The following is a 576716-nucleotide window of genomic DNA, read 5'->3' on the forward strand; positions in this document are numbered from 1 at the left end:
AAAAATTGAAAGAAAAAAGATGGAATTCAGGACGTTTGGGGGGGCAATCTGAGTTATTGTCACCAGGTGGTGCTCGTGCATTTCAATTAAAGCTAAATAAACAGACCAACAGTCTGTTGACAATTAATTGGATATTTATTTAGGAAAAATTTGGGTGGGAGGGGTCACAGACTAAAAATCCAGCTTTTAAATTTTGCCAGTGTTCACTCTTTCTTGCATTATTATGTTCTACATAAATTGAAGAGTCTCAGCTATAAATTTTCTTTGTCTCAGTCTGCCTCTCTCCTATCCCTTTCTGTTTCCAGGCCCTTATTTACTTCTCACTGGGGCTGCTGGAATGATTCCCTACACCAAAGACTGCTTTGATCCACACTGCTGACACAGTGACCTTCCTGCAACATTTCTCTCCCCTTCACCAGCTCCCCATTTCATTCCAAATAATTTCCACTCCTCAGCAAAGTGTTAAGTTTGATACCAGTCTGCTTCCCCAGGGTATCTCCCATTATTGCCTTGCATTAACTCTACTCATGAGACACCTTGATTGCTGTCCTTTTTTAAAAATGAATTTTAGACACTTTGTTGCCCTTGAGTGTTTCACTTCATATATCTCCATACCCAAGGTGCCCTTCTGCCCAACACTAGACAAAGTTTGACCTTATTCGCATCAAAGCCCAGATTAAATTCATTTTCTTTATGTAATCTTCCCAAGCAACCCATTCAGAAATCTTCACACAGCACTTTGTAATTTTCTTATTTTCACGTTTTGTATTATGTAATAATTATATAATTAAATTATAAACACTTTCAAGGTAGGCAGTTTGTCTTTATAGTCTCTACATTGTGTTTATGTTTGAACTATGTGGCATTCACTGAAGGTCAGTGGAATTGAATTTCAGGATTATTCAAAGCTAGTTTACAGTAGTGGTGAAAGTGCTGACTAATCACCATCAATTGCCAGCCTTACCCTGGTTTTCCATTTCACAGATATGCAATGAGGGGCCACTATAGCGAGAAACCAACCTGGATGAAGGATGTCCATGGCCTATTAACCAATTTGAAGTAAAATTTCCATTCAATTTGACACTATATGTGAAAACTATTAAACTTTTGCATGTCATCTGATCCCTATATTCCACTCCTAGGTAAGAACATGATAACAATACTCTAAGATTTGTTTGAAGAATATTTGGAAAGACATGTTTATAAAAGATAAAAGTTGGAAATAGTCTAACTACCCAACAATACAGGGTTGGTTAAACAAATTCATACAATGAATTACTATGAAGCCATTAATAATATTTAGTGACTTGAGAATTCTCTAAATATTTAGGGAATAATATTTAGTGACATAGAGGTTCCTGATGTATTAAGTGGAAAAAAATTACAGGATAGTGTTGACATCACAATACCTTGTAATGGAAGGAAAAAATATATATGCATAGAAAAAAGACTGAATGTGATGGCAGAGATATTTCTAAGTTTGGAGATTATTTTCAGTTTTCTCTGTTGCTATTTTTTTTTTTAAGTTTTAATGATGAGCTAATTAAGAAAACAATAACAAAATTTATTTTTAGAAAATAATTGTACCTCAAAAGTTATTCTATTGTATACATAAAATTCAGTAAAACAGGAAGAAATTTCAGTCTGTAACACTAGTCCTTGGGCCTCACATAGAACCAGGGGACCGGAAGGGCCAAACGATGACACGGGGAAGACAGTATTAGAGGCCAGAAAAGATGAGGGACCCAAAGAAGGTTAAGAAGTGCAGTTACCATGCTTAGGAACAGAGGGACACAGGAGTACAAGTAGGAGAACCAGAGAAATCAAGCAGATGCCAAGTTTGCAATGTAGTAGGAAGATAACTACACTTAGAAATCTAGGAACACTACTTAGTGTTACTGTTTACTGAGTAGGTGGTCTTGAGTAAATCATTTATATTTTTGAGGGTCAGAAAATACTTTGAAGGTATTTTTATTCCCATTTTACAAGTGAGTAAAGTAGCATTCAGAAAATACAAATAAAGTTATATATGTAAGCTAGGGTTTCTTAACATTACTACTACTGGCATATTAGACCAATACTTCTTTGATGTGGAGAGCTATTTCATACGAACAGTTACACTAGTATGGGATAATAAATGACAATGTCAATTTTAATAAAGAAAGGAGAGTTGCCCAGTGAGGGGAAAGGGGGTGAGAGGCATTTTGTAGTTCATCAAGGAACTAGGACTGGTATGCCTCTTTATGTAAACTCTCCCTAAATTCTCAGTATATATCTCACCAAAGAGTGCTCTCCCCTTGTTGGGGACTCTGGAAAACTTCATTATCTGTAGTTGGTAGGCGTATGCTCCAGATCTACGCAAGTCAAGTCAAGCCACCAGTAAACAGAGCATCTTGTGTAAGTGATTTTAAGCCCAATCTTCGTCAAAAAAGGATCTCTTATATCCTTCCTGTCTATGTAGAGATAGGTCCTTAGGATGAGTGGGCCTGAGGGGGTCCAGATATGTGTAAGAGCCTGAATCTAACTTAGAGAAGGAGTGGAAAGAGTAATGAAAGGGGGTTCTGACACTGTGGAGCTATTTGTGGGTAGGGAGGATTCTAAAATAACTCCTCAAATCATGATACCATGTTAAATACATGGAGTATGTATGGTTTATATTAATCCCATTTTTTAAAGATAACTGTCATTGATTATTATTTCTACAATTTACCTCAAATTTATTCCAAAGTAGGGATATGACTTTAATAAAAATGGGAATAAAAATTTAAATTCATGTTTTACTTGTAGGTTTCATTTTTGAAAAAAAAATTTTAATATGCAATTTAAACATTTTCATATTTTAAAGATTGGAAAACAGTAAACAAAAACAACAGAAAAGAGAATAGAATTTGTATGTAACTTCACCACCCAGATAGACCCAGTATTCATATTATGGTGTATAGCCTTTAGACTTCTTAAATCGGTAGTTCTGAACCCAGACTACACATTAGATTCCCCTAAGGAACTTTTAAAATATAACCATGACCAATGTCATCCCAGAACAATTAAGCCAGGATCCCGGGGGGTATGGGAGTAGATGGGGAGCCAGGCAAAGGTTAATTGTTTTTTAAGCTTCTCAGGTGATTCTAATGTGCAGATAGGGTTCAGAACCACTGTCTTAAAAGAGTGACATATTAGTGCTATTGTCTCAGCTGAAGCAGCTAGGCCACACTAGGCCAAAAGATGCTGGTGGTTACACTGAAGAGGCACCTTGATTGTAGTAGCCATTGGCAACTAGGAAATGAGAGTGGTAGAGAGGCCACGGGGCACGCAGCCACCCTCAGTGGCCTCGCACCATCCAAGCCACACCACCACTGTCTGCGGTAAACAGTACTCAGTAATTTGGGCAGCAGTAGCAGTAGATATTTTGCAAGCAGCAGCCTGCCAACCACACAAGAAGGCAGTTACTCTATTCTTATTTTAAATTACAAAAAATGCTAGAATTTATCACCAGAATGTTATCTTTGAATATACAAATTCAAATGGCCTGATGAGCTTTGTGAAACGCTCCCAGGTAAGCTAAGTGGTGGGAATGTGTGGAGGGTACGGATTGCTTTGGGCTGGTCTCAATGTGGCAGCTCATCATGGGTTCTGGGGAACTGTTTGTGTAAAGGGACAGGAAGGTGGTATGCGAGAAGCACACTCTACGATCAGGTTGAAAGAAGCATCAGTCACCTAAGAAAGTTTGTCCGTCAGCTGTTCCTGTAGAAAGGGGAGTGGATGGAGGGGAGGCAGGCAGGTTTCTCAGTCGGGGCCTCACAAAGCTGCCTTTTCCACAGTGGGGTCTGACCTCAACTTTGTACAGCCCAGAGATGGGAACGTTTCAGTCTCTCCAGTGCAGGATCAGCTCTCAGGACAGCTACACACAGTAATGCTGAAGTATTATTCAGAGCAGGAGAGTACATACCAGTAGCCAGAATAATTTGCGTTTCTTACTGCTAGGAAGGGAAACTGGAGATAATAAGTGAACATTTATTAAAATGTCAATGTGTCAGGTGCTTCACATTTTAGCATTTCATTTACAGATGAAGAAACCAAGGCATGGAGAACATGCCCAAGCTCCCCAAACTGGTCAGTGTGATGAGAGCAAAATTTAAACCCTGGTCTCTCTGGCTCCAGAGTTGTGCTAGCCTTCCCGGGAGATTGAACAAGCATTTAGAAGGCTACTCAAGAGACTGAGAAAAGGGAGAGGAATGATCCTGATGGAAATGTCACGAAGGCCATAAGAATATTTGCACTACACACGTCTCATAATGGGGTGGGTCTCTCTGGTAACCAGAATGATTTAGGTTGTCAAATACAGCGTCCCATTTTTGCAAAGTGCATATGTTTCTTTTTTTCCTTAACTCGGTAAAGTCTCACAGAGAAGTAAACAAATTTTAACTTTATACTTAAGAACTCAATGAACGATTACAAATGTATACACGTCATATTGCCATCACCCAAATGAAGTTACAGAACATTATTAGCAGTGCAGTAGCTTCCCTCTTGTCCCCCTAGTCAAAACCCGACTTCATCCTCTGCCTCCCCCAAAACCAGTATCCTTAATTGTGGCACACAGATTTGTTTTGCCCACTTTAGAGCATCATGTAAATGGGCTATACTTTATGGACCTTTTGGTATTTGGTGTCTTTCGCTCTACACTGGCCTGTGGAATTCATCCATGTTGCTCTATGTAGTTCTTAATACATATTTTTTCACATGCTCCAAGAAGATATCGCTCCATGCCACAACCCAGTCTCCAAGCAGTCAGATTGCTCATATTTGATTAGGTTTGCTTATCTTTAGTTATAGTGCTATTCCGAGGACAATCCCTGCACACCCAGATTGGACGCCAAATATTGGGTTGGCCAAAAAGTTCGCTCGGGTTTTTCACGGTGTGGAAAAACCCGAACGAACTTTTTGGCCAACCCGATATCTCTCATATCCACATCAGCTAAATATCTAGGCACTATTTCTTAGGATGGACAGTATCTTCAGAGGTATTGCACACCCACTATATGCTTATTTTTAATGTTATAACTCTCAATCGTGATTTTTTTTTCTTCAAGTTACTGCCTTTTACCTACCATAGCTCTGTCTTAAAAAAATACTTAGGTTTTTTTGTTTTGTAAATGCACTGCTGTCTCTCAATATAAACAATTTCTTTTGAGAAGGAGGTTCAACTAAATACTGTGTCTTTGTAATGCAAAGAATTTCTGTGGCTTGTAGGGAAGTCTTGTAATGATGATAAATTGTTCCCAGGTTATTGTGTATATGACTCCAAGGTCTGGAGAGACGGAGCTGTTTACCTTCTTGATTGCTTCATGCTCACATCTGGACCATCACTCCCACCACTCTCTATTCCTTCTCCCAATACTGGACGTTGAAGTCTAACCCTTCCCACAAATAGGTGGAAGGAGGGCCAGTTTTCAGTGACCCACAGGGGCATCCTCTGCTGCACATCCTGCCTCCCTCATTAAAAAAACTATTTCCTGACCATTATCCGTATCACTGACAATGGAATTCTTTACAAGAGCCAGCAGTGGCACTACTCACCCACCACATTTTCCCTTCTCTCTTACCCTGTTTCTCTCTCTCCCTCCACCCTTTCTTTTTTGTTGTTATGGCAGGGAAAAAAAATTAAGTAGTTGAAATCTTGGCATAACATTTTTTAGAAATTGCCAAGTCTGATGTTATTGGAGGGAAAAAAATAGGAAGACCTAAAGAAAACATTTAGAAAAACTGTTTTTGCCTGGAATTTTTGTATATAATTTCCCCCCCCCCCCCCCCCAGATTATATAGTTCTAGGCCGGGAACTATCACTGTCTTACCCCTGTTTGTTTTTTTTCATTTCTACAACCAGCACTTGTTTCTCTTTTCCACGGTACTTGTTATTATAAAGAATTTGTTATTGCTTCTCGTTTGGTTGGTTGGTTTTAAACACTTCATGGGAGTTAGTGCATTTGTTACAATCAGTGGAGAAAGGTAAAAGCATGAGGAGATTCGTGCTAGCACAGTAGCCTCTGAACACTTTAGTCAAGTTTGGGTGATGATGGTCTATGGTGCTTTTGTTTCCACTTAGAAAAAATATTTCTCAAGAGTCACCCCTTCCCCTTACACATGCCTATATACCGTATTTCAACTAAAGTATTGGGTAAAAAAAGATAATTGAGTACATGGGTAGTAAGTTGTAGCCATTCCTTTTTAATTATTTTATACAGGTAATTTATTCGTATTTAGCAAAAAAACAAAAACAAGAACAAAAACTTTTTTTTGTTTAATTCACAATTTAATTTTTCAAAGCACGTTAATAAGTGATTATCAATTAAACACTTCTGTTTGGAGGCTGATTTATTATCTTAAACACACCTACTATATTCAATAATTTAAAAATAAATTCCAGTATTTATGATGACAACACCTAGAGATAACATTCATGTTAAATACATTTTTGAAGATTCTCTTTTATTACATTACATAATGAATGGACATTTTAAACAGCAATGCAGACACACATTATAACTAAGTCAGAGACAATATACGCATATTAAAATTCTGTATATTTCGATAAGGTAAAAAATAAAGCCATATAAACTGATCTTTAGATTTTTTTCTGCAAAAGTAGAATCACACTTTAATAATACTCTGACACATCTTCATTAAAGCTTTGTTTATAGACAATCAGAATGCTTCTCACCCCCATTCATCTACCCTCTAACTAAAAAAAAAAAAAAGAATGCATTTGCCAGCTGCCATTTTTCCTGTTTTTAACGTTACAAATGGGAAACTTCCAAAAGAAAGTGCATAGCAAGCTGTTACACTGAGTTGTCAAATAAATACCATTAATTTTAAGATAAAGCAGAAGTGGTTGTATTACGTTATTAATAGTGCAAAACAGATGAACTTAGTGGTTTTAAAGAAAAAGGCTGGAAACTTCCTTTAGGTTGCCCTGAACTTTTGGTTGATGCCCATGAATTTAAGAATAGTTACACAGCATGTGCAAGGCATTTACAAAAAATTTTAATTTTTCTCTTTCCTAATGTAATACATGTTTATTGTAGAAATTTAGAAAATAGAGATAAGTGAAATAAAAAAACCCTTCACCTGTAAAAAAATTCGTTTCTGATTCTACAGCAGAGAAAAACATTATTGCTATATAATCCTTTCAGTAATGTTTGTGTGTATATACCATTTTGTTCCTCTTTTCCTTTCTGACATGCACAAAAAATGGGTTTAATTTTTTAAAAATTTAATGTATTGAGAATGTATTTCCATGTTATTAAGTATTATTTTTCAGCATCATTTTTAATAGAAGTCCAATATTCCACTGGGTGAACAGATCATAATTTATTTAAAGAATCTCCTATTCTTAAATATTTATATTCTTTTATTAGTAAGCAACATACAGTAAGCATAAAAGGATATGCTTTTTAAAGACCCTTAACTTCAAGAGTGTATATCTTTTTTTTTTCTCCCTAGGTTTCGTTCCAGCATCTATTTCTGCAGTGAGACAGCAATTTAAATTGTAGAACAATAGGATGTTACCATTGGTTCATTATATACTTTATTCATTTATCTAACAAATAATTATTGATTGCCTACTTTGTGCCAGGATCTGTGCAAGGTACTCAGGATATAACGATGAAGAAGGTACAAGTAGTCATTAATCTGAGGAAGTATAGTTCTTTGTGAGAGAAACACAATAAATAAAGTCATTGGATAGGTGCCATTATAGAAGAAGTACACACATCCAGGGAGGCACATAAGAGAGGCAATTATTCCAGACTCTGACGAAGGGTAGTTAAGGGGAAATGTTCACATTGCATGAGAATTTCCTGTGCTATATATTCTCAGGGTGGGAAAAGACTTCAGATGTCATTTAGTTCAAGCCTCTTTGCTGCTAGAATTTTCTGTGTCAAGTGGTGATGTAATACACAGGGCTTTGCAGTATGGTCAGTGGAGTTAGATTGCTTGGATTTGAGTCCTGGCTCTACTCATTTAGTATCTGCATGTATGATTTCAGGCAAGTTGCTTAAAATCCCTGTGCCTTTTTTTTTTTAATCTCTAAAATGGGATAATCATAGCACCCACTTAAAGATGCTGTTGTGATAGAAGATTTCATATAGGTAAAGAGGGTCTGGCATATAGTATACGATCCCCGACCTACGATGGCTCGACTTAAGACTTTTTTGACTTTACACTGGTGCAGAAGTGATAGGCGTTCAGTGGAAACTGGACTTCACATTTTGAATTTTGATCTTTTCCCAGGCTAGCAATATGTGGTATGATATTCCTTCATGATGCTGGGCAGTGGCAGTGAGTCTCAGCTCCCAGTCAATGCAATCATGAGGGTAAACAACCGATACCCTACATGTCCTGTGTTTGAACATGCTTAAGGTAGGCTAGGCTGAGCTGTGATGTTCAGTTGGTTAGGTGTATAAGATGCATTTTCAACTTACGATGTTTTCAGTTTATGATGGGTTTATTGGGACGTAACCTCATCATAAGTTGAGGAGCATCTATACATGCAATTCATGTACACTCAATTCACGCAGTAGTCATGTTAATAACGTGGAGCTCACTGTCCACCAAAGCTTTTGATTGTTAGAAAGTTATCTTTTGTGATAGGTTGAAATTGGGCCCCTGTAGCTTTTACCTGGAAGATATTCCCACCTGAAAAATGGAAGAAATTTCAGGGAGGCAGCTTTTGGTTCAATTTAATGAAGTCGTTTCCAGTATTTAGAGCTGTCTAACAGAAATGGACAGCCTAAGGAGGGGTGATTTTCACACGTTAAAATAACCACACAGCCTGTTGTTTGCAGAGACTTCCCTGGGTAAAATCCAGAATAGCAGATTTCACAGCTTATCTGTACTGCAGGTGGACTCTGAAACTCATTTTGAAAGCATGTGGACACAGACACATTAAACTTTGATTTTGTACTATAGTGACACTGTTATTGGCAAACACAGTTTGAAATTACAGATTTGCGTAAGAACATGAGCACATTGTCTTGCATGGAGTTCCGTAAAGGAATTAATATTCCCACAACACTCAGATTAAACTTTGCTCAACAACAGAGAATTGGCGACCATTCTCCTTTGTTACTATTGAATCAATCCACACATGCAATGAAATTTAGATTATGACATCTAATCTAATTACGACAATCAAAACCAGCCTTCTGCCAGAGACCCCTGCAATGAAGAAGCATTAGAAACAAGACAAAAGAAACCATGTTACATTTTAAGCTAGTTTCCAAGGCTTAACTGAAATAAATATGCTTTCTACTGAGAGAGAGTCTCACCATGGGTTTCCTAGTGTGAAAGGTTTATAACAGATTTTAGACTAATGGAAACAACTCTGCTTTGGAACAGAGTTTAAGTAGGAGTTGATGTGTGTTTATCAGTTTTGAATTGATTTACAATTCATGAAGCCCTTAGATGGCAGAAAAGAATGACTACTCCATGAGACACCTTGGTGAAGATCACGGGGGTAGTCAGTAGAGGTCAACGGTAAATCAAAGCTGTGAATGGAAACTTGCAGGCCCACTGCTACTGCTGCAGTGGCCATTTGGTAATACGGATGGGCTTACCCTCCCCTCCTGTGTGGCATTTTCATGTCTTTTAATACGTAATCTGAGTTATGTAACTGAGCAGCTTATTCTTTGAGGATATGACTCAAGTTGGATTATTTCTAGGGTCGAACTACTATAATTCCTAGCAACTGTATAGAGATTTACATTTGAAAATTAGAATTAGTGTAGTATAGAATAACATTAGAATATACTGTGGGTTTTTTTCCTTTTAAAAAAAGTGGGTCCTCCACTTTTAGATAAGTTTACCAACTTAGAAGGGGTAGTTTCTTTTGCTCATTTGAACTCACAGCTGACTTCCTTATCTTCCTCTTGAAATCACTTCTTTTCTCCGTGAAGTTTGACATCATCTATTCAAGCTAGCCAGGCTCAAATCTGAATCTCAAAACTGTGGTGCCTCACAACTGGACCTTAAAGGACCCTTAGTCCATCACCCGTTTGATACCTAAAGCCTTTACCATTATCTAATTTGTGATTCCCCAAGTATTTGAGTACCTACTCAGTACCAGGCACTGTACTCATTCTACTGAATAATCATTTCTGCCAGATATTAAGCACCTCTGGGAAGAAAGAAGATATAGTCATAACAAGGCACATGCTGCCCTAGTGGAAGAGGCAGCTAAGAACATTTTACTACGATGCAGTGAGTGCTTTGCAGAGGTCATGCAGAGGACTGGGGGGAAGACAGGAAGGGTGCCTAGCCCAGAGGAGGCCTCAGGAAGGGTAGTTGGGCCTGCTTTCTAGAAGAGAGAACACTAGAACTGAATCTTGAAGGATGAATAGGAGTGATCCAGGTGACTGGCAAGTGTGTGTTCCAGGCAAGGAAACTGCAAGGGCAAAAGTGCAGAGAGACCATGTTTATCTCTCTAAATCTTGGTTTCCTCATCTGTAAGTGTTTACTTTATAGGAGTGTTGTGAGGAATAAATGAGAAAATGTTTATAATGGACATACTAAGTAGTCACCAAATTATTATTATTCTCATCATCATCATTATTACAGCTGCTGCAATATATCAATGTAGACATATGCAAAGTAACCATATAGCAACCAGATGACCCCCCCACACACACCCAGGCCCATAATTCTTGCCTGATAAATATACTAACATATCTATAGTAGGAATGTTCCAATCTGAAACAATCTCAGAGACTAACGCTACTAGATACTTCAGGTCATAACAACTCCCTTTGCTTGCTAACATTCCATGTTCAGTAAAAACCATATTGCTTTGGCTTCCCCTGGAGCCAGGTCAGGTCAACATGAAATTCCAGATTGCTCAACAACTCTGTTTTCTCATTGTAAAATAATTTGCCACTATGGTATTATGACCAGTCTCTTATTAATTTTGTAATAACACTCAAAAAGCACTGACTATGTGCCAGACACTAGTCTTAACACTATTCAAATATTAACTCATATTTAATTCTTACAACAACCCTAAAAGGTAGCTAACTATTATTATCATAATTTTTTAAATGTGGAAACAGAGGCACAGGGAAGTTAAGTAACTTGCAGCTAGTAAAGAGTAAAGCCCAGGTTCAAACTGAGGTGCTGTGGCTTCAGAGTCCCTGTTCTTCACCTCTACGTGCACTGCATCCCTGAAGCCAGGCAGGCAGCTCTGGGACCCTATGGGACTGACTTTCTGAGCCCACAAGGCTGAGGTCAGACTCTGTGGTAAATGCAGCAAGATAAACACCGCTTTGCTAGGTTTGTCTGGGTGCCTTTGGCAGCTGGTCTCCCAAAGTGCCTGGATATCAGCCTTGGATTTGGTGTTCAGACCTCACAGTCCTTCCTCAACTGATTAGAGAGAGTGGTTGGGGACATCTCTTGCTTTCAAGATATCAGATGCACTGGTCTGCTTGTCTTGCATTGGATCCAAAGTTTGCCCTAATCCACATCAGAAGGGCCTTCAGGTCTGAAAAATATCTTTGAGGCCTACAGCGGCACAGTTCTTCAGCTGTATCCTGAATGGGAATTTACATTTCTTAGATTTAGAAGTGGTTATTCCATTCCCATGGAGAATCTTATGGTTTGAGTTTTTGTCTGATGAAAACAGAAGTGGCCAGTGGCCCACCATTGCAGTGTCCCAAGGAGATCTCTACACAGAAGCCATATTCCAGGATGATACACATTACTTATTCCCGTATAACTTTGACCCCAACTCCTTTGAGACATCCTGGCCTTGCTAGACTCAGTGAACTGTGAATGAACCAGGAGGACTGGCTTTTGCCTTTCTAGCCTAAAGCTAATCTGAGAACAGGTCCTTCCTCAAAGCCCACACTCCATACTTGACCTTTGGGGTCTTATCCACACTGATGACAGAAAGAAGCAAAGACAGGTGAATTGCTACCCTTCAGAGCAGTACTGGCTCTATAACCCCACCTCTAGGCTTCTTCAGGGTGGAGGCCCCTCTCAAGGCAGAGCTCAGACCCATCCACGCCAGCATCCCGAACAGAACAAAGTCGAGGAAGCTAAGAACCGAGAGAAGCTGGAAAGAAGGAAAGAACCCCAAAGAGCCCTTCATGCCAAAGCAAGGGCTTTTACTTTCTTCTGGCCCACTGAAAGCTGCAACTCCTAACAGCATACCTTCAGGGCTTCCCCTCTAATGCTCCTTGAGGGGAGGATGGGATTGTGTTGAGTCGGGGTGGAAGTGGGAGAATGTGGAGGCGGGGTGGCGCTTGAGCTTCCCTAGAAATTGACTTGTGCTGCAGATGCCTTGTAACCGGTGAATAAAGTCATGGCCCCATCTGACCCGCTCTTGAAATTCACAGATGAGACAGGATACAGAATATCATGGGGTTGAAGAGTAGGGACTCTGGAGTCAAGCTACCTCAGTTTGAATCCTGCCCGACATTTCCTATTTGAGTGCCCTCGTACAATTTACTTATCCTCCCCATCCCTCAGTTTCCTCATTTTTAATTGGTTGTCATCATAATAGTAGAGTTTAGAATAATAAAAATGTTGGGGAGGTGTATGTATGATGGTGGCACAGGTCATGCACCTAGGCAAATCCAGTTACACCTGGAGACTTCAATACTTCTCTCTCAGCAGTCAGAGAACAGGTAAAGGAATAAATCATCAGTAAGGAAATAGGAGACCTGAACAACACTATCAACCAAAATTGACCTGATTGACATTCATAGGATACTCTACCCCACAGCACAGACTACACAACTAGACTCGCCACCACGTGACTGAATGCCAGAGTTATTCGAGGTTTCCTGTGTATTTAATTTCTAACTTGATAAAAATGAAATATAATTGCAGAACCAAAAGAACAATGATTCTTGTTTCACAGTGTGTAGAACTCATCTCACATTCTTTCACTTCTGATAGTTCCATCATGTTTACATGATTAGGTGCTTTTTGCTTTTGCAAAATGTGGGGTGTGGGACATGTATGCTGTTCATCCCTCTTCAGCCACTGCCCCTGGAATGTGGGTGGGCAATGGAGGACGGCAGCGATGGGAAGGGGAATCTGGAGACGGGCACTAAATTGCCGAAAATATTTCTATGTGTGTTCTTATTTTACAGTCATAGTGATGTGGGAGATGAGGACGGGTCTTTGGCTATCTTGTCACCCTGTTATTTGCTGTTCTTTTTCTTGGCTTTCACCGACCAGCTCTGGTGTCAGAAACCATCATCACCTGTTTCTTACTCCAGCAAAGTGGTGTTAGGCGATGTACTAGTTAATTGTATAAGACATCCAAGATTGATTTCCCTACATACAAAATGTACTTTTTAGCACCAAGTAAGAATAATGGAACACAGCAGATCCTATACACAGGGGAATAAAAAAAAAAAAAAAAAAAAAAAAAAAAAAACTGTGAGAAGAGCATGAGATGAAGCAAGCAAATGGAGAAATCTTTAATGGGGTAGATGAATCATTGTTCTGACTTCCCCTGGGTTTTGCTTGCCCATGCCCTCCTGCTGAGATAGATGTGCTTTTGCAAGGCAGAATTGGAGGTGAGTAAATAAGAAGGCAGTTATCCACTTTTATCATCACAGCACCCCACATGTCAGTTCAAGAAAATGCTAATGAAGAAAATTCTGTGAGTTTGTGGAATCAGAACCCAAATTACTTTTAGAATTTAAAAGAATCAGAGTAGATACAACACCAACCACTTAATCCAATGAAACAGAAAAACCCTAATGGAGGTCATCTTGGCAGTTAGGAAAACAACCTCAGGGCTCCTGCTGACAGGATACTTTCCCCAAGTACTATTAATTATAATGCATTATTAGCTAACTGCAGGCAGTGGATGCCCTTTGCATGTTAACAAAAGTGCAACAGCCTTTTAGTTAGTGGGGCTTGCTCAGTCTTCAAAATTGTCTTAATCATTAGTGAATTAGTTAAACAATAACATTAGGAGATAAAAATAATCACCAGTGTCACTTGGGAACAAGTCTAAAGTAGAACTGGCTGCCAGAGGCTCTGGGTACAGACATTCCTGACTGTACAGATTGACGGGTGACAATCAGCACAACTCCAGACAGAGACAGCCGCATCCTGGCCTCCTCAGGGTGACACAGTAACATGAGATTGTTGTTGCGGAGTTGATCTCTGCTACAGAGTGTGGTAGGTGTGTGAGACAGGGAAAGTGGTACCATGGCCTCTCTGTTCAGTTCTCCATCATTCAGAAACTGACAATGCAGTGAGCAGATTTTTGAAACTCATGTTCCTTTCAGTGCTCTCTTTTTGGGCCATTTCACTGATTGTTAATGGCTCCACCTGGGGAGGTCTGGCAATGATGCTGAAACTCTGTCAAGCCTCATTGGCTGTTCTGGAAAGAGGTTTTGAGTGTCAGCTCAGAGACTGTGAAGAGGAGCTCAAATCGTGCTTTAGAATTATCTCTGGATTTTGATGATTGGCATATTCCTCTTCTGCTGATTCATATTTTGATGACTGACCATAGGTAGAAAAAAAATGGAAAAAAATCTCTCCTCGAGTGCCCTGAGACGATAAATTCATTGTCTTTTGTTTTATCCAAATTTTAAAAAACACTAAATTTACTTTTTATAAATTTTACATACAGTAAAATTCACTCTTTTTGGTATACAGTTCTGTAAGTTTAGACAAATATATAGTCAGGTAAACCACCACTACAATCATAATAATTTGTATTATCACTTCAGCATGAAGAAATGCTAAGAAAATGTCTTCAGAATTTCTTTTAGAGCAGGTCTACTGGTAACAAAAATCCCTTATTTCTTCTTCATCTGAAGATGTTTTTTCTTTCCTTTCATCTCTGAAGGATGTTTTCTCTAGATAATACTAATTTATGCTTCCACAAGCAGTGTGTCAGGGCTGTGTTCTCTTAGCACTCTTGCCAGCCTCAGTAGTACCCTTTTTAATAGTTTTGCCAAATTGGCAGGAAAAAAATGGCATCTCATTCTTTAGGCATTAAGAATATTTGCCCTTTGTTGTATATGTTGACAATTTCCCCCCCACTTTATTTATTTTTAAAAAACATACACATGTTTAATACTTGGGTAGAAAAAGCTATCTTTTTTTCCTTTATTATTATTATTATTATTATTGCTTTATTTTAGAAAGATCTTTTACACCCTAGGTTAGATTCGTATTCATCCACATTTTCTTTTGGTCCTTCTAATTGTTATTTTCTAAATTTAGCACTTTTCTCCATTTGCAACAAATTGTTTTGGTTAGTGTGAAGCAGGCATTTAACTTTATTTTTTCTAACTGGTATGTATATGTTCAGTAACATTTATCAAGTTATATATACTTTCCCCTTGTTTGAAATACCCATTTTATCAAGTGTTAATTGCCTTCATATAGTTGTGATTGTTTCTGAGTTTTTAATTCTATTTTGCCAGTCTATGTATTTGTACATACATGCCACGATTTTATAATGGTAAGTTTTTAGTATTGCTAGATTTAGCAAATGAAAATAGAGGCCACTCAGTTAAATGTGAACTTCAAATACGCAATGAATAATTCTTTAGCATATGCATGTTTCAAATATTGCATGAGATTCCAAACTTCAAATTTAACTCAGTGTCCTGTATTTTATCTGGCAACCCTAAATTCCAGTATCTGCAACACACACTGCCCCCAGTCCTTTTCCTTTTCCAAAATGTGCTATTATTTAAAAAAAAAAAAAAAGAGTAGAGTCCTTTAAGAAATTGATGGGTAGACGCTTTGGGAAAGTTTTTAAGTGTGATTAAAGATGACACCAGCAAAAGAAAGCAAAAATGGGCTTCATTTTCATTCTTCAAAATAGAATAATATTAAAACATGTTAATTCCTCCAAGACAGGCTGGTCCTCTTTCCACCCCACCCCTCCCTCAGTGTGTCTTTTGTTTTTCTCTCCTGGAGGTAAAAGTTCTTTACCATTTGTTGTTATGGACTGAATGTTTGTGTTCCCCCAAATTCATATGTTGAAACCCTAACCCCAAAGTGTCTATACTTGGAGATGGGACCTGTGAGGAGGTGATAAAGGTTAAATGAGGTCATAAGGGTAAGCCCCTAATTGGATAGAGCTGGTGCCCTTATAAGAAGAGGAAGAAGCACTAGAACCCTTTCTGCCATGTGAAGACACAGGGAGAAGGTGACCATCTGATCTTGGACTTCTTAACCTCTAGAACTGTGAGAAATAAATTTGTTGTTTAAGTCACACATTTTATTTTGGCATATTTTGGTATTTTATTATGGCAGTCCAAGCAGACAAATATATCATTTGAGGGCTAAATTATTTGCATATTTCATTAAAAATTTTTTTAACAATTATTATTTGTATCTTGCAAAATCCTATAATTTAAGCAGAATCTGTGCTATTTTTATTTTCATTTTACATTAAGAGCAAATGACTGAAACTTTAGAAGATTATGTGAACTGCCCAAGATGACTCAGCTGATAACTCTATAATCAGGGTTTAGCATTAGGGTGCAATTGGTTTATAGGAGTTGGTTCAGGAATCAATGATCTCTAAGATTCCTGCTCAGGGTAGGAGCTCACCTAGTACTTTCTCTGCAGAAAATGGCTAGTCAACCTGATACAAGAAACTTCAACGTTTTTACTCTTTGCCTCAAAATGTCTTCATATCATTTTTCCTTTTTAAATTTTTCTCTCACCTTTCTGTCTCCTCCTTTCTAATAGCACTCCCTGTGATTTTTATATCAAACTTTCCCATGCCTCACTTATCCTCCCTCATGAATCTTAAAATTCCTTCTCTATTTCTCCTTTCCCTTAGTCTACAAACATATTCACACATTCTCCCATTATAATAAAGTCATGTATTGTTCTTCAAATTGCAGAACCTTTTCTTCTACCATCTATTTCTAAAAGAAGGTTAATTTCCCCTACATTTTTTTAGCCTATTATAAGCATAATATACGTGCACAATGAAGAAAACTTGGACCATACACTCACACACACACACACACACACACACACCCTAACCCCAACACCAACCCTAACCCTAACCCTAACACGCTACCTGAAATCCTATCACCTATTGATAACCACTAACCACTGTACATTCTTCTCTTGTCCTCTCTCCCTCTCTTCCTCCTCTCTCTTCTCCCTCTCTTTCTACCCCTCTTTACTCTCTCAATCTCTCTCGTCTATCTAAAATATATTGTGTATATATAATCTCATCCATTTTTGTGCTATATAGCATTTTTTCAGTTGATTTAATAGTTTAAATTAAAACGTTTATTGTTATTTAATAATTTTTTAATTTTTATAAAATAATGCATGTCTATAATTTAAAGGTTAAAGAATAGCACAGGCTTATATTACGTATGTTTAAAAACACAATAATTTCTTGCCCCATCCGTCTTCAACCATGAGTCTTCTTAGAGGTGAATACTTGAAAAGTTTTTAACTATTTCTTAAAGCTTTAATATCCATGTTCTAATTCATATGCTGTATTGTTCAGGTCCCAGCAGAAACAGATGGCCCCCTGAAAAGGGGTGGTTAGAGGAGCTTAATGAAGAAATGATTTACAAAGGAGTGGGCCGAGTTAAGGAAACAGCAAGGGATGGTAAAGCACCTGGGAGTAGCAGTAGTGGAACTAACAGTAGTATGATGCCATTACCCACTCTAGGGTTAAAAGAGGCAAGATTCTGGGGAATGATTATCAGAACCCAGTAAGAACTGTAGCTGTAGCTGTACAGGAGCTGTGGCCTTAAGTGGAGGAGTGCAGTCACTGCCCAAGGGGTGGGAGGCTGGAAGGTGAAGGAAACAATAGCCTTCTTTCTGCCTCTTCTTATCCTCCCATTTCCCACTAGGGCAGCCCATTAAGCAAACCCAACTAGAAGGCAAAGACAAGGAGCCTAGATGATACAGTCTGAAGAGATCAGCCTTCTGAGTCACAGAGCAGGGTGGAAAGGGTAAACATAGATCTGCAGAAGCACAGGGAAAATTACCAGCACATAGTCTTATATGGATATTTTTTGCTTTATAGATTTTGGCGGTTATGTGTCGACAACTTATTATGATAAATAATAATTGAGCTTTTTTTTCACAATTTCTCACCTTCTCCACATATCTCATAATATAGTACTATTATAAATTTTTTTAAAATTAATTAATTAATTTATTTTTGGCCGCATTGGGTCTTTGTTGCTGCGCGCGGGCTTTCTCTAGCTGCGGCGAGCGGGGGCTACTCTTCATTGTGGTGCGTGGGCTTCTCCTTGTGGTGGCTTCTTTTGTTGGGGAGCACGGGCTCTAGGTGCGCAGGCTTCAGCAGGTGTGGTGTGGGCTTCCGTAGTTGTGGCTCGCGGGCTCTAGAGCGCAGGCTCAGTAGTTGTGGCGCACGGGCTTAGTTGCTCCGCGGCATGCGGGATCTTCCCAGACCAGGGCTCAAACCCGTGTCCCCTGCATTGGCAGGCGGATTCTTAACCACTGCGCCACCAGGGAAGTCCAGTACTATTATAAATTTTATTTGAAAGCAAGAATTGTTAACAATATCCAGTGTTTTACATAATTATGTGAATAATTATTCACCATTGAGCCAAGAAGTGTACTAGCACATTTCCTTTCTATGCTGCTCCCTACCGCACTCTCTCCTTAGGAATTCATAATTGCCTCCTATTTGCATTTGTTTAGTTTTCTATGTGCTTGGCACTACTTTTTTTTTTCTAAATGTTCCAAATTATTCTTCATATGGCCAAACACATCAGAGAATATTTTAGTTTTGTTTTTCCCTGGAACCTTCTTTTTCTTGCTTCAATCTGAATTGGTTGCTTTCTAGGCCCTGGAGCTTGCTGTCACCTATGACTCCTGCCTTGAGACTTATCTTTAATTCTCTCCTTTTGCTGAATTGCATGTCTTTCTCTCTCTCTCTCTTTTTTTTTTTTTTGGCACAGTACACATTCCACTTGTTTCATGAGAGAAGGTACAGAACAGGTAAGTTTTTGAGTCTTGAATGTCTGGAAATATGCCTTATTCTACTTTTACACTCAATTGATAATATGTCTGGGAACAGAATTCTAGGCTGGAAATAATTTTCCTTCAGAATTTTGTAGGTATTGTTCCATAGCCTTTTAGCTTTCACAGTTGCTATTCAGATATGACATGCTTTTATGAATCCTGTTTCTTTGTATGTGACCTGTCTTTACTTTCTAGATACTTTTATATGTACTTTTTAACTGCTGGTGCTCTGAAATTTCATGATGAAATTTTGTGCTTTGTTTATTTGTGTTTCGCACACAATAAACTTTCAAATCTCAAGCCTTGTTCTTCAGCTCAGCAAAATTCCAGTATGATTTGTCTTTGATAATTTCCTTCCTTCTATTTTGATTTTTTTTTCTCTTTTGAGCTCCCATTGTTTAGATGCTGGATCTTCTAGGCTGATCCTCTTGAGTTTCATTTCTTCCTCTCCTCTCCTCCTCCCTCCTCCTAGCATTTAGTTTGTTAATAACTTATAATAACTTTTCAGAGTTGGGCATGTTATCTCTTATTCATGGACAAAAACATATGTTTTCATGCTCAGTAATGTGCCTGCAGTTGGGCATTAGGCCAGTTCTTTCCCCAACACCTCTTTCATAGTCATCCTTCTCCTACTTTACAAAGGACAGGTATAGTCCTCCTTGAATCCTGACTTTCACCATGGCGCATTGCCCCAGACTCAACCCTTTAGCAGTGCCAAAAAAAGGGATACTTGGAAATGATTTTAACTGTGACGCCTACCTTAATTAAGGTGGCATAAGACATAGTATATTTGGGCCTGAGTTAGGATATTTTGAATTCAGACATTGTAGAACAGGGTACTGACCACTTTGGTTTAGCAGACCTTACCCAATTATTTTCAAAGTTCATTTGCTCCTGAAGGAAAGACCAGTAAAAGTAAAGAATATAAAGTATCTGTAAGAAATGCAGGAGACAGACTTGTGACCAGTACCCATGTCTCCTTTATGTTTACCTGTGGAAGCACTGGAATTCAGACATGAGATGGCTGTCACAGGAATGAGTATTAAGGTGCTCATTGAAAGTGAAAAATTAAGTCAGATAGAAAGTAAGTCTGATTTAGAAAATTAGTTTGACAATAAGGACTGAGTTTGCCCATTAGGTTATGACAGACATTTTCCATGAATTGAACAAGCTAACAAGCTGTATGTGAGCTCTCATCTGAGGTTTGCTGTGACTAGAGCATGTGATAAAATAGAAGAATTTTATCATATATATGTGAAAATGCATGAAATTAATAATATTTCAATTCTCCCAAACCCTTCTGAGTATATCAGGTTAAGCAAGTTGCCTCTAAGTGAAAGATTCAACAATATAACTAATAGTCTTTTAATAAGTCTTGGTAAAGCCTTTTTGGTATGCTGCCCAGAAACTAGGGAGAGAATAATTTTAACAACTGGATAACAAGTCCTTTCACAATACAGAGTCTTTGATTTTAACAAAATTAAAGGGCCCAATTGAGTTATTAGCTGATAGTTTATTAAAAATTACTTTGATGATTAATTTTTATGTGCTTTTTGGCTATAACTTAGAAATAGTTATGGAATTAAATGACATTGGTCCTTCCATTCCTATCTACTTATTTATGAAAACAAGATTTTCAATACATCTATAATAACAAAAAGTAATGATAGGACTTATGTTGAACACTGTTTCACATTAGTAATAAGAAATATCTATCCATTAATATTTAAATTATTTGAAGAAAACCCATACTTCTCACTGAGATGAATTTCTAAAATAAATATTTTAAAAATGATAAACATATATAACTGAGTCACTTTGCTGTACAGCAGAGATTGGCACAATATTGTAAATCAACTATACTTCAATAAAAAAATTAAAAAATAAAAAAATGAATAATTTTATCAAAATTTGTAATATGGATAATTTTCATCAGTTGTGTGCTACTAATTATCATAAATGCTAACTCAATCCAGAAAAGAAAAAGAGGTTAAACATTTTGACCTTTGTAGACACAGGACATTTTTAAAAATTAAAATTCAAATTATAGATATTTTTTGTTGCAGAAACTTAGAATCATCAAAAATATTTTAAAGCACGTGTATTTATTACTTTAGGATAAAATTCTTTGGGGGAAATGGAACAGAAATATGAGAATAGAAAATAATGCAGTAAATTTTCCAACTGTTAAATATAAAAATATATTTATATATATATTTTAAATGGTTATGGTGAGTAACAAATTACTATGGTAATTAAATGCTATTGAATAAATAGAGCATAGCAATTTTAAAATGTAAATATATACTATATTTTGAAAATTATATCCTTGGCAGCTATTTAAACATATGATGAAAAATTTTAGATGTTAACTTAAAAATTTTAAAACCACTAACTTACAGTTCTTCGTTTTCTCTCCTTTGTACTATAACTATTTTTTTTCAAATTTTATCCCCTTTATGAGTATGCAGGTGAATGAGGATAGGGACCATGTTTTCTAAGCTTTGTATCTTTTACAAAACTTTAATAAATTGTCTTGTTCATAATAGGAGCGCAATTCAATATTTACTGAATTAAATTATTTCTATTTTCATCAAAGGGAGTCATTCATTCCTCTTCAAATTGTTCTTACCTAGCCTACAGGTTAGTTTTTTCTACTACTGATAATCAAAACAACTGCTTGATGGAAATAAAATTTTGGTTTAAAATGTAACTCACATATTATCTTTAAAATGAGAATAGGAAAGATACTGTGAGAAGGGAATGAGTATATACAATAAACCAATATCAATTTTCTTAAATGTGGTTATTTTCTACATAAAATAAAACAACACAGTATTTGGAAATATACTTATTGACATAAAACTATAGTGTATACATACTATAAATATGTATACATTCATATAGTTTATGTATGTGTATACATACTAGTAGTGTATACATACTAATAAAACAAGTTTATTTTCATGATGATTCTTTCTAATGTGCACTCAATTAGAAAGCAGTAAAAACACCAGCAGATGGCTCAGAGTGGTTGACAATAAACCTTTTCTCTTCAGGTCACTAATACAGAATTGTAATGAAAAATTATATATACTTTACTCAGCACCTTTGCTTAGGACACTGTAAGCACAAGATATTGCCTGATACTCTGCTTTATTTGCTACGTTTGCAACAATAAGCTAGCAAGAAGAAGCAGCTTATGCATGTATACTGGTTTATACACTTTTGCAATTTTTGAGGCTTATCAAGGTTTGGTCTTGCCCTGTGATTCAATCCTATTAAATTACATTTAAATATGATATATAGCATTTTATTTTGTACTTAGTATTAGCCAAAGAAACAATATTACATATAGACCTCTTAAAAAATAACTTAGGCAAAAGCAAGTTTAAAAAATACAATAGAAACTCTTATAACCTACTTAGAAATATCAGGTATGGGTTTAAGAATTAGATAGCCTAATATCTCCCCTAATTCTTACCATTCCCTTGTCATCGTGAGACTGTTGCTTGAAGTAAGAAAATATTACCTTGAATTTATAAAACTTTTTCTTATTCAAAACAAAAAATTGGAACTATCTTATATATGACAGTCCTGTATCCTAACAGTATCTTCATGAATACTAATTCTAAGTAACATTTATTGAGCGCCCCCTTTGTACCAGACACTCTGCTTAGCACGTTACGTTTAATCCTCACAACAACTCTCTGAGGTAGGTATATGATTGAGCCCTCTTTACAAAAGAGGCCTACAGTTTGAGGTTCATGGAAGGAAAAAGATGCAGATGGGGATGTTTATACCCTGGTCTTCCTGAACTCCTCAATAGACTGAGCTCCTTGAGGAGGGGCATTCTCTTACTGTGTCTCAGCATGCATTACTGTGCTGATCGTGTAGAGGAGAGTGGGGAGAAGGAAGTGAGAGAAGATCCTTGCATTGGTGTCATGACAGTGGGCAACACTAGACCTAGCTGATGAGTGGCCAGACCAAGAAGTGTAATCATGCTCCGAGCAAGCTAAGAGAAAATCACATTTGTAAGGATGTTAGAGTATGAAAATAATTCCACAAGAATGATAGCATACTATGAAAATTAAACATTCAAACACATGTCTAATTTCCCTGGGATTAAATCTAATTAATAAGTACTGATATTATTATATATTATGATGAATATTGTTGAAAACCTAGGAGTATTTTTTTATCATGTTAAGCTAGTTCCTTTGTCTTAGCCTCTTATTTCATCTTAATGTTTCTTTTCAACTCACTTGTATCTCTGAAAGGAAAAAATTATGAAAGGGAAACAATGTATGCCATTTACATTTCTCTGAGGCAGAAAACTTCAGGGTCTGAATTTTTGGTATTTGTGGTCAATCAGAATAATTAATTAAAACTTAAAAGGGGTCTTTTGGGTTCTTTATTTAAACCTTTACTACTTTATTCTAAATGAGGTCAGGAATAGTGATTAAAGAATGTGAATAAGTCACATTCATCGCCTATAAATATGTTAAATTTCTTTACCAGTGCAGCTTTGGGCTTCTCAAAGGCCATCAGCATCCTGATGCTTCAGCATCCTGAAGAAGACAGGAGCCGCAAGATGAGCCACTTTCCTGCTTCTGCCCTATTCAGAGTCCCTACTTTTTTTTTTTTTAACAGAGTTCACAGTTTAGCAAAAAGGTCTACTGAACAATTTAAGCTCACTTTGACTGTGTTCTGAAGTCCTAAGTGAAAGTAGTTTATCCCAAATTGGCCCAGAGGAAACAAAAATCAAAGTGAAAAGAAATAATTTCATGTTGTTTGGAATGTCAAATTACGTAAAGGTAAACACCTTTGGTAAAAAAAAAAAAAAAAAAAAAAGGAAAGAAAAATAAAGGAGAAAAAGAAAAAGAAAAAAAAAACAACCCCCCACCAAGTGTTCAGTATTGTTTTTCCCACTCTTAAAGAAAACTTTTTTAAAAGTGCCTTTCTTTTAGGCACATTAAAGCAACTGTAAAAAAGATTGATTCAGTGCTCTACTTTGTGAGGAAAACAGCCTGGAGATACTTTAGCTCCCTGCTAAGCCTTTGGTATCCATCAGAACTGTATTTCCATAGCTGCAAAATTGTAAGTGAAAGTCTGTTCAATTATCTGTGTATTTCCAATTTGTCCACATAAAAGCACTTGTAACAGTGCCTGGCACATAGGTAGTGTACAATAAACGGTAGCAATTGCAATAGAACAGCTTAGATAGCATCCATATACTGCTAAGGCAAAAAAGGAAACATCAAATGGGATGATTGTTTTGTGTTAGGGAACTCAAGTCTTTTCAAGAAAATTAAAAAAGGATATTGATCAAGTCTGAAATTAAACATTCATGAATTTTCAGGAGGCTGCCTTCAGGATCTTCCAACCTTACCTTTTCAACTCTATTTTAAAACATAAGAATTCAGAAAATATTTTTTAACAAACAGAGCAATCTTTTACTTCCAATATCCTAGGTTAGACTGTTCTAACTTATTTGGAGTTTGAGGAGATATACAAAGTGTTTGATTTATCACTATTTGAGTATATTTTATAACACAGCTCAGAAAACCAAGCTGTGCTCAATTAAAAAGCAAGACAAACTATAGCTCAAAGGATTGAACCAGCAAGGAATTAACATGGGTTTATAATAGCTGTTAATATTAACTGATAACCCATGCTAAATGACCAGGTAAAACCTTTTAGTGTTTAATCTTACAAAAACCATTTGGTCATCAAAGTAACAAAAAAAAATTTTTTTCCCCAGATACTGAAAGATTTTGGTAAGTCTACCCAAAATAAAAGTTTTTCTTTATAACCATATTTTAATGTGCTTAATAAACTATTCCACATGAAAAATAACAGAAAAAACTTTTTAAGCACAACACAAATTCTAATGTGCAAGAAAAAAGCTGAGGGGAAAAATTGGAAAAGTTATCAATTTTAACATGGACCTTACTGCCACTAGTCATATCTCCTTTAGTATTGATATGAGGTCTGTGGGTAGGAAAATTCCAACTTAATCGTATTTAAATATGTAAATATTGGTTGTGTCTTCAGGTTTCTAGTCACGTGCAATGAAGCAATAACTCTGAAACTGCTTCAACTTCAGGATACTCTTGTTGTAAAGGACAGCTCTAAGAACATTAGAATGTACTTGCCATTTAGTGTACCAAAATGAGCTAGACTTTTTGGTTTACTTAATTATAGAGTCTTACCACCCAAAATAGATTCTCGAAGTTAAAAAAATACTTTCTTTGTAATATTTGATGACATTTCTGATCAAAGCCTATAACATCTCTTTAAAAAATAAAACAGTACTTCAAGATGTAGATATAAAATTCTCAAAAAAATTGTCATTTAAAAAACACCGCTTCTTTCCTGTTTCTGTACCTGTCAAAAAGCAGGTTATCTTTACACAGTCTCTGTAGCTCCAAGGAATTCCATTTCTACAGCAGCTTTTGGTGCTTTGGCTGAAGCACTCTTCTTTTGGAACTCTGCTGCGATTTCCTCAAAGGACTTTCCTTTGGTTTCTGGAACTTTGAAAAATGTAAACAGAGTAAAGGCCAGGACTATACCAGCAAAGAGGAAAAACACATAAGGTCCACAGAAGTCCTGCACAGAGAATAAACAGAGTTCCAATTAGCAGCTCTTCAACCTTATCTTCTGTTCAGTAAATTTGTACAGTATTGGGCTGCTTACCGCAATGTACTGGAAACACAGAGCTATAATGAAATTGCAGGTCCAGTTGCTGAACGCAGCTATTGCTAAAGCAGCAGGGCGTGGTCCTTGACTGAAAAACTCAGCCACCATGAACCAGGGGATGGGGCCTGGTCCAATTTCAAAAAAACTGACAAAGAGGAAGATGGCTGTCATGCTCATGTAACTCATCCAAGCCAATTTATTCTGAGGAGAAAACAGAAACAAAGCAAAAGTGGAACTGACATTGACTGCTTCTTCCTTTAGCTAGGTAGATTCTCATTGAGTTCAGAGATGACATAGCTCCCTTCTTGATGTGTTTATATTCAATTAAGTATAAGTTATTCTAGTCATAGACAAGTTTATTAGTCATCCTTAAATCTTTTGTGCTATAGGAAATCCTCTGGATTAGGATTTTCCATGACTCTTAGTCACTCTTTTCCTGCAAAAGAGGAAAAGCAAGGATCCAGTGACCTTTGCTTCTACTCATACCAAGGTTGCTAGACAGGATGCATGACCTCCTGTAAAGCAGTGGATGCTGGTGCTGGGCTGGAAAGGTCTAGGTGCTTGTCCAAGGTCACACAGGCAACCAAGTGGCAGAGCCAGGATTAGAACCTGGTTGGGCTAATCCCAGAGCTTGCGCTCTACTATTATATACACTGCCTCTCTGGGTAACAAGCACAATTTACCTGCTGATGTTCTATATTTAAACCCCTAAACTAATTCTCTTTTTCTTTACATTTCTCCTTTGTATTATATGCTGTTCCTCTTGCTTTATTTCGTAAGTCAATCTCAAACGTTTAACCTGCAGCTCAGAAGTGCTATCATATGGTAACCAAAAATCTCAGTGCAGGCACCAAACTCACCAGTAGCACAAGTCCCACCGACATGAAGATGGCACAAACAAACATCCCACTCATTCCGATTAAAAACAGAGAGCGGCGCCCTGCCTTCTCCACAAGGAATACCTAGGAAAATTTTAAAACACATTGGCTTTATACTTAAATCGTTTTTACTGCCAAAGAGATCATTTCAATTTATACAGCTGGAAAGAGGCCATTCTGTTATTCCGTTTTACAGATGTGGAACTCAGGAGGGGAGTGACTCTTGCCTGGGGTGGCAGAGCTGGTCTCAGTGAACAGAGGTGATTAACAAATACTGGCTTCCTTTCGTCACATTGATTTGAACAGGCCATTCTAGAGAAAGAACCATAGCATTACCACCACCTGATGTTTATCACTTTGGGTACAATATTTAGAGACTGGACATCTTGGATCTCTCCCAATATATTTCCTGTAGACTTAAAATACGAAGGTCCTACATAAAAATGACATTAATTTCCCTTCTGATAATTATCCTAAGTTATAATTGCAAGGGTTTGAGCACTGCAGACCCCTGAAACAGTACAACTGTTGATGTGTTAACTATTCTCATCCAACTTTCTTACTGCAAATAAAGTCAAACTGTTACCACTCAGGGGCAGCATACAGAATTTGATGGCCTTACCAAAATAGTCAGGTCCGCATTTTTCTGGTGAGCCTAAATGTACCTGGTGCTGGTAATGAACTATCCACTTGAAAAGATAAGACTTTAAAGCAAAAGGTTAAAGTGCTTTCTTATCCTAATTCAGGAGATTTGGCGTCGATTCCTTTGGTCTGTGGATCTTTGCACTAATGATTAAGATTTACAATTAGCCAGGACCAGAGTTTGTTGAATAGACTCTTGCTTGATCCTTGGAATACTGCCAAGGTTGGTGAGTCACACACACAAAAACTACCTGTCATAATTTCTCACTTCAGTGAGTAAATTGGTTAGGCTCATAAATCTATCAGTAAATCAACAGCAATCCAATACCCTTAGTATAGTGAGCTTTGGCTCTGAAAATATCTGAGAAACATTTCTTTTCACCTACAATGAAAGCCCCTTTCATCTCAGAGGCATTTCATATTAGAGTTTCAAATCACTTCCAGGTGGTAAGCAAGGAGCCACATTAAAAAAAATTTTTTTTTAAATTTTCTTTATTTTTTTGCTCTGTGGAGTCTTAGTTGCAGCATGCGGGATCTTTCGTTGTGGTGCACGGGCTTCTCTCTTAGTTGTGGTGTGCAGGTTTTCTCTCACTAGTTGAGGCGTGCGGGTTCCAGAGCGTGTGGGCTCTGTAATTTGTGGTACGTGGGCTGTCTTGTTGAGGCGCTCCAGCTCAGTAGTCGCGGAGCATGGGCTCTAGGGTGTGCGGGCTTCAGTAGTTGTGGCTCACGGGCTCTAGAGTGCAAGCTCAATAGTTGTGGCGCACGGGCTTAGTTGCCCCGTGGCATGTGGGATCTTAGTTCCCTGACCAGGGATCAAACCCGCGTCCCATGCATTGGAAGGTGGCTTCTTTACCACTGGGCCACCAGGGAAGCAAGGAGCCCACATTTAATTGTTGAGAAAAAAGTGGGAAAAACAAACCTTTCTCAAGTTCATAAAATTTCTCTATATATTTTGACTCTTTAATTATGACTTTTAAATCTGATTTGATGACACCATGTCAAGCTGCCAAGAAAACTGGAGGATTTCTTCAGGAATAAGGACTTTTACTGTGTCTGTTTCTTCTATTTCTGAACAATTATTGTTAATAGGATTATAAACTCTAAAACTATATGCCTTGAAAATTGAGTTGGACTCCCTCCTTGGGGCTAGGTGAGCACTAAGGAAGGGGTGTGATACAGGGTGAGATTTGGTCAGGGGACAGAGATGTCTACCTGACCTTAATTCTCATTTTCACTGCGGACACTGTACATTGCTCAGATCCTGGATACCTACTTGGAGCCACTCTTTCTCCTCTAGACCCATGCTGCCTTCCAGTTCCCTTTATATTCTTCCTGTTTTGTTTTCTCACTCAAGATTACAGGCTCCCTTATACCAGCTCATTAGTTTAAAAGAAAATATGGAAATGTGGAACATAATTCAGCATCGAGTTAGGAAAGTCTATCTCTTTCTCCAAGTACTCATCCAGAAAAAAAAGATTGATTATGTTCCTTCCAAATTGTTGAAATATTAATATGTTATCAGTACATAATCCTAATTGCACATCTTTATTTGAAAGGATACACGGAATTCGGTAACATTGGTTGATTTTGGCGAGAGAAACTGGATGACTGAGAGGCTGTCCTTTTTGTACTTCTTTGAACTTTAAAACAACTTTTTAAAAAGAAATATAATTTAAAATGTTAACTGTTATCTGTAGTCCTGGAGGGTTAATTAGACAGCTGATTAGAGTTGACTTTTTAAAATTATGTCAGTCATGCAAAAACTTTCACAGAATAAAAGGATGAGTTCAAAAACGGTATATTCAAAATAATCAAGGCTCTATTTTCAAAACAACTCCTCCCACTCCATGGGGCTGGCTGGTGGGGGGGAGGACAAAAATGGAATTCTGCAGTAGTTTTCTCTTTAGGCATTCTTAGAGTTTGGGTTACCCTGATCTTGATAACATGATGCTTTACATAGCAAATCCTGTTACACGTAAAATGTTTTAATCAGAGTCTCTATATGAGAAAAATATGTTGAAGTGGGATTTGCAAAAATATTATCTCAGGAGGCAAAAGAATGAGAATAGTCCCTTGGATTCCATCCTAGTACCAAGCCTTTATTGGTTTAGAGTGGCCTTTTGGATTGAACAGGCATTATCTCTAAAGGCATTTCTACGGAAGAACTGGTGTTCCCTTATTATCTGTTCTTCGTCTCTTTCCAAGGTCCAGTTCTGTTTAATGTGGTCTGGACAAACCTGCCTTTTGATCTAGGTAGCCAGGCTGTAATTTATTGACTACTCTAGGTAATAGTTAAAAGTCCATGTGCAGAGAACGAAAAGCAAGTGACTAAAGTAGATTGAGTATATAGCACTGTGACCAAAATTAAACAGCACAAGCTTTTTTAACATCTGCATTCAAAGATAAAAATAAGCTCAATTATCCTCATTTTAAAGTGAGTTACATTAGTTGGGAAGTTTGGGGGGTTTTGTTGTTGTTTTTTGTTTACTTTAATTCTTAGATTGTTATATTAAATATTATTACTGTCAATATACTGAATTGTTCCTTAGATAAGGTATTTGGTCTTAAGAAGAGTATATGACCTCTTCCCTTGTTGAAAAAAATTTTAAAAAGTATGTAATAACATTTGACATTTGAAAAAAGTTACATTTCAAAAATAGCAATAACATTTCAAGTTATAAACCGCTTCTATTCTGTCCTCTCATAATATCACAGTCATATACATCACCAGAAGCCATGGCCTTGTGAACTACCCGGAAGTTCTGCCCAATGGCCTAACATCATAAGAATTTACTGAATCAGTTTAATTTTGCTAGAGGCTTAGATATCTAATTGAGAGGACCATGTTTATTTTTAAAATGTTTTTTCTAAGATGTCAGGATAAAAATTTTCAACCATGGAAGGAGAGGATCTAGGATCCAATGTTGATAGAAATGACAAGCTGTTTGCTAATACCAAGGGGCTTAAGTACAGAGCAAAGGAGAAAGAGCCCAGGTATTTACACAAAAATACCAAGCGTCTGTGTCCCCAAGTGAGTTACTAATTCACAAATGAGTGACAAATGACATCTTCAGCGGATAAGGAGGACCAGTGATCCACCTGTTCAGTTATGCCTAATCTCAATGCGGTGGTTGGTTATTCACATATAGGACTCTTCCTGTGACCCACTTGGTTCTGTCTACATACCCACTACATGTGGACAATAAGTCATAGGTCACTTTTATATTACAAGGTTATTTTACTCCCATTTCTGGACTGAGGAACAAGCAGAATATTTATATAGAGTATTTTACTTACGGAGAGAGCAGTGAAAACTGTGTTGACAGCACCAACTCCAATGGTTGCATAAACAGGTTGGCTGATTCCAGCTGTCTGAAAAATGCTGGTTGAGTAGTAAAATATCTGCAAAATAATAATAGTTTAGCCTTAATCAAGAAGCCTAGCACTCATGGCTTTAAAGCAAGAGTTATTTTAGTTTGTTTATTTTTAGGTGTTTCAATGGAACCAGGGTCCCTAGAACTCCCAAAAGGCTTTATCCACCCTCTTCTTCCAGGGAAGGAGAAACCACAATCTTCCTTCAGTGTGTAAAGCTTCCAGTCACTTAAAAGTTCTCCTTATATTTAGCTGAAAACTCTACATCTGCACTTTATTTTTTTGTTAAAGTATAAAATACATGCAAAAAAGTACACATATCGTTTTAAGTGTACAGCTCAATTAATTTTCACAAACTAAACACACCTGTATAGTCTAGATCAAAAATAAGTCATTTCCTGCCCTCCAGAAGCCCCCTAAATGTCACCCTTTTTTCAAAGGAAACGCTTTCAACTTCTATCCTTATAGATAAATTTTGCCTAGTCTTGTACTTGATATAAATGGAACCACATAGTGTGTATTTTGTATCTGGCATCAACATTACGTTTGTTGGAATTATCCATACTGTTGTATTTTCAGGCTGTTCATTATCATTGCTGTTTAGTGTATAATTGTATTAATATACCACAATTTAGTTACTCATTCTACTATTGATGGGTATTTAGATAGTTATCATTTAGAGTGGTTATGAATAGTGCTGCTATGAACATTCTAGTACAAGCCTTTTGGTAAAATATGTATACATTTACACCTAGGAATAGAATTGTTGGGTTGTAGTGTATGCATGTTCTCAGCTTTGATAGATACTGCCAAACAGTTTTCCAAAGAAGTTGTGTCACATACATACTACTATATATAAAATAGATAGCTAATGGGGACCTACTGTGTAGCACAGGGAACTCTACTCAGTACTCTGTAATGGCCTATATGGGAAAAGAATCTAAAAAAAGAGTGAAACTGAAACTAACACAACACTGTAAATCAATTATACCTCAATAAAAATTAAAAAAAAAAGTTGTATCGATTTGTACTCTCACCAGTGTGTATAAGAGTTCTGGTTGTCATTGCATGTAACCCAAAATTTTCCACCAATCTCAGTGGATGGAGAAATCTGATTCACAACCTCCCTAATAGGCTTTATTATTTAGTTATGTCCTTATGTTTATAATAGTCTTTTAGATCATCTTTTTTGTTCTGTCATCTTCCATCAGTTCCTTTCCCACATAACATGTCCTGCTGCTGGTGCCTCTTCCTGCAGACATGGCTGACGCAGGAGGACTGTTCAGGCTGTGTTCAGTGAGGAGTGGATTACTCACTGCACACCAGCCCACCATTTTAGGATACCTGACAGCCTGTGGTTCGACACTTCCTGGCTGCCTCTGAGTCAGGCACTGGGATGCAAGCTAAAGCAGGGAGGTTTAGAGAGATTAAGTGTTGTGCTATTGGATATACAAGCAGAGCTGAGAGAGAGGATACAGATTTGGTCTCTGAGCCCCAAAGTTATAAAGAGTTAAGAGATAAAAAATGAATGTCAAGGACCTGTTAAAGGAGGATGGAGACCACAGCAGAGCGGCATTCACTTTGTGGAGTGAGGCTCAGGTCTTCTTTTGCTTCAACTCATGCTTCAACTTTTGCTTTCTTTGCTTCCCCCAAGTCTCTGCCCATGCATCAGTCACCCCCAAAGTGTCTTTGTGAATCTAGGATTGGCTCACTATAAAAGCCCAAACCACATTTTTAACAGCAATGAAAGGGGATAAGTGATTTTCTTTATCTAGTTTCTAAACAAATGCTTAATTTTTTTCTGCTAGTAGCTAATTGTCAGTAGAACAATTTTAGTCTGCATAATACGAGAATTTCAATTCAAAACCTAAATGCTAGCTAGTTTAGTACTCAGAATGTTTTTCAGTCATGTCTTTTCTATTACCCTTACTCACCAATATCATGTCAGTTCACTCTATTGTTTATTTTGTGTGCTATCTCCCCAAATAGAGTGCAAGTTTCTTGGATAGCAGGAAACTTCTTTGCACCAGGCTATTTGGTATACTTCATTTAAATAGACAGAGGGAATCATGGAATCCTTTTGCTTAGGCTATCAGAAATCCTAAATTTGATACTCAACTCTGGAAGCCCCTTGTAATTTAGTCTTCTAGTTATATTTATTCTCCTTTTCCCTCTTTTGTATTCATTATGACTTGCCTTTTAACCTTCATCATAGTAGACATGCAGACCATTGATTATTGACATTGAAAAAAACTGTAAGCTGATTTTAGAAGGCAGATGAGTCAAGACAAAAAATTAATGCTCATTCAATGTATTTGTTGTAGTAAGACATGTGATGTCAACATTTTAAAGTATCCTTTAGTTATTTAAACTCAAACCCCTTTCCTCATCTATCTTAATTCACTTTGCTCTTAAGAGTTAGGGGACGTTCTTAAACTTACCCCATTGATTCCAGAAAATTGCTGAGCCATGTGCAGCATCAATGCCACTAGAATAGGCTGTTGGTAGCTGGAATTGGTGAAGAGCTGAATTATGGAGACTTTCTTTTCACTTGATGCTTCTTCCCTTTCTTTTCTCATCTCAGTGATGTCTTTGGTGACATCATCACATCCTCTGAGTCTTTTCAAGCCTGTTCCCCAAAATGATCAGGTTGACACAACTCAGGTCAAAACAAAAATAAATTTATTTGTATTATGTTATTGAAAGAGCTACAGTTCTGCATAGCCCTTTCTGGTACTTAATAGCATGGGTGTTGGAAATTCTTTCTTGTTAAATTAAATCCTGCTTTTTTATTTCTCAAAAAAGCAGAACATTTCCCTTCATCTTATGACAAACAAAATTGTGATCCTCATTATCATAGAAGGATAATGTAGGAAAGGTCTTTTAGAAGTCTCTGTATGTGGATTTTCTGTTCGGGTTTGTGTGAATGTTTATGGTTGCAAAATGGCATGCACCAGTCATATTAAGTGATCTTGCATATTCTTCTTACATATAATCACTGACTTCATTTGGAAAGCACTGGTACCAATTTCATGAGTATCCATTCATGCACACTCTTTCTCATTAGCTGATAGTTCCAAAACAATAGGAAGAAAGTAAAACCACCCATAGACTTACTTTTCTTTGCTTTGGCTTCCTCATCCAACTTGATGTAAAGGTATCTGGGGCTTTCTGGACAGAAGAAGAGCAGCAAAGATTGCAAAACAGCTGGCACAGCAGACAGACCAAGCAGGATGTGCCACAGCTCATGATTGCCCAGGATAAAGTCGAGGCCAACGATCTGAAAAGTCAGGGAGGAAGCATATCAACTGCACATCACTTTGGATCTGCTTTCTGAAACAATTTGTTGAAAAAGCACATTGGCTATTTGATAGTAATCCCTGACAACTGTGACTCACGTATGCACAAGCATGCACAAGATGAAAACTACTGCTAGTGTGTCTCATCTGAACTGAATTATGGACTCCTTGTTTTACAAAGAATTCACCTAGATTTGTTTTCATTAACTCCTATGGGACATTTAGGATGAGAATCAACCAAACTTTTAAGCACACATTTGATATCTAAAACAACAGCAAAAATCGTGCATCTTTGGACCTTTGTTAAAAAAATTTCTTCTTACATTACCCAGAACTTAAATAGAATGGGGTTACATAGATAAAACAATTACTCTGATGAGAACTAGTTTTGTGATCCCTACTGCAAGTAGTTTATCCTCTGGATAGCCATAGGTTTGAGGTTCTAGGACTCCCTCTGAGAACGTAGGACAGAAGGAAAGAATACAGTCAGCTGAACAAAAACTGCTATTGTAAGCATTTGCATATTAAATTTGAGCAGGTAAGATGCTCAGAACAAAGGAAACCTGGGTAGGCAAAATTTTGAAATTTTTTATTCCTTGAAATATAAATGGAATAATTAGATTCTAGAATAGCTCCAGCAGTTCAAGACTTGGCTTACCAGGTCACCTCCAGTGCCAACCCCACCACAACTCCAAGGGGAAAAGTGAGGAGTGGAGTAGTAGTACTTTAGCTTTGAGCTAAAAAGCCTATGTCTCTATACCACCTCCACTACCACCTGTGGAACTGCCTTTTTCCTCTGTGTTGTTCTACAGTGAGAGTGGACAATCAGGGAAGGAGAAGTTGGGTAAAGTAGAGGATGGGTGAGGAAGGGGATGGGAGTTTTACCTGACTAATAAGAATGCCTGTGACAATGGCCAGCTGATGAAGGGCACCAATAGCACCCCTGAGCGTGGTTGGAGCAATTTCACCAATGTACATTGGAACCAAGCCTGAAATTAACCCTAAATGAAACATGAACATAAACGTTAAAGCGTAGCAAGGACTATCTCAATAACAATAATTTTAAGTACAGTCAATATTCTGCTGAAACTCCCTTCCTGAGTTCATTGGAAGGAAGAGCCCTTGTCACCAACAATTACACACCGTTTACGCAAAGAATGTTTGTTGATGCAACTCCAAATGAAGTTGTAGTTGGATATACAAAGAGAAAGGAATGGTTAGTGATGCATTTGGCAATTATTCATAGCATTGTCTTATTTAGTTAAAAAAAATCCATGTTAATATTGAGTTTGTACCATAATGCCTTAGGTTATCTTCAGAAAAGAGACTGAAGAATGCTTTAACAATATTCTTAAAAACACAATAATATTCTCACTCTAGATTTGTGGGATTAAAGGAAATTAGAACTTATCTAGGCCAACTTCTTTACTTGATAAAGGTGAGAAACAACTTAGCCAAGATCACAGTGCAATAGAGTGTTAGTGGAGAACTACAAGCCCTGTCTGAGTTTCCACAATGTGGAGGTGCCTCAAGATCACAGTTGAGTTGGCCAGGCTGAGGGGGAAGGTGGAAGGGGTTGAGGAACTCAGATGCTCTTCCCCCAGTCACTCCAACCAGAGCAAACCTAGCTTCTTTATTCTCTCCAAATAATAGGCTTCAGAAAAGATTTTATTTGCATAAAGACTTCTGGTGCTTAAAGGAATACTGAAATTTAAAAAGCTCTAGGGCATTCTGCCTTCTATAGTTTTCCTAGTTGCAGATGTAATCAGTCATGTTGGAAATGGTGGAGTATCTAGCCATTTGCTGAGTGCATAAAAAGGTCAGAGACTATCAATGAGCAAGGCTGAATGCGATGTTTGGCATTTTCTTAAGAATTTAAAAGTAAGATTTGTCAGAGACTTCCTCTTAGAGAGACGGCCTGCCTATCAAATATATAGAAGATGCTTTGAGGAATTGTTTCAATATTTTTTTTCAATATTTTTTAAGGCTTCAAATTGTTCTTAATATCACATGAACATTTACATGATTGATACAGCATCTGAATTTCTGCTTTTACATGTAACTCTAATGTGTGGTCTGTTGATCTTAAAGAAGAAGGGGGAAAAACCCCATTTGTTTGGTCCTATTCTAGGCTGTACTATTTTTCTGTAATGCCTAACATTATACCCCAAGAACAGAAAGTGCAGGTAAGCTCACAGGTCTGAAGTCACATGAACCTGAAGTCAAATTGTATTTCCTATAAGTTTTAGCAATTTTAATGCTCATAATAGAATCAGACGTAATTTTAAAAGGTGGTTGGAGAGTACAAGTTACTTGGCTATGCTAGTGATAGGTTGCTCCATGTTATGTTTACAGCATTTATTTTCAACTTTACCAAAAATATTTTGTAATTTTTTTCTTGCTATATTTTAAAAAATAGAGAGAAAAGATAGAAGAATCATGATTTGGACTTCTTTGATTGTGTTATTATTTGCATTTTACAGAAGAGGAAACTGAGTCTCACATTCAATTACTAAGGCCAGACAGAGACAGTGCCAGAATCGATTCACTCTGAATCCAAAGCTTTTTCCACAAGTGGGGTGACTCTTTACCTGGATCAAGCTACCCTTTCAGTTATTTTTATTAGCATTGAAAACAACAAAAAGAGACAAGTAATCTTAGACTTTTGTTTCAACTGATCATTGAAGATGCATGGAATTATAGTCTTTCCTCTTTGCAGGTAAAATTGTTAAAAATATTTTATACACCATTTTGTGCCCTCACCTTTCCTCTCCCACCCCCAATGGATATTATTAGTGGCTATGATTTGGGACAATGGGTGTCGCTGGGATTGAGAAGCAAAGATTTGACTATTTTAGAGAATGCACGATCCTCCCTTTCTGCTGATAAGTTGCTTCAGGTAGTTTGAAAAGCTGTCTCCAAGAAATAGTGATTCAGCTGTTTAGATGTGAAGTTCTTAGGAGGAGCAACCTTCCTCCATTCTGCACTCCTCTACCAACTGATTCTGCCTGATTCCCTCTCCCCATGGTTAGCACCACTTTAACTCTTCAACCAGCTACATGTGGAAGCATTTAGGGCTAGGGAATGTGGTGTGAGAGATGGGCCAGGATGTCAGGGTCTTTCCAGATAGGAGAGACAGAGACATCAGTGGCCAGGTAGGCCATAAGGGTAGAGTTAGGGGTCTGGGCATAGCAGTCTTCCACTGTCTACTGAACAACAGGAGTAATGATAACAGCTAGCACATTTGGCAGTTTGCTGTAGTCAGATTCTATGCTGAACACTTATTCTCACAAGCATCTCCAGGAGGTAGATACTGTTATCCTTCTCACTTACTGGATAAGGAAACAAAGTTAAATAATTTGTCTTAGATCATACGACTAGAAATGCTGTCATTGCTGTGGATAAGAATATACCCTTACAACTCCACTTACTGGTCCCAAACCTCCCTGACTCAGGACTACAACTTTATGTTACTGCCTTTCCCTTTCACAATGTCACTCAAGGCTCAAAAAAATTCCCTACATGTAACCACATCTGCCTTCAGAATAATTTTCAGGTGTGTGTATGTGTTTGTGTGGGAGTGTGCGTGTGTGTGTATGTGTGTGTGTGCATGACTTACCACAGTAGAGTCCTGATATGCCTCTTCCTGAAATTATAAGAATGTGAGATGGTCCCAATTTCGAAAACCCCATCAAGAGAGCTCCAACTAATGAGAGAATGTTTGCTACCAACATGGCTTTGATTCTGAAAATTTGAAAAGCAAGGATTATAAATTTAGCATCAAAACTTGGTAAAATTATTTGCTTTCAGAGCATGCTGAGATTTTTACCTAAGACTGAATATTTTAATTTTGCTGATAGAGCTAGTTGGGGAATCTTAAACCATGATTGCTACTTTGATCTGTCTGTGGGTTAAAGCATTAACAATAAGTAATATATATATAATGAGAGAATTTGGGTTGCATGTACCTGATCTCCACATTTTGATAGAGATGATTCAATTGTAATGATGACTGGTTTGCCTTAATATAACACTTCTGACACCTTTTCAAATAGTTAACAATTAAGTTTTCTAGAAGTTGATTGTTTTAAACAATAATTGCCTGGTGATAGCGAAATTTAATTCCGTAGTTGTAATCTATGACATCCCTTTTTTTTTCTTTTAATGGTACAAGTTTTTAGTTGATATAGATCATGAAAGGAACTTTCAAAGTTAAGTTTTCTTTAGTATGAATTATTTGGAAGTAAATTAAAACATGCTTTTACTTTAAGCCTTATCATAGAGAACTATAGTTATCCCTATTTTATCATTGTATGCCAGCATATTTCCAGAATCTATGAATTAATGTCAACCAATGTAAAATATGTAATAAAGCTGACAATAGCAACAAAAACATCATTTTCAAAATTAATCATATGAAAATTGACATTTGCAGGTATCTGATACTCTTCCTCCTGTTAAATGGGAAAGTGAGGTACACAAAAACCTTCTTCAAAGTTCAGTCGATGCTAAGGCCAATAAAAGAATTTGAGTGAACAGGTGTGAAAATTTTTGTCCCACAAAGAAATGTAGGTATCTTGTTATGCTCTATTTCAGTGTTTCAAACTTTAATAGGTGAGCTTTTTCTAAGCAAGTATCTTAAACACCAAACAGATTTTTTTTTTTTCTGGAAAATAAAACTATATAATCTCATACTGCAATGATTGCCCAAAAAACCATGTGATAGGCTGGATAATACCCCACAAGAGTCCACATCCTAATCTTCAGACCCTGGGAATATGTTACTTTATATGGCAAAGGGATTTTGCAGATTGATTAAATTAAGGATTTTGAATTGAAGAGATTATCCAGTCGGGCCCAATGATGTAATCACGACTATCCTTATACTAGGAAGGCAGAAGAGAAGGTGATGTGATGAAAGAAATAAAGCTTGTAGTGATGTGCTCTGAAGATGGAGGAAGGGGCCACAAGCCAAGGAACAGAAATGGCCACCAGAAGCTGGGAAAGGGAAAGGAAATGGACTCTTCCTCAGAGCCTCCAGAAAGAATGAGCCCTGCTGACACTGTGACTTCAGCCAAGTGAAACTGAATTTGGGTCTCCAAAACTGTAAGGAAACAAATTTGTGTTGTTTTAAGCCATTAAGTTTGTAGTAATTCATTAGAGCAGTAACGGCAAACTAGTATATGCAAGTTATCAACTACCCAGAGACAGGTAAAAAGAGTGCTTTAGAGCTGACCAGCTTCAGAACTGCATAGTAGAAAAAGACAGGGGTGTTTCTCTGTGAAGTGCTTTTTCTTTACACAAGGACAGAGGGCAGGCAAATTCAATAATTTACCCTAGGAAACTGTTACTAGCTAGCTAATAGTATATTCCATTAGGCGGGAAAAAGATAAAAAGTCGTAAAAGAGATAGATAGCCTGAAAGTATTTTTGATGCCGGATTGCTCTAAAGTCCCTCTTCCTTACTACCGGTGGATGCTGGAGCACTCTATACACCTTAAAGGATTTTAACTTCTGCTCAGACGTGAGAAATGGCCAAGAATAAATAATCTAAAAATACACGAAATGGTTGAATCAGGGAGAAAGAAATATATGTCTAAGTATATTTCTTTAAATCTTGCTCTAAATACTTCTGTAGGCATAGGCTTCTTCATCATCATCATCATCTACACTTGCTGCCTGCTCACTTTGTGCCAAGCAGTGTACTAAACCTTTTATATTCATTTTAATTTAATCCTTACAATAATGCCACGAGGGAGGTATTTTTTTCCCCACATTGCAGATGGAGGGAAACGTCTTAGAGAACTGAGGTAACTTGCTCATTTTCACATAGCTATTAAGTGACAGAGCTGGGATTTGATCTGTGTGAAACCAAAGGTTAATGCTTTATTTTGGTGAGTTCCATTTTTGATACAAAAGGAAGAACATATTCAGAGGCAAGCTGTGTATACCTTCCTTCACTCGTGGTAGTGTGGATTGCCCAGATCATGGTCTCCCCCACCTTAGCCTGGTACTTAAATTTTAAGTAAAATTTGACTTTGAGAACCCAAATCTATAAAATAGTGGCTATAGACATCTATTGACTATTAACACAATTACAAGGAAAGATGTTTTTTAAAGCAGTAACGGAAAAGTACACTTTTATTTACTTTTAACTAGTAGAGCAATGACCCTGGCAATAAGGACTATCATGTTATTTCTTAGTGAATCTCCCTAGAAAAATAGTTTTGTGAGAGAGACTGAACTATTTTGTCTTAATTTTGAAGTTAAAATTATTAGTTTTAGGGCTATTTTCAAGGAGGATCATTTTTCTACCGAGAGTTGGAGGAAGTCTCACTTTAGTTCACAATAAATAATTTGATAAATGGTCATTTGACATTGTTTTGGGGTATGACCATTGTTGATGCTAAATCCTAAGACCGTTTTTTTTTTTTTTTTGGCTGTGCTTCGTCTTAGTTGCAGCACGCAGGATCTTCGTTGTGGCATGTTTTAGTTGCAGAATGCGGGATCTGTAGTTGAGGCATTCAGGCTCTTAGTTGTGGCATGCATGTGGGATCTAGTTCCCTGACCAGGGATCAAACCCGGACCCTCTGCTTTGGCAGCACAGAGTCTTACCCACTGGACCACCAGGGACGCCCCTAAATCCTAAGACTTGAGAAGACATGCATCCTGATTCCATCACCAGGACACTAATTAAATGTTTTAGAGTAAGTCACTGTATTGTTAGAATCTCGTCTTTAAATGAGGGACAAGGGCTTAAATTTTTTCTTCAGTGATGAGAAGAAGTATAAAACATCAATAGCTGCTAAAAGAGTCGGTCTATCCATATTTAAAAATTTAACTTAGCTTTGCTTAATTTTATTTATTTTAGACATAATTAATCTAGAAAAATTTCCAACTACTGCTTAAACCAACTTGGTGCAAATTGAAATGATTTTTAAATTTTTAAAATAATTAAAGCCAGTTAATGACCTGCATAATTTATGGATACTGATTTAAAGATCAGCTAAACACCAGTAAGTTGATAAAAATTTGAAGAACTGACCATTTTCTTTTATGGTAGAGGAAGTCCCTCTCAAATAAGAGTAAGAATAAAACTTGCATTACCATGCTACCCATTACTTAAGAGAAATTCTTACAGTCTTATTATACGAAAGCTCCAGTACAAGAGGAAGAACTTATCAGAATTTAATAACCAGAGAGGGAAAACTATAATTTAAAGTAGGAATTTTAGGACTTCCCTGGTGGTCCAGTTGTTAAGACTCTGCACTTCCACTGCAGGGGGTGCGGGTTCGATCCCTGGTCCGGGAAATAAGATTCCTGCATGCCATGTGGCATGGCCAAGAAAAAAAAAAGTAGGGATTTTAATAATTAAATGAGGGACTCCCCTGGTGGTCCAGTGGTAAAGAATCCGCCTTCCAATACAGGGAACGCGTGTTCGATCCCTGGTCAGGGAACTAAGATCCCACATGCTGCAGGGCAACTAAGGCCACGCGCCACAACTACTGAGCTCGCGTGCCTCAACGAGAGAGAGAAAACCCGCACACCACAACTAGAGAGAAACCTGAGCAGACTGTGTGCCATAACAAAAAAGATCCTACATGCCTCAACAAAGATCCTGTGTGCTGCAACTAAGACCCAACGCAGCCAAAAAAAAAAAAAAAAAAAAAAAAAAAAAAATATATATATATATATATATATGGAAAATAAATAAATACAATAAATAAATATTAAAAAAATAGTTAAATGAATTGTAATCCAGTATTACTACGATAGTTGCCTATATCATTTAGAACTTTAAAGGTTTTTGCATTTTCTAAATTTTCCATATTTGCATGTTTTTATCATGAGAAAAAAAGTGATAAAAGATGGATACAAAGAGCAGAAAATAAATCTAAAGAAATAACCGTTTTATTTTCTGTTTTACTTCCTCTCTATGGGGGTGTGGGGAATCCAAGAGCTTTAGTACATCACATGACTAAATGAAATTTGAGTGTAAAGGAGTTCCACTGATGTTTTTAATCCAAAACACGTAATAGAAACCAAAGTAGAGAAATGGAGACACCACTTGCTTCATCTGTGGTTGGGGCTTTGAGATAAAAGGAGCAGCAGCTAGAAACCCCATACCAAGTATATTGGGCAACTGGGAGCTGGGGATATTGACTGGACCTTAGGACCTGACTGATCCAAATGTCAAATTCTAATCCGAAAATGAAAACCTGAATGTCTGAGGAATGGAGCAATTTGATGAAGCCAACAATCGACTCCCAGGTTAAAAATTCCACGCTTGACTCCCCACTGAGTTCCTGAGTAAACCACTTGTGCAGTGGTTTCTCAATATGTTTTACAAGTTACAAAGTCAGAGAATCAGAGAGATTATCTAGAAATACACACCAAACTCACTTTTGCTGTAAATGCCTCCACTATTAAGCCGATGGTTGCAACAGATTTCTCCATTATTTGGTCCAATACCAACCTAACTCATAGGGTCGTGAGTTGAAAAAACAACTCTGAAACTACTCCACAAAAGGAAAGATGATTTCTTTCTAAACAAATTATGACACCCAAAATACTGAAGTTTCTGTGTTTATGCTTGTTTATGAAATTTGCCTACCTTCCAAGCTGGTCCCCAAGCAACCCACCAAAGAATGAGGCAATCATTCCACCAACTGGAAAGCTGGACACAGACAGGGACCAGAACATGGTGATGAGGCTGGCAGATGCCACAGGCTCTTCCTCAGCCCAAGGGGTTGGTGTTGGGACCCTTAGGAATGGGCTTGTGGGTAGTTCCTCTGTAGTGTTGATAGCATAGCTGTTGATAGCTTTTCGGTCATCAAGCGGAACACCCAAAACATGTCTATAATGGGTTATTATTACCTAAGGAGATAAAATAAAGAAAAATAGCTCCAATATTTCAAACATTCTGTATATTTTTGTTTTTCCTTTAAAATATTTGTTAGGTGTTTAAACAGGATTATCTCAATTATGTGTGTTATACACATACTAACGCGTATAGTTGTTTCAGTTGACCGTATCCTATGAAACAGAGGTCACAAATTCCAGTGCCAACAGGAACCAGACAGGAACAAACAAGTGAAGGAGGCAAGAAGGATCTTGATGACTAGAGGACTGAAATACTGTCTGTAATTTTGAGAATGTAATAGTGAGTTGGCAGAATTTATTTGTCCCATCTGAAGGAGGAAGTTGCAATGTGAGACTAGTGTTGCATGACCTTTAATTTTTTTTTTAACATCTTTATTGGAGTATAATTGCTTTACAATGTTGTGTTAGTTTCTGCTGTATAACAAAGTGAATCAGCTATACATATACATATATCCCCATATCTCCTCCCTCTTGCACCTCCCTCTCACCCTCCCTATCCCACCCCTCTAGGTGGACACAAAGCACCGAGCTGATCTCCCTGTGCTAAGCGGCTGCTTCCCACTAGCTATCTATTTTACATTTGGTAGTGAATATATGTCCATGCCACTCTCTCACTTCGTCCCAGCTTACCCTTCCCACTCCCCATGTCCTCAGGTCCATTCTCTACGTCTGAGTCTTTATTCCTGTCTTGCCCCTAGGTTCATCAGAACCATTTTTTTTTTTTAGATTCCATATATATGTGTTACCATATGGTATTTGTTTTTCTCTTTCTGACTTACTTCACTCTGTATGACAGACTCTAGGTCCATCCACCTCACTACAAATAACTCAATTTTGTTTCTTTTTATGACTGAGTAATATTCCATTGTATATATATGTGCCACACCTTCTTTATCCATTTATCTGTTGATGGACACTTAGGTTGCTTCCATGACCTGGCTATTGTAAATAGTGCTGCAGTGAACATTGTGGTACATGTATATTTTTGAATTATGGTTTTCTCAGGGTATATGCCCAGTAGTGGGATTGCTGGGTTATATGGTAGTTCTATTTTTAGTTTTTTAAGGAACCTCCATACTGTTCTCCATAGTGGCTATATCAGTTTACATTCCCACCAACAGTGCAAGAGGGTTCCCTTTCTCCACACCCTCTCCAGCATTTATTGTTTGTAGATTTTTTGATGATGGCCATTCTCACTGGTGTGAGGTGATACCTCATTGTAGTTTTGATTTTCTCTAATGATTAGTGATGTTGAGCATCCTTTCATGTATTTGTTGGCAATCTGTATATCTTCTTTGGAGAAATGTCTATTTCTTTAATTTTTAAAGAGAAGCCAGAAATCTGGATTTTTATGTAAAATTCTTCAAGTTTTAAAGGTTGGCAACTATCCAAATTGAAAATATCCTGAAGTTTGAAAAGATATATTTTCACTCCACTGTTACCCCTGCATAGCAGGATTTAAATTGGCTTCTGTAAATATTTTAATAGAAACATAAAAGTAGGAATAAGAATAAAGATTGGGAAAGATGAGGCCAAAAATAAAGTTGATATACAAATTCAAACACTAGGTGCTGTATCCTTGCTTTAGGTGAGCTCTAAGTTTATTAATAAGCTTCCTAGCAGCCAGTGAAAAGAGAGGAAAACAGTCATATATACTGGTGAATTCTGAAGATCAAAAACAACTCAGTAGTACCTGAGAAGGTGTTGAGACCTGAAGGAAGTTTCTTGTATGGGTCCTCACAGAGTTCAGTATGTAACAGAATAAACAACGTTCAAAACTAGATTTCACAGTGCCATATTTTATAATGTGTTTCAGTAGAGGTAAAGATCAAACAAAAGTATAATCGAGTAAAGGCACATCCTTCAGGCTCTCTTCCTTCTGTGTCATTCCTCTTGATGATTTGGTCACTATTCAGCAGCAATGAGCTGGGAGGACCTCTGACAAGGACCTGGAATGCAGCTGCCCTAGGTTGCCAGTCCTGGGCAAAGTCCTATGTGGTAAAATCAGCTGATGAGGGAAAGAATGATATCCTCTTACAATAAAAGAGGTCTGATCCAGACATTTACCTCATGGAAGGCCACTCTATATGGATAATATACACAGAAGAAAGGCTGAAAAGAAATATCCCAAATGTTCTCAGCAGTTTGCTCTACATGAAAAATCATGAATTTTTTTCTTCTAAAACTTTCTGCAACAGGCATGCATAGTTTTCATACTCGTAAAAAAAGTGTGACTTTAAAATACCCTAAAATAATTCCAAATGTCATTCTGCTAATAAAAACAAATGGGCCTGAATGACTCTTCTTACGTAAGGGCCTGAATGACTCTTCTTACTTAATAGTGTTTAAGCAGCTCTTTCCATACAGAAGGAAGGGGTTATAGAGAGGGCACTAAGCCGGATGTGAATGGGGGATCTCTGTGTTTAGGTCTGGCTCTAGGACTTGGATTGGAGGAGGGGAAACCTTAGATTAATTTTCCCTCCGAGATTGAAGAGGATGCTTTAAACAAGGATTTGAAAAGTTCTCCCACAAGAAGAGAAAAGGTTCTACCAATTCCAAATTTCAAGAATCCTGTTAAATTAGCATGTGCTGTTATCACCCACAGAAAAAATAATATGGCCCCCAGAGTTATTCCCTAAGTCTCTCAGCCTTGGCAAGGGCTGCCACACTCATGATGCTATGTGGTACCTAACCAGGGCACATCTTTTAGCTCAAGGAGCAACCCTTTTCAGCAGATGGACTGTGGCAAGTACACACTTCACACGTTCATACCCTGCAGTCTCTTACATTTTCCTTGGAGTCCAGTGTCGTAAGAGAAGCAGATGAAATATGATGGATTCATAGAAGGCACCGAACAAATGCTTGTACCATCACCTTATGCCACCCCTTCCCCTAGCTTCTCTTCTCTCTCTCTCTGTCTCTTTCTCTCTCTCTTCTTCATTCACTAAACACTTTATTGTTTACATCAATCATTGTGCTTGGCACTGGTGCCAGGAAGAAGAATAAGACATCAATCCCACCCTAAATGACCTGACAGTCTGATTCAGAGCAGAGGGGACGAAGTCCTGGTTTCCCCACTTATAGGCTGTGGGATCGGAGAAAAATGACATCCTTCTCCTGTCTATTTCACTGGAAACCAGAGTAGGGATGCACAAAGTAAATGAGAAAAATGATAGAAATTATTCAATATTTTTAAAAAATACCCATTCAAATAGTCAACATGGAGAAAACCCAAACTTTGTTGGCCTTCTTGACTATTATTTAAAAGTTTTGTATTATTTTACTTTGGGTCACCTATGGGAGACAGGAGTACGGGGAAGGACTAGAATCTTGTTAGTGTTAGGGCTCCTAAGTGTTTTGTTTGCTTGTTTGTCTTTTTTTTTCTTGTGATGAGAACTCAGGATTTACTGTCTCAAAAACTTTCATATATAACATACAGCAGTGTTAATTATATTTATCATGTTGTACATTACATCCCTAGTACTTATTTATCCTATACCTGTAAGTTTGTACCTTTGACCTCCTTCATCCAATTCCATCCCCTCCCCTGCCTACCCCCCACCCCCGCAGGGTTCCAAAATGTTTTGATCTGGACAAGAAATGGGCATAATAAGGTTGTTGGGCGAGTCAAATGGGGGAGAGCATATGTTAGTGCCTGACGCACAGTGAGTTGGTGCTCAATACATGTTTGTGCACTGAAACAACCCTATCCTTCCATTGTTTCCTCTTATTCCCTGGCATTTCCATCTGTGCGTCTGGGAGCTCTGAATGCATGCTTCAATCAGCTCTTAAGTTTTTTTAAAAAAAATCCTTAGGCATGTGGTATTCTAGCTGGAGTTTTCTGTGAGCTCAGCGAATAGCTGAATCAGAGATCAAGGATTATTTATTACTCTTTCTTTTTCTGTGAGGGTTTTAAAGTGAGGAGTCAAGGCCAAGTTATCAGCCTTGGAACCATGCCTGTGGAACCTGACAGAAGACCAGGATTATCCCGTGTTCCCCACGTGGACACACCTTATCTCTCTGCATGTGGAGCAGATACCTTTCTGTCACTGTTAGAAATTGCCAAAAAGAGAACTTGTGCATGTTTCACTTGCCTGTTGAGGTGCATTGATCACGCCAATGTCATATCCAAACTGGAAGGAACCCAGCACGGCAGTGAAGACAGTAAAAACCAAGGTCCTGGTGACCTGTGGGGAACGAAACACAGGGCTGGGAAACACCAGGCAATTCCAGTTACCATCGTCCCATCACTCTGCAGCTTGGACTTCTGACAGGCTCCACTGGCTGTTTCTTGCCCCTTGATACTCATTCACTGTGTGCCCTATGCTCCTGGCAGGGCTCATTCATATGGGACTGTGGGGTCACCTTTCATTTCCCCTACACTGCTAAAGCAGCAAAAATCTGGGACAGCTTCGTCCAGGGGAGGAACCGGACATACTTTCCCATATATATATGTGTATATATTCTTTTTTTTTTTTTTTTAAACATCTTTATTGAAGTATAATTGCCTTACAATGGTGTGTTAGCTTCTGCTTTATAACAAAGTTAATCAGTTATACATATACAATATGTTCCCATATCTCTTCCCTCTTGCATCTCCCTCCCTCCCACCCTCCCCATCCCACCCCTCTAGGTGGTCACAAAGCACCGAGCTGATCTCCCTGTGCTATGCGGCTGCTTCCCACTGTATATATTCTTTTAAGCTTCAAAATCAGGACTGTGAACTAGAATTGCTGCTGACTAAAGGCCACTGCCAAGATAAAAACAGTTTTAAAATAAAATTTTAAAAATCATTGAAAAGTCAAATAAGACACCAGTAACAAAGAGATAGGGAGCTCTGCTGGACGTTGCCATGATACAGAAACACCTCAAAACTCATCTAAGAGGCACCACAATCCACATCAACATCTAGGTAAAATAGTTTTCAGGATCTGCAACTTGTTGAACCTAGAGTTGTGAATTAAGGGATATTATTTTCTCCCCAACTTCATGCAGCTACAAAAAACTGTAGAAAGTGGCAGAGCATCCATCCCTTTCAACTTATAATTACATGTCTAACCATCTTAGAGAAATCATATCATGCATACAGAGTCACGTATATGGATATGTGACGCAGCATTTTTGTGCATGTTATAGCAAGAATTGTGGAAAGAATCTAAATGTCATTCAGTGGAACGGCCAAATAGATTCAAATACATCATGATACATACAACACATTATGCTGCAGTTAGAATAATGTGATTGTTATATACTGACTTTTTAAGTGACAAAGGAAATTGTGAAATCTCATTATTTTTTTAAAAAGACTTAAACCTAAGTGTTATTTGATTTGTGTGTGTTTTATGTAATTCATAGAATATTTTCTTGAAGAACAAATAACAAAAGGATGACCTTTGAGGAGGAATGTGAGACTGGAGAGGTGGGGTAAAAGAGTATTTTTCTTTTATTTATATTATTATACATTTTATAAGGAAAATATTTCATGTAAAATTATGTAATTTGAAATTTTAAAGTAAATGACATGAAATATAGCAGGAACTTTGTTGAATGAATGAATGAGTCATATCAACACAGCGTTTAGTTCCCACTCTGATACTTAGTGGGTATGTGACCCAAGCCACTTTCCCTATATAATCTTCAGTTTTTCTCTAAATTGGCAAATAATTATAAATCCCCCTACTCCAGCATGAAGAATAGCTAATTAACCAGACCTCCATATTCCCCAATTAAGCTGGAGATCAGAAGTTTCACAGTGTCATCATCAACAAAGTATTATCACAGTACCACCCTGAGAGCCCTTGAAGTTACTGTCTAGTGGTCCTAAAACCAGACTTTACTTGAAGAGCTTATTACATGTGTAGCTTCCTGGGGCTCACCTCAGATCTACTAGCGGATTGGAATCTCTGGGGTGAGGATTGGGAATCTGTATGTTCCCTCTCTTTCTACTAATTCAGAATTAATTGCAGGTGGCACCTATATAGACTTTCCCTCCCAGTAACTTTGTTCCCTGAAAGACAAGACATCAAAGCTGACCCAAATTATATGCTAATATGATATATATATATATCTCCAAAGAACCATATAATATCATATAACTATGAAGCATATATATAATATCTTATATATCATATAATTATATAATTCACATTTGTATTTATTAGATATAAATCATATATACATATATAGTTATTTATTAATAATAGTAAAATAATTATAAATAAAATATATGTAAACAGTGCACATGTGCGAGTGCTTGCACACACAAATACACACACACAGTATGGTTATGGTGTGTGGGATTACCAGAGACTTTGAATTATCCTCTAAAATGGAACTGGAGACATCTAAAATGCAGTGGCTCAGGCAGCCAAAGCTAAGATGAGGTTCCATTCACTTGGTTGGTGATTTCTCCTTAAATCCTTTTTCCCTTTAAGCTGTTTCCAAGGACAGAGAATTTCATCCCATTTACAGATAGCATCATTAGTAATGAGGGGACCAAGAAGTGCCTTAAGCAGGCTTTAACCCCCTTCTTGATAATCTCCATTACTACAATCTGGACAATCTGATGTTAGGTGCAATGCAAACACAGCTTCAATGCCTAATACTGAATATTTTGCCTACTGCATGCCATTCACGGCGGTATGTGTATTATGTCATTTACCTGTAATAGTTTTCTCTTGTTGCTATTACAAATAACCAAACAAAGCAGTGGCTTAAATAACACAAATTTATTATTTTACCGTTTTTGTAGATGAGAAGGTCTGACACTAGTCTCATCAGACTAAAATTTAGGTGTTGGCAAGCTGTGTTCCTTTCTGGAGGATGTAGGGGAAAATTTGGGTTGATGGTAGAATTTAGTTGCTTGTGGTTGAAGGACCAGGGTCTGCGCTAGCTGTAAAGCAAGGGCCATTCCCAGCTCTGGAGGCCACAGCGTTCCTTGATTAGTCGTGCCCTTCCTCCATCTTCATAGCCAGAATCTCCCTATCTCAAGGTCCATAACGGTAATGGCATTTGTAAAGCCCTTTTTACTACGTGAGGTAACATATTCACAGGTTCTGGGGACAAGGTTGTGGACATCTTTTGAGGACCATTATTCTGCCAACCACACTCCTCATGACAGTACCATTAGTATCCCTATTTTATAGATAACTAGACTAGTTAAAGTCTTACAGCCAGTAACTTGTATTGATAGAATAATGATTTGGATCCAGAACTTATGCTTTTAATTACTTGGTTATTTTGCATTTCTCATTGATCAGAAACAAACATTCACAAGCCAAACAGGTCTGAAACTCTAGGATCCTAATCTTTCTAAATTGAAAAAAAAAAACTAAGCGTGCGCATATTTATAGGATTTGCCGATTGTGATGCTGAAGCAAATCACCAAACACCGACCAGTTCCAAGCGCATTTTCCATTTTCCCACCACTCACCACACAAATCCCCTCCTTCCTCACACACCCATAAAAAACTTCCGTGAGGTTTCTGATGAAAATCAAAAAGGGCTACTCAACTGCTCATCTGTAGCTCAGCTGAAGAAGAACCTCAGGTCCTACCCAACACCAAGCCCAGGGCTATGATATACTTGCCCAGTTTCATCCCTGCATCTCCTTTTCTTCCGTGGCAGAGCCTCCCAGCACTTGTTGTCTTAGTGACTGCCCCTCCCACTCCATCCCTGGGCTTCTGCTCTCCGCTGGCTCTCTCTTCCTGTCCCCACCAGACAAGCATTTGGTTCCTTTCTTCTTATTTTGAGCCCAACTGGTGAGCAATGGTGAGCAGCGGTGCTACAGAAATGGAAGTTGGGGATGAAGGTAGTGGCTGCAGCAGATCTGGTCCCCTATAATCTCCATCAGCCTTCCTCTTCCACTCCAAATGACAGTCTCAGTCACAACAGTGTTAGCTGTTCCTTCATTGCTTTGACAAAAATGTAAGCTAATTTTCAAACGTAGAAGATCTCTGGAACTCCTGTCCCATTACCTTCCAATCAAATTGTTCTAAGTCATTGCTATAGAAATATTGGAGCTGCCCCCAAGATCACTTTCTCACATTAGAGGGATAACAAAAAAGCCGCTGTGAAGGAGATAAGAGAGGTTTTAAACATTTAGAAATCTTAGGGTGTTCTTGAAGTCTTTGTCCTCTGGTCTTCCTGGCTTCTTTTTCAGTGTTGGCTCTGGTACTGCCACCCATGGCCTGCAGTTCCCCACTTTAACTCCTTGAGATAGAAATTTCATCCAAAAAATTGTATGAGTAATTAAATTGGTAATTAATTTAAGGTAATTAATTGAGTAATTAAAGTAGCAATCAAAAAAAAAAAAGAAAAAAAAGAAATTTCGGGGCTTCCCTGGTGGTGCAGTGGGTGAGAGTCTGCCTGCCAATGCAGGGGACACGGGTTCGAGCCCTGGTCTGGGAAGATCCCACATGCCGCGGAGCAACTAGGCCCGTGAGCCACAACTACTGAGCCTGCGCGTCTGGAGCCTGTGCTCCGCAATAAGAGAGGCCGCGACAGTGAAAGGCCCGCGCACCGCGATGAAGAGTGGCCCCCACTCGCCGCAACTGGAGAAAGCCCTCGCACAGAAACGAAGACCCAACACAGCCAAAAATAAATAAATTGATTAATTTTTTAAAAAAAGAAATTTCATCCAAAAAATTGTATGAGTAATTAAATTGGTAATTAATTTAAGGTAATTAATTGAGCCATTAAAGTAGCAATCAAAAAAAAAGAAATTTCATCCAGTTGGTCAGATAAGGAGCAATCTCATTTATTTTAAGCGGGCCACTTGGATTCCCAACCAAAGTGATCATACCAAATATCAAAGTCTGTGGAACTGTTTGATTGCATTTTCTTTTTTGTTTTTGTTTTGTACCTCTTATTTTCAGGTTTGATTTCCCTCTCTGAACTCCATTTTGAACTGGCTCTTCACTTCCCATCATTTCTTTTTCCATTGTGAAATAAAAAGAGATAACATTTGTAGTTAACCTTCTTTGTGGTTAGACTTGGTCAGAGAAAGTTTTGTTTATGAGAGGGAAAATTTCTGAAAACTACTAAACAACTTAGTTTGAATTGGCCCATTAACCTCCATTCATTCAATCTAATATCCAAGAGGTTGACTCAAGGATAGGTACATAGGAGCCAGTGAAAACGGTGAGAACTTAGAGAGGAACTTACTCTTGTCCAGGCTCTGTGTTCTAAATGGTTTGCCTGTTCTCTCAACAACCTTGTAAGTGGAAATTATTATACCATTTTACATATGGGAAAAGGTAATGATATGGAAAGGGTAATGAACTCATCTAAAGGCCATATATCCACCAAGTGGCAGAAGATATTCAAGCCTTTTCTCTCAACTTCTTCATAGGCAACAGGGTATTAAGCATGCACTTTTAGAAAGACTGTCTTAATTTGGAGCTTAATAATTTTAGGTTAAAGAAACTATGTTCTATATCCAATTAAAAATATGCTGCTGGATAAATGTCGAAGAGTAGAATGGGCAAGTGGCTGAACCTTAACATAAAACTAATGTGGTGTTTATTTTGTGGCTTAGAAATCAGATGGAGTCTATTAGGAAAAACAAATAGGCTTGGGAGTCAGAAAACCTGGAAGAGTCCCAGCTAGGCCCTTAACGTCCCCAAATCTCAGTTTCTTTACCCTGCAAATGGGTATAATAATAGTTAATGCATAGAATTGTTATAAAGGCGGAATAAGATACACACTGTGGTCTTCCGATAAATAGTGAAAGGGCTAAAAAAACAACTGATCTTTAATCACATCATTATCATCTCATTTATCACTCTTGCCAAACAACCACCTGTCAAATTTTTAGACATCACCAATAATCTTCACAACACTACTGCAAAGTACATGAAACTATCCCCATTTTACAGGTGAGGAAACCAGGGCTCAGAGATTAAGTGGTATGCCCAACACACATAGCTGATGAATAACAGATACTCTTGTATTGGAAACCAGAGCTCATCTTACACTCCCACTGCCAAACAAAAAGGCAGATTTTCAGCATCTATGGATTGACTAGGTGGGGAGCAGAGCTTGTACTCTTTCCTCTACAAAATACTATGTACACCAACCCAAAGGCGATCTTGCACCCTACTTTGGAAAAGTCCAGGAGCTTCTCAAGCCATAGAACTTTCAAGCTGAAAGGGACCTTTGAGAGCAATGGATTCTAGGCTAATCTCTTCCTTTTTCAGTTGAAGAATCTGAGTCCAAGTCTTTTGAATTATACAGTGCATTACTGGGTATATCCAGAGTGAGAACCCAGGTCTCCTAACCCTCAGTCTCATGCTTTGTTCACTTCTTTCAAAGTCTGGGTGGTTTTACAAAGCTATAACATTGTGCTTTACATCAGTTCTCATTCTTTCTGGGTTCCCTTTTTAGGCAATTCCTTAATTCTCAAGAGAAGTACTACAACACAATTTCTAAAGGCCCCTAAGGGAATTTAATGATAGTTCTATATGAAACTTGATCATAGGCTATGTGCCAGGCACCGTGGTTAAGCACCTTTCTTTTTGCAGTATCTACCAAACTTCAGCTGTTTGAACACTACCTTCATAATTTTTGCCAAATCTACATACCATCTGTATAGTTATTAACTTAATATTTGTCTTTATACTGTTTTTAAAGTTTTAACTACTTTAGCTGTATCCTGGGCTGTTATAGGAAATCATGAAATCCTAGTTATTCCTTAAATACACATTATATAAATACATAACTATTGACATTAAAATGTTTGTCATCTGAGTTTCTCTAATATTATCTCATTTAATTACTCCCATACAGTAGAGAACTATTATAATCCTTGTATATCCCATACTATATCCTTATGTTATATCCCAGTGTGTTCTTAATTTGTTGCAATAGAGAAAAGCACTTGAGAAAATCACACAGACTAGTCAGAAAACAGAGAAAATATCCTTAAAATCTCAATTAGTGGATAGGCCAGTTAAATAACTTAACCCCAGTATCACAACAGGTAAGTAGTATCAGCACACTCCAAATCCAGGCCCCTGACTACAAAGCCTGTGCACCTAGCCTTTCACTTACTGACATGAAAGATGGCTCAGCAGAGTAAGTTACACCAGATCAGAACTTAGGGGTCCTACTCTAACACGCATGTACCTACTTGTATGATTGTGTGCAGAGGTGGGTGCATTTGGTTGGGGGATACTTCGAAAACAGCAACAGCACTACACCCTTTGTATTTTCAAGTTTTTATTTTGAAAAGTATATCTACAGAGAAGTTGAAAGAGTAGTGCAGTGAACACTCCATAACCTTCACCTGTGTTCACCAATGGTTAACCTTTACCACATTTGTTTAACTCTCCGTGTGTGTGTGTGTGTGTGTGTGTGTGTGTGTGTGTGTTGTTTTGGCTGAATCATTTGAAAATAAGTAGCAGATACTTGTGTCACTTCACTCCTAAATACTTCAGCATGTACTCACTAAGAACATTCTCCTACATAATTACAATACCATTATCATATCCAAGAATGTAATAGTTATAAAACATTATCTAATATACCATTTTCAAAATTTCTCACTATCCCCATATTGTCCCTTAGAGCTGTTTTCTTCTTCCTTCCACCATCTAAGATCACTTGTTGCATTTGGTCATCAGTTCTTCTTAGTCTCCTTTAATCTAGAACAGGCCTTCTACCCCTTGTTTTTCAAATATTGATATTTTTGAAGATTTCAGATCAGTTTCACGATTAGTTAGATTTGGGTTAATATGCCTTTTTTTGCACATTCCTTCCGTACTATGGTTATGTAGTACCACTCGAGAAAACATTACACAGACTAGTCAGAAAAGAGAGCAAATACACTTAAAATCCCAATTACTGAACAAAAACTATGATTATTTTAGCAGCCAAACTATCAATCGGCCAAGAGAAGTAGCTTTGATCTGTGATAGCTACACCCAACATCCCCCAAATCCTCAATATGCTCACTGACTTCAACAGATTTCCCTATTCATGTCCTCAAATGGACATAATACGACTGTACCTTATCTTCTGTCATTTTGTGGGTTGGAGTCCTGCTCTTGATTCCAGGTCTTGTAGTGAGTGTGGCAGATGCAGTGGCCGGTCCCTGACTGTCCTCCTCCAGCTTTCTGAGACTAGTTATACATTAGAGTAGGAGGAGCAAGGCAAAGAAGGCATGAGGCCAAGTCTAATCTTGGGCAGAGGGTGAATATTGATGAGAATCCAATCAATAAATGCTTTGCCTCTGTGACTTGTGGCTTCAATGCCTTTGTTCTACCAGGAAAGAAAATGGGAGCAGGTCCCTTAGGCATAAGTTAGAAACCAGAGGCGGTCATGTTTTAAGGCACGTTCTAAATGGGGCAGTAACCAGGGGCAGGTGAAAAAAGAAATCTTTGGGGTCTTTTGTCGAAAATGAGAGAAGCTGGGCTGCCACGCTATGCTGTGGGGAAAAGAAAGACAGGTGCGTGGGAGGCACATGCACTGCCCTGCAGAGAAACAGTACTGTGGTGCTTGCGCTTCAGAGCTGGACTGTGTGGCCCGAGGTCACTGTAGGCTTGAGTGGTGACCTGAATGCGTTTGGAGAGTCAGGAACTTGGGTTTGAATCTCACCATTTTACTGGTGTTGTGACCTTAAACAAGTGGCTCATTGTGACTTTTCTGTGCCTTAGTTTTTTCACCTGATAGAATGAAAATAACAGACTATACACTTTGTTTATTGGTTGGGTTAAATGTGGTAATATATGAAAGTGTTTAGCACGGTGAATAATAGGTGCTCAGCAAATGTTGGTTGCTCTTGTTTTTGCTGTTATAGTTACTGGTTCGGTGTATGTCAAGAGGCACCTGAAGGAGGCAGTAGTGGAGCTCTCAAATAACTCTCCCAGGGCTTGGGCTTGTGCCCGTCTGCACATCCTCTACCATGTCCAGTCGGGGTGGGTGGGCAGGTGACATCAAAATTGGCTGAGCTTGAACTGTGCCTGGCAAACCGTGTTACTGGTGTCCAGCAGAGAAGATGTAACGAACAGCCCCATAAATGAGGGGTGTTATGAAGAAACAGAGAATGAGAAGGTAAAGGAGACTCAGATTTCATTTGTCTTTTATTTCCCCACTCTTTTCATTTGTATCACTTCTGCAAGGTAATGCAAGTGAGTATCATTCAATTCAAATCACAAACTTTTATTGAGCCCAGCACAGTCCCAGGCTCTGAGATGCATGATATAAACACGACACTTTGGAGCTCAAAATGCATAAGGAGAGAGAAACGTAACCATAAACAGCAATACAGTAATTTCTTAGTGGAAAGGCATGAATGAATATTACTAACAAAGATGGTTAATCTTTACTGAGTTCTTGTTTAGCGCCAGGTGCTGCTCTCAGCGCTTTACATGGATTAACCCATTGAATCATAACATAAGGCACTCTCCCTTGCAGACTCCAGCTTTGGGGAGCAGTTTTGCAATCAGAATTTAAAGACCCCAGGTAGCCGCGCTGCCGTCAGTGCGTAGCCGGCTCCTGGCTTTCTGCTCCAGTTTCAGCTGGTGATGCGCACGACCAATTGTCTGAGCGTATTTAATCAGGAGACGATTCCTTAGCAATCATTTTCCAGCGACAGGACACTCTGCCAGAAAGCCTTTGTGCGGCTGTCAAAAATGATAGTTCCCTCTGTTTACCAACCTTTGTTTTTTGAATCTTCCTTTTAAGAGATGGCCTTGAGTGCTGCGTGGGGCCGGGGAGCCTTTAACTTCTCCTGCCGGGTTGGAGCTGCGCGCACAGCGCGCAAGGGAGCTGTTCTCTGCATTGGAAGCACGCCCTGCCACTCGCTTAACCGGGACGCTGGACCTTAAGCCACCTAGACCAGTTTCCTCCGGTTTAGCCCAGACCTCTCCTGTTCTCTTACTCAGAAATGAGTAATCTCTGCACATTTTAGGGATGGCTGAAACTTTATCTCCGGCTGTAGGGTGGAGGAATTGCTGCAGTGATTGCACTGGGATTTAGCCTCCGGAGAACTGATAACGCATTTCGGCCTCTCAGGAGAGTTTGCCTTAGCGCCCACCCGAGGAGCTGCGGGTCCGATTGCATGAAGGCGTCTTCGTGTTTCCCTGGCTGTGGGATAAAGTCAGGCTTTTCTCGCTTTGTTGTCCGGATGGGGGCCCCTCAATGAGGTGCGCCAGTGTCCAGAATCACCCAGAGATCCCCTCTGGGCGGCGTGAAACAGCTCTGTGTGGTTGTTTTTTTAGGGTTCACTTTGTAAACCCTTCAAGTCACATTCTGATTACTCCTTTTTTCATTTTATTTTATTTTTTTATTTTTTATTTTTTAACATCTTTATTGGAGTATAATTGCTTTACAATGGTGTGTTAGTTTCTGCTGTATAACAAAGCGAATCAGCTATACATATACATATATACCCATATCCCCTCCCTCTTGCATCTCCCTCCCACCCTCCCTATCGCACCCCTCTAGGTGGTCACAAAGCAGGGAACTGATCTCCCTGTGCTATGCGGCTGCTTCCCACAGCTATCTATTTTACATTTGGTAGTGTATATAGGTCCATGCCACTCTCTCACTTCGTCCCAGCTTACCCTTCCCCCTTCGTGTCCTCAAGGCCGTTCTCTATGTCTGCATCTTTATAAAGTCCACTGATTTAAATATAAATCTCATCCAAAACCCTCAGAGAAATATTCAGAATAATGTTTAACCAAATGTCTGAGTACTGTGGCCCCAAGTTGAGACATCAAATTAATCATCACAGCATGCTACCTTTGAGGTTGGTGTTTTTCACTCAGTATAATTCCTTCAAGATGCATCCAAGTTGCATGTGTCGGTTGTTTGCTTTTATTGCTGAGTATTGTTCCATGGAATGGATGTACCACAGCCTGTTTAATCATTAACCTTTGAAGGACATCTCAGTCCTTTCCAGTTCTGGGTTATTACAAATAAAGCCGCCATAAATATTCATGTAAATAAAGAAAAACCTTTTTGTGTAACCATTAAGTCTTCTTTTTCTGGAATAAATGTTCATGAGTGCAGTTGTTGGGTCGTATGGTATTTGCACATTTAGTTTTTAAGAAACTGCCATTTTACATTCTTACCAGGAATGTATGAGTGATTCAGTTTTTCTGCACCCTCATCATTTGATGTTGTCATTATTTTTTACTTTAGCCATTCTGAAAGGTGTAGTGATATCTTATTGTGGTTTTATTTTACATTTCTTTAATGGTTAATGATGTTGGACATATAATTTAATTATCTGACATCTGTATATCCTTTTTGGTGAAATGTCTCTTCATATCTTTTGCTCATCTTCTAACTGAATTATTGTTTTGTTTCCCTTCATGGTAGAACTCTTCTGAAAAATTGTCTACACTCACTTCACTACTCACCATCCTTTTCTCCTCAATCCAACTTAAGTGGGTTTTTGTCCCTCACCGTGCCTCTGAAGTAGCTTTTTATGGGTTTCCCAAAAATCTGCATCTCCCTAAGGCTAATGGACAATTCTGTGTCCATTGGAGCACTATCCTTTTTCTTAAAACTTTTTCTTCTCTTGTTCTCATGACAATATGATCACTTGAACTCAATGGCCACTGCCTCTTATTATCTTACTCCCTCTTTATTCCTAGACTTCTAAATGGTATTGTTGTCCAGGGCTCAGTCCTTGGCCTGTTCCTCTTTTTATCTACATTCATTCTGTAGATGAACTCATCAGATATAATGGCTTTAAGAACCATCCATACTAGCCCTGTGCAATAGTATGTTTTGTGATGATAAAAATATCCTACATCTGTGCTGTTCAGTATAGTTGCCACTAGCCACATGTGGCTATTTAAATTTAAGTTAATTAAAAATTTAAATTTCAGCTACTCAGTCCTACTGAAACCAAGCAGCACCCTGCGAGGCCTTCCCGGGGACAGACGCCCCTCCTAACCACAACACACCCCGTGTCCTCTCCCTCTTGTTTGTAAAAAAGCTTTAGCCTCCTTGAGTTCCAAAGAGCAAATTTAATCAGTGAAATGAGACAATGCAGATACAAAGGCATATAGTCAAGCAAGAGAAGCTCATCATAGTTTAGCCATAAAACAAAGTCAAGGAGCTTTAGTTCCTCCTCGGGGGCTATAGGTAATATCCTGAGCTATACCCTTGAGCTGATTTGCAGATATTAAAACCCCCACCAGGTGGAAGAAGTTAACCTTTACCGCATGCTGACCACAAGCACATAGACCCCAGACTAGTTGGAACCAGAAGGTTGATGATGTTGATTCCCGAAATACCACCCGGTTACCGCACTACCAACCAATCAGAAGAATGTCCACAAGCCAATCAGGCACCTTTCGACCCTCTTCCTCACGTTGCCTTTAAAAACCCTTCCCCAAAAGCTTTCAGGGTGGTTTGGGTCTTTTGAGCGTGAAGATTATCTTCAACTTTTAGACAAACAACCAGCAAGGCAAGAGGCAACTTCACAAATGAACTAAGAGTTAGAAAAATAATTAACAATCAAGTTCCTACCACCTCTTTCTAAACTATTGAACACCTACCATAGTTCAGAATTTCACACATTGTCACTTCATCCCTATAGCACCATTTAAGTAAAATATTCTCATTTACCTGTGAGAAGACTAAGGCTCAGAGCATTGAAGGATCTATCCCAAGTTTCCATGGCTAATCAGTGGAAAAGCTGTGATTACTCATTCAGCCTTCCAACAGATGTTTGTAGATTATCTTTTATGTGCCAGAACTGGAGACAATAGTGAACCCATCAGATAAGATTCCTGTCTTCCAAGAATTTACATGCTATAGGGATTGGGATCCAAGTTTTAGAGCCTACATTGAGAGCACCTCAAACTTTCCCAAATGACAACTTATTAGGTTCCATATGAACCCAGATTTTTAACTTCAGATCTTTCTGCTATAGCCCACCATTGTTGTTACTGTCCTGCAAGACATTTTTGAAGCTTGTCATCATGTGATCTACTCCACAGTGAACGTTGGCTCTCTTTACATTCATATGCCGTATGGCCCAACTTATTCAACAATTAATAACTGGATTCTTGACCACTAAGGGTAAGAGCGAACAGTTGTTTAAACTTCAAAAGCATTGTCATGTTTTCTGCCAAGTCTAGAGACCCTCACGCCTACTCCTTCTTTCAGTTCTACCTACAATCCAAATAGAAAGTCATCTGTTGTATGGAGAATACCATTTAATAAGAATACCTATGATAGCTTTCCTTGTGAAAAGATAAAATGAGGACTTTACTGAATGTATTGAGAATAGGGATTTGAGATTATTTAATTTTAGAAGACCCTAAACAATTTAAGTAAGTAGTTTGGAGACAATTTAGTGGCCACAAAATGTTTCAAATTCAAGCCTTAATTAAACTTTGTGTCCCTAAGCAATGTGAGATAGTTGGGCCAATAATATTAGACGCTTATTTCTTAGAGTAGGTTTTAGGAATAAATAATCCAATGAGCACTGAAGTCTGAGCTTTGATGTAATAGACTTGAGGGAGGGGTTTAATTAAGTGTAGATATTTCTCTGACAGACAGTAATGTGAGTGTGGGTTGGGTGGGACAATGAGTGAAAGAGGAAAGATGGAGGACACTAAAAGGAATGGAGTCCAGGTCTCCAGGAAGGCCTGCTGAGGCTGGCATATTGTTCCTGATGGTGCTCTGGGACCCACACTGACCTCTTGGGCTTCCCCTGGAAATGAGCCTTGGCAGAGGTCCAGCGAGGTAAGTCTTTGTCCAAGGTCAGTGATGGTCTCTATTTTCAGCCATATCCATGGCTAGGGGAGCCTGCTAGTATCTTAAGGAGAGTGTCCTGTGCTGGCACTAAGAGGGAAGGACATGGGGCAGGTTGTTTGTGCCAGTTCTGTCTGTGACAGCCAATAAATTGCCCTATTTCCTTTATTCCTTTTCTTTTCTTTCTTTTAAACTTGACTGTTAATGCGTCAATTCAATGAATCTATAGGTGGATAAGAAGGGATTAGTAGATTCTTCTGACTAGCTCAGTGGTCACCTGGAGACACTCAGACAATCTTAGGTGATAACCCAAATGTACACAGAGGCCTGTGGGACCTCTTAACCCCCTCCCAAAGGCAAACCTATAGCCCCAGGTGCAGGGAAGAGGAAGTAGCCCTGGTCACTGGGGCTGTGACTGTCTACTTCTTGGACAGATACACTGACATTAACAGCCTTTCAATGACCCACATTGGGAGTCTCAGGTACCAGATGAAAAGCTACCCAATAGCTGTACAGTCTAGGCACTGTCCTCACTTTTCCTTTGTCTCTTTTTCTCCTTTCAAAAATATTTACTTCATTTTAATAGCAAATTAAACATAAATACATGAGACGATTGTCATTGAGAAAATTTTGTAGAATACAGATGAAGCTGAACTAACCCTCTACCTCCACCTTCAACCAAGAGAGCGCCTCAGAGATGTCTCTGTCTTCAGTTTGGTAGGTGTCTTTCCAACCACCATCCCCTTTGAATCTTCTACTCTTAACTGTTTCTGTCACTTTGCCTCCTCTCCAAATTTGTCCTCTGCCATGTTAGGATGAAGTTTTAATTTAACTGCTACTCCTCAAGAAGCTTCCTCTTGGACTTCCCTGGTGATGCAGTGGTTAAGAATCCTCTTGCCAATGCAGGGGACATGGGTTCGATCCCTGGTCCGGGAAGACCCCACATGCCACGGAGCAACTAAGCCCGTGTGCCGCAACTACTGAGCCTGCATGCCACAACTACTGAAGCCCACACGCCTAGAGCCCGTGTTCTGCAACAAGAGAAGCCACCACAATGAGGAGCCCCCACACCGCAATGAAGAGTAGCCCCCGCTCGCCGCAACTAGAGAAAGCCCACGTGCAGCAACGAAGACGCAAAGCGGCCAAAAATAAATAAATAAAATAAATAAATAAATTTATTAAAAAGAAAAAAAAAAAAAGCGTCCTCTTAATTTGCCCTCCTTGGTATGGCACAGAAGCCATAGACAAGTGATGCGCAATCCCTCAGGTGTCTGGATATGCTTTTCCAGCACCCCAGGCCGATGCTGAGAGAGATGTTGTATGATGAGAGAACATGAGAATGTTGCCGATGTTGTCTGAGAGGGAACATGAGAAGAAGAGCTGCTGTGTCACCACTTCTGCTAGGCCAGATGCTACCTGGCTGACCCCTTTAGCCTGGTGGCCATCACTTTAGAAAGGATGAAAAGTTTTCCCTTCCTGGAATGGTTTTATATCTTTTCTGAACCCAAGGAACCTTGTAAAATGAATTCATGCCACCCTCTCACAAGCGTTTGGAGCACTGGACTGGGGTCAAGAGATGCTTTTTGGGTTCTCCCTCTCCAGAGCATTTGGCTTTTTGACTATGGGTAAGTCTTGCTTAACTTCTCTAGACTTCATCTGTAGAACAAAGTAGATAATCTCTGTCTCTTCATGTGTAAGATGGAGATTGTATTGGATTCATGGGATTTTTGCGGGGGTTAAATAAGATAGTATGGATACAGTGCTTAGAATAAAGCCCAGCACATAGTAAACTCTCAGTAGATGTCAGCTGTTACTATTTTTCTGCTGTCAGTTTCCATGATTTGTTCTTAATTTAACATCTGCTCCAAAAGTTAGTATAGGGTCCTGTGACTCCCAGGGTTGACTAGCTATGTGAGTTCTGCTCCTTTTCTTTAGCCTGGAGTTTGTGTTATTTGGCTCATTAAAAGAACAAGGGGCCACCTACTGAGTGGGCACTTCCCTGGATTTGTGTCATTCACGTAAGGAAGGTTTGACAATCTGTGACAAATTCCTTTGACAGATGTGCATCTATGGTAATTTATCAGTGGGCTCTGCCCCAAATTAATTAATCATTGGGCAATTCAGTCTAAATTGAACGGTGCTACTGCATGCAGAAAATTTTTGTTTGCAATTCTTGAGTCATCTCAGTTTAAAATAAGTCAATTGAAATTCTCTGTTCCTAACCATTTTTCAATCAAGTGTGCCTAAACGCCCACAGTACTCTGCAGGGCATCTTTCTGTTTATGAGTTTGCGTCTCTTTAATGTCTGTGGGTTAATCATTTTCCGACAGTGTGCTATTTTCTATCGCTGCCTTCAGTACCTTTTGCTGCTAGTTTGCGGGGTACTAAGGGAGGCTTATGTGGTTGACATAAAAAAGTGGGAGTGAAGATCATGAGGTCATCATTGAGGTAGAACAAACAATGTTGCTCAGTGTTATTGACCAATAGGTCACCAGTAAAAGGAGCAGTGTCAGGGAGAAATGGTTCTCGTGACAGCTGTTTACCAGACATAGAGGAGTTCCAGGAATGTCCTGTAACAAGCAAATGGTGCAACTCGGTGATGGGTGAGTTGTTGACCAGGTGCTTTTTTGTCTTGTAGATCTTTAAGAGACAGAATCAGCTTCAATTTATTAGCCCCATTCTCCTCAGAAAATCCCCAGTGCTTACCAACACCCAGTGTGGGCTCTGGCATCTGTTCAGAGACTTGGAGAGTCAGTGGCAAGACTGGTAAAAATAAACCCAAATAGTATTTCTCTCTCCCTTACAACTTGAAATCATCTTCCCTCTTGGAACAGGGCAAGTGGGTTTGGGGAAGCACTTTGTGGTGGTTGGCGGGGAGAGGAAGTTGTTTTCATTTTTCATCGGTGAGTCAAATGAGTACATCAAAAATTGAAGCTCAGTGCCTTGGTGCCTCCATGCTGTAGATAACACAGTGTCCACTGTCCTAGAAGCAATCCTCTGAGCCTCTAGGGATGTCCAAGGCAGCTGCAGAATGGAGCCCTCCTTTGTGGTGGCCACGGTCTCCCCTCACAGCTGGAGTCCACCCCATGTTTGTGTCCTGCCTCTCTTCTCACTTCTGTTCGCTCCTTTTTCTTCTCTCTTCCCAGAGTCTCCTCAGGTGGCCTATGCCGAACTGAAGGGGGAAATTGCTTTGTTCTGCTACAGCAAGAGCACAGGGTCTCTCACCCTGACCCAACTGTAAGATTCCAACCAAGCCTTACGGTGTGCTCTGTTGCCTTTGTTTTGCCACTGATGGGAGCAGGATGAAGAGGGTCCGGAATGTGGCTTGGTGGGGAGGAAAGAGTGCTGTCCTAGGAGGCTTCTTGTTCCACGGCTGATGCAGCCCTCCAGCCCACCTTGAGCCACTCAGGGACCTGGACCCATGGTCTCTGAAGGGTTAGGCTCTAAGTTCCCTGAAATTTTGTCCTTCCAAGACATGTAAGATCACAGCAAGGATAGGGATAGATTTCTTGCTGATGGCTTCATACTGAAGGGTGAAGAGATGGTCGAGTGTCCCCATAGCTAAGTGTCCTGAGTGACAAATTCTAGTTCATTTCCGGTGGTTATAGCACTGGCTAGGAGGCGGCCCCAACACTAGAATGTCCGTGGTCCTTTTGTCCTCATCAGTAGCATCTGACCTGACTCATCCATTGTCCTTACAGATTTCTTGCCAGTGAGAATTCCCTTAGCATTTTAATCCATTAATTTGCTGCTACAGAGCCAGCTCTGCCTAGGAGATAACTTCTCCAGATGCCAAGGCACTGAAAGATTGCTGTCTGAAAAGTTTACTGGGTAATGAAATAAAAAAGCATCTTAAATACCAGATGCACAAGGTAATGTTTTTTTCCGATTGTCATTGTTAACTTCCACAAAGATTGTAGCAGAGTGCTGTTGGGAATGTGGAAGCAAGAACTAGATTGGGGGAGAAACCGTGAGCTTGACGCAGAAGTCACTGCTTGATTAGTAAGATCAAATCTGAGTCTAAAGACAGACTTTCTTATAAAGTATCTTTCATTAAGGTAGCATTATATTCACTTTTTGTTAACCATCAAAACTTAAGGAATGAAGTAGGCATATAACACAGGACTATAAACCCAAGAGCACCAAATGGAAATGTGCATCAAACAACAGAATGTCAAAAAAAGGTAATTTGGTTTTTTAAAAAAGGAAAAATATGATTTTGGGTATTGAGAGTAGCAAAAGCACCTTATTCTTTCCCTCTTTAGATAAACCAATATACATATTTAAAAAGTAAAAACGGTATTCTTTTTTATGTAGTTATTCCTCTAACATTTCTCTTGAATTTTATGGGCCTTATAAGAACAACTACGCACAAAGTTTACAGAGAGTTTTTCTATTGGTGATCTGATCTGATCAACATAACACAAATGTGAGTAGGGCAGGAATGACCTCATGATCCCCATTTTAGAAATAAGAAAACAGAGGCTCAGAGATGTCTGTTTGCTTAGGGTCACCCAGCTCACACATTGTGTTCTGACTTCAGATTCTGTTCTTCCATGTATTTCACAAATAAAGTCCCAGTTCTCAGCTTTCCCTTTTCCCATTGTTTTCTCATGTCCTTTTAGTGAAAGGCCAAGGAAAGCCTTCTCCCAGGGTGATCACTGACATTGAATCACAGTCTTGACTCTGATGTCTCAGGAACCAAATGCTCTTGGATGAGATGCTACTCAGGTGTTCTTTATTTTAAAGAAGACAGGTGCTCTTTGCAGGGTCATTGTTGATGGAGTGGTTTGGTCAAAAGAGCACCAGACTGGTCACCAAAAGAGCCAGCTTCTTATTTAGGTTCCACCACTGCCCACCCTAAGATCTTGAGCAAGTTATTTCTCTTTGCAGCTCAGTGTCCCCATTCACAAAATGAGGGGGTTAAACAGAATGAGCTCTAAATTAAAATTAAAATTAGGGAAAGATTTTAAATATGTTGGAAAAAATTAAAATGCATAATGAAACAAATAATTAGAACATATAAAAAGTAGGCAAGACCAATGAAACAAACCAAGAGACCAAGAAATTAAGAGTAATGAGAGAATATAAATGTAGATTAAAGCATAAAATGTAAATAAAAAGAGGAAAAAGAGTAAAAGCAAATAACATACAAAGGTAAATGGAGATATTTAAGCATAAAAATATTCAAAGGAGAAAAGCAAAGTAAGGATTTAAAGTCACAAAGAAGTAGAAATCAATACAGCTGTCAAATAAAAGGGAGAGGTTAGACTTCCCTGGTGGCGCAGTGGTTGAGAATCTGCCTGCCAATGCAGGGGACACGGGTTCAAGCCCTGGTCCGGGAGGATCCCACATGCCGCGGAGCGACTAGGCCCGTGAGCCACAACTACTGAGCCTGCGCTCTAGAGCCCACGAGTCACAACTACTGAGCCCACGCACTGCAACTACTGAAGCCTGCATGCTCTAGGGCCCGCGTGCTGCAACTACTGAAGCCCTTGCACCTAGAGCCCATGCTCCTCGACAAGAGAAGCCACCACAATGAAAAGCCTGCACACCGCAACAAAGAGCAGCCCCCGCTCGCTGCAACTAGAGAAAGCCCGCGCGCAGCAACAAAGACCCAACGCAGCCAAAAAAAATAAAATAAAATAAAAATAAAAGGGAGAGGTTAAATAGAACGTAAATAGCTTTGCTGTACACCTGAAACTAACACACCACTGTAAATCAGCTATACTCCAATAAAAAGTTTTAAAAAAGTGAATAGCTAAGTAAGAGAAATTAGAAGTTGAGTATAAAAAGACAAGTATTAAACAAGTAGCAATAGAAATTTTTTATCTCAACCTAAATCTAAGAGACAATAAAAAAGATGGTAAAAGTCAACAGAGGTTTGAAATTTTGAGATAGAAAGAGGGTCAGCATGAAAAAAGAAAAGCAGTTCAAAGCCATTTAAGAAGAGCAAAGTGTATGCAAATAGGCAAAAATAATAGCAGTAGAATGTAGTTTTAAAAGGGTATATTTTAAAAGTAAAAGGTGTTATTAACTTAAGAAAACAAGAAGAAAAGGACCCGAGTAGGAGAGCAGGTAGGCATCCTGTGTCTTCAGCAAGGCCCTCTGAGCTGAGGCCACGTGCTGCAATGTTGCATCTCCAAGTCGGAGGCTCAGGCCCCCGTGGGCAGCAAAGCTCCCGGCTGTGAGAAGGAGTGTGCCCCAGTGACGACGGGACGCAGCATGGTAGATGAGGAGCGAGGTCGGTGGCCCAGATGGCTCGTCCCATTTGGCTGGTCACAGCAGCACCTGGGCAAGACTTCTGCAATCCCTACTTGGGACAAAAGGTGGTACCAAGACGCCTGCACAACATGAAACAGGGTGGTTGTTTGCATGCACTTTTGGTGTCTAGACATACTGGAAACATGCAGAATTGTTCAAAGGGGAAGAAAGAAAAACTCCAGAAGTATAGTGTTTCTCAAAGTGTGGGATTGGGTGGGGGGGGGGGGGATCATGACCACGGGCTCCCAAATTACAGACTACTGCTCCGAGCAGGGTTGGGGTGTTCCAGAAGGTCTGCTTGAGTAACCAGCACACGGGTGATTCCTATGACCAGGAGAGTTTGGGCGAGTAGGGCCCGGGCCAGCTTCATGCTTCAAAGCTGGGCTTCAGTGAAGAAATCTGGGGACTTTGAGTCCTACAGACAGCAACTAAAAGAACGCTGGGAATTACATTCACGAAATGATCCATTCTCACGGGTTTCACCACAAACACACAGGAATCACTGCGTTCTTAACTGACGGCGTGATTCATTCATCAACCATTGCCCACGTTGGCCAGGCAGCTGGCTGAATCAGGAATTTGAAACCCCTGGGGCCTATGTTAGAGGACTGGCATAGGGGGGTAAAGAATATGCTCCACGTTCATGTAGTCAGGTGATTGTTTTTCCTGCTCCACCAGCACTTTCTCTAGTCATGCTGAACTACTTGCCATTTCCAGGCCCACATGCTCTGCATTCCTCTGTGCCTTTGTTCAAGCCGCTCCCTCTTGTTGGAATGCCTCTCTCCCTTTTTCCTGTCCCATAACCTGGTAAAGGCCACCTGCTCCTGGAAGCCCTCCATAACCATTCCAGGCAGAGGGTCCCTTCCCTTCAGTCCCATACTAGTCCCTGCATTCCTCTGTCAAACGCTGGGCTCTGCTTCTTTCGCTATTGTCTCTGTGTCTGTTTGTATTACTCCCCTGCCTTCCCCACCTGCCCTGGAGCAAAAGGAGTCTGCAGCACCTTAGAGGCAGGGATCATTTCTTCATCAGCTGTTTCTGCCTTAGCATCCAGCGGTGAGGCCTGCTATGTATTAAGCAGCTGGTAAATAAATGGTTGCTTTGCTTTTTCTCTACACAGGTGGGTTTGTGTGGGTGGCTTGTCAAAAGTCAGATCATGGCTGTCTCAACCACTTTAAAAAATAAGATGGCATATAAACAGGCAAAAAATAAAAATACTATGATGAATTTTTTTGAGCTCTCTGATACTTGACGGTGACAAGGCAGCTTTATTAAGATGAACTGAACCAATGACCGTTAATATATACACATTAAACATTGCCATAAAACACAACCAAGATACAAATGAAGATTCTTAGGGAAAACGTTTATAGTTACGTTTTCCAAATTATGGGCCATGGACCTCAGCAGGGCTTGGGGGTGGGGATCTATAACAAAGGGTCCAGTATCCAAGCGTATACCAAACATTGTTTGTAGACTAAATGACTCACATGTATAAGTGTTTTTTTTTCAAATGAGTGTGGCTTATGAACTGCAGTTTCATTTAAAAGTGTTACTGAACTTTTTGCTGCTTTTTAGTTTCGTAGGTGGTTATGATGGGAAGTCATCATATTGAAAATGATTGGGAAACTCAGGCTTATTAGGTGGCCGGGATGCAGTTAGTTGATGACTTCTGTGTTTTGCAATGTCTTCTGTCACAGCGTGTTCACTCTGCGCTGGTACCTGGGCCTGTGGAAGTTGTTTGAATTCTGCCTGCGATTAACCACCACTTACCTCGATAAAGCCAGCAACAAAAGTCTAAATATGGACACCAGGGCGGGCGTCTGCTTTGTTCCTGATGCTGGATCATGCTCTTCCCCTTTTCCCCCCTTTCTATATTTAGCCCTTCAGTTTTTGAGATGGGCAGTACATTTCTATACTAAAAAAAGATCTGGACTTCTATAATACTCTAGAGCAGTTATTACCACATTAAAAATTTTTTTCGCTAAGCAGGAAAATTTCAAAAACAAAAACCCATACAACCCCAAATCCTGTGGGGACCAACAAAAAGGCTGCCAATTTTTAATTTTGCCAAACGAGAACATTTAATGAAATGAATGTGTATATATTATCACCAGACTCTCAAATACATCTTTTCACTATACAGTGAGAACATGCTGCGTCCAAATGAGGCTGTCTTTAAATGAGCTTTATGGAAAGCTCACTGTGTTGTCCTTTGTCTTGGACTGGTGACAACTTTGGCCTGCCCAGATTGATGGGCCTCCAATTATGAATGGCTGTCCTCGTGAGGAGGAAGGGTGAGATAGGGGAAAGCATCAGATTGACCTGAAGGCTATGCTCTTTCTTTCTGGTCCAGTGATGCCTTCTAGCCCTAAATTCCTCAGTCTTAACTGGCATCTCTATTACTAAACGAGTTTAGTAATACAAGATGACCCGAGATCATGCAGCATTGGGTGTAGGGCTGAAATATTTGCTCAGACCATGAAGTTGCTAATCCATGTCCTCATGACACCATCTGGTAAATTAACTTTGAACTTTGGAAACCAAGATGACTATTTTTCTTGGCCGGAGGTGATCTTCTTTCAAACTGTTATTGTCATGGAACATGAACTTAGTTGCTTATGGATATATAAAAACATGTTTTCAAGCTGGTGATATTCAATTTTAAAGAAAACCAACGCTCAAATATTTTCACGTAAATTATTGAGAACTCATTTGAAAATCATTTATGGGGTCTCTACAACTGGAATTTGTGATGCTTAGATTGTTCACAATGACTGACACCTTGGGCATTTCTTAGCATCTGTTCCACATTCTCTATCTGTACCTGGAACCAATGCTCTGTATCTGCTGTAAAGGACTCCAGGAATCTACAGCTAAGTACCATGGAATCCAAAAATGGCTTTGGTCCTGGAAAAGATTGATTAAGACCATCACCCTTGCTATTTAGCATGAATTACATATTCTCTTTCATCTCAACAGATTTGGGAAAAGACATGGAAAATAATAGAGGAACAAAAAAATTCTTTCACTGTTATATTGCTTCATATTACATCATTTCATTATCTTCTTCCTTTATTTTTTAAAATATTTCTTTTATTAAGTGAGCAGGAAAATACATGATTGAACAAATTGAAACTACAAGCTGTGACCTTTACAAGACTGAGTGAAACAATAAATTCATCAGAAGGCATGTGTCAATTTCCTACAACAAAACTTCATGCAACAACATTCAGTGGAGCTGAATATATACAGATGTTAGAGGCTGCCCAGGGAAGCCTCAGAACTACTGTCACTTGGAAGAATCATAAGACCCAAATGTCATTAGGCTTTCTTGAAGCTGCATTTGGCAGGAGAATACCTTTAATGTTGTTTATTTCTTGTTTTAGAAAAAAATTTGTTGTTATCATTTTTAAACATTTAGACCAGAAAACAAAATTCAGTATCCTCTTCCCACTTCTAGTAACTCTGTACTTATTGCAATGCCAGTAGCTTAAAATGGATCATTATCTGTATAAATGTAATGGTTTTGAAATACATTTTTCTCAAGGTTCTATATGACAGCCTCTCTTCCAACCCTGCAGCTTGGCCTGTTAAGATGATTCATGGAGCAAGAAAGTACAGCCAGGATTATAGCGAGGTGTTTTCCATCCACAATAGCCTTCCAGGAAAGCAAATCCATTAGGTTTTCCATTATCTACATGAAAGCAGACCTATGCTTTTATGATATAGACTTTGGACGCAGCTTTTTGTTTTGATATTGAAATGAAAATGAATTTATAGTTTTATACCTTAATAAAAAATCCCCAAACTCTGTTATTATTTATTGTCATTCATTCGTTCATCCGATAAATACGTACTGAGTGATTACTATTTGCCAGGCATTATTATATGTACTGGAGATAGGCCAGTGAACAAACTAGATGCTGATAAGCGCTATGAAAGGCAGAGACTAAGTGGGGGATTGGAAATTATTTTATATAGGTCTCTGATAGTTTAGGGATATTTGTGCAGAGATCCAAAGGAAGCGGGGAGCACATGATACAGATACATGAATGGAGAGCTTTCCAGACAGAGGAAACAGCCAGGGCAAAGACCCTGAGACAGGAGCATGCTTTGAGGGTCTCCTGGGTAAAGCAAGGAGGGCAGTGTGGCTGGAGCAAAGTGAACTAGGGTAATAGTAGATGAGGTCAGATAAGTGGTAGTGGCGGTTGGGAATGGAGCAAAGGCTAGGTCAGATTTATTAGGGCCTTATAGGCCACTGTAAGGAAGTTGACATTCTGAGTGAGATGGAAAGACACTGAGCACTTGAGCAGAAAAGTGGCATAAACTGGTATATTAGTGGATGTTTTAAAAGTGTCATCTCAGGTAAGATGTGGCATGGTCTCAGCTTGGATTATGGATATTTTCTAAAGTGGGCCGGGGGGCGGGGGAAAAGGGTGTTTTGTTTTTAATGGATTGCATGTGGTATGCGAAAGAGAAAAATGAAGGGAAATGATAAGATGGTCTGGTCTGGAGGAACAAAGTTGCCATTTACTGACATAGACAAGACTGTAATGGGAGTAGATCTGTAGGTGGGGTGCGAATTAGTTTAGTTTTAAATATGTTGAGTTTGAGATGTCAATTATGCATCCAGTGAAGATGCCAAGTAAGTAGTTAGACATATAAATCTGGCTTTCAGAAAAGAGATTAGGGCTGGAGATAAAAATATTAGTATTGATAAAAATATGATGGTTTTTCAAGCCCCAAGACTAGAAGAGATCACTTAGAAAGGGGATGTCCAGTGCTGGGCACTCTAGGAATTCAGCAAAGGAGACCAATAAGGAATGGTCAGAGAGGTGAGAGACCATGAGAGGGATGTCCCAGAGCTGAGAAACTATTCAATACTTCAAGAAGGAAGGAGTTATTACCTGTGTTAAAGACTGCAGGTAAGTTAAACGGCACGAAGTCAGAGACCTGGCCATTGCATTTGACAGTGTGGATATAACTGGTGTCCTTAGCAAGAGCTGCTTGTGGTGGGGATGAAAAGCTGATTTGTTTTTTTGTGTGTGTGAAGGGGAACAGATAAGTAAGATGGCAGTTAGGGATGGTAGTGGGGCCCAGGGTGTTTGTAACACAAGAGATTGCAGAATGAATGCAGAGCAGCCCTCCAATAGAATGAGTAAAGCTGGTGACACAGAAGATTTTTGGGGTGATGACCTTTATTTGGTGACAATGGATGGGATCCACCTAGAGCAAATGGGAAGAATTGCCTGCTACCAGTTTAGGAGGTGTTGAGGTAATTGGTAACGGTTAAGTTTCACTGTTCAAGATCAGGAAACTGAGAAGCCAGGGATTCTCTAAGTGGTTCTTGAAATCACCACGAATTAATCAAGGGTGGTGTTGGAGATGGTGACAGTGAGCTAAGAGCCAAGATACTGAAGCAATGAGGGGGAGTGACCGAAGGTAACTGGAGAACTTATAGGCTGATGGCAAGAGCTTCAAAGCATTGAAGTGTTTAGGAGGAAGAAGGGATAATAGTCTGGAAGTGGCAATGAAGAACAAGCAGCCGTCCTCCTACTATCAATATTTTATTGTTCACATTTTGATAGAGATAACATAAAATAGTATATTCCAGGGTGTGGCAGTCACAGTATGGGAAAACCCCGGCTTAGAACCTATCAAATCATTTCTAACTACAGCTTGGAACAAACTTAGACAACAGTAACTGAAGGCTTTTTGAATGCAGGGGAAAAAAAAAAGTACTTGAAAGTAACCAAAAGGTTTAGACTAGAAAATATGCCAAGAAGATTTTCTTCTTTTATACCCTAACACAGGTGAGACTTATCCAGTTTCAGCACATTTTTGACAATTTAAAACACTTAAGAAAACTGGAGATTTAAACAATGTAAACACTTGTAGGCATAGCGAAATGATAGTTTTCCCTTCCAATATTATAAATTTGGCATTTCTACAGTTACGTTAACATTGTAAAAAAGATAGCTAAAATGCACAAAAATAGTTTCACAACATCCAATTTTAAACTTCATCCAAGCTGTCATCCTTTTTTGTTTTTTCCTGCTGCAGATTTATTTCTTGCTGTCACCTAACACTTGAAATTCTGATTCAGGGTGATGTCTGAGGTTTTTAAATAAACCATAATACAGAATTACTATTCCTTAATACTAACCCCAGGGGAAAAGATAGGAGGAAGAGGCAGCTGGGGCATGGATATTTGCTATGGACAAACAATGATCCATTGCTGGAAATGAAAACTCACCTTTCCTCCAGTATTTGCCCAGCCTCAACTGTGCAATGCAATTTAGTGTGATAAAAACAAACCATCAAAACCAAACCCTATCATGCAAGGAGTTGAGTTAGTTTGAAGATATCTACACAAAGCAAAAATCTGGAAACTTTAGAACATTTCTATTTTAAACTGTATTTTCTAGTCTTCATCCAAATGTTTGGCATCGTGGACAGAGTCAAAGATTTTGGTCTGAATTTAGAATATCTCAAAACTTATCCAGGGATTTTTGCTTTTAAAATGCTTTTATGAGTTTTATTTTGGTGCATTCTGGCATTTTCTGGAATGACAGCCCTAGAAGAATGAAGTTCAAAGCAGAGAGTTATGGTCTCATACTGTTTGATGCTATGCAAATTTTTGAATATTCTAATTGTCTATGGAAAAAGTCCCAGAACAATGATACAGTATGCAAATCAAACAACACTAGAAAATATTTGGTAGACATGTACAAATGGTCAGTTTTGAACTTGCAAATTCTCAGGAGGTTTTCTTTTTTGCTGGAGCTTCTGAAAGAAGATCAGTTTATACCCATTTTGGGACCCATAAAAGGAGAGCAGCACATTTTAAGGTTCTTGATATTGCAATCCTGATCAAGGCCAAAATGTAATGGTATTTATGAGAAATGCTGGCAGGTAAATGAAATCAAATTTATATTTTTGGATTTTATGTTGTAACTGTATAGTTTCAGGGAGGTCAGCTTTGGATTTGTTTGTTATTCTTTGATATAGTTAGATTTAAAGTTTTGAGGGATGAACTAAAAGGTAACTAATAATTCACAGAAACTGTTGAGATGGTCAGAACATAGAATCAGATTTGGGAACTTCGGGAGCATGGCAGGGTCATTCAGAATTGCCATCAGCATGTTATAGATATTCTCCTATTTTCCTCCGGAGGGTTAAAAAAGTTTGACCAGTAACTGCATCTTCTTTCTTAAAAATAATGTAGCACATCTCATACCTTAAAGCAGTCAGCACAAATGCAAGTGATGCCTGTTCAAGCAGACTTTCAAAGACAGCACACACTATAACACAAATAGCTCTTCAACATTTCAAGAATACAGTGACAGGAAGTGGGACACATACTAGTAGGGAAAACATTTTTTTTTTTTTTTAAACTTCATGGAATGTGAGGTCAGACTTCAGCCCCTTCTTGTCTGGCAACGGACAAAACCAAAATGGCTCCGGCCTGAATTTCACATCTCTTTCTAATCTACTGCACAGGAGCGACCAGAGACACCAATTACCAATAAGTCACAAGAGCAGACAGAAAACTGTTAGTAGGTCTTGACAACCAGGCATTAAGATGCTTTTAAAAAATGTGTACTTGATGCAACGTATGTAAAAAGCGTGTCTTGGAAAGCAGTGTCAAAGTGTTAGAAAAATGGAGTCCCTGTTTGAGTGGCCTTGTGGGATGGCATCTGTGCCTTCATCTATACTGTTGAAGTAGCTCTAAGTCTTCTTGAAGCACTGTTCGAAAGTCTTCAAGAAAAATATCTAAACAGAGTCATTAGATTTTATGTGGCACAGTGCAAGCTGTCTTCACTTATACTGTGTGCAAGGACAATGGTCTGAATGTAATTGGCATGGAGAGAGAGTACTCTCCCCATCTGAAGGGATCTTACAGGTCCGCTGTTGCCATTACCCACTGCATGGAGGAATCTTCTCTAGAGTCCCGGACTAGCACTCAGGAATGATAGTCACCTGACAGACCCCGGCCCACGACGACGGTGTGAGCAGCTGCAGTGGATTTTATGCATGATTATCAACTGAGAGTAGCAAGGACAGAAAAGATCTAGAGAAACTTACTTTGGGGGAGGGAGGGCTCAGTTTCTCTTTGCATAGAAATCTTAATAAAAATTTCTTTGGTCTTGAAACTCGTTTCAGTTTTTAGTTTTATTTTTTCCTGTTGGGGATTTTATCTCTAGAACTGGCTCATTTTATTTTTAAGATGATATTAAGAGGGAGGAAAAGTACAACCACCCCCTCACCCCTGCCCACCCCAAAAAAAGGAATAAAGAATTAAAGCACACCAAAAAGTTGGGAATTGTTACAGGCCCAAGAATAGTTATTCTGAAATATTCTGCATGACCTAGGCCTCAGTATTTCAGGGCTAGGGTCAGTCCTGATGGAGGAAAATGTATTTTTGGAGATAAAAGCTTCAAAGAATTCTTTAGAAATCTTTTAAGGAGCACAGATTTGTGGGAGGCCCTTTTTAAATTTGGTTTTGCCTTGTACTCTGTGTAAGATATTTGTACAAAAATATAAAAGGCATGGCTTGATGTTTAACGTCTGTGTTTTATTGTTGTTGGCACCAGAAAAGCTCATGTTCTATGTTATGTCACTGTACATACTGTAAACAAGACTGCATTAATATTGTTCTCTTATGATTTTTTGTTTCAATGAATCTAGGCTTTAAAAAATACATTCACAAACTACCTTATGTTTAAACACAATGATTCCCTTTTATTTCTTAACTGTACCCAAAATCCCACAATAAAAAAATCATTTAAAGCTGTGTGTTTCGAACTTACCACTTAGAAATAAAAACAAAACAAAACATAAAAACAAAGATCAGTTTGCAACATAATTTAAAGAAGCTTCTGGTTTAAAATACCACAGCAGCGATATAAAGAGCTGGTGGCAATCACATGCGGGGATGAGACCCAAATCAATATATCTTGTCCACGTCAGCATCCAATTACAGTAGTTGCTAAATTCAATCCAAAACGTCATTGCTGAATTTGTTGCGCGGAATTTGTGAAGATAATATTGTTCAGCAGCAGAACCTTAGCAGTAAAAATGAGAACGGGAGGATATCATTGCTTTTGAGCACTAAAGGGACCACAATGAGGACATCTTGGTGATCGCCTGAAGATAATCCTCAATTCCATTCCTGTGTTACCTGCTTAAAATAACTGCAAATGACAACCACATTTACAGAAGGGGCAGAATCATCTATAACAGAACTAGAATATTTCCCCTTCCCTGTCTCCCCTTGCCCAAGCCACCAGATTGAAATGGCGCCGTTTTCCTAATGTGTATTTTGTTCTCATTAATAGTACATCAGCTGCTCATGTATTTAGGCAAAATCAGTAGGATCATAGATTTTTTTTTTTTTTGATCTGTTTAGAGTAATTGTTTTCTCCAGAAACAAGCCACATTAGTTTTGTTGTTGGATTTTTTTTTTTTTTTCAATTTTTCAAGAAGAACAATTTGGTCAACTACTGTTTCATTTTAAAATGTTAAATGCACCTGAGATTGCCAGTTGAGCTCTCTATATGTCTCCTGGAGATAACACTGCTGTGATGAACAGTGAAACAAAACAAACGAAACGAGGTAGGTTAAAACAGGAAGCGCAACACAGATATCGTTTTGCAACACCTTGATACCACAGGCGGCCATGCTGGTAGCTTTGGAAAAAGAAATCCCAGACAGTCACGTAAAAGTTCAAATCATCCGCGTAAGAGTCTATAAGGACACAAGTCAACCTGAACGAAATACATACATATTCTGCACAAATGTTGTTTACCGTATGTTGGGTAATTTGGAGGAAGGTAAAATGATTAGGGTCTCAGAATTTCGGCCAAAGCCTTGCTTTCAAGTTCTATAACATCTGAACCAATGATGCCCACTGGGTCTCAGGCAGGCTTAGTAGTCTAGTCCCTTCTCTCACCAACCCAGAGAGAACACAGACAGCTCAGAAACATTTATTATTATTATTTTTTCAGTCACAGTTTTCATCTTGGGAAAGTGGCACCCTCAGGAGAAAGCTGGGAACGACCAGAGCCTGGATCTTATTTATTCTCCAATTCCCAGAAAGAACAAAGTCTTAACTCCTAACGAAGCCCGAACAGAGTGACCTCTAAGCTGGGAAGTTTTGTGCATTTGGAAAAAAATAAGTGTGTGTGTGTGTGTGTGTGTGTATATACATTTTTAGCTTGTTTCCAGCAGCTCTTTCTGTCTGACCCCCTCTGTCATCCCATCTTTTGCCCTGATCTGTTGCATAATCGCTGAGGCAATGTTGTATTATAGAGTCCCTCATTCACTAGAGGCAACTCAACTCAATGGCACTACTATCCCATTCAACACACTCTGTTCTGTACAGGGCCATATAAAATAGGGCCTGCCAGACTCACAAAAATGGTAGTTGATTTTATTAGTCTAAGGCTAGTAGTTTAGCCATTTAAAATCTATTTCCCAAAAGAGGGGAAAACTAGTATTTTTCTTCTCTTTTAAAAATCCATTAGCAGTTGCTATCAAAAAGCAACCTTTTGGGTTCGTGAAGGCAAAAGAGTTCTACAATTACCCCACTATGTAGTTATGGCCTTCAGTGTAAAGAGATAAGGTACATTTATTGTGCTGTCTCTCACCATTCGAAATTGGAAATTTTACAACACATTGTATACTGAAAGCTAGCAGGCAGACAGAATTAAAAACAGACATTTTCTCAGTATGCATTCTTTCCCCATTCTTACAAAGTAAAGGGGTAAAGAAAAAAGGTAAAAAAACAAAACAAAATAAAACTCAAAAACCCACCAGAACACAGCTTAATCATAAGAGCACACAATATTTGTTTCTATCCCTAACTCCGAAGGGCACGTGGTCCATCTTTGTCCACAGACAACGCAGCATTCTTGGGGATCTCCTGGAAATTCCTGCCACCTTTTTCTCTCCTTCTCAACCAGGCTGCAACATTGAAAGATGGACTGTACTGGGACGGGTGGAGGGAGAGGAAAAGGGTAAAGCGGTATGGTCAACCAAGCCTTCTGATTCTGCCTCTAGACTGGCATAAGTCCACATGAGTTATGTTCTTTTAAATTAGAAATAACGCCATGAAGATAAGTGCCAAGTGCTCTTCTGTTACCAGTTCATCATGGAATTTCTGTTGAGGGTCATGAAAAACACTTGGCTACTTCCTCCAGATCGCACGGATGCAAAAAATACCTGTTTGAAATTAAAAAGAAGTTAGTTCAACCGCATGGTTTCTTTCCCTCTTTTCTTCAACCGTCCATCCATTTTCTCTCACATGTCCTATCCTTGCCATGTGTCAGCTCTTAGGACTTAATGGCTGGTGTTTATAAAGTGCCTTTTAATACAGTGCATCCTCTGTAAACATTCCTGCCTTTATTCCTATGAAGGTTACTATGACTGACTGTGGCATTGGCCTTCAGGGACCCAGAAGGGGCTATATCTTGATTTGTAACAACCTTTTGGGCACTCACTTTTTACAAGGGAGTTTCGTGCTAGGATAATATGCTGGATTTCTGGTCTAGGACACAACACGTCCTTTGTTAATTTCTGGAAAGCCACAGGGGCTCCCCTTTTCTCTCCCCTAATAACAAGAGGGCAGACTTTGGGAATGAAGAGAATCCTCTCACATTTCCAAAGTCAAGGGGGAATTTGGGGCCTACTGACTACTATACAACTTCATTTCTCAATTAAGAAAAAAAAATAAGTGGTTCTGGTCAGATAGGGTAAGGTGTTTAATGCCTATTCACTTTGGCATTCCAAGAGTTAATGCTTGGTTTCTCTGCTGATGAATGCATATCCTAGGCCAAAGGAGATCATGGCATTAATAAGGAGAACCACAGTCCATTCGGTCTGGGCCTGCTAAATCATTTTATCAAACGACTGAGAGAAGCGAGCAAAATTTGGGGTACTGCTTGCTTGAGCTGAACATCAATGAACCACTGCCCAGAAAAATAATATTCTGGGCTGTGGCCCAGTTCTTCAGTCAGCCAACACCAAACTTTGGTCCAAGGCATTTACTTTTGTCATTAGTATAAAGTCTCTGCTACTTCATTCCCACAGTTTCTTCAGAAGAATTGCTGTCTCTCCCAACAACTTCTTAGGAAGTTCTGTGGAAATGCTCACCGTTCAGCTAATGCTACATATGTAAGTAAAGCTACTGTTAGGGTCAGTGAATGAAAACGGGGAAGCACAGAGGACCCATGGGAACACAATGAGGGAAAGAAAGGGCCGCTGTTCTCTCCAGGTTCTGTGAGCCCTGGCTCTAAACCTCGGGCCCCAGATGCTGGTGTGGTCCCAGCCTGCTGCTGAGGGTGTGGTCGTGACTTGAAATTGGCTTTCTGGGGTGGGACTTCAATGAATTGGAGCGTGGGTGTCCATGCCCAGATCACTCGTAGTCTTATGATTCCCAGAGACTAGGCGGGGGCTGGAATTTTACTAGGGGTCAGGTCTGTTTTCTAGCGTATTCTGATAAGGGCCTGGGACCATCCTTGCCATCCCCAGCTGTTGCCACCCAGACCACACCAGACCACACCAGGTCAGAGTAGTTGGCTACTCCAGGGCCAGACTAAGACCAGCCTGGCTTCTGGGGAACGGGAGTGAGCCAAGAGATGCAGGTCTGTTCAACCTGTCACGTTCTTTTCTGTAGATGTTTATGTCTGCTGTTTTGGGGACAGCATTTCTAAGCTGGCCATAGTCCCAAAGGATGAATTCACAAATACAGCATAGCTTAGCTACTAAAAACTCTGGGTTAGTCTACAAGGAGGGCAAGGGAGAAGCAGCACTGCTGCAGGATACGCCTTCTGGGCGACTGATCATGCCAGACGAACACCGCCGATTTCACTGGAAAACAGTCCCCCTATGACACTTCAGAAGAAACATGGCTGGAATGACACAGGACATGGCACTAGTTGAGTTTGTGATTGTGCATTCCTTAAGGAATGGGGTGACACTTTTTAAAAGTTTATATTTCTACATGTCAAATGTTTTACATTTAAAATCGAATATAATGTGATGGGTTACGTCCCAATAGTGATTTTGTGAAAAGTCTAAAAGTGGGGTATAAAGTTCACCCACTGTGAGATGACTAATGAGAGGCCAACTCTTCTAAGTGCTTAGGAGAATTTGGGGTATTTGCTGAGTCATCTTAAGGCCTGCAAGCCACACAGGTTACTAAGAGTTTACAAGAAATTTTTTAGATGTTTTTATGTCTTTTTTGATGTGTGAATAATATATTTTGAGGGTTCACAGGAATCAAACCAAATAATGCCATTTCAAGATAATATTGATTGTTTAACACAGATGTGATTCAAATCAGTATAAAGGAAAATGAAGGTTTCACAGGTACCTGGCGGTCTCTTAAAATGCAAACACTAATGCAAATGTTGAAACGGATTTACCTTATCATTTCTTTCACATAGAAACTTTAACCTTTGAGCTCGCTTATGCATAAATACTCCATCCAAATGTCCTGTTTCCACTGACCGGATCTCAATAGCTTTCTCGCCCCAGCCCATTATCTGATTGGAATGAATGTAGGCTGTCAAAAGGAATTTCCAAAACTGCATTAAAAACATTAGATGGGCAATAACTCACAGCATCTGTTCACATCTTAACCACAAAAATGACAAACGACTTGAGATAAACAGACAAAGCAAGTCTTACAAGTGTTATTCACAGACTTTTTTTTTGTGGAATCAAATGGTTGTTTCACATTTCTTGACTTTCGTTTCATTTGGGGGGTGTAACTGCTGAAGGAGATAAGGAATGGTTAACCTACCCACAGACGTGGGCATTTCTCCCCATTGGAGCACCACATCCTTAGTTATCCGGCCGTAGGTGTTTACATACACCCCCTCATCCTCATAGCAAACAAGCATTTCCATTCCATCTGTTTTAGGCAAGATGACAATGGCATGAGGAGTGATATTGCCCTGAATCTAGAAGACAAAGAAAGGCCAGGCATTATTCTTTTAAAAAATAAGACAGTATCTTAGCTATTACTCTCTAAGAATTGCACACACAAAAAAAATTTTTTTTTTCTTTTCCCTTTTCCATTTACATTCTAGAGACTGACGTTTTGTTTTGCTTAATTTAACCACCGACCTGTCAAATACCCTGGTAAATACAAACTTAGGCACTAGGTTGAGAATCCAATTTACCTGTTCTAAAAGCAACAACTACAACTATGGAGCACCTGCCCTGTGCCAAGCGTGGGCCCTTTCCATGTATAACTTCTGGCCTTTAGAACAGCTCCCTATGCTAGATATTTCTGTCTACAGATGAAGCAACTGCATCTCAGAGGGCTTATGTAATTTGACCAAAGCTGCACTAGTATGTGGTGGTAGAATTGGGATTTGAGCACATTGCCGTGGACATTGAAAATCTCGTGTTTTCTATCCACTTCCAAAAAAGATGAGGAGAATGCAATCCAGTTGGATCTAATGGAAACAGCCCAAATGGGGCCAAAAGGTGGGACCAAAACAGGCTATGAACAGTCAATACAGTTGTTTATCTGGGTGCCTAAATAAGTCCCCTACATACGAACCTTCAAGGTGCGAACTTTCCAAGGTGCAAACGTGTGTTCGCATGTCCAATCTTCACGTGCCTGGTGTACATTGTGACGTGCGTGCATCCTCTACAAGTGGTTGTGCTTTTGTGTACTTTACTTTTACAGTACTGTGTAGAGTACAGTAGTACAGTATCGTTATTTCAAGCCCAGGATGTCCGGAAGCAAGCGTAAAAGCAGCGGTGATGTAGCTGGTAGTGCTAAGAAGTGCCAGCTGTTGTACTGTACTACTGTACTTTTCAAGGTACTGTACTGCAAGATTAAAAATGTTTCCTTTATTTTTTGTGTTTGTTTTTTATGTATTATTTGTGTGAAAAGTATCATAAACCTATTACAGTACAGTACTATATAGCCGATTGTGTTAGTTGGGTACCTAGGCTAACTTCGTTGGACTTATGAACAAACTAAACTTACGAACTTGCTCTCGGAATGGAACTCGTTCTTATGTAGGGGACTTACTGCAGTCCAAATTAATGGCTTGTTGAGAAAAAATTTAAAAATTACCGTTCACTAAAAAAAAAAAATCATACTATTCAGATAAGTGTAGATTGACTTGTTCTGGGAAAAGAGACATGGTGTTGCTGCGATGCCCTGGTTGAGAATGTCATGGCCGTCCAGTAGGTACATGGTGAACAGGAATGAGGGGATGGAGGATGATCATGGGTACAGCCCAGTGCCCTCACCAAGAGCACAGGCTGTGAGTCCTGTGTGCACATACACACACGAGAAAAGCTGTAACGTAACAACCAATGACGTGTGTGTGTCGTGCACCAAAACAACTTTTTTCAATTGTTGTGCTCCTTTGGAGTAAAGTCTTTAAAGTCTCAAAATACCAAACAGCAACAGATTAGGTCTCAGACTTTGCTGACGAATAATTTCTACTGTATGTTAGCCTTGGGACTACATACATTAGAGGAAACACAATTTACAGTGCACTCATCCTACTACATGAAACCATGGGCGGCACGTCCCTTAAAAGTCATGTTTTAGGCAATGTGTCAGTATAGTAATATTAATAGTACAATTTGCAGGGCCCGCCCTGTGCCAACTACTTTAGATGTATGACCTCACTTAATGCTGACGATAACCCTATGTGATAGGTCATCTTAGCCCCATTTTACAGATGTGAAAGCTGAGGGTTGGACAGGCTGCCTAACGTGTCCACTATTGCAAAGCGAATACATGCAAGAGCCAGAGCATGTGCTCCAGGGTGTCTGATTCCGCCATGTGACACTGCCCTCCACTTGAAGAGAGGAACAATAGCAGAAAAAGGATCCCTGGACTTCTCCCACATAAAATGAAGCAATCTCCTTCAAAAACTAAAAATAGAAGCTCATCTACTATAGTCTTGCTTAAAAAACAGAATCTATGCCCTTGAATGAAAAACACTGTATGTATTTTAATGTAAAATCCAATGAGACAACATGTCCAGTAAATGGCAAATAACTGCTATTACGTGTTACTCAATTTTAAGCAGCCATAAAAATCAGTTAAATTTACATGTTTTATGTCTTAAAAGCCTCATCTATTTAGTGAAGACCAAAAGTCCATCTGCTTTACTGATTAGTAGAAGTTAGCATGACCTCCACTAAAAATGTACAAAAACAAATCTATACACACAGGTTGTGGAACAGAGAGTCTTGACAGTCTGCTTCCAGGAACTTACATGAGATGGTATGTAGATATCATAAGAGTTTCCTGAATCAACATCAATTACATGGAAACCAGTGTGTGAACCAAAAATAACCTTTAATCTTTGACCTTCTTCTACTGTGAGATCAACAAGCAGTGGCTTGTGCTGGAGATCTGCAAAAGACTTTAAAAATCACCCCATGAGTACCCACATCATTCAAAGACGTTATCTTAATACATTTTTCCTTTAGCCATTTCCCGTGGAAGTTAATGTCTGACTTTCTTAAATTGGAAAGCTAGGAAATCTTTCTTTCAGTTTCAGGGCTATTCATATTCTGACTCTGGGAGGAAGAGTCTAGCATCCATTTGCTCCCCTTTTTCTACCCCTTGTGCTCCAGGGCAGAGAAGCTGGTTGACAGTTGTCAGTTTTGATAGTGTCATCATATATTAAAAGCTTGGTGTCTGGGTGCTGCTGTTCTTCCCTGTTTATTTCTGGCCTTTTCCCCAAGAAGAAGGTCCAGTCACCTCTCTGGCGCCTCTCCTTCCCAAGGGACAGCCAGGTCCAGGCATGGCTACTACCTTTTCAGAGACAGACTGTGTGGGCAGGCAGGCCAGCCCTGTGCTAAGCCTGTTCAGGGTTAACAGGCGTGCTCTGGTTCTGACTCTCCTGGGTGAGTGAGTACACATCAGGCTGGCGCTTTCTCTAAACTTAATGTTGAGATCTGAGACTTGGGTTTGGGCGATAGAGGACGGTGGGGATGATTCATTTCAAGACTCACGGCTTACGTTGGCTAGCTGGGTTTAAAAGGAAAAGAAAAAAAGACCTCCAGCCACGTTTATCAAAGTTCTGTGTGTGAGACTCCAGAGTCTAAGCCCCAACTAACTGTCAAGTGTTGCTCTGTTTTCCTTTGCCATTATTTAATCCACACTCTACCTGTATTGGTCTTGAAGTCTGGGCGAGAATCTGTGAAACCACAAGTGCCTCGGCTATCATGCCACTGTCACCTAACAGACTCCGCCCTCCTTCTCGTTTGCTAACATCGTTCTCACATATGGGAGGTTCGAGCCTCGTCTCCTTGTCCCACGGGAGGGATCGACCCCCTGCCGGCTCCAGTCTTTCCTCTTCGAGTCCTTGCCTTTGCTCTTCCCTCTTTCTAGGCTGGCCATGGTTTGCTCAACAAAGCATTTTGCAGTCAATCCTGCACTTTGGCTAGTACACTGATGACAGTAACTTCAGAACCGGAACGGGAACGGGATCTCGATTGAAAAGCTTTTGTGAAGAGAGATTTTGGCAGGACAGCAGCACCGCTGTAGCTTTCAGGAGTCATCCCTGAAGTGTTATTACTAACCCAATGCATTCCAAACATTTCTCTCCATAAAAGCGGGGTTAACGAGTGGGGCCCATTTCGCATCTTCCTGAGCACATCACAAATGAACTCCTTGCCCTGCTAAAGGAACAAGACAGAAGCGAGGGGTGATTCAGCCCTGAAGAGGGCTTTGTAATGTTCCCAAGGCAGCTTCTGCCCTCACTTGGCATATGTGGCAACAGAAAATACATAAAGGGTCAAAGAAAGATAATAGTCATAAAGGCGGGGAGAAAAAGTGAGGGCCAAGGAGATATAAAGAAAGAGAGAGATGTAGGCAGAGGGTAAGAATGAACAGAAGGTAAATTCACACTGGCTATGGGTAGACTGTGCAGCTCTGAAAACATCAGGGTGCCTGTAAGTACTGGTCCTTCTGGCATTTGGGGGTCAGCTTTCATGATCTGGAGTCAACGGGACCAGCATTTCCCCATTCTACTTCTGTTGAATCTCATGAGTTATCAAGCCAACCACAGTGGGTACAGACTTAGACAAGATAAAAAATGAAACAGCAATGAAAATTGAAGGAGGCAGAGAAACTAGGCCATTTCCATTCAGTATTCATTTCAGAGAAGTCCAACAGCAATGGGGATATATGAGCATCAAGTGAGTTTTAGCGACTTTTCCCCAAAAGGCTTACGAGGATTACAAGATTTAGAGACTCAGTTCAGCCTTGAGATTCAGTGCTGCTTGCTGTCGGTCTGCCTTTTTCAGACGAAATATCAAGAGAGTGCCCTAGTTAGGTGGGTGTATAATAAATCTCACTGCCTAATATCATAATGACTGCTTTGCCTGGTAACCATTCCACACTAAATGCCACTTAGAGATGATGATGTATAGACCTGAAATGGAGGAGGGCGGACCCAAATTGTAATTTGACTAATTAACAGTATTTACTAATACCTAGTCTTTACTTTTAGAATAACAAATAAGAGCTCCTACACTTTTAAAAGAGGTTTATTATATACAGAAAAATTGGTACTAGTGTATGTGTAAGTTAACCACTGTTAACTGATGGGAACCTAAACTATATAAAAAAACAAGCCCTTGTTAGGTAATCACATGCCTACTTACCTTAAATGCCATGAACTTATGATATGGTTTAGGAGCCCAAGCATATATCTCCACAGCATTCTTTAAGGCAATCACCAAGAATTTGATCCTTTCATATTTGACTGTAATAGAAAAATTATGAATTAAAATAGTTCATTAATTTATTCAAGTTTTTGTATTAATGAATGTGTAAACCACTATATATATATATATATATATATATATATATATATATATATATATATACACACACACACACATATATATCATCCTGATTGAGGGTAATGCTCTGGTGTGGGATGTTCTCATAGATACAGATTTAACTTCCTTTAATGTACTTGGTTTACAGGATACCTGGGGCCTTTTGCTTCATACTGAAGGCTCTTATCTTCATCTAAAGATGTAACTGGCTTAGGACTGCCTCTAAGAACTAGGTCTAGGTGTGAATTATTTATTGTAAGAAGAATCTGTATAAAAATCCTCCATGTCTCCTTGCCTGGCTTTTATGTTCACCCACATGTAAGCAGCTGAGAGCTGGTATGGCAAGATGGTAGAAAAATCAACAAATGGGTAGAGACATAATGGCTGCCGTTCTCTTACTATTCAAATTTGGATTCCAGTTATTAGGAATTCAAAAAGGACCAGTGCCCTTAACATGAGATCCCAGAGAGATCCCTCTCCCTTCCTGCTATGTGAGGTTATAGGAAAAAGACCACTGTCTATGACCCAGGAAGCAGGCCCTCACCAGATACTGAATCTGCCACCACTTTGATCTTGGCTCTTCCCAGCCTCTAGAGCTGTGAGAAATAAATTCATGTTGTTTATAAGCCACCCAGTCTGTGGTATTCTTTTATAGCAGCTTGAACAGACTAAGACAGTACACATGGCAGTCTTTTTATTTATAAAATGTTTGAACAAACAGAATATTCTGTGTCCTAAAGAATTTAGCCCAGGATAACTGACCAAATTCTTGTTCTCTGAGCTCTTCTTCTGTAGCATGCCTCTCCTGTTTACTATTCTGTCTTTAATATACTTTCAAATACTTCTTCAGCGATTTATTTCCATGTTTCTAAATGACGTGCTGATAATGTTATTTACAACTTTTTTCAGCTGTAGATATTACCTACTGACTCTGGAGAATGGAAAGGGTTTAGTCTCTTACAGCAATCTCCTCTCTCTAGATGTCTCTCTCTCAAACGTACACATCTCTTCCTCCCCATACCTCCAATATAGTTATACTTACAAGTTTTGGTTAAGTCAATATCCTGTGTTTAAATCATTATTGTTCATAGATGAGGCATGTAGTATACCATTATTATAATTCCTTTCTTGCTTTCCTAAATTTTTTTCACTTCCTTATTTTCTATGTATCTATCTCTAAGCACACAGAAACTTTCTGTTAGTGCTGTCAGTACAGTCAAATATGGCAGGTAATCTATTAGTAACATTTTATTTTTCTTGTAGGTACCTCTTCCTGAACCCTCCATTGTCCCACTTTGCCTGGACTAATTTCTTTCTCCTTCTCCGTCTCTCTCTCTATATATATACACATCCCTGTTCTGTTTCTCTGGAGAGCCCTGGCTAATACAGATGGGTTATAAAATACTAAGTGAAAAAAATTTTTCCTTTAGAACTTTGAAAGCCTTGCTCCATTGTCTTTTTTCTTTTTTCTTGGCTGCGCTGCACAGCATGTGGGATTTTAGTTCCCTGACCAGGGATCAAACCCTCGCCGCCTGCAGTGGGAGCGTGGAGTTTTAACCACTGGACTGCCAGGGAAGTCCCCTCCATTGTCTTCTAACCTTCTAGCACTGCTGTAAGTCCCAGGCCACCTAATTCTGTGTCTATTACATGTAAACTGTTTATTTATTTACTTATAATTTGAAAGCTTTAAGAGCCTTTTCATTTCCTGGGTACTGAAATATCATGTTGCTATGTCTTCTTGTGAGTCTTTTTTCATTCACTATACTAGGTACTCAGTGAATCTTTTTAATTTGAGATTTTGAGGTCTTAATTCTAGAAACTTTTCTTGTATTCTTTCTTTGATGCTTTCTTCTCCTTCCATTTCTTAATCTTTTTCCTAAAACTCATGTAACTTACATTTTGGCCCACTTGGACTAAAACTTTTATTTTCTTACCTATTCTCTCTTTTTTCTTTTCTTTTCATTCTACTTCTAGGACATTTCTCATCTTTGTCTTCCGACCCTTCTACTGCATTTTTTATTCCTGCCAATATATTTTAATTTCCAAGATTTTTTTTCTTGGTCCCTGAATGACATTCTCCAACCCTGTTCCATCTTTTTAAAAAAAATAACACCTATTCTTCTTTTATGGAAACAGTATTTCTAATCTCTCTGAAGTTATTATATTGATAGTTTCTTTTAAAAATTTTTTGTTCCATTCCTCATTATCCTTGTTTCCTCTAAAGTCCCTTCTTTCTGTTTAAGTTTCCTTCCCATTAGTGGATTTTCCCACTGTCTGCTCTAGTAGGCTTATCGACTGATGGGTTTCACTTTTAAGGTGGTTCGATAGCATGCTCTTTTCATGGCATTTCAAATATTAGTACCTCAACATCTATTCTTGCTGGCCATTTAGTTTCTCCAAAGACCATCTTTCAATCTCTTGCTTGGGAGTATAAGCATGGCTGGCAACATCTGGGGTGCTAAACAGGGGAAGGGTGTGTGTGTGTGTGTGTGTGTATTAGTGTGTCCTTATAATTCAATATTCCCCATCAACAGATTGGCTGTGCCCACCTTTCATCTTCTGCTGCTGTCAGGGAGGGTGACTGCCTGACTGGGTTCTGAAGGATTTGCTGTTCATCAACTTTCCAACAATCCTCCCATTTTCAATCCCACCCTCCACCTCCACCTCAGATACATCTGGGGCCTCAGGTCCTGGGCCTTTCTGGGTTCTGTTGAGTGACTGGATTGATTTTGATGACATTCCTCACAGCAGACTTAGAATTCAGCATTTCCTGGTCAGCTAGTTCTGTTCCTAGTCATCTAACAATTCTTGTTCAATTTTGTTGACATCTCTTATCTGTTTTCTCTTCTCCTGGTCCCTTTGTCCTTGTAGGTTTACAGCACTTTTATTCCTTCATGGTTATTTTAATGGGTCTTTGGGATTGAGTTCAAACTGGAGCCTAAGACTTTATTGTGAATGCATTCTTTGAACTTCATCAATCTGACTTTTTGGGGGAATAATGCAAGTATATTTAAGGTTCCAGCAGTGTCTTAAACTGGTCACAAATGCATCATCAATATCTGATGGAAAAAAACTAAATGAAACTTAACTGAATAATTTGGATTGAGCAAGCAATTCCATGTCTTGAGACTTACCAACTTTGTAATGTATACAGCCTTCCAAGTCCCCAACAGTGATCCAGCCTTGTTTCTTTTCTACTTCTGGGTCATTGTGTAATATTCTGTTTCTTAACCATGAAAGATAGTAAACTCGTAGCTTATTCTTCTTTCCTGTTGAAGTAACAGAACTTTAATTTCAAGGCCCTGAGACAGGTTTTTCTCTCAATCCTTCCCCATCTCCATTTTATTTTATTTATGTTTATTTACACTTGTGTGTGTGTCTGTGTATGTGTGAAGGCACAATAACCAGTGTCTCCAGCATCATCAAAGTATTGTCTCTGCCAGAACTTATGATCAAAACAGGTCCAAGTGTTTTGGGCAAATAACCATTGCATAATTTGTCTTTACCTTCTGGCGCTTTCTTATTTGAGCAAGGTGCTCTTATTCTCTCCTCCCAGAGCAAAGGGCAGTGTCTGCTCAGTAAGACCTAATTCTGTAACGGAATGGTTGATCAGTGTTCCAAAACATTCCAGATCTAATTACATGAAGGAGTTCTGACAACTGGACATTTTAGCATACTCATGTGTGACTACCTTTCCCTCACCTTCTACCCAACAGCATACATTAATGCAGAGCCCCCCATACTCGCCTCCTCTATTACTTTAAAGGTGAGAGCTGGTAGTAGTTTCATTTTACCAAACAGAAGAAGGAATTTCTTAAGGAGATATGAGAAACAAGTTCAATGACAGCAATCAGGGCTCAGAAAATAACCCTTGGACATGTTTACAGTGCTGAGATCCCTGAAAGGAGTGTCAAACAAAAATAAGAACAGAGAAAAAGATGTGTACTTGGAAAAAAACACAAAAGTTCCCTTTGGTAAATGATGGGAAAGAGATCATGGAGTAAAGAAGTCTTAGTAATGGTAAGGAAACATCTTAAAAACATTGAGGAGTTTTAAATTGAGGAGCAAAATTTAATATATTGAGATTATCTGAGTATCAGATAAGAAGATGTCCCTTGGGGTGGCTTTTCCTAAGTGATCAGTAATTTAAGCCTGTGGGTTATACTTCTTGGGTACTTATTTTCCTTTGAGTTCTCTTAGGTGTCAAAAAATGTTTCATATTTTGCAGCTGTGATATATACCAGAAGAAAAGAATACATTAAAGCATTGCACACTGGATTTGACAGGAGAGTACATTTATAACCTAAGTTAAGGGAACCACGTGCAGTTACTATTCCTTTTTATAACCAAAAGTCTTGAATATGAATTGATTTCTATAGCTAGGATGGGCAGGAGGGCTGGTGCTTTCTCCTCTCTGTACCAACACAGATCCGAGGGCAGTTCAAGAAAATTTGGCTCCTGTTTTCATTTTCTTCTTTCCCTACCTGTGCACCTCATGATAAAAGGAAATGGTTGCACTTTTAAAAATGGGATGTGTCACTAACAACATAATGAAGTCTGAACATGAATTTTCTGATATCATTTCCACTTTTGGTACGTGACTGGCAGATGTACGGTTTTAAATTTGATTTGGGAGTGTTGCAATCAAGAACGCATTACCCAGAATAAAGGAGTACGCTGAATTAAACTCAAATGATAATACAAGAAGAATTCACTTGGCGAACCCTTATTTGGGGAGAATAAAAAGAGATGAAACTGAGCATTCAATGGACAGGTAAAAGAGGAAATTGTAGCATCAAATGAGGGCATTTTCTCAAAACAGAAGTACAGCTGAAGAGTTAAACTTTATTCAAGGTTCAACCCAAGAGAAGCCCTATGTTTCTCTTTGCAAAACAATGGCTGGTTCTCAAACTTGGCTGCACAGTGGAGACTACTCAAGAGCCATGAAAGCTTCTGAGACCTGGGCCACACTCCCAGATTCTGACCCGCTAGTCTGGGGTGCATCCTGGAGTTTTCACATCTCCTCAGGTGGTTCTAATGTGCAGGGGTACTGTCGGTTTCATACTGGATGGGATGGGAGGGGAAAAGGGGGGTATTATTTATTAAACTCCTTCAAACACCATCCAAAAGAAAAAACTTTCAAGAACATAGACTCCTTCAGGTTACATTTTTAACTTGTCAGTAGTAAGGCCTTCACTTTTGTCTCTCTCTTTTTTTTTTAAGCTCTTTTTGGGAACTGGAAAGCTGCAGAGGGTGGCAATGATTCCTAGCTTCCAATCTCCTTGCAGACTAATCACCCAATGGGCCAGCTGCACTTGCTAAAATGTCAGTGAACTATAAACTAAAGCAGTTCTTATAAGAAAAGAGGCCAGAGAAATTTCTGCTTGCAAAATTTCTCACTCCCAGAAGCCTACATTTATTTTTTTATTTTTTATTTTTTATACAGCAGGTTCTTATTAGTTATCTATTTTATACATATTAGTGTATATATGTCAATACCAATCTCCCACTTCATCCAGAAGCCTACATTTTTATATTCTCCACCTGAGAGTAGATGGCAATGACCGGAGTGCGGACATCTTAAAAGGATCCTTGCTGAGGCCTGGCAGAGGGTGAAGGCCCATACGTACACAGCCGTGGTGGTGAGTCTCTGTCTGATTCAGATTTCAGGCAGAGGTGAGAGACTTCCCTTTGAAGGTCAGAATCTCTGGAGTTACAAAACATGGGTGATGTCATTCTGGCCCTACTGCCATAATTTATCGTGCTGCTCTTTGGCTGGGAAGGGCAGAGCTTACTATTCCTTCAGAAGTGAGGTGATCACCTTTCCCATCTGTGCAGACCTGGAGGACTTGGTCATCCCAGCAACATACCTGATATCGTCACGAGGACATTCAGTCCCTCTAGCACATCCATCTGCTGAAATCGCCTCCGGTTGATCAGATTATAAACTTTGCCTTGCCCGCTTCGGTCCAAAAGCATCAGGCCATTTTCAGTTCCAACCAGGAGGTTTACACCTGCAAATTTAAGAAGCATCCCAAGACTGACTCTTATGGACTTTACTCTTCTGCATGCAGGGTCCCTTTAAAACCTAAGAAACTGTGACTTGTAAATATAAACTAATGGGCAAGCAGGTACTACAGTAGGGAGTGTAGAAGTAGTAGCTCTGAGACGGTAATTAAATCACTGTCCCTTTGGTAATGAAATTAGTTTTCTTTTATAAAGTAGTAGCAGCATTCATTACATGTAGCCCTTTACTACCTAAAATAGAGTTCTTCTCAAGAGGAGCCTGAGGCACGGATGTGATGCTAGCACAATCTGCCTTTATTCCTTTCCTGTAACACCCACCCTTTTCTTGGCTCTCTCTATAAATCATACCTCCAGACTTTCCCAAGGTTCACCCCACTCCTATTCATGCAGTGATTTCTAGCCTACCCACCTTCTACATATAATAGAGTGCCCCATTCCCATACTCTATGGGAAGAAAAGTCCTTCTTCCTTCTCACACCAAAGCTTAATTTACATCCCATCCCTTAAGGTTCTGCTCTTTGTTAGGGAAATGATAAGCCAATTCAAGTGCAGGTATTAATAGCCTAAGAGTCACAGAAATATTGACTGTAAGGCAGGGGTCCCCAATTCCCCGCCCCCCGCTGTCCGTGGAAAAATTGTCTTCCACGAAACCGGTCCCTGGTGCCAAAAAGGTTGGGGACCGCTGCTGTAAGGGACTTCTCAGGCATCTAACTCTAGTCCAGCCCACCTCCCATGCAGTAATTCCTATTACAAAAACTCTGGTAGGTAAGTGGTCTTGTCTGGATAGCTACAATCTTGAAAATTCATCTCTAGGCAAATAAACACCCCTGACTCCCAACATACACACAGACACGCGCACACATTGTGAGTTCTGCCGTGCAATGGCCTATATTTATGAACGGGTAGCTTTTCCACTTCTTTTGCTTACTGCACATCTGTCTTCTAAGTAACGTGAATGTCTGCTCTTTCAACCACATGTTAGTCAATATTAAACATGGTTATCTTGTTGTCTTCTAATAGTCTCTTCTCCAGAGGACAGAGCCTTACTCCCCTGAAATGGTTTACAGGCTCTGTGCTCATCCCTGCTAACAACTCAAATGCTTTTGCCCTTATAAAATTGTGGTGCTTCAAACTAGGTGTAGTATTTTAGATGGGCGCAGATGAGCCATGCCCTTCCTTGATCTGTATGTCATGTTTATGGTAACACAGACCAGGATTTTGATAGAATCTCATCACACCTATACTGAGTCTGAGGTCAGCTAAAATCTGCAGATCTTTTTCACAAGAACTGCAGGTTGATGTTTTGAACTAAAAGGGAAGGCTCATCATTTGTTGTCCTTTTCAAGTTTTCTCTTGCTACTACTACTGGTATGGCCTTTGGCAATTCACTAAAATATTCTGTGCAGCTTTTTCAACTGTCACATGAAGGTCACGCCATTACTGCCCTTGCAGAACGTTGTATGGATCACAGAGACAGGACGTGGGGCACATCACACAGTGCTGGGCACAGAGTGGGCGTATATTAAGTGGTAGTTAGTTCTGTTGTTGGCTTTAGCCCATCACTGTTATGTGACAAGGTCACTCTGAATCTCATTGCTATCCTGGGTATCAGTTCCTTCTAAATATAAAATTGTATCAGTTAGGGTATCAGTTCTTTCTAAATATAAAATTGCTCTTGGTCTCTCTTGAGGCCGAGACAGTCCCAAATCGGGCCTCTAACACCCATGATTCAATCAGCACTCTCCTGATAGTAAGATTCCTGTTTGAGGGTCAATTCATTAACGAATGGTAAAAAAAGCACCAACTTACCCCACAGAGCTGCACAAAGTATTTCTGAGTTGAATCGCTTCTTGTATTTTCTGATTTCTGGTGTGTCGCTATGAGGCCGAATGTTGGTTGGGTTTACGTTTACCACTGAAATCTTTCTTGCTTCATTTAGTTTGGCCTGTTCTTGCCTAAGAAGTTCGCTAGTAAACAGAGCTTTGAGAAAAAGAATCAGAGAAGTCAGTGGCACCTTAAAATACAACCAATGGAGATATGGAAAAGGGGCTTCAAATAACTATGATTGCTCCTTGTTTAGTGTGCATTATGGTAAAGGCAAAGAAACACTGAAACTATAAATATTTTACACTTTTTTAGTAGAATAAAGTTATGTCATTCATAAAGGCAGTGTTTTATCCGTTAGTAAGACAGGCTTATAGACACTACTTGAGTAGTTTAGGGAATTAATATTCATCTCATAAAATTAAACACACCATCCTCATCTCCTGTAATATATGCAGGACAGATTTACTTTTTGAAATTCCACATTATCAATTGACAAACTGGCCTAAGTTGAGTCTGATGATTAGTGAGTTGCAGAATTCTAGAAAGCAAGGCTCTCCTCTAAATCAGCCAGACTTTTGAAGTGGGAAGCACACACCTAGAACTCAACACAACTCAACACGCATTTATTGTGTCTACTGCGTGCACAGCACTGTACCCAGAAATTGCTTCTGAGAAATACGTGGTGAGTTTGGAGGTCTCTGAGGAACAGCTTTTCCTAGGCCCCCTGGATACCTCTGCGTTCCTACCAGAATCAAAATAGAAGAGATGAAAAAAAATAGAAAGAACTTTGTTTGAGGAATCCTATCAAAAAAAAAAAGTAATAAAAAGTCTTCCCTTTAAGACAGGGCCTAAGCAGTTAATGGCTTAACTACTGAACTGATAATTAATTTTTTATCAGGTCATATCAGAAAGGAAAACCAAGCTGTTTCTAAAACATCGGGGCCTTCTAGCTTACCGGCAGCTGAAGATTCCTCATCCTCTTCATCTTCATCAGTGGGAGACGTCTGGTACACTCTGGGGTCCACAAAGGGGGTGAAGGAGGCTTTGGTGCTGCTCCCCATGCCATACTAATCAATAAGCAAGAAGATTAAGAAGAGCAGATAGATAAATACTGCAGCAACAAACGATGCTACTAATACTTTGCTTGGGCTCTAAAATTATTAGAGACTCTTCAAACCATCCAACTGTTCACACTCTGACCCCCAAGTCAAAGTGTGTGCTTCTCTCTCCAGCTTCTACTGATACTGGTTCCTCACTAACCATTATGTCTCTGCAGGGTTTCATTAATCATCAGACTGCAAGAACTGTAGTGAGCAAATTATATTATGGACCATACGTGGCACCTTAATATCTGATAAGACGGCTGTAGTGACAGAGCCTATTTCTCCCTCGATGTAAAAGCAATCTCCTATTGACCAAATGGTTTTAAGAAAAGCTGACACAAATTGGCAGTAAACTAAGTAAGCCTAGCAACACAGCAGCACTTCATCCTGAACACAAGATCAACCAAAGACTCCCTCTTGGGGCCTTTGGGGCCTTCCATGCTGGTCTGGTGATGCAGGTGGATTGGTGTTGGCTCAAGAAGCCTTAAAATCTGCAATTCAGGGACAATTTCATCCAGGGAATGAAGATTTTTCCTTTCCATGATAGTTTCCTTAAAAGGATACTTATACTTATATGCCCTATGTGGGAACTTCATGAAGATACTAGGTTTGCAGGCAATACACCTTAAGGGCTTATTTAAAAAATAATCTCAAGGGCTCAGAGAGCACAATTAAGATATGAAGTCAGAACTAAACTAGGGAACAGTAAACTATCAAGGCTTCATGTCCCAATATTCCATTTTTGAGTTTTGTCAAAGGAGCTTCAATAACCATCTCCCAATTTTGTCTGTCATCTCCACTCCTACTTACACTCAAGTCCTTTTAATATTATAAACATATCTGCACTTAATATAAGAAGCATCTTTTTGGGGGATAAAAATGTCTTTAAGTTTTAATTTTTTTAGTTTTTTTTTCAGGTTTTTATTTAAAAATAAAACCAGTATCCCAAGACCCCTAAACACATAAGGAGAAAACCACAAAGGCCCAATCTGACTTTAATTCAAGATTTCCCCTTCACGTTATGAAATCAAAACCATTTCATCCTCCATAAGGTAGGACTCCCCCCTCCCAAACAGAGCACTTTCACAGACACTCTCTCCTTTAATCTTTAGAAGTCCATGAAGGAGGTGTGCAAGTACTGGCATTCCCACTTAGAGCTGGGGAAGCAGCAGAATGTGGAGTAGGGTCTGACCGCACGGAGTCCTCCTTGGTACCCAAAGTCAGGCAGAAAACAACTGTCCACAGTGCATGAAGCTATAACAACGCTCTATGTTCTTTTCCCTGTGGCAAAGTTCATCTGCTCTATAGCTTTAGAATCCACATGGTGCATCATAAAAACTCAGTGCATGGACAACCTCAAAAACAGCGTTATAAACTATATGCGTTATAAACACATGTAGGATCTATGTGTGATTCACAGGACTATTCATGAAACATGACCAAGCACCGTGATCTCATCCGACTGGTCAAGCTCCGTCAACGACATCTACAAGCACTTCCCGGCAGATTGTTTATTCTGGCTTTTTTCCCCAGACTCTTTCTGTGCAGGAAAGATAATATCCCACTTCTCCCTTTCTTGTGCGATTTGGAGTTTAGGAAGATGAACACTTTGAGAACGTATCTATTTTTATTTTTCATAAACAAATCATTTCAACCTTATTTCACCTAAGTCAAACTTAGTTTGACTAAATTAATGTAACTATGAACCTCAACTATTGGCCTTGGAATCTCTATAGGTTGAAGTTTCCTTTCCTGGCCTGGGAGATAGGAGGTCCTAGTTCTGGTCTCAGCTCTGTCACAAAACAGCTGTGTGCCTTTAGGCAAGGCACTTAACCTCTCTGAGCTTCACTATTTGCTTCTGTAAAAACAGGCTTTGGTCCAGATGCTACCTGAGAACTTTTCACTGCTCTGCTTCTAGGATTTGGTCCATTTGCACATATGCATAAGTAGTTATATAGTATAATAAAACCCAACCAAACACGCTTCTGGGAGCTTGGCAAAGCCTCCTTCTTGAGGGGCCCGGGGTCTCAGAACCCCCTGCAGGAGGACAGAGCTGTCGTGGCTATTGCCCAGCACCTACTTCAGTCCCAGAGTCCATCTCCTGGGGGTGGGTGGAGACGCGTCCCAGGCCCTCAGTGGGGGTCCCCGCAGGGGAATGGCTCTGCTGCACCAGGTCCGGGAGGTTGATGTGACCGGCGAAGCCGTTGCTGTCACTATGGCCAGATCGCTTCTTCTCTCCAGACGTCTGAGGGGGCACAACACATGGCGGCCGTTAGAGAGGGAAGGCAAAGGCCACAGAGCGATGTCACCCCTCACACAGCACAGCTGCCGTGGCCTGCAAACCGTCCCACTGGGGAGTGGGAAGATGTTCAGATTTCTATCTTATCTAAGAAAATAAGAAAAAAGTCAAGCTTTGCTAATGTTTAGTACATGGCTTGACGCTGGGGCCTTATGCCCCTGCATGAAGGGCATTCAGGGGTCACATACGATGAGGAGGTGCCCTGCGGGAAGACAGGAATGCCGCGGGCGCAGGGGCACTAGGGGGCCGTGCACTGTGTGCGTGTGAGCTGTGCACGCACACCAGGTCTCATCACCAGGTTACAAAGACACAAACCCTCAGAACAGAAACATCACCTAAAATACAGCTGAAAAGAAGCGGTAGGACGAGATGTAACACTAATAATTCACGCCCAGCGTACTCCAAGAAAATGCAGAGAAGATTCCCAACTCACAGGGTTCTCTGTCAGTCACGAGGTCAAACCAATGATTAGCTAATCATATCTGATGAGAGTTACAAAGAAAACATGGAAATGATCTAAAGATTATTTGAAAATATGGGTTTACATCCACTATCACTAATGTTGAATCTCTCGGTAAGCAACTATGGCGGCTTGTGCCAGGAGCTGGTAAAAAAAAAAAAAAAAAAAAAGATGAAGTTATCATGACTAGTAAAACACATGAAATATTGTTTACAGCATCCTTTCCCCCCCCCCCACAAATATTATCTCATTTATTAATTATGGCTCAGAGACGTTAAATAAGCAGTCCAAGGTCACACAGCCCAAGATGGTAAAGGCAGCAGAGCCCGGGAGTGTGCCTGCTTTGGCTGGATGCCACTGGCTGCTCCAGAAGCTCGAGTGGGCAAGCGGGGGCAGGAACCCAGACCTCGGGCCCCGCGGCCCTTCCTCCAGAGACATCCAGGCCCTTGAGGAATCTGTGCCCTGGGCAAAGGCTTCCTCTGAGGTTTGGGAGTGAGGGATAGACTCTGGGCCACTAAGTCAGCTGGGTCAGCCCTCCCCTAGGGGCCAATCCCTCTCCCCTCGGGTCGGGTCCTCGCACCCATCCCCAGAGCCCACCTCTCCCCTCCCTTCCCCTTCCAGGATCTCCTCCAGGCGGCCACCAGAGTCAGCATAAACCGAGCTGTGGAGGGCAGCCTATAGCATTCCTTTTTAATGTCCTTTAAAGGTATTTTATAAAGTATATAATGTTAGTGCAGTAGGACAAATGCATAATTTGTAAACAAATAAATACACTGTGTTATGTGGCAGTCCCTGAAATTCTTACTGATAAGGTTGCATGAACTAACACGTTGGAAATTATTGCCGTGGAGAGCAAAGCCTCCTCTCAAAGATGCTAGGGACGACATACAGAATTAAAAGAAAATCCTGCTCCCAAAAAAGCCAGTGCCCAGACTATAGTCCTGGCTAGTATTGCACTTTCTGATTTCACATTTATATGACTGGCTCACTGAGGTTTCTTACAGCAGACCTGATTAAGTAATGCTTCCCTCTTTGCCTTTTCTCTTTTTCATTCATTTGCCCAACATTTCTGAGTGTCTACTAAGTGTGAAGCATTTTGCTGAACATGAAGGAATCAATCAGGAGCAAGGCAGACACACTCCCTGCCTTGTTTGGGGCTGGCATGGCAAGGGTTCGTGTTGTTTCTTTGACCACCTCACTGGCCTGGCTTCTTCCTTCCGGAGCCTGTCCTGGTCTTGCAGTTATAGCTCTGCACCTGCCTCTGGCTGGAAGTGAAAGGAGGCACTTTTTGGGGAAAGATGAAACAGACTCCCAAGTGTCTGAAGGGGTGTATGTAATTGATGTTACTAGGAAGCTTGAGAAATAACTGGATAGATAGCCTTAGCGCCCTCTGTTTCTGGGCACAATACTTCTGGCCCGCGACTGTCCAGGAGAGGGGCATTTTCTGGACTCATTTTGTCACAGTGTTCATCTGAACATTTCATCTTCTAAATTACATTTAAGGGGTTCAGTCCTAATTTATTATATTATCCCCTATTTTTTGTGTACTGGGCAGCTTCTCCCGCCTTCTTACTTCTGTTCAAATACTGAAAAGCTTTTTACCATTTCCCTCCAACTTTCCAGTAGCATAAATCGCACATTGTCTCTTTAGAGTTTTGTGGTCTCTCTTGTATCAGCAGTGTTCTGCCTCAAGCCAAAAATTAATGCAGACACACTGGTTATCAAAGAAAGACCCGAAGAGGCTCAGGGGGGGGAAATGGCCCAGACAGTGAGAAGCTTGAAGGAATTCAGCAGTGACCCCTGAATCTTCCCACTTCTGAGTCATCACCCTTTTGTTCATTCAACCAGCACCCTCTAGAATTAAATACCTTCTGTGTGCCATTCTGCTGGGAACACAAAGATAAATGAACAGCAGCTCTGTCCTCTACGATCTCATTAACAGAGCCCCAAAGAGCTCTATGATCTTCATGCCCTCACCAGTCCCATGGCGGCGGGCACTAGAATGTTCTGAGCATCAGTAGATGCTGGGTATCGCGCTGAACACCTTAGGTTCATCTCCTCACACTTCCACCGGGGGCTAGCTTATATTATCCCCATTTTACAGATGGAAAAGCTTCAGTGTAAAGAATTCAATTAACTTGCCCCACGTGACATGGGCTGTGAGTGGTGAAATCAGGGTCTGAACGGAGGCTGTCTGGAAGCAGAGCCCAGCTCTGGTGGCTGCGGTTCTATGTGGCTCCGCCCTCAGACACAGCTGATTGACTGGACCAGGAGCGCACACCTGAGCCAAGCACGATCAGATTCCCACTGGAATTTCCAGTTAGGCCTGAGAGATACTGGTCGGTCTCTGCTGGGCAGCTGAACTGGGATGTGGTGAACATCTTGCACTTGGGAGGGTGGGTGTGGAGACGTGAGAGCACGTGCTTGAGGGGGAAGAGGAAGCTGGTGTGTGGACAGAGAGAACAAGGGAGAAAAGTGGAGGAAACAGAGATGAGGGTAAGGAGAGACAGGCAGTGAGGGAGCCAGAGATCTGCACACAAGAAGCTGCCTGAGCTCCTAATCCCTTTTCAGTTTCTGGTTCCAACCCTATACAGGGTCCCAACTTGCTTTCTGCCTTTGGATTCCTTCTAGGAAACACCTCTGAATCTCTGATACCTACTCCGCCTTTTTTTTCTTAATCTGTTGTGAGTTCTTTTTTCTAGTACTTGTAACCAAAAGAGCCTTCATGACGGTAAGCTGGTATCCTCGTTCAGTGGATGGACAGACCCTGGAGAGATACCAGCTGGGCAGTAAGGAAGGTGCTATGGACAGAGGCCCACGGAGTCCCAGGAGAGGCTTCAAGGAGGAAGGGAAGCTGAGCCAGACCCCCAGGGGTCTGCTGGGTGAAGAGTGGGCTGCAGTGGGGGAGGAAGAGGAGCTCTTCCAGGAGATGGGTCCCTGTGGACAAGTGGTAGATGACAGCTGGTGTGGTGTATTCTAGAAGGAGAGTAAAGAAAGGTCCTATGGGGCTGTAGGAGGGGGAAAGGTAGAACCACAGGGGCAGGGGTATGCACTACAAGGGGGGATTGCCTCTGACAAGACCATGGGTAGGAGAGCCAGCGTGCCCCCATAGAAGCATCTGGTCCACTCCAACAAGAAGTACGAGTTAAGTGATTCTCCTTGATGTTCATCTTGGGGAACTGAACCATAAAGAGTTTTTATTTTCTTATCCTTTTGTCATACTTTAATTTGTATTTATCTTTTTAATACACATACTTTTAATGGATTTCAACTCAGGTTGTTACTTTAAAAGCCCACGTTTGTAAAAAGAACAATTTAGAAACTGAGAGGACAAAAAGATTTTAGGGCCCGCAATAGATCAAATTCATATATGACACTGCTGAATGCAATTTTCAAGGTGATTGACTGTGGTCATAGAGTATTGGAATGCTTTCAACAATATGGAGCCATTTGGATGCGGCTGGCAACTGAACTCAAAAATGTGGCTCCAAATATCCACGTCAAGGTACTGACTCTGTCCTAACGACTCAAGCAAATTTGAAACCACATTAGATATTGGAGTCCTTTTATTTGGAGTCAGAGAGTAACTCATTCCAGAACATTTCCCCTCATGTTTTCCCAAGTGGCAAGGTCTAGTGAGAGAAGCCCTCTACATTTGCATTGAAAGTATCCATTCACCGCGCTGGGAGATTTATATGCCAGCACGACACAATGTCAACTTCAGCAGCCAAGTCCATTTTTCATTTCAGGCTTCTGTGAAAGGGCTCTTTAAAGCCTACTTGAAAGATTCGGCAAGGCCATAAAACGAAATTCTAGCAAGTTGCTTTGTGAACTAGTCTTCCAGTTATAGCTCTACTGCCCATTATTATTTCAAAGGCCTTATTCATCTCAAAACTACAGTTCCTTTCTTTCTAACAAAAATGAGATGCCCTCTGCCTTTTTGGAAAGCAAAGCCTGCTATTACTGTTTTCCAATCTACCCTGGCTGAGGAAGGGGAATGGCAGATGATATACGTTTGTGTTTCAGAAGGAAGAGTGGGAAGCGATAACAAGTAAAAGGAGAGCTTGACGCTATGGAAATAAAATAGGTAACATTTATTGGATGCTTACATGCATTAACTTATTTAATCCCCTCAATCATCTTGTGAGTCATATACTATTACTTATGAAATTTTATAGATGACAAAATTGTTGCAGGGAGAGGTCAAGTAACTTTTGCCCAATGTCACCAGACATTACTTTCCTTCCAAGAAAAGACCTGCTTGCACGGTGATGATGAAGTGAAAAAGAAGAAAAGACAGATTCTAATGTGTCCAGGCCCTTCTTATTGGCACAGATACAATGGGGAGGTAGTGCATGTTGGAGGGACAGGTGCAAGGGAATGTGTGCCCCCTGTCCCCAAATGATGTTCCTAGAGTTTAAAAAGACAAAATTCCTCAAAGTGCTAAGGTGCATTTTTAAGTACATCTTCGTATTTCTTTGTTCTTTCACCAGTACAGCTTAATAGTCTTTAATGTTAATTTAACTAGATAAGATGATATCACCATTTCTTGGAACTACTGAGCATTTTCTACATAAAATCCACAAGGATAAAACCTGGGATGGGGAGGAGAAGGCATAACAAGGCCACTGATGTTATTTGGATAGACCATTCATTTCTGTTTTCCTGTGGTAGGAAACATCTGGGTTTGCCAGCCTTATATCCTCAGGCTCAAATGCTATATTCCGATTTGCATAGCTTCCACTGAAGAATCTGGACAAATGTGATTAAGCTCAGAAGGATGCAGGAAAGAAGGAAGACAATTAAAATCACTCAACCATTTAGAAACACGAGTCCTTCTCCCTCCCCCCACCCCATTCCCTAAAATACAAGCAGTAAGCATCCTCTGTGAAAGCTCTAATATAAAAACCAATTAAGAAATGCACTTCTTCTACAGTTTTTATACCAACTTACTTCTCTTATCATCAAGGTCCCTTCTCTTGAAATACTGCTGCTGAAAGTGTCTGCGTGAGAGGTCTCCAGCCCGTGCGTGCCGACCATTCCCACATTGTACTGCTCAGCGCTCCCGGGGGCTCCTGTGGGTCTGAAATGGGAAGGAACAACATTCACGACAGTGTATGTTTAGCGAACACCTGTTTCCTGTCCACAGTAATATTTTTTATTGTAGTGAAATATACATAACATGAAATTTACCATTTAAACCATTTTAAGTGTAAAGGTCAGTGGCCTGAAGTACATTCCGCTTTCATCTTTAATGCTGCACGGATGCTTGAACTGAGGTCCCACTTCTGCAGCGTCCCCTCTGGACCTGCTCTCGACCTGGCAGCCAGCATGAGCAACCGGGCTCTGCATGATCTCTAAGCCCTCCCTACCCTGTTTCTGACCAGCAGGCGCCCTGAATTTTGCACATGTTGTTCCCTCTGCCTGGAAAGCTCTCTCTCACCCTGGCTCTTGGCTGGTTCCCTCTCATTTATGTGATTTCATCTTATCTGATACTTTCCCTGAGAAGCCTTCTCTCACCACCCATCAGTGTCTTATCCCACTAGCCCCTCTTCTTTCTCTTCATCCTTTTTCCTTAATAGTTCCCATCACAATTTGTAATTCTTTATCCTTTTGACTCTTTTAACTTTTCTATTCTCTCTCATTAGAACAGATGCTTTTGAGGGCAGAATTCTTGTCTCTTTGTTCATCCCTGTATACCTAGTACCCAGCATAGAGCTTGGCACAGAGTAGGAGTATAAAAAATAATCATTTCATAAGTGGGTTTTGGAGAGAAGAATATCAATGAAGGGCATTCTGGTATACCAGGCACCCATTAACGAGGCTGTTTAACTCAAGAGTGTCTAGTACTTTCTAAAATCTCTGTAATCACCTCACACTGTGGTATATTTATTTCCAGTTTGTCTCTTGCTTTTGTGTTTAAGATACAGTGGGAGAAGGGAATAGGATCTTGACACCTCTGCCCTGAGAGCAGAGAATGAGGGTTGCTGTGGCCCTTGGCACAGAGCACAGCACCGTGGGAAACTGAGGACCAGGCGGGCAATGCGGCTCACCTGCAGGACTTCAGTTTTCAATGCCGGACCTATTGTTACCCAACTGTGCAGCCAACTCTCTTGTAAAGTGGGTTTTTTAAAAATAGGAAAGGCACCAGGGTTTGTTTCTCTCAGGTGTATTAATTACATCTTCTACCATTTTGTTCTTTTCTTTTAATTGCTTCTCATACATTAAAAAAGCATCTCTGAAGAGGAATACCATATGATATCACTTATACGTGGAATCTAAAATACGACAGAAATGAACCTATGTACGTATGAAACGGAAACAGACTCACAGACACAGAGAAGAGACTTGTGGATGCCAAGGGGGAGGGAGTGGGGGAGGGATGGACTGGGAATTTGGAGTTAACAGAGGCAAACTATTACATATAGAATGGAGAAACAACAAGGTCCCACTATATAGCACAGGGAACTGTATTCAATATCCTGGGATAAACCATATGGAAAATAATAGAAAAAAGAATGTATATATATGTATAACTGAGTCACTTTGCTGTACAGCAGAAATTAGCACAGCATTGTAAATCAACTATACTTCAATAAAAAATAAATTTAAAAAAGTAAAAAAAAATGCACATTCCCACCAACAGTGCAAGAGGGCTCCCTTTTCTCCACACCCTTTCCAGCATTTATTGTTAGTAGATTTTTTGATGATGGCCATTCTGACTGGTGTGAGGTGATACCTCATTGTAGTTTTGATTTGCATTTCTCTAATGATTAGTGATGTTGAGCATCCTTTCATGTGTTTGTTGGCAATCTGTATATCTTCTTTGCAGAAATGTCTATTTAGGTCTTCTGCTCATTTTTTTTTTTTTATACTAAAAATCATTTAATTGCAGCAGTGATAGGTACTTTAAAGGAGAAGTATGAAAACATAGCTGTATAAAAACAGACAGTTACCCTGGAACCACAGGTTCTCACACCCTCCCTCACTAGGCCCAGCTAATAGCCACCTGAGGTAGGGGTCAGCACTGCATTTTTTCTGGCCAGTTTCTTGGGAGGTTACATGTTTACAACTCCATTTTAGCCCTCCTGCACTTTAGGAGAAGTCAGTCAATTCTGCCCATTTGTGGATTGGGTTGTTTGCTTTTTTGATATTGAGCTGCATGTGCTCCTTGTATATTTTGGAGATTAATCCTTTGTCAGTTGCTTCATTTGCAAATATTTTCTCCCATTCTGAGGGTTGTCTTTTTGTCTTGTTTATGGTTTTCTTTGCTGTGCAAAAGCTTTTAAGTTTCATTAGGTCCCATTTGTTTATTTTTGATTTTATTTCCATTTCTCTAGGAGGTGGGTCAAAAAGGATCTTGCTGTGATTGAATTGATACAGCCACTATGGAGAACAGTATGGAGGTTCCTTAAAGAACTAAAAATAGAACTACCATATGACCCAGCAATCCCACTACTGGGCATATACCCTGAGAAAACCATAATTCAAAAAGAGTCATGTACCACAATGTTCATTGCAGCTCTACTTACAATAGCCAGGACATGGAAGCAACTAAGTGTCCATCAACAGATGAATGGATAAAGAAGACGTGGCACATATATACAATGGAATATTACTCAGCCATAAAAAGAAACGAAATTGAGTTATTTGTAGTGAGGTGGATGGACCTAGAGTCTGTTTTACAGAGTGAAGTAAGTCAGAAAGAGAAAAACAAATACTGTATGCTAACACATATATATAGAATCTAAAAAAAAAAAAAAATGGTTCTGATGAACCTAGGGGCAGGACAGGAATAAAGACGCAGACATAGAGAATGGATTTGAGGACACGGGGAGGGGGAAGGGTAAGCTGGGACAAAGTGAGAGAGTGGCATGGACATATATACACTACCAAATGTAAAATAGATAGCTAGTGGGATAGCAGCTGCATAGCATAGGGAGATCAGTTCCGTGCTTTGTTACCACCTAGAGGAGTGGGATAGGGAGGGTGGGATGGAGATGCAAGGGGGAGGGGATATGGGGATATATGTATATGTACAGCTAACTCACTTTGTAATACAGCAGAAACTCACACAACATTGTAAAGCAATTATACTCCAATAAAGGTGTTAAAATAAATAAACAAATAAATTTTTTTAAAAAGTAAAAAAAAAAAAAAAAAAAAAAAAAAGGCATCTTCGGTTTCTTGGATCCTATCAAAGTCCAAGGACTTGATGGAATATTCAATCTAAGAAACAAGAAACTCACCAGCCTTATGACATCTCTGGGACAGAGAAGACACCTGTCAAGGAGTTTTATCCAAAATGGAGAGGCGAAAATATGAAGAGGTGAATCCACACAAAAAAAATGTACAGGAAGACACTTACTTTGAAATTACAAAACTAGAGCAGTGGATTGAATACATTTAAGTACAGGTTAGAACTGATGTGTTTGGGAAGAAACTCCAAAGAAGCATTTTCAATATTTCACTCCCAGAAAGGAGCTATTAATAGTGTTCAAGAGACACAGAAAAAGAAATTGCTGTAATGAATTCCTGGTGTATTGCTAGATTGGTAAATCAGAATAATTCTCAAAACTCTAATTTCTTCACTCATTTATTTGAAAATTTGTTTTACCTTGTAGGTATTTTGTTTTTAGTTGCCTTAAATTCTTGTTTAAGGCAAGGTGGTGTAAAACAAATAAATCAGTAAATGAAGCGTTTATCAAGAGCCAAAGTCTCCTAGGACAGGAGGCACTTTCCTTCATCACTCAGGCATTCTTGGCCACTGTCAGAGGCTAGATGGACCTGGTGGTCATCTAGCCACCAGGCTAACACTGTACAATCAAGTTCTCTTTCAGAGTCTCACCTGAGTTCAAAGATTAAAGATATTTTGGCTCCATGTCTGTTTTTACCCCAATGGTGTTCTGATTCTTTTTTTATTTTGGAATTTTATTTTATTTATGTTTTATACAGCAGGTTCTTATTAGTTATCTATTTTATACATATTAGTGTATATATGTCAATCCCAATCTCCCAATTCATCCCACCACCACCACCACCACCTCCCCGCCGCTTTCCCCCCTTAGTGTCCATACGTTTGTTCTTTACATCTGTGTCTCTATTTCTGCCCTGCAAACTGGTTCATCTGTATCATTTTTCTAGATTCCACATATATGCGTTAATATACGATATTTGTTTTTCTCTTTCTGACTTACTTCACTCTGTATGACAATCTCTAGGTCCATCCACGTCTCTACAAATGACCCAATTTCATTACTTTTTTTAAATTTTTTTTTTTTAATTTTTTTTTTTTTTTTTTTTTTAAGATTTTATTGATTGATTGATTGGTATGTTGGGTCTTCGTTTCTGTGCTAGGGCTTTCTCTAGTTGCGGCAAGCGGGGGCCACTCTTCATCGCGGTGCGCGGGCCTCTCACTATCGTGGCCTCTCTTGTTGCGGAGCACAGGCTCCAGACGCGCAGGCTCAGTAGTTGTGGCTCACGGGCCTAGTTGCTCCGCGGCATGTGGGATCTTCCCAGACCAGGGCTTGAACCCATGTCCACTGCATTAGCAGGCAGATTCTCAACCACTGCGCCACCAGGGAAGCCCTCATTACTTTTTATGGCTGAGTAATATTCCATTGTATATATGTGCCACAACTTCTTTATCCATTCGTCTGTGGATGGGCATTTAGGTTGCTTCCATGTCCTGGCTACTGTAAATAGTGCCGCAATGAACATTGAGGTGCATGTGTCTTTTTGAATTATGGTTTTCTCTGGGTATATGCCCAGTAGTGGGATGGCTGGGTCATATGGTAATTCTATTTTTAGTTTTTTAAGGAACCTCCATACTATTCTCCATAGTGGCTGTATCAATTTACACTCCCACCAACAGTGCAAGAGGGTTCCCTTTTCTCCACACCCTCTCCAGCATTTATTGTCTGTAGATTTTGTGATGATGGCCATTCTGACTGGTGTGAGGTGATACCTCACTGTAGTTTTGATTTGCTTTTCTCTAATAATTAGTGATGTTGAGCATCTTTTCATGTGCCTCTTGGCCATCTGTATGTCTTCTTTGGAGAAATGTCTATTTAGGTCTTCTGCCCATTTTTTGATTTCATTGTTTGTTATTTTGATATTGAGCTGCATGAGCTGTTTGTATATTTTGGAGATTAATCCCTTGTCTGTTGATTCATTTGCAATTATTTTCTCCCATCCTGGGAGTTGTCTTTTTGTCTTGTTTATGGTTTCCTTTGCTGTGCAGAAGCTTTTAGGTTTCATTAGGTCCCATTTGTTTACTTTTGTTTTTATTTCCATTACTCTAGGAGGTGGATCAAAAAAGATCTTGCTGTGATTTATGTCAAAAGTGTTCTCCCTATGTTTTCCTCTAAGAGTTTTATAGTGTGGTGTTATGATTCTATCCAAACATTTTAATCAGAAATATCTCAACATGGATGAATTTTCATGAAGAAGGTATTTCCTAGAGCTCTTTCCAATCCGACAATTCCTTAATTAATTTTCTACATATCTCAGTTAAATTCTTCCCCAATTTTTGCATTTTCATCATAATTTTGCTAAAATTACCATCACTGGTTCCAATCCTTTTCTATGTAAATGTTATAGCAAAAATTTCATACACCAATCAGCTTTTTTGTCCATATCATCTTTCAAAGGCTCTGTGTTCACTACTTCTACCAGGTCCAATTTTAAAGGTATAAATTTTATTAAGATTTGATTCACTGTCAATTTTTAATCAATAGTGTTAGTGTATAGTGTTAACCACTGTCAGTTTTACCTTTTGCTGAATATTTTTCTGAGACTTTTTTTCCTGAGTCAATTATATACTTTCAATTTTATGAGCCAGAACTGCTTCATTTATGATAAATTTTTATGGTGATCATTTTGGGCTGTTTTGAGTTTTATTCTACATTATTTCTACTAGTAATATTCCTCATAGATTGACTAAAAGATGATAATCTATATTCCTTCCTTTGTCAATTTTCTTCTAAAATAGTGAGCAATTCCTCTTAGTTTAAGGTTGTTCTATTGTGCAGGATTGTGCAGGATTTGTCTGTTGTATTGTGAATCTTGTGTATATACCTGCTCATTCTGTGTACCTAGTATTAACTGCTCACACCACTAATTTTTCTGCTACCATGTCATCTGATATAAGGTAATGGCTTTTTGCTTGTTTTTTTTTTTTTTGTTTTTTTTTTTTAAAGTCTTAGGTGTTTTGTTTTGTTTTGTTTGTTTGTTTGTTTTTTAATTAATTAATTTATTTATTTTATTTTTGACTGTGTTGGGTCTTCGTTTCTGTGCGAGGGCTTTCTCTAATTGTGGCAAGTGGAGGCCACTCTTCATCGCGGTGCGCGGGCCTCTCACCATCGTGGCCTCTCTCGTTGCGGAGCACAGGCTCCAGGCGCGCAGGCTCAGTAGTTGTGGCTCACGGGCCTAGTTGCTCCGTGGCATGTGGGATCTTCCCAGACCAGGGCTCGAACCCGTGTCCCCTGCATTAGCAGGCAGATTCTCAACCACTGCGCCACCAGGGAAGCCCGGTAATGGCTTTTGATGATGGAAAATTCCCATAAATTTCTGCGTGCTCCAAAGTACTTCTCTACACATTTCTTTTAAAAGACAAAGTGCAGCCCACAGTTCATGTTTCAGGGACTGCAGAACATTTTTAAATCGTAAAAGAAGACATCTTGCTGTGTCTGTTGTCGTTGATCACTTCTTTCTGTCCTTCTTACTCCCCTGGTTGTCCTTTCGTCCTCTGTCTCTGTGTGTTTCTTTTATGGCTCCAAGCTCCCAACTCTGCCATGTCAATCTTCATCAACCCCTTAGAAATTCTTTCGTGCATTCATTCATTCATTTACATGTTAAAAGTTTGTTATGTGATATACATTGTACCAGACGCTAGAATAAATATCTGAAAAATAAGACATAACCCTAAACTTCCAGAGGATTATAATCTAATGGAGATTGAGAGACTAATAAGGTACATAAAGTGATTGGCAAAAGACAAAAAAATTAGTTTAGCAATGCAGTATTTCTAACTCAGTAAGAAGGCTTAAATAGAAGAGCAGAGGACCAACGTCAATTGGAAGTTATTCCTCTCCTTCTCCTTCCTGTGTTTTCACAATCCTTCTCTCTTTCTTCCAATCAATAAACAAGATAAGGTCTCTCCTGTCTCCCATTTCATTAAAACATCTCTCTTGACCCTAATTCAGTATTTATTACCCACACTTACATTTCTCTTTCCTTAAAGTTCTCCTTGCAAAGTTCTCCAATTTATTCCCTAACACACTCTGGTTCACTCCTCAGATGACTACTTCTTATACTTGACTTCAAGCACCTTAAGGAAACTCCCTAAGTCATTTCTAAGCTCTCAGTTTCAATGATTGCTCTTTGACATGGTGTTTGGTCTCTTGCCTGTGTCTGATATGACTCATCACTCCGCCCCATTCTTCTGTACTCCTCTGGCTTTTGAGACAACTTTCCCCTGGTTTTCCTTTTATCCCTTTGTTCTCTGTTTTCTTCATAAGCTCCTCTTAAATGCTACTGGTCCCCAGGATTCTGCCTCACTCTATATAACCTTTGTACAGTGTTACTAACAGGGAAATCTGTGCGGGGGAGGGGTAAGGGGGTGGGAGTCGGTGGAGGGAGTGTCATGGGAACTCTATATTATCTGCTCAATTTTTCTGTAACTCTAAAACTATTCTAAAAAATAGTTTATTAATAATAATTTTAAAAGGCAATGGTTTAAAAACACTAAGGCTAAAACAACTCTAACATTTTATAGTTAAGATAACCCTTTGTTCTAAAAATTATTTTTCTGATATAGAGTCTGGGTAGGAAGAATCAGTTGTCTGAATTTCTATAAAGACTGTGAAAAACAAAACACATCAACTAATTAGAAGGAAAACTATAGAAAATTTACTGTAATTAGGTCACATGTTTAGAACAATAATCTCTAATTGGATTTGTCAAAGTGTTCCTGCAGGTATTGATTTAATTCAATTCAATATACATTTATCGAACACCTGCTACATGAAAGGCCCTTGGTTTGGCACTGGGTAGTGGATATAAAAGCTGAAGAAGACACGGTTCCTGAAACTACAGAGATTAGCATCTGGAAGAGCATAAAAACAACGCAAATACTCAAATGCAAGGCAGATGTAAGTGAGAATGTGGGACAGAGGGAGAGGAGGTCATTCCAAGAAAAGACAACATTGGAAAAGTGCAAGGCATTCGGAAAGACCAATGAGAAGGTCAGTTTGGCTGGAGCATATGCTGTGACAGTCATGCGGCCTAGGAATGAAAAGAGTTGTAGGGCACTAGGGATACAGCACGACCACAGCCACGCTTCTACAACACTACTCAGACCAAAGGCTGAACCAACGGACAGGACGGCTGAGAGGACAGCAGGCAAGAGGCAGGGTGGGCACAACAATAGCCTGGCTGGTGAACGGGGCCAGAACCATGGCTTTCTAGTGAGACTGGGAAAGAGGGGACATAAGACATAGACATGTGGCTTTCACTGTCCAGACTGCATTTTATGAGATTGTGCAAAATTCAGGGACTGCAATAGCAATAGATGGTCCTAATGATGAAGACCACGCCTCATATGTACTGATCTGAAGCATGTGCTGGTACTTGAGGGAAGATAGTGATACTAAAGTCTGCCTCTTCAGCTTGCTTGGGCTGATGCAAATCAGCTTACGTGCCTTTCATTCCCTCCCTCCTATTCTATAAAGCTTTTATTTTTTTCCTGATTATAAAAATAGTGCATGCTTATCAGAAAATTGGGGCTACACATAAAATAAAAATCCTTTTGAGTTGTATAATCCACAGGTAACCACTATTATAATTCCCCCTCACTCATTATTTTTCTATGCATGAGGCACTGGGAAATAGTGCAGTTGGTTAGTTATGGAATACAATCTTAGTTATGTGCACTCTTATAGGTTAAACCTCATACTATTAATATGAAGCCAACACTGTACATAGAAGAAGTTGTTATATTGCACATCAGGATCTCCAGCTGCTTGTCGGAATGGCTGTGCTCTATTTCTAAAAAGCTCTTTTGTATAGACTTCATGATAGTGAACTGTGTTGCAATATATTTATATAATTAATATATTAATTTTTTGCTTTAAAAAATACAGCACAAAATGTGAAGGTTTACCTTAACAGTAGAAAATAAAAGTGATAAGAATGTACGTAAGAAGGAGTGTAACTCAGAAATGTCTTATTCCTAAAGAAACAATGGATTTTTTAATAGTATGAAGTTTCTCAGGCATACAACTGCTCATGCTGTAGCAGAACAGACTGTATATATTGGGTTGGCCCAAAAGTTCGTTCGGGTCTTTCCGTAAGCTCTTATGGAAAAACCCGAACGAACTTTTGGGCCAACCCAATATTTTATATTCACAAAAGTGCATATATTTGGCAAATTGGAATAAACACACACATACACATGCACACATCTGTATCTTGTTTCTTCTCTGAGTATGTTTCATATACAATTACATATTTTAAATGTTCTTTAATGGACAGTCATGTCAATCTGTCTAAAATTTAGCAATTCTTCAAGAGCCACGTCAAGTTTTGCCTCCACTATAAGTATTCAATGACAGCCCATTTATTACTTCTTGGGATTACAGTAATAGATCCTCTGAATGCCTTTGCCAGTATCTAGTCTGTTCTCTTTCCAAATCACTCTGATGAAATGATTTCTCTCAAACATGGCACCAATCATGTCACTCCCCAGCTCAGGAGACCTTCGACGGTTCCCCACTGGCTACATGATGCCGGTCTGGTTTCACTAGTCCAGACTTTCCCCTCCCTCATACCATCTATATTCCCACCAAACTTAACCTTCTGTGCCTTTACTTCAACTCCCCCCACCTGGGATTCTAACATCACTCCGTGTTCCTTTTTACCTTGATGACAGTTATTTGTGTACACGTCTTTCCTCTGGATTAGGCTATAAACACTTTGAAGCCAGGATTTGCAATTTCAGTGCAGTGCAGTTAAGTGTAAATCAAAGTCACTGAAGACCGACTCTATTCCAGACACCAGGCAAGGTGTTAAGAGTAGAGGGTAAATAAGGCTCAATCCTCACCCTCAAGGATCTCACAGCCCAGAGAGGGAGACAACATGTAATAAATAACCTGATTCAAGGTACTCCATGAAATGGCAGGAATGCACAGGAGACAGCATGCAGCACAGAGGAAGGGATGGGCTCTGCCTGTACGGGCTGGGCCATGATAGGTGATTTCTAAAGGAACAACAGAGTGCCAGACAGCAGAGAAAGCGCAGCACAGCATGGTATATTTAGGCAATTTTAGAAAGGTGGGTGTTTCCATAGTGGCGGAAGAGATGGACTTGCCTTTAGAGATACAAGGGTAAATACCACTAAGAGCCTTACAAAATATGACAGGAGGCTTAAAAACCAAATGCGAAGGGCTTCCCTGGTGGCACAGTGGTTGAGAATCTGCCTGCTAATGCAGGGGACACGGGTTCGAGCCCTGGTCTGGGAAGATCCCACATGTCGCGGAGCAACTAGGCCCGTGAGCCACAACTACTGAGACTGCGCGTCTGGAGCCTGTGCTCCACAACAAGAGAGGCCGCGATAGTGAGAGGCCCGCGCACCGCGATGAAGAGTGGTCCCCGCTTGCCGCAACTAGAGAAAGCCCTAGCACAGAAATGAAGACCCAACATAGCAATCAATCAATCAATCAATCAATAAATAAATCTTAAAAAAAAAATCCAAATGTGATTTAACATCTCTTCCAAGGCTACTGGTTATTCTTCCAACTATTTATATTACTCTGAACTTCTCCATGTATAATTTTGTCTCTGTCCAACTAGAATGTAAACTTTTGGAAGGCAGAATTCATGTACGCACTTCTTGAATGTCTCAAATCCCTCAGTATGGGGTCTAGCACACAGTAGAAGTCTTACCAATCTTTTAAATTCACAATCCACCCTCAAAGCTGTATGCTCAGTGCTTAAAGGGAATTCAGAACATCTGTTAGAAGAATGAACCAATGCCGAGTCAAGACAAAACTGAAAGGACCAGCATATTTTGTGGGAATGTTCTGGATTAGTGATTTCGCCTCTAGAACAACTTTATTTCCTGTTAAAAAAGCAATTTAATGCAATTAGTTTCCAGATGTCATATTTTAGTATATTTATGGTTGTCAATAACTGGGTAATCAGCAGTAAAATAACAAGTATGGATTTTCAGCTATGATAATTGGATTTGTCTCTCAGAATTGCTTGTATGTAACGATCATTAATCAATGGATGACATTTCCTGCAGACTGGGAGGCCCTGTTCTCTCCAGCCTCTGCTGGACAGGACTGTAATCTGTGGCCTGAAATGACATCTTCTCTATAGGGAGTAAATGTGATGTGATGACCAGTAGTGGTAGCTGAGTCAAAGAAATGGAAGTGAAGGAGGAGTGAAGATGGAAAAGTTAGCATTGCTCTTTATCAAAGTTATGGCAAACCAGGGCTGGGCACCTTGTGTTTATTTGGGAGAGGAAATGAGAGATGTATGTGAGTGTGATTGTATGAATATGTTTGTTTGAATTGGGGAAGTAATAGGGGAAGAGGAGAGGTTCTTTTCTACGATCCAGTCCGATGAGAAAAAGGGAGCCTCCCTCTTACTTAAAAAAAGAAAAGAGAAGTAAAGGTTATAAATACTAAGGGAAAGCTAGGTAGCTATAAATATCTAAAAAAGAAGACTGTACGTGGTGAAGTCACAGGCCGCAGCAAAGAGGATCACATAAAAGAGACAATGGAGAAGATGAAGTAGAAAATCAGGGGTGTATTTAAGTCAAACACTCAGAAGTTTCTCTGCAGGTTTGTTCGACTCCTGATTGTCTTGCTGGGGTACTAACCCATGCTGCCTCCTGCATTCCACCTTAGTGGTGGTGGTGACAGTGAAATATACGTCTCATGGTGTCAGTTTTAACCCCGAAATGCCATTGCCTATAATTTTGCTCTTTAGTTCTAGGGTGTGGCTGTCAGTATCACTTGCCCGGAGATGACAGGAACCAAGAAAGCATCACCCAAGGCATGGTGAACGCCACAACAGCTTAGACAAAGCATATGCAGTCCTAGAAGTGCTACATATTCTAAGTAACTGTGTCTAGGGAGAGGGGTGAATATAGAACTATGCTCTAATAAAAACGTGAATCCCCAAAGTCAACTGATCCTGCCCGAGACTCACAAATGATCTTATATTTAATTCATATTTCCTGTCCTTCTGTCTTGGGGACCTAACCTCTCCTGGCCTACAGTGATGAAGCAGGTCTCGGGAGGGACCTCCCTGGTGGTCCAGTGGTTAAGACTTCGCCTTCCAATGCAGGGGGTGCGGGTTCGATCCCTGGTCAGTTAAGATCCCACAGGCCTCGGGGCCAAAAAACCAAAACATAAAAAAACAGAAACAATATTGTAAAACGCAGGTCTCTTACATCAGTCTGGGTATGTCGCTGACAGCCACCGTCCCGTCCTGGGTCTCGCTCTCTCCATCTTCCTCTTCTTCATCACTGCTTTCCGACTCCTCACTCGAGGAGGAGTAATCCGTCACTTTCTTCAGTGGGCGGTTTGTTTCTTCAATCCGGAGTTCTCTTAATTCTTTGGCTAATGCCGTCAGATCCTACAAGAGAAAAGTGTGTCCAGCGTATATGAATTATAGATACGACCAAAGCGACATCTCTCAGCAAGTCTCCGGCTTAAGCAACAAGAAATAAACAAGGAAAAAAAGCTCTCTATAGAACTGTTACAAACATAGTTACTGCACGAAACCAAGAAAACGATGTTTGTAGCACGGAGAAACTAGAAAAGAAAGATGAAATAAATTTAAACTTTGTTCACAACCAATTGCTAGACTGAGACTGTTCGGTTCTGAATCTGCATGTGTATATATGTGTATGTGCACTGTGCGTGTACACATATATACAAACACTGGGTTCACATTTTATTTTGGGAAGGTGAAGTTGGTCACCCACCCTCATAGTTAATTACCCACAGGATTAGAAATTATTTCCCAGTATTTTGAGACTCCTGCCCAAGCCATAGTCATGGCCTTTCTCCTCTTATGATTGCTACTGTACCAAAATCTAGCATCAGTCACAGAACAGAGCAATTCCCAAGGCTCCAGCTGCTACAATGACTCATTTGGTGTGTCATCATTCCCTGGAGAGCCGAGGCACCACATCAAATAATGGCCCACCCCAAAGCCCAGTGCCACTGAAATTTATAGCCACAGAGCTGAGTTAATCAAGAGGAACAACAACAAAATAAAACAAACAAAAACAAAAAAGAGTTCTCTTCCAGAATGATAGGTGTTTCATTTTCTTTTGTTTTATATTGCGTCACCTGGCAGAAACCCTGGCGAAGAATACTGAAATGAATGTGCGAACACCAAAAGGAAGAGGAAAATTTTCAGTTTTCCATGAGTATGATGAAAGCTTTAGCCTTATGGATGTGATGAGGTGGTAGTTAATCACCAGGCACATGGCAGGCAGTGTGCTGCATATCTGACTACCTTTTATTGTACATGCTTTCAGAGCAATGCAGAGGGAAGCTGTTCTGCAAAAGCATGGCCGCTCTAATTTGCATGGGTTAAACTGCCCTTGGCACACAGCATGCAAATGAAGAGAAAGCAATTTGACATCAGTCTTACCATTTCTCCCTATATTAGTGACCCATGTGGGAATCAGAGCATTCAGTGAGAGACAGGGGATTAGGGAGAAAGAAACTCATTTGAAGATACTAAATCCCCCAGTTTTCTTATGGCCATATTCTCTCTTTATTTCAATCCAGAAATGTATTTGTCCAATTCACCTGATGTAAGGTTAGAGCAATATAGGTGATCTAAATGACATCTGATAATCTATCCTGATAGGTTAGAAGACAAGTTGTGATAAATGTGTGTAACTAAATTATAAATATAATTTTACTTTGAGAAGACAACAGATCATCCTGTTTCTTTACTGTTGCCTATATGTGAGGCATTAATGTATTGGTTAAGACTAAGGTCAGAAAATGCTTCAGGTTTTTTATTTGGTCTAGAAATTTAGAAAGTTCAAGGTGTTAAATGAAGGATTGGTTTCTTTCTAATTTCATAAAAATCAAAGGGACAGCAATGACAACTTTTACATTTGCTCTGTAGTCATTTGAATTGAAGCCCTTGGAAAAGGGAAGCTTTTGAAAATTCAAATTGTGCATTTTCCGCCCAAACATGCTTGCTGGGCTTTTACACACATGCACACACACATGGCCTCAATCTCAGTGGATATATTTATCCCATCCATGAAAATGAAAATAAAATTGTATTAAAAAGACTCAAACTGTTTAAATATAATGTACACCATTAATGAAGAGGAAAATTACCACACAGAATTTTATGCAAATTTATTTCCGGTTTCTTTGGTGATGGGCCAAAATAAGAAAAGCTAATGTTCAGATTTCAGCTTTTTACTTCTTATTTCCTCTTGACAATTGCCAATGTTTATCTTTATCAAATTGACGAGAAAGTGAAGGGTATGCTACACTTGAGCACATTGGGAAAATACAGTTTAGATATTTGTTAAAGCAATTAATGAAAAAGGACATTATAATCCTCCAAGCCAATAAAATAATTTAAAAATTAGATAAATTTATTTTGTATTTTTCCTTCTCTATGTTAGGACCATGTTATGTCTCATCAAAGAATACAACTAGCATTTAAAATGTTACTTGTCATTAAAAAAACATTATAACTTAAAGAGAGAATATGGTTAAGAGAGTTTATTTCTAATGTCAGTAGTACTGAGTAAAATATAATAATATTAACTATGATTTATTTAAATTAATAATACATTTTCCCCATGGGTTGGTTTTCCTTATTGCTGACATTTCAAAGCAAGACAAAGAAGATTTAAAAAAATCAAAACTTTTTAGAAATATTTAGCTAGTCCAAAGCCCATTGATTTAAAGTAACTCTCACTTGTTAAAATCACCTGAATTTCTCCAAACACTGTATTTAGGAACACTTTTAAAGCTCTGACCTGCTTTATAATTTCACTTTTAATTAGAGGTTTTTCTTTTTTTTGGTTTCTGCGTTATTAAAAAGCTATCTTTCCTGAAACTTTAGAAATAATTGCAAATTCCTTTTAAGTTTAATTGGTAACAGCTTGGCAGGTGAGACATATATGAAAATCCCAAGGTACCAATAATGAGTAACTCAAAACTAATACCGCAGCCAAAGAAAATTAATCTTCCATTGCCCATAGTCTGTGTGTTTAGCTGAAGTTTTGTTCCTTATCCATCCACCCTGGAAAAACTTACAATAGCAAAGTTATAGGAAATAGACATGATCTAAAATTGACACCATTGCGTTCAGATCCATTTTCATATGATTTATTTTCTGACAATACCAATCTTCTCCATATAATGAGTTTTTGTGGTAATTTATTGCTTGACTGTCTCAAGCCTGGAGCTAAAAAGTATTAAAAAGAGAAAAAAAGTGCTACTTACAATAAAAATATTTGAGAATGTATAACTGGAAAAGAAATACGGCAAAATGTTAAGCTTTTTGACTACTGAGTAAAGATAGTTAAGGGGCTCTCACCCAAAGGTTTCTTTCATGTAACACTTTTTAGAATCAACTTGATATGATTTTTCTTTCAAAAAGGCTTATTTAATCTGACAATTATGCATACTCTGCTTTAAAAGCTGCTCTTTTGGGTATCTTTTTAAAAACAATATAGTTTATGCAAATTTTAGTTCAATTTTTTTTTTTAAACTATTAATCTTTTTTTTTTTTTTAATTATTTAATTTATTTATTTATTTATGGCTGTGTTGGGTCTTCGTTTCTGTGCGAGGGCTTTCTCTAGTGCGGCAAGTGGGGACCACTCTTCATCGCGGTGCGCGGGCCTCTCACCATCGCGGCCTCTCCTGTTGCGGAGCACAGGCTCCAGACGCGCAGGCTCAGCAATTGTGGCTCACGGGCCCAGTTGCTCCGTGGCATGTGGGATCTTCCCAGACCAGGGCTCGAACCCGTGTCCCCTGCATTGGCAGGCAGATTCTCAACCACTGCGCCACCAGGGAAGCCCCTAGTTCAATTTTTTAAACTATTAAAATAATAGTTAAAAATTTTAAAGTTGTTTTTTTCTTTACATATTAAAATAATTCATTTCCTTTTTAGGAAATCTAAAGATATGACTTGGGGAAGTCACTTGACTTTGATATCTTCAACTGAGGGAAAAAAACTTTGTTCCAGTTCTGTCCAGCCTATGGATGTGCTCTGGAATTTGTCAGATTTCTACATACAATAAAAAAGTGGTGGTAAAGCCAGTGTTTGCTTATGTATCTAATCTTCATGACATCTATTTAATTGTGCTAAAGTAAAAAGAATATTTATTTTGGAGGGTTGTATTAAATAATCACAGACGACGCTGCACAATCTCATATTCCATAGGAAGGAATGCCAAATGCACGGACACTCCCTCAGACTGACTTTTATGGAACTCAAATCATTAAATTAGCAATAATAAGCAATATGTTTTTGGCATTTTAAGACTGTTCATTTCAAACTCGGGTTATCTAAATGGCATATCAGTCACGGTGGATGGAAGCCATCTTAAAACCTAGGAAGGGAGATGGGAGAGAGATTTAGCTCAAGGTTTTTTGACTGTGGCACTACTGACATTTGGGGTGGATAAGTCTCTATTGTAGGTTGTTTTCCTGTGCATTGTAGATTGTTTAGCAGCAACTCTCTGCTCTATATACAAGATGCTAGTAGCACCGCTTCCCACCTCCAAGTTGTGACAACCAAACTGACTTCAGACTTTGCCAAATGTCTCCTAAGGGAAGGGGAGTTGGGGGGGGGATACTCATTCCTGGTTGAGGACCACCGGGTTAGGTAGAACCAAGGAATCCTGTGTTTTTAGTCGCCTGGATCAGTGATACTCAAGGGGTAGGGTTAAAAGAATCACCTGGAGGGCTTTTTCCAGTCATCCATGGCTCTAGAGATTTTGGTGTACAGCTTTCACCCCCTCAATTATTTCTACCTCTGTTGCCTACCTCTCATCTCTGTCCAGTGTGCTAGAGTATCCTGAAATAAATAAAGCAATTTTTAAAAGCCTAAAATATCCTGGGTTAACCAGATGAAATCCATGGGAGCCCTTTCTCTCATGACAGCCACCTCCAAGCTAACTTCTGGACTCATAAGAGGAAACCCTGAGTTGTGCACACACGCGACCATTTTATTGGCAGCCTGAGCACCAGGACTGTTTGGGAGAAAACTGATAAAATTTGTGATAATCCCTGTCTTTCTCACTCTCGTGAGGAGAAGGGGCAAGGCTGTAGCACAGAGCAATTAAAAACATTTCCCTTTTTTCTTTCTGTAATGCCATCCACACACTGTAAACATGAAGAATCTTTTTTTTTTTTATATAAGCAATAATTCTTTAACTATGATAATGACTTTCTAAATCACTCTGAATGGTGAGGCGGTCATAATTCTGAAAAAGTGATGCTTTTCGGTAAAGATCAGACACATAGAAACATGCTTCTCCCACCAGAATAGCTCCACGCCTCAGACCCTGGCTTTACATAGCACTTCACACTTCAGAAAATGCTCTCGCACTCATGATCTTGAGTGAACCTAAACAATCTTGTGAGCGAGGAAAGGCAGGCGTTTTTATCCCCATTTTACAGATGAGGAAACTGGCCCAGAGAGTTCGTGAGACTGGCCCCTCCAGTTATTTATTGGGGCAGCCAGAATTTGAATGCAGCTTGTTCACTCCCAAAGCCAGTGCTTTTTCCATATCATTTCACAAAAACGGTGCTCAGCCTTAAAGCCATAATGCTAGCCTTCAGATTCCATGAAGTTAGGACTCTTTGCAGAAGGTCTCTCTCTTCCAAAACAACTCCACTATGCTGTATTCATGCAGGTCTGACAAAGAGCAGTGAGGCAGTCATCCTTCTTAGCAAGCTACTTAAGATTGGCAAAGCCATATATTTTTCTAATGGAAAAATGTCACCACAGATAAGGAAATAAAGTTACTTAACTCGCCAGGATTCATTAACTAAAGTTGACGTTGCTGCTGATGCTGTAGTTAATGTCCCACAAATTAATCTAACAATACCCGGTAACTCCTTGTTCACAAATCACACACTATAAATTTGGACAATCCTAGAATGATGTCTCTTTTCTTTGTTAGTAAAACTGCCATCCCCTAGCAAGGCTGGCGAGTGCAGGTTAAAAGCTCAGGTTTTGCTACTGGAAGATACTAGAATGAGAAACTGTGCCAATAACAAAGCACCGATGCTTATCTTTAGCTAGACTGGAACATTGGAAAAGTGACATTTTGGCTAGAAGGAAGGTCTCTGGAGCTATACGCAGTGTCTGAGGGGTTCAGGCTGGCTTCTGTGAAAGGGCTCTCCTCCCAGCAGATCACTCCAAAGGAATGAACTTTAATCTGTGATCCAATTGGCCACCTTTCTGAATATCAGCCTCAGGAAGTCAGTTTATATTTACATCTTGTGAAAGCATGACCAAGCAAAGGTAATACTAACCTCGTCTATAGCTTTCTTATAGCTCTGAGATAAGAGGAAACCAATCCAGAAGAATCCACGGGAGGGGGAAAAGCCGGAAGAAAGGCAGCAGGTTAGACACAAAATGGAAATTGTTAGTACACAACTGATAAATGCAAAAGGGCAAGAAGAACCTCAACCCAGAATGGTGTGAATGCCCTTCATTGTTACCCTCACTGTACTTCCTTACTTTAAAATGTAAAAAAATAAAGTAAACGAAAACATCTTCACATCCATTTCACAGAAAAGATTCTTGGAAAATTTAAATAAAATAAGTGGATAATAACTCATTCCAAATAATTTCCAACTTTCAAATTTCAGCCTCTATGCTCTTATTTCTTTCTTTAAGGCTATTTGGGGTCTGACGTGTTACAGCAATGAAGCTAGATTTCAGGTTGTCAGCCCCCTATCAGACCATGCTTATCAAGTTTTGGTCTAGAAAATACAGTCCTAGAGCGGCAGAAATGCAGCAGAAAAATTGTAATATTAATTCCTGTGGAAAATAATATAGGAAAAGGCCGGAATATACAAGAGAAATCCATAGAAAGTGCCCAAATATTCTTAATTGTTACTTTCAACATGTTTTTGCTAAAGCTGCTGAGTAGAAATTATGGAATAATGTGAGTTATTTCTCTTCCTGTTTTATTCTGTAACATAGTGCTAAAGATCGGCAAAATAACCAAAGGCAGATAAGCAATCCAAGATCTGTTCATTTCTTTCCTAATCAGGTATGACTTCCTTCCAGATGCTTCTAGCATCCGTTCTTATTAATCGCAACATTTTTTGTTTCATAGTCATGAGTGCATCCCCAGCTACTTTATCCTGCAGGTTCTCTGGGAAATTAAAAGAGTTCAAAACGGTTTGAGAGAAAAGCACTCACAGCCGGTCGACTAGGTCGGGTAATTTCCCTGGATTCTTCAGGTTTCACTTTGGAAGGCTCATGGGGGAGCACAGGTGATCCTTCCGACTTACTGTTGGCTAGAGGAAAAAACAGAGGGCCAAGAAAGATAAAGACCGTCAGAAGGTGCTGGCTCAAGTTCTGGAGTTCTGGGGTGAGTCAGCCTTGGAAATGACTCAGCGGACACCTCATTCACTTAGGCAAATCCTCAAGCACATCCGTGAAAAAACAGTCAATGTTCAGGCAAACAAAATCAGCCATACACATTTAGTCTTTATAACCTGGAGGTCACTGGTAATAATAAGAAAAACTAGCCAGCACCGCCATTTACTGAGCACTAATTTTGTGTCAGGCTTAGTGCTAAACGCTTTCTAGGTCAATTGTCTCATTGAATCCTTGCTCCAACCCAATGACGTGGCACTGTTTTCCTGAATGACAGTTGAACACAGACTTAGAGAGATGACACAACTAGCCTAAGGTTACACTGAAGTTATGCGCAGACCTGGGATTCTGTCTGATTTCTCAAAGTCCTATTCTCAATTATTATACTAAACCAGCCTCTGAGTTAGCATTCTATGTTTGATTTCTTCTTTTACCACTTACCCATCAGGATAAGTTTTTCTGACAAAATGTTGTAGAAAAAAATAGAAACCTGTTTTATTTGGAGGAACGATTTTTAAATGGGGGGAGGAAAGGGGAGTTGTCTAGGGTGAGGGCAGGAAGGAGAGTGTTGGTGATAAAGGGGAAGGGCCCTAGAATAGAGGTTATAGAGCAAGGGCTGGGGGAGCGCTGCCTGACAGCTACAAGTGAAGAGCATACCTCCGATCTATGAGCTTATAGGTAGAGAAGAAGCAATCTAAGGTGGGAGAGATTCCTTTGTTTGGTTTCAAAGTGGTCTTTCCTGGGTAGGGATACACCAGGGATATGAGTGCTTTTAACCCAGAAAAACTAAAGGCCACAGGAAAGAAGATAAGAATTAAACCTGAACCAGATCAGAGAATTAAAATGGTCTACCTAAGTTTGGTTTTCTTTAGCATTTGCTGTAACTAAGCAAATTAAGTTGCTTATGAATAGAAAAAAGGTAAGGGAATGGCAGTTTTCCAAAGTAAGTAACTTTACATCTGGATCAAGGCAACAAAAGTATACATGGCTCTGGGTGGTGCCACTGATGTCAGAAGATTGCACATGGGGCAGCCGCAGGCCAGTCCCTATCCCAATTCATAGACACAAGCATTGCACGTCTGACATCGACCTTTCCAAAACGGACGTACAGTGAGTTTACTCAAAGAAATATTAGGAGGTAAAGTATGATTGTGTCTAATGAAGAGGCTAAGAGAGAATAAAGAACTGGTGGTTTTCATTAGGCAGAGTAATTTATAAGTGTTTTCCAAATTGCACTTAAAAAAAATCTCGGTCTTTATTACTTGGAGGCAAAATTATCTTCTGAAGAAGATTATGCAGAAAGAGTACATTTTGATTAGCTATAAACAATAGGTTATCATGTATAATTAGCTGGACACATTAATGTTTTTCACAAGCTTCCTCATTAACGAAAACTAAGCAATGAAGAATGACTTGAATTAAATGGTCAGAGAGGCTAATTTTTACCTCTCTAATAGGAAAACCCAGAAGAGTCAAGTATACTTTTTAAGTCATAGATTTTATATCTTCTCTCAAGTGTATATTTATTCTACATTAGCCTTTATTAACTTTCCCTTTGAAAAATACCTTGTATTCTGAACACAGTTGACACAAGGGGAAGAGGATACTTGGGGGTCCATGAAACTCTAACCAATCAATCAAATGGAAATGGAAATTCAGATGACTGATGACTACATTTTCAAATAAGACCAATATTCTGTGATCTCCCTGGAGGACACCGGTATCTGCAATTAGAAAGGATTTAGTCTACACTGATGTCACACATATAACTGGGGATGGTGGTCCACTCCCCTAAGGAGACTGAGGCTGAGAGCAGTTAAGCAGCTCTTCAGCAACACACAGTGGTGGCCATGCCAGGACCAGAAGTCACAGAAGTCAGGAAGTAATCTGATTCCCTGTGCATGGCTCTCCTCCTCAGGGAATGCTGTCCTGGAAAGGTAGGGGAAAGCATTACCTCGAACCCTGGTCCGTTCGCTGGATCCTGCTTGTGACCCAGGTTGAGAGCCTCCTTGGGAGCTGGGCTGGGAGCTAGGGGTGCTGGAGCTGGAGGAACTGCCACTGCTGGTCCTCTGCAAGGGGCTCTCCACGATGGGCTCAGTTCTCCGGAGGTCAGGGTTGCTGCATGGACAGCAGAGCACAGAGATTACACTCTCAAGACCTTGGCTCTGGTAGACACAAGCATAGTCCAGTCCCATTCCCAGTACAAAGGGGTAAAGAGAGTACTTATATGACCTTGCATTACAGGGGTCAATGGTAATGATAGTCATGCTATCCTCTGTGGAGCTCCTGGCCAGATTCTGCATCTGGATGGGAAGAACTCATGACCTAACTCTTGGGTCATCACACCGAACATATTAGCTCTGAAATGGTGAATCTTCAAAGGAGGCTTTCTTTTAAACCCCTTTTCCTATTCTCATTGTAAAACACTTGAAAATATTACAAGGTAAAAATAAGGAAGCAATGTATGCAACCTCTGAATCGAGATATTCAACTATATTTTGCTGGATGGAATATTATCTTCTAGTCTTTCTTCTTTTGTATGTATGGAAGCACACTGTATATTCAATTTTGCATCTTGCTTTTTTCCCCTTTAGACTGCATTGTGAGCAGCTTCTTATGCTTCTAAAAACAATAATAGCTGCATAGTATTCCATTATATAGATAAATTAGTTCAACCATTCTTCTATTGTTAGGCGCTTCCAATACATTGCTATTATACATAACAGTGAAATAACCATCTAGATGCATACAAATATTCACAATCACATCTCTCCTAGAACTGGAATTCTTGGGTGGAAGGGCATGAACTTAGGTATGTATGTGCACATATATACGTATGTGAATGTATAAACATACTGCCAGTTTTCACTGAACTGTATGAGACAATCCATCTCACTGAATTCTTACCAGGCTTTATTAGGAACAGCTAACTAATTTGTAAAAAATTGTATTTTGTTGTTTTAGTGCAGTTTTTAAAAATTAAGTGAAGTAAGTCAGAAAGAGAAAAACAAATACCATATGCTAACACATATATATGGAATTAAAAAAAAAAAAAAGGTTCTGAAGAACCTAGGGGCAGGACAGGAATAAAGATGCAGATGTAGAGAATGGACTTGAGGACACGGGGAGGGGGAAGGGGAAGCTGGGACGAAGTGAGAGAGTGGCATGGACATATATACACTACCAAATGTAAAATAGATAGCTAGTGGGAAGCAGCCGCATAGCACAGGGAGATCAGCTCGGTGCTTTGTGACCACCTAGAGGAGTGGGATAGGGAGGGTGGGAGGGAGACGCGAGAGGGAGGAGATACGGGGATATATGTATACATATAGCTGATTCACTTTGTTATACAGCAGAAACTAACACACCATTGTAAAGCAATTATACTCCAATAAAGATGTTATTAAAAAAATGTAATTCTATGCTTTCCTTTTGCTCTGCCCATTTCAGGAGTATCAAGTGGGTAACAGGTACTCTGCACTGTGTTGGGTGTCAGATGCTTCATGTATAAATGTGAAAATAATACGGTCCCTTCCCTTGAGACACTTGCGGTTTGGTCTGTTAAAATCTGGCCACAAAATGGCATCATTAAAGCAGCAACAAAAGCAAATAATTTCTTTCTGAAAACACAAGAGTCTTGCTTTGCAGTAACGTACTTGGCGAAAATATTTGGTCGAGTTGCAAAAATTCTTAAATATTGGGTTATTAGAAGACATGCTGGTGGTCCTGGAAAACATGTGAAAATAAAATATGTCCTCATAATTTATTAATTTTGATCATACAAATGTAGAATTTATGACAATATTCACCTCTTAAATTTTTTATGGTAAAGGGGTTGCTAAGTCAACCTAACAGTAAAACTGACTGCAGAAGTGAGTGTTGGTAAACTTAAGGAAAACTTAAAAAATTCTTGATGTTTTTATGGCACTCCTTTGAGTAGTAATTATTTTTGTGAAAACTGCTAGCATTGAATTGATTGAAATAGATTTGGATCCATAATGGAAATACCCTCCCTCCTGTTTGGAGAATACCTAAAATGATAAATGTGTGATACTTCTGCAATATGCCACCTTTCAAATTTTTCATTTTTTTTTTCAAAAAGAAACAATCCTATCTCCTTTCATTCCCAAATAATGAATTCTTCCCCACTGTCCTCTTTCATTAAACAGTAGTGGTCAAGAATTATTTATGTATAATTAATAAATTCTAAAAATATTTTTTCTAAAAATTATATTATGGGTCAAGGGTGATGGGCATACTAGGGTTTCTTGGTGGTTGCTCTCATTTTGTGGAGATGTAATGTAGTGTTCTTTGTATGAAAAAAAAAATCTATGAAAAGAATACAGTTCAGTGAGTTCTGAGTATTTTCCCTGGCAGCTGTGGTGTGGCAGCAGGATCCAGCTCTTTGCTCAAATACAGCACTCCTTTGATCATTTAACCAAAACCTTTCTATTAAATACCTGCTTTGTGAGACCAGTGGACCAGTTTGAGGGATGGAGGAGAGTACAGGTCACAGGGCAGACAGTCAAGGTACAACATAATCCTAGAGATGAGACAGGTGCAGTGGAGACAACAGCCAGCAAGGCAAAACTCCATATGTTGTGCGAGCATCTGCAAATGGTGTTGGAGTTTAGGAAACAAGGCATGCAGCCTGGAGCGGTCAACAGTGGTGTCAGGAAGGAGACAGGACTTGATTAGGCTTCAGAGGGGTGGGGGAAGAGTGTGAGCAGACATCGACTGGGGTTTTCCTGGCGCTTGTTGATGTAAAGAGGACGCCATCCTGACTGGGTACCAAATCTGCGTTAGGAAACCCTGGGAGAGTGGGTCATCAGAAGAAATGGGCGGCTTATGCAGCAATGGCCTTAAAGTCTGGCAGAGAACATGGGCCTCCCAGGGCCGGCTTATGAATGACTGGTCAGGACGGAGGCAGGCTGACCAGATAGGAGGCTGCTGCCATGTTAGATGATAAGACCCAGGCCAGGATTGTCCTGGCATAAAAGAGTGGCCTGGGCATCAGCAGAACCAGCCGGGAAGAACCTGCATCTCTGACTGGGGCTCAAGGGCCTCTTTCAGTGTGAAGTTAATTGGATCCCATGGGCATTAAATCCCCGACCTGGGCCTTGTTAGTACAAGTCCCCTCCAACTGGAGCTAACCAGTGTGGGCGCCGATCTTAATAGGGTGCTATTTTTGCTGCTGGAGTCTGAAAGAAGTGTTTAGTTTCTATGTAACCACACATAGAAAGAGGGAAACCTTTAAAATGAGTTTCTACCTTATTTGCTTTTTTGGTAAAATATGAGTGTTTTGAGAAAATGTCACACTGTTCATATTTTTCTCTTCCTTATTATGTTGTAATTTAGTCTGGCCTAGGGGCCAAGGGGGCTGAGATAAATGCTCTTAGAGGGGATCAATTTCAGAAGAATTCCATGAAATAACAGATTTTCCTTGTTCATATGTTAACTGAGCCTACTCAGATCCAAATGTGTAAAAACGTGAAAACATTCATATAGATTTCTTTAAATGCTAACTTTTAGCTCAGACATTTGCCATCCTGCAGAGAATGCTGTTTGGTCTATAAAACACACAGTAAAGTGAAAATTATTCCATTTACTTGAGTCATATAAAAAAGTCAAAACAGAAAATTAGGACTACAAAGTGATTTCTTGGCCTAAATACTAGGGCCAAGTCTATAATTAACTGGCTGCCCACCAAAATTCATTTTACTTTGTTCTTTGATGACATAGCAAATGAGAACAAACAAGCCATAAGAAGACAGGTTTGGGATGGGATGGAGAATTATTTTTTGAAATTAAGCATTTAGTCATTGGGTTTTGACTGGGTGTTACTGGATTAATTTAAATCTTTTCATACTCTGTACTTGTCTAATCAAATTTTAATGTGCTTTAAAAGAACACATGAATCAAAGTTAAATGTTAAAGTGCATGGAAGGTTTTAAAGCAGGAGTTTAAAAAATGAACAAATCAAATCATGATTTAAACTCAACTGTTCACCTTGACGTTTAAGGCAGTATAAGGCATTTGGGAGTCTATACAGTATTGCAAAGGACAAAATATTTAAAAGCAACCCTGTTTTTTATGGCTTTACGGATGGGCAGTTGTCTGACAAATGGTACAAAAATAACTATGAGGACTTTATTAGAACCAATAGAAAATAAGACAGTCTCTAAGTTCAGTAACAGCCTCCCTCCCACTCCGCTCCCACCGCCCGTGAATCACGTCTCCCATTGTCTGTGCCCCTGTGTATTTCCTTTACACACTGACTCTGGGCTTGGCCGTGTGACTTGTGGTTGCCAATGGGACATCAGTAAAGATGATAGAAGCAAAGGCTTCAAAAGTGCTTGTGTATTGGGGCTTTCCCTCTTGGGATGTTGTCCTGAAATCACCAAACAGTCAAGAAGCCCAGGATGAGAGACCACGTGAAGGTACAGCTGACCTATCAGCTCAGTGCAGCTGCATAAGCGAGCCCAGGTGAGACCAGCGGAACAACTTTGCAGCCAACCCACAGAATCGTGAGCAATAATAAATCGTTACTATCTCAGGCCACTATGTCTTGGCACGCTTTATTATGCAACAAAGGTGAACTAAAGCCATCTCTAGCACAGTAAATATGCCAAATCCCAAAACGTTTTAAAATGCAATCCAATCTAGAGTTGCAAAGTCTGATTCACATCTTAAATGCTGGTCACTTAGAGATACGTGACAGCAAGGGACAGGCTTGCTGGGCAGATTGTTCCACAAGGCAGAGATAGGGATTCTCCATCCTCCCCCTCCCCTGCGATGCCTCTGACTTTCATTGCAGGTAAGTAATTATTACCTCTTAGCTCACTTCCTCTCTACCTTCTCTGTAAGCAGAAAAACATTAGCTGTCTTCACAAGGTCTGCATTCTTTGTAAAAAGTACAATGTTTAAGAGGTCCCAAGGGAAAAGCACATGTTTTGCAAACCACTGACCATCAAACACCAGTTATCTTAGGGCCTTAATGTCATTAAAATAACATTTCAGAGGGCACAAAGAGTTGCTTTTTATTTGGGTATAGAATGACAGTTCTCTTTCTTTATGGTTGAGAGAGGGAAAAAGATTTAAAGTTGAAATGATGCTTGATCTATAGCAACTAAAATTCTAAACAACTGATCTAATGAACACAGCCTTGAAGGCAGGGTTCAAATGAGCAAGAAGCACTGATAATTGGGGGCTTATCACTGCTCGAAGAGGGGGACTGTTAAAGTTCAGGCCGGCAATCCAGGCTGACATTCCTTTGGCTCCCTGGTCACAGTCTGCTCCAGGCTTCCTCAGCTGCTCACAGCACCAGCTCAGCGTGAACCTGACGAGTCACTGGACAAAAATTGCTCATTGGCAACTCCACTCAGATGAGCTAGCTTCTTTGCCCTCAAGGGATGAATGTTTTTAGTGCAGTTCCATCTTATTTATGGACTGACCCCTTCCTAAGGCTTTTCATGGGAAGAGGAAAATGAAAGCTTTATGATCAAAAGCATTCCATATTTTAGGATCTGTACAAATAGTCATAACCTTCATTTTCAGTCTCTCCTTCTCTTTTGTTTTTTTAAAACGGCAACCTATTTTATTTATTTATTTATTTATTTTTGGCTGTGTTGGGTCTTCGTTTCTCTAGTTGTGGCAAGCGGGGGCCACTCTTCATCGCGGTGCGCGGGTCTCTCACTATCGCGGCCTCTCTTGTTGCGGAGCACAGGCTCCAGAAGCGCAGGCTCAGTAGCTGTGGCACACGGGCCTAGTTGCTCCGCAGCATGTGGGATCTTCCCAGACCAGGGCTCGAACCCGTGTCACCTGCATTGGCAGGCAGATTCTCAACCACTGCGCCACCAGGGAAGCCCTTCTCCTTCTCTTTGACTAGCAAGAGTCCTCTTATGAACACAATGAAGACGGATAAAACAGCCTGCCCAGTTCCTTTTTATAGTCTCAGCAGAGGCCATTTGCTATTTCAGTTGATCCTAAAAAGGAGTGTACTCTTCATGAAAAATCTGAGGGAAGCTTGATGAACTATAGCAGCAAACAGCATCTGTTACCACATAAAATCTGCTCCGATACTGTAAGGATATTGTTTATTTTCCAGCTTCTTCTCTTGAGACCTCGACACCAACCAGTAGGTGGATGCAACTTCCTGATTGTAGGAATACACAGGGTTGGTAGAAAATTCTAGGAGAGCACAGAGCAACAGTGGGAACATCACGGTATTTCAGTGACGTTCCTTAATGCCAGAGGTGATTTCCTCATGAGAACTAGTTCTTCTGTAATTTGCCAAACTAGGGAAGTTCTGCAGCTGGTGGCTACACCATTTCTTTGGCAATTACTTTGTACTGTCTCAATAGCTCCCACGGCACATTTCTTGACCTGAAGCTAAAATCATCTCAGATCAGGCCATTTTGTTTGGCTGGCTTCATGAAATGGTCTCTGAAGTAACGGTCAGGGGCGCTGCACCCAGACTTCTATGTGTAGTCTTCCTCCCACATTTACAAAACTGCCAAGTAAGGTAAACCTGGTTGGATTCTGGGCTGATTCATTCGTTGACTCTGTGATTCATTGACTCGTTCATTCATGAGCCCTCACTGTACACTGATTTCTGTGAAAGGCTACTGAAGAATAAAAGACATGTGTCTGGTCCACCAAAGCTTACAGTCTGGGTGGACAGCCAACATGCCTCTGAAGTGAAAAAAGAACAAAGACATTTTTTTAGGAAAGCAACAATGACAATGGTAGGTGGGGACTTCTCCCTTCAACTTACCCATCTTCCTTCCCTTACCTTGCTCTGATGGGTTGAGATCCTAGTCGGGGTCCCAGAGCACTACCGTTTCCAGGAGAATTCTTTCTCGCTAATGCTGGGGATATAGAAGTTGTTCTTTGAGGCACCTGAAAGAAAACCAGAATTCAGAAATATTTTCCATAAAATAGCTTCTGCAGGGTTCTGCCTGAAAAGCAGCCTACTCCTTTCCTAAGATCTGCCAGGAGATACAGAACTATCAGAAACAGGAAAGAAACATCTTGCATTTCTCAAAGAAATATTTAACTCCCTAAACAAAATCAAACGAAAGGCAATGAGGCACATTTCAGCCACCATTAGGGAGTACAAAGTGCTCAATTTTAAAAACAAATTTAGAAACAGACCAAGCGAATTATTTTGATTCACTGGGCTAAAATAATTGATTTCCTTCGTTTGCACAAGAGTGGTGGATATCAGAAATTTCTCTGGGGTATCATTAACTCAGCTGATCATTGGAAATTGCATCTGATGAGACATCCAGATAAACCGAGTTCCATTTTTAACTCACAATACAACTGATAAACAGGTAAGGAAATTATGAAATCTGGTGAGAAATTAGGGTATCAGGCTAGAACTTAGGACATAAGCCACATGTTAGTGAGCTCAGAAAAACTACTGCAGTAGATCCTGAACGGTTCCCCTTCCTAATCAACTTGCAATTTCTAATTAAAAACAAACCGCCAACTCTGAACTTTGGAAGGTCAATTTGCAAACGTAATACAAAACAGGACTAATACTGAAAATACTAGAAGGTCTTCAAAAAACTATGTGAATATCAGTCAGACTGTGAGGTACAGTAGGAAAACGTATCATTAGCTTATCTGTCAAGGGCCTAAGGTAGAATTCAAGTATGCCTCATGTTATGAAACATTCTCTAATGAAATCAAATACTGGTAAGTGCACCAAAGGAGTCCAACATGAGGGGAGAGTAGAGGAAAAACTTACTTTATGAAAAGTGACTAGGAAATGAAAATGTACATCTCCTGTGACAGCTGGTTGGGCTACACATTCATCAGCTGCTTCAACTTTTATTTATTTTTGGAGGCCCTTTTAAAGTAGGTTTATGTTTTGTACTAGGTATTTTTAAATTATGCTTTGTTTTAATATTATGTTTAGTATATTAAATGATATTTAACACTAATACGGATCTTAATGGTTATTATAATACATTTTAAGATAAAGACCTAGAAAGATGAGTCAGTGAAGTGAAGCAGAATAACCAAATCAGTGTTCCCACCTGCTCAAATTAAATATTACTATCACTATTTTTCCTTTTGCACTTGGTCAACTGAAATAGTTGTAGAGAGAGAGAGTCTAATGAATTATTAAAACCTAAAATCTTTGTATTGGTCTCAATTTTTTCTCCCAGAGTTATAAGTGTGTGCCTGCGTGTTTTTAGAGAGCGGACCAATAATGTCAAATGTTTCCCCAGCTCTCCTGTCTGCTCCTCTGCCCATCCTATTTTCCAGATTGAACTCTGCTCCATAAATAACTTTTTCTGATGGCATCTCTGCTTCCACAAGATGAGAACAACAACGAAAGAGCCATTATCAGCTAATTTCATTTTCAAAATAATGGAAATCCTGGTATAATATCCTTCTGAGAGGAAGATGAGGAAAAATATTTGAAAATCATTGGGTAAAAAGGTCTTATTTTTTTCTGGAATCAACAATGGCATCGATTTCCGGAAATTGTGGGACATTCTATTTGTCATAGCTCTTATGCTGAGTTCAGGAGAAAGGGGAATCCTGAACTGGGAAGAATCTGATGCAAAAATTTCTACAGTATTTTGATATTTCCAGGTTGTCTGTAGTGAGATGCATGGCCACGTTTTAGGACATTTTTTGGAATGTACAACAACTTGGTATAGGCAAAAACAAAACAAATGAAACCAAACCAGTGGAATGGCTGGTCATTTTACCCTAGAGTTTAATCCTCAGTAATCAATTAAGGCTGGAATTAAATTATAACCTGGCCTAGAAGGAGCTTTCCTTAAATGGAACCAACTAAAATATTCTAAGAGCATTACTATCTTCTGGACATTTGAAACCTGTTTTCACTTTGGGTTATTAAAAATAGGAGTAAAAAAATTCTTTACTTTTTAATCTGGAAATTTTAAATTTGTCTAGACATAGATTAAGTCATCGATGAAAATATCCATATTATTCTATTTCTTAAGATGGATAGTTAAAAGAACAGTTTGGAATGCTTGGGGTTGCGAGTTCTAATTCTGGATACAGGATATATGCTTCCAAGTCATTCAGTCTACCTGAGCCTCCATTTCTTTGGGGAAAATGGAGATCAGAAATGATAAACGACACTCCAAGTCTTAGCTTGGGAATGAGGAGGGACCAAAACAAACGTGAGAAGGGACGGTGCTTTGGTGCCAGGTTCTTCAATACTATGAATGGTCTGGAACAGGGGTAATAACAATGATAACAGTAATAGTAATAGTAATAATAATAATAATAATAACAAACAATGATGACGATGATAGTGATGTCGATAAAAACCCCAGTAATATTACCTTTGGTGGAATGTCTTCTTCCTGTCGTAACCAAGAGCTTCGGTCAAACTTCTCGATGCGAGTGGGGAGAGGCGGGTTTTCAGAGGTGGGATCCGAGTTCTGGCGCGGCATCTCCACACGGTGAGAGCTCACGTTCAGGGCCTCCTGAAACCCAGAGAGGCCCTTCGTGGGCTGCTCGTGCACCGACTGGGAGGCGGTCAAGGCAGGTCCCTGGGATTTCACAGCTACCAGATGTGGGATCTAAGCATCAAACCAACATCACAGCAGTGTTATTAGAAGAAAAAGCAGATCAGCTAGGACCTCACTCAGGGGAAGGGAAAATAAAATTTTAGGGAGAAAGAAACGGAGTACACAGAGCCCATCACAGTTCTCTGCAGCATGCTTTTCAAAGCCCTCCCGAATTTCCCATTTAGAGTTGGAGGGCTGCACCAGGGTTCCTGGCAAAGAGTTAAATGATTGACTTGGGACTGCTAAGAAGTCAGTGAAATAAGTGTCATGATAATGATTTTTAGTGAACATTTATTGAGCAGCAATACAATATATTTACGAGCACTTCTCTTCTAATGTTACAAACTTCCTCCTTTCAACCTCCTAACTTTGACTTCAGAGAGTGCTCTGTGAAACAAGAATTGCTCTGAACATCTTACTTCTTGTGAACTCACTAAATCCACCATGAGATGGACACAATTATCTTCCTCATTTTACTCATGAGAATGTAAGGATTAGAGAGGGTAAGTAACAACCTAGATTTCACAGTTAATATGTGCCAGAGCCTGGATTGTAACCCACACATACGCTTAATTGTAGTTCCGGTATTGTAACCCCACAGCCTAACTGCTACACTATCCTGCTTTCTGGTGAACTGGCTCTTACCAGCTAGGATATTATATATCTCTCGACACCAGGACGTTTCTTTTAGAGTTGTGGAAGTCTCACAATTTGGCATGTGTTGATGTTCTTCATGCAGGGAAGAAATGTAGTCTTTAGGCAGAAGTGTGGCTTTTTAAGACAAATCATGAACATCTAGAGTTCAGAGTACCCTTTACCATTAGCACTGTTCACACTTCACTGTTTGTGCTCATGTGAGCCTGAGTCCCCCTCCATCACAGAGGTAAGCTCCTCAGAGACAAGAGCCATGTCTGACCTCCTATCTCAGAGTCTAGCACTGTGCCTGGCATGTGAAGGTGCTCAGTCAATCTTGGCTGGGAAAACATCTAGAGTACTTTCTAAATTAAACTGTGAATTCCACAAACATTAATCTAGTATCTGCTTTGTACAAGGGACCTACCAGACCCTCTTTGGATTGGAATCTCAGTGCCCAGACTGCTGGGGAGCATTTCTACAGCCCTCCTCCACCAGCCTGGCCCCGTTCCTCTTGCCCTTGAGGTCTTATCCCTGGAGCAGCCCTGTCCCAGCCTCTTCAGACCATCCTGGGTCTGAAACCTGCAATGTTATTCATTATGGTTCAGAGGAAATTCTCAAAGTCCAGTTCAGTGGAATGTTATGCTTCAACCAGAATAGAACTGTAACCAATCAAATTTATATTAAGGGTAAATATCATTCAATATATTAAGTATTAATATGAAAACAAAGCCTATCTTACAAATATGTAGTACATGCACCCCAGTGTTCACAGCAGCACTGTTTACAACAGCCACGACATGGAAGCAACCTAAATGTCCATCGACAGAGGAATGGATAAAGAAGATGTGGTACATATATACAATGGAATATTACTCAGCCATAAAAAAGAATAAAAGATTGCCATTTGCAGCAACATAGATGGACCCAGAGATTATCATACAAAGTGAAGTAAGTCAGAAAGAGAAAGACAAATACAATAAGGTATCACTTATATGTGGAATCTAAAATATGACAAAAATGAACTTATCTATGAAACAGACTCACAGACATTGAGAACAGACTTGTGGTTGCAAAGGCGGAGGGGGTTGGGGAAGGAACGGATTGGGAGTTTGAGATTAACAGATGCGAACTATCATGTATAGAATGGATAAACAACAAGGTCCTACTGTATAGCACAGGGAACTATATTCAGTATCCTGTGATAAACCATAATGGAAAAGAATATGAAAAGAATGTAATATATTTATGTTTAACTGAATCACTTTGCTGTAAAACAGAAACTAACACAACATTGTAAATCAACTATACTTCAATAAAATAACTTCTTAAAAATGTAGTACAAAACACAAACCTACTTTAAAAGAGCACTCAAAATAAAAACAATAATTGAAGCTCCTGAAGAATGTTTAATCCAATTAGCTGTCACAGGATATCTACATTTTCATTTCCTAGTCACTTCAATAGAGTTTCATAAGTTTTCCCTCTACTTCCCCCTTTTACAGGGCAAAAGTACCCTAAAAGGTCAAAGTTAGGGGCTTTTTAAAGAGGAAGTTTGTGTGTTAAAAGAGAAGTTTCTATAAAAATGTACCCCATGGACAAGCCTCTTAGATAGCCTCATCCACCAGAGGGTAGACAGCAGAAGCAAGAAGAACTACATTCTTGCAGCCTGTGGAACAAAAACCACATTCACAGAAAGACAGACAAGATGAAAAGGCAGAGGGCTATGTACCAGATGAAGGAACAAGATAAAACCCCAGAAAAACAACTAAATGAAGTGCAGATAGGCAACCTTCCAGAAAAAGAATTCCATTCAGAATAATGATAGTGAAGATAATCCAGGACCTCATCCTGGAAAAAGAATGGAGGCAAAGATCAAGAAGATGCAAGAAATGTTTAACAAAGATCTAGAAGAATTAAAGAACAAACAGAGATGAACAATACAATAACTGAAATGAAAAATACACTAGAAGGAATCAATAGCAGAGTAACTGAGGCAGAGGAATGGATAAGTGACCTGGAAGACAGAATGGTGGAATTCACTGCTGCGGAACAGAATAAAGAAAAAAGAATGAAAAGAAATGAAGAGCGCCTAAGAGACCTCTGGGACAACATTAAACGCAACAACATTCACATTATAGGGGTCCCAGAAGGACGTGAGCAAATATTTGAAGAGATTATAGTTGAAAATTTCCCTAACATGGAAAAGGAAATAGCCACCCAAGTCCAGGAAGTGCAGAGAGTCCCATACAGGATAAACCCAAGGAGAAACACACCGAGACACATAGTAATCAAATTGGCAAAAATAAAAGACAAAGAAAATTATTGAAAGCAGCAAGGGAAAAACGAAAAATAACATACAAGGGAACTCCCATAAAGTTAACAGCTGATTTCTCAGCAGAAACTCTACAAGCCAGAAGGGAGTGGCATGACATATTTAAAGTGATGAAAGGGAAGAACCTACAACCAAGATTACTCTACCTGGCAAGGATCTCATTCAGATTCGATGGAGAAATCAAAAGCTTTACAGACAAGCAAAAGCTAAGAGAATTCAGCACCACCAAACCAGCTCTACAACAAATGCTAAAGGAACTTCTCTAAGTGGGAAACGCAAGAGAAGAAAAGGACCTATAAAAACAAACCCAAAACAATTAAGAACATGGTAATAGAAACATACACATCGATAATTACCTTAAACATGAATGGATTAAATGTTCCAACCAAAAGACACAGGCTCGCTGGATGGATACAAAAACAAGACCCATATATATGCTGTCTGCAAGAGACCCACTTCAGACCTAGGGACACATACAGACTGAAAGTGAGGGGATGGAAAAAGATATTAAATGCAAATGGAAATTAAAAGAAAGCTGGAGTAGCAATACTCATAGCAGATAAAATAGACTTTAAAATAAAGAATGTTACAAGAGACAAAGAAGGACACTACATAATGATCAAGGGATCAATCCAAGAAGAAGATATAGCAATTATAAATATATATGCACCCAACATAGGAGCACCTCAATACATAAGGCAACTGCTAACAGCCATAAAAGAGGAAATCGAAAGTAACACAGTAACAGTGAGGGAATTTAACACCTCACTTACACCAATGGACAGATCATCCAAACAGAAAATTGATAAGGAAACACAAGCTTTAAATGACACAATAGACCAGATAGGTTTAATTGATATTTATAGGACATTCCATCCAAAAACAGCAGATTACACTTTCTTCTCTAGTGCGCACAGAACATTCTCCAGGATAGATCACATCTTGGGTCACAAATCAAGCCTCAGTAAACTTAACAAAATTGAAATCATATCAAGCATCTTTTCTGACCACAATGCTATGAGATTAGAAATCAATTATAGGGAAAAAAAACCGTAAAAAACACAAACACATGGAGGCTAAGCAATATGTTACTAAATAACCAAAAGATCACTGAAGAAATCAAAGAGGAAATCAAAAAACACCTAGAGACAAAGGACAATGAAAACACGACGATCCAAAACCTATGGGATGCAGCAAAAGTAGTTCTAAGAGGGAAGTTTATAGCAATGCAAGCCTACCTCAAGAAACAAGAAAAATCTCAAATAAACAATCTAACCTTACACCTAAAGGAACTAGAGAAAGAAGAACAAACAAAACCCAAAGTTAGCAGAAGGAAAGAAATCATAAAGATCAGAGGAGAAATAAATGAAATAGAAACAAAGAAAACAATAGCAAAGATCAATAAAACTAAAAGCTGGTTCTTTGAGAAGATAAACAAAATTGATAAACCATTAGCCAGACTCATCAAGAAAAAGAAGGAGAGGACTCAAATCAATAAAATTAGAAATGAAAAAGGAGAAGTTACAACAGACACCGCAGAAATACAAAGCATCCTAAGAGACTACTACAAGCAACTCTATGCCAATAAAATGGACAACCTGGAAGAAATGGACAAATTCTTAGAAAGGTATAACCTTCCAAGACTGAACCAGGAAGAAATAGAAAATATGAACAGACCAATCACAAGTAATGAAATTGAAACTGTGATTAAAAATCCTCCAACAAATAAAAGTGCAGGACCAGATGGCTTCACAGGTGAATTCTATCAAACATTTAGAGAAGAGATAACACCCATCCTTCTCAAACTCTTCCAAAAAATTGCAGAGGAAGGAACACTCCCAAACTCATTCTATGAGGCCACCATCACCCTGATATCAAAACCAGACAAAGATACTACAAAAAAAGAAAATTACAGACCAATATCACTGATGAATATAGATGCAAAAATCCTCAACAAAATACTAGCAAACAGAATCCAACAACACATTAAAAGAATCATACACTACGATCAAGTGGGATTTATCCCAGGGATGCAAGGATTCTTCAGTATATGCAAATTGATCAATGTGATACACCATATTAACAAATTGAAGAAGAAAAACCATGTGATCATCTAAATAGATGCAGAAAAAGCTTTTGACAAAATTCAACACCGATTTCTGATAAAAACTCTCCAGAAAGTGGGCATAGAGCGAACCTACCTCAACATAATAAAAGCCATATATGACAAACCCACAGCAAACATCATTCTCAATGGTGAAAAACTGAAAGCATTTCCTCTAAGATCAGGAATAAGACAAGGATGTCCACTCTCACCAATATTATTCAACATAGTTTTGGAAGTCCTAGTCACGGCAGTCAGAGAAGAAAAAGAAATAAAAGGAATATAAACTGGAAAAGAAGAAGTAAAACTGTCACTGTTTGCAGATGACATGATACTATACATAGAGAATCGTAAAGATGCCACCAGAAAACTACTAGAGCTAATCAATGAATTTGGTAAAGTTGCAGGATACAAAATTAATGCACAGAAATCTCTTACATTCCTATACACTAATGATGAAAAATCTGAAAGAGAAATTAAGGAAACACTCCTATTTTCCATTGCAACAAAAAGAATAAAATACCTAGGAATAAACCTACCTAGGGAGACAAAAGACCTGTATGCAGAAAACTATAAGACACTGATGAAAGAAATTAAAGATGATACCAACAGATGGAGAGATATACCATGTTCTTGGATTGGAAGAATCAATATTGTGAAAATGACTATACTACCCAAAGCAATCTACAGGTTCAATGCAATCCCTATCAAATTACCAATGGCATTTTTTACAGAACTAGAACAAAAAATCTTAAAATTTGTATGGAGACACAAAAGACCCCGAATAGCCAAAGCAGTCTTGAGGAAAAAAAGGAGAGCTGGAGGAATCACACTCCCTGACTTCAGACTATACTACAAAGCTACAGTAATCAAGACAATATGGTACTGGCACAATAGCAGAAATACAGATCAATGGAACAGGATAGAAAGCCCAGAGATAAACCCAAGCACCTATGATCAAGTAATCTAAGACAAAGGAGGCAAGGATATACAATGGAGAAAAGACAGTCTCTTCAATAAGTGGTGCTGGGAAAACTGGACAGCTACATGTAAAAGAATGAAATTAGAACACTCCTTAACACCATACACAAAAATAAACTCAAAATGGATTAGAGACCTAAATGTAAGACTGGACACTATAAGATTCTTAGAGGAAAACATAGGAAGAACACACTTTGACATAAATCACAGCAAGATCTTTTTTGATCCACCTCCTAGAGTAATGGAAATAAAAACAAAAATAAACAAATGGGACCTAATGAGACTTCAAAGCTTTTGCAAAGCAAAGGAATCTACAAACAAGATGAAAAGACAACCCTCAGAATGGGAGAAAATATTTGCAAACGAATCAATGGACAAAGGATTAATCTCCAAAATATATAAACAGCTCATGCAGCTCAATATTAAAAAAACAAACACCCCAATCCAAAAGTGGGCAGAAGACCTAAATAGACATTTCTCCAAAGAAGACATACAGATGGCCAAGAAGCACATGAAAAGCTGCTCACCATCACTAATTATTAGAGAAATGAAAATCAAAACTACAATGAGGTATCACCTCACACCTGTTAGAATGGGCATCATCAGAAAATCTACAAACAACAAATGCTGGAGAGGGTGTGGAGCAAAGGGAACCCTCTTGCACTGTTGGTGGGAATGTAAATTGATACAGCCACTATGGAGAACAGTATGGAGGTTCCTTAAAAAACTAAAAATAGAATTACCATATGACCCAGCAATCCCACTACTGGGCATATACCCAGAGAAAACCATAATTCAAAAAGACACATGCACCCCAATGTTCATTGTGGCACTGTTTTCAATAGCCAGGTCATGGAAGCAACCTAGATGCCCATTGACAGACAAATGGATAAAGAAGAAATGGCACATATATACAATGGAATATTACTCAGCCACAAAAAGGAACGAAATTGGGTCATTTGGAGAGCGGTGGATGGATCTAGAGACTGTCATACAGAGTGAAGTAAGTCAGAAAGAGAAAAACAAATATCGTATATTAATGCATATATGTGGAACCTAGAAAAATGGTACAGATGAACCGATTGCAGGGCAGAAATTGAGACACAGATGTAGAGAACAAACGTATGGACACCAAGGGGAGAAAGCGGGGGGGTGGGGATGGTGGTGGTGGGATGAATTGGGAGATTGGGATTAACCTGTATACACTAATATGTATAAAATGGATAACTAATAAGAACCTGCTGTAAAAAAAAAAATTAAATTTAATTTAAAAAAACCTTGAAATTTGCAGCAGTTATGGTTGCAAACTGAGTCTGCTTATAACCATGGTTTATAATTGGCATGATTTCTATTAAAAAAAAAAAAGTACCCCATGGAAGGTTAGGCCTGGACTCATTATATACAAATAAAAAAACAAGTGCCAAGCTGGCTGGTACTGAAAAATCTTGGACCTCATATACTAAAGGCAAACTTAAAAACCAAGACTCCTTGATTGTATCTACTCTTAAACTCCAGTTCAAATAGCATTACATATTTCAAAGGTGACCTGAGAATATTCTGTGGAAGTGTTAACACCGGTGGATACCTGGAGGAAGTTTAAGACATTTGGGTGAAAACATCTATATTACCTTTATTTTTCATGAAATTTCATACTTCATTTCAATTCCTAGTTCATTTTTGGTATATATAAAATCCTCTAAAACTTCCAGAAACTTCTTCCTTATCTAAAAGTGGAGATATCTTCTTTTCTTTTCCAAATAGCTTAAAACAATGGTTCTCAAACTTCAAAGTGCATCACAATCGCTTGGAGACTATTAAACCACAGACTGCCGGGCCCCGACCCTAGAGCTGCTGACCAGTAGGTCTGAGGTGGGACTCAGAATCTGCGTTTCTACCAAGTTTCTGGGTGATGTTATGCTGCTGGCCCAGTGACCACACTTTGAAAACCACTGGCTTAGAAGACACAATTTTACTTAACCTAGTCCATTTAATTTTTCCAGTTTCAGGCTCATGCGAAAATCCCAAGGAACAAAAGATAATATAATAGTTTATACGTATGAAAGGTCTACACAAATTTTAGTTTTGGTAATTACAACTAAAAGGATGCTCGTTCTGACCTGGCAGGAACTCCTCCGGGTCTCCAGAGAGGCCAATTGACCAAGAAGTGACTTTGTGGTTGGCTTAAAGTTAAGGATGGTGCTTTTTTCTTTCTCACTCCTTCTGCTGCCCTTCACATTCAGTGGGGTCTCCTACCTTACTAGAGATTTGATATTGAAAGCTATGACTTGGCTGGACCCATGCCTGAATCCGTGTTACAATTCCCTGGGCTTTTATTCGACTTTACTGTATACCTGTTGAAAAAAGCCAGCGGAATGAAGGAAGGATGTACCTGGGGATCTACTGGTCTGAGCATGGGGGGTGTCCGAGCAGGCTGAACCCCACTGATGCTGAAGGACTCCGACCGTGGGGGCAGGTTGGGGTCTGATATCCTGTTGGCAACCTTGTGAGGCATGGCAGGTGAACTCTGCCGGTTGAGCCTTGACCGTTCTTCTACCTAGAAGCCAAAAAAATGAGAAAAGAAAGAAAGAAAGAAAAAAGAGTGCCTCAATGGATGGAAGCTGATTTACTTCCCAGTTAGGATTTTCTGTTGTCACCTGCACAGCCATTTTGCACCCCTCTGATCAAATCACTTTAGAAGGCTGAAGCTCTCTCTATCTGCTCTGCATCAGAAATTTGCAAAAAGCTCTTTCTGTCAGAGTAACTACTAGCATGAAAAACTCACAGAACGCTTAAGCCATCATCCTTCCATCACCCATTATCTCATGCTATTCCGTTGGCTGGGAATTTGGGATCTGCTTAAGAGTTTATCGTGCGTTAGTTGGAACACCGTCCTGCTAATCGGTCACAAAGCCAGGGGTCAGTGAGGGAGAGAGGTAACTACGGCGGGCATTACGATTGCTTGGGGAAAATAGAAAACGGCTTTGAGCTGACTCACGGGACAGGGCAGGGAAGGACACAGGAGGGCTGGCAAGAGGATCAGCTGAGCGCCATTGATTTCTTCACGTGCCCTACTCATAGGCAAGTGGGCCTCTCAGGCAGCTCACTCCATGAGCATGGCCTGTCTTAAAGTGACTTCCCGCATCATTTTCTTTTTCTCTCTTTTTCTCCCTTTCTTTTCAGGTGTCTCTCCCAGCTCCCTAGAATACACTGTCCCAGCGCCTTCTTTCCATTCCAGCCTGGGCTCCACTACCTCCCTCTACCCTCCTCCTGCCTGTTTCTCCACACATGGCATTCATTCTTGCTACTCCGCCTCTCCTCTCCCTCCTCCAACCCTCTCTCCTTTCTGGACACTTCATTTCCTTGTCATTCCCTTTCTGCAGAGTCTCTCTCAGCCCAGAGGGGATAACTGATCAGAAGTGCTTTACAGGGAAGGCTCTCTTTACAGGTAAAAGTTACCTTTGGTAACTTATTTGTTGCAGACAGACTGTGGCAGAGGACAAATTAAAGGAAATTTTAGATAAACAAAATGTACACTGCAAGACATGATTTAAAATCTTCGACAGCTTTAAGAGGTCTAGCACGTTTCTTCCAGGTCCACCTTGTCCTGCCCTTTATTTCTTCAGGGTCAATTTGACAGTTGTAATTTCCAAATTCACGGGGGCAATGCACCCCACCCCGATGACCTGTAACTCTCTTCTGCCGACTCACTATCTTTGTGTTGCAAGAGCCTGTCATGGAACCCACATGCAGGTCCTCAAGACATATTTGTATGTCACAGCCAAGAGCTTTTTTATTCATTTTACTTCCTGATTTGAAAGGAAAATTCAAAAGAGCTATTCTTTCCCATCCTCCCTACCTTATTTTGAATCTTCCTAGAGGCAGACTCAGTCTCATATACAAAATAAGTCTGTTTTTAAAACTCAAAAAAAAAAAAAACAAAAAACTCTCAAATCAACCGCAAACATGTTAACATGTTAAGATGTGCCATAGTGTAGAAAACCACCCTCTTGCCTCTACTTAGTGGTAATTTGAACACCTCTTCCCTGACCGTGGCTGTGCAGGGTACATACAATTGGCATCTAGTTGACTTTGGTTTTGAAATTCCACGTCCCAGAGGCTTACCACATACCAAATAAGATTAGCTGCAAAAAGCCAGGAATATAAACCAGAACATGTATACTTTGTGTACGTGTATGTGTGCAAAGTATTACATCAGCAATAATGGGCTATTATTGCATTGAGCAAAAGGAAATAACAAAGCCTGACTTGAGATAAGACCACAAAGAAGAGAAAGTCCTGCAAAGACAACCACAGATAAACTGAGACCAAGGCATGCAATGTATTGCTTTTCCAAATACTAGACTCTCTGAAAAGAAGGTGACTATTTCCAGACGACTGGAATTAGTCAAATATCAACCATTTTCTTATTTCCAGGGAAGATCATTAAATAGATAAATCACATGTATAAATACCCCTCACTATCTGAACTCTCACCATCCAAACCATTGCTGTCTGAGGTCAGGAATCCAAGAGGTTTGGACTCATTTTCACATAAATACCTGGCTACCCAAACTATAGCCACTTATTACCTGATATTTAGGAACCAAATATTATAAGGGAGTGAAGAGTACTTGCTATTATTGTTTTCTTAGCTGTAAAATATCCTCAGACTGTTTTAAACCCACATTCAGAAACAGCACATTAAAAATAACAGTCTAAAAGTCTGTCCCCCAAGACTCCGTCTTGAACAAAGAAATTATATTTGAGATAAAGAATTTTTTTGGCAACTGCCAGTAACAAGGCTCCAGTAAAGCCAGCGCCTTTGTCTCTAATAGGACCATGGGCCACACGGGCCCTAAAGCTGTTGTTAGAAACGAATGGGGCACAAAGTGGGGTGCTAATTTTCACAGGCAGTTAATGGGTTTGATTAGTCACGTGTAGCTATCACTAATGTACCTCTAGTAACATTTCCTATGCCTTCTCTAAGTTAGTGTAATACTAAATCCTACCATTACTATGTTTCAGTTTGTGCCATCATAAAATATATGGTGTGAATAATCTATTGTTATACTCAGCAGATTATTTCAGGATAAGTCCAATGTGGTGAAATTTCCTGGGTTGGAGTTTGTCCAAAGAAATTTGAAAATCTATGTGACAGGTGTAACAGTAAGGCATCAGGCTACTTTGTCTCAAGAAAATCTTGTCCTGAAGTCTTTAGGAAGATGATGCTGTCTATTGCATTTGCACCAAAGGGTATTGGAGCAAATATATCAAATTAAACATCCAAATAACAGTTTCAAATGGACAGAGGGGAAGCTGGCCCTTCTGCTTATTTTGCTACTGGGCAAAGGCCTGTCTCCTGATTCATCACATCTTATGTCTACTGACTGAACAGTGAGTGAGACAAAAAAGGTGTTTTCCCCCAGATTAAGAATGTATTGTGATTAAAAACTGGCTTACAATCAAGATATGTTTCAGTCTGCCTTTCATGATACTAAAAAAAAAAAAAAATCTATTAGCTGAGCCTTTGCTCCAACCTCCTGCTGCCAAGAAGTTGTAAAATATCTTAAGTACCACCAAAAAAGAGTGTTCTAGTAGCATCAGATAAACAGTGTCAAGGTGCTAGACCATAACAACAGGACATTTATAACAAAGGATTTCACACTTGGCGGGATTATCAATAAATACAGAGAACAACATTAGGAGAGACTGATCAATTTTACTATAGAATCAGGTTTTTTTCTTATTAAAAGGGTCATTTTAACATCAAAACTAAAATAACTTTGGAGAGGTTTGGATAACCTCCACAGAAATGCTATACTATTTATTACAGCATTACGGGGAGAAAGAAAAAATAACTGTGGTCTCAGAAATAAAATTCTGCTCCAGGCAGGACTGTGTTATTCACTGGGTACTAAAAGAGTGATGCCTAAGGCCTCTGAGATACATAAAAGTTGCATGAATACAGATGACCTGAAAAGAAACATGTTAATTAGAGGATGTGAAAAAATTTCAAAATAAATAAAAATACATTGAAACATGTATAAGTGTAAACATTATACCAATGTCAACTTTTAAATTGTTTTATACATTTGAAAACAATTTATAGCTTCCAATGTCTCACTTAGCAATAATGAATGATAGCTGCTGAGAGAGAATTTCAAAACAAAATTATAGAAGTAATTTTTAAAATGTTGACAACAGAATATATTTACTATGTCATATGGGTGCATTTTAATAATACTCTATATGACTGTAGTGCCTGTGGGGTTTACGAAGCTCTTAGAAGGCCCGCCTTAACAGCTAATATGTGGTGAATTGATCACAATTGTATGGGAATATTTTCTCCCCAACTGGACAGAACAATTTGATTTTTGTGTTTACTGGCAATGCTGGAGGAAGAGAAAGAAGTCCAATGATTTTTAAGTCCTCGTTAGGTACTCTGACCCTGCACTCACTGGGCACATGAAGAGTTGAGTCACGCTGTCTTTTGGCAAAACCACATGGGCAGATGGTTGCTGAGTAAGACTGCTGCTATCCCTTCTCTAGGGCACCTTTGAGGACAGCAGAGGCTCTCATTCATAGGGAATGCTTAAAATGTAATCTTGTCTAAAGATAAGGGCCTGGACTACTTTTCCAAGATCTACTCCTAACCAATGATTGCACAGAAAAGTACAGATCCTCATGTGAATGGAGCACATAACTTAAAAGTAATGAGGCAAATCTTTGGCAAGCTGAGATGGGAAATTAAAAAGTGTGTATCTATCACCGGGGAGAGGTAAGTGGAAGAGATGGGAGATGCATGTGAACTGCTCATGTGAAATCCCAACCAGAAACAAGAGAGGCAAAACACTTATTCCTTGTGGGCAACAATGGCCTTGGGAGCAAAATAGAAATATGTTGAATCGTGTATTTCATTTGCATTTGTACAGCGCCTACAGTTTCAATGGCACATTCACATACATGGTTGCCCAGGATCCTCCCAATCTTGAGATAGGAAGTGCAGATGGGGAGGCTGCACCTCAGGAAGCCTATGAGACTTCCAGGTCACAAAGACCATAAGTGGAAGAGCTTGAACTCAAACAAGTTCTTTCCTATTTCCTGTCAGGTCTCTCTCATGCTAAATCTTAAGAGAGATAAGTAGAAACTGAGGAAAGATGGGAAAAAAGCCATAAACTCTCTAAATAGTAATATGGGACCTCATATATAAAATAATTCATATAAAAAGAAAAAACCATCAGTGTAGAGCAGAGAAAATAAGTGGAGAAGAGTTCTTATGTACAAGGATTTCAAAGTCCAATGGGCTGATGGGATATAAAGAGACATCTTGGCCCATCATTTGCCAAATAAAACCATGGCCAGATGACTGGTATGCATCAGAGAGAAAGAACATGATGAAGTGTTAAAAAAAAATTAAAATACCATCTCATGCAACACTCATGTAGACAGAGCATTCTGTCACTGCTGTGTGCTGGTGAAAATAAAAAAAAAATTATTGCCAGGCCGAGACAATCACATGCCATTATAAGAAACAGGAATCGGTACCATTATAAAGAAAGGGCATTATAAGAAAAGGAATATCCATCTTTCAAAAAGTGCCAGTGGGAAAAAAAAAACCTTCAAATTTTGCTGATGTTTAACAGAGTCTCATATTGATGTTTTCACAAAACAAATCTGACTTCCGTTCCAATCTAGAAATGGCAGAGAATTTGAAAGGGGTGAGAATGCCCGCCACTCCTCCTTTTAATGGAGACATTAATGTTCCTTTCTGGTTGAAATCTGAAAATCAAAGTCAATGTAACATTTAGGACAACTAGAATACTCAGTAAAAGGAGAGAGAGAAGAGCTCAAGATTTGCCAATAACCAAGTATTTTCATTTGTTCTTACTACATCCGACAGATTAATAAGAAAGGAAATGAGAAATGTGATGATTTATGTTTTACAAAATGAAGCAACAAAAACACGGAGGATGAAACATTATAACAATATTAAACTGCTAATGAAAAAAAAGGTCGATTGGAAATAAGGAAAAGTAAGTGGATGGAAAAGTAATCAAAGAAGGAAAAGCCACCCTGATGAGAAAGTTTAGAGCTGAGTTAGAAAACAATTATGGGAGCAGATTACAGAAGAGGCTGCTGTGGGTGGAAGATGGCCAGGTGGTGTCTTCAACAGCATATGGAGCAAAAAAGCCCAGACCCTCTACCACAGGAGACCATGGTATAGCTGCTGCCTACCCAACCCTGGTGGGGATATTTTCAAATTTATATCCTCGCAGAGGATGCCTTTGAAAAAGAAAATGGTACCTTTTATTCTACTTCCAAAAAAAGAACCCAGGTTCTTTTTATTGGTTGATAATTAAGATACTGCTGAGCTAGAAATTCTGTCCATATCTAAAGTCTTGAAATGTATTTCACTGTCTGGCTACTTTCAACCCCACCTACCTCCTACTATAAGAAAAGAAACCTGTAAATAAAGCTCTAGAAGAAAAGTTCATACATTGTTGATTAGAAGCATTGAGAGTTCAGGAAAATAAGGATTTTCACACTCATTTTTATACCCATTTTAAGAAGTAGGTGTTAAAAAAATGATGAATTAAACTAAAGCAGACAACTATTTGTACTTATTTGTATACCAGTTGCTCCAATTCCCAATTTAGCACTGTCACTCATTCTATCATCTAAATGTTTCATCTTTCTTCTAAAATATGAATACCCACTCTAAGACTTGGGAGCTGTTTCATGAATAGATAGGTGGTTAGTTGGAAGCTGGATTATGTTAAACACACCCAGGAGGATAGGATTAAATCTAAAATCCTAAAAGAATGTTCCCACATGTCTAAAAGTCCATGAAGCCCAAAGGAAGAACTCCAGCTGTCAGGAAGCCAGGGACCTTGGAAGACGTCACCCACCAGAGGTGGCCCAGACCTAGGATGGCCCGGGAACCTCACATCGGGTGTGCTTGATGACACAGTCATGCTGTCTGCACTCCCACTGGCTATGTTTCCTTTACTGCTAGGAGCCTGGCCGAGAAGCACAGGGGAATTAGGAGGTCTACAAAACTGCCCTGATGATATCTGCAAAGATTTGTCCCCAGGAACGGCATGGCTTCTGAAAGCTTGGGAACTGTGAATTAGTTCTGAAGAGAGAGGACAGGCCAGGAAATTTAATGATGAGGACAAATAGTAATTAGAAAATAATGAAGTCAAAATGTTTAAGTTCAAATCAAAACATGCTGGGTAGAGGTGGAAAGAAGGAAGTGGAAACTGCTTTCTGTTTCCCCCCCTTTTCTGGTACATTTGTGCATGAGGGAGCTGCACAAGGGACAGAAGAAATTCTGGTATGCTTTGCAAGGCATCATGGTCTTCTCCAATGGGATCTGTTGGTGTTCCTTTCCTAAACTCATGCTTGGGGCTGGGAGCACTGAAGGTCAGGTGGTCATGCATCAAAGAGAGGTCATTTAGTGATGCAGCACTTCTTAGAGGAGTCGAGGTACTTGTATGGATGCATGAATTCATGCCCCTCCTGCCCCGAGGTACACATGAGTCTCTAAGGCCCTCCTTACTTGCTGTAATGGACAACTGGGGGCTCATCACTTTGGAGATGCTGGGAGAGGACACACAAATGACCTTAAGTCCTGACTTCCGAGTTGGGCTACATCTTTGGGAGCGAGATCGCTTTGTTGATCTCACTGTGGTCCTTGAGGCTCTCTGCGGCTTCAGTTGCTCTTCAAGACCAAGTCTAATAGGATAAGCTGGTCCATCTTTCTTCCATGAGTGATGCTCAAACAGGGGTCTTGATCTGGAATCATTAATTTCTGCAGGTGCTACTGGCATTAGCTTAGGAGAGGCTAGTTTTTCAGCCTCTCAATACCTGCCATGATCATGAGCTGTGAGTCTGGCTTAGCTGAGGGTTTCAGCTTGATGTGGCTAAAGAATGGTTTAGCAGTGGAGGAAGGTAACACATCTCTGCTAGCCAGGAACCACATCAGCTGCTGTTTAACAGCATAGTGATTGTGCTTAGCTGGAAGAACAGGTGGGTTATTAAGGGGTTGGTGCTGTACCCGGGAGTAGGATCACAAAATTGAATTACTGACCTGGGAGAAAGAGGCAGTTGTTACAGACATAGGTAAATACAAATCGCACTCATAGACTCTAAGGGAAAGTGATCAAAAACGTTCTTGACACTGAATGACTTTTCTCTACAGATTTAGTTTTTAAGTTTTAAAAGTTATTAGTTTTGTAAAAATAGTACAAAATCATTATAAAGGATTTAAACATAAACACATAAAACATAATACATAAAAGTATTAAAAAGTTTAAAGAAAAAAACTCTATAGTTTCTACTTCCAATAAACAGCCATTATTAACATTAGGACAACATAATTTCAAGCATTTTCTATACGTATGTAAGATAGAGCAGAAAATTAAGAATTATACAAATAGGATCTTACGTAAGAAATCGGGTTCTGGTAATACTGTAGTCTAGATAACTTGAAATAAGCTCTAGCTATAAATATCTGAAGATACTAGAAGAAAATGCAGAGTAATATAAATCACCCTTTCAAATGACTAGTTATGCTCACAAGAAAATAAAGGAAATCATTAGTTGCCACATTAATGACAGAACTGAAAACCAGGGTGTCAGGCATATGAGATGACACAGTGACTTCCTAGAAGGGTTGTTGATCTTGGCGAGAGTTATTATTTTGTTTGTTTGCCTTACTCATTTGGTTACCACCCTTTTTTTCCTACCATTCAAATAATTTTTAATGAGATTTTTAAATAGCTCATCACAGAGTCAAGTTCCTGAAAATTCTTTCTTAGTCTAGTAGTTGAGCAAATGAAGGACCATTACTTTGAAAGTATTTGCAAAAGAAATATAAATGACCTCTGACCCAGTAAGTGAACCACAATCACAAGTCTGGGTCCAACTGTGTGTTCACTGTTACCACAGAACATGGAATGTTAGTGATAATACTAATGATCACTTTTAGGGTCTAGCTATGGATAGGAAATGATCCTACCTAGAATTCCTTAAGTCCTAAGTCATATTCTTCCATGAAAAAGTCACTAAAAATCCTCCTGCCACAAACTCAATTAGATTCCAATAAGGAAAAGGATTTTCTACTTCCTGTTGTTACTTACAAAAAGAAGAACAAATGGATTAAGGTAGAGAAATAATGTTACAGTTCTTCCCAAAGCAAAGCACGTGTGTCTCATAATGAATTATTTTCCAACTTTGTAGCACTAGTTTAACTCTCTATTTCTACTGGAGAAACTCATTATGGCCAATTTCCCCAATACAGCACAGGTGCAGGCTGTACTTGCTTGCTGACTTACCTCCTTGGCCCACGCTGGTTTCTCACTAGGACTCATCCCTTCTTTGTAATGGTACAGTGGCTTCTTCTCCACAGGCCTCTGCTCCTGCCGCTGATGCTGAAGGGAAACCAAGTAGTCTCTCTCTTGCTTTAGCTGTCTCTGTAGTCTTTCTGCTTGTCTCTGTTCTTCCAACTGTTTGCGCTTATATTCCTGTCCAGATCAGGAAAGGGGAACAAAGAAAAGGCTAAATCACCATACGGAAACCATTGGCCAGTACCAGTGAAGCATGCAATGGAACCAAAAGAGATGATAAATAACAAAGGACCTTAATACCAACAGAACCACAAGAGGACATCAGGATGTGCCATAGAGATAAACTACAGCCTTGGGTTAGCGTCTGCACAGAATGTGGCATTTAATGAAAACACTATTGTTTTAGTGGCAACCCCTACAGAATACCACCCTTTGCAAAGTGACTTGCCCTTGATGACTTGTAACCAAGAAAGTGGCAATAATGAGGACATTTGGATGGTCAACACGCAACCCCTATAAGGAGCCGTCCACTTCCTGGTTTAGTAATTAAATCATTCAAACATGTACAATTAAGTACAAAACGAAATAAGTACCTAAAGATACTGCCTAAATCATCTTTTGTTTAACAAAACTTGGACCAACAAAACCATCAGCAAAAACCATGTACAGGCTAAAAAAATATCACAGTGCCACTGAATAAAAAATTCAGTTAAAAAAAAAGATACACCAAGAAGCTCATTTGGAGAGCAGTGCAATAATAATAATAAAAAGTACTTCAAGTGGAAGCCTCCTGAGCAGGGAACACAAAATGTTCCCATCGTAAGGGCAAAACTAATAGTCTGCAAATGAAATATGACTACAGAGCTGAGTGGGTTCTTATGGAAGAGGGGCACTTTGCTGTGATTGTATTCCAGCATGTTGCAAATGACCTCAAACATTACTCTGCAATAAACACAGTGGGTCTCAAAAACAGTCTGAACTTATAATAAGGCTGGATTCATATTAAAGTTTCACAAATAGCTGGAGTTAATAAAGAATGCATAACAAGTATATTAAACATATTGACTCAGCACACTGGGTCAGGAAACGAATTAAGTTTTAGGAGATTTTCCAGGTCCTTGAGGCTTGGAGGATCCCCTCCTTTCTGACTGGCATGTTAGAGGAGACCACAAACACACACACACACACGCACGATGAACACAGAGCAGGTCAGCTGGCTTGGCTTTCCCATTACCAGAAGTAGAGCTTGTTCATGCAGTAGCTGCTGCTGCAAGATCTCTAACTGTCTCTGCTCCTCCTCTAACTGTCGCCTGATGTACTCCTGGAGAGGTAGGTGGCAGAGAATTCAGAGGAACACAACGAGAGAAAGAGAGAGAGAAAAAGAACCGGTAATTTCAAAGGTGACAAGAGCTGCCAAGTGAAGTGTGGAAGGAAGGAGGGGAAAAAATACCCAGACACCTCCTCACTAAACAGGAAAGGTACCCCGCACCGAAGCAAAAGCATTTCAATGCAGTCAAAAGCACAAGCCCTCTACCTGCAACTGCAGCGGATTGAGATGGCTCAGTGCTTTGCTGTTACTCTTTGGTTTGGAGAACCGAGCTATATTTCAAAACTTTTCATGACAGGTTCCCTCTTTAGGGGCTACCTGAAATTAACAACGCTATAAAGTTCAGAGGCTCCTGTGCAAGCAGCAGGGGTAAAATAATGGTTGAATGCCATCATGCACTGCCTCTGTAATGGAACCATCTTGCAGTTTCACTGCACTGTCAGAATGTGATTCTAACAAAGAGAGAAAGGGGCCTGCATCGATGGCTCCAAGTCACGGAGACCAGAGTTGCCTGAGTAGAAAAGCTCTTCTGAAGCGATGAAAGAGGAGCACTTGGCTTGCTTATCACGCTTCAGTGCTACTTTCAGAGTAGATGCCCAGGGTTGGGAAAATCACGAGATCCAGGTGCGTCGGGGGACTTCGGCCTGGGGAGGAAGCCAGGTTGAATGAGTGGCCTTTGCCAAGGTTGTGCGTTTGACTTCTTGAATAGGTGAGCATAGTTGCTTGAGAAAGAGTAAAAACCTGCTTAAACCCGAGCAGACCTAAGAGAAGGCGACCCACAGCCCAGAGGCGGCTGGTGCTGCCGTCCGCGCGGGGCCGTCGGCGGGGCTGCCGCGGTACCTGCTCGTGCTCCGCGCGTCTCCTCTCCTCCTCCCGGCGCATCTGCTCTTCGTAGTGCCGCCGCTGCTCCCTCTCCTGCTGCTTCCGCAGCTCCTTCTCTCGCCTTTGTTGCTGTGGGGTGAAAAGCAGACAGCCATGAAGGGAACGGGCAGCGGCGAAGGGTGTCGGGAAGCCGGCGGGGAGAGCTGCAGGACCGGGGATGTGAGCTCTTCACGAGATGCCTGCCTGCCTGCCTGAGGGCTCCTCGCCTGTGCCATCGGGGGGACGCATTGGCCAGGATGGGCTGCTAGAGAGCAATTCAGTGTCTACCACGCAAGGTGGGCTCCCCGGGTTTATGCGTCTCCCAAGAAGTTCCCATTCAATGTGTCCTCCCAGTTGGCTGAGGAGGGTTTTCAAATCAGGGGTAGGGAGAACACCAATGTACAATCAGTTACTTATTATATACCATCAAACTGTTTGTGAGATGCTACAGGCTTTAAAGCACACTCGCAATGCTCATGCCATTCAGTCTTTTTGACACCACGTAGGGCAAATGTATCGTAGATCAAGAAAGCAAACACCAGAGAAGGGAAGTGACATGTTCAAGGCTACACAGTAACTGTGACTGTGGGCAAAACAGAATCTACTGACTCCCACCTGGTCACTCGACTTTCTGATAGACCCTGCTGCCTTTCTTTTCTGGGGCAGTCACTTTTAAGTGTCGATTTCAACTTGTCACTCAAGTACGATGTTAAGCTCAGGAGCCATCATCATCTCATACAATCATTATGCCTCTGAAAGTGGACGTCACGGCAAGCACCTTTCATGCTTTATCCTATTTCATCTGCACAAAAATCTTTTCAGGTAGATATTATTAATACTACTATCTCCTATTTTAAATGAGAAAACAGAGGCACAGAGAGATTAAGTAGTTGTCCGAGGTCATGCCCACATTCAAGGTCATACTCAGTTAAGTGGTGGAGCTTGATTTCAAACACAGGCAATGTGACTCCAGTCTGAACTCAATCAATACAGAAGATGAAGAGGCAACAGGAGTGACAGATCATAATTAACCCAGTTCTTCATTATATTCTCAGTAAGGAGAACATCTTAGGAGTAGTGACAGGAGCCAAGGTTTCCTAGGTAGGGATGGTACCATTCCCCAATCCTTGGAGCATTTGGCATGTGTGGGACACTCATACGTTACAAAGTGTTTCCCCGTACCACACACCAGGAGTGCCTCTTTTGAGAAATATTGCAGGCCCTTTGTGTTGGAGCCCCGTACCGGCATTAGGATTTCTTCTCCCTCAAATACAAGGTTTGGAGGGGCTGATCAGAGGGTCCATTCCCCTGTAACAGTCTCAACAGCACTTCACTGCCTTGCTGAGGAAGCAGGAGGTATCCAAAATAAAATGGATTGTGACTGTATCTCACTGAGAAGTTAGCTCTATAAAACCTGGGAAACAGCTTTCTAGTACAAAAACTCTCTGTCCCAAGCCCAGCTAAACCAACCACAGATAGTCAAAGTGCCAAAGAAGCCCACAAATGAGGTGGTCTTCCAGATGTGGCTGGTGCCTGCAATCCTCCAGACCTGCTCTCTTCCAACAGTCTCTGAGGCTTGGGAGATAAACTGCATCTTTTGAAACTCAATTTCTATCACTTCCAGATCAAGAATTGTTTGTGCATCTTAGATTGTAGGCAATGGGGAGCCGCTGGAAGACTATATGCCATCAAACGCCATGACCAAACCTGCATTTTCAAGGGGGCTCCTACCCGCCACGGGATGGGCAGGATTAGAAGCTGAAGATGCAATGTGAGGCCGTTCTACGGATCCAGACAGAAAATGACAGGGCACCCATGCGCTAAGCAAAGGCAGCTGGAGAATCCATGTTCGTAATTGCTGCTGAGACGCAGCCAAAAGGAAGAAAAACTAAAAACTGTCCGGATTTCCAGTCATTCCAACAGGACTGTAGTGGACGCCAACTTAGAAGCAGAAATTAGAATTAGGCCAAAAATAAAACGGGCAGAATTTGGTGACTATGGGGTGTGTGAGGGTGAGTGGTGAGTGAAGTTTCTGGCCCAGGAGCATGGCAGGTGGTGTGATATACAAGTTCAGGGATGGGAATGAGGGGTGTGCTGGGGGGCAGGGATGAGTCAAGTTCCAGACATGTGATTATTTGTTTTACAGAAAAATAATACAGGAAGATGCGAGTAGAAAACATCATCATAGGAACTGACTGAATAATTTGGATTACAGACCCAAAACAGAGATATTTCCAACACTCAACCAAAGGGAATCAATGCCAGCACAGAGAATAAAATAATTATGTGTACAGATCTGGCTCCTGGCAGGAAACAGCCCTAATTTAGCTAACATTTCAAGTTTTTTACTCCCACCATCAGTCTCTTTCTTGAGGAAAAAATATAATCAAGGCTTTTGAAGATTTAGCTGATTTTTATGTGAAGGATTTGTACATTTTCAACCCCCTTTCCAGGAATCAATACTGTTTTATAATTACAGGCCACTCAGGTCCCTGTGCAAGGTGTACATAGTATTGATTGCAACTCAGGAGAGTCTGGGCTTCCCAAGAACTCTGTAGTTTCTGAAAAAGACACTCTAAAGTGACTAATAATTAATAATGATCTCATCTGGATCAGCTGCTGCTAAGGCATGGTGGCATCTGCCAGGGCCTTGGTTCCTGTGGTGAGGCTGGAAAAATAAATCACTTCCCCAACCTTGCGGAAGGCACCTTGCCAATTTCTAGCTGCTGTGCCTCAATGTTAATCACCTTTCCAGGAAAATTCTTTGCTCTTTCTCCTCCTGGCTGTGGGACTGTTTGAGGGGACATATCAAAACATGTCAGAGAAAGACCAAGTCCCTGGCCTCAAGCAGACACCTTTACAAAGCTTTGATGACTCTTGCTAAAAGTAGCAATCTGAGAGCAAGGCCTGTGCTTGACCCCCACTGGACCCACCAGCCCCTCACGGGGGGCCTGGCACCTGGCAGGTGCAGAGATTTTGTTCAATTGAACCGAATAAGAAACTTGCGGCAAAAGCAGACAATTCAGTACCATCTTAACTTTTTTTTTGGAGGGGTGCTTTCCCTTCCTATCAGTGCTTATAGCACACCATGCCTTATGTTATGGTTATTTGAAATGTCTCATCTACTCTGCAATCTAGATCGTGGGCAGGGTCTCTGCTCTACTCTGGTTTTTACCTCCCACTATATCCCATAAAGAGCCTGATAGCACTGATGTTTGTTGTTTTATATACTATAGATGGGGCAGCAAGAGAAGAGGAGAAAGGCTCGCAGAACCTCAGACCACCCCTTCACCCTTTGACGCCCTCCCGGCCCAGAATATTCTTTTATGCTGAGCATAGACAAGGCTTGGAATGTTTTTCTAAAAAGAGAGCCACCCACGATTGGCACTGGCATGGGATTTATTTTCCATCTTAGAGAAAGGCAGGAAAAGAAAATAAGGGAATAGGAGTCTAAGCTGGATGGAGTAGAAAAGGGAAGAAATAAAAATTTTTCTAGGGACTTCCCTGGCAGTCCAGTGGTTAGGACTCCAAGCTTCCAATGCAGGGGGCCCGGGTTCGATCCCTGGTCGGGGAACTAAGATCCCATATGCTGCGCAGAGCGGCCAAAAAAATAAATGCATAAATAAATAAATAAAATAAGATAAAACTCACAGCGCAAATAATTACCGAAAGAAGTTTCAAAAAAAATTTCTAAATGTCACTGAGTTATGCATAAAGATGACAGTGGTTCTGTCACAAAAGAAGAGCTTAAACCAACTACTCTAAACTCTCAGCAGGAACTCCCCACCCCCCTGCCCCAAATATACTGAACTGCCTAGAAGTATATTTTCATCCACATCTTCTTGGAGCCATCTCCAAAAATTATAGCACATAAAACTAGACATTCAATAGGTTCTTACAAGTTTCTTAATTTTTTTTCTGGTTGGGAATGACTGATAATACCTACTCTGAAACTTTTCCAGGCTAAAATCATTGTTGCCTTGATCTAGGGAGTAGATCATAGGGGTCTTTTTGTCCCTTTGCCTTCTACTGGTGTTCCTAAAGAATGATTCTTTTAGGACAGTTTTTGTCTTCCCCAGTGGGTGCTCCTCTCAGGCCACGGCCAGGTGAAGGCTGTACTTTCAAGTATGTTCATTTTAATGGAGGAAATAATCCTGTCCCCTTCAGCTCCTCAAGAGCATATTATCTTAGCCCTTAACTATTCAAATTGCATTAAAGTTGTGAGAAATAATACACATGGGTGTTCATCACAAAGGCCATGGAGTTGCTCTTTCTTTCCTTTGATTCCTTTAAATGTTCTTTTTGGATTAAGTTTAACCAGTAGAAAGGTGTGTACTGCACCAGGGTGCTCTGGCCTCGTAGAAGTGACTTTGATGACCTGTTAGAACATGAATTGCATTTTACAGTATTATGAGAAGAGTGGAAAAAAGCTAAGAAGTGCTGAGTTTATTCATATAAATAACTCAGACGTTATTCCTAGCACTATTCAACCACTCCCAGGTGAGTGCACGGGTTTTCAATGATCTCGGAAAGCTTGCCCAAGCAATGGGTCTACTCTAATCTGGACAATGTGAATCTTGACCCATTCAAGTCTGCCTCTTTCCTTAGCTGCTAAGACTTTCAGAGTCAGACGGAGGCCCACCTCTGGCACCCAGACACCACGTTGTACAGGTGTTCTATGAACTGACCCTACCCTGGCTTCATCTTGCTTTTCTCTTCAATTTTATTGTTCCTTTCTACTTTATTTTTCTTGTTTATTTTATTTTTAGTTTCTGCATTAATCTTTGTAAGCCACCTTAAAGCATCTTTTTGGAATGAAAAAAAGTCATAAAGAAGGGTATACACAGGCAAACAATAGCTTGGCCCTCCATGTCTTCTGAAACCTCAAAATCTCCCTTGGGAGGATCAAAACGGAGATAAATGAGAAACTGTAGACTTGTCATTTGGTTCTTTAAACTCATGAAGATGCCACCTCTGTGTCTGTCACCTGAGCATGTGGTTAATGTCATTTTCCCAGAAGTGGGGATCAATTTGCTCTGATGCTACCACACCCTCTCGTTGGAGAAGTGGTTAAACTGAACTACAGTAACATGTCTAGAACTGGCTGGGACCTATAGGGAAGCGTAGCCCAATCTCCTATCTAATCTAAAACTCTGTACCATGGACCAGAGCAAATATGGCTAAGTACAGCTCACCCATCATTCTAAGGATACAGGATCTTTGGAAAAATCACAGGGTTGTAATCTGCGTGTATGGTGTTCTTTTTTTGTTTTTCTGATTTTCTTTTTCTTTTTTTTACCAAAAGAAGTATTTCATTCTATATTATTCTAATTGGAGCCTCACATTAGCCCTGTTGGGTGACGCAAATGTCATTTTCTTTATTTCCCTCATTTAAAGACTTTCAGGAAGGTTCAATTCCTTGTCAGTGGCCACATAACAAGTTGAGGGGAATCATGGAAGGAATACAAATCATCCTAACAGGCACTGTCTATGTGCGCCAGGTATTTGCTGGGCTGGGTGATTTACATGCTTCAGTTCATTAAATTCCACAATGTGACCCTGAAGTTTATTGCTGTCATTCCCATTTTACAGATAAGCAAATTGAAGCTCAGAGAAGTGTACTGTTCCATGTCACACGGCTGGAAAATGGTGGAGCACTCTGTGCCCTACTATCCCCCGAGTCCCCAGTGCCTGGCAGAGTATTCTATCAACTGGAGAGGCATCCAATCCAGATAGGACACTCTGCTGCTTTTTTCTACCTGCTGACTGCTCAGGTTGAACTTGAGTTTGACTCTTACAACATTCTGATAGATTTGGGGGAAAACAAGGCTAGTTGCCTTTGTGTAAAGGTTTTGGGCCCTCCTATCTTTTACACACATTGTGTTTCCTATTATACAGACCCAAAGGTAACATTCACATTTGAGAATTAATATCCCACAGCTGCAAAGTGACATATCACTGGGGGAGGGGAGTAGGTATGAGAGGCCACAAGACCTGAGGGACAGAACACTGGATCAGAAATAGTAGGACTAGATTCCAGTCCTGCTCTGCCACTGATACAAACACTGCAGACCATACCACACAGTCTCAATAAATACTTGTTTAATGAATGAGTGAATGTTGTATGACCTTGAATGAGTCACCTTAACCCAAACCTTCAATGAGGGGGAAGATTAGGTGATCTTACAAGTCTGTTCATTCTAAGAGTCTAAGCAAGAATATGCTACATCGCAAAGCAAAAATCGACGGACAATTCAGAATGAGAAGGGAAGTGAAGCAGAATTCTGGCGTGCTCTTGGAGAGCTCTGCTTCTCTTCATCCTGGGTGACCACCTGGAAGTGGTGAGAGGAGACCCCACTGACTGTGGAAGATCAGAGCAGGCCTCCAGAGGACAGCACAGCAGCCAGTGCAGGATCAAGCCAGGCTCCTTGGGAAGTACCTCAAACCTTCCCCTTGACACAGGGGCTCTCTCTGTTCAAAGACATTCGAAATGAAAGGCCCCAGCATGGTCCCTCGAATCGACCGCACAGCACACATGCCCCCTCACTTAAATAGGACTGTTCTGTGTAAGCTTTGCAGGAGCTATACTTGTGACAAGAGGCATTCAAGCTTCTGGGTACCCCATTTGCTCATTTTAACATCTGTGAAAGTTTCAGCTTTGGAAAGACCATTGCACACCACCCACTGCAGGGCAAGGGCATGATTCCTTGCAACTAACGCTGGGATTCCAAGCCTTTTTTTTTTTATAGGGAGGACGAGAATGAGAATGATGGTGAAGCAGTCTGGCACCTCTGAATTCACTACAAAGTAATCAGAATCACAAAAATGAATAATAATTATTCATGATAAGAACAAACAGTTGGGTAGTGCCTCCTATGATGCCAGGCACTGTCCTAAGCCCTTCGCTCACAGTAACTCATTTAGTTCTTATCACAACCCTGTAGGCATGTACTGCCATCATTATCCCCACTTGACAGATAAGGAAACCGAGGCACACACAGGCCAGTATCTTGCCCAACTTCACTGGGTTGGTAAGTGCAAAGCCAGAACGATACTATGCATCTGGTTCTTGCCATGCTGCCTCTATGGATCTGAAGGACATCTATGGTTGAGACGTGTATATATACAAAGTGAAGGATGTTTTATTAATGCTTTTTCAAGTGGCCATTTTCCCCTCTACCTTCACTTTGTTACCTGTCTTTTCCTCACAGAAACAGTAATCAGAGAACCACTGAGAAAACTAGACCAGCTAGATATACCTCATTCTTTTCTTTTTACACGTACTTTACACTATTAAAGATAAACCATTCAACCCACCCGTTCGGAGCTTTCCTGGAAAATTAACAGCTTAAATGAGACTCTTCTTTTGAGCTCCCTAGCCAACTCTTGATCACTAGGCAGCCCCAAGGCTAAGCACTGTCTGAGTACATGTGAGCCAAGCTAGTCTTTATGCAGGTAGCACGGGGAAAGAAAGTTCTAAACAGGCTGAGCTGCGAGGAGGCTTCATGAAGAATTCTGGTCCTGCCTCTTCTTTGGATGCTAGTCAGTGTGACTATTTATGAGCTTACCTCTGAGCTGCAGTTTCCCTGGGGAGAATGGCTGGTTTTCCTGGGTATCATATAGAGGAGCAAGATGGCCCAATGGACATCCTGAGCACCTATGACTCTGTAGGTTAGTGTAAAAGTCAAGTGCAGATGTAACTCTCAAATTCCTTCTGCCATCGTCATGAAGACTTAATATGAGATTTTCACATTGAGTCCTATGAAAACAAGCCCATTATAAACCAGTTTATTAATACAATGTCTACAGAGAGGACCACTCCCGCACATCTGGGATGATGGTGAAGATGCTAAATTACATCATATATAGCCAAGGTTGCAGGAACTGGTGACATTTGGGCAAGAACACTATCATTGTCTTCAACCATTTCTGGGGCTTAGGTGGAAGGCATTTTAGTTTTGTTTGGTATAATTTGTATTAATGCAGGGATAGCACAAGGACGTGAATCAATAACAGGATACATCTTCTAACAGTAGGAGTTGTTCAAAAATAGAATAGGCTGCCTCAAGCCTCTAAGAGTATAAGCAGAGATAATATGTTAAACAGGTTAAATGACTGAGGAGTATTGTCAAAGGGATTCTTGCTTTGAGAGAAGAACTGGCTTAGACCACTTTTGAGGTCTCTTATGTTCCTCAACCTCTATGATTCCATGAAACCGCTCATTGACTGAAGAAAACAAGAGTGAAATGAAAACAATTCGATTTAAACGTCATGCGAAATAGTATTTTCTGTGAAACTCTTTTGTTGTCATAGTTCTATGGTTGGGAACAGCTAAGAATAATGATGGTGTAACATAAGAGATGCAGACTGGATGTAATAAAAGAGATTCCATGAAGACCCCGGACAACTGAAGGCAGTTGTAATGCCCATTCCTCACTGTCACTTAAAAGCAACCCCTGTCATCCACCTAAGCTGCCCTAGATACACCCAGGGCCAGAAACTGCCTAATGCTGGGTTTTTTTTTTTTTTTCTTCCAGTATGAAATGCTATAAATATAAAATACTAGCCTATCCTTCCCATTCCTTGGAAGTGTAGAAAGGGGTCTGAGCAAAAGGATTTCAAATATCAGTAGCATTTTAGGCTGCAGTACAGGAATTTCAGCCCAACCTCCTCACCTGGGCAGGAAGCCCCTCCCATCACAGGACCCAGGTGACCAAGTGGACACAGCCAGACTCCTGCAAGCATGGCAGGTAAGTTAGAACAGGGAACCTTTCTGGGATCCACTGGGAAGCAGGGTTCCATACATCCATGCAAACCACACGACCTCTTGAAGCACGTGTGTGAATTACACGCGTGCCCGACGCGGACCTCGCCAGAGGCCGTGGGCAGGCCCTGCCCCGGAAAGTGAGCATCCACTTTGCCAGCCTGGCTCCCATCTGTTTCATAATCTCTGCTCAGTTATTGAAATAACAGAGCAAAAGCCCAGCTAGCACAGGGAGATCAGCTTGGTGCTTTGTGACCACCTAGAGGGGTGGGATAGGGAGGAGATATGGGGATATATGTATATGTATAGCTGATTCACTTTGTTATAGAGTAGAAACTAACACACCATCGTAAAGCAATTATACTCCAATAAAGATGTTATTTAAAAAAAAAAAAAAGCCCAGCTAGTAAGCGTTCAATCTTGGTGCCACTGCTAACAGCACCCAGGAAGAAAGAGCTGCTCTGCCCCCGACCAGCGGCTGCCGCTCGCAGGACTCATTAGGATGCCTACAGTTAATGATTAAATGAACTAAAGGCCGCTTCTCAGCAGTGCCGACGAATTAACACTCCAGGCCCTGAAATGGGAGAGTTATTCTTGTTCACGGTGTTTTCTTCCGGCTGAGGGCCTGGGAGTGTGGCCTGTGGGTGGGAACGCAGCGTTCCCTGTCTCCTGCCTGCTCAGGCCGCAGTCAGCTGTGAGCGCTCACCTGGAAAAGAAATGACTAAGAGCAGCCACAGCAGGCGGATGATGGGAAAGAACGCTATTCCCCTCATGGGCAGCTCTTTTCTTGATTATTCAGGTACTTGGTGCCAGGTACTGTTCTAAGTGCTTTGGATGTAGAAACATTTAATCCTGGAAACTGTTACTCTCCCATGTTATAAATGAGCAAACGGAGGCATAGAGAAGTCATGTCTTGCCCAAGATCACAAAGGTAGTAAGTGGCAGAGCCGGGATTCAAACCTAGGCAATCTCCTACTGTACCCTTGACTGTCTTGTTTCTACCTTCCTGGAGAAAGGGTCACTCCCAAGGTGCTGTGTCCCAGGTGCCCATAAGTCTACTCTTCAGGCATCACAAGAGCTCTACCTTCTTAGGGGTTTTGTTTAGATGCTGGTAGCAGGTGAGACTTGATGCAGCCACTGGTGGCGACGATGGGATCATAATTACACAGTGTGGGAAGTGACAACAAGAAAAATACTGATGAGAGCATCCATCAAAAAGCAGAGTTTCCCCAGGGGAGGGTCCTCTGAGGCTTGGCTGGGAGGAGGAGACCTTCCAAGGTGGCAGCTGATCCTATAAGATGAGGTGCATCCAGAAGGATGAAGAATGGGCTGCCTCCCTGTGCTGGAAGGCCAGGACTGCTAGCTATGTTGACAGTAGATGCAGACCCCAGCAAGACAAGAACAAGAGGGCTCTCAGAGAAGAGCCCTCAAAAAGGGATGGAAAAGTAAACAGGCAAGGTACATTAGAGAATGAAGGAAGACAGGCAATGGGAGATGCCATCTATTCAGAAAACCCTTAAAACAAAACAAAAAACCTAACAACTTTGAAATCACCAGTTGCAAAATAACAATAAAATATTCACCCACCAATGTCAGTCTGTTCTTCTGTCAGGCACTGTGCCAAGCCTTCTGTACCTATGACTACATTTACCCTACAACAATTCTGCCAAGTAAACAGTATCTTGATTGTGTATATGAGGAAGCCGAGGGTCAGAGAGGGCAAGTAATTTGCCCTAGGTCACGTAGCTAGGATTAAGCCTTGGTCTCCGCAGCTTCAAAGCCGGTGTGCTTTGCCCCTGCACTAATCTGCTAGCCAGCCACTTAAAAACTGGATATATTTCTTTTTCTCTTGATGACATAACCAAATCCCTACTAGTATTATAAACAAATATTCTTCCCAAGGTATGAATAAAAGTTTACCTGTTGGTACATTTATTTTAATAAATTCAAGGAGGTTTTACTGCTGCATGTAAAAGAGTAAACTTTTGGAAATTATACCTTGGACTTCAGCCAAAGGCACCCGCTCCAACAATACTAACAACTAATATTTACTGAGTATGTTCTAAGTGCTGCTGCTATTCTAAGGTTTTCTATGAATTGACTCATTTAATCCTTACAATAGCCCTGGGAGGTAAATGCTACTATTATTTCTGGTTTTACAGACGAGGAAACTGAGGCACAGGAAAGTTAAAGAACTTACATCTAATAAGGAAGATAATGTCAGCCAAAATACTACTCTCAACAGAATTTCTCCAAGTGCTCTGTTGCTCATTGACTCTTCTGCAGTTTCCCCTTGATCCCCCCTTTCCCCTTTTTGGTCTGAAAGCACCTGGGAGAAACTACTTAGGTCCCAAAGAGTAACCATACCCACCAGTGGCTTTTCTGCATTTGGGCTCCAGCTGCCACAGCTTCTGTGAAACTGGCCTGGTCACCCTGAGTGAAAGTGAATACTGAGAGATGATGTGAGCAAAGCTGACCACAATGTATGAGCATGTAATTACGAAAAGTTCTCCAAACGGAAGCACGAGTGGGGCCCATTAGTCATGTTTAACCTGGAATTGACAAGTCAATTGAAAGTGAGATCTGTCTAGCTCTTGGCGGTTGACAAAGCCAGGTCTTTCACATCCATTTTCCTGGTTAATCCTCAGAACAACTTTGGTGGTGGGAACAAGCTTTCTTAGAAGCCTCCTCGTAGAGCTTAGGAAGCGGAGCTCTGGGGAGACTTAGGGAGCCGCCCAGGCAGGCAGGTGGTGCACGATGGCCCTCAGATCTAGACCTTCTGATTTCCCGAGCAGGTTGCTTCCTTCTCTCCAAAGCAGAGACGAAACGGATACATTTCTAGAGAGTACTACACTAAAACTACCTTTCCAATGTCTTCTTTGTCACTGAAACGAAGGGCTGCTGTTGGCTTACTCCTTTGGGCAGCGTTCTGCAGAGCCGGTCCCGTAACTCCATGGTCCGCTTGAATATGCAGTTTTCTCTGCAACAACATTAAACTCTCCTACGTCCTTATTAGTCTTCTCTGCTTGCTTCTCCTCCCCTATTCTAGTTCTCAGAGAGTCCAGCTCCTAGACTCTCCTCCTCTCGATGTCTACTTCCATGACCATGAACCAGTAATTCCCATTTTTCTTCCCATTCTCAAGCCCTCTTCTCTGGCTCTAACTATATAATCCAACTGCATCCTTGGCTTCACCACTGGCTGCCTCACAGGCATCTTTAACTCACTACATTCCAAAGTGATCTTATCCTCCTGTTCGCAAACCTGGTCCTCCACCTGGACGCTCCAGCCTGACATCGGAGAACCTTCTGTGACCACCTGCGCTCCTTCATGGAAGACATCTGATCAACCACCACATCCTGCATGTTCTATAGGCTCCATCTCTCTCAAATGTGCCCACTTTCCTCAATCCCCATCCAACCATCATCCACCTAAAGCACCACCCTCTCTGGCCTGGGCTAACTGGTCTCTCCTATCCACTCTTGCTTCCTTCCACCCACTTTCCCTGCAGCCCAAGTTTCATTTCAAAAACGCAGATCCGACAGAAAGACAAATATCATATGATATCGCTTATATGTAGAATCTAAAGAAAAGGGCACAAATGAACTTATTTACAAAACAAAAATAGAGTCATGGATGTACAAAACAAACTTATGGTTACCAAGGGATGGGGGGCGGCAGGGATAAAATGGGAGATTGGGATTGACATATACACATTACTACATATAAAATAGATAACTAATAAGAACCTGCTGTATAGCACAGGGAACTCTACTCAATACTCTGTAATGGCCTATATGGGAAAAGAATCTAAAAAAAAAAAAAAGAGTGGAAATATGTATATGTATAACTGATTCACTTTGCTGTACGCCTGAAACTAACACAACATTGTAAATCAACTATACTCCAATACAAAGTAAGAAAAAAAGGATCACATAAAAAAAAAAACAAAAACCAACAACAAAAAAACCCAGCAGATCTGATCATATCCCCTTGGTTGAAACATATCAATGACTTCCCTCTATTCTTAGAACAAAATATGAAATTCCTTAACCAGGCTTACGAAGCCCAGCAACACAGTGCCTTGGCTTCCCTGCCTAGCATACCCGCGTGCCCCCCACCGCCTTCAGCTGAACGCTGACCCACGGGCCTCCACGCCCGCCTAGGCTCCCACCCCCGCGGTCTGCTCCCCTAGTGCGCCATTCTTCTCCACCACAGCAGTCTGGCAATGATGGTGAAAATGGTTATTTGGGTGATTATTTGCTGAATGCCTGTCTCCCTCACAGATCTCGTCTTCACAAGGGCAGACCATTCCCAGGGTCCAGCATGGCTGTCCGCAGAGCGGAGCTATGCATCCACTAAATCTGTCAAGTGACTGCGGGTAGGAATAGGACAAAAGTTTTAATTCTACCATACACTTAAACAAACACTTGATCCCAATGTCCTTAAAAGCCCCAGTCACTCACAGTAAAAAGCTAGAGGCTTATAGGGAATTTTAGACTCCAGGCTCTCATTTTGTACGTCAGTGCTCAACTATTCCTGGCCAGTAAGATACTGGTGGTATTTAGCTTTTTTTTTTCTAGTGATAGAACCAAAGCAGTATAATATCTTTCAGCTAGAGCTGGTTGTTTTTACAACTGGATGATGTTATGATCGCCTTGAGGGCACCAAATGAGATCTAGGTGGCTTAAAGAACTGAATACCATTCTCCGAAGAATAAAACTTGCTACCAGGGAGCGGGTTCGTGCTCCTGGGGTCAATGTGATTCATTTCCGTGACTCAAAGATACTCTCCCCCCAATTAAGGTATAGAAAGAGGGCTCTCAGCAAGTTGAAAAATATATATAGTAATTACTAACATCATTTCAAAACTCTTGAGCACAATCAAGCATCACCACAAATCTTCTGCCCAAGGTTGGTCTGAAAAGATGACCAGAGTAGGTGCCCCAGCACCTCAAGGTCCTGATTCCTGGACCCTAACTCTGTGATGCAGAGTAAAACAAGTTGTGCATTGACTGGGCCAAGTGCCAGAAACTTCTATTGAACTGAATAAAAATAGAAGAAGCCCTCTATGTACTTTTTCTATTGATGGACTTACTCATCTTAGCTGGGTTTAATCAGATTCTTGGAACTTACTTATAAATTGTACTTTATCATTGGTCAAAAGCAGTGTCGTGTACCTACCATTTAATTGGCCTGAAGCCACGTCCTTTTCATGAAACTGATAAATGACTACATTCAGTGTACAAAGTCCTTCTAAGAATATACAGATCCTGGTTTAGAACCTAGCCAAAACCACATGGTTGCCTATCAATAGCAAAGGGCAGACAGGGATTCCTTAGAAACTCTGGTTGGAGGTGACATCTGAGATCACTGAGGAAGGCGAAGGCTACAACCTACACAGCCTCGTGTCACCAAAGGGGTGTCTGAAGGGCCTTTATTTGGAAAAGGGAATGTATTTCCCTGGATGCCTACACAAGGCCACCTGGCTCACAATGAAGTGAAGTTCACAAGCCTAACTACGGGCTTTAACTGCTTCTATGTGACAATGTAGTGCAAGTTCCTACTCAGCATCAGAAACAGAAGTGGTCACCACAGGCCAGGGCAGCAGACGTGGATGGGATCCAGCAGGACCAGAGGCGGGAGAGGAATCCCGGGCGGCGGGGACAGTCATTACTTAGGGGGTCAGAACTTACAGTCATCTGAGTATTCAGTATTTCTTTTTTTCTCTATTGCGCACTACGGGCAAGATAAAGGATCAAAAGATAAAGCGGGTAAAATCTCTTGATGCCCTGTGGCCACAAGCATTCCTGCTTCTGGTGAGAAGCTAGGGCGCATGCACATTGATGCCTAGAGCAAAGTGTCTCCATGCACGCCTTCTGTGCCCATGGGGTGGGGATATAGAGGGTGTGCCCCACTGGATGCCTGTACCCCACTGAGCCTGAAAACATCCATGATAGAGGCTCCAGAAAATGCAGCAAAAGAACCGACACGAGGAGGCCTTGGCAGGAGTTCTGACTGGGAGCCTGAGAGCCAGAATCCAGCTCAAAGATGAGCACCTGCCGAGTGCAGCTTCTTTGACCTTGCTCCGAAATCCTTAAATTCTCAGTGTAAAAGACCACAGAAACAGAGGCCAGGTGAAGACTATGGAAAAGCACACTGACTCTGGCTTGCCGGGGGAGAGGCAGGACAGATGCAGTGACAGTGGCTGGGCTCTGGAGTCCAATCTGCTGGGTTTGAAACCTCGTTTTGTCTCAAGCTGTGTGACCGTTAGCAAGTTGTTAACCTCTCTGAGACTCACCTGCATTATCTTTAGACTGGGGGTTCTTGTGAGGATTAAATGAGACAATTCACATGAAGTACTGAACAGAGTACCTGTCTTATGGTTAAGTGCTTCCTAACTGTTAGAAATTGTTATTCAAGCAACTTGATGAAAAAAAAACATATAATGTTTAAATAGATCAAACCAGGTACGAGAGGAAGAAAATCTAAAAAAATAAAACCAAAACAGTACAATGCATTCTCTGAAAAGACTGTACCAACTGAGGACCTAGGTTCAAAGGTCAAGAGTTCTTGTGTTAAAATTTAAAAAGAAGAAGGCAATTCATATAAGAGTGTGCGTGTGTGTCTGTGTACACGTGTTTGCATTCTCTGGTATGTTAAACGTTTTATGGGATGACAATGGGGATTTTCTAGGGTTACTTGGTAAATGCTTTTAGCCTGAAACTAAGTGTAGCAAATCACCAGGCAAGGAGCTCATTAGCCAGACAGGGGAAAGGCAAATGGTCCAGATTTCCAGGGCATGATGCTCCAATGAGGTGAGGGCCTCGGGAAATGCCCTTGGAAGGAATAAACACAAATCAGGAAAGAAGCAGGAAAGGCGGGGTTGGGGGGGCAGAGCCTGAGAGGGTACTGGCTGCGGAGAGAGGTTTGATCAGAAGTTAAAAGGAGTAAGCCTTGGATCCAGACAGCAGAGGCCGTGGTCCTCAGGAGACCCGAGAGACTGAAGGAAACGGTGCAGCGCTGGGCTGGGGGCCAGTACAAGAGGCTGCAGCCGGCCTGGGTGGGAGGAAGGAAATGACACCGAGGTACAGCTGCAAGGACCTGTCTGAGAATTTCAATTTGTGCCCAGGAGAGTAACCAGAGGTGAGGCAGGCACCTCCACTCCTACACTTTGTACTTTACTTCTGAGAGCTGGCTAATTACCACCCACATCTCCCTTCACCCTGCCTTTGCCTGCTCCTTTGAAGGCTTCTGCCCCCTCGGCACTACAATGCCTCCGTCTACTATAGTGTAATTCTGAGAATACAGGATGGTAGGTGACCTTCAAACCTTTTACGGGCTGAGCATTTGTCACTCCGACAACATCCTAGACTTACTTAGATTGGAAAGTCCTTCATTTGCCTACTGCTGTTTGCAGACACTTATAAGGTTCAATTCTGAGGGTCACAGTTCACGGCTCTGATTACATATCTACCCTTAGTGCATCAGGGCCCGCATGGCCATTGGGAGAAGGCAGACCTGGGTGTGAATCCTGGCTTTGTACTTACTGGCTCTGTGACGTGGGACCAATTTCTTCCCCTCTTTGAACCTCAGTTTCCTCTTTGTTAAATGGAGATATGCACACTTTGCACGAGAGATCATGGATATACACAAATCCACGATAGCGGTGACATCCTGGATGTAAGCAAAGCACCCCACCCGGTATTTGGCACACAGAAGTCATTCAATGATTGTAACTGTTGGGTATGGCTGCTGCCGGTCTGCATACTAATACTCTAGGGACATAATGAGGTTGATGGGATTTATTGCAAACTGGAACGGAAGCCCTCACTGACCCGGGAAGGCTGGACCTGGATGTACGATTTAAAAAGCAAGCCGCTCCTGGAGCCTGCAATTCACCACCCTCTAACTGCAGTGGCCACCTGACAGAGCAAATGAATTGCTGTAAACCGTTAATGAGGAACAAGATGGTGTCTGGGAGAACTGTAAAATTACTCCCCCATTACCATGCCGTTAGTGAAGCTTTCATCTGCCATACAACTTCCCCAACAGCCATGGTCTCTCAGTTTCCTAACTGTCTAGAGGTTTTGATTTATCTGGCAGAGGAAGGAGGCCCTGGACCCAAGTTCTGGGAAAGAGGCTTTAATAAACGTCTGTAAGACCACACGGGTGAGAGCCTGGCCCAGGGTAAGCCATGCAGGAGAGTGTGGCTGGCACTACGGGTTCCCACACAGATGGCAGCACACCTACTGGTGAAGGCAAGGCTTGCCCACTAGCTACGGGACAGGCCCTGGCTACCAAGGCGTGCGTGGAAGGACTCGTGAAATGCTTCTTCCGTGTTCAGAGGAGTAACAAAGGAGTAGCAATAGGCAGGCCCTGCTTTTCCATATTTGATGCCTCGCTTCTCTGCCTATTCACTGTGGTCACTGTGGTCTAGTCAACACCTATACGTCACCTCTTGGTCATTGACTCATCCACTTGTATATTAGTTCATTCGTTCCACAAATATTTAGGAGGCGCCTACTGTGTGACGGGCACTGTTTCAGACACTAATGTCTAGATACACGATGCAGAGTTACGTAGGGATAAAAGAGAGAATCTCCCGTCCTCAGGGAGCTTACATTCTAGTGCGGAGAGACAGATATACGAAAGTACATAAAGCACACACATGTGAAGGTGATAAGAGCTATATAAAAAAAATTAAGCAGGGAAGAGCGACAGGACATGAGAGGGGCTGTGATTTTAAGTGGGGGGCTCAAGGAAGCCTCACCAAGAAGGTGGTACCTGGGCAAGCCTTGAAGAGGCTGGAGCCTTCAGCTGCTTTGCCGACGTGACCACACCAAGGTTACACCGCCCCCAGCCAGGGACGTGCCCCGCTTGTGAGAGCGTGTGGCTGCAGCCTCCTTGGCAGTTCAGCCGCGCGTGCTGCAAGCAGGCTACGGCCTCGGCCCCACGGGCGGGACCTCGGGCTCCGGCGCACGCCCAGGAAGGGGCCGCAGCCGCGAGGGGCGGGCGGCAGAGGCGGCCGGGGGGCCTCACCTCCTCCAGCCGGCGCCGCTGTTCCTTCTGCTCCTCGATGCGCTTCTGGCGCTCGGCCAGCAGCTGCCGCTTGTGCTCCTCGTTCTCCCGCTGCTGCTGCTCTAGCTGCTGCCGCCGCAGGGCCTCGGACCGCTCCTTGTTGGCCAGCTGCAGCCGCAGGAAGTCCCGCCGCAGCGTCGACTCGCCGGGCAGGTTCAGGATGGAGCTGCGCGGCGGGAGAGACAGATCAGCGTCCCGCGCAGGGAGGGGCCACCGCTACCGGGGGTCCCGGCGGAGGAGAGCCAGGCGGGTACCGCACCCACCTGCGGGGAAAGAGGCCACGTGCTCAAGCACGGGCTCTCAGACCCCTCCGTTAATTCCACTGCTCACCCCCCAAAAGAAACAAGAGTCCAGGTAACAGACGAGAGTCCGGGTAACAGACGCGAGTCCAGCCTCCCCTCCAGTGTGACTACGGCATGCCTAGGCCGCTCCGTCGCCGCAGAGATGTCACATGCCTGAAGCCATCACCTCTCTCCCGGACCGTCCACACCACTCCCTCGCCCCTCTATTTCTGAAAGCTGTAGTGAGTACGTAAGCCCTGAGCCCCAGGCCAGCTTATTTTCACTTTTAAGAAAGGCAAGAGCTAAGCCAGCAAATAAAAATGAATAATCTGGAGCGGTGAGGGAGCTTGCTCTCCTTGGATGGGTACCTCGTCTTCACCCACATCACCTCCTTGAACAGCACAAAGCTACAGACTCCTTGGTTCTGCTTGCAGCCCAGCAAGGAGGAGGGAAATGGTTCCTACTTACTCATACAGACCTAGCCCTTTTAATCTTTCCGGCAGCTTCCCCTTGAAATAAATCCATTAAATAATTATTGAGTACCTACTATGCGGCAGGCACGATAATAGGCTCTAGTGGATACAGCAGTAGCTAAACAAATTCTCCCTCTAGTTATTTTCTTGTGGGGAAGAGAGACAGGCGAATAATTAGACAGGCAGACAAATTATTACAAATAACATAATTTCAGATATTAATAGGCTCTATAGAAGACAAAAAAAGTGTAAGAGTTTAAGAGGGACAGTGGCAGGGCACTGGGGCTAGGATGAGGGTTCTGCTTGAGATGGGGTGATCAGGGAAGACCTCTCCCAGAAGCTGATAGTGGAGATGGGCCCCAAATGATGAAGAGTCAGTCACACGAGGAGGTAGGGGAAGAACCTTTCAGGCAGAAGGAAAAGCAAGTGTAGAGGCTTGTTGTGGCAACAGGGGTGGCCTTTTTGAGGGTCTGAAGCCCAGGCACTCTTCCCAGAGCAGAGCAAATGACAGGGAGAGGGGTACAAGAGGAAGTCAGAGACAGAGCAGAGAGGGTAAAGCATGAGGCTGTGGAAGCCACACATGGAAAGCTTATTAACAGGAGGGTAACATGATCAGATTCGTTTGGCTGCTGAATAGGAGATGTTCTGCAGTGGGTACAAGGGCAAGCAGGGCCACCAGTTGGGCTGCGACTACAGTGGCTCTGGGGTAGAGACTAACCAGGTCGGGGAGGTGGGGATGGAGGCTGGGAGGAGCATCTGGGGAGAGAGTTAATGAAACCTGTTGATGGATCTAATGTGTGGAGTGAGGGATGACTTGCAGGTTTCTTCCTGGCATCTGGGCTGTGGTGGTGATGCAAACTGGGATGGGGAACGAAAGGGGAGGAGCAGGTTTGGTGATTGACAAGGGGATCATTCTGTCTTGGAGAGTGGGTAGCGTGCTACGTGAGATACTGCCATAACATGACATCAAAAGGCGTGGCTCATAGACAGTGCTTGGATTCTACTAATAAGCCTCCTTTAAAACCAACAGCCTTTGTGTAGAACTTTAAACAACCCCCCAAAGGAGGGGCTTATCTACTCAGGCCACATGGTCTGTGCAAAGGTGGTGGGGCTTGGGGAACCCAACTTTCCATGCACATGAGGACGACCCATTAATATTAACTGATTCCGAGATGTATTACTGACTGAATCATTAACCCCGTGTGTGAGCTGGTTGCTACCGTTGGGCTGTTACCTCATTTCTATAATGAGATAACCACTATCCCTTTCTATTTTACAGGATTTCATGAAAATTAATTAGATGTGTCCATAAAACAGGACTTGGAACATAATCTTCAATGTGATATAAAGACATGTGACAATTATAGAAATGTTAAGAGATGGCTAGGTCACCCACTAAGTGACTCCTAACATGCGGTTTAGCAAGTGTTCGTTAAGATGAGGTTCTCAGCTCCAGGAAGAGTGATCAGAAGGGCTGACGTGACTGTCTGGGTGAGCTTTGGAAAAATAGCGTACGACTCTGAAAGCAAGGCATTTGGTCCTTTGCTTTACAAGAATGTTCATTTTCCATGTCATTACTTGGCAGTCACCATATTTATGCAGCTAAACTAGGGGCAGAAAATGTCTAGATGGAAGGAAAGAATTCTCTTTCAGTCTTTGACCTTGAAAATTCCCGTAACAGGTGAAGAGAGAAAAACTGATGGCCCTGTAACCTCAATCCCATCCTCTTCCAGTAGTTTTAGCAATAATCCAGCTTGGTAGGTCTGAATTAGCTCAGAAAAGGAATGCACTAGCTTATTCTAGCAGCAGTGGCTGAACTGGCCCCTTCCCTGGTTCAGAAGCTCTGCCTCAGTCGTACAAGAACTGCTCCTTATTGAGTACTGGGTCCCTTCCTTGGATGGCTAGAGGATGGGGACCCATATACCCCAGTGACCCTTCTGCTTTGTGCATTTCCCCCAGTAATCTCACTTCACATGTACAGTGCATCCGCCCTGGTGTGCATGCCCAGGCCCCTTGATTCACCAAACTGCCATCAGCTGAATTCTCTTACAAAAGAGAAATCCTGGCAGTGTGAGCACATTGGCATTAATTACTTATGAACACAGACTAGAAGAAAGTCAGAATCAAAGTCAAGTGAAATTCAAAACATAGGGATGATGATAATAAAGCAGCACTTGATTCTGGGGGCCAACATATGACAGGAGGAATGGGAATGGAAGTTTCTATTTAGGGTTCACCTCTAGAGTGTAATTTGATTTCCTGGAAACTGTTTCCTCTTGGATTAGGCTGTGTTGAAAACACACGCCATGTGATAAGGACAGTGGCCACCTAAATGTCTCAAAGGTATGAAGTAATGGACTGGATAACTCAAGTCCAAAAATACCACTTTGGTCTCCAGAAAGTTGCAGTTTTAGGCACTTTTAGACCTGTATTACCCAGATAATTGCCTCCTACCCATTCTACATGTTACACATGTGAGGAAACAAGGAAATAAATCTTGAAAGACAAGATAAAGAATATCCTGATTTCCATGTTCTTGTAAGAGTCTGCCTAGGGAAATTTTCCCAAATTAATGAGTACATTTGTGGGCAATAAATTAAATAAGACCACCCTGCTGGATTCTTAAAAATGAACCTATAAATCAAAAGGATGTGAATTTCACACAACCACAGTGCAAAATGTGAAACTGAGAAGATAGCTCTTGCTCGCCTACCTGGGCTCTCCTGAGTCATTCTCCTCCTCTTCTTCCTCACTCCCGCTGTACTCATACTCCGTCTCATCTAAAGAGAGACCCACAGGATATTAGTGTGCAAAAAGATGCTACAGCTCGGTAAAGCTCATGCCCTCATTTTATGTATAAGTAAACTGAGGCCCAAAGAGTTGTCCTTAATGCTGACCTGGGACAGGCTCCAGGCCTCCTGACTTGTGATCCAACAGTGCCCACCAGCTAGATTCAAGCACATGGAATTAACATCCAAGACTGCCCCAGCCGACTCTAGATTCTCTCCCTAATGCCTGGCATTCACATGAAAGTGAAGACAAGGAGCTGAAACATAACTTTTCAGTTTGTGTTAACTCCCATTATAGGACCACCTAACCCAATCTTTTATTGGGCCACTGTTAACTTACTGACAGGAGTAATCATTTTTTACGTAGGAATTTTATTATGACTTACATAGACTCACAAATTGCCTTTAGATATCTTAATACCAGACAGAAACTTTTGAAAACGTGTGCTATTAAAAATATAGATTTGGGGGCTTCCCTGGTGGCGCAGTGGTTGAGAGTCTGCCTGCCGATGCAGGGGACACGGGTTCGAGCCCTGGTCTGGGAAGATCCCACATGCCGCGGAGCGGCTGGGCCCGTGAGCCACAATTACTGAGCCTGCGCGTCTGGAGCCTGTGCTCCGCAACAAGAGAGGCCGCGACAGTGAGAGGCCCGCGCACCGCGATGAAGAGTGGCCCCCGCTTGCCACAGCTAGAGAAAGCCCTCGCACAGAAACGAAAACCCAACACAGCCATAAAAATAAATAAATAAATAATAATTTAAAAAAAAAAAATATAGATTTGAATGTGTTTTGATTGACCCACTGGGGACATTCATTTAATTCCCTAATATATTAAGCAAGTTAACATGCCATAATGAACAAGATCGAGTCTTTGCTTCGGAGGAGATTAGAATCTAATGGTCAAGATAGAAAAGTAAATAATCAGATTCTCCATGATTATGAAGAAAGAGAACTAATCTTTATTGGGTATCGCCCATGTTGGTCACTATGCTAGATACTTATGTTCTCTCATGTACTTCTCATAACAATCCTTTAACATAATACCCGTTTTGCAAGCAAAGATACTGAGATTATAAGCAGTTTATTAATATGACCAATACATCTGAGAATTGGATTCAGAATTTAATCCAGAATTTTTCCAACTTTATAATTAGCATTCGTTCCAACACATTATATACTAAATAGAATTACATAAAAAAGAGCAATGAGATATCAGACAAAAAAGTGGCTAAGTCCATGGGTCATAATGGGGGAAGGTAACAGTGAAGTCTTTGAGGAAGAAATGAGCTGGACCTTGGAAGATCAGTAACCCTTTTTTAGGCAGATGGCAGCTGAAAGTGCTGGGAAAGGGGCATCCTAAGCAACATAACCACCTGAGTAAGGCTAACAGTATTATAGTGCATGAATGTTCAGGAAACACTGAGTTGTGAGTGGCTGGTGTGAGAAAGCAGATGGAGTGAGAAAGCCCAGCAGGTCTGATGTAGCTTAATGATCTTTATATACACCATGCTGAGGACTTTTTCGTAGGCAATGGGGAGACTTTGGAGGAGCTTTTCATTTTAATCAGGGAGGTTGTCACAGGGCTATCATCCCTTGATAGCTATGTGTTAGTAATTACAACTTTGAAGACATTTGTACACCCCTGAAAAGAAACTGAAACTGCAATTTGGTTATGTTACCACCAGGAGGCAGCAGTCACATGATGAGAACCATGGAATTTGATCATAAACACATTTTGCTTTCCATACTATTTAGCCGTTAAAGGGATGATGAAAGGAAGCCATAGCACGATGACTTCAAGAGTATTTTTAAAAATCATGTAAAAATTAGCTTCACATGTTTAGATAAGTATGAAGTTTTCAGGCTACTTTTTAAAAAGTATTATTTTACGAAAATGTAAAGAAACTTCATAAAGTGTTTCAGTATTCCACATTGAAAGTTTAGTATTCCAAACTTTCCTTAAATGAATCAACAGAGAGTTCAAAGTAAAATGCAGAAATTTTATCTAGTAAAGTAAATTATAGCAAGGAAAAGAAGCACACAATTAATCTAATTATTTCTCCTCTCTAGGGTAAAAATTTCATTTGTCAATCTCCTCAACTATAATACTTCACCAGAATCCAGCGTGATTGCTTTTATATTAGTGGCGTAAATTAGCATGTATCAACATATCTGAAGGAAAAAATAATATCAGGTTAAAAAAATCACAAAGCAATGCACATTAAACATTTTTGATTCTACCAGAAGCTGGTCTTAGAGCTACTAAGAGAATGAAAAAATTTTAGAAGGAGCAAGTCAAGTCATTTAATCAAACTGAGCAACTGGAATGAAGTCTCATTTTGAGCAACACTCTTTCTTGGGGAGCAGACAAAAAAGAAGGCTGCTGGTGGCTCGAAGCCTAAACAGAATGAGGTTCCTTAAATCATCATGCAACTCTCGAGTAAGCCTACTCCCAAGGATCTTACTCTTTACCCTGCAGAGAGGGAACACATTAAAAATAGTCTGTTTTCATGGGGTGGTGAGTTCTAAGTCACATTCTAGAGTTTGTGCCCCCAAAATGTGAAAACAATCCAAGGCACAAGCTTTACCCACTCTTACTCACAGGTCAGAGGCAGAGGTCACATGATCTCAGAAGGTAACCCTGAACAGTACTGAAAAACTGTAGGTCAATAAAAATTGTCTAAATAAGGATAGCTTACATTTATTCAGTACATCTATGTGCCAGACATTGTATTAAGCATTTTACATGCATCATCTCATTTAATCTTTGCAAAAATGCCAGACAATACTAATTATTATTATACCCCCATTCCTATTTTAAAGATGAGAAAACTGGGGTGAAGTTCACATAACCATTAAGGGGTAGAAGTAGAAGTTGAACTCAGAATTTGAGTCTGAAAAGAAGAGTCTGAGTCCTTAATCTATTCTATATACCTATAGGAAAATAAATTTTCTTTTTAGAAAAGTTGGCCTTTAATGGGCTGCATGTCTGACACACTGCCCTAAACTATTCCCTTTATCTTTATTTTTGAAATTTTTTATTTTTTTTAACTTTTTATTTCATACTGGAGTATATAGTTGATTAACACTAAACTCTTCCCTTTAAAAGTCTGACTTCATGGACTGGCCCAAGACCACTATTAATAAGTAGCAGTTGAAAAATCAGTCCCGGCACTTTTTGACCTGACTCATCTATTTCTCTCCAGCTTGGGCTGCCCTCCCAACTCCTTGGGCCCTGATTGATACCTCATCCCTTCCATCCAGTAACGACTGAAGATGAGCCTCCTTTTTGGATTGGCTTCATAACCTCCCATTCCTGAGTCTAACCTGATCACACATCTTCCTGCATCCCCGAGGCCGGCTGCAAAGAAGGAACTCTTCCCTTGAAGCTTCACTGAGGATTTCTCCTCCCTTAGCTTCTGCTGATCTTACCTCTGCCCAGTCCTGACCCCTACAGGGCTCACCACCCCACCCCTAGGACCCTGCTCATACCTTGCCACCTGAAGATATTAACTGCAGAGGCAAAGAAGAGGGGAAGTTCAAATAAAAGGAGGGCACCCTCTCTTCTGTGCTGCCCACCACCCTCCCCGTTCCGTCTGGATCGTGAAGAACAGAGGAGAAAGATGGAGAGTGCAGAAGTGGAGCCAAGCACATCACCACGTACCTCCCACCCTTGGTCCCTGGGCTTCCCCTCTCTACCTGCCCACCCCCCGCCCGCACACTCAATGCTCACCTGGCCAGCCCTCTATCGCCCCCTCACTGTCAGCCTGGCCAGCTGCTCCCTCCTGCTCCCACCAGGGAGCTCTCACCTTGTCTGTTCTCTGCATCCCCCCCTTTCCTTCCCATCCTCAACCTTCCCTACCTCCCTACCCAACTAAGTCATAAAACCTGCCCCAGACCACGTGAGTTTTCACCTTGGTCAGGATGCTAGTTCAGGAATTTTGAGTCTCTTTTCAAACAACTTGGGCACAGTCCCAGGGCCCCAAGTTTGGACTCATGTCTTTTCCAGTGATGCAGTGAAAAGGTAGTATGGTCTAACAGCTAGAGCCATAAGAGAAAAGAGTTTTTGAATCTATAAAGAAGAAAATGTGATGTTCCATACAGCAGCTTGGCAACTTCTTTTATATCGCTTTGACTATAATAAAAGTCATTCTGACTTCCAAATAACTAAATTAGAAATGAGCCTCAGAGCACGAAAACTTAAATGGTGAAGAGTGCCAGCACTGAAAAATGTCAACTAGATGGGTTTTTTTTTTTAAGGTTGCCTGTCTTCTGTAGATTTTGAGTCTTCGAAACATGAATATTCATTTGAATTAAGAAAATCACTTGTCGTATTAAACCACTTCATAGTATCACTCAACATGACTTTTTGTTCAGTGCCTGGAAAAGGTAATATTTCCCGAGGTTCTATTCTTTCATGAAAGATTCCATTTCAGCAGCCTAGTGATGCCCGCAGGCTGTGATCTCAGAGGCAGCCCTTCACACTAAAGAACAATGCAGGCCTATTTGAAATCCCCAGCGTCCCTCCAATACCTCAAGAGCCCATGACTCACTTGGTCTTTTGTTTCCCTTGCTGAAATACAAACGTGTGTCTCACCTTTCTCTCCTCGCTTCTTCTTTGTTCTATCAATATGGTCCTTGAGCTGAATGCGGACCTGTCGTTCATTAGGTTGGTCTCGTATAAATGGATGCTTCATCAGTTGTTCTGTAGCTGGTCGCTGGCTGTGATTCTTTACCAAACAGCTCTCAATAAAGGACTGGAATTTTTTTGACCTGCCAAACAGAAGAGATGAACCCATAGATAAAAAGACAATCCAAAGAAAAGCAAACTTTAGGGATCAACCAATCACAAAGTCGGTCTAGCTCTTTATTAGGCACAGTGGGGTTCAAAGGCATCATTGCCATCAACACACAACTCAGGCAGTGTATGGTAGTTATAGCACGAAAGCATTTTTGCACAGTTTATACATAATATCACACAGAAGACCAACAGGCACCAGAGAAGAGAAAGACCCCGATAAGCATCACACCTGGAAGGTCTACTGGAATGAGGGAACCAGAGCTGGGCCTTAAAGAATTAGGAGAAAAATCACCCTTGGGAAAGGATAGTTCGGGGAAGTAGAAAATCAGTGAAAAACTAAGGCTGGGATTGAGCATACTATATGTCAGGGGACACTGAGGTGAGTTCTCTAAATGCAGCAGAAAATGCAAGCTGGGAAAAGTAAAACCAGGGTTGGACAGGTAAGGGGAGTACATTATGTAGGAATGAGCAAGATTCTTATATGGTAAAATGAACATTAGGCAAATTTTTTAACTGGCAGTTTTGAATCACTTTTGAACTTTGTTTTCCAATGAATAAGAACAGGATGTATGTGTATGTTTGCTATCAATCCACAGACTTGGAAACTTAACTTACAGGGACTAAGTTCATACCCAGAAGCAAATTTATCTCTTTCTAGAAAGGCACCATTTCCTCAGAGATAAACCCTGTGCCAGAGACGCACAGGGGAGCGGCAGGGGAAAGCTGTGAGAGATACCCGCGAATAGGGCACAAGTCCACAGCGTGGTAGATACTAATGATGACTTGAGCTATGATTCATGAGTTGGGCATGCATGTTCTGTCTGAAAGTTCCAAGAAATTGTCCAGCATCATAAATAATTAAGCTCATGACTCTACAGCATGCCTTTCCGAGGTGCGCCATTGTCAGCAGGGCACATCACCCTTGGAGACCTTGGGGGAACCCTGCTCACCCTCCTCGTGGCCCAACCCTGCTCAGGAATGAATCCCTTTTGTGCTCTCTGTTGCCCTCCTGTGGAGCACTGGGGAGTTACAGGAGCAGATCCCCGATGCAAGCTTCCGCAAGCTTCCCCAAACTTCCCAGCGGGCCCTGTATATATATCCTTCAGGCCTGAAAGGTGTCCTCACCACACAGAACGCAATGGTGATCGTGTGCTTCAAGATTCAAATGGGAGAGGGCACTGCTATACGTACCACTCTCCATTTCTGCCCCGGTCAAAGCAGTTTTTCACCTCACTCCATGTTTTTAAAGTAGTACTGAACTACTGGTATGTTTTCCTCCTTAAATTTCCAGGCTATGTTCAAGCTTTTAAATTATTTTACATAGAAGTAAAGGTCACCTGAAGGTCAGCTCAGGATGAATCAGGATTGGAAACACTGAGGACTAGACATAGGAACAGTAGGATGGACATTCTAAGCACCTCCCTCTAAGTCCTTCAGCTCGTAGCCCTGCCTCCCCGACACTGGAAATTCTCCCCAGAGTTGGGAGCTGCCTGAGTCACCTTCCTATCACGAGCACACTACGTGTTTGACAAACAGATGAACGCGTGGATGGTTATCGGGTGAGAATTCTGGGCGAGAGCTGTCGTGTGGCTTCAAATGCGTGCTTCTGAGGGACAGAGATGAAGGCTTAGAGAGAAGATATCACTTCATACACTTTCTTTCTATCCATCAGATTAATCTGTGGAGGCACTAATGTGATATCATCTAAGGAGGGACTTTGCAAAAAAAAACCCAAAAAACACAAAAAACCGTAATGAAATAATGGACTGTCCTAAGGAATAAAATGAAAAGAATAAGGTTAACCTGCATAAAGAAATAGACAAACTCTACATAGTACTCTTCTAGGTAGAAAATCAGCATTAAAAAGGTGAAAACAAAAACAAATGAAGACAGAAAGCTATTCAATATTCACGAGGAATGCAAATGGCAGTTCTTTTTTTTTCTGCTTGCAACTTGGAAGAAAAAGTTTGTTCTTTATAGAGGGCAACTATTCATTAGGGGACGATAAATAAAAGAAATCATAATCAATTTAAAAAGAGATCCAGACTTAATAGACTGTACATTCCTTTCCACGATACTGACACCTCACAAAAGTCAGAGACATCTCCGGGATGAGAGAGTGTTCAGGGAGTTTAATGGGAACAGCTATAGCAGAGTCTTTTTTCCATTATCTCTCCTGGTGAGAAGGAACCTCAAGAGATATTCAAGAGAATATTTTGGGGCCCAAAGGATGGGCCAAGATGTGTAGAACTACAAAGCTGGCAGTCTATCCCATGTCATCTGCAAATGGTTCTCAGTGAAGAGAAAATAATGCTACTTAAAACAAATCTTCAGAGAAAGATTCATTGTCTCCATTTAAGTTAGTATGACCAAAGAATCAATATGCTTAATTACATGTTTAATTAAAAGTAAAAATACTTCACCTACATTAAGCATCACCTGACTCTTTGCCGAGAGGCCTAATGGGTTTAAAGTACATTTCTATAACTTTGTTGCTTCAGTCTTGGCTGCTGGTAATTTAGTTCTGTCACTTTAAAAAAAAAAGCTCAAGATTAGTAATACTAATTTCCCAAGGGTTGGCACCGAGAGATAAATGTTAGTGACTGGTACTTACAGTCTGAGATAGTAGTTCTTCTAATACCAGTGTCACTGAACACTTTATCTTCCCAGATTTTTCCTGTTTATGTATTGTGTTAGAGGAACTAAAAATGCCTGAATGATTATGACATTAATCACTATAATGTTTTAGTGAGCTGGGCTAAAAGTTTTTGGTAATCTTCAGACTCCCTACATGCAATTTGATCTTTAAAATTTGCACTTGCCCAGAACTACTCTTTTTCTCTATTTCAGTTTCCATCATTTACTAACTGTGCGATTTTACGCAGATCCCTTAACTTTTCTGTGCCTCAGTTTCCCTGGCTGCAAGTGGGGATACTGTTAGTACTTATCTCAAAAGCCTGTTGTGATGATTAAATCAGTTAGAACCTAAATGCTGTATGTGTGTTTGCTATGATTGTTATTATTATTACTATTACTATGATGACAATGTCCCAGCATCTCTGACCACTACCAGGCTTAAAGAACAGGAGGATCTGCCTTGAGGGCTACGAGCAGAAATTTGAAGGTGATTTTCCCCACTTGGATTGAACCAAACAGTATAGAGTTCTTTAAGGGAATTATTTTACATATACTAGGATTAGATGCATTAGCAGGAAAAGTCACCAGGATCATTATTATCTCTAAGGAGACTACAAAAAAAAGGTTAATTTTAAAAAAGTTTGTGTAATAACTTTTGTTTTGATTTCAATAAAGTCCAAAGTCACACTACTAGTGGTAAATTCAGTCTATCTGAAGTATTTTCTGATATTTCCTTTCTATTATCATTATTTTATTTACAGTCCCCTCCCCACCCAAGAGCATTGTCATTTTGAAAACAAAAGTGCTTGATAACCCAGCAAGAATCAGAACTAGTGTTTCATAAAATAACAGAAATGGTTGTAAGCTCTGGAGTAAAAGCAGAAGGCTGGGGTTCCAGGCTGCCATGAACCTGGGACTCAGGATAAGCCAGTTAACCATACCAGGCCTCCAGTCTCCATCTGGAGCATGAGTGGCTTGGACCAGGAATCTTATACCTCTTTCCAGTGATAAGCAGTTGGGACTTTTCTGATGCGCTCAATCGAGTGCTGCTTTGCCTGTGTGGAATCTTCACATTTAAAGGGCATGTGAAAAGGACAAGACCGACCATCTTTCACAGGAACAGAGTCATTTCCATCCTTCTCCAGAGACCCCTGGAGGGAAGCTACGGCATGGAGTATACGTGTGAGGGCAGGGGAACCGGGGTGAGCACGGTGGGAAGAGAAGGGAGAGGAAATCTTTTGAAGGAGATGGTTACCCATGTGGGTTGAATCCAACTACACACAGAGCAGGAGGGGAACATGGGAATCCCACCGCACTGGCCATTTGTTGACATGGAGACAGACGGTGAGGGCATCCTTCTTCCCCTCTGATTCAGCTCAGGTTGTAACCCTCCTGGAGGCCTAATCAAAGGTCTGAGCCACGTGAACATTGACTGGAGCCCGGACCACAGGACTTCCTTAGCCCGAGGCCTCTCCTCACTACACTGATGGGGGAGGAAGGGCCCGGCTCCTGCTTGCAGAGATGCTTTCCTTTCCTCCCATAACAAAAGGGGAAAACAGCAGTGTGACTGCCTTTCTCTCCCTAATGTTAAGTCTCAAGGAACAAGTGCTCACACTTAGGGATGAGTACAGCTCCTTCTCTACCACTTTAACCTTGAACTTTAAGAGGTCAAATGGTACAGTAGAAAGAATATGGGTTACAGACTTGGCAAACGAAGACTGTACAGCCTAGTGCAAGGAGCATAACCTACCTAAGCCTCAGACTCTCACCCATAAAGTGAGGACTCAGAGCATCTGTCTGGCAGGGTTGTGGTTAAGGAAAAAAAGGGTTATTATGGGACTATACGAAATCATGTGTGTGAAACTTTTGAAAATCGTAAAGCACTACAGAACTTAAAGACTCTGTCATTCAATAAAAAATATATTAAAAAGATTAAATATATACTTTACATATGTAGTTTAAATTTATATATATATATATATATATCTTAAATACACATACACACGTATAAGTTGCTGAGTCTACAACGTACATATGCCTTGTATGTTGTAGACTCAGTCACGTTCCTTGGAAATGACCCTCAGCTGAATGAATGCTTATAATGAAGAGTTCACTGCCGTCTCTGCCACAATGGCGCCCCCTTTGGTCATATGCTGGAATATACACTAGGAACAGTGTACTTCATCTGATAACTCATTTAAGTAGAGAAGAGCTGGATATAAAAGAACATTTTAGAGTTTTGTTTCTTTTGATGGGGGAGGAGGGAAAGAAGGATAAGGAAAACAGACAGAAATATTTCACTTCCTCTCAAACTTTATTCTATTTTAAATCACTTTGGACCTGGTCGTTCAAGACAAATTTTCACTTAAACACTGGAATTCTATGGCAGAGAAATTCAAGCCACACCAAGTGTCCTGTGGCCCGAGGCTGCACAGCCATCTTTATAAAGGCTGGGTTCTGAGTGAAAAAGGGTATTTTACAGGGCTTTTGTTTTTCCCACTTGCTCTCAAACAGTCAAGTCATTTTCCCATCCCCTGCCTGGCAGTGTGGGACTCCTGCTCGTAACTGGCTTTCCTTCCAAGCCAGGCAAGGGCGTGCAAGGAGGCTGGTGAAATGAAGGTGGCCTGGTCTCCTTCCTCACTGTTCCTGGACTGATCCAGCTCCCTACAGCATTATCACAGTTAGCTCTCACTGCCAAAGGTTTACAGCAGAGAAGTTAGCCTGTATTTCTCCCCAGGTCTGTATTTCTCAGACAAGGTCGGTGCAGGGTTTGCCCTTTTTGGAGCAAGGTCAACAAATGCAGAAACTGTAGTGCCAGGGCCAGTCACTCACTTTTCTGGGGGCCAGACGGGTCACACAAAGGGCGGTGCAGACCAGCGGTAAGAAGGAAACAGGACAAGTGGGGTGACTGACAGATACCAGCTTCTGGGTTGGGAGAGGCAGTGACTGGGGCAGAAGCACAAGCTCTCACCTTAAAAGGGAGCAGGAACCACTGGGCAGGACAGTATTGCTGCACCTTTGTCAAAAAAGGTCAGAAATCTCCATGGACTGCTCAACCGCCAGATTTTTTAAAGTTGGCAATCAACACAAATATTTCTGAAACGAGGTGTGTGGCCACACCGTGCCAGGCAAACAGCAGACGTGTGGATGGTCATTTTGTCCAGCAGCCGTGAAGGCAGAGGAGGAAGGGAGGGGACAGGGCAGGTGAAGCCCACTGGACTCAGCAGCCCTCCCACCCCCCTTCCCGGGAGGCTTGGCATGAAGCACAAGCAGAAAGCTAGCGGAGGGCTTCACAGTGCCACTGACACTTCCAAGGGACAGACCGAGCCAACTCCTCCCCAGGAGTCTGTTCCAGAGAGAAGGGAGGAAGCAGGGCCTCTGGGCGCCTGCGGATCACGTGCTGTGTGGTGCCCAATGGAAGGCTGTTGCTGGGGAGAGAGTGATTGTCTCACACCACAGTGACCCTCTGGAGAGGGGAGGAGGGATGCTCTGCCTCCTTGTTACCAATAGCAACTCTCACTCTCTTCCTGTGCAGCACTCGGCAACTAACTCCGAGGCTGTCGTCTCTTCTGGCTGTTTCCTTTCCCTCTCTCTGTGCAGTACGCCTTTCTCTTGTTCGACCAGGGTCGCTATGTCATTCCTGGATGATGGTATTAATTAAGATTGCTCTCATATAGTGGAGGGTGAAACTGTGGGTGGGTGCATGAGAAACATGAGGGCCTCGGTCAAGGACCTGATCACGAAGTGGTATGAAAAGGGGCAGAAGAGGGGCTTCCCTGGTGGCGCAGTGGTTAGGAATCCACCTGCCAATGCAGGGGACACGGGTTCGATCCCTGGTCCGGGAGGATCCCACATGCCGCGGAGCAACTAAGCCCGTGCGCCACAACTACTGAGCCTGTGCTCTAGTGCCTGAGAACCACAACTACTGAGCCCGCATGCTACAACTAATGAAGCTCGCGTGCCTAGAGCCCGTGCTCTGCAACAGGAGAAGCCACCGCAATGAGAAGCCCACACACCGCAACGAAGAGTAGCCCCACTCGTCACAACTAGAGAAAGCCCACACACAGCAACAAAGATCCAACGCAGCCAAAATTAAAAATCAATAAATTTATTAAAAAAAAAAAAAAAGAAAAAGAAAAAAGAAAAGGGGCAGAAGAGTCTTGTCCCTTCAGGCTCAAGCTGCCTAGAATATGTCTCTAGAAAAGGGTAGGAGGTCATAAATGGTCCAGGAATTGGGCCCAGGGCAAAGGGAATCAGAATTGAGAATGTACCAAGGAGGATATACCATATCCACAGGGGGAAGGGGAGGAGCAATGAATTTTTTGTCACAGAATGACAAGATACAAAGATCCTGATGTAAGTGCACAAAATAGTCAAAAGTCCAGCTCCTGGCCTAACCTGTAGAACTCTGTTCCCAAACTCTAGTCAATCATACACTACCAGCACAATTTTTACCCTACACTTCACCACCCATACAAGTATTCACTTAGCATTTTTCTTTAAGTCACTTTTTATGTGAATTAGTTTATTAGATGGAAAAGTTATATCACTGCCCCAAATAAGAAGCCAGTATCACCTGCCATAAAGAGAAAGCAACAGCAAAAATAAAAATTATAAATGCTCATGCACAGATCAGTGAAATCATCTTGCATACTACCGAGTGTGTATACACATTTAGGGAGTTAATGTCTTAAGGAACAGAAGAACGTCAGCCAATCTAATGGGCTGACTCTAAACTATCACCCTTTCTGATGACATGTTCTGCGATACCAGGAAAGATATTACTCGGAGTAATAAATCAAAGCGCTTCCATGTTATTACTTGGGTTCTGCTACCCATTTTAGCTCATACCTCCTTACCTTGAAGGTGTGAAGATAAGGACTTACTGTGCAAATAGTAGGTCCTCAATATGTACTTTAAGATGAATAACATCATAATCACTCACCAAGTCTTAGTACATATTACTCTAATCTTGTCAGCAGGACCTAAGGATTTGAGCTCATCCAAAACAGAATCACAGAAAACCCTGCTCTTAGACCTGTAAAACACTGAAGACCAAACTCACCACTTCTTAGACTTCAGCCGAGGCGCTGGGTTCCGGGGGATGAGAAAGAGGGCTCTCATGGGGTGCATGTCACACAGAGCTGCAAGAGACCAAAACAAGGGCCAGCTTGGGTTAGGAGGCCAAACCTAGGCCAAGCCCCTCCTAGCTGTGCTGGTAATGCTGCCAAATGGCTCCCTGAGTCCAGGCATGACCAGTGAGCGGCGTCAGAAGATCATAAAGCTTCCGTTTGGTGAGCAGTTAAATAAGCTGATTATAGGAGTCTCATATAATCCAACGCATTTCAATTAGAGATTGTTAACATGTCTACTTTTCACTTCATTTTTAAGGAAAACAAGTTAAAGGCTCAACAACCTTTGCTTTGTTATAAATAACCATCTAAGACTCCAAGTAAACAACATCAAGATAACAACTACAATGGAGATAGTAAGTTATCTTTAATTAGTAAAGTCCCAAATCATAAAATAAAAGATATTTGATAATCCACTGTCTATTTCTTAGATGCTGGAAATGCAATGTTACCTTCATGGAATTTTGGAGTATAAAGCACTAGACCAGAACACCTTTCTATCTGTATTTCCAAACACTTTGAATGGCTTTTCATGATGGGTTTTTTTGGGGGTTTTGTTTTGTTCAATGGCCCCAGGAAGACCAGAGGATTAAGGCAAAGGAAGTCTGGCAGAAGAGATAAAAATATCTCAAATTGTGAAGATGACATTTAGTGAAAACACTCATACATTCTTATCTTAATCAGAATATTTCACTAGTTTACTTTTCATCTGGGAGTATCTTTTCCTTTGTGCCTAGAATAAGAACATATTCTCCCCCAAAGCTAAAGGATTTGGGGGGTGGAAATTTATTTTTAGCCCTCTCTACTACTCATTAAGAATGATGATATTGTTTCAAGACTGTCAATATTATTTTTCTGATTCATAAATGCCTATCAGCATTGTGGATGAGGGGATTTTGTCAATAAACACTCCAGTCATGCTACAGATGAATTCTACCAACTCTGGAATGAGAAATAAGAAAACTATGATAACTTGAGAGTAAAAAGTCATATGAGCACAATGACCCGTCATACAAACAGGGGGCCTGCTTTGTTCCGGGTCCTCTGGAAAGCAGACACCAAGGTGGTATTAAACATGAGAGGATATTGCTGGGGGAAATTCTTGTCTGAACAGAGAGGGAGCGAGGGAAGGCTGGGAGAGTTGTCAGATTGCTGTGAAGTGTGCTGGGAGGGAGAAAAAGTAGGTGGACCGTGCTAGGCTGTCCCACACTCTAAGGAAAGCAAGGAGGGAAACTAAGGAGTGAAAGCTGCCTTCTAAGGAATCCCTGTCTTCCAGGAAAGGGTCTGCCTTATATCCCTGCCACGCTCGGTCACTGGTGCGGAGTGGCCCTCGGGAGGTGCAGCCTCGGTGTCATGGTGGCAGCTGCCCCTGGTCAGTTGCACTTCCTGCGTGGAATCTCTGAGGTGCATGCTCGTGGTGACCACGGGGCTGGGGAGATTCTCTGTGGGGTCTGTGCTCAAGATCTCCAGGAATTGGAGAGGTTCTCCAGGTAGGCAGAACCCTGGCCACTCTGCCTCCAATAAGCAGGGAAATCTAAAACCCTAAACAGCGGTATTTTAATAGGAGTGAGAGAAATGGAGTGCAAGTGCTCACATAACCCATGCACTGAAAATCGGCTGTGAATTTTTGTTACGTTGGCGTTTACAGCCTTTGTGGCTTGGTCGCAGTTTTACTACAGGCGAAGAGTAGTTCAAGAATAAACTACACGCCAGATCTGTAAACAGATTAGACTCTCAAAGTTTGCTTCCCTTTGCTTTCTTGTTTCCCCTCATGAACACAAGATCCTCACACCCCTCTGAAATGAATGGATTCCTGGTTGATTTAGGATGACTCTGCTTTCTCACTATGCCAGCTTGAGTCCATGCAGAGCTCGGTGTAGCAGAAATAAAGCTACTGCAGCTCCTGGCAAGGAAGCGTCAGTACCTGCAGGGCAGACCAGCAACAGATTTCACCCAGAGGAAGGTACTTACGGGGAGCACCTTCTGCCATCTCGATGGCGGTGATTCCCAAAGACCACAAGTCACTCTGAAAAAGAAGGAAGGCACAGACACATGCGTAAATGCAGTCAACACAGGATAACTTGGTTAAACCTGGCAACCGCTTCAGAACTGCCTGTGGGAAAGCTGTCCAGCCGTCTCTTTACAAACTGATTTTGCCCGCTAAGCTTAAAAGCAGGAACAGCCTCATTCATTTTCCATTGATAATAACTTTCACGGTGCCTGACACACGGTGAGTTTTCAATCCAGGTAGGAAAAGTGAATGTAAGGTTTCAAACATTAATTTATCACTAACATTTATCTATTGATTGAAACATATGAAACTGCTGCTGTTCGACTATTTTTATCACCTTCGTTGAGGTATAACTGTCATATAATTAACTGTGCATATTCAAAGTGTACTATTTGAAAGGGTTTGATGTGTGTATACACCTGTGAAACCATCACCACAATCAAGACAGCAAACACATCCATCACCCCAAAAGGTCCCACTTGCCCTTTTGTAGTCTCTCCCTCCTGCCCTTCCTGCCCCCAACCCCAGTTCCTGTTCCAAGGCAACCATTGATCTGCTTTCTGTTACTATGGATTAGTTTGCATCTTCTAAAGTTTTGTATAAAATGAAATCCTCTGGTTTCTTTCACTTAGCACAATGTATTTAAGGTCCATCCATATTGCTGCATGTATCAGTACTTCAGTCCTTCTAACTGCCGAGTAGTGTTCCATTGTATGGCTACACTACAATTTGTTTATCCATTCACTTGTTGACGGACATTTGGGTTGCTTCCAGTCAAGGCCATTAAAAATAAATCTGCTACAAATACTCACGTACAAGTCTTTGTTTGCTCTTACTTCTTTTGAGTAAAAACCTAGGAGTGAAATGGCTGGATCACAGAGTAAATGCTAGATCATATTGTATTTATAATCAATTGTTTTTAACCTACAGAAACAGTAATTTCATATCATTTAACCAAACAAGATGAGGACGGGGAAGCTTTTAGATGGTGGTGTTTACTGCTGTATCTCAGTGCTTAGAATAGAGCTGGCCACAGTAGTAGTAGGTGTTTGATATATTTGTTGAATGAATGAACAATATCTTTTATCTTGTAAGTAGACAAATATGTAAAATAGAAATCCTATACCCTTACTGTCTTTCTTATCCTCAGACTGACTTTTATGCTCTTATCAGAATTTTCTAGGCTAATGTCTCCACCTCAACCTGTGCAATCTCCATCTCTAGCACTATGCTTCTCCCCTACTCTGTGTCCATGGCTCAGTAGTTTCTAAATAGTGCATAGGAGGGAAACAAATCAAAAAATGGGAAAACCATAAGAAAACACATGTAAAATTCAGTTCAATGGCCCACAGTCCTGAGGAAGACTTTCACCCTCCTTTCATTTTAAATGTATCCTGCATTTTGTACATAATTCCAAACTCTCACCGGTAACCTCACTCAGATTTCAGAGATCAAAGTTAAGTTCCCTTGCTATTCCTATCAAACAAATGTCAAGGCCACACGGAAAGGATATGTAACTGGAAGAGAACTATGAAATCCACCCTGAGCCATTCCCTAGGACCAAACTTCTCAATATCCAGTGGGTGATAACCAGGCTTGTTCAGTATTTGGACCGAGGCCCATACAACCTACAGGGGGCTTTCTACGGGGTCTAGACTCTTGCCTAAAGTGCGATCTACCTTAGAGCAGGCAGCTGGGGCACACGCTAACCCCACACTAGGACCAAGGGGGCATTCTTTAATTCACAAGCCATCAACCTGTCCACATAAATATTACAGTTCATAAAAGTTCTCAGTCCAAATGGGGATAACAATGCACCTGTGCAAAACCACTGACTACAGATTCTAAGTAACTTCTCTGCATAGAACACAACTCAAGAAGTCAACTGTTGTCCTTTCTCTGTCTTCCATTTCAGGTGTATTCAAAGTTGTCACTGAACACACACACACACACACACACACACACACACACACACAGCCGGCACAGCCCAGCAAATGGCTGAGTCTTCCCGCAGGCTGCTGGCCTTGCTCACTGCGGTTCCTTCTGCAGCTAATGGGGAAAGCCCAGGCCACCCATCACAGGCTGGCTCAGGAGCAGTAACTGGTAGAGATGACCACACAGCTCTCTTGTACCTGGAACGTTATGGTTGACTGACACAGACAATCATTGGGGAACAAGATGAAAACCCTGAGTCACTAGTGTGCAGGAAGCATTCAACAGGAAATGCAGCAAGAACAGTCTGGAACTGGTGGGTTGGGCTGTTTTGATAAGACTCCAGGCCTTGGGTAGTTCTCCCACCACCTTCCCAACATCTCGAGGAACCGAGTGTTTCTGCAGTGTGAACCGAGGTGCAAATATGAAGGTGGTGGCCAGGCTCTATGCACCTACTTGCCATAGCAAAGTCAAATTTAAATGGCCTTTAAGTCTAGGAAGCTTGAGCTGGTTTGAAAGCCGACACAGCTGAAAGGAAATGATGGAACTGGGATGAGAAAGGCTCCAGGCCAGTCCTCAGACAGGGGAAGAAAATGCTCAGGAAACTCAGGCAAACTCCTGGTACTCCCTCTGCCTGTGGGATCAAGCCCAATTATGAGCTGGCTGACTCCCTCCCTTGCATAAAGTCTTTGCTCAAATGCTGTGTTCTCAGTGAGGACCACCGAACCTCTCTCCCAGCACTGCCAGATCCCTTCCCCTTTCCCACTTTTGTTCCCCAGAGAACTGGTCATCTTCTGACAGCTGTGTAACTGACTTGTCACTAATTTATTATGTTTTTTGTTCATTGTTTGTGTCCCTGTCCCCAACACACACACACTAGAACATGAAGTCCACAAGGGCAGGGATCTTTGCTTTGTTGACTGGTACACAGTACCAGAACAGTGCCTGGCACATAGTAGGCACTTAATAAATACTTGCTGAATGAATGAACACATGAAAGATGCATGAGAGAAAGGAGCAAAACCTAAGTGTCTTAAGGCTGTTAGACCTTTTCTAGATCATCTAGTCCAACCTTTCATTTCCCAGATGAGGAAAAAATGACTCACCCAAGATCACAGAGCAACTCAGCACCAAGTTTTAATCAGAGCTTGGTCTCCTGCCTCCCAGGCTAGTTCTTTTTTTAACTATCATCACACTGTAAGGACCTGAGAATTCACTTAAAAAAACCTTTTGGGGCCCATAAAATAATTGCTTCAGATTCCTACTTTGTCTACAAGTAATTGAAGGTGTGGCAACTCAAATGAAGGTGCTGAGATTCCATGAGGCACACCCCAAACCAGTGCTCAGCTTTTCCTAGAGGCAGCATGAATAGGCTTTCAAGTCAGACAGACCTGGATTCAAGTCCAGGCTCCCAACTGAACCGCACCTGGAAGACTGCTCAGAGCTTAGCTTTCCGTTACGCAAGAGAGACAACTGTGACATGTATGCATGTAGGTATGCTGCCTAGCACAAAACCGGGCACACAGTGGGCTCAAGAATATTCATCATTTTCTTCTCCTCTACTGTGAGGTGAGACTGCCTTTGCCTGCCCAGTTTAGTCTTCTTCGATTTCCCTCTACTTGGTTGTGGCCAGTACTGTTTGTTGGCTAACCCAACAGGCATTTCAGCCCCCACTGCCCTTGCTGCCTCCATTTCAGAGTATAGGAAAGCTAAACTTGTTTATCCAGATTTCCCTGCAGCTAAGGATGGCAGTTAAGGATGTGACCTCATGAGACTCAGGCAAACATCTTCTGGGAGCTTCTGGAAGAGCTTTTGCTTTTCCTGAAATAAGTGACAAATATAGCTGGTGTCTTGACAACTCTTCCCTACTTCTTAGTGCCTTGAATAAAAACATGCTACCTGGAGCTACAGCAACCATCTTGCAACCATGAGGCAGTAAGTCAACAAATTAATGATGACAGGGCAGAAAGGTAGGAGCCTGGGTTTTGAAGACATCAGCGAGCCACCACACCAACCCCGGACTGCCTGCCTCCAGAATTCCGGTGACATAAGAAACATAAGTACAGCTAAAAGCATTTCTTAGTGATAATATGCATAGAGCAATAATTTGAGAAAGCGTATTTTGAGAGTAAGGAAAAAGAGAGGTCCCAGCTGTTAGGTGATCCTGGATTTACACCATAGGAAGAGGGAAGGGTTAGTGAAGAGAGATGTTTCCTTTTTTCAGTACACAGCATCTCAGATCCTCTCTTAGGCTGCTTTCCCCAAACCTCCCAAACAACCCCTTCAAACCAAAGGTCACAGCATTCCAACTCCTGTGCATCCTTTGTCACATGACCAAGCCAGAAATTACTTCTTCTTTAAGCCTTCATTTGATATCATCATTAAGATCATTTTTCCCCCCTGGGATTCTCTTGTTTTCCAAAAGGAACATTTATATTCCTGGCCCTATATACCCAGAGCTGCTTGTAAGCTATGCTTAACTGCCCATGCTAGAAAGCAATAAACTTCCTTGACGGGCCTTGTTTAAGCCTTTGGATACATTAGCGAGTCCCAGAGACACTTCAGAGCTTAAATATGGGAGAAAATGTTCCAATTACAACTGTCAAGACAGATCACAGGAGACGAGAGAGGGAAGTGGGAGGAACAAGATGAGGAGAGAGTCGGGGAGAGATAAGTTTCCTTCGTGGCCGTGGTGGGACTCATTCTGGCAGGAGCTGGGTAATTCATTATTCTAGAGGTACTGTGCAGCCTGGCCCGTGGCATGATGAATAGCCCAGTCCTGTGTGCATTACAAACAGAACAGAGACAAACTCTAGTGCCTCCGAGAAGGCAGAGGCAAGCACACAACTTCTGGCTGGTGAGGGGCCAGCTGGCACGAAGGCAACTTGAACGTAATGACAGAGCATTCCTCTTGGGGCTAGGCTGCTCAACAAGTGAAGAAAAGAACACTTCACTTTTTGAAGAAAAGAACACTTCCTTGTGCAAAGCCACACAAGGAAGGAGAGGCAAGGGGGCCCAGGAGCAGAACCCCAGCGTGCGCCGAGAGGCAGAAAGAACACACGCTGCGCAGCCAGCAGAGCTGGGGCGAGCCCCTCGACTCCTCTGAACCCATCTCCTCACCTGTAGCCCAAAGAGAACACCTATCTTGCAGGGTTGCTCGAGAATTCAGTGAGATAATATCTGCAAAGTTCATAACACAACGCAGTGTCTATAGTGGGTATTTAACAAATAGTGGCACAGACAGATCCTGAGGTCCAGTTATCACTGACTGGCATTTCAACCAGCAAACTTGAGTCAGGTAAGCTGACAAGGAGCCCTGGTACTCAAAGAAGTTGCTGGGATGATGCAGGAGCAAACAGGAAGCTTAGGGGAAGCAAACAGGAAAGGGCGTGTCCTTCCTTCTCCAGCCTTGCAGTCTACCCAGAGGGACAGGCCGAAGTGGGGTTAGCTGAATCCTGGCCCCATCATCCCACAGCAGAGGGTAGCAAGGTCTAGAGTTGACAGACAATAGCTTCATACCAGGCATAACCGGTGCAGTGGATTCTACCAAGTTTTACCAAGACCAAGAAATCGGCCATTTTACCAAGACCAGAAATTCGTCTTTTGTCATGTAATTTCTTCTTTATTCACTTTTTGGAAATGTTCCAGCTGGAAAAAGGAAATTGAATTTATTGTATGGGTCCCTAAGGGCAGCACCTTAATCTAGAGATAGAAGTTATAGAGAAACAGATTCTGGCTCAATGTAAGCAGACAATTAGAGGTGTATAATGCAAACAGGCAGTTCAAACCCTATGATATTGCTGGGGGTTTATTTTAGGTCAAAATGGCTCCAAATGGCAGTACCTTCACATGACACATAAACACAAATATTAACTATCGTATATTGAGTACTTACCAAATAGGCATTGAATTAATTCCTTTACATATGTTAGCTCACTTTATTCTAATATAACAATTGTGTAATATACAATCGTTATTCCCACAGAGACTCAGAAAGGTTAAATAACTTCCCTGAAGGAATAGAGTGCAAGGAGATGAAGTCTACATTTTAATCCAGTCCTGCCCAACTTCAAAACGCTGACTTATTCCCTATGCCGTATACTTATATACTACATTATATATAAACAGAAGCAGGGTGGTGAGTTCAGGGTGACTGAGGATAATCTAGTACAGGTAGTTATTCATAATCCCATTTCCCACGGAGTCCCTTGTTCAACTACATTTGTTATCTGACCAGAGGGAAAATACTGGAAGAGTAGCTTATTCTCTTCACCTGGGGATCAGCCTGGAGCCCAGAGGAGGTGGTGATATGTCTGAGTAAGGAATGCTGTGTAGGTGGGTGTGAACATGGAGCATGAGAAATGTGTTTAATAGAAGTTTGTTTCCGCTCGTAATAATAACGGTGTGTGTATCATCTTTCCTTCTTACCGCGTGGGCATGAGACCTTTGTTGAAATTTCAGTAGACAGAGGCCAGGTCTCAGTTGAGAGGTAAACCTCATTCTGCGATGTGAATATCATCCTCTTACGTGACACCCCGCATGCATCTTGCTGATGCTCCCCTGACTAGTCAGCTTGCTCACTTTATCTCCAGTCGAGCCTCTTACCTACAGGGGCTCTTTTCATTCTGCCTGAATAAAGCCAATTACCCATAACAGTGGAGAATGAGTATTTGCTCTACAGCCAGAGAGCACAATACTGACCCAAACTCTGCAGGAGACACCTATGACTTTAAATGGTCCACAGCACCTGTGTGCACAGTCTCATAAACAGAGTTTAGGTGAATAACAAATGACATTAGCACAGATCAGGCCAGAGGATGTGTGGTGGGGTTGAGGGGATATGCCATTTCACTGTACTTCTCTTACTTGACTAAACCACTATGAAAGCATGACCATTTATGGTTTAAAAAATTAGAACAGGACAGAAAGATACATAAAATAAAAAGTTTAAGTTCTCCATCCACATGCCATTTATCCATGGGGTAGGGGAGAATAAGAGTCTATTATGTGTACTATACTGTAAGTTGCTTTGTGTACCTAACACTGTATCTTGGGATCTGCCCAACTTCAACATATACACTACCTCATTGTTCAAATGGCTGCGTAGTATTCCAGTGGACAGATGTGCCAGTCTTTATTCAGCCAATTCCCTATGAATGGGCTTTTGGCCACAGAGAACTTTCTTTAGTGAGTGGTTCTGTTAAAGCAATAAATACATAGGACTATAAAATACTTGCCAAATCCCATCCAACTGAAATGAAATTCAAGTTAAAAAAAAATAGCAATTTAAACAGCCTAGGAATTTTGAACAGTTTTATTAATTTCAAGTCTTTTGAATGCTTATTATTAAATGAGAAAGCTTTCATTATTGCCCCACATACTTATCAGGAGAATGAAACCTTTCCTTTTGCTTGAAGTGTTTTGACAGATTTTCTGAAAACAAGAAAGGAAGGGCCTCTAGGGGAAAGTGAACACACCAGGCAAATGAGATTCTGGCACTCCTCCTTAGGATAGGGGTTATTTTCAGTCAGTTACTTACTGTGCCCAGTAGATTATCAGACAAAACCAGATTGCAAAAAAAAGCATGAGCTCTTCAGACTACTTTCCACAGAGGCTCTTATTTTATTGAATTTCTCCAGTTTAAAAAAAAAATTTATAGCAGTTTCTAAAGACACTGTAGACAAATAAAATAATAAATAATGAAGAAATAATCAAATCTTTGTAATAAAACCAAACTATACTCTTTTGCATTTTGTCTTTATTTTAAAGAAAGGGCTTTTGTGATAGAAAACCTAACAAAGCCCAGTGGCCTTCAAGTCATCTTTTATTCTAAACATGCCCTCTAGGCTGAAAGTATCTACAGCACGTGAGAGCCCCAAATGCTGACATCAGTTTCTGAGGCTGGGATACACTCTGGCTCAAATGGACAACCAAACACACAGTAACAAACCATTTAACTTTGACGGGATTGCAAATGGACTTTCTAGATGAAAACTGCCCATACAGATAGAGCTTGGCTAATTCCTTTTGCATAGTGGGTATTCAATAAATACACGCTGAGTGAATGAGTAAAGGGTTTTGAAAGTCAGTATATTGTCAAGCTGTCTCCTGGTGACAGGCTACATTCCTAAGAATAGTGAACAGAAAAAAGTATAGGATCTGATGCCAAAGAAGAAGTAGAAAGATTATTTAAAGTAGAGCTTCTTCTCTGATCCACAGTAAAACTACAAAGTAGTTAAAATGAATCTTCAAAGAACCCCCAAATCTTCCTTCCTGCTTGGTCTTCCTAATCTACCCTTTTGTCATGCTCCCAGGACAAGTGATCAATGAAGCTCATATTTTTGCCATGACTTCTTCTTCCTCTTGTACAACCTACATTTATGACAATCCTAAAAAACTAATTCGTACTAAGGTCGAAAATGGCTGATAGAGTTGAATCTGTTCTCTCATCAGGATTCTTTATTTTTTAATAAAAGGCACAGAAATTAATCTTCAACTTATTAATGTCTCAGGATACTTTCATAGTCACAAGGACTTCCAGCACCTCTGAAATCACCCTGTGCAGCATGATGCCCCCTGTGGTTATTCATACATCAGGCTTTGTCCACACCTAGGGTTATGCATTAGGCTCAAAAATTTTTTCACTGGCCCCAAACTGTATTTCTTAGTCCTAATCTGAACAAAGAGGTTTAAGATACCAGTTTAACTCCAAGCTTTGGCTTCACCAGAGGAAATCCTCTTCTAGTTATTCTACTGAAAACAACTACATCACAGGGATCTATTTTTTATATATATATATTTATATTTTTTTATTTTTTTGTCCATGCCGCGTGGCATGTGGGATCTTAGTTTCCCAACCAGGGATCGAATCCACGCCCCCTGCATTTGAAGTGCAGAGTCTTAATTAACCACTGGACTGCCAGGGAAGTCCCACAGGGATCAATTTTATGCCTCAGAACCAAAGTCCCATATATACTACAGCCAGCCAAAATACTTAAAAGGCTAAGCTAAGGTTGAAAGTTTGAAACACTGTGATTCTCCATGGTATGTTATAAAGCAGTCTAAAATATCTGTGGCCCAGATGTAGACTCGTTAGCACTTGTTAGGTATAACTATAGTTTGAAGAATTGCTTATAGCCAATTATGATACTCGTATCTGGTCTGGGACATATATTTTGTAGTGGCTCCTCTGAAGGGATTTGCAAATCAAATTATTTAAATGTGCTTATCATTAGCAGTTTAAATAAATGACATTTATTTTGGCAAGAGATTAATTTTTAACTTGGCAGCTGTTTCCAGACAGATTGGTGTCAGGTTATTACAGTGACTAACTCTGAAAGAAGGAGGAAATTTACAGGAGATTATTTTGTTTTTAGACCTTCAAGCTTGCATTTCTCCAAAGAAGCAAATAATTTTGTCAATGCCCTGAGACACTGGGTCCCAAAGACATTGCAATGTCTGCATCTTTGTGACCTGATTTCCATAATAACCCCACATGTGGAGAACTAAAAATGTTCTTTAATAGAGGAATTCTTCAAATATACTCTTCAGAGGCTGTTTTGTTGGTAAATTGGATATTTATATAGGATTGCATCAGAGCGAGGCAGGGTAATATATTGGAAAGAGCTCTAAACAGAGAGTGGGAGATGTGGGATCAAGTCTCTGACAAGATCACTAACGGGGTGTGCACTTGCAAAGGTCTTGGACCTCAGTTTCCACAGCTGTAAGATGAGGGTGTTTCAAGGTGATCATTAAAGTACTTTGGTGAAAAGTCCATGCACCTACAGAGAGAAGGAAGTCAGAAAGAGGAAAACAAATACCGTATGCTAACACATATATATGGAATCTTAAAAAAAAAGAAAAAGGTCATGAAGAACCTAGGGGCAAGACGGAAATAAAGACACAGACATACTAGAGAATGGACTTGAGGACACGGGGAGGGGGAAGAGTAAGCTGGGACAAAGTGAGAGAGTGGTAGTGTATCTGTGGACATATATACACTACCAAATGTAAAATAGATAGCTAGTGGGAAGCAGCCGCATAGCACAGGGAGATCAGCTTGGTGCTCTGTGACCACCTAGAGGGGTGGGATAGGGATGGTGGGAGGGAGGGAGACGCAAGAGGGAGGAGATATGGGGATATATGTATATGTATAACTGATTCACTTCGTTATAAAACAGAAACTAAAACACCATTGTAAAGCAATTATACTCCAATAAAAACGTTAAAAAAAAAAGTCCATGTGCCTATGTTCTTGAAAAGATAAAATTGACAAACCTTTATCTAGATTCACAAAGAAAATAAGAGAGAAGGCTCAAATAAATAAAATCAGAAATGAAAGATAAGTTCATTTCTCTTACAACAGATACCATAGAAATACAAAGAATTATGAGACTACTATGAACAGCTATATGCCAACAAATTGGACAGTCTAGAAGAAATAGATAAATTCTTAGAAGCATACACCCTTCCAAGACTCAATCATGAAGAAATAAAAAATCTGAGTAGACCAATCACTAGTAAGGAGATTGAAACAGTAATCAAAAACATCCCCCAAAACAAAAGTTCAGGACCAAGAGGCTTCACTGATGAAGCATTCAAAGAAGATGTCATACTTAAACTTCTCAAACTCTTCCAAAAAACTGAAGAAGCTAGAACACTTCCTAATTCATTTGACGAGGGCAACATTACCCTGATACCAAAACCAGACAAAAAAAGAAAACTACAGGCCAATATCTCTGATGAACATAGATGCAAGAATCCTCAACAAAGTATTAACAAACCAAAACAACAACACATTAAAAGGATCAAGTGGGATTTATTCCAGGGATGCAAGGAAGGTTCAACATCTGGAATCAATGTGATACACTGTATTAACAAACTGAAGGATAAAAATCATATGATCATCTCAATAGATGCAGGAAAAACATTTGATACGATTTAACATCCATTTGTGTTAAAAAAAAAAAACTCTCAATAAAATGGATATAGAAGGAACGTATCTCAACATAACAAAGGCCATCTATGACAAACCCACAGCTAATATACTCAGTGGTCAAAACCTGAAAGCTAGCCCTCTAAAATCAGGAACAAGACAAGGATGCCCACTCACCACTCTTACACTCTTAGTCGGCGTGGTATTGGAAGTCCTAGCCAGAGCAGACAGGCAAGAAAAAGAAATAAAATGCATCCAAATTGGAAAGGAAGAAGTAAAACTGTCACTATTTGCAGATGACATTGGTTTTCTATTGACTTTACACATAGAAAATCCTAAAGACACTACTAAAGAAACTGTTAGAAATAATAAACAAATACAGTGAAGTTGCAAAATAAATATATGAAAATCTGTTGTGTTTTTATACACTAACAAACTAGCAGAAAGAGAAATTAAGAAAATCTCATTTACAATTGCAACAAAAAGAATAAAATATCTAGGAATAAATTTAACCAAGGAGGTGAAAACCATTACTGAAAACCATAAGACATTGTTTCAAGAAATTGAAGAAGACACAAAGAAATAGAAAACTATTCTGTGCTCATGGATTGGAGGTATTAACATTGTTAAAAAGTCCATATACCTAAAGTAATCTACAGATTCAATACAATCCTTGTCAAAATCCCAATGACATTTTTTACAGAAACGGAATAAAAAATTCTAAAATTTGTATGGAACCACAAAAGATCCTGAAAAGCCAAAGCAATCCTGAGGAAAAAAGAACAAAGTTGGAGGTATCATATTCCCTGATTTTAAATTATACTACAAAGCTATAGTGATCAAAACTGCAGAGCATTGGCATAAAAACAGACACACAGATCAATGGATCAGAACGGAGAGCCCTCCACACATACAGACAACTAATTAAGACAAAGGAGCCAAGAATATACAGTGGATAAAGGAAAGTTTCATCAATAAATGTGGTGGGAAAACTGGACAGCCACATGCAAAAGAATGAAACTAGACAGCCATCTTACATGGTACACAAAAATTAACTTAAAATGGATTAAAGATTTGAATATAAGACCTGAAACCATAAAACTCCTAGAAGAAAACATAGGTGGTACACTCTTTGACATCAGTCTTAGCAATATCTTTTTGAATATGTCTCCTCAGTCAAGGGCAACAAAAGCAAAAATAAACAAGTGGGACCACATCACACTAAAAAGCTTCTGCACAGCAAAGGAAACCATCAACAAATCAAAAAGGCAACCTACTGAATAGAAGAAGATATTTGCAAGTCATATATCCTACAAAAGGTTAATATCCAAAATATTAAAAACTCATACAACTCAACAACAAAAAACCCCCAAACAATCTAATTGAAAAAATGGGCAGAGGAGATGATAGATATTTTTTGCAAGGAAGACATACAGATGACCAATGGACACATGAAAAGATGTTCAACATTACTAATTATTAGGGAATTGCAAATCAAAACCACAATGAGATATCACCTCACATTTGTTAGAACAGCTATTATAAAAAACAAAAACAAGAAATAAAGAGTTGGAGAGTATGAGGAGAAAAGGGAACCCTTGCACACTGTTGGTGAGAGTGTAAACTAGTGCAGTAACTATGGAAAACAGTAGGGAGAGCCTTAAAAAATTAAGACTAGAACTACCATATGATCCAGCTATTCCACTTCTGGGTATCTATCCAAAGAATATGAAAACACTAATTTGAAAAGATATATGCACTGGAGTAATATTTACAATAGCCAAGGTATGGAAATAACCTAAGTGCCCATCAATGGATGAATGGATAAAGAAGATGTGAGATAGATAGATAGATAGATAGATAGATAGATAGATAGATAGATAGATATACCCAATGGAATACTACTCAGCCATAAAAAGATGAACTCTTGCCATTTGTGACAACATGGATGGACCTTGAGGCTATTATGGTAAGTGAAATAAGTCAAATGGAGAAAGACAAATACTGTATGATTTCACTCATATGTGGAATATAAGAAATAAATGAACATAAACATATATCCCCATATCTCCTCCCTCTTGTGTCTCCCTCCCACCCTCCCTATCCCACCCCTCTAGGTGGTCACAAAGCATGGAGCTGATCTCCCTGTGCTATGTGGCTGCTTCCCACTAGCTATCTATTTTACATTTGGTAGTGTATATATGTCCATGCCACTCTCTCACTTCATCCCAGCTTCTGATTCACTTTGTTATACAGCAGAAACTAACACACTATTGTAAAACAATTATACTCCAATAAAGATGTTAAAAAAACCAAAAAGATACATGTACCCCTATGTTGATAGCAGCACTGTTCACAATAGCCAAAACATGGAAACAACCTAAATGTCCATCAACAGATGAATGGATAAAGATGTGGTACATATATACAATGGAATACTACTCAGTCGTAAAAAAGAACAAAATAAGGCCATTTGCAGCAACATGGATGCAACATGAGATTATCATACTAAGTGAAGTAAGTCAGAAAGAGAAAGACAAATATCATATGATATCACTTATAAGTGGAACCTAAAATAAGGCACAAAGGCACCTATCTACAAAACAGAAACAGACTCCTAGACGTAGAGAACAGACTTGTGGTTGCCAAGGGTGGGGGGAGAGGGGAGGGAGAGGGATGGACTGGGAGTTTGGGGGTGGTAGATGCAAACTATTACATTTAGAATGGATAAACAATAAGGTCCTACTGTATAGCACAGGGAACTATATTCCATAACCTGTGATAAACCATAATGGAAAAGAATATGTACGTATGTATAACTGAGTCTCTTTGCTGTAGGGATTGGCACAGCATTGTAAATCAACTATACTTCAATAGAAAAAATTTAAGAAAAAAAGAAAGAAATGAACAAACAAAACAAAAACGAACACATAGTTACAGAGAACAGATTGGTGGTTACCATAGCGGAAAGGGGGCACAAAATGGGGAAAAGGGATCAATTGTATGGTGATGGATGGAAACAAGACTTCTGGTGGTGAGCATGCTGTAGGGTATGCAGAAGTTGAATTATAATGTTGTACACATGAAACACGTTATAAACCAATGTTACCTCAAATAATTGAAAAAGAGGTCCATTCACCTATGAAATGACTATCAGGTTTTCCCCAAGGTTGTCCTGTGATCTACACAGAGACCACAGGGTGTCTCTCTGTCTACTGGACAATCTGAACACCCACAGTTCCTACATCCCATTTACCTCCAACCTTAAGGTCTCAACTTGCAGCTGTAATTCACGACAACAATGTCACCTGACATTGCAGCTATGGATGGGACAGTAAACACAAATTATGTTTGATTATCGCCTAACAGAATGGAAAAGAGGAGGGCTTCTTGGAGAAGGGGACAACTTCCACCACTCTACTTGAACACTGCTTTGAATTTATTAGCAAATTTCTAGTTTATGGTACAAAGTATCAAGCCACAAATCAAATTTCTATGAAACACTGCAACAGGCTACAGAAACACCATAAAGTAGCTACCAACATCCCATTTGGTTCTCTCTTATTGAAAAGAAGCTCTAATAATTAAACTTTGAGCAATGTAGAAATGAGTAAATATGATTATTTTTAATCAGAAAAAGATGACCCCCCCAAAACAAACTCATATCTTGGTTTCTTTTAACATGAAAAGCTCTCAGAATATATATACTTCGCCAAAAATCTAAACTATAACCAAAATAGAAATCTGTTTTCTAATAAGAAGCAAGAGAAGTTCAAAAGAATATAGAAAATGGTTTAAACATTTTTTACAAATAGGCCATCAGATATGACGGATGAGTTCATTACAAAGATTCTCACTTGGATGTCTTCTAATTTTAAACTCAAGTAATGTTTTTAAGTTTTCCCTTTGGATTATATAAATCACAAGCCCAAAGCCATGAGAGAATTCTCCATCAGTCTCAGGGTGAGATGTTAGGCAGGCTTCGAAACGTAATGAAGAAGTAAGAAGTCATACCTTGAAATCATATGTGGCATCTGGGTTTTCGTCACAGGCAATAACTTCTGGAGCCATCCAGTAGGGCGTCCCGATGAAGGTATTCCTCCTGCCCACTGTTCGATCGAGCTGGGCACTGACCCCAAAGTCCACTAGTTAAGGGAAGACAAATGAATAAAGTCTATGATCTAAGGTCTTACACAGTGATAAAATGAATGTGTATTTTTTTTTTTACTGTGGTAAAATATACATAACATAAAATTTACTATTTTAACCACTTTATAGTGGACAGTTTTGTGGTATTAAGTACATTCACATTGTTGTGCAACCATAAGCACCATCCAACTCCAGAACGTTTTTAATCTTCCTCAACTGAAACTCTGTAGCCATTAAACATTAACTTCTCTTTCTCCTCCCCTCCCCACCCCGCCGGCCCCGGCCCCGGGAAAGCACCATTCTACTTTATGTCTCTATGGATCTGACTACTACAGATACATCATATAAGTGGAATCATACAGTATTAGTCTTTTGGAGACTAGCTTATTTCACCTAACATAATATCCTCAAGGTTAATGCATGTTGCAGCATGTATCAGAACTTCCTTCCTTTTTAAGACCAAATAATAGTCTATTGTATGTAGGTGCCACATTTTGTTTATCCATTCATCTGTTGGTGGACACTCAGGTTGCTTCTTCCTTTTCACTATTGTGAATGTATATATTTAAAAAAATTTTTTTATTTTATATTGGAGTATAGTTGATTTACAGTGTTGTGTTAGTTTTAGGTGTACAGCAAAGTGACTCAGTTATACATATACATGTATCTATTCTTTTTCAGATTCTTTTCCCATATAGGTTATTACAGAGTACTGAGTAGAGTTCCTTGTGCTATACAGTAGGTCCTTGCTGATTATCTATTTTATATGTAGTAGTGTGTGTATGTTAATCCCAACCTCCTAATTTATCCCTCCCCCCGACCTTTCCCCTTTGATAACCGTAAGTTTTTTTCTATGTCTGTGAATCTGTTTCTGTTTTGCAAATAAGTTCATTTGTATCATGTTTTTAGATTCCACATATAAGTGATATCATACGATATTTGTCCTTCTCTGTCTGACTTAGTTAGTATGATAATCTCTAGTGAATGTATACTTTTAAACTGCATGTATAAATGGATAAAGTGTACCAATGAGAAAAGCACAGGGGGTTATATCTGGTTACATCAGGGCTCCATGGGCGGCCAAAAAGAGGTGTTAAATAAAAGGCAAGCTTGGGCCATAAAGGATAGTATTTAGAGGATGCAAAGAAAGTAGTTAACAGCTAAGTTTCTGGAGTCAGACTGCCTAAATTTGCATCTCATCTCTGACACTTATTAGTGATGCCACCTAGGGCTACTAGATCGACCTCTTTGAGCTTCATTTTCCGAATCCATGAAATGAGGATGATGAGATTCACATGGTGTTGCTCTGCTGTTTAAGTGAAATCATCTACATAAAAGCATTTTGTACAGGACCTGGCATATAATATTCTCTCAACAAGTAACTGTTAATTAGTGCTATGTGACTATTCTGAGGATAGCTTATGTAGTCAGTATATATATAACTGCTCTCCCTACCTAACGTATGCTTTTGTTTTAACAGGGAATATTCATGAGATGAAAGTTTGGGCCCAAATTTTAACTAAGAAAAAAACGGAAATTGTATATTTTAACAAAAAGGCAAGAGCAAGTGTTTGGGATATAACCATTGGAGACATTTAAATCTCTTTGAAAATAAACAATCATACGGACAGTGATTCTTTTGTAGAAGACAAATTGCATATCCTATAGGGTATCTGTCAATCTAGGCTCTTACTCATATACATCAAGTAGTCAAATGCGTGTGGGGATTCTCTACCTTATCTGGATAATCCCAGACTTATTGTGGGAAGGGCTAATAGACCAGAGAAAAGGGTTCCCTCACTGATAACTCTGGCAGGTGGAAGTGGGATAATTAGTATGCACGTGAAGTAGAATATTGAGCGTCCATTTTGTACAGGTGCCCTAGATAATAATGAAATCGATGTAAATATAACTTAAAACATATGGGAATATAGCAGGAATTCATTTTTCTAAATAATGAATGTCTGTGGATATTTTCAATTAAAAAAATGTCATCACTGTCTGTTATAGCAGCAACAATATAAACAAACTGTAAGATAGGGGAAACCATTCCAAGGTCAGTCACTTCTAATCTAAAGGGTCTTTGCTTAAAAAACAAACTCAATTGTTTCTACACACCAATTAAGCACATGGATCTGCTTACCATATTGTATACCAACCAATTCACTCCTCAAAGTGCTTTTAGAAAATGTTTTTTTAAATAGCCAAAGAAACATTTTCCTTTCCATTCTAGGTACAATGACCTCCAAATCCACAGTGACAAATTTATTCATTATTTAAAAAGAAAAAACAGCTGAAACAATCCTATCATTTCCTGCAATTCCTAGGCTCACTGGATTCTGTTCTTACCTAGTTTAACTTCTGCATTTTCAGTCAGCAAGACATTTTGCCCTTTAATATCTCGATGAATCACTTTATGCTGGTGCAGGTGACTCAGCCCCTGGAATGAAGGAGAGTTGAGAAGGTTAATAGGAATATAAATCCAGATGTAAAAAATTATTTTGAGTATTAATGATCCAAAAAATTTAAACTCACCCAGAGATACTTCCATTATTTTATTTATATCTTTCATGTGGTCATAATTCTAAATGGAGTACAATGTTTGTTTGTTCTAAACTTCAGGCAATGATCAATATAAACTGAAATATACAGGTGGTCATTGCAATGCCTGGTACGGTGTTAAATGAAACACTTGCATATCAGCTTTGATCTCGGGTAACAAGGACCCACACAGGCCATGACACGGTTTCAAAACGCACATGTTTCAGCTAACAGTACTGTGAATAGTGAGGACCACCTGTATTTGCCAGTTGGTAACAGTAATATCTACAGAGTCTGTACAGAAATCTGATTTAACTGAAGCCTCCACTTTTTTGTGCAATTTTTGAATTTAAAAGTTAAAAGTTATTACACAATTTGAATTAAACACAATAAAATATTACTCAGACCAGCCAAGAAATTTCCCATTGGCTTTAGCCAATGTCTCACATTAAAAAAGGAAAACAGCAATTTCGATTTCCTTTTTTAATGTTCATCACTGTCATTTTTCGTGCTTTATATTTGTGACTTTGTGCTCATCATGTGAAATAATTATTCAGTGACATCTCAACCTGATTGTGTTCCATTTCTCCATGAATTACTCTGATTTTGGGGTTTTTTTGTGGTGTGGGTTCTAAAAACTACAGACTTGTTCTAAGGTGGTCTCATGTTTCTCAGATAAACTGTAACCTAAGAGAATCTAAAAGTGGAGTACTGAAGTAAATCATGTTATGTTAACACTTGTTAATTCAAGGTATTGGGTACCCAAGTGTTGCTGTTTTTTTCTTTATGATTTTCTGTAGTTTTAATTTTTTCTCCACAATAACAAAACCATGGTATGAAAGATGAAGTTGAAACAAAAAGAAAAAAAAAACACAACTAGATATCTGAATTCCCTTTTGTTGAGCATGAGAATATGAATGCCCCAAAAGATCCATGTTTGTGTTTAGGAATATCAGTAAACATAAACCATGAGACAGGACAGTTTGAGGCACTAGTTTGGGTCTTATAAAATTACCTTTTTTATCTAGTAGATTTGGCTTGAGGTAGGCATCAAATAGATTAAAATGTATAGTTTTCACAGCATATTACCACTCCATGAATCCTTAAAAGAGGGACTGAAGATCCATTTCCTTCTTTTACCATCAAAGTGGTTGGAAGCAGATACCACAGCAAGTAAGTGAGCCAAAGGTTGTATTTAATGAGATCATAAAATACATGGAGTTTCTCTGAAACTTCTTGTGGCTAGGGACCTTTGGGTGATCAAATGTCCCTTCCAATGAGTCACTATTTCTCAAATACCAGTATTACCATTTGGGAGAACGTACTGGAAGAAGGAAGAAAACCATGTTTTCACACGTTTTAAAACCAGCTATTGAGAGATACTCATTGGGTGAAACATCCTTGCTGCTTTTAGAACCCTGGAGATCACATGACTGATCCCCAGTAGGGTTACCCAGGAGTGCAGAAAGCCAGAGTAGGCAGAACCAGCCCTGGAGACTCAGTAGATTCTTGGCACCCATAGGGTGGTCTGGATGACTAAATAATCTGTCATGCTTTCCTGAATGAGTAAAATTCTACCTCAGAAATCCAAATTAACTTTACACAATGGCACATCAATACTTGGAGATACATGTCAGATTTGAAGGAGTTGAGCAACCATACCTCATTGTTTTTCCCTCAAATTTTGTTTTGTGCTCTGAGAAATCTTTTTGCCTACTCCAAACCATGAAGGTATTATCCTATATTTTCTCTTAAGAGTTTTATTTTTTATATCTTTTGTATTTATAACCATAATCCACCTGGAATTAATTTTTAAACATGATATAAAGCAGGTATAAGCTTCATGTTTTTATATGGATATTCAATTGATCAAGCACTATTTACTGATTAAAAGACCCTTTCCCTATGTGTTGCGGCACTGCTTTTGTCATAAATCAGGTGTCCGTATGAAGTGGGTCTGTTCATGGACTCTCCATTCTGTTTCATTGGTCATTGTCTATTCTTGTGACAATACCACTCTGTTTAAATTACTTAGCAGCTTTATAATAAGTCCTGGTAACTGGCAGCATAAATTCTTCAGCTTTGTTCCTCAAAATTGCCTTGGCTATTCTTGGCCTTTTGTATTGCCATACAATGTTTTAAAAATCAGCTTGTCAAGATCGACAAACGTACCTAGAAGGATTTTGATAGGCAGTTTAATGATGCCAAGGATCAGATTAGGGAGAAATAACATCATTATAATATTGAGCATTCTAATTCATGAAATAGTATATGCACCTCTATTTATTAATGTCTTCTTTAATTTGTCTGTAATATTTTGTAGTTTCCAGTGTAGAAATCACTCACATGTTTCTGTACATTTATTTTCAAGTATTTGAATTTTTATGCTAATACAACTGTTATCATTTTAAAATTTCATTTTCTATTTGTTTCTTTTCCTAATGTGGGTTGAATTAAAGGGATAAACATAATTTTTTAATGCCTTCCTCCCTCCCTCCCTCCCTCCCTCCTTTCCTTTCTTCCCCAGCACATAATCTGTCTCTCAAAGGCATATCTTGGACACATCATGCAAACTGTTTTACCTTTTGTCCCCTTATATTAAGAAGGCTGAGTAAATAAATAAATAAATAAATAGCTGCCAAGCAGATCTAGTAAGAATGCTCAGTGGACATATAATAGCCTCCTTATTAGTAGGAAGAGATAATTAAACTAATCTGAACAAACGAAAATATGACCAATTACCTCCTTCTCCCTGAAGTGAACTCAGCAAATACATGACACTATTGTCTAGACTGTTTGATTGTGGGATTTGTGGGCAAAACTGGGCAAATGGGCACATTCTTGTCCACTGTCTTGACTGGTTTTAGATATTGTCTCAAATAATTTTTTTAAGGTAAAATCAATTAAACTAGGTTATATGTACTAAAATGGCTAAAGTCACACAAACCTTAAATTAGTTATAAACTTTCACAAATGGAAAACTCAAATGAGTGATCAAAATATCCCTAAACAATCCATTTCCTAAGTGGGACACTATCTCTGTGATCTAAAATCAGATTTCCAATTGGAAATCCCATAGGAAATGAATCCCAGGTTAAGAGAAATCACCCAATTAACCCTCCAAATGAGAGTGCACACGCCTATTCAGAATGGCTCTCACTTCCATTACAGCAGACCACAACACACTACCACTGCCATCGTCACTGTCAGAATAAAGCTCTAAGGAGGTTTCTAACATGTTTACAAATTAGTGGAAGGTCAGTGCAAAGTTCACCACCTCCCAAGGTACCCCGTGTTGTCACTTACTCGTAAGATCTCCCTGCAGATGTACGCGATCCACTCTTCCTTCAACGTGTTACCTTTCGTGTTCTTGATCAGGTCAGTGACAGAGCCAGCACCACAAAACTCCATCACCAACTGGCAAAGGAAGCAAACACGCCATTATTATAATTACACTTCACGGCTTCCAATGAGTTAAGAAAGCATAAGGTGTCCCACCTGGATGCTTTGGAAATGCCGTTCCTGCAAAGAAAAAGTGACCATAAAACGATATATTAAACCTAAATTTTTATCTTAATTTTTTCCCAAAATGAAAGAAAGGAAAGATTATTTTTAATTTTCCAACCTGAAAATTATAGCTGGAAAACTAGGAAACTCTTCATATTCTAAGTATTTGTTTTAAATGAGGGCAGTTAGGTGGTACAGATGTAGTTGAGAATATCCCTGTGTTTTTATCCAACGGTCAAACTCTTCTTTCCCATAAAAGTAGCATCATTCCCCTGTCTGAAAGAGCTGTGGTTGTCTAGGCAATCCCAAGTCAGAACAATTCAGTGCACACTGTTTATGTTATTGGCTTGTAAGTGGCCCTGTAAGCCGTCAGAGTGAGGACTATCTGCTTTTAATTAACTTCAGCAAAGGTTCCCAGGAGGCTGGACATATCAAATAAATTCAATAAACAATAAGCCCTAATTTAGCACTTTTCATCCCCAAAGCTCCAAGTTCTCTATAAATATAAACTCATTACAGTACTCAGCAACTTTATAAAATAGGCAGAAAATGAACGTCTCCCTTAGTTAAATGGAGAAGTAGAGACTAGAGGAGGAAAAGCTATCCATTTGCTTTTACATTCATTTTCTAGGTTTAGAGAAACACATCCATTTCCATACATTCTCCCTCTTCTTCAAAAAGTCTGCCACAAAAGTCATCTTTTTATGACAATAATTTAGAATGACTAGCAATCAATCTCTGATTTGACACTAGAAACAGAACTAAAACAGGGCCATAATGAAATCACATTGATGGTTTTGGCTTTGTCCAAATGTACATTCCTAACCTCAGCACCATGTCACCAGGTCCCAAAAGATACCCCACCAGGCTGCAAAATCTTTGGGCAGAAATAATGTTCCCTTATTTTTCTGCATGTCTGGTTGAAACAATAAAAACTCATGAAATGAGTTTCCTGAATGAGTTTCTAATGTCTGTTCTGATTTATCTTCTTATGATTTTACAAAGGGTAATGAAACCCTCCAATCTTCTCCAGAGTACCCGTGGAGACTGATCAGGAGCTTTTGTAAGGAAATTTGAAAATGCCACAACAGACCTCGTTCCAACCCAGTAAGAGTTGTAAAATTACCATATATGAGAGCCAGGAAGCTATCAAAGACCACAATATCATGTTAGACAGGACTGAGGAATCAACTTTAAGAGGTCTCACTGGCCAAAGATGGGATAATTTGAGCATCAGTAAGAATAAAAACTGCAATATCTTGAAACACATTAAATATGCTGAACTAAATGCATTAATAAAGACACCCCTTAAAAAGAATATAATTGGCACTGTTTGAAGAAAATGAAGAACCAACTTCTTATATTGAGACTGGTAGATAAAGGGAAAGAATGAAGAATTTACACTGCCTTTCTTATACAAGTTTTACCACAGTGATTAAATAATAAAAGAGGTAAAACTTCTCTTCACAAAAAACAAATATTCCATCTAATAAGTGAAGAAGACATAATAGAATTACAATATCATTATTTCACAGCCTCCAATAAACTAGTGGATTTAGGCACTGATGATCAATGGCTGCTAACATAAAAAAAAAAAAAAAAAAGAAATAACCAGTTATGATTTGCTTCTTGATTAGAATAACACAACATCACCTAAGGAGTAGTCTTGCCAAAAACAAAAAAACTAAACAAAACAAAACCCCAAAACTAAATCTGATCAAGCCTCTACTTTCAGTTACCAATTTACAGGAAATTCAGAGGACTGAGGAACATGTTACATCATGGGGATATAATCAACAAAACCTAGAATAAAAAACTCCACAGGGGGTTTCCCTGGTGACACAGTGGTTGAGAATCTGCCTGCTAATGCAGGGGACACGGGTTTGAGCCCTGGTCTGGGAAGATACCACATGCCGCGGAGCAACTGGGCCCGTGAGCCACAACTACTGAGCCTGCGCGTCTGGAGCCTGTGCTCCGCAACAAGAGAGGCCGCGATAATGAGAGGCCCGCGCACCGCGATGAAGAGTGGCCCCCGCTTGCCGCAACTGGAGAAAGCCCTCGCACAGAAACGAAGACCCAACACAGCCATAAATAAATAAATAAATAAATTTGGAAAAAAGAAAAAAAAGAATATATAGGCAACTAGATGTTCATATACCAAAAATAAATTTAAAAAAAAAAACAAAAAAAACTCCATGGGGTAAATGGCCCATTTGCTTCAACAAATATATATCAAGAAGGATAAAGAGAGATGGAGGGGAAATCTGTAGATTTTAAAACATTTAAGAAGATATACCAACAAATTGCAATGGATGCAACTTATCTGGATACAGATTTTTTTTTTTTTTAATGCTGCTAAAATTTTTGAGACAATCTACAGTCTAGATATTTGCTGACACTACGGAAATGTGGTTGACGGTTTTTAAGTGTGATAATAGTAGTGTGGATATGTGCAAAAACGTCCTATATTTTAGAGAAACACACTGGAGTACTATGGATAAAACGATATGATGATAGTTTCTTCTACAAATAGTGCTGGGTCAACTGGATATCCACATGTGAAAGAATGATGTTGAACCCTCACCTCACGCCACATACAAAAAATATCTCAAAATGGATCAAAGACCTAACTATAAGAATTACAACTGTAAAACTCTTAGGAGAGAACATGGGGTAAATTTCCATGACCTTGGACTTGGCAATGGTTTCTTAACTAAGACAGCAAAAGCACAAACAACAAAAGAAAGAGATAAATTGGATTTCATCAACATTAAAAATTGAAGGATACTATCAAGAGAGTGAAATGAAAACCTACAGAATGGGAAAAATATGTGCAAATCACATATCTAATAAGGGTCTAGTATCCAGATTGTAAAAAGAACTCTTACAACTCAACAACAAAAATATAAACAACACAATTTAAAAACAGGCAAAACACTTGAATAGACATTTCTCCAAAGAATATATACAAATATATACAAATAGCTAACAATGTTCCACATCAATAGTCATTAGGAAAACGTGAGTCAAAAGCAGAATGAGATACCACTCCACACCTTCTAGGATGACTGTAATTTAAAAAAAAAGAAAAGCAGAAAATAATATGCTGGCAAAATGTGGAGAAATTGGAACCGTCCTACATTGCTGGAGGGAATGTAAACTGAGACAAACTGTTTGATGGTTCCTCAATAAGTTAAAACATAGAAATACCACATGACCTAGCAATTCCACTTCTAGGTATATACCCCCCAAAATTGAAAACAGGTGTTCAGACAAAAACTTGCATATGAATGTTCAAAGCAGCACTGTTCACAATAGACAAAAGGTGGAATTAAACTGTCCACCATCAGATGAATAAATAAAATGTGGTATAGCCATACAATAGAGTATTATCAGCTGCGAAAAGGAATGAAGTACTGATGCATGATACAACATTGGATGAATCTTGAAAACATTATGCTAACTGAAATAAGCCAGAGGAAAAAAGCTAAATATTGTATGAATCCATTTATATGAAATATCCAGAATAGGCAAATACACAGAGACAGAAAGCAGATTAGTGGCTTCCAGGCACTAGGTGGAGGGAAGAATGGGAGTTCCAGCTTAATGGGTACAGAGTTTCCTTTTGGGGTGATGAAAAAGTTCTAGAACTAGACAGAGGTGATGTTTGCACAACATTGTGTACTTAATCCCACTGAATTATACACTTTAAAATTATTAAAATGGTAAATTTCAAGCTATGTGTATTTTACCAGAATTTTTTTTTTTAAAGATGATGAGATTTGTTTCAAAATAATAGAAGGGAGGAAGTAGATGGCTGTGTAGATGGGGCAGGATTGACTACTGGTTTGATGACTGTTGGGGCTAGTTTTGGGCACATTATACTGTTCTGTCTACTTTTGTGTATTTTGGGGATTCTCTATAAATACAAAGTTAAAGAAAATCTCAGTTATGTAAATTGTGGTTTAACAGCAGCAGGATGGACCAAAGAAACATCTTTGGGTAGAAAGAAAAGAACATTTTCTCAAGTGAGCAAAACATGTTTGTGCCCCTTCTCCAAATCCTATCTTGAAAAACACAGCAACCAGACCTCCTACAAGTGCATCCATTGCACCTGTATCAGCTGGGGAAAATGTCCCACCATTGAGCTCTATTAACCACATAATTATAGTTCGCAAGGAAAGCAGTGGAAGCCCAGTGACTCCAGTCTTTCAAAATTAGATTGGACAAAATACTTTCAGAAATTCAGTAGGAAACAATCCTGCTCTAGCCAGGCACTAATGTCAGTGGTTTCTATAATTTGCTTCTCCATTCAGCTCCAGCTGAAGGCTGCTAAGTTCTTTTCATCTCACTATGGAACAAAATGATTGTTAAATTATGTAATGGGATTTTTTTTAAAGAAAAAGAAAGAAAGAAACCAGCCTTTGCTAGCAATCGGTTCCTGCAGCCTCACAGCAACACTGATAATTACTGCCACCACACAGCGGGGACACTCCCTCACCACAAGTAACCTCATCACATTAATAAACAGAAACAGGGCTCAACATGCCAAGCCCAGCAGTGATAAGTCAATAACTTCACATCTCACAAGCAAGAAATAATGCATCATTAATATTCTTCCTGAAAGAAAGTCCTCAAAGAGTTGACACTGGGGCAACAATGCTTGCTAACATTTACTGAGAAGTTACCATGTGCCAGGCACAGGGCTGAGTGATTTGCACTTATTGTTTCATTAATTCTCCTTCTCCTCAATTCCCTTTTCTTTATTTATTTGGAAATGAAGCTTAGTTATGGTCTGCAGCCTTATCCATGGTATATATACTCATTAAGTAACTAGAGCAGGGTTGAAAGCATCATGCTTTCTCAAGCACTAGCTGTATGACCTTGGGCATGTTCCCTAGCTCCGCTGGGCTCAGCACCCCGCCACCATCACTATTAAAACAAAATAAAAGCATCAGCCTTATATGTGTGATGTGAACATTGTGTTTTACAGAATGGAAAGCTTCTGGTAGCCAGAAATCTCAAACTCTATTACTTATCCATTCTTTGGTCTGTTTGCATTTATTAAAAAAAGTTTCCAACTTGGAAGATAGCATTAATAGCTCCCCAAGGTCTGCTTCACTTGGATGGTGAGGAGATGGCTGAAAGAGCACCTATAAAGGGCACGGTGCACATGTGTTTCTAAAACTTCTGTTAATGAAAGAGTACCAAGGACACATGTCTTTTTTTCAAGCTTGTATCATACAGCAAGAAGACACAGCAGTGCATCCTAAAACACTGGATCTTTTTATTTGGAGGGTTGGAAGACGGTGTAAGAGGTTTAAAGAGAATCTTATATTTGAAATCCTCATTCAATATCACCTACATAACTGGGTCAGAAAAATGAAAATACACATGCATGTCACTTGGGAAGAAAGGAAGAAGGTTAAGTTAAAGTGAGGACAGAACTGCGCTCAGGCACGATGGGGGCTGGGCCTGGGCTGGACCTGGAACCTTGTCAAGGTGGAAATATTTAAAAAGCAGCACAGTGTGTAGTGCAATCCAACTGTTAGGGAAAAGGTTGCCTGGATTGCTGAATGTGGGTAGTTGTTTCAATGCAAATTAAAATGGTTAATTTTTTAAAACAAAGAGTTCTAACATATTTCACAATTTGCATGGTTGTTTATCACATACTTTTGTCTGATGAGCAGGATACTCTCTCTTAGAGGTTGTGGGGTAAGGAGGTACTTATTATGCCCTCCTGTGCTTTCCCCCTCCTTCAGGACGGTATTTAAGAAAAGGGTCTTTGGGAAATTGGGATTGACATATATACACTACTACGTATAAAAGAGATAACTAATGAGAACCTACTGTATAGCACAGGGAACTCTACTCAGTGCTCTGTGGTGACCTAAATGGGAAGGAAATCCAAAAAAAAGAGGGGATCTATGTTTATGTATAGGTGATTCACTTTGCTGCACAATAGAAACCAACACAACATTGTAAAGCAACTATACTCCAATAAAAATTAATTTAAAAAAAAAAGAAAAGAAAAGAGTCTTTGGCCTCAGCTGATCCCAGAAGCAGTCCCAGAAGCACTATGTGAGTCTTCCCTGAGGTCGTCCCCTAACCGGGAGGGGCATGGGTTTGGAATCAGCAGATGTGGTCACTTCTAACTTGCTTTTTTCCAACCCGAGTCACCTCTGAAAGAATTTAAAAAGGTTTATTCGCAGAGTCAGCCTAAGAGGCTTAGGATGATTTCTGGGGTCCCTATAGTATTCACTCACTTGCTAGTTAATTGGTTTTAAGTTCCTATAACAAGAAACAAAGCTTTAAGTTATTTTAAGACTGCAGGACTAGCCTAGAATATCTTGACAAGAACATATTCCCCCCAAATGTCACTAGTCAGTCACCCACAAGAAAAATGACTACTAACAGATTCCTTCTCTTTTGTAGTAAAAGGAGGGGTGGGAAACAGGGGTGAGGAAGAGGAGGGAGCGGGAGGATGAAGGTCAACCTAAGATGAAAGAATTCTGCACCAAGCAATTGCAGGGGCAGTCTAAGAAAAGGAGAGGAAAGATAAACTTCCAAGAATTCACAAGTCTGCAGAGGATCAGCCTATTGACCTTGAAGGTCCAGAAACATCAGCAAGGCACAGGATATTTTTATCATGTGTAGCTGGGAATAGCCAAAGATCCCATCTGCATGATTTATGAAGGTGTTAACAAAACCCAAACTCAGTACTTTGTTACAGAATGCTGCTTCATTTGCCAAAGGTAGTTTAAGTTGCACAATATAAAATGTGTGTATGGAAGTACAAAAATTGGTGGGTATACATTTATCATTTCAGTTAACTGATGTAAAGGTAAAGCAAAACTGTGGGGAATTTCAAATTTGGAAAAGCAACCTATACTGGCTTTTGCATTCATTTTTATTAATTTTTAAAAATTTTATTTATTTGTTTATTTTTATTTATTTATTTTTGGCTGCGTTAGGTCTTCGTTGCTGCATGCGGGCTTTCTCTAGTTGCTTTGAGCAGGGGCTACTCTTCCTTGCCGTGTGCGGGCTTCTCATTGCAGTGGCTTCTCTTATTGCAGAGCACGGGCTCTAGGTGCGCGGGTTTCAGTAGTTGTGGCACACGGGCTCAGTAGTTGTGGCTCGCGGGCTCTAAAGTGCAGGCTCAGTAGTTGTAGCGCACAGGCTTAGTTGCTCCACGGCATGTGGGATCTCCCCAGACCAAGGATCGAACCCGTGTCCCCTGCATTGGCAGGCGGATTCTTAACCACTGCGCCCCTGGGGAAGTCCCTTGCATTCATTTTTAAACTAGCATGTATTTGGGGAAACAAAAACTCCTTTGGCTTCTGAATTATATTCTTGGACTTGAAAACAGAATGCTTATAACTACAAATTCTAAGTCTTCCAAACATAAAAAGATGAGCCCCAAGGATGTGAAGTCTCAGGTTTTGTCAATAAAGTTTCTGGATATGAACCACTTTATATGTTGAGAATGACAATCACAGTTTGAATCTACTAAGCCAGCTGGTATTTTTAGCAACAAGAAGCCTGCTCAAAGGACAGCTAGAAACGCTCAGTAGTCGCCCATGTCTAAGGAGAGAGCCATCTGAGAATCAGCATGACAGCATTCAAAGAAAGAGAAGTTAGCTGCATCTTGGATTTGGTACCTGGTACTCAAATTTCTCAGTATGCATGCAAGATCTTCTGGAGGGTATTTCCTGTTAGGGGTAAATCACCACATGCCCACTTGAGTCATGGACTCAATCATAGAAACTAACCTTAAAGGCTAGTTTTAGAAGAATTTGGGATGGGGATAGGGGAGCAAGTTTTCAGAAAAGTTAAAAATAGGAAAAGTAAAAGCAACACTGGCTTTAGAGGACTTAGGACTAAGAAACTTGGTAGTTGAGAATTTTGAGAAGTGCAACACAAACAGGAATATTGACTTCAGCTCAAAATTAATCTAGAATAGGAAACAGAGGGTTGTATAGACCACTAGCAGAGTAACTGTAAGCATATATAAAGTCTTCCTTTTGCTAAGGTGAAAAGCAGTTTAAGCACAGTTCAAATGAAATTCATTGGGATAAAAGAAGACATCATTTTCACATTCTTGTCACAGAATCACCCGTTAATTCATAAAAATGACTCCATTAAAGCTGAACTCAAGCCCAGTTGCAAAGTATTAAATCAGGTGCAGCTTTAGCTCTGTGTTTGTATGTAAGCAACTTACATTCTGTCTCTACGGGTCATGCAATGGGGCAGCTCCAAGACTGGGAGACTGTTTACAATCCCTCCTCCTACTATTTCAGGCACGCTTCTATATTTACCAAATTCAGCCTTTACAAATTTCTACTCACAAATAATAAGATTCAATCACTTCTCCAGACAAGTGACCTAGGCTGTATATATGAAGGAAGAGAATTCTCTAGTAATAAAATCATCAAACACTAATTAACCCCCTCTCCCCTATGAAAGCCTCATTTCTGATGCAGAGAACTAAGAAAAGAGTAAATTTCAATGAACTGTTCAGGAGACTCAGCTACAGGTGGTTGGATTTTTAATGGTACTATCTGCAGCACTTTACATTTCAATCTTAAGACAACCAAAAATGTTAGTAAGCATGCTTTTTGCCAAACCAAGATGCTACAGCAATGTAAATCCAAACTATAAGAAACTTGGATTTCGGGGGCTGTGGCCAACATCACTGCAGATTCTAGAAAGGATCCCCCATTGGTGATTGAAAGACATCTTGGTTCATCCCAGTATCTCATTCCCAGATGGTCTTACATGGGGCGTGGAAAAGCAATGTCAGTGCATGAAGTGGAGCGTGCATGGAAGACAGCAGGCAGTGACTGGGCTCTTGTGCAATCGGAGTGGGCGCGTGCCCTCTAGACAGCCGAGCTACTGCTCTAACGTGCTGCTGATATTCAGCACTTCAGGCCCAAGAGTTCCAGATCATCTGATTTTTCAAAACCTTTCAAGGAATCCAGACTTTTGTGTGGAACTGCTGTATTTTTTTTTCTAACGTTGGCATCATTAAAGCACCACCACCTTCTGTGGGCCAAACTAAACCCATTTACCTGGGCAGCAATTAGTCTCCGGGTCGCCAGTTTGAAAACTCAGACCTCGTCCAAAGTTATCGTTTTTATAAGAAAGAAACCAATGACAGTGATGCTGCCTCTGGTCAAGGTGAGACTCCAGGTCTCCGGACGCCAGGCCAGGTCTCAGCCAGCTGCTAGCATGTTTCCCCTAAATGCACGCAATATAATTTCCTAACGCTTAGCTCTGCAAGTCTTCAAGGATACAGTCTAATAAATGGCTTATTGAGTCATCTCAGTATAATCATCTGCTATGTCACTTGACCAACCTACATTTTGGAAGCTAATCAGAAATGTTTTTCCTTTTATGAGATAGTCTAGCCCCGTGATTGTTGCGGTGGTATCAAAAAAAGGTAGCAAAATATGTGTGATTTCGCTTACTAACTTTAGGTAGTTAACCCATTTAATAGACAGGCCTTCTCACGCCCAGTGTCTGAATGGCACGCAGCAAAGTGGAGAGCTTCTCTTTGCTGAGATGCAGCAGAATGAGATGGCCATGTTGTGTGTCAGGGTTCGCCTTGTTTCTGAGAGATCGGAATCTTTATTGAAAGAGCTCCCTTTTTTGATTTCCGGATCAGGCCCTGAGCAGTTGATAAGGGAGAATTACTTGGCCATTATCAGAAGTAGTTGTATTTCCACAAAGAGCTGGTACGAAACAACAGTTTATCTCTATGACAAGACTGATAGAATTCACACAGATTATAATTCAATCAGACACCTGAAACAGCACATATATTGGTTGGTGGCCTATGTGCAAACCTCTGTCCTCCAGCCACAGCAAAAGAAATACCTGGGGAATAGTTCCTGTCACCTGAAAACTGGGAATAAATGTTAGAGAGCGCTGCCCTTGGTTGCTACAGGCTCTGTCTCTATATAATCCATAATAATATTTTTATATAAATGTAATCCTAACAGAATGCCATTAGCCCAAAGAGTCAACTATCTGTGACCTTTGCAATTATTTGCTAAAACACTCCCAAAAGGTTTAATGTACTTTTCAAAGTATATTTCTTAGACGTAAGAAATGCTGTCTTCCTAGCAGCTAGCAGGTCTTGCTGTCCTCTTTGAAAGCTGGGGAAACTGACAAATGAAGATGAACGGTGAACTCAAAATAAATTTGTGTAACCGCAAAGCTTCAGTCCTATTTGGAACACCAACCTCTGAAACTATTTTTCACAACTATTGGAACTATTTTTCACAACAAAAAGGAGAAGAATGTAGGGTTCAGGGGCTTGATTCTAGCATGAGGCAGCTTGGGGTTAGCTAATAGACTGGCTTCATCACTCACTAGTTGTGAATCCTTAAGCAAACTTCTTAACTGCTCTGAGGCTAATTTCCTCATCTGTAAAGTGGGGATAATGAGAATATCTAATTTGTAGAGGGGTTGTGAAGATCTAATGAAATAATATGACAATGCAAACAAATACAGTACTTGGCACATGGTAAGTAGGTGATAAATATTACTTGCCATTGTTATTAACACAGAATGGCCCAAATTTAGTGAGTCAGAGGCCTTGGAACAAGTACACACTATTATATTCTATAACCAAGTTCCCATCAATATTGTGATCTGGTGTTAATTTACCAACTACTATGTTTCTGTTCTGCCTTTAATTTTCTAAGTTCCTCCTTAGTTTGCCATCAAATAGAAGAAGAACAACTAGAAAAAGAAATGATACTCTTGTACCCATGAGGCATTTCATAGCTTTGTATTTTTATCCCCAGTGACATAGAAGCTAATGGACCATTTCTAGTGGGGACAGTCAGAAGAGCCCTCTGCATGGGCACAAATCTGACAAAAGGGAGGCTCTCTGTCTACCAAGCAGAATGTGGGGCATATAATTGCTGCATTTTGCCACCAGCGTTTGATTGCAGGTGGGGAAAATGGAATGTGAAGGCAGAGCTCCTCCCCACATGGCGCAGGTTTGGAAGTGATCACTACTTGTAGACGCCCTTTTGTGAACTTCAGGAAGGGGATCAGCTTGCTGAAAAAGTCTCCTCATTGGCCTTCCTGCTCCTCCTCTGGCCCCCATCTGGTCTAGTCTCAACCCAGCAACCAGAGGAACCCCTTCACTCTATGGGTCAGATTCCATCCCTTCATCTTCAAAACCCTCCAGTGGCCCCCAGCTCACTCAGAGTAAAAGCTGACATCCTGCCAATGTCCTGTAAGGCCCTGCCTGATCTGGCCCCAGGTCTCATTTCGCACATCTTCCAGTCACACTGGCCTCATTGTTATTCCTGGAAAAGACCGGGCCTGGAATGCCCTTCCTCGAGTTATCTACAATGGGGCTTCCCCTGGCCACTGCAGCACCTACCTGCAATCCTCATTAGTCTTTCCCTGCTCTTCCAGGCATTTATCCTCTTCCAGCATGCTGAGTAGCTTTCTGACTTATTATGTTTATTGTTTGTGGTCTGTAGCAAGAATGTAAGCTGCATGCAAGTAGGGGCTTTTATCACTTTTGTTCATTGATATATCATAAGTGTCCGTAAGAGTGCCTTGCGTCTAGCAAGTGCTTGATATGTATTTGTTGGATGAATGAATGAATGGATGAATAAATGAACACATACTCATGCAGGCTCCTAGCTCCCAGCAACCACAGCCATCTCCATGGGAAGAGCAACTGGCCAGGGTGCGAAATGGTGGGCAGTGGCTTGTTTCCAGAGCATAAAACCTCCTGTTTGTGCCGTGCAGATGCAAACAGGCTTCCTTCTTTCTTCCAGTGCCAGTCTGAAAACGGACTGCAGATTTTGCTCATTAAGAAAAAAAAAAATTAAAAAACCCCAAAACTTCCAGTGCCTTTCACAGAACTTCAGGCCAAGCTAAACTGTCACATTTCAAGACATCTGCATTCTTGTCCTGTGTCCATCCATTAATGAGCTCGGAGGCTCTGAGAAAGACAATTAGCTTCACTGGGATCCAGTAAAATAAATGACAACTAATTTTCCTTCCAGCTTAAAAAAATCTCAGCATTAGGAAAAAGGTGAAAACAAGTCAAGCCCTGCTTGACCACTCCTCTCCTTCCTCAACCAATGATTTGTAATATATATACCCAAATTTTAATAGTTCAGCCTAATAAGAAAACTATCCTGTCTGGCCCATCTCACAAAAGGAGTGATATTAATAGTTACGTGTGACTCATCTGGAAATAGTTGTACTACCTCAGGTGATAAGCCAGAGGTGATTCCAAAGCTGTATTAATGCTTTCTTTTAATCTGGAGCCATAGCTCTGACCAAACCAAAAAATGCTTCTGCAGACAGTATCAAAATAGCTATCATTCTCCTCTTGTCATCTGCTGCAGCTTGAAGCAAGGCAGGGGTCATTGCTAAAATGCTAGATTCCTGGCAGTATAAAAGTCCTTTGGGAACACAGAGATATTTAAACTTGTGCCATCTCATCATATCCTGCTGAACATGCAGGCCACAGGGAAACTGAACTCTCACAAGTACCTGTAGCAATTATTGGTTTGAACCAATAATAAGAGTAGTAGTAGTACTACTACTACTAATAATAATAGCAACCAAGTTTGTACCAATAATATCACTTTCATTCACAAAACAACTATTTTGTCAGCATCACATGCCCAGCCCCTTCCTAGAGTTGAGGAAGACACTGAGATGCAAAAGACACATTCCTTATCCTCAGAGCCTGTCTATATGAGGAGCAAAGATAGTCCAATGAGAAGCAATTAAAAAAGACATGAAAAAAAGTTTCCAAAATTAAATTACTGAAATTACTGCCCAGAAACAAATATCTTCAACATTATTGGCGTACATTATTCTAGACATCCCCGTCATGTTAATATATGTATATATATTTTTTCCTTTTTCTTTCTTTTATTGACAAAAATGAAAATGTACTATATCTAATCATAGCCTCTAAAAAAGCTTTTAAGAACCCTTACTATAATTGTTCATGTTCATCCATTTGTAAACATAGATCTACATCATTTTAACTGGCTGAATATTGTCCCTTAATGGATTTACTTAAGTGATTCCCTATTAGTTAGCATCTACATATATATTTATGTAGTTACCCAAATATTCATTTAGGATACATTCCTGTGTGTGAAAATACTGGGTCAAAAGTAAGGCATTTTCTTTGGGAGATTAAATATAGATATAGATACAGATATAGTTATCTCTGTGTCTGTGTGCGTGTGTGTGTTCCAACTGTCCTTGTGTAAAGTTGTACCAACATTCATTTCTACAAGCAGGGGGCGTGAATGTCCATTCTGAGTATATCATTAAAAAAAATCTTTGCCAATCTCCTGGATAAGAAGTGGTATCTAATTCTTGTTTTCTTTTGCATTTATATTGTCAGTAAGATTACACTGTAAAAACATCTTTATTGGTAATTGATATTTATTACTTTGTTAATTGCTGCCTTGTCTTAACTCAATCTTTCTATTAATCATTTCACGTATTTTCTTATTGATTTATAAAAACTCTTCATCTCCAAAGGCTACTAAATTCCTTCTCATCATATATTTCTTAAATTAGCTATTTGCATTTTTTACTTTGATTATTGCATTTTTTGTATTTTTTATATTGTAAAGAACTTACATTCAATATTAGATCCTGAATCTTTAATGACGGACATCAAAAAAGTCTTTAAAATATACCTGAATTCAATACCAGTTTTTTCTAAAATATACCTGAATACAACTATAACCATAGATCTACACACATTTTAAACGTATTCAAATATTTTTTGAATTTTCATTTTTCACAGTAAAATCTTTTAAAAATTGTTATTAGCTTTTCATGTTTCCTTTTGTCCTTTATTTTATATTCATTATTTTATCTTTTACAGCAAAATTGTCTATGTCCAATTAGTTGTGTGGTGAAACTGCCTGCAGCAAAGACGTTTAAACCAAAATACAGGACATGAGTTTACTTCTCTGTAAACCTTAGTTTTGTCATCCAAAAAAATGAAGATAATAATAATGTCTACCTCAAAGAGCTGGAATAAATGATAAGATTCATAAAAAGCAAACAGCATGGTACCTAAAATATAATAAAAACTCAATAAAGGTAGTCATTAGTGGGAAAAAAAACAGAGAACCTAACAACTAGCTTTAGGGACGGTCCACATTAAGGGATAGAAGATAGAGAGTTATTCAAGGAAATGGGAGAAAACGTCGAAAACACAATTTATAGATATCATGGAGTAAAGGATTTCGAAGAACAACTGAACTTAGTAATGAGGATAGAGAAATGCACTATTCAGTCCTGGGTGTTTTCTATGTAAGAAAAGCAAATTTGGGCAGCACTACATACCCAGAGTTGGTCATCCATGCCTGGTGGGTTCTTTTTGATAAAAGCACCATAGTATGTAGCAATATTCCGGTGATGAGAATATTTCTTCAACATGTTAATTTCTTGTTTGATTTCTTCCTCTTCATCCTATATTAGAACAATAAATATTGTCATGAAAATCCAGTGTCTTTAGTAGGATTCTGTTTTTCATCACCATCTATATCAACTATGCAATAATTTCTTTCTTAAGTTTTTTCTTCTGTGGTAACAAACAAGCATAATTACCATATAACTTGAGTTTCTTCCTTGACTACAAAGAAAAAATTTACAAGATAACACATTGGCAGTCCAAGGGGGTCTTCTGTTTGTACAGCAAACCAATATAGCAGGCAACCTGCTAGGAAAAAAAAAAATTCCTCATCCTTTCACCTGGAAGAGATTAAGGTAGACAAGCTATTAAGATAAAACTCACTCTAGGCCTCTGGGTACTATGTCCATCAAGTACCTATCACTGATCATACCTGGTATAGGAAAGATTAAGAAAAGTGAAAAGAAAAAAAATACAGGCTCTTCAATTTAAAATTTGTTAGGTTCATTTTCTTTGAAGTCTCCTTTTATTGAAGTCCCTGATGGAAGATGATGAAAGTCAGATGGGAAAGGGAGCAAGGGTAAGTTCCCTCCATCTGAGGATATTCACAAAGCAGGAGTACCCATCTCACCTTCAGGAAAGTACACATGAAAAGAAAGGGGACATGTGGTAGTGCCACGAATGTGAAAAGAAAGAACCCTCCTACAGAGTAAGTTTCCTAATTCAGATTTCACTCATTCCCAGTTTCAATTTGGAGTCCACTAACTTGGGCCTTTTTAAGAGAACCTGACATCACTGGTGAAGAGTGTGTGTGTCCTCCCATAATTTTTTTTAAAAATATTTATTTATTTATTTGGCTGCGCTGGGCCTTAGTTGTGGCACACAGGATCTAGTTCCCTGATTAGGGATTGAACCCGGGCCCCCTGCACTGGAAGTGTGGAGTCTTAACCACTGGACCACCAAGGAAGTCCCTCATAATTTTACTTTGAAGTGTACACATCAATTGGACTTTTACATAGTATTTTATTCTTGAGGTTGGTGGAAAATATTTCTAGCCCAGGAAAACTGTTTTAGATGCAGCAGTAAGAATCTCTGAGTGTAAGATGTTACGTGGCCATTACCTGAAAGACCATTCACGGTGTGTCCCTGTCTGTACCCTCACCTCCTCCAGCTACTTGGTCTCTACGTTGCTGGGCCCTTCTGTGGTCTCCCATGAATGCCTTCTTTCCCCTTCCTCTTCTTCACATAATTTCTACTCATCCTTCCTGACCGAGTTTAATGGACACTCTTGAGGGATGTTTTCCCTAATTCTCTCGGGTAATGTCAAGTCTCCCCACTATATCTTGTCCACCCCCAAACCTGCACACACATTTGTTGGTACTAGAACAGAGGTATGGGTCATACTGTGTCATAATTGCCCTTTTACTTGACTCCCTTCTCCATGGATTGCAAGCTCCCTTCTGCCTTCAGATCTCAGTTCCAGGATCCCTTCCCCAGCAAAGTTCTCTGATCTGCCTGCCTGTGGTTCTAGCCCCAGGGCTCGTCACGTGTCTCTTCCTTTGTAGCACCTACCAGAACGGCAATCCACATTTATCTATCTAAACATTTGATTGAAGCCTCTCTTCCCTGTCAATCCATAAAAACTATCAACACAGGGATCCTGCCTGCTTTTGCTCTTTATAAATAACATCCTAGCATCAAGCAAAATGCCTGTGAATAAATATGAATAAAAGAATGAATACCTACAAAAGTTCCAACCACTTACAGCAGCATTCCTTACAGCTTGAAAGGAACTGGTAAAAATAAGAGGAGGAGAGTGGTGAAATGCTGACATTTGCTGACCACACAAAAATAAGTTTTAGTAAAAAGCAATGGAGGTTTGCAAACCTAGGAGAACGGAGTATGTTACGTATGACGTGGCTTAACTAAGTCAAAGACTAGGTAGTCTCAAAATAGAATGTATGCTTGGGATGCTGAACTAAGAGGAAGCACGTGGCCTTAACAAAGGAGGGGAGTAGAGCAGTGAGGGGCTGGGATGGGGGCGAGGGGATGGCACATGCTGACCAAAGAAATCTTCCCTGCGGCTATCAGAAACTGCCTACGCCTTCAACTGCAGGCCTAAGGAGAGACTGACCTTCACAGTCCTTCAACTTGTGGCAGGGTCCTGCAGCAGGCCTCCAAATGTCTGACGATTGTGCATATTAGCTATTTTAAACCCACCACGCGGGGCCTGATAATCGTGGATGAATATAGGATGTGAGCAGATGTACTTTAGGGAAGCCTAGATAAAAGGGGAGAAAACAAACCTGAGGGTTTCTGGGGCAGTCTGGCATCTGCTTTCGATTAAAGAGGCAAGCACATGAGACAGTAAAACACCCGTCATTTTCCAGCGGCAGCCGGACAGACTCAGCTTGGGTCATTCTTAGTGAGAAGCGGGGCTGGTTCTACAAGTATTTGCTGCCTGCCTCAGGTTCTCAACGGGATGGTGGCTGATGCGGGAGAAAGAGAGGAGGAAAAAGTGCCTAAAAAAGCTCACCATATCATTCAGGAAACAAGAACTTATGAAACAGTTAAATAACAGTGTGATTCAGTATATAATTAAATCCAAAATAAATAGTACTGGAGACCAGAATGAAGTCAGCAGGTTCACCATGGCTTTGCAAAGGTAAACTGAGGCAACATGGTAATGAAGAAAGCATATGCATTAAGTCAGGAAAATGAGGGGTGGCAGGTGGGGTGCATGTTCGGCTTGAGCTCCACTCCTTTCTGGCTGCATGATCTCAGGAAAGTAACCTACCTTTTGGAGCCTAATTTTTCTCATCTATAAGGAGATACAGATTCTATAATAGTATCAGTATTATTATATGTCCCAATCTTCTGTGAAAATTAAATGAAGTGTGTGAAAGTTATAAAATATAATACAAAATAAACATTATTATTAATCTTCTCAACCAATAAATAAATAACAAAGGTAGGAGAGGGCAGGAATGTAAGTAACTTGAGTTTTAGGTTTAAATTGTTTAAATTCCAAACACAGTTATGGAACCACTGTGGATCATGGTTACGTAGCTCTAATATATAACCTTGATCTTGATCTAATATGACCTTGTAAGTGAGCGTGAAATTTATCAGGCCTTCAGGACTACTGTTTATCCAGATTTCAAGACTAGTGCAATGATGGCCACAAGTTACTCAGTGAAACTGAAAGGGAGGCACTTATTATGACCATAAGAACACATTTAACCCCTTCATAAGCAGTCCAACCTCTTACAATACGGCTCATTGAAGGAGATGGGTTACGATGCTTTCAAAAGGACAAAACAACAACTGAGGCTAGAATTAGATTACAAAGTTATAAGAAGCTTATCTTCTATTTTGTAAATGGATTATTCTTATGTCTTGAGAATTGAGCACAGGGGTCAAGCTCACTGGGAAACTAATGACCACTGGGTCACAATGAAAAACAAAGTAATGGTACCAAATTGTCACAAATGTTAAAAGGGAGTAATTTTAATAAGCTAAGTCCAATACTCTAGGAAGAACCATTATTTCAATCAGAAGACTTCAAAATCTTGTCCAAGCTGACTTATGTAAAGTCAGGCATGGCCATTTAAACTCTCCGAATGTCAGTTTTTTTCACCTGTAAATGGAAAAAAGAATACCTATCAAAGTCACCTCCTAAGGCTTAGAAATGATTAAGTGCTTATGTAAGCACAGCTTTATTATCAACATAAAGAAGATTGTTTTTTCTCAAGATGACGAGAATCTATTTACTGCTTACTATTTGTGGTAGACTAAAAGGAAAAACGGCCCGATATGTGGCAGCCCCCCAACATGAAGAGGTGGAGTCCATTTCCTCTGCTTGTCTCTGGGCTTGGCCATGTGATTTGCTTTGGCCAATGGGACATTAGGAAATGCGACGCAGCAGAGACTTGAAAAGTATTTGTGTGTAGGGGTGGACTTCTCTCACTGCTTGCAGAGAACACTTCTATGTGAAAAACGAGAACCAGCATCCTGGAAGATGATAAAACAGGTGAAGAGACAGTGCTTTTCAAATGCAAGGAAACGGATGATCCCAGACAATGCTTTCAAGCCACCGACCACCTCTGATGACTATATGATGATCACAACCGTGGTCATAAAATATAGCCAAAGCCAACCTTATGTAATGTTTTGTCCCAGAGGTTGTATGTGTATTATCTCATTTAATATTCAAAACAGCTCTATGAAGTACATGTTTTTAATGATCCCATTGAACAAATACGGAAAATGAGTTTCAGAGAGTTTATTCCTGTTTTAAATGTTAGAGCTAAGATCCAAAGGCAAGATTCGTCTGACTTCAAAGTCAGTGCTCTTAATTCTAAACTGAAAACTCCTAGACAGAAGAAAGGCAATTACCTACGGTGATAAAACCAAAGCTGCTAAATCATGAAAGGAGAGTTTAGGAGCACCTTAAGCCAGGGCTGAAGAGAAACCTGCCTTTGGTCCTCCAATTAAAGGAGCTTGTTAGCACACACTAATATTTGCTTATGAATGATTCCAGGGGATAAAGGAGGGATTTTAAGTTGCATATTTATTACACAGGGGAATATACTTTAAGCACCTACGATATAGTAGGATTTAAAAACGGAATTAACGAGACACTTCATATTAGTGTGCTCTATAACAAAGGGTTTGCCCAACGTTCAGCTCTCAATCCATGGAAGAGGAATAAACCTGTGTAATTCTTACAACAATCCAAGGGACTGGTCAGTTTGAACTCGCAAGGAAGTATGAGGTGTAGAGACTCATAAATGCGACTACATCCTGGATGTTCGGACACTGGCTAGAATCACTTCTGCCCCGGCTCACCTGTCCTGCTCTCCACAGTGGTTGCTGGCATTAGGCAGGTTTTTGTGTTAATATGTCTACCATTTTCACCTTTGTTGCTGACTGAATGTGACAAAAAATTGAAGACAAGTTATTGTTAAAGAATCATAGACTATTAGAATTTGTAGGGATTACTAACATCTTCTAAAATGTGATCTAAAAAAAAAATTTAATAATTTGTAGCACTAAAATCCCTTTCTCCAACAGAAATTTTATTCAGGATGCCAATATACAGCCTCAATAAAAACTAGACTTTTAAAATCAGTAAACATTTATTTTTATAAATTAAACTATTATATGTAGTACACACAGCTATATTTAAAATGGATAACCAACAAGGACCTACTGTAGGGCACAGGGAATACTACTCAATATTATGTAACAACCTAAATGGGAAAAGAATTTGAAAAAGAATAGATACTTGTATATTTATAACTGTATCACTTTGCTGTACACCCAAAACTAACACAACATTGTTAATCAACTATACTCCAATATAAAATAGTTTTTTAAAAAAGAAACAAAGGGTGACTAAACTCTTAAAAAAATTAAACTATGTAATATCTAGATATAAAGTTAATCAATGACAACAAAGGAGTTATTTTAGTGAAGACAAATTTAGAATTTTTGAAAGAAAAAGTCACATATCAGCTTCAATATCTTATTAATTTTCAGTTCTGTTTTGGTTCCAAAGGATAGAGAAAATCTACATTTCCTCAGATAGGTAATTGTAAGTGGTAACAATTACTCCTAAAAAGCATGCCTTAAAATTTCAGTGGAAAATTCATACTGAATGACATTCTGCACATGAATGGAGTAACCCAGATTACAAATTGAAAAGTTGCTGTTTTCTTTTATTTTTTAAATTTATTTTATTGAAGTACAGTTGACTTATAATGTTGTATTAATTTCTGCTGTACAGCAAAGTGATTCAGTTATACATATATGTACATATTCTTTTCCATTATGGTTTATCACTGGATATTGAATAGAGTTCCCTGTGTTGTACAGTAGGACCTTGTTGTTTATCCTTCCTATATATAATAGTTTGCATCTGCTAATCCCAAACTCCCAATCCATTCCTCCCCCACCCTCACTCCCCCTTGAGAAGCTGCAATTTTCTAGTGTGTTCAAAGTTGGTATATAACATTGAGTTTGAGGGTTTTTTTAAAAAATCAGTTTATTAAATATTAAAATATATGAAACATTAAGTGAGACTTAAGCATGTATGGATCCTCTAACATTATCTCAAGGTGGGTAAGCACCTGCAAACTATGTATTTACAGATCTAGGGAAACAGGTCTAGCATGATTCAACGAGTTGCCTAAGCCCATATTTCTTCATTGCAGCTCTGACAGAACTTGGGTCTTTGCCACAGCATACTGCAAGCGGCACTTGGATTTGTTGTATATGTTAACCCTAAACTAAATGGATTCATTCAATAAATATTTATCTGCTACTCTATCCCAGGCACAATGCTAAATAATAATAATAATATAATACAGTCGTCCCTCAGTATCCATAAGGGATTGGTTCCAGGATCCTCCATGGATACCAAAATCCACAGATGTTTAAGTCCCTTATGTAGAGTAGCATAGTACAGTCGGCCTGCCATATCTGTGGGTTACACATCCTCAGATTCAACTTACACTGTGAATACAGAGGGCCGAGTGTAATACAACAATGGACATAAAACATTCAAGCTCTTCCACAATGAAACTTACTATAGTCTCGTGGAGAACACAAATGGAAATCAAAGAATGATACAGATACATGCAAAATTACTAACTTGAGAGGTATGGGTAGCTGATGTTATTAGGGGCATTAGGGGAGAGAGCAGAAAAATCCAAGTGTGAGCTGAATTTTAAAAGCCATGCGGGAGGTTACCCAGTTAGGGGAAAGAAAAAGTATAATGTGATGTGACTGAGGAGGGATTGGTTTCCTGGCAGAGAAACAGTGATTATCAAGGCCCTGTAGCTGGACAGGGTAGGGCATATTGTCTCCTATGGGAATCGTCGGTGCCACAGAGAGAAAATGAAAAACGTCTACAAGAGATGTGGTAATAGTAACAATGTGCACTAAACACTGTGTTCTACATATGGGTCTCAAATGCTTTATTTTATTATTTATTTATTTATTTATTTATTTATTTATTTATTTTTGGCTGTGTTGGGTCTTCATTGCTGCGTGCGGGCTTTTCTCTAGTTGCAGCGAGCGGGGGCTACTCTTTGTTGCGGTGCGCAGGCTTCTCATTGCGGTGGCTTCTCTTGTTGCAAAGCTCGGGCTCTAGGCGCGTGGGCTTCAGTAGCTGTGGTGTGCAGGCTTAGTGGTTGTGGCTTGTGGGCTCTAGAGGCGCAGGCTCAGTAACTGTGGAGTACAGGCTTAGTTGCTCCACGGCATGTGGGATCTTCCCGGACCAGGGATGGAACCCAAGTCCCCTGCATTGGCAGGAGAATTCTTAACCACTGCACCACCAGGGAAGTCCCTCAAATGCTTTATAAATGACTATATTTCCTTCTCACACTAAGTGTATGAGAGAAGTAATATTATCCATATTTATACATGTGGAATAAAGGGAGGTTAAGCAACATGCCTGGGGTAAGAGAGACATGAAGTGTCAAAACTAGGGTAAACCCAGATGAGTGACAGTTTGCAGTGCTCTTCTTTACCACTAGGCTAACCTGCTCTCTCTTTAGTAGGAAGTAGTATCCCTTAGAGAAGCAGACAACACAAGGGTGACAAGCATCCTTCTCACACCCAAGCCTGCATGGATGTATGACTCCCAAGAGGACTATGAATCTTAAAAATAGGCTTTAACCCTACGAATGTTGTCATTCATTGAAAATCTATGATAAATGAGACAGCTTTTGCAGCAACATGGATGGACCTAGAGATCATCATACTAAGTGAAGTCAGAAAGAGAAAGACAAATATTGCTTATATGCGGAATCTAAAATATGATACAAATGAACCTATCTAAGAAACAGAAAGAAACAATCACAGACATAGAGAACAGACCTGTGGTTGCTAGGGTCGGGGGTGGGGTAGGGTTGGGAGTTTGGGGAGTCTGGAATTAGCAGATGCAAACTATTATCTATAGGATGGATAAACAACAAGGTCCTACTTATCCTACTTGCACAAGGAACTATATTCAATATCCTGTGATAAACCAAAATGGAAAAGAACATGAAAAATATATATATATATGTGTATACATATATATATATATATATAAAACTGAATCACTTTCCAGAACAGCAGAAATTAACACAATATTGTAAAACAACTGTATTTCAATAAAATTAAAATAAATAAATAAATGAGATGGCTTACATCCTCAAGAATCCTCCACCTACAATTCAGGTAACAGCCCACAGGAATCGGAATGGGTCGTCTTTTCTGATGGTATTAACAGTGTAAATGATAATGTCTTCCCTTTTGTCTTTGGTTACTGGAAAAAATAACTATCAAATTCCCTGTGGCTTGTAATTTGGATCTGTTTTTTCTTCATCTGGCTTTCTAGTCTTTATATTTTCTCTGCTCTCTTGTTTTTACAAATATAATATCATTTTGTATAGCATCTACTATGTGCCAGGTCCTAGGTCAGCAGGCTCTGCAGGAGGTACCAAGATGGATAATGCACAGTTCCTGTTCTGGGCTCCTTAAAGTCAGCAGGCTTTAAACGAGAAAGAGAGGACTCTTCATAAAAGGAAAACTAAAGGTGAGCTTCACGTCATTCAGAAAGCCAACGTATTGATGAGGAGGTCAAGCCTCAAAAGAGCTCAACAAGAGGGAACCAAGTAAAGTCAAAAGAGGGACATAAATGTGAGATGGCAAAGATGTGCTGGCATGAAAAGGAGAGCACGGATCTACGAAAGGAGACCCCCAACTGTCCATGATTGAGGAACTTGGTAACAAATCTGGATTTGAACGGCCTGCTTAATGATTCCAGGCACCCCAGCCTCTGTGGGCCAATCTCCTTACCTTCATGCATCTCGATTCCACTAGGGGGATAAAAGAACTAATTATAGTTTTGATCAAATACTTTGAGGTACACAAATGAAAGGCACTACTAAAAACAAACCATCACAATGGAAAAGCACTTCTAACAACTAGTGCACCTAAGTGTTCACCTTCATTAGTGTGGGGTATAGACAGGAGTCCCCAGGTCCATTTTTTGCTCTTAAGCAATCTCTGTAGCATGCAGGCATACACATACTACAAGGCCACCCACTCAGCACGCATGCACACGTGCAGAGACCCAGACACACATAAGCCACCAAAAGGGGTGTAATCAGTATGTAAGGAGAAATGCTGAAGTGTGCATGGAGTAAGCAGCTCAGCTTGTTCATTTTTAGAACTTAGAAGCTTTCCAAGTTCTACGTGCTGTACAACACACAGAATTGAGACACTGGAAATAGCCCCAAAGGTGGAGGGTATTATAGAGACAAAAAAAAATCTGTTTATCTTTTCTCTGTTAAAAGTTCTCATCATGTGCTTTATCTGACCGGTCTTTCCGCTAACTTTATCTACTTGAAAAGTCCCAAAGAGGTGTCTAGAAGGGTCTCTGCAGCAGAAGAGCCTGGGGTGGGGATTCCCAGGCTTTGCTGAGAGTCAGGCTTCCACAGCTGGGAACGCCCTACCAACCTCACCAATATCTACCCATCCTCTGATCTCATGTAGTTGTTACTTTATCAGAGAACGAACGTACTGGCCACCTAGATAGGTCAGTTTCCTTCTGAAATTCTCCCTTAATACTCTCTGTACACTCCTTGAAAGTTCATCAGAACTGTCAAATAACTGTTCAACTGTTTGTTAAACGTCTTTCTCTGACACTGGAATGTAAGATTCCAAAAGATAGCGCCTGTGTCTGTCTTATTCACCGCTATCACCCCAGAGCATAGCACATTCATTCATTCTTAAGTGAATGAAAAAATGAATTATTGTGATTTCAGTCTTCAGCTTCTGGAATCCAGCCCCACTTTCTCTCCTGGATCCTGCTCTACACTAAGTCATTTTGACAGTTACCTGTGGTTCAGGGTAAGACTAATAACTTTGTAACTGAGGTAGTGAAGACAGGGCTGAGTCAAACTATTTACATATATTGACAATGAACTAACCCACATATGGCACGTACGGCATGTGGTTCATAGCACAGGCTACCATCCCCAGCTACATAAGTCCAATGCACATTATAACATGCTCTCCTCATTCCTATTGCCTGCCCCATGCAGGCATTCACCGTCTCTTACCAGGACTAATATTTAGTGAGGAACTGTTATGTACCAAGCACTAGATATTATATAATTTTAGTCACAAAACAAGTTTGCAATGTTTGTATTCCCATCTAACAGATAAGAAAAATGAGATTCAGAAAAGTTAAAAAATTTGCCCAAGGGCAGTAAAGAGAGGAGTGGGCGTGAACCCAGCTCTATCTGAATCTGAAGGCCATGCTCTGGTGATGCCCCCCGACTCCCAACCCCCATCTCTCATTCTTACAACAGGGCCGTGGGGAAGGTGGGCACACCCTGACTGGCTGGATTCAAATTCCAACTCTGCCATTTACTGTCTGTGGCGCTTGGGCAAGTTATTTAGGATTTCTGGCTTTCAATTAATTCCTCATTTGTAAAATGGATATTATTAGCACTGCTCCTCTAATGGGAATTGTTTCAAGGATTAAATGAGTTAGTGTATATTGTATTAAGTACTAAGAACAATGCTTGGCACATATAAGCAATCAATGATAGCCATCTTTATTTTTGACTCTGGCTGTTGTTGTTGTTATTACTGTTACTAATATTACCTTCTATGCTACCAATCATTCCACTGAATTGCCCTCCCTTTGGGAAGGAGGAATCAAATGTGCCTGGAGCAGCGTGTCCCCTGATTTCTCCCAGTAACCGAAGATGAAAAGATGTTTCCTTTTTTTTTTTGGTCCAATTTCAGCAAACATTCAATGAGCCCATTAACTATGGGCAAAGCACTCTACCAGAAGCTACCGGGAGAAAGCTGCTTCCTTACTCTTCAAAGAGAGACGGAGACTGGTTGAAAGCTTCACCCACAGGAATTCAGTAAGTGAGACAGAAATAGAAACTCAATCAAGCAGGGCTTAAGATGGATCCTTCTAGTAAGCAAATCCCATCCTGTTACTTTGCTATTTAACTTCTGGCTTCCACACTGGCTCTAGCAGTGGTGTGAGGCCGGGGCCGGTACTGACAGCCTCCCGCCCCTTGTAAAAAACAACCCGCCTTGTATCTCTTCTATCTAATGGGTTTTTGCTTAAGACTCTTTGCTCTCAGGGTTCTATTGGGAAAATTAAAAAGTTTGAAAACCTTGTAATGAATTCCCTCATGACCTGACCCTAACTTGTCCAGATTCCCCTTGTATCACTCTCTCCTCAGCACATTTTTTATACTAAAACTAAACTATGTGATAGTTTCCAGAACATGTTCCACCTCTCTCAGCCTCCATGCCTTGGCACAGACTGTTTTCTTGGCCAGGAACGTTCTAGTCTGATTGTCCTCCTGGGCTTAATTACTACCCCTCACTGTCACATCAAACCGTATATGTAACTTTATTTATGACTTGTACGACTTTATTATAAAATGGATTAGCTTTACTTACAAATATTTAGAGCAAGGTTGTATTATTGTCAGCTCCCCTTCAGGCAAAGAACCAATTTGTCATTTTTGAATTTCAAGTGTCTGTCATAAAGTAGGTGTTTAGTAAATGTTTATCAAATAAATTAATTAAACACTAAATATCCTTCTATGTTAACTGAAGATCTATGGCAGTGTGAGAAACAGGGTGGACTTAAAAAATAGAACTGAAATACTCAGGTTGAAATATTCACTCCACCATTTACATGTTACATTGAGCAAGATACTTAATATGCCTGGTTTTCTCATCTCTATAACGGACCTACTAATGGAGTCTGGTGGTTGTTAAGGGCATTCAGTGAATCAATATATAGAAAGTATTGTAAAGAGTTCTGGCACATAATAATCACTCCATCAATGTTAGCTACCATTATTATTTCAGGCTGAAATATAAAAAATGTAACTAGAGAGGCACTTTACTTAAGGACTAAGTCAGTTTTAAATACATCTACTAAAATGATTTGATCTTACAGTAATACATTGAATTCTCTTGTTTTTCCCTGCCCAGCATCTATCCTACCCTTTGCTTTAACAGTTCTTAGGTTTTTGTTTGAGGAATCCTTTCCAACTCTCAGTCCCTGTGGTAGGTTCCAGGGCCAGGCACCCAACCCAGATGTGGCTGGAGAGAAACAGGGTTTGGTTGTCGGATGGTGAGGTGACCCAAGCTGGGCCACTGATGTTCACACTGGCACTCTTGCTGGGACTAAGGGTAATGAAGTAATTAGAACATGAGCCTGGAGCTGCTGGTAGAAAGAAAGCAGAGCCCAGAGATGGAGAGATACAAAATTCTTAATCAGTCATGTGACTGCCTAGATCTTGCTGAGCCTTTTTTTGTTTTTTCTTTTTTTAAAAAATATACAGAAGACAATAAATTCTGTTTTCAGCTTCATCTAGTCTGAGTGGGGCTTTGGTACTACAACCCAAAGTGTCCTGGGTAATGATCACAACCAGTCATTGTGAAGATGAAAGCCTATGACAGTAAGTTATTATCTTATTAAGTCCTACATGGGCTTCAAGGTATCATTGTAAAGGGACTAGTTTACATCAGGAATTTTGGTTCAAATGAAGATGGGTATTATTTGCAGGATTATCAAAGAATCATGGTCTCTTCATACTTGGTAACCAGAAAGCAGTAAATACAAGTCCCTAGAAAAGTGCTCCTCTGACTTTGGTGTGCATGAAGCTCCTTGAGGAGCTTGTAGAAAAGGCAGGTTCTTCCACCCAGAAATTCTGCAGCAAGCCCAGGAATCTGCCTTTCGGATGAACACCCCAGGGGTGCTGACAGCCCGCAAATGCTGGCTGTCCACCTTGAGGAACACTACCCGAGAGGGTCCAGTTTTGTTTAGATGATTAAAGTACACAAATCCAGCTGGGAAGAAATCCCCAGAAAGCGACAAAATGCAGAAATTCTCATAATTACTTCAGAAACTAAAAGAACTTCAAAGACTGAGTCTGAGTTTAAGCCCTAATTCTGAAGCAAATATTAGCAAATTTGGAAGTGTCTCAGCTCTAAAACAGAAGAACATAAGCATTATATCCAGTTTTCTCTATGGTTATTTTCTTCTAAAAAAGGAAATGGTATAGAAAGAAAACAATAATTTAAAAATTGATTTCAAGCTTATAGTTTTATCAAATTCATTACGATAAACTACAGTAACTTCGCAGTAGATCACTGCAAACAATTAACAAAGATGACCTTTGAGAATTCATCTCAGAGCAGCTATAATGAGCACAATTATAATAATTGGTAAGAAGCTTTTGCAGCGTTCCATAATACACAAAAGACAACATGACAAAATGAAATAGATTGTTTTCTGAGGATAGCACACGAGTTTCACAAAGGAAATTTTATGTTGACTGTGATGTGTAAGGGGGTGATACAAAAGTCATTTGATGCTGGATCATACACCATGGGAAATAAGAAAACCATTTCCTGATGTGTATCCATGTTTGCCTTTGTTAGGGGTCAGTGGTTACATAATGGTCAATGATGTGTCTAAATCAAGGAACTATCCAGCCCTTTCAACAGAGGTTCCCCCGAGAGAATTAAGCCTAAATACTATAAAGCATCCATTGTATGCAATAGATTGACTCTCCTATGCATTGAAAATGGTGCTAGCTCTGTACCATGCTGGGGAGAATTGAGAAAATAGACTCTAAATCATTTTCTGTAGGTCTCAGTTGCCTTGTGAAACCCAGTTTAGAGAGGCCAACTGACACTGCTTAAACTGAAAATACATACTCTGGGATAAATTGCTGTGCAACTTTTTTGATTCCAAGCAAGGTGGTCTAGAAATAGTAAATGATTCTTTGAACAATTTAAAATCTCACAAACAGAACCAGAAAAAGTGATATTCAGTGCTCTCAAGTCATACTTTGTGCATCAATATACAGCTTTGTACGCTGAGATTAATGACGTCAGTGGAACTCAACTGTAGTTCTGCAGACCCACACAACAGAACTTTACAGCATTAATGTCTTGGGCTCCATCCACATCCATTAGTTGTTCAACTGCCAAGTGCATCACATTATGTGGAGATCCTATTCAATTCAAGGAAAATACAGTAGTATGACTTTAGCAGAATTGCAAAATAAATTCTGACTTGTTTTGTGCTGGGAGCTTTGTAAAAGATTTACACATTTCTAATGGGTTTCTATGTAGAGACTGATAGTAACTGACCTTGATTTTTGTGTCAGACCCTGCTAATTAACAATACAAGTATCCATTCTCTCTTCATTCCTGACTAATAATAGAACCCAAATTAACTGGACAGGTTGGTAGAATGAAAGACCACATTTCCCAGCTTCCTTGCAGCTAGGTAGCCAATGACTGCAGAAGTAAATAGAAACGTTGTATGCGAGTAGAAAAAATTTCACTGGAAGAGGCTGTCTTCTGTACACTCTGCTCCCACCTACTCCCCCCCTCCCCGCACTGCTTTTTTTTTTGCCTGCCAAAGAATGTGATCAATGGAAATCCAACAGTTACCTTAAATCACAGAACTGACCTTAAGTGTGGAAGCCACGAGTCAGAATGATGGAGCAGAAAGATTAAAACACCCTCCTACTCCATCACATTGCTGTTACACATCCCTGGACTGTCGCCCCTAGACTCCTTTAACGTAAGAGAGCATAACACTTCCATCATACTTAAGCCTCTGTTATTTTGAGTTTTCTCCTGCAAGTGGCAGAACCTAAACCTTATTAATATAATCTGCATGTATTTTCTTACTCAGTAAAGGCCAGGTGAATTAATAAACTAATTGGGATGAAATATTTGAACTGGTTTGCAAGCTCTGAAATTTGAATAATGCATTTAGGACAAATAAAAGGAAGGATTACTTTATCTAAGTTCTTCTAAACATATGAGAACAAAATTTTTTCTTGTTAAAAATGCATATAAGTTTTAAAATGCATAGAACTTAAAAAGGAATTCAGATAAATAATAAGTAAGGAAAGGAAGACAGTACAATGTGTGGTATAAATGAAAATTAGTGAAATTAGTATCATGGTTAATAGTGTAGCATATAATGTATACTTATCAAAGGTAGCAAACTGGACCAGCGAAGGTATGGACTGAAGTCTGACCTACGGACATACTGTGTGTTTTTCTTATTTGTATACTGGTTCTTGATACCTTTGTATCAAGACCCATTCATTCTACATCTCTTTACATTAAATAATCCACTTCTGGGCCAAATGGAAGACTTTGGTCTTTTAGCTTTTGTGTACAGCTGACAGACATCTTAGAAAAATCCCTGGGGACAACAGAAAATCATTAACATGCTTTTGATTTCCAATAAGTCCTTTCAAGTCTGATTTTTGCTCTGTACTCTAGAAAAGGCATTAAAATATTTTAAATAGACCTAGCAAAAAGGATTGAAAGCATAAGATTGTAGTTAAAATAAATTCTATTCCTTAGATTGCTTTTGATCATCCAGGCAGAAATTTTGTTTCAGTGTTGCTCTATAATAATAAGTATTTGTAGTTAGTGTGATTATTTGGTCTATAACATTTGGGGGAGGAAAATATTCATGTTACACATCCTACTAGGATTTTAGAGTTATCCAAACTCTTGTCTACTCCAGTGTTAGGTGGACTTTGGGGAAAACTGTTAAGACCCACCTCTTCCGTGTAATCTCAGTATTATTCTCTTAATACCTTCAAATCCTTGTTCTGTCTTCATCTGCAAATGTCCTTGGCTGTGTTTATGTAAATTATTGGCACACATGTTCTTCACTCTCACTACATAAGGCAGTGTGTAGGTATATAGTTTAATTAGAGTGATTTACCCATGGTCATCTTGGTCAGCTGCTGAATACTCCTAATTTTTATGTTAAGCACAAGTGGGGAAAGGTCTTAGATGTCTAAAAAAATTCTATTTCCAAAAAATGATTTTTCTCTGTCACTAACCTCTCTATTACAAATATATAACTTTGAGATGGCAAGATAATGATACATTACCCCTGTGACATCCATAACCTTGATGGCTGCAAGCTGGCCCGTTTTGACATGACGACCCTGTAAAAAAGTTTTTAAAAATAATTCAGTTCTGATGAGCAATATTAACATTAGATTTCAACTGTAAAGAACAATTACGTAGATCAATGTTACAGAGTGCCAATGGGGAAGACAGACAGACACACACACAGAAATCTTAAATGCTTTGAAGATCAATCTCTATTTAATGTTTATTTTGTAAAACATCTCCATCACTTTGTCTGTTGGGTTTGTTTTCACAGTGGTTGTCAAGTTAAATAAAAGAGACAATGTCGAATAATTTGGTTTTACCTCTTCTTCAAGGTGTTAGATAAGGGATTGAGTGAGAGGAGGATTTACATGGAAGGGGAGCTAGATCTGGGTGGAGGAGACATAAGCATCTCCTCTATTGGAAAACACTTGGTATGTGCAGAAACTTTAGTTTCCTTGATTATTAAAATATCTTGTAACAGTCTCAACTGGATATGATTCTGCTACTCTTCACTTCAGACTATTAATTTATCTTCATCTTAAAAGGGGGCCTAAAACAAAACAGATAGCAATCAATCCGAATTTGTGATCAAAGAGACTGTATTGAGCATAAGGAACTGCTTCCCCAGAGTAGGTATCCCTGGTCTTTGCAACCACAGTGAAGCACCAACCACAAGGAACTGGAAGAGAACAGGGTGTGGTGAGGGGGCAGTCCCAAAGAGGAGCTTTCTCTGCACTTGCTCCTTGAGAAACATAAAGTCTACATCTGACTCTCAGACAGTAGCAAAGATGGTCAACATCCATTACTTCTAAATGCATTTTCTATGTGGCTTCTACAATACATTTTACCTACCATTGCTATTATGCAGTATAATATACCTTCCAAGATCAGCTAGATTCAAATCCCAGCCGCATGACCTTAGGCAAATCCCTTAACCTTCTAGGCCTCAGTTTCCTCGTCTGAAAAATGGAAATAATGATAGTACCTAACTCATAGTATTGCAAGGAGGATTGAATGAGATAATGTATATAAAGTGCTTGACAGTACCTGGCACAGAATAGCTGTCAGCAGATGCTGGCTATAATTATTTATAGTCCTGTCTCGTGATTAATTTTAAGTGTTGTCTTCCCTCTTAAGCTATATGTTTCATGAAGGAAGGGACCGTGTCTCATCATTGTATTTCCAGTGCCTGTTATAGTGGGTGCCTAGCCCGTAGATGGGGCGGCATGTTTATGGATGAACAACAACAGCAGGTAGTGGAGTCATGTCCACTTGAAGCTGGAGGAGATAGCTTTGGTGCTGCCTGCCCCTTTTCTTCTCATATATCTCAGCTTTGTGTATGGATCTACCTGATTCTGAGAGTGCTTCCTTCACCTTTCAACCTCCATTCTGCTCCCTCCTTTTCCTCCTCACTCAGAAAAGAGCACAAAGAAGAAGACATCAAATCAGTAACCTAATAGGGTCACAGGCGTACTTCAACTTTCAAGAAATTGAGGGAGGGGGCTGAAGCATTACCACACCAAGAGCCCTGGACCGGAATTCCAGAGGGCTGGTTCTGCCCATGACCAGCTGGTTCACTGGGAGCAAGTTATGTAACCCATCTGGACCCTGGTTTCCTCATCTGCAAAATGTGGGTAGCCTGGGCTCAGTGGTCGGAGGTGGGGGAAGTAGGTGTCACTGTCAACACCACCCCAAGGAAATTTAGGAAAATTAGTTGGAAATTTAGTTTTCACAATGACTGAGTGGGGAGAGTAGTATTACTGCCACTTAGTGCCCAGGGGCCAGCAATACTAACTTCCTGCAGAGCCTGGGTCAATCTTGCACAAAGGTGAAGTAGCTACAGCACCCTCTGTTGATAGACACTGAATGACCTCCAGGGTTGTCCAGGTCCCAGTAAGTCTGCGATACTGTAATGGTGACCTTAACAAAGGAGTCATTAGCTTCTCTTCGAGAATAGAAAATCTTTACAGTAAGGGCCACAAATCATACCTTAAACAATGGGTATTTCTCTACTAAAGCACTAAAGGAGTGTAGGGGACTGCAGACAAATACAGAGGGTCTGGCTGATGTCACACAGCTGATTCACCTTGAAATTCTTTTAATGGTGCCACGCAGCCAGGAAAGGGGAACACCTGGGTATGTCTTGAGGGGACCTTTAAGAACTGACCCCCTGTCTGCCACGCCACCTTGGTGGGCTCCCACCTGCTCTTACGCTGTGGTCCCTGACACTAAACTGCATTCTCTAAACGTATTGCATTGTTTCTTGACTCCCTGATGGTGTGTTTTCTTGGCCTGGAATGCCCTTCACTCCCAACTCCCCAGTAAGCTTACTCACTTTGTAGATTCACCCCTGGCCTCTGTGCTAGTAATGAACATTCCATGTTTCTACTACAGCACTGAGCCCAAAGGACCATTAATCACCCCCCCCCCCCACCCTTTGCTGGTCTCCTTCCCTCTCTCCTGTGCTTCCCCTCTAGTTCCATTTGCAGCAGAACCTTTTCCCACCAAAAATCTTGAAAGGCATCTAACCTCCTTGTTCAAGCAGGGGTTTGAGCAGCCTCCTAACTGCCCCGGGGAGCTCCTGAAGTCACCTCAGCCAACACAGTTTGAGAAATGTTACACTCTATTTTTAACTCCTTAAGTGACAGGGAATCTTCTTTGAGCGAATAATTTGTTACAAGGACATGTCAACACCTAGTTCTTTCCATCAGCAGCCAGGGAGGGAGTGGACAGGATACAATCCACTTTACATTTCAAATGTAAATGGTATCAGGCGTTGAGCAGCTCTTGGTTTGAAATAAATAAATTAAACAGCTGTGACTTTTTTGAACTTAAGACACAGGGTTGTTTTTGTTTTTGTTTTAGCAACCACTTATGACATAACACTAGAAAAGAAAACAACCTACTTCTCCTCCATTTTTAAATTTCCCTTCCAAGCTGAAATAACCGTTCTCGATGGGTCTGACAGATGACTGAATAATACACCTTTGGGATGGCAGTTTGGGCTTAAATGAGATCCTGGAGGCGGAACAATTAGCAGCCTCAGCTCAGTCCCAAGCAAAGGCGTCCTGTGCTCTGGAACAGGAAGGCTGCTGAGCTGTCATCCTTTGATGGGGGAGCCACAAAGGAAGCTGCCCAGCGTGAGTTGCCTTTTGCATCACTAGAGAATGCCAAACCAAATTAGGATCCAGATGAAGGCAGACTTTGAGGGAATGGCTAGGAATCAGCTGACCTAAAGACCACTAGAAACCTGAGGCACATCATTGTTCAGACAGTGTTTAAAGAGACAACTTCATAAAGTCACAAATAAATTGAGTAGGAATAGCCCCTAAGGTGCCTAATCTAATCCTTCTTTTAGAGATGAGGCCAATATCTCACAACTAATGGGGACCTAAACCCAGGACACTTTCTCACCTGTTCCAGTTCTGCCTTCCAGCTCCTGAATTAGAAATTCTTATTTTATTTTATTTATATTTTTATATAGCAGGTTCTTATTAGTCATCAGTTTTGTACACATCAGTGTATACATGTCAATCCCAATCGCCCATGAATTAGAAACTCTTATCACTAAAATTTAAACAATTTTTTTAAACAAACCTTTTCATACTTCACTTAACTTGAATTAAACATGAACCATTCGTCTCTGTTTCATGTAGGATTTAATTTTTTTTTTTTTATTTGAGGGCAATGGGGAGGATGTTATTACAAGAGAATTTTGAGGTAAAAATTCAATACTACTCCTAATTTTAACTTATTTCCACTTAAAGAGAAATTAAAAATATAATCATAGACTCTAGTTTGGATCTAAACTACATAGTCAACCAAGGAGTAAAAATGATATTCTGAGGGAAAAGAAACTTTAAAGGAGACAAAGAGTTAAAATTTTTTATCCACGAAAATTATGGAAAAATATCCCATCAGATTGCAATTGCTGAGTCATTTCTTAATAAAGAATGAAGTAAGATTTTTTTTTCTACTGAAATAACCAACAATAACAAAAATAACAGACTAAATCTAGAAAAACAAAATTGGTATTCCAGTGGGACCCAAAGCCTCAATCATGACCTCAAGCATAAAAAGGCCCTCTGAAAGAAAGGAAGAAAAAAACCCCGTCAAATCAAATCAGGGAAAGCAGAGGCTGTGGGGTCACTCGGCTGGTGTGAAGTTGAGTGTCGCTAAACCGGAGTTCCTCTGCCGAGTTTATGATTAAGCTTTCTATTCCCTTTCTAGTTCTACAGCTGTTCGCCTCAAGACTGAGGAGTATCAAAGAAAAGAGGGGATTGAAACTAAGCAGGACCCTGTGGGGCCCTCCTGGGTACAAAAGCCCCTTAGTGTCTCCCATTTCTTGTTTGTAGAAAAAGGCTTTTTTCTCCCAGGCCTTCCCTGAGTTCCAAAGAGCAGGGTCAAGAAGTTAATGATTAGGACAATAGAGTCACGGGACACCTAGTTCCTCCCAAAGGGGGATAGATAACAATCTGATGCATACCTTTGAGTTGTTCTCTGGAAACTAAGACCCCCACCCAAGTGGAGGATGGTGACTGCAGGCTGACCACAAGCATGCAGACCCCAGACTGGTTGGAACCAGAAGGTTGAGTTTCAGAAACACCACCCTGTAACCTCACCAGGAGCTCATCAGAAGAAGGTCCACAAGCTGGTCACATATCCTACGACCCTCTCTAACACTGTCTTTAAAAACACTTGCCTGAAAGCCATCGGGGAGTTTGGGTCTTTTGAACATGAACCACCCATTCTCCTTGCTGGGCCCCTGCAATAAACCCTTCTCTGCTCCAAACTCTTGACATTTTGATCTGTTTGGCCTCACTGTGCATCAGGCACATGAACTGGGGTTGGACAACAGGTGGGCATACTCCATTCCAGTGCTTAGACAGATTTACACACACACTCTGCTCCTCTTCTTTTTTTTCTTCTACCTCACGTTTGAAGATTATAGTAGCTTCAAGGATTATAGTACCTTTAGCCCTCTGTATCCACAGGTTCCACACTCATACGTTCAACCCAACTCAGACAGAAAATACTCAGGGAAAAAAATTCTGGAAAGTTCCAAAAAGCAAAACTTTTGCATGCCAGCAACTATTTACATAGCATTTACATTGTATTAGGTATTATAAGTAATCTAGAGATGATTTAAACTATACGGGAGAATGTGTATAGGTTATATGCAAATACTATGCTATTTTATATAAAGGACTTGAGCATCCACAGATTTTGGTATCCAAGTGGGGTCCTGGAACCAATACCCAGCCCTGACCCCCACCCCACCACAGATACCAAGGGACTATGTTGCCCCTTTACCTACTCCCTAAAATAAGTACAAGAGAAAAACAATGGTTTTGTCTGAAATAGCCATGCAAGCCTGGGCTCTGCTATTGCTGTTATTTTCTAAGGAACAGCAAGATGGCTTTAGAACTGCTAGCTTGAGGCAAGCCTGGAAGAGAGAGTCCTTTCATTTCTAGGTCACTGAAATACATTTGTTTCCAGTGGAGCACATGAGCAAACCAGGGTTGTGGAAAATGCAGACACTCCACCCACCGTCTCCATTCCTCCTTATCCAAGGACTCACACAGGTAGTGTTTCTAGCTCTTTGTGCTTAGCTTAGATTTGATCTCACCTTTATTGAGGAAGAGTTCTTCAATTTCTTTTTTTTTTTTTTTTTTTTTTTAAATATTTTTATTTATTAATTTGGTTGCACCGGGTCTTATTTATTTATTTATTTATATTTATTTTTGGCTGTGTCAGGTCTTCGTTTCTGTGCGAGGGCTTTCTCCAGTTGCGGCAAGCGGGGGCCACTCATCATCGCGGTGCGTGGGCCCCTTCACTATCGCGGCCTCTCCTGTTGTGGAGAACAGGCTCCAGACGCGCAGGCTCAGTAGCTGTGGCTCACGGGCCCAGTTGCTCCGCGGCATGTGGGATCCTCCCAGACCAGGGCTCGAACCCGTGTCCCCTGCATTAGCAGGCAGATTCTCAACCACTGCGCCACGAGGGAAGCCCTCAATTTCTTGATTGCAAGCAAATGCCCTTAACTGTGTGTTTTCACAGCATCCTACACTAAACTACTGATCGTAATCCAATACTGTGATTTTCAAAATGTGCACCATAAGAACCATGAAAATAAATCAAATGAAATAGAAAAAAAAAATCACAGTGTAGAACATGTAATAATGGCAGCTGTTGTTTCACGGATCAACTGTTACATCGATCACCTATCTGTCATTGATACTGTAGAGTACCACCCCGATTCTCCTTTCAAGACTGAAGTATCTGAGAGGTCTCAACCAAGGCCCTCTCTGGGAATTGCCCTCAGCCCAAGGTCATGTTCCATCCTGGAGACAACCAAATCCAATTTCTGGTTGATACAGAAGTATAAAGGCTCAGGCCTTTAGTCTTAGAGTTGGGCAATTCTGAAGAGCCCGCTTAGCTCCTGACCTCTCCTCGGGATGGGTGAGGTCTTTGTTGAGACTGTATTACAGTTAAACTTCTTCCTCTACACAATGCTACTTTCTTCACAGGTGTAGGTCCTACAATCCCCAGTAAAATTCCTACATATAAATCATCTCAGGATCTGTTCCTGGGGAAACTCCATCTAAGACAATTGGTACCAGGAATGGCCTGAGGAGACAGGCTCTCAGAGTAGCTGTCAATAAGGCTCTCATCACTGGTGGCAGGTGGCTCACTGATAGCCCCTGGCATGCTGTAGCAGTGTCACTGTCGACACGTTCACTAGTGCGGAACTGAAGTAGGATACAGGTGCCAGGGAACACACTGGTGAGTCCAATATTTCGGACTTTTGCGATGTCCTGAGGAAACAGTAGTTTAAAAAAGTAGAATCAGATGGCTTTTGCTGAGACTTCTAGCGATAGACAGTGGAAAGCTACAGTGATTGATCAGCTGAAGACAATGTGTGAAAATCATAAGGGAGATCAGGTTAAATTCCAAGGCCTGTGCAGTATCTTCAATCAAGATGGGAACATCGGGACTTCCCTGGTGGTCCAGTGGTTAAGGCTCTGCACTCCCAATGCAGGGGGCACAGGTTCAATCCCTGGTCAGGGAACTAAGATCCTGCATGCCTCACGGCACGGCCAAAAGAAAAAAAAAAGGATGGGAACATCACTTCTGTAGATGCAGAGGATTCCAGGGATGAGAGGTTTTAAGCTTTTAAGTGCATCAACTTGGACGTCTCCATTCCAAGTTTCAGAGCTCATCCCTTCCCAATCAGACTTGAATTGAGGATTCAACTTTTGCTTTATCCTAATAATTAATTCCTGGATCTGGTCCTCAGCTTTTTCCACCCTCATGCTGCAGAAGATAAGAGTCTTTTTATATTCTACCCATTTTTTTTTTTTTTTTTGGTAAATGGACAACAGCAGCAGTCAAGCCTGAGAAAGGCGTGTTGAGCAGGAGATTGGACTTCTCAGGAATAAATATGTGCGTCACCCCAACAAGATTGCCATATAGACCAGCAAAGATGCTAAACAAGGTGGGGGAGATTAAAACGGGTAGCAGAGGAGGGATATGATGAGCAACAGGTACAACCATTAGACACGATGTAATAGTGGGGGCTTTCTTCCCACAACTTTGCCTGGGAAAAGAGACCAGCCAGAATCCCAGAGGAAGTGTTTCCAGAACTTATTATGCAAAGCAGATGGATCCAAGCATCATAAGGAATTGACTGTAGTGGATGCTGTGGTGTTCTCCCCAGATCCCTCCTTCAGGACTGGGCTACTCTGAGTCTTTCTTCAGGAAATACGCTTAGTCAAAGAGAGCAGTTGGACCCAAGGTCATGCTCCTTGCCTAAGGTAATGCCCCTGACCTGGAGGCAGCAAACATTCAATGATTGGTTGATGTAGGAATACAAAAGCCTACATCATTTATGTCAAAGTGGGCCATCCCAGCTCCAGAGCTCCTTTTTGGGGGGATTGCCTGGGGCTTTGAAACTGCTGGTCAACTCCTTCCTCTGCCCAAATCTGTCTTCACTCTCTTATAGGTGTTGACCCTGAGAGTACCTCCCAAAACACTTCCTACAAACACATCTCTGCCCTGAGAATCTGTTTCCTAGGGAACTCAATCAAAGACTCATCTATCTATTTATCTATCATCCTTCTATCTTCCTACCTACCTACCTATCTGTATTCTCAGTGTTAGTGTAAAATAATATTTCTTACTATGGGGTGGAAGTTTTTAGAAAAACTCTGACCTAAAGGATGAATAGAAAAAACTAGGTCAAGCACTGGGAAATATATCCCAGATAAAGGGAACAACATGTTCAAAAGTCCTGTGGTGTAGTTGCTTGAGCATCTGAGTAACTGAAAGCAGTCCAGTATGGCTGGAGTAGACAGTACATATCTAGTGAGTCCATGCAGGGCCTCACAGGCCACTCTGAGGAGTTCTATCTTTATCTTAAGACCAATGGGCAGCCACTGAAGGGTTTGAAGCAAGAATGTAGGGTCATCAAGTTTTCATTTTGAAAAAATCACTTTGGATGCAGGGCAGGGAATAGAGGAAACTTGAAAAGATAATGGAAGAATAACACAGTACTGCTTGGTAATTCATTTGAGAGCTAATGGCAACTTGGACTAGGATGGAAATAATGGAGAAGGTGAGAGGTAGAGAGAGTCCAGAGATATTCAGGAGGTCAAATCAACAAGACTTGGGGATGGATGGGATATATATTTACCCCCATGTTTTCCAGAGTGCTTGACACAGCAGGGATTCAATAAACATTTGCGAAATAATGGACTGAATGAAGTAGTGACCTTTGAGGGTCGTATTCAGGTTCTTGGTCAATACCATCCATATGTCCACATCAGTTTCTTCCATTCCCCTCCCCTCCCCCCACCAACACACACACACACACACACACACACACACACACACACACACATTTTTATCCAGCCACAAAGTGTACAGGAGCAGATGAGGTGGGGTTGTAAGTAGGGATTACAATCATTTCACTGTTAAATAAATCAGAAGATGATTTTAGTGGATGAAGTTCCCTTAAACTCTATAGAGAGGCCAATTTACTTCCCCTCTGCAGAGATCACAGAGAAACTAGAAATTGGTCTTAGCTTTCCCTCTGAGAGTGAAGATGAACTCTGATTTTCCACTCACAGTTAAGATTAAAGCATAGTTAAGATACCTATCTGAACATCTTCAGGAATGCTACCATTCTTTGGTAGAACATGTCTTGAGGCAAAGAGGTAGACAAGACAACTTTATGAGAAGACTTTGTAAATCCTTATGATCAAGGAACAAGAATGTTCACAAAATATGCTTGGCACGGTGTCTGCTTCTAGAGTTTCCCCAGGTTAACGGGGCCTCTATTTTTCCTTGGCCTGCATGTGCCATTCATCTGAGGCTTAAAAAATCCTCCTGCCCACACAGACAGAGCTGTGATCCAGCCCTCACTGCTCCCAGACTGTGGCAAAGATGAAGCAAGGTATCCATACAGGACAGTTCCCAAGCAACAGCTCTCCATCTCAACGCCACTCACTGTGAATTCCTCTGCTTGGCACCTCCGAGAAGCAGAAAATTGATTGTTTTCAAGATTGTTCGGGGCTGGGCCAACTGAGAATTGCGGCTTGCTCACAGACACAGGGCAGGGAAGAAAAGACTGTGTCTCATTTTTCTTTGTCAGAAACTAGCATTCCTCTGTCTTCATGGCTGCCAGTTTGGCTCAGTTTATAAAAATCAAAATGGATGATTAAAAGAAAAAAATCGAACAGTCACAATTTTTAGCAGACAATAGTTAATGTATGCAGGGTCCGTGGCAGGGAGCCTGTTGCCTGTACCGAGGAAAGGCGTACACAGCTGAAGTGACAGCAGTGACGAGCAGACAGGCTGTGGGGTGAGGAGAGCTCAAAAAAGTAGCAGAACCAGTCTCTTGGCTATGGCCTTAAGCCAAGAACACACTGCCCAATAACCTCTCTCAACCCCCCAAATGAGCACAAAACAGAAGATCTTACTGGCTCTCATCTAATGTATGCCACAGAATTACCACAATCACATTTGTGGCTTTTGTACATTAACTTCTGGCAGGATAAAGCCCCCTAGATATGAGGGTTCAAAGGCTGGGCATAGAATATTTGCATGCAACCAGCTCCCGGGGCCTCCCCAGTAGTCTACCTCTTCCCACCCAGCATGACAGCCTTCCCTGTCCCCCAGGTCCAGGTGGCACGTGAGGATATGCATGGCACTTAAAAGCCCTGGTTCCTGGACACCAGTCTAGGATGAAGTCTTCACCCAACTTCAGTAAAAGGAGAAAAATAAGAACCTCATGACAAAGTTTTCCAGAAAGCCACAAGTATTCAACTTAAGCAGGCTTCTTAGGATTTTTGGCATTAAAATGTCCATTAATTACAGGTTCTCAATTGTTTAAAAGTAAAAGTAAACAACCCTATGTTGGTTCCCAATAGTTATTTTTGTTTTTCATTGGGGTGGCAGGGTGAGATTTTAGTGCTCTATGAAAGTTGAGAGTCAGGCACAGGTGTTTTAGAACACATGGGTACAGTATGGTAGAAACACTAGGAATCCCCTTAAGATACAAATATGGGCTGTTCTTGACGCTGTCCGTAAAAGGTTAAACGTAACAATGTATACGGTGCTCAACAGCTTACAATAAATAACCCATGTGAATGCTATGGAGACCAATTTCTCTTTCCTCGTTAGTCTCTAAGGCCACTGGACCTGAAGTCCATCAGGCAGGGCTCCTACACGCTAGAACCGAAAGTGAAAGCTCCTCAGAGCCTTGGGTCTGTTTAATCCTCTGACATCGTCAAGGACAGCATCTCACAAAGAGTAGGTGCTAAATCACACTGGGAAACATGAACTTTCTAGGACTAGTGGACCCTGTAAGCTGCCTCCAACCACAGTGAAGAGAGATTCCAGTGACCCATCACGGCTTCATCTGGGAGCAGCTTGATAGAACTGGGGGAAATGCCTACTTTAAGAGGGGCAGGAGGAGAGACTGTAAGAATGGCTCGCGGTCTGGGGACTGGAGGAAGACGCCACTTGGTCCGATGTGAGTATTTTGCTCAAGAAGGTTTCGCTTTTGCTCTTTCCCAAGTGTGAACGCCCACACCGGGCCGTGGAGTAATCCTGGATACCTGAGGACACCTTAGCGTTCTGCGTTTCAGAATCTCGCAGTTTACCTGAGGAAGAGAAAGGTATGACAGGAGAGAAGCAAGGCCCAGATGCTGCCCTGCTACAGTTCTTCCATCTCTGCCCCCGCTTTTCCTGAAAGAGTACTAACCCTAGGCAGGACAGATCCAACCTCTTGGGGAAGGGCAGCTCATTTTTTTAGATTTCCAATCAATAGCTCCCTCTCTACGGACTATTTTACGAGGCAACTCTGTCTTCCCCTGAGGACCTCTGGTAGATCCCACCTCCCAGCTGCAGATTAAGAAGATATATTGTGTCTTCCTTCCAGGCCTTGCATAGGTTTGTCAATTACAGCCCCCGCCCCTGTGGTCAGATTTACAACCACGTGGTCGGGAGTGGGCGGGGTTGGCGTTGCACCACGAGGCACCAACAGGCACGGGGGCAGAGATAAATAATAATAATAAAAAGACAGTACTGCATTTCATTTCACCTAATTTATGGCTTTCATAGGAAACAAACCAGTCCACCCACAGCGCCATCTGGGTCACTTAGAACGTCTGTGCAGCAGCAAGAGCGGTTCTGGAAGCTCAGAGCTGTGCGGAAAGAGAAAGGACCGCACCGAGGTGGAGAGAAAAACAAAGGCAAAGGACCACAGCGTTCCCAGACATCATTCTTGGGGCGGCAGGAACACAAATAGGGACCCATTTGACTCTTCATCAGGGCTGTTGGTGCATAAACCCTCTCCCACAGTGTCCTCCAACCTCCAGAAGTTTTAATTAAAACAAAGGAAGTGTCAGCAGAAGAAGCACTGGAATATAATTAGGGCCCACCAAATCTAAAGTAATACGGGGAAAAAAAGACTAGTAATAAGAGGGAAGCTTTCATGTTCTCACTGAATCCCTGCTCTGTTGCTGACACAAAAATCAATTTCAATAGGCTTTAGTTGTATCTGAGCAGGAACGCAGGCGACAGATGAAATGTAGCGAGCAATTTACTGGAGTCATAATGATTTCCATGAAAGGAAGGCTACAATGAGTGCTCTCAACCAAATGCTTCCTCTGTAAGAACTCTGCAAGAATATGTGTGTGTGCGCGTGCGCGCGTGTGCATATAGATGTAGATGGGGGTCAAGGGTGGGGATTTTTAATAGTTATCTATGCTTTAGCCTAAAAGAAAAAAAAAACCCTCTTTACCTCACACCTTTTAAGGGCCAATTTTAGCCCCACCCCAGGTGATACGTGTGGATGCCTGGAGACATTTTTTGACGGTCACCAGTGTTCAGTGCTGCTACCGATATCTAGTGGGTAGAGGCCAGAGACGGTAACCTTCTACAGTGTACAGGACATTTCCCACCCCCAACAAAGAATTATTGGGCTCCCATTGTCAACGGGGCCAAGACTGACAAACCCCGATGTAAAAGAATTTGACACTTAATAGGTGCTCAATGAATGCTGAATTCTGGTAAATGTCATAGCCCCCAGAGGCACTAAGGTTACAAAGATCAAAAGATAAGGCCCTGCCCTCTGGGATCTCCAGTGGAGGTGGGGAGGAGTGGAGATGTCACTCTTCTTTCTTTGCTTAGCAGTACTTACAAATGAGGGGCATATTTCTCAAATTCCAACATCCAAGGCCTTTTAGAACACAGGTAATACCCGATAGCCTGTGAAGCCACGCTCCGTCCGGCTTCTGTGTGTGTTAGGAGGCCAATTCTAAAATCTTCACTGTCTCCCAATGAAGCAGCATTTTCTAAATTTCAAAAAACAACTGATAAAGTAATATTGGGGCTAAATAAAATTTGGTTTATATTTAAAATTTGGACACAGAAGTATAATTTTTGCTAATTACATTAATTTTGGAAAGAATATCCTATTTTCATTTCTCAACAACGGTTAGATCTTCTCAACACTCCATAGTGTGTGTGTGTGTGTTCTTTCCCTCTTCTCCAATGTTTAGTTATAGTTTTTAACTATTGGCAGCTCAATTCAGGAATACATTATTTTGTTTGATTAAAACAGAATTCATGATGAAACTTGATGCTTAAATATAAAGGTCAACTATATAAGGATAAAGATATTTGCCTTTATCCAACATAGGTTCTTCAAATGAAGGGATGTAGGCATCTTGCAGTTGTTGTAAGTGATCTGTTTCCAAGAAATGAGGAAAGCAGATTTCCTTTTTTTAAAAGAAAGAATAAGATGAGCAACATTATTCTCTATTAATGACACCGTTCACCCATTTTAGGCAACTGGGGATTCAAGAGCTCAAGTTTCTTGAAAGTGGCCAAAGAAAAACATCCCAAATATGGATCCAGCACAGTGTATGAAATGGTTATGTCATTGTCATGGTTCCACATGCAACAGCAGAGGACCCAGATCTCTGCAAAGGCTAAAACCTCTCTCCTGCCAATGGATGTCTTCTGTGTCAGCAACACAGATTGCATTAGCAACTATGCTTTCCAAGCAAAGGCAAATCATTTTTTAGGTAGGAGGGCAAGAGGACAAAAATGACATTTGAAAACTGAAAGCCTTTTATAAATGCAGGAAGGCTCTTACATACTTATAATCTTTCAAAGTGGTGGTCAACACGGACTACAGCAATTTGTCAGCAAACGCATCCATCCCTGGGACGCAAGCTGCTGGGAGGAACTGCTCATGTGCCTCTCAGAAGCCTCCACCCTCCCTCCAGGACAATAATGCTGGGCGAAAGATGACGACACCTGAGAAAGAAAGAGGGCTCTTAAGTAAATATGATGTGCCGCAGGATCTGGGCAGGTCACTGACTAGTTAATAAGTGCATTGATTTGCAGCTAAATTTAGCTGCGATCCAACTGTGACCTGTCAGGTAGCTTCCTCTCAAGGAGGGTGAGGTTCCCCTGACTCCAGTGAAATTCTTCTCTCCCACCACAGTTTCATGCTTCCAGCCTAGACTGATCAGGGATTGTGAGAAGGACAAGGAGAGCATCTGGCTGACTTTTTGACCAATCTTCTCGTCTCAGGTAGGGATTTCACCTAGTCTCAGAGAAAATCACCAAACTGAGCAGGAGCTTTGAGCACCTGAGAGATGAGTATGGAAGTTAAGAGGAAAAGCTTTGGAGGAGGTGTGAGGAGCCCTTGTACGACTTTCCTGGGTCTAGAATTACTTTTGGTGGATAGTTTCCTTATCTGTGAATTGGGTATAAAATTATTCGCTCGCTAGGTTGTTGTGAGGATTCAATTAATATATATATACACTCGTGGTATAGTGCCTGGGTAAATGATGATGATATTTCAGTGTTGTCAGTGTTACTTAAAAGGTTCTGTTCTGCCCTCCTGCTGTCCGCCTCCCCCGGCCCCCTGACCCAGCCCTGGAACTTTACATTTCCTTCTTGCTCTACTTGCTTCAGATTTTGATTCAAAAGTCATCTTTTCTCAGGAGTCCTTCCCTGGCCATCCTATCTGAAAATTCAGCTCCACCCTAGCTCTTACTATCCTCGTCCCCTGCTTTATTGTCATCGAACAAATGATAAGTTTTATTATTTATTTTGTACATTGGGCAGCTCTCACTCCAGAATGGAGGTGTCTTGAGGGAAGACACTTCTCTTTGTCTTGTTCACTCTCTGTCTTCAGTGGCAGATCAGTGCCTGCACTCAATCAATACTGGCTGTAAGAATGAATCCCCAACCTTGGTGGCAACACTTGTCCAGGTCCCTCTATTCTCATAAAAAAATCCCAGCATCTCTTATTCGGAGGCATAACAACTGATAGAACAAGTACTGTCATCAAATGAGAAAACTGAGGCTCAGAGAAGCAAATTTTTTGCAGGTTGTATTTTCCATTCAGATTGGCCTTGAATAAAAGTAAACCAAGCAAAAATGTATTACTCCTTTTTAATTCTATTTAAAATTCTCGGGCTTCCTTGGTGGCGCAGTGGTTAAGAATCTGCCTGCCAATGCAGGGGACCTGGGTTCGAGCCCTGGTCCGGGAAGATCCCACATGCCGCGGAGCAACTAAGCCCGTGCGCCACAACTACTGAGCCTGCGCTCTAGAGCCCATGAGCCACAACTACTGAGCCCATGTGCCACAACTACTGAGCCCGCGCGCCTAGAGCCCGTGCTCCGCCAACAAGAGAAGCCACTGCAGTGAGAAGCCCATGCACCGCAACGAAGACCCAACGCAGCCAAAAATAAATAAATAAAATAAATAAATTTTAAAAAAAGAAAAACAATTTAAAAAAAATCTCCCTAACGCTAAAGGGTAAAGAATAGAACTATAAAATAAAATGCCTGACAATCAGAGTATATTTTGTCTTGGAAGATTTATTTGTGTAAACGTATATAATTGTTCTATTTAAATATTAGCAACACGGATTGAAAAGTTATATAATATAAGAGTATGGAAACATTACAAAGTATATAAGTGGAGGTGACTGCATCTCCAAATTATATTCCTGCTAGCAGCAGCCAACAGATCAACCTTACAGGTAGAAATTAAGGATGATGTTGTTTGTGCTTTTTGAACCAAAGAGGACACTGGATAAACTTTCCTTGACACACATGTGGAAAGATGGAGCTAGTATATTCACCTAAACCTGTAAGACCTCAATCAGCTAAGGTCACCTGCACAAAAGAATGAAGAATTGCCTTTCCTTCCTCCTCTTCCTCATTTCCAGTTGTGGAATAGGTGTAGGCATATGGCCAAAGATTCAAATATCAAATCTAATTTAAACCTAGTCGCCAGGACCTGATTTCTGTCACCTTGGGCCTTAGGTACTTGCCTACTAGCCAAAATATCAGTATCCATCTGCATTTCTTTGGTATTTAGCCCAGCAGTCTTGCATTTGCAACATTAATGATTTATTTCATCCATGGCTTCTGTCTTCAGTAAGGATGGTAAGAAAATCAAAATGGTGCTCATTTAAGCAAATAACTGAACTCATAGTTTTTATTATTAAAGTGTGACTTATGACATCTCAAGATCTCCTAACCAGAAAAATCTGTCTTAGATTTAGCAAACCATTAAATGATAGTATTTTAATGCCAGTAATAATACAATGTATTAATTTATTAATCATTGATGGACATTCAACAATTTACAGATGCGACCATTGAAAACTACATAAGAACTGTACATACTATGCTTAAAAGGCTTGTACACTTTTTAAAACATTATATTTCTGTTTTTACATGTTTTAATATTCACCTTTTCTCTTTGAGAAAAATACCTTTTAGAAAACAAACTCAGTATCGACGAAAAATCCTCGGAAGATAGTAAATGCAGTGGAACTGAAGGGTAACAGTATATACATTCTATTCAGAATTTGATCAGTTTCCAATTTTTCAATAAGGCTCTAGGCAAATCTCTTTTAACTTTTCATGCATTTTATAAAGAAGGGAAAGAGAAATACTTGCTGTGCCTGTTTTATAGGACAAAAATGCAAACAAGAGCAACCAGATAGAGTGAGTTCTTATGACTCAACTGACTGAGTCAACATTTCATTGTGTTGTTCATGATAACGTCCAATAGAGTTGTCTAACCTTGACAATTTCTGTTCAGGGGTTCACGACATATCACAAATACAATCAGTACAAGATTCCCTTATTAAGCAAAATAAGACCATAAAAAACTTTCCAAAAAGACATCATTTCTATAAATGGAAATGGATTGCAGCACACGTTGGAATGTGGTCAAGTTTTTACAAAGAAAGGTTTTATAAAGGAACTCTACTAATTTCGCATAAAATGGGCATAATAATTATAATAAGTTTAAAAAAAATCTTCTTACCCTAGTCACAGCCACATTGTTACACAACTCCAAGAAACACCAATCCCATTCTTTTCTATATAAATGGAAATTTCCTGGACTTGAACAACATGGCAGCCTGCAATTAAAATTTAAATTCACAGACTACTTACTGAGCACCTGTTATATGTATAAAGTGCTGTGTCAGTCTCTGAATGTCTGAGTCATAATAATCATAATTATTAAAATTATTAAAATTTCTTGCACTAATTTAAGTTCATTTTAATAGAGTTTACTCCTAAAAGAAGATTTATAAAAATATGGTTTTGTTTCCTGTTTGTTTCATTTTCAGAGGCTTCCTCAAGTCATAGCATCTTATTTTGGTGAAGACACCATTAAAAAGAAAATCTCTAATATATGTGGTCCTTACAGGACACAATAATTACCTTAAAGAAAAATAGCAAGAAAGAAATCCACCTTATCTCATTGAGAGAGAACTGTTTTTATTAGATCCAGAATATTCTTTTCTAATTTATTTTGCAAGGTCCTCCAAGGACAACCCTACTGCAGAAAAAAATTGAAGAGGATTGAGATTTGAGAGAGGCTGTCTTTTTTTTTTTTTTAATTAATTAATTAATTAATTAATTTTTGGCTGAGTTGGGTCTTCGTTGCTACGTGTGGGCTTCTCACTGAGGTGGCTTCTCTTGTTGCGAAGCACAGGCTCTAGGCGCGTGGGCTTCAGTAGTTGCAGCACACGGGCTCAGTAGTTGTGGCACACAGACCCAGTTGCTCTGTGGCATGTGGGATCTTCCTGGACCAGGGCTTGAACATGTGTCCCCTGCACTGGCAGGCAGACTCTTAACCACTGTGCCACCAGGGAAGCGCAAGAGAGGCTGTCTTTTAAAGGCCATAATACAATTTTAACTTTGTGCTTAGTCTATACTATTCTCATCAAAGACTTTTTTTACTCAAATAATCAACATTATAATACATTCTCAAATATATTCACTTATCCTGAAAAAACAAAACTTTTCTCAAACAGTTTGATAAATGACAGCAAGGAACTTCCTGCATTTCAGTTTATATTCGCTGGTACAGAATCACTCTCCAGTCTGGTCACATATTATTTCTGCCACAGTTTTAGAGGAAGATGCTATTAAGAAAATATCATATTTTTCAATTTGAAATTTAATCTACCGGCCTGTGTGTTACAAAGGTCAGATGGAAATGAACTTTATGATTGTATTTTATTAATCGAGACACCTCTATTTGATATATTTCACTTACTTGAAAAATTAATTCAATGGCAGTAAGATAACAACAACTTACTGGTTCTCTCTCTATATATCATAGGAACTTGACTAGACTTCAACAAGAGACCTGAAAGTACTATGAGATTATGAAAAAGGAGCAAGGAAGCTACTTAGAAAGATTTGTATAAGTTTGTTAACTATTTTGCACTTAACTGCACTATTAATTATTTATGAACAATTTCTTTCTGGATTACCGATATTCTCAGATACTCTTAGGAAATACAGTATTAAAGCAAATGATTTGGAAAAATGAAGTTGGAATAAGAGGAAACAGGAATTCAGATCTGTTGAAACGTCAACCTCCATTGTGTATAAAGGAGCCAGCGGTGTAGGGATTTGGGTTCTATAAAACAAAGACCTTAGACCTTTACTCTTCAACACTGCACTTAGGTAAAGATGTAATTAATACTAACTCCACAACCTAAATTGAACTTAGAGAAGTTAGAGGTTCCTGTGAGAGTGATCTGAATGATTTGGAGGAAGGTGTCAACACATTCATGATATCACAGGCTAAGGAACAGGCTGAGAAAAATATATAGTAACAGGCATCAACTATATGAATGTCATTAGAGCAGTGGATCACCTTTTATATGAAAAATAAAAGAAATAATAAATTTAACTCATAATTTAAAATTTTAAATTTTCTTATAAAGTAGACTTGATTAAAGGGTCAGAGTTACCTAGGGAGGTGGGGACATCTTTTTAAGATACTTTTACAAAAACAGAATTAGAACCTCAGGATTTTAGCATGATGAAGGTGTTATAGTACTCCATAATGGAAAAGGGGAAACCCAGATTAGGTGTTAAAAATCTGTACAGTGATTTGTTTTTTACAATTTATACATTTCTTTCCCATAGATCATCTCATTTGCTATTGATAACTTTCCTCTGAATACCTACTAATACAAATATGAATAAAACGCTATTTCTTGCCCTCATGGAACTTAAAGTCACAGCTTCCCTACATTATATATTTTTAATATTGTGAATATTTTCATTTAAGGAAACAAACATCAAGTCCTGTGGGAAATGGTAAGAAAAAGAGAATTGGAGGTGGGGAGTAGAAAAGAAGCAGAAGTAGGTGTTTGTATACAGCTGTCTTGAAAACATAAAGGAAGTAAAGGCAAGGAAAACGGGAGAGTGGAACTTCAGGCAGATGGCAAAGAGCGTGAATGAGAGAAAGAAGGCGAGGGAAAGGGAGAGGGAGGGAGGGAGGGAGGCAGGGAAAGAGAGAGGATGTTGCAGAAGAGGGTAATGAACCCATATCAGCCTATTCTGCCACATTCTGGATGTCACGGGACAGAGCAAATCCTGAGCCCTGAGGGAGTTGAGAAATGCATACTAGGATACTCTGAGCTGGACTTGCTTAGATAAACATCATCCAAACTCTTCCCAAGTCAAATAAAAAGGTACTTGTTTGAGACAACAGTGGAAACTAAGATGACTCCACAACTGTGAGTAATAAATTAGATGCCATTGAACACTTGGATTGGAGAAGCAGTCAAAGAAAATGTGTCTACCCTAAATGTAAGACCAGACACTATAAAACTCTTAGAGGAAAACATAAGAAGAACACTCTTTGACATAAATCACAGAAAGATCTTTTTTGACCCACCTCCTAGAGTAATGGAAATAAAAACAAAAACAAACAAATGGGACCTAATGAAACTTAAAAGCTTTTGCACAGCAAAGGAAACTATAAACAAGACGAAAAGACAACGCTCAGAAGGGGAGAAAATATTTGCAAACCAATCAACGGACAAAGGATTAATCTCCAAAATATATAAACAGCTCATGCAGCTCAATATTAAAAAAACAAACAACCCAATCCAAAAATGGGCAGAAGACCTAAATAGACATTTCTCCAAAGAACACATACAATGGCCAAGAGGCACATGAAAAGCTGCTCAACATCACTAATTATTAGAGAAATGCAAATCAAAACTACAATGAGGTATCACCTCACACTGGTTAGAATGGGCATCATCAGAAAATCTACAAACAACAAATGCTGGAGAGGTTGTGGAGAAAAGGGAACCCTCTTGCACTGTTGGTGGGAATGTAAATTGATACAGCCACTATGGAGAACAGTATGGAGGTTCCTTAAAAAACTAAAAATAGAATTACCATATGACCCAGCAATCCCACTACTGGGCATATACCCAGAAAAAACCATAATTCAAAAAGACACATGCACCCCAATGTTCATTGCAGCACTATTTACAATAGCCAGGTCATGGAAGCAACCTAAATGCCCATCGACAGACGAATGGATAAAGAAGATGTGGTACATATATACAATGGAATATTACTCAGCCATTAAAAAGGAACGAAAATGGGTCATTTGTAGAGACGTGGATGCACCTAGAGACTGTCATACAGAGTGAAGTAAGTCAGAAAGAGAAAAACAAATATCGTATATTAACACATATATGTGGAATCAAGAAAAATGGTACAGATGAACCGGTTTGCAGGGCGGAAATAGAGACACAGATGTAGAGAACAAACGTATGGACACCAAAGAGGGAAAGCGGGGTGGGGGGTGGTGGTGGTGTGATGAATTGGGAGATTGGGATTGACATGTATACACTGATATGTATAAAATAGATAACTGTTAAGAACCTGCTATATAAAAAATAAATAAAATTAAATTTAAAAGAACAAAACAACAAAAAAGAAAATGTGTCTTCATATTCACACTTCAAAACAAGACAGATGCTAATTACATCAGTAAAAATACAGGGGCTGGAAATAATAAACAGTATGTGGTCATCATAGATGGTAAGTGAAAAGTATCATTCATAGCTAATACCTACTTAGTGCTTACTATGTCAGGCACTGTTTTAAGCCTTTTACATATCTTAACTCATCATGACCAACTATGAGGTAGGTAGCAGTATTATCCTCATTTTACAGACAAGGAAACTAAGATACAAAGCGGTTACACACCTTGTCCAAAATATCTATTATTTAAGAGATGTAGTTTCTCATTGATGGTCATTTCACTTACTACATTTTCTTTATTGCTTCATTTAATAACCCAAAAATATTTCACAGGGCTTTCAGGAGTTTACTTGCAACCTTAGTCTTTCTAGCACTAGTTACTCTCTCAAGATTTGGGGTTTTCAGCTATGATTTCTCAAAATGGAGTTTTCAGAAACTCTCAGCTTGAGAAACTGATATTATGATGGACAGATGCCCAAATATTTCACAGAATCGGAGCCAGAGCAGACAACACAGATTGGGCTGGACAGGAATGGTAGCAAAGTTAAGACTTTAATTCAGTCCTAAAGGATCAAAGGGACTAGATCAGGAGAAAGACAGGGAAGGACATTTAAGGCACTGAACACAGGTATTGGTCAAAGTATTAGGAAGAGCCAGAATCTGTGTATGGCTGTGACAACATATGTGTATGGAAAACAGCAGGAAATACGGTTGGAGAAATAGACAGGGTCCTAATCAAGAAGAACTTCCCACGCCATACTAAAGAGTATGACATTAAAGGGTTTATGCTGGGAGTCACAGAACCAGATTGGATTCCAGAAAGGACACACTGTCACTGTCTTCCACATCCCATCCTCACCTCCTCACACACCACCATCAGCTCCAGGACTCAGTTCATCCACCCTCTAGCATGATTTGGAGACTATTAAACCAGTCAGGATCTGAAACACAGTCTGTGGCAGAGAGAAGAGAATGGATCCAAGGGATAAATAAGAAGTAGAATCAACAGGACTTTTATACAGGAAGGTGCTGACATTTCTGGTGTGTGTATCTGGGTGCATCAGGGTACCACTCCTTGAGACAGAAGACTCATAGGAAAACATGAAGAGGGGAGGCGTGACTTCAGCCTGAAACATACAAGGTTTCAGGGGCTTGATGAACACCAGACTCATGTGCCCACTAGGCAGCCAGTAAGGAGGCTAAGTTTCAGGGGGTTGAGCTGGTCTTATTGAGACAGAAGAACTCACAAAGGACACGAAGAAAAAATAACCAGAGGCTGAGAAAAGAGAAAGTTGCAATGTCAAAGGAAGTTAAGGAACCAGAAAATTTCAGAAAGGAGGGTGTGGAGTTTCAAAAAGGAGGGTATAGTCAGAACTGGATGCTACAGGAGACCGAGTGAAACAAGGACTGAAAAGGGCTCATTCAATCTGGCAATGATGAGGCCTCTGGAGATAAAAGCAGGAATTATAAGGCAGAGACAGAAGCCAGATTAAACATAGGGAAGGGAAAAAATGGGAGGTGACCGAGGGGAGACAAAGAAGGTAGAAAAAAGTTGGCTCAGTTTGGAAAGAGATAGACACTGATACTGAGGTCTCACTGAAGAAGTCTGTGCTGAGAGGAGAGAGGCAACACAGGGAGAGAGGAGCGAGGCCCCAGAAACAGGAGAAGGTAGCCTACACCCTTGCAGGAGGGCCAGTCTTGAACAGAAGAAGGGAAAGGACTTGCATCAAGACAGGATGGAAGAAGGTAAGAATGTAGGTGGGCAAAGATGAGCTGGTGGAGGGAGAGAGAAGCATTGTGGGACACCTGTCCACTGGCTCTACTTTCTCCAAGAGGCAGGCAGCAAGGGCACCTGCAGAGAGTACTGAAGCCAGGGGCAGTAGAAGGGAGGAGAGGAAAAGTTTTGGAGTAATTCTTCCAGGAACAGGAGAAGGAACTGAGTAGGTACGTACCATAGACGATTAAGTAGTACCAAGTGCCACTGGGGTTGGGTTTTGTGCTTTTCCCTGAGTTGTGTCGTGCAGCCCGAATGCAGAAAAAGGAAACAAATGGTTGGACTGATCTAAGGTAAGGTGTCTGCAAGGTGGATATTCGGGTAGACAAAGGGCACAGGAGATAGCACATGTTGGCTTACAATGATTAAAATAAGGAATCATGGGCCCCAAGGCTGGATAGACAAGGTATTAAAGTTTCAAGACTGGCAGAAGGGACCAGAGGGTTTATTCATAAAGAGCAGGTGTGCAGGGTGTGAGGGAGTATAAACAGGAGAGTCAAAGACTGTGTTCTGAGATTGGGACGCTGCATATTTAAGATTTTAAAAGCAGAACAGACCTGGGTCATGATAAGTCCAGGCTGTGAGTCACAAGAGTGGGGTGTTGTTACAGGTCATAGTAATACAATTATAGTATCAATATTATCCCATTTCACTAATGAGCCAAAGATTAGGTGACTTATTCAAAGTCACAGCTGATTAATGGCAAGACCAAGGTTTTAATCCAGACCTTTGCTGCCAAATCCTGTGATCTTTTCATACAAAATCATTTCACTTGGTACTCTTTTCTTCCAACCTTTGAATAAGAAATAAGATGGTGATTTTGCTTTCAGTCTAGAACCAAGTTATAAATAAAAGAAAGCTATAAATCTGACTTAAAATGCAAGTGAAAGTGACAGTATTATTTTCAGTATTCTGGTTATTACCTCTAGTGTAGAAGCTTATGAAATTCTGTTAAAATGTACCTTTTTACACAGTGTTTTCTTATTATAAAAGCATTCAATATAAATAGCTATCTAACATGGTAACAAAAATAGCTAAGAACCATTTTAGCTTATGAAACATAAATCCAGACTGAAGTGGCAGGTCGGCCATTATTTCACTACACTGTACCCCACTAGCTATCAAGTACCAGGCTGCTTTAGGATGATTTAGGAAGATAAGGAGATATAACATCACATATTTCCGACCCAGGTATATTTAGGTATATACCCAAAAGTGAACACCTGATTTGTTCAAATGTAAATGGGGCTTCCATTTTCTTTAAGAAGAGTCACTCGAGCCCAGAAAATCCAAGGAAGCTGAGGGTGCTGGCGGCGGGCATAAATGGCAAATCAGAGCCCTACTGCAGTTAGTTACTGCTAACCCCATCCTGGGCAGCCCTCAGGATATTATACATGAACAGGCATATTCAGATGGAACGATGGTGGTAAACATAATTCAATCTGGAATAATTCATTACAAAACGCAAACGAAAAAATGTCAAATTTGCTACCTATGACATTAGCTATTACTGCCCTTTACTACATATTAAAGTGAGGAGCCTGCAGGAAAGCATGTTCTTCACACATTCTCACATACGGTTATACCATAGCTATTTATTTCACCCACTCTTGAAGCAGCAGGGTTTTCCTCTGTCAGCCAAGGCCCATCCAACCCAGCTTATCAAGATTCTCCAACTGTTCCTGGGATTCCTATTCTCACTATTAGTAGCTACTAGCTTGCTTTTCCTGAGTAATTATTTGCCAGGTTAGGACTTTACCTGGACTGCTATTTAATCCACACATCACCCACGTGAAGTAGGTACTGTTACCATCCCTCATCCCCATTCTACAGATGAGGAGAGTGGGGCACAGTCACAAGATCACACAGCTGGTAAGGCCTGGCTCTTAGCCACTTCCACATACCCTCTCCATGCTTCAGCCTTTACTACCTCCCCATCCAGATTTCACCCAACTTCTGCTCTACATCTCAGAGGTCACGTGTTCGGGAAAACTCCCCACTTACTTGAGTCCACACTGATCACTCCCTTCTCAGAGGGAGCTTCTTCACACCCGGATAGAAGCCTTGCTTTGTGCCAGCATCAGCACCCACTAACATTCATGGGGAGGACCTTGGGGAGACCCACTGGCCCTGTTTGCTGGGAAGCTGGTGTTGACAGATGAGACAGTGTCTTCACAGAAATGAGGTTGGGTTAAATAGCGTCAGCACTTTAAAAATTCTAAGATGTAATCCAAGCCCTGGTTCCTCAAAGTGTTCAGGGATAGGGATTCCTGCAAATCTGAATTATGTCTTTTCTTTAATCTCATGTGCTCAAACCTGGTAGACTTGAAAGACTAGCAAAAATGAATGTTAGAGCTGTTGGAGACATTTGTGCGCAATGATATTAACCCCTTCCAGCCTACTCCTCCAACGCCACGCAGGCAACTTAGAGAACAGCAAGGACTCCAACTCCTTCAGCTGTGGGAGGAAGGGAGAACACTGCCCCCGTGTTCGGAGAATCTCAGTTCTGCACCAGGCGCTGTCACCCACCAGCTGCGTGACCACCAGCAAATCACTACGATCTCTCTGGGCCTCAGTTTCCACCAGTAAAACAAGAGTAATGATACCTAAGGCTGTTGTAAGAACTAAATGAGCTGGCAGATGAAAGTTTGTAAAATGTATGATGCTCTGAAAATGCTACAATTTTCCATTATTACTTTACGTTTGGGATATCGGACGCTTGTGTTGGAAACTTTTTCTTTTCCTTACAACTCTCTGTTGCAGCAATCATCCACTGATGGTGTCCAAGACCACTGTCAAATACAGTGTATCTTATTCAAAGTCACCAACTAGCAAATGACCACAAGCCTAATATGTTATGATGCATCTGAAAATGTTTGTTTGACCAAGGAATGGCTGAAGCTCATCTAAACTGCAGCAGAAAAACCAGTAAACCCAACAAAAGGTATCACCTATATACATCGACTGCCAGACAATTTAAAGGTGGGTAATGGGGTATTGAAGATAAACCAGAGCACATGTTGTAACCTTCATGCTTGTCCTGGGCAGACCTGGACAAATAGTAGAGGCCAGGACACAGATGTAAGGACTTACTGTAGGAGGGAGAAGTGATAATTTCTTGACACCTTTAAAAGATGATGATTTCAAGAGTGTCGACTGCTTTGGTCTGTTCCAGCATGAGGCTTGTCACTGTTGCTGCTGGAGGTCTGAGATGATGTCTGAACGTGTTTGGGGCATGATTTTGATGCTGTGTACTGATAGTCGGGCCCAGAAGTGAAAAGTAGGAAATGCCATAATAGTTATCAACCTTCCTTCCACTGTTTTGGGGTAATTTCCTCTGGCCTAAGCAGGTTAGCAACCTAGGGCTGGGGTGGAAGCAGGGTGCAAGGGCATTGCACGATACTCCTTATTATGAGATTTTTCATCTAACTCAGACCCACAGAATATATGTGCTTAGTTGGGGCCTAAATTACCAAGAACTCTAATTTCCTATTAGACTATTTGATATTTAATATAAATATTGTGTCCATTTTTATTTAACAAAACTACTGGGACTTGCACTGAAAATGGATTTTGTCTCTAGGCATTAATACCATTGATGTTTAAATCATTTTAAAACTGCCTTCACCACATTCCTCTGAATACTGAAAAAGAATTATGACCCACCTATATTTGTCAGAGAGCATATTTGATTTTTTGAAAGAGTTTGATATCTTTCCAAACAGGTAAAGAAGGAGAAGGATCATGTTGAATAAAAGCACTGTAAAGCTAAAATGATAAGTGACCAAAAAGCTACTTGGTAGTTTGTGCACCTCATCTCCAAAAGAAGGTAGCCCTCAAATACATAAGGCAATTGCATTATTTTTGAAAGAAAAAGGTATAGTCCTCTACTCTGAAGGAAGGACATTGATTTGCACAGTTAAATTTTGGGGTCTGCATGTCTTCTCTTTACTTAATTGGTCACCTGTAAAACCTTTTGTGTTACTCTCTAGTTTGTGTGTGTCTTTGTTTTCATAAATTCATCTTCACCGTAAGCAGTTTATGGGGAGAGAATGCCTCTATACCTTTCCTATGCTCGCCACCTGGCTCCAGCCTAGTGCCCGGCATACAGTAGGTATTGAATAAATGACTGACTAGGCTTCAAATTTTAACTCTACATAAATACTCTGAACATAAGAACTAGAAAACCAAAGGGATTTGTGCAGCTGGTAGAAAATTTACGCATTCATTTATATGAACAGATGATATTAAACATTGGAGGTGGGGAAGAGGAGAAGAGGGAAACAAAATCATGAAAAGAACCAGCATCTTGTATACCATATTGTCCCTGAAAGTGTCATAAATTTCCATTTGTCTTCTGATAATTCAAGGTAGGTAGCCTGCATATGAAAATATAATGGTGGTAGCACTGCATTGCTCTACCCACTTAGAAGGGAAAGTCCTAAAGCCAGCATGTGGCCTGCCAGTGTGAATTCAATCAGAGCAATATTGTCTATCATTGCATAGAGTTGGTTCTTTGACATTCATAATGGAACTTTGATGTAAGAAAGCAGTTTGGTTAGTTTATCTCTTTAGGAGAGAGAAAACAAATCTGGGTTTTGTAAGAAAGCGAAAAAGGGATAAGGGTGGTGGGTTGGGCGGAACACTAGGTCCAAGTGACACCATCCAGTTCCCTTAGAACGTGAAAATCAACAGCTGGGATTTTACCAAGTCAGAGAGAGAAAATGGGCATTTAAAGAAAATTTAAATGGAAGGAAGGGGTGGTGAAGCATTTCGTATTTTAGAATGCATGGTTTTACTAGGGCAGAAGTAAGCCACTCTCCTTCACTTTTTGAATTCACAAAAGTATCTGGGAATATTAAGCCAGGACTTCAGAGCAGCCCTTCTGGCAGCCTGTGGGAGGCTGCGAAGGCCTCTCATTCCAGGCCCCTCACTCAGGCTCCATTCTTCCACCTTTGGATTTGGTCTGTCTGGTAAATCAAGCTAAAAGCAAAATCTGCCATGAAGCCTCTGCATGCTCCTCTGTTACCCCAACCCTGAGCTTGAGCTTGGGACCATATGGGTGTTTTAACCCTCCTTCTTTTAGATCTGATTTCAAGAATGTAAGATACCAAAGGGCAGTTATTTTTTAAAATTCTCTCAAATGTCACAACTAGGAAGAAATGTAGGCTGGCAGGGCCACCACGACCCTAGAGTAAAGGCGAGTGACAAACCTTCTCCACCATCCTCCCCACAGGGAAATCTGATCAATGAATCCAGCCACCTTCTCCCTTAAAGAACAAAATCCAAAATTAAGTTAAAAACTAGTTACCGAAGATTGGAAAATGGCAGGAAATGTCTTTATTCTACTAATAAGTACTTCCGGAGAATTCAACAGAACAAAAGATGTAACTAGCTGGCCTTCCATTGTTTAAATAACCTCTTTTTAAAAACACACACCTGGGGACTTCCCTGGTGGTGCAGTGGTTAAGAATCCACCTGCCAATGCAGGGGACACAGGTTTGATCCCTGGTCTGGGAAGATCCCACATGCCGCAGACCAACTAAGCCTGTGCACCACAACTACTGAGCCCATGCTCTAGAGCCCACGAGCCACAACAACTGAGCCTGTGTGTCAGAACTACTGAAGCGCACCCTAGAGCCTGTGCGCTGCAACTACTGAGACCACACGCTGCAACTACTGAAGCCCGCGTGCTCTAGGGCCCGTGTGCTGCAACTACTGAGCCCGCATGCTGCAACTACTGAAGCCCACACACCTACAGCCCGTGCTCCGCAACAAGACAAGCCACCGCAATGAGAAGCCTGCACATCACAATGAAGAGTAGCCCCTGCTCGCTGCAACTACAGAAAGCCTGCTCACAGCAATGAAGACCCAACACAGCCAAAAAATAATAATAATTTTAAAAATTAAAAAAAAAATAAAAACACACAACTGGCAAAATTATGAAATGTTTCATAACTTTCAGGATCTGGACATGGCTCAGACAACCAACAATCTCAATCTCTCTTTATATTTCACTTTAAAAAAAAAAATCCACTCAATTCCTCAATTCACACCGACATACAAATGACTAGTAACTACATTAAGTATCCTCTTTCATAAGGATACGTTCATTTTAGCAAGAAATGATAGTAACTTCTAGCACTTGTATAACAACACAACAAATACATTCTGTAGCTCATTAACACTGATCTTCTTAATGTAGGCTATCCATTATTAAAGGCATTTTATAGAATAAAATCCCCAAATAGTCTTTGAAAGATGAATTGACTTTCTTAAAATCCATTCTCCAATTCTTCTGACCCCAAAAACCACCCACACTCTTCCCCTATCAGGCTGGCACAAGATGAAGGGATGATTAATCAATTTACAGAATTTCAGGCTTTACCCAGACTACCGGAGAACTCAATTCTTAGGGTTTTAACACTTGCTCACAACTTCCTCTTATAAACCCAGACTCCCTGCAACTGTAAATTCAGTTTCTGGATATACAGCACCAAAATAAATTAAGTTAGATACAAGCATCACCCAGAAGTTTCACACTGTGTTGATATTAATAAACCCACAAGCCTCTCTTTTTGTTGGAAAACAAACAATATTATTACGAATCAAATTTCTATTACTGGATGAAGACTCTCAACTGCTAACCAATAGAGACACATAATCTATCCATCCCTTTCCAACTAAGATTTAAGGGCTAAATGAAAATCTTAGTTTTATAACAATCCATCATTTTGTGATAAAGTTTGTGGGCAGATAACACAACAAAAGAGACCCATTGTTTTAATCCTATTTCAGAATCAGAATGTGATATACAAAATATATGCACAGAAATGTTATTTATGGAAAATATTTATGATTCTTCACTATTTTCAAATAAGCAAGATAAGTACTTTCTCGTTTGGAGTATGGCAATGGCTTTAACAATTGTGTTCTAAGAAGCAAAACGAAAAGGGATTTGGCCTGTAGATTAATGATATGGCTTTTCCAAAGATTCAAAATGAGAAAGCCATTTTAATATATCTAAAGATCACTTTGAATTTGCAGCACCCGTCCCACCTCAGCCTCATCCCCTAATTTTGGTTCGTAACTACATCTTATTCTGCCGGGCTGGAGCTGATTTTGAAGTTGCAATGTGTTTTATTTGATGCCAATTCAATTTAGAAAATAAAGGAGTGAAGTTCTTGAAAGAAACATCTGGCCGACAACACCTGTGATACTGATGGAGATGCTATTAATCACTCCTTTGGTTTATGGAAAATCCCAGGTTCAAATAAACCTAAAAGATCCCTCAACTTCTATCCCCTAACCCTCCATGAAGAAACAGTAGATTTTTCTAAAGCAATCTGGGTGACAAATGCTCTCTGGTGATAAGCAATGCTCCCCAGCTTAGGTAGAGCCGAGGCAGTTTCAGAAACAAACTATAAATCATTTTGAAAGTTCCGTGTTTTGCAAGCTCCAGATACAAGCTTTAGCTATTTTTCTATTCACTACCTAGACATCACCTGCTCATCAACAGACTGTAATATATCTTGCAGTGGCAAATTTCCAAAGAAGGTGTTCACAGGTAGCCTAACCACGTACCCACTCTACTGACTCTTCAAAAGCAGCAGAGAGGAAATACAAAGTTCTCTGATAAGTCAGACGATGAGATGAATTCAAGCTGAGGAGCCTGAATACGGGCAAAGGGATAGTTCGTGTCACAGGCCCAAAGGAACAAAGCTGATTTTGTTGTATATCCTTAGGTGTCGTGGCTCACATCCCCGGGTACCTTTAGACACCACAGGTGGGGCTGTGGCTTAGTGCTTCAGAAATGTCTTTCTGTTAAAAGGACGCTGAGAAGTCATAAACACCACAAGAGTCTGCTCTGTCCTTTCTAAGCCCTCGATGGTTTGAAATCTGTCACATCTCCTTGGGTTCATATTTAGAGTGGATACAGGGTTATCTAGTTCCCCAGGTGGAACAAGAAGGAAGGTGGTTCTATAGAACCACAGAAAGGAGGAAACAACAAAGTATTCTGAGCAGCCCGTTAAACAGATATTTACTACCTTGCCATGCAGGGAAAAAAGGAAAACATAAACCCCACAAGGCAAAAAGGAAAAGTGTCCACAGCCTCACCGCCTTGCCTGTTTGAAGCATGGTTGTTGTTTCAGGATGTTTCCAAGTCTTGTTTCCTTCCTCAGTTATTTTCTCCTACTTCACCACGCATGAGAACCAAAAGCCGACTATTAGAAATTCTCACACTGCCAGAAATTCAACAAATGACTCTACAATTCCCAAGGCCCAGGGCCTAGAGAAATACCAGCTGAGAATTAAAATAAGGAGAAGGAAAAAAATCTATAAAGAGGTTGATTAAAAAAAAAAATCTATAAAGAGGTTGATTAGCTTATGTGCTACAGTCCAGGGAGGCGGAGCATTTTGCTGGGAAACAGCCTGGGGAGACTAGTTTCTTAACCAAGTGAGATGCTTGGGGAGCTCCTCTCTGCGTTACTTCACAAACACTCAGAAACCAAAGCCACGGACGGGAAGGACAAAGGGCTCTTGGGGAGCTAGTCCATGAAACCTCAGGAAATACTATATTCACCTCTAGCCGATTTCCTCTAAGCTTCAAGGTCAGATACCACTTTAAAGAGGGTGAATAGCTGAAGGGCCATCTGATTTACTTCCTACTGACACAAAAGAGAAGCCACTTATTTCTACGAGTGGGGATGGATGGATTCGGAACCCATCCCATTTTGATGCCTAGGCTTCTGTATGACCCCAGAAGGGCATTTGGAAGAAGCCTAGCTGGGATGAAGACTGGAGTTTGAGGCCAAGGATCAAAATAAACTAAATGCTTATGCAGGACAGTACAATAACTTTGGCCTCCTTCATGCAGAGAGAGCCCTCTGCACTTCACCAAGGAATGGGTGTGTGACCGTGCATGTTTCCAGTTTGGTGTGAAAAAATCAGGAAAAAAATAACTCTACCGCTAAGAGATACTTCCACTTCCCCAGGTCTGAACATCCTTTCCATCTTTCTTTAAACTTGAACAGCACCCACAAGGAACTATTTATTCTAGCTCTAAAGCGGGGAGGACATAATGAACGGCTGCCTTGAAATGGTCAGGAGGAGAATGAAGCCGTGAAAGAGGCAGCTCTAGACCTGTTCCATCTCAAAGGAAGATGTTGCTCGCCGCTGTGTGGCACTCTGTGGAGGTCTGGAGCGTTTGAAGAATCAGGGAATTGTGTGCGGGGAGGACCAGGGCACATGCTGCTGTAGGACTGGGAGTTCACCTTCCACATGCTCAACAACAAAGAAATTTAAGCCATTACATATACCTGTCCGCATTACGGCAGCAAGTGAATTTATTTAGCATTGCAGGCATGCAAATCCCAGTTCTACCTCTACCGGTCATGTGACCCTCAGTCTCCTCTTCTCCGAATAATAGCATCTCCCATCTCAGATAGGCGCTTGGAGATGGTCCATGTAAAATACAAAGCAGATCCTCAAGATATGATGACAATTGTTATTAGCATAGACCTAATTTAATTGTATATGTGCTCATCACAGCACCCTGTCCTTGTGATCTGGCTTCTCGGAATGGAAAATAACACTTTGATGACAATAAAAGCAAGCTGGGCATCTCAGGTACTTGAGAACCCATGCCGCCTGTAAAGCCCAGCCTGGGTTCTCACGGGTACCCAAGAGAGCCAGGAAGGCAATTTGCCCAGAGCGTCTTCTCTGGGAACATTAACACCCCATTCATCTTTGCCATAAACTAAGCCGCACTTCATGTGATGCCCTGGAGGGCAGGCATCTCTACTCTTCCATCGCAGCCCAGACCCTGTGATCACACTACACTGCCCGTGGGGATTGAATTCTGCATATGCTGACAGCAGCACAGCTTCTCCAAACACCTCTGCAACACCAACTGCTGGTCAGGGTTCTGGTTTCATTGCTGATGAATCTCATTCCAGAGGTACAGGTCAGAGCCTTTTTTGGTTTTTGCATTCGGAGATTGTCCCTTACTAATGCAGACAAACACATCATCCGTGCTTACGGACCGGTGCTTTTTTTCCCTAAGTCTTCATTTTTCCGCCACAGAGATGACTGATGCCCCCAAGATCTCATGAAGAATAATGGCAGCAAAATGAAAAGCATATGTGTCATCTCAGGGAAGACACGTGGGCAGTAAAATATAGCTGTACCAAGGCTTCGTGGCTGTAACTCTTAATATCTCTGTGTAACTGGAAATGATAAAAAAAACCGTTATGGTTAATATTTTATCTAGAACTCCCACCACTACGGAGGAACAGAACAAAGGAAAGACACATTCCAAAGAGCCCTCGGCATCGATAAATACGGAACCCTTGAAGAGCCACACTATGCCGCTCGTGATTTCCCAGCTGACCCAAATCAACTCTCAGAGAGAAAATGCAAATAATAAAGGCCTAGGAGAGGGGAAGATGACTCATTTATTTCTCCCTCTAGCTGTTTTCTAATTCCCCTCACCTATTCCCAGGGCCCCCTGTCAGTCAAAGAAAGGAGAGCCAACGGGGAGCCAGGGCTCAAAACAACTGCCTACAGTCCCGGCACCAGCTGCCCGTGGAGCCGGGAAAGGAAAGCACGGCTCAGGCTCCTCTTGGTGAGGGTCAGCCAAGTTCCAACTTACAACAGATGAAAGGGAAGCTCTTTCACACCGAGCCCCATTTAGGACTTCTCTCCATTTCTTCCAGGGACACCGTGCCTTGTCCTGCCCCTTTTCTGCCCTTTCAGCCTAGTTCCCAGGATTTTTACTTTCTGTTCACCTGGTCCTCTCAGAAACTGTGGGAGTGGTGTTTATCTTCCCTGTGAAGTATAAGCAGAGACAATTTCTTTGATGGTGATCTCATTACAAATGCAGTAACCAATGATCCTCGCCTACTCCTTGGACTGCTCAGTTCACTTTCTCTCACACCCACACACCCACACACACACACACACACACCACTGAAGTTTGATTTCTCCCTACAAATGTCCATGAGTCTCTCAGCCTTGTAATGACCTGTGTTTGTGATTTCCACGAGCACAGCTTATGTCTTGCAAATGACTATGTGCTTTAAGTGTGTATGTGTGTACCTGGCACACAGTGTGGGTACTTAAAAAATATTTAGGGAATAAATCTTAGACAAGGCCTAACATTCAGGCACAGTGCTGACACCTTTAAGCAGGACTCAGTCGTGTCGCTCTTTTAGGGGCCACCGTTAGGGACTTATCTCATGGATGATGGAAGAAGCCTTAGGTTTTAGGATGAAGGAAGAATTGGTAGTTGTCAACTGGCAGTTGATAACCACCTCTGGAAGGTCTGCCCGGTGGCCTAGAAGCTGACCCTCACAGGAGTCTAGCCACGACCATCGAAGATGTGATGAGTCTCTAACACTAAGCCCCTGAGGGCTGAAATAATTCTTGTGCTTCGCAGTTTGCTTCCCTCAAGTGCTGGGAAGACCCAAGTACCCATAAATGTAAAGGAAGAACCCAGTAGATTACTGTATAGAAAGAGTGGAAAGAAAACAAACTACCGGTCTAACCAAATGGCTAAAGGTCAAGAATTTGCAGAAACTGAGTCAAACACTGAAAAGTGGTAGCCACGACTGAATAGCACTCACTTCTTGTACTTTTTAGCCAGGCACTCTTTATCATATCATGGAATCATCGTTCTGAACTCTGTCATTGCCTGTTTCATTGCCCTCGCCCTTCACCCAATGCTCTTTCCAAGAGGGGAACGATGTGTTCATTTGGAAGGGATGGGGTAGAGAGGGTGACTAGGGTACAGAGGCTCCCAGAATTAATAGTATCTTTGTCCTGTGAGTTCTGTGAAGCTAAATTGACATGCACTTCAGAAAACAAGAGAGTTGGGCTTGGCTCACAATGGCAGCTGCACCATCTGGTTCCCAATGAGTTGTTTTTAGCTAAATGTTCAGCTAGTTTCATTAAAATCTAAGATACTTCAGGGTTTAGTTTAAACAAATGGGCTCACACAGCATTTAAAAAACTCAGTAGAACTTTCCTTTCCTTTAATGGCTAAAATGCTTTACAAATCCCTTTGGGTCAATTGAGGTGTTTTTCCAAAATCAACTGCTTTAAGTATAACTAGGGTTACTACTGAAATATTGCAGATTCTTACTTTTAAATCTTTTCCTAGACTAAGGGTTTATTTTACATTAGGTGTTTAATAAAAATCTAGGACCACTAATACTAGATTATTTAAAAGCATATGAATCATATTTTATAGAGATTTTGTCTGCTTTCCTTTCTTCCACCATCAAAGGCCTACTGTGCACAAGACACAATGTTAAGTGCTGGAGATTCACCAGCTAGAAAGACACAGTCAGTCCACTTTAGTGTTGTGGAGTGAAGGAGCAAGCAAAGCCCTGGACCTCAGAGCCTCTGTCTAAGGTCTGCTCTGCCCCCAGTGCATGTCCTTGAGCAGCCTGCTTAATTTTTGCAAACCAAAGGTAAACCTGGCCACTTCTGGTTTTTGTGAGATTTAAATAAGGATTGATGCAAAAGCTCTTCCTCTAGTGTGGGTGGGATGGGTAATGGTAGGAGTAAGAATACCAGTAGTGGGACTTCCCTGGTGGCGCAGTGGTTAAGAATCCACCTGCCAATGCAGGGGACACGGCTTTGAGCCCCATTCCGGGAAGATCCCACATGCCGTGGAGCAACTAAGCCCGGGTGCCACAACTACTGAGCCCGCATGCCACAACTACTGAAGCCCATGTGCCTAGAGCCCGTGCTCTGCAACAAGAGAAGCCACTGCAATGAGAAGCCCGTGCAACGCAAGAAAGAGTAGCCCCCGCTCACCGCAACTAGAGAAAGCCCGTGCGCAGCAACGAAGACCCAACACAGCCAAAAATTAATTAATTAATTAATTTTTTAAAAAAGAAAAGAATATCAGTAGTATTTACCACTATTTTCCTCAACACTGCCATTTTGAATGAAACTGCTTGGAGATGACCGGCCTGCCTTTTAACTTACCATATTTCATAAAGGAATAGACCAGCCTGCCCTTTAACTTACTATATTTCATAAAGGGATAGGGAGGGGACTGATGGATTTAAATCAAAACATCTTTATAATACAGTTTCACAGAAGAATATATGATATACAAGAAAGATTACCTGTCCGTTTCACAAATTGCCTTCTACACAATGCTGAAGAAAAGCAAAGGTGGCAATAAGCTTGGGAAGTTAGCATATATAATTGTAACTTTAACCTAACATCCCACGACTACTGATACTTAACAACTTTCTGCCAATCTGTCCATCCACACATAAACCCATCCATTTGCCTGTCATCTGTCTATTAATCTTTTTATCTCTTTGAAAGGGTGCTAATGCAAAGGATAGCTAGACACATAATGGAAAAAATTCTGGACTATAATTCTGCTGACTGTTTTCACTAACACTGTATACCTCAAGAGTTTCCAGTAGGTCCAGGTGCAGCCTTGGTCATGCCAGTTGCATCCCTAAAGCTTTCCTGATTGCAATGGAAAAGACAAAGGCTCTGAAGTTCCTGGTCTGCTAGGCACTAAGCCATGTGACTCTGGGAAAATACTCCACTTCCATGAGCATCAGACCCTCACTTGTACTTATTTCTTAGGGCTTCTATGTTCCTGAAATGAGTAGCACATATAAAGGACCCAGAATAGTGACAGGTACATTTTAAGGAGATGTTAAAGAAGTTAACTTACTTATTCTTGTGTACCAATTCCACCAATGGTCATATATTTGTTTTTATTGTGGTATTTTCATTTTAAAGTTTTAGGTGTGATGAGGGGAGCATAGTTATTCCAAGCAAACATGAAAATATATTATTTACACAGCCCAATTACTTTAAAGTAAATGAATTCTTCTTTTTTTCTAACTCATCACATGCAAATAAGCATACCCATATTGGAGGTATTCAACATTTCTGCACTGCATTAATGCAGCTCTTCTCAAGGCAACACTCAAAACTAACAAAGATTTTCATATAATCTCTTGCATGCAATATAGGACTTGATATATATCCAACATACAATCTTATCTCTGTAGCAAATGCTAATAAGATCTTACACCATAAATAATATTTCCTTCATCACCGTTTCCAACCTTATATAGAGACTCAGAATTAGGACTACGTTCCCTATATTCCAAAGTAAACATACAAAGGAAACTTAGTTCATTAAACCCAGCAGAGCTGAGGCATTTGGGATTACATCCCAACCATGGCATGAGGGATCTTTTACAACATAGCCCCCAAATTTGTCCACTCTCCTCTTCTCTTACTTCCTTCATTCAACAGGCACACCAAAACACACTTACATACATCCAACAAACACCAAGAGACGTGGGGTACCTTAACACCAGGGAATGATTCTTACCAGTCCCCATAGCAGAACACCTGACACATAGCAGACACTCGGTGCCTTTCTACTGACTTGCTAAGTCATCCTAACTCTTTTCCAAGCCCTCTCACACATGACAATCTTTCAAACATTTCAGAGATTGATCTCATGTTTCAGATGATATTTTCCCCAAATAATGATCCCTAGTTTCTGTAACTATTATTATATATCACATGAATCCCAGACTCTTCACCATTTTGGCTGTTTTCCTCCACTGGAAGTACCCCCAAATGGTCAATATCCCTGCTAAGATCTGGAGACCCAAACACAACCTTAGTGCTGGGCAGAGACAAGCAGGGCTGTTCATTTTCCTGAGATGAAGGGCACCCAGGCAGCTATAAGAAGATTTAGTTGTGAGCCTGCCCCTTCTCCTTCTCCTGACTTGCTCAGTTTTATTTCAGAGTGTTACATTTGGCCCTATACAATGTCACCTTGCTTCACAGTACCTCCTCCCCACTAAGATCATTTTGGTTTTATCAACCCCTAGATTAGTGATCCTCACCACCTTTGTCTTATCTATAAATTCCACATTTAGGCCTCCAAGGTCTTTATTAAAGGCACTGATTTTAAAAAGGAAAGGAAAGGAGAGAAGAGAGGAGGGGAAGGAAGGGGAGGGGAGGGGAGGGGAGAAGAGGAGAGGAGAGGATGGCTGCCATTAGAAACCTCCTACCAGATAGATGATGGCCCATAAATCAGCACAGGGCTGTGTGAGAAGTCATAAATCAAGCCAGCTCTACTCTTATCTAACCAGTATATTTTCATAAATGATGTCTCAAGACACAACACTGATAAGTACATTGCATAGTTTAAAATTTCTTGATAGCTCTTCATATTCTATTCTTATGTATTTTACAGATTAGAGTCAAAATCCTTAGTGTAATATACAAAGCTTTCCCCATAGTGCCTTTGTCTGGCTCTCAAATCTCAGCTTTGGTACCATGTCCCCTCCCCACAACCTTCACACTTGCAAGGCTCCTCTCTGGCCATTTAGGGCTATAGCGTTTCTCCCATCCTTCCAGGCCGTGCCACCTTAGCTCGTGCTGATTTCCCTGCCAGGATTGCTCTCCCCACTTTTGTTTGGTAAACAGTCATATATATTTCATGATCCAGCCCAAGCATTACTTTCGGTGTCTTCCTGACACTTCTTCCCAGGGACAATCAATTGTTTCCTCCTTTCCTTGTATATAATTTTAATCATGATATCTTCACATTTACATGTAAATGTCTGTCTTCCCTACTAAATGTCAGTCTACTTTCGAAGAAGGGCCCCAGCACCAATGATAGTTCCCAGTTAGTAGTCAAGAAATGTTTGTTAGGTGGATGGGTAAACGAATATCATTTTTGCAAAAATCAAGGCAAATGGCCATGTTATAATGCCAAAGGTAAAGAAATCTATTTTAATTTCCTGTCTTCATTGGATAAAGTATGACCTCCTTGTATAAAGCATAACTCATCTATTCAACAACTGAGCATTTATCCTATGGGTCATTGTTCCAGGAGCAGCAGGTGAGACAGACAAGGTCCTCGTTCTAATGAAGTTACACAAGTAAATACATAAATGAAGATCATTCCAGATCAACATACGTGGTATTCAGAAAATAAAATTGGAGTCGAAACACAGAGGCAAGATGGCTTGGAGGGGAGGGAGGGGACACACAACTTTAGATTGGTTTGGGTACAAAATGTCTCTCTGAGGAGGTAACATTTGAGCTGATTCCTGGGTAACACAGTATGAATAACTGGGATAAAACATGAGTATTCCTGTTTGTAACCTTTTCGATCCTAACGCAGCAGTGGGGTCAGTGGTAGACCATTCTGGAGTCACTGGGAGCACGGCCTAACTCTGCTCACCATAGACCTCTCGAAGGGATGTGTCACCACGCTGCTGATTAGCCATCCTAGAGCAAGAGCAGACTGACCCAGAGGTTTCCATTTCCTTAGTTCTGCTTGTAAAAGCTGTCTGCTCTGTTTGATTTCACTGACCTTTTAATAAAACAAGCAGGTTCAGCTTCTGCCTGTCTTCCTCATGTCCCCCCCCCATCACAGCCCACCCCACCTCACTCCACCTCCTTTCTGAGATGAGCCTGAATGCCATTCTTCATCACATGCATCTGGACACTGACAGAAAGAACAAAAGCTGGCATTCCACATCTCAATTTATATGCTTGCCCCCCAGAGCCTGTAAGTAAAACAAAAAATTCTAACACAACTCTTAAAAATACTCCGGAAGATGAAAGATCAATGTCTGGAGGCAGCTTCTCTCAAGCTCCAGGCAGAATTGACAAGTGAGAACGGAAGTCACCCATTCCTAACCTTGAAGTTATTCTACCCGGCATTCCAAGGGGAGTAGCCTTTGCCAAGCCCTGTGGTTGAAGCACTGTGGAAGGCAGTTATACTAATACATCTATGGAGAATTACAAAGGAATTCAAGTTCCAGGTCTGTTGCTAAGCAGTCGCTTGTCTGCCAAAACCAAATTATTCTCCCTTACTTTCTGGATAAGGGAACCCCAATTTTGTTCTAGTATCCACCCCTCAATGAAATGGCACTATTCCAAGTAAAGGTATGAATCCTGACCTATCTTGATAATCCTAGCCCTCTTGCAACTGACTGGCTTAGGAGTGGGTGTGACCTCTTCTGGCCAATGAGAAAGGAGGCAAAATCTGCTGAAGGTTTTCTGGGAAAAGACTCCTTGCTGATGGAACACCCATAGAAAGAAACAGCTCCTCTTAGGCTGTGGACGTCATTGCACCTACATCTGACACACTGAACTTCAACAGCCATGCTGAGCCTCCAAGTAAACCAGCCTACAGACAAGCTGAAAGCCTTCCAATTCATAAGCTCTGTCACCTTGAAAAGTCACCATGCGACTCCCAGACTTAAAAACAAGTGAGTTGTGTCACATAAGTCTTAAAGTCCTTTCTAGCTCAAAAAAGCGTGGGATTCTCGGGAAGGCACATGTAGCACTGATTTAGGTAGTAGAACCATGAGGTAGGTGATGCTCCCTGCAAAAACTCTGCCAGGTGACCAGAGAGTCATTGAGGTTTTTGTTCGTAGGGGGATGCAGATTGAGATTTGTATGCCTAAAAGCTTTCAAAATCTAATTTTTGGAATGAATCAAAAACTAGAGGGGTTGGGGCTTCCCTGGTGGCGCAGTGGTTGAGAATCTGCCTGCTAATGCAGGGGACACGGGTTCGAGCCCTGGTCTGGGAAGATCCCACATGCCGCGGAGCAACTGGGCCCGTGAGCCACAACTACTGAGCCTGCACGTCTGGAGCCTGTGCTCCGCAACAAGAGAGGCCGCGATAGTGAGAGGCCCACGCACCGCGATGAAGAGTGGCCCCTGCTTGCCACAACTAGAGAAAGCCCTCGCACAGAAACGAAGACCCAACACAGCCAAAAATAAATAAATATATTAAAAAAAAAAAAAAAACTAGAGGGGTTTAAGAAAGGGCCTTAGTTAGGACAAATACAAGTACTGACTGTGCGAGATTGCATTTCTGTTAATAGAGCAAAACACTTTCGAGGAGAAAATAAAGAGTAAGGCTTTCATATTTCAATGACTTAAAAATAATTTCAGAAACAAATAATTTCAAAAATGTTAATTTTTTTAAAACCTCCACTCATTCATTTACCTGTTCAACAAACATGAATGGAGTACCTAGTGTTTGGCAGGCATTGCCTATATGCAATGATGTAGTAAAGCACAATTCTTTTCCTCAGGGAGTGAACAGTATAGTGAAGGTCCCAGAGAAGTAAAAAGATATTACAGCATTTCGGACAAGAGCCATTATTAGGAGAAAGCCCGAAGGATTAAGAGAGGGCAGATAAGGGGCTCTTACCCTGGCCTGGAGCAAGTGGTACAGGGAGGGCTTCCTGATGGAAGCAACCTTGAAGCTGAGACTTGAAGTAGGAGGGCCTGATGTGAAGGGTGAGAGGAGGCCTGGTGCACGTGGGAACACAGTGTTTAAGTGAGGCTGGATGTTGGGTGTGAGGCAGAGAGCTGTGAAGGTGGAGGTGAAAGCTAGGGCCAGATCACATGAGACATGTTAAGGAGTGTGGGAGCTCTTATTAGCACTCGGGAGGACTGTGAAACAAAAGGCAGCTTGTCTGCAATAGTGTTCTCCCTCCCCTACGCCCAAGCCCCCCATCCCCCATTCCTTATGCAAATCTCACCTCAGGAGGCTCTCAGATTGGAAGGAGATCCCAAAAACTAGCTTACACTGTGGGATAAATGAATGAGCACAGCTTAAAGTACAATTGCATACACAGAGGAATGAAGCTACCGTCCCACATTTTAGAGATTATGGAGATCTTAGAGGTAAGTTTAGGTCAACTCATTTTACAGGTGAGGAAACAGAGGGGCAGAAATGCTGTGGAATGGTCCCCACACTCACCCACAGCATTCAGACCTCTGCCATGAGAGAGCGGAGATGCTTTTGGGGGGGGGGGGGGTTCCCTTCAGAGGCTGTGGACTGAGGCCCTAGGGGCTGCCAAGTACTGAGAACTGCCGCTCTTACCTTCCTAAACACCTGGGCCACAAGCTCCGTGAGGCCAGGAACCTTGTCATTGCCTCGTATGGCAGGGCACACAAAATACGCGCCCGTTAAACATTTACTAGAGGAAGTTGCTCTGCTGCGGTTGCTCATGTAACGTGAGAACGTGCAAGTGAACCCCGGTTCTCCCGAAATGCGGGCACTGAGAAGCAGAATATGGTGCACGAAGCGTATTTTTGAAAGAGAAAGCTGGCAAATGACAGAATCCAAGGAAATTGGACAGCTGCTTGCCATTTGAAGAATCAAATACGGAAAATATTTCAAATAATAAAAGAAAATCTGGAGGAATTGTGACTTAGGACCAATTTGGATAGGATTTTTAAGCAGTGAATGTTCAGATGTGTGGATGCTCATTTTCAAAACCTACATTGACTTCTTTTCAGAAAAGCCACAGGCTCGAAGAGCTTCCTTAGTCGAACTTGATGCTTTTGTTTTTAATGACACAACAGGTATTTCCGGGAACTGTGTGGTCTCAGATCTGCATTCATCCTGGTAGCAACACAGATTTCAAAACTGTCTTGTGAAAACAAACAAAAAAAAAATTGGAAGAGTGCCACTCTTCAAGTGTTTAATTTCTTTGCATTTTCAATTCCAGCAGATGCTCCCATCCAACACATATGCAAGAATGGCTAAAGGTTGCAGGAAAATGGTAATTAAAATCATCCTCATAAGGTGATTCATTTGTGAATATGCTACCACTGACTCAACAAGCCAATGTTAATTGAATCAAGGTTAACTAGAAAACAGGAGGAAAGGGGGACTTTAAAAAAGAGACTGGGCAGTGGTTGAGTCCTATGAAAGACTGGCCTGAATCACTAGGTGTTTGTTGTAAAGAAGCACTTTTCCTTTGTAAAGTCTGGAAAAGGGCAAGAACTATCAGATAAGGAGCTACAGTTGCCTGTTCAGTAACCCTGCAACTCCTGGGGGCCCCCAGAGGCAGCCAGCTTGTCCTGGCAGCTTGAATTTAACATACTTCCTGGTTTAGCATACCTCCAAATGCAGTCTAGAATCAAGAGGGGGCAGATGCAAATGGGACAGGATCCCAGAGAGCTGTCAGAGTTGAGAGAGAAAAAGAAAGCGAGGAAGGCAAGAAGGGGGAAGGAGAGCAGGAAGGAGGAAGAAGGATGGACAGAGGATAAGAGAATGGAGAAAAGGAAAGGGGAAGGAAGGAAGGAGGCAAAGAAGGGGGTTCCTATTCCACAAATCTGATCATTGTTGACAAAGGGCCGTGGACATGAATTTTACCAAGTGAACACAAGAATAATGTAAGCTGCTGAAGTTTCTAGGAATTGTCATTTCACCACCCTTCTCAGGGCATAACTGATCAGGAGATAAAGGATTCATAAATATTTTGAAATTCCATTAAAGCCTACATTAGGGTCTAATACTTGGGAACATTAAAGAACAACCACTACCAAGCTTCTGGGAGCATCTCCCCCTCTCGTTTCCTTCCATCTTCTCCCACAGAAAGGAGGAATGAGTTTTGCTAAGGTCCCCCCAAAGCTGTCACCTAAGCACACAGAACAAGGGCTGGACTCCTCTTTATCTGAAATCCCTGTTTGGGGTTCTCAGAGCTCATTATTCTGTCCTCCTGCTAATTTAGAATGCAGCCCTGCTCTACCACACTTAGAGATTTGCCAAGAGTCTAATCCAACCGAGTTGTGAAATCTGGATGGTTACATGGGAAAATCTGGATCTTAGCTGGAAAAGGGTACATTTTACACAAAGGGAACTGAATAGAAATTTGGAAAAAACAACCTGAAAAAAATTAGAGAATGCCTTGAAAACACTTCCTTCCCCTGGCCTTTGAGAAACCAGAAGCCACTGTCTTCCAAGTTGAAAACTCAGTGCAGCTTAAGTGAAACGGGCTTCGTTCTGTTCCCCAAAGCAGATGACTGTCATATTTGACTATTCTCACTGAGAGTCTGTTCAGAACAGCCTGGCCAGTGTAAAATCCAAAAACATTTCACTCTCAGATTGCTGTTTAAAATGCCTCTCTTAGAATGGCAAGCCTAGACACGGCAAACGGCATTTTCAGCTTTACTAGACTTTTTCTAGTGATAAGAAGCTGGCACAGATAAATCCATGTTATATTTCTTGGGATGCAACTTAATTTTATTTTTTTCATTTTTAAGGGTTAATAGGGAAAAATATTATTCAGGGCGTATATTAAAGGAGAGTTTGGGATCAATCCATCTTGGTGTTACAGTGGTATCACTCTCTGTGGCAGGGGTGAGTCACCATGTGAGAGCTGGTAAATACAGAATTGACATCTTGCTTAGAGGAGCCAAAAAGGTTCTCAGAAAGGCAGCCAAGGCTGCCAGGGCGGGGCACTCTCTTCACCTGGCTTGGTTCAATACAGTACCAAAGGATTCCTGGCTCAGCAGATTGCAACAGAAGATGAGGGGCCAACCTCTTCCGAAGTGAAATAAGATCCAGTAAAGGGAGTACACTTAATTTAGAAAAGAAGTGTGGCAGGGCAGACAGGAGCCTGAAATCAGAGTCAGATAATCCCAGGTCTAATTTATCCCTCCTCCGCTGGCTATATGTTTACAGCCTGAATGTTCCAGTCATGGGAGATGGTCATGAGTTCAAAAAATTTTCCTCTCAAGGCAGCTCTCCGGGCTACAATAAATTAATATGACACTAAAATGCTTTGTCTTCATCCTTCTGATTCCAGAGACTAAATAGATGACAATCAACCTATCTCCTCGTGTGGAGGAATTACATACAGTGCCACCCATGAGAAAGGTACTGACAATTACCTAGTGACCATAACCTTTGGAGAGGGCAGGAAAAATAAAGGTAATTTTTCATAGGATTGAAATGTGTAAGAGAACAGAGCAAGGTTTTCCAACCTCTCTATGTGCCAGTTTCCTGCCCTGTGAAATTAATTCATTTAACAAATTTACTGAGCTCTCCCTATTTGTCCCTGGGGGCTGAGGATTCCACAATATGCAAGATAGACACAGACTGCACAGCCAGTCCCTGCCAACTCCAAACCTTGACAATGGCCCTGAACCCTCATCTCCCCTTTCCCTCTTCATCAGAAGAAGCCTAACGTAACTCTCCCACTGCACGGCATTACAGTCAGGACTGCACTGGGAAGAGTCCTCTCAGAAGACTGTCTCAAACTTGAGCCTGACATCGAGTTGATTTGCTCCTCATTTAATATACAACCCCTCTTTTAAGAATAATATGCTTACCAGTGACAACAAGTATCTCCTTGACTAAAGTTTAGTCCAGCTCTTCTGTATCCTTTTTCCAGCTAGGTCTCAACTTTCGGATTTTCATGTCCATCTTTGCCCAGTTTTAGCAAGAATTCTGTCAGTGGTTTTTAGCCAGAATCCCCTACCCTTGATATATGATCACCTTCCTCACACCCCACCATCTCCCAGCTAATAACTGATGACCCTGAACTGCCGTCTGCAAGAATCCTGTTAGGTCAGTTAGCAAGAATCACCCTACCCTTTGAGTAATTTTCCATCCAGAGACCCAAAACTTTGATCCTCGACTATAAATCGCCACTTATTTTTGTGGTACTTGGAGGGGAGCCCAGTTCTATACTGAGGTCTCTTTTCCCTTACTGCCATAGTCCTGAATATAATCCTGTTTTTACTGCTTTCACTACTGTCCAGTTCTGGTTTTCTCTGACACCAGTCACCCAAACCTGAACATAAATTACTTCAATCATCCCCTGAGATATAACCTTAGGCAGAGACCAGCTGTGGGAAAGAACTGGAGTTTTCTTTTGGGCGAAGGTGAGGGGGAAGGTAATTGCAGTGAGAAGACCTGGGTGGCGTGTCACAAGAGGAGGAACTGGACAGGCTGAAGATCAGAGCTCCAGAGAGCTGGAGAGAGGACTGGAAGAGGAAAGCAGGAAGGGGACCAAATGCACCGTGCCAGTGACGAGAGCTGGCAGCTCTCAGGAATGCTTCCGTGGCCAGAACAACAGCTGCGGCAAGGAGTACTGCAAACACAAAGGCACGCCTATGGCACAGCAATTCCCACTTTCCAGCATATTAGCCCCATGCATAAAAAACTTGTTTTCCATTTCTTCAGACTAATTCAACTCATCTGATATAGCTCACTCAAGGTACCAAAGTTTTCGTATTGACAACTCGATACAAAACTTTTCAGGATTACTCAATGCTTATTTGAAAAGCTTCAAGAAATTGTAATTAAAAGTACAAAATGGCTGCATTTGGCTTCTTGAAAAAAATCAAACTATAATTTTTCTTACAATGAAAGTAATACTGTCTGTAATTTATTTAGAGAGTATCTAGTGTAATGCAGACATGCATATTAAACACTATTTCATTTCATCTGACTAAATGAATAAATACATTACACCATCCAGACACACAGTTGAAACATTTCCTCAAGTATTCTTTAAACACAATGTGCAAGATTGCAATGGCATCATGACTGATAAAAATGACAAAGACGCTGTGAATCAAGTGAATAAAAAGCAACAGCATGAATTATTTATGCCAGTAATATTTGTAACCATACAAATTATATATTGATGTTATATTGGAGTGTTTAGTATTTTAGCTAACATACATCACACAATGCCCCCTCCCCGCCTCAATACTTAATTTTCTTGGAGAGCTTTAATTCAGTGGTACCACTTAGAACAGAACCATGGGCACAATGGCAATTTTTTTTTTTTTTGGTTGTCTCAAAATATGATTTCTCTCTTATTAGGGGATAGCTGCTCCACAAACCACAGCCATGGCTGGTGTTCTTTTATTACTTCCTACATGGAGACCACTGAATGACCTATGCTGGAGAGACTGGAGTTCCACTTTCTTTCATCTTCAGCAAGAAGGTGGTGTGTATGACAATCACCGCTGAAATGGTTTTTTCTCACTCCTGTATTAAGATCAGAGTGAACACATTTTAAATGAGGTGCAAATAAAGCAACTGTTCTAAGACAAGGGCCACAAAGAGTTCCATATGTTTTGTATGTTTCAGAGAACTTCGAAAATAATGAACATCTAGAATGATCTTCACTTCTTCACCTATGAGATCAATCATCTATGCTGATTCCTATACCTCAATAGAAAATACACTCACAACCACACACACAGGCACACACTCACATTCACACTCATTTTAAGCAGTTCAATTCTGGCCTGGAAACTGAGAAGATAAGGGTTTTTTTCTTAGTTAACCCTACCTTTCCAAGTTTGGAAGGAGCTACTCAGGTACTGCCACAGTTGGGCTGGACACCCACCAAATTGTGAGTTCCTCAAGGGTTGGGGGCAAGTGGGTCATGGCAGCATTCCCACAGCATCCACTGTTACTGAAAATACTGTGCAATTATTAAATTGGAGTGGATTCTCAATGAATAATTGAACCCCTTAGGAAAGAGCTAGCAGGTGTACTACATCTTCCTCCTTGAGATCTACTTCCCTGCTCACATAGAGATGAAACACATATGGAATGCACTAGAGAACATCTGCCAACACGGACAGGAGAGAGGCCAAAGGGAAGACGCCTGGTAACTTCTCCAAAAACACCCATCTCCTTAGTGAGACATCCCATCTAAATATCACAGCAGCAGTCAAAAAATGCCCCAAATAAAACTCATCTCTAATCTTCAACCTCATCCTTGAACTCTCTCTATGCCTTTTCACATGTTAATTTCACTTCCTGAAATACCCTTCCCCAACTTTGCTGGCTCCTCTTACAGCTGCCCACCACACAAACTCCTGACAGGGTGCAGTGGTTACACCTGGGTTTGAATCCTGCTTCTTGGGTTTGAACCCAAGAGCATGGAGTTGGGTTTGAATCCTGTCTCTACCATCACCTAGTTGGGTGATCCCGGGGAAGTCTTTTCATGCTCAGTGCCTCAGTTTCTTCATCTACATAATAGAGGTAATAAAAGTTCCTGCTTCATAGGGCTATCAGAAAGGTTAATTGAGTTAATAGGTATAAAATGATTTCAATAGACAATGGCACATTCATAGGTGGATTTGGAGTGATGGTCCTCATTTTTCTGTTATTTCATTCCACAGCCGGACCCTGTAAATGTTCTTAATACAACACTCAGTCGTTCACCTTTCCGCCTCCTCTACTAAGATGAATTCAGAGACTATTTGTCACTTCCCCTGCATCCTCTGAGCATGGCCCCTGATACAAGATCAAGACACACTACATGTAGCAGGGAGTGGTTGGGTTCTAGCTTCCCCTAAGGACAATCTTATCCTCACTGTGTCTGGTTTCAAAGCCTGTCTTCAAGTCCTGTAATGACTCCGCTTCTAAATGTGTCCCTTTCCCACTGTGCTGCCTACTCTAATAGTTTTGGCATTTACACATCACTTGCATGTTTGCATTATTCTTATCATTTGCCTTCTTCATCCTCTTACCCTGTCATCTGACTAATCTTTGTAAAAGCCAATCTGATTATTATTTTAAAAAAGAAAATGGTTATTGGCTTCATTCAGATCATGAACATCAAGTTTAAGTTCCCTTGCCTGGCACTAAGACTCCTTTACAATAAGACCCTGACTTAGCTTTTCAAGGTCATTTCCCACGACCTGCCCTCTATACACCCCCTAACTCACCTTCCATGTCCTGTCTCCAAGCCTGAGCTCAAACTCGACCTTCATTCTGGAAATACTCATGTCCATCTGTTAAAATATTATTCTTCACGATCAAAACCAAATAACATTTCCTCCATAAAAATTCTTTCCAAAATTAATCTCTACTTCCCATATAGTTTCAAAGCACTCTTTACAGAAAGGCTGTTTTTATTAAAGTACTTGTGACTGTTTTGACTTTAGTTATTTATGTATATATTAAGTTCTTAGAAAACAGAGACCATGTCTTAATCACGTCTGTATCCAGGAATGTGCCTAGAACAGTGTTCCACAACCTACTGTATATAGTTTTTAAATTGAATTAAAAAGGAAAAACTGTAATTGATGCCTGGGATGCTAATACTCACATCTGCTTACAAGCAAATTTAAATTTTTTAATTAAGTTCCAATTAAGTTTCATTCTCAGAATTACCCTTGAGTGTTAGATACTTGCCTGAACCCCACTATTCAATTATAAGACTCAAAGTCTCCTTTGTATGGTCTGAAGCATCTTGCACACAACTGGCACTCAAAACATGTGTTGAATTTAATTGTTGAATTGTTTCTCCCTGGAAAATTCAGGCAAATGTGTCAAAAGAAGGAGTCCACAACATTACAGCCGCCATCTAGTCATGATAAGGGTGCTGCGTGATGACATCAGGAGGAAAGAAAAGACAAACTAGCTCCCTTTCCTGGTCCCTGGTTGCCACGCAAACACATGCATGACTTACAGAACTGACCATTACTTTCCCTCATTCCACCCTACTGGAGCCATGACTAGTGTTGGCGTTGCCAAAGTCCTCCTGTTGAGGGTCTGTAGGCAAGATGTGAGCACCAAGGGTTTCACTGACAGAGAAGGTAATTGTAGTGTCAACCTCTGAGGAAATCCAGGACCCAGAAGCCAGGCCTTTAGCAAATGGGAAAAGGAGTTCCACATCTCAGTCATGGGTTAGAGTTCTTTAGCTGCGAGTCGCTGAGGGGCCTCTCCTAAGATGGCACCCTACACATGGAGACAGCTGGGGAACCAAGAAGAAACAGTTCTTGAAGAGGCTGCTCTCAGGCTGAGGAGGGAGAAGCCAGACAATTGTCTTGCTTTTACCTTGAGTTTACCTAATTTGTTTAATCTTGTGTTGACTGATGCTCCCTTCCAGTCTTCAGTAAAGTGTCCTTTAGCCATTCCAGCCGTCTTAAAGCATGAACAATGGTGTGATGGTAAACGTTTACAACCAGCTCTCTAGGGGAAACACCCCTAGTGCTTGCCGATTTCTGTGGTGTAAATGCTATTGCCATGGCCAATTTCAAACTACCGATGTGCTGTCAATAAACTCAGAGTTGGGAGGAGACACACACCATCAGCTCCAGGCAGTACCACCTGGCTAGAACACCCTTCACCTCTTCCCCACAGCAGTATCAAAGTCAGTGAAGGACCTATATCAGCAAAAGATTCTCCTTCAGCACAAACTTTACTGGTATGAAGTTCTATTTTTATTATGGAGGGCAGTGTTCCTTTACCACACATACTCGCTTTCCAAGGGAAGAGGAAATTTGAGGTAAGAGCCAGCTGTGAATTAATACCAAAGCCTTCAGAGCCATCCACTTTTGTGTACACAGCCTGAAAACACACAAAACTTGGTGAGACAGAGATTGGTTAGGTGTTCCAAACTCGGAAGCATAGCTGGCTACAATACCCTGTGTCCTTGCTGTTAATCCTAGACACATATTTCTAGCCAACCAAATGTGAACAAAAGCGATGTGCAATTTTTCCAGGTTTGGCTGTAATATCCTACCAATATAGTCTCTTTCTCCCCACCCAAGTATTTTCTCTTCCACTGGCTTGAAGCAGACAAACACTGCAAGATATATTTTTTAAGTGGCAGAATCACAAAATGGAAGGAGTCCGGGTCCCTGAATCACCTTTTGAAAAATAGCTGCTCTTCTTCCAAGGAGCACCTGTTTTGGACCTTTCTTAAGCAAGAAATAAGCTGCTATTATATATGAGCCACCTAAGGGTTTGTTTGTTTAGCAGCTAATGTTAACCAGTACATGTGGCAATACCTGCCATGATCCTGTGTCCCTACTGGGGATCATGAATACTCTGGGAAAAAAATTTCCAGGCACAGCTGAAGAAGAATTTAAAAGAGTCCAAGGCTCTTGATTCACAAAATGCACTCTGTTCATTTTGACTTGGCTACAATTTGAGCCCTTGCTAAGAGATTTTTATTGTTGATATTTTGTTTGTTTCTTTTAAAGATTGACTTTCACACTAACTACTCTACATGAGGATAGGAAGAAGAAATCAGAAAAGATTTTGAGAAGGTCAAGTGAATCAGAGCAATGTTCCATGCCTCGCTGATTACACTGTACCTTCTCTACAATTTGTTTGCATTTAAACACATGCACATATTCTCAGATAATAAGTGATAGTTAAAAGTGAATAAAACAACAACATATTTTAAATTATGCTTATGTCATTGTCACAAGCTGGAAATGTCTATTAAAGATTTTTAAAAGTTGTATTTTGAATGCTGCCAAACCTTATCCAAATCAGTTTATATTTGTTTACATAATTATGAGAAAGCAGTGGTAACACATGAGTCTACTCACCCAATTTAAATGTGTCCCCTTTTGCACTAAATTAAAGTTATTATATATTTAGAGTACATTAAATATTTTATTATATTTTCATAGGGGTTGGTCTGACAACTTAACCTTAATATAAAATCATAATATAATAAATACTATAATATACTTAACATATTATACCATATTATATTCAAATATATTATATTTGCACTTTAAATCTATTTAGTTATTTTCAAAACCTGCCTTGCTGTCAGCCCTAGCTCCTCAGTGCCCTGATAGGCAGGGATTGTGACCCATATCTAAGCTACCCACTGCATCTCACACAGTGCCATTCTATGGTGGGCACAACAGTGTGGGATGAATGAGTAAATACACAGGAAAAGTAATTTTCCAGGGACTCATGTGGATTTTCATTAGCAGTAATCCCTTTTTAAACGTCTGATGAGTCCCTCTTTCCTTTTAAGTCCACACAAGTGGTCCTGAATGCACACAGTTGGGACCTGTTAAGGCCAGGGCTGTCATAGGAAGTCATCTCCAAGAGGAGTCCCCAGCATCTGTTTACAGAGGTCAAATTTGAGTGCTAGATCATGGGACAAGAGTAGTTTGTAGTCAACAGAATTATGTGTATTTCGACTTGATAGCCGCTGCCTCCCTTTTAACCATTCCCCAAGGTTAAAACCATGTAGTTCAATTTCGTAGTTCTCATTACACTTTGGTTTAATATACACAGTAGCCTACTTTGTGCTCAAAGAGATTCTCCCATTTCAGACAGAAGTGTTCTGTCCAGAGGGACTGGAAAGACCATCACAGTCTGGACATGGGTCACCACTTAGATGCTTTCCCATAACAGCAAATATGCCCCAGGTTTCTGAAGATGAGTCTGGACAAGCTTCCTGGAAAATCCACAAGCACTTAGAAGGGGATGATGTGTAGTGCTCACATGGACACTTATCCAAATAAGGGATGTGGATGTAGCGAAGTGACCAGCCCACACTCACACAGGGAATAAAGGGTTCAAGTGGCATTAGATGGAGCCTCAAATTCCATGGGACAGGCCACCACCAGGACTACATCTGGGAAGCCTCATGGGAACCTTGGGTCTGACAATTTCTGAGTTTGTAAAAAGGCTTAGAAAATTACCTTCAGTTAAAAAAGCAAAAGTCTACAGCTTTTTAATAATTTTTTTACCCTGGAAGCTCAAAATTTACCACTTGGGTATGTGTTACTTAAAAAAAACAAAAAAAAAAACCAAAAACTTGTTATTTAATGTGATTTGATGTAATAAAAAATGTGACTAGAGTCTAAAGAAATTGGCATGGGAATGACAGAGACTTTCTGACAACTGACAATGAACCACGGAAACTATTTGTAATGTTTAGTTTTCTCAGGAGGGAAACTGGAGTAAGAAAATCTGTGAATTAACAGCTTGATTTACTTTAAACTTTCATGAAGAAGCCTGGAACATCAATAAGACGTAAGTCTTCCTAAGGAGCTGAGTACCGACACCCCAGACCCCCGATTTCTCTCTGTCCTCTTGCAAAACATAGACATGTATATTCATAACGGCCCGATAGAAAATGGGAGAGAGGAAGTGAGTTAGCAGGCTCTGTACCAGCAATGCCTCGCTCTGTGTTTAAGGTGAAATTAGCCGCCCAAAGTCCTATATCCCACAGGGAGACCAGCCAGCGAACATTCTTTAGCATGCAGGGAAAAGCCTTAGCAGAGGGAAAAGCACAGAAGACACATGGACATCCTCATTCTAATTTTCTGTACTTCTCCAGTTAATTTGGGATGTTGGGAATCTTCAGGACCAAAAAGCAAGACACAGTCATGTGTGGGCCGCTCTAACGTATCAAAATACAATTTATTATCAAAGCTATGGATAAACCCATTCTCTCTCTCAGCTTGCATGTAGGGATAGGGGCCAAGGAAGGAGTAGAAATCATCTCAGAAGCGACCGACAGCTTTTGGCTGACTAATGAATAAGGAGTGACCTCCTCCAGCCCCCTGAGTTTCTGCCAAGCATCACACAAGATAAGAGGAGGGATTAAGAAGAGGGAAGTAGAACGGGGAATGTTATAATGTAGTCTAGAAATATGGTCCTAGAATCTTGAGTTCCAATTAATTCTCACACGGTTGAAGGTCAAGTTGGCAGGCCAATCCATATACAGATATTAAATGGACAGTAGAATAAAATATTGTCTAAAAGCGATTCAAACTACAGGTGTAGAAAACAATATTGTGACTTCTGATTGACCATACAAGTTGGTTGTCTCTCTCTCAATCAACCCCACTAAAATGAGGGTTAAAAGATTAAAAATCACATAAATCCACAACATTTTTTTAAATGCAAAGGGCCCTGCGAAGGTAAGAGATCCAAACAAGTCTAGAAGTCAGAAAAAAGATGGAAGAGTGATAATGAAATATGGTAGAATAGTCCACAATGAGGAAATCCATGGAAAGGACCCAAATGACCTTGCAGAACTTGGCAACACTTGAGATTCCTTGTAGGACAAAGGATGAGAGTGAGATGAGGGGCAGGAAAAAGAAATTATTTGAAAGCCTGTATATGCAACAACCAATCACTTACCCCAACCATGTGGCCCCTCCATCCTGCCAGCAAACATTCTCTTTCTCTCATGTCAGACATTGCCCCTGCTCCCCACCCCATCCCCGCCCAAAAAATAAATTTATAGCAATCTTCAATAAAGAAACTGGAATGCCTCAGAGAAAAAGACTCCACATAAAGCTCACATAGAGAATCACAAAGCCGCTGGATAATGGCCTCACTCTTCAATGTGAATGGATAAACATGATAAATGAGGCAAACCTCGAACACAGAAGAACACAAACAAGATAAATAAATGGGAGAAAAATGATCTTAAAGAAAATACAAATAAAACAGGCAATAGAAAAGAACCTCAAATATCCCAATGAGAGTCAAGAAAATATATCTATAAAACAAGAAAAGAATGCTATAGAAAAAGGAGAATGAGCAAGCAAGAAAAAATCCTGTTAATTAAAAATTACTTTTTAAATTAAAAATTAAATAGAGGATGAATCAGAAAATATTCTCATTTCTCATAAAATCATGATGTAATTTCAGAATCTGAAGTCATCACAAAATGTGCCTTCATATAAAAAGAAGAAAAGAGGAAAACTGGTCCTCTAAGGGGAATAGAAATCACAGAGGAGTAAGAATTAGACTTTTCGGGAGGCTGGAAGACTGAAGAAAAATCACATTCCCACTGAAAAGTCCCTCTTTCCCTCTACCCCATTCTTACCAGTCACCCTCCCAATCCCTAAGAATGGAGCCAAAGGAAAATGACATTCATCTTAGAGTTTTATATTCATCCTGATAATCAATCCAATATAAGAATAGAATTACAAACATCTTCGAACACTCAAACACAAAATTAGGCCCTTGACACCTTTTTGTAGAAAGGTAAGTGAAGATATGTACAACCAGAGCGAAGGAGTGGCCATTGAATGAAGACAGGATGATTTTGTAGAACCAGTAGATCTGAAGCAGGAAACGCCCAAAGGACAGGTGAGCAGCAGGCCTAAAAAGCAGAGGGACGAAGGACCCTGGGGAGGAGGACCTGGGGAAAAAGGGCACAGTTTACTTTACACAGAAGTAAACTCTGTTGTGGGAATCACAAAATTGAAGTTGTGATTGAAGGGCGAAAGGGCAAGAGAAAAAACAGCATTTGGAAATTCCATGAAAATAGAAAGCTACAGAAATGAAACTCTATGAGCCTTGTTCCACAAAAGTAAAAAGAGGTGGGGAATGCAGGAGAGTTAAGGTCCTAATTTTACAAAATAGGGAATCTAAAAGATTCTGTTAGTGAAAAGTCATCAAGCTGTGTACTTAAGAAGTGAACTTCTTGGTATGAATATTTATTTCAGTAACAAGTAGAGAAACAAAAAATAACAATTACATTGTGTGTATGGAAGAATGGGTACGTGAGAATATCAGTGAACTAAATTCTCACCTATCTTAGCAGAAAGCCAATGGATGTCTAAAACTAATAAATTAGGAAACAACAATAAAAGCCTTTACATTGAGGCTTCCCTGGTGGTGCAGTGGTTGAGAATCTGCCTGCTAATGCAGGGGACACGGGTTCGAGCCCTGGGAAGATACCACATGCCGCGGAGTAACTAGGTCCGTGAGCCACAACGACTGAGCCTGCGCGTCTGGAGCCTGTGCTCCGCAACAAGAGAGGCCACGATAGTGAGAGGCCCGCGCACCGCAATGAAGAGTGGCCCCCGCTCGCCGCAACTAGAGAAAAAGCCCTCGCACAGAAACGAAGACCCAACACAGCCAAAAATTAATTAATTAATTAAAAAAAAAAAAGCCTTTACATTGAGATTTGAAGGCAATATGCAGAAAAAAATATCTAAAGGAGAAATAAGCGGTTATATTAGGGTACAAGTCTAGGAAGTAGTAAGTAGAAGTTTGTTGCTTTTAGATGCATACTGGCATTTTTTCAGGTATAAATGACATAAAACATTATATTAGTTTCAAGTATACAACATAATGATTTGACGTTTGTATATATTGTGAAATGATCACCACAATAAGTCTAGTTAACATTCATCACCATACATAATTACAGAATTTTTTTCTTGTGATGAGAATTTTAAGATCTACTTTCTTAGCAACTTTCAAATATCCAATACAGTATTATTAACTATAGTTGCCATGTTGTACATTACATCCCCATGACATATTTATTTTATAACTAAAGTTTGTACCTTTAGACCCCTTTCACCCATTTTGCCTACCCAAGCCCCCTATCCTTGGCAACCACCGGTCTTTCTCTGTATCTATGATCTTGGTTTTTTTCTTTTTTCTTTTCTTTTTTTTTTTTTTTCAGATTCCACATATAAGTGAGATCATATGGTGTTTATCTTTCTCAGTCTGACTTATTTCACTTAGTATAATGCCGCTAGGTCCATCCATGTAGATGGATGGCAATTTTCTTTTTTTGTGTGTGTGTGACTGAATAGTATTCCATTGTATACGTGTACAACATCTTTATCCATTCATCCATTGATGGCCACTTAGGTTGTTTCCATATCTTGGCAATTGTAAACAATGCTACAATGTACATGGAGGTGCATATATCTTTTTGAGTTAGTGGTTTCTTTTTCTTTGGATTAATATTCAGAAGTGGAAATATTGGATCATATGGTAGTTCTCTTTTTCATTTTTTGAAGAGCTTCCATACTGTTTTCTATGGTGGCTGCACCAATTTATCAATACATTCCCCTCAACAGTGCACAGGGTTCCCTTTTTGCCACATCCTCAGCAACACTGCTTATTTCTTGTATTTTTGATATTAGCTATTTTAACAGGTGTGAGGTGATATGTCATTGTGGTTTTGATTTTCATTTACCTGATGATTAGTAATTTTGAGCATCTTTTCATGTACCTATTGGCCATCTGAACATCTTCTTAGGAAAAATGTCAATTCAGATCCTCTGCCCATTTTTAAATGGGGTAGTTTGTTTTTTTTTGTTGTTGAGTTATATGAGATATTTATATATTTTAGATATTAACCCCTTACCAGATATATGATTTACAAATATTTTCTCCTATTTAGCAAGTTGTCTTTTCATTTTGTTGATGATTTCCTTTACTGTGCAGAAGCTTTTTGGCTTGATGTAGTTCCAGTTGCTTACTTTTGCTTTCCTTGCCTTTCCTTTTGGGATCAAATCCAAAAAATTAAAACCAAGAATGATGTCAAGGAGCTTACTGCCTATGCTTTCTTCTAGAAGATTTATACTTTCAGGTCTTATATTCAAGCTTTTAATCCATTTTAAGTTAATTGCTGTGTATGATGTAAGATAGTGGTCCGGTTTCATTCTTTTGCATGTGGCAAGACTGGGCATATAAAAGTGGTGAGAGTGGCCATCCTTGTCTTGTTCCAGATCTTAGAGGAAAAGCTTTCAGCTTTTCACCATTGACTGGGCTTGTCATATAAGGCCTTTATTATGCGAAGGTCCAGTTTTTCCATCACCATTTATTGAAGAGACTGTCCTTTCCCCATTGTATATTCTTGGCTCCTTTGTCATAAATTAATTGACGATATGTATGGATTTATTTCTGGGCTCTCAGTTCTGTTCCTCTGATCTATGTGTCTGGTTTTATGTCAATACTATGCTGTCTTGATTACTATAGGTTTGTAATATATTTTGACATCAGGGAGCAAAATGCCTCCAGCTTTGTTCTTTTTATTCAAGATTGCTTTGGCTATTCAAGGTCTTTTGTGGTTCCACGCGAATTTTAAAATTACTTGTTCTATGTCTGTGAAAAGTGCCATTGGAATTTTCATAGGGATTGCACTGAATCTGTAGATTGTTCTGTGTCATATGGACATTTTAACAATATTAATCCTTCCAATCCATAAGCACAGAATATCTTTTCATTTATTTGTGTCTTCTTCAATGTCTTTCATCAGTGTCTTATAGTTTTCAGTGTACAAGTCTTTCACCTCCTTGGTTTAATTTATTCCTAGGTATTTCATTCTTTTTCATGCAATTGTAAACGGGATTATTTTCTTAATTTCTGTTTCTGATAGTTCAGTATTAGTGTATAGAAACACGACAGATTTCCACATACTGATTTTGTGCCCTACAACTTTACTGAATTCATTTATTAGTTCTAATAGTTTTTTAGTGAAGTCTTTAGGGTTTTCTATATATAAAATCAATGTCATCCACAAATATTGACTGTTTCCCTTCCTTTCCAACTTGGATGCCTTTTATTTATTTTTCTGGTTAGGACTTCCAATACTATGATGAAAACAAGTGGCAGGATAGGGAATCCTGTTTTGTTCCTGATCTTAGAGGGTTAGCTTTTAGATTTTCACCATTGAGTATGCAATGATGTCAACTGTGGGCTTGTCATATATTACCTTTATTATGTTACGCTATGTTCCCTCTATACCCACTTTGTTGAGACTTTTAATCTCAAATGGATGTTGAATTTTGTTAAAAGTGTGTTCTGCATCTATTGAGATGATCATATGATTTTAATCCTTCATTTTGTTAATGTAAGTATCATCACATTAATTGATTTGCAGATGTTGAACCATCCTTGCATCCCTGGAATAAATCACTCTTGATCATTGTGTATGACAGTGCTGAATTCGGTTGGCTAATATTTTGTTGAGGATTTTTGCATCTCTGTTCATCATAAATACTGGCTTGTTATTTTCCTTTCTTGTGCTGTCCTTGTCTGGTTTTGGTTCCAGGGTAATGCTGGCCTCGTAAAATGAGTTTGGAAGTATTCCCTCGTCTTTAATTTTTGGGAAGAGTTTGAGAAGGATTAGTATCAATTCTTCTTTAAATGTTTGGTAGAATTCACCAGTGAAGCCATCTGGTCCTGAACTTTTGTTTGTTGTGAGTGTACTAGCATTATTATAACTAAAAAATTAATTTAAAAAAATAGTATTGTTGTATATGTACAATGTATTGACAACTTACAAGATAAATAAATTTCTGTGATCTGGTCTGGGAAATGAATGGTCATTTATAACAAGTGTTGACAAACTCAATCTGGTTCATTGCCTGTGTTTATAAATAAAGTTTACTGGAACACAATCACACACCCATTTCTTTACATATTGTCTAGAGCTGCTTTCTGCTACAACAGCAGAGGTAAGTAGTTGCAACAGAGACTGCATAGCCCACAAAACCTAAACTATTTACAATCTGGCCCTTTACAGAAAAATTTCACTGATCCCTGGTTTGTAACACTAATTTTCTGGGAAAATGTTGTCTACGGTCAGCTTGATTTTTAGAGAAGAGTCAGTTTCTAAGTTGGGGGCTGCCTCTCTTATGAGCATAGCTCACCTAATAGAAACAGACATGTCCCAAGACTTGATGTCCAGTGTTTTCTCGTTTGGGGCATGTTAAAGATCCCTGTCTCCATTATACAGCAATGGGAAGAGTCTGTCATCACATTGTAATTCTCCTGACCTTTCAGATAACAGTAAGAACCTGGTCTTGCATTTTTATTGCTACATGCTGGACATTACCTGTCAAAAAAACAGCAACCTTTACATGCACACATAAGAATGAATTTCTGCCTGTATCTCAATGTAGATATTAGAATGAAGCCTATCAACATCAACTAACACAAGCAGTCAGCATTCTAGGTCAAAGACGCAGCAGCTGGGCATCAAAACACATACTATAAATTTTTTTTAAAAAGATACAGTGGTCTGAATGCCATGTCCTTGGAATTTTTCATCACAGTCCTTTAAGTTGCCATATTGCATGGACATAAATCCAAATTATCGGAAGAGAAAATAGGAAATAAAGTAATGGTCTGCTAATAAAAACATTTTTAAAAAATAGCAGTATTCCTTCTAAATTACAAGGGCTGACTTTACCTAAATTGTGTATTTAAAGTGAACATCAAACAGTCATACCTCTTCAGTATTACAGGAGGTCTTTCTGCATAGAACTCATCTGACCTTCAAAAGAACTTAACGTGGGCTTCCCTGGTGGCGCAGTGGTTGAGAATCTGCCTGCCAATGCAGGGGACACGGGTTCGAGCCCTGCTCTGGGAAGATCCCACATGCCGCGGAGCAACTGGGCCCGTGAGCCACAACTACTGAGCCTGCGTGTCTGGAGCCTGTGCTCCGCAACAAGAGAGGCCGCAATAGTGAGAGGCCCGCGCATCGCGATGAAGAGTGGCCCCCACTTGCCACAACTAGAGAAAGCCCTCGCACAGAAACGAAGACCCAACACAGCCAAAAATAAATAATAAATAAATAACAAATAAATTAAAAAAAAAAAAAGAACTTAATGTTTGTGACAAAAATCTTTATTCCACATCAGGGATTCTCAATGGATGTGCGATGATAGAATATGTAGGATTCATTCCCTTAGAATTGCATCAAAATTTCAGGGTAGTAGGAGTTTTTTAAAATTGCACTTCCCCAAGTTAGTGAGAAATATTACTGTATTGATTAGAATCTGCAACATTCCTCAGGAATGTCGATGAAAAAGATAGTACTACATAATTCTCCTCCACAGGAGAAAAAAAGACTCATAAAAAAAAGCAGGATCTCATCATTCTTAGTTTTTGGATGAAAAGTTTACATGTAGACATTTATGGACAAAACTGTGTATAACTAGCAAAAAAAAAAAAAAAGGGTAAGCCAATTCTGAGAATAGGATGTTAACTTATTATCTCTGGCTTTAAATAAACTAAAAAACAAACTCATTTGAAGGTATCTACTAAGACATATGTTTTTAATAGGAGACTCCTATATATAGTATTTGTACCTTGCTTTTCTTCACTTTATTATTATCACATCTTTCCATGTCCATAAACATAAATCTCTATTTTTAATATCTTCAATTAACATCCTTGTACCCAGTTTAGACACATGTCAAATTATTTCTAGAAGCAAAACTAGGTTGAAGGGCTTGTGCCTTTTTAGAACCTTTGATAACAGATCTCCTGACTTCCCAAGAATTATATCAATTTGCCCTCCCACTACCAGTATATGACTGTGCCAGACAGTCACCCCTTTGCCAACTCTAGCTACTGGCATTCATTTCCATTACTGCTGTTTTCATGACTCTCAAAATGGTTCATAATTTGGTCAGGGCTTTGTCTGAGCTGCTTTATCCAAGCACTTAACATCTTTCTCATCAGCAACAATGATGATGGTGGTGGTGGTGATAACAGCCACTAACATTTAGAACAATAGCTTTGTTTTAAGCATTTCACATATGTTATCTAATTTAATTGATACAAAAACTTTATGATGGGATACTATTATTATCCTCTCCATTTTACAGATGAGGAAACTAAGGCACAGAGAGATGATGTAAATTGCCCAAGCCCACAAAGCTAATAAGAGGTAGAATTTGGATTCATGCCCATGCAGTCTGGTGCTAGAGTCCTTGAGAATCAACCTTGCCTTTCCAGGTATTAATACATATCTGCTTATAACCCATCCATCACATGGAAGAAGATTCACGAAACTAGGGACATCACCATCCATTCCTACCCTTCGGAAAACAGTTACAGTTTCTACAGTTTTACAGATGTGAGCTTACTTAAATACAACTAGCCAAGTACTTTCCCATCTGGATTCTCTTCCTTTTTAAATCAGAACCTATGCCCTGCCTGTTCCCCCCTGGATACAGGACACTTACGAATAGATAGGCACTAACTCTCCGTATCGTTCGCACCAGTGGGTCACATCCCTCAGCCTTGCACCTCTTGGATGGTCTTGCCCCTGCCCAATATCCAGATAATCACATGAAGCATCAACTGAGCCTCAACAGCTCTTACAACTGCTGTGGTTCTATCTGATCACTGTAGATGAGACTTTTGTACAGGGTAACAGACTCTTGGGTTTTAAGAGGCAATTGAGCATCATGTGCAAGGTCCCAGCTTCCAGGGTCCACCACTTAGAAGCTGTGTGCCCTTGTGCCCTTGTGCCCTTGGACCAGATGCTTAATCTCTGAACGTCAATTTTCTGTAAGTAAGGACAAAAATAATTATAGCTCATAGAGTTTATATGAAAAAAGGTTTATAAAATGTTCAGCACTATGCCTGACACACAGTAAATTCTTGATAAATAGCAATTATTGTTATTTCCAGACATTTCAAATGTTAGCTCCTTTTTGTTATTCCTTTTGATCCCACCTTGAGAATTATCATGATGTTATATAGTCCAAACTGTCTCTAAATTAGAACTGCCTCCAAAAGAACAATTCTTCAGAGATGTATCAAAAGATGAAATAAAAGCATTCTTCACCTTAAAAGAAATCAATATTAATGCATAATATTATATAAAATTTTTGAATATCAGGTATCTATAAACTTCAGCTTAAATGCTGTTACTATAAATTAGGGCTAATATTTTAATACTTATTACCCAATAAATATGAAGTATCAACATTAATACACTATGTATTAATATTAATGCAGTCAACTAATAATTATAATAATTAATATTAATGTAATCACATACAATAATTACTGTAATAACAGTAGAGAGATAGATATTTCATGTTACTATAATGCTGACTACGGCTCTACAGAAATACCCTGATGACATCTAGAACAATCAGTAAAACAGATGGTGCTGGGAACCTACTGAATAAACAGTCTCGGCCACACTTCCAGGAAGTATCCCTATGAAGAAGCAAGGGATTAATAATACCCTCATAGAATGCATAGCATTTAATACAAATAGTTCCTATCTATTATTGGGAAATATAATATTCTGGTTAAACTGAGAAGGATGAGATCTGGTCCCCCAATTTTGCTTGGATGGGAGCTACTTTCTATTTCTCTTGTGCCTTAAAAAAATAAAAGTACTCTGAAGGTGAAACACAAGAACAGAGGGGAAGAAAGGCAGGAAGCAGCCTCCCATGCCCTTTCTCATATGAAAAATCCAAGGTTGGCGAGGAAGAGGAATGGCATTACACAGTCAACAAGGTTTGATCATGTTAGACCACACACAGAAATTTCCTCAGGGTAGCAAAGTGCAGAAGAACTTTGCTTTCAAGCCAGATAGATACAGGTTCAAATTCTGATGTTGCTATTTACCCTCTGTGAAATAATGAATAAGTTATTTATCTTCTTTCAGTCTCAGTTTCTTAATCTGCAAATGGGGATAGTAACAGAATCTATCTCATAGGGCTGCTGTGAGGATTAAATAAGTTAATACACATAAAATGCTTAACACAGTGCCTAGTCCAAATGAGCAAACAATTCATTTTAAGTATCATTAATATTTCTGATATCTCAACAGTTAACTCTAAAACTGTACAAACTATAGGTTACTTTGCTCTCTTACACATACATATACACATTTATATACATCTCAGACAGCCCTCTGGATCTTCCATACCTGAAGGTCAGTAAGGGCAATGTTCACCGCCATTGTACAGTACAATTTAAAAACTGTGATTATGTGAACGGGCATCCTGTGCCCCACTCATAGCACAGGCTTGAGATGTGATCTAGACAATGAGTGTCTGGGCTACAAGAAATCATCCAGGCCACAATCAGTGTCTTCAATTCTGGTACATATTACAATCTTCGGTTATCGTCAAAGTAACATTTTGCTCACAGCATCAGGCCAAGATCTCCATCCCAGTGAATCACAAAGAAGAGAAAGAAGAGCCAGCAGGAGTATGTATAGGTCACTGACTTGAGGCAGGGCCAAAAGTATTTTTTTAATCACCATATCTGCCACAGGAACTATCTGTGGATTCTCCTAATGGTATCTTGAAGCTTTTTAAAATAACAAATGAAACTGAAAAGAAAAATAGAGATATCAAAACAGCTATACTGAACTATTCTCAGAAGCTCATGACAAATGATGTAAAAATCTCAGAAAAAAGACAAACTACTTTCTGTAAGATTCAAAGCAGAAATTTAGAATGTCAAACTCCATGAAAGAGAGGGAAGAGGAGAGACAGCACCTGGAGGTGAATAGAACCCTCATCTTCTAACAGACTTGGACAAATGCTGTTCTTAATTATTCCAGGGGAATGGTGTAGGTGGGCTCCTCAGACACTGGGACCCAGCTTATGTCAGCTGCACAATGAGAGTGGGACCCTAGCACACACAGGTCCCCTTCCACACTACCTTCTTACGGAAACTCTTAATGAATAAGAAAATAGAGGCCTTTATAGAAGAATAATTTTATCTAAACTGTGTAAACTGGAAGTTTTTCAGTGTCTTGTGGAGGAGTGGAGGGAAGCTAAATTTTATACTTCTTAAAAATCTCATGTAATGTTAGCAACTGACCAAATTCTCCTTGAATTTCATATGTACCAGGAAAAGGAGCTAAGAAAACAGTCTTCTGAAATGTTTCCTGGATTCTTTCCTCTTTTTCCACAAAAATAGAACTACCCTTTTTTCTTTTTTGATGGGAGATGAGGATTATATATGAGATTTGGCAACCTCAATGCACATATGAGAAAGCCAATTGTATAACTACAGGAAGTAGATCCCCCAAAATTATTCACTTAGGAGAATTTCAAACTTTGGTGCTAATGCTTCAAAATAATAACCATCACCATCACTGAATGGTCCCTCTCACCAAGTTGCTGAGGAGTTCAGTCTTGCTGACGACCAATTAAGGACTCTGAAAAAGAGAGGCTTTTGGCAGCCAGACAAAGCTGGCCATTCAGGAGAAACCATAACTCCTGTCCTCTGTAAACCAAGGAGAGGAGGAAGTAGAATTCTGTGTAGCCAGGAAGAAACTTTATAGATACAGGGCCATGGGGATGGCAGCTGAGGAACAGGAATTCCCACCACCCAAATAGGGTTCTGGAAGCCTTGGTAAACTGCCAGGCGCTGCAACACCAGTAACTGGTTCCCAGAAGTTCCTCAAATTACAGGGACTAGAGGAAGCCAGGCAGCTATGGCGCTGCATGCGGATGCGAGGAGACCCATCTCCCCAGAATTAACGTGGGAACTGCCTCTCCGCCATCTTCGGGTCTCCCACAACCCCCAAAGGTTCCTTCAGGTGGACATAATTTGGGTTACTTGCAGGACAGAGTTGTGGCACAACTTCATTCAACTGAATGGTATCAATATCTCATCTCTCAGACCCAAACTTTTGGGTTTTCACTAATATTTGCTCATTATTCAATCAGAAATATCAGCATCACCTGGAAACTCATTCATGAATGCAAAGTCTTGGCCCCATACCGGACCTATGATTGAGACTTTCTGGAAGGGGCCCAGCAATTTCTGTACTAACAAGTTCTCCAAGAGATTCCAATGCACACTGACGTTTCAGAACCCCTGAACATCCTAGAGCATCACAAAAATTAGCTTTGAAAACAACATCTGGATGGATGTTGGGCAATAGATAGGTACATGAATAGAAGAAAACCTCTCTGTCCACAGTTGGTTTCCACTCCCGAATTATTTTACTTTGCCAAAAATGTCCCCTCACATGCAGCCTTTTATAATGAGCAATCTATTGCCAATAGCCAGTCTTTAAAAAATTCCTCTACCTTTGCAGTTTCTCTCAAAATTGCACATTATTTAAGAAGCCTGTCTTTTACACATTTTTTATAACCCATAGAGTCATACAAATCTTCCACAAGCTCTAGCTAATATGAACTAATACAATAATAAGTAATTTGGGGAGCAAACACTCAAATTAGTAAGGTCTGGTTTCCTATAGATTACCAAAGGGTGAGGAGGTGGAAGGGGGCGAATTCAGATAAAATACGCATTGACTAAAAGGCAGAAAGGAAGCAGAAAAGTTATTCTGAATAGATGCCAAGGTTTTGTCACACGCTTACAGTAAGAAAAATGTAGAGTAGGGAAAAGTATTTTTAAAACCTTCTTTCCTTGAGAACTAAGTTAATAATAGCCTTGTTTTAAGATATTAGGTAAACACTTTTTCAATGAAAAACATTAGGCAAACAGAATATTAGCATGAAATATGCCTTAAATTATTTGAAGGATACAGACTATTTATCTTCTATAGACAGGAATTACCTGTCTTCAATGATAAAATTCAAGCAGATAAATTTTTGATAAAACTGTTATCTTTATAAGCTGTTAATAATGTATCATTTATACCCAAGGCTGGGACAAACACATCAGCCATTGAAATTCCTCAGCAATATTCAGGCTGCTGAATTTGTTAGCAGTAGCTAATATGCCAGCCTGCCTGATTTTTTTTTTAAATAAATTTATTTATTTATTTATTTTGGCTGCTTTGGGTCTTCGTTGCTGCATGTGGGCTTTCTCTAGTTGTGGCGAGCAGGGGCTACTCGTCGTTGCAGTGTGCGGGCTTCTCATCGCGGTGGCTTCTCTTGTTGCGGAGCACTGGCTCTAGGCACGTGGGCTCAGTAGTTGTGGCATGCAGGCTCTAGAGTGCAGGCTCAGTAGTTGTGGCGCACGGGCTTAGTTGCTCCGCGGCATGTGGGATCTTCCCGGACCAGGGCTCGAACCCATGTGCCCTGCGTTGGCAGGTGGATTCTTAACCACTGAGCCACCAGGGAAGTCCTAGCCTGCCTAATTTTAACTGCATTTACTCAAAGAAAAAAGATGATGAGAAAGCAAGAGTGTAGAGATAATGTAATAGAGTAGGTGATGAATAAATAATAATAATTATTAAGAAGCACCCATTTTCATTTTCAATCTATTTGTCAGATGTTAATAAAATTAATCCTTATTCTTCCATTTGGCAGATAAGAAGGCGTATCGCAGCAGTTCTCAGCCCTGGCTGTACATTAGACTCTCCTGGAGAGCTTTAAACAAAACCCTGCCATCCCCACCACAGAACAACTGGACCACAATGTCTGAGGATGAGGCCTGGGCATTGGTGGCTCTGGTGCTTTGTGAGGCTTGACAAACACTGTTCTAGGAGAATTCTTTATGAAAATCAGTTTGAGACAAATTGGCTATTTGGGGACTTGGTCATTGAGTGGACTGGTCCACTCCATTCCCGAAGAATGAGGAATAGGACACAGTCTTATTCGCCTTAGGTTTCCTGGGAGATGTCAAATATACCTTACGGTTATGAAGGAGAAAAAAATACTTAATTCAATATTTCCTGGTTACCCTTTGGTGGGAGGAGAGGGGAATATGCTGATGGTGAGCCATTGAAATAGCGTATCTGGATTAACTAAGATGGTAAAGGGACAAAGTCAGAGATCCGAGTTATCTGTTATTCTCAGAAATGTTCTTCCTTCTCCTTCATCATCACCATCATCGGCACCATAACCGATACCTAAGGAGGCCCTCCTGTAGTAAGTACTTAGAACACAAACTGAGAGTAAGAGGTAACTCACGAGTGCCTTGACTCATTACCTGGAAATTAAAGAGAGGTGGGGAACGTATTCCGACATCTCTGGAAGAAGCCTAGGTCTTCCAGAAAGTCTATGTCATTCTTTCATAATCATATGTAATTTTTTCATAATCTTTCATATCAAAAGTATACATTGTAAATTGAGACATAAAATTTTAAAGGCAGAAACATCACCTTGGAAAGCAAATAAATGTTTTAATATGTGTTCTGACTCAAGTAACATTACCTGATACCAAATACAAGCCACAGCCATGCAAAGTACTTCCATTTACACAATCTCACTTATGATACAATGTTGTCGTTTGTAGGGCTGTGTACCACTTTCTAGTACAGGGAGATCTCTTGTATAATCAATTACTGTAGAAGCTTTATGACACTAGAGTTGTACTCTCTATTTCATATCTGTTTTTATAGCTTATTGTTGGTAAGATGGTTTATACGATGCCAAGTCTTTATTCAGAAAAGCTGCTCCTGTTCATAATATGGTTCTCACAGAAGAACATATCTGCTTTAGGATAAATCACTCAGTGCTATTGTTTCCAGGAATATGTTAAGGCAGATGTAAGGGCGTCCTCTATGGTCCTCAAGCCAAATCAGGATAATCCCGGGTATTATATGCTGTTGCAAATCTTTCTTTTTTCCTAGCAAAAACTAGATAAAAATTCTCATTTTAATTGTTGAGAAAGTTTTCAACTCTATTACCTTAGTATATAATGTCAAATCCTATTTTTATCATTGATCTTTTTCAAATTCAATATAGCTAAACTTTAAATTCATTATATCTAAAAAATAGCCTTAGTATATCTAATCAATTCATTTTATGAATTTTCCTTTGGTTTTAATGCAAACTCTAAGAAGGTCACTCCAGTTGTACAGAACCTGAATCTAACAGGATTATGTGCCTATTGGCTTTAACGATTGGCTTGGTGACAACCATCTCTTCTAAAAATTTCCACTTAAGTGAAAATGATGTATTTTGGAAACTTACTAGAAATTTTACTATATTTCTCAGTGATTTGGTTTTAAAAGATTACAAGTTTTGACTCTAATCAAATCTAAGGCAACAGCAGGTCAAATAAGGTCTTAAATGTTGTTGAGTGTTTCATTCAAGGTTAGTGTTGCCAGTACTGATAAAAACATTCAAGATTACCAGTCAGTGAACTTCCTCCTTTACAGTTCTTCCCCTCTTTAAACTTATGAATCACCTTCAAATGATAACTTGTTCCAAGGTGGGTTAAAAAATTTAAGTTATAACATGTACATTTTCATTATAAGCGCCCTTTCAGAGGTAGTTCAAGAAGAATAAAGGGAAACCTCTCGAAGAGCTCATTACTTCAAGAATGGTTAAGGGGAAGTGGAAATAAAATGTGGTTAGGATTGCCCTAAATTGGGAGTTAGGACATCTGAATGGTAGCTCTGGTTCTAGGATGACTAACTGTCCCTCCCTCTGAAGTGGACATTAAACCTCTCTTGGTCTTGAAAGCACCTGTACAAAGAGAGTATGAGAATGGCTTTCTCTAAGATTACTTCACACCTTTAAAAGGCTAGACTTCTAAGTAAACTTGGAATTTGGTTTTAGTAAGGTCTTAAAAACTCTTCGTCTTTCCAAATAAAAATGTGCCATCTCCTATAAATGTCACTACCGGTCTGATATCCTGCCATGACAGTCCAGACATGAGACAGGAGAAAATGTGACAGGCTTATGTAAATGCTATTCCCATCCTCTCACTACCCTGACTTTGCCAGGAGCCAGCTCAATCCTGGAACACTTCAAAAAACATGTCCTTACCACTGAAGTTCTAGAATAGGGATTCAAAATTAAAGTGTAAGAGAAGGCTTCAGTTTAGATTTGAGCCCAGATATATGATTTCACACCTAGCTCTTACATTACCATTCATTTGGGCCTCAGTTTATTCCTCTGTATAGTAGAAAATAACAAGTCATTTTACAAATGCTATGAGATTTAAGTAGGCTAATATTTTAAGATAGAAGTAGAGGAATATGGGGAAAAGAGCTTCTAGCATCTTGGGCTCTTGGGAAGGCATGTACCATCTACCATCACCACTGGATCATGTAACTTGTTGCAACTTGTTATTCTCAAGTCCTCAAAAATATCTGTGGATGAATGATGATGACAAAGCAGATGTCAACATTTAAATTTGAAAACTTCAAATGGGAGGAAATGCGATGTGTGTGAAGGGTAAGTTTAAATCCCAGCCAATCATCATTAACTACATGGTCTAAGACAAGTTACTTAACCTCCCTACATCTATTCCCCTATCTGTAAAATAGTGCAATTATAATTTTTCTCATTGGCATTATTTTGAACGTTAAATGATATATGACAGGTAAAAAGCCCCGTATAGTGCCTGGCACATAACCGGTATGGGATAAATGGCAGTGATTATTATGTAACAAAATCTGACTTTATTAAGAAAACTCAAATATTCTGGACGTCAGATCCCATTTATCCACTACTAATAATATTATGAGCTACCTCTCAGCCCCCCATAGTAATCTTTGGCTTGTAACTTGCCAGCAGGTTATCTTTAAGAGAGGACAATCTGTATTCTACAGAAGACATGTGTGAAATATTTTTTTTCATCTGAAACTTCCTAATCCTCATCACCTTAAGTGTTGAAGGAACAGCACTGTAACTCTGAAGCTCACACATTAATAGGGAAATTAATAGGGAAACACGGTGACAAAGTGCAGTACCTCTATGGGAAGAGTTAATTCAATGAAAGCAGCCAGAGAAGCAGAAGGAAGGAATGGTAAATCAAATATGATGATTCTATGACAAGCCCACAGAACCAAAAAAGACCTGCTCTCTAACTATGTTAGTCTATCCATAAAACAAACACCTCAATTAATTTTTTGAATTCCTTTTTAATATACCCACTGGGTTTTTTTTAGCTATGCTCTCTGCACTATTTTTTTTCAGTGTTGCTCTAGAGAATATAATCCTTAACCTTTCACCATCTATTTAGAGTTAATACAGTACCAATTTCACAGAAAATACAGAAACCCTGCAACCATATATTCCATTTAAAGTCCCTTCCCCCAATGCACTGTACTTCATGCTATGGTTGTCAAATGTATTACATCTACATATATTAAAAGGCCCACAAGATAATGATATAATTTTTGCTGTAAATAGTCTTATGTATTTTAATCAAATTGAGAAGAAACATAGTATTTTTTATTTCTACAGGTATCTACCATTTCTGATGTTTTACATTACTTCCTGTAAAATTCAAGTTTCCTTCTCATAATATTTCTCTACAGATTAAAGAACTTTCTTCAGCATTTCTTATAATACAGATCTGCTGGCAATGAAGTCTCTTAAGTTTCTGTTTATTTAAAAATATCTTTGCCTCTATTCTCAAAGAATATTTTCACTAGACGTAGATTTCTGGTTTGCCAGGGTTTTTTTCCCTCTCTAGAACTTTAAAGATACACTGTTCCACTCTCTTCCAGACTTCACAGCTTTGGACGGGAAGTCCACAGTCATTTGAATCAGTTATCCTGTATGTAGTGTGCCATTTTCCTCTGACTGCCCTCAAGATTGTCTTCTTATCTTTAGTTTTCAGCAACTTGACTATAGTGTGCTTTGGTGTATTTTTTTTTTTTTGTATTTATCTTGTTTGGGTTTCACTGAGCTTTTTGAATCTATAAATTTATGTCTTCCACGAAATTTGAAAAAAATTTGGCTATTATCTCTTCAACCTTTTTTTGGCCCCATTCTCTTTCTCCTTTCCTTCTGGTATATTAAACATATTTTAGACTTTAATATTGTCCCTTAGGGTTCTGTTCACTTTTTAACCCCTTTTTTCTTTTTTTCTTCAGGGATAGTTTCTATTGATTTATCTTTACATTTACTGAATCTTTCCCCTCTTACTTCCATTCTGCTATTAATTAAGTCCATATGGAGGATATTTTTGTTTCAGATATTGTATTTTTTAGTTCTGAAATTTCCCATTTGTGCTTTTCTATGTTTCCTACTTTCTTGCTGACATTCCCTATACTTCCACTCATTTGTTACAAGAATATTTTCCTTTATCTCAATTAAAATAGTTGTTTTAAAATCACCGTCTGATAATTCCAACAACCAGATCATCTCAGGGTTGGCTTCTGACCATTTTCTCTTGAGAATGGGTCATAAATTCCTGCCTCTTTGTAGGCCAAGTAATTTTGGATTGTATGCTGAACACTGTGAATACTACTTTGTGAAGACTCTTCATTTTGTTATATTCCTGTGAACAGTACTGATGTTTATGTTAATGGTAATTAACTTTGTTAAACTGCAAACTTTGTCTTGCCTGCTGTAGTTAACAGATCAAATCTCAGTTAAGTTCTTTTACTTTCACTGTGCTGCTTTGAGTCTGTCCAGTGCTTGTCAACCAGAGACTTGGGCAAAATTTACACATACAACTGGGGCTTTCCTTGTCTGACTCTCTTCTTTCTGGTACCCCCCACCCCCCCCCCCCCTTACTTTCAGGTAGCTATGGTCACTCCAGCCTCCATCCTTTTGTAACCCAGGCAAGAAAGATAGCAGGTTTCATCAGAGCTTCAGCTGTTCTGGGCCAGGCAACAACTGAAGAATGCTTTGAAGTCAAAGCTACAAAAACAGACAACTCAGATGCCCTTCTTTCAGATGCCCCTCTGCTCTACAAAACCTGCTTGCCTTTTTTCACTCTCAAGAACTTTCAGGTAGCTACTTTTTAATATTTTGTCCTGAGTCATAGTTGTTATCTGTGGAAGGTTAGTGTGTTCAAAGCTCATTCTATCATACAAGGAATGGAAACCACAAATATCTCAATTTTTAAAAAAATCTCAAAAAACAATATACATATATAATCAAACTTTAAATGGTGAACCACAGGCTGCCAAGTCTTTCTTTACCCACTTTAATCTCATTTTACCCAACCCTTTACAAGAGTCACATCGTGTTGGGTCTACTTATGATGGCCAATGAGCATCTTCTATTGTGCATTTCAGCTCACCTTCAAACCTTCATTTATATTTGATCTCTGCTTAGTAGGTCTTTGTTTCCTAAGAGCAGGCTGTGCATTGCTGGTAAACCAGATGCCATCAGGTGGCTGAGACACAACATTAAATAGCACTGAATCACAACTCTTCTGATTCTGTCAAGGAATAAATCTCAGTTTGGTGCTAATATGCCTTTAACACCTCTAATAGTGGCTAATTTCCCCCTTTTCAAACATAGAGACAGCAGGTCTCATGTGAAGAACCTTCCCCAGGCAATAGCTTCTAGCTAGAAATGAATAACATTATTTTGTTTACACTTGATGTATTTTTAGAGTTACCTTCTATTTGTAGTGATAACTGTTTTCCATTTGTGATAATCATATGAAGTTTAATTTAAAAGTCAAATTCACAAAAACTGAATGGACTATAAAATAATAAATGACAGTATTGGTCCTATACAGATAAGAACAGGAAAAAGATTTGTAGTAGACTGGATAATTCTAGTTGCTATAACAGATATCCCCCCATTTCCCAAATCTCTGTAGCTCAACACAACAGAACTTAATTCTTGCTCATGAAAATTCCAACTGGATGTTCTGATCTATCGTAGTTGTCCACATGTTCATTCAGAGACTAGGAATGACAAAGTCTCTACCAAGTTCAACACATGAATTCTAAGATCACTTTGAGCATGTCTGGCCAGCAGTCAGGGAAGAGAGAGAACACGCATGTCATAGAGTATGGCAGGTTTTTATTGGCCAGGTTCAGAAAAAATGTAGATCCATCTGCCCACATGCCACTGGCTAGAACTCAGTCTATGACCACACTTAACTCTCAGAAGCCAGGAAATGGGTCTAATTCTATGCCCAGGAGAAAGAGAGTCTGGGGTTTTGGTGAGCGTAAAGTTCGGGAAACTGCACTAAAATCTGGGAAGCTCTGTGCTAGGTTATGTTCCTTCAAAGCAGAGGGGAGGAAGGAGCCATCCTGTCTCAGAAACCTCCCTTTTGTAAGGAAGACTCTGGATATTAGGTCTCTGCTTCCTGTTCACCTTCTAGCCCCCAGTATTAGACTTCTCCCCAAGAAATGCAGAGACAGGCCGTCCTCAGAACTGTTCTCTCCACTTCAGCAGACTTCTCCCCACACAGGAAACTGGGGTGATCACTCCAGCTCCACAGTGCTCAAGGCTCACGTCCCCCCATTTCCTTCCTAGCGGTTTGGTAATCACAATTTACTAATCCTGCCTCTCACCCTCTCCACAAAGTCTTTGCTATCCGAGAGTCCACTTAGCTAACCTGAGAAAGTAACCAGTGTTCACGGTAATTGAAAGCTCTTCCTCCCTTCCCTCCAGGGAAATTAAGAACATTTTACACAGTGGCTTCCTGGAGCCCACGATGTTGTTTCCATTGTGGCCTAGGAAGATGCTACAACTGTAGCTCCTGCCTGGACCACCTCGGACCAGGGAGGGAGGGAGACCGACAGGGAGGGTGGGACCTTCCTGATGGGACAGCTGTCACTACACCAACCCCTCTTCTTGGGTATCTGACCTGTTCTGATTTGGCTACTCCCTCATGCAAGAAAGGGTGCCAGCTTTTTAAAAGCAGGACATGCCCCTCTCCAGGATTTTTCTTTGACCTCCACAGATCACAGAGGACTCAATTCAGGGTCTGACTTCTCTGCTTGGGCTCAGTAAATGTAACTGAATCAAATTCAAATTACTGATTCATCACCACTGAGACATCAGCAGTGATTTAAATTGTGTCCTACATCTTCCTTAAAAACAGTATATTTTTAAACAATCAAGAATAATAAGTGTCAAAACTTTGTTCATTCCCAAAATGCTGTAATGAAACAGTCAACTCCTCACACTTGTCAGAGCACAGTGGAAGGCACCCATGGATGCTGGCCTTCACTCGCACGTGACCGATGCTTGACACCCGCTATTTTAAATTCGCGAACTGTTGGCAGAGTGCATCAGCAGACATTAATTTCTATAAATATGCTTCAGAAGAGAAGCAGCCCTTGCAGTAAACAAGTCTTTCATGAGTGCAACAATAAAATGCTACACCAGTGGAGAAGACTTCTGGCACTGAATCCTAAATCCACACTCCACACACTCACACACTTTTAAGAAAATATGTGGAGCACCTAGATTCAGAGACAGTTTGGAGGTTCCCCACAATGTTTTGTTTGTTTATTTGTTTGTTACATTGATTTTAAGAACAACTCCATCTAAGTGGTCTTCCCAGCTGCCTTGTCTATTCCTGCAGAGCACGAGGTGCTGGAGCCAGAGGTTTGAGTCCTGGATTCACCACTTTCTAGCTCTGAGATTTGGAGTAAGTCACTTTACATAATATTTAGAACTTGCTTTAAAATTCTCTACCCAAAAAATAAAAGGGAAGCAGGGGTGGTGACAGAGTAGGTGAAACAGGATGGCCAAAATATTGATGATTTATTGAAGATGGTTAAGATATAAGTAATTCATTCTATCTACTTCCATATTTGTTTGAAATTTTTATAACTAATTTTCAAAGGACACATTTTATTATCTAGAGCATAAATAATTTTCCAAGTCCTTTTACAGAACAATTTTCTCTTCTATTCCAGAGATAAGTGGTAGAGAACACATTGGGAATTGTATCCTTATTTTGCAGCACAATTTCTTTTCGGCTTCCCTGTTCTCAGATGTTAGTAATATAACAAGAAGGACTTTACCTTTTTTCCCTTCTACCATTCAGCTGTTCAGACCGAGGAAGAAATCAAATTCCCTGACGTGTATTTCACTGCAGTCCTTGCCTCTTACCGGCCAGTCGAGATCCTAGGTGTCTGGACATCGCTATAATTTGGTGTCATTCTCAGTGTTTGCTCTGAGATGCCAGCCCCTCGATACCTCCTCTTTCCAAAAGGGGAGCGATTGGAGGTGGGAGGAGGAGAGGACAAGGGAAGGGATGTCTGCATTCCATTTCAAGCACCAACACGCAGCTGTGTTTTTCTCCCGTTGACTCTTCAACATCTGGAGTGATCAAAACACAGATGCCACGCCCACAGAGAGAGGAGACTAGGAAGGTGATGTGTTGGTTCAGTATATACTTTTCTTCTTCATCCTCACCTCAACTTTTACATGTAAGTAATGCACTGAGAAAAAAAGAGGGTTTCCCACTGGAGCTCCAATAGCGCCAACATAAACTGCTGGTTCCCCCCGAGTTATATTAATGTAACTGACTCACGGGTGATCTCTGTCAGGGCTGAATATGATAATGTCAAAATTGTGTATGTCAGGGAAAGGCTATTTGAAACACTTTCCCCAAATTATCGTTTTTACTTGTATCCCAACAAAATCTGGACATCTCTTTTATTACTGACAGATCATATGAAATTCAGAGACTGTTTTCCGTCATGTCTTTGAGAAAAAAGGAACTCTGAATATAATTTTATTACTTGTTTCATATGTCTTCCTCAGCTAAATTAACCTGGATCTTTTCTTTTAAATGATTTTAAGTGTAAAAAACTGAAATCAGTTTGAATTTTATGTTAAAAATTGAATAATGATCACTGAAGTAAAGGTTAAAAATACATTTAAGCCAGCTAATATCAGCATCAGAAGAAGAGAAAGTATATAATGACAGTTCTAATTATTACATTCTCTTGTTTTGCACTTCTGAAGAGCAGCAATTAAATCTCTACTTAGACTTACGTGGAGAGGAAAATGTTCTGCACCTGCCATACAGATACCGTTTCATTTCCTTCACCTACAGAGAGGTCTACCTCCTTACACTTTAGACCAGGGTCAGCCTGGTGAATGCAAACTGTTTCAAGAGTAGCAGTGTCTCTGATGATTCAGGATGGTGTTCATCTACCTCTTAATTTCCATTCAATATGAACAAGTACAGAATTATCTTCCTAGCCTCTACCAAAATCAGTACAGGCTAAAGTGTGTGCTGGTTTCCATCCAGGCAGTACGCATGGACCAAGGGTATTTTCTGAGGGCAGGAACACCATCATTCGCTGTCCAGGTCTTGGGCAAGCCCCTTTCTCTGAATCTCTGATTCTTTGCCTCTTTCTTTGGGTATTTATTGTGAAAACACTTTGTAAAATGTAAAGCAATCACTCACTGAACTTTTATGGGTCAATATCTACCTGTGAAAGCGCTAAGCCAGGCTGGTGGGTTGCCTCTGGGGAGATGGGTGCCTGTGGTAAAGACAATGTGCTCACCAAATACTCCATCTGTCTGTCCCCACGCTTCCCAGCCTCTCTGCGGTTAGGTTGGGCCATGTGATACTTCTGACCTATAAGCTGTGGGCAGAAGTGACTTGTGTCACTTTTAGGCCAAAGCGTAGAAGAGCTGGTACGAGATTTTCTGACTGTGCCTTTTTCTTGTTGTGGGGACTGAAGGTTTGAGACACTAGAGCTACAAGGTGGTAAAGCTGCTGCCACCAGCAGCGACCCCTGAATGACTGTATGGGGTACGACACCACCGCCAACTCTTGCTGGATGTGTAAAGTGAACAAAAACCAAATCTTGGGCTTCCCTGGTGGCACAGTGGTTTAGAATCCGCCTGCCAATGCAGGGGACACGGGTTCGAGCCCTGGTCCGGGAAGATCCCACATGCCGCAGAGCAACTAAGCCCGTGCACCACAACTGTTGAGCCTGTGCTCTAGAGCCCGAGAGCCACAACTACTGAGCCCGTGCGCTGCAACTACTGAAGCTTGAGTGCCTAGAGCCAGTGCTCCGCAACAAGAGAAGCCACCTCAATGAGAAGTCCGTGCACCACAACGAAGAGTAGCCCCCGCTCGCCGCAACTAGAGAAAGCCCGCGCACAGCAACAAAGACCCAACGCAGCCAAAAATAAATAAAATTAAAAAAAAAAAAAAAAAAACCAAATCTTTGTGTGTTAAGCCACGGGAAGATGGGATCATTTGTTCCTGCAGCACATCTCTCCTATCCTGAATAAAATAATGTTTCAAGTCCAAAAACCTTAAAATGTTCACCTAACCAGCTTCACAGAATTCCAGATGCTTTACTTCTGCAACTTCCTCCCACACTGAGAGACGAGAAGGAGGGTGATGTGTAGGGAAGGGCTCCATCACGGCACCCTGGCAACCGAGCACGTCTCCAACCAGCCACGGGGGGCAAAGCTTATCTGCTGTCTGACCCAAGCCTTGGCAGGACGCCCTGCAATTCCTGCTGAAATGAAGGGAGATAAGCAGCCTTGCGGGGGGGCTGCCACACGGCAGGTCCTCATCCACCTCCCAGTCGGGTGGGAGCCTGCCACAAGGCCGTTTCCCAACCATCCCCCTCACTTCAATTGAATACAGGACTTTCCACCTCACGCCCCTACCCTGCAGGGGGGGCACAGCTGCAGGCTTCCGTGTCTGTAACACTACTTGGCTGTAATTTAGAGATGGCTCCTCTAGGACAGAACGACCCACTGCCAGTGCCACCTGTCATCTGGCCCCTCCAGTTCAGTGTCATGCTGTGTATGGGGCCAGGGAGGCAGGGCGCTGATGCCACGCTGATCTCACTTTCACTGTCTAAGGGATACATGTCTGAAGCCATTTGAGCTCCTTGTGTCCCTAGGAGCCAAATCTATGGAAGTGTGGTGATCCAGTGCAGTAACTGCCCTACTAGCCGCAACACTGCTGCTTGGGGACTGCTTGACCACTTAACACATTTTAAGGTAGCTTTTATGATAACTAGTTGCCACTCAGCTTCAGACAGTTGTGTGCCAGGGGACATCTCTCTCCTGTTTGAAAGAATGAAATGGGTCTCCACGCAGAACTATAAAACAGCTTTCCAATTTGAAGTTGGAGAACAAATGAGCCAGGTTGATTTCCCATCACTTTAGCCTCTTCAACATTTTAATAAAGTTAGCATAAGATTTGCAAAAGTCAGAAAGCTCCAACAACCCAGGTCCAGCTTCAGATGTTTGGTGGCAACACAAGGTGACAGAGTCTGAAGAGTGCTGAGTGGTGGCCACAGACTTTGGTGAAAAGCCCATAAAAGAAAGTCAGTACACTACCTCACAGGCAAGGGGACAATTTGTGGCATTTCATATTTTTGCCATTCTGATGAGCCAGAAACATATATCACAAGGATGAATCATTTCTTTCAAATTAAACAATCAGTAGTTATGCTAACACTAAATTTCCTGAATATTAATAACCATGAATAGAACACAAATTCTTTTACTAAATACTAACCATCAGGAACTGTGTGAGAAAGAGGGTTTACAAAGACAAACAGGATTCCATCTTTAGATGTAAACCAAAAGGTCTACAAGACAGGCAATATTTCTGACTTGGCAGTGAGATCCAGAAACACACCCTGGCTTGAGCCCCTGGATATGAGGAGATTTATAGTAACTTTGTGACCGGTAAACCTATTGTACTTATTAAAATGGTGCAACCATGCACAGCATTCTCTGTTGGCAATTACACAGTATAGCCATGCCCTGTGGTACCACAGAAAATGGTAGTATAGTTTTGCTTCTCTCAAGTTTACAAATATCCTATTGGGAGTAAAAATCAACATGACATATTTTGATGGTTGTAAGGGAGAAATTTTCTCAGGAAGAGAAAGGGGGAAAATACCTCACATTATTTCTGGAAGAGACACATTATTGCCTTATAGGACTTGGAAATATGTTGCTTTAAAGATGATCCTGGGAGAAGAATGGTGAGGAGAAATCTGTACTTTTAGTGAAAATGATGGTGGTGGAAGAAATGCTGCAGGCTGGTAAAAACCACAGAGCACATTGATAAAGCACTCAAATATCCATGTTTTTCTGAAAGAAATAACCAGTGTTCTAAGCAGAAAATGTTATATTTAATTAAAAAGAAATAGTAAAGTGCCATCCTTCTTATTATTCTCTCAACCATGAAGGTTCAGCTAGGTCTCTCTCCGTGCCATGCATGATGCTAGGCAGAAAGGGTATGAGGACGAATAGGTACATGTTTGGTCAATCAGTGCCTTGGCGTTTTTAATGCCTTAAAGCTCTATTTCCTTGGAGCTTCCTTGGTTCTTACAGTAACCAGTAGTGCTTAGTTAAAAGGTTCTGGACTTCAGCAACCACTGAAATAATAATTGATTCAGGCAAGGATTCTTAATGGATGTCAAAACCATTGGGTCAAAGTTTGGAAGGGAACAAGTGAGTCGCACAGTTCTCAAAGCATTACCCCACAGGTTACTTATTAATTACAAAAAGGAAAAGGAGAAATCTCTGCAATGGGGAAATCTAGTGGGTACCAGTTTAACCAAGGAATCAAACTCAGCACCACCAGTAATGGGACAAGCATTATGTGGCTCCTGATATGATGCAACAGGAAGGACAAAATATGTCTACATGGTGCTGTCACAAAATTAATTAACTTGAATCTAATCATAAGGAAGAAAGCAGACAAATCCAGATTGTGGGACATTGCACCAAACAACTGGTGAGAACTTTTTCAACACTGCACTGCAGTGTTATAAAAGACAAAAAAAAAGTGGAGAACTATTCCAGATTAAAGAAGACTAAAGCAAGAGAACAACTACAGGCAATGCACGATCCTTGAGCAAACCAAACAGTTGTACAGATAATTATTTGAACCACTTGGGAAATCTAAATAAGGACTGTGTATTAAATGGCAATATATATTGGTGTCAAATTCCTTGGCACTTGATGGTTTCATGATTACACAGGGATAGGTCCTTGTCCTTCGATGATAATGTTGAAGTACTGAGGGGGTAAAGGAGCATGGTGTCTGCAACTTACTTTCAAATGGTTCAGGAAAAAAAAAATGTGTGAATATACATAATTATATGTGAGAAGAGACACAAAGCAAAATTGGTAAATTAAGATGAAAATTTTGTGGATGTGCATTGTACCATGTTCACAATTCTTCTGCTTAATTTGAAAGTTTCCAATAAAAATAAAGTAGGGGGCTTCCCTGGTGGCACAGTGGTTAAGAATCTGCCTGCCAATGCAGGGGACATGGGTTTGACATGGTTCGGGAAGATCCCATGTGCCGCAGAGCAACTAAGCCCGAGCGCTACAACTACTGAGCCTGCTCTCTAGAGCCCACGAGCCACAACTACTGAGCCTGCGTGCCACAACTACTGAAGCCCGCGCACCTAGAGCCCGTGCTCTGCAGCAAGAGAAGCCACCGCAATGAGAAGGTCGCGCACAGCAACAAAGACCCAACGCAGCCAAAAATAAAAATAAATAAATAAATATGTATTTAAAAATAAATAAATAAAGTAGGAGAAAAATGTAAAAAACAGCAGCTTGCTGAGCTTGGGTTACAGTTGTGGGTCACAGAAATCAGAAAGGCTAAGGGGCCAATTGGATGAAGCCTGTGCTCTTGGCCTCACAAGCTCCTCTGTGACACAGTGGGCCTCATCTGAATGATGGGACAGTCCCCAGGTGCACTCCTACTTTGAAAGATGCTTCAAGTGCCACACCTGAAGAGAGTCATCTGTTTTACTATACCTACAGACTTAAAACAAGTATGCTTCAGAAACGGGACAACTTCTCACTTATCTAGGCCAATGAAAAGTTGCACAAATTTCACAGCCAAATAGTGTGAAATGCTCAGTAACCCACTTCGAGGAACCCACTTTGAGCGTTGGTTGAGCTTTGGGACAATGTGGGTGAGTGTGCCTATGCCCTCAAACATGCTCCCAACCAAGCCCTGGCTGAGGTAGGAACCTAAACATTAGACTTTAAAATTTTCTTTTCAATTATGAATTCTCTGAATAGTCAATAAGAAATGCCTTAAAATGCTGGCAGAAGTCCACATAGGAATGAATACATTATATGTTTCAAAGGAAAGTCATGAATTCTTTGTAAATAATCTTTCAGTACCTAAAGAGAAAAATTGAAAGATGTCATGTGTACATAAAGGAATGACAACTCAAGGTCCCACCTTCCACCCATTCTCTGCCCTTTCATAAAGCCCTTTACACCTGCAGAAGACACTGAGATATTTCTACCCTACGGTCTCCATCTCCTCCACCATCTGCTCCACATCAGGCCCAAATCTCTCTTGCTCAGGTCATCTGTTTCCCTTCTCATTATCAACCAGTCTTTCCAGTTGCAGCTACGTGATGCAAAATCAGATTCAGCTTATGAAGTGATTGTTTTTCTTTACAGATTGTCTAGTACTAACATTATAAAAAATGCCTTTATAACAAAGGTAGTGGAGCTAACACCAATCAACACCAAATTCATAAAGTCAAAGTTTCTGTTTATCACACAGCTCAAAAGTAATATTCCTATTAAAATTGAGCAGGATCAAAATGACCCTTCCCTCATCTTTTATTGTCCAATAATAAAAAGAAAAAGGTAGTTCCTACTGGGAAAAAATTTGAAACTGGAGACAGTCAGCCCTCCTCCTTCATTTTTCCACACCAAAATTCCAGACTCTATTTGGCCTAATGTATGGCTTTAGCATTTTTTAAATGAATAATCTGTGATGTTTTACTTAACATTATGAAACACATTTCAGGTATCAAAGGATCTGATATCACTGTAGGACTAGAACGTGTCCTTTCAATCAACATAAGGAAAAATATTTTTTCAACAGCCCAACACATGTCCTTACTTTTCTAAATACATAAATACATTATATATATATATGTAAATAGAATATGTTTCTATATAGAATATATAACATTTCAAAACATTCAGATGATAAGACTAAATGCTTGTGTTTCCATCAAAAATTTGGGGCTTTATATGGCACAAACTTCATACAAAAAGCTTAGAACTAGGCACCCCAAGGTCCAACTCACACATTTTTCCTTTGCTGTCTCCTGTCTGTCAAACATGTGTATGGAACTATTCTTCTTAAGACCAACTCTTCAAAAGCTAGCATGTGTGAGTAAACGCTCTATGCGTGGTTTCCTGGCTCCACCGGAGTCTGGTAAAGGAGAATGTCATTGCTAGCCCGTGGTCTCGTCCCCAGGAGGAAGGCACCAGGACTTGCAGGATAATGTAGAGGGTAGACTGGCTTTATGCAGAGGACCTGGAAGAGTCAAGCAATATGGACTCACGTTTTAGTTGAGGAAGCCCCAGGAGGAAGTGGAGCCTAAGCTGGACCTTGCAGGAGGGGAATCCAGAGCGGAATCGAGGTGAGAGGAATTATGTAAAAGGTGAGACAGAAAGAATACAGCGTGGGATGTCCGCAGGCAGGTGAGGCAAGCCCAGTTGGATGAGCATGCAGGAGTGGGAGAAAAATCCTTGCTCCATACGAGAGCCCCACTGGGAAAGCAAAGGAGTATGCACGACAGTGGGGCTAAGAAGGATGGGGCCATGGGCAAGCTTAAGTAAGAAAGGGGCTTGGAACAACGTTAACAAACACTTAACAGCGTCTTAACTTAGGTTAAGACAACTTAGGTTAACGGCGGTCTTAGAGAGCTAAATGTGACCTTGCTTTAGTGTGGCCATTATACAGCACACGTGGTTTTTTTGTTTTCCTTCTTTCTGTTCAACCAGACCATGAAGAAAAAGGCCACACTGAGTGGAAATTTGGAAATTCATCTGGAACTCTTTCAATAGCTTTGCATCACAGATCTGATAGTGTGGAGTAGAAAGCAACGTTAAAATAAGAAGACAGGTTATAGATGCCAGCCGTGCCCCTCAGGGCGTGCTAAATGACTTGTTATCGGATTTAAAGCAGAAAAAATAAGCAGATGAAATTTTTAAAATCTTTCCATTTCAGTGATCAATGGTGAGACTGTTAGACATTTGGACTCAATTTGAACCAAAAAAAAAAAAATTTATTTTTGGATGCCAAGTGTCTCGCTCAAGTGGATTTTCATGAAACAGTGAAATGACAGGGCCTAAATGTAAATACCACCAAAGCCCAGGAAACTAGAAAGAAAAACAACCAGTAGGGAAAATTTGCTCTCGGTGGTTAGACCCAGCAGCAGTGATTCCCAGCAATTCCATGCTCAGCTTTTCTTGAAATAACAAACTCTTTAAAGAGGGAAGGCATGTGTGCTCTGCTGTCGTGGTGATGGGGAAATCTCGGCCAGCAGCAATGGGAACTGACTGGGCAGATTTAGCAGACACAGGCCCTAAGAACAAAGTCAACAGCGTGCTTCATGTTTTAGGGAGATTCATCTGTGCATCTTCAGAAGAAAGACTGACAGTGGGATTCACGGCCACAGTCAGAGGTCAACTAGAAAAAGGGCAGCTAGTGTCAAAAATATCTGCCTTGGGGAGGGATAGGGAGGGTGGGAGGGAGACGCAAGAGGGAGGAGATATGGGGATATAGGTATATGTATAGCTGATTCACTTTGTTATAAAGCAGAAACTAACACACCATTGTAAAGCAATTATACTTCAATAAAGACGTTAAAATAGTAAAAAAAAGAAATCTGCCCTAATGCCAAACCTTCCTTTGCATAAGCCTCCAAACCCCATTTCCTAATTCATTATTTTGGCCTTTGAACTCTTCAGACACAGAAGTCTATGCATGGTGCTGGGGTGAGGGCGTAGTGGGGACAGACTTGCTATTCCGTGCTATCTCTCTGGGGAGAACCTGGAAAGCTGGAAGAGCTTGGCAGGCCACGGTGATCAATCCAAACCCTGCCTCCAGGCTCATCCACATAAACCAGGACTTGGAGGGAAGGCCTCTTCTTAAATACTCCCCAGTCTGGGGACCACACACACATTCCATGTTCACTTACTCCCAGGGTCAAGAAGTTGCTTATGATATATGACGAAAATACATTCTCTCCACTCAGCTGACTTATAAATCTACTTTAACATGTTTAAAAACAATTGAAAAGTTAGAAACCATGGAATTTTTTCTTTTGTTGTTGTTGTTGTTATTGTTGAGTTTTCTTTCTTTTTTACTACCAGCCGTTCCAATGCCGGACCACAAAGCAATTTGTGAAATTCAACCTTCTTTATTTTTAACCCTTCATACAAAGTTATTCATTTTGGAAAAAGAAGTGAATGATAGTTTACTGAATTAGTACAATCACCTCAAATTGAGTATAAATGGCTATTATGTCGATGGTGTAGAGCGGTTCTCAAAGTAGTTTGGGGACCTGTGAGGGTCTCTGAGACCCTTTCCTTTCTGGGGTGGAGGGGCAGGGGGGAAGGAGGGTCCATGAAGTCAAACTATCTATGGTGTAACTTGCCTTTTTCACTCTCATCTTCCATGATTGTACAATGGAGTTTTTCAGAGGCTACATCCCTCCAGATGATACCATCACTCTATAATAAATAATCAATAATAAGTAATGATTTATTATTTAAAAAATTTTTTTGAAGTACAGTTGGTTTACAATGATGTGCCAATCTCTGCTGTGCAGCAAAGAGACTCAGTTACACACATATAGACATTCTTTTTTTTTATATTCTTTTCCATTAGGGTTTATCACAGGATATTGAATATAGTTCCCTGTGCTATACAGGACCTTGTCTGAAATGGCTGCTTGCATATTCTTGTACTTTAAAACTCTTCACTGTATTTTATAAATTTCCATTTTTTGATAATACAATAAACATTGATAGGTATAACCCACATAAACAAAAGCTTTTCGGAGTCCTCAATAATTTTTAAGAATGTAAAGGGATTCTGAAACCAAATTATATAAGGGGTAAAAGTCTTATTAAGAGAGCCCTTTCATTCAGAATCTAAGTAATAACTTTGTAACACGGTGTCACACAAGCAGCTGGGTGTTTAAAAATTAATAACGTAAACATCCTTGCACTTTTTTCCTTTAAGTGGTAGAATTCTAGCGATCTCTAGCTCTTACCAGTATTTGGCTTTTTCCTCGCCTGGAACTGCTTTTTCTCCTCTTGGGGAGAAGGCATTCATCTAATTCACCGTCCACTGTTCCTCCATTCTGTTCTTACAAATATATCCTTTTCTGAAATGCTATCTACATGGTCATTCACTGAAGCTCGTGGTCACATACCTCCTTGCCTATTACTTAACTTGTCCCCATTGTAATGATCACCTTTACTTCTTTACTCATTTTTCACGATTATTTACAATTTATCTGCTCTTTTTAAAATGTTAAGTGATCTATCACAAAAGATACGCGTTACTGCCTCTCCTATAATGTCTTTCCCATAGCTCTCTGCCTGGCAAACTAAAAGGTTCCCCTGTGCAGCCCTGTGTTACGTCTGGTATGCTTCTTCTCCCTCGACAGATGGTGGGTCAGGGCTTGATGGAATACAGACTCTGTTGAACTTAGTTTTTGTTTACATACAGGGTTTCAACCCACCATGATTTTGAGATTTATAGGTCTTTTTCTTTCCCTTATAACTAGCACAGAAAATACGTTTGATGACTGAATCAGTTAATGAATATAGGACTGTAAATTTAGAAATTAAAAATCTGAGAGAGAGAAAAGGGGAAGCAAATGAGCAAAATAATAAAGCTACAATTACTACTTATACTGCATTAAATCTTGTTCTGACCTTCCTGAAGGCTAAGAAAGAAAAGAAAATAGGGGTTTGACTTTATCTGTTCCACTCCCCCATCTAGTAGAATAGGCGTCTAATAATTACTCCTCGTAAACGGATGCCTCTTCTCAAGAGAAAAAATTTGAATTTTCTGTTCAATGATATATTGGGTATCACTAAAGATGCTCCACAGGGCAGGTGGGACTTCTGAAGGAACCTCTGTCACCCATTTCTAAAGACGGAATTGAACTTTGGACTTTCCGTATTACAACCTCTGTCTTTCGCTTCAGGATGAGTTTAATGATAAAAATAAAGGTACTTCACCAAGGGAAATGAGACATACTTAAGTTTATTGAGAGGAAATGCATCGAGCTTAGAAAAGTGAGGTAAATAGCTAGGATGGAAAATAAGGAATTTTGCTTAATTTCTTTAACTTTTTTGTATGAGAAATTTTCTCAATTCCTTTTCCTGTTATACACTATTATTAAGCAATCTCAGGTTAAATATTAATATTTATTACTTAAATAAAGCTTGTCTTTTCAAGCATTATGATAAAAATCTACTAGTCCCTCATCTTTTTTGTTGTTGTTGTTTATGAGCATGACTTGCCATTTTATTGTAAGTAATTGTTAAGTACCCACTTTTTTTTTTTAACATCTTTATTGGAGTATAATTGCTTTACAATGGTGTGTTAGTTTCTGCTGTATAACAAAGTGAATCAGCTATATATATACATATATCCCCATATCTCCTCCCTCTTGCGTCTCCCTCCCTCCCTCCCTATCCCACCACTCTAGGTGGTCACAAAGCACTGAGCTGATCTCCCTGTGCTATGCAGCTGCTTCCCACTAGCTATCTATTTTACATTTGGTAGTGTATATATGTCCATGCCACTCTCTCACTTCGTCCCAGCTTACCCTTGCCCCTCCCCATGTCCTCAAGTCCATTCTCTACCTCTGTATCTTTATTCCTGTCCTGCCCCTAGGTTCTTCAGAACCATTTTTTTTTTTTAGATTCCATATATATGTGTTAGCGTACGGTATTTGTTTTTCTCTTTCTGACTTACTTCACTCTGTATGACTGACTCTAGGTCCATCCACCTCACTACAAATAACTCAATTTCGTTTCTTTTCATGGCTGAGTAATATTCCATTGTATATATGTGCCACACCTTCTTTATCCATTCATCTGTCAATGGACACTTAGGTTGCTTCCATGTCCTGGCTATTGTAAATAGAGCTGCAATGAACATTGTGGTACATGACTCTTTTGGAATTATGGTTTTCTCAGGGTATATGCCCAGTAGTGGGACTGCTGGGTCGTATGGTAGTCCCTCATCTTATATGTTGATAAGCAGAGGGAAGAAAGGCTGATGCTGTGCTTCGGAACGGTTGCTACAAGCACAGAGCAAAAATATTTACCTTTTTATTTCCTTCCAGGAATATATCAAGCTCTTATGAAACATGTGTTCTACCCATATCATCCAGCTATCATGATGTTTCCCCAAATGTGTATATCTTTCTACTCAAAGTGACCCCCCAAGTCCCAATATCCACTCACCACTCCCACTCATGAAAATTTTGGAAGGGCGGTAGTGGTGAGAATGTAATAGAAAGGTACACTGCAAGCTTTATTCACAAATATAAAAGCACGTTCTGACAGCAGAGAAAAATATTTTTCAATTCAGTGAATTTCTCACCCAAATCTTTGTAATATGAGAAAAAGAAAACTCATAATATATGATGAGAACCTTTCTGCTCATTAATATTTTGTGCAAGGTGTTTATGTGGCATTTTATTACCATCATTCACTGCCTCAAAGATGAATTGTATTCCTTTTGCACACTTCCCAGAAACCTCCAGGGAAAACAGAAGAAACAAGTTCCCTAAGTAAGTACCTACTATGTGCTAGGAACTCCACACATATTGTCATTTCCACTCCCTAACCATCTGGGAAGTATGCCTCACCATCTGTGGTCCATAGATGAAGAAAATGATGGTCATAATAGTTAGATAACACGCTCAAGATCACACAGAGAAGTAAAGGGAAACTAGCATTCAATTCCAGATCTATCTGATTCCAAGACTCATGCTGGTTCCTCCATACTAGGCTGCTTCCTGGGAGCAACCTCTTAATATCAAGAACCTTCCCAGTCCCAACCAAAAATTGTCACTGGCCATCTGGTTCTACAAGAATAAAGTCACTAGCCACTGTAGTCTCTGACCTTCAACACACCCTGAAAGGAGTTCAGGGTGGAGATCAGGAATGAGGCACTTTGTGCTCTGGGAAAAACTTGCAGAAGAGGCCTTCAGATAGATAGATATTTTCAGGAGATTTTATGAGCCCAATTTCTTGCATCTTCTCATACCTAGAAAAGCACTAAAATCATTAACGGAGACATCTGCTCCTCATGACTAGAGCAAGCTTCTGCCAAAATATGTGCCTGATTGTACATATATCCCCTTCACTAAAATCACATATATACTGACCTCCTACACTACCTCTTTGCAGCAGTTCCTCAGAGCTACCTGAGAGGCTGTCTCCCAAGCTATAGTCCTCATTTTGCCCCAAATAAAACTTAATTCATAACTATCACGTTGGGCGTTTTTTTTTCAGTCGACACCAACAACCAAACATGTGTCACTTGACATCAGCTGACTCAGAAATAGTGATTGTAAAGGTTCTCCAAGCATTTTCCCCCTGGCTTTCCCTGTGATTTTAACAAGTTCTGTTAAGTGGAACAATACATCAAATAATACCTTTTCTTTACAAAGGAATTTAGAGAACAAAACCCATCATTTATATTTTGCTCTTTCCTCATCATCTTTGCTGCAATTTAGATAAGCAAAAGCTTAGCCACCTCGATTTTTATAGCTGGGTTGGAAGGGGCAGGAAAAATTTCAGCAACTAACATACATGCAAGTCCAGAAAGTGCCAAAGCCCCCAAGAGTACATGTGATTTCCCCCAGAGGATGGAGAGGGAAGGTGCCTACACACCGTGGGCAGGGTGTCTCCGAGAGTGCAGCCCTTCCTCAGGAAGCTACCTGCCCACACACCACCCGCTGGGCTGAGGGGAAAGGAAGAGGAAGGGGAGACATTTTGTGGCACTGATCTGCATGCCCTCAGCTGTCCCTAGAGGCCACTCCTGATCAAAAAAGGCCAGATAATGCTTGGCATATATGATTTTTAAAATGTGTGCACAATTGTATATCTGCTATGTTTAAAGTATGGGTTAAAAAAAAAAGACTAGAAGGAAATACATCAAAACATTAACAAAAGGTTATACCAGGATATTGGGATTACCAATGGTGAGTTCTTTCTGTATTTTTCTTCTTCTTCCAAAATTATCAGAAAATGTTATTTTTATAACAAGGAAAATCTCTGTAACTATATGTGGTATAGCATTTTAAATATTTCCATTTTCAAATTTAAAAAAACGCTGGAACTAGAAGGTGGTAGCTTGACTATCCAGAACAGCTGCTCTGTGATGGGTCCCAGAAAACTGAAGTCAATCAGAGGATTTAACTGCTACAGACACAAACCACCTAGGATGTGTTTGCCCAAACTGCCCTGTTCTTGGTGGGTATCCAATAGGTCAGAAGATCTTCTTAACTGAATGCTTTCAACCTTTTGTCCCAGGACTCTTCCTTTACTGGAGGTCTCCTTTCTATTTCATTGTCAATTTTCACATTTCTAAAATATATCCAGTAAACTTACCAGTTTCCTTCATGTATGGTATTGAAACTTAATAAACTGCCCCACTTTTTTCCAGCAGGATTGGCGCAATGCCCAGTTCATTCATTCTGCAGCATCACCAATGTGTCTCTGACAATACTAACTACTCTGGCTTTCACAAGATGCATATTCCTGAATTCTGGTTTGTGGCCCAAATCCAGCAGCTCCCATGTGGGGCACTTCCTTGAGTATCCATGGCAATTACTAATGCTTAAAGACGAGGGTAATGGACCACAGAGTGTCATTAAATGTACTTCTGACCTTCAAGATCTTGTGTGCTTAACTTCTCCAAGTGGATTCTGAATGCTCCCAGCATGCTACACAGAATAAGAGATTACATTCCCGGAAACTCACATTGCAATCATGGAGACAGCGTTTTGAAAATGAAGGAAGTAAGAATACAAATGTTTAGAAACTACTCAAGAGATTTTTACCAGCAGGTAGTTTATAAATTCAAAACCAGGAATATTGCCTCTAAGGATTCCAGCTTGTCCAATTTTGAAAAATTTATCTTTGTCATTATTTGTGGTGCTGTTTACCAACTTTTAGCTTACTCCCCCCCCCAAAAAAAAAGAAAAGAAAAAGGCTAGAATTACATATAGCTAAAAAATCACAGAACAGTAGAGCTGGAAGGGAATTCAGAGATCAACTTCAACCTGCTCGTTTTAAAGATTAGGAAAATTGTGGATTAAAAATGTGGAGAGATTAGGTGACTTGATGAAGGACACACAGACTGAGTGGCAGAGAGGGTCCCAGAAACAGCTTACTGCTGTTTTCCTTATCTACCAATCCCAGAAAGTAAATTCTATAATTGCTCCTTTTGTCGTTGGAGGGATATGCCATAAGAGAGTATTCTTGCACGTAAAAATAATTCCAACAGCGTGATGTTCACTAATAATAATAATAAAAGATTAGTGTATTGTGGAATAACAAAGATGTAGCCATGCTTCCTCAAAGCAGGGTTCTGGCTTCAGGGAGAAGTGGGAGAGAAAGGGTACCAACATTTAAACAATGAGGAAAAACACACATACACAAAGAGCAGATCCATCCCCCTGGGAACTGCAATCCCACCACCCGAATCTTGAGAATAAACGTGATAGAAAATGTATCTCTTGAAAATGTATTCCCTCCGATAAATCATTTATTGTACGAAATTAACTGCTCAAGGACCATTCCTTTCTGTTGGTGCTGTACCGTGCTCCCGAGAACCGGTCTTCATTTGATATGTGTACTGTCATCTGACATGTGGGAGGCTGCATAGGGGGTGCTGGGGTGGGAGTGGGGTACGTGGAGGAAGACCCTGGCTGCAAGTTAACTTCAACATCCCATCCTGAATGTTTTAGGTGCTCAATAAATGCTGAACGCTTGGTGTCATATCACAGTATGTTCATCATCTTGCAGATGCGGAGATGAGAAGTAAAGAACGTAAGGAAAATGAGCCGCACTCTCCAGAGTAAGGGACCACTGCGTTCTCTGTTGCTGGAGTCACCTGACAACCCTACCCCTTGATGCAGCCTGTAGGCTCTGGGCATCAGGGATTTCCAGATTAGGAGACTCGACTTCAGCCTTATCCCTCTGTTCGAAGAACCACAACAGTGACCAGTCTTGCCCCATCTGGATACGACCCTGAGACCTTTGGCTGGCACCTGTGAGCAATGGTCTCAAGAGAAGAGCCTATGAAAATATCTGACTCAATCCTTCATGGACAACAAGACTAGGAGATCCATGTAGAGCTAAAGGCTGACCTGGAAGTTCTCCAGGCTGGCACTGCCATCCTGTTCCTGCCCCTGTGTGACTTGCATGGGGACTCACCACAGAGTTCCATGGTTATGGTCCTGGATATATAAAAAGGGAAGTGGCTGCTAAAAGTCAGGGGATTCCTGGCCTAACTCAGGAATTTCTGGGAATTTCATTCATTCATTGACTCATTTATTTGATCACTCATTAAAGAGATGGTTCCTGCATGCCCACTGGGAGAGTTTGGTTACCTGTCCTCCCAGGACTCAAAATCTACTTGGCAAAACACACACAGACAAAACTTCATATAATAAAGTGAAATGGAGGGACTTCCCTGGTGGTGCAGTGGTTAAGAATCCGCCTGTCAATGCAGGGGACACGGGTTCGATCCCTGGTCGGGGAAGATCCCACATGCCGCGGAGCAACTAAACCTGTGCACCACAACTATTGAGCCTGCTCTCTAGAGCCCACGAGCCACAACTACTGAGCCAGTGTGCCACAACTACTGAAGCCCGCGCTCCTAGAGCCCATGCTTCACAACAAGAGAAGCCACCGCAATTAGAAGCCCGTGCTCCGCAACGAAGAGTAGCCCCCGCTCGTCGCAACTAGAGAAAGCCCATGTGCAACCATGAAGACCCAACGCAGCCAAAATTAAAAATAAATAAATAAATAAAGTGAAATGGAGATATGTGAGACTTGAGAAGGTCATGGAAGCTTTACAGACTTGGCGTTGTGATGGATCAAGAGTTAGAAGGATTCAGGAGGCAGAAGGAGTTGAAGGGCCTCCAGGCAGAAGAAGGTGGGATAGCACTTCAGTTTAATGAACATCTGATTAGTATAGCTTTCAATTGTCACTGCACATCTTGGTCCTTTCATTGTTTTTCCTTCACAAATAAAACAAAATTAAAATATCATGAATTCCTGAGGACTATGGAATTCAAACAACAACTGTAAAATATAGAACGAAAATATAAAATGAAACACAAATTCTAACAACTCATTAATAACAACCAAAAAAAAAAAAAGTATAATTGCTGCTTTATCCTAAAGTGAGCCATTCAACTGGAGGGACAAACACAAATTGTCTGAGGAAGCAGGGGATGGAGACATAAGGACTAAGATTCTACTTTGGAGGGAGAAGGGGAAGAGTTACTATTGCAACATATAGTGATTTTAACTTTTTATATTCCCTCACTAGGGACTTCTCTGGTGGTGCAATGGTTAAGATTCCACACTCCCAGTGCAGGGGGCCCAGGTTCGATCCCTGGTCAGGGAACTAGATCCCACATGCATGCCGCAACTAAGAGTTTGCATGCCACAACTAAGGAGCCCACATGCCGCAGCTAAGGAGCATGCCTGCCGCAACTAAGGAGCATGCCTGCCACAACCAAGACCGGGAACAACCAAATAAATAAAATAAGTAAATAAAATAAATATTAAAAATAAATAAATAAGTAAATAAAACTGTTCTTAATAATAAAGTTTATTAAAATAAAATAAAATAAAATAAAATAAAATAAAATAAATTCCCTCACTAGCCATAGTGACAAAACACACAACTTTATTTCTAAAGACAGAGCCCTGTGGGCAATTAAGTAATTCAGTTCAGCCTCCTCAACTGATGATGATGTTGTTAACTGTGAATTCACATTTTTTACTCCTAAATGAGAGGTGGAACAGAAAAAATATCCTGAACTCACCCTGGTCTTTCAGCATTGAACAGAGCAAACACAGTACTCTATTCATTCACTCAATCATTCATCCAAATTCATGCATTTACCCAACATTACTGCGTTGGGCCCTAGTTCATATGAACTTCCCTCTTATGAGAGCACATTCATTTTCTTGGGCTGCCATAACAATTTACCACAAACTGGGTGGCCTAAAACAACAGAAATTTATCCTCTCACAGTTCTAGAGGCTAGAAGTCCAAAATCTAGGTGTCACCAGAACTGGTTCCTGCTGGAGCTTCTGAAGGAGAATCTGTTCCCTGCCTCTCTTCCAGCTTCGGGTGCCTGCCACCAGTCCTCGGCATTCCTTGGCTTGTAAACTCATCACTCCAATCTCTGCCTCTGTCTTCACATGGTATTCTCCTCTGCATCTGTGTCTTTTCTCCTCTTCTTATTGGACACCAATCATACTGGATTATGGCCCAACCTTATCAGGTATGACCGCAACTTAGCTTGATTACATCTGCAAAGACCCTATTTCCTAATAAAGTCGTATTCGTAGGTACTGGGGGGTAGAACGTCCACGCATCTTTTGGGGAGACACAATTCAACCACAACAGAGAGAGTGTACCCCACCACAGGGTCATAGCTGGCTTATCTTATTGCCTTCTCTACCAAGCAAGAGGCTGTCACTGATGTTAAGGAGATTACAGTCTAGAGAGACAGAGATATACAAATCTCTTTATCTCCCTTGCTTTTATCACAGGTACAGTTTTAGCTCTGTGGGTTTCATTGTGTCCTTACTGCCCGTCTCTGCCTTAACACCGTAAACTCCCAGAGCACAGGCACCACGTCTGTTTTCTGCTCTCCGTTACATTCCCATCTCCTTGCACAGTTCCAGTAAGCATTCAGGAAATAATTGTTGAATGAACGGATGGATGGGTGAATGAATTAATTAATTAAATATAAGCAGGAATGACAGAAGCCTATACAGGTAATAGTGATATACACCATAGGCCCACAATGAGGAACAGAAAGGAAGAAATAATTGATTCTGATTAGTAGGACTGTGGAAGGTTTCATGAAAGAGAAGGCATTTGAACTCAGTCTTGTGGGATTAGTAGAATCTCATAAATGGATAAGGAGTAAAATGTATTCTCTACTGACCAAACAGTATGAGCAAAGGCCTCAAGATATAAAGCATGGTCTTCAGGGGAACAGCTAATAGACCAGATAAGCTGAGGCAAAGGGTACCTAAAGGATGTGAAAATACTTGGGATGAAAAGCAGATGAAAGGCAGCTCATAGAGGCCCCTGAGCACAGGCTGTTCGGAGTGCAATAAGGTGCCACTGATCTTTGTTAAAAAGGAAATGATGCAATCCTACCCGTGCTTCAAAAGGAAAAAATATATAGATATGATTCAAGCTTATATTCTTTCTTTATCCTCCTGCCTAAGTGATAGTTCTTATACTACTACAAGGAGTATTTTATATTTAACTGTGAATCTACTATGTATTTATTTGCCTAAAGAACTAAGAGTTATACATAAGTGATTACATTTTATAGTTATTAATTACTTATATCATGTATATCATTTATATTATTTTATTATATAAACTATACAATTATATATCTTTTATAATTAAAAGATCATATCTGAGAAGTACTTAAATAGGGTGATGTCACAGATCCTAAACCTCTTCTCAGGACGACAACCTGGAATTGAAAGCCCAGGTGAAGATGGATTTTTCTATCAAAGCAGTAAGAAGACCTTTCACTTGTAGCAAAGCATTCCAACTTCTGAATCAAGACTGATTTTTTTCCTTTGGTTTGCATTTGAGCTTGGCAAGCCCACAGACCAATAACATTCATATCTGAGATGGAGCGGGGTTACCATCTGTCGTTCTCTCCAAGAAGCACCAGGGACCCCACATCTTACCACTGACATCTGGAGAGCCGCCAGGCACCATTACAGTGGGACCTGAAGGAGACACCCCAGTTACCCATGGAGATCTGTTCAGCGGCTGAAACTCTGCCAAATGAAGAGATATTTATTTATGGTCTTGTTGCCTCCAGAGGTCTTTGGTAATAATGCAAACATTCTTAGATAGAAGTATTCAACCATTCACCTATAAAGGAATTCATGATATGGAACTGTTAACCAAGAGAAACAGCTACCCACAGAGAATCTGCCCCAGCCAGCAAGTTCTGCTTAAGCTAATGGGGCACCGGGTGCATGCAGAGGGTCTCGTGAGCAGGATGGAGATGGCATGAAGGAGAAAGACAACTCATTTCATCCTCAAACCCTACAAGGTAGGCCCCAGAATTTCTAATTTACAGTCATCTCTTTGTTATTTAGGCTCCAAGACAGGGTCAGGACTATGTTTATCTGTCTCATGCTGGTATTTAAGTCTTAGCACTATGCTAGCACATAGTTAGATGTTCAATAAATGCGAGCTGTCAGGCAGGAGGGTCCCAACTCCACGGTACTCTGAGCACATTTCTCTGACCTTGAGCTTACCCACTATGTATATAAAAATTATTCCTTTGAGTCTACCTCTCCCACTGGATAGTAACCTCCCAAAGAAAAGAAAAAGTGTCTGCTTATTCCTAGTATAGTGCCTGACATTTAGAAAGTATATAATTCTTGAGCTTCAGTGGGCTTAGATAACTTACACGAAGTTAAATAGCTAATTAACAAGAGGCTTAGGTTTGAGCTAGGTCTGTCTCCACCTAAAACCTATGCTTTTTCCTACTACATGGTTTGGCCTAAACCTGGCCACGTTAAAGGATTAAGATATCTTTGGAAACAGGTTAGCCATTGTACTCCAACCTGGTAAGACAATCTGTATAATTATCTACTATGAGTGTTTCAATTATTTAATGTCTAGTCAAAATACAAGCATAGCACAATTTAAACGTATGCAAAAACAAATACATCCCAAACACTGAGTCCAAGAAATCATTTTCCAAAATATAGATTTTTAGGTACTAATGTTCCTAAATTTCTGTTTAAGAAGGATAAGTTTAGGGAATTCCCTGGCAGTCCAGTGGTTAGGACTCCGTGCTTCCACTGAAGGGGGCACAGGTTCAATCCCTGGTTGGGGAACTAAGATCTTGCAAGCCACGCGGCATGGTGAAAAAAAAAAAAAAAAAAAAAAACACATAAGTTTAAGTGGACATAGAAAGTTTTAGAGAAATTCAAAGCAAAAAAATTTTTTTTATTTAGTTATTTATTTATATTTTTGGCTGCGTTGGGTCTTCGTTGCTGTGCGCGGGCTTTTTATAGTTGCAGCGAGTGGGGGCTACTCTTCGTTGCGGTGCAAGGCTTCTCATTGCGGTGGCTTCTCTTGTTGCGGAGCACGGGCTCTAGGCGCGCGGGCTTCAGTAGTTGTGTCATGCGGGCTCAGTAGTTGTGGCTTGTGGGCTCTAGAGCGCAGGCTCGGTAGTTGTGGCCCACAGGCTTAGCTGTTCCGCAGCATGTGGGATCTTCCTGGACCAGGGCTCGAACCCGGGTCCCCTGCATTGGCAGGCAGATTCTTAACCACTGCACCACCAGGGAAGCCCCAAAGCAAAAAATTTTTAAAGTCAATACCTATTTTATGTATAATCTAGTTCTTATTAGGCAATATTGTAAATTTCCTCTTCTAACCCATTCTCCTAAAACCCCCAGCCACGTTCTTACTCAAACAAAGACAGATTAGAATAAATCTTCAAAGCTAATTATTTTTAAACTGCAGTTTCTCCCATGGCCTATGAACTTTATCCTTTTGCCAAAAGACCAAAATAATTTTTAACTGAAAAAAGCAACTTCTAAAATGCACTAGACTTCTTTTATAACTCTCAAATTAAGACATCTTAGCTTAGGCACTTAATGCAATATATTTCATTCTAGTGGACTCCAAAAATTAACATTGTACCTACAAATATGCCAATAATATGAGTGTAAAAGAAAATTTATACTAGACCCATAGTGTTAAAAATTACATGTAAAAACATCCGGAAATAAATTCTGTCTTGAGGAATGCTTTATACTTTTTACTTTGGAGTTTTACAGACTGGGCAACATTCTATAATTTTTAAGAAAATGTCATCACTATTGGGCAAGAATTCTCCCCAGTTGATCTCTAACCACAGTCTGGAAAAAATTAAGCATGAAGACATGTTAAAATGACAGTTAGGGTTGTTTTTCCCATTATTGATAAATTAACAAGTCTAACTGTTACGGTTTATAAAACACACATTATCATCTTTTCTTGGAACTGTTGAAAAGATTTGGGAAGGTTTTAGGAAAGAGTTCCAAGGCAAGATATTCAGTGAGCTTGGTTGGTTGGCTGGTTGGCTGGTTGGCTGGTTGACTAGGTAATTGGTTGGTTGGATAAACAAATTTTAAGCATCCATCTTGGATTCCTGAACCAATAAAATGGAATTCTGAACAGTTGATTAGAGAATCAAGTTTCGTAATACTCCTTTATAGCTTCAGTTTCTCAAGGCATTCAGTGAAATGCACTGGGACCTTCTTAAGGTACCAGAAGTTAACAAGGAAAATGCCCTAAAAAGATCATTAAGAAATCCTCCAGGGACTTCCCTGGTGGTCCAGTGGTACAGAATCCGCCTTACAATGCAGGGGACGCGGGTTCAATCCCTGGTCAGGAAACTTAGATCCCACATGCCGCGGGGCAACTCAGCCCACACGCCACAACTACTGAGCTTGCGCCTCAACTAGAGAGAGAAAACCCACACGCCACAACTAGAGAGAAGCCCATGCACCACAACGAAGATCCCGCGTGCTGCAACTAAGACCCGATGCAACCAAAAATAAATTAAATAAATAAATAAATAAATAATAAACCTTTAAAAAAAAAAAGAAATTCTCCAGAAGGTTATAACTACCTTGCTGTATATATATGCCAACTACCCTAATAGATATTCCGATGCTGCCTTCCAGAAGCATCAATTTGAGAAGGCAAGGTGTCAAGTATCTCCTTACGAGGACAATCAGTATTCTAAATATTGAAATGTCAAACATCTATTCTTACCAAAATTTGTAGGGATTCTGAGAAGTTTAAGAATAAAATGACTCTGAGAGCATCGGAAAGGACAGTCAATCCTGTGGCTACTCACTAAGTATTTGACACCCAGTGCCTGCAAAAGAACCTCATTCCCAGAGGAAGTTGACCTCCCTGGTATATTTGATCTCTTATTACTGATCAAGCCAGAGAAAAGGGGGCCTTCCATGAGCCCCCTGGCTTCTTCCACATTGACCTGTTATACCTGAGCAGCTTACCTGTTCTTTAATTAGCAGGCAAAGTTAATGGAACAAAGATGTTTTGATTTAAATTTGCTAGCTAAATATCCATGATGACATTCTAATATGTCTTGTCTTCTGTCTATAGAGTGACTAATAAAACTATATAAACTGCTATTAGGGGCTTCACTGTAATGGTCCACAAATAAAAGGTTAAATCTAGAAGATTATTAAAAAAAAACAAAACTCAGTAAAATTATCTATGAAGGGAAACAAAGAAATTGATTTATCTATGTCACTGCCAGTTTCCTTAGGTTGAAAAGGTAATGTGGAAAGAGATGTGATTGAGTTTTATGACACTTAGAGGGAAAAAGTATTTCTGGTCTCAGTACGATCTGAAAGCATAAAGACACTAATTCTTTGTGGCTCAAAAGTAAGAGTTTCTCATCATCAAGATTTCCTTCTCAAATATACGATTCATGAAAAATGAAGCAAAAATACTTAATGCATATCTATTGGTTTTGATTCAAACAACAACTACAACAACAAACTTGCTAATGGTCTTCTAATGAAATAATATTAATCCCAAGTGGGCATACCTCATGCAGAGTAATTTTACCTGGTCCTCATATTTTTTTCTAAAGCTTTTGCCACCTTTGTAAATGACTTTTCAAAAGAGAGGGCAAACAAATGGCATTCTAAAGAGGCTGTGTCAGAGAGAAAAAAAACATATTTGGTTATTAATATTCCCACTCCTGCTGGCTTGCCTAAACAGGACTGGCTGTATGTCCTCATCCAACATGGAGGACCAAGGGGACCCTGTAAATCACATGTGTCTGACTCCGTAGACACCTTCATTAGGAAGCAGGGTGTCAGATGCAAGACCAGATACCCAGAGGCTGTGACACCTATAAGTAGGATCACTCCAATTAAAAGTAGAAAAGAAGACAAAATAATAACAATAATTTTTAAAATTGTATCTTAGTGAACTAGAAGGAGAGGGGAGAACAACCATTTCTTTAACAACAGCTGTGCAGACTAATTTCTTTTTTTAATCATTCATATACTTTCAAAAGCACTCATTCCCAACTGCTGCCTTCATACTGGCAAATCCAAGAAATTCAAGACATGTAAACAAGAATAGATTTGCCCTTAAATCCCAAGGTCAAAGGCAGCATCTGTTGCTTCGGAGAACAAGAAAGCCTTTCTTTTTGCTGGTTAGTTTGTTGTGTTTTTTTTTTTAACAGAAAAAAAAGTAAACTCAAATTTTCTAAATGTTTCCTCCGCACCTTAGGTGTTGCAAAATAGAAAAACCTGCATAAAAGAGAATAAACATCCAGTGTTTTGATATTTGAGTTGCATGGATGAAAGGCTGGCCATGCTGTGATTTTTAAAGCTGACAGAAAAATTCATTTTCATACCAAGTCCCCCTCATGCCATTTGGCTATTAAATTATTCAGGGAATTTCTCTGCTTATAAAGATTAATAACATCAACCCAAGACGTTTCTGAAAAGTACTTTCACCTCCTGTAGGAGACAGATGGACCACAGGAAAACAGCCTATCACATTACAGGCAGACAAAAAGATTTCAGATTACCAGATTAACACACCAGGCAGAGAAAGGATGGTAGAAGTAGCAAGATAGGAAATAACTGACAAATGGAACCAAATATTCTTCAGAGCCATCATTTTGAAAATAAACATAATTTGGAGCCCACTGTAATTCAATTTTACCTGTTTTGAGCTCCCAAACCCAGCTAATTAGCATAAATGTCAGTTCCAATTTGACCAAAGACTTTGAAAATCTAGAGGAAGCTTATTAAAACACATTGGTATCAGGGGACAAAGACACCACCTGCTTTAAAGGCCTTTTGTGTGTTAGTAAGAAATGTGTTCTGAAACTCTGAGTATACGCACTGGATCCATAGTATAGTAGATTGTGGGATTTTATTGTACTTTCATGTTATTTTAATTATCAGCATCCCTTGAGAAGACAGTCTTGCTCCTACGAAATCTGAACACTTCTATTTATCAATTCTCTCCTAGATGAAAGGACTTCCGAAAAGTTGTACTTCAAGAAGGATCAATATGAAAAGACTACAGTGTCACAGAAGCAGGCAGCATTTACTTTTTCATGAATATATATTTTAAATTAAACACCTAATTTTAATTCCACAAACAATGCAAGGATCATTTTTATTTTCAAGTAAACAATTCAGAAAAAGGTCAAGTACTGCCCCTTCACCAATCCTGCTCTCAATTCTCACAGGTAACCACTGTTATCATTTAGTAAATACCTTCCAGAACTTATTACAAGCATATATAAAATACATCATTTTTTGCATAATGTGCTTTTAAAAAAAAACTGGGATCATACTGTATTTTCCACATTTCCCTTTCACCATCCCAAAAGGCTCAGGAAATATATCGAATGCAACCTGAAAACTTGGTCTTTCTACCACACACATATGTGGGCACAGAGGCACGCATGCATGCGTGCATACCTAAACAAAAAGTGGTACAAAAATAAGACGGTAGGAAAAAGCTCCTTTGTGTCTCATTTCAGCGATTAGCTATGTAGGAAAGCTATACGGCAGATAGAGCAAAAATGTCCCTTTTTCCCAACAAAGCTTCGACTTTGGTACTATTTTTTTGTTTTTAGTGCAGGGGTCGCCGAACTCTGGCCAGCAGGCCATATCCAATCTACCACCTGTTTTTTGTAATAGCCAGTGAGTTAAAAATGATTTCACATTGTTAAATGTTTGGGGAAAAATTTTCTTAAAGAATAACATTTCATGACATGTGAAAGTTATATGAAATTCACATTTCAGTGTCCATAGAAGCAGTCTGACTGGAACACAGCCATGTTCATTCCTCTGCCTATTGTCTAGGGCTGCTCTCATGTTACAAGGGCAGTAATTGAGTAGGTGTGACAAAAACCCTATTTCCACAAAGCCTGAAATATTGACTATTTGGCTATTTACAAAAAAAGCTTGCCAACCTCTGTTTTAGTATGTGAGATTTATTTTCCCAATATCTTACTTATGAAAGATTTTTTATATGTCATGTGGACCCTCTTTCAGTGGGTAAAGATGACCAGAAGTTGGAAGGGAGGCAGGAGTAGAAAATGGTCCCTTAACCTCTTAACGAGCAAATAGGTAATTTCCATGTGGACCAAGTTCCAGCTTCTCTTTTGTGACATTCTAAAACTTGATTAGTCCTAAAACACTGCGTATTACAATCTGCTATTGAAGTCAGGGTGCCATGGATTACATTGCTCTAAAGTCTAATTCATTCGTCTTTCTGTTGAGCATCTGTGTTCCCGGTCAGTGCTGGGCAATGATGATTCCAAAGTCAACAGGTGGACATCAACTCTGCCCTCAGGGATTCCCAGTCCAATATATTCGTTACAACTGTAAGAAATTACAAAAGTATAGATTGGAGGACTAAACACGGTCTGAGGGGTAGGGTGGGATTAGAAAAGATTTGAAGTAATTTCAGTATCATCATGTTGAAAACTCTTAAAACAGTGTGTAGTTGCTGCCCACCCCCAAAATCAAGTAGCAATGAGAAAAACTGCCACCACCTCACTATCTCTGTGTTCTCACACTCTGTTCTTTACAAGCTGTGATTTAGAGCAAAGGGAGCATTTGAGCCTCTGATGAGGTCTCGATCCAGTTTATGACTAATGTCAAAGTGTGAGTGCTGTGCACCATCAACAGATTGTGAGTGCAAATTTCTCTTTTTTGAGTGTATCTAATCTAATTTGGTTTTAGTGTAACCAAAACCAAGACCCCTCCATGGAAAACAGAAGCGAGACTACTACCCATCTAGTAACCATCCAACGGCATTTAAAACTAAAAGCAAAACACCACCCTGCCTAATTCCACAAGGCGATCCTAGCAGCCACTGGCAGTGACAGCTGGTCGCTCCCAAGCAGAACTCCACCCAGATAGCAAAGACTCCGTGTCCAAATAAAATAAATCCACATTATGGTTTTTCTACGCTTGAAATTCCCATACACACAAAGTGAAAGGGAAGGAGAGGAACAGGAAAAAGATGATTTCAGCAATATTCTGCAATCCCTGTGTTGGGAGGACTTTGGGTGAAGCTCTAGTGACTTCAAGGTTCTGTGCCTTTAAGGCTTGAATTCTTTGGAGTAACTGAACTATGGGGACATTCAAACTGGGTCAGAGTCTCTCACTCTTCCAGGCCTCCTCAGTGTCCTATGTTCCTGTTGACTTGATAGAGAACTAAGCAAGCCTACAAAGTCTCTAGAGAGAAGCAGCAACTGAAATCTAGGACAGAAAGAACAAAATGACTTTACATGGCTGCCACTAGGTCTCTGTTTTCACTCAGAAGGCTGACAGTCCCATTCAGCGATTTGTATCTGACACTATCTACACTGGTTCTCTCATTAGGACCCGAGCTGCTGGGGGTCAGGTGTTCTATTCATCTAATTGATGGTAATTAGATGGCCACCTTCACCTACACAAAGACTCTTGAGAGTTAAGAGAGGTTCTGTGATTTACCAAAGATAAAAATCATACAAAAGAACTGGAGTTAGCTAAGCTTTCAGAAACACCACGCTTTTTGACCCACAACTATCCAGATAGTACCTAGCTCCAAAATGGAAAGATTAACCTAATCTTCAGGGCGAGACTAGTTGGTTAAAGGGAAGAACTCACATTGGCTGGTGCTGTTTCTAATAGGTCAGCCTTCCTCTGCACACAAGGCAGAGACCAGGAAGTTGAACACTAAGAGAGGAGAAAGGAGAGGTTGCCCAAAACCAGAGTGGCAATGATAAAGTAACAATGGCTTCATAAACAAAGAGTCCAAAGGCCAAATGCCTTTGCTGACTTGGGGCCATGTCGAGGGATTGGTAAGAAGCCCTGGACATCTTAGTGGCCTCCAAGTATTTCTTTGCCATGAGTTGTGGCTAATAAAAAATATTTAACAAGTAATACTTCTGGATGCCTGGGTAGATTTAAATTTCAGATAAATTAATTCCTTAGTATAAGTATGTCCCATAACTAAGTATGCAATGTGGAATATACTTAGACTACAAAAAAACTAGTTGTTTACCTAAAATTCAAATGTTCACACATTCTATATTCAAATAGTCAACATTCAAATATTTCATCCTTACTGGTTATGAGATATGCTTACACTAAAATGTTATTTTTGTTTATCTGAAATTTAAATTTAACTGAGTGTCCTGTATTTTATTTGGCAGCTTTAGTTGTGGCCCACAAAAACAGCCAAGGTCAGTGGCATTTTAAGGATTCAGGGAAGCAGACAACAATTCTCTAACATGCTAGAAGACCACTTTGGAAGAGGCATATTTTGAGTTTTGATTCATTCATTAGTTGATGTTTGCAGAAGGTCCAGGAGGTCAGGCATTTTTATTTTAAATCTGCTTCCACCACTTGTATGAAAAAGAAGCAAACCTTGCTGACATCAGGGATTTGTGCCAGAAAGCAATTCCCAGAGCAATTCCCAGAGCCCTGCAGGGTTGGGTCCACTCTGTTCCCAAGCCTCATCTCCTCCATCCTCCAGACATCACAATGACTGAGGTCCATAATCACGTCCTAGGGTCCCCCGGGACTGTTCATCTAGGATGGCATGTTATGGGGCAGGAGAGGAGGACAGTTGGAAATGCTTCCAATAAATAGGATTACACATTTCAGGGCCCTAAAAAGTCATCATGACCAGAGTTTTGGATCGACAAAGAGAAGAGTGGCCAAAAGTAATCAGTAAAAGCAAGAGGAAAACTAAGGCTGGCCAAAAAGTTCCTTCAGTTTTTAAAGTAAAAAGACACATCTTTCATTTACACCAAGAACCTTATTGAACAACGCATTCACCATTTTGTTCCCCTACTTCTGTCATTTTTCAGGCAATAATTCCATCTTCCCAAAATGTTTTATCTTTTTGAGCAAAGAACTTTTCCAGGTGCCTTTTACAGTCTTCCTGGGAACCGAAATTTTTTCCATTAAGAGAATTTTGTAAAGACCAAAATAAATGGAAACCTGAATGCGCAATATCTGATGAATACGGTGGATGAATCAGAACTTCCCAGACAAACTGTAACAGTTTTTGCCTGGTCATCAAAGAAACATGCAGTCTTGCGTTATCCTGATGGAAGATTATGTGTTTTCTGTTGACTAATTCTGGACGCTTTTCGTCAAGTGCTGCTTTCAGTTGGCCTAATTGGGAGCAGTACTTGTTGGAATTAATCATTTGGTTTTCCAGAAGGAGCTCATAATAGAGGACTCCCTTCCAATCCCACCATATACACAACATCCCCTTCTTTGGATGAAGACTGGCCTTTGGTGTGGTTGGTGGTGGTTCATTTCGCTTGCCCCACAATCTCTTCCGTTCCACTTTATTGTACAGTATCCACTTTTCATCACCCGTCACAATTTGTTTTACGTTTTCATTACATTTAAGTTGAGAATCGCATACGGAAATACAGTCCAGAAGGTTTTTTTTCCACTTAACTTATAGGGAACTCAAACACCAAAGCAATTAACATGACCAAGGTGGTGCAAATGATTTTCAATACTTGATTTGGATATTTTGAGTATGTCAGCTATCTCCCACATGCTATAACGTTGATTGTTCTCAGTTAATGTCTCGATTTGATCGCTATAAACTTCAACTGGTCTACCCGACCGTGGAGCATCGTCCAGCGAGAAATCTCCAGCACGAAACTTCGCAAACCACTTTTGACACGTTCGATCAGTCACGGCACCTCCTCCATACACTGCACAAATCTTTTTTTTGCGTTTTTGCCTTTCTTGAAATAATACAACACAATATGCCGAAAATGTTGCTTTTTTTCTTCCATCTTCAATATTAAAATGGCTACACAAAAATTCAGCAATTGATAAGTTTTTCTTAAAAACCGCATGCTGATATGACAGCTGTCACATTACAATTTAACAAAATTGTTTCAGATGAAGTTAAAGACAACTGAGAGCTACTGGAGCCATCCTACGGAAAAAACCAAATGAACTTTTTGGCCAACCCAATACAAAGGCGTTTTCAATCAGTTTTGCTTTTAAAATGTTTTTAAAATTTGTTATCCTGTTTCTTCTGCTTGATTATGTAGTATACGTAAAAAATAATGGATAATCTTAGGCACTTGAACTGCCTCAAGCTACCTTTCTAGATATTGAGTCTCACTACAGAGTATTGTAGGCAGACATACAAAAGAAGCAGGCATCTAATCTAAAAGAGTAGCAGTTTCTCTAACAAGTGTCTTAAAAGGCTTATGTCCATCTCTTTCTCCCACAGGAAAAGAAATCCCATTCAGACTCCTTAATTACTACTTAGATTTAGATAAAACTGCAATCAACATGTAAAATCTATGCCAGTGATTCGCAAACACTGATGTGCATCAAAATCACCTGGAGGGCTGTCAAAACACAGGTTGCTGCCCTCTGTGCCCAGAATGTCTAATTCTGTGGGTCTGGGATAGGGCCTAAGAATGTGCATTTCTTAAAAGTTCCCAGGTGATGCGGATGCTTCTGGTTGAAACCATCCTTTGAGAAACCCAAATCTGTGGAATTATACGTAATGATATCGTTTAATTCATTAGTTCATATTGAGTACTTATGCTTCGTCATCCCGTAGAGGCAAACCATCTCTGCCCTGAATGAGCCCTTCCTAGGATTCATATCTCATCTGCTTATATTTTTAGACTGTCTAGAAAGTCCTCAACTCACAAACACCATACTTAGAATCATCCACTCCTACAGTATGTCTGCTCTGGACCGTAAACATCCCTGTCGCCAAAAACACAAGAAGCATTGTAAAAATGATGAATTTTTAGAGAATCTTTGGTAAAGAAAGGAAAGAACCTGTGCTATCCCTGGGATGAGACTCCTACTTCAAGGCAGAAATGATGTCTGGAATGGCTGGGGTTGGGAGAGGGAGGTCCTGTTATGCAATTATTATCTCAGTGGGATTTGTTTGAACCAGGGTGGGTTCTTCCTCATGCTACATCAAATTAGGGTTAAGGGTGGAGAGGTCAATAATCCAGATAATGGATTGGAGTATCCAGCAGACCTGGGTGGAAAAATACTGGGAACCTGTAGCAAATTGCATCAGGGAGAGGATTATAGACTGTGGCTGCAGACCCAATGCTATGTGTGTTGCCATGGCCAACATCAACTATTTCTCTTGACTACTGAGCACATAAGCTACCTTTCCTGGCCCCTTTCATCTAGGAGGGCTCAAGTTCTGCTTAATAGAATATGAACAGAAGGGCTAGACAGTTCCAGGCCTGGTCCCTAAAATGACCCACAAGGATGGACACTCTCTTTCTTCAGCTGTCTCTGCAGGAGTCTCTGAGGAGGCCCTAAGGGACAGTGTGACTGGATCAAAGTCACCAGTGTGCACTGCTTGGAAGAGAGTCAACCATCAGAACAATTACCCTGGACTTTGCAAGATCAAGAAATAGACTTTAGAGCATTAAGCCACTGAGATTTGGGGGTTATTTGTTACTGCGGCATAGCTGAGCCTTCCCTAACTAATACAGCTACATAAAAGAAGTTGCAATGATTGCCCCTTCCTCTTCTGAGCCAGACCAGATTGATGGCCCACTGTGTTCTTCTGTACAACATAGAATCCATATTCTCTTTACCCCAGATCAGTGGCTCTCAAAGTTGGCTCATTAAGAAAATCACTTGTTTGGAAAAAGAATCCTGTGACCTTTCCAGACTCACTGAATCAGAATCTCTAAGACTGAGGCCAGACCACACCTCAGACTTGCCTTCCTGGGGCTACAATGAAAAGTCCTTTCACAGGGCCATTTGGCTCCTATCCAGAAACTGGGTAATGTTTCTCCAGGTGCATAGTTTAGGACATTTTGATAGGGTTAGTAAACTTTACCAAATTACTTTGAAGTGAGGATTTTAAATTATGTATTGGCAAGAATCAGATATTCAAGTGTAATGGGTTTAATTAATTTAAAAGCTTCTCTTTTAAGATGATGCAATAATTGGCATAAAGCCTGAAATGCTTGAAATACCTACCAGTGAGAAAGATTTAAATGCTCAATTAAAATGATATGCATTTTATGGGTTGTGAAGGGAGTATTTAAATATGTAAATGAATTGGCTTCCCACCCTCTCCAGCTTGGGTATAGCTTCTGTTTGCCTTTCCCCAACCCCTTTAAAGGAGTTATTTTGCCCCTTGAGAATAGAGGCAGTCATAGGGTGGACTTGGGCTGTCACAGGAAGTCACTGAGGAAGCCCAGCCTGAGGATCCTCTCTCAGTCAGAGCAGAAGAGCCCCATCTGAGTTGTCTGAGACTGCCACTTCCCTGTTGATTCTCAATACAATACCACCACTCTACCTCAGGGCCTTTGCACTTGCTATTTCTACCACGGCCTTTCTCAAGATAGCCTGAAGTCTTGCTCCTTCACGTCCCTTATGTATATGCTCACATGTTACACTATTCTTGAGGCCTTCAATGAAGCAAGAACCCCTTACTACACACACACATACACACACACACATACAACACTCCTTATGCCCTATTTAATTTTTCTCTATAGCAGCTTCACCATCTGACTTGTTAAATATTACTTGTTTATTTGTGTATTGTCTATTTATCTCACTCATATGAAATCCATGTATCCCTAGGGTTTAGAACCTGACACATAAGTGGTTGCTAAATAAATATTTTGAATGAATAAATGACCAATCCCATCTTCTCAAAGATTAGTGAATTTAAATAACCTGAGTATTTGGGGGGCCTTACATAAAAGATGGGTATGGACTGGGCCCTGATATCTTGGTTACACAAATAAGAGAGGGTTTTCTTAGGATTGGACAGTTTTTATTTCATACTGCTTGGTGTTTTGCTTCATTCTGGGTGAATCTGCCACCAAAGTAAAGATGCAGTAAAAGAGTTGCCCTGAAAATGTTTAATTTCTCATGTTCAGAAAAATATACTTGAACTGAATACTTTGTTTTTTATTTGCAAATTTATAGATTAAAATACCATATATATAGGAAGCCCGGAGCTTGCATAGGAGCTGTGTTCTAAAAACATGTAACTCAGGGCCTGCTTCCCCTCAAAGGGATGTTATAAAGTGGTATGGTGGCCAGTTCACACTGGTAGGGTGCCTACAGAAGCAACCCCTCCCCACCACCAAATCACGAGCACATGACATGGGAAAGCATGTCCTAAGCAGGAGGAGAAGGTTGAGAGAGTCACCCTTCTATTAGCTCACTGCAGGACTGGCTGTAAGCAGAGAAAGTCTAGGTTTGCCTTCAGTGTTTTACCAGGATCTTTCTAATCTCTTCTGAGGCCACAGTCTCAACCCCTGCGGGGAACTTAGTCCCCACTCTGCAACAGCCCAACTTCATCCTCAACCAGTCTTTCAGAGGGAGAAAGGGTAACCCTTCAAGACCACTTTAAAATTTGTTCACAATAAGAGGGTTAGAAGAAAAACACATTCTGTAATAATTTGCCCATGAAAATTATTGATACTTAAGCCCAAAAATGTTATTTTTCTATGATAAAATATTATAAGGACATGAACTCACAAGACTAATATTTCATTTCATTTTCATTTATACTGACCACTTTTTATGTTAAACTCAAGTTGCTGTAGTGAGATAAAGCCCTTGGACTATGAAGACAGTGATGTTGAGGAGGGCCCTGTGGGGCTCCCGGGCACAGAGGCTTTTTGTCCCCCATTTTTTGTAGGCAAGACTCCAGCCTCCATGACTGTCCCTGAGTTCCAAAGGGCAGATTCAAACAGTTGCTTTCTTTTTTTTTCTTTCTTTTCTGAATTTTATTTATTTATTTTTTATATACCAGGTTCTTATTAGTTATCTATTTTATACATATTAGTGTATATACGAACAGTTGCTTTCAAGGGAGGAGCAGCCAGGAAACCACCTGAGGCAAGATTAAAGGGATCAGGGAAGCTCATCAAGATTAGGAGACTCGACCACCTGAGACACCCCCCCCTACCCTGCACACACCCTAATCTTGTCAGCAACCCCACCCTTTTGAAACCTTGCAGAAGAAAGAAGAATGCAAGACTGTTACTGCCTTGATCCTTATCACATACCTCTGACCATGAGTCCTGACTATGTAAACCTCTCCCTATTCCCCAGGGAGGGGGGCACAGTTCTTGAGGCGCTAGCCTACTGTGTTCCCTCTTTGCCTGGCAAAGAAATAAAGCCACTCTTTCCTTCTCCTCCATAACTCTGCCTCCGTATTTCTGTTTGGCATTGGTGCACAGAGAGCCAAGATTTTGGCAACAACAGCAGGGTTTGAGTCTCGGCTCTGCCATTTACTGACTTTGTGACCTTGGACAAGCATCTTAACTTTTTTGAGACTCATCAGTAAAATGGCAAGAAAATGGAACCCAATCTCTGGATCACTGTGAAAGTTAAACAGTGCCTGGACCAAACTAAGGCTCAATTCAAATAAATGTTGCGTTGTTGTCATTTTCAAAAATTATTTAATATTACGGTAAATATTTTTCATTGTTTTATGAGGCATTAAGATTGGCAATTTTATTTCAGTTTATTTCTCACTAATAAATATCTAATATAAAATTTTTTTAAATAAAGAGAATGTAGTTGAAAATATCAGGGCTTCTGGACAAAGAAATGTGTCCAGTTTTCAGATCTTTTACTAATGAGCTGTGTGTCCTTGGGCCATTTACCTTGAACTCTATGAGTTTCAGTTCCCTCATAGATAAAATGAGGATAAAAATTCCAACTTTCAGGGTTGTCGTGAGCATGAGAAACAAAAAAAGTAAAAACCCCCAGCACATAGTGGGCTCCACTGATATTCTGAAGGAGTAGATGGCAAAATAAAGAAAATAAGAGAATCAATCCCTTTTTATTTGGGTCAGTCATTAGCTAACAATCAGCCACTGTGAATGAAAAAAAGTCTAGTAAAGTCAATAAAATGTGAAGCGAAGCCTAATTCATTTTTACAATATGACCTACTTTCAGCTATTTTTGATTCACGTGAAGGAGGGAAGTTACAAGGAGCTGATTCTGCAAAGGCTGTTCATTAAAAGCATTTTCTTTTCTTTTCTTTATGGCTTTCAGCTTTGAGGGATAAGAAAACAGATTTTCAGTTACAAGCATCCTTTGAAAGACCCCTGGCACTAATCTTACAGTGTTACTTTCAAAATCTATGCAGTGTCAAAGGTTGTTGCAGATGGGGGAGGGATGGGGAGGCTGGAAGGAAAGGGGTTTTTAATTCCCCTCAAATATGCAGCTTCCATTAGGCAGCTCTGAGTGCCCCAAATAGATGATTCAGATCTTAGCAACTGAAGGTTTGCAAAAATAAAACACTGAATGATCTTCTTTTCCTAAGAAGTACCAGTAGATGCACCTAGGTTTATGCTCTGTGGAGAAGGCCTAGTTGTGCTGGTTTTTCATTTGGGACAAAAATATGCTTATTAGATACTGACCCCAAATCACTTAAGGGCCATTTAATCTTAGACAGCAGCTGAAGGAAAAAATATTTTCAGCTGCTTTGGAGTATCTTTGTGAAGTGCCACTGTTTTTTCTTTCACAGGCTGCAGTATCCTTTAACCAATTTAATCTACCCGCTAACAAAGATGGAAGAAGAAAAGCTTATTTTCCCACAGGGCTAAACAAGGATTAATGATAACCAACCAAATTGTTTCTTAATTTTCTTTTCTTCTCCCTCTCCAGCTGGCCTTCTAGAGATAGAATGTATAGATTTTCCCTTAGTTAAGAATGTTAACGGAGAAGGCAGCAGTATTCTAAAAACAAAGGGTGGGTTTTTGGTTTTGTTTTTGACATGCCAGGGATTCTGCCTTATAAACTGGAGGAGCGATGGGGTCATTTCATAATTGGGGTATTTTTAACCTGCGGGTGGAGAACGTGGGGGACAAAATCTTCTTGGGAGAATCTGAAAAATGATATTGCCATTATATTCTCCAAACCAAACCCAAAGGAGAACCTTCACTGCTCTGTCCTTCAGACCTACCATCCCAATTATGATGACAACGAGCCGATTCATCACAACACACCCTCTTCCTACCCGAACAGACCCCTGAGTTAAAACACCCACAAGGCTCCTACCCAAAGAAGAGTAAGTGGCAGGTGAGTAGGTGGGACGGGTCTGTTTGGCCTCACTTCAAAATATAGGGACAAAAGACATAGACGATCGTCCCATAAAATAACAGAAAAATTCAAGCTATGCAGGTACCAGTTGTGATAAAATTCTTGAATTGAATAATATAAGCCTTTGAAACTGTGACATGAAAACAAGATTTTGTGATCTTCTGAAACTGCAGTACATGTTCTAGTGCCTGACTGAGAGCAAAGCACTAGGGATCGTTAACTAGTTCCCAAACCCTCCGGTGAACCAGCTCCTATCCTTTCTGAGTGAAGAAAGGGGCTGCCCCAGATCTAGGGCCTCCGCCAGCCCTTTCCTAAAGACCCTCCATTCAGGAACAACATGGCAGAGAAAACCTACTCAATTCCAACTGCTGTCATTTCTTAATGTTTTCTCTGATGACTTGCTAAAATGACAGGGTTTATTATTTTTAGCTTTCAGCTTTGGTGAGCTGATCAGTCAAAACAAAGTATGAAAATAGCACCCACTTGGTAAATTCAATTTCACATGACTGGATCTTAAACTCATATCCATTACAGACCCATACAAAACTGACTGTTATAGGACTAAGGAAGTTTGAGAAGAAATAATAAATACTTAAAGAGGCAGGATGAATAACTTCTTTTGTCTTAAATACAAGTCTATTTTGGAATCAAATCCAAAAGTAAGTCAATGATAAACAACAGATTCTTTTAAATCACTTTAGGACAGATAGCAAAGTTAAAGAGGGTCTCTGAATGTTCTAACATTCCATCAGTACCTGTGAAATGCTTGAGATCTCAGTTAAATGTAGCATTATAAATAAGTGGTGGTCCCACATGCCTTTTAATGAAGAACATTAATTTTTTTCCTTAAAAACCTCCTTTAAAGTAAATAATTATGTGGCTTGTGATAATATAAGCCACAGAAAGCTCTTTTTTATCATTTAAAAAATAACTTTTATTCTAATTTTATAAAGAGTATAGGGGAAAATGGGTAAGGTATACTGGAACTCTATACTATCCTTTCTTTGAAAAAGAAAAGCTATTCTAAAATAAAAAGTTTATTTTTTAAAAAGTAATACATTAAAAGTTTTTTAAAACTGTGGAATATTGGGGAAAATACAAAAAATTATAGAAAAGAAAACAGCTATGAAAATAGGTATACATATACCTATATCTAAATTTGTGTGTATGTGTAGTTTCATATCCTGTTTTCTTTGGATTAATATGGCATTTTCCCGTGTCATTAAAAATTCTTCATAAACACTGTTTTAAAGGGCTACTTATCATATGGCTAAGCCCAAATTTCTTTAATCATTCTCCTACTGTGAATCATTTAATTTGTTTACTATTTTTAGCTATCAGAATTAGTTTTACATGCAATATAATTGTGCATATTTCTGATCATTTCTTCAGAGATGGATGCATATTTTTAGACACGGCCAAACTGCTTTCCAAAAATTTAACTTACTCTTGAAGAGCAAGCATCACCCAACCTCAGCTCCAAGCGCTGCCGCATATGACAACCTTCCACAGTGGCTGGAACCCTGCCAGTTTCACATGCTATGGCTCTTCCTGGAAAGCGCCTCAGGACTGAATATCTACTGTGAGTCAGGGCTGCTAGAGCCAAAGAAAGGTGTGAGATGCCCAAATGTCTCCGGGTAATCCTTCTGCCCGCCAAACCACCTCCTGATTCAGCTAAACCAAAAGCCAGGTGCATCTCCTCAAACAAAACCCACTGAAATTGGAGTAATAGGGGCAAGATGGCTGAGACGAAGAAAGAGTTTACCAAGTGTCAAGTGTCACATTTGGCCCAAGACTATTCCCAGCAAAAGAAACACAGACAGAGATACCCGGATATTGTCTATGATGATACTTGAAAAACCTCAGCTGGGGTTTTTGTTTCCCTAGGAGTTATTTGCAAAGTTGAGGGCATCTTATTGGGCAGAATGACAGGAAAGCAATATTGAATGGGAGGGGATGTAGTGCTGGTAATCTGTGATATGCAGGTGAGTTCCATAGAAATAAGAATCGTTCAGCAGTGACATTCTTGAAGACATTTTGTTTGACAAGAAGGAGGGTAGGGAGGAGGATGGAGTCTCTTTTTAATGTAATTTAATTTAATTTTTAATTTATTTTTACTTTATATTGGAGTATAGTCGATCTACAATGTTGTGTTAGTTTCAGGTGTACAACAAAGTGATTCAGTTATACATATATCCATTATTTTTCAGCTTCTTTTCCCATGTAGGTTATTACAGAATATTGAGTAGAGTTCCCTGGGCTTTTTAATTTTAAATTCAAATTTAATCATTTGGAAATTTAACATGAAATCTGGCTTCTCTCAAAAAAATCGTAAGATCTGACAACACTGTGCTGAAATTCCCACAGCAATAACTGGTGGGAAATGAGTAGCCAAGCCCCCTTTGACTGAGAGGACTGACAGGTTTTACTTATTAGAATTATCTGACTGGCAAGCCCCATCCTTTTTTTTTTTGTTTTCCAAGCCCCATCCTCCTGCAAGGTCTTTCAAAGGTTTCCTCAATTCTCTAGACTGGGGAAATTCTAGAAAGGGCCCATGTAGTGCCCTTTCCCCTTGCACCCCATGCTCAATTACAGGAGAGATATGACACAGGGAACTTCTCCTGCCAAAGGTAATTTTTACCCTGGGGCAGTGTGTTTGTCTTTTAATTGCCATCCCCTTTCCTTCCCTGGCTGACTGAGCTGGACAACCCAGAAGTCCTCCTCCTGGAGCGTGAGAGCAAGTCTTCCAGTGCCATGGTCTTGTTTCTTTCCCCACACCATCTCCACCATTACAACCATCATCACTCCCTGGACCACTCAAGCATCAGTGCCTCCTCCACAAAGAATCCCGCCCCACCTCCACAAACTAGAGAGGAACTTCACAAGGTCCATCAGAAGCTCCAAATCCAAAAGCCTTAGCCCAGCACAGGGCCAAGAAAAAAGAAGGCATATATAACATTAAAAACTCTGCCAAAGAAGTAGATCCTGACAGATCCACAACCTCTGGTCCAGACTCAGTTTTTACCTCTCTTTTGGCTTTGGCCTTGTCACCTAGGCCCTCTAAGTCCTAGTTTCCCTATCTGTAAAATGGGGATAACAAGACATCCTTCACAAGCTTGCCAGGAGGTTGTAATGAGATCTTGAATGTGACAATGTCCTTCATGTGTCCTGGCATGCAGCACAAGCTTGGTAAATGTTAGGCGAAGGTGAAGTTAGTTAATAATATGATTTTACTTCCTCTGCACCCAGGGTAACATGTCCCTGTCTGGACAGCTGCACCTGGGAAAATAAAGTATCAGTTGTCTTATCTGTGCCTGGGTACAGGGTATTATTAGCTCCTTCCTGTAACTTCTGATGTCAAATGGATTCATTTCCTTTATCATTGTTTATTCACTGATGTCTTGAACAAAATGACAACTTCAAGAAAATCAAAGAATAGTGACAAAAGCATATAAGCACATCATTAGCGCTGAGTCTAATAAATCCTATATCAGAGATACACAGCGGAACTCAGGGAAAGGAAGGTGACTGACTACCTCCTCAGGAAAGAGGCCCAAGAGGTCAGGGAAGAAAAGGAGAGGTTTAAGTTTCACCTCAAGGCCGACTGGAAATTCATCTAGAAGACAAAAAGAAGAGATGCAGTTCAGACAGAAGGCCCTCCATGCAAACAAAGACAAAGAGACAGTGTCAAGGTGCTTTTGAGAAGATACAAGTAGTTTAGCATAACTAATACAGCAGGTGCTAGTGAGGAGGAGGGGCAGGGGTTGAACTCGAGGACCCACAGCAGGGCTTGGATTTCCAAAATGAGAAGGGTTTTAAGAACTGGAAGGATGGTGTCAGAGTTGCCTTTTAGAAAGATCACCCAAGCAGCTTGCAGCCTGTTTGCTGTTTTAGTGGGTCTGTCTTTCTCTCCACACACATAACCCCTCCACTGTGACTGTTTGGAACGGAGGGCCCCTCTCTGAGGAGATGGGGTGAGTGGAATAGAATACTGGCAGAGGTGCATGGGGAGATAAAGGAGGAGGACGGAGAACAGAAGGTGCACAGAACGCAGTTCACTTCCATTAGGACCTGTGGGCACCAGAGATTTTTCAGACCAAAGGGCTGATGCATGGTCACACTAGGGCATCCAGAAACAGCCTTGCCCTGCAAGGATCTCAAAAATATGACATGGGCTTCCCTGGTGGCACAGTGGTTAAGAATCCGCCTGCCAATGCAGGGGACACGGGTTCGAGCCCTGGTCCGGGAAGATCCCACATGCCGCGGAGCAACTAAGCCCGTGCACCACAACTACTGAGCCCGCGTGCCTAGAGCCCATGCTCCGCAACAAAAGAAGCCACTGCAATGGGAAGCCCCGCACCACAATGAAGAGCAGCCCCTTCTCACTGCAACTAGAGAAAGCCCACGTGCAGCAATGAAGACCCAACACAGCCAAAAATAAATAAATTAAAAAAAAAAAAATGGCATTCAAGTGCAGTGTGGAAGAGCCTTCTAAATATAGTCTAGCATCGAGCTACCTTCCAGCCATTCCTTCTTCTTTCTTTTACAGATTAACTAACCTAAGGCTGCCAAAAAAGAGAGGGGTAGTGGGGATGGGGTGGGGGACAGACCCATGAAGGCCTGAGCAGGTGCTGCAGTTTACTCACCAAGTCTAACAGCACCATATTGTTACTGGGCCTCTAACATGCCAAAAATTTCCTTAGGAAGAAGCAAAGTATGATGGGGAACATAGCTTGCATTAAATTAAAAAACCTGTGTCGTGAATAGTTGATCTATTCAGTTGAATAACTGATAGCTGATTTTTTACCATACACTGTCCAAACCCCTCTGATAACGAATTATTCTACTACTGCTCACAACAGATCACTATCATTTGAGGTGACTTTCTGAGTCTAATTTTTAGAGACAGAGATGACTGATAACATGTCCCCTCAAAAATGTTCTCCTTCTAAAAGCCAGTCACAATGAACCTATTTACAAAACAGAAATTGAGCCACAGATGCAGAAAACAAACATGGTTACCAAGGGGGAAAGGGAGGTAGGATAAATTGGGAGATTGGGATTGACATATACACACTACTATACATAAAATAGACAACTAATAAGAACCTACTGTACAGTACAGGGAACTCTATTCAATACTCTGTAATGACCTATATGTGAAAAGAATCTAAAAAGAAGTGGATACATGTATATGTATAACGGACTCACTTTTCTGTATAGTACAAACTAAACAACATTTTAAATCAACTATACTCCAATAAAAAATTAATTTAAAAAAATAAAATAAAACAGATGCAAGATAAATAAATAAAAGCCAGTCACTAGCAACCTTCTATAAACTTGGGTTATACTGGGGAATGAATCTCCCTAATACAAAAGGGTCTCCGAACTCAGGCAAAAGTAGCCAGGGCAGGGTCACGTTTTATTGAGATTTTTATCCCTAGGGGCAAGCACGGCACCTGGCCAACATTGGCATGAAATAAAATTTTGTTAAAAATCTAGACAAATATAAGAAACTATGTAGATTTTCTACTGATTTAGTAATTCAGTTTCCAAAATTTTTGATTTTTAAAAATTGTCATATAATTTATATATATATGATAAACTCACTTTATAAAAGTGTACAGTCTGATGAGTTTTGACAAACGTACACACTGGGTTGCCAAAAAGTTCATTCGGGTCTTTCAGTAAGACGTTACCAAAAACCCGAATGAACTTTCTGGCCAACCCAAATAGTTATGTAGCCGCCATGACAATCGGCCCCCCAGAATTCCTCATGATTCTTTGTAGTCAAATCCTCTCCCGTAATCCTAGTTCAGTGATCTCTTCTCCATCTCTATAGTTTTGCCTTTTCTAGAATGTCATAGAAATGAAATCACGGGGTATATAGCCTTGGAGACTGGTTTCTTTCACTTAGCATGAAGATTTTGAGATTCATCTATGTTGTTGTATCAATATGTATCAGTTTGTTTATCTTCATTGCTGAGAAGTATCCTGCTGTTTAGATGTACCACAGATCGTTTTTCCATTCTCCAACTGATAGATATTTGGATCATTTCCAGCTTTTGGCTATTATGACTAAAGCTGCTATGAACATTCACATATAGATCATTCTGTTAGCATGGGTTGTATTTCTCCTGGGTAATACCTACAAGTAGACTTGCCTAATCATATGGTAAGTGTATGAATAAGTTTATAAGAAACTGCCAAAATGTTTTTGAAAGTGGCTGTATCGTTCTACATACTACCCAGCAATGCATAAGAGTTCCAGTTGCTACATATCCTTGCCAACATTTGATACTGTCAGTCTTTTTCATTTTAGTCATACACATGGTGCAGAGTATACCTCAGACCTCATTGCCATCTGAATTTGAATTTGCCTGATGACTGATGTTGAGTGTCTTTACATGTGCTTATGGGTTGCATGTGCCTTCTTTGGTGAACCAAATATTTTTAGTGAAAAGTAAAGCTACATTACTCATTTAGATTTCTCCAATACATTTTGATTAATATTCAAAACTGACAAAATAGTTTTTTGTTTTCCTCTGATTTTCATGGAATATTTCTAAGGTGAATTAAACACTTCTTCGACTCAGAGTTCTTAACCACTTTCTTGTGGAAACAACTGAGTCGTGTTGCCCATACCATTCAACTACATGTTTTTCTTTAAAAATTAGGTCTGTATTTCATCTTCACAGTTTTTCTATCTATCTTCCTCCCTCTCAAGGATGTTACAGTTGTCTCTGTGCTCCCTTCAAATGGCCCACCACGCCAGCCACTGTAATCTGCTGTTTAGCCAGCTACAAGCGTCTGTAATTATTTTTTTTTTTTTTTTTTTTTGAAATTCACGTTCTTTTATTTATTTATTTATTTATTTATGACTGTGTTGGGTCTTAGTTTCTGTGTGAGGGCTTTCTCTAGTTGTGGCAAGTGGGGACCACTCTTCATCGCGTTGCGCGGGCCTCTCACCATCGCGGCCTCTCGTTGCGGAGCACAGGCTCCAGACGCGCAGGCTCAGTAATTGTGGCTCACGGGCCCAGTTGCTCCGCGGCATGTGGGATCTTCCCAGACCAGGGCTCGAACCCGTGTCCCCTGCATTGGCAGGCGGACTCTCAACCACTGCGCCACCAGGGAAGCCCCGCGTCTGTAATTATTTAAAAAATAAGCATATGGCTCTGAGTACAGGCCTGAAAGACTCTCCAAGAATCAAGCCTGTAGGCTTCTCCAAGGGACCTGATGACATACATTTTATGATTTATTTTCAGGTCAGGGCTCTGCGTTAGAGATAGGCAGAGTCAGTTAATAAATGTCCCTGGGATTTCCAGACACACAGAAAGTTTGAGGGGACTTACCAACCAACTCTGATGCATCGCTGAGTCAAATTTTCTAGTTCTACAGCCATAAACGATACCAAAACACAAGCATACCTCAGAGATGTTGCGGGTTTGGTTCCAGACCACCACAATAAAGCAAATAACAAAATAAAGCGAGTCACATGAATTTTTTTGGTTTCTCAGTGCATATAAAAGTTATATTTACACTATACTTTAGTCGATTAAGTATGTAATAGTTTTATGTCTAAAAAAGGTACATACCTTAATTTAAAAATACTTCATTGCTTAAAAATGCGAACCATCAACTCACTGGGCCTTCAGTGAGTCATAATCTTTTTGCAATAGTAACATCAAAGATCACTGATCACAGATCATCATAATATAACAATAATGAAAAAGTTTGAAATATTGAGACAATTTCCAAAATATGACACAGAGACACGAAGTGAGCAAGTGCTGTTGGGAAGATGGTGCTTAACACAGGGTTGTCACAAACTTTCAATGTGTAAAATACGCAATATCTGAGAAGTGCAATAAAATGAGGTGTGCCTGAACATATTATCATGTTTAAGGACAGCAAATTGGGGCAGGAATAGAGATTGTGCTCCAGGGCAGTGTATCAAAATAAGTCCCCAGAATTCCTTTTTGTTGATTCTTTTTTTTTTTTAATTTATTTTATTTAATTTATTTTTGGCTGTGTTGGGTCTTCGTTGCTTTGTGCGGGCTTCCTCTAGTTGCAGCGAGCGGGGGCTACTCTTCGTTGTGGTGTGCGGGCTTCCCATTGTGGTGGCTTCTCTTGTTGCAGAGCACGGGCTCTAGGCACGTGAGCTTCAGTAGTTGTGGCACGTGGGCTCAGTAGTTGTGGCTCTCGGGCTCTAGAGCACAGGCTCAGTAGTTGTGGTGCACGGGCTTAGTTGCTCCGCAGCATGTGGGATCTTCCCGGACCAGGGCTCGAACCCGTGTCCCCTGCATTGGCAGGCGGATTCTCAACCACTGCGCCACCAGGGAAGCCCCTTTTTGTTGATTCTAGTGGCCTCGTGCTCACTGAAACCCTCACAGGGATGAAAAGCACGGGCCCCCTCACTGCCTGGGAGAGCCTCCAGTTCTAAAGCAGCTCCATCCCTTCCAGCAGTCGTGACCTCACTGCTCTAAGACAGTTTCCTGTTCTATAAAATGGGAATAATAAAGTACGTACTGCCCACCTCAGAGCACTTTGTGCCAGTCAAACGGGAAAGAGAATGTGCCAGTGCTGCATAAAGGTTAATATGACTACAGGAGACCAGTGTTATTACAGCTCCAGGGGGAGCCTGACTTATCAGGAGTCCATCCACGACAATCTCATGCCAAGGCAGAAGGCTCCTAAGAAGAAAAACAACAACAAAGACACAAATACCCCTTCAACTGGATCGAGAGAAGGCTGACAGCTTCATGGTGAGAACAGAGGGACACACCATGCTGCCTACATGGAGGAAGTCCTAGGAAGGGGGAGAACAGAAACAGGTTTTCAGCTGGGAGGAGGCAAGAGACCGCCGATACGCAAGCGTGAGGAAGGGACACGGAGTCCAAAGGATGAATGAAGACACAGCAACACCGGGCACAGGGGCATACATGTATGTACAGTTTAAATCTGGGCATTCTATTGGTGCAGAGACAGCTACAATGCCATATTTCTTGTTTTTTTTTTTAATTGAATTATAGCTGCTTACAATGTCAGGTTAGTTTCAGGCATATAGCACAGTGATTCAGTTATATAAATACACACACACACACATATGTGTGTATATATATATTCTTTTTCAGATTCTTTTCCCTTATGGTTTACTACAAAATATTGAGTATAGTTCCCTGTGCTATACAGTGGGTCCTTGTTGGTTACCTATTTTATATATAGTAGTGTGTACATGCTAATCCCAAACTCCTAATTTATCTCTCCCCACCCACACTATCCCCTTTGGTAACCATAACTTTGTTTTCTATGTCTATAAGTCTATTTCTGTTTCATAAATAAGTTCGTTGTATCTTTTTCTTTCAGATTCCACATATAAGCGATATCATTTATTTGTCTTTCTCGGTCTTGCTTACTTCACTTAGTATGATAATCTCTAGGTCCATCCGTGTTGCTGTGAATGGTACAACGCATATGTCAATCTGGAGTTTGGAGTGGGTAAAACTTTCAGTGAAACTTCAGCTCCCTATTCCCACCTAAGTGTTCCCTACCCATAAAAACAGATGCCAATTACATATACCCCTCACCCTGCCTTACTGCATCTTCTGTGATAGCATCGTTCCTAACAGAATTCTTATCCAGGTCCAAGTTCCTCAGTAGTCAAAGGTAGAAGATCATCCGCTCAAAGGAAATGCCTGGCCATTTGATTCACTTCTAGAAATATTTTCTCAAGATATTCTGTGCAAACAAAGATTCCTAGACTCTTCCCAATGTGAGAACTTAAAAATGCCCTCGGGATCAACACTGTTTCAACGAGAGGAATCCAAACCAAAATACAACATTAATAAATAGTGACCCTAGCTCTGGGTCTTTTTTTCTTTTATACCATCCTAGCCTGATCAGAAGGGAGAGATGTTGTTCCCACAAGAGAGAACAATAAAGCCATATGGCAGCTTGATCTGCCTCTTCAACCAGGTTCTCCTATATGGACCCATTTTTCTGTAATTATTATCATAAAGTGATTGAAGGAAGATACATGTATCATGTGGCTTCCCCCTCCAAGTCTTTTATGTTCAATCAACTAACAACTAATTTTTGAATAATATCACACATGCTAATCCTTCTACTTTTCCTTGCCTCATCTCTAAGCTGGGAGAAGCCCTCATTTCAGTAGGAATAACAGGTGATGTGCAGAGGTGTGTGTGTATCAAATTTCATCATAGTTCATCTTCTCTACAGAAACAATAACGTTTCTCCATCTTCTAAGGTCAGGATACTGATCAAAATGAAAGTTGGACCTCACCACAGAATGTACAATATATTTACAATATCCCCTCAAAAACCATTCATTTAAAAATTATTACTGTTGTTTTTAGTAGCTAACATTTATTGAACACTTACTGTGTGCCAAGAAATATGCTTGGCTCTTTATAAGAACTGCCTCACAACCCTAAAGTGTGGTTAGTATTACTATTACTACCCCAATTGACAGATGAGGCAACTGAGACTCAGAGATATTAAGTAATGAGTTCAAATCTCAAAGACCTTGAAAATGGAAGAGTTAAGAATTGAACCTAGGATTGTCTGACTCTGGAACCCAGACTGCTAACGACTATCTTTTAGTCTTATTTTCTTTCTTCCATGCCTCGCCCATAATGCTAATCTTTCTTTTTTCCTAAATTCACGTATTTGCTTCAACAACACTTCATTCAAAACCTACTATGATACACGCCAGGCAGGAAGCTAGATGCTGTAACACAGTTCTGAATTCTCCACTTTAGTCATTGGCACTAACTTCCATCTCCCATAACCAGCTATTGGCACCCAGATGCCAGCACTGGACCCCCATTTGCAGGCTGAGGCAGGTGCTCATTGTTTAGTCCAATGTGACCTTAGACCAGAAAGGTGCACTTTCAGGTGTCTCTTCTGTGACTCAATGATAAGTCACCCTTGCTGTGAGTTTGGCTGTGGCCTTGTGCATTCTGATAATCAGCTCTGTTCCTTCCCCGTACTTGAGACTCCCTTGGAATACACTCAATATTCTAGTTCCTCAAGAACCAGAGTTCCACCTTGCTTTTGTCAGTGCCTGTCCAAGGAAGATTTTCCTCACTAGAATGTAAGTTTCATGAAGGCAGAGATTGGTGTCTGTCTGTTCACTGAGGTTTCCCAAGCTCCCAGCACAGTGCCTGGTACACAGTAGGCCCTGGATAATGTTTGTGGGTTGATGAGACTGAGCTCCTTCAGCTGAATCCCAGGCTGACTGATGGCCACGTTGCTTCCCACTTGACCTCCTGATACTTACTCCCTCTTGCCCAGTCTTAAGACCATCTAAGAGGACTTGGGATAGTCTGCAAGCTTTCTGGATCCCCTAATGCCAGGTGACAACCAGAATCAGGTCTGTTGTAATTTTCAGATTGTATGCCTTGACCACCAGACTAAGCTTCCTGGCAGCACCTGCAAGGTGTGTTTGTTGGCACACACCAGCTCATGGGATAAATTCCAGACCCTCCCAGCTTGCCTTGCTTGGCAGTATTAACTGGTCTTCGCCTAGTTTTATCTAGAAATATTTTTATATAATTATATACAAAAATCATATAAAATTCATAGAGATTAATGTTCAAAGATGTGACAGCAAGAAACTGGAATGAATAATAAAACTGTTAAATAAAGTATGGCAGATACACACAATGGGCTTGCATTCTGCCATCAAAATACTATAAAGAATACTGACGGCATAAGAAAATGCTTATAATATTTACAAAGTTATAAGATTTACACACAGTATGATCCTAACTATGGGAAAACACATTTTAAAAAAAAATACCAGCAATAACAGTTGAATTATGAATGATTAAGGTTTTTCATGAACATTTTTCTGCATATTTCTAAATTTCTAATATATCACCAACAAGCATATATTACTTTTATAATATGAAAACTCAGTAAATTTCTTGTTGCAAACACATACTAAAGCAGATACAACTGCATCTTGACAGCACTTGGCTCACGTTTTTCAGCCATTGGGGTCTGAATTACTAGCCTGTGGTTACCAGTAAGCCTAATTTAATAAAACAAGATGAATAGTATTCGAATTTTAATTTACTCCCATCTTATTTCAAGCTAGTGAACAGAGTACAGCCTTATCACATGGCACACAGCTCGAGTCTTCTGGAATGCCTGCCGTTATGCTCTGTTAATTATACTTACTTGCAGACTCTACTCCTTTCTCCCAAAAGGCAGCTCCCTAAGGACAGTCCTGGAGTGCCTATACAGAGCCTACATGTAACTGGTGTACCAAAGGTGCCCATGGAGCAAATTAATTTTCAGAATGTGCCAAACTGTTCCAAAGCAGTCAACTTCTTCCAAAGGTATCATGGAAGAAATAACCAGGCAGTCCAATGGAAACAATCCCTTCTTTGGTCCAAAAGTCCCTCCCCTGTCCCTCTCATCACAATGGCATAAAGGCCCTTGGTCTTTTAAAATAAAAAACAACTACAAATTCAGAAACAAGCAAGTTGTCCTCCTCTTGTAAGGCAGAACAAAAGTTGGATGAAGAAGGATAGATGGATGAATGAAGAAAGCTGTTTAAGAGGCAGATGGAAGTACGTGAGGTATCTCAACAGTCCAGTGTATCAAACATGTTGTTTCATTGAGACAACAGACTCAGACATTTCTCTGATAATTCAGGCTATGCCAAGGGGATTGCAGGAGCCCAATCTGCCATGACGCCACACTGCACTCAAACATTCCCCATCCACTAACCGGTGCTTGAAGTTTCACATTGCAGTAGACAATCCTTTCTCTGCAATGCTACTCAAAATAGCTTAAGTGAGTGAGCACTTTGGGTAATATTAGGATTAATATTTCTCTTTTAATAAATATGCATTGATTTTAATGTTGACTAGAAAATATATAACAAAGATTACAAAACCACAAGTTCATGGCTATTGATATAGTTGTAAATCGAATAAAATTGTCAACTTCAAGAAAATTAGTATACTATAGATGAATCTGTCAAACCTCATTAAAGTGTACACTGAAGAACTGTATATTCCATTGTATGTAAATTCTCCCTCAATTCTTAAAAAACTTAATAGAACAGTACAGGTGGTATGCAGATGAGGTAGGAATCCTAAGGTATAATGTGGAAACAAAAGACTGAAAAATAATGTGATTATTCCACAAACATTCAATGAGTTCATCCATGTATGGACCAGGCATTGTTCTAGGCACTAGTGATTGCTACAACCCAAAGTCTTTATCCTTATGGTGCTTAAAATCTAGTGGAGGAGAGGCCCAACACAAAAATAATCCCAGATATTCATTCTGGTTCACCAAGCACTGTTGAATCCACCATATTATTTGACCCTAATGGAGGAATTCCTGAAGGTTAACAGAGCTGCTTCTGAGGTCTATAAAATGGACACAGTACCCAGCAAGCCCTGTTACCCCATCTCTAAGAAATATTCCTTCACATCAGTATATTTTCAAGATTTCTTGCATCTTCCATATGAAGAAAACCAACCACCTTGGTTTAGAGTAGTTTTTTAAGGTTTGCTTTGGAACAACATACAATAATCTAAGACAACCAAAAGATTCACTGAGTTTGTGTCTTTTATGTTGCCATTCACAAAATTCATGTAGTCTGGCTCAGAGGTTCTTGAACTTCAGAGTGCAACAGAACACACTGGAGGGTTTGTGAAACACAGACTGTTGGGTCCCCATCTGTTTCTGTTCATTATATCAAGGGGTGAACCAGAGAATATGCATATCTAACAAGTTCCCAACTGATACTGATGCTGCTGGACCCAGAAACACCTGAGTGTTTGAGAACCACTGATCTACATTACACTTTGAAACCAACAACTCTAGAATCTCATTAGCTTGATAGAGTTTTGTTTTCTTAATGAGAATACATGGGGTTTTTTTACAGGTTGACAGAAAGGCTTTGCATACTGCAGTCGCTCTGAAGCATCTTGTGGTGCCAGAAAGAAAGGAAGTGCTCCCCCCCTAAAAAATGGTGTCTTATGTCAAAGAGACACAGCAGACTACTGAGAGCTTCCAATGGCCAAAGCTGGAACAATTTGAGCAACAAAATAAATAAGGTTGTATTTGCGTAAAACTCAAAATATAAAAATATCCGTGTGTCCATACTGAGCTAAATAAATGAACAAATACATAAATGTCAGGGGGAAAGGCAAATCCCCTGTGCAGAATAATTCTAAGTAATGTATGCAGATACTCTGTTCTCAAGGATGAATATAAGTCCCCATTTCTTAAATGAGGGCTGAGCATTGTGATGTCCTTCCAAAAAGGACAACATGGAAACAAAGGGAGTAAATGTACAGTGGAGGAACCTCAACCAGGTGATGACAGTCAACAGCAACAGGGACAAGTCATTTTGATTGTGTGTACCCTTCAGATGATGTGATGAGTACTTTACTTCTGTGATCTTCTTACCCCAAACCCAATCTAATCACGAAAAAACCATCAGACCATTGAGGGGCATTTTATGAACTGCTTAACCAGCACCCCTCAAAGCTGTCAAGGGCATCAAAAACAAGGAGACTCTGAGACACTGTCATAGTCAAGAGGAACCTAAGGAGACATAACATCTGAATGTAATGTGGTATCCTGCCTGGGATCCTGGAACAGAAAACAGACATTAGGGGAAAACTAATGAAAACCGAATAAAATACCAACTTCATTTAATTAAAAAACAAAACACTGAGGCTCACTGAGCATCCACCATCTCTAAGGTTGTTGGTCACCTTGACCAAGGGAAAGAGAAGTCTGAAGGCACTGAGACCAGTAATTAAATGCTCCACTCCATCACTTTTGCCCACAACTCATTGGTCATTAACTAGTCACACAGCCCCACCCACCGACAAGGTGATGAGGACATGTGAGAACCACCGCATACCCAGAATGGGGGGATGAACAGTAGTAATGACTATCACCACACCTGCTTTCCACCCTTTTGAAACAAAACCTTGTTTCACTTAAGCCTTGTTCTGCAGATTCTTTGGAGTCAACCTGTAGACTGATGGGCACCGTGACTGTGCATGCTACGTGGTTTCCATTAGAGATCATTTATACTGCACCTATTTTCTCCTGCTTCTCCAAGGGTCTCCTAGAGTTATGTATCATAATCGGGATTTCTAGTCTTTTTCTTCAATGATTATTCTGATTGTATCTCAGACCCAGTATCTCATCACAACCAAGTCAGCTATTTAAGAGTTGTTTGGTGGTATACTCAAAAGGCACAAATGAGCTTAAATGCCTCACTCGTTTCAGTAAAATGAAAAGGGCAGCCCCTTTGTCACATGAATCTGCCCAGCCAATTTTCAGACCAAGCTTTCAACATGCCTGGTCTGAGCAGAAATCAACATTTCAAACTAAGTGTGTTTCTTCCTTCCTCTCCCATTACTCAATTCAGTTCTCAGTCTTTGCCTCTTCCTAGAAATAGTACTATTTCATTTCTCAACTCCTCCAAGCCCCCAATGCAAAAAAAGAACCCTCAAACCAAACAATTCTCCTTTAATGCCTGAATCTTGACTGTTTGCATTTCTCTCTGCATGACTACAGCACAATTTTAATTTTCACTTTGCATTCACATGTCAGGGAAGTTAAACATATGACCCTTCCGTGGGCAGTTTTCGTAAACTCCTCCCAAAGGGCTTGACCTTGAGATTGCCTGCAAACTCCAAAAGTAGCTCCCTCTTTGAATAAACAAGTATTCTTTATAGGTTATGAAACAGCCACAAGAAGGTGTAGGGGTTTTGTGGTGATAGTGGTAGTGGTGGTGGTGGTGGTGGTGGTGGGGTGTGTGTGTGTGTGTGTGTGTGTGTGTGTGTGTTTTCATTTTCCTTTTTTTCTAATGCAACAGTTTTATATTATGGCCAATCAGTACTGAAAACTGTGTAAATCACACCCAAGAAAGGAATTACTGATGGCCTCATTTCAGGCAAGTATTAGATGATCAGACCTTCCTTTGTATTTTGCACAGCTCAGAATTATAAAAGCCAAAGCCTGAGTTTTGCGAACATTGCCCCCAAATATAATCACAACAAAATTTCACTACTCAACCCACTAAATATATTTTTCTTAATCATCTCTTTTCACATCAACATTAAGAAATTCTCATTTTTCTTAACTGACTCCTACTTGAAACTATCCCCATTTTATTACAACAAATTTGCTAAGATGGTTTAGGATTATTAGCCTTACCAAAATTATGGATACTATTTTATGTAAGAGTATTTAACTCTTTGTATATTTACAACATAGTTGTCATAAGGATCCAACCAATATAGAAACTGCTGAGATTAATAACTCATTTGTACAGATATCATGTACTCGGGCCCCAGCTCCGACACCATCAACACTTTTCCTAAATTGGAGTTCCCAATCCCTTTATTAGAGATAATGAATTCGTCTCATGGCCAGGAGCAGATAATGATTTCCATGGTCTCCACTGATATGAATCAACCCCCTTGGGGTTGGGAATATGTCTTAATTGTATCCTTGTTCTTGAACAAAAGTACTGCTTCCATCTGATTTTTTCCCTTCTTAACTTACCCAAATGAGTTTCATTCTTACCTCACTCAACAACTTGTCAATTGGAGAACAGGAGCTATTTCCTTTCTTTGTTTGGGATTCTGGCTGCAACCCAGGCACCATTTTCCAAGTAATTAATGAACCCTGCAATGTCCTGGCTTGTGACCACCAGCCTCCTCCTTTGTTATATTTCTTGCCGGGAGAAGGACTGAATACAGAAGCAGGCAGTAGGCTGCCGGCTTAATGAAGAGCAAGCTGCTATTTTTTAGGTGAAAATATCCTAAGTTCTTTTACTTTAGCCACGAGGCAAAAGTGTGTGTTTATAGTTGTATCCGAGGCTCATGAAGAAATCTGAGAAAGAGAAGTCTTTAAGGGTTAGAGATTTCTAACAGAATGTCAGGAGCTGAAATGGGGCACACAATCTGGTGGGGAGGAACTCGACCTTTGCGCCCACCTGAAAACCCAGAGTTGCTTTTCCTGCCTCAGCAAAGAGAAAACCCGAGAACACGCAGGTTTTCGTGAAGGGCATAAAGAGATGAAAAATGAAAGTGGACTTTTTTTCCTTCCTTATTCCTTAGAAACAAAGGAATAAAATGTTGAGGTTTTCTTTACCATGATCATTCATGTATTCCAAAAATATGCTTTCGATGTCTTCTAGGTATCTAGCATGGATCTAGATGCTAAGATAGAGTACTCATTAAGCAGAGTCCTTATCCTCAAGGAGGAGTTTAGTGGACAGAGGCTGAAATGAAAGAATGAATGAATGGCAGATTAATGATGATTGCTATGGAAGAAACAATTAAACACAGTAAGGAGAACAACGAATAGGAGGTCCAGAGTGTGAGGTATTACTTTCTAAGAGGTGGTCTGGAAGGCCCCTAATAAAATGACATTTGAGCAGAGACCTGGAGGAAGTGAAGGAGCAAGCAGCAGGGGTATCTGGAGGAGAAGATTCCAGGCAGATGGGACAGCAGGAACAAAGGCAGTGCAGTCAGCCCACGCTTGACACGGTTGATCACTAATTCCTCTAAAAGCTTAACAATCTCTGCAGAATCGAGCCACTGTAGATAAATAACCACTCTTTTAAGCCCCAAAACATTGATTTTTACCATTTATGAAGCAAAATCATTGAAAATATGTTATATAACCCTCTGCCTTGTAAGAGATATGGTCCATAATTAAATCTTTTCAGGTGACTCCAATAGGTAAGTGTCATACTTTATTCATGGACATACGAAGCACATAATCTATGCACTACATTCTACTTATTCTTTTATTGATTAAACATCTAGTCTTTACGAGGTACTGTGCTAGTTACTGGGAATAATATGATGAGCAAAGTAGATAAGTCCCTGTCCTCACAAAGCTTGCAGTCAGATAAAGGAGAAAGGCATTATTCAACTATACATACCACGTAATCTGAGTGTAGCGCCCTGAAGGATTTGGCGGGGGTGGGGTATGAGAACTGAAAACAGGGACTGGGGTCTTCTGGAGGATGAGGAAAGGTTTTTGTGAGGAAGTGATATGAAGGAGTTAATAAGAGGAGAAAGAGCATTCCAGGAAGAAGGAACAGCATGTGCAAAGGCCTTGAGATGGGCAGGAGCAAATTGGGTTTGCTGTATTAAACGAAAGCAATGAGAGACTTCCCTGGTGGCGCAGTGGTTAAGAATCCGCCTGCCAATGCAGGGGATATGGGTTCGAGCCCTGGTCCGGGAAGATCCCACATGCCGTGGAGCAACTAAGTCCGTGCGCCACAACTACTGAGCCTGCGCTCTAGAGCCCGCGAGCCACAACTATTGAGACTGCATGCCACAACTACTGAAGCCCATGCGCCTAGAGCCTGTGCTCCGCAACAAGAGAAGCCACCGCAGTGAGAAGCCCGTGCACCTCAAGGAAGAGTAGCCCTTGCTCGCCGCAACTAGAGAAAGTCCGTGCACAGCAACAAAGACCCAATGCAGCCAAAAATTAATTAATTGATTAATTAATTAATTAATTAATTAAAGCAAGCAATGAAAACTGAGTTTGGAGAAGAAGCCGTAGTCACATCATGCTGGGCCTTGTAGGCTAAGTTTGGTCTTGATCAAATGGGAAACCATTTGAAGGCTTTTAGGTGGAGAGAGACAGAGTCAAGTAAACATTTTCATGTGACCTCTATGGCTGCATGGTGGGAACGCAGGGCTGCAGGGATAACTCCAGGGGAGAGTCCACTGCAGGCACTCGGATGAGAGGATATGCATTGCCTGGACCTGGACAGGGGTGGTAGAGACAGAAAACAGAAGAGGGAATTGAGAAGAAATAAGAAAGTAGAGTCAGCTGAGATTAGTGATGAAATCAAACTCAGGAGATTAAGATGTTATGGACGACTCATAGTTGGTTTTTGGAGTCATAATAATGTCCTTCATTCATTGGTTCATTTGCTGGAGAAAAAAGAAAAAAGAACAAGACATCCTATCTCAGGCACCAATCACACAGAGCACACTATGTCTCTTCTCTTTGGCAGTCAGGTTGGTTCTAAGTAGTATCTAGATCCCTGGTATTCAAGTCCTCAGTGGCCCCAAAGCTGGCCTTTGGCTGAGAAGGGGCTATCACAAAAAATATTAGAAGAGAAGCCTGTAGGCTACATTACACTCGGGACAAATGAGCTCCTGATCCAAATGACTCTGTTTCAACCCCATTATGGTAGCACTTAGCTGGTCACACCTACAGAGAAATCAGCAAACTGGGTGACCCATTAGGATTTTCTTTCCAGAGAGCAAAGTACCTAAATAAAGACCCTTGCATTTAGCATACAATACAGAGAAGACATCTGAGCGGCAGCAGGAGCAATTTGGGAGAAGTTCAAGTGTGGCACTGAGGTTTGAGAGAGGAAGTTAGAAATCAGAGAACTGATCTCACAAACAAAAAGCTTTTATAATAGCCTGTCCTGGCTAAGACAGTAATGAGAGGACAAAGAGAAAAACCGTCCTCCTCCAAATAACAAGGAAACCTAGGGAAGTGACTTCTTAAACAGGAGCAGGTGAAAAGAAGAATTTTAGTGTCATCAGGAGTGGCTGTTCTTCCTCTTTGCCAGAAATAGCTAAGAGTTTAAATCACTCATGAGGCCCTAAGAAAGGAGGTGCTTACAAATGAGCTTGAAGCCAAACAGTGCTTTATAGATTCTTCTAGGCTCGTCTAAGAATCCTAATGGACTTTATTCACCTTAAGATCACCCGATTATGGTCACAACAGATTAGGATAATACCTGTAGTTTATTTGTTTTTGACATAAATCCATCATAAACCCAATTCCTACCCTTGACCATAGGTTTTTTTTGTTTTGTTTTTTTTAAAAAAGGCTCTCTAAGCTTTAAATGCCTTATGCCTGGGTTTCCAAACCAGAGACCATGTACTTCCGGGGGGCACATCATCCTATAGAAACTGGTGAGGGTAGTCATCAGTCAGCCATTAATAAATAATAAACTGTAATCTGCCTTCGCTGATCAAACTTGCCTTAATGGCTCTTACAAAAACGTGCAAGTCCTTCAAGCATCACATAGCCTAAACAATAAAACGTTTGCCCAAGTTGTTTTTCAGAAATTTGGAGTCAACCCTGTCCAGTTTGAGCTCAGGCCGTTTGGTTAAGACTGGTTAGGACCATTGACCCTCTCTAACTGGGCAAGCACCAGTATCCACTAGGTGACTTTTTGAGGTCAGAGGGCCAAACACTCTACCCTCAGAGCGTGCTAAGGCCACCATATTCTGACCATGCGTCCCACGAAGAAGCCAGTAGCTAGCTTAGTTGTGCCTGCGCAGAACGACGATTACCTCACTTTTTTCTTATCTCCAGTCACCTTTCCGCATGCTCCCCACGCCTCAGGCCACCCTGCTTCTTTATCTCATAAATATCCGGAGCCCCTCACCTTCTGGGAGGCAGACCTGAGACTTGTCTCCTCACTTGGCTGCCTCGTGAATAAACCCTTTCTCTGCTGCAAACCTCAGCATCTCTGCATTTGCCTTGCTGCATGTTGGGCAAATGAACCTGGTTTGGTAACGCTATGCCCAGCAGGGGTGGGAAACTACAAAACTCTTTTTTAAATTTACCTTTCTGTAAGAATTAAGTTCAGATAATTTTAAGTTGAAGCAACAATAACTATTCCAATGTATAAAAGGCAAAATCCACCCGAATTTTCAAGCTAAAACACAAGATTTCAAATATATTTCATTTTTGTGGTTTCCCCACCACCACCTTGAAGGAAGCCCCCAGACCTCTTGCTATCAGGAGATGCATAGTTACCGACCGATTCCTTCACAGGGCACTGTGGGTACAGCGCCTGGGACCCACAATGCTTTTTGCAGCTGACAAAAATGTCCTACGAATTTTAAAATCAGAAGAAAACAATTAACTCTTAGGTCAAAGTAAATGTTTTCATATATAATATTAATATATTTGTCTTTATGCCAAGGAAATTGTAAAATCTAACTTAAAATGTTTTTTATGGAGTCAGGAGACCACGAAGGCAAAAGTAAGAGCCTAGGGTCCATGAGAATCACACTGTGACCCTGGGTAGTTGGTATTGTTGTGCTGGTAAACCTCAAAACACAGGTGACAATAATATTTCTTAAAGTATGGTGGTCCAAATAACACCATGATGTGATGGGACAATGGCTAACATTTTTAATTTGAAAAGTATGTATTACATATTAAAGTGTAATTAAAAATAATGGATTTCCCATTCATGGTAGCAATAAAGTTTCCTTTTTGGAAAATTAGAAGTTTGGATAATGGTCTGATTGCTTAATTCCATTTTAAATCATATATGATAATTGTTTTTCAGAATTAGTAGGTCACAATGTTGAGAGCAAGAAATATTTGTTGGTTGGAACAAAGCATCTCCTTTTACTGGCACGTGAAATGGTCCTACATAAGTCTTGCATTGTACGGACAGAGGCAGATAAGTGATAAAGATTCCTCACAAGAATAAGACATTCATGTAAAAATGAGATCAGCAAGTCCAGTCCATCCAGCTGGGATCATTTTACAAGGGTCAGACAGCCTTGGGGCATAAACTAATCACTCCAGGGTCTGGAGGAAGCCACCTCCTGATTCCCAAGAGGCAGCATCACATGATTAGATTGTTTACCCTTGCTCAACACAAATTTGACACATCTTCCCAAAACTACCTGTCTGGGGCCCTGTCAAAATATGATGATGGAAAGTCAGAATAATTTTCTGGCCCAGTGTGTCTAACATTCCAAAAATCCATTCCATTTCAGTCATGTTTTGGAGGTAGGGAAGGATATTTTCCCCGCTAGTACTTGAAATCAATCCATTCTTGCATGCTTTAGCTCCCCAGAGCACAGACCCATTGCTGAATATGAAACAGCCAGTGGCATCCAGGACCTTCGAAAAGTAGTATTCTAGGGCTTCTTTTTTCTCTTGTATGTCTTAGAGTTGTTAACTTAGAGGGAAGGGACTTACTACTCTCAAAGCAAGAAGGCCTTATGTTGTTTTTAATGGCCAATGAAATTTTTCCCAGGGATCTGCAAGAAGGGCTGCCCAAAGAAAATTCTATATATTTCTCATGAACATTTACAGAACTGCAAAGCAAATAAGACATAGAATACAACACTATTGCAAACATTTTTGAGGAGAGTAAATAAGATTCTCAGTTGTTTCATTCAGCTCTGCCAATATTAGCTATACCATCATCCTCACCTAGTATTTGGACAAAAATATTGTAGCTAGTAATAAGCAGAATCAGAATTTGAACTCAGGTCTGCTTAGACCCAAAGTCATGTTCTTAACCCCTGGAACAAAGCTGGTAGTCAGTACATATTTTTGAATCTGAATCTAGATAAGGGAACTGGTCTTTTTGACCCAGGATGCTGAAGTATTTTCTGGAGCTACTTTACAGCTAATCTCAACTCTCAGAATGAAGGAGTTCCGTAAAACATCTGAAGAGATTAAATAATACCAGATTCAAGTATTCTTTCTAAGGAACGGTTTCCCAGACAAGATGACAGTGATGCAGAGATTCTAGCCACTCCTCGGAACAGATCCTACTGGAATAACAACACAGAAGTCACCCTGGGCCCCTTAATGAGACAGGGAGAGAGCTCTGTGACCCCACTAGGTAGGATGTACGAGCCCCATACCAGTCTAAAGAAGCTACAGAAGACAGACCTCCACCCTTCTTCCTCCCAATAAAGATTTCTTGGGGTTCACATCTCCCAAGGGGGATTTGAGGCAGGAGATAGATGGGCCCCAGGCCGAGCGGCTGGAGTTCGTCCCCTGTGGACAGATACTCCAAAATAGCAGGAGGGAGGAGAAGCTGAGCCCTGCCCAGGTAAGAGATAAAAAAGACCATATATTCCTCATTCTCGAAGTCAAGGAGACCCTCCCAACTACACACACACAGAAAGGCTCCTTGAAGGTCAAAAAGGGAGGGGGTGCCACCCCATAGTAGGTGATGTCAACCTACCCATAGGCCTCTTTGCTAGAATCCATCGTGGCTAAGAGATGCAAGCGCACACATGGGAGGAGCCTGAGATGAACCAAATATGGACTCAGAACCAGGCAAAGCAAGACGATTGGCCAAAGGAAGCCCAGAAGAAGTGCCCCATATAAGTGATTCAAACTACCACGAGGGTACGACTCTCTCTCTCTGAGTCTGCCCGGGTGTCTATCCACACGTACTACTTTTCCTCCTAATAAACACTTTCCATGCTTCACTACTTTCCGTCTTGGTGGGAATTTTTTTCTGCAAAGCCGAAGGACCGGGGCCTTGTCACTAGTCACTGGTCCTGGTGGTCCAGTGGCTAGCATTCAGCGCTCTCACTGCCGCGGCCCAACCTCAATCTCTGGCCGGGAACTGAAACCCTGCTTCAAGCCACTGCAGGCCGAGGCCACCCAAGATCATATCTGATTTTACTGCTTGTTGAAATCCAATTGGGATGAGAAAAATTAACTATTACAATTAAATAAGCACGAGGAAGTGAAAGATTTCCATGTAAAAAGCTTAAAGTTCTGTTCCTTTAAAAAAAAAAAAATGTCTAAAGAAACTCAATCCTGTAACTGGGACTCCAGGTAACAGACTGTACCGTATATAGAAAGGAGCTAACACTTTTTTTTTTTTTTGAGTACTCATTTTTAAATTCTTCTAAATGCATTTCATGTATCATCTCATTTAATCTTTATGAACAATATGAACTTTATGAATAATAGGTACTATTATTATTCCTATTTTTCAGCAGATGAAACCAAGGTACAGAAAGGTTAAGCAATTAACTCTAGGTCGAACAGCCAATAAGTGGCAGAGTCAAGATTCTAGACTCAAGGGATCTAATGCCAAAGCCTATGCTCTTAACCACTTTGCTCTGCTGCTTCTTATAATAATAATTACCACTTACTGGATACTTTATTACGTGCCGTATATGCTTTATGTACATTATCTCATTTACTATTCCCAACAACCATAGGAAGAGTGTTTGTAGGTACATTGTATATATGCATGCAGATATAGAAGTAGGTGTGTGTATATGTGCGTGTGAATGATTCTAGCTTCTATCCCATCACCCTAAAACATGTGACAAATCTCTCAACTCTTGAAAGAAAGCCATCTTAGATACTCTGTGATTAATCATATGATGTATTCACACAAAAACTGCATTATGCATCACTTCTCATATTTCCAGTAGGTGATTTGATTGAATCTTTATTTTGAGAAGAATAGAATTCATTTACTCTCATGTTCTTGTTCTTTTTATTTCATTTTAATGTGAAATATAACAGCACCAGAGAAAGTTTTGCAATATCTTAAAGGACAGAGTTTTAGGACTATCACTGAATTTATAAAAGTTCCAAGGAAAACCTCCAAGGCATAGTAGCAGCCAAATGTGTCTGTACATACTCAGCAAATCTGTATGTACTCTGCGCTTGAAGATTGTAAGGCTCCATCATCATGGTTATTGCCAGAACTAAGAAGATCTGCCTTCTCCCCTTCACTGATCCAAGTGTGTGACTTATCTCTGTGGACGTGACAAGTCAGCCAGCAGTGGGCATCAAGGCCTTGCCTTCACCTTCTCACTTCCCAGAGGAAGGGTTCAACACAGAGGCTAGATGGCCCATTCAGGCACCCAGCCTATTCTGAATCTGGATTTATGCCTTCTCTTTATCTAGAAAAGGTGTTTCACCTAATCAAGTGGTCTCCAGTTCTCAGGGCCAATGAAGTGGCCTAATTTCATGCTTCCCAAATTTAAATGTGCCTACAAATCATCTGGGGAATCTCATTAAAAAGCAGATTCTGGGGACTTCCCTGGAGGTCCAGTGGTTAAGACTCCACCCTTCCACTGCAGGGGGTGAGGGTTTGATCTCTGGTCAGGGAACTAAGTTCCTGCATGCCACATGGTGAGGCACAAAAAAAAAGGTGGGGGGAGGTATTTGTTTGAATTTTTGAAAGGCCCACCTTTGGTTCAAATCCATAGTGATCTAAAAAAATTTCCATTATAGTCATGTGGCATTAAAAACTCTAGACAGTCCTTAGAAATATCCATTCACTTTTTAAGCTTTCGGACTCCACAAGGATATCTCACTCCGGATAGGGAGAAAGACCATTATTCCACACATGAAGCTAAAGGCATCCCTTCCGTCACTGAGCCACCTGTTCTCTAGTGTCCAGTGATCCACAGAGTAAGCAACTAATAATTTCAGATTCTCCAAAATGGTGAATCCTTGACCTAAATGTGTTTAATACTCAGTAAGCCTCTCTAACTCAGACTACTTTGGATGCGAGAGTTGGCACCACTATGTAAATAAGGAACTATTTTACTGTATAGTTAAATGAAACAAATGCATGCAGTACAAATTCTCTGGAGGAAATGCTCTAATATTGAAGAACAACTTGTGATTAGCATATCAATAGGAATACATAAACAGCAGTTTTAAAATACCTGAGGGCACTTAAGGACAGGTTTTTCAACATACTTCTTAAACTTCTGTTTATAGTCTGAAACTACTTGGAAAACTCTTTCTTGTAAGACACTTTAAAAGGTCAAGTTCAGCCCACATCTCCTCTCTGAAAATTAATAAGTTTTTAAGGTACTCAGAGATGCAGAAGTGATGTCAAGGTTACTTGACTGACCCAAGCCAAAGAACCTTCTAGAATAGCAACATGTTTTGGCTGGGTTTCTACCATTAAGTCACTTGTCCTCTTAAGTGGGATATTTTAAAGCACACTTATTTTGACATATTAGCAGAATTACTAGGTCACTTGTAAGCAGCAAAATAATTCTCTTTAACCTTTTTAAAATGGTCAGAGAGGAGAGATAAAGTATGTAAACAATGCTGAGGAATAATGGCTTGCTAGTGTTACCCCTCCACTTTAGAAGGGACCCTAAGAACTGGGGACCATAGATCTCTGTTAAGCCAGAAATTTTTAAATTAAAGGTTAAATCACCAAAAGCTTGAGTTCAGCCCCACCTTGCTTTCATTCTTCCAATGAATTATATCTGCTTAAGTCTTTGGTATCAAAAGGTTGTAGGTGGGTTCAACTTCCAGTTGTCGGAGTGACCTAGGGCAAGTCAAGCTTTCTAAGGCCAGATTCTTCATCTGAAGAGCAGGGATCATAAGTATTAAGTATCTACCTCATGACGCTGTGGAATGGAGTCTTTCCTCTAATGGGCATAAGTGCTATATATATACACTATACATATATATTTACATACCAGTACTGCTTCTATTGTTAGCAGAACAAAGTCAGTCCTTGAGCTTTAAAGAGACACATGAACCACAAGAAAAGTCAAGAGCTTCCACTTAAAACCACAATGAGATACCACTGCACACCTGTCAGAATGGCTATCATCAAACAGACAACAAATCACAAGTGTTGGTGAGGTGTGCACTGTTGTTGGGATGGCACATTGGTGAAGCCACCATGGAAAACAATACAGAGGCTCCTCAAAAAGTTAAAAATAGAACTGCTATAAGATCCAGCAATTTCACTTCTGAGTATTTACTCAAAGAAAACAAAAACACTGATTCAAAAAGATATATGCATTCCAATGTTCATTGAGGCATTATTTATAATAGCTAAGATATGGAAGCAACCTAAGTGTCCATGGATAGACAAATGGATAAAGATATGGTACATACATATATATAATTCAATATCACTCAGCCATAAAAAGAATGAAATCTTGCCATTTGCAACAACATGGATGGACTTAGAGGGTATTAAGTGAAATAAGTCACACAGAAAAAGACAAATACCACAGGATCTCACTTACATGTGGAATCTTAAAAACAAAACAAACAAACAAAACAAAAACAGACTCATAGGTACAGAGAATAAACGGGTGGTTGCCAGAGAGAGGGAGAGGGGACATAGGTGAAGGGGATAAAGAGGTCCAAACCTCCACTTATATAATAAATAAGTCACAGGGATACAGCATAAGGAATATGGTCAATAATAATGTAATAACTTTGCATGGGACAATTGGTTACTAGACTTATGGTGGTGATCATTTCATGATATATGCAAATGTCAAACTATTATGTAGTATACCTGAAACTAACATAACATTGTACACCAACTATATTTCAATTAAAAAAAAAAAAATACTGCCATCTAAAGCACAAATTAAATCTATGAAACTCCTAACCACAAGAGAGGACCCAGGGTAACAAATATAAGGAGACTGTTCTTTAACAAACTACCAAGAGTTCTGAATGCATCTTAACCTCTAAGGTTCAAGTCTAGAAAGATAGAAACATTCTTCCTCAATGTGACCTTCCACGGCACACAGGTCACTGGGCTGTGTTTTTACCGGTAAGTCAGTTCTTAGGCTTTGAGCATTTCATCGAGATGCTCCAGTCCTTCATCCAAGCAAAGCTGATATTTGTTAGTTCTTACAACTTTTATTCTGGAGAATTTTTTGTAAATATCCTCCATGCTCCAAATCCCCCCAAAAGTGTATGTTAGTATGAAGTGCCATTATTCTAACAAAATCAGCTTTTCTGGCCACATATATATCATAGGGTGACACTGCACCACCAGGAACTGGCCTCAACTGCTACCTCTTCTTAGGGAGAAATCCAATTCCAATAAAGCACAGAACCCTGTCAACACCAACACCAAATAGATATACATACCCTTGTACATCTACTCATTTTTTTTAACTAATATTCAACACTAAGCACTTAACCGCTTCTATTTTAACCCAAAACACAAACTGTGAAGAGGGGATTTTCTCCCCCATATTTACTCTGGAAGAGACACCAGCCACAGAGAAGTCACTTAAACCTCATGTGCCCACAGACCTGAGCTGGTCAGCTCCCTGAGCTGTGTCCCTCAAAGAAACCTGGAAAGAAAACCTCTGGGCTTTAACCAGGACCTCGGGAGCAGAGAGGAGGGCTCTTTAGCAGAGCTCTGTGGGCTTGTGAGCTCTGTGGGTCACACCCTTCCTGAGAGGCAAGATCCTGACTAAGACGTTGAAACCTCTGGATGTTCATGGTCTCAGTCAGCAAATGGGTATCATAATCCCACCCAATCTCTGGATTCAAGTGTTAGAACAACAACATGAGGACCACAGACTTGGAAATGCCGAGACACTCCCTGGAGACCAATGCACGGAATAAGGAGTCTCTTCAACACTGATCATGCAGACGGCAGAATGCTGGGGGTGATGGAAGTTGTGACTGGAGTGCGATGGGAAGCACATCAGTACCTGTTTTACTTTTACATGTTCACAAATAGATGGATTTGAAGGAGAACTAACACCACGATATGTAGTACTTAGGACAAACTTCAAAGACCACAATTGACCATGGTACTACTCATCAGCTGAACCAGTATTCATAAATCTCCTTTGCTTCTGGACTGGAAAAGAATGGTCAAACAACGAGCTTTTTGTTCTGGACGCTGCTATTTTTGTTTTGGGTTTTGATGGTAGGCTTGTTGTTGTTTTTTTCTCCCTATTTTGTGTTTTTCCTTATCCCCTACCAACACTCCAACACTGGTTTCTTGGACACACCTTAAATTTAGAACATATTTACTCAGATGATTAACTGTAGTCATTAGTCTTGTTCAAGCAAGTCTCGTCCTGAGCAACGGGTAAGCTGGAGACCCAAGGAAGAGGGCAGCCTGGGCTCCGCATTAGGCATCTGCTCATCCCACCCCATCCCCATCCTGCCGCAGACCATTCAGGCTGGGCGCCGAGCACTTCCTCCTTTCAGCACTCAACAGACAGGCAGATCCCTGTGGGGAGGAGAGCAGTTTGGGTGCTGAGCTTCCGTGATAGGTTTCTTCAGGGAATAAAAGGTTTTGAAAGTTCTGAAGGATCTCTCAACATGGGTAAGTGGGTACAAAATTGTAGAACCAAATGTACCAAACATTTAGGTGACAAAACATTCCTCTTCTGCTAAAATCATCAGAAGGGTTAGCAGGGGGAAATCAGAATCTGCTTCATTTGAAACTCCTTTTAAGAGAATATACAATCAACTCTGCCTCCATCCAGACAAAAAGACTCATTGTCTTTCGTTTTCACTAACTTTCACTCTTTTGACACATAAAGAGAACGAATGAGGTGAATACAGGTCAAACTTCTCATTGAAGCATCTGATAATGGCCTTTAGAGGCATTGCTGGAGTTCTTGGGTCATGGGCACTACCTACTTAAAATCTGCAGGGGAAAAAAAAAAAAAACGTGACCAGTGTGATCCTTAATGGAAACAGAAATGGAGAGTCTCTACAGAGAGATTCCCAACCTGCATTCATGATAAATTATTCAACAAATAGTTTGTATCTTGATACTGTTGCCAGATCACTCTCAACTACATTACCCAGAAATTCTGTCCTTTTATCCTCTGTTTCACTGTCTCTCCCCATCCTCAACCCCAAACACACAAACCTAGGCCCCCCTAAGAGGGGAAAACACAAAGGCAAAGAGTAAGCAATCTACCACAATGCCACACCAGGTTACAGCTAACTGGAGAGAAAAGTACAGATTATGCACTGGCAAATATTTGCCTGGTCTCCAGAGCAGTAAGATTCATCCATTTGCTCCAAAAGTACACGACTGCAGCTGAGAGAATAAATCAATTCAATTCAACAAACATTTATCAAGCTCCAGTCTGATTACAGAGTCTTTTGGAGGAAAAATCATGCACCTGGATATTGGAGCTGATTTTTGAAGAAGTCTAGAAATATGCTATTCCTGCCCACTCCCACCAAAAACAAGTCATGAGAAAAGAAGCAACCAACTCCCTCAGATGATCAGCACAGCAGCATTTCACACTGTAAAATGTAACAAGCCCAAGTTCCTTTTAGAAAGATGGAAAAGAATTCCCTTCCTATCTTTCTGGGGAAATAGCAATTTTGTTTGTTGTATAAAAACATAGTGTAAGAAATCAGTGATTAACTACCCAACCATCAATCACCTTTCAGTATTTTGGATATAAAGATTAGACCAACTATATATTGAAACAAGTTATGTCATCACTGCTTTATATTATATATTCAGACTTATCAGGGATCTACTTGAAATGAATTCTAAACATGCAATGCAAGAGCAGGGCAAAACCAATCCCTGCCAAACATCTAGGGGGATTCTCCTCCCGCCCCAGATTTCCTTCTGGGGAACTTGTGTGTGGAGCTGAGAGAATTTAGGCTATGTGACCACGAGTCAGGCTCTATCGCCTACTTGTTGACCTCAGGAAAGTCATTTATAAACTGAGACCTAACTTCTTCAACTTTAAAACAGGGATAATCATATCCCTTCTGTCTCACTTGTGAGGATACTGTGAAGGTCAAATAGAATAATGAAGACGAAGGTTTTATAAAAACTGTTATAATCATCAATATTGATGTTCAATTCCACAGTCCTGGAGACAGGGGAGCAAAAGGAAAACCTAAGAAAACCCACCTCTGTTCCCAGAAGTGTGTAACAGGGTCTTTACAAGTTTAAACGGCCTGTAGCCATTTAGCCACAGGGACAGTTTTAGATCATGTCCGTGAAACCAGTTTCAAAAAGAAGGCGAAGGCGTCCCTGGTGGCGCAGTGGTTGAGAGTCTGCCTGCCAGTGCGGGGGACACGGGTTCGAGCCCTGGTCTGGGAGAGTCCCACATGCCGCGGAGCAACTGGGCCCGTGAGCCACAACTACTGAGCCTGCGCGTCTGGACCCTGTGCTCCGCAACAAGAGAGGCCGCGATAGTGAGAGGCCCGCGCACCGCGATGAAGAGTGGCCCCCGCTTGCCACAACTAGAGAAAGCCCTCGCACAGAAACGAAGACCCAACATAGCCATAAATAAATAAATTAATAATTGGGAAAAAAAAAAAAAAGGCGAAACAGTTTTTTCCTTATCCTATTTTTTTCTGTGATAATGCACAGTAGGTGGACACGGTTTTGATGTAACTTATCAGTATTTGGCAGCTGTTGGCTAGTATTAAATACTATATTGAGGGTCAGTCTCCTTGATGTATATGCTTCAACAGTTGAGATTAAGCAAAAATGACACGTATTCCACTGAGATAGGGCGTTCCAAGCTCAGCAAAACGTGAAAGTGGTATCCTTTTCTTTACAGTTGATATTTTTAACCATCTACTCTGTATTGGCGCTAGAGAAAAAGTAAAGTAATGTTCCACAACTCAAGGAGCTCAGAGTTCAGAGTGGAAACAGCCAGACAGAACATTACAAAACAGTGAGGGCAGGATGATGAGGAGAGGTCAGCAAGTGTCCCAGGGTGCAGAGAAGGAGGGCTGCTTTTGAGCCAAGGGTTAAGGCTGTCGGGTAGGTGGCACGGATAAACAGAAACTGCTAGCACTGTGATAGCACTGCGCACGCATGAGTGCGGATCCGCCCAGGACAAGGCTGGATAGGGAGACAGAGGTCGCGTCCTGAGGAATCTGGGCCTGGGGACCTCCGTGCGGGGCTGCTCTGTGGATGGATGCAGGAGGGGTGTTCAGGGGAGTGGCGCACTGGAGAAAGGACAGCTGCATCGGGGACACCCTGACCACCTCCTTCCAGAACATTCTGCCGCCGTATGAAATACTGGAGTTTCATATGGAAGAAAAAAAAATTTACTTACTAAAAAAGAAAACAGGTGCTGCATTTAAAGGTAAAGGGGAATCTCATTATAAAAGTGTGATAAGAATAATCACAGCCCAGTTTAATAGAGAAGACATTAACAAGACTCTGTTAGGATTCATAGAAAATGCTTGCACATTGATTGACCTCTACCTCTACTTCTACCTCCACCTGAGAAGGATCATTTTATTTAGATATAAACAGGCTGAAAAAGTCAAGGGCCTCAGCCGGTTTCAGCTTTCCTGGAACAAGATGCTGCTCTGCAGGTGTTGGGCACTCAGTCACCTGGAGGATAAAGCAGCCAGTGAGTCATCCTGAGGAACACAGACACACGGACACGCAGATGTGCAGGACCCTTCCGGCCTTGTTGGAGAGCAGGTGTTACAAGAAACTCTCCAGGAAACCATCACTTCTACAATTAAGTTTACTGGGAATACTCTTTAAAAGGAAAACCAGAGGCTGGGGGAAAGAGGGGGAGTGGGCAGTAGGGAATTACTGTTTACTGAGTACAGAGTTTCAGTTTGGGATGGTGAAAAAGTTCTGGATCTGGATAGTGGTGATGGTTGCACAACAATGTGAATGTACTTAATGCTACTGAACAATATTTTATGGCATGCATATTTTACCACAATAAGAGAGGGTGGGGGAAGGAGAGAGGGAGAGAGAAAGAACGAGGCAAAACTAAAAAGTAGTAAGATTTCTAGTAAATTCAACTGAGAGCCTCCTACTGCGTTCCTGAACGTGATGCACAGAACAAAACTGAATTTCTCAAGAAATACTCTAAAGAAAAGCATCACCTGGAACATGCTAGTGGCCTGCCAAAGACTATATGTCCCAACGGGCTATATTATGTAATCATGGGCAAGTTTTCTAAAACAATAGAGCACCTTCCCCCTAAAGGAGACTGAGCTCTTCACATAATTTAGTTCTTAACTCTTCCCTGCAGTCTAGAAAGATGATCTCGTTATTATCATTATTATTATGGTAGCTATTTTGTATTTATTAAGAGTTCTCGGGCTTCCCTGGTGGCACAGTGGTTGAGAATCTGCCTGCCAATGCAGGGGACACGGGTTTGAGCCCTGGTCTGGGAAGATCCCACATGCCGCGGAGCAACTGGGCCCGTGAGCCACAACTACTGAGCCTGCGCATCTGGAGCCTGTGCTCCGCAACAAGAGAGGCCGCGATAGTGAGAGGCCCGTGCACCGCGATGAAGAGTGGCCCCCGCTTGCCGCAACTAGAGAAAGCCCTCGCACAGAAACGAAGACCCAACACAGCCATAAATAAATAAATAAAAATTAAAAATCTTTAAAAAAAAAAAAAAGAGTTCTCGGTGAGCCAGCTGCTATCCTCTCTTCCTTTGTTGTGGATGGGAACAAAACACACAGCAGTTCTGTGCATTGCCTGGGAAAGTAAGCAACAGGACCAAAATCAGAAGCAATGCCCAAGGCCACAGCACTCGACAGAAGAGGCTGTACTCTGCCCGATTTGGAGGCCCTGGCAAGGCTTCACTCCCCCATTCCAGATCCTCACCACCGAGCAGGGCTCCTACTTAATAGAGAACACATACTTGCTTGCCAAACAGTAGATACTTATTTTTGCGCATGCAAAATATCCAAGTGGACTTAATAAAATTATATTTGAGGTTAAACCACAAAGATAAGAAATTTAATCCAGGGCCCCAATTAATTATTCTTTTTAAGAGAGTCTCAAATGTTTCCCATGTCTAAAGAGTTAAAACTGTGCATGGCCCTAAATTCTGTGCCTGTAATCCTGAGGGAGTTTCATTTCACAGGTTACAAAAAACCCCCAAATAATGGTAATTACATAGTAACTATTGATTGTTTAATTACTTGAGACTGCCTTATAATCACCAAATCATTAAGGGTGTTATGAGATCTAAAAACTACAAGTCACCAGGGTGCCAGCGCACCAAGTTATTTGGTAATTCACTGATATGAGAGGGAAGGGAAGAATTTTGAACTAAAGTAATCTAAACACTTCTAAGGAAAGGTGGCACACATGTGCCAAGCCGATAATAGATGCTTATTCTAAAGGCTGATGTTGAATAAATGAACAAACAAGGTAAACAAAACCCCAGGATAGAGATAAGAGTGGAAGAGACTCCTCCCCAAAGGCAAAAGACACCAAAAAGAGCCTGTAAGCTACCTGAGAGGCAATACCTTAGCCCAGTGGACCTCAATTCTGGCTTTGCATTAGAAGCATCTGGGAAGTGCTAGAAACCAGCTTTACACAGTCCTACACCAGACCCACTAGAACCAAATCTCTAGAGAAGGGCCCAGATATGTTTCGTTTTTCAAAGCTATCCAGATGATTTCCGTAAACAGTGAGGGCTGAGAAACACGAGCAGCAAAAAGAAATCCTACAAAGTCCCCTGTGGCAAGTTTTAGTAGCTACTCTGGAGGTCTGGCCACCCAGCAGAGAAAGTGGCCTTCCTTATGCAGATGGCACACGGGCTCACAAAGGTCTTCCCTCTGTGCTTACGTGGTAGCCATCTAATTCATTACACCCAACGATCACAGCATGAGGTGACATCGTCTTGAGCCAAATTAGATGCAAAGAACATGGGGATTTATGAAAAGCTCATCAAGCCAACCCATTTCAAGGGTAAATGATTCTACTTATGAGGCAGGAGTAAAATTGTTACCTATAATTCTGGCCAACTGCAATGAAGGTACCTTCTGAGACTAAATAATAATAACTAAGTAATCCTAAAGTCTTAGCTATAGTCAAATGAACCTATGACTAAGAACAATGCTTTGCATGTGCTACAGCATCTTAGAGACACGTCTCTTTGATGTTAAAAATCACACTAAAAATAGTGCTTGGGTATTTTTGGCAGGTACAACTTTTTTTAAGTGAATGAAACCAACTAGTACCCTTGGGCTATATCAATTTTAATAGATAATCTGTTACTATAAACAGTATGAAAATTATTTTTCAAGGTGATCGACATACTAGACCTGGCCCAAGAGCCTGGTTTACAGGGAAACAGGAAAGATAGAACTGCAGCCATGTTTTATATAAAATGCCCCTGATGCGAAGGATGATACGGAGGCTGCGGCAATGGGGAGATGGGTACTCAGCTACGGTACCCAGACATAAGCCATCCTGATTTTCTGTGTTCTATAGAATAGTTCCAAGAGGCATTAAAAGCAGTTACTTGGGTAGGGAGAGGAAAGGGGAGATTCCACAGTTAAATAAATTGGGAAAATATTGGGTAGAACAAAGTACTATAAATGCTAATATTCAAGAGTAAGGGATGGTTAGGAGCACTATGAAACCTCTTTAGTCACTCTATTCTTTTTTCACAGAGCTGATCTTGGGGTTCCACTGAACACACTTTGGGAAATGTGACTGTCTAGCTAACAAATGTCAGTGAGGCAGAGGCAAAGGCAAAGCCAGAGAGACCTCCACTCAATCCAATGACCCTGTTTGCCTGAAGATCACAGAATAGAAGGGGTGCAAGAATGAATCTGTAGCTGGAGTCGGGCCACCCAGAGGGGACTTTCATATACTTGGTAACACACAGCTTAACGGGCATAAGGATGAAGAAGAGAAAGGTAAACTGAGGATTAAGCTTCCCTAGTCCCTGTATACGGGACTCTGCCACCTACCTTGTAATAAAAGACAATAGCAATAATCAAACCTTAAGTGTACATAGCAGTTTAAATTTAACAAAATACTTTCATAGTCCTTAATTCATTTCAATCTCACAGTAACCTGATGGGATATATCAGGAAAGGCATTTTTATCCTCATTTTACAGATGAGAAAACCTGAAGCTCTAAGTGGTGATATGGCAAGCTCAAAGCTACAGCAAGTTAGAGGTAGAGCCAAACCCATAAAGACAGATCCTCAGGTCCTAAGTGAGGTCCTTACTACCCCACTCTCCTTACGAATCTCATAAAAAGGGCTCTCTATTTAGATCTTGTACTATCTTAAGGGGAAAAACCATTGATTCTTCCCCCCCAAATTTGTAAAATATATAATTATTTAAAAATCACTCTCACCTCACTAAAATCCCAGAGCGCTACACCCAATTCTTCTTATGTCCTCTAATAATCTACTTCTTCTTACAAATTATTGAGAAATTGGCTTTCTTTAAACAAAGACCAACTATAATCTACTTCTTCTTACAAATTATTGAGAAATTGGCTTTCTTTAAACAAAGACCAACTATAGTATCTGAATGGCAATTATGTCATCAAATGCCATAAAGAAGAATTAAGAATTGGATTTAATATAAATAATGCAATTCTGAACATACATAAAAACCAAGAACTCAAAGGTAGAAGGTGAAGCACAAAGGTGTGTGTGTTTCTGATCTCATCTTCTATGAATGCTTCTTGCACATCAGAAACTCTTCTGCAAAACCAAGACCAAGGAAAGAGCTGGTAAGCTAGGTTCCCCCTGGCGCGTGTGTTTGGGAAGAAGAAAAGGTTGCTGAGTGCCTAATATGTGTCAGGCACTGGGCTGAGGGATTCCACACGCATTACACTTTAGTTTTCATAACAACCCTACACTGTACTATTACTAACAGTACTGTTACTCAGAGAGCAAGTTGGCCATCTTCACAAAACCAGAACGAGGCAGAAACAGACTGGACGCCAGCTCAGTCCTGCTCCTAAGTCCTTTCCATTACACTCCTTTCCACTTATGAAAATGCTAAATTATACCCCAAGATATGCATGTGCCAAGGCCTCTAAGCTTCTTCTAAATCCCCTTCCCACAGTTCATTCAGGTCCCCACTCTGATTCACATTGCTCTATATTCTACACTCCCACTGTCTCTGTTTGCACATCAATTTTAAGAGTTTTTGCTATTTTCTCTTATGCTTAGAGAAGTGGTCCTCAGCTGTGGACAACTTTGCCCCTCAGGAGACAGTTGGCAATGTCTGGAGACATTTCTGATTGTCAGGACTTTGGGGTGCACTGGCATCTCATGCGTGGAGGCCAAGGTTGCTGCTAAACATCCTACAATGCTCAGGACAGGACCTCCACAACGAAGAGCTATCTGACCCCAATGTTTCTCAACCCAGTGCCAAGGCTGAGAAACCCTGCCTTGAAGGGATAATGTGGTTTAAAAAATGTGCTTTAGTTTCCTCCCCTATAAAATCATAAGGAGTAACTAAGACACCATATATGAAAAGCTTTAGCACACAGTAAGCATTCAGAGTCCTAATTAGTTAATCTGATTGCACACTTTTTAGAGTAGGAACCACCTCTGTTGGCTCTGCATTCTTCCCACACAAAGCACAGGGCTTTTTTCACTGGCACTCAACAAATGTGAAATAATGTATTCTTTATATTTGAATTTTTGTTTAAAAAACAAATGCCACTATTATTTAAGAAACACAACATTCTCCCATACTCACTCCTTACCGAACAAGAAGTGAATAGTATAATTCATGATTCATTAGAACAGAATATGAAAAGCTACATTGCATCCTGAGTATGTCATAGAATCACCTCCATAGCAAGAATATTAATAAGCCTACTATTAAAATGTTTTGTCTCACTTCAACAGAAAGTTTATTAAGAGATCACAATATATAGATTTAAGGAAATCTCATGCAACAGGCTCAGATTCTTCTATCTATACCAGGTCAGTTTTGACCGTATCAACTGTCAGGTCTTGAGTTGAATTATTCAGAAACAACCTTAAACTGTAATCACAAGCATGTCAAATAAAAACAGCGAAAGTCAAATCTCAGAATGAGTATGTCAGAACTGGCTGGCATCACATCTCAGGTCCAGATCTTTGTGTTTTTTTACTTTTCTCAGTTTATGCATGTTAGAGTCGGCACAAAAACCCTAAAGTAAATGATTACAAAAAACATTAGGATTAACATTCACTCAAGTGGCCCTACAACAGGATAATCTACAATCATTTTTGCAGAGTTTCTGGAGGTGTGGCCCCAGGGCCCTGAACATCAGAATGAACCCATACACTTATGAGAAGTGCAGATTCCTGGACCCCAACCAGACCTACTGAATCAAAATTTGAGAGGTTAGGCCTGGAAATCTACATTTTTAATCATTTCTCAAATATTTGTTTTGCATAGTAAACTCTGGGAACCTCTGCCAGGAGGGTGAACCCCAGAAAATGGATTTGCCTCATTTGTAAATTTCCAGCATGTGTCTTGCTTCTACAGACTATCAATAATTAATTTAACATAAAATCCACACCCTTACCATAAAAAACAGGGAGAGAATTCTGTTGATGACTTTTGTCCAAATATTCACATCTGAAGTAAGCAGACTGATATTTTATGGGAAATGCTGAAAAAACTGGGAATGAATATAAATAGAATTATCAAGGAAGACAGAGCTCAATTCTGGCCCACACACAGGTCACCATCTACTATGTACCAGATGGGGGATACAGTGATGGCTAGACGGACTAGGTCCCTACCCTTATTTTTTCCTTATTATGCATTTAAATTGTTTAATATATACATGAACAAAGAAGTAAAATAATTTTGGAGAGTGGCAATGCCATGAAGACAAAAAAACAAGTTGACAGAGAAAGTCATTGGGAGGTGGGAGGCAGTGGCAGTGGCTGGCTCTATTAGACACAAGGATGAAAAGTGGTTTCCTTGAGCAGGTAACATTTGAGCTGGGACCTGAAGGAGAGAAAGCCAGTCATGAGAGGGTTGAGGGGCAAGTGCTCTAGACAGAAGAAACTATTACTAGAAAGACCCTGAGGTGAGAAAAAGGTTCGCATGAAATTATTATTGAAATTAAATCAGAAATCAGATAATACATACAAAATGTTTCATGACATAGAAAGCTATTTTAAAGTATGAAGTATTATTTTTATTAATATGTTAGAATCGTTTCAGGGCAGAAGCCAGGATAATGAAGGACCTCAAGTCTAAGTCATACGAAGAATTAATTCAGCAACTGTGGCTACATTGCCTGGAGATGAGGAGACACAAGTATGTGTTTGGGGGAAGAAGGGAGAAGTCTTCTTCAAATATCTGAAGGACTATGTTCTTGTGGAAGAAGATTACATTTATTTTTTTAAATAGCTCCGAGGGAGTGGAACGAGCTTGAACCGGTAAACATTTTAGGAAGGCAGGATCTTGGCTCAACATGATAATGAACATTGAAAGGGAATTGCAGGCAAATGGAATGACTGCGAGGTAATGAATCCCACACAAGTGGAGGTGATCAAGGATGGGCTGAACAGACGCTGGCAGAGGCATGGTTAGGCCAGATGACCTATAAGGACCTTTGTAACCCTTTGAAAACACACACACACACACACACACACACACACACACTCAGTCACCATGTCTCTCTCAACAAGTACTGTAACCACCAATATGGCCTCTTTACTTCATACTTTACAACCTAGAGGAGGTTTTAAGAGAAACCTGAGAGATACTGAGGAATCCACCATATTCCCAATTCACATTGTCACCCCAGAATAAAGTACATCTCCATCTCTGCAATAACCAATATACAGTTCCAAAGGGCAAATTAAGAAACAGGATAGGGGCTTCCCTGGTGGCGCAGTGGTTGAGAGTCTGCCTGCCAATGCAGGGGACACGGGTTCGAGCCCTGGTCTGGGAAGATCCCACATGCCGCGGAGCAACTAAGCCCGTGAGCCACAACTACTGAGCCTGTGCGTCTGGAGCCTGTGCTCCGCAACGGGAGAGGCCGCGACAGAGAGAGGCCCGCGCACCGCGATGAAGAGTGGCCCCCGCTCGCCACAACTGGATAAAGCCCTCGCACAGAAACGAAGACCCAACACAGCCAAAAAAAAATAAATAAATATAAATAAATTAATTAATTAAAGAAACGTTTTAAAAAAAAAAAAAAAAAAGAAACAGGATAGACTAACATTCATTTTTGAAATCTGTAGCTAAGATTTAATGGTATTTTAGCAATAAACATTAAATAATTATTTGGATCTATTAAAATCATTACTCTATTTTAACAAAAATGTGTCTGGATTCCATTAGGTCCCAATAAGTGGCATGCCAATTAACAGCCAAAGTCTTTAGCAAACGGGTATGTGGCCTTTTGTTGGTTCATTTTTTTCATGGGAGCCATAGGCCCAAGAAGGTGATTTCCTCATTAAAAACCCTGACAGAGCCTCTTTACTCTTCATTATTTATGCAACCTGTCTAGTAAATAAAGCAAAAAACAGATACTGAACTGCCACTTGACCACCTGGGACCAAAATGATAAACAAATCTAACCTTCCAAGGAGAGACAGACCAAGCTAGACTTGGGAGTAAGGCTAGAACCAACTTTGAAAAGCTAAATGTTATTAATGACCTTTATATAAAATATGTTTCCACATCTAGATGTAAGTGGCTTATATGAAGATATACGTCAAGAAATACTCTCTTAATATCTATGTATACTTTTTGTTTATTGAATTAAGTCTACTTCTTAAAAACTACTTGTAAATAAAATTATATTATGACTCTCTTAGGACAGCTTATTAAAAGAAACTTATAAGAATCTTTCCAGAAAAGAAAGGCTACATCTGTATAATTGTTCAAAAAATTATACCTCATTTTATGAAATCCAGGAACAACAAAAGCCAGGGTTACAAAAAATTTAAATCAAAGATTTAATATTTAATGTAAAGAAAGTATTTATCACAGACTTTTTTGGTATAGAAATCTGTTCCTAGGGCTTTAAAATTTATATTTATGCTTACACTATTTTAGAAATATACCTATTCCATAAAAGTTAAATATAACCTATAATGTGGACAATCACTTCCTAAATTATTTCTCTTTAGGTTCACGTGTATTTGAGTTCAGGTTTTGCAGTTTATTAAGCTTTAATCCTTCAGGGCTCAGAGTAACAGCAGGACTGGATTAGTGACCCAGAAAACCCAGGTGTCTCTGTTCTTGAGGGGGTGCCACCTAAAATCATCTGGGTCGTCTAGAAACCAAACCCTTAACTGGGCATGGAGGATTAATCCTTCAGGTAAATCATTCCAAGTCCCCAAAACATTTATAGCAAACACTCTCACTTGACTAATGCACAGAAAAGCTGCTGTACCACAAAACAATACATAGGGCTGGTAAAAGAAACCAAGCCTCCTGTCTCAAAGTCCAATGTGATCACCATGGCCATCTTTGCAGTCTCCCCTCAGCTTGAGAGAGGCCAAATTTCTGTTTCAACCACTAAGAGAAGGGCACCCTTTAGAACAATAGTGTTAACAACGTAGTTGGTGAATTTCTTTCCTCTCGGAAGATCTGAGACCTCTTGCCACTTGTTTCATTTTCTTTTTTTTTTCAGGTAACAAGAAATTAGGGCTAATTTTGGATTTTCCAAACATTCTCATCCTTAATTGAGAATCCTTATCTCTTTGTTATCCTGCCTTGCAAGAGTGTACAGTCCACCTCTTAGATTAGTAGACAAAGCTGTGAATCATCTCCCAGATGTGTATTCTACAGGTGGGAAGTACAGGACAATGGAATGGCACTATAAAACCAACAGCATTATACAGAGTTGCTTCTCCATATTGACAGCGAATCAGAAGTAACTCTCTACCTAAATCAGGGCTTAATTCATAAGCTCACATTAATTCACAAGTTCAATCCAACTTCTCAAAATGCAATAGCACGATCTTCCAACTTGATTATCTTCACTGAAAGTATTTAAAAGCATTTGCTGCGACACCTTTCTTTCTTGTGTCAGACAGGATCAGTGTCAAGTGAACAGCTGGAGTAGACTACATTTTGTCTAATTGCAGGGCGTTGACATTTTAGGAAATAATCATTTCTTTCAAGAGAGAAATTTTCCCCTGGAGTGGACACCAAAGGGTACCTCCTGGTAAATAAAGGCTTAAGTATTTATATATTTATATATATATATATGTATATATATACACACACATATACTTTTGACATTCTGTAGAATCAGAAATATTACAATCTGGATGACTTCTACAATAATTTTAATCAACTAAGAGAAGTTTAGGACTCAAAGAAGTAATTTTTTAAAAATAGAACAACAAGAGAGAATTTGTAGTGAAAATGCCATCCCATATCACTACCACTCAGGAAAGTGACGGATATTTCCCTTGAAATAATCATGCGGAAACAGTTGGTTTGTTTTGAAGGCATTTATTTCAATAGCTCATTCACTAAAACCCCCTGAGCTTTAGTCCAAAAAGTTAATTTCCATTTTCTTTTGATAATCAGGAGAATCAACCCACTTTTCTAAACAATCACTTTTTCAGATCATTTTCTGGGAGAAAATATGTTTTAAAAGCATGTTTGGAGTGAATTTGTAAGCAAAAATTTAGTAAAAGGGAAAGAAGAACTTTTCATTCCTCAGCTCAATCTCAGCTCAAGTTTAACTTCTAAGTATTTCCGATCTTGTAAGAGTCGTTGCTGCCATTAGGCCTTTCTTTGTGAGGTGGCCAGTTTTCTCCTAACAGTGTTCACTAAATTCATTTAACTCATGCCCTAGGCCAGTGACAAATCTACTTTTCCAGCTGTGATACTTTAATAGCTTAAATTTCTAAAGTAAATAGCATCCTTCGCGCCTTTGAAAACCAGTTCTGGCAGTGATTAAAGTAAAGAAACGAAACATTTAAAGAGCTTCAGATATGCACCATCAGAATGCATGTGTCAGCTATAAGCTCTATCATATATAATGAAGGGAAATGCCCAAATCCCAGAATCCGGTTTAGGCAATGGGACTACAGATACATTTAAAAAGATGGAGAGTCAATTAACAAGTATATTATTTCATTTTAAATCTGTTATGAGACATGTATGAGTGAGAACAGACAGCACTGCTATTCCGCATTCATGAACCGAAACCACACATAAGCCATGTTCAAGCTCAAGGAACTTACCTTATACACTTGTCCGTATGTTCCATTGCCAACAAGTTCCACCAATTCAAAGATCCCTGCAGGGTCCTGAAAGAAAATAAACAATAAAAAGTCAAAACGATATGCTAGCCGTTGTCTTAATCAAAAGCAAATACGCATTTAAAATAAGCAAATAAATAACAACTTTAGCTTTGGGGGGGCTCTCATATGTTAATATTAGAGAGCATTAAAATTTAATTCAGCTGTGGCTATGAAATGAGTCAAAATCTATTTGTTTCTAATTTACATTTCTATGAGATGTGTTTAAATCAGACAAAAGGAAACGAGACTTCATTGAAATGATAAAAAAAAAAGAATTAATGCATTTCTCACTGTCAAATGGAAATACACTTGTAGGTACATGGGGCTAAACTGAAAGGCTCATCATCCTGAAGGGGTTCTAATTTTGAAGATCCTTCTGTTTGACATTTCTGAGCTGCTCATTGTGTCGAACACTGGCAGTTCAGAAAGGAGTGCTCCTGTGTTGTGGGCCAATCTTCCCTGCAGAAGTCAACAGTTTCCAAGAGAAAATGGAATCAACCTAACTTCCTCTCTCAGAAAGTATTTCTCTGGATTCATCTCCCCTCTCGACAATGCTGCTTCTGCAAAATACGCTTTTGCGGCTGGCCTCCAGTTCCTGCAGGACCTGGAGAGTCCCGGGCAGGATCTAGAATGCAAACGAAACCGGAGAACTATGCAAGTTCTTAGCACCGAACAGGTGTCTGCTAACCCTCAAGAGTCAGCTGTGTTAGAGCGCTCAATAAATATCCAATAATCGTGGATATTATTACCAAATTACCATCCCTGAAAGCTGAAAAGAAAAATCAAAGCTATAAGATTCAACTCAGAGACAGAAAGTGCCTTTGACCTCCTCTGATTCCTAACTGGACAGAAATGATTTCTTTAAAGGCCTAGCTCATGAATCACAAACATACATGTCCACAGAGGCCAGGCAAGTAACGGAAAAGAGTGAGGGGGCCGCAGGGGCCTGGGACAAACTGAGGAAGTCACGTCCCCTTTGGGGGGCAGGGGGGCCAGCTGGAACCAATCGTTGTCATGTCAACCTATGAGCACAGTCTTGCCAGGTCTGAAGATTTTTTTGAAGAAAAACTGAACATTTTGTTTCATGTGAGATCTCATTTTTAAATGTTAGGCACGAACTCACTTTAAAAAAAAAAAAAAACTCTGGGGGACAAATGAAAAAAACGTCAGCCTCTGGCCTAAAAAGCATTTCCCCTCTCCAGTCAACAGGTTTACAGAGCACTGCCATATGGTGTGACAGTGACTGAGAAGCAGGCGGGGGAAAGCCTGGATTTTAGCTTCAGACAGGCCTGGGCTGAGCCCCAGCTCTGCCTTGTCTGGCGGCATGATCCCAGATCTCTCCCCTGGGAGAGCAACTCAGTCTCCACGCAGATAAAACGGGGAGGACATCTACCCAGCAGAGCTCTGGGGAAGAGTAAGTGAGGGCCTAGCACCACACCTGCACGTAGTCAGCAAACCTAATATCGGACAGGAATCATTTTTAAGCTGAGGAATCCCACACCTCTAGTAGCATTTAAAGGGAGAGGGGCTGCTATTCACAGGGAAGGGGACAAATGAGTTGGAGGTGACAAGTTAGAGCTCTTTAAAGTGACAGTCTTCAGTAAATCAGGCCCAAGAATAGCCCTTTGTGATGTGTCTTCAAAGATCTCACATAGAAAACAAATTAAAAAAGCAAAAAATAAGACAAAACAGCAACAGCTGAAGCACTTAGTCACTCACAAAGACTGCAATTAGCATTATCCATTGTTATAAAGCCAGGAAGGCAAGAAACCCCACTCCAGACTCATGTCCCGACAGATGGAGAAGTCCAGAAGTTCCAGCTATGCCCCACCTGGTCAGGGAGGTGTGGACATCATCCCAGATGGAACCATGAGACAGGAGAACATGGGAAAAGGACCTAGAGCTCTGCAGACGGAGACCCCAGAGCTAAAAGTCACTGTTAAGGCCACCTGGGAGGTGCCTCAAGATGGGAAAGAAAAATCATGTTTGTCAAACTACTAGGCCATTAGAGCAGCAGGTTTTACTATGAATGGAATTAGAAAGAAATGAGGAAAAGGGGGAGAAGTAGCCCACAAATGGTGGCAGCTGCTGTTTGTTTCTAAGCTGTGTTTCCCAGTAGTTTGTGCAGTGGTGTTTCTGCAACAAATTTCAAGAGAGGTCCTACATTTGCTTGAAATATCTCAATTGTGTGTTGTTTTCTTTTTTTTAATGTTTATTTATTTATGTATCTTTGGCCGCATTGGGTCTTCGTTGCTGCACGCGGGCTTTCTCTAGTTGCGGTGAGCGAGGGCTACTCTTCCTTGCGTTGTGCGGGCTTCTCGTTGCAGTGGCTTCTCCTGTTGCGGAGCACGGGCTCTAGGCACGCGGGTTCAGCAGTTGTGGCTCGCGGGCTCTAGAGCACAGGCTCAGTAGTTGGGGCGCAAGGGCTTAGTTGCTCCGTGGCACGTGGGATCTTCCCGGACCAGGGCTCGAACCCGTGTTCCCTGCATTGGCAGGCGGATTCTTAACCACTGCGCCACTAGGGAAGCCCCTCAACTGTGTTTTCAACATTCATTTTTCTTGACTAAAAAAAAAATATGAACAAAAGAAAGGACATGTAGGATGGTGAGTACTAGCTGCCGTAAGGAGCCTGGGAAGCATAAGGAGGGTGGAAGGAGAGGCAGGAGCAGAAACAAGGTGCAGAGCGGGACCCACTTCTACACCCAGGGGTCACCCCACCTCACAGACGTCTCCTCAGGGCTGGGGTGTAATGGGCAGGTCTCAATATGAGCCAGGCAGCTGACTCCTAGTTTCCTTCCTCTCCTCAAACAATCCATTCATAGGCATATTGGTCCAGCCAGTCGGAGCCAAGAAGGTTCAATGCCAAGACTTTCATTCCAGCTGCTGGAAGAGAGGCTCTTCCCACTGGACACATCAACGGGCTCAGAAGCAAAGATCAGAGGGACTACAGAGTTTGATTGGCATCCCGCCTTGGGTAAGCAACCAAACCGGAAACAGTCGTCAAATTAGGGTGGTTCCCTGGGAAACAGACTCTGAGAATCACCGAGATTTACACAGAGGGTTCACTGGGATGTGCCTCATAACCAACGCCAGTGGGGAGTGACTGAGGAAGGCCTGGACTGAGCGGATGACGGAAGTCAGTGCAATGCAGTGGGACCAAGACTTCATCTGCTCCCACAGGAGCTCTGGAGTTGGGATGACTCTTCAGAACTACCCTACCTTGAGGCATGGGGGCCTCTGTACCCCACCTCCATTGACTAGTCATTGCATGCAGGTTGTCCCCTATCCCCGTCCCAGAGGTTATGATCTTGGGTGAAGGGACACTCTTCAGCCGAGGACAATTCCCAGGTGAGAACCATCGCTAGCCGCCTACACTCCCAGCAGGTAGACCATGAGCACCTCAGCAGTGGACAGGGAATCTGGGTGACACACCACGGCATCTGCTACAAGCATCGTGGCTAGAAATGAGGGCCCACTTGGAACTGGAAGAGAAGTCTCCAAGCATCTACCTTCTACAGTATGCACATAGTAATAAGACAAAACGGCACAATTAGAGTCGTGGTGTTTGCAAGGAGGGAAGAGAAGTCTCCAAGCATCTACCTTCTACAGTACACTGATAGTAATAAGACAAAACGGCACAGTTAGAGTCATGGTGTTTGCAAGGAGGGGGCTCTCTGAGACCCTAGAAAGCACAAGGCAGAGCTATTGTTCAGGGACACTTGAACTTAGCACTGACTCTTAAGCTTCCCTATTCCCTCTCCCCCAATCCAAGTACCTGGACAGCTGGATGTTTGTGAATATTCCCTTACACAAATGCATATAAATGCCAGAGACTTTCTTGGGGAATACTGATATAGCTTGAATGTTGTAAGCATTCGGCTGTGTTCTCCATTCTTGCAGGACTCTAAAGTAACTTCTCCTGGCTCACCAGGGACCTCGATCTCTTGTTCGTAATGGTCTCTTCTCAGTCTGTCCTGGTTGTTCCCTCTGAGGCACGGACACTGCTGAGCATAGCCACTCTTGTTGAAATCCACCCCCTCCTTTCTCTTCCGTCATCCAGCCTCTCAGAGAGATTTTTCTTTCTTCCGCCCATACCTTAAAGGTTGCCTGACCCCAAGGTTCCATGCTCCTGTTGTTCACTAAGTGCTAAGGGTTTTATCTCCAGAAGTCCACCACGTCCGTCTACTCCACGCTGTTCGTACAACAGCCCTCACCATCTCTTGTTGGGACTGTTTATTTCAATCAATTCTCTCCTCCTTTCAACCTATCCTTCACACCAATCTTTCTAAAATAGACATTTCTAAACACAACACACCGCGCTTTAAAATCCTACACAAGGTGGTTCAAATTGAAAGTCAAGGTCCTGTCATTCTTAGGCCCAGCTTTCATTCCCAGCTTCGTGTTCCATCATTTTGTGCTACATCCAACCACTTCAAACCTCACTTCCCTGACACATCACACTTAGCCATGTCTCTCTGCCTCGGTTCATACGGTCTGCCTGCCACGATTATTCCTTCTACTGTTCTCTATGAGGCAAGGCCCATCCTTGAAGGGCCAGTGTGACACCTCCTCTGTGAAGCCTGTCTCAAATTAGTGCCCCCGTCTCTCTGCCCCCACAGCACGTTGTGCATGGCTCCGTGATAACCACTCTCACACAGTGAGGTCCCCTCTTCCATTTCTCTCTCTTGATGAATTACAAATGGCCTGAGAGCAAGCACTGGAGCATATTTATCTTAGTGTTTCCAGCACTTAGCATGGTGTCCAACACACAACTGCTAGACATAACTATTTACTCAATAAGGTTGATGTCCCACAATGCTCCACAATATAAGTAGAGGAAGTCGCAAAAAATGGGATCAGAATGTAGAGCCAAAGGTCTAACAAGCTTACGTCATTTCTTTTTCCATCTAGAAATAGCTGTCCCAGCCACTGCCCCTTCCGCACCCCCCTGACCCGGCTCCCAGCTGCACAAAACTGTCACATGCATAAGCTCCTATGGTCATCCCAGCTCTAAAGAAAATTCATAAGGGCCATTGTTGTAAGCTGTGCCTCAGGTACGTGGAGAAGACAGGCTGTCAGGATGAGGCCACGTGCAATGGCCACATGCACGTGCAGGATGCGGCCACGTGCAATGCAACAAGGAGAAGCCGCTGTGCCTAATGATCATGTTACAGAGACAGGAAGGGTGAGAGAAAAGAATCAGCTTAATCCTCTCTCTCATGTTTGCATAGAGGCTCGTAAAGCCAGGATGGGCAGCATGGAAGAAGGTTACATACACCAAGGAGAAATGAGCAAATCATTGACATTTACCAAAGTCAGGAATCCCTGTTGGCTACACATGCCTTTATTCAGATCTTAACCTTTGCTGGGAGGCTGAAAAGAAAATTTAATTCTAAGGTAGAGCAGGTTACATTATTTCATAATGAAATATAACGACGTATCAAAAGACATGCTGTTCCATGAAAGAAAATGTAACTTTTCAGCAAGTTACTGATGAAGGCAAATTTGATTAGTCATAATAATAAAAATCACAATAATCACTAACATTTCATGAGCACTTACGTGCTAGGTACTATTCTAAGCACTTTCCATGGATAGGTTATTTGATTATCACAACTCTATCAAGTGGTTGCTGTCCTTGCCTTTGTTTTACAGAGGAGGAAACGGAGCCTCAGAGAAAGTAAGCACTAAGTCAAGGTCACACCAACAACGGGTGGCTGAGCCGGGATGGGTCAGACTCCAAACCCCAGGCCCTTAACCACTCACCACCCCATCAGCTTCACAGAATCAGAATTCCCGGCCCTTGATTTTCCACTTGCTAGCTCTCCAGCCCTGGGCAAGTTTCAAAACTGCCCTGAGTCTCAGTTTCTCCATCTTTAAAAAGGGAACAATAGTATGTCCCAGGCAGGGTTACTGTGAAGACTGGGAAAGTGTCTAGACTAGCTCAGGGCCTGATACTTCATAGGACTTCAATAAATATTAACCTCTTTCCTTCCTTTTCTTTTTCCCTTTGAAAAAAGAATTCATTTAATACACAAGGAATATGCTGCAGAAAAATTCAGGGTGTGTTTCAAATATTTTCAACTCATAAAGCCAGTATAAGAACACCGATTGGGCTTCCCTGGTGGCGCAGTGGTTGAGAATCTGCCTGCCAATGCAGGGGACACGGGTTCGAGCCCTGGTCTGGGAAGATCCCACATGCCACGAAGCAACTGGGCCCGTGAGCCACAATTACTGAGCCTGCGCATCTGGAGCCTGTGCTCCGCAACAAGAGAGGCCGTGATAGTGAGAGGCCCGCGCACCGTGATGAAGAGTGGCCCCCGCTTGCCACAACTAGAGAAAGCCCTCGCACAGAAACGAAGACCCAACACAGCCATAAAATAAAAAATAAATTAATTAATTAATTAAAAAAAAAAAGAACACCGATTGTTTATTAACCAAGATCGCCACATGCTTAACAAACCAAGTCAGATATCTATGGACAAACAAGTGTCTCTTTAGAAATCAGCGAGACATTTGGAAAGACGCATTAACTTTTCGGGGCTCCTGGGATGCTGGAATAAATTCTCTCGTCTATCAGCTGATGAAATTCAGGTGGCATTGGCAGGCTCAAGTCTGACTTCTCAGCAGGGTGGCGTGATTTAAGATCTAGGAGTTAATATTCCCAGTCACTGAGTTATACTTTAATTCTTCCAGGTCCCCTGAATGACACTGGATTTATCAGAATACTGAATAACATCTCTGGACTAAATCCCAAAGATTGGAAAAGCCAAACCTAAATATACAACTAGGATGACTACTTCCTTAGCATCATAATAGATGATACATATTCTTCCCAGCCCTTTCCCCCTTCTCTGAAAATGAAATCAAGAGAGAAATTGGGAGCTTGTACAGACTCTAGACAACCCTTCTCCCAAACTCCTCTTCTTCAAGCCATGGCCATTCTGTGCCAGATCTTTCACTTGAGGTCACCAGTTCTGCGTCAGGGTGAAATAAACCCTCGCAGAATGTGGACGGCTGATACAGCTCCCAGAACGACTGCCTACCCGCAGATTCCCTACTGACATCTGCTAGAAGACTGTGCTTACTCCAAACTCACGGGCCTTAAAAAGACCAAAATGTTATTTCTCTTAGAACCATATTTAGCAGCTGATTTGTTCGGTTTCAGCCCTAACTGACAAGCATATGCTTACAAAAGCAAAACAGGACAAAGAAAACAGGAACAGTAGGAGAACTCTCCATATTTATCTTGAGCCTATCAGGCTTTTCAACACCATCGTTATTCCACAGTAAGTAGAGCACTGGGAACCATCATGCTGACTCAGCACAGCACCCCCAATTCTAGTCCGTGATGCACTCACAGCCAGGCCAGGTGCCTCGAATCATCTTTCACTGGCCCTCCCTCCTAATGTGAGGGTCTGAGGAGCCAAAGGTCTTGCCTTCCACAACGGGGTTTATTCAGTCCCTGGGCGCTGCTCGCACCCTCCCACGCACCTACTGTCTGGGGTGGAAGCAGGCGGTACACTGGCCCTATCTCTTGGTGCTTCCAGTCTGATGAAGGAATAGACATGAGCAATAACTACACGTACACAGCCGTTAAATTACAATGACAAGCGACATGCAGGAAAAATAAAAGGTGCTCCGAGAGCATATTCCTGGGAGATCTACAAAACAGCCCAGATTTCTCTTCATTAACATACTGCCCAAGCCATGCCTCTCAAATGGAACAGATAATTCAAGTAAAAAATACATATAAAAATAACATAAAGCTAAAACACTGGTTGCTGAATTTTCTCACTTGATCATCTATATAAATTAAGCTCTGCAGAGCTATCAAAGGATTGGTGCAAAAATGTTAGGTTTCAAGTCGGGATTCTGCTCCTTGCTGGTGTTATTTGACCTCTCATATTCTGATTTCCCCATCTGTAAAATGGGAGAGTCCCGCTTGGCCTGCGGTCTTTGCAAGGCTGTATCCCACACAAGCTGGGCACCTCCCCAGTGCCACATGTCCTTGGTTGTCCTCTGGGAAGGGCAGTGCTAAGTGCAGGATGACTCCAGGATGCCCACTGCCCCTTACGGCTGTGCTTGGCTAGACGGTATTGGCATCCTTTTACCAATACTAACTCTGGCAGGTTCTGGACATGGTCCCAGCCAAACCTCAAGGGACACGGCCCTCGATGCTGGTAGCTGCTAGCCCTCGGGTCAGGGGGACCGGAGCCTCCCCACTTCCTGTTCGGGTCCCAGTTCCACCTGCTACTCAGCAGCCAGCGGCAGTAGACCAGCTTCCCCATGCCTGCCACTGCTCACCTGCTCCACTCGGGATGCTGCATCTCCCACCTGTCCTCAAGAAGCAGCCTCTAGAACGAGATCTGAAACCTGGCTCTTCAGATTAATAGGGGTGAGACCTTAAGCTATAATGGTCATTATCACTGTCTCTGGGATAGACTATGGCCTAAATGCTTTATATCTTTTCATATTTAATCTTCATAGCGACTGTGGGAAGTAGATATTACTAACCCCAATTTCCAGATGATGAAACAAAAGCTTCAAGGAATTAACTGGCTCAAGGTTAAATAGTATGTGGTAGAAACAGCAGCCAAGGCCAGACTGCAAAGGGAGGAAAAAAATACATCCCATGAGGATTGTTCGGAGGATCAGAAACAACATATATATTTAGCACGATGCACAGTAGTGCTTAACAAAAAAAAGCTACTGCTATTATTGCCCTTGCTGCTGGTATCATTAAAACTTGCCCAAGATGACAACATTGTCAGTAGTAGAGGCAGAATTCAAATCCAGATATTTTTAATCCAAGCCCATCACTATTTCTCACTTCTCTACAAATGGCCAATGCTGAAATTAACTTGGGGCTGTGGGGTTGATGAAGGCCTTGCAGTTTAACCATGGAGCCAGAGAAGGGCCAGTAACCTCAAACCAGGCGGAGGCAACCAGGCAAGTGGCTGGGAATCCGGAAGTAAAATGTACCACAGCTGCTCGATGCCCCTCCTTCCCATCAGAGCCTGGAGTCCCAGACACGGAGACCAAGTGGGCGCTGAGATTTCCATCCAAAGCTACCGTTTCTTTTTTTCTTACTTTGCCATCAGCTAGGATGAATATTGACTACTTTAAGTTAACCAATCAATTGACAGTGAGAAGCAGTAAACCATAGTAGTTAAGACCACTGACTACAGCCAGAAAGCCTGACTCTGATCCCAGCTTTCCCCTTTACTAGCTGTGACCTTGAACAGATTATTTAATCTCTGTGCCTCAGTTTCCTCAACTGTAAAAGAGTGATAATAGTCGTACTTACTTCCAAGGATTACTACAAAATAATTAATATATAGAAAACATTTAAAGCAATGTCTGGCATAATGTAAGTACTCAAAAGTGTTTGTTAATAATTCCTTACCGTAGAATGCAAATTCTAAGAAGGAAAGACTTATACTGGTTTGGTTCACTGCAGTGCCCCCACTACTTAGATCAGTGACCGGGACATTATAGACCTAATAAATGTAGACTTAATATAAATATATAATATAGACCTAATAAATTATAGACTTAATAAATAGCTGCCGGATGAATCATGTCCCCACTGGGGTCACCAGTTCCACCACCAAAAGCCACCTTACGATAAGATCTCTGACATCTGGAGCAGGGATTTCTGAGATTGTATCAATAAAATCCCTCTCCTCATTTTTTTTACAGAAGAACAAAGTGAGGCCCAGGCAAGTCCTATATACTCATAAAATCATAGGTTTTTCCAACAAGAAGAGTTTAGGTGGCGTGTCCAAGGTCTCAACTAGTTAGTAGCAGATTAAGGTCAAGACCCCAAGTCCTTTGACTTTTAGTCTTTCTCTGTGTTCAATAAAATCCTTTGATAAACCAAAGTAATCACTCACTGTCGTTCAAACAGTAGACCTAGAAGGGAAGAGAGCAGGAACTGGCGCTGGGGGGAGGGGAAATGTAGGCACCAGTATTCAGGTGTAAATTCCAGGTACTTGGGTTGAGAAGTGAATTTATTTCACACCCAGAAACGATGTAACAAGATTTATCACACATCGCCAAGTTGATATCATTGAAACAATGAATTTACTAGTTCACAAGTACATATCAGCATAGATGAATGGGATTTTTCAAAATACACTTTTCTCAGTTCACAGACCTTGTACATTCACACTCATATTTAGCTTAGTTCCAAATTACAGTTGACCCTTGAACGACGCAGGGGTTAGGGGTGCTGAAAATCTTCATATGACTTTACAGTTGGCCCTGTGTAGCCACAGTTCTGCATCCATGGATTCAACCAGCCATGGATGGTGTAGTACTGTAGTAGGTATTTATTGAAAAGAATCTGCTTATAAGTGGACCCGTACAGTTAAAACCCATGTTGTTCAAGAATCAACTGTATTTCCTTACAAGAGAAAACAAAGAATTCTACACAATTGTTGATTGTTGTTTGCTGGCTTATCTTGGAAAAATGGGCATGCATAATTAGGAACATAAAATTAAAAAGAGAGCTGAGAAAGGCTTATAATCTAACTTGGAAATTTATTCTGATTTGGGTACTGTAATCCTTTGTCAACTCTTGGGATTCCCAGCCAGCCCATCTCACCCTTCCTGACCTGGAGTCCCTGAGCTGTGGCCACAAACCTGCCTGTCCACGTGTGGAATAAACAGAACCCGCCACTCTCTTCAGGGACAATTTCCAACACAACTGCAGTCAGGGAAAGGTACATAACTCCATGAAGCAGCCGGAGAGAATTCTCCAGGATACTAGGTCCCATGGCAGATTTTGGACAAGGAAGGGATCTCCACCTTCCAGGACTTGCCTCAACTCTCCCACAGTCTGTTCCAGCTCGAACATTTAAGTTGCTCTAAAGGTCAATATGTACATAAAGGCCTCCCCCCCCCCCACCCCGGCCCCTTCCCTCCCACCTATCAGGTTGTTGCAGAGATTATACAGCTGTTTGGGGAAATGTATCACACAGTTTACAGATATGCAAACATGGGATCTCTCTAGGCCTGTCAGGACAAGGTAACTTTCCAGCATTTCCAGCAACACGAGGTCGAAATGATGGGAAGCAGACTAGCAAAGATTTTGGCATTTTGCCTTTTCAAAGATGCTTAGATGAAGAAAAAAGATAGCAATTGCAGCAGATGGACTTTAAAGGCGAGAACTGATTACCTAAATAATTAAGTAAGAAAGATTAGGAAAGCATCCAAGGTTCCATTTTGGAAAAAGGAGCCTTAACCCTTCCCCCAAAGGTACTCATTTACTGCCTGCTTCCAACGGACCAACGACACACATTTGCTTGAAAGCATTTTCAGCCTTTCTCCCCACACCTGTAAGCAACCATGCCCTGGACAACAGGCCCTCTCTGTGGGATGAGGAGGTTAGTACTGGCTGGCTGGATCCCCTATGACTCTCACTTCCAGAGAGGAGCAGCACGGCTAAGAGCCCGGGAGAAACAGCCAAGAGCCCATCAACATCAACCTGGGGTAGGGGCCTGTCATCTGGAAGACGGCAGTGTGAGCCCATCCCGGTTCATCACTTGGTGTCGCCACTAATGGCACAGATGGCTGGTTAACAACAACCCTTATACAGATTGTTTTTGACAAGGCTTCACTGGCACCTGATCTATTTTTTTTCTTCAAGGCTTTTGTCCCTATGACTAGGCTGGCACTAAGAATATACAAGTTTGTTTGTTTTACAGGGTGGATACTTTTTTGAATGGGGGCTTTAGACCGTCTTTTCAAGGGTCTAAATAGTTTTGCAAATCCAAGAAACTCAAACTAAACTTCTCTGCGTCCCTCCAGACTTCCAAAGGCGATGAATTTCCATTGTCAAAGAGGTTTGGGAACACCGAGTTTAAAAGGTTAGCAATTTAGTTCTTTCTTTATTGCAGGGCCTCTCAGAGCCTTTAATGTATTAATATGCCCTGGAAATCTCCAAGAGAGGGCGAAGCTTTCCACATTCCCAAAACTGTCTGGCTGTAGAACACTTTTTAAGGGACCCTTGTGTCTCTCTAAGCACTGGTGTTCTGTGGAGCACAGGTTAGAAAATGATAGTGTACACAGCAATCTTTCCCTTCTCATTCATGCTTAAGCAAAGTTTCCATCTTAAGTTACTAGAGCAGGAACTGCCCAGTGCCACCCAATGTCCATTCTCCCATTGGTCCTTAGTAACAAAAACTCCCAATTCTATTTGGGAGACAAAGCACCCAGATCAAAAACTACATGTCCTAGCTTCCTTGAAGCTAGGGGTGAATATGTGACTAAGTTCTGGTCAGTGATGAGTAAGCAGAATTATTGTGTGGGACTTTCAGAAGGGTTGCTCAAATGGAGCTGACTTAGCTGAGAGAAGCACTCTTTTGTCCTCCAACCTCCTCTTTCCAGCTCCCTGGAATGTATATGTGATGGCTGGAGCCCTGCAGCCATTTCTGACCCTGAGGTGAATTTACGAATGGAAGCCTCACGCTAGGTTGTTACGGCAGAACAATAAAATGATTCTAAGTCTCTGATACCCATGGAACTACTGTACCACCACTGGACTGCCTATATCTGGACTTCTTTAAATTGAGAGAGAAATAAACTTATATCTTCCTAAACTCTCTAATATTTAGGGTTTTCTGTCCAATACAGCTGAATTCTAATTCATTTACTTTGAAGTTTACTGTTCAGATATTTTTATTTATTTGTGTTAAACTAACAGTCCTTCTTTAAAGTACTCTTCTTCATCAGCCTTTGCTTTGGTAGAGGTTGCAGATATTATAGTTGTTCAACAGATATTCCTGTTCTCCTTCCACTGGCACATTACAAGATGGCACTTCCTCACCCCTCTTTAAGTTGGGTGTGGCCACATTATTTGCTTTGGCCAATGCAATGTGAGTGTAAGTGATGTGCCACTTTCAGAGGGAATATTTGATTGTTAGTGTGAGATATTTTGATAACTATGGAAGCATATGTGGACATGAAGCCTCCACTAGTCTGTATCCTTGGGTAGCTGATGAACAGAGTCTCTCCTGACGGGCTCTGGACATGTGGCATGGTCAAGAAATAAACTTTAGTTGTATTAAGTCTCTAAGATTATTTGTTACCACAGCACGTCTTAGCCTGTTCTGACTGACAGAAATGACCCAAAGATGGTGATAATAATAATCTCACTGTATAATGTTTTATGATATCTGAAACAATATTTCAGAAGAATCACTTTTTACTAGGTTATCTCCTATACCACAGACATTGTACAGAACATTTTGCAAAAATTATTTTATTTGATCTCTGCATTGATCCTGTAAGGTAGATTGTTCACAAGAGAGAAAACTGAGACTAAGAGAGTAACCTACATAAGATCAATGTCCAATGCCAAAACGCACATTCTCCCCACTGTCTCCAACCTGCAACATCTGAAGGCAGCCCTGGAAACAATGAAAACCCTTACAAAGCTGACTGGTGACACAGGAATCCGTGGAACCCTTTGTTACTAAGGAGGGTGGGGGGAACCGAATTGAAAAATGGAGTTTGCGCTCTCCTGGCTGACCACATCCTGTATGGACTAAACCAGGGCATGCTGGGGCTTGTAGTCCTAGTACCACACTGAGAAGAGCAGAACTACAAGTCCTCTGATGCTCATTTGAGTGCCTTTAAACTCAAAACCTGCTTTTGGAGCCACTGTCAAGGTAACCTAGCAGCTGAGAATAACTAATTGGGCAACATTCTCTGACTGCTGGCATGAACAGTTAAAAAATCTCAGCATCACCGTGGCAACCTGACTGGAATGTTGGTTATTCACACAAAGAAAAACCGGTCTCCATTCAGACCAGGATTGCATTTTGTCTATATTCCACTTTTCCCATTACAAGTTGCTACCGAAGGAACAATGCTTCTTTTAAGAAGAATGTTTATTACTGGTCTGTGGAAAAACAGCATTTTCATAGCCTAGGAAAATTTGGAATGGGGGAAAAACGTAATATATCCTTTATTGCCACCGGCAAAGAGATTTTATTAAGATGGCTCTATACAAACAACAGTAAAGGCCACCGTGGAGTAAGTGACCTGTAACTGGCCACAGAATTCTATGGAGATGTCAACAGCATAGTATGGGCAGTGGATTACTAACACCTAGATCACATTAAATTGACCAGGGCCCATCTCCTGGGTACGTACAATGTCCTATTGTAGACCCCTCCCCCAAACCCCAGTGGCTCCCGTGGCCTATTCTATTTCACCATCCAACCCCAGGCTGTATCTTTTTTTTTTTTAATTATTTATTTATTTATTTTGGCTGTGCTGGGTCTTCGTTTCTGTGCGAGGGCTTTCTCTAGTTGCGGAGAGCGGGGGCCACTCTTTATTGCGGTGCGCGGGCCTCTCACTGTCGCGGCCTCTCTTGTTGCGGAGCACAGGCTCCAGACGCACAGGCTCAGCAGTTGTGGCTCACGGCATGTGAGTTGCTCCGCGGCATGCGGGATCTTCCCAGACCAGGGCTCGAACCCGTGTCCCCTGCATCGGCAGGCAGATTCTCAACCACTGCGCCACCAGGGAAGCCCCCCCAGGCTGTATCTTTAAAGCACAGGCAGCCTGTCTCCATGCATCAGCTACAGCCAACTGCTCACCAGGCCCAGAAGATGCTCTTACGTTCTGTGTCCTTGTTCTTGCTGTCAAGGAAGTCCTTTGCTCCCATTTCTGTCAAAGTCTTACTAGTCCTTTGAGGTCCAACTCAAGTCATATTTCACACCTAAGACCCTCCCAGCATTGCATTAGTGTAAACTCCGCATTAAACTGCATCGCCAAAGCTACCTGAAATGTGTCTGTCTTACTGCCCTGGAAGGTAACTCTTCAGGGAGCAAGGTCTATGTCTTCATTATCTCAGATCTCCCAAGATGTTTAACAGTAATGCCTGACACATCAGTAGTGTGACATGGGAGCATGAGTTGTAATTTGTGTACCAACCGATCAGGGTTTGAGTGGGGCTTTGCCACTTCCTGGTGTGTAATCTTTGAAAAATTACTTAATCTCTTTCAGCCACAGTTTCTTCACCTAGCAACCAGATGCTACTCAAAGTGTGGTCCATGACCAGCAGGGTCCGCAGCACCTGGGAGGGGTTAGAGATACAGAATCTTGGGCTCTGCCCGGAACTACTGAATCAGAATTAACATTTTAATGAGATACCAGGTGATTCGAGTGAAGAGTGATGTTACAAAAGTACTGATCAAACCTACTTAGCAGAATTATGGTGAGAATGAGGGAAAGTTTGTGGAAAATACCCAGCAAGGAGCGTGATAACTAACAGATCCTCACTAAATGACGAAACTATTACTAACGATAAGAGTATACTAACGTTTAATAATTTACTAATATACTAATAATTCCCTAATATAAAATGGAATGAAAATTGAATTGTCTGGTGTTATGGAGGATTCAGATATCATAACATGAGCTTCCTTCAAGGAGCATGTCTAATTAGTCATAACAGAGGAAAACAAATGTAATATAAATGAAGAGAAATGAAAGGGCTGTGCTTTAGAAGATCATAGTTCTGAACCTGACTTCATCATTTACAGTTTTTTCTGACATTGACCAAATCCACTGAAATTCTCTAGTTCTTGGTTTTTTCTCCTATAAAGTAGAAATAAGAATACCATTTCCCTGCCTGCCTTTCAGGGTTGTACTAAAGTTGAAATGAAACACAAGCATGAAAGAATTTTGCCAGGGTGAAGTCGGGTTGTTATCCATTAGTACAAAAATAAAATATGCCCATCACAAATTTTCCACTCCTGAACCCACGCTCAAGGGTGGCCACCCTTGAAGGACAAAACTGCATATTACGGCCATTACAAAATAATGTTCAGCTTATTCCATTTTATAGGATTTGAGGTTGGAGTTTTAATGGAAGGAATGAGGAGAGAGATAAAGGGGGCATCTGGCTCTGCCTGCTCAAGCAGTGGTCATGGTAAGGTACCTAAGCTGAGGGTACCTACGGCTTGGAAAATGCTGAGGAAGGCATGGGAGGGGCCGCCAGCATGAGCCGCAGGAGAAGGAATTCATAGCAGACCTGGGGCTTTCTCAGCTCCAGAGCTTTTGGGAAAGAACAGTTAAGGGAGTCCTGAGGATTCCAGTTTGCCAGGCAGGTCTACTGGGGCAGGAGCCTGAGACTGGAGGGTACTTTGGGGTCTGAGGAATAAGGAGGCAGCATTTGCTGGAACCCATTTCTCAAGAACCCGACTCAAGGAGACGCGATGGAGTTTAGCAGAACACAATGGAAATGCCAAGAGAGTTCAGGTGGAGGGGGAGATGGATACAAACAACACAGTCAAGGAAGGCTGAAAAGAAAAGGCGGGCACCAGGCTGGACTTGGAAATACACACAGGATTTGCACAAGCAGGGAGAGATTAGCAGAGGGGAGAAGTTTATTTTCTAATGGTATTATTTTAAAAGGATACACGTTAATTTCATGTATCACTTCCGTCAGAAATAATCCGAACCTGGAAACATCACTCATAGGACAGCACCCTCACTCAGCAAGATTTAGATTATTTCTAGAAACCTTGGGTCCATAAGCATTTCATGAGGCAAACAGATTTCAAGCACTGAACCCACATAGCTATGACAAAGTGGCAGACCCACATGGGATAACGAATAAAAAGCCAGTATTTTTTTTTTAACAAAATGCCATGTTTGAAGCCTCATTTCTCCCAGGCAACAAAGGAACAAATATATAATAAAGTTACACTGCTGTAGTAGTTTGTTTACATTCATCGTCCATCCACACTCAACTATGCTCCCTCTTCCCAAAAAGCAGGGGCCAGGCCCTCTTCCTATTAATATTCTTAGCAACTCGCACAGTATCCAGGCCACAGAGGGCACTTAATAAATGTTGGTTAGGTAAATAAATAATTTTACCAAGACTCACAATAAGATAACATATATAAGCTGTTATTTACTTTTTCATTGGTGAAATAAAGAGTAAGTAAGGCAGACTTTATATGTCATGAAGATATGGATATGCACTCCTCAGGAGTACACAGCTAGGTGCCAGAGAATCTGTGAATCCACATTCGAATACGATGCGTCTTCCTGGAAAGCCTATTTTCCTTGAGGACTTACATATTTATTTTAATATATTAAATTAAGCATGGATAAGTTTGTGTCCATGTTAAAGATAAGGCAGAAAGCTTCTAATAAATTTCAGGTTTCCAGTGGAGGTACTTCAGTCAGTCCACCAGCATCTCTAGGGGCTCAAATTTACTCTCTTTCACCTACAGGGATGTTTTGGTATGCAGTATTCAGAAGTATACTGTTCACCTATACTACCCATATCCCTAATTTTCTAATAGAGTCAATGCCCTTTATTTCACCTCTATTCATTCAGAACTTGAAATTACTTAAGTTACAGCTGGACAGCAGTTTAATTTTCTATTGCTCACACAGAATAGGGTTTAAGAAAGTAATACATTTAAAAAATAATAAAAGGAATACTTATTTTTTAAAAAACATTGCAGTCAAGTGCCACTCACATCCGATCACTGGCTAATTACAATCAGACGTCTCTACTAAAGCCGGCACTCCACAACCTGTGTTAACACTGCCATTCTTGTACCTCACAGATATCTAAACTTAAAAGGGATTAAGACTCTTTACAAATTATTATTGTCTTACTTTTCACCAATATAAAAATGCCCCCTCCTCCTCCCAATTCTTTGGATTAGTGAGGTTGTTCTCTCAGGCAAATAGGATGATTCTAGTTCTCAAATAGAAAGATGGTCACACAGGTGTTTATTAAATGAGCTAAACATTTTTGTTCTGTGCACTTTTCAGTATATATTTCACAATTAAAAGGCTTAAAATAACTTAATCAAGAAGAATGCAGATTCAATTTTGAAGAATAAGCAGTCATCCAACAATTAAAATACCAGTTCCCTGTCCGAGGAGTGCTTCAGAGATCAGTAAACTAAGGCTTACTTAAAACCCAGGAGATATGGGAACGTGTGTATATGTGTAGCTGATTCACTTTGTTATAAAGCAGAAACTAGCACACCATTGTGAAGCAATTATACTTCAATAAAGATGTTTAAAAAAAAAAAAAAAAACCCAGTAGGTAAGCATCCTTTGTTATGTGCAGAAATTCTCACCCTGATACAGAATTCCACTCAGTAGGTGACCATACCATACAGCACAATGCTAAGCATATAATATTTGTAGACAAAGTATCCACTTCATGGACATACTGTTTGCCAGTGAACGTGTACCTAAAACGAGCCTGTGGTAACATCCCCAAAACCTGATATCAGCTCTCTCTCACATCTCCCACACTTGCTCCAAATCTTTCTAGGGATAGTTCTTTCAAACAGCCTTCTCATGTGCCCTTCTCAGCCACTATATTCAAATGCTTATTTGAGACAAGAGTCTTGGGGAATACGTGGCTGAAGATATTTTTAGAAAGAAGTAGAATTTTGTGCAGTTGATTATTAAGTCAAACAATGAATTTAAAATGAAAACAACTGAAAAATCTACATGTCATTAAACTTTCCCTCTTGAGTAGAACCATCTGACTTGTACCAAAGCCACTGTAGTACTAGGAGATTCTAACCACTAAGAATGAGGCATGTGAAGTTCTAGCTAGAACTGGCAAGAAGACACTAATTCTTGTACTAGTTGCATCTTATAGGTGCAAGTGGAATAATTTTAAGTTCTCCACAGGCAAAATGTACAGTTAACGTGGCTTAGTAGTTCAGAACTTGGACTCCAGGAGAACCAAAGCAATGACTGTACAATCATTATTAATCAATAATGACGGCAGAGGACTGGGGGATGGGGCAGACCATTCCAACGTAGAGAAAGGGCTCCTACCAGCGAACGACATGGGTATTTAATATGTTTACTTACTTTAACCCTCTCCAGGAATAATATAACATAAATAAATTGCCTGTGTGCATTTTTGTGATTTCTATATGCCCTAAAGTACTCAGTGGAAATACTGGCCAGGGGAGGAGCTGGCAAACCTGCCCTGAGCCTCCATCTCTTAGTACCATCTCATCCCTCCTGACCACAAGGCCAGGTCTTCATTTCCTCCTCACAGGGTGGCTGCTTGGCTTGCTGGAGAAGCCCAGCAGATCTCACTCATGCAAACAACCACTGCTGAAAGGTCTGGCTCAGCACCTCATCTTTATAACAGAGGACTTGCCATTGACACATATTATTAACTAGAGATACTCTCCTCCTGAAAAGGTTGGGGCTCTAAGAAGTAATATGAAACACACTTAAGAATGTAATTTACATATATTTAGAATTAGGTATAAAAAGGAGGAAGGAGTAGTGGCACTGCACAAATCATTTCAGTTCCAATTTCAGGCCAGGCTACTTGCTACCCATGTGAGTTTCAGCGTGCTATTTTATTTTGTTGAGTTTCCTAAATTTCTTGGGAAGAAAGTGTGTCTACCGCAGAAGACACTCCTTCCCCTACCACTTCTGCACACACACACACACACACACCCTCACACACACACCACCCCCTTGCTCTGCTTTAACCAGCTTCAATTAGTCTGTTCACAAGCATCTTCCTCACCAGCTGGTTTCCACCCTCAAATCAGATTAAGCATCATGTCCGCCAAGCCCTCCCTAAAACCCACTTCCTTTCCCCAGAAGAGCTTAGTTGCTCCTCCTCTCTGTTCTCACAGTATTTGTTCTAGAAAGTGACTACAGCACCTGCCATGTACTGTAATTATGTGCTCAAGCGTCTGACTCCCCCTTCTAAACTGTGAGTGAGCTACTTGAAACAGTTCTGAGTCATATTGGTATCTCTAATTTCTAACGGTGTCAAAACTCACAGGAGCTCCTCAGTAAGTGTTGAATGAATGAATGAATGAATGATAGTTTTCACTTCTTGAGCATTTACTATGTGCTAAAAGCACTTACACGTATTATCTGTAATCCTGGCAAGAATTCTACAAGGTGGACCTGAGTATTTCAGTTTTACAGGTGAGAAAACTGAAGCCCAAACACAGCAAACAAGTGACTAAAGTCAGGACTGGACTGACCTACAACCTGCCTACAAAGAATCTAGCAGAACACCTAGCACTTTTTAGGGCCTCGGAAAGTGGCATCCTCCTTCCTTTTGCTCAAACAACAAAGAGGATGTGACTGCAGTCATGGAAGGCAGTATCAGAAACTAAATTCACTCTTGTTGGTCAACGCTGTAACTTAGGAAATTTGAAACAAACAGCTCACTTCAACAAATTCTGCATCAACACTCATGAACAATTTTTTCAATGGCACGTTGGAAAAAATCATTCTCCAAATATTTCCCGAGTGCCTGCTCTACGCCAGCTCTGTACTGTGCACTGGGAGAGCCACGAATGAAAAGTCACGATCCCAGTCTTCCAGGAGCAGACACCGGGAGGTGCCGCATTTGTACAGCGCCAGCAATGGGTACTTCTGAGTGTCTCCGAGCACATACTCTTAATGGGCAGATGTTGCATGCCCATTAAGTCTGTCATTAGGGGACCTGTGAATCATTTAATGGAACACTGAGCAGCCTGCTCTGTGCCACGTATGTGGCCGCAGAAGATTCTTTTACAAAGATAATGTTCATGCTACAATTGAAGAGCAGCCCACATGGGGACTCCTACCTCCCGGGGTACTGAAATGAGTCCTTAGAGAGCGGCTCAGGGTTTCCAATGAAACAGCAATATGACTGCCATCCAGCAAAGCGGTGAGCATCAGGACATCAAAGTCATCCATCACTGAGACTTTATCACACATGTCCCGCCAACCCCTCCCTGGAGGAACCTCTTGTTTCCACCAACCCATTATGTCCATCTTGAGACTGGCAACCTGGTGCACCTCTGCTCACAACCCCGAAAGGCACCATTCACTTGGCGTCCTACGTGAACGGCACCCCAGCACAACACAACATAACAGGAATACATCGTGAATGGTGTGCAACAGAAGTGGTCCTCACTACCAAGGGAATTAAGGTTTCCATGCACCTTCCGTGGCCAAGCCATGACTGGCAAATCCAACTTTCAGGCAACATGTGAGAAGTTCACTGTCCCCTCCTGGCACTGACTGACCAAGGTCAAGCAAAGCCTGATGATCAAGGTGCCTCTCTTCCTGCCCCAAAGTGCACACAATCAGCCACATATAAGAGTAATTATTCTCAGCACTTTAATTAAAACGCCACCCAACTGAATATACTCTTGTCAGATCCCCACTCGGTGTTAACTCCATGTTAATAGTTGCCACACCGTCTTTGAAAGCAACACGAATAGGATTGAAAGTGGATAATAAATAATAATGGAGCAAGATCGCAGCCTCATTTTATGTCTTTTGTCACCGTAACCACATCTGATCTCTTTTCTAGGCCTTCAGTTCTCACCATCATTCCCTCGTGGGCTGAGCAATTATGGTTCACACACCCCTCTGAACAGCCCCTATTTCACAGGGTCTCCCACATAGCCACTCAATTAATAAAACTAAATGACTTGGTTAGGTTCGCAGAAGCCGCCAACAAACTGCCACACTGCACTTGGTCTCTGCTTCCAACGAAGCACTTGATGCTGGGTGATGTTGGTGACTCCAGCATCTTTCAAGTGAAAGTCCAAGACCATCAACCTGCTTCCCTGACTAGCTGAGTAGATGCATGTTAACCTAACACCTGCCCTTCATGAGATGAATATGCTAGTTTGTAGCTGTTGCGTGGGGTTCAGAATATGCCTCCCCAAAATATGCCACTTTGACATAAGGATTATTTTGAGCTGAAGACTACTGAAGAAGCAGGCACACACACACACACACACACACACACACACACACACACACACACACTCTGCCCTCTCCACTCTACCAGGAAGGGCAGTGTGATTCTTATTAATCCCCGGAAACAACTCTAGATTCTTTTGGCCCAGAGATGGCACCAGAGGAATCTAAATAACAAATCTAACTAACAGACCCTTGACTTCCATTGGCTTGCCCTGTATATTTACCTTCCCAGAGTCTGCAGCTCTTGGAGGCCTAAAACCCATTTTCTTTGCCGTTTCTCTTCTCTACAAATGTACTGCTTTTTTGTTAATAAGCTATATAAACCCAAGTTATAACCACCCCTTTGAGTTACTCATCATTGGGTTCTCCCGAATGTATGCATGATGTACATGTTTTTTAAAAAATATATGTTTTTTTCTTGTTAATCTCTCTTGTCAATCTAATCTGTAGGGCCCCACCAAAAGACCTAAGATGGGTAGGGGAAACAAATTCTTTTTCCTCCTCTACCCTGTAATCTATCAAACAGATCTTAACCTGTGCCCATTACAGCCTGTGAACCTCCTGGAACCAGAGTCCATGTTTTGTGCACGTGCATTTTTGAAGGAAGAAAATCCAAACATTTGATCATTTGAAAGGGCTCTAATATCCAGAATCTTGGTTGACCCTTCAATAATCCTTCAACACGAGCTGGCCTCGTGGTACACTCACCCGCATCTCATAAGAGAAGAACAAACTCTGAGCTGCCTACGCGCCTGAGTCACCTGAGAAGAGGTTGGGGGCCTTCCTGCTCCTTAGCCACAACTTTCCACAGGATGCAACCACAATCTCTAAGACTCATCTCGCACAGATCACCTTGGCTGGCATGACTCACTCTCATCTAGACTCCAAGGCCTAAGGACAGAAACTATTTTTATCTTTTTTATCTGTCTTGTATTATCTGTGTGTATTAGGGGGTGGGGTGTTTGTATATAACAATAACATGATCAGTCAACTGAAAGAAAGCATCTTCCATTTCATAAATATCTATTTCTGTTTTCTGTTGCAAGATGCTTGTAAGACAACTTTTTGATGTCTGTATATAAGGCCATAAGATGTGGGGCGACAAGACTTTGACAAACTTATAGCAGACACAAAGAAAAATCTGCTCGATGACTGAGAGAAAAGAACTTCAAGATCCAAAAGTTCCCAACACTTTATAACTGCTGAAGATAGCTGACTAAAATTCTAACAAAGTAACAGCTCAAAATGTCCCTTCAAGTCTGCACAAAATCAACTAATTCATTCCAAAAAATGGTAAGCAACTACCCAGGGTAGTTGTGCTTGGTCTTACAGAAAACACAAAGATCAATCGGGTGTGCCTCCTGCCCTCAGTGAGCTTAGGGACTACAGAGGGAGAGGAAACTGAGACACAAGAACAGACATACCTGCAGACCATCTCCCTCCTTAACAGCTTCCCACATGCCTCTTTTATTTTAGAGTAAGGTTTTTTTTTTAATTTTTATTTTATATTGGAGTATAGTTGATTTACAATGTTGTGTTAGCTTCAGGTGTATAGCAAAGTGATTCAGTTATACATATACATATATCTATTCTTTTTCAGATTCTTTTCCCATACAGGTTTTTACAGAATATTAAGTAGAGTTCCCTGTGCTATACAATATGTCTTTATTGATTATCTATTTTATATATAGTAGTGTGTGTATGTTAATCCCAAACTCCTAATTTATCCCTCCTCACACACCTTTCCCCTTTGGTAACCATAAGTTTGTTTTCTATGTCTGTGAGTCTGTTTCTGTTTTGTAATTTTTTTAGATTCCACATATCATGTAAGTGATATCATATGATATTTGTCTTTCTCTGTCTGACTTACTTCACTTAGTATGATAATCTCTAGGTCTATCCATGTTGCTGCAAATGGCATTATTTCATTCTTTTTTATGGCTGAGTAATATTCCATTCTGTGTGTGTGTGTGTGTGTGTGTGTGTGTGTGTGTGTGTGTGTGTGTACACCACACATCACATCTTCTTATCCATTCATCTGTCAGTGGACATTTACATTGCAGCACTATTTACAATAGCCAAGACATGGAAGCAACCTAAATGTCTAGATGCCTCTTGATTATCAATTCTAAAGCCTCAGAGACTATACACACCTCAATAAACAATATCTTGGCCAATGCATACATACAAAAATTTTTTTACTGCAAAACTCAAAAGAATATTTTAAACAAAATACGATCTTAGATAAGTATTAACTTATACTTCAAACTCAACTGGTGAAACATCAGAGTGACGTGTAGAAGATTTTGGAAAGTGTCAAACTCAGTCAGCACAAAGAGTGGTCTGGGATGGCTGCTGACTGCATATCTATGCACAAAACAGTCCTTAGTGAGGTTTAAGCATTTTATATCCTAACAAAGGAGCTTACTTACAGATATTTCTACTGTGTTTTATTTACACTTTAGGAAATTGGTTGGGGCTTTGGAATTAACATGTAACATATTATCATTTTTCTCATTTTTTTAAAGAAAGGGAAATCTGCCCCAGGTAGTTTTTCAACAGAATGTCTGGTTTCCAGGAAAAATTAATGCCTGTATCCATCATGCAAGGCAGAAACTAATTAAGGAGCACACAAAAAAGTACAAACGAAGTCATGGCAGTTCAGAGCAAGGAGAAATTCCTTCCAATAGGCAAGAAGCAAGGAATATTTCGTTTAGGGGCCTGAGTTTGGGCCCAGATGTTGAAAGGCAGCATTTGGACAAAGGCCAATGGTAGGAGTCACCCAGCAGGACTAAAAATTGGGCAGGAAGGTTCAGGGCAGGGGTAGATGAAGGACACATGAAGGGACCTGGTGGAGAGCTGGACATTTAAAGCAAGTTCTAGTCACAATATCCAAACGGGTGGCTGTGAGCAAAGGGAGGAGAGGGCTGGTGTAGGCAAGACCAGATGAAAAGTAGTGACAGAAACACCCACAGAAGGTCCACAGGGCTCCACCTAAGGGAAAGGCATATTGACATATTAACATGTGGCATTTTCAGTATATGAAAAGAGCACATCCTTGATCTGCCCAAAGACAGTCAGCAATTATTCTAACTCCTTGTTAAGAAAATACAGTTGTCTTATACAAGGATCTTTTAAAAGCATTCTTCAGTCTCCTCTAAGAGAGGAAACTTTCAACCCTTTCACTGGGCACAAGAATAGCCATCCGAGTCTGTCCCAAAGAAAGAGTTTCCACAACCTTTCTGTCCTCTTTTCCAATAAGCAGTGTCCTTGCCGCTTCTACATGGTGCGGCATGCCCATATAAGTCACATTTCTAGGAACGATCGTAAAAGGGCCCCCTTATCAGTATATCTAAAGGCGGACAGCATTTCCACCACCTCCCTCACCCCTTCTCTCCAGGCTCAGTGTGCTTTCTCGGGTTGCACAAGTACAAACACATGGAGAATGTGAAGAATGTATCCAAGTTTGGCAGCCTCGCCGCATTCTGCCTGGAGAAGTGCCCCCAAATGGTGTGAACCGAGCCGAAACAGCAACAGAAGCAAAATGCAATCTCGAGGTCAGTGCAGACCCAGCTGCCCTTGTCTCTTAGACATTCCTGGCTGGAATCCCACTGAGCAAATGTGGGGGAAGAGCAGACACGACCGACCCGAGGATCAGGAAACACCCAGCTGCAGCAAGAGAGAACAATCATCGAAAAACATAAGCTAAGCATACAAACAGCAATTTCCCTCCAGGAGTGCCCCGAAGGGCAGACCTGTAAATTATCCTTGGGTATTTCTTTTTAATCACGCCAGGACCTTATCACTGATTTTTAAACACGGCCTCTTGAACCATATGATGGTCCCCTAGGGAGACAGTTGTAGGTCCACAAACACAGCTTCACTATTTGACCTGAAATCTAAATGGAATAATGTCACCCCCCCCCAAGAGCACTTCCTCATTCAGCCAATTCTGAAATCTCTTTTCCAAAATATGCTATCAAGAGTGACTGTTACACCCACAATAGGACAAGTGTTCAAGGAAAAGAATCAGTCATTTCTTTAATAATTTTAATGTGTCAACTCATGTGCCAAATGTACTGTTCATTTCTCAGGTATTTTCTTTTATTCCAAGTCTACACAGGACACTGATGGAAAAAAAATCTTTCAGCCATTCTTTGACAAATATATATTAAGTACTTAAGACTGCCTTTCATCAATTCTAAAATACACTTTTTTGTTTTCACATTTGATCATCTCTGGAACTGAAATACAGCTGAAAATTAAAATACTGGTTTTCTTCTTTTAGGACATAAAATAGCATCTGACAATCAATTATATGCACCACACAGAACTGTTTAATACTTCTCAAGAGTAAAACCATCTTTCCCCTTGAATTTGTCCTTTCTCCCCAATGCATCCTTGGACACTGCCATCAGAGCAATCTCTCTGGTCATGTGACCCTTCCCCTAATTTAAATGAGCCGATGAATTCCCTTTACCTGTGGGTAAGGAAGGAGTAAGAGGCCCATGACATGTCCCAGACCTACTTTCTCAGCATCATTTCCTCTTGCCTCCTGCCAAATTATGAGCATTTTCCTCAATGTACCAAATTTCTCTCAATTCCATATACCTTTCAGGATTCAGCTCAAGTATCGACTACCTAAAATCTCTTTCTCTGATAACTCCCCTTCCCCAGGGCTGAAATAAATGTCCATCTTCTGATGTCCCACAACCTCCTTGCTTTATTATAGCATTATCATACCATAATTTGGAGTTCTTTCTCTATATCCTCCAATAGACCATGATTTCTGTGAAGGCAAAGGCTGCATCTTGCATGTTTCTGATACAAAGCCCTTGGGACGCTTCCCAGGATGGAGTTGAGATCAAAACAAAATTATTGAAAGGATGGATGAACAAACCTCATGACATTCTCTTCCTCAGTTCACAGGGTGAATCACAAGTTCACAAAGTTCATGATTTTCTAGGTCATCAGTAATCAGATAGGATTTCACGTCTTCTTGGTTACTCCTAAAGTCTCAGGTCCCCCTTGTCCGAAAAATGAAAATTTTAGACTGCTGATCTCTAAGTTCTCTTACAATCTACAATTCTGTTATTTACTCTCCAGTGAAAGCTACCTGCTCTTCTGATACCTGGCCCTGATCCAATACTACTTTCCAGTGTGAAAATGGATTCTGAGATTAGCGAAAGAGGCTTGTGCTCAAAACTTTCAAGGCTGTGTGTTGGGGGGAGAGGGCATGTCTAAAAGTCCAGGGGAAATGTGTCATTTGAAAATGCATATTCAGTATAATTTTATATCTAGAAAACAAATACTCTCTTCTTTTCACTGAACTAAAGAATATAAGATTTGACAAAGGGATCTTGGCAGATGGAGAAAGAAAAAAGATAGTGATTCTCAATGGAAGAGAGGGCATGATATTTTCATAAAGTGGAGCATGGGTTTTAGAAGCTCACAGAGCGCTGGTATAGTAAAAGCTAACATGGCATGGTCGTTAAGAGTACAGACTCTGGTATTACTTTGGGTTAAAATTCCAAATCTTTCTCCTACTTAACTAGCTCTGTGATTCTGAACACTTCACTTAATCTCTCCCAGCCTTAGTTTTGACATCAGTAAAATAGGGATTTGCATACACATCTCATAGGGTCATGCTAGGAATTAAATTAAAGATTGCATATAAAGCTCCTCTAATAGTGCTTGGCATTTAACAGGCCCCTAATAAATGGTCTCTATTATTACAACTAGCATTACTAATATCTCTTTCTCCAATCACAGAGATCTCATTACATGCTCCATTACAGTGCATAGGACACTGGAGATGCACCAGCTACTCAAGAAACTGGAAAATGGTGATGGTGATGATGACAATGATGATGATGGCAGTCGAATGAAGCAATAAGTATCCATGGGGGCTTCCCTGGTGGCGCAGTGGTTGGGAATCTGCCTGCTAATGCAGGGGACACGGGTTCGCGCCCTGGTCTGGGAGGATCCCACATGCCGCGGAGCAACTGGGCCCGTGAGCCACAATTACTGAGCCTGCGCGTCTGGAGCCTGTGCTCCGCAACAAGAGAGGCCGCGATAGTGAGAGGCCCGCGCACCGCGATGAAGAGTGGCCCCCGCTTGCCGCAGCTAGAGAAAGCCCTCGCACAGAAACGAAGACCCAACACAGCCATAAATAAATTAATTAATTAATTTAAAAAAAAAAAAAGTATCCATGGAATGACGTTTGATTTTTTAAAATTATATATTGAAAAGAGATCTTTTCTATGAGTTACCAGCTTTTTTGCATCAGAGATTTTTTTTTATTTATGAAATATAATAGATGCCAGGAGTGCTTATGATACTTGTGTACAGTTTAAATAAAAATTATGATAAATTGAACACAGTGAACATCGATGTAGCCACTAGCCAGCTAAGGAAACAGAACACTACCGCTCTTTGAAATCACCCTCCTTGAGGTATGCTCCTCCCACTGCCCATGGTAACTGCTACCTTGAATTTTATGTCTCTTATCATTTCTTACCTTTTTCAAAAAACAGTTTTCTTCAGATATAATTCACAAACCATACAATCACTCGTTTGAAGTGTATAATTCAGGGGTTTTCGGTATATTCACAGATGTGTGCAACCGTCACTACAGTCATTTTTAGAACATTTTCATCACCTCAAAAAGAAACCCCATGCCCTTTGGCTATCACCCCCATCCCCTCATCCTCTCCACCCTCAGCCCTAAGCAACCACTCATCTACTTCCTGCTTCTGTAGATTTTCCTGTCATTTTATATGAATAAAATCATCCACTGTGTGATCTCTTGTGACTGGCTATTTTCACTTAGCATAATATTTTCAAGGTTCATCCACGTAGCAGCTTGTATCCGTGCTTCATTCCTTTTTATGGCCAAATAATATTCCATTGTATGAAGATGCCAAATCTTGTTTATCCATTTGTCAGCTTCTGGACATTTGGGTTGCTTCCACCTTTTGGCTATTAAGGATAACTCCACTATGGTCATTCACATACAACTTTTTATGTGGACATATGTTTTCATTTATCTTGGGAATATAATAGCTAGAAGTGGAATTGCTCAGTCATAGGGTAACTCTATTTATCTTTTGAGGAACTGGGTTCACCAGCTTTTATACTGATTCCCAGGAGACAAAAAGATAAAAGTACTTTAATGACTTATGGTGCTAAACCAACCTATTCAGCCAAAGGTAGATGCTCAATGGCAGTGGCAAGTTTTATCAACCTTATAAGTAGCTACAAATCAATTATTCACATACGTGTAGACACCGCCTTCTAAGAACTGAAATTCTCTAGCTGTTAAAGACAGCCAGTATCAAGAAGACAACTGAACTTAACAGAATCAAGGCGTCCCCACTTCCTAGCCATTCTTGGTTCACTCCTTGGACTCCCAAAACATCCTTTTTTTTTTTTTAAATTAGTTAATTAATTAATTTACGGCTGTGTTGGGTCCTCGTTTCTGTGAGAGGGCTTTCTCTAGTTGCGGCAAGCGGGGGCCAGTCTTCATCGCGGTGCGCGGGCCTCTCACTATCGCGGCCTCTCTTGTTGCGGAGCACAGGCTCCAGACGCACAGGCTCAGTAATTGTGGCTCACGGGCCCAGTTGCTCCGCGGCATGTGGGATCTTCCCAGACCAGGGCTCGAACCCATGTTCCCTGCACTGGCAGGCAGATTCTCAACCACTGCGCCACCAGGGAAGCCCCCCAAAACATCCTTTTAAAAGCATTTTTCTTTTAGACCCGGTCCACAATTTTTGTAATTTTAATAATGAGACCACTAAAGGTGGAATATAAAAGTGGACCAATATTGAAGACCTACAGAAATCTCAACCCATTAGGCATAGTCTATTTTTTCAAACTTATTTTCCAGCAAGTATGTTTATAAAAATTAAGATAAATCTACTTCCCACCAAGAGTCTATATTGCCAGGAATATGCTGACATTGTATGATGTCATCATATGATGACCAGAAAGTGGGCAGGGGGTGGCAGGAGAGAGATTAAAGTGCAGAAGCTTCATCTCAGAGTCCCTGAAATGTGGCATCTGGAAAATCTATTCACACCCTCAACAATCAGTGTGGGTCTGATGTGTCAGTCTCTAAAGCCTTCACTACAAGAGTGCTAAGGGCACCTGTCTCTGGTTCTCCTACTGAATGCCTGCCTTGTTTTCCACGGTCTACTGCACGCCTCTTCTGTGAGTCGTGGCCAGATTGATGGACACAGAGAGGTGACAGACCAAGGAGTACATTACTTACCTCTATGTTATCTATGTTGAGGGGGTTAAGAAGTTAGCCAATACAGAAGGGCCTCTGAATTTTAATGTGGTATTTCTGAGTGTCTCAGACTCACGTCGTACCGCTGCTCAGAATGATGTGGGGTCGGTCCCACAAAGCAAGGATTCTAAATATCCCATGGCAAGTGCCATGAAAATATGCTGACTGCTCAGCTACTCATGGGAATTCCATACTCCCCTAATCTTGAAGTGCAATTAGTTAAGAACAGGAGGAAAAAAATGAAATCCCTCCATGCAGTAACAATTAAACTTGCAAAATGACAACTTACAAAAAATTATATTTACTTTTAAAAACAGAGATATCACTGTCATATATTTATACCTCAAAGAAAATACATATACCAAGACTTATATAATTTCCTAAAATCCAAATTCATTCAGATGATGCACGTACACCAGACACTAGTATGTAGAGTTTATCAAACTATTTAATGAAACTATTTCTATTACATGACATAACACATTTTTTTTCTTTTCTGCTTAGTTCTATGGTCTAGATTCACAATATCTACAAAACAAAAATATAGTAAAGCAAAGGGCTATCTAATATCCCTTTAGGAATCTTAACATTGTTTTTTCTTAACCTCACTACTAAGGAATTCTTAGACCTCAGATACGAAGTGCGATGTAATGAATAGGAAATGCTGGAAAAAGAAAATACAGCAGTGATATGTGGAGCTTTAATATATGTTGGCCAAAACACAATTTTCCCATTTACTGATTCTTTTCACACCAGTCACAGTAAATAGCACAGAACTTTTGGAGATACCAAAATAACTGATGTTTTACTATTAGCACTTTTCAAATCATTCCTCCTTAGACTGTCACCTTTTGCCAGCTCAAAACAGACTTCACAACTGCAAGTTTCCACCGTGTAGTTCCAACATTGCAATATTTTCCCCAAAGATGTGTGAAACAGGCCAGCGTACAGAGCTAATAGCATCAGATTGTTATTTGGGGGAAAGAATGCATATTGTGGAATTGCTAAGATAGCAAAAAAGGATGCCAGCTGTTAAGCCACTTGAGGACCCATATCTTCTACCTCCACAGTGGCCTGTAATAAACGGACATCCCGAAATAGCTGACAAAGGAATCCAAACTCCTCCTTGCACGGCCCACACAGCCCTTCACAATCTGTTCCCAGCCCAACTTTCTAGCGTATCCCCCACTATCCTTGTACCATGTGCCCAAATCATGTTACTTAAGCTTTTTCACATAGTGCATTGAGGTAAATGGGTGAAACTGCTCCGGGCCTAGGGGCTCAGCCCTGAGACTGACAGGATCACTGTCTATGGAGACCTGTCGCCTCGTGTGGCACAAAGGTTGGGAAGTTCTGCTTAGATGCCACCTATGGGAATGTACGCATGGTTCCCTTGCCTTGTCATGTCACCAACACAATTCCATGGTTTTGCACATGCCCTTCCCTCCCCTTGGAGCATCTTCCTTCTCTGCAAAAAGAAACATTTCTTGTTCTTCAAGATTCAGCTCAGACATCACTTTTGCACTCCAGGCCCTTGCTGGCTTTCTTGGCCCTGTTAGTCCCCCCAAATCAGAGACTTTTCTGTGTTCCCATGACGAGTCTTACCCACAATAAGCCTCTGCCCTGTCTGTCCCTGCACAGCGAGTAAGCCCCTTGAGGGCTTAGTTACTTTTGTATCCCTGGAGGTAAGCACATTGGCTGACAAACAGTAGATGCTCCATTGCTCTTCTTTGAAATAGCTGAGAACTCACCCAGAGCATGCAAAGAACAGAGAAAATTCAGACCCAGTCTCTAGCAAATAGGAATTTATTCTGAAGCATATGTATTCAATTTCACCTGTGACAAAGCTTACCATTCATGGATTCCTGAAGAAATTCCCATTTATGGATTCCTGAAAAAATTCTTTATTTTGAAATCCAGCATGCAGTCTAGAAGCCCTCAAGCAAATGTGAACAAATTTAAGCAGCAGGCAAATGCCCTCGGCCCCTGAGCCTCCCTCCCTCTTGGAGGCTGGTTTAGCTGGAGGTCAATCAATCGTAAGAATGCTGGTCCTACCCTGAAACCCAGCAGCATTCAGCATCTAGAAAGGTATCCTAAAGAAATAACCAGCAATGCACGAGCAATTATGTTCAAGATTATTAAGTGTAGCATTATTTATAAGAGCACAAATTGGAAACAGCCTAAATGTTCAACAGCAGGGGATTACTTAAATAAATTACAAATATCTCAATGCTACAATACTAGGCAGCCATGAAAAGAATCATGTTGATAAGAATTTTTCATGACATAATAAAGATCATTACCAAAAAACAGAATAAACAACACTCTATAGAGTTTGATCCAAATTTAATTGATAAAAACATGTATATGAGTATTTGCATAAATAAGAATAATGGAAGGAAATATACCAAAATGTTTAGAGGTGTCTATATCTGAGCGATGAAATAATGGGTGATAATAAAATTTATTTTATTCTCCATCATTTTTTCAATATTTTTTTGTTTTCTACATGAAGCATGCTTTACTCTTGTATGGAGGGGAGAGGGAAGGAACAACAACAACAAAAAATCAAAGCATAAGGAAGTCAAGAGTGCTGATTGATGGGTTGTCCTGCTCTGGGCTACACGTAACTGCGCAATAGGTTTCTGTGAAGCAGGTCCACTGTCGGGGTCCCAGAACACATATACACACAAGGGTGCCCTAGATGTGACTTAGCTTCCAGTAAATTTACCAGACTCAAAAATGATCTAGGGATTGACTGGTTTTCTTGAATTGTAGAAACCAACCTCTGTACCCACAATTCTCTTGTCATCCTAGGATTAAACCAAAAACCTAAAAGTTTAAGTTTTCTGAATTTGACTTAGAGGGGTTTTAAGAAATAATGCCAAATTCATCCCCTGAGGTCCTCATTTTCCTCACAAAAAAATGCTAGATCCAGACCCCTGCCAGAAAGACCTTTCCTACCCAACAATGCTCTTCCACTATCCCATTCTGTAAATAAAGTAAAATTCTATTTTATTCTTAATCTTTCTGAAAAAATTATTTCTTTTAGAAACACTAAAAATGAGAAAGAGATTGAGCAAGAGAATTAGGAGAACTAGGAGTGGATGGTGTCACAAAAGGCAAAGGAAGAGAGTCTTCTGATCATCACATGCCCCAAGGAAGCCGCTATGGGACAGATCTCAAAAGTGCCCTCTGGATCTGGCTTCTAGTGAGCACTGATGTTCTTTATCAGAATGATTTAGGTTGGACTGAAGTCAGAACCACACAGGGTAAAAAATATAAACTATTCTTTAAGGGCTTATCTGAGAATGGCAGGAGAGACACAGGCCAGTCATCAAAGCGTAAAGAGAAGAATCCAATCTGTGTTTGAAGTTACAGTGAGGGATATAAGGAAAAGGGGGGGGGGTCAACAAAAATTCAAGACAGAAGGGAATAAGAGCGGGGCAGGTTTAGTTCTAGAAGAACAGAAGGAGGGGTTAGGAACAAAAACCTGGGTGAGGACCACTGTCAAACAAAAGAGTCACTCCATCATGGGGAGCCCGGCCCACTGATTCTTACCCAGGGAGCACATCACAATCTCCTAAGAAGATATTACAACCACCACACGTAAGAGTGCTGGTCCCACCCTGAAACCCAGCAGCATTCAGCATCTAGAAAGGTATCCTAAAGAAATAATCAGCCATGCACGAGCAATTATGTTCAAGGTTATTAAGTGTAGCATTATTTATAAGAGCACAAATTGGAAACAGCCTAAATGTTCAACAACAGGGGATGACTTAAATAAATTATGAACATCTCAATGCTAGAATACTAGGCAGCCATGAAAAGAATCATGTTGATAAGAATAACAACCACCTGAACCCCACGAGATCTGTTAAACCATCATCTTCGGGGACACGGGCCAGGCTGAGTTTGTTTGTTTTTTTAAGTTCCCAATTGATTCAGGTGCACCGTGCTGGTTAAGAATCACTAGTTAGAAAGGAGGGGATGCTGAGTACAGAAGAAAACACATTCATAGACATAAGGGCAGGAAACTGAAGGAGGAAAGAGTTCAAAGTTCTCTTAATTAGGGGATAAGGTCATGCCGAGAGAGGAGGCAAGAGTAGAGGACTTTCGGAGCAGTAAAGTCTTAGCGTGGTCTCTGGGCACTGCTCAGAGCAAGGCATCTGAAGGCAAGAGGTGGGGACCACCATTTTATGGAACATCTAGCAACACCAATGTCCACCCTGGAATCGTTTTCCCCCATAGGGCTCAGTAGAGCAGAGACCAATGAGAAGCAGATGGTCAGATGAATATAAATGCAGCAGGTTCCAGAGAAACTGGCATGAAAGAGCAAAGAAGCAATTTAATATCAACCTCATAGGGCAGTTAGAAGAATTAAGTAATGCATTTAAACGTAGCCCAGTGTCTCACACAAAACAAGAGCTCAATAAATTAGCTGTTATTGTTGTTGCTGCTACTGCTGTTGTTATTTATTTCTGGAAACAAGTGAGGTGATCCCTGTTTCTTAGGAACTAGTGAAATCTAAGTCAGCAGTTACTGCTCAATTAAAAGGAAAATTCACAAACTATGTTGGGTGTTAAAGCTCCCAAACAAGAGATGCTAATAACCATATATTTCTATAGGTTTCCATTCATACTATTGAATAGTTGGTGGTTGAGCGTTCTTGGGATAATGACTAAAGATAACTGGTACCATTTTTACTATAAATATGGCTACTGCCAAAAGACGTAAAATAAAAGAATGGAAAATAATGCTCCCTTTAGAAAGCCCACGTGAGGCTGTTTTAGGGTAAGACATTCTGAGCCTGTGTGTTCCATTACTGCTGCTCCCACCTCATTTGAAAAGGATGTGTGGAGGTTGGCAAAGACAACAGACCAAAAATAAGAAAGTGAGGCAATCAGTCTAAAGAGAACTAAAGGGTAGGGGAAATTTTATTTGGTGCCGAATGGAAATGAATGGACATGCAAACAGGTCCCTTTTCTTAATCCTAGTAGTGGGTCGCATATTTGGCTGTGATCACACAGTAGTGAATGCAAAGAGTGAAACAGGATCTGCAGAATAACTGATGGTTTCCAAAACTAAGGGGAAATACTGGTATTGCTGTGACTGAAGCATGAACATTTTTTTCCTTCATAAACTGACAGTAATACAATGAACAATGTGTACAATAATATCCTTACAGCAACACTTAATCACCTAATTAAAAGTATCCTTCTTTCATGCTCAAAAAACACCCTTAATTCCTAGTAGGAGAGACAAGGTACTAGAATCAAAGGCTAGCTCTCCGAAATTCAGAATTTTTTCTATATTGTTCATTAGTCTTTTTTGTTCCAGGGTAGGCAGAATCACACTGAAATATATCCAGCTCAAATCAATTAATGTTCTCACCTTTTAGAGGAAATAAAGTCACACACTTACACATGACCTATATATTCACACATCTACAAATAAAGTATGGCTTCCTACTTAGAACTCTTTACCAAGCAAAACTATCCAGAAATCATGAGAACATGATAAAGACATACTCAGATACGCAGTGTCTGAAATTTTCCACCCTTTCTCTGAAACCTCCTGAAAGATGCTCACCTTGAAAATAAGGGAGTAAGCTAAGAAAGAGTAGACATGGAATCGAGGAAAGGAGATCCAACAGAGAGGGCCAAAGGATGAAGGTGAAAGGAAAGCCCAGGACGGCAGGACAACAGGCCATCCAGACTGGAGGTGATTCAAGGCTCCAAAAGAAATGACTCCAAGCCAATGAAGGAGCTAAACACCTGCTGTAGCTAAATATACTGGCAGTTCTCACATGAGCAAGAATAAAGGGAAACACTAGGGATGAGCACATAAGAAACTAAGGAAACAAACAGATAAGAGCTTTGCATTAGAAAGAGAGGTAAATTACTATATATTCACATTTGCTCAAATAAAGAAACAATGGAAGCACAGTAAGAAACTAATAAAAATGGCTTCTTATAGGAGGTGGATGAAAGCAATGGGTGGATTAGGACAAGAATAGGAGTGAGACTTTTGAAAGTATACCTTTTATGTTGTTTTCATTTTTGAACCATAGGAGTGTATTACCTACTCAAAAATAAAAGAAAGTAAATTCTAAATATTTTTTAAAAGGTGTTGATAGGCCAGTAGCTTTAGTTGGTCTTGTTTTTCACAGCAACAACTGTTCACCTATACTTGGCCTTCATACTGTGCACATCTACAGAGACTCAAAGGTAAAACGTCCCGGGACACGACTACAGCAATGAAAATGAAATCAGTGAAGATGAGAGAAGTGGGAGAAGCATTTCCAATTAATGAAAACATGAAGTGCAGCCACTTGTCTTCTGTAAAGTGGCACTGGCTGGGTACTGCTTTAAAAGGTCACATGTAGGACCTATGTAAGGATACAGAAATCAGGTAGGGACTTCCCTGGTGGCGCAGTGGTTAAGAATCCGCCTGCCAATGCAGGGGAACAGGTTTGACCCCTGGTCGGGGAAGACCCCACATGCCGCAGAGCAACTAAGCCATGTGCCACACCTACTGAGCCCGCGTGCCACAACTGCTGAAGCCCTCGCACCCTAGATCCCATGCCGCACTACTACTGAGCCCATGTACCGCAACTACCGAAGCCTGCACACTCTAGAGCCTGCGTGCTGCAACTACTGAAGGCTGCACGCCTAGAGCCCGTGCTCTGCAACGAGAGAAGCCACCTCAATGAGAAGCCCGCGCACCGCAACGAAGAGCAGCCCCTGCTCACCGCAACTAGAGAAAGCCTGCACGCAGCAACAAAGACCCAATGCAGCCAAAATAAACAAAAAAAAACAAAAACTTAAAAAAATTTTTTTAAAAATTACAAAAAGTTTAAAATTTTTTTTTAATTTAAAAAAAATTTAAAAAAAAAGAAATCAGGTAACAAGTTGTTTTTGACGGGGGCACTATTAGAATTTTGAACAGGACAATTCTTTGTTAAACTGGACTGCCCTGCTCATTGCATGGAGGTCAGCATCCCTGGCCACTGCCCCCCAAATGCCATTATGATGCCCCATTCATTATGACAACCAAAATTACCCCCTCCCACATGCCGTATTTCCAAAAGCCTCTGAGAACCACTCTTCTCGGGAACAAGGACTAAGTAAAAAGAATAAAAATTAAAACTTGCCAACTTTATTTCCTATCACTGCAACTAATTTTCATCAGTTCATTAATTTAATGAGTCTTCACAACACATTCATTAAGAAATCATGAGCAATCTGATCTCACACATGTTTGGCTGTTACTAAAGATAGTTTGAGTCTTGAGGTTTTTTTTTTAAAAAATGAGCTAAAGAAAATCTGAGGAATCTCGAATTCCTGCCAGCCTTCAGTCAAATCTACTTCACAACTGCAGAGTGCACAGTTTAATTTAAAAAAAGAGAGTTCATATATGTTCTCTCATTGATTATGCTAATTAATTCTCTTATGAGTCTTGTAAGCTTGGCAAGGAAAATACTATTTTCTCCATTTGCACAGACAGGGAGTCTACGGCTCAGAGCAGTGATTTTTCCAAGCACATAATTGACAGAACTTAGGGTGGAGACCAGGACTTCTTGGTTGCCAGGTTGGCAGTTTCTCCACTCAGCTAAGTACTTACTCTAGATAGTATTTCCTCTATGCCAAACCTATAACATATCAGCTCAATTCAAACCTTTAACGCAATTAGAAATGTGAAACCCAGCATCTTCTTTTTAACTCGTTAGGTCAGATATAATGGTCCTCAGAACAGTACAATTAAAAAAAAATCAATAAAGCTGACTTTATAAGCCCACACGGGTTGGTAGAGGTAGGTAGAATCATTATTCCATTTTACACATGAGGAAATAGAGATAGAGAAAGGGGTAAGCAATGTGTTAAAGGTTACACATTAGTAAGTGTGGGGATTTGAATGCAGGCAGTCTAACTCTGTAGGAAAAACTTATAATCGATTAAATTAAAAGATATATCATGAAAATAGAGATAAATCACCCAAAAAACCAGTAGGTGGAATGCTTTAGATAAACAAAGAAATGTTCTCTTTAGCTTTGTAAATAATATATAAGTCAGCATCCCTCATATAACCGTTTTGTTGATTTGTAAAAGTGATCTCACAGTATAGAAACAATCCTATAACTAGTCCTTTGCCAAACTAACCAGTACTTTAATTACTCAAGTAAGGGGTATTTAATAAGTTATCAATTTTCTACCCCTTGTTTTCTGTGGAAACAAAGTAACCCTGAAATAATCATATAAGACACTTGACCATCTTGTTTGGATGACGTGATGGTCTTAAAATTTTTCTACTCTTAGTTTACCAGTGTATGTCTTGAAAAGACTAAAGAAGTAAATGTACAAAGAACTCCCAAATACCAATTTGGTGAAAGATCAGAGCAACACTGATATACAGGCAACCATTGAGTAAAACAGCAATCTGGAGAAAATAGATCCATTTAATTCAAACAACTTCAAAATAGAAATGGAGAAGCTGACTCTATTCTACTCCATGTAGCAGATTACATTGGCCACGACTGATAACCAGTGCAGAAGACTCGTAGATTTTCTCCTCTACAACTTCCACAGAGCATCCCAAAATTCTATTTTTTTTAAACCAAATTTAATCTCCAGAAGTAAGAGTATGATACCCTGCTAGGAAACGCTACTTAAAATAAAAATTCACAGTTGTCAAATAGCACTAGTTTAGTAGAACACCACAAGAGTCATGTTCATGCTGAAAAAAACAGGCCACGTTGAGGGTAAGTAAGAATTTAAGGAAAACCCTGAGCTATAGCCAAAGAAATCATTCATCTGACTCCTCAGAAGAACCATAGCTCTACAGAGCTAAGACTAGAAAGGGCTGGAGAAAATGCAGCCATTAGTAAAACTCTGTGTGGCCTAAACTTTGTGATAATTTGTTTGATGCTACAACATAGGTTGACAAGTATATTGGGGTATATAATACCAGGATCACAGGCACACAGCCGAGTTAATAATTAGGTATTCAATGATGGACGACCAAAGAAGAGCTAGAAGAAAAAACCACAGCATGCGCTTGCTGTTGGTTCGGCAGTGATCCCTGCTGCCAGCAGACAGTCCTTAATCGCAGAACCTTATGGCTATTCCATTAAAGTGCCTCCCTAGATGACAGAAATCAGATGCCAGGGTGAGTACGTGGCAGGGATCTGGAGCAAGATGACCAAAGAGTCGGGGGTTGAACAGAACCCAGAGCTCTGAGGCATGCAGCAGACACTGCACACAGAGCAATCATGGGCCAAAAACTCTCTAGAAAACATCCCACCAAGTAACTGGCCAGAGTAAGTGACCACGTCCCCACTTTACAGATGGAAAATGGAAGCATCCAGAAGTGCGATAGTCCTCAATTCACTGAGTCTGTACTGAACACATTAGATAGCACAGTGATTGCTGACAAGGATCATAATAGATCCCATAAGATTTTACCCAGAGCAAAGCGGGGGAGAGAGGCAGAATGGGAGTGGAGGAGGCCTCCCAGTCACGCTCAGTGGAGGGGATGGAAGTGGGGAGAAGTAGAAGACGACAGGGAGAGGCCCCTCCAGGAGGGGTCGGGGAGGAAAGGTCAGGAGACCTGACCTCCTGACTGGGGGAAGGGGTCTCCACTGGTGTTTAGTGGGTGAAAGGGGGTAAGGAAAAGTAGAAAAGTAGAAAGAGCCGTTGAGCTGAAGAAAGTGGGCAAAAGAAGTCAAAGAGAACTAGGGTGGCTTTCTACAGTGGTCAGTGATGAAAACGGGGGAAGGTGGGCACAGGGGATGATGACCATCTTGGCAGGGATGTCATAAAAAGAAAGCAAGCATCATATTTAAAACAGATAACCAACAACGACCTACTGCAGAGCACAGGGAACTCTGCTCAATATTCTGCAACAACCTAACTGGGAAAAGAATTTGAAAAAGAATAGATACATGGAGAAATGTCTATTTAGGTCTGTTTAGGTCTTCTGCCCATTTGTGGATTGGGTTGTTTGTTGTTTTGATATTGAGCTGCATGAGCTGCTTGTAAATTTTGGAGATTAATCGTTTGTCAGTTGCTTCACTTGCAAATATTTTCTCCCATTCTGAGAGTTGTCTTTTCGTCTTGTTTATGGTTTCCTTTGCTGTGCAAAAGCTTTTAAGTTTCATTAGGTCCCATTTGTTTATTTCTGTTTTTATTTCCATTTCTCTAGGAGGTGGGTCAAAAAGGACCTTGCTGTGATTTATGTCAGAGTGTTCCGCCTATGTTTCCCTCTAAGAGTTTTACAGTGTCTGGCCTTACATTTAGGTCTTTAATCCATTTTGAGTTTATTTTTGTGTATGGTGTTAGGTAGTGTTCTAATTTCATTCTTTTACATGTAGCTGTCCCGTTTTCCCAGCACCACTTATTGAAGAGGCTGTCTTTTCTCCATTGTATATTCTTGCCTCCTTTATCAAAAATAAGGTGACCATATGTGTGTGAGATATACAGTTGCCAACAAACACATGAAAGGATGCTCAACATCACTAATCATTAGAGAAATGCAAATCAAAACTACAATGGGGTATCACCTCACACCAGTCAGAATGGCCATCGTCAAAAAATCTACAAACAATAAATGCTGGAGAGGGTGTGGAGAAAAGGGAACTCTCTTGCACTGTTGGTGGGAATGTAAATTGATACAGCCACTATGGAGAACAGTATGGAGGTTCCTTAAAAAACTAAAAATAGAACTACCATACGACCCAGCAATCCCACTACTGGGCATATATCCTGAGAAAACCGTAATTCAAAAAGAGTCATGTACCACAGTGTTCATTGCAGCACTATTTACAATAGCCAGGACATGGAAGCAACCTAAGTGTCCATCGACAGATGAATGGATAAAGAAGATGTGGCACATATATACAATGGAATATTACTCAGCCATAAAAAGAAACGAAGTTGAGTTATTTGTAGTGAGGTGGTAGGACCTAGAGACTGTCATACAGAGTGAAGTAAGTCAGAAAATAAATACCGTATGCTAGCACATATATATGGAATCTTAAAAAAAAAAAAAAAAAAATGGTTCTGAAGAACCTAAGGGCAGGACAGGAATAAAGATGCAGATGTAGAGAATGCACTTGAGGACACAGGGAGGGGGAAGGGTAAGCTGGGACGAAGTGAGAGTGGGCATGGACTTATATATTACTACCTAATGTAAAATAGATAGCTAGTGGGAAGCAGCCGCATAGCACAGGGAGATCAGCTCGGTGCTTTGTGACCACCTAGAGGGGTGGGATAGGGAGGGTGGGAGCGAGATGCAAGAGGGAGGAGATATGGGGATATATGTATACGTACAGCTGATTCACTTTGTTATAAAGCAGAAACTAACACACCATTGTAAAGCAATTATACTCCAATAAAGAAAAAAAAAGAATAGATACAAGTATATGTATAACTGAATCACTTTACTGTATACCTGAAACTAACACAACATTGTTAATCAACTCTACTCCAATATAAAATAAAAAGTTTTTTTAAAAAAGCAAGCATCCATCCAGATGACCTTCAACACCACTAAGACTCTATTAACTTTCCACAGTTCTGTTCCAAATTTAGAAACTCTTTTACTTGTAAAATGAAAATTGCCTTGTTGCTTTGGTCCACTTTCCCTCATTTTAATGCAGTGCAGTTAGGGGGACAATTGGCCACCATTATAAATACAGCAATTTTTTCTGGGTTCATAGCATCTTAAACAGGCTGGGAGGTAGATACCCCCCCAAACTCTGTTCTCCGTTGGCAGAAGAGAGAAGGCAGGCAGGGAAGCAGCGCCTCCCCTCTGCAAATCAGCACTCAGTAAATGCCCTTCAGCAGAAGAGCAGAACTTTTATCTCCATTTTCCAAGGGAACAGAAACATCTAAAGGTTTAATGTTTTTAACTTTACTCTCACAAGTGTTGTGTGGTTCCTGCTGTGGCTCAGCTCCCCTAAGTGTGCACGCTGAGACACCAGCATCTCCCAGTATGGGACACATATGAGCATCCCAGAGCCATGAGCTGCACCCACCCGTCTCATCAGGCCCACGGGAGCATCCGCGGTATCATCTGACCATTCAGAAAGGAAGCAGTTCAGGTGCCTCACGGCTGCTTCCGGTCTCCAACCCCTTCAGCCACTATGGTTCTGAGTCAGCTTTCACAACCTGCAGTGAAGGACACACCTACTCTGAAGCACTCATTCTGATACAACAATTCCCAGGAACCGCTAAGGATGAAAGAGAAAATCCTAACAGTATGATAAGAATCACAACAAGATACAATTTCCATTAAAATCATTTTGGTGGCAGCTTCTTCTAAAAAAAAGGACAAAGTAAACATAACATCTCTCGCATTATGTTTTTGTTCTGCACCTGGTATAAATTCTACTTCTTCATTAAACAGAAGGGAGAGAAAAAGTCTACATAGAGAACTAAAATACTACAGTAGGGGTTTTTCTTCCCCCACTCAATTTGGAAAACAGATAGTGGAATTAAAAACAAACAAAAACAAGAGTCAAAAACAAAAGCACTGTGAGTTCCTCTGGAGTGAAACTTGCCTTAGAATTCTCGATACCTAGCAAAGTGCTGGGCACTTTCTCTATCTGGAGGAAAACATGATTTCAATCTACAATCACCTATGAGTGAAAAGAAAAAGCTAAACACTAAATCTGAAAAGCACTAACATTATTTTACTGATATGTATGTCCACTGACTAACTGATTCATAGAAGGGCCACATATAAACTTTAGATATAATATATAGTCTTCAGTCCCAAGCTGTTGAAAATAAACAGACCAAACAAAGGTCTCCACGACCCTCATTACCCGTATAGTTGAGAAGATGATGAACTGGATGGACACAGACAAAGCTTAGGGACCTTATCTTCTGGTCCCCTAAACACCATACACGCCACATGGGGTTTCAGAGGAACCAGTCACTTTGAATTGTCTTTTCATTCATGCCGAAAGTTAAAAAAAGTCAAAACCAAAACTTCTGGAGTTTTCTCTCTCTCTCTCCATTTTTTGGTACAAGCAGCATTTTCAATGATTTTTACTCTCTCCTTTCTGCCAATTTCTAGGTTCTTCCTACCTGGCCCAGTGTTTCTTCTGGCCAATGCAACACTAGCTTTTCATGGATATTATGCCAGAGGAATGGAAATTTATATTCACCACAATTTTGTACAAACAAGTAAGGTGAAGTTAAATAAAAAGAAATTAGAATCCAGCAATAAGGAGCAGAAATTTATACAGGGTTCTTTGGTCCTCGAGGAAACTCAAAAGAACCCTGATAACATCAGTCTAAAGAGGTCCCAGCATCTGACTATAGAAACAGAAATACTCAATTCTAGGGCATCAAATGCATCTTTTCTCCTCTGACAGTAAAGAATAAAACATCTCCCTGTTCTGGTTATCTAATGCTGGATAACTAACCACCCCAAAACTTAATGGCTGAAAATAACATTTTTTATTATCTTTCATGGTTCTAGGAGCTCTCACTTCCCTGCTAAAGCTGGAATCATCTGAAGACTTTTCACCCACATGTCTGGCACCTTGCTGAGATGGTCGATTGGCATCTCTGTTCCACGCAACCTCTCCAAACAAGTATCCTGAGCTTCCTCACGGCATGGCAGTCTCAGAGTACTCAGACTTCTTACATGGAGCAAGTGTTCCAATACACAGAAAGTGGAGGCTGCATTCTCTTGAAGCCTTTGCCCAGAAAACTGACACAGAGTCACTTCTGCCATATTTTACATGGCAAAGCAGTCATCAAACACATCCAAATTCAAAGGAAAGGAGGTATAGACCCTACTTCTCAACAGGAGAACTGAAGCCAGCATTAACACACTACACTCAGATAGTCCTGCATGGTCTCCATCACAAACAAAGGGCTGATGGCAGAGTGAGCTCCAGTGGATCAGATTTCTGCACATGTGAATACCCACACCCCCAGGTTATCACAGTCTTATTGCTGGGAAATAAAAAGAGGTATTGGTGAATTACGCGAGTTAGCTATTTACAGTGTTTTCATTTCACTGCCGATCTCCAAGGCTGGGCAAGTTATTAGAAAGAAAGAGAAGTAAAAGAGTTGGCTCTAATCACTGACAATCATCAAATTTACATACCTTTTGCAAGTGTTATCATGTCTTCTGGGGAAAAAAATACCATTAGTATTTTCATGGAGCTGCAATAGGTTTAATTTCAAATTTTTTTAAAGGATTTATTTACTTTTTTATTTTTTATTTTTTATTTATTCTTGGCTGCGTTGGGTCTTCGTTGCTGCACGCGGGCTTTCTCTAGTTGCGGCGAGTCGGCGCTACTCTTCATTGCGGAGCAGTGGCTTCTTTTGTTGCGAAGCATGGGATCCAGGTGCATGGGCTTCAGTAGTTGTGGCTCACGGGCTCTAGAGCGCAGGCTCAGTAGCTGTGGCACACGAGCTTAGTTGCTCCGCTGCATGTGGGATCTTCCCGGACCAGGGCTCGAACCCGTGTCCCCTGCATTGGCAGGAGGATCCTTAACCACTGTGCCACCAGGGAAGCCTTAATTTCAAATTTTGATTGCTGTAAGACTTCACTGCTCATCTTCTTCTGCTGGTCTTCCAAGTGGAAATGAATGGATAATTAGTACTGGACAGATTCTCAGAACATTAGCAATGCAAACTTGTGCTTGAATTCCTGTTGTGAACAGTCATTGAGATGAGCAGGAATACTTCGGGTTGTTTTAAATTAGACCCAGAAATCAATACTACCAGTACTGGAGAATATATCTGTATATAAAACTGCTCATTAAAGTCAGGCAAGAAAGAAGTAACTCCTAGAAAGGCCAACTTAGCAATTACACCAAAGCTTATCCCTACCAGTGGCTCATTAATGAATATCTCTGGCGTTCTAGACCCTAGAAGAACACACAAAGGACAAGGAGAGGAGTTTTCAGTTTTAGATGACTAGTAAGCCCTGTGGGAATTGGTACTCTCTGAATCTTTTGTCTTCCCCCTCTCCTGATAACTGCTACCAAGTAAGTAGCCTTATTTGCCTGGCTTGGCTGGTTCCATAATAGCCAGAAATTTGCTGAGTGACTTCTCTAGAAATCTCAAACCATCCTGAAGGCACTTGAGCTCGTCCTTGCCCCACAAGGTCCAAATAAGGTAGGACAGCTGGAATAACTCTTTTCACTTTGGGGAGAGGCAGTTCTTCCCTGTTGAGGACAAGGCAAGACTGACAGTGAGGCAACATCAAGTTCCCTCTTGCTTCACCAACTTGAAGTATCCAGAGTCCAACACGGAGCAGCAGGTGATGATCCCGGTGATGGGTACAGAGGAGAGGGTGTGCAGCATCGACATGGAAACTGGGTTAAGAAAATCCCGGGGGAAAAATAGACAGCTAATTAGAGTTTTCAAATTAATATGCACAAACTGGAATGAATTTTCAAAGACGTTCCTTTTTCCTTTGTGCCAGAATTGGAGCCTTTTTCCGAGCACCAGAGAGTTACAGCCAACACAAGGATTTGGTGATAGAAAATAATACTTAAAAATTAATCATAAAAGAGCTATTACTTGAGCCCTTATAACATGCCAGGTAGATCCTATGTCTGTCCTCATTTTACAGATTAGGAAAATGAGGCGCATATACATTTAATAACCTGCCCTAGAGCACTTAGCAAGCAAGGGGGCGGGGACGGTCAACAATTAAGTTCATACTCTTAACTACCACAAAGATGGAAGAAGAAACAGGAGTTTTCTGACTACATAAAGCTAGTATCATTCCCAACGCCACCAATTACTGTGCTAGTTATGTGACTTTAGTTTTTAACCTCTCTGAGCCTGTTTCTAATCAGCAAAACAGAGAACACTTAATTCTTTCAGTTGCTGTGAATTCTCAGAACATAAGTTTTCAACAAATGATAGCTATTTTTATTATGCAGACCAGAGGCAAAATGATTAGGCTCACACAAATGAATCACAAGAAAGAGAAGGAAACCTAGAATCATCAGGAACACGAACACCCCTTGCCAAGCCCAGCAGGGAGATTGTACCTTAGACAGGGCTCCCTCTCTACAGCCTTGACCCCGTTTTAAACATGGACTGGGTATAACTCTGAGAGAGACTGTATAGCCTGTGTTCATAGCACAAGGAATCAGTACATATTTTCCTTTTCCTTTTCCCTAGAGATACATAAATATGTAATAACATCATACAAAAATGTATTTTTACTCATATCCAAACTTTTCAACTCTAGTAGGTCCTTACATCTGATTCCAAATGAAGTCCTCTTCAGACACAGCTCTCATTAAATCACTAGCTGGCTTCAGGGCTGTGAAAGGATCTTTAATGTTAATGGAGTAATAAAACCCAGGCTCCGCTGTCTGGCCACCTCTATACCTCACAGCAGAGATGCAGGCTTCTGTTCTAATCCTATCTCTCCTAATGCCTCATATGGAATTCTCCTTTTAGGAAGGATGGGGCCCCTCAGCCCACTTGTCTCCGGCTGTATATACCTTGCTCCTTCCCACTTCTGTATCTGCACCGGCCCGTTCCCCTGAGCACCAGCTCCTATTCATTTTCTCCCATTCCAGTCCCCTCAATCTTTTAAGTCTCTGCTAAAGGGCCTCTTCTTCCATCAATCCTCCCGATATGGTCTGAATGGTTGCGTCCTTCCCAAAATTCATATGTTGACATCCTAACTCCTAAGATGATAGTATTAGGAAGTGGGCCTTTGGGAAGTGATTAGGTCAAGAGAGTGGGCCTCACGAATGGGATTAGTGTTCTTATAAAAAGAAAGCCCACTGAGAGAGTGGCATGGACCTATATACACTACCAGATGTAAAAGAGATAGCAAGTGGGAAGCAGCCACATAGCACAGGGAGATCAGCTCGGTGCTTTGTGACCACCTAGAAGAGTGGGATAGGGAGTGTGGGAGAGAGACGCAAGAGGGAGGAGATATGGGGATATATGCATACGTATAGCTGATACACTTTGTTACATAGCAGAAACTAACACAACATTGTAAAGCAATTATACTCCACTAAAGATGTTAAATAATTAAATAAATAAATAAATAAAAGGGAGGGGGGGTGGGGAAAGAAAGCCCAGAAAGCTCCCTTGTCCCTTTCTCCACCTAAAGATGCTAGAAGTCTGTGACTCGGAAGGGGACCCTCACTCAACCATACTGGTACCCTGATCTCAAAGTAATGAATTTCTGTTGTTTATAAGCTACCCAGCCTGTGGTATTTTGTTATAGCAGCCTGAACAAACTAAGACATCTCCCATGACCAGTTCAGCTCCCAGTAACCTATTCTTTTCTTCCTCTGAAGTCCTACATGTGTGGCCTTCTCCTCTCCACTGCATATATGCATGGTTCAGTATTGTTATGTAACTTCCCTTAGAGAAAATTCTTCTCTCCCCAGTGCTACCATATACAACTTGAGAGAGCATATATGGTTAAGGGTATAGGTTTATAACAGGCAAATCTGAAGTCAAATCCCAGCTCTCCGATTTTCTAGCTCTATGACCTTGAGCAAGCAAATTAACCTCTCTAAATAGTATTTTCCTCCCCTGTAAAACAGGATAATAATATTAGTTACCTTCTATGGCTTGGGGGAGGATTCATGCAGGTACATATAAGTGCTTAATAATGTCTGCTACAATTATTATCAATATCCATTTCTCACACATTTTTTCTATCCCCCAGAGCATCAACCATCTAATCTATTTCTCTGTCTACCTACCTATCCAGCCATCCATCCATCCATCCATCCATCCATCCATCTTTGCATCTATCTATGTTAGACACTCAATGAATGTTTGCCAATTGCCTCAGTTAGATGCACGAATCCTTCTCAAATTTCCATTTCTCCAAGAAGCACAAAGCTGTTTCTAGTGTATTAATCCGGCATTAAAACTCAAGAAGATTCTCCAGATAGGATCTCATACTGAGCATGCTGATTTCCAGGAGGTTGAAAAGGGAGTGAAAAGTGATCATTTCCTTACTTCAGATATGCCAGTTTGAAGAACAGCTGAATAATTCATTACGTCCTTTAAGGTGCACTGATCAGACTCTGCTCTTTGAGAAGCATTTTACCTTGAAGTAACTATTTGTCATCCCCCTTTCAAATGAGAGGTAGATAATAGACTGCCGCTGTTTAGCGAAACTATAATAAAGGTCTAAATGATAATAATACCTTAGACTTGCAGAGTGCACCACAGTTTATAAAGCACGTCCAATCCATCATCGCCTTCCATCTTTCCAGCAGCCCCATCAGACACCCAGAGGGCTTATCTTAGTGTGAAAAATGGGAATGCTAGAGAAGGTTCGAGAGCTTTCCCTCATGCCAGTTTGTTGGTTCAAATCTTCCAACTCCTAGTTCAATGCTCCTTTTATGGCACCACAGGATTTAAAACTATTTGCACATCTTTACAAAGAGATGCCCAGCTGGAAAGAGCAGAACCCACTGGTAACTGTATTTTGGCTAAAGTACTTGTACTATCACCTTGGAGATAGGAATGAAAAGCAAAATTGTCAAATGCTATTTATTTAATGCAGTTTTATACCACATGGGACTAAGTGGGAGACCTCAGTTAAAGTCTATTTTTACACTAGCCATTTTCAGGGTCTTCCATACTTGTTCTTCTTGCAGTAAAGTAGGTGCATACAGCTCCAACCTGCAGGAGTTTCCTGTTACCATACTCAGCAGGGACTGCATTTAAATACTCTTCCTACATCCAGTTTTCTACCAGGCTCCCCTCACTCACTGCCCTCCAGCTGCCCAGCCAGTCTCCTGGCTCTCCTCAGACATACAGAGGATGCTCCATGTGGGTACCTGTTCAGGGACCACCCCACTGCACGGCGCGCTGCCTTACTTCATTCACACCTCCGCATAAATGTCACCTCAAAGAGGCCTTCAGCCCATCTCATCTCATCAGCATCCCCCCACATACTCTGTTAACACTTTCCGTAATGTTTCATCATGGTATTTAACACTATGTGACATTTGACAAATTTTTCTCTCTCTGTGTTTATCAGTGGTCTCCCCACTAGAATGTAAGCTCCCATGAGGGCAGATCTTTGTATAGTTCACCAGCACTTAGAATGGTGCCCGACAATAGGAAGCTCCCAATGAAAATGTGTTGAATAAAGGAATGCAGCCTATAAACTTCCCTGTTTAAAACCTCTACTTCTTCCAATTTGAAAAGATTCTTACGCATGAAACCAAAAGAACAAAACCCAATCTCACAACTAGGATAAATGCAAAGAACAATGAGTGCTATGGATGGGACACAGCACAAGGAGGCAGAATCCCTGGTACCAGAACGACCATGATTTCAACTGTTACAAACAGGTTACATCACTGGAGCTAATGCCATTCAGTTGATAAGAACAGATTAATGACCTACACACCTCTCCTACCCCAGCCAACTGGCCTCTCATTGCCTAAGGCACTTCTATCACATGCCTCAGGCTATCCTTCTGGAAAAAGGGCCAAGTTATTTCTTGGGTTTTGCATGTATGACAGTAAACTGGCATTCATCAAGTGAGAGGAGAACAACATGACCTCACAAGCTCCAATCTGATGCAATAAAAACTACTCAACATAGACCATGAAGTACTCTTGCTAAAAATATTTAACCTGAATGGAATTATGAGAAAATCATCACATGTCCAGAATGCGGGACGTCTCACAAGATAACTGGTCAGGAATCCCCAAAACATTAATGTCAGGAAAATCAAAAAAGACAGGAAGATTCTCCTAGATTAAAAAAAAATGCAAATCAAAGCTATAGTGAGGTATCACCTCATACCAGTCAGAATGGCCATCAACAAAAAATCTACACACAGTAAATGCTGGAAAGGGTGTGGAGAAAAGGGAACCCTCTTACACTGTTGGTGGGAATGTAAATTGGTACAGCCACTATGGAGAACAATATGGAGGTTCCTTAAAAAACTAAAAATAGAATTACCATATGACCCAGCAATCCCACTACTGGGCATATACCCTGAGAAAACCATAATTCAAAAAGATACATGTACCCCAATGTTCACTGCAGCACTATTTACAATAGCCAGGACATGGAAGCAACCTAAACATCCATCAACAGAGGAATGGATAAAGATGTGGTACGTATATACAATGGCATATTACTTAGCCATAAAAAAGGACAAAATATTTGCAGCAACACGAATGGACCTAGAGACTGTCATACTGAGTGAAGTAAGGCAGAAAAAGACAAATATCATATGATATCACTTATATGTGGAATATAAAAAAGGTACAAATGAACTTATCTACAAAACAGAAATGGAGTTACAGATTTAGAAAACAAACTTATGGTTACCAGGTGGTAAGGAGGGGAGAGATAAATTGGAAGATTGGGATTGACATATACACACTACTATATGTAAAATAGATAACTAATAAGAACCTACTATATAGTACAGGAAACTCTATTTAATACACTGTAATGGCCTATATGGGAAAAGAATCTAAAAAAGAGTGGATATATGTATATGTATAACTGATTCACTTTGCTGTACACCTGAAACTGACACAACATTGTAAATCAACTATACTCCAATTTAAAAAAAAAAAAAAAAACTAGGTTGGATCCTGGATTGGGAAAATATAGCTATAAAAATTGAGGAACTGAAAAGTTGAATACGGACTGCATAGGTTACAAAAGCTTTACCAGGTACACCTATTTGCTTTATTTAAAGTCAAGATACAATTTATCATTAGTCACCCACAAGTAATTACTATGTATTTTCCACATACATCATGTCCTTCTCCAGGTACATACACCTGGTCACAATAAGATCTATATCCTGAGCTCAACAGGGCTTAGACTCCATAGGGCATCTTTAATGTTAATTGGAGGAGACAGGGCTTGTAAATCCTTATTTACAAGATGATTATGAAACATGTATTTCCTAAGCCTGTCTGCCTCTTGTACTTCTATTATTCTTTTTGTGTATTTCTCTCTCTGTCTCTCTCACCATTAACATTTAGTATACTTCTCGTTAAATACTACTTCAACCATTAAATTGTAAATTCCTTGAATAGAAATGATACCTGGTTAATCCTGGCATTCCTTGAGGCTAACACAATGCCTCACATGGAGTACATAGCTCATAGGTACATAGGTTGTTGAATTTTTTTTTTTAACTTTTATTTATTTATTTATTTATGGCTGTGTTGGGTCTTCGTTTCTGTGCGAGGGCTTTCTCTAGTTGCGGCAAGTGGGGACCACTCTTCATCGTGGTGCGCGGGCCTCTCACTATCGCGGCCTCTCTTGTTGCGGAGCACAGGCTCCAGACGCGCAGGCTCAGTAATTGTGGCTCACGGGCCCAGTTGCTCCGCGGCATGTGGGATCTTCCCAGACCAGGGCTCGAACCCGCGTCCCCTGCATTGGCAAGCAGATTCTCAACCACTGCGCCACCAGGGAAGCCCGGTTGTTGAATTTTCTTAACTAATATTCTTGAATTTAGACTGTGTAATGACTGTTTATTTGCTTGAATTTTTAAATGACCCTGAATCTCTGTGCTACAAAAGGTACTGAGGAACTAATACATCGTTCATATTTTGCAACTTACATTCAATTGCCAAGCCTCTTATATATTTCATGAAATGTTTAACAATAAAACTATTCTTCACATCTCAAAAAAATGTTTTTTGAAGAAATTGGAAAATCAAGACATTCTTTCCATGTATAAAAAATTAAATAAGTGACTCAGTAAGTCAGTATCACACCTTATTTCAAATTGAGATGGCATTAGGAATATTTAGTATGCTCTTCTGAATACTCTGCTAACAAGGCTTGTTTCACCAAATCATCCTCACATCATGATTTATACACCTTCTCCATTCACATCAACTGCATCTTCACTCACCCTCTTCAATGAGAAATTTTACAGTTGCTTATTTCTTTATCTTTAGTACGTATTGAATTGATTCCGGTATTATGAAAGGTGTTATAACATTTAAAAATCATTTAACCTTCTGCTTTTCATCTCACACCTTGCTTTTTTAATTTCCATTTCCATTTGTGAATCTTGACATTTGTAAATTTCTTGGATCATCAGGCTCTGAGACATTCACATTCTACTTTACTGAAATCAGACTGCTCACTGAACTTCAACAATTATATGTCTTTTATACTTACTAACACTCTTTTGTGTCAACCTCCAAGACCACTACCTTTGCTGGGGCCTCATGCACCCCCTTCCTGTAATCAAAATGCTTTGCAAGACAAGCTTTCTCCAAGGCCACATAGCATATCCCAAAGAATTACAATGACCTAGTTCTAGAATGTCACTCCTGATAGATTTCAGCCAGTAGCAAACTACACATGAAGCATCTTTCCTTCAGCAACTGAGCCTCATTTCTAAGAACCAATCCCTCTTTGAGAGGCTAACCCAGTGGAAATCAAGCCCTGGGAGAAAAAGAGACTGTGTTTGGTCTGGGTCCGGCCAGCTGCACAATCTTGAGACGTGAGTCTCTGAGCTTCAGCTTCCTCATCTTTATAATAAAGCGATTAGACTAGGTCACCTCTCACTTGCTTTCCAATTCTAAGATTCCGAAATTCCATTGAGTGTTCCTATGTGGGACAGAGAAGGGAACATGATTATCAAACTTCAAAAATACCGCATAAACCGTTGGGTAGCTCTTCCGTATTTTGCTACCTGAATGTATTTTGGGTACTCTGGCAACTTCCAAAATGATCTACACATAACCTTAGAGGTTAAAACGTGGCCCAAACCATAAGATCCAGCAATTCCACCCTCAGGTCTATAACCAAGGGAAACGAAAACATATGTCCACCCAAAACTTGCACACAAATGTTCATAGCAGCATTATTCATACTAGGCAAAAAGGGACAAGACAAATGTCCATCAACTGATGAATGGATACACAAAATGTGGTATACATGTACAATGGTATATTATTCAAAAAGGAATGGAATATTGACATGTGCTACAACAATGGATGGATATTGAAACTACTATGCTAAAGAAGCCAGTCACAAAGAACCGCATATTATACAAATCTATTTTTATGAAAGGTCCATAATAGGCAAACCTACAGATACAGAAAGTAAATTAATGGTTGCCTAGGGCTGGAGTGAGGAGGGAGTTGGAGGGAAATGCGGAGTGACCATAATGAGTAAGAGGTTTCTTTTTGGGGTGACGAAAATGTTCTACAACTGGTGGTGATGATGGCTGTACAGCTCTGTGAATACACTAAAATCCACTGAATCACACACTTCAAATGGATAAATTGTATGTTTCGTGAATTATATCCCAAAAAAACTGTTTTAAAAAATAAACAATCATGGCCCCAGATTACTACTTAAAGATGAAAGAATAAAGACTTTTTGAAAGCCCTGGGTTTAAATCCCACCACTCTCACTCAATAGCTGTGTGACCTTGGGCCAGTCTTTTAACCCCCCAGTTCCCCTAATCTGTGAAGTGGGGGAAAGCACTGCAGTCGTTCTCAGTTGGCATGAGAATTAAATGAGGTGATACACAGTGTCCAACATACACCAAGATTCCTGAGCCTGAATGGCAGAAATGACCCATCATGGTAATTTCACCCATGTGAGGCGAGTCCTCTCAGGAGACAGCCTACCAGCCTACCACCTAGAAAACACACACTTCTTTCCATGGCCCTTGCGTGGTACTGTGTATAAAGTGATGCTATGGGTTCAACTTTGACGCATATTCTCTGTCAGAGGTCATAGTATTATCAGCCTTTTGGTGCCCATGGTCGTACACCACAAATAGGTACCGCCCCACCCACCATTTGATTGTACACACAAATACATATGTGTTTATATACATGCAATCATATACACACACTGTTTAGAGTTGGGCCATTTACTTCTGTGAATTAGTAAATTAGATTATAAACATGAAAACAATATTTATATAGCTTTTAAAAACCAGCTAAATGGTGTCTGCTTTAATTCAATAATTATTCATTGTTTTTCAAAATCTCTACTTTCTCGGAATATCTTCTTTTGTTTTATTACTTTTTTAAAAGAACTGTTGTCAGAAAAAAGGAAAATACCAAGGGGGGAAGGCGGGGGTGGGGGAGTGGTGGTGGGATGAATTGGGAGATTGGGACTGACATATATGCACTAATATGTATAAAATAGATAACTAATAAGAACCTGCTGTGTAAAAAAATAAATAAATAAAATAAAATTCAAATTAAAAAAAAAAGGAAAATAAACTTACTTTTGGTAGTTATCCATTCATCAAATACCTAATATGGACCAGAAATTGTACTGCACACTGAGATACAAAGATGAGTAAGTAATGCGGACCGTTCTTAGCTTTAACCCTTGAAGAGCTCACAGTCTGGTGAAACTGTGGTAAAAAAAATTTTTTTCAATTAATAGTATTTTTTCAGCTTTGTTGAGATATAATTGACATATAACTGTGCAAGTTTAAGGTGTACAACCTGTTGATTTAATACACTTACATATTGCAAAATGATTACCACTGTAACATTAGCTAACACCTCCATCAAGTCATATAATTACCATTTCTTTTTTGTGGTGAGAACATTTAAGATCTATTCTGTTAACAACTTTCAAATACATTACTGTATTTCAAATACGATAATGCTGTACATTAGATCCCCAGAACTTAATCATCCTCTAACTGGAACTCTATACCCTTTGACCAACATCTCTTCACTTCTCCCACCACTCAGTCCCAGAAAAAAAAATTTCTTAACGAAACTAATTCTCTTCATTGACATAATAATAAGCTCTTGTTAGTGCTCTAACACTTCCCAAATGGGTTGGCTTTGAGTAGTTGAAATCTTCAGAACTTTGGAATCCTCCTCTGCATAAATGAAAAGGCAGACTAAGAAGCTAATCACATCCCTTCTCCAATGAGAATATGTGATTCTAACTGCCATTTTAAACCAGGTTGAACTTTCCATCTGTTTTCCATGGCTAAAGCTGCAGACATTTTGGCCAATGTGCAAATCAGTCAATGCATGGCATCCTGTCAATATGTGAATAGTTTTTTATTGAACAGCTATATAAACCTGTGCACCTGTTACTAAATAGAGGAAATGACTACAATTACATAAATCCTTTAAAACCAAACTCTTTATATTAAAACATAATCTGAATTCATACAAACTGGTATATTGCATTTATGTGTACTCTCATTCAATTATATATGATTGATTTGTGTGCTTTAGAAGAAGGCAATGAAGTTAATATTTGTTTTTAATGTGCATGTACTAACTTCCATAGAAACCACAATTTAAGCAACCTGCCAAATACCGAAACATGGGTGCACAAACTAACAATTTTTCTCAAATAGATGTTCATAATGTTATATATAGTAACACTAATTCACACAAATATAAATGCCAACTTTTTAGCATCTCTTTGGCTAAATATAGATAAGATGCATAATTTATCTACAAATTCTAATTTTAAGAAATTAGTATTTAACACTCATGCTATATTTATCACCCATACCTACAGAGTAAATATTAACCCTTAATTCTATGCAGAAAACATCTCATTGGTAACTTTTTCCATTTTTAAACAAAACAGTTTTAATGTGAACAATGGGTTCTACTTATCAAAAAGATAAGAAATGACAGCACCATAAATGTAAAAGTGCATATTTTTAAACATCAAAATCATCTTGGAATACATATAAACCTATTTTAAACAGGAATGAGTTTTATTCAGTTCTATCTGGCCTCAAATCTCTCCCCACTTTGACTGGAGCACTATTCTCTCTAGACCCTCCAAATCTTCCTCCCCTCCTTGGTATCATCTATCTGTCAACCCCTTCTCACAACACCCTACTACTGTCAACCATTCACTGCTTTCCTTATAAGGCCATAGACTATTCAAGTCCAGCCACAGATACCAGTGACTGAGGAGGGGAAAGGTTATGGTCACTGGAGCTGGGCAGGGCAATGAAGAGCAAGATCCAGGTGTTGAATGGTAGTCGACCTGGACAAATAATTACTCAAGAATGATGACGACAGTGGTGGCCACTACGGAAAACAGTATGGAGTTTCCTCAAAAAATTAAAAATAGGACTACCATATGATCCAACAATTCCACCTCTGAGTATTATTCAAAAAAAACAAAAACACTAATTTGAAAAGATATCTGCAACCCCTCGTTCATAGCAGCATTATTTGCAATAGCCAAGACATGGCAACAACCTAAGTATCCATCAATGGATGAATGGATATATACACAATGGAATATTACTGCACAATAAAAAAGAAATCGTGCCATTTGCGATGAAATGGATGGACCTTGAAGGCATTATGCTAAGTGAAATGTCAGAGACAAATACTGTATGATCTCACTTGTATGTGTTATCTTAAAAAACAAACAGACAACAAAAAACAAGTTCACAGATACAAAGAATAGACTGGGGATTACCAGAGGCAGGGGGTGAAGGGGTGGGTAAAGGTGGTCAAAAGATACAAACTTCCACTTATAAAATAATTGTCATGAGGATGTAATGTACAGCATGGTAGCTATAGTTAATGGTACTGTATTGCATATTTGAAAGTTAAGAGAGTAAATCTTAAAAGTTCTCATCACAAGAAAAAAGAAACTGTAACCATGCATGGTGACAGATGTTACAAGACTTACTGTGGTGATCATTTTGCATATATACAAATGTTGAATCATTATGTTGTACACCTGAAACTAATATAATGTTATATCAGTTATAACTCAATAAAAATAATGATGAAGATAATAAACAAACCAAAAAAAAAGGGAAAACTGATTGATGTAAGATCTTCAAAGATGAGTGGAAGTGACCATTAGTCTTGGTAAATAGCAGACAAAAGGGATACAGAGTGATAAAGTATAAAATTCGGGAGCTACATTAAATGATCTCAAAGGTGCCATTCATTGCTAACATCCTTTTGTTGGCTGATTGGTTACTCTAACCGGGCCCTAAATACATCTCAAGAATCCTACTGTTTGATCTCCTGTAGATCCTTCAGCAGACTGCCCAGATAGATCTATTTTCATACCTTCCCTACCCTCCTGAAATCCCCAGTCACCTCCTCTGTATCTCAATAGATAATAAGCTGGTTTCCTTCTTTACTAAGAAAAATCAAGGTCATCAGAAAAGAGATTGCTCATACACTCTCCTTTCAATCTCAGCTCTTAAATTTCTTCACCTATCTTCTCTACCTTTCTTCCTAATTTGAGAAAAATTCTTCCTGATTTCTAAGACTAAATCCTCTGCCTTTGATCCCCTTTTCTTAGTCAGGTATATTAGAGTGCCTCCACAATCTAAGAACTGGTACAAGTTTATTAACCTTATGAAAGTTTATTAATCTCTCCAATATTCAGCTTTCTTGGCTTTAAAATGGAATACAATGCCCACTGTGTAAGGCAGTTGTAAAATTTAAATACAATAACACATCAACAGAGTGAGGTGTTTAACAAATAGTAGCTGTTATCATTACCCTCTAAGGCCTGTCTCCCTCAATCACCATGCACACGTTCTCTCACATTAATTAAAAATTCACTTAGAGCCAACTTTCGAAGAGGCATTCTAGCCACTGGGAATATAGCAATGAACCAAACCAAGGGACAAATCCTTGCCCTCATGGAGTTTACAGCCAAGTAGGCAGAGCCAGAAACAGACAATAAATAAAACACAGAAGTATATTACATAGAGTTAGAAGATGCTAAGCCCCACAGAGGTGCAATTTATGAAAGCAGGTCCTGGGAGCCCTCACTTAAAAGAGATGGCATGTGTGTAAGCAAAGACCTCAAAGAGGCGAGATGTCAAGCAGATACTTGGAAAAGAGCATTCCTGAAAGGGTTGAGGGATAGCAAAAACGCCAGTGTGGCGGACACCCGTGACGGGAAGGCAGCAGATGAGAGCAGAACAATGAGGGAGGTGTGTATGGGGGCGCGGGGTGGGAGGTGCCAGGGCCCTGTAGGCCGTTGTAAGGAAATCAGCATTTACTCTGATCTAGTAAAAGAGAAGAAACCCCAGGTGAAATCTGTGTAGTGGCATGATCCAACGTAACGGTCATTAGGATCACTCCAGACACTGTGTTGAGAACAGACTCAAGGTCAAGGAAGGGGCTGGGAGATCAGTTAGGAGACTATCTCAGCAATTCAGGAGAAAGACGACAGTGGCTGGTGGTCAGTAGTTACGAGAGGTTGCGATTCTGGATACACTTTTGAAGGGAATGTAGTACCAAAAGAATTTTCTGATAGATCCGATGTGCGGTGTAGGAAAAGGGAAGAGCCAGTGATGATCCCAAGGAAGGAGAGTGGCCCTTTACTGAAATGGGCGAGACAGCTGGATCACGCCTTTATCTCTGCCCCACCATTGCTTCCTGGCCCCCGTCATCAACCACCCAAAGGTCTTCCTCACTTTAAGAAGAGGAAAGAAAGCACATTAGCTTTCTGCTGTCCTAATGCTTGACCTTACATTTCCTGCACAATTGAACTGTAACCACCGCCTTCCCTTAAGGACTCTCCCTCCTCTCCCACAAAAGACACCGCCTCTTCCCTTCCTTACAACACTCCTGCAGGGTCACCACGACATTGCAAGCATCCAGCCCAGCAGCTGCAATTCTCTTGCAGCTGCAGCATCTGGCACTGCCTAACCCCCTCCCTCCTCAGATTCTCACCTCGGGAAGATGTTGTATCCTGATTCGCTGCGGTGGCTGTGATCTTCCTTCCACATTCTCCCCTTTCTCTCTGACTGTCTCCTCCTTTTATTTCTCTCAGATGTTACAGCCTCTGACTTTTCTCTGTCCCTCTGAAGCCACACTACCGGGACCTTACACTTACAGCCATTCAGACCGTCCCAGTTCCGTGCCTGGAACACTGGTGATTAGACAAATGAATCAATCAATCCATCCATCAATTGTCATATCTCTATATTTAGTTTTCACCTGTCTCCTAAGCTCCAGCGCTGTATCCACAGCCAGGAACTGCACATTCCTGCTAGAAGTCATGCTGCCCCGTCAAATTCCCCAGGCCCAGAGCAAACACTCCACCTGATTCTAACTGCCCTGTTCACTTTAAGGATCTAACAATCCCAGCATAAAAACTTTTATTTCCTAAGCCTAGGATTTCTACAAGATCCTCCCTTCTCCCCTCTTCAATTCATTTTACAAGGCCACCAGCTTAATTTTCTTAAACAATTTCCATCATGCTGCTGATCTGATCAATGATATTTATTGGCTCCACATTACTTCAGAAGTTAAGAGGGAAAGAGAAAGGAAGGAAGAAGGAGGGGGGGAGCACAAAAGTATATGAGGGAGGCCTGATTTTGGTTATTTTTGCTTTTCTTTTAAAAGAAACTTTCGGACTTCCCTGGTGGCGCAGTGGTTAAGAATCCGCCCGCCAATGGGTTCGAGCTCTGGTCCGGGAAGATCCCACATGCTGCAGAGCAACTAAGCCCGTGCACCACAACTACTGAGCCTGTGCTCTAGAGCCCGCGAGCCACAACTACTGAACCCACATGCCACAACTACTGAAGCCCGTGTGCCTAGAGCCCGTGCTCCACAACAAGAGAAGCCACCACAGTAAGAAGCCTGCACACCGCAAAAGGAAGAGTAGCCCCCGCTCGTCGCAACCAGAGAAAGCCCAAGCGCAGCAACGAAGACCCAACGCAGCCAAACATAAATAAATAAAATAAATAAATTTATATTAAAAAATATTAAAGACTTTTAAGAATCCAGTCTCTACCGAGCTGTCCAATTTTATTACAATTATTATTATTACTATCATTTTTACAAATGTCCAGCAAAAAACACTTTCTCCTTTCAGATGGTCTCTCTACCCCTCAGGCAAACCTTACCCATTCTCACCTCTGCACCACTGCTCACATAGTTCACTCTCTGGTTGTTCTCTCCTCCAGCTTCTCTTCTGTACCCTGTACAATCAACCCTTGGTATCTGAGGGGAGGGATTGGTTCCAGGATACCCCACTCCACCCTTAGACACCAAAATCCAGGTATGCTCAAGTCCCTTATATAAAATGGTATAGTACTTACATATAACCTACCCACAATCCTCCAATATACTTTAAGTCATCTCTAGGTTACTTATAATACCGAAAACAACATAAATGAGATGTAAGTAGTTGTACATATAATGCAAAAGCTATGTAAATAGTTGCCAGCATGGGCAAATTCAAGTTTTGCTTTTTGTAACTTTCTGGGATTTCCATCCTTAAGTATTTTCCATCAGAGGTTGGTTGAATCCACAGGTAGGGAACAAGCAGACACAGAGGGCGGACTCTCATATACACCCATCAAGGTCCTGTTCATATCTACCTTATCTTGCCCTAGAACTGCACACACACATCCCAACCAAGAACAGTCTGCAATACTCCTCCCCTAGAATTTACTGACCTTACCACTCCTATGTCACTTATAACTCAAAGTGTGGCCCTGGCACCAGCAGAATCAGCGTCACCTTGTTAAAATGCAAATTCTTGGGCATCACCCCAGACTTACTGAATCAGAATCTCTAGAGCTAGTGTCCAGCAATCTGCTTTACCAAGCTCTCCAGGTGAGGCTAACGCAGGCTGAAATTTGAGAACCACTGACTTATAAAATACTGCCTTACTTTATTTTATTTTACCAACTAAATGCTATGCAAAATACCAAGGACACTATCTAGTGTATAGCTGTCTCTCGAGAAACTTGAGTTTGCAATACTGTTTTAGAGGTATCGTCCCATTAAATATCAAGTGAATTTTGCTCCCAAACCCTAATTTTAGGGAAAAAATTTAGACTAAAAAACGAAAGTGTGCAAGTTTTTAACATGAGCCAAGAAAATAAATTAATGTTGTTTTACTCAAGAGCTTATTTAAATATTTTAAATTTAATATTAGATAAATAACATGAAAGTAAATTATTTTCTCTAACACTAAATATTTTAATATTAAGTAAATAAACAGATAATCTTCTTTTATATATCAACTTTGGAAAATAGTTCCGAAGGCCTGAGGTTGTACTTTAATGGTGAATACAGGAAAAGGTAGCTAAATAAAAAATACCTACCACAAGATGATCAGACCATAATTTTAAACAATTTGTATGTTAGATAAGATGAAAAGTAGAACCAAGTCAAATTGAACCAGGTTTAATATGCCTTCAGGAAATTCAGTAATAATGAGTTACACTTATTTGATTGGTCTACCCTACTTGTTTTGGCTACTTAGACAACCATATTTAAGAACAATTAAATTAAAAGGGCCCAGAATGAATTTTTTTTTCTCCTGGAAAAAAAAAAAAGAATAACAGTAAAAAATATCTTGGAATATTGCAATATGTTCAATTTAATCCCTAAAAAAATACTCTTTTATTCATGTCTACTGTGAACCATGGTAGCAGTCATATTAGATCTTAGCATATTTTTGTACATCTAGTCTCTTTGGAGTTTTACTGCCAAAAAGTCCAGGGTTCCATACCAGTACAGTCTTTTTAGTGTATGTATATACACACACACACACACACACACACACACACACACACATATATATATATACACTATATATATATACTATATATATATATATACTATATATATATACGTTTCTTAAATGAACAGAAAGACTGGAAAAGGCAATGCCAAAATAGTAAGAGGAGTTACATCTCAGAGAGGATTACACATAATTTTTTCACTCCTTCTTTATTATTTTTGTATCTCCCAATTTATTCAATCTGCATATATTAACTTTAAAATCTAAAAAAACACTTTTAAGGACATATTTTTGTTTTATGTAAGCAATAGTACAGTAGCTTATTTCTACATTTAGGATAATTTTTTATTAGTATTTTTATATCTATCATCTCATTTAACCTTCCAAATAATCCTGAGATAGGTAAAGTCATTATCCCCATTTTACAGATAAGAAAACTGAGTCACCGAGAAAATAAGTATATTGTACACAGGATTCAAGTGCATGCAAACTGCCGTTCAAGTTCACTAAAGTCACACACCGGGAAGCTGCCACCCAGGCTGGCAACTTCCACCTTGCCTTTTGGCAAATCCTGGGACTGGTTCATCACCTCTTTTAGGGAATGTATGAACAGAAAATACAACAGCGATAATAGCTCTGTGACACTGGGACATTAGTCCACTTCTCTTAGTCTGCATTACGTCCTGATGACTCAAAAGAAAACATAAAAAACATATGACATATAAAAATTTTAGAATGTACCTTCATGGTGTCCTCAAAATGTAGAACTGCAAGAGGAGATGGCCTCCTTAAGACTGAAGCAAGCAGCCAAAGGGAAGAAAAGACTGAGATGAGGACAGAAATGAAATAAGAACACAAGGGAGCCTAAAATGCAAATGGAAAAGTGGAGGTAGTACAGACAGAACTAACACTGTGGAAATAACAGCCACGCCATGAAAGACAAACATGAAACACTATCAGATGCAGTTTTATAAGGCAGATTTAAAAAATGAAGATAGGAAAGGAGACATAAAGGGACCACAGGGGACAGAGATCCAAACAAAGCAAACAGATATTTATTCCACAAGAAGAAATTCAACAGAGAATAATAAAAATGGTAAAGGTAAATATTTATGCATGGACCAAAACCAGCTCCCAGAAGCAAAAATGCACTCAGTTCCAAGCAAAATAACTGAAAACAGACCCCACCTGTGCCCCAAAAAAGTAATTTCAAGTACTTTTTAAAACTCATACAACTAATCAGGCAGAAAATCAGGTTAACTATAAAGTAATATCACCAGCCCCAAACCTCTCTTTCACAGTGTTTAACACCACAAGCCAATGATCCATCTCCAAAGTTTGGTGAGGAAAGTGTTGTGATAAAATAATTGTATTCCCAAATTATTGTGTATGAAGAAAGGGAAAAGAAAATTTTTAAGCTATGGAAGAACTCATAAAATATCAAACATACATAATATTCCTTAAAAATAAAAGGAAAGTGTACATTCCAGCTAACTGATAAATCATAATTTGGAACACAAGAATATAACAGAGAAAAAAAACAACCAATTTAGTGTAACCAATCTAATGCAAATCACAAAAAGCATCCTTGAAAAACAATATATTGTTTTAATATATTCAAATATTAATTTAAAATGTAATCTTTTAAAAATAAGAAGGATATAGTATTAAGTTGAGATCAAAGAAGATCTCAATCTGTAATATCAGGTTGAATTAAACACTGGGAAGTGCAGGAGAAGCATCAGATCAGAGTAGAGGAAATAAGGTTTCACTCTTTTATTATGCAACAAGGACATTAAAGGATCTCATTTTACTATTAATTTGCATAATTAGAGAACTACAGGTTTAAGTATATATTTAAATTGTATGTTTGAAAACAGTTTATACAGAAAAACAAAGCAGACACTAAGGAAGGTGGAATTAAAAACATAACAGAAGATCAAACGTATCAATAAAACCAAATGGTTTAACCCTCTTGAAAACTCAAAACAAAAAAACCAAAAAGAAACAAAAGAAAACCCTTAGATTAGGTTCAAAAACAAAATCTTACTATATGTTGCCTACAGTGAAATAAATCAAGACAAAGTCTAGAAATAAAAAGGAAGATCAAATACATCAAGCAAAAACACAAAGAAAAAGTCAAGAAACCAAAAATAATTCCTAGAAAAAGTCATTACCTGGGACAGAGTGTTTTTATATTAATAAAAATCTTAATCTACTATGAAGTTATAACTGTTAAAACTTTTATATAGCAAATAATACAATATAGACATTTATAACACACACAAACACAAATGACAGAAACAAGTTTTACCAGGAGGCTCGGAAGCTGTTCTTGTCTGATAATTCTTTCAGCTGACATTTAGAATCATTTTGCCAAGTCCTAAAACAAATTCCTGCTTGATATTTTTATTGAAATCCCATATTCACATGAGAAGAATAGATACCTTTACATTACTAAGTCTGCTATCCAGGAACATGGGGTATCTCTGCATTGACTCAAGTCTTCAGTATACTCCTTGCTGTGATTTAAATTTTCCTTCATATAGGTCCTGCAGAGCTCTTGGTAAATTTATTCCCATATATTTTGCCATTTTTGTTATTAAAACTATCATTTTTTTAAATGTATTTTCTAATTGGTTATTTTGTCTGGCTAATAAGAATGCTACTGATTTAGGTATACTTATTTTGTAACCAACCACACTGAATTATTACTGTTTTAATAATTTTTTTCAGTTGACCCTCCTAAGTTTTAAAGGCACCATTTGTATAAAATGACGATATTGTCCCTATCATCTAATACTTATAACTCTTGTTTCTTCTATGCCTTGCCTTATTTCAAATGGCTAGAATTTCCAGAACATTTTATATATATATATATATAATTATTGGTCCTTATCTTAACCCTAACGTCCTTCTGTGGTCCCTGATTTCGAAAGAAATATATATCAATCAGGATGTTTGCAACTGCAAGTGAAAGAATACACAACTATAAGTGGCTTAAACAATGAGGAAATTGTTAGCTAGTATAATATGACGTCTGGAATCAGGCCAGTTCCAGGGTTGATTAATTCAGCTGCCCAACAATGTAGGGGGGACCTGAGTCCGTTTTTCTGTGACTCTCCAAGCTCTCCCCTCATGGTTACCAGATGGCTCCAGCAAATCTACGCATCACAGTCTTACAGATGATTTCCAAGTCCAGGACAGGGAAAGTCTCGTTTGTAAAAACCCATTTGTAAAAGTGAGGAAAGCCTTCCCAGGAGCTCCCAGGAAGGATTCCCCCAGGCCGCTCACTGGCCAGGGTTGTGTCACGTGACTTGCCTAAACTCATCATCAACAACAAAAAAACTGAAACCAAGGGACTGGCTTAATCTATTCCACCCCCTCTATGCTGGGGCTGGGGAGGGGGTCCACTCCCCTGAGAACATGGGAGGGGTAAACACCGAAACAAACTCAGAGCTTTGACAACAAGAAAGGAGATGGGAATGGCTGATAGGCTGGTAATCAACAGTGTCGCCCACACAGAGTTTCTGGTTTTTAACAACTAGATATGAGGTGGGCTGTTGGTTTCAGACACATTCCCTATCAAGTTAAGAAGAATCCCCCTATTAATAAGCGTAATAGGGAAAGTAAGAGTTAGTTTAATAAGAGTAGTTGTTTTTTGTTTTGTTTTGTCTTTAAATCAAGAATGACTACTAAATTTTACCCATATCTTTGATGGCAGTTGAAATAATTCCAGAGTTAATATCCTTTGGCCTACTAATATGTTGTATTAACAGACTTCCTGAAACAGAAGCAAGGATATTTTAAAGCTTAAAAGTTTTCAGTTCCAGGGACTTCCCTGGTGGTCCAGAGGTTAAGAGTCAGTGCTTCCACTACTGGGGACACGGGTTCGATCCCTGGGCGGGGAACTAAGATCCCACATGCCACACAGCACAGCCTAATTAATTATTTTTTTAAAGTTTTCAGTTCCATACTGATAAGCAATTTTTAGACTTTCTCATACAAAGCAGGACACATACACTGCTGCTTACTAATAAACAATGCTTCATACATGTATGATTTTTTTCATATCCTATAACAGAAAAATTGAAGACAGACTGGAGTCAGAGGGTGGCAAGCAGGAGAGAAAGCTTGTTCTGGGGTGGGGACAGCAAGGCAGAAGAGCACAGGAAAGATGCAAAGGCTACTTCTAAGGAACAACCCATACTTCATCCACATCAATGTTTTGTATCACTGGCACTCCCACCACAGAATCCTTTTGAATTTCTTCAAGGTATTTCAGCTCCCTGGACATCTCAGTGCCCATCTCAGTGCCCACCTTCCTTGCCTCTATACAACTAACCATCCACCCCAGTGATCTTAATGAACATATCAATTTTTCTATCTGTCTCTAACTCTCACTTTGGGCTTCTTGAGAGCAGAACCTATACCTTGTGAATCTACCTGCATACACCCAGTTGCTTTCTCTGCTCCAGATTCATAGTGGGCTTTCCAATTATTTGAAAAAATGATGCTGGTATTGAATGAGTTGAACACTTTATCATGCATTTGTAATATGGCAAGCACTGTCCTAAGTACTTTATATGAAATATGTTTTTTTTTATTTTTTAATTTATTTTTATTCAAGTATAGTTGATTTACAATGTTGTGTTAACTTCTGCTGTACTGAAATATGTTTTTTAAATTCTTACAATATCCCTAGGTATACTATTATTATCTGCATTTAACAGGTGTGGAAAAAGCCTAGAGAATTTACACAACTTGCCCCAAGTTGCAAAGCTTTTAAGCTGTAGGGCTGGGACTCAAATCCAGAGTCTGATCCCTGATGTAACCTCTAAGCCATTCTGCTTCTTGTGACTCTGAAAACAAATGAGATAAGCCCAAATTATGTCATGGTCACCTCTCATACAGGTTACTCTCCGTGGAACTGACAAAAATGTTCTGGCTGAATTCACTGCCAAGGTGTCATCTGGAGAATCCTAACCAGATGCCAGGGGCCACCATCATTCAGTGACACTCCCTGATTTTAGAAGGACTGAGAACAAGTTGAAGATTTGACCTTTCCAGCACACATCTGCATCGGAATAGGCAGAGGATCCACTTCGCCATCCTTTCCCATCCTCACACAGAGCCCTTGGTGCGTCTGCCCCCTTGGGATCACTTGGCCAGGTTTTCAAGAATCTCAACACACCTCAAAAAGAATGAAATCAAGTACAGCTGTATCCATGCCATTTCCCCTCCCCTTTTTTTTTTTAATTAATTTATTTATTTTTTGATACGGACCACTTTTAAAGTCTTTATTGAGTTGGTTACAATATTGCTTCTGTTTTATGTTTTGGCTTTTTGGCCACAAGGCATGTGGGATCTTAGCTCCCTGACCAGGGATCGAACCTGCACCCCCTGCATTGGAAGGCGAAGTCTTAACCACTGGACTGCCAGGGAAGTCCCTCCCCTCTCCTTTTATTACTGCCCCAAAGCCTATAAAAGCTTAGAATCTATTAATTCTATGTTTATAGCAGGAATTTCTACTCATTATTACCCGAGAAAGGAAGAGTCAATTTAATACACTTGATTTCAAAGATTCTATCCAATGAAGCCAGACTCCATTACAGTCATATCGGCTAATTACTGTGAAGTGCAGCAGTCTGCATTTGTAAAAGAAAAAAGTATCCAAGCTTAACAGGCAATACCCAGTAGAGAACATGGAGACATGGGGATAGGCTTGTTGCTGAACTGTAATCTGCAGACCTGATGGGAAAAGCTCCCCCTCTAGCTTGCTCTGTTCCCTGAATGCCGTTTAACTGCCTTGGGCCTTATCCCCCTACATCTGTAAGAAAGGGACCACAAGATCCAGAAAGCACTCACTAAAGCTAATCAATATTTAGAAGCTGAAAATAAAACAAACAAAATAGACAGATTTCAGCATAGACAAAGGAAAAGAGTTTTTTTCTTATGCCCGCAAGACTTAGTTCTAGGCTAATACCTCTCTGCTTCCGGGATGCTCTGGGATTTATATAGCTGCATGAGATACTCAAGCACCTTAGCCAACGAAGAATAGCTCAGTCCTTCCTTCTGTCCCAGAGCAGACCAGCCAAGGGCAGAACTCTCTCCCACAGCAGTCAGTGAGTCTACTGCCAGGGTTGACCCCGTCATTCCCAGCTCTTATTAGGTAACTGAAACCCCTCATCTGCTGACCACACCAAGAGGCAATCCTGGAACTTCATCTGATGCCCCTGGGTTAGGGAGAGAATCTTTCTCTTTCATACACTTCTCCAAAGTAAGCTTAGAAGGTTTCAGATGACTTCATTCAGCAGATATCCGAGTGCCCACAATGTGCCACAAACGACAGGTGCTGAGGAAATCCAGGGGATGGACACCCAGCTGATTAGGAGCTAGCTATCCAATACCACGATGTAACACAATGTCCTTTACCCTGCCTTCCTGCTAGTCATTGGTGAAGCTGCCCCACATGCAGTGCCTTTTAAAGTCCATGGAACAAAATTGGGAATATAATTGCTGTACATTCACTGTGACTTGTCACCAATAAAAATTCACTGGTGTCTCATTTACCGGGCCTGTGCTTATAAAGAGGTTTATAGTCTGCTGTGTTAATGAACCACTTTAAAGCCTGAGAGGAGATAGAAAAGCAATAATTAAAGGCCATTTCACCATCTCAAAACCCCTGTCTGCTGCTTCCCATTGAACTTCCTAAGACCCTAGGAGGGTTCAAATAATGGCAACATTAGGTCTCACAGCTGGCCTGGTACACGGGTTTTTCAATATCTTTGGCGCCGCTGTACTTTCTTAAGGTTTCATTTCCCAATATCACAATTTCTCCTCTTACAGGCTAAAAACACTAAATGGTAAAACAAGTCCCCTATCCATTCGGTTCACAGTGAAGCTGCAGGATCCAAACAGGCTAACCCCAAGAGCGTGCCCATCATTGAATTATGTGATAGGTATAATAAAGGATACAAATGTAAACCAATTAATTAATTTTTTTCAAAATCAGACCAGCCTGAGTTCAAAACCAGGCTCCATCATTTTCAACAAGTCTTTTAACCTAAGCCTCAGTTCCCACATCTGTAAAATTAGAAGAATAATATAGTACATATCACAAAAAGCATCAATAAGACCAGACTTTTATAATAATTAGCCCATGCCTCATACATGGCAAGTGGTCTAAAAAGGTATTAGATCTTAATATTGGTGTTACTATTATTATTCTTATATAAATCGTGTTCCAGATCAGTGTCAGGTGCATCCATGTGTTTGTGTGACTTGGAACTTGGTACCCTGACTACATCACGTCTGGGAACTGCAAAGTTGAGGACCAAATCTCTGCCCAACCAAGGCCAGCATGAGCCACCAGCCTGCGCCACCTGCCTGCCAGCCCCTGGCTCAACACCTGGCACAAGCAGCCACCAAACGCTAAACCTCCGCTCAGTTTCCACTGGTTTCATGAACATTCCACCCTGTATCCCAGCTACTCAGAAGGGGGGAGTCAACCTCTCCCCAACCTCACTGGTGCACACCAGACGGTACAAGCCTGTAGGCTGCTCCTTACAGTTTTCCTATGCAGAATACGACTGTGTCCATGGCTCCTCCTCTGTCTCTGTTTGATATCAAGGCCATGCCAGCCTGGGGGATGACCACAGTGATAATTGGCTCTGAGCCCCCTCCCAGTTTTGCTATTTTGGGGACATTCCCAAGCCTCTTTCCTTTCCCACATCTCCCAGAGGCTGATCCATGGCTATGGTGTCTACTGTCATTTCCAGCAACTCATTCCTCTGTGACAGCTGACCCGTTCAGTCCCCCACTGTCACCCCTAGAGCTCAGCTTCTCTGGTCTCACGGATCCCTTTTCTCAAGTGATCATAGCTCCTTTCAGTTTCTCATCTTCCTTGAATCTCTACCCAAATACCAATGTCATTGAACTTTATAAAAAGTAGCAGAAGTCATGTCTAGCTCTTCTGAGTTGAAATTTGAAAGATGAATAGCTGTTAATCACAGAGTTAGGGACTTCCCTGGTGGCGCAGTGGTTAAGAATCCGCCTGCCAATGCAGGGGACACAGGTTCGAGCCCTGGTCCCGGAAGATCCCACATGCCACGGAGCAACTAAGTCCGTGCACCACAACTACTGAGCCTGCGCTCTAGAGCCCGTGAGCCACAACGACTGAGCCTGCATGCCACAACTACTGAAGCCCGTGGGCCTAGAGCCCGTGCACCACAATGAAGAGTAGCCCCCGCTCGCCGCAACTAGAGAAAGCCCGCAGCAACGAAGACCCAACGCAGCCAATAAATAAACAAATTAATTAATTAATTTAAAAAAAATCACAGAGTTGATGGAGCAAAGATGGGGGTGGGGGGTTCCCAAGCAGAAGAAGCCACGGCCTACACTCTTCCATCTTTTCAACTGGACTGTAGCTCTTGTGTCCACCACTGTGTCCAGGGCCATGGCATTGCTCCTATCTCCTAGTGGGTGTTTAATAAATGAACAAGAGGTCTAAATCAGCTAGCAACTAGCAACTGCGCTCTGTTATAGTTTCTTAGAATGCAGACCACACACATCTGAATTATGGGAGGGCCACAGAGGTACAGATCTGTGGGCCCCCGGCTTAACTACTGAACTAGAACCTGCAAATGAAAATCCCTCTAATGGGTCTCACGCATTCCTATAGACTGAGCTGCAGCAGTGAACTTCAAACTTCTGGTCCTGGTACCCTGTAAGAAATACATTCTACAGTTCTACATTGTGACCAAATACACACATATACAATACAGTACATGCACAGTAATATCTGTCTACTCCATTCTAATAATTTTTTTTCCAAAGCTGACTGTAACCCATTGAAGTGACTCCACAACTCATTACAATTTGAAAATCACTGGGTTAGTGTGTAGAGAGGGAGTGGTGACCGCTGATATTGTAAAGAAGTGAGGAATGGTCAGATCATAGAAGGCCTTCCTAAATTAAAGAGTTTGGCCTTGGGCTGTAAGTCATGAGAAATCATTTCATTGAGAATTAGATATGAGGAAAAACAAAACCTAGGTCCTGTCTTTGTAGAGATTACAGTCTCCCCTGGGGGAGGGGTGGGGAGACAAATTACCTGTCAACAGTCGGGACTGGATGAGAAGTCAGGCAGAGGGACAGCACAGGGACGAGGCGCAGCCCGAAACGTTTTGAAAGTCGTTCAGTACGGAACGGTTTCAGACAGGAATACAGTAGTCCCCACTTCTCCACAGTTTCAGTTTCTGTGGTTTCAGTTACCTGTGGTCTACCGTAGTCTGAAAATATCAAATGGAACAATCCAGAAATAAACAATTCATACGTTTTCAATTGTGCACCCGTGATGAAATCTCGCCGTCCTGCTTCATCTTACCGAGGCCTGAATCATCCCTTTGAACAGTGTATCTGCCCCTTAGTCACTTGGTAGCCACCTCTTTATCAAATCAACTGTCACATTATCACAGTGTTTGTGTTCAAGTTACCCTTTCTACTTAATAATGGCCCCATAATGCAAGATTAGCCATGGTGGTCATTCACATTTGCCAAAGAGAAGCCATAAAGTGCTTCCTTTAAGTGAGAAGGTGAAAGTCCTCAACTTAATAAGGAAAGAAAAAAAATTGCATGCAGAGGTTGCTAAGATCTATGGTAAGAACAAATCTTCTACCTGTGAAACTGTGAAAAAGGAAAAAGAAATTCATACTAGTTTTGCTGTTGCACCTCAGACTGCAAAAGTTATGGCCATAGTGTGTGATAAGTGCTGAGTTGAGATGGAAAAGGCATTAAATTTCTACAAGATATTTTGAGAGAGAGACCGCATTCGCATAATTTTTATTTCAGTATATTGTTATAATTGTTCTATTTTATTATGACTTATTTTTTTCTTTTTTTTAAAATTTATTTATTTATTTATTTATTTTTAGCTGCGTTGGGTCTTCGTTGTTGCGCGCAGGCTTTCTTTAGTTGCAGCGAGCAGGGGCTACTCTTCATAGCGGTGCACGGGTTTCTCATTGAGGTGGCTTCTCTTGTTGCGGACCATGGATTCTAGGCACGTGGGCTTCAGTAGTTGTGGCACGCGGGCTCAGTAGCTGTGGCTCGTGGGCTTAGTTGCTCTACGGCATGTGGGATCTTCCCAGACCAGGGCTCAAACCTGTGTCCCCTGCATTGGCAGGCAGATTCTTAACCACTGTGCCACCAGGGAAGTCCCCAGGTGCCTTCTTAAAAACCATTACAACCCAAGCTACACCTTCAAAACAAACATGTTATGGCCAACACGAATCCCTGGCAGAGGCCTTCCAATACCCCTTCTGCAGGTTCAACCCATTAGGTTCAAAATATAGATGATTTTTTTTTAATTGAGTATAGTTAATTAAAGATGTTGTGTTAGTTTCAAGTGTACAGCAAAGTGATTCAGTTACACACACACACGTATATATGCTTATTTAAAAATTAACAGCAGCAGGTACCCTTTTTTTTTTTTTTTGGAAGATTTTTAATCACAGTTTCAATTTCATTACTTGTGATTGGTCTGTTCATATTTTCTATTTCTTCCTGGTTCAGTCTTGGAAGGTCATACCTTTCTAAGAATTTGTCCATTTCTTCCAGGTTGTCCATTTCATTGGCATAGAGTTGCTTATAGTAGTCTCTTAGGATGCTTTGTATTTCTGCGGTGTCTGTTGTAACTTCTCCTTTTTCATTTCTAATTTTATTGATTTCAGTCCTCTCCCTCTTTTTCTTGATGAGTCTGGCTAAAGGTTTATCAATTTTGTTTATCTTCTCAAAGAACCAGCTTTTAGTTTTATTGATCTTTGCTATTGTTTTCTTTGTTTCTATTTCATTTATTTCTGCTCTGATCTTTATGATTTCTTTCCTGCTACTAACTTTGGGTTTTGTTTGTTCTTCTTTCTCTAGTTCCTTTAGGTGTAAGGTTAGATTGTTTATTTGAGATTTTTCTTGTTTCTTGAGGTAGGATTGTGTTGCTATAAACTTCCCTCCTAGAACTGCTTTTGCTGCATCCCGTAGGATTTGGATTGTTGTGTTTTCATTGCCATTTGTCTCTAGGTATTTTTGGATTTCCTCTTTGATTTCTTCAGTGATCTCTTGGTTATTTAATAACGTATTGTTTAGCCTCCATGTGTTTGTGTTTTTTACGTTTTTCTCCCTGTAATTGATTTCTAATCTCATCACGTTGTGGTGGGAAAAGATGCTTGATATGATTTCAATTTTCTTAAATTTACTGAGGCTTGATTTGTGACCCAAGATGTGATCTGTCCTGGAAAATGTTCCGTGCGCACTTGAGAAGAAAGTGTAATCTGCTGTTTTTGGATGGAATGTCCTATAAATATCAATTAAACCTAGCTGGTCTATTGTGTCATTTAAATCTTGTGTTTCCTTATTAATTTTCTGTCTGGATGATCTGTCCATTGGTGTAAGGGAGGTGTTAAAGTCCCCCACTATTATTGTGTTACTGTCGATTTCCTCTTTTATAGCTGTTCGCAGTTGCCTTATGTATTGAGGTGCTCCTATGTTGGGTGCATATATAATTGTTATATCTTCTTCTTGGATTGATCCCTTGATCATTATGTAGTGTCCTTCCTTGTCTCTTGTAACATTCTTTATTTTAAAGTCTATTTTATCTGCTATGAGTATTGCTACTCCAGCTTTCTTTTGATTTCCATTTGCATGAAATATCTTTTTCCATCCCCTCACTTTCAGTCTGCTTGTGTCCCTAGGTCTGAAGTGCGTCTCTTGTAGACAGCATATATATAGGTCTTGTTTTTGTATCCATTCAGCAAGCCTGTGTCCTTTGGTTGGAGCATTTAATCCATTCATGTTTAAGGTAATTATCGATATGTATGTTCCTATTACTATTTTCTTAATTGTTTTGGGTTTGTTTTTGTAGGTCTTTTCTTCTCTTGTGTTTCCCACTTAGAGAAGTTCCTTTAGCATTTGTTGTAGAGCTGGTTCGGTGGTGCTGAATTCTCTTAGCTTTTGCTTGTCTGTAAAGCTTTTGATTTCTCTGTCGAATCTGAATGAGATCCGGTAGAGTAATCTTGGTTGTAAGTTCTTCCCTTTCATCATTTTAAATGTATTGTGCCCCTCTCTTCTGGCTTGTAGAGTTTCTGCTGAGAAATCAGCTGTTAACCTTATGGGAGTTCCCTTGTATGTTATTTGTCGTTTTCCCTTGTTGCTTTTAATAATTTTTCTTTTGTCTTTAATTTTTGTCAGTTTGATTACTATGTGTCTTGGCGTGTTTCTCCTTGGGTTTATTCTGTATGGGACTCTCTGCACTTCCTGGACTTGGGTGGCTATTTCTTTTCCCATGTTAGGGAACTTTTCGACCATAATCTTTTCAAATATTTTCTCGGGTCCTTTCTCTCTCTCTTCTCCTTCTGTGACCCCTATAATGTGAATGTTGTTGCGTTTAATGATGTCCCAGAGGTCTCTTAGGCTCTCTTCATTTCTTTTCATTCTTTTTTTTTTATTCTGTTCTGTGGCAGTGAATTCCACCATTCTGTCTTTCAGGTCACTTATCCCTTCTTCTGCCTCAGTTATTCTGCTATTGATTCCTTCTAGTGTATTTTTCATTTCAGTTATTGTATTGTTCATCTGTTTGTTTGTTCTTTAATTCTTCTAGGTGTTTGTTCTTTAATTCTTCTAGGTCTTTGTTAAACATTTCTTGCATCTTCTTGATCTTTGCCTCCATTCTTTTTCCAGGATGAGGTCCTGGATCATCTTCACTATCATTATTCTGAATTCTTTTTCTGGAAGGTTGCCTATCTCCACTTCATTTAGTTGTTTTTCTGGGGTTTCACCTTGTTCCTTCACCTGGTACAAAGTCCTCTGCCTTTGCATCTTGTCTATCTTTCTGTGAATGTGGTTTTCCTTCCACATGCTGCAGAACTGTAGTTCTTCTTGCTTCTGCTGTCTGCCCTCTGGTGGGTGAGACTATCTAAGAGGCTTGTGCAAGCTTCCTGATGGGAGGGACTGGTGGTGGGTAGAGCTGGGTGTTGCTCTGGTGGGCAGAGCTCAGTAAAACTTTAATCCGCTTGACTGCTGATGGGTGGGGCTGGGTTTCCTCCCTGTTGGTTGTTTGGCCTGAGGTGACCCAGCACTGGAGCCTACCCCAGCTGTTTGGTGGGGCTAACAGTGGACTCTGGGAGGGATCACACCAAGGAGTACTTCCCAGAACTTCTGCTGCCAGTGTCCTTGTCCCCATGGGGAGCCACAGCCACCCCCCGCCTCTGCAGGAGACCCTCCAACACTAGCAGGTAGGTCTGGTTCAGTCTCCTATGGGGTCACTGCTCCTTCACCTGGGTCCCAGTGCGCACACTACTTTGTGTGTGCCCTCCAAGGGTGGAGTCTCTGTTTCCCCCAGTCCTGTCGAAGTCCTGCAATCAAATCCCACTAGCCTTCAAAGTCTGATTCTCTAGGAATCCCTCCTTCCATTACTGGGTCCCCCAGGTTGGGAACCCTGACGTGGGGCTCAGAACCTTCACTCCAGTGGGTGGACTTCTGTGGTATAAGTGTTCTACAGTTTGTGAGTCACCCACCCAGCAGTTATGGGATTTGATTTTATTGTGACTGCGTCTCTCCTACCGTCTCATTGTGGCTTCACCTTTGTCTTTGGATGTGGGGTATCTTTTCTGGTGAGTTCCAGTGTCTTCCTGTCGATGATTGTTCAGCAGTTAGTTGTGATTCCAGTGTTCTCGCAAGAGGGAGTGAGTGCACGTCCTTCTACTCCACCATCTTGAACCAATCTCTCACTTTGAGCCTATTATGACTTATCGTAGTTAATCTCTTATATGCCTAATTTATAAATTAAACTTGTCATAGGTAGGTGTGTATAGGCAAAAAGATAGTATACATAGGGTTCGGTACTACCTGCTGTTTCAAGCATCCACTGGGGGTCCTGGAATGTATCCCCCATGGATAAGAGAGAACTACTGTAGTTACCCTAGTCCTGGCTCCAAAGTCCTCCTTTCTTTGGAAGGAGAGATAAGTTATCTGGGCCTCATCCACTTTATCTTGAAGGAAATTATTACAGTAACAATTATAAAGTTCTAGAAGGGATGACATGAAGGTAAGTAGAAAGCAGAAGATAAGACCAGAGTCCCCATCCCTCAAGGTACTGAAGAGAAGGCCTTCCTAGAAATACCAGAGTAACCAGACTGGGGAATTTGCCCTCATAGTGTATGGAGCTGGTCCAACTATGAAGTAATGTCTCAGGCATATTACATTTTAACAGCTTTATTGAGGTATAATTCACTCATGTTACCACCATCCAATTTTAGAACATATTCTGTTTCTTCAAAAAGATCCCGCATGCCCATTTGCAATCACTCCCCGCTTTCTTCTCCAGCCCTAACCAACCAGTAATCTACTTTCTGTCTCTATAGATTTACCTTTTCTGGGCATTTCATGTAAATGGAATTATACAGTATATGATCTTTTGTGTCTGGCTTCTTTCACATCCATGTTGTAGCATGAAGCAATACTTCATTCCTTCTTGCTGCTCAAGAGTATTCCATCATCTTTCACCACATTTTGTTTACCTCTTCATCAGTTGCTAGACATTTGGGTTATTTCTACTTTTTGGCTATTATGAATAATGCTGCTATGTACAATTTTTTTTGCCTGGACATATGTTTTCATTTCTCTTGGGTGGATATTCAGAAGTGGAATTGCTAGGTCATATAATAAATTTATGTTTAACTTTTTCAGGAACAGCCAAACTGTTTTCCAACGTGGCTTAACCATTTTACATTCCCACCAGCAACATATGAGCATTCTAGTTTATCCACATTCTCAAGTATATTCTAAAATCCAGATTCACATTTATTACAGCATGAAGCAGAGCCTGAATAAGGTTGGAACTAGCATTTCTGTGAACTGGGGAGTTCCTGTGGCCTTGTAATTTATTCACATTCCAAATTTCACTGAAATTTAGAAAAGAAATTATCAGAGATGTTCTTTTGAAACATGCTTGAAATCATTTAGTATCAAAACTCAATACCAAAAAAAACTATATAGACCTAATCATAGAACATTTGACAAAAATATTTGTCAAAGGAGAGTTATCAAGAACCATGACAAATGAGAATGTGTTTCCCACACTAAACAGAGTTTCCCAGGGGACAAAATCTTAACTGTGAATCCTACAAACTAGCAGAAACTTGCAGAAGGCAGCAATCACAGCCAGGAACCCGAAAGAAAGTCAGGGAACTATTCCTTTAAATCTGATGCAACTTGCATTATATCAGGTGATGAGCTGCAAAGATGAGACCCTGCTTCCAGAAAAGAAAAGAAACAGACCTGGCCTAAAGGGAACACAGAAGAGTCACAGGAATGCCCCTGCTGCTTTGAAAACCTCAGGTACCTCTTACAAACATACTGTACTCACAAATTAAAAGAGGGGGTGGGCACCCAGAGGACTGGCAAGAGCTTTGGTTCAGAGACCACAGAGGGACACCAAACGCTTTCCACACACACTTTTCCTAACTAGAAAACAACCCCCACCCCCACCCCCTGTCTGGGGCTTGGATCTCTGTCTCTCTAACATTTTACTTAAAGTGTCATATAAATTTCACTGAATGTGTACAATCTCCTCTCTTCACCTACAGGTTTCCTCCTTTGGAGGAACCCTTTTTGTTCCTAGAGATGAAGACCTAGGAGGACCTATGCTAATTACCCGTTAGCACTCTTTCTGGTGCAATCAGCTAAGTGGAGGTTTAGGTACCCAGCTGGTCAGGTTCCAGGAGATTTCCCCTGCTAATTTTCAGTCATTCAGGAAAACAAAGGAGTAACTAAGATTGGGTTACCATGATTTTAAAGAAACCCTGCTCCTCCTTCCCTTCCCCCTGCCAAGATGTGTAGACTTCTGTATTTCACACTTTTACATCTGTTCTTCTCCAAAAATAAAAGCTGTTTATATTCAAGAAATGCTGACTACAATACCAGCATGAGTTACATCTTTGAAACACTCACAGAGAGAACATACATATTGTTCCCACCAAACAGCATGTGCAGTTTCTTCCCAGAGCAGCACCTGGGAATAAAACTGCAGGAGAGCTCAGCAGTGCTTTTATTTATTTGTTTGCACAGAAAGAAAACTGTATTCTCTCTGACGGGTGCTAGAGTTACCAGTTAAAGAAAACAGAAGAGGGGGTAGCCTTTTAGGAACAGCTAACACTTGGCTTTGACCTTATGAAACATAAGACTACCCAGTCTCTGGCCTCTAAGAGAGTCTTAAGGGTTCAAATAGAAAACCACAGCATTCCCAAACTCAAAGGACACTTTCAACCGTGCAAATGGCTGCAAAGAAGCCATTTCAAATTCGTAGTCTCCCCAGAACCTAAGACACCACCAGTACTAGAAACAAAACTGTCCCAAACTTGGTCCCAGACAGAACACCTTGAATAATGCAATTAATTCACTCCCCCATCTAAAGAGTAACTAACATTTCTGATTTAAATGCTGCACATTTTAATAATATTAAAACCTCTCCTGAGAAAGTTGGATATGTCCCCCTAATTGTCAATACTGCAAAAAACATAATCATCTTCAACCAGATATTTTTTATATCCAGTCTACCAATTATTATCTAATCATATCTTTTTCCTTTAAAATAGATGTTCCAAGAGGGGTCTTTGAATTCAATTTTTCAAAAGCATCTTCCCCAGCAGTGAGGATGAAATAAAATGTTGATACATGCTCATTATCAAGTTGTGTACAAAGCTGCCTTAACAACCTTAATCGTCGTCAACCTTCCCCCAAATAAAAACACATGCAATATAAGCAGTGTGTTTATCTGAGAACTGTAGATTAAATAACAACATAGGGCATCTTTGTGGCTAGGTCAGAGATGTTTAGGGATTGTTGTTACAAAGAATGTCTGTGGAATTTCTCTGTAAGGAAATCCTCTAACCTGCTGTCTAGATTCCAAACGCCCATTCCATTTTCCAAGTCTCAAAAAATAAACAACCCAAAGATTTCAGACTGCAAACAAAAGAAGGGATGAAAGAGTGTGTGAATACAATTCTTTTTTTCAGCTTCTAGGCAAAAGTCAGCACCTCCTGGGACTTTAAACTGAATCCCTACAGATCCATAGGGAAAAACAGGAAATTAACACCAGAAGGATGCATCTTCTTGATCATGGAGATGGGGCTTTTTCTGGCCTCTGAATAAACTTGCTAATAAAAAAAAGGCAATGCAAAGAAAAGTCCAGGATTATCAGCTGAAATGGTATCAGGTGATACTCAATACCATTTCAAGTATTCCCCTTTCTTACAAACAATTCATACTCATAAAATACTAGTGTGAAGTTTTAAAGTCCATATTCTTAAAAGTATGTGCCTCCCACAATTTGAAGCCATAAGCCTTAAGAAAAAGTTCCAGTTACCTTATATAAATCACTATTTCCTACTCTGCAACAGTGTCAGGCAAACTCAAACTTCTATGGATATATTCTGTGTTTTTTCAAAGCAACCTGCATTTAGTAAATCATTTGTATGATTTCTTTAACATATACTTCTCCCATTTACTAGGCACTAAGATCCATGAGGACAGCGTTCACGTGCGTCTTCATCATCATATCCTCCGCATCTAGAACAATGCTAGGTACACAGCAGACGCTCAATAAATATTTGTTGAATGAATGAATGAACCAACATGAAAGAAACAAGAAGAAAGAAAACTGTCTTTTAAACATTTAGGCCAGTGGTTCTTAAACTCTAAAGTGCATCAGAATTACCTGGAAGGCTTCTTAATGCACAGGCTGCTGGGTCCCATCCCCACAGTTTCTGATTCAGTAGGTCAGAGAGGCAGGACCTAAGAGATGATCTTGAAGCTGCTGAAACGAGGATCTCACTTTGAGAACCACTGTTTAAGCAATTAACCTGTCAACCAGCTCTTAGAAAATCACAATGCACAGGATCACATTTACTGAGAATCAACCAGCCGCAGAATCCTCTTCTATCTACTGGATAAGCCACGCTAGTCCTTGCTCCAAACACTCTCAAAATTGCCAACACAGGATGTACATGCAAGAGGACAATACACAGTCACATGCCCAAAACAGCAAGAAATCATTACTATGGTGAGACTAAAGACGTTTCATTTCTCCAGTGCGTTTCTTTATGATGTATCCTACTGCGCAGTTTAATGTATTTTTCTCAGACAGAAATTACTAAACCACAATGCATAGCCATTCTCCCTCTCACTACCCCACTTCATTTCACTTACTAACGGGAGTTTCATCTGAGGCCAGGGCACAAAATGTGGTGAAGGAGCCCATTTTAAAGCTTATTTACATTATTGATATTTTAGTGTCTGTAAGGACCAAAGCCATGATCAACACTCAGTCCTTAATGGTCAGAAATCAAGCAGAGGCATTGATAAGGTGCAGATATAATCTAAACTTGCCATCAGGCTGAACAAAAGGATGTACGCAAACAATCCAACAGAATCCCAAGCTCTAACTCTCCAATTATTGCATAGGTTTTTAAAGCATTAACTTCAAATGCATACTTTTCTCATGACCCTGTTCTGGATTTAAGTGCATTTATATCCAGATTATAATCAGAAAGCGTATTTAATTAGATATTGTTTGCAAGTACTTTGAGATATAAAGTGCTCTATAAATGCTAAATGTTATTATTTAAATACAGTTTGCAATTACTGCATACAACCTATTCCACCCGCCACACTGCTATAATTTGATTACAGGAAGCCCAAAAAAAAAAAAAAAAAACCACCTAGAAGTAGAAATGATGAAACCATGTGCATGTGAAGCTCAGATTTTTACCCTAGGTATAAATAATTCATAGGCATTTTAAATGGAGGGTTAGGTTGTAAAATCTAGTGAGGTCAAGGCAGCTGGCCTCCACAAGACTGAAAACCACAAAGTTATGCTGATGTTATAAGTTTCTTACTTATAAACCAGGTGGAAAGTAGACTGTGGTCAAAAACACCGGGCTCTTTACTCTTTTGGCTGCCAGCTCCATCTTCCATTTTCTCCATTCTAATCTTAAAATATCTATATCTGTCTGAAAAAAAGTGTAACTCCAGATTTTGATTTTAATAATTATCTGGCAGATAAAAGCTTGAGAATGGCTCCTGTTCTAACACGTCTTCCCATCTTGCTATCTTCTGTGATAATCGCAAACTCAGTGGTCTTCAATTCTTAAAAAATGGAAACCTTTGAGCCTGATTCCACATGCCTTCCAAACACACTTGTTGGATACTTCTCCAAAGAGAATGGCAGATTAAACATAAACATACCTTATATACAATGTAAAAGGAAATCACTGCTAATCGCAAAACGTATTTTATGCTTTCAGGTTTTTAGACAAGAAAAAGAACAATTACCATGTTCTAAGCTGACCTTGGTTATTTAAAAAACAAAATCACAAGGGAAGAAATATTTTGGAAATAACACTTAAAACACAACTATGCTCATCAAAGAGATCTTGTGCCCCAAACGGAAGTCTTCTGGGAAATCTGTGAACCCAGGGAGATAATACATCAGATAATTCTGATGTCATGACAAGGTCCGTGAGTCAAATACTGGCCATGTGAGTTACTATGGGCACTGGCTTTGGGGTAGGTCAATCGTAAGTTCGGCCATTTAGAAGCTTTACGACCTTTGGTAAATTAATTGATTTTTCCAAGCCTCATGCATTCATCTGTACACTTACCTCACAGGAAATTGGGAGATAATTTAACAATGTCAAGAGCCTTAAATCATTTATAACTTTCACTGTAAATTGCACTTCTAAGAAGTTATTCTAAGGAAACAGAGATGTATACAAAGACTTATGTATAAGGATAAATAATGTAAAATGTATAAAAATAATGTGTACAAAGACATATATAAGGATGTTTGATTACCAAAGCGCTATTTGCATGAGTTGAAAAGTTGGAAATAGCCAAAAGTTTCATCAATAGGAATTGGTTAAATATATTATGATGCATCCCCACAGTAAAATGCTAAGTGGTCCTTAAAACATATGATTAGAAATTTGAACACTGACTGAATGAAGAAATTAAAAATTACATTTTTTTAGGCATGATTATGGTATTGTGGTTATGTGATTTTTAAGATTGTTCATCTTTTAGAAATACTGAAATATTTACAAGTGAAAAGATATGATGCTTCAAAATAATATGGGAGAGGAAGAGGATGGGGGTGTAGATAAAATAAGATTGGGTACAAGTGGATAATTGTTAATTTGGGGGCTCATTACACTATCTGTCTACTTTTTAAAATAGTTTTATTTAGATTTAATTGACATTCCATAAATTCACCCTTTTGAAGTATACAAGTGATTTTTAGTATATGCACGGAGTTGAGCGACCATCACCACGACCAGGACACTGGCAGTCTCTTCCTGCTCCCCCTCTCCTCCAGCTCCAGCAACCCCTCATCTACTTTCTGTCTCTATGGATTTGCCTATTCTGGACATTATATAACATGTGGCCTTTTGTGTCTGACTTCTTTCACTTAGCATCATGTTCATCCATGTTATAGCGTGTGTCAACACTTCATTTCATCACTGAATAATATGCCATCTTATGAATATAATGCATTTTGTTCATTCATTCATCAACTGATGGATGTTTAGGTTGTTTCCCCTCTTTGGCTATTATGAATAATGCTACTAAAAATATTGGTGTACAAGTTTTTGTGTGGATATATGTTTTCAAGTCTCTTTGGTATATACCTGGGACTGGAATTGCTGGGGCACATGGTAACTGTCTAGTTAACACTTTAAGGAGCTGCCAACCTGTTTTCCTAAGTGGCTGCACCATTTTACATTCCCACCAGCGATGTAGGAGCATTCCAGTAATCATTCTACTTTTACGTAAGTTTTAAGCTCCCCACGATAAAGAATTTTTAAAAATTTTGCCATAGAAAAACATTAATAGTATGCAAAATGGCTGATTATTAAGTTGTTTTGAAAAGGTTGTAGATAATATATACAACATAATCTTAATTTTTAAAACCATCCATTTAGCTATGTGTAGAAAAAACTACTAAGCCATATACCAAAATATATATGTGGTTATCATTGGGAATCATGAATTCTTTTTGTTTTTTCTCCATTTTCCAAGTTTTCTGCAATGATCATGCATTGCTTTTATAATGAGAACAACAAAAAGCTTTTTTTAATTTAAACATACTTTTAACAATTCAGCAGTCTTTGCTCCCATTCCCAACCTACATTTTCCGGATCCTGGAGCCCCAGAGGTCATCCTGGTGGGATTCCTAAGAAAATCAAAAATACACATTGCCTTCATGAAGCTTGCTGTCTAGTAGTAAATATAATCCAAGACAGAAAATTCTGAGGTCTAAAAAAAAAGTTATGAGATCAGTTCGGAGAGGATTTACAAGTGAGAGGGCTAATTTCTCTCTGAAAGGATCAGGGCAAATTTGGTGGAAAAGGTGGCATTGGAATGCTGAGTGCTGGGGTAGTAGGTACAGAAAAAGAGAATAAGGTAGGTCACCCCCTAAAGAGCATCCCTGGGGAGAAGGAAGCTGTTCCCTATGGCAGGTGAGGAGGAATGGTCGTTAACTGCAGGGCATGGTGCGGGGCCCAGCTGAATTTTAACTGGTCTTGAAGTAAAGAGTTTAGTCTTTGTTCTGTAGACTGTGAGGAGTCGGGGAAGACCGTGAATTAAAAATACCCAGACTGGGGCTTCCCTGGTGGCGCAGTGGTTGAGAATCCGCCTGCCAATGCAGGGGACACGGGTTCGAGCCCTGGTCTGGGAAGATCCCACATGCCACGGAGCAACTGGGCCCGTGAGCCACAACTACTGAGCCTGCGCGTCTGGAGCCTGTGCTCCGCAACAAGAGAGGCCACGATAGTGAGAGGCCCGCGCACCGCGATGAAGAGTGGCCCCCGCTCGCCGCAACTGGAGAAAGCCCTCGCACAGAAACGAAGACCCAACACAGCCATAAATAAATTAATTAATTAATTAAAAAAAAAAAATACCCAGACTGAAACTGTGCTTTAGGAAGACTAACGTGGCTGCAGTACACAAGGGAAACTGGCCAGGAGAAGGCTGGTGGTAGAAACATAGTGCTGCCCAGCAGGAGGACTGGAGACAAGGGGACCCAGGCAATAGATATCAAGGAAAGATGTTTAAGGTTGGGGTAAAATAAAATGTGTTTTGAGAATTTCCAGGCACCCCCTTGAGATAACTAGAGGCAGCCTCGGCATGTAAAAAAAGTGGAGAGAGAATCATCTTTCTCTAGAGGGAAATAAGCTTCCAACCAGAATGGAAGAAATTATAAGCAGAACTCATCCAACATTTTCTATTTAAGTCCTCCCTCTCTCTCCGCTAGGAACCTTATATTTCTATGTGCAGGATAACATTTCTTTCAAAACTATCACCCAGATTTTCTTGGAATTCTCAGCAAGCTGCTAGTTCAGGCCCTCTTCTCACAGAGCTACTCCCCCCCCCCCACAGAAATGGAAGAACCGATTGAACATGAAAGCATCTTTCAGACACAAGTTATCCCAAATTCTATGAGAAACGCAGACTCAGACTGATTCTGCTCAGCTGGGCAGGGCTGCCATGATTCGATCACAGTAGCTCAAAGCTGGGTGGGCTTTAGAACCACTATCACTGAAAGAAGGAATGGCGTAGAACAAGAAGGGCACGGAAGATTAATTCCAGGGCAGACAGAGACACAGAAGGAAGAAAGGGCCAACCAGCAGGACTCAAAGTTACGAGATTTCCAAGAGCCTTACTGATAAGGGGGGAAAATGTGATATACCCATAAAGGAAAAGTGTTCGGTATTCTTTCATCAACAAAATATTCCACGACCTCCTAAGTCAATAATTTGGCAAACAGCAAACCATGACTTATATTAGCTTTTGTACAAAGATTACTCCAGTTAATAATGAATACTGAAAATGATTACACATATTTCTCTGATGTTCTGGTAACTACCACTACACCCTATTTTATCATGAGGCAACGTCATGGCAAAGAAAACACCTGTTTAATATCTCTAAAAAACAGCACATGTATCTAATTAAAACACTGTTATGCTATTATCATTTTAAGATACCATTATCTTAGCAATTCATGCAACTTTACTGAATTCTCATTTAAGACCAAATTTAATTAATTGCTCTGGGGTAATGAATTACTAATGTTTCAAGATTTCTTGAAGCCCATGAGACCTCTGACCAGAAGGTTTTAAATACTGGACTAGTAGTGTATCATTTCAGGCACCCACTCCCTGCCCCACCTCACACACACACAAACTTTGAAAAGGCACAGGCACAATAAATGTGTTTTTATTTGCATCATGGTTAATCCATAAAGAGGAGAAAAAGTCTTAAAAAAAAGAAAAGAAAAAGTTTTTAATGAATAATGCTGATACTTGATACTGGTTTAGAAATATGCTAATCTCCAAAAAGCTTCCGGGCTGAACTCACCTCGAGCAAAGGTCAACCCAGGCCATCAGAGGGTCAGACAGAGACCATGAGAGGTCAACATAAGGCCATACTGATACATTCAAAGGAAAAAGTACTATTAAAAAGATGCACGACCTTCTGACATCTTTTTCTCAGGATCATTTTCTGTTACACACAATCATTGGGATCAAATGTTGGTGGAATCAAGTTTCCCATAAAATTCTATTCAGTCATGGAATAGCATATCTGTGTAGTGCTTTACAGTTTTCAAAGCACTGCCATAAATACTTATTGATTTTTGAAACCTGTGTATGAGGAAGGCAAGCAGTTGTGATCATTCCCATTTTTGAGTTAATTATGGACAAAGGACTGATCCAAAGTCACAGAATTAATAAGACATGGACACAGAACCCAGTGCTCAGTCCACTCCATTAACTCATTCATTTATTCAACTAACTGGGACTATGGACTCAGAGATGAACGAGACCTAGCCTCTGGCCCCAAAGAGCCCACAGTTTAGCGAGCAGGTAGAAAGAAAACCCCATACCATTTATAATACAAACGTAAAAAGCGTAGCAGGAAGAATGCATGCAAGTCTTCCAGATGAGGTCAATTTTTAAACCTAGGTTTCAATGGAGAAAGAAATATCTAGGCCCAGCAGGGAGTGAGGGGTAGAGGGAGAAAGACAAGCAGAGGTCATCCAATTCTGTTCAAATAGAAAAGTGAGTGTGAGTCCTGGCAGAAACTTAAGAGTATGAAGTCAGCAGCGGCCAATCTTGGCCTTGACTGCCTTCCTCTGTGGGCCAAGCTAAGGACAGCCATGGTGCTCAGATTCAGATGTATGCTAATCTCCAAAAAGCTTTCTGGGCTGACCTCACCTCCTATGCAATAAAGCGTACTGGTGGTACATCTCATTTCTTTTAATACTGTCATATCTTGAAGGAAGAATGACTCAAGCCCTGCATCTGAATGAGTAGATTGTTTTCTATAGCCTATGTATGTATACACACATTTCATACACCCACATGGATAGTTTATATCCGTAAAGCTATGTAGAATAAAAGTATCCACATAGATGATACAAAACATACATAGAACTCTATAAACCTTGCATGCAGAGACATCTGAATAATGTGTATGTCTAGACCAACCCCTTGAGATATGTTTAGATGGAAAAGGGTTACGGAGAGAGAGGTTACCATGCAGGACAACCATCTGTCCTAGATGATTCAGACAGTCATTTGCCTGCAGAGGAGGAATTGAAGGGGTTGGACAAGATGAATTCCAAAGATACTTTAAAGCTCCATGGTTTAATGTTTTATGAGCTTACCTGCATAAAGCAGTTTCTCTATTTTTGCTAAATAAAATTCCATGACCCTGGTGAAATAATTCCTCTCTGCCATTTTTTTTGTGCTCAGGCAGAAAATGTATTATTGATATCTGATTTAGCCACAGACAATGTGACTCAGAGCACTGAATGAGAAGTCGGGAAACCTATATCCTCTCCCCAAACCACCCTTCTCCTCTTCCCTACTCACCCCACCTCCAAGCAGGGAGGGGGCTGTGTGACCTTGGGCAATAGACTTGACCTCTCTGGGCTACAGCTTCCCACGTATTAAATGAAAGGAGTGGCTAAGTGTTCTACAATTCTCTTCCAGCTCTAAATCTATGAAATCATTCCTCTCCCTCAAGACTTAGTTTATCTCCACAGCTCTAAAAATCAGGACTAATAAAACTGGATTCAGATCACCTCTTTTCTAACCATCCTCTCTTTTCTTACTTTTTAAAACCATCCAAATCTTGCATAATTTAAGTGATCAGTGCTTCCCTGGTTGTTCTGGTTTAAATTATGCATTGTTGCTATTTGGGGAAAATTTAGACTGGGTCCAGTCTGGGATCACTGGCTGAGAACAATAAGCCCCCAAAGTGAGAAAGGATAAAGGCCTCTCCAGACAGGATCTGCTTTTAATGCATTGAGCACAGAGTTTACAAAAAGGGCATTGATTGTGTAAAGAGCCACCAAAACAGCAAGGGACTGGTAAGGCTGCAGTAAATTATCCTAGATGCCACTGACCTTGGCTGCATTTCAGGGGTCAGGCATTCCCCAGGAAGTTCTCAGCAGGCAGGCTTTCCTGAGGGTTTAGGAACAAATGAGACCTCTCACCTGCATGAGCCCATCTCTCTTAATCTGGGAAAACAGAAAAAGATCATCTGCCCTCTGATTTGTGGAGATTACCTCTGTGGCCTTTGGACTCAGCTCCAGGCCTGCACAACTCACCCACGACAAGACTGGTCGCAGACCCCTGACCTCCGGGAGGCAATTGTCCCCACACCTGCACTTAAGTCATCCTGCTAGCAGTTCCCCATCTCCTGGGCTAGCTGGAAGCTGTAGCCCTCCCTCTTTCCACACCTCCTGCAGGCAGAAATACAGTGGCAAAGCACTAAAGCCCAAGCCACAAAGAGCAATTTCAGTGAATTGTGCAAAGATATCTTTTCAAAATACTGATCTCCCGAGCGCAGATCTCCCAGGTGTGAATCGAACTCCAGGTCGGCCGAGGAGCCCTTGTGGTTGCTCATAAGCTTGCAAGCTCTGGGTATCTCTGAAAACCTTCCCCAGGAAAAAGCCCACAAGGGACACCTCCAGACCAAGCCCAATTTACAATCGTATCAGAGCGCTATCCATTAAAGAAGCGACGTTGAGATTCCGGCTCAGGGAAATCGCAAGACTTGCCCATTGTTCAGACTCCCATCCCCCCGCCCCGTCCTCCTCCCCAGCTTTGCCACTTTCCTCTACCCTGAAGTCTGGACCATCCATCCACCTGATTAACCCGCTGGCAGAAACTCCCAGCACAGAAAGTAGGGCAAATGAACACACACAGTCTGTAAAGCAGGAAGCCACAGACTTGGCCAAAGCACCCACCCCATTACCAACCTCCACCCCCAGCTGCCCAGGGGGCAGCGGGTTCTGAATGTGGCCTTTCGGCGCCAAGGAAATAGCTTACTGTAATAACGCATGAATGAGCTTTTGCTAACCAACTATCAAAAAAAGCCATTTCAAATGGCATCTCTGCTCCTTCTCAGCCCCTTGGCTGCCTCCCAGAAACCTCACCTCTGAGATGGAAGGATTAAGGAGAAGGGGGGGAGGAGTTAAAAAGAGGAGGGTAGGTCAGGAGAGAGAGGATTAACGAGACTAAAGAAAAAGTACCACTTTGACCATAAAGGTAGTTCTTTAAAATAACAGTGGAGAAGAAGGCAATGTCAAGGCAAGTACTGAAGATTCAGGTATACAACCCCAAGATTTAGCATCTAACAATGTATTCTTCAGGAGGGCGTGTGAACTTCCAAGCTTCACCCATCCTGCCTGTCTCTGTGTTGAGAGCTACCATCAATTCGGTCTCACCGACCCTCCCTGCCTCATGTATATACAATCGCTTTTTTTAAAATTTATTTTTAGTTCAAGAGAGGAAAAAGCCGTGCTAAGATTGGTAGCCCATCCTTCTCAGACCCCCGCTGCTGCTGCCACCCACACCCCTCCCCCCGCTTCCAGGCAGGCAGCATCTAATTAACATCGCAAGAAAGCTCTGCCCCCTTCCCCGAAGGAGTGTGTTGGGCTTGGGGGGTGGGGAGGCGTCGAGGCTGCACTAGGATTCCTGGTATTTCGATCTCAAAACAACAGCAAAATGGATTCTATATCAGTGATGTCTTAGTCAATACAATGAAACGGCGTCTGAGGCAATTCACGTGAGGGTAAATGCAAACCAGGGGGTCTGGAGGGGGGTGGGGGTAGGTGCTTTACAAAGGACTAGCCACAGACACAGAGAAAACACACACACACGCACGCACACACACTCACACTCCCAGGAGTTCCGGTCTGATTGGGGAAAATCAGAGAACACATCCCTTTCACCTGCTTAAGTTCAGCCATAAAACTGAAATGTCACAGCCACAAAGTCAGAAAGCACAGGCAGGGCTGAGTTAAAACGATAAATAAAGGTGAGCGGCAGACCTGCGTTTAAGAGAGCGCTGAGAGGGAGTCGGGGCGCCGACGGCAGAAAAGGGGGGGAAGGGGAGGCAGTTGCCAGCTACAAGACCAGCATAGCAATAGCTGCCCCCTTGGAGCGGCAGGTTCGGCTTCGCGGGGACAGCCAGGCTCACAATGTCATCTAGCAGGTAGCTAGAAAACGTGAGGGACCAGTGCCTTCATTCGCGCTGTTGTTATTCTTTTTGCAGAAAGGGACAGTGGGGTCTAGAGCCTTGGCACTAGACGACTACCCGGGGCTTGTGTACACACACACGCACGCACACACACACGAGCCTTTCATTTTAATGCTCTTACACCGGTCTACGATGAAACTGGTATAAGCTCCACGAGTTCTCAGGGGAGCTTTGGCTGCCACCAAAGGAGGACACGTACCGCACAGCCCCTGCTCTGGGTGCTTAGCCAAGAGCACCTCAGCAACCCCCGAATCTAAACGAGAATCCAGGTTCCCTCGCGTCGCATTCGCCCGCCTCTGCCCACCAGCCCGAGCCCCAGTTCCACGCACCGAGCCCATTCACCCTGACCCAAAACACTGGAAAGAAATCAGAAAACATATTCCGCTCACCCTCAAAGCCGAGAGATCGATTTCATCCAGGCTGCGAGCCGGCGAGTCGCTCGCCATGTCGACTTCTTCGCGGGAGAAATGGACCAAAACCACCCCGAAGATTCCCCGTTGAAAATTCCACCTCGGTCTATTTCACTCGCGTCCTCATGCGGGTGTCGCGCCAGAGGCCCGGGGCCCAGCCTCCCCCGCCCACCCCGGCCCCACAGCGCCTGATCGCGATCCTCCGCGCGTCAGTCCGCCGGCTCCGGGAGCCCAGCCTCTGCGCGGATCTCCAAGCCCGGAGTCGCGGTGCGTGTGGGCTGCGCGCCCTGAGCAGCTAAGGGCGCTGGGGCTGCGTGGGTGTATTTAAATGGGACATGCTTCTTTGCTTGTGCGTGGATGGCGGCTGCACTGGCTGTTATAATGAGACACATCAACTCCTCCACTCAGCTGGGGGTGGGTGGGGGTGGAGAACCACACAGAACTGTCTATCACCGCTTCCTGGGAGGAGTAAAGGGGGCGGGGGGGAAGAGGCGGAGGAGGCGTGGTCTCCTACTGGGGAGAGGCCGCGCTTCCTGACCCGGTCCCTCTGCACCAACGTGGATGGGGGAGGGGCGCGCACCCTTTCAGCCCAGGTTTTGCGGGCTAATCGGGCTGGATTTAAAGAGCTGTTCCTGAACCCTGCCGTGCTTATCGTAGGGACAAGGGGACTTTATTTTTGTGTGTCCAATTCGTGCGCTGCAGCAAAATGGCCCTTCAGTCGCATTTTGAGGGGTTCTCGGCAGGGTTCAAATGCTCCAACGTTGAAAAAAAATCCGGAGGGAAAAAGGAAAAGAGCGACGCCCTCCCTCCCCCATTAATTATTTGTGGGGCTGGAGTAGCGCGGGCTGCTGCAACCGGTGCATATAAGGACTTGTGTGCAAGGAAGGGGGTCCGCCTCCAGCCGCGGAACGAATGGGGGAGAAGCGCACTCGCGCCGGGCGCCCAGACCCCCGCTTCGGCAATTTGCAACTGCCGCTGGGTCGGGTCCTCCTGCGGCCCCCGGGACCCCGCATGGCAGTTCTCGAGGGCCGGTGACTCGCCGCCTCCGGGCTGGGAAGGTTTGCGAAAAGCGGGAAAGCTGGGAGCTCTGAGCTCCCTCTTGGCCTCGCCACACCCAGGACCTACCCGTACCGCAATTCCCCCACGGAAACGACCGAATTGAAACGAGGATTGTTCTCTGGGTGCAATGGCTTGAATGCTTCAGGTAATTCGGAAGGCAATACTGGGTAAGGCAGCACACGCCGCCTCAGGACCCTGCATCGTCCTTTCTGGCTGACCTACCCAGATTGATAGAGAAAGTTTGGCTGGCGGATAAGATGTAACCCAGAAGATGTACGGCGTGAGAGAGATTTCACTCCACCCGCATTCTCATTTATAGGCTGTACGTTTACAGTGGTAAACCTGACATTCTGTAATCTGGAGTGTCAAGTCACTTCCCCCAACCTCCTCGCACAGCCCTTCCTGTCCGGCCTTGGCCACGCGAAATACATAGGATGAAACGCTAAAATTGAACTGTTCTCCCAATACAGCAGTAGCTTCGAAAGCATTATCTGCACCTCTGTTAAGATGAGAATTTTCTTCTGGCCAAGTGTCGTAAGGGTTTTTTAGTCGTGTGGTATGAATATCAGCTTCAGAACAATGCTTTTGAATGAATGAACAGAACCCAATGTAGTTAGTTCTTCAGGACTGCAGACGTTAGAAGACTTTCAAACAGCATTCGGTATGCGGTCTGCTGTTTTTGTTAATAATATTGTATTTATTTATATGCATCGTGCATCATGAAACTTGAAAATTGTTCCAACATCTCAGTGGCCATAACAGTTTAGGAGCTTTTGCCATTAAAACGTCAAACGTTTAAATGTGTCATATTCAAAACATTTGATTTGATCTCACATTTTCTTATAAAATCATCCAGCTCGAGGTAGTAACTAAGCCACCAAGTAATGTCGAAATGACATAAAAACCTATCATTTCTCATTGCCCTTATTTTTCCTTTCTCTGTGCCTTTTTTACCCTTAATCTAGATGACAAGTTAATGTATTGTCTCAGTATTGAAAGAAAATAATTGAGATCAGGTATTGATATCTATGAACAGAACTATTTTTAAAACTCCAAGCATATGAAATATGAGGTAAACATTTTTTTCAAGGGGAACCTTCATTTTATACCCCCAATTTTATTTGAAACATCACAAATAGGTCATTTCTTTTAGCGTTAATCAGCTGTTCAGGACATAAGGATGTCATGATACTGGCACTAAATTCTACCCTTGGGTTTAGAATCCGATTAGAAAACCGTATATTCCATACAGCGGTGTGTACTAAGTGGGGGAGGGCTTCCTAGGAGCCTGAGAGGATGATAAGAGAGTCAGGTGGAGGCAGGGATGCTGGTTGCAGGAAATACCATAAAAGGAGAGATTACAATAGTCAAGGTCCCTCCAGCTGGTAAGGGAAGGAGGAAACTCCAGGCAGTTTGTGCTGGAGGTGAAGTAATTGTGCTGACTGGGCTGAGGAGGAAAGCAGAGGTCAGATCAGGTAGAGCTTTGCACACCCATTTAAGGAACTTGAACTTTATTTTTTAGGTCGAGTATATATCAAATTTCAGCCATTTCTGTAAAAACTAATGTTTTGCCATATCTGTAAACCTCCTGGACAGTTGTTAGTTACTTAACATTTTTCTTTAAATCAACACTTTTCTTTTTTTCTCATATTTAACTTAAAAGGAAACATAAGTCACTACTGTGGATGGAAAGCTAGCAACACCTGCTAAAAAATAGAAGGAAATCATTACAATAAATACATTGGAAAATAAAACAGTATTATTAAATTCTAAGTAACTACCTACCCTGAATCTTTAATTTGTTAAAAGAGAGATTAGCAAATGCCAGAAAAGGCATTCAAAACTTGACCAAAGTGAGATTTTCTTCCTGGTGTAATCTGAAGGGTTGAAAGAATTGTTATCATTTATGTACAGTTTGAAAGCCTGCAAAACAATATGATACACTGTTTATGTCTGTCTAAATATGTAGATAACTACAAAAAGCATGGACATAGGAAGGATACAGAAGCATGAACTTCGGGGCAGTGAGAAGGGAAGAAGAGAAAGAGTATGGGAAAGCACAAAGGAGGCTCCAACAATGGTATCTAATTTAATTTTTTTAAAAAGATCTTAGGGCTTCCCTGGTGGCGAAGTGGTTAAGAATCCGCCTGCCAATGCAGGGGACACGGGTTTGAGCCCTGGTCCGGGAAGATCCCACATGCCACGGAGCAACTAAGCCCGTGCACCACAACTACTGAGCCTGCGCTCTAGAGCCCATGAGCCACAACTATTAAATCTGCATGCCACAACTACTGAAGCCCGTGGGCCTAGAGCCTGTGCTCCGCAACAAGGGAAGTCACCACAATGAGAAGCCCGTGCACCACAAAGAAGAGTAGCCCCTGCTCGCCGCAACTAGAGAAAGCCCGCGCACAGCAACAAAGACCCAACACAGCCAAAAATAAAATAAATAAATTTATTTTTGAAAAGAGATCTTAAGCAAATATTGCTAAATGTTTGGAATCATTAAGTCTGGATTGTTACTAATGGGTGCTTGGGCCAAGGAAACAAGGTATCACCCCAAGGGACTACCACCAATTTCCAGGAGAAATGAGACCACACACACACACATGCTGAAGGTAAACTATACATACTTCCATCGCCTGACCTCCACCATGCCCTGTCCTGCCCCTCTTCCTACCGCAATCAGCAAAGCAAGCACTCAGACTTAGAAGTGGTACCACAGATAGGCAAGTGAGATTTCCAGACACTGAGTAGACCAATCACCAATCATTCGTGGAAATCTATTACTATGAAAGACAGGCACTAATTTCTTTCTTTCTTTTTTTTTTTTAAATTTATTTATTTTTGGCTGTGTTGGATCTTCGTTGCTGTGTGCAGGCTTTCTCTAGTTGTGGCGAGCGAGGGCTGCTCTTCGTCGGGGTGCGTGAGCTTCTCATTGCAGTGGCTTCTCTTGTTGCGGAGCATGGGCTGTAGGCTCGTGGGCTTCAGTAGTTATGGCACGTGGGCTCAGTAGTTGTGGCGCACAGGCTTAGTTGCTCCATGACATGTGGGATCTTCCTGGATCAGGGATCGAACCCGTGTCCCCTGCATTGGCAGGCAGATTCTTTTTTTTTTTTTTTTTTTTTTATTTATTTATTTTTGGCTGTGTTGGGTCTTCGTTTCTGTGCGAGGGCTTTCTCTAGTTGCGGCAAGCGGGGGCCACTCTTCATCGCGGTGCGTGGGCCTCTCACTATCATGGCCTCTCTTGTTGCGGAGCACAGGCTCCAGACGCACAGGCTCAGTAGTTGTGGCTCATGGGCCTAGTTGCTCCGCGGCACGTGGGATCTTCCCAGACCAGAGCTCGAACCCGCGTCCCCTGCATTAGCAGGCAGACTCTCAACCACTGCGCCACCAGGGAAGCCCGGCAGGCAGATTCTTAACCACTGCGCCACCAGGGATGTCCAAGACAGAAACTGATTTCAGTCAATAAACAAATTGAAAGCTCCAAGTTATTTTTAATGGAGCAAAAATAGGTTTTATTATATATATATTTTTTACCCTCAGATGGATAATGCAGAATCTTACATTCATAAAACAATCAGATTATTATGAAAGCAAACTAGTTAGAGGACTAATTAAGAATTTATTTATTGAAATGTTTTAATGAGTTGGACAGTAATAACTAATACTGTGCTGCAGATACTCTTATAAGCATTCATGTATTAACATATTTAATCTTTATAATCTTACAAAATAGGCAATATTATTAGAATATTCATTTTACAGATGAGTAAACCGAAAAATAGAAAGGTTAATTAACTTACTGAAGGCAGCACAGTAATAAATGGTTGAACCAGAATTTGAACTCAGGCTCTTACTCACCATGCTATACTGATTTAGGCTGAACTGAAGGGTAAATTAGTAAACTAGAAGATTGGGCCCAGTTTTCTCCTAGATTTCAGGAGAAAGGATAAAGCAATGAGCAAAAATTTAATTAATATGGAGAATAAATCCAGACGTTTCAACATTTCTCTAACAAGAGCTAGAGAATGGATGGAAGGAAATACTCAAAGACATGAGACAAAACGTTCCAATATCTTCAGGTTAAAAGCTCTCATTTAGTGTATAAGTAAAAAGCATCACACTTGAACACATCATGAAGGAGTTTCAGAGCATCAAGGATACAAAGGAAATTCTCACCAGATCACCTGCTTCTCATCAGCAACAATGGATGCTAGTAGAAAATGGAACAAAGTAGTCTAAGGGAATTGTTTTTAACTCAGAATTCTCTACCCAACTAAACTATCATTTCAGAGAGAATACAAAATAATGACGTATTTTCAGATACATAAGGATTCAAATGGTTGATCATCTCTTAAATTATTATTGAAAAGTGTATTCCACCAAAGGGAAAACTGAATCAAAAAAAGAAATCATGCAATACAAAAGACAATGGTAAGCAAAAGTAGCAAACTCTGTTTGTTACCCGCTCAAAGTCATTCTCATTCTTCCTTACCAGCAAAATTCTGATTTTGAGAATTTATCCTCCATGTGTTTCAAGAATATGGGCTCTCCCCAGCCCCAGAGAAAGAATGAATGTTAACTAGTCTACACTCATCATAGTTATCTATTCTCTCTCCTAATGCTTGGTTTAGACATGGATATATCATGCAACACTAAGTAAATAAAAGGGGGGTATAAGAATGGTTTCCCTCTTAAAAAACTGAAAAAAAAAAAAAAAAAAAGAAGAAGAAAAGAAGGAAGCAAGAGAAGAGAGGAAGACCAGGAAAAGCCTCCTGCCTGTGGCAGCCATCCTCCAAGGTGGCTCCCAGTGAACCTCACCTCCTGGTGTATGCTCTTGTGTAGTTCCGTCCAACATAGAATACAGAGGACTTCCAAAACTGGGTAATAAAAACTGGGTAATAAAAGGCATTTCAGCTTTTACCTTGTTTTCTTGGGTCACTTGCTCTAAGGCAGGGTTTCTCAGCCTCAGCACTATTGACATTTTGGGCCTGAGAACTCATGTTGTAGGGGGCTGTCATGTGCAGTGTTGGATGTTTAGAAGCATCCCTGGTCCCTACTTACCAGATGCCAATAACACTTTCCTTTTGGGGAAACCAAAAATGTCTCCAGACATTGCTAAATGTCCCTTAGAAAGCGAAATCACCCCCAGTTGAGAACCACTGCTCTAGGGGAAGCCAGCTACCGTGTCCTGCAGACATTCATGCAACTTGCCAGCCATGTAAGCTTCCTTGGAGGGGATCCTCCAGCACAGTCAAGCTTTCAGATGACTACAATCCCTCCTGGCCCTAACTGCAACCTCATGAGAGATCCTGAGTTAGATCCATCCAACCAAGCTGCTCCCAAATCCCTGCCTCACAGAAACCATGATAAATAATAAATGTTGGGCTTCCCTGGTGGCGCAGTGGTTGAGAATCCGCCTGCCAATGCAGGGGACACGGGTTCGAGCCCTGGTCTGGGAAGATCCCACATGCCGCGGAGCAGCTGGGCCCGTGAGCCACAATTGCTGAGCCTGCGCGTCTGGAGCCTGTGCTCCGCAACAGGAGAGGCCGCGATAGTGAGAGGCCCGCTCACCGCGATGAAGAGTGGCCCCCGCTTGTCACAACTGGAGAAAGCCCTCGCACAGAAACGAAGACCCAACACAGCCATAAAAAAATAAATAAATAAATAAATGTTGTTGTTATAAGCCACTTGATTTGTTATGCAGCAGTAGATAACTAATACAGTAGATAACTAATAGCTGGAGCTGTAGCAGCCATCTTCCTAACCATCACCAGGTTAGGATGAGCTTGAGAAAAAAAGCAGAATATGAAAAGCACTTGGATCCTTAATCACATCACTGAGCCACTAAATTAATCCAGGAACAACCTCTGAACTTCTTTTTATGTGACATAAGTTTTTCTCTCTTTATTTAAGCTCCTTTTAGTTGTGTATCTTGTTTTGTGCAACCAAACACTTCCTGTTATGGAAAATAAAAATTAAAACTTTTAATAAGTTTTACTGCTGATTCATAAAGTAAAAAGAAAAAATGATAATCTAAAACTAAAATAATCTTATCACCATGATAAAGGGAAAGGAGAGAGAGAAAAGCATGTTAAGATTTTTGTCTTATTTGGAGATGTATATATATACTTTCTCTAAACACAGAAAAAATGTAAGTCAATTATGCAAGATAAATATGTGTCACCATATAGGCAAATATAGACGTGTAAGTTATAAACTACTTGAATAGAAAAAAAAGGAACAAAGGATAACTTGATGAATTCAAGTTAAATGAAGAAAAGAAAAAATATAAACCAGAATATGTAGTGTAAAGGACATGCTTGTGGAGTGGTGGGGCCCACTCAGCATCCTTTCTGCTTTTGTATCCTGCGGTAGGTAGACTAATGCCCTCCCCCTGCCAAAGATGTTCATGTTCCAATCCCCAGAACCTGTGAGTATGTTACCTTACATGGCAAGAGGGTCTTTGCATGTGTGCTTAAATTAAGGAATTTGAGATGGGGAGATTATCCTGAATTAAGCAAAGTGGGCCCAATATAATCACAGAGGTCTTTAACAGTGAAAGAGGGAGGCAGAAGAGGAATCAAAATTAGAGGAAGAGATGAAATGGAAGAAAGACACAGAGAAATGCAACATCGCTGGCTTTGAAAATGAAGGAAGGGGGACAGAAGCCAAGGAATATGGGCAGGCTCTAGAAGCTGGAAAGGCAAAGAAATGGGTTCCCCTCTAGAGCCATCAGAAAGGAATGTGGCCCTGCAGACACCATAATTTTAGCCCAGTAAGACCCCTTTTGACTTCATACCTCCAGACTGTAAGATAATAAATTTGTGCTGTTTAAAGCCACTAGGTTTGTGGTAATTTGCCACAGCTGTGATTTAAAAAAAAAAAAACAACCCTAATTCAACTTCCTGTATCCATATTTCCTTTTGAATAATTGTCTCTTTCCCCTTGGTTACAGATATTGGAGCTGTTCCTTGGGTTTTCTGCCCATTGGTATCCAAAGGGTGATAGGTGTCTGAAATCAGAACAGTAGAAGGACCCTTCACAGAAACCTGGAAGTTGAGAAGAATGGCAACAGACTGAAAATGGTTAGTGACCATTCATTCCAATTGTGGTGCCCTACCCATAAGGTGTTTACTAGAGTCCTTTCCTCCTTCCTATTTCTCAGAAGTTGCCTTTTTCCAATCCATTTCCAAGCGTGGTCTCTGTGCTAGTTATCTCTTGCTGTGTAACAAACCACCTCAAAACTTAGTGAATAAAACAAGTTCTTTCTTTTGCTCACACATCTGTAATCTGGGCAGGGTTTGATGGGAAAGTTTCATTTGCTCCACAGAGCATCAGCTACAGCTGGAGAACCCATTTCTGAAATGGCTCACTCATGTACCTAGCAGATTTGGTCCTGGGCTATGCGCTGAGGCCACCAAGGCTGGTGGCTGGAAGGTCTGGTTCCTCTCCACGTTGGTCTCTCCATGGGCTGTTGAGGCTTCTTTATGGCATGGTGGCTGAGTTACAAGAACAAGCGTCCCATGAGAACCAGACAGAAGCTCTATCACCTAGCGTCATGACTGCCTAACGTCAGCGGTCATGTGAGTTCATTTCCACCATTGTCACAAATCTACGCAGATTCAAGAGGAAGACACAAACATCCCACCTTTCGATGGGAGGAGTGTCTCAGTCACACTGTAGAAAAGCATGTAGGGCAGAAGAAATTGTTGCAGTAATTTTGGAAACTAAAGCCTAGCACATCCTTCCAGCCATACAATCAATTCTCTGACCTCAGTATCTTTGCCTTTTGTTCATGTTAACCAGAGTTGGTTTATGCTGTTGCTTTCAACCAAAGAATAATGTATCAGGCGTAAGCACAAACATATCTCAATAAGAATAAATATTTAAATTGCCTTATTAGAATCAGAGTGTGTAAAAGCAAAGCAAAACAACACCAATAACCCAAGAATACACAAATCTGCCATAGGAAATTGATAAAATTTGACCAGGTTACAAGGCACAAGGTTTCATGATTTCCAAAAGGCAGCAGTTATGGATACCACATTCTCAGACCACATTACTAAGAGATATCAGTATTCATGTCACAGATTTATCTAAATAGATTCACAATTCTTGGACCTTCTTCACTAGAATCACTTTAATCTCTCCGGGCAGTTAAACTTACTCCTAGGGATCCAATCAGAAATTTATCATCGTCTTAAACAGCTCTGCCTTAGAGAATAAAACTCCAACTTCCCATTGTCCAACTGCACAGCCTATCCTTTGAGCTTCCTGGTAGCCTTTGCTACTATACCACTGTTTTTAGCCTCACAGAAACCCCATATCTGGCCTTTGGTGGCATTCTTTCTTCTTTTCCAGTTGGTTTTCTCTCTTACCCTTTCTTCCTTCCCTTTCCATGATGGACCTCAAAGTGTTTAGGAGGCTGAAATTCCATATACTGTGTTCCATATAGTATGATCTGAGGTGAAAAGCATGGTCCCTGGAGTTGAACTGCCTGAGATCAAAAGAAAAAAGAAAAATAATACAGTTGTTTTATAGTTCTCATTTCTTGTTCCAGATAGATTTTTTTTAACCTAGTTAGCTCGGAATAATAATGCCAAGTGACTATATCTTTTTTGTATTAAATGGGTTCAGAGCAATTTTCCTAATTATCTAGCACCTTTTAATCTAAAAGACGAACACAACACTTGATCTAAAATACCAGTATTACACTTTCCCCAAATACAAAAAACTATTTTTACTAAAAATTTGGCAAGCCCTTTCAAAACAGCATTTTCTGTTTTCATTTTTTGAGAAACTTCTGGCAACAAACATGTATAGAAATTTTAATATGCAGCTGTAAGCTTTCAATATTTACTGTAAAAGTTTGTTTATAATTTTTTTGGGAGTTGCTTGATCTTCTTAAATCCTAAAGCAGTTTTAAGTTGAATTATATTCTAGCCGAATAATGGAGTTTCCAGCTTGATTTTTCCTTAATATTTTTAGGACCTAACCTAGTGTCTTGCAACAGTTAGCATTCCATACATGTCTGGTCAATGACCACACATACTTTAATAGAAATGATAAAAGGACATCTATTCTGACCACCAGGGCCTGTCTGGACCATGTCAAAAGCCTGTGGTACGTTGCTTCCTGCTGGCTATCTCAATTAGTTCCCACTTTTTCTACAGAACTTTTCTACAGAACTGTATCCTGTTTAATTTTAGATTCTAAGCCTCCCTTACCCCACCATACACAAAATAATTTCCAGCTTTTTAGTTCATGTCCATGTACTTGAATGGCATAGGCCCACAGGTTAGCCCGGAGCTGGGAGAGGGGAGAAGTAGCCCAGCTGGATCTTTACATGAAGTCATAAGGTACATAAACGTTTCTATCAGACTTTTAAAGCTGGAAGGAACCTTTGAGATAACGAGTCCAACCCTCTCATTTTATAGATAAGGAAACCAAGGTCCAGAGACAGTATGTGACTTGCTCAATGTCACAGAGTTAACACAGGAAAAAGCTTTGGGAACTAAAGGCTTTGTGTTTAAAAAAAAAAAAGGCTGTATTTACTGTTACTGTATAAATACTGTATTTACTGTATTTACTGTTATTGTTTTCCCTGAGATTCCGATCCACTGTTCCTTCTACTATACCATATTGCACCCCAGATACCATCCACTTGTGCTGTGCTTTTTATCTAAAAGAAACTGTAAAGTACACAACTAAGCATATTTCCCTTAATGTGTGGGCTGCCTGAGATCTCCAAGCTAAAGGAGTGGGTGTGCCATGCCTGGTATTGCCTCTAGTGGGGGAAGAAGTGCCAATAATGGAGCCCAGAAGTTTGCTCAAGTGGGTTCTTTAAGGCAGAGAACTCAGGAGACAAAACAAGGAATGAGGAATTGTTTTGGTCACTTGGCCAAAGAAGGCAGAGGCCAAACCTCTCTAGAGATTTAATAGAGATTTAATCTAATAGAGATTCTCTAATTTAAAATTTTAATTTTTTCTATTAAAATAGAAATCTCTAATTTAATAGAGACTCGTGCAATTACATGGATGACTTGTGTGGTCTATACTGGAATATGTGTTATCTCTCTTATAACACTTAAGATACTATATTGTGTTTTGTTGGTTTTCTTTTCCACCATTCAGCTGTTGAACACAAGCAACTTTCCTTGTTCAGCTCTATTTCTCTAGTACCTAGAATAATGCCTGCAATAAAGTGGTGCTTATAAGATTAATCAATAAATCAGTGTAAAGAAGTAGCTGATAAAGGTGGACAGAACTGGCCCTTTGAATACAGAAAAATTTGGACAAGTCTTTTGAGCCCTTTAGGTGTCAACATTTTTATATTTGTTAGATTTTACGTGACTAGTTTACTCTGAGAACAAACCAAGAGTCCCATGGCTATGACTGTGTCAAAAGCTAATAAAAATCAGTTGTGGATCCACCTTTTGCATCCATTCACAAAGAGTATAGATTCATTCACTTAATATATCTATTCATCAAAAACATGTATTGAATACAGGGATCATCAAAATGGTCCCTGCTTTTATAATGTAGGCATTGTTTCTAAAACCGTAGTCCATGGGCACTTGTATCAAAAAGAGAAGTAGGGCTTAATTAACATGTAGATTCCCAGAACATTGAGGGAGCAAGGCTCAAGAATCTTCACTTTTAAACAAGCACCCTCCCAGATGATTTTTTTTCCCATTCCCAAATATTTATTAAGCATCTTTGATGGGTAAGGTCTTTGCTTAGACCAAAGGAATAATGAGTATTGATTATACCTCCATAAGTATCTTAGTCTGTTTGGGCTGCTATAACAAAATACTATAGATTAGTTGGCTTATAAAAACGGAAATTAATTTCTGACAGTTTCAGAGTCTGGAAAGTCCAAGATCCAAGTGCTGGCAGAGTCAGGGTCTGCTTCCTCATAGAGAGCCATCTTCTCATTTGTGTCCTCAAATGGCAGAAAGGGCAAGCGAGCTTTCTGGGGTCTCGTCTATAAAGGGCACTAATCTCAATCATGAGAGCTCTGCCCTTATAACCTAATCACCTCCCAAAGATCCCATCACCTTGAAGATTAGGGTTTCAACATAGGAATCTTTGGGGCAGTAAACCCAAACGTTCAGTCCATATCAACATGAGACAAAATCCAACTTCAAAATGAACATAATGAAACTTAGGTTAAATGTACAGATGTCAGAAAAGCTGAGAGGGGTGGAAGGAATTCAGGACAGACTCCAGTTTATGAAGAAAAGAAATAGTATCCTAAAGCTGGTTAGACAGAGGTTCTAGACATTTATAGATGCTGTTGGTGATCTCTCAGTGAAAAAGGCCCAGAAAAGTTGCATAGAATTCTTTGCAACTTCTGGTATATACATCACCAGCTTCTACAGTCAAGAGTATATCACCATAGTTACTTATCTCTCTGCCCCTCCCCCATGCTTCTTTTTCTTTGCTAAAATATTTTAAAACAAATCTTTGACATCATTTCATTTCACCTCTAAATATTTCAATATGTATCTCAAAAAAAGGGGGTGGGATTTGAGTGTGGGTTGAGCTTAGTGATGTGCTTCCAAAGCATAAAATATGAAAGGGGGCAAAAGTAACTTTACAGTAGAGAAATTTAGCAAACAGGAAACACTGCCTTGGACAAGTAATCAAGGTTAACATGATCAGTGATAAGTCTTATTGATAGAATGCACACCTGACAAGATATAATGAGAAAGGCACTAGTAAAATTTTAATAAAGTGTGTTGTTTAGTTAATAGTAATGTGCGGATATTCATTCTTTAGTTGTGATAAAGGTATCAGAATAATATAAGATGTTCACAATAGGGGAAACTTGGTATGGGGTATATAGGAACTATGTACTATCTTTACAACTTTTTGGTAAATCTAAAACTATTGTAAAATTTTAAGAAGTTTATTATAAAAAAGGGGGAGGAGTATAACAAATTGAATAACCTAGAAGAAATTGATAAATTCCTAGAAACATAAAAGATTAATTCATGAAGAAGAAAATCTGAAGAGATCAATATGAGTAAGGAGATTGAGTCCATAATCAAAAACCTCCCAACAAAGAAAAGTCCAGGGCCCAACTGTTTCACTGGTGAATTCTACCAAACCTTTAAGGAAGAATTAATAGCAGTCCTTTTCAAACCCTTCCAAAAAACTGAGGGGAGAACACTCAAACTCATTTTACAGATTTATCCCTGGAATGCAAAGATGGGTCAACATACCCAAATCAATAAATGTGACACACAACATTAACAAAATGAAGGATAAAAATCATATGATCATCTCAATAGATGAAGGAAAAGCACTTGACAAAATACAACATTCTTTTATGATAAAAACTCTCAACAAATTAGGTATAGAAAGAACATACCTCAACATAATAAATGCCAAATATGGCAAGCCCACAGTTAACATCATATTCAACAGTGAATATTCGAAAACTTTTCCTCTAAGATCAGGATCAGGACAAGTGTGCCCATTCTTTCCACTCCTATTCAACATAGTACAGAGCAATTAGGCAAGAAAAAGAAATAGAAGGCATCCAAATCGAAAAGGAAGAAGCAAAGTTGTCTCTGTTTGAAGATGATATAATCTTATACATAGAAAATCCTAAGGACTCCACCAAAAAACGTGTTAGAACTAATCAACAAATTCAGTAAAATTGCAGGATACAAAAATTGTAGGATAAAAAATGAACATACAGAAATCAATTGTGTTTCTAGCACTGATACCTGAAAATATCTGAAAAAGAAATAAAATAATCCCATTTACAATAGCATCAAAAACAAGAAAATACTTAGAAATAAGTTTAACCAAGGAGATGAAAGATCTGAACACTGAACACTATTGACTTTATTGAAAGAAATTGAAGAAGACACAACTAAATGGAAAGATATCCTGTGTTCATGCATCAGAAGAATTAATATTGGTAAAATATCCATACTACTCAAAGTCATCTATAGGTTCATTGCAACCCCTATCAAAATTCCAATGACATTTTTTATAGAAATTGAAAATAAAATCCTAAAATTTAAATGGAACAACAAAAGACCCTGAATAGCCAAAGCAGTCTTGAGAAAGAACAAAGCTGGAGGCATCACACTTCCTGATTTCAAACTATATTACAAGCTTTATTAATTAAAACGGTAGGTACTGTCATAAAAACAGTCACACAGACCTATGAAACAGAATCTAGAATGGGAAAATGATAGTCTTTTCAATAAGTGATGCTGGAAAAACTGTATATCACATGCAAAAGAATGAAATTGGACCCTATCCTATACTACTCACAAAAATTAACTCAAAATGAATTAAAGACTTAAACATAGGCCTGAAATCATAAAACTCCTAGAAAAAAAATGTAGAGAAAAAGCTCCTTGGCATTGATCTTGGCAATGATTTTTGGATATAACATCATAAGCACAAGCAAAAAGAGCAAAAATAAACAAATAGGACTACATCACACTAAAAAGCTTCTGCACAGCAAAGGAAATGATCAACAAAATGAAAAGGCAACCTATGGAGTGGGAGAAAATATTTGCAAACTATCTATCTGATAAGGGGTTAATATCCAAAATATTGGGTTGGCCAATAAGTTCATTTGGGTTTTTCCATGAGATGTTATGGAACGAACGAACTTATTGGCCAACCCAATATATAAGAAACTCACACAACTCAATAGCAAAAAACAAAACAAAACAAAAAATAACAATGTGATTAAAGGAAATGAAATTTCTGCACTTCTGTGTTCATTGCACAGTAACCAAGATACAGAAACAACTTAAGTGTCCATCTTCAGATGAATGGATAAAGAATAATGGAGTATCATTCAGCCATGAGAAAGAAGGAAATCCTGTCATTTGCGACAACATGGATGGGCCTTGAGGGCATTATGCTAAGTGAAATATGTCAGATAGAGAAAGACAAACGCTATATGATCTCATGTATGTGTGGAATCTAAAAAAGGCAAACTCACAGAAACAGAGAGTAGAATGATGGTTGCCAGGGGCTGCGGGGTGAGGAAATGGGGAGATGCTGGTCAAAGGGTGTAAACTTCCAATTGTAAAATGAATAAGTTCTGGGGATCTAATGTACAAAATGGTGACTATAACAATACTGTGTTATATACTTGAAAGTTGTTAATATAGTAAATCTTAAAGGTTCTCACCACACACACACAAAAAGGTAATTGTAAGAGATGATGGAGGTTTTAACTAACCTGTTGTGGTAGTCATTTCACAATATAAACTTATGTATCAAATCATCACATTGTATACTTTAAACTTACACAATGTTATATATCTATTATATCTCAATAAAGCTGGAAAATAATAAAATAGAAATTAATAATCAAAATAAAAAGTAAAATATGTAATTCCAATCTCTTGTGATTTTTCTCATTCTCATTTTAAATTTACAGTAACTTTTGGGAACAAACATCTGTTCCTTTCAATAAATACTTACAAAAATCTTAGTTTAAAAAAAAGGCGGGGTGCAGAACAACAATATCACTATCACATCAGAAAGAAAACTGGTCTCAAACCAGGTCGGAGACAGACATATTTGCATAATGTAATTCATAGCCACCTTCTGCAAAAACACTTACATGCATGATAAAATTCTTAAGCACTTTTCTGATGGACTTTAATGAAATTAAAACTTGTTCTGGAAATAGTTACTGACCCACCCAGCTGGCTGCTAGTTAAAGGTCCAGTGAACTTTAGATAGTTTTTCTTTTTAATTTGTTCTGTATTGAATATATTATCAATCTCTTTTTCTATAAAATAAGAGTGAATCATTGAATGAACTTGGTAGGACCTTTTTCCTTGAATGGTGGCAACATTTTATGGTAATAAATTATTTGAAAATTAATTCATTAATTGAAAATTAATTAAATTATTTGAAAAGTTTTCTTGAATAGCACCTAACAAAAATAACAGTCTCTAATATCATCTAATACGCAGTCATATTTGTATTATTTTCAGATGATTCTTAAGCTCACTAATGTTTGGGAATCACAGGCCCTGTTTGACAGACTGGAAGAGCTGATAACAACCTCTGGCTTTCTTTGTAAGAGAAACAGCAGAGTCCATGATCAAGGTATGACACCGGAGTCCACAGGTTCTGAACTTTTCTTACATTTTGGATGCTTTTGATAATTTGAAGCTATGGACCATCTCCCTAGAAAAAAGCACATCTGCACACATCTAAAAATTTTCAGGGAAGTTCATGCGGCTCTTGAGCTCATCCAAGGGGTCTCAGACCTGGTTAAGAACACATACTTTCAATGTTGCCTCCTGATTTGTCACTCTGCTGCTCTCACTACAACAGGACGTGCACATTACTATGTTTCCTTGCAAGAGGACACTGTGCCACTGTCAAGGCCTCCAAACTCAACTGACAATACAATCTGTAATCACATGATAGGTAGAAAGTGCCATAGATTTGGTAGCAGAAGACCTAGATTCTCCAAGTTGCTCTTTCAATACTTCGAGCGAATCACTTTAGGGAGACAGAGATAGGTCAAGCTTAAGCCTAGGAACTTATAGTGCAAGGAACTCTACAATATTATCATTTCCATTTTACAAATTGGAAACCGAGAATTAGGGAGTTAAATAATGCATCCAAAGAAATATTCAGCTTGTATCTATTTAGTCAGGTTTCAACATGAGGCTTGTCTGAATTTAAAACTCACATTTTTTCCCCAAATTACGCTGGTGGTCTTCAAACTGTGCATGAGAGAACCTCCTGGGTATGGTTGGCCCAGGCAGTATGGGGTGAGGGATACCTTCGGCCCATTGGTTATATATATATGATTTCTTAATTAGAATTTGCTAGGCTGCCAAAATATTTGGAAACCACTTCATTTCACTCTACTGTTCAATCCCAAAATCCGTAAAAGAGGCATAACGTTAATATCTATTTTACTATGAGGGATAAGTAAGAAGATCCATGTGAAACTGCTGTGTAAACGTCTAGGCCTTGTTCAGATGGGAAATATTAGTGCAATTACTCTACGGCAATGAAGTAGAGAGTTTTTCTCCTTAAAAATATTTACTACAATCAACCCGCAACCTTGGTGGCATGTTTCATGCACCTGGAAAACATGATGGCTTTCAAATGGTTTGGAGGCACTAGCTTAGATTTGAAATCTGTATGTAAAGGGTGATGTCTCTATACATTTTTTTTTTTTTTTTTTTTTTAGAGGAACTCCTTTATTTATTTATTTATTTTTGGCTGTGTTGGGTCTTCGTTTCTGTGCGAGGGCCTCCTCCAGTTGCAGCAAGCGGGGGCCACTCTTCATCGCGGTGCGCAGACCTCTCACTGTCGCAGCCTCTCTTGTTGCGGAGCACAGGCTCCAGACGCGCAGGCTCAGTAGTTGTGGCTCACGGGCCTAGTTGCTCCGCGGCATGTGGGATCCTCCCAGACCAGGGCTCGAACCCGTGTCCCCTGCATTGGCCGGCAGATTCCCAACCACTGCACCACCAGGGAAGCCCCATCTATACATTTTTGAATGTCTAATTATTCATACACTATTAACTGCATAATTAGATTTTAAACTACCATGAATACATCTTCTCAAATGTCTTTGAATTGATCTACATTCCATTTAAATCTTTTTTAAAAGGTTATTTAGAATTTCTGAATACTTTCACATATGATTTTGGGTTTATCATAATTTTAAAATATTATTATAACTTTCATTGGGACTGAACCTTAATATCTGGGATTTCGAGACTGACCCTATCTGCTACTCATTTACCTGGTGACTTGGTGAAAACGTGTCAGACCGCACTGTGATGGCTGTAACAGGAGAATGGGCTCCAGAAGTCTGTTGAAACATTTAAACCCAGGCATCCAAAATCAAAGGAGAAATCTACCACATTATAGCTGAGCTAACTTGTGGGTAGAAATCACATCTTCCATAAATGAGATATATATGTTCCCTTTTCCAAAATTTTTTTTTGGACAAACGGTGAAAAAAACAACTACAAAAAGAAAATTCCCCTTGTATGTTTTACACTTCAAAAACGATTATCACTTTCATAACTGAGTCATCGAAACTTCCTGAGTCTTGCTTTTTTAAGTGAAAAGACCAATTGCTAACCTATTTTCTTTTCCACTTCACCATCTACAGCAAAATCAACAACTCAGAAATAGTCTTTGGTGAAACTGTAAAGTAGGCAAGGTTCTTCTATGACTCTCTTCTGCCTTCCTCTCCTTGTCTCCCACCTCGTGGAACTCCCAGCTCCTCCCAGCTCTTCTGAGCCTGTGGACTTGTAGGACATTTTGCTCCCCAAGGCTACTCTTCCTTAAAGTATACAGAGCCAAAATTACCCTTTCCTTGCTTTTCTGACAATGCCAGCCCCCATCTTTTCCTGCTCCTTACTTTAACTGGCTGCTGCAGTCTGCCCTTTCATTTATTTCTAATTCGCTCCTGATCACATCCCCCAGCTTCTGGTCCCAGCGCTTTCCTGCCTTCCAGCCTCACCACACACACTCACCTGGCCGTCTGTGGAGGAGGCAGCTGGCTTCCAGCACTCACAATGTGTTCTATGTAAGTGAAGGCCCTGCACAGTGAACGCAATGTGAACGAAGCCCAGAGGTATGCAGAGTCAAAGTCCCAGATGAGGCCATTCAAAGGAAAGCCCCCAGCTGAACTCCAGTCCTCCTCAAGATTCACCTTTGTCTTCATCTCTGCCTCCGCCGTGACATCCTCCTTTCCTTGTAAAGCGCACCATGCGGATTTAGATAGACCTGGGTTTGGATGGTGACACCGCCACTTCCTAGCTGTACAACCTTTGGAAAGTTACTTTAAATCTTCTAAATATTCGTTGATGGTTTTTTAAAATTTATTTTATTAAGTATACATAGAGTATATGTTCTGTTAATTTCTGCTGTACAGCAAAGTGATTCAGTTATACGTATGTATATACGTATGTATACATTCTTTTTCATACTCTTTTCCATAATGGTTTATCACAAGATATTGAGTATAGTTCCCTGAGCTATACGGTAGGACCTTGTTGTTTATCCATTCTCTATATAATCGTTTGCATCTGCTAACCCCAGACTCTCAACCCTTCCCTCCCCCACTCCTCCTCCCCCTTGGCAGCCACAAGTCTGTTCTCTATGTCTGTGAGTCTGTTTCTGTTTCATAGATAAGTTCATTTGTGTCATATTTTAGATTCCACATATAAGTGATATATGGTAATTGTCTTTCTCTTTCTGATTTACCTAAGTATTCATTTTTTGATTTAGAAAAATGGGATAATAATAACACTTACCTCTGGTGTTTTCATGTGGACTAAATGAAATAATGTCTGTCTGAGTGCTGGCCCAGGGGCAGGCTTGGTAAAAGTTACTTGTTGATATAAGTCTTAAGAATAAGGCCGAAGTTCCACCTTTTAAGTCCAGAACTGTTTAGAAATTATCTTTATATTCCCCTTAGTTCTCCACACTAATTTTAATTTTTCTCCATTCTTTGAACACATTTTATCATATTGATAGTTGGAATTCAATTAAAGCAGTCCTTGATACCTTAAATGATCGAATTATTAACACAGATGATCTTGCTCAAAGGTTCTGTGCCCACTCTCTACTGTATTTTAGCCTTTGTATCTCTTATCCTATGCTCTTTTCACCCAGTATTCTTTATCAATAATAATAATAATAATTAGCAATTACTAAATTTGTTTTGTGTCAGATACATTATTAAGTTGCTCAGTTGAATCTCCACAGGAGGTTGGCATTATTATTTCCTCAGCTGAGGAAAATGAGGGCAGGAGTTTTTAAATACAATGCCCAAGATTTCAAAACTCGTAGTGTTGAATCCAGGGATGCCTTATTCTAAAACCCATTCCTACCTCTTGCCCCAGGCAACCACTAACCTACTTTTTGTCTCTAGCCACAGAATCTTTGTGCATGATACTGTGAATTTACCTATTCTGGACATTTCATATTAATGGAATCATACAATATGTAGACCTTTGGTAATTGGCCTCTTTCACTTAGCATCATATTTTCAAGGTCTAGCCTTGTTGTAGCATGTATCAGTACCTCCTTACGTTTATGGCTGAATAATATTCCATTGTATAGATATGCTACATTTTGTTTATCCAATTACCAGATGATGGACATTAAGGTTGTTTCCATTTTGCCTATTATGAATAATGCTGCTGTGAACATTTGTGTAAAAAGCTTTCATGTGAGGATATGTTTTCAGTCCTCTTACTAGAAATGGAATTGCTGGGTGGCCATATTGGAAGTGTAAGTTTAAGTTAAGAAACTGCCAACCTCTTTTCTAAAGTGGCTGTATCATTTTGCATTCCCACCAGCAATATGAGGGTTCCAGTTTGCTCACATTCTTGTCAACAGTTGTTATTGTCCATTTCTTTCATTATAGCCATCTTATACATTCCAAATTTAATATAACATTTAAAATATTAACTTGCAACTTGATGAAGGAGCCTGATGAGGGTCACACAAATCTGAAATTAAATGCGCTTGGGATTGAAGTCTAAGCGGGACCCCTCTGGACATCTGGGCTCTTAGCCTGGGGAAGGGTGGCGAAGCTTGTTCCTGACAATCCTGTCATGTGGAACTGGAGAGTCATGTCCACATGCCGTGATAGTTTCTCTGCAAGGTGTCTGTCACTTTTGAAAGTTGCATTACCTCTTCCAGGCCATCAGGACACCACTCAGGGAATAACTTAGGCACCATGTAAAACTAAGCGATGCATATCTGATTCACCCTTGTATCACACGGAACGGAACAGGGTCAGGCACATAGTAGGTGCTCAGTAAATATTTAGTTATGGAATAAACGGAGAATAGATCCAAAAATAAATAAATAAATAAATAAATAAATAAAATATTAATTTGCTTTTCTGCACTAGCTGGAAGCAAAAGCTTTGTCCTTGTTGTAGGGGTCTGTGTGTGTGTGTGTCTCTGTTTGGTTTTGTTTTTATTTATTTATTTATTTTAATTTATTTACTTATTTATTTATTTTTGGCTGCGTTGGGTCTTCATTGCTGCGCATGGGCTTTCTCTAGTTGCGGCGAGTGGGGGCTACTCTTTGTCGCGGTGCTCAGGCTTCTCATTGCGGTGGCTTCTCTTGCTGCGGAGAACGGGCTCTAGGTATGTGGGCTTCAGTAGTTGTGGCACGCAGGCTCAGTAGTTGTGGTGCACGGGCTTAGTTGCTCTGCGGCACGTGGGATCTTCCCTGACGAGGGATCGAACCCATGTCCCATGCATTGGCAGGCGGACTCTTAACCATTGCGCCACCAGGGAAGTCCTGGTTTTGTTTTTAAATGAAGAGATTTAAGTACAAAAGTAATATGTACGGACACTTGTGCTCTCTGAACCACACGCCCTCAGCCCACTCGACTTCAGGGCAACTGAGTTGGCCAGTTCCATGCACGTATTTCCTGTGCCCACCTTGAGTGTACACGCCTTGCAGGATCTGTTTTGAGCCTCATGGCTTTTTCCACAGCCACAGAAGCTGCTGAGTCAGACCCTAGAGCCCAGAAGTGCCAGGGAAGGAGAGAGTAAGAGGGTGGAACCTTCAGTGCTGGAAGGGCTGGAAGCTGATGGACAAACTCTCCAGCCTCCCGTGCCCTGATGGGACAATTCCAGGGCATGGTCTACTCGGTCCTTAGAAACGCTCAGCAGTAGTGAGCCACAGTTGCTCACAGCAGAAACCAGCTCCTTAACAAGCATTTAATTGGTGTTTCTTCTTTCCCAACTCCCACACTTCTGCTTCCCAGGATCACCTCGCAAATAAGCTCCCTGCTCACAAGTCCTCGTCCCAGTCTCTGGTTTCAGGGAAGCCCAGATTAATCAAAATTATATAAATGAAAAATGGCTAAAAGTCAGCATTAACTGGTTGAAAAGTTAGAAACTATTTGTTTTGAAGAGTCCCTTGTTATTTTTCCACTGTGGATCTAATGTTTTACTTTTTTTTCCCCACACAAAAATTGTATTTATGAAGTAATAATAAAAGTTATTGTTTGAAGGTCCAAGACAATCTGCTTTAAACACCAGTTTTTTCCCACCAAGATAACATCATTTTGGCCAAAAAGCAAAGAAGACTGGAATTTTAACTAGCCCGCTTAACCTTATTGTGGCTAAATATGTGTGGTGTTAGATTTGTTCAAAACAGTTCCCAAAATAGGATTATTACTACTGTGTTCATGATCAGATTGGCACATAGTACAGGGGTGGACTCCAGATGCTAAGAATTCCATGCTGGCAAGCAGTTCGCATGGAGGATTTTGGGGACTGGGGAGCAAGGCGGTGCCCATCCTTACATCCTAGCTGCCTTCAGAGCTGGTTGCAGCCCTATCACTAGCTGCCCTTGCTTTGACTTGTGGTATCCCAGTTTGACTTGCTGGCTGTGAGCCTTTCACAACTCCCCTGCCTATGTTATCTCAAGCCTGCACTCTTCCCACTTAACCCAGCCTTGGCAGCTCTGTTCAGCTGTATCTCCACACGTACTTGTTATCCCTTGATACTCCATTCTGTCCAAACTGCCATCTCTGCTAAGCTGAGAAATGATGAGACTGAGACAGGCTAGAACAGTGGCATGCACTTAGAAGCCCTGGGTGCCAGGCCCAGCTCTCCCCTCCCTAGCCCTGAGACACTGGACCACTCAGAATCTCTCTTTGAACTCTATTTCCTTTTTTTTTTTTTTAATTAAGATAATTTTTTAGAGCAGTTTTATGCTTACAGGAAAATTGAGGAGAAAGTACAGAGATTTCCTATATACCTTCTACCCTCACACATGCTAGCCTCTCCTATTATCAACATCCCGCATCAGAGTGGCACATTTATTACAACTGATGAATGTCCACTGACACATCATAATCACTCAAAATCCATAGTTAACATTACAGTTCATCCTTGGTGTTGTCCATCCTATGGATTTGGACACATATATAATAATATATCCATCATTATGGTATCATACAGAGAAGTTTCACTGTCCTAGTATTTCATCTTAAATGTTGCAATAACATGATTGATTCTGAATCCTCGCAGGGTTTGAGAAGATGAAAACTGCTTAACGAACAATAAGGCAAGAAAGTTCAGTGTAGTGTTGTTCTGAGAGTGAAAAATTAGAATTGGGCTTAATCTAAAAATCTAAACACAGGAACCCAGTTAAATAAATTACGGTATAATCAACAGAATATTTGCATTCACTAAAAATTATGTTGCAGAATAGTTAAAGGTATCGGAAAATTAAGTGAAAAAAATTACAAACAATGTGTACAAGTAGAGGTTACCAAGCGCCAGGGAAAGGGAGGAATGGGAAGTCACTGTTTAATGTGTACAAAGTTTCTGTTTAGGATGATGAAAAGTTCTGGAAATGGACAGTAGTGATGGTTACGCTACATTGTAAATGTACTTAATGGCCCTGAATTGTACACTTAGAAGTGGTTAAAATGGTAAATGTTATGTCATGTATATTTTACCACAATAAAAAAAAAATAGGGTAGCTGGAAAGTTGCAGGAAGTTCTTCGAAGGTCAAAAACAATTCTCATGCAAAGCTATGGTGGTTTCTTACAGTTTGCTACTGTTCTAATTATGAGGGGCATATAATTGGATGTTCCGTTAAATTATTTACTAACATTTTCAGCACAAAGAAAAGTGTTTGGTTTAAAAATATGTGCATGTACAGGATGACCCTATTCTTTAAATCTATCTTTATCTATGTCTATATATATTTATGTCTCTATGTATACACACTACATGCATACCTGCTTTTTCTAAATTTTCTGGGATGAGTATACATTGCTCCTACACCAAAACTTTACTTACAAAAAAAGTATGAGGTATTGGGAATTCCCTGGGGCCCAGTGGTTGGGACTCTGCGCTTTTACTGCCAAGGGCCCGGGTTCGATCCCTGGTCGGGGAACTAGGATCCCACAACCTGCATGGAGTGGCCAAAAATTTTTTTTTAAAGTATGAAGTATTATATAAACCATAAGGACCTTCCATTATTAATATAAAGGCTTTGGCCTATCATAGTGCAGAGTATGCAATAGTTTCCAACAGTTTCAAGACGGTGGTTGACTTTAATCTGTAGGCAGAGAAAATTGTATACGCAAAGTTTGAAGAGTGATAGACCAGATAGCTCATTTGAGGCACTTAAATAAAGTCCTTATGTTTGCTATACTACAAAGCTACAGTAATCAAGACAGTATGGTAATGGCACAAAAACAGAAATACAGATCAATGGAACAGGATAGAAAGCCAGAGATAAACCCATGCACATATGGTCACCTTATTTTTGATAAAGGAGGCAAGAGTATACAATGGAGAAAAGACAGCCTCTTCAATAAGTGGTGCTGGGAAAACTGGAGAGCTACATGTAAAAGAATGAAATTAGAGCACTCCCTAACACCATACACAAAAATAAACTCAAAATGGATTAAAGACCTAAATGTAAGGCCAGACACTATAAAACTCTTAGAGGAAAACATAGGCAGAACACTCTATGACATAAATCACAGCAAGATCCTTTTTGACCCTCCTAGAGAAATGGAAATAAAAACAAAAATAAACAAATGGGACCTAATGAAACTTAAAAGCTTTTGCACAGCAAAGGAAACCATAAACAAGACGAAAAGACAACTCTCAGAATGGGAGAAAATATTTGCAAATGAAGCAACTGACAAAGGATTAATCTCCAAAATATACAGGCAGCTCATGCAGCTCAACATCAAAAAAACAAACAACCCAATCCAAAAATAGGCAGAAGACCTAAATAGACGTTTCTCCAAAGAAGATATACAGATTGCCAACAAACACATGAAAGGATGCTCAACATCACTAATCATTAGAGAAATGCAAATCAAAACTATGATGAGGTATCACCTCACACCAGTTAGAATGGGCATCATCAGAAACTCTACAAACAACATATGCTGGGGAGGGTGTGGAGAAAAGGGAACCTTCTTGCACTGTTGGTGGGAATGTAAATTGATACAGCCACTATGGAGAACAGTATGGAGGTTCCTTAAAAAACTAAAAATAGAACTACCATACAACCCAGCAATCCCACTACTGGGCATATACCCTGAGAAAACCATAATACAAAAAGAGTCATGTACCACAATGTTCATTGCGGCTCTATTTGCAATAGCCAGGACATGGAAGCAACCTAAATGTCCATCGACAGATGAATGGATAAAGAAGATGTGGCACATATATACAATGGAATATTACTCAGCCATAAAAAGAAACGAAGTTGAGTTATTTGTAGTGAGGTGGATGGACCTAGAGACTGTCATACAGAGTGAAGTAAGTCAGAAAGAAAAACAAATACAGTATGCTAACACATATATATGGAATCTAAAAAAAAAAAAAATGGTTCTGAAGAACCTAGGGGCAGGACAGGAATAAAGATGCAGACGTAGAGAATGAACTTGAGGACACGGGGAAGGGGAAGGGGAAGCTGTGACGAAGTGAGAGAGTGGCATGGACATATATACACTACCAAATGTAAAATAGATAGCTAGTGGGAAGCAGCCACATAGCACAGGGAGATCAGCTCGGTGCTTTGTGTCCACCTAGAGGGGTGGGATAGGGAGGGCGGGAGGGAGAGGCAAGAGGGAGGGGATATGGAGATATATGTATGCATATAGCTGATTCACTTTGTTATACAGCAGAAACTAACACAACATTGTAAAGCAATTATACTCCAATAAAGATGTTAAAAATAAATAAAGTCATTATGTTTGGAGCACTAAGTCTCTGAGTGGGTGGTGTTGAGAGCAAGGGGCTTGGGGTGAGTCTGGAGAGGTAGAAGGCTAACAAAGGGACAGGTGACCAAATTAGAGTTTGGACTTTGTCCTAAGGATACCAGAAAACCATTAATGGGTTGTAAGCCAGTGATGTCATTAGATCTGCAGATTAGGAGGATTATGGTGATTGCATCCTGCCAAATGGACTAAAGAGAAGCAAGAATGGAGGCAGAGAGGTTGATTACAAGGCTGTTGGAGTCACACAGGCATGTTGATGGGGATGGTCACAGTGGGCATTGAGTGTGTGAGCCTGAGACACTTCTAGAAAGTAGAATTCTTGTAGCACTTGGGTATCAATTGGATACTGAGAGTAAGACTGAGAACTATTTAGGTTGTCTCCTGGTTTTAGCCTTGGACAATCGAGAGGGGCTTGTGTCAGTCATTGAGATAGGAAGCAAGTAGGAGCTTGTTTGAGAGTGGGGGAAAGTAACAAGTTGACCCTGGGACCTGATGAATTTGAGGTGCTTGTGCAATTGGAAATCCAGGAAATGGAAAACTCAGAAGAAGGATCAGAAGTCAGCAGCACATGGAGGGCAACTGAAGCCATAAGAGTAGATAAGATTGCCCAAGGAAAAGAGCTAGAGAAGAGGTTTTCGGTTTCCTTGGAAGTGAAGGAGTGAGAACCTGATGAACTCTATGAATGTTTTTTTCCAGAAATATCTTCAAAGAATTTGGCTGTTAAGAGGATGAAAGTAATCAGGGTGTAGTTGAGGGCTGTCATGGGATCAATAAAGAGTTCTTTTTCAGCTGAGAGAGACCTGGGCATATTCAGATAAAGGAGAAGCAAGGGAGTGATTAAAGAAACAGGAGAGAGGAGGAATAAGCAGAAGACCAAGTCCCTGGAAAGGGACAAAGAGACTCCATAACAGAGCAAAAGGCATGGGTCTTAGGCAGAAGTAGAAAGAACTTTCTAAAGGCAGGAAACAAGGAGTAAAGACTAGAATAGAATGCACCTGAATTTGTGGGTTGCATGCCTGGAAGTTGAAGGCTTTCTTTTCAGATAACTTCTCTGGACTCTGAGTAAGAGGTGATGTCATCTATAATGAGAGTGTGCAGAGGTCTGAGGTCTGTGAAATGGTCACTGCAGAGATTAGGGGAGACATCATAGGATTTCTAGGCTGTGGAAGCCCAGCTGAATATGGGGACCAGGATTTATAGTGGCATCGATCTGGATGATTTTTCTGCAGCAAATCACAGGATCCTTGGTGCAAGTGAGAGGAAGGTAACAGTTCAATTCTTTGAAGGCTATAGATTTGCCAAGAATTGTGAGTAAAGGATGGGGGGGAGGGCAAAGGAAATGAGGAGTCAAATAAGAATTAACCATAGGATGATGTACCAGTTGTCAAAGCTGTATAGAAAAAAAAGTGAGGTCAGGGAGGAAATGACGGAAGGAGAAAATGAAAATATCTAGGTATTGAAAGTACCAAAGTATACAGCCAGCCAATCCATGTGGTCCGTGGTTTATTTTTTAAAAAGACTTTTATTTTCATTTTTGTTATTTTTTTTTAAATCACCAAGTGTCTTAATGCAACTGTGCTATAGTTTGATCATGAAAACTTGACCAGAACACTGAAGCTAAGAGAAGCCATTTGAAATCAAATTCCTTGCCCCAACCTAATAGCAAAGACAACTGTATAATCATTCATTTCTCAGATATAGGATCAGAATTAATCAGTAAATTACATTTTCCTTTCCCAGACTCAAATACCAATATTACTTTGTACAAGTAGTCTGTGGATTGGGTATTAGATAATATTGGAGATTTCTAAACATTCTTATATGTATAATGGTATAATTACGTAGGTCAAGATTCTTAATTTTAGGAGATGCTTGCTAAAGTATATGGAGGTGAACTGCCAGCGTATATGCAACTTATTTTCAAAAGGTTTTTTAAAAAATTGTATAGTAAAGCAAATATAGCAAAATGCTGTTTGATCTAAGTGATTCTTAATGGGGGAGGGGGAATGATTTTACTTCCTAAGAAATACTTGGCAATGTTTGGAGACATTTCTGGCTGTCACAAGTTAGGGGTAATGGTGCTACTGGCATCTAGTGGGTGGAAGCCAGGAATCCTGCTAAACAACCTACAATGCACAGGACAGCCTCTGACAACAAAAAATTATCTGTATGCAAATGTCCTAGTGTGAGAAACCCTTTTCCAGGTAGTAGATATATGCAGCGGTCCCCAACCTTTTTGGCACCAGGGACCGGTTTTGTGGAAGACAATTTTTCCACAGACGGGGGTGGGGGGGGGGTGGGGGGGGGGTGGGAGGGGGAGGCATGGGGGGTGGGGGGGTGAAAGGGGCGGGGGATGGTTCAGGCGGTAATGTGAGCGATGGGGAGCGATGGGGAGGGCAGATGAAGCTTCGCTCCTCGCCCACCGCTCACCTTCTGCTGTGCGGCCTGGTTCCTAACAGGCCACAGACCAGTACCGGTCTGAGACCCGGGGGTTGCGGACCCCTGGAAATATGGATTATCATGGTGCAAGTGCTAATCTTTCAAATGTCCAAAATATTTTAGATTTTTATTTAAAGAAGTTTGAAATGAAAAATAATTGAGAAGAAAGGAAAATTGATCTTTTCTAAGTAGTCAACAATAAATTATTTTTGATGATGGCAGAGCATAGTTTTGAGTGTGGTGATGTTCTCGGAAACCATGACATTTAGGTAGATGGCTGGAAACCATTCTTCACCTTTCTTCAGTTAATCAATCAAAATAGAACATTGTCTTTATTCGGTGTTTGAGTTTTTGCAAAATGTTTTAAAAGAGAAAAAGGAAGCAAAGTTGAGAAGAATAGACATTTGTAGGTCACTTACTGTGACCCAGGCATCATGCTGACACTTCTGGTACATAATCCTGTCTGGCTTGGAGTCCGCTGACACAGATGCAAGTTTTAGTTGTATCACACAATGACTCATTCATTTAATCATTTATTTCTCCATTCAACAAACCTTTGTTCCATACTGACTGTGTTCCAGACACTATGCTAGGCCCTGGGGATACAGGAGTAAGTAAAGTAGACTCCTTGATCTCAGAAAACAGTGTGAGGAGAAGGCCAGAGTTGGAGCTTGAGACAGGATTGGAGGGTGTTCCAGGCAGGTGGGACAGCAGGAGGTAAAGCCTAGAGGTAAGAGAGAGAGGGTGGGATGCCTTAGAGGCATTCTCTAACAGTGAGCATGCTTCACCATCGCCTGGAGGGCTTGTTAAAGCATACATTGCCAGGCTCCACCCTTACAATGTCTAATTCAGTGCATCTGGGTGGGCCCCAGGAGTTTCATTTCTAACAAGTGCGGAATTGATGCTGCTGGTTCAGGAACTGCACTTTGAGAACCACTGCCTTGGAGAAACTGCAGGTGTTTTGAGTAGAGTTGGAGCTGAAGAAATGATCAGGGGTTAGAATAGTGACCGTGCTGAGGAGTTTGGATTACATGATGAAGCCAACATGGAACTACTGGAGAGTTTTAACCACTAGAGCACTTTAGTGCTCAGTCTCTCTCAGCCCATGTATTAGAGGTCTTCAGAGAAACAGAACCGATGGAATATATACAAATACATTTATATAAGAGGAGAGCTGTTATAGGAATTGGCTCACAAAATCGTGGAAGCCAGGAAGTCCCGAGATCTGCTATCACTTGGAGAACCAGGGAAGCCAGTGGTGTAATTCAGTCTAAGTCTGAAGTCCTGAGAATCGGGGGGCCCATCTGAGTCTGATATAGAGACTCAAATGTCTCAATCTGAGTCTCAACACCTGAAAACCAGGAATACTGAGTCCAGGGTTAAGTGTAGATGGCTGAGGCATCTCGAGCAAAGAGAAGGAATTCACCCTTCCTCCACCTTGTTCTACTCAGGACCTCAACAGAGTGGGTGATGCCCACCTGCTTTGGTGAGGACACTCTTTACTCAGTCTTCTGATTCAAATGCTAATCTCTTCTGAAGACAGGCTCATGGATATAACCAGAAATAATGCTTTACCAGCTCTCTGGGCGTCCCTTACCCAGTGAGGTTCATGTGCAGAATTAACCATCACAGCCCATATTTCTTCACCTTTAATGTAGGAGACTAATAAACTATCACACTATCTATCACTCAGGATTCTTTTGAGAATAAACCGAGCAACATTATGTATGTAAATTTAAATCATTGTATAATATCAGGGATAAGTATTATAATCAACTCATTTATATTTGTCAATGATGCCTCAATAAAGCTGAAAAAAAAAACCAAACTCATTTAGAGGCAAAAATATTGTCATTTTCCAGATAACAAAACTGAGGTACACCAGGCAGAGATTGTACCAGCTGAAGCGGCCCAGGCCTGACCCCTGCACACTCTCCAGTGCACCACCCTGCCCCTCCCTGCCACTCCAGTTCAGAGGAAGTGTCTCCCAGGGTCAAAAAATCCCTCCTCTCCCAGTCGTCATCCCGACTTCCTCTTGACCACTGAGTGAAGTAGAGGACGAAGCTGATGGTCCCAGTTTGGAATCTTAGAGAATGACTCACTAAGAAGCTAAGTATGTCACCTCGTTGAGCAAGGGCAGCTGGTAAAACTGAGATCAGATGGTCAGGCTCATGAACTCCTGTTCCGCCTACTAGACCATACGTGAGTCAGCCCCGGAGATGACTCTGCGAAGGCTGGCGCAGCCAGCAGTGCAAACCCCAAGAACGCAGCAGCTTCGTTCCGGGGAACCTCTGTTAAGGAAAGTAAAATCATTTGGAGATTTGGCATCTTGTGCATCTGCCTATTGTGAGCGGCAAGAAACTTTTGCTTTTTTCACATTTGCATATCACTTTACAGGTTAGATTTGCTTTTACTTTCACCTTCTTATTTAATCCTCGTGAGCAGTATTTCTGTCCCATTTTACAAATGAGGTGTTCAGTAGCTTACTCAGGATGACACACCCTGTAGGTCCTTAGATTCCAAACCTTCTGCACTGAACTCCACCAAATATTTATGTGAAAAAATTGTTTTCACCAAACATGGTGATTATATATGTAGTATATGTATGTGTGTATGTGTATGTGTGTGTGTCTTATATGATTTTATTTCCTCATTTTCTCTTGGCAATACTACTTGTTTATTTCATCTTTTTTTTTTATTGTCTTGATTTGTTTCCATTTAACCACCTGTAACCTAATCAAAGAGGTTAGAAAGTATTTTTGGTGGAAATAATCCTTGAAATACCAGGTTTTAGAACAGTGGGAATTTGTGACTTGATGGAATGACTAAAAAATGTAGGTTCAATGGTGAAAACTCTGCTCGGTGAAAAGAACATTCAGTTGGCCACAGGATCTATCTTGATTTTTTTTTTCTTTTTAATCAAGGAAACAAAAATTCTGGAGCTTCTTGAAACATTTTCCACAAATAACACACGTAAGGACTTCTATGAGGGCAGTCACAGTGCTAAAGTAACAGGAGAGGCATGATCAGCTCCCTCTACAGCCACAATAATTTGCCTCAGTAAACTATAAAGATCTCAAGGTTGGGTAGGGATCAGAGTTCAGATTCAGCAAGCCACAGAAGCAGCAACTGGAGAGACTTATACCAGTGACCAAGGCCAGCAGTGGGAGAGGGCCATACCTCACTGACGCATTTTAAGCATTTCTTCCTCCCTTTCTGAATAACTTCTGGCATGCATGGAAGACCCCTGACGGTCCTCAGTCTTTCCCCCCACAAAGATTATATATATTTGAACTTATGAAAACCTGGGCTTTACAGAGGGTCTGGGTTTTTAAAATCCAGAATCAATTTTTTTTTTTTTTTTTTTTTTTTGGCCAGGGGGCGTCCTGTAGGATCTTAGTTCCCTGACACAGGATCAAACCCGCACCCCCTGCAGTGGAAGCGCGGAGTCTTAACCACTGGACCATCAGGGAAGTCCCCAGAATCCATTTGTTTTTTAAGAAAAGATTACTATTCTGCTTGGAACCATAAAACTTTGATGCTGAGACAGAGTGTATAGATCACCCAGATGAAGACTGGATAATTTGCCCAGTCACCCAGCCAAGTGGGACCCTGGTTTCCTGACTTCCTGATTTGGTGCTCTCACTATGGTTCTGAGAAAAATAAGAAAGACTCAAATAAGAAGAAAGCAAAATATTTAATGGCATGGTGGAAATGCTTACAATATATTGCTGTGTAAAGGAAGCACATACCGTGATACGCATCATGTGATGCTTTTGAGGGGAGAAAAAGAGAATGCCTGTGTGCTGGGTACAAAAAGGCTGGGGTGATGCTAGCAGGCCTGACATCTCTAGGTGGGGCAATTAGCAGGACTTGCTCCTTTCCTCCTTGAGTTTTTTGGTTTTTTGTTTTTGGTTTGTTTGTACTTTTCAGATTTTTATAATAAAAAAATATTACTTTGATAATCAGAAAGAAATTAATGTTATAAATAAAGGATTAAAAGCATCCTAGGAAGGTCAGATAGGCCCATTTCAAGAGTATAGAGACAAGTAGCATTAGAACTGTCTTTTCTGAAGGGTAGGGAGTGAGAAGACTGTATCTATAGAAGTAGGTATTTGACCAGAACCATGCTACAGGATGGCAAGGGCAGATGGACGGGTGGATTCCTAAGAGCCAGTGCATGGGCCACAAGACAAACATTCAGGGTGAACGAAGCAGTGAGAACCTCCCATTACTGGAGAAAGTCAGCTCCCTTCCCACTTTCCATTGCTCTTAACATCTAAAGGATTGGGAAATACTAAGCTATGCACCTCTGAATTCACTTCACTGGAGGCATGGAATATTCCCCTGGAACTGATTCTTTCTGAAGGAGGCTGATTCTTTACCACGAAATCTCTCATGGCTACTCCATTTCTTGTTTCTAGCTTGACTGTGTAGCTGTTACTCAAATCTGGCAAAGAGCAGGAAAAGGGAATAAAAATAAGTAGATGGATGGATGGATGGATGAACTACCTTCATTGATGGAGCACCTCCTATTTACTTGCCAGATCCTGATTTATGTGCTGTATGACTTCTACACTTTGGCATTGTTACATTATGGTTAACCTCAAGAGGAAGGAATTATTATTCCATTTCAGAGGTTGTAAAACAGGCTGGGACAGGTTGAGTTATCAAAGAGAGCAGGAGTAGAACCCAGGCCTGTCTGACTCTAAGGCCCATGCCCCTTCCAAGGCCACTGCCTCCTTCTCTGTGCCCCGGGATGGTCCAGGCTTTCTCAATGGACCCAGTAGACATCTACAGAAAAAAGAAGAGCACAGATGAGGAGTCCGTTTCTGGATGCATGCAGGCATGGACAACTATCTAAATGATCTCCAGATGGCCCATGGCTGACTCTCTCCCATCCTCGTGTTGTTTGCCCACACAACAGACATTCTTTGCCACAGTTGTTTTGTTTTGTTTTGCTTTTTAATATGTTGACCCTACTCAACTCATGGAGATAGAAATTCTCCTGCTTGGATAAGAAAAAATGGAACTCAAAATGAAGTCTGTTTCAGAAACAGGTGTAGGTAGAGGATAAATGATAGTGTGGGTTTTCTGAAAAGTGAACCCAAAATGGCAGTGCCCTGTCTGTTGAACTTTATTTCCTTTTCTCATTTCCTTTTCGTTTCATGTCCCCATTTCACAAATGCTCATCTGTCCTCTGTAAACCGACTAATGTCAGTGACATAGAGAACCTCAAAGAACTTCCTCACGGCTCTTTCAAGGGGACCAACCCAAATGTGGTTTCTGTCTAGCTAACTACTAGGCTCTTGTTAAGTAAACAACCCAACTTTGATAACAGAGAGTTTGTGGCTGGGCTGGGGGTTGAGGTTACAGGGGAACAGGGCAGGCTTGAGGGAAATTTGAAGCAGTAGGTTTCGCTTCAAAAAAGAAAATGAAGTCTTGCTTCAAAAAAAGTTGTTCTCTGTTTCACCAGTTGGGACCCATCCTCAAACACTCTACATGGACCACATGCTACACTCTGCTCTCTACACTTGCCCTGCCCTCTGCCCTTGGCCTTAGGTCATAGACCTACCGAGAATGATGTCATAACAATTCGTTGCCCTATTTCCTACAGGAAGATCGTTGAGAATAGGGCTCACTAAACCACACAGAGAAATTCTTCTAAGTTCTCTGTTCAGGGAAAGCTGCCCTTTTACTAGTGACTGGTATGTCTTATCTTCTGAATCATGTCGCCGATTTACTTTCTTTGTGTTTGCTGCAAAGAAACTCACAGCCAAATTTGGGATTCACTTCTAGTTGAGTGTGCTGGGCCTCATGTCATAGTTTGGAGCACCAACCTTACCTCTTTGTCATCTGATTCCTCCTACAACTTCTTTTCTTATCCACTAGGTCTCTTCATTCAAATGATGCTCTAAAAAGGTGTTTACATTGCTTTGGTCTTTGTAAGCTACTTTAAATTATTGTGAAACAAGTAGAAACAACTCTATATATTTGCCACATCACATTTTTAGGTATCTGCCCAACCTGCAGTAGCACTCCCCCATTTTCTTTAAGAAGTGCGTGAACTACCACAAGAATGGGGTCCTTAGAAAACCTGTTTGCACTGTGTGTTCCTGCCTGCCCGGCCAACTTGACTGGAATTGAGGTAGCTACCTGACCCAAGCTGAGTTACACAGATTCTCTCCTCCAAAAATTTGAAATTGGGATTTGACAAATGCCATGATCTGCTGGGCTGGGTACTTGACCGCGTAATGCATCCATGGCATTGAGTCTCAACACTGGCTGCTCCGTAGGGTCACCAGGGGCACTTTTAAAAAATACTGATTCATCCCTGCTTATCAAGGAAGGTGAAGATACACATACTGTAATACCAATGAATTCTGCTCACAGGTCTATAGGATATATAGCCAAATAGATCTATTGATTAGATTTATTTAGTGTCATTTCTCTAAAGAGTTTGTGACTGAGAATATAAGACCATACCCTCTCATTGAAAATTGTTCTGTAGGAAGCCTGTGAAACTGAAATACATTCTATTCACTTGAGTTCCAACCATCTCTGTGTGGACAGACAGAATTTTGAATGAATTGAAGGAACTTTCACTACAATTAGACCTTATTTTCTGATTGCTTGACTCCCCCAGATAGATTTATTTATTTATTTCACATACATTTGTTGAACACATTCTATGTTTGAGGTCCTCTGCTGGGTGCTATGGGAGAAGGTGGGGCAGGGGAAGAAGGTGGATAACTAGATGGACCTGATCCTGGGGAGGCAGGTGACAAGGAATGTGGCAGAGGATCAATGGTCACATTCTCAGGGTATAGCAAGCCCCAGAAGCTTGCTCCAAGCAGCATTATGGGTTCTGCTTGTCTTGTTTTATGTACGGTACCTATTATTCTTTCCATTTGTGGAAATAATCAAGGGTTGGCTAAAGTGGCATTCAAATTATGCCCATGAAGAGGCTAGATGCAACCAGCCTCCAAGAACTGTCTCATCTGAATCTAGATAAAACCTACCAGATATTCTGCATATTACAACTCCCTTTTGAATTCCTCGCTCAGCACCGATTTTCTCAGCTGGCCTTTCTTGCCCTTTCTTTTTATTGTTTATCTACCTTTGAAAATAACAAAGAAATGGAGTGGGAAATGGAAAATCACTCTGTTGGAAAAACTCACCTTCCTAAATGTGAGTTTTCAATGCATTAAAAATATTCTATAGAATTTCTGAGCACTCCCTGGTATCCCCACCAACTAACATAACTGACAAGGTTTCAGGTTGGAGAGAAAAAAAAACAGTAATATTTAACATTTATTGACTATTTCCATGCCAGACAATTCTCCTAAGAACTTAGGTGTGATATTTAATACTTGGAACAACCTTTCAGTAATTCTATCTTCTCTATGTTGCAGAAAAGAAAACTGTAAATAAGTGCGCCCAAGGTCATGCAGGTCATTAGTGGTGGAAAATGGATCAGTACCCAGGCCGGTCCACTAGAATTTGAGAACTTTGTTTTTGATAGTTGCTTTATCTGTAGCCCTTCAAGCAGCACCAGACAGTTGAGGGACTCAGTAGATATATGCTGAATGAATGAATGACTATCTGGCTTGCAGAAGTAAACCTCTAGCGGGTGGGTAGAAAGAGTCACAGAGCTAATGGATGAGGCCCCTAAACCATGGATTCTGGGCTTGAGTTCCATCTGGCACAGAGGTGTCCTCTTTCAGAAATGAGTGGTGGAACAGAAATAGTATCCCATGACTCAGAAGAACTTGCTGGGCGCTAATCTTGGCTCTCCTGTTGTGTGACTTCAGGCCCATCATCCCCATGCCTTTCTGAGCTTCAGGTGTCTTTTTTGCAAAACCAGGCCCCTAAGAATACCTCTAAGTTATCTTCCAAATCTAACAGCCTGTCATTCACAAGAATTTTACACTAGAGAAATTTATCTTCTGGATGAACCACTCCAAGAACAAACCTCAAATGGTATCAAGAGGTGTGGGAAGAGAAACATTCTCATTTTCCATTCCTTATTTGGTACCACCTCCTAAGTCTCCTGAGATTCCCTGCTGGGATGCCATACTTTATGGGGTTTTTTTTTAACTTTTTGTTTCTTTTTTCCGTTTTTCAACTTTTAATTTTGAAATAACTTTTGACTTGCAAAAAAAAAAAAAGTGAGAAAAATAGCACAAAGAATTCCTGAATACCCATCACCTAGTTTACCCAAATGCTATCATTTTTCATGCCACAGTGAAATGATAAAAATCAGAAAGTTAACATTAGCAAAATACTGTTATCTGATCCACAGTCCTTAAGTTCGTCAGTTGTCCCCATTAATGTTCTTTTTCTGGTCCAGAATCCAGTCCAGGTCCACATGCTGCATGTAGTTGTCTTGTTTTGTCTCCCTTAACATGGAACAGATTTTCAACATCTTTGTCTTCCATGACCTCAACACATTTGAAGAGTACTGCCCAGCTATTTTTTAGAATGCCTCTCAATTTGGGTTTGTCTGACCTTGATTGAATTCAGGCTATGCACTTTTAGCGAGAAAACCATAGAAGTGATTTTATTTCCTTCTGAGTGCATCTCATTAGGAGCTACATGGTATCAATTTGTTGTCGCATTATCTGTGAGCTAACTTTGATTATTCCGTGTTTTTTCATGTTCCAGACATTTTATCTGAAAAAAAAAGGGTAAAAATAGAACCTGCTTCACAGGATTGTTGTAAGGATTAAATAGGGGGACAATAGCACATAAAGCACTTAATTCCTGGGACATAGTAGGACCTGCAGTAGTAGTAGTACTTCATCATCCTTTTTCTTTTAAAAGCATATCAAACAATTAGGATATTGTTTAGATAAAAATGGGAATTGCTGATAGAGCTGGGTTTGGGGCATCTGCAGACACACATTCTGCCTTTGCATTTGCTGCTGCAGCTGTGCACCCTGAAGTCAGGAGAATTCCAGCAGGCCCAGAGGATCACGGCCCTCAGTGTTTCTCTGTATGGGCGGCAAGTGTCATTTGAGCGTTTGGCTATTGTACACTCAGTGGCAGGGGACGTGTCTATTCAGCCCTGGATCTGGCCTACAAGATGTCAGGTCACCTTTTCAAGGCCATGAGATTTTAATAGAATTTGAAGTAAAGTTACTAGGTATTATGTTTTTGCCTGTGTAAGGCATAAAATTAATGTATAAATCTATATTTACAAGTAACATCTGCATAGTGTTTATTTAACTAACTGCACACTGATTGACATGTAGGCATTCTGCAATATTTTTCTATTAGTCTGTGAATAGGCAGTTTGATTAATTATTTATTGGGCTAACACATCCTGGTGCTTTTTTTTTTTTTTTTTTTTTTTTTTTTTTTGAAGAACATTCTCTATGGGAAGTCCTGGCCTTGATTAGTCAATTAACCTTCCCCTGTCCAAATCTCCTCCCTTGAGGAATAAATCTTCAAAATCCAAAGCAACATTTTAGTGTGCAGAGGAAGGGTAACACCTGCTGGAGACCTTAATCCCCTACCCTTGTAATCTCCCTGAAGTCAGAGGTAGAAACTTATTCCCAAATCAATTGCAGGGGGTGTGTTACACAAACATTCAGTTGCTATGCTTTTCTAGAAATGAGCTAAAGCCTCTGTAGCAAGGGGAAAGAGAGGTAGCAGACCTCTCTTGCTGCCAGATTCCAGCCTCATTTCCTTGAAGATAACCAAGAGTGCCAGGGATGTGGTGGGGTGGGGCAGTTGACAGCAAGAGCTGTTAACTCAGAAGGTGTTGCTCTATTGTCCCTTTTCCCTTTGCCTTTGGCTCTCTCTGGTGCCATTTCCCCCACTGACCGCCTCTAACCCAAATGCTATGGAGGTAGTTCAAGTAAGGCATGATGGTAACCTGCACTGGGGTAGCTGAGGAGGAGGTGATGAGCAGTAGGGTCCGATTCAGAGGATCCCGTGAAGTCAGAGTAGAAAGGATTTGCTAAGAGATTGGTTGAGGGGTGTGAGTGGATGAAAGAGGTCAATGATAACTCCACATTTTTGGCCTGAGCAACTAGGTGGGTACCGGTGCCATTTACTGAAGTAGGGAACCCAGAGAGAGGAAATGGGGGAATTTAAGAGTTGGTTTGGGACATTTTATGTTTGAGATGTCTATTATCTAGCTAAGGAGAGACTTAGATATTCAATTTGGAATTTAGAGGAGAGTATAATGAAAAGGACTTGAGATTTTATGGGGTACATTTGGAATTACAATCATATTATAAGACTTTGACAATACATTTAACCTCTCTGAGCTGTAGTTTCCATATTTGTTGATTGTAAATTATATTACCCATATTTCCATTGCTATTGCTTTGTAACAAATCACCCCAAAATATAGTGGCTTAAAACAACAATTATTTATTAGTTTTTTTTTTTTTTATTCTGTGGGGTAGGGCTCAGCTGGGTGGTTCTTCTTTTGGTTTTGCTTGAATACCTTATACAGCTGCATTCAGGGAGCTTGGCTAGGGCTGGAATCATCTAAGATGACCTCTCAGGCTCCAGAGCCTCATTCCATGCGGCCTCTCATCACTTAGTAATTTAGCCTGAGCTTTTTAGGTTGCAACTAGATCTCAAGAGGACAAATCCAATGTTTAAGCACTTATCCAGCCTCTGCTTATATCATGCTTGCCAGTGTCTCATTAGCCAAAGCAAGTCATATGGCCAAGCTCAGAGTCATCACAGAAAAAATACATAAGGGTGTGAATACTGGGAGGTGTGGCTAATTGGGGACCATGATGTAAGTGTCTACCACAGCTGATTTGACTGGGTTTTTGTGAAGATTAAATTGTCTGCCACATGGTAGATACTCAATAAATATTAGTTGTTATTATTAAGATGTAACGACCTTCAAAATCAATCCCTGTGACCATAAGGATTATTCCTATTTTACTTATAAATATACAGGGGAAGAAAATTAACCTGCTTTCTTACCTCTTTATTATCACCTTCTCTAGCAGAAGTAGTTCTGTAGTTTTTTTTTTTCCTTTGTGCTCAATCGTGCTGCTTAGTAGATGGTTTGTGATTATTTAAATCCAGCAAAGATGTGGTCTTATATTCTGATTTTGAAAAAGTAAAAATTCTCCTATATTCTCACTAAAAATGGCTTTGAAATCAAAATTTAAAATCTGAATATTAAGATTAATCATTAATTAATGATTAACATTAATCATTAACAAAAATCATTAATGATTCTTCCAAACATAAAAATTGTTTGTTGATTTTTGTGATTTTAACCTAAGTTCATTATAAATCCTTGTTTCCAGCTATAATTCTCCTACTATTTCTTTGCTATTTGATATTTTTTCCCCTGTATCAGTCACATCAAGGTCACTATAAATATTTCAGTAGTAAATGAAAAAATCACTCATGCTTTACCAAAAGCTCTTCTCAACAAACAAACAAGCAAGCAAACAAACAAAAAACCCACACAGCAATGCATTGTTTAGCAGGGACAATGGAATGTATAGGTGCTGTTTATTTATTGTTTTTCCCATTCTGGGCACCAGAATCTTGACTGTGATAGTCATGTAAAGAATCCACCAGCCCAGATACCTCTCTATAGCAATGCCCAGAAGAGTTCTGAAACTTGGGACTTTTTAACGATGGCAAAATGATTTTTGAGAATGATTGTACTTAGACTATGAATACATACGTATACACACACACACATTCACACACACACACACACGACATGTTGTGTACAACAACAAAAAATACTATGTAGGAGAGCTTTATCACTTTGTAGGGTGAAAATACTTAGCCAGTGGCATTTGGCATGATTTCTTTTCTTCTTACATTTATGAGCTCTGTGGATTCTGTGTGGATTCTGGCCCTAAATCTCAGGCTTACTTGTACGGTGAGGCCACTTTTTTGGGGTCCTTGATACCTATGGCAGAACATTTCTGATCTATCCACTGATATTATTTGCAAGATATTATCTCCTTGCCATTCATGTGAGCCTCTGTTTCCCTGCCCCTGGAGCTCTACCTGACCTTCTGCATCCTGTGTGTGTTTCTGCTTGTGTGGTCTTGGGAAAGATCATTTATTATCTTTCCTTTGACAAGAAAAATGACTTCCTGTTTGAGATCCAAACACAAAATGCTCCATCCATCGGCAGCAGCATGACTGTTACAACATGTCCTGTGTACCCCCTCTAAACACTTCTCATCAAAGCAGCATGGGGTGCTTTCGTTAAATCACAATGCTCACAATGTTGTCTGGGTAACAATAGTAGAAGGACACAAAACAAATTAAATATAGATCAATTCAGAGTCCCAGAATTGACTTTTCCCTTCCTTAAGAATTTTTGGTGCCATTTCCATAAAAACCCATGGTTTACTTTATTCCTATGAACCAAATAACTTCCTTTCTTCACTCTATTTATAGAAATGCAATAGGAAATTACTTTCAAATTGAAACATCATTGGCCATGAAGACATATGGTTTCCTTTGTTTCATAATCACACAATCCTAGTACCAATTTATGCATTTTCCTAAAATGGAAGGACACGGATCAAAGTTTCACTTTATTATCGTACAAAAATACATGAGACAGGATAAACTCAGTTATGCCGTAGTAACAACTAACCCTGAATTTCAGTGATTTAATAAGGTTTATTTCTCACTCATGCTACCTCCCAATGTGAGTCAGGTGGGGACCTCTGGTCAACAGGGTCACTCAAGGACCTCGACTGGCAGAGGCGTCATCTTGACTCATGCTTCCATGGTTATCCAGGCAGGGAAGCGGGGACGTGGCAAGTTTTGCACTGACCCTTAAAGCTCCTTGCCAGAAGCGACATGTCACATCACTCATATTTCACTGGCCAAAGCAAGTCATATGCCAAAGCGAGCCTATCTTCAAAGGAGGAGAAATGAAAACCTATCCTGTTCCCAGTGGGAGAAGGACTGGACTGTGTGTGAACAACCCCAGGGACGGCCACAGCACTTAAGAAAAAATCAACCTCACCAGAAATCAAAGAAGTCTAAAATCTCTGAAGAAACAGAGAAAGAAGAAAACACTCAGTGGTGCCAGAGTAGCAGTGATATATGCTCACTCTCTTACACTGATTACACGATAGTTCTGAAAGATTCTGGATAGATACTTTAAAATACCTATCAAAAGCCTCAAAATCTATTCATAACCTTTGGAACTAAATTATACTTTCAGAATCTAACTTTACGGGACTTCCCTGGTGGCACAGTGGTTAAGAATCCGCCTGCCAGTGCAGGGGACACAGGTTCCATCCTTGGTCCGGGAAGATCCCACATGCCGCGGAGCAGCTAAGCCCGTGCGCCACAACTACTGAGCCTGCACTCTAGAGCCCGCGAGCCACAACTGCTGAGCCCCTGTGCCACAACTACTGAAGCCCGCGTGCCTAGAGCCCGTGCTCCACAACAAGAGAAGCCACCACCATGAGAAGCCTGCGCACAGCAATGAAGAGTAGTCCCCGCTCGCCGCAACTAGAGAAAGCCCTTGCGCAGCACCAAAGGCCGAAAACAGCCAAAAATAAATTTTAAAAAAAAAGGCAGTCTCAAAAAAAAAAAAAAGGATCTAACTTTACAAGAGTAAAATATGGAAACATCTAATTGTCTAACAAAGGGGAGCTGGTCAGTAAGTCTACTACTGTAGCACACACAACAGATCATTATGTAGCCACCCAAAATTATATTTTTGAAGAGTTTTTGAAGAATTTATATTTGAAGAATTAGATTTTTGAAGAATTTTGTAAAATGCTCAAGATATAATATTAAGTGAAAACTCTCAGGGTATAATATTTTTTTCAATCTTAACTCATTAAAAATTTAATAGTGGTTATGTCTGGTGGATGGGATCAAGGTTTTTGTTTTCCATTTTTATACCATGCACACTTTCTAAAATAAATATGCAACTCTGAAAAAGAATAATATAGCTGAACTTAAAAAATACGTAACACTTCTGTTTCATAGCTTTATTGAAGTGTAACTTATATACCTTAACATTCACCCACTTGAACTGTGTAGTTATATGAGCTTTAGAAAATTTATAGTCATGTAACCATCACCACAGTCAAAAATGGAGAATACTTCCAAAGCCCCCAAAAGTTTCCTCATGTCCCCTTATGGTCTATCCCTGCTCCCCCGACCCCCAGCTCCTCAATCTATTTTCTGCTGCTATTTAGTTTTGCTTTTGCTAGAGATTTCATATGAATGGAAGTATACAGTCTTTTATGTCTGTCTTCTTTCATTTCTTTCTGAGATGCATTCATATAGTTAGATGTATCAGTAGTTCATTCCTTTTTATTCCCAAGTAGTATTCTACTGCATGGAAACACAATATTTTGCTTATTCATTCATCAGATGATGAACATTTGAATTGTTACCAGGCTTTGGCTCTTATGAATAATGCTACTATGAACATCTGCATGCAAATCTTTGTGTGTACATATACTTTTAGTTTGCTCAGGTAGATACCTAGAAGTAGAATTGCTGGTTCATATATGAAGTGTAAGTTTAATTTTTAAGAAACTACCAACCTGTTTTCTCAAGTGGTTATACCATTTTGCATCCCTATGAGCAATGCAAGAGCGTTCTAGTTTCCCCACATTCTTACCAAAACTTGGTATTGTCAGTCTTTTTAATTTTAGCTACTCTAGTGGGTGAAAAATACATAGCCCTTGGACAATTCACTCACAGGCATTTAGCTGGCAGGTAGCATGGTTGTAAGCTCCACTCACACAGAAGCTGAAAGCTGGGGTTTTGAGTTTCCATAATCACAGACTCTAGAATTCTAATCAACGTAAGATAAGTCTTCATCATCTGCCAAAAGCTTCATCTCCTTGTTACTATAAACTTAGGCTGAGTGAGTGTCTTACAATAACACAACATATGCAACTCAACTTACATAAAAACTGACTAGAATAGATTATTTGTGCCTCTTGAAAATGTATGATTGGGAGTAAGGGATAGGGTTGGAATTATGTTGTGAAATTTTCTCTTTTGCATTAAAGCTAATTAAGGAACAGTCATACCACTGAATTTTTCTTTTCGTTTCTTTCTTTTTTTTCTTTTTTTTTTTTGGTTTGACAAAAAGTGTGGGCTGAGTTTATGATGATTTCTTGATAACTACCAGGACAGGAAGGAACTGCTACAATTCTTCTGGAACTCTTTGGCCTGAGATGAGCCTAGGGAAATGGTATACTTAAGAAAGGTGAAGGAGAAAAATTCAAGAGAAACTCTGTGCGTAAGGTTCATGTTATATATGGGGAGTTGTGTCATGCTATTGCTGACAAGCATTGTGCTACAATAAAATTTTCCTAGGTTCAAATTTAGGTCCTCCATTTATCAGCTGTGTGACCTCAGATGAATCATTTAATATCTCTGGTTTGCTCACCTGTAAAACAAGTATAATAGTAGCTGACTAACCTATTGCATGGCAACCTGGGATACAAACAGTGCTTGAGAACCATATTTGTACTGTGTTTTGCATTACTTGTACATAGTAGGTTTGTACTTTCATTTCATCTTTTAACTGATGTGATCACCAAATAACCCAGCAAGTTAGGAAAGAGTAGTTATTATCTCCATTTACAGATGACTAGACTGTGACTTAGGGAGTTTTGAAATCACACAGTGAATTTGTTGCAAAAGAAAGACTTTGAGTTCCCCAGCCAATAAGTTATTATTTAGGGTTATAATTCTTATGTTATATGTTGTGCTATAATTCTTAATGTTAATTGAAATACAGCCACACTCCTTCATGTATTGTCTGTGGCTGCTTTTGTGCTAAAGGGCAGAGTTGAGTCATTGTAAAGAGACCATATGGCCTGCAAAGCCTGCAGTATTTACTTTGTGACCACCTAGAGGGGTGGGATAGGGAGGGTGGGAGGGAGGGAGACGCAAGAGGGAAGAGATATGGGAACATATGTATATGTATAACTGATTCACTTTGTTATAAAGCAGAAACTAACACACCATTGTAAAGCAATTATACTCCAATAAAGATGTTAAAAAAAATATTTGCTAATCCTTGCTTGAAGTGCTTTTTGCATATATGAACTCACTTAATCCTCCTAACAATCCTATGAGGCAGGTTGTTTTAGTGATCCCATTTCACAGTTGAGGAAACTGAGGCATACGAAGGTCGAGTAACTAGATCAAGGTCAAAGAGTGAGTAGGGGGAGCAGCTCAGGGAGTCTGGATTCAAAGACAATAATCTTAATCTCTTTTCATTACTGGCCTCTTTTACTCCTGTTGGGCTGTATTTCATTCACTCAACAAATATTCGTTGGGCAACTATGAAGTGCCAGGCACCATTCTAGGGTTTGGGGAGAGCATACTGTAAGCTCTCACTGGGCACACGGTCCAGAGAGGGAGAAAGACGATGAACAAGTAACAGATAAACCAGCAAGATTGTTTCAGAGAGTGATGAAGGCTGTGAAGAAAGTAGGCCAGAGTGACCCAGACAGGGAAGTACAGGGAGCAGGGAGGAGAGAGAGAAGTGGCCAGAAATTGGCTGCTTATGTTGAACATATTTTGCCTTCAATCTCCCCAAGGCAAGGCCCTCGCTTATTCTCAGTGTCTCCAGCCCCTGGCACAGGGTAGGCGCTCAGAACCCCCGTGCGTCCATGGGAGTGATCCTTCCTCCACTGGCCTTTGCCTGTCCCTTCATCCGGCTTCACCTCCACATGCTCACATGGCTCCTTCTCCCACACAGAATTATGAGCCTCCAACAGTCATGATCTCTGACTCCCAAGTCCCACAGACTCAGTCCAGAGACCTGTGCAGAGATGGCCCTCAAGAATAATTTTTAAATAAAATTAACCATCAACCGTCGACTTGGAGTCTTTCAAAAATAGCCGTGTGAGTTGGAACTCTAGTTAACGTTACATGTGGTCCACAGTTTTCTCTCCCTTACTGGAGGTAATGGGGAAGGAGCCATGGTCATTTGTTACAACAGGCCACGCACCAGTCCGCTGTGTGTCTCTGTGAGAGGCCGGTGGCTCTCCCACGATGCTACTCCCTTTATCTGGCCCTGAGCCCTGGTGAGTTCAGCCCACTCATGGGGGTTTGGATTCCAATCTTAGGATACAGGAGGTGAGGAGGATGGAATGACCCAAGTCCCTGTAGGTAATATCCATATAAGGGGATACCCTAGTGGCTGGTGAAAGGTCCATTATAGATTGAGACCATAAACTCACAGGAAACACAGCTTTCCAGGAATGATTTAGGTCAAAATTCCACAGGTGTGCCAAACTAACCCTTTGCAAGTGTAAGCAAACCCAGAGCCCCTGTGACGTAGGATGGAAAGAATGATCAAATGCCTGACGTGGACATTTCCAGGCCTGGCTTCTGGCCTGACCTTGTGTGACCTTTGCAATTGTCCTGGGCAGGCTGACTTCACGACACCTGTCTTCTGCAGCAACTGTCAAGGCCAGCCCCACCTGGCCCCTCTCAGCTGGAGGCCGGCTCTGGCTGACACTGCCCGCTGTCACCCTGCTGATGCCCACGTTTGCCTTGATGATTTTCCTTTTGCCTCTCTCTCCTTTGCTGCTTCCTCATGATGACATGACTCCTTTGTTACCCTTGTTTACTCCTATGACTACTAATTTCACATGTCTGAAAATGTCCTGTTGCCTAAAAGTATTTTGTTCTGGATATGAATTTTTTTCCAGGAAAGGCTGGGAACAAATCCTGGAGACTAGAATAAAAAGCTATTTGTATGTGTACTAGTTTGCTAGGACTGCCATAACAAATTGCCACAAACTGGGCAGCTTAAAGCAACAGAAATGTATTCTCTCACAGTTCTGGAGGCTAGACGTCTGAAATTAAGGTTTTGGCTCTAGGCTCTAGGGGAGAATCCTTCCTTGCCTCTTCCAGCTTCTGGTAGTTGCCAGCAATCCTTGGCATTCTTTGGCTTCCAGATACATCAGTCCAATTTCTATCTCTGCGGTCACATGGACTTCTTCCCTGTGTGTGTCTCTGTGTCCAAATCTCCCTCTCCTTTCCCTTATAAAGACACCAGTCACTGGATTTAGGGCCCATCTTAATCCAGTATGACCTTGTCTTAACTTGATTACATCTGCAAAGACCCCATTTCCAAAAAAGGTCACATTCTCAGGTGCCAGGGGTTAAGACTTGGATAGATCTTTTGGGGGGGGTGCATAATGGAACCCCTTGCAGTATGTATTAACTGTACTTAGTAATGGGAGTTCACGCTTGGTCCACAACATGCTGCCATCTGACATATGGACTGCACTTCCTCCAGATGAGGAAGGGAATGGCTCTGCTGAGATGGCAGGAACCCAAAAAGCTAGAGTGGGCTCATGACACCTTCCTGCCAGCTGCAGATAAATCGAATTAGTTTGCTCCATATGTCTCCTTCTGCACATTTTAGAGAGAACTCCACCTTGCCAGAATTTTGGGCTGTCTCTTTCTCCAACTTGCCTTTCTCATCTTTTGCTTATTGAGCATCCGCTATGTCACTGATCCTATGTAGGTACTTTCTTCCCTGAAAACTCTGAGGTAGAGCCTCTTAACACCACTTTACATGTGGTAAATCTGAGGCTTAGGACGGCTAAGCAAGTAACCTGCCCACGAAGACACAACGGGCAAGTGACACTGGTGAGTGCTGTGTTTGGCTCCAATATTCATTCATATATTCATTTGACTAATAATCATTAAGCACCACTTAAGTGTTAGACCTTAGTGATAGAGCAGGGAGCCAGATGGCCACAGTCCTGAGTTCACATTGTCGAAGTGGAACTCTACAGGATGCATAGGAATTAATGACAGCAAAGTGGGGAGAAGAACATCCCAGGATTCCTCTTAAGAGAGCTAAACTGTCTGAAATGCTGCCATTTTTAGCATGAGTGATGGGACCTATTCTGTCATGTTGGTACACCTTAAAGATCATTGGAAGGAGTTTATCCTTAGAGGGGAAGAACTTTGTCATTTAAGATGGCTTAGGATTTAAGTCTACTCACGTCCCAGTGACCCAGCATCTACCACTCTGTTGCTAGCCTTTCTTTGGTTGAGTTCCCAACACTGCAGAACAGGTAGGGCAAACCCCCAAGTTAGTTCAAGATCTATACAAGGGACATGTGAAGAATACTTAAAGTTTAAAAGAGAATGTGGGGCTTCCCTGGTGGCGCAGTGGTTGAGAATCCTCCTGCCAATGCAGGGGACACGGGTTCGAGCCCTGGTCCGGGAGGATCCCACATGCCATGGAGCAACTAGGCCCATGCGCCACAACTACTGAGCCTGAGCTCTGGAGCCCGTGAGCCACAACTGCTGAGACCGCATGCCACAACTACTGAAGCCCATGCACCTGAGGCCTGTGCTCTGCAACAAGAGAGGCCACCGCAATGAGAAGCCCATGCACTGCAACGAAGAGCAGCCCCCGCTCACCACAACTAGAGAAAAGCCCTCACGCAGCAATGAATACCCAACGCAGCCTAAATAAATAAATAAATAAATAAAATTAAAAAAAAAAAAAAAAAAAGAGAATGTGGTTGGGCTTTGAAAATAACCAATAGGCAGTGCTTGGTGTCAGTCTATTTATCTTTTGTAAAAATAAAATACAATGTGTGTGTGTGAAAAAAAAAAAAAAGAAAATAACCAGTAGGCTCTACCACCAGGTTTAGTATTTATGTCCCACAAATATAAGAGATTGTTATTTGCATTCATTTTATGTCCAAAATACTTCCAAAGGAGAGGAAGGAGTAGCTAAAAATTAGCCTGGGCTGGCAAACATGTTGCATGTTGTTGAGAATGTTGTAATCTTTACTCGTGTGGAAGTCTCAGTAAACTTGGGCTGGCTCCTGGTTTGGCATTTGGAATGGGTCTAGTTGCCACCTTAGAGAGCACTAGGCCAAGGAGAAATGATGGCGAGACCCAGAGGGAGAGCCTGCTGCTGTACGGGCCTTTCTCACAGCTGCAGTACACAGCCCACTCCTGAACGATGAGCCCACGGGCCTAAAATGAGCTCCCCTAACCTCCCACATCGGTTGAGGTTTCTTCTGATGGTGTCATTTCCTACCCCAAAAACTTTCTTTAAATTAATTAATTAATTAATTAATGGCTGCGTTGGGTCGTCGTTGCTGCGTGCAGGCTCTCTCCAGTTGCGGCGAGCGGGGGCCACTCTTTGCTGCGGTGCACGGGCTTCTCATTGCGGTGGGCTCTCGTGTTGCGGAGCATGGGCTCTAGGCACGCGGGCTCAGTAGTTGTGGCGTGTGGGCTCGGTAGTTGTGGCTCGCAGGCTCTAGAGGGCAGACTCAGTAGTAGTGGTGCATGGGCCGAGTCGCTCCGCAGCATGTGGGGTCCTCCCGGACCAGGGATCCAACCAGTGTCCCCTGCATTGAGAGGCGGATTCTCAACCACTGCGCCACCAGGGAAGTTCCTCAAAAACTTTTGAGAAGGAGTGGAGAACACAGCCCAAACATCCTCAGCATGACCTTCAAAGCCCTCCCTGGTCTGGTTTCTACGTTCTCATCCAGCTCAGTCTTCTATCCTGCAGCCTGCCTGTGAGTGATCGCTGTCATTCCATGCTGCCCTGATGGCGCTCAGCACAGTCTGACCTCCCAACCCCGTTCAGCCTCTTCCTTCTGCCTGTGTGATGGATTATAATCGTGACCATGATTCTTTTCCCCACTGTATCCACATCCCTTTGGAATGTGACTTTTCATTTTCTTTCATCAAGAAATGGCGTTTTCCCCCTCCACTTGAATCTGGGCTGGCCTTGTGACTTGCTTGGGCCAGCAAGATGCAACAGAAGTGATGCAATGCAAGTTCTGAGCCTAAGCTTTAAGAGGTCTTGCATGCTTTTGTTCACTCTCTTGGAACCCCAATGCCACCATGGGAATGAGCCCAGGCTAGTCTACTTAGACGTTAAGACACATGTGGCTCAGTCACCCTGACAGCCGTCCGACAACTAACGAACCTACTAGAGGACTGCAGGTGCTTGAGTGAATGATGACTGCTGACACTGAGGTCAACCAAGCCTGGCCCGGACCAGTAGAGTTGTCTGTCTACTCTGTAGACAGGAAAGCAAAAATAAATGGTGATTATTTCCAGCCACTAAAGTTTGGAGTACATCAAGAGATAACTAATACACCCTGGAATTTGTTTTCCATTCATCCAACAACCAGACAGTAAAAGCTTGCTCTGTGACATGATCCGTGCAGGGCATTGGGGGTTTAGAGTCAACACAGATTATCTCCAAAGAGTTCCCATTTTCTTCTGTTTTTGCCTTTGAAGTTCAGTTCTTTCAAGACAGTCAAATCCCATCTCCTGATGTCTGCCCAGATCTTCCCAGGCAGAATGAATCTTTCCCTTTTCCAACCTCAACGGACTGTATCATAGTCCTTCTCTGGATTCTCTCTCACCTGGGCTGCTGCAAGAGCTGCCTAGTTGGTCTCTCTTCATCTAGCCTGCCCTCTCCTCTGCAGCCTTATAGTGTGAGCTTTCTGAATGCAAATCATATAATGCCTTTTTGAGTAAACCTTTTCACTGGCCTCTGTCACCCCCACGACTGCTCCCTGTACTCCAGCCTAAACGTCCACCATTCCCAGCCTCACACCTTTTACAGTGGAACTGTGAATAGTTCACTGTTCCCTGTTCTCTCTTCCAGGAACATTCTCCCCACCCTAGTCTGCCCGGTATGCTGCTGTTTACCTTCTTAGGCTCAGTTGTCACCTCTTCCAGGAAGTCTTTATTGAACTTTCCCCCTGCCCCACCCACTCCTCCAAAGACTGAGTTGATCACTCCACACCCTCTGTGCCTTGTAATATTATTATTGTGCACCATTGTAATTTTTTTTGTTTACGTATCTCAGGTCAAATATCTGTTAATTCAAGGCCTAGGCATTAATTTTATCTGTATATCCAGCTAGCACTCAGGCAAAATCTTTTCACTTAGGAGATACTCAATGAGAGTTTTGTGAATGAATGAACAAATAAATGAACTAAAGACGGCCATTAAAGTTACCCCCTCCAGTCCCAAAGGATAATTACTCATATCTATATAGCACATGCATACTATCCTCTACAATAAATTTTCTTTATTTCCTAAGAGAAGTTTTGCCTAGGAGATAGAGGAAGAGAATCAAAGTGTCTCGGAGAAGAAGCGAAGGAATATCAGTGGTAATGAGAGATTGATGGTCTGAAAGCTGGACATCAACTACTGTCCAATTTTGTATGACCTTTATGAATCCCAGATCATGAAGTCCACTCTCTGTATTTTCTAAAAAAAGAATTCCAGTCTACTTGTATAATATTTCTGAAAAATAGTAAAGAGGACCTGCTTTATCCCAGCAACATTTCCTGTTTATTCTTGTCGCCCCTCCCTAAGTTTTTCACAACACACACACTTTCTGGTATCTGTCATCCCCAGCACCATGCCCACCCAAAGAAAATTACCCTCAGCCCAAGAGGATGTTATTCCCTGGAATTTGTTTTCCCAGCTCTTTAGATCAACTTAACCTCTTTTAGTCATCCCTTACTGGCCTTTCTCCCCACATTTAAAAAAATTTATTTATTTATGGCTGCATTGGGTCTTCGTTGCTGCGTGCGGGCTTTCTCTAGTTGCGGTGAGCTGGGGCTACTCTTCGTTGTGGTGTGCGGGCTTCTCATTGCGGTGGTTTCTCTTGTGGAGCACGGGATGGGCTCTAGACGTGTGGGCTTCAGTAGTTGTGGCTCACAGGCTCTAGAGCGCAGGCTCAGTAGTTGTGGCGCATGGGCTTAGTTGCTCCGCAGCATGTGGGATCTTCCCGGACCAGGGATCAAACCCGTGACCCCTGCATTGGCAGTTGGATTCTTAACCACTGCGCCACAAGGGAAGTCCCTCCCCACATTTTTAAATCAGCAAAGCCTAGGAATATGTGTGGCACAGAAATCTAACTTTCTTAACTAGGAGGAGCTAAAGGGAAAAACATACCACTAGGAAATGACAGCGTGTCCTTAATGAGAGCAAGGTGGGTGAGACTAGGAACAGTTGTACTTTAACATAGTGCTGTCGACAATTATTCTGTCTCCACTTGGTATGATCTGATTTTGTCTTTCTAGTCTATGAGGTTATTTTCAGTGGTCCATAACAAAATGAGAAAAACAAACTAGTAAGTTTGTAAAAACAATTATTAAAATGAATTTTAAAAACTGCCTTTTAGTCTAGTATCTGGAGCTGGCCTTTCTTTAATTAAATCATTGTGATAGAAAATGGTTTTTTAATGTTCTTATTTGGCAAAATAGAAAGTTGGCAAACATATGTAAGTCCACCATTTAAAAAAATTTTTTTTACTAGTTCATAAAATCCTAAAGTGGGATTGGGAATCAAGTTTGTTAAGAGTTAAAAAAAATAAAGGCCTCTGGTTGAGGGAAGAGGAAAAAGGAGAGGATAGATGTCCTAAACTCTTGTGAAACATTTCCAAAAGCTGTTCTTACTCTTTGCCCCGTTCCCAATCTGGAGTTCAGGACCCTGTGGACTTTCAAAGGTACTCTAATGAGGATACCTTGAGCTACTGGCAAAATTTCAAAAAGTCTAAAGAAAACTATCATTTGCCCACAAATTTCTCTGCTTGTGGTTAAAAAGGTAAAAGGTCAATATAGTAATAAGGGTTATCTCATGCTGATCAGAAGCACTGATTAATGTCTGTGAGTTCATTAAGAAAAAACATGAAAGTTATTGATGAAAATGTTTTATTTGAAACAGTTTGACAGTTTCTTAAAAAGTTAAATATAGAGTTACCATGTGACCCAGAAATTCTACTCCTAGGCATGTATATACCCATGAGAACTGTAAAACATACAGCCATAGAAAAACTTGTATATGAATGTTTATAATAGCCCCCAAATGGAAACAACACAATGTCCATCAATTGACGAATGGATAAACAGAATGTGGATACCCATGCCATGGCATATTACTTGGCAATAAAAAAGAACAAAGTACTGATAGAGGCTGCAACATAAATGAACCTTGAAAACATTATGTAAAGTGAAAGAAGCCAGACAGAAAGACCACATAGTGTATGATTCCATTTATATGCAATGTCCAGAAAAGGCAAATCTATAGAGACAGAAAGCAGATTAGTGGTTGCCAGAAACTGGGGAGAGAAGAATGGGGAGTGACCACTAATGGGTTTCTTTTTGGTGTGATAAAAATGCTATGGCATTAGATCGTGATGATGCTTGTAACTTGTGAATATACTAAAAAACCACTGAACTGGATATGTTAAAAAATAGAAAAAAAAACTTTAAAAAGTTATTTTTGCTTCATGGGCAGTATTATTTAAAACATATGAGAGAAAAAGGGTAAACATGAATCCTTGGAGTGATGTTTGGGAAACACTGCTATACACAGATTAATCTATATTAGGAGTCAGCTGTCAGCTGTCTGTATCCTGAATTTATTCATATCCAAACAAACAAGGTGACATTCACATTACTTCTTACAGTTCAGAGGTTCACTCCCCCTTCCTATGTAACACCCTTAGTGCCCAAACGGCCCTCTCTGTGCCAAACAACAAGGAGTTCCAGGAAGAAAGGAGAAAGTGGTCAAATCCCCTTTGTCTCTCTTTGCCTCCTGGGCCTGAAAGACACACTGCTTGTTCCCCAGAGCATCAGAGGAAACCTCGTGAGTGTGAGTGCCTAACGGCTGCCTGTAGCTGCTGTGCCCTTTCCCCGGGGCTCAAACTGGTGGCGGGACCCAGCTCAGGACGCCCCCTGGGCTCTTCTTCTCCATCCACACCCATTTACTTCTACAGGACTGTCAGACTCGGTTACACTCAAGTTCAAACTAGGCTACAGCTGAGGCTCCCCGTGAACTTCTATAGTATCTCCTTCCCAACTCATCTGCCCATATCAAGCATTTTGAAGCTAAGGTGAAAAAAAACAGAAGTGAAATAAAGGTGACATAAAACTGAGTGGATTTTCTCTCAATTTTTGCTCTTTGGGGCCCTGGTGTCCTCTTTATTCCCTGATAAAATGGTATTTTGCCATCTTGTGAAGGAGTAAGTGCCTCCTGCTGTCAAGATTGTTGGAACTGCCTAGGGAAATGAATGGTGTCAGAACGTAGAGGGAGGGAAGGAGCTTCACAGGGCGTCTGGTACAACGTCTCAGCAACTGCATCGGTCACTTCTAGTACATCTTGGCTGACGTCCATCAAGCCTCAACTTGCATACATCTTGGGAAGAGGCATGCTCCTCTTTTACGTTGTTATATGACTGATTGGGGGTCCCTGCCTCTCGTCTCATTTAAAGCCCACTATTTATATAATACTCTATCACTAACGAAATCATGCTCATGTAACTTGTTTTGTTTGATTTTTACACAGTCCTGTAGGAAAGGCATTGTTATCTCCACTTTACCTTGAGAAAACTGAGTTTTAAAGGTATTAAATGAGTTGCCCAAGGTTACAGGGTCAGGATTCCAACTCTGAATTTCTTATTGCAAGCCCAGTGTTGTTTTCATACTAAACCACAGCCTTCTAGATACAGTGTTTAGGGGATGGAGATCTTATGTTTATGCTTTTTTGTGCAGTGCCTTAATAAATGCTGTTGTAGTAAATTAAGTCATTTTCCAGAGATAATTTTACTTAGATAAAGTGTAGCATAGTGGAATCATAAAGAGCAAGATTTGAACTCCACCTTGACTACCGCAAGGTGTTAGACCGTGAACAAGTAACTTAACCTTGCAAACCTTAATTCTCTCACTTATAACATGATTTGTTATAGATATTTATATTTCTATTTGTTATAAATATATATTTGCTAGTCTCCTAAGATGGTCCCTGAATGAGTCACATGGCTTACTATCTACACCTTTGTAAAACCCCTCCCTTTGAATCTGGATTGGCCCTGTGACTCACTTTCACCAAGAGAATTCATGGAAGGGACTCAACGTGACTTCTGAGGCTAGGTCATAAGAAACCTTGCAGCCTCCACCTAGTTCCCTTGGGACTTCCCCTAGATGGGAAGAAAGCTGCCATATAAGAAATCCAACTACTCAGTAGCATTGACATATAGACACTACCAAATGTGAAATAGATAGCTAGTGGGAAGCAGTTGCATAGCACAGGGAGATCAGCTCAGTGCTTTGTGACCACCTAGAGGGGTGGGTTAGGGAGGGTCGGAGGGAGACGCAAGAGGGAGGGGATATGGGGATATATGTATATGTATAGCTGATTCACTTTGTTATACAGCAGAAACTAACACACCATTGTAAAGCAGTTATACTCCAATAAAGATGTTTTAAAAAAGAGAGAAATCGAACTACCTAGAAGTTGCCATGCTTGGAGAAAGTGCAAATTGGCCTGTGGACAAGACCCAGAGAGAGAAGAAATGCCTAGCCAGCCCCCAGATGCTCCAGCTACCCCAGCTAACGGGACAGTTATGAGTGAAGAAGCCATCATGATGGCCAGCACAACTGAGTCAGCAGATGTCGCCAGCCCCAGTCACTTCCAACAGCGACTGTATGAAATCCCGAAAGACAGCCGCTCAGCTGAGCTCCGTTATCCCACAGAACCAAGAAGGATAATAAGGAATTATTGTTTCAAGTCACTGACTTTTGGGGTGGTTTGTTAAATAGCAATAAGTAGAATGCATGAAGGTGCTAACCATACTTACCGCATAGAAATAGTATGAAGATTGTGAGATAATGTATTTAAACGCCTACAGTAAGCAGTCAGTTAACTGCAAATTGTTATTGTCATTGTTACATTTCATTCTAGGCCTCTCTGAGGTCCTTATTTAAGGTAGCTAACTCATACATATGTTCCACAGATGTACATTTTGCAGCTCTGAGAACAGAGAGTAATTTGCCCCATGGAAGGCAAGTGTACATCAGCCAAAAGCCCTATGGAGTTCTAGACTCCCTGTTCTTTGCTATATGTCTTTTTCTCTATTTTTTATATCTGGTTTTGTTGGGCTGGTTTCTGCTCCCTCCGGTTCCAGCCTGTGACTAGGATCTTATCTGCCTACTTTTGGGTATTACTTTGATCCACCAATACAAACCACTTAAGATTAATCACCATACACAGCTGTGCTAGTTGTCTGTTGCATAAACTCTTTCACTCAGTCTTGCTCTCTTTCCAAAGTGGAAAAAAATAAAAAAAAAATACTTTGGTGTTACCAAAAGATATTTATTAATCAATGTACCAGAAAGTCTTGTTCTGTAGTATTTGAACCCTAATGCACTCTAAGCAGGTGTGCTCCCATGTTTTTAAACTCACGCAAATATATAATCATAAATTTGCCCAGGTTTGGTCTTCCACACTTATCCAATGTGATTGAGGAGTGAAAGGGCATCAAGACTCACAAATTGATGGTGATGAGGCTGGGCCTAGATGAACTAATGGAGCATGTATCAATATTTTTTTTAATCTGAAAGAATTTTGTAAGGACCCCAAATGAATCGTCATGTGACCTGGCTTTGATAATCATATCTGATACTTCTGCGGTCGTTTCTCCTTTCAAAGGTCTTTCCCATTTGAGTCTCAAACCTTCCCTCGAAGAAATTAGAACTGGAATTTTCATTCTTATTTCACAGATGAGGAAACTTAGGTTCAGAGAGATTAAACAATCTCCCAGCTCACAGTCTAAGACTGTTTCCGTGGCAATAAAATAACTTTTGTTAGGCCAGCAAGGAAGTTCCAACTCAGTAAGAGAGAAATAGAAATTCATGAAAGTCAAGATGGAGGAAGACTTTTTCTTAAGTTATGACACAGGGATTTTTACTGTGTTTTTGTACTATGGGTGTACGATTCCTTATCTACAATCTCTGGGGTTGTACGTGCTTTGATATTTAGAGTTATTTCAGATACACACACAGAGACACATTCAGGGAATACCGTTAATTAAACATATTAATTTTTTGCAGCACAATGTGTAAATATTCATATTAAAATGAGATAATGATTATAAATAGCTTTATTCCAGTTCATATCAATCAGATTTTACCACCAAGTGAGCTTGCTAAAGATTTGTAAACAAAACAAAAACTTGTCTTTCAGAGCTTTTTAGATTTTAGGATTGTGGAAAATGGATTGTGAAATTGTGTACAGACTATGAAGATGATCACTTGCTCGTGCTTTCTGCTGTCGGGAGTGTCACTCGCTGGCCAGGTGGGATGTTCTCAAGCTTTCTGAAGGAAGGCTGACTAGAACAAACAGTTTGCACCTGCTTGTCTGTCTTCTGTAGCTGGCACACTCTCAAAGGAAGGGCCTTGGCTGAGTTTGAAGTATAGTTCCAGGCTTCAGGGAGACAAGCCAGTGAACTCAGCTAATAAACTCTTTTATCCAAAATCTCTAAGCACGAGAGGAGAAAGGAAAAAGAAATTAAGATGGAATAGCAGCCGGCTTTCAACTCTATGAGAGCTGCTCATGTGATGAAGCCAGAGGCATCTCATCAAGAAAGTCCAAATTTGATGAAGCAATTTTATTCTGGAAGCCTTAGATGAGTCAGACCTGCAAGGAACCCATTATAAAGTCATCAAGATGGTTTGATAGAAGTGGGATCCATGCATTAATATTAATGGCAGTAATAATTATGATACCACTCCTCCTTTCGGTCCCTGCCTATGAAACAAGGCTGGGCCCTTTGCTGCACCAAGAGGAGACAGAGAACCTTTTCCAAGGACACTTAAGCTTGCTGCATTTTCACAGCTGGCCTTCTTTTCAGCATACTTCCAACGGAGCAGCATCAGTTTTGTTGTCTGGTCATCCCTGGGGCCCTCATTGGTTGAACGGCACTTTGTGTCAAGGTGACACTTCTCACGGGGGTTGGGTCAGTGGAGCAGAGGTGGGTGAGTGTGTGGCCTGGGGGTGAGCCCAGGGCCCACAGGCCCCCATGGCCCACACTCCGCCAACATCTCCTGACTCAGTGTATATCAGGATGTCCAAGCAACTACGCAGCCAGCAGCAAAAAGGAAAACGTTCACCTCTGATAAAGGAGAGAGGAAATACATTTTGAACAAAGCTTTTTTTGGGTTTTTTTGTTCTGTTTTGTTTTGTTTTTTACTCTGCTCACATTTATTTACCTCATACTTCATCTGCAATGATTTTTGAAATCTAATCAATTATTTGGTATCCTCCTTGTTATAAAGAAAAAATATGAGGGTCGCTAATCTCCGCAGTGTTAACTTCTTCTGCGGAGCGATTCGCTTATCTTTTGCTGTACCTGATTCAATTCAGTTTCTGAAGACTGTGTTTTGAACACTTCCTGTGTATGCAGAGCTCTGATGCCACAGATAACGGGGTTTGAATTCCAGGCCTACGGCTTACGAACTGTGAGAATCTGGATGAGTTGCTTAACCATCACGAGATGCAATTTCCTCAGTGGTAAAATGGTAATAATGTATGAGAAGTTTGTTGTGAGACTCAAATGAGGTAATAAGAGGGCTGGTTACATAACAGAAGCTCAAGAAATGTTTATTATAACTAGATGTTGGGGGAACATAAAGGTGAATAACAGACACATACTTCTTTAGTGAAGGGAAAATATGGAATGGATCTTTAAATGGCTTGAGGGCACAAAGAGGAGAGAAATTAATTTAAACTGTGAAATGGAGGGTGTGCATTTAATCTGGGACTGGACAGACACATAGAGTACCAACAGGCAGGGGAATGAGAGTGGGGATATTGAGGAAGTCAAAAGTTCTTCTAGGCAGAAAAAACAGTGACACAGAGGCAGGCAAGAGATGGGAAGGAGAAATTATATCATAAGACCTAGACAGTTCCAGTACTGTACAGATTGAAAATATTCTTTACCAATAGCGTCAGATTATTCTTTTATTTGCTTAAGCAAGTGTTCTGATTTGGGCTTTGAAAAATAGTCACTCTAACATCTATTGCAGCGTTGCAAAATGTATAACAGGGGTGAGATTAGGTGGGAGAGGAGAGTGGGGAGTTAGTTGATTGTGCTTGGAAAGGGCCATGAATGCTACGAAAGAAAATGAGACATCGTTAAAGTGTTGACTAGCCAGCAGTCCTAATAGGCTTCTAGACTTGAGGGGCGGGGGTTTGGGAAAGTTATGCCATCATTGTGCAGGATGAGTTGGAGGGGAGAGAGGCAAGGGCAGGGCAGGGGGAGAAGGTTAATCAGGGAGTGATAGAAGCTAAGGCAGAATAACTAAAAATCATACAATTTGCCAAATACAAAACTAAAAAACATAGTTTCACAGCCAGAAGAGCTACTTCAAGAAGCAGGTTTGTGGCTGGAAGACCAGTAAGAAGCCAGGGCAGCTCTGCTCATGTACCAGCCCTGCCACAGGGGCTTGTTCTGTCTGTTCTGGGGCCTCAGGCCCTCACCTCCAGTGACAGGGCTTGACTGTTCAACATATAGCAATACAAAAAATGAGTCACCATGTTTAGCTACTACTACTAAGGTTATTCTCATCACAAAATGCCTCCTTGTGGGAGAGGATCTCACAAGGCCAGAGCATTTGAAACACAGGTGATGCAATCCAACAGAAGTAGGTAAATGCAACCTGGCAAGTGTAGCTAGTTCCAGAGCCACCTGGCAAAGCATTTTATGTGATCAGAGAGGATTTGTAGTTAGTGTAGATGGTGGTGGTCTTTCTTTATGTCTATATGTCTGTCTTATTGCTAGCCTTTTCTCCTTCTTTTCTTAGATGAGACCAGCCCAACTGTTTAATTCTATTGGTGATTTCAAAGAAAATATAGGAGACAAGTAACTGGAATATGGTTTGCAATGTGTTACAGTAAGGTGGGAACTCTTCAATACATTAAACAGCCTTCTGAACAACTTTAGGTATGAGAATCTCCTCACTGCACTAACCCCCTCGAATCATAACACAAAGGATTTTCTACTGAACTGACCAAGCCTAGCAAAATGTTTCCAAACCCATACAGCTGGGAACTCCCATAACTTTTTCCCTAGTAAGTTTGAATTGTCCTCTAGGGAAATAATTCTGCTTCTCTCCTCTCTGAAGTTCAGCCCTGAGTGTACAGCAGAAATTGCCTGCAGCTCCCCTGCTATGCCTAGAAGCACCCTCCAGAAAGAAATCAAATGCATTCAGAAGATCACCTATCCTCTTAAATGACACCAGTAGGGAGGTGAGACAAACAGAGGAGTTGCTCCAAGCATTTGTTACTCCCTGACTACAAGGCAAACCCTTGGCTGCTGATGGAGGGAGGCGATAGAGCTGGGGTCTCAGGGGAAAACTGTAGACTTTTCTGAATTGTTGTAGTCATGGTCATCTGTCCACCTGGGCCTTGGCAGGGGCTGCCTCAGGATTTGTCTTATAGGTCAATTCTTGAAAGCAATTGAATTTGGGAAGAATTTTGTATAGGATGCTGAGGCATGTGTTGATACAGTTTGCAAACAGAGAGGCTCTAACTTTGGCGTAGGACTTCTCTACCTGAGAATTCAGTTTCTCTTAAATTCTACCTCTCTTACAATTAATTATTATGCCTGGCATTTAGCTCCTGCTGCCCCCTGGAGAAAGAAATAAGGGTCTCTTTATACGCTGTCCAGGGCTCCCTTTGGCAATCAGCCTTTGCTTCATTTATTTATTTTTTTAAATATTTATTTATTTATTTAGGCTGCGCCAGGTCTTAGTTGCAGCACGTGAACTCTTAGTTGTGGCACGCATGTGGGATCTAGTTCCCCAACCAGGGATCGAACCCGGGCCCCCTGCATTGGGAGCACAGAGTCTTACCCACTGGGCCACCAGGGAAGTCCCCTCACCCTTTGCTTTAAATTGGCCACTCAATTCCACAGTCTTTAGAGTTATTTCCCCTCATACTTTACAAATGTCAGAGACATTTTACAGGCTAGTGCGTACCCTTCTCCTTGTATGCCATCCCCATTTTCTACAGGTGAAAGCTTTAACAATTGCTTTGTTACAGCATTCCAAGAACTATCAGTACCTACCACTAGTGATGAGGTCATTTGCATCTGGCTGGTGACTAAACCAATTCCAGGATTCTATCATTAGAGTCTGATTCCCAAAACCACTCAAATATATCAAGTTGGCTAATTGTGTGCTTCAAGTCTTCTATGTACTTACTGATTTTTGCCAACTTGTTCTATCAGTTCCCAAGGGAGGCAGATTGAAATTTCCAAATATAATTGAGTATTTGTCTATTCCTTTTTTCAGTTCTTTTAGGTTTTGTTTCGAGTATTTTGGAGCTCTGTTATTAGGTATATTCAAGTTAAGGATCGTTATGACCTCTTAATGAATTAACTTCTTTGTAACTATATAATGTTCCTTTCCATCTTCAGTAATATATCTTGCTCTGAAGTCTACTTTGTTTGAAGTTAATATCATCACTCTAGTGTTCTTTTTATTAGTGTTTGCAAAGTTATGTTTCGTCATCCTCTTCCTTCAACCTAGCTGTGTTGTTTTATTTAAAGCATGTTTCTTATAGATAATATATAGTTGTTCTTATTTTTCTTTCCAAGCTGACAATCTCTGTTTTTTAGTTGGAATGTTTAGACTATTTATATGTGATGTAACAATTGATATGTTAGGTCTAAATCACCATATTGCTCTTTATTTTCTATTTTCCCCATCTGTTCTTTGTTTCTTTCCTCCTCTTTTACTCATTTATTTTACTTTATGTTTTATGATCCCATTTTAGCTTCATAATTGGTTTATTAGCTGTACTTCCTTAGTTTTTTGTTGTTATTGTTGCTCTTTATTTGTTTGTTTTTAGTGATTGCTCTAGGATCTATATTATACATCTTTAGTTTACCATAGTCGATCTTCAACTTTATGTATGGTATAAAATCTTTCATCTAGTTTTTGATGTCATTCATTTTTGGGAGGGGGTGGGGGGAGCTTCGTTGGGTCTTTGTTGCTGTGCACAGGCTCTCTCTAGTTGCAGCCAGTGGGGGCTACTCTTCATTGCGGTGCATGGGCTTCTAATTGTGGTGGCTTCTCTTGTTGCCGAGCACAGGCTCTAGGCACGTGGGCTTCAGTAGTTGCAGCATGCAGGTTCAGTAGTTGTGGCATGCGGGCTCTAGAGTGCAGACTCAGTAGTTGTGGTACATGGGCTTAGTTGCTCCACGGCCTGTGGGATCTTCCCAGACCAGGGATTGAACCTGTGTCCCCTGCACTGGCAGGCGGATTCTTTTTTTTTTTTGGCAGGCGGATTCTTAACCACTGCCTCCAGGAAAGTCCTGATGTCATTCATTTTAATTCTACATATAGTAGAAACCTCACAAGTAAAGAATGAGAAAAATGTTTTTTGTATGACTCACGTATTTCCCATTTCCAATGTTCTTTATTCCTTTGTTATGGCAAATTTCCATCTGCTACCACTCTCCTTCTTCCTGAAGAACTTCCTTTAACATTTCTTGTAGTGGAGGTCTGCTGGCTTTTGTCTGTATGAAAAAGTGTGCATTTACCTTTTTTTTGAAAGACATTTTCAGTGGGCATAACATCCTAGGTTGACCATTGTATTTTCTTTCAGTGCTTTAAAGATGTCTTCTGGCTCATAGTTTCTGACAAGAAACATGTTCTTATTATATCTTACTTCTTTTCTTTGGCTGCTCTTTTTCACTGTGTTTTAGCAAGTTAACTATAATATGTCTATGTCATTTTCTTTCTGTTTATTTTGTTTGAAGTTTGTTGAGATTCTTGGATCTATAAATTCACCATTTTTATTAAATTTTGGAGATCTTCAAGCATAATTTCTTCAAATATTTTATGTTTTTACTCTATCCTCTCCTCTTAGAACTCTATTTACCATATGCTAGGCTGCTTGACATTTTTTCAAAGGTCTCTGTTCATTTTTTTAAAATCTTTTCTTCTCTTTATTTTGGATAATTTCTGTCCTTATGTCTTCATGTTCACTATTTTTGTTGCATTTTTCATCTCCAGATGTTCCACTTGGGTCTTCTTTTTATTTCTTTTATTCCTCTTATCATTGTATTCATGTTTTTCTTTATATTCTTGAGCACACGGAGCATATTTCTAACAACTCTTTTATGGTCTTTTTCTTCTAATTCCATCCTTTCTGTCATTTCTGGATTTTATATTGATTTATTGTTATACTGATTATGGGTCATATTTTCCTGCTTGGTTCATGTCTGGTAATTTTTTATTAGATAGCAAACATTGTAAATTTTTATTTTCTTTTGTTTTGTTTATGGGTGCTGGATTTTGTTGCATTCTTTTAAATAATTGTGGACTTTGTTCTGACATGCAGTTAAGTTACTTGGAAACAGCTTGATTCTTTCAAGGTTTTCTTTTAAACTTTGTTAGGTGGGGTCCAAAGAAGTCTTTGGTTTAGGGCTAATTTAGCCCCTTTAAGAAAGCAAAATACTATATCTAATGCCCTGTGTATTTGCAGTCTTTCTACTCTGGTTGATAAAAAAGTGAACATTTCCCAACCCTGTATGAACTCCAAGAATGGTTTAGCTTTCTTCTTTCTTGTTTTTCTTTTTCCAGACTCATGGTTTTCACTCCACATATGCACAGGTCAGTATTCAGCCAAAGATTTCAAGGGGCCTATCAGCAGAGCTCCAGAGTTCTCTCTGTGCATTTTCCTCATTTCCAGTACTCTGTCCTAGTGATCCATTGCCTTAGCTTCCCTGAAATGTCCGTCTCCTCATCTGAATGGGACTACTGCCCTCTATTTGGGTTTCCCTTTTCCTGCCCTTTAGTCTGGAAACTGCCTCCAGGCGATAACTGGGGTGATCACAGGGAGGGCGCCTGTCGTGTGTTTCCTTTCTCTTAGCCATTACAGTCTTACTTTGCCTGTCCAAAATCTGCAAACAGTTGTTTCATATATTTTGTCTGGTTTTCTAGTTGTGTATATCAAGGGGGCAATTCCTTTCGCAGTTAATAATTAATGGGTAGAATCAGAAAACTACTTAACATTTTTTAGGCATTTTCTACCACTTCTCATCAAAGTGATTTTTTTTTTAACTATCCTCAGCATAACTTTCAAAATAACTATATGAGGCAAGTGTGATGTGTGTGTGTGTGTGTGTGTGTGTGTGTGTGTTCGTGTGTGTGTATACATGTGAGTATGAGACTGTGTCTAATTATCCTCACTATTCATAATCTGTTAGATCCTAAATTCAAATGGAGACATTCTTGACAGAGAGTTTGGATAATAAGGGATACCTTGATATCTGGATCAATTTGGTTCTTAACTTTTAGCTGGTGAGTAGCAGAATTGGGAGGAGAGAGGATTCTCAGTCAGGGTCCTATTCAGAAATAGATGGTACATTTAAAAGGTTTAATCTATAAAATTAAAAAAATAAAAATGCATGTATCCTATCTCTAGCAGGAGAAAAGAAAAACTCTTTAGAGTTCTGTAGACAAGTTTAAGGGAACCAACAAGAACCCAAGGACTAGCACCAGAGGTTAACATCCCTAGACTTAAAGAAACAAGGAGAAGAAATGGTGTTCCCAGGGCCTCCGTGACAACTGGAGTCCTGGAAGAGGGGTCACACGACAGGATCTGTGGCTATAGAGGGGTTCAGCCACTGCTGAGGTTGTGAACAGATTCTGGAGGAGCGGATAGTGGGGGAGGTCTTGGTTGAGGTTCTCTAGAAGCAGACCCTGGGGGACATGAACTCCCAGACACTCCCAGCTCTCTACCTGTACTGGATGAAGTAGATCTGGTGGCCCAAAGGTGGTTTTCTGAAGAAAGTTATAGCTGTCAGCCAACAGAAGCAAAGCACAGAGAAGCAGAAATGGACACACAGAAACCGGCATCTAGGCACAGCACCCACAGTGTCCACCACAGGGGAGGAGGGAAATAAATACCCCAACCACGCTCGCCATTGATCTCCCATTGACCATACCCACCTAGAAGCTAGAGGGTAAGGGATCCCTGGTGATGCAGGCCTTAGGCATAGAGTAGGCACTGGAGGGTGGAAACCTGATCTGGAGAGCAAAGGGAGAATTACTAGGACAGGACGGATTTATACACATTCATTTCGTTCTTGAGTTCAAATAGTGATAGGATAGCAAGAGATAACTATATGTGTGTGTGTCTATGTATATAGTTAACATTTACTGTACTAGTAACCATAATATAACAGTATGGATTATGCCACTAATGTTATTTCTGTTTCTCTGGGTCTAATTCCCCATCTATAAAATTTGAAAAATAAAAATGCATGTTTCTTATCTCTAGCAGGAAATAATTGTTACAAATAGCATGCCAAGTGATTGGGATGAAAAAAACTGCTTCTGAATTTTGCTTGACACTTGAAAACATCCCATTCTTTTTTTGTGTGTTCAAGTTCCAGGTATTAATGAAATAGAAATTAAAAGGTATCCTCATAGTATCTTTAAGGAGTTTACATCCTAAAAAGGCATTGATGCATGTGATCTTGAAAAGTCCTAAATAAAATCATTGTTGCCTGCTTTTTTGAGCATTTTGCAAGTATTTAATTTCCTCTCTTATATTTGACACTAGCTCTGTGACAAAATAAAACTACTGGTAAAAGCCAAGATTCCAAAGGCCTGTAATGAGCAATACATTTGCACTGGGAGGAGATGAGCCAGTAATCAAGTTTTGCGTCATGTAATGATCATATCTATGGCACTGGAGTGCAAAGGTTATGTACTGTAAACTCCAGGCGACACCGTTCTCAGTACTGATATAACTTGCCCAAGCTTCCTTGTTAGCCTACTAATGGTATATCTAAAATCTGGACCCTTTATAAATGGGTTTCCCTACATGTGCTCATTTAGGCTTATATAGGTGCAATGCAGTGTTGTACTTGACAGGATCTTTTTTGTTTGTTTGTTTCTTTGGTGCCAGTAACTGAAAACATAACTCAAATTAGCTTAGGCATAAATGGGGATCTGTTGGCTCTGTAAATATACTGGAAATGGCAGAGGAGCTGCTAGGGCTTGGGTGTGTTTAGACCTGGATTTTTTCTCCATCTATTCCTTCTGCTTCAGTCTTTACATTGGTTTCATTCTCTCTGACAGGCTTTCTCCTATCGCAGGGAAGCATAGCCTGGCTCCCATCTCTCTGTTTTATCACTACCGAGAGGGCTAAAGCTCACCTTCTCTGGTGCCAAGTAAAAGAAAATCCCAGAGAGAGGCTCCACTGACCCAGTTGTCCATCCCCTCACAAACAACTATGGCCAAGGAGATAGGCTACTCTGATTGGGCCTTTTGGGGTCATGTGCTCACCCTTTCACCTATCAGTGGGGTCAGAAGTGGATGCTGTAAGAAAAGAACAACTCCCTTTGAACCTTATGATTAGAGTCAGAGAGAGTAATAAAGAAGAGGCTGATGTTCAGGTACACACGCTGCAAAGTGGATGTGACGATCTTCATTTTAAAGATGAGATAGCCAAGTCTCAGAGAGGTCAAGCGACTCATTTAAGGCTACAGAGGTAATAAGTGGCAAAGCTGTGATTGACAAGAGGCAATATATTATAGAGATTAAGAGGTCAGGGGCTTCCCTGGTGGCGCAGTGTTTGAGAATCTGCCTGTCAATGCAGGGGACACGGGTTCGAGCCCTGGTCTGGGAAGATCCCACATGCCGCGGAGCAACTAGGCCCGTGAGCCACAACTACTGAGCCTGCGCGTCTGGAGCCTGTGCTCCGCAACAAGAGAGGCCGCGACAGTGAGAGGCCCGCGCACCGCGATGAAGAGTGGCCCCCGCTCGCCGCAACTAGAGATAGCCCTCGCACAGAAACGAAGACCCAACACAGCCAAAAATAAATATAAATAAATAAAAATGCAATAAAATTAAAAAAAAAAAAAAAAAAAAAAGAGGTCAGACCCTAGAACCAGATAGATCCGAGCCCAGATCCACCCTCTGCTACTTACCAGTGTTGTTTGGGATGAATTACTTTACTTCTCTGCCTCTTATTTCTCAACTTAAATATGGGCATAATTATAGTACCGCTTTCATTAAGGTAATGGTGAGGATTAAATAAGATAATACATGCAAAGTGCTTAGCATAGTGTAATCACTGCTTAAATATTTGTCATTATTGGTTAGAATTTGAACCTAAGTATGTCTGTTTCAAAGCAGCACCTGTGTGGTTTGTGAGTCTCAGGGGAATCACTGCGATTGCTTTGTTATGTTCTCAGGCCTGATGACTTTGGAATTTTTATAAATGGTCCACAAACAAATGAAGTAATGAAACCAGTCTTCATCACCACTGAGCAGGAAGATCACTACCAGTTACTAAACGGGCTTGAGCGATGGACTGGAAATCCAAACCAAGCCTCAGAAATCAGGGATTCCAGCCAGGTCCCGCTACCAGAGGACAGTCTGTCCATTTACCCGAAGAACTAATATAGCCTCCCAACTCAGAGGGCTAACATCATCCGTGCTCCCAAACCGGACTCAGGCAACCATGGCCTGCCTGTCACTCACTTACTCACTCATTCATTCATCAGATGTTTATTGAGCATTTACTATGTGTAGACCCTGAGCTCTGCATGGTGTTTGATATTTATACATCAAAAGAGTCTCTCCTAGTTGGAAAGTCAAAAGGACATTGAGTTCTTAGACAGAGGAGCAGTCGTAGGAGGAAACCTAAACATATATATTATCTGACAAGATTCTCCTTGAAACTAAGCTTGAGGAAATTTGAAAAAGTTTCCCAAGAGTAAGAAATTATAAATGGAAATTAAGTGTAGTATCCATTGTTACTAACTCATGGTGTATAAAAATATCAATGGTATTCTCTTCAAAGCACAAAATGTACCTTTTTACATTGAACCAAAACTCCCATGAGCAAATTACAAACAGAATATTTCTGGCAAAGCAGATGATACTAAAAGGACTCGTGTGAAAGATGCCTCAGCTTGATAACCTGTGGAGAATGCCCGTTATTCTTAATCACAGTTTACTGATAGGTATTCATTAATTATAATAATATTTTGTAGATCCATGTATCCTTTCATCCCTAATTCTCAGAGTGCTTTACAACTAGTAATTAATTTATCCAACATCTTAGGGACAAATTTAGAGTTAACTTCCAGCACTGATGCTCAGAATACCTTACTCAGAAGTTTTAGACCCAGACCGTCCTTTTGTTGCCTGAGGCCTTGGAATGAGGATCAACCAGTTCTCAAATTGTACCCAGAGGGGAACAGAAGGAAACCCAACAGAAGGAAACACTTCATATGCTGTCAAAGGAAGAAATTCCCAGTGTGGGAAAGCCATAACTGATGGTGGCATTTGCAGCTGGTGTGACCTCTTGGGTAAACCAGAATGTGGAGTTACAGGAAAAAGTTCCCTGAGTCTCACTAAAATGCCTGATATCAGCTTTCAGAAGAGGAGAGAAGTATACTGTTCAATGATCCAACTCCACCCAAGGTGCAGGCTAAGAGGTGGTGTGGTGAGGAGGGGAGAGCGCTGGCACGGAGTCCAGGGACGGCGCTGCCAGCACTGGCTCCACCACGGCATGGCTGTGTGACCTGGAGGGAGTCGCTTCACCTCTCTGAGCCTTTTTTTCTTCATCCACAAAATTAGTTTGGATGAGTTTGGAGCCATATGTCACAAATGAGCAGCCTGCGTGACAATGTTGGCTAGTAGCCCTGTTTTATTTGGCCCACACAGTGTTTTGAAAATGCCTGTATTTCCGGTTTTACTCAGCCCTGACCTTTCCTTCTGACCTTATTCCCAGTGTTCCTCACTCATGTTTGTCACTCTCCTGACCTCTGGAGGCATTTGAGGTGGCAATCCCCAGGTGAGATTGCCTCTGATGCTGCTTCCAGCCCTGATAACCAGGTCGTAGGAGATTACTAAGCCTCAGCAGTCAGGTAGGAGAAGAATTACAGAACTCTGAAGCTTTGGCGTGCTCTTCCAGACTCTCCCATCTGTGAGCTGATGATATAATCTCCTAGGCCTCTTCCTATAGATCCCTGACAGCCAAGCTCTCCATGGCAGTCACAGAATTAGCCTTTTCTGTCTCTTGTACACAGTGAGTGATAGCACACGGCTTAGGTCCCTCATTTATTTTCTAATTCCCTCTCCTTGACTCTCAGAGGCCAGCTAGGGGAAATCACCCACAGGGCAAAGAAGCTTTGTCAAGAGCAAGGATTGAATCAATGATGGAGGAAAGAGAGGTGGGAAAGGAAAGGTAAATGCTGTGGGAGGATTTCCCCCCCAAAATTTAAGTTAGAGAGGGGCCTTAAAGTCAGGCTATTCGTTTCTAGGGCTATCTTTTGTAGATCCCCAAACTTCTAGCTCTTACTGCGTGCTTTCCTAGTTGAGTAGGTTTCACTGAGCTCCCCAGGGGGGCTCCCTTTCTGCAGGGGAATTTGTTCATGCTGACCCCAGGGCACGCAGCTGCGGTGAGCCTCTGGGACAAAGGCTGTCTGTACAATGCAACCCTGTATCGCAGAAACTTCCCCACACACGTTCGCACACAGGAGTTCTGTCATTAACACAGTGCTGGTCATGGGGTGGAATGCACGAAGGGTGGAAAACAGCTTCTTTCTCAAAAGCTTTCTTTTTATGAGCTTGGCCCCCCTGACAACTTGGAATTTTCTTTTGTAGCTGAAAAAATATATTTCTCTTAAACAGGACCCAGGCAGTTGTGTAACCTCAAAGATCTGTTGGCCAAACAGTTAAGTGAGACAAGAGTCAAAAAGGACCCAGCTGCAGATTAAAATCAAGCTGATTCTATGAGCCACATAATAATTGTGGCTTAGCATTCAACTTTCCTTTCTTAAATGGTTAATTTTCTTCCTGATCATAAAAGTCAAGCATACTCACTGTTGAAAACAAAGGGAGTGAATAATCACCCCTAACTTCACTACCGAAATATTTCATTTTAGCACATTTTCTAGAGACTTTTTGCTTTGCACTGTAATATCTTTTTTTATATTGAGGTACAATTGACATTTAACATTATACTAGTTTCAGGCGTACAACATAATGATTCAATATTTGTATGTATTGTGAAATGATCACCACAATAAGTCTAGTTAATATTCGTCACCATACATAGTTACAAAAATTTTTTTCTTGTGATGAGGACTTTCAATATCTACTCTCTTAGCAACTTTCAAATGCGCACTACACTATTGTTAACTATTGTCACCACGCTGTATTACATCCCCATGACTTAATTATTTTATGACTGGAAGTTTGTACCTTTTGACCCCCTTTCAATCATTTTGCCCATCTCCACCTCTGGCAACCACCAATCTGTTCTATCCAATGAGCTTGGTTTTTTGCTGGTGGTGGTGGGTTTTGTTTTGTTTTGTTTGTTTGTTTGTTTTATTAGATTCCATGTATAAGTGAGATGATATAGTATTTGTCTTTCTCTGTCTGACTTTTTCACTTAGCATAACGCCTTCAAGGATCATCCATGTTGTTGCAAAAGGCAAGATTTCATTCTCCTTTGGCTTAATAGTATTCCTTGTATACATGTACCACATCTTTATCCATTCATCATTAAGAGGCATCCATATCTTGGCTATTGAAAACATGCTGCAATGAACATTAGGTGCATATATCTTTTCTGTTATTTTTCTTTTAAACCCATTTTATTAAGGCAAGTTGCAGCTATTAGGTATGCTTACATGTATTTGTCACATTTAATTTGTCACATTATAAATTTATTTATTTATTTATTTTTGGCTGTGTTGGGTCTTCGTTGCTGCGCATGGGCTTTCTCTAGTTGCGGTGAGCTGGGGCTACTCTTTGTTGTGGCGCGGGCTTCTCATCACAGTGGCTTCTCTTGTTGCGGAGCACGGGCTCTAGGCGTGTGGGCTTCAGTAGTTGTGGCATGTGGGCTTCAGTAGCTGTGGCTCATGGGCTGTAGAGCGCAGGCTCAGTAGTTGTGATGCACGGGCTTAGTTGCTCCGCAGCATGTGGGATCTTCCCAGACCAGGGCTCAGACCCATGTCCCCTGCACTGGCAGGTGGATTCTCAACCACTGCACCACCAGGGAAGCCCCATATATCTTTTCAAATTAGTGTTTGCATTTTCTTTGGATAAATACCCAGAAGTGGAATTGCTGAGTCATATGGTAGTTCTCTTTTTAATTTTTTGAGGAACCTCCACATTGTTTTCCATAGTGGCTGCACCAGTTTACCTTCCTCCCAACAATGCACAAGGGTTCCCTTTTCCCAACATCCTTGCCAACATTTATTATTAGTTGTCTTTTTGATAATAGCCATTCTGATAGGTGTGAGGTGATAGCTCATTGAAATTTTGATTTGTATTTCCCTGATGATTAGTGATGTTGAGCATCTTCTTATACACTTATTGGTCATCTGTATGTCTTCTTAGGAGAAATCTAGTCAGATCCTCTGTCCATGTTAAAATCAGGTTTTTTTTTTTGCAATTCATGAGTTCTTCATATATTTTGGATATTAGCCCCTTATCAGATATATGACTTGCAAATATTTTCCCCCATTCAGTAGGTTGCCATTTCATTTTGTTGATGGTTTCCTTTGCTGTGCAGAAGCTTTTAGGAATATCTTTTTAAAAGTAGTTGAGATCATACTAGTCTCATCTCTTAAAGTCACATTTTTCTTTCAGGATATTATGAAATCTCTCTCAGGGAGGATAGAAGGCTTATGTCATTTAAATTATTTGTAATAAGATTTTCAGTGGTTTAGGAGAGATGGGAACATTTGTCCAGGACCACAGAGTTTCAGCCATCAGGAGAGGAGATTCAATACTTCTTAAAAAAATGCCATGGGTTATAGTTTTATTAGACTTAAGCTGTGGAACCAAAGTCTCAAATTCTTACCCACATACATCTTAGATATGACTTCTAGCCATCTGTTCAGATTCACTATTAATAAAAATACTTGCGAAAATAACTCTATATTTTATTCCTATTATTATTTCCTTACAAACCTCTGAGATCTGACTTAGAATCTGTAGATTTTAAAGGAGGCTTGGGAGCTGTCCCAGTGTATCCCCACATCCCAAGGATTTTGCCCTGGGACTATAAACAAGTAGTCTTCATTGGGGAGAGTACACATAAGGAAAGGAGGAGCTAAAAAGTGTTCTGGTGTTAAAAATTTTTAAGTTTATGCTAAATGACGATGTGTTCAGCCTCAAGCTTTAAACAGATTGCGTAGCAGTCTAGGAAACATGAGCTTCAGCAAGAGAACCAGTACCCCATCAACACATTTCCCTTGGTATATCCATCTGCACAGCGAAGAGACTGCAAGATGAAGAGTAGCTGAGGAATTACACAAGGTGGAGGACAGCAGTACCAGGAGTAACGGGTCTTGCTCTGCTCTAGCCTGGCCAATCCCAGATTCAGGGCGTGGAGACCCCCGATGCTGCCACACAAGGCAGTTCTCAAGGATGCAATGTGTTCAGGGCTCTTTGCCCCTGATTAAGATGTGCACCAGGGCCACGCTGATGATGGCCTTTCCGTGTGGTAGTTAATAGAGACATGAGCATGGTCGACCCCTTTAGCACGTCAAGGTGGAAACAGGAGGCAGGAAAGGAAATGAAAGGAGCAGGGAGCACAATTAATGTGAACTTTCCCAAAAAGCCCAGGTAAATAGCATCTTTCAAAATTCCAGCACTTAATCTATTCAGACCTTGGAAAACAAGCAATTTGTCTAAAACTGGGTGTTTACTAAATGGGCATAGTACTTAGGGGGCATTAATGCTTAAGAGCTTTGCTGAAATCTGTACAGAACTCACTCTGCACAATAAGGAGAGGGCTGAGAGAAAGTAGGGGACCTCTTGTCAGCTCCTCAGGTGCGCCCCCCATTCCTCAGAGTGGGGGCCACTGCCGCTCCTGCCCTGTGGTTTCAGTTGCCAAATCTGATTGAGTCAGAAAGCCTACCTGCCAGACTCCGGAGGATTTCCTGCTGCCTGGCTGGCTCCTTTGGTGTCAGCCATGGCTGGAATGGGATGGAGTCTGGGTGTCGCCTGCCTCAGCGGTTGAGCTTTTGCAAAGTCCCAGCAGCCCCTGCTCACTTGCCCCATATTGCTAAGATCAGAGCACTGTGCTGTATATCTGAACCCCTACAGGTACTAACAGAGGTCCTCTTGCAAACTTCTTTCCACCAAGGACTTATTTGTTTAGAAAACTGAAATATTTTTTTAATATTTATTTATTTATTTATTTTGGCTGCACTAGGTCTTCGTTGTGGCACGCAGGATCTTTAGTTGCGGCACGCGGATTTTTAGTTGTAGCATGTGGAATTTTTAGTTGCAGCATGTGGACTTCTTAGCTGTGGCATGCGGACTCTTAGTTGTGGCATGCACGTGGGACCTAGTTCACTGACCAGGGATGGAACTCGGGTCCCCTGCATTGGGAGCACGGAGTCTTACCCACTGGACCACCAGGGAAGTCCCAGAAAATTGAAAATACTTTTGCTTCTCTTTTCTTATCACCAAAATAAAATCTGTTCATTGTAAAAAATTAGGAAAATAAAGAAAAGAGAAAAACCCGTCCCATTACTAGAGATAACTACTGTTAATACTTAATATCTGTCCTTTTTACACATATTTGTGTGTGAGTATACATGTTACAATGTTCATTACTTTATAACCTGTATTTTATGTTTAACATATGGCGATGGCCTTTCCATGTCATGAAACATTCATTCCTCTACAAGAGCGCTTTTTGACACTGCCGGAAGACTGCCTCACAGGGACACCAGCTCCGATGCGGTCAGCCCACCTAGGAATTCATCTTGAGATACGGGGGGGGACTATTGAGCATTCTGCTAAAAACAAGTGTCCAGGCACTCAAAACATTCACGGGATAGACTCTCACCAATAGGCACAAAATGAATATGGGGCCTAGGAAGTTTGCCTGCTTCTTAGAAGAATCTTCACGCAGGAGAAGACAAAGCAAGAACCGTGGAAGATCACCCAGAGGCTCATCTCTCAAAGCCCCCACACACGATAGAAAAGTCCCAGGGCTGAGACGTGAGCCAAAAAGAGCCCCTTGTGGCTGGGGAGCCATCCTGCTTAGTGAGGTGGAAGCAGAAGGGGCCACTTGCCTTCAAGTGGAACCATGACAGCCAGGCACGACTCTGTGATGTTGTGTCATTTCCTAACTCTTCTTTCTGCCCAAGTGCAGGTTGGAGAGAAAGGGCCCACTGCCTTCTTGAAGTGAGGCTAGAAAGATGACAAAGTCTTTTCCAAGAAAAGACAATTGTTGAGTCAGAGAGAAGATGCAAGTCAAGTACCACACAGAACTAGAAGCCCGGAGCTGTTGAAAGGAGGGATTGCATCTCTAATGCTTGGATTTTCAGGAGAACTTAAAACCCATCAAAATCATGCCTGTCCTTAAAGAACACTAGACACTTCTGCTTCTTCACAGCCACAGGCCCTCCCACTGAACCGTAAAGCCAGGGACCCAGAGTTATGTTTTCTGCTGTGGGTTTTGTTCAGTGCTTAACACACTCTTGCTGGTGCCCCAGGGCTGAGGGCCTGAAAAATTGCCCTTGGTCACCTCTTTCAGCCCACGTAGAAGAAGGTTTTCCATGAGTGGTGTCGTCAAGATGGAGCAGAGTATTGCACAACCTACCTAACTAATTTTGTCTGAGCAGAAAATCTCTTTCCCAACTTTGGAATGAAGTCAGACCAGCAACTCTGGCTGGGGACTTTTGAGGTTCCAGCAATTGCTTCCTTGAGAATCATTTCTGCTTTATTCTTTTTTTTTTTTTTTTTAATTTATTTATTTATTTATTTATGGCTGTGTTGGGTCTTTGTTTCTGTGCGAGGGCTTTCTCTAGTTGTGGCAAGCGGGGGCCACTCTTCATCGCTGTGCGTGGGCCTCTCACTGTCACGGCCTCTCTTGTTGTGGAGCACAGGCTCCAGACACGCAGGCTCAGTAGTTGTGGCTCACGGGCCCAGTTGCTCCGCGGCATGTGGGATCTTCCCAGACCAGGGCTCGAACCCGTGTCCCCTGCATTGGCAGGCGGATTCTCAACCACTGCGCCACCAGGGAAGCCCACTGCTTTATTCTTATTTTGCTTAGCAGGAGAACCTGCTGGGGCTTGGCTGTCCATTATGCAGCTCAAGGTGAAGGTTAGCAACAAAATTGTCATTTCATTCTCCTATATTGTTACTCAAGCCACAGATATTATGGGAACAATCTGTTTCTACCCACACTATCATCCCTGAAAACTTTGTGCTATAATCTATTCTTTCTAACTGGTCCAGTTTTGAGAGGAGGTAAAATGGACACTGTTAGAAAACAGCAATAATAATATCATTGATTTTGACAGGCATATTTAGAATAAAGGATGAAAAATCTTTCAGTTTTACTTATGTGGATCCAACATTCACTCATTCACTCATTCATCCGTTCAACAGCCATGTATTAAGCTCTGTCACTGTGCTGGTTGCTGTAGGAAGTGCAAAGATGAAAAAAGGCACAACTCTGTCCTCTTACTACCTAGGAGGGAGATAAAATATGCTCACAAAGAGGCATACAGTATAATTTAATCAGCGCCATAAGAGAAGTAAAGATAAATTCTACGATTTCAAGAAAAGGAAGGAAGATTTTGTAATGTATAGAAATATCGAATCACTATGTTGTACACCTGGAACTAACATAGTGTTGTAGGTCAATCATACTTCAATTTAAAAATTTTAAAAATGCAAAAAGACAAAATTCTAACCTAATTCTATAGGAAATTAAATAAATTACTTCAAATTTATTTATTTTTTTTAAAGAATAGAAAGTAGTTAGAAGGATGAAGAAAGACTTCATGGAGGAGATGACATTTGAGCTAACCCTTAACAGCTATGTGGGGATGAGTGGGAGGCGATTCCAGGCAGAGGGAATAACATAAGCAAAGGCACAGAGGGGAGGAAGTATGAATCTGTAGCAAACAGTGAGTCGTTTTGCACAGCTTGGGTCTAGGATGCATAAAGGGAAGGACAAGTAGGAAATAAGATCAAAAAGAAAAGTCTGATGCCTATTTTGGAGGATCTGGAATATCAAGCTAAGGAATTTGGATTTTATCCCAGTAGCCACACACTAAGGAATTTGGATTTTATTCCAGTGGCCACATGACATCTTCATAGCAGAGAGATAACGCAGTATCAGAGGGTGGCATGGACTAGCAGTAAGTGAGGGACGAGAGGGGAGATTCCTGGGAGGCACTGCCGCGGTGCAGGCGGGAGTTAACTGGGCCCGAACTAGGACAAAGCAGACAAACTAGGAGGCGGAGGCAGCATTCACAGAGCTTAGCAGCTGACTGGATGTGGGGTGCAGTCAAAGATGTATGCTAATCACATTCTCTAGGTCAGTGGTTCTCAAGCTATAGCACGTCAGAATCATCTGGAGGGCTTGTTAAAATAGAGATTGTGGGCCCCACCCTTGGAATTTCTGATTTAAACCTGGAGTGGGGTCCCAGAAACTGCCTTCCTAGCAAATTCCCAGGAATTGCTGATGTTGTTGGTCCGAGGACCACACTTTGTGAACCACTGCTCCGGGTCCTCTGTGGCTCACTTTTGTGACTCTGGGGAAGCAATTGCAAAGGGACAAGGGAGGCAGGAGAGGCAATAATTAGAGTCACTACAAGTGAATTGGAGACTTTTCTTGTCCTTTGTTTTATTTTATTTCTTCTAATATTTTTTTTGAAGATCTTTTTATTTATTTATTTATTTATTTATTTATTTATGGCTGTGTTGGATCTTCGTTTCTGTGTGAGGGCTTTCTCTAGTTGCGGCAAGTGGGGGCCACTCCTCATCGCCGTGTGCGGGCCTCTCACTATCGCGGCCTCTCTTGTTGCGGAGCACAGGCTCCAGACGCGCAGGCTCAGTAATTGTGGCTCATGGGCCCAGTTGCTCCACGGCATGTGGGATCTTCCCAGACCAGGGCTCGAACCTGTGTCCCCTGCATTGGCAGGCAGATTCTCAACCACTGCGCCACCAGGGAAGCCCTATTTCTTCTAATTTTTAAATTTTTTTTTTTTTTTTTTTGTCTGTGTCACGTCTTAGTTGCGGCACGCGGGATCTTCATTGAGGCATGCAGGATCTTTTGTTGCGGGGCACGGGCTTCTCTCTAGTTGTGGCATGCGGGTTTTCTCTCTCTAGTTGTGGCGCACAGGCTCCAGAGCGCGTGGGCTCTGTAGTTTGCAGCATGTGGGCTCTAGTTGAGGCGCGTGAGCTCAGTAGTTGTGGCGTGTGGGCTTAGTTGACCCGTGGCACGTGGGATCTTAGTTCCCTGACCAGGGATCAAACCTGCATCCCCTGCATTGGAAGGCAGATTCTTTACCACTGGACCACCAGGGAAGCCCCTTTTCTTGTTCTTAGAACCTACAGCGTGCCTGATGTCTGGAGCAAAAGGGCTCAGTTAGGGAAATTTACAGTGTACAAAGACACTGTATTAACCTATAAGTTGGAGCGCAGAAGCACGCTAATTTAGGGCTCAGGAATTCTGTTTTTCTTTGAAAGTATACAGGTTCTAATCTTATGGGGAGGCAACATTATGATGTAACATTAGAATCAACAGCCCTGAGTTCAAATCCTGACTGCCCCTTCTGCCAATGACGTCACCTCTTGAAGTCTCTGTTCTTCTAGGTTAAAATTAGATTAACAATGTGCAGTGCACAGTGCTGTGAGGAATAAATGTGGAAACCAACGGAAAGCACTTGGTACCATGCCTGGCACACTGTGGGGCTTCCTGAATTTTGCTTTCCCCTACCCCAACCCTTCAGATGTGAGTGAAGGGGGTACAGCCCGTGGTGAAAGCCTTATAAGCGTCTCTTGATCAAACAGCCCCCCGGAGACACCTGAGGTCCCATAGTAGCCCAGTCACATCTTTGGATTAAGCCCCACTGTAGCTCTCTTTACAACTGCCAGTGTGTTGAATCCCCGAAGGATATGGGAAAATCCATTTGTCAGCTACTTTCTGCCTGCTGGGAAGGCACTGGGAAACGGGATCTGAAATGGGATATGGACACAGAGGGAGGAGTTTCTGGAACAAAGCAGTTTTGTCTTCTTTGGAATTTCATCAGGCCAGGCAGCCTTGACCAGGGCAATGTCACTGAGGGCCTTTTGAAGCTTTGATCCTGCTGGTGAGGCTGTGTGAACTTTAGAAGATTTTCAGAGTGCCCGCGGTGAAAAAATGAGCCGGTAAGCACTTTTTCCCCCCTTTAACCAGATAAATCTGATGTCATAACATCCCCAGACAGGCAAGCAGAATGCAGACTTGGCAGTGAATCACAGAGGGAAGAGCGTCTGAGACTGAGCCTGTGTTATGGGAACTCGATGACAAACAAGGCCCTGAGGCCCCACCCCCTTCCTGGGAGAAAGGGTTGGGAAACAGCAACCCCATCATTTCAACGAGATGAAGTGGAGATGGAGCCGGGAGGGAGACTGGAGGAGAGCGGAGGGTCACACAGATGGTTCTCCCGGTCTGGCTGATCAAACCAAGTACACCAGGTCATAGGTTAGTTGGAGGGTTAGGACCTTAGTCAAACATCTAGTGGGGATGTGGGGAGAGGGAGGGGAAGGGGTTGCCCTAAATGACTTCCATGATCCCCACCCAACTTGCTATTTGATGATTGGGTGATAGGAGTTAACAAGCCCAACACTGCTCAAGCTGTCACTTGATGGAGATTCCATTGATTTAGTCATGAAGAGAAACATCAATCATTCAGGTCCACCAGGTCCCTGGCTGTGAATTGGCACTCTTCATTTTTTAAAAGTTTACTTACTTTCCCTCAATTAGATCCAGTACAGATACAAAGGAGTACTATGCAACTTAAATAAATGCCTTTGCAGAAGACTATGTAATGACAAGGAAAGGAAATGCAGGTCATAAAAACAGTATAACCCTACTATTATTTTAAAAATAGAATGAAAAAAACACTGGAAAGATGTCTCAGAGGTTAACTCTGGTGGTCAAACTGTAGACAATTTTTTCCTTTTGTCTTATCTGAGTTTTCAAAATTATTTAAAATAAGCACGTGTTACCTTTGAAGTAGGAAAAGACAAAATAATTTAATTAAAAAAGTTCATTCTAGAAAATACTTTCATTAAATATGAGTATAAAGTATATATGATTTTGTAACCTGCATTACAGTATTTTCCACGTTGTTAAAAACTTCCTAATAATTATTATTAATAGCTGCATGGTATTTCATCATATAAATATACCATATTTTTTTGTCTCAATCCACAATTGTTGGTTATTTATATTGTTTACAACTTTTTATTATTACAAATAATGCTGCAATCTATCTTTTTAGCTCATTTAATTTTCCCATAAATTTTATCTTACCCCTAATTGCCTTCACAAGATTGAATGTCCATATATTCACACACCTACATAAACACATTTTTCTTTCTCACTATATACCAATAAACTCAGTGTTTTTTTTTTTTTATAGGGGCCCTCTCTCACACTAAGACTTTCTTGTAAGAGTGCTAGGCATTTGAATTCTCCTGACAATTGTCAGTCACAGATTGGAGTCTTAGAGGTCATTCAGTCCTGTGTCCATGTACACGGAGGAAGCTGAGGCCCAGAGAGGAGAAATGACTGGCCAGTGAAATGACTGGCCCAAGGGCACATGGTGAATAAGTGACCAAGCTGGAAAAGCAAATTCATGAATATTTTTCAAGGACTAGGAACTTTGGAGGGTCATCAAACACTAAATGACATCAGGGAAGAAGATAGAAAGAGAGAATGAAAAAAGACTTAGTGGTAAGAGGGAGAAAGCAGAGAGGGAAAGAAGTTGGATTGGGGGGGATAAAGAAAACTGAGACCAAGGACAAAAATGTAAAAAGAACAAGTAAATGAGAAAAGTTAACATATCGAGACTCCTTATAGCAGGGTTTGTTAACTATGGCACTGTTGGCATTTGGGCCAGATGATTCTTTGTTGTGGAGGTGCTGTCCTGTGCATTGTAGGACGTTTAGCAGCAACCCTGGCCTCCACCCACGAAATCCAGTAGGATCTGGGGCCCCCAGTTGTGACAACCAAAAAATGTGTTCAGACAATGACAAATGTCTCTTGGGTGCAAAATCACCCCAAGGTGAGAACCACAGCTCTCTGGTATTGTTCTCTGTGATACCACTGGAGAAATACTTCCCCCATTTCTTATTGTTGGAAAGGAATCTAAAACATCTCCTGGAAGAGGAAACTGGAAACAAAACATTCAAATGCAGGTTATAGACTGTCCCCAAACGGTAAGGTTGTACTGAAAGGCAGGGAGAGAAAAGATTAAATAAAGTCCATTTTTCTGGCAAAGAAAATGAGACAGGAAATATACAGTTTGCTTCAGGCACGAGGATGAGTCAGAGAGAAACCAGTATGAAAACATGAACTTAGGTTCTGACCTTTAGAAAGAAGAAAAACACTTTTATCACTAACCCCTCCCCAATTCAATCCTGGATCTTTGTAGGAACAAGGAAGGAAATCTGCACTAGGAAATCTTCCCTCAAAGCTAATGAAATAACAGGAATTGGAAGTAACATGTAGAAATGTGTTTGTTTGTTTGTTTTCCATGAAGGACAAAAGCAGAGGGTGGTAAGAGTTAGATTCACTGATTTAAAAAAAAAAGTTGGCCATTGTTCACTGAGTACTGTAAAGTGCCTTATATTCACACTGTCTCCCCAGAGCCTGACATCAGCCCTCTGAATCGGGTCCTATTACTATCCCCATTCGACATATGAGGAGCTGAAGGTCAGAAGTTAGGTAACTTGCCTAAGGTCAGTCAACCATGTGATGAGGCCAAGATTTCAAAGCAGGCCTGCTTGATTACCAAGGCAGGGCAGTCACTTCTTAGCACCCCTGCCTCTGCCATCAACAGAATTCTTCTATAAGATTGCTACTCTGTCTCATTTTAGGGTGTTTTCTAGAAAACCCCACAGTTCACCTCATTACGGTCATGGGCAAGAGTACTGGGCGCTCCCTGTAACCTGAGTCCAACCTGGAGGCTTCCCCCAGGAGTTCACCTGTACCCTAGCTATGCAGGAAGATCTACAGAATTTAGCTCACGAGGTGCTGTCAGAGTCCAGTCTTGGGCTTGTACCCATCCTAGTCCCTTCCTCTGGCTGCCTTTCACAGAACACAGAGGCTGTCTCCCCCTCCCCAACCGCCCAGAGCCACAGCTGCCCTGGCACAGCTGCCCTGCCATCGTCCTGGCATGATGCAGTGGTTCCTTTCTTTTACAAACACGATTAGATAGAGAATTGCTTCAGACTTCTTTAAAGATTATTGTTTTAGACATAAAAAAGAATGAAATAAAGTCCTTTGCAGCAACGTGGATGGACCTAGAGATTATCATACTAAATGAAGGAAGCCAGACAGAGAAAGACAAATACCATATGATATCACTTATATGTGGAATTTAAAAAAATGATACAAATGAGCTTATTTACAAAACAGAGATAGACTCACAGACATAGAAAACAAACTTCTAGTTACCAAAAGGGAAAGGGGGATCTGTTAATCCCAAATTAGGAGTTTGGGATGAACAGATACACACTACTGTATATAAGATGGATAAACAACAAGGACCTACTGCACAGCACAGGGAACTCTATTCAACATCTTATAATAACCTTTGATGGAAAAGAATCTGAAGAAGAATATATATATATAAATATATAAAACTGAATCACTTTGCTGTATACCTGAAACTAACACATTATAAATCAATTATACTTCAATTTTTAGAAAAGACTATATTTTTAGAGAAGTTTTAGGTTCACAGCAAACTTGAGCAGAAGATACAAAGACTTTCCAGAGACCCCCTCTCCCCACAAATTATTAATGCTCCCACCAGAGAGGGATATTGGTTATAACTGATGAACCTACATGGACACGTCATAATCACCCAACGTCTGTAGTTTATATTAGGATTTATTCTTGGTGCTGACTTTTTTAATTTCTTAAGAACGTTTTTGAAATCGTATTAATATTTTTTAAAAGGGCTTCTACGGTATTGCATTTTTTTAAAATTAATTAATTAATTAATTTATGGCTGTGTTGGGTCTTCGTTACTGTGCGAGGGCTTTCTTCTAGTTGTGGCAAGCGGGGGCCACTCTTCATCGCGGTGCGCGGGCCTCTCACTATCGCGGCCTCTCTTGTTGCGGAGCACAGGCTCCAGACGCGCAGGCTCAGTAATTGTGGCTCACGGGCGTAGTTGCTCCGCCGCATGTGGGATCTTCCCAGACCAGGGCTCAAACCCGTGTCCCCTGCATTGGCAGGCAGATTCTCAACCGCTGCGCCACCAGGCAAGCCCTACGGTATTGCATTTTAAAAGCAATTCTGTTTCCACCGATGGAGGGCTTCAGGAGGCAAGAGCTGTTTATCAAACCTTTCCCCTCATGCAAAAATATTCTGTGAATTCTTTGGATATGTAGTACAGATGTCACACGCCTCCCATTGCTCCCAGGATGACAAACAGTTATGAAGAGAATAATAATAATAAGGAGAAGGAGAAAGTATAATCTCCTTACTCTGAGCCGTGTGCTCTTATGCAGGAGCCATGCACTTTTCCACTTTTATACGTGAGGAAATTGAGGGCTAGAGAAGTTAAGTTACTTGTCCAAGGTCACGCAATTAAGAAGGGCAAAATCTTAAAAAACAAAGGAGTGGAAATCTTTCAATATGACTTTTTAAAAAAATTCTGCTTTCAACAACCTGCATATAGGCAGTTCTGAGAGTGCAGATTTGCTTCCTTCCACAAATATTTATTGAAACCCTACCATGAGCCATTCAAAGAAGGATGGCGAGATCAGAGTTCCTAGGCTGTGATTTCAGCACTGGATAGAGGCATGCCATGTCTAAAAGTCCTTGCAGTGTGAAAAAATTCTCTTTCCTATTTAATGGCAAACTCCTCCCATTTCCCTTCACAGGAGGCGGCGGCAGGGCCAACACCTACTGCCTGCTCATCTGCATCCACTCAACCTTTGGCTTCCCCTCCCATGTCGTGAAATGCTCCCCCAGGTGAACCGTGCCCTCCTAAAGGTCCGGCCTCATGGGCATGGAGAGTCCTTATCTTGCCCATCTTCTCTGTGGCATTTGACACTCTTACCAACTTTCTCTTCCTTGAAACTCCCCTTTCTTGAAACTCCAGTGACTTCCCAAGACCATCCTTTTCCCGTTCGCCTCCCACTCCTCTGATGTTCCCTCTCCGTCTCTTTGATTATAAGTAATTTCCAAACTTGGAAATTGAAAGGTGCTTTGTGCATAGCTAACTCACGATGGTTTGGATGAACTAAAAAATCAACATCATGACAAGGGGTGGGGATGGGAAAACTTCACGAGGAAGGCCCACAGCAGACCCTGGGTTTGCTCACCGATCCCATGAGAAGCCGGGTTCCCAGCTCCAGCACAGCAACGAGCTTGGCCGTGTCTCTTCTGGGCAGTCACTGTCAACCTTCAAACCACGAGCAGCTCATTGTTTGCTAGGAACTATATTTAGGAAAGACAAAGCCTCCTGGGTGTGGAAAGACTGCCCGTTCGGGCAGAGGGCCAGGTTTAAAGGCCTAGACCTGTGAACAGCACTTACTTCGTTGGGTGTTGATTTTAAATGTGCGTTTTCTAACAATAGGGCCCCAGCTTCTGCTGGCCCTAAAGGGTTACAGATTTTCCCTCCTGGTGACAGGTTGTGCAGCTACATCTCAGAAGACATAAATCTCCTTCCAGTCATCCCAGATTTAGGTCCATAGATTTCCAGTTATAGAAGAGAGCCATTCTGGGTAACGCAGCAGATGTAAACTGTGTGCCTGAATTGATTTCGCATTAATTTCTCGTAGGCTATTTCCATGCTCCTTAAATACCAATTTTTAAAGCTTTTATGGTATTGTGTTTTCAAAGCTGGTTTGTTTCCACCCAAGAGCAGGCTCCAGGAGGCAAGAGTCGGTTTTCAAACCCTTCCCCTTGCGGGAAAGCATTTTCACCAGCAAAGAATTCTCAATAATGAGCTGTCTGTTTGCACAACTCCTGTGCGAATGTTCTCGTGCTGCTTCTGTATTCTTCCTTTTGCAAGACACATCATGGGGCACAAGCTTCGGCTTTCATGCTCTCTTGAAAGACCAGCCCTGGGCGCCCTTTGGAACTGAGTTAAGTGGTCCTGCAGGAGCTCAGGGCCTCAGATAATGGCCCTGAGTGTCCTTGTTGCACAGCGGGGCCCATGTGCCTTGCACCCTGGGCTCTTGGCTCTCCTACTTGAACCAAATGCTTTTAGAAACCATCAGATGAAGAGCAAAACAATAATCTAAAAACACTTCTTTTTCTTTCGAAAGAGAGGAAGGGAGATAGGGGGCTGGCCTCAGATCGAAGTCCTGAACATGAGACAGAAGCTCATCTTACAACTTTCGAAGCCTTAATTTTCATATGTCTAAAGCTACATGGCACACAGCAAAGTAACAGCACACCAGCTGTTCCTTCTACCAACACATGGCGCCAGCAAGAAGGGGCCCTTCTGTGGCATTTCTTCATTGATGTGGCCACATTTGCTAGGCTTGGGTTTATTTTTGAGGCATTTTACAAATGGTTTGATGAATTGACCCTCGTTCCCAATTAAACTAAACACTAAAAGCAATTGAGAGTATTGAAAATGCAACGGAAGAGAAGTATACAATTATCAATATGTTGGAAACTAAAGTTTCCATGAAGATGGAGAGAAATGGAAGATGAATGTGGTTTAGTCTGAGGGATAATCCCCCAGGACAAAGAGGGGACCATACAACACATGGAATGTGCAATTGACAATTTGTGAGAGGCTAGAAGGCTGGCACTGAAGTTGGATGTCTATTATCCTAAGATTAATTCATGAGGAGGCTCTGGACTGAAGGACAGTTGGACTATAAACTCCCTTTAGGGATGTAACCTCATAGGGAAAGGTAATTTTGTGTAAAGCAGCTGCTTTTACCAGTGGCATGCTCATTTTTAGATTCTAGCACCACCTAGAGGAGAGAATGAAATAATTTCCATCCACTGCTAAATCGAAGGAATCTTTATTAACCATTTTTCACTTTTCAAAGCGCTTTCATTTTAATATCTCATTTGATATTCAGGTAATTATCTTTGAGTTAGAAATTTCTATCTTCATTGTACTGATGAAGAAATTCATCTCTCAGGAGCTTACTGTGCAAAGAGTTTGACCAATTTTTTATGAAACTGAAAATACTCTCCATGAATCGATTATTTTTTAAACAACTTTATTCAAGTATAATTTACATATGGTAAAACTAACTGATTTTAAATATACAATTCATTAATATTTAGTAAATGTACTGAGTTGTGCAGCCATCACCATAATGCAGTTTCAGAACATTTTTATCACTACAAGATCCCTTGTACCTCTTTTACACTTAATCCCCCTTCCCACCCCACAGCCTCAAACAGTCACCAATTTGTTTTCTGTCTCCATAGATTTTCCTTTTCTGCGCATTCCATGTAAATGGAATCATACAACATGTGCTCTTTTGTGGCTGGCTTCTTTCACTTAGTATAATGTTTTTGAGGTTTACCCATGGTGTAGCATTTATCAGTATTTCATTTCTCCTTATTGCTAAGTAGTGTTCCATTGTATTGATAGACCACATTTTATTTGTCTATTCACCAGCTGATGGACATTTGGGTTGTTTCCAATTTTTTGCTATTATGAATAAGGCTGCTATGAATATTCGCATAAAAGTCATCTTTTTAAGCAAGAAATTTTCATTATTAAACAGGGCAGTGAATCAAATGTGTAGAAGAAGAACGATTATATACATTTTGTGTATTGGGGAGAAAAATTAGGATACACAATCTGGAGATGCCTAAAGGGAAGGCATCTGAGTCCTGGGTTCAATATGTATACCCAAGAACTGAGGGGGCCCTTGGAATGACATTCTTACAGAAACACAGAAGAAATACAGGGAAATAATTCAAGATTTGCTTTGATGGATTAGAAGGAATTAAATATAGTTCTTAAAGAATCTCTTCTTCTTGGGTCAATACAATATGTAGCAGATGTAGACTTTGGTAACACATCTGAGGTTGTGGGTCCCATTATAATCTCTCCTCATCGTGAAGATAGTAGCAAAGGAGCCCTTTTACCTTTAAAAGTTAAAGGTAAGCTATGGAGTCAGATGCATCTGGGTCCAAATCCAGGCTCTGTCAACATATACAAGGACTTGGCTGGTCAATTTTCTCATCAGTATCCTGAGAGGCAATGGTACCTACCTTACAGGGCTGTCGTGAAGACTCACTAATATGGTGTATGCAAAGCACTTAGCATAGGGCCTGGCACACAGTGAGTTCTGATTTTATTTTTATAGGATTAGATTGTGCCCTAGATACCCAGAAACAGTGACATTGACCTCTGTTGATTCCTGAGACCCTCTTACATTTTTTCATTGGATGTTTCTGGCTCGAGATCCTGGCAAACAGAGGTAGAAATTTCCTTCCGAGGTGATACAGTTTGTGGAAGAGGAACCTCATAAAAAAAATATACTGCTTATCACCCAGCATGCCATAGGCTGGTAGGAAGATTTAGTGCAAATGTGAAGGGAGCAGTTAGGACTTCGGGGGATAAACATCGGAACAATTAGCATGATAAGTTAGCGACTCATTTTGCATATAAAAATGTTGCCTAGGACTCTAGAGTTTTCCCTATTTATGGAAGACAGTCAGAGGTCCTTGGGTTGAATTAAAATTTAATACCCTGTGAGGGGAAATATGAAGAATACAAATTATCAATACTAGGCAATATGTCAAATGCAGTAACTGCCAGCTTTAAACAGTCCTTCCTGTTGTCCCTCTCCTTGTCAGCCTGTGCACCTGATTTGCAGTCAGGAAAACATGGCCAGAACCATATTAAGTCTCTGGGAAAACAAAGGAATGAAATACATATCCTGACGCAGGAAAATACATCAAAAACTCAAAAAAACCATAATCTTTAAAGTGACAAAACAACATATTCAAAAGTATTTAAATCAGGATATTTTCCCCCAAGAAAAGTTGGAAGCTCTTATTTTATTTGAGGCCGGGCAGATGAGTCTTCCATGAGCAGTACCCACCTTCATACTCACCCAAGTGATACATTGAACAGTTGGAAGTGACTGAGTTCCAGAAATCTTACTGTTGAGGAAAGCCAGAATCTGAGGAGGAAAAGACTCCTCAGACTTCACTTTGCAAGACTGTACTTTGGCAGGCAAAGAAAGAAATTCAAATGTGTTCAGAGTGCTATTGGTATTCTTAGGGGAAAACCAGATGGAATTGATTTGGTGAGAGATACAGTAAGGATAGGAAACAGCGCCCTGTTAGATGTCCTGGTACACTGACTTATCAGCTCTGATTTTTGTAGCCTTGTAGCCACACCCATTGCCCTGTGACTTTGCAGTTGCTCCCACTAGAAGTGTGGGTGTTGTGTTTGAGCATGTGGCTTGCTGTGGCCAATGGAATGTGGGCAAAGTGACCATGTGCCAGTTCCAGGTTAATCCTTAGTAGGCATTTGTGTTTTCAGTTGTGCTTTCTTCTTGTGCTTCTGCCATTGTCATGAGAGGAAAATGGCCAACCCAGTGGTCTGAGGAGGAGGACAGATCCATGAAGCAGATGTGGATGTATGCTCAACCTAGACGAGCCCACCCTCAGCCAGCCCACAGATGCGCAAACAAGAGTAAATGATCGCTGTTTTAAGCCCCTGGATTCTGAAGCTGTCAAGCAGCATTATTGTGACAATAGGTTACTGATACAGATGACTATTTTATAGGGTTAGTTGAAAGAGAGACTGAGAAAACATTCATCTACAGACTATCAGATCTTCATCTTCACAACTACTCTTGTAAGGATAACAAAAAGTTAAATTTTCTACAGAAACCTGAGCATGTCCTATATCTAAAATTGATGGACCATTTGAGAACAAACAAAACAATTTCTGTGTAGATTTATATAGGATGGGGATTGGGGAAGAAGTGCCCTCATATTTTTATTGAGATAGTTAATTCTACTTCATGCAGCCCACTCTGAAGGGAGCGTCTCATCTTTTCACACCCTCCCTTTCCAGATAACAGAGAACTGGGGATGAGAACCCTTGTCAGTTTTCTGTTTTTCCACTTGAAGTCCTCTCTTTATGAATCTAGCTGGATTTTGTGCAGCATGAATTCTTATTTGTCAGCCTTGTAGAATAACCCTGGCATACTTCTAAGAGCTGTCAGAGCCTTTGGATGAATGTGAAATGGGAGAGGGTGTCGGAGCCATACGGGCAGCCCAGGAAATCCCCAATTTAGCTGATTGGACACAGAAATTGAGATAGAGCTTGGGGCCAGGTCTAGGTTGGAACTTCAGACATTCCTAATTGCTTGTGAGGCCAGCATTACGCTATCCCATATATCTTAACACTCCTTCTTGGATAAATGGCGGGTGTAGGGCTCAGAGTCCAGGCTGGCGCTCTGGAAGCCGGGGTTGGGTATGAGGTTCGGGTTGGCTGGTGGACAGCAGAGGAATTAGCAAGGACCAATCCTAAGCACCTATGCAAAAGGACTGGACAGAAAGATGCTAAAACCAATAAGAGGCAATATAGTCAGAACAAGACTGGAACGGACAGCAGGGAGGACTAGAGCCTGAAGAGATGCTCTGGGCCCCTCTGCAAGGCTGGAGGGGTTTTGGTAAGTTCTGCCAGCTTTGCCCAGCTAGGGCTCCAAGCTCGTTTGGAGCCAGGCTCAGTGAGAATCAGAAGAGAGAAGTTGTCTGGTCTCAGCCTGCCAATCATGAGTAGCAGCGAGAGCCCATCTCAGTTCACACTGGCTTTCTTACTCAAATTCTTATTCTGTTTGAACAAGATGAGTTATGAAGAAAGAAATGGAAGAAAAAAATTACCTCGTTCCAGCTTTTTAGCTGCTTTCAACTTGCTAGATAAAGTTCTTTCTTCCACTCCCAACCAGGAATTTTTGTGCTTCAAAATGCCTGAGCTCCTTACATATAGCTCTATCTACTCCACTTCCCACCTCTGTGGGAATAACAGCTTTCTGGCTCAATGAAGGGGATGAAGTCCATGGCTCGCTGAGAGTTGAAGATGGAAGCTAAAAAGGAGGTGGGCCACAATCCCTATAGAAAGAGCTATATCTTCCCTTGAGAGGAAAGACGTGGGTGGCCAGTCTACATGTGATGGTGACCTATCATGTGTTAGGGTGTCTAACCATCCTGGTTTGCTTTGGACTGACGGATTTCCTGGGACCCAGGACTTCCAGCACTAATACTGGGGCAGTCATTGGATTTATGCACTAGAAGTTGACAGAACTTTCAAAGGGTCAGCCTATGGATACAAAGGGACTGAATACCTGGTAATGAGGCTGTATAGGTTCTATATTGCTGAGTAACAAGCTGTATTAGTTTTCTATTGCTACGTAACAGATTACCACAAATTTAGCGGCTTAAAGCAACACACATTTATTATCTCACAATTCCTTTGGGTCAGTAGTCTGGGTATGGCTTAGCTGGTCCTCTGCTCACGGTAGTACAAGGCTGTAATCAAGGTGTCAGCCGGGCTGTATGTTTATATGGAGGTTTGAATGGGGAAAAGCCTGCTTCCAAATTCATTCAGGTTGTGGCAGAATTCATTGCCTTGCATCTATAAGACTCATGATGACTTGCTTTTTTAAAGCCAATAGAGAAAGAGTCTCTGGCCTTGAGAGAACTCAGTCCCTCTCTTAAGGACTTTCACTTAATTAAGTCAGGGTCACCCAGGATAACCTCCCTTTTGATTAACTCAAAGTCAACTGACCTTAATTACATCTGCAAAATCCCCTCCCCTTTGCCATATTCCACTGGCTAGAAGCAAGTCGAGGGTCCCCTCCACACACAAGGTGTGGGGATTATGCAGGATATAAATGCCAGAGATTGGAATCAGAGGGCCCTCCTATAAACCACCTGCCATACAGACCATCTCAAAACATAGTGGCTTTAATAAAAACAGTTTTTAAATTTAATTTCCCCATGACTAATCTAGGGGTCAGGAATTTGGGCTGGGTTCAGCTGGGCAGTTCTGTTGGTTGCACCTGAGGTCACTCATGTGACTGCAGACAACTGGCAGGTTGACTGGGAACGTACGAGTCCAGGAGGTCTCAGCTGGGACAGCTTGACGTGGCTCCAGGTAGTCTCATCCTCCAGTAGAATGACCTGGGCTTCTTCACATGGTGGTCCCACAGTGGCAAGAGAGCATAAGCCCCAGTGTGCAAGCACTCTTCAAGCTTGCATCATGTCCCAATGGCCAAAGCAAGTCATATGGCAAAAGCTTGAGTCAACATGGGAGGAAACTCAAGGGCATAGATATAGGGAGATGTGATTCATTAGGGGTCATTACTGTAACAATCCACTGCCATGGCATTGGGAGACACATCAAAAATTCTCTTGCCCAGGTTTGGAAGAAATGCCAATAGTCACTCATCTCTAGTGGAACAGGAAGGCTGTAAAATGCACATAACATTAGTGGCTACAGAGTCCTTAAGACTAAGGGCCTGTCCCCAAGTTTTCTGGACTGTCTGAGCTTCTTGAGTTTCTTAAGTGACCTTAGATGGAGGGAGGGAATCTTCTTACTAATGACTAATATAGGACCTCTCAGCACATTGGCGAGTCAAGATTTAGAAATGGTTTTAGTTTGATTTAGAAAAATAAAACACAAGAAGGCTGAGCAGTGACATTATGCCAGTTATGTATTTTTACTGGGATCTCAGAATCTGAATTCATAACACCCTGTTGTTCACATCTTCGCATCATTGTCACCCATGGAAAAGCCCACTTTAGCCTATTCCTCAATAATAGGTTAGAGGAAAACATATTTTTAAAATCAATGTTGTGTATTACCTTAAGCCAATTTGTCCTTTCATGTATATTAGATTCTATGGTCGTGGGTATTGGTAGCCTCCCATGATTGGAGTTTTGTGAGAGCTATAGGTCTCCTCTACAACACTCCTACTGGGTAGTATGTTTCAGCTAAAGGAATGTCAGATGGGATTCTCCCACACATAGAAGCATGTGTTAGCAAACAGGCACACAAGAAGTCATGCCTGTTCTTTAAGCTCAGAACAAAGACCATAGGCTCTTGCATGGTTGATGGCTCCAATGTTCTGACAGTAAGATTTTACTCTTTTTAGCCTGAAGCACACCAGGACAGGGATTAACCTGGCTAAGATGTCAGCCTGCAAAATGTCTGGAGTCTCATGGAAAAGAAACTGCTACCTGCCTAGTGTTTCCTGCTGTGGCCCCAACCGGGTATCAATCTCTTGTTCTTGGACATGCCCTTTCATACATGTAAGCTAAATATATGAATAATTAAATTCTCTGTAAAGTCAACACAGGCTCAATTATATGTGAGTATGTATACGACACATAGGGAGCTTATACCATACGCAACTTTCTTTTTCTAGAGATCTAGTAAGAATCTTAAGTAAATGTGACTTAGAAAAGAGTCTCTGTAGAGGGACCAGTTTATTCCTTGTTAAAGAACATTGCCTAGTATACAGATTCATTTCTGTGAGTCTCATGATATCCTTGGCCCAGGCTAATCTGCCTGGGATGTTGTATCTTTGTATCAGGGCACTTATTAATCATAGACTTTGTATCTCCAGATATTTCAGGTTTATTTTTTTTTATATTTAAAATTTATTTATTTATTTATTTATTATTTGTTTGCGCCAGGTCTTAGTTGCGGCAGGCGGGCTCCTTAGTTGTGGCACATGAGCTCCTTAGTTGTGGCACACAAACTCTTAGTTGTGGCATGCATGTGGGATCTAGTTCCCTGACCAGGGATCGAACCCAGGCCCCCAGCACTGGGAGCGTGGAGTTGACCAATGAGCCACCAGGGAAGTCCCTCAAGTTTACTTTAGATACTGTTTTTACAATTTGATTCTAGAGTGGTGTTCTATTTTCTCCAATCTACTCTGTAAAAGTTCCTGCTGTTAAACCACTTGTTACTCCAAAAATGCATTCTCTCTCCTATAAGTACTTTGAATATTTTCTTTCTCTGACCATCATTATTCCATGTTTGCTGGCTGTTGTCTCTTCCACTGTCATGCTAATTTTGGTAAAGCTCAGATCAGAATTTTGACATAAAGAGTTATTTCTTATTAGATATCAGGCTGAAAAAATAATTTCTCAAACATGAAACAATTCCAGTAAGAGCTCAAGGGTGTAACTATATCGCTACATCACACCCATATCACATAGGCTTCATGGGCATTGAAAGTTTCTGCTCTTGGGAGAATAGAGATTGCTGAGAGTAACAGACATAGCTCAGGGTTTACTATCTTGAAGCTTGATACTAAAATATTTTTTTAAGGTCAGGTTAATGGCACTTATTTTCAAAATGTTTACTTTCTTCTTCAAAGCAACATGATATTTCAGAGTAAAGTTTAAAGCAGAACAACTTCTAGGGACAAAATAGATTATGCTAATTAACTGTTATAACCTCCTATGAGCTAAATATTTGCTTTTATATAGACCTAATTCTCTTTGTTTCTCTTCTAGTCTCTGGATACTCAGATGCCCTTCACAGCTGTAGGCTCATATGCTTCACTCTATGTTTTGGTCACTTTTAAGGTAGGATTGCCGAATAAAATACAGAATGATCAGTTAAATTTGAATTTCATATAAACAAGATATAATTTTTTAGTGTAAGTATGTCCATACTTGAGAATAAATATGCATCAGAAATACTTATTCTAAAGAAGTATTCATTGTTAAATTTAACCAAAGAAGTACAAAACTGAAGCTCTGAAAACTATACAACATTGCTGAAAGAAATTAAAGATCATCTAAATAAACAGATTTAGAAGTCCCTTGTTCATGGATTAGAAGACATAATATTGTTAAGATGGCAATACTCTCCAAATTGATCTATAGATTCAGTGCAATCTGTATCAGAATACCAGCTGGTTCTTTGCAAGAAACTGACCAGCTGATACTAAAATCCGTATGGAAACATAAGGTACCCTGAATAGCCAATACAATCTTGGAAAACCAGAACAAATTGGAGGATGCACACTTTGCAATTTCAAAACTTACTACAAAGCAACAGTAATCAAGACTGTGGTATTGGCATAAGGATAGACATATATTAACAAAATTGAAAGTCCATAAATAAACCCATGTATCTATGGTAATTAATTTTCAACATGCGTGTGAAAACCATTCAATGGGGAAAGAATAGTCTTTTCAATAAATGCTGCTGAAACAACAGGATAGTCACATACAAAAGAATGAAGTTGGACTCTTACTTCACACTATATACAAAAATTAACTATAAATTGATCAAAGACCTAAATGTAAAAGTCAAAATCATAAAACTCTTAGAAAAAATATCAGGGTAAATCTTTGTGACCGTGGAGTTAGCAATAGATTCTAAGACATGTCACCAAAACACAAGCAACAAAAACAAAAAGATAAATTGGACTTCATCAAAATTAAATGTTCTGGGGGCAGAGTCAAGATGGCATACTAGGAGGACATGGAATTCGCGTCTCCTCACAACTAGGGCACCTACTGGGCACCAGTGGGGGACCACGGACACCTAAGGGGATGGGAGGAACCCCCAGCGACCGGGTAGGACGTGGGGCGTGGGGGGAGTGAAGGTGGAGGAGAACTGGAGGCGGGACAGGACTGGCGCCCCTGAGGGGCGGCTGGGGGAGGAGAAGGGATCCCACACCTAAAGGGGGAAATTGGGGAACCATTGGGAGGGCAGAGGATCCAAAGGGAGTGTGGCCAGGTTTCCCCTACCCACTTGGGCCCCCAGGAACCTGCTGAGATCCCGGGCCTGATCCTCTGCCCACAGAGGCCCCTCCAGCCATGCGGGTCCTGAGGGAGTGGGAGGAAGGGAGGGAAGGGGGAGCAAAATTAAAGGCTGGACTAGGGGACCGGCACCCCTGAGGGGTGGTTGGGGGAGGGGAGGAGTTCCTACATGCAGTGGGACCGACCCACGGTTAGGGGTCCAGCGGCGACGGGGGGAGACCCTGGTGGAGACAGTGGGGGAGGGGTGCAAAGGAATGGAAGAGAACAGGGCCAGTGCTTTCCCAGTCCACTTAGGCACCAGGGAGCCTGTTGGGCTAATCCTCTGCCCTCGGAGCCTCCCTCCTGCTGCGCGCAGAGCCCAAGCCCCACCCCTACACCCCCACCCAGGGCCCCACCTCTACACTCGGAGACCCCCTCCAACACGCTGGGCCTAAACCCCACCCACACACCCTCACCCACGGCCCTACCTCCAAACTCCAGAACCCCACACTCCAGAGGCCCTCCTTTCCATGTGCTGCCTCTCCCTTCTGCACAGGTCCTAAGCAGAGGACCCGCCCCATGCTTGAACGTCACCACTCCCCC

General features: G+C 40.7%; 2 protein-coding genes across 12 annotated transcripts; both read right to left on the reverse strand.

Moving 5' to 3' along the window:
• Positions 1-25312: 25312 nt before the first annotated feature.
• SLC2A2 (solute carrier family 2 member 2) lies at positions 25313-54873 on the reverse strand. The gene is made up of 11 exons (XM_059922000.1): positions 54800-54873; positions 46884-46976; positions 42521-42783; positions 37527-37651; positions 34793-34908; positions 33726-33888; positions 33050-33237; positions 30534-30638; positions 26577-26678; positions 25714-25917; positions 25313-25626 (listed from the first exon to the last, which is right to left on the reverse strand). Exons 1-11 carry the CDS (start codon positions 54812-54814, stop codon positions 25426-25428), a joined length of 1575 nt encoding a protein of 524 aa, XP_059777983.1. The 5' UTR covers positions 54815-54873; the 3' UTR covers positions 25313-25425.
• Positions 54874-72351: 17478 nt separating this feature from the next.
• TNIK (TRAF2 and NCK interacting kinase) lies at positions 72352-483635 on the reverse strand. Of its 11 annotated transcripts, none has more exons than XM_059920521.1 (34): positions 483250-483635; positions 393623-393688; positions 240588-240644; positions 224532-224657; positions 209961-210071; positions 206463-206553; positions 203979-204109; positions 189058-189112; positions 187020-187098; positions 179114-179289; positions 174442-174508; positions 170936-171140; positions 153112-153222; positions 152179-152265; positions 150933-151121; positions 141983-142147; positions 133313-133456; positions 130768-130874; positions 123928-124091; positions 121794-121891; positions 120896-120919; positions 114801-114985; positions 102290-102419; positions 96658-96822; positions 94430-94541; positions 94130-94216; positions 93457-93627; positions 91491-91634; positions 88755-88889; positions 85441-85541; positions 83040-83189; positions 80585-80744; positions 80205-80344; positions 72352-78000 (listed from the first exon to the last, which is right to left on the reverse strand). In XM_059920521.1, the coding sequence occupies exons 1-34, from the start codon at positions 483304-483306 to the stop codon at positions 77917-77919; spliced, it is 4074 nt and encodes a 1357-aa protein (XP_059776504.1). In that variant the 5' UTR covers positions 483307-483635; the 3' UTR covers positions 72352-77916. The 11 variants fall into 11 exon arrangements, with proteins under 11 accessions (XP_059776504.1, XP_059776499.1, XP_059776501.1 ...); XM_059920516.1 differs by having other exon boundaries at positions 133313-133552; XM_059920518.1 differs by lacking the exon at positions 240588-240644 and having other exon boundaries at positions 133313-133552.
• Between the last annotated feature and the right edge of the window lie 93081 nt (positions 483636-576716).

This window comes from Balaenoptera ricei, chromosome 4 (genome assembly GCF_028023285.1).
Source record: "Balaenoptera ricei isolate mBalRic1 chromosome 4, mBalRic1.hap2, whole genome shotgun sequence".
NCBI classification, from domain to species: Eukaryota; Metazoa; Chordata; class Mammalia; order Artiodactyla; family Balaenopteridae; genus Balaenoptera; species Balaenoptera ricei.

What these genes read in the sequence shown, in the direction of transcription:
- TNIK (XM_059920516.1), bottom strand. Translation starts at nt 483,306, where the DNA reads ATGGCGAGCGACTCGCCGGCTCGCAGCCTGGATGAAATCGATCTCTCG. An exon ending in GCATGGATGACCAACTCTGG is followed by an intron (nt 210,072 to 224,531) that starts GTATGTAGTGCT and finishes TTCCTTTGCCAG; the next exon opens with TTGGTGATGGAGTTTTGTGG. An exon ending in ATATCTACATACCATCTCAT is followed by an intron (nt 80,745 to 83,039) that starts GTAAGTTCCTGG and finishes TTTGTCTTCTAG; the next exon opens with ATTCAGGGCAATATCACTCC.
- SLC2A2 (XM_059922000.1), bottom strand. An exon ending in CATATCAGGACTCTACTGTG is followed by an intron (nt 34,909 to 37,526) that starts GTAAGTCATGCA and finishes TGTTTCATTTAG; the next exon opens with GGTTAATTTCAGGCTTGGTT. An exon ending in CGGTGGGACTTGTGCTACTG is followed by an intron (nt 25,918 to 26,576) that starts GTGAGTTTGGTG and finishes TTTTCTCCTCAG; the next exon opens with AATAAATTGGCTTGGATGAG.